The 499,203-nt window shown below is 45.1% G+C and overlaps 1 protein-coding gene across 1 annotated transcript; it reads right to left on the reverse strand.

The window, feature by feature from the left end:
• Window positions 1-24,552: 24,552 nt before the first annotated feature.
• Window positions 24,553-303,507, reverse strand: LOC146855436 (tyrosine 3-monooxygenase-like). The gene is made up of 12 exons (XM_085651138.1): window positions 303,503-303,507; window positions 303,147-303,364; window positions 263,075-263,163; window positions 204,781-204,848; window positions 200,388-200,438; window positions 138,857-139,002; window positions 131,598-131,733; window positions 67,307-67,376; window positions 58,070-58,126; window positions 56,103-56,198; window positions 51,476-51,609; window positions 24,553-24,730 (listed from the first exon to the last, which is right to left on the reverse strand). The coding sequence occupies exons 1-12, from the start codon at window positions 303,505-303,507 to the stop codon at window positions 24,553-24,555; spliced, it is 1,248 nt and encodes a 415-aa protein (XP_085507264.1).
• Between the last annotated feature and the right edge of the window lie 195,696 nt (window positions 303,508-499,203).

Genomic DNA, 499,203 nt, shown 5'->3' on the forward strand with positions numbered 1-499,203 from the left:
AATCCTGCTGTTTTGGAGATGTTCTTCTCTAGTGAGTCCAATTTATTTTTCAGTTTGCCTGTTACTGTGACAGTAATTCTTCCATCCTCAATTTTGTCCACTGCTTCCAATTTCCTGATGTCTTCCTTTTCCAATTTCAAAAGCTCCTCATTAAATATTGAGCATTCACGTACAGTTGGCATTAAGCAGATGACACTTTTGTTTTCTGCAATATTCTTGTATATTTTCTCTGCAACTATTTCTTCCTTTGGAAATAAATTATGTAGCAGCCGACTCTGTAATGCTTTTTTCCCAACTTCTGTGAGTATTCCAATCCTGATATCTTTCAGAATACTTCCATATTCTTTATCGTTTGCTTGCCTCATATTAGTTGTAAGTTCCTTGTACTCAAAGAAGGACCAAATATTTGTATTTCCAATGCTTCCCAATGACTTCTTCGTGTCTTCATGTGTCACAGTATTAAACACTGGTTGTCCTTTAACTGGAGTAAGTTGCAAAAGATCCCCAAAAACTATGACGTGTTTTCCACCAAATAACACGTCATAGTCTGTCTTCAAAATTTGCTGCATTCTTAAATGCACAAAGGCAAGCATTAAGTTCGATACCATGCTCACCTCATCAATAATGAGAACTTGCATCTTCTTCAATACTCTTGAAACTTCCAAGGATGCTTCTCCAGTTAGCTTGTTGAATTGTATTTTGTTCTCATGCTCCACTGGTAACATTAGCAAACGATGTAAGGTGATTCCTTTTATGTTATATGCTGCTAACCCAGTTGGAGCAGTAACCACACAAGACAAAGTAGAATCCGTTTTTTGCTTTAGGTAGCTTCTGATGACTTTAATTAGGAAACTTTTTCCAGTGCCAGCTTGTCCGCTTACATACATCCTGATTGGATGAAATGATGTGCATGAGCACTCTTTTTTGATATGTAGAAATCCGTGATCAATTTTGTTTTTGATCTCTTCATAAATTTGTTGCTGCTCTTGATTCAGTTGTCTTTCCAAATTTTCTAAGTCTATAAATTCTTCTTGACCTTGATTCATAGCCGTTTCCACTTCATTCATGGCTATTGATGCTTCATTTTCAACAATTGGTTGTCCTAGGGGATCTTGACTGTATGTTCCTGAACTTTGGCTGTCCTGAGAACTGTCTCTAGCTATTCCTGCTGCAATTGTAGTTTCCTGTTCAATTTCTTCATTTAACATTTGCAGATAAGTTGAGAATGTACTGCATTGTATGCTGTCTTTACAAGCATTAAAAGAATCTTCATAGCTCTGGAATTCTCCCAGTAGTTCATCCTCTGTACGCCATGGTTTAAACAACTGTAAAAGAGCCAAGTAGTAAAATTCTTTCTTGTCGGTAGTGTCGCAACTCAGCTTCCGGTGATTTATCAAACTTCCTTTGGTTTGCTTCACCAAACATCCTTCTTCACCAACAACTTTATATTTTCCACTGTTGATGTCTTCTGCAGCTTTCCGTGAATAAATGTAGTTCTGTAACACTTCATAGAGACACATGTTCTCCAGATGATGACTTCTCTTGGGATAATATGTGTCCAACATGTTTGTTTTCAATATATCTGTACTTTCTGGGTCATTCTCAGCCAAATATTCAATTTCTCCAACAGATTTCAGTACCCGATTTCTCATTGCTGCAAGGCCTAAACTTGCCCAAATTATTCTTCTTGACTTCGAGTAGAGACTTGCAGAAGATAACCTATCTGAACATTCGTAGGATCCAATTTCTCGATGCGATAACATCTTCAAACTGAAACTGTACAGCTTCTTACTGACAGTCTTCTCATGAGAAATCTCTTCCCACATTTCCTTCAATTCTGTTTTTTCTGATTTCGTAATGTAAGACGTTACATATCGAGCAACAGCAATGGAATTGTCAGCAACATACTGTATATCCATGTTAGCGTTCCACATGGATAAAATGACTGGGTTGTAGTCATTTATATTTTTTGATTCTTCTTTTCTTTTAAGGTTGTAGGTATTCTTAGGTGATTTTCTTGTGATAGTATGTCTCACAGCTGACATAAAACTGTTGACTCTTCCATTTGAAAGAACAGGTCTAGGAAATCCAAATCGACATTTAGTGTAGTATTTTTCTTTGCTCTTGTATTTCCGTCGACAGTATTTTCCACACCGATGACTTTGGAAACGTAGAACTTGCTCCTTTAACTTGTTCTCTTCTGTGCTTTTTGGTATAGCACATGTTGCATATTCTTCAATGTAAGATAACACTGCTTCATCAGTATCTGTTCCAAACTTTGGGGCATCCTTGATCCACAGCAGCATATGAATATGAGGAGCACCTCTTGCCTGGTACTCTTTTCTCCAAAAGAAATCCACTACTTCTCCAAGGGGTGGATTTTTTTTATTGCAGATGAAGGACATCATAGCCTCAAATCTATGATTGAAATATCTGCAAACATTAACCGGATCCAATGAGCACAGTTCTCCTGCTGTCTTGTATTCGATGTTTTTAATGTTTGAATTGGCCTCTCGTAGAAAATCCAGTAAATCATCCCAAGCGTACTCGGCACAGCTTAGGGTAAGGAACCATGTTGGTGTTCCTAAATTGCGTAACATGCATTTTAGTTCACCATGGCGTCGGTACCAATATTCATTTGTCCCACGCTGACAAGCCATCAGATTGATCAGTTGTGTTTCCAAATGATCATCTCGGTGCTGCACTTTCTCCATAAAATCCTTAGCAGACACATTTTGTAAATGTACTCCACTTTTTAAAATGTGATTTACTGCATAAGACAGTGCAGACAAGTCGCTTTCAAATAAAAGATGGAACAAATAAGGAATACTTTGTCGAAATCTGGGATCTTCAGCATATAGTCTTGTAGTTCGATACTCTGAAGCTGGAATCTGTTCTGGACGTTCATCGTATCGTCCTCCTTTTCCTTTAGGAAACAGCTGGGGAAAACATCGAGCTTCCAAGCTCTCCTCCCATACACTCACGGGATTTCCTTTTGCTTTCTTCATCTGAAAGAGATCAATATTGTCTCCCATAACTTCTTTCGAATGGAGAGGATGTATGCTAAAATGTTCATAAATTTCTTCTTCCTTTGACTTGTCCACTTTTTCAATTTGTCCAGTTGGTGTTTCTGTGTCTCCTTGTAAATCTTCTTCTTCTTCTTCTTCTTCTATATAAATTGATTCATACCATTTGTTATTTTTTTTCAAATACAAATTTGCTCTTTGTACTTTCCGCACATCTACCAGCTCCTGCCAAATCTTCTTATTCTTTGTAGGTACACCATTAACCAGAATAATTAATGGCTCAGTTTCCAAAGTATCCGCATCAATAGTTTCCATATTTTTTTTCAAATCCAAGGGCAAATACACCACTCTACCTTTTAAACCTCTCAGTAAATCTGAAGGAGGTAATTTACCAGTTTTGGGCTCCATACGTACTATGGTCTGGAACGGATGAACACATTGAATGAGTATAGACTCATATGTATTTAATTCAGAAAGTTCAGCAGGAATAGCATCCAATTCTAAATTATTATGTACAGCTCTGGTCGGCATTCTATTTTCCTCTAACTTATTATAACAGTATTTACAAATACGCTGATCTTCACCCAATTCAAAACAATTTTCTAGAAATATATATGTGGCAAAATCCTTCCACTTATAATTATCTTCATTTTCACTCTTTCTGTAGAGATCAACATTCCTAGTTTGTTTTCTATAATGAGTTCTGCGGCAACAAATACAAGTAAAATTTGGTCTTTCATTAGAGACTATTGCAAATTTTGTTATGTGATCATTAAATGTGTTACTTACAGAGGGTTCTACATTCTCTTCCACTTCTTCCTCATTTACTGTGTCCTTCTCTGCACTGTTTTGTTCAGGACCAAAGTAACAAAACTGAATTTCATCAACAACCTTCTCTACATCTGATACCGTTCCTCGGAACAGAGCCCTATTCAATTCATTTAACTTTATTGCTGGACTTTTGGCAAAATACAACCGTCTCACAAACTTTCTCATTTCAGTATGATGAACAGCCAGCATCCTAAAATGATGGAAAACACTATTGCACACTTTTCTAGATAGACAAGCAAGAGAATGACCCTGCAAACCAGTATTCTCTCTCACTCTGCATGGATCCAGACTTTGAAGCACCTTAATCTTTTGTTTTACACTTTTTTTTACTATATTCTCTTAGAAACTCTCGAAATCTGTCAATAGATTCCTGACGCACAGTGCAAATACTACTACAATTCCAAGTGTACACTGGGGCTTTAGGACGTCTCCCCATTGCCTCATCTGCCATCACTTGTACCTCATCTCTTGGAACCATTATCTCCTTCTCCATTATGCAACCATTTTTTACTTCGTATGAACGACCTCTGGTGTCAACTGCATGCAGCAAACTATTACTTTGAAAATAGCTCTCTTCATTAAAAAAAGGTTCACTACTTGAACTATGCATCCACTTTCCTAAAAACACTTTACAAAAGTTTGTTCTGTTCACTACTCTTTTGCTTTTGCTTTGTGATTTCAGTACATTAACCATTTTATCTAATGTACGCATCCTATTCAAAATTAATATGAATAGTTTCCTTTTTAATTCTAATGCTTTTGCTGCAATGGCTTCAATTTCTTTTTTTCTCTTGTAATATTTAGCCTTTTGCTTATATTTCTTTATATCCTTTATCAAATTGGACATAACTCTTCTCTGAAACATTTTTCTACGTATATATTTAAATGCTGTTTTTCTGTTTATGTTAAACTTTTCAATTGCAGAAGGTATATTTGCATTAACTAAATTCTCAATTTTTTGCTGTTCTCTATGTTTTGTTACATTTTTCCGAGAACAGACATTTTGTACATTTTTCTTTGTTTTAAATATTTTGTTTAGGAATTGTTTTTTTTCCTTACCAGAAGATTTTTTCTTTTTCCCAACATCAGCATCTTCTACTAACTTTGGTCCTCCAGTTGTCTTCAAATATAGTTTTTTTTTTAGCGTTTTTTGAACTCGAGATTTTGTAGGCATCTTAAATTTTGTTCACTGTTCTTCAGCAATACCTGAAAAAAACTAAAAAAAAAATCTGTTATTGTATTTAAATATATTACTACATTTCTTTTCACAATAGTCACAAAACGAAATTTCTTTGCCAATTTGAATGCACACAAACTGCTCTTTTTTTTGGGCAAGTGAAAATCTCTTTTACAAACTGTCACATTATGAAACCACTTTTCAGATTTTTTAAAAAGCCCATGTCCACAGTGCTACACTCCACCAAGGGCAACCAGCCTTAGTGATGCTGAATGTATTTGCATTACAGACTTAAACCTGAAAACCCCACTGGCTTCTAAATACTGTGCATGACTATACACGGCAAGGACATGGGTGTGTGCTAAGCCTCTGCTTCTTCCCCCAATAATTTGCTCCCCCTTTCCATCTAATGCAACTGTGAAATCACCAGAGCAAGACGCAATAAATCTCTGCCTATAATTCTTCTATGCACACAGAGTCATGTTTTCACATTAGTGCCAAAACGAAATTTCTTTGCCAATTTGAAAGCACACTTACTGCTCTTTTTTTTTCGGGCCAAGTGAAAATCTCTTTTTACAATTTGAAATCACTTTTACAGATTGACACATTATGAAACCACTATTTTTGATTTATTTAATTGCACGTGTCCAAGCTGTTTTTTTTTCAGACCACCACCATGTGCATTCTCTGTGACTGCCTACACTCCACCAAGGGCAACCAGCCTTAGTGATGCTGAATGTATTTGCATTACAGACTTAAACCTGAAAACCCCACTGGCTTGTAAATACTGTGCATGACTATACACGGCAAGGACATGGGTGTGTGCTAAGCCTCTACTTCTTCCCCCAAAAATTCGCTCCCCCTTTCCATCTAATGCAACTGTGAAATCACCAGAGCAAGACGCAATAAATCTCTGCCTATAATTCTTCTATGCACACAGAGTCATGTTTTCACATTAGTGCCAAAACGAAATTTCTTTGCCATTTTGAAAGCACACTTACTGCTCTTTTTTTTTCGGGCCAAGTGAAAATCTCTTTTTACAATTTGAAATCACTTTTACAGACTGACACATTATGAAACCACTATTTTTGATTTATTTAATTGCACGTGTCCAAGCTGTTTTTTTTTCAGACCACCACCATGTGCATTCTCTGTGACTGCCTACACTCCACCAAGGGCAACCAGCCTTAGTGATGCTGAATGTATTTGCATTACAAACTTAAACCTGAAAACCCCACTGGCTTGTAAATACTGTGCATGACTATACACGGCAAGGACATGGGTGTGTGCTAAGCCTCTGCTTCTTCCCCCAAAAATTCGCTCCCCCTTTCCATCTAATGCAACTGTGAAATCACCAGAGCAAGACGCAATAAATCTCTGCCTATAATTCTTCTATGCACACAGAGTCATGTTTTCACATTAGTGCCAAAACGAAATTTCTTTGCCAATTTGAAAGCACACTTGCTGCTCTTTTTTTTTTCGGGCCAAGTGAAAATCTCTTTTTACAATTTGAAATCACTTTTACAGACTGACACATTATGAAACCACTATTTTTGATTTATTTAATTGCACGTGTCCAAGCTGTTTTTTTTTCAGACCAACACCATGTGCATTCTCTGTGACTGCCTACACTCCACCAAGGGCAACCAGCCTTAGTGATGCTGAATGTATTTGCATTACAGACTTAAACCTGAAAACCCCACTGGCTTGTAAATACTGTGCATGACTATACACGGCAAGGACATGGGTGTGTGCTAAGCCTCTGCTTCTTCCCCCAAAAATTCGCTCCCCCTTTCCATCTAATGCAACTGTGAAATCACCAGAGCAAGACGCAATAAATCTCTGCCTATAATTCTTCTATGCACACAGAGTCATGTTTTCACATTAGTGCCAAAACGAAATTTCTTTGCCAATTTGAAAGCACACTTACTGCTCTTTTTTTTTCGGGCCAAGTGAAAATCACTTTTTACAATTGGAAATCACTTTTACAGACTGACACATTATAAAACCACTTTTTTTGATTTTTTTAAATGCACATGTCCAAGCTGTTTTTTTTTCAGACCACCACCATGTGCATTCTCTGTGACTGCCTACACTCCACCAAGGGCAACCAGCCTTAGTGATGCTGAATGTATTTGCATTACAGACTTAAACCTGAAAACCCCACTGGCTTGTAAATACTGTGCATGACTATACACGGCAAGGACATGGGTGTGTGCTAAGCCTCTGCTTCTTCCCCCAAAAATTCGCTCCCCCTTTCCATCTAATGCAACTGTGAAATCACCAGAGCAAGACGCAATAAATCTCTGCCTATAATTCTTCTATGCACACAGAGTCATGTTTTCACATTAGTGCCAAAACGAAATTTCTTTGCCAATTTGAAAGCACACTTACTGCTCTTTTTTTTTCGGGCCAAGTGAAAATCTCTTTTTACAATTTGAAATCACTTTTACAGACTGACACATTATGAAACCACTATTTTTGATTTATTTAATTGCACGTGTCCAAGCTGTTTTTTTTTCAGACCACCACCATGTGCATTCTCTGTGACTGCCTACACTCCACCAAGGGCAACCAGCCTTAGTGATGCTGAATGCATTTGCATTACAGACTTAAACCTGAAAACCCCACTGGCTTGTAAATACTGTGCATGACTATACACGGCAAGGACATGGGTGTGTGCTAAGCCTCTGCTTCTTCCCCCAAAAATTCGCTCCCCCTTTCCATCTAATGCAACTGTGAAATCACCAGAGCAAGACGCAATAAATCTCTGCCTATAATTCTTCTATGCACACAGAGTCATGTTTTCACATTAGTGCCAAAACGAAATTTCTTTGCCAATTTGAAAGCACACTTACTGCTCTTTTTTTTTTTCGGGCCAAGTGAAAATCTCTTTTTACAATTTGAAATCACTTTTACAGACTGACACATTATGAAACCACTATTTTTGATTTATTTAATTGCACGTGTCCAAGCTGTTTTTTTTTCAGACCACCACCATGTGCATTCTCTGTGACTGCCTACACTCCACCAAGGGCAACCAGCCTTAGTGATGCTGAATGTATTTGCATTACAGACTTAAACCTGAAAACTCCACTGGCTTCTAAATACTGTGCATGACTATACACGGCAAGCACATGGGTGTGTGCTAAGACTCTGCTTCTTCCCCCAAAAATTCGCTCCCCCTTTCCATCTAATGCAACTGTGAAATCACCAGAGCAAGACGCAATAAATCTCTGCCTATAATTCTTCTATGCACACAGAGTCATGTTTTCACATTAGTGCCAAAACGAAATTTCTTTGCCAATTTGAAAGCACACTTACTGCTCTTTTTTTTTCGGGCCGAGTGAAAATCTCTTTTTACAATTTGAAATCACTTTTACAGACTGACACATTATGAAACCACTATTTTTGATTTATTTAATTGCACGTGTCCAAGCTGTTTTTTTTTCAGACCACCACCATGTGCATTCTCTGTGACTGCCTACACTCCACCAAGGGCAACCAGCCTTAGTGATGCTGAATGTATTTGCATTACAGACTTAAACCTGAAAACCCCACTGGCTTGTAAATACTGTGCATGACTATACACGACAAGGACATGGGTGTGTGCTAAGCCTCTGCTTCTTCCCCCAAAAATTCGCTCCCCCTTTTCCATCTAATGCAACTGTGAAATCACCAGAGCAAGACGCAATAAATCTCTGCCTATAATTCTTCTATGCACACAGAGTCATGTTTTCACATTAGTGCCAAAACGAAATTTCTTTGCCAATTTGAAAGCACACTTACTGCTCTTTTTTTTTTTCGGGCCAAGTGAAAATCTCTTTTTACAATTTGAAATCACTTTTACAGACTGACACATTATGAAACCACTATTTTTGATTTATTTAATTGCACGTGTCCAAGCTGTTTTTTTTTTAGACCACCACCATGTGCATTCTCTGTGACTGCCTACACTCCACCAAGGGCAACCAGCCTTAGTGATGCTGAATGTATTTGCATTACAGACTTAAACCTGAAAACTCCACTGGCTTCTAAATACTGTGCATGACTATACACGGCAAGCACATGGGTGTGTGCTAAGCCTCTGCTTCTTCCCCCAAAAATTCGCTCCCCCTTTCCATCTAATGCAACTGTGAAATCACCAGAGCAAGACGCAATAAATCTCTGCCTATAATTCTTCTATGCACACAGAGTCATGTTTTCACATTAGTGCCAAAACGAAATTTCTTTGCCAATTTGAAAGCACACTTACTGCTCTTTTTTTTTCGGGCCAAGTGAAAATCTCTTTTTACAATTTGAAATCACTTTTACAGACTGACACATTATGAAACCACTATTTTTGATTTATTTAATTGCACATGTCCAAGCTGTTTTTTTTTCAGACCACCACCATGTGCATTCTCTGTGACTGCCTACACTCCACCAAGGGCAACCAGCCTTAGTGATGCTGAATGTATTTGCATTACAGACTTAAACCTGAAAACCCCACTGGCTTGTAAATACTGTGCATGACTATACACGACAAGGACATGGGTGTGTGCTAAGCCTCTGCTTCTTCCCCCAAAAATTCGCTCCCCCTTTCCATCTAATGCAACTGTGAAATCACCAGAGCAAGACGCAATAAATCTCTGCCTATAATTCTTCTATGCACACAGAGTCATGTTTTCACATTAGTGCCAAAACGAAATTTCTTTGCCAATTTGAAAGCACACTTACTGCTCTTTTTTTTTTTCGGGCCAAGTGAAAATCTCTTTTTACAATTTGAAATCACTTTTACAGACTGACACATTATGAAACCACTATTTTTGATTTATTTAATTGCACGTGTCCAAGCTGTTTTTTTTTTCAGACCACCACCATGTGCATTCTCTGTGACTGCCTACACTCCACCAAGGGCAACCAGCCTTAGTGATGCTGAATGTATTTGCATTACAGACTTAAACCTGAAAACCCCACTGGCTTGTAAATACTGTGCATGACTATACACGACAAGGACATGGGTGTGTGCTAAGCCTCTGCTTCTTCCCCCAAAAATTCGCTCCCCCTTTCCATCTAATGCAACTGTGAAATCACCAGAGCAAGACGCAATAAATCTCTGCCTATAATTCTTCTATGCACACAGAGTCATGTTTTCACATTAGTGCCAAAACGAAATTTCTTTGCCAATTTGAAAGCACACTTACTGCTCTTTTTTTTTTTCGGGGCAAGTGTAAATCACTTTTACACACTGACACATTATGAAACCACCATGTGTAACTACAACAAAAACAATTCCCATTTCTATTATTCATTTCTTAAGTTACCACATACATCCCCTCTCAAACTGTAAACTCACCTTTAAAATTAGTTAGTTGTGAAAGAAATGTGACACTCAAACAGCAGATTATCAGAGCCAGGATCTCAGAGCTGTACACCTCTCTCCTCTCAGCAGAACCAGATAATGGCAAACTTTCCCTCTTTTTTTCCACACATATACATGTAAGTTTCAAATCTCAGTGCTTCCCCCTTTTTTTCACATGTATTCACACATTTCTATTGGTTGAAAACCAACCCTTTTCCAAAAGTACCCTGCCCCCAACTTGACTTCTGCCTAGTACCCTTCCCCCAACTTGACTTCTGCCTGCTACCATAGCAACAGCTCATGGAACACTGCTGTGTGCAGTTAGGTCAGAAGTTCGACACACAATGTTTCAATTCCACAGAGCAAGAGTGCTTGACTTTTCAAACCTTACAGCAAATCCATAGTACTGTTCTTTGGTTACACATTTTTTGTACCAATACAAAACATGCTTCTATTAATTTTCACATACAGCCTAGTTTTTATTCTAGAATGGTATGAAACAGCCAATCAGTTCTTTTTGTTTTAAAAAAATATGTATGCCTCCATTTCCAAACTGTCTTTCTTTTCTTATTGCCATTCTACTGAAAGACACCTCCTGAGTGCATCCAGTTCTCCTTTGAAGATGTTCACAGTGTGGATTGTAGGGCACAGCTATGTCTTCTGGAGTGAAAAGTTTGCAGAGAAAACAGATATGGTGAGAGACCTTGCTTTGCCAAATGTAGACATTAAATGGATTGGTCAGAGAGGGTTAAAGTGGCACCAATTGATGCCATTGGTGAAATCCTTCATTCAAATCCAACACCCTGACCTCATAATAGTGCACTGTGGTGGCAATGACCTAGGCACTTTGACTGGGGTAGGTCTGGAAATGCTTATGAAGGACACCTTTGCACAACTGTTTACACTTTTCCCTAAAACTGCCTTTGTGTTTTCCAACATATGCCAAATGCAAAAATGGAACTGGTCCAATCATTTCTGTCCACAGATTGACAAAGCAAGAAAGCACGTCAACAAATCTGTTTCTGCTTTCCTCCGTGACTATGGTATGGGTGCCATTTACCACAACAACTTGCGTTATGACATGCAAGACATTTATAGAGGAGATGGTGTGCACTTCAATGATGAAGGGAACAGAGTCTTCCTCTTGAACCTTAGACTCTGCATCGGTACTTACTTGTAGGTACCACTAAAAAAATGACTTCATAAACACAACAGCTCTTTTTAGAGCTCCCTAATTTCTAAACTCTTAAATCTGCTTTTCATTTATCTATTTTTTTTTTTTTTTTACCGTACGCTTACCGTAAGCTTACCGTACGCGTACCCCGTGATTTTTTTTTAAATCAATAAATGTTTTTTTTGTACTTTTCTGTCCTTCTTTGACCCCCTTACAAATGTTAGGGGGTCTGTAACTCTCCTCATTGCCCCCTTTCCTTGTTTTCACTCTTTTTTTTCAGAGTGAAATACACAAAATAGGAAAATAGGAAATCCGCAACATTCTATTTTGAATAACTTTGGCGCCGGTCGATGAATCCTCGCGAATTTGTCAAAATAGGTGGGGCGCTACGCTCCGCTCCTACCCTGAAAGTCTCGGGGGGATTCGTCAAGCGGGGGCTGAGATAAAAGGGGGGTCCCAAAACGCGTTTTTCCCATGCATTTTTCCATAGGACCTTTAGAACGAGCTACAGCCCGAACGGCTGAACAGAATTACTAGAAATTTGGCAGAGAGGTAGTCCCTAGGTCAAGGAAGTGCCTTTTGTAGGTTTGGTGTAAATCTGTTCAGTAGATTCTGAGAAAATAGCCTTTAAATCAATATATATATCTGAGCCCGCTTACGGTACGCTTACCGTACGCTTACCGTAAGCGTACGGTGGCGTGCGCGAGCGCGATTCTGATTGGCTCTTAGATCTTAGTAAACATTCGAATCGGCCGAAACCAGGAAGCGGCGTCCGCCATTTTGTCTCTCGCACTGAGTGTTGTTTATCAAACATGATGGCAAAAAACATGTTACGGGGCTGTTTTGACAACTCCCTCCCACATAGTCATGTTGAGGGAGTCCCCAAACATCCCCCAAGATCAAAAACGGTTTTATTTTTTTTTCGGTAAATTCGCCGAGTACGCTTACCGTACGCTTACCGTAAGCGTACGGTAAAAAAAAAAAAAAAAAAAAAAACACTATCCACACTTACCCCACCCCCTGTGCTTTTGGTGACCGTAGGCCACCAAATGTACAGGGCTTATTACAAGGGTTAAAAAAACACTATCCACACTTACCCCACCCCCTGTGCTTTTGGTGGCCGAAGGCCACCAAATGTACAGGGGTTATTATAAGGGAAAAAAACACTATCCACACTTACCCCACCCCCTGTGCTTTTGGTGGCCATAGGCCACCAAATGTACAGTGCTTATTATAAGGGAAAAAACCACTATCCACACTTACCCCACCCCCTGTGCTTTTGGTGTCCGTAGGCCACCAAATGTACAGGGCTTATTAATAGGTAAAAAAAACTAAATTTTGGCAACATGAAATTATAAAATCGAAATAAAAAAAACACTATGCACATTGACCCCACCCCCTGTGCTTTTGGTGGCCGAAGGCCACCAAATGTACAGGGCTTATTAAAGTTGATAAAAACCGTGCACGGAACGAACTGCGTTAAGTGGGCGCGCACGCCTCGAATGGCGTAAAGTAACTTAGCATTTAAAAAACCGTACTAATTCACTGAAAAAACCATAGGTTTCACACACTTTATAGTTAGGAATTAGCATTTAAAAAACCTTGCAAATTCACTGAAAAAACCATAGGTTTCACACATGTTATAGTTAGTGGAAATTTTACTGATAAAAAACCAATGAAATTCCCCCGTTATAGTTAGTGCAGGCAACTATAACTCACGCGACCGCAATCTTCTGCTGATGACATATGTGTCTTTATGAAAAAAAAATATTTGTAATATATGTATAGCTAAAAATGTATGGAAGAAGACATGGGCAAATAAGTGTCTAAATACAGTATTAGCATCAGCAGAGGATTGCGGTCGCGTGAGTTATAGTTGCCTGCACTAACTATAACGGGGGAATTTCATTGGTTTTTTATCAGTAAAATTTCCACTAACTATAACATGTGTGAAACCTATGGTTTTTTCAGTGAATATATATATGTATATATATATATATATATATATTACCTACTGGCGGTCGCCAGTAGGTAGTTATAGTTAGGACCCTGTTTCCATAGGAAATCCGCAACATTCTATTTGGAATAACTTTGGCGCCGGTCGACGAATCCTCGGGAAATTTTCAAAATAGGTGGGGCGCTACGCTCCGCTCCTACCCTGAAAGTCTCGGGGGGATTCGTCAAGCAGGGGCCGAGAAAAAAGGGGGGTCCCAAAACACGTTTTTCCCATGCATTTTTCCATAGGACCTTTAGACACAGCTACAGCCCGAACGGCTGAACAGAATTACTTGAAATTTGGCAGAGAGGTAGCCATAAGGTCAAGGAAGTGCCTGGTGTAAATCTGTTCAGTATTTCCTGAGAAAATAGCATTTAAAAGCATATATATATGTGGGCGGAGCCTAACCACACATCTCATCCTGAGATCTGATTGGCTGTCAGCACTTCATCCAAGAAGTGTTGGCAGCCATCTTGGGACCAATATACATGATAGCACCTCATTAAAAAGCATTGCAGTTAATAGAAGGTTTTAAGACTTTAGTTACATTATAAATCATTTGTTGATGGTACCATACTCATTTTAGGAATTGTGGTATGTTCTAAGGTGATTTCACCATGTGAAAAAGCCTTCTGCTGGGATATCATGATTGAGAGAAAAATATTTTCTCATGCTTTTACCACAGAGGTTTGGAAGGTGATCTATAGGCTAAACTGAGAGCTTATTTTCTGTAAATTCACATTATCTTTCTCAGTCATGTGAGAATGAAGTCTGACATTCTCAGTAAAACATGTACATCCAACAAGGGCAGAGACTGTCAGTTGATTCCTTTGTGTTCTACTGCAGCTTCCCAGAGTGTTCCAAAGAACTACTAGAGCGCTAACAGTCCTACTTATGATAAACGTATGGCACACCTGAAGCCATCTTGCTTGGATTAAAGTGGTAACTCTTAAAACATTTAATTTAAAAAGGAACAAAATGAGGGGGTTCATTTTTCCATAAAAAGTATGATTAGTGCTGCAGAAAGAAAAATTAGGGCACATTTTGAGTGACTTCTCACCTCCTCTTCTATTTCATTAAAAAATTCTGACATGCAGACTGAAACATGCACTTTCAATACCAGCAGCAGTTTTCCCTGGTGAGCAGTAGCTTTACTACAGCGATCTAATGAGCAAAAAGAGTGCTAACATTCTGAATTTATGGCAAATGTGTGACACATCTGAATGCCTTCTTGATGGAATCAAAGTAAAAAACTGAAAGTATTTCCTACTGAGGAGACTGCAGTAAATGAGGAAATTAGGAAACTTCATAACAAATAAGTCTCCCAAGATGGCCACCAGAGACAAAAGAGCCCAAATGTAGCCCAAATATCACCCAGATGTAGCCCAAGTATAGCCCAATGACAGAATGTCCCAGAATGTTCTTAAAAACAACTAGAGCGCTTACTGTCTTCATTATGACAAAAGTATGGCACACCTGAAGCCATCTTGATTGGAATAAACTGGTAACACTTAAAACATTTAATTTAAAAAGGAACACAATGAGGAGGTTCATTTTGCCATAGAAATTATGATTAATGCTGAAGAAAGAAAATGAGGGCACATTTTGAGTGACTTCTCAAATCCTCTTCTATTTCATTAAAAAATTCTGACATGCAGACTGAAACATGCACTTTTAATACCAGGAGCAGACTTCCATGGTGCAGTAGTTTTACTACAGTGATCTAATGAGCAACTAGAGTGCTAACATTCAGAATTTATGGCAAATGTGTGACATATCTGAATACCTTCATGATGGAATCAAAGTAAAAAACTGAAAGCATTTCCTACTGAGGAGACTGCAGTACATGAGGAAATTAGGAAACTTCATAACAAATAAATCTCCCAAGATGGCCACCGGAGACAAAAGAGCCCAAATGTAGCCCAAAATCACCCAGATGTAGCCCAAATATAGCCCAATGACAGAAGTGTGCAAAACACTTATTATTTTGTGTTTTTGCAGTGTTATATAGTGCAGACTTGTCAGGTATTGGAGTGCTTTACATGAGCATTGGTTACATCACACAAGAACAAATTCATTTTGGTTGTAGACATGGGGAGACTAAGTGATTTGACCAGAATCAAAGAATGTCGAGCTGAAGCAGAAACTTCAACCTGGTTCCCCAGTTGCAAAGTCTGCAGTTCTGGAAGTAACACCACATCCTCTCCCCTAAGTGCAACATTTAATCAAGTGGTCAACTGGATAAAAAAACATAAAGATAACAAATAATTTAAAAGTGCTTTGTCGCTATTTGAAAACTCAGAAAATATGTCTTTATTTTAGTCTTTTAGAGCACTAACCATAATTTTGATGCCAATAAGACCCTCTCATATATGTAATTTCTAAAGGAAATGCTCTAGGTATTACAGTTTTGATTACATCAAGATGATGTCAGGCGTTCCACACTTTTGTAATAAATATAGAATGTTAGCAATCCAGTTGTTCATTAGGATACTGTTGAGAGGCAGAGGCCAGGGGCACGGACTCTGAAAATTGAAGGCAGGTAGGAGGGTGCAAAGGCAACAATTTAACCACACTGAGCAGGCAGGAAGGGCCGTGGAAGCACAACAGACTATGGAGGGCAGTGGAAAGGGGGGCAGGGGCAACAAACCAACAATACAGGACTTGCAAGAGAGGCTGTTGGAGGGAAGATCTATTACGGGTCAAGGAAGCTAGGGGCGGTCCCCAGATCCCCGGGAGCCACCACAGAACTGAGCAGGAGAGTGAGTCAGGGACAAAAGGGGCACCTTAATTTGAGCCGGGGTGCCTAGGAACGCTTGCTCCAAAAATGAAGAAAACAGACATATGAGACATGGAATTGGAGGCAGAATACAATGGCAGTTTAATGAGAAGATGCAACTTCAAAGAAACCGCAGAATAGAGACATAAAGTACAAAATACAGAATCCAGATAATCATACAGCTGTCATAATATTCTCTGTATCTCAATTAATGTACTGACAGAGAGAGAGAGAAAACACATCTATAAATGCATCATGAGAAACAAGTTACACCAAGGAAAATGTTACCTAGGAACACTCACGTTTACTCTTAGAGCAAGCATTTCTGCAATTACAATACAAAATCTTTTAAATGCAAAAGTAAAGAGAACAATGGTTAAACATAACATGACATTTCATATAGGTAAAATAGAATAAGATACTTCAAGCAAAGCAGAGCAAGACATTTTAAGCAAAGGAAGACAAGAGCTCCCAGCTCTTGGGGAAAACCTGCACTGCCTGTTAACCTACATACAGACGGCGAGGTAGTCCGTCGATATCTGTGGGTGCTCCCTTTTTATATCATTTTGTGGGCTCCTTTGCACGCTACATCTACCTACGTATGCTACCCAAAAGCTTTGTCTGCAGATTTTACCAGACATTTCGTCATTTACCCACTTAATGCTGACAATGGACTGGGTGAAAAGGTCAGTCTCTCAGGCCAATCGCTTATCGTAAGTTCCATAGAGCAAGCAGAAAATAATGGGTATTGTACGGGAATTCAATATATTCATGTATAAAATCTCCTCAGTTCTCCTAACTTGACGCTCTGCGGTTGCCACTTCCTTAAAAGCGGGAAACCTGCCCAGGAAGCAAGTACCAGTCCAGGATGCAGCCTACTGTATGCCGACAGCTTCAGGGGGATGTTGAACTTTGATACCGAGCACGGAGCACTCGGGTAGGGTGGGGGCTACTAGTTTGGATCAGAAGGCCTCGCAGACCTGCCTTCAGACTGCTATACACTAAAATTGCAGAGCTATGGTCAATTTAACAAAGAGGCCTACATATTGAACAGAAGAGCCTACACAGGGGTTTTATGCTGGCTGAGTGGTAAGGATGTCTCAGGATAATTATATAGCAACACAGGACCCGCTGGTCAATTTAATACGGCCTACAAATGCAGCTGGCAGGGCAAGGACAAGGGTCTCATACTTCAGGTGTGGACAGAACGGGCCAGGGGCCCCCTGTGATACAAAATCTACCCTCCTTCAAGGCTGTGGCAATGTAATAGACCATTGTGGGCAGAAGGAAGAGGCAATGGTAGTACAACCATACATGCCAACAGACCCGATTCAGCCAGGAAACGTCCAATGTTTTTAAGCTCAAATGGGCTTTATTTGATCTGTCTCCTGTCTACAATATCCTCTTTTTCAATGTAACTCAAAGGGGAAAATCAATACCCCAGTTTTTTTTCAAAATCTCCCTCTTACCAAGTTCAAAATGTTCGCAAGTATGGTACATTGGATCATGGAAGGAAATGGGATAGGGACATGGACTTGGATAACAGAGGACAGGAGGGACATGGAGAGGTGCATCAAACTGACCCTGCAGGGCAGGCATCAGGGTTTGCAGCAGCACAATACACCACACAGGGCATGCAGGACGGGAGTGCAGCACAACAATCCATAGAAAGCAAGAGGGAGGGGACAGGACCATGCACATGGACAACAGAGAACAGAGGGGCAAGAGGCAATGGTAGCTAGCTGACCATAATGGACAGACAGGAGAGAAAGCTGCAGCATAACAGACCATAAAGGGCAGGAGGGACGGATCAGGGGCATTACAATGGAACAGACAAGCCAGGAGGGAGGGAGTAGGGCTGGGGGCAAGGGAGCAGGGCAGGAGCAGCAAGATAGCCATGGAGGTCAGGCAGGATGGGCACTAGAAGCAAGACACACCATGAAGAGCAACAGTGATACTGTGATGGCATACACACAGACCATGGAGGGAAGGTGGGAGGGGGTCAGGGGCAGCTAACTGACCACACAGGGAAGGTGGGAGGGGCCATGGCAGCACAGAAGACCATGCATGGCAAGTGGGAGGGTTAGTGGCAGCACAATGGCTATGATGGGCAAGAAGGAGGGTGGAGGGGCATGCACAAAGGACGATGGAGGATAGAAGGGAGGGTCAGGACCTGTGCACAGACAAGAAAGTTCAGGGGAAGGGACCTCACAACAGACCACACGGGGCAGGCAGGAGGAGCAGTTGCAGCACAACAGACCAGGGAGGGCAGAAGGGTGTGGCAGTACAATGGACCATGTAGGACAGGAGGAAGAGGATAGGGGCATGGCATGTGGACAGGCAGGGTGGAGGTGACAGGGACAGGTTACAGTCATCTGACAATGCTAGGCAGGTGGGAGGGGAGTGGCAGCTCAACAGAACACTCAGAGTAGATAGGAGTGGCAGGTCCATGGGACATGGTGGGCGAAAAGGATGGAGCAGGGGCATGCACAAAGACATCGGAGGGCAGGGGGAAGGAGAATAGGGGCAGCAAGCTAAGCACAGAGTTTAAGCAGGAGGTTAATGATGGGGCATAGAATTGGGCAATGGAGGGCAGGAGGAGTGGACTGGTACATCATACTAAATTGAGGGCAGTGGCAGCACATCAGACCATGCATGGCAGGAGGGAGGAGGCTAGTCCATGGATTCACACAACAGAGGATAGGGAGGAAGGGGATGGGGCAGCAAGCTAACTGTTCAGAGAAGGCGGGTATTAGGAACTTTATTGTTTTTAAAACATTGTGTCTGTGCGAACTACTTAAAATATGAACAAGTATGCAGCATAATCTCACTTTTATTCAGGAAGAAGAGGACGTTTGTGACTGTGACTCCGGGCTCACTTGGCAGAAACACCCCCTGACCCTCCACCCCCTATCGCAAAATGTAATGCCCGTGAAAAGGGTAGGTGAACACAGTGTTATATAGAACATAGTCCTGAGAGCACGATTGAAAATGAAAACTAGATATAGTGTATGGTATAAACTATGCACCAAAAAGTGTGATATAAGATGAACCGGGCGTGAAATATAATATGCAATACATTGTGCGCAATGACAGATTCATTGGAGAGCGCGAGATAGCACAGGCACTAGCGCGTGCTATGCGATATGCGCCTTGGAGTGTAATATGCACAGGGCAGTGTTGTGTAACCTAACTAGTCTCTAAAGTTGTAATATAAAATATGTGCTGGGGAGTGTAACGTTGCATATGCACTGTGACAAAGATATGGATCCCAGATTGTAATATGTATGGCATAGCACTGTGCGTTATAACATAGGCATCGAGAAAGGCACGTTAGATGGGGCAATATAACCCGTGCGAAGACAAGTGTGGCATGACATATTCACGGGGTGGTGTTACAGTGCACATGGGCTAGAGAGTGTCATAGCATATGCACTAGCTAGTGGAATACAACACAGAGGTGTGTGGCACTCGGCAGGCAATGGTGGGTGTAACACAGCATTGGGCTCTGTCAGGAGCACGCTGTGACTCTCAAGTGATGTTCGTCCCCTTTCCAGAGAGTAAAATAAAAAGTATTACACATCCGGCAGTGGATGTGTGTTTTATTAACCGTGAGGGGGGTTTCTTGCATAGTTTTGGTCGAATTTTTGTCGAATCCCCTTTGAATGGCTTGGTGTGCATGTGTATTAAATGTGCCCGTCAATAGCTACCCATGTTTGTATAAATAAACGACAAGGGTGTCTACCAGGATTAGGCACGGTAGGGCATCAGACATGTCAGAGCTTCACTAGTGGTGTAAATACATTCCACGTGGATTCATTGCATGCATAGTCGCCTTTTAATGAATATCACGCAAATCGTCATGGTGATAGGTACGTACGGTTTGTCCAGCATGTCCTAGGTGTGTCTATAAATATATATTTTTTAAAAATAATAAAAAACAGTGGCCGGACCTGGGGATTGGGGTCAAAAAAATATAATTAGGAGACTGGCCCTGGGGGATGGGGTAATCAGGGCCAATAAATTAGAATAAGAAGGGGAACCAAACAGCCCCCCTTCTTAAAAAACTAAAATAAATAAAAGACTGGCATCGTGCCGGAGGCCATGCCCCCTCCGTGCAGCACTCTGCAAACGCGCCCCCAACAGGCATCTCCAGTATGCACCAGGGAGCTGCGCTGCAGCCAGGTGTTCTGAGGCCAAGCCCCTTTTTACACCTCTCTGCAACGCAGCTCTGTGGCGCTTACTGGAGGTACCTAGTGGTCTAGTTTGACCCTAGGGACCCTTAGGATTCAGGGGGACTTAATCTCTCAACTTAGAACAGCCACAGGGCGCGTTTACACAGTGGTGAAGGGAGGGGACGGGGCCTGAGGTGACGTGTGCAAACACGCACTATGGCACGTTTTAAATTGGGGATATAATTTCCCTTCAATACTGAGGGCCCCTGGGGGCTAACTAGCCCACCAAGTGCTTCCAGTAAGCGCCACTGAGCTGCATTGCAGAGAGGTGGTCCAGGCCGTGCCACTTTTTACACCTCTCTGCAACGCAGCTCTGTGGCACTTACTGGAGGTACCTAGTGGGCTAGTTGGACCCTAGGGACCCACAGGATTCAAATGAACTTAATCTCCCAACTAAAAATGGACACAGGGCGTGTTTATACAGTGGTGAAGGGAGGGGACGGGGCCTGAGTTAACGTGTGCAAAAACGCCCTGTGGCCTGTTTTAAGAGGTAGTTTTAATCCCCATGCCCTATTATACACTAGGGGCTTACAGAGGAGGTCATGCTAATCACAGGGGGACCCCAACGCATAATGTTCCCTAGTGTATGTAGGTGTTTTCACTGTATTCTAAGTGTCTTTTAACATAGCACTGGCTCTAGGACTGGTTAGTCAGACTCAGTTACCACCAGTATCCGTCTGAAAAAGTTGAGGGTACAGGATGATTTTGCAACAAGGCTTCTTTCTGCTCTTCTTTTTGTTCTTTCTGCACGTTATCCTTCTTCCTGCACTTATCTTCGTATTTGAGGACTTCTGTTGCTTCTTTCTGCACTTCTTTTGTTTCTTTCTGTGCATTTTTTCTTCTTTCTTCACATGTCCTATCTCTGTAGGCATAGTTAGAAATTAGCATTTAAAAAACCTTTGAAATTCACAGAAAAAACCATAGGTTTCAGGCACGTTATAGTTAGGAATTAGCATTTAAAAAACCTCAGAAATTCACTGAAAAAACCATAGGTTTCAGGGGTGTTATAGTTAGTTGGACTTTTCACTTGTACAAAACCATTGAAATTCCCCCGTTATAGTTAGTTCAGCTAACTATAACTCGCGCGCCCGCAATGCACTGCTGATGACGTCACATATTACATCACTCATGACATGGTCAGTGACATCACTCATGACATCACTGATGACATCTCAAATGACATCACTGATGACATCACTGATGACATCATCCTTGTGATAGAGTGGCAGACCTCCTCTCACCCTAATATAACCTTTGATACACACATTCAAAAATAGAGACTAAAATTTTCAAAACAATGGACATACCAATACCAGTTACAACAACCTCTTCAGTAATTCTAAGATCCACATACACATCCACTCATTCACCAACAGTCCTATACAGTCACTCATACATGTACTCACTCATCCATATGTACTCATTCACCTATACATCCTGTTACACAATGCCACTCATCCATAGAGTTACTCACACACATAGTCACTCATGCTAATAAAGAATCAAACATACATTTACTTGCATATACAGTTATACACACACCACCATACATACTTCTACGGAAACTTACACATACTTAGTCTTTTAAACAATCACTTATAGAAACACATACTTATTCATACAGGAACTCTTTCAATCTCTCACTCTCACATATACTCACATATATACACCAATAGTCACATATACTAGTTTAAAACATATGTAGTTACTCATAAAGACACTATTGAGACAGTCATTCACTCACTAACACACCCATACACACACTCATCCACCCATACAGTCCTGCACACATGCTGTGTTCAACACATACAAACAGTGAGTCACTCATTCATGCACCTATGCACTACGTAATAGCCCCCACCGAACCATGCAGACACTCAGACTGATACTCAAAAAAACAACTAATAACCTATATAGACACCCATGTAGCTACTCACCAACCCATGCAGCCACTTATACACAAAGTGAGAGACTGATACAGATATTTACATATTTAAACATTACTCACTAAGCCATGTATTCACTATGATACACTTAATCAGTCAGTTACACAATCAATTTTTCAAAAACAAATCATCCATTTAGACACTTATATACCCATTTATTCTTCCATCGACCTTGAGATATACATATATAAAACATATTTAATTTTCAGAAAAACACACATTCACTGGATGATGTCATCAGTGATGTCATCAGTGATGTCATTTGAGATGTCATCAGTGATGTCATGAGTGATGTCACTGACCATGTCATGAGTGATGTAATATGTGACGTCATCAGCAGTGCATTGCGGGCGCGCGAGTTATAGTTAGCTGAACTAACTATAACGGGGGAATTTCAATGGTTTTGTACAAGTGAAAAGTCCAACTAACTATAACACCCCTGAAACCTATGGTTTTTTCAGTGAATTTCTGAGGTTTTTTAAATGCTAATTCCTAACTATAACGTGCCTGAAACCTATGGTTTTTTCTGTGAATATATATATATATATATATACATATATATATAGTCAGAACATATAAAATGCACCATCTTCTCCAATATGAGAACATAAAGTAGGTGCTGGGGGGATGCATGAGGATTTCCTCCTTCCCTTCACACATCAGTGATGATGGCCACAAGAGATTTTAGGATAAAAACTCAGACCACCACGAATCAACTAATTAGCTGCACATTTTATTTTGGAACCTTGTCTAAACATTTGTTATTTTTTACCTAAGACTATTACATGGCATGACAGGTCTTATGAGTATGCGCCTATTCCAAGAAAACTATCACAATTAATTACAGATACCGAGTAAGTTACTGAACAGCAGCATTCTTTAGTAGATCTCTTGTGATTGTGTTTTCAGCTTACCTCTACTCAACTTCGAATTCACCTCTCAAATACAATGTTCTACACAATTTTGTAAAACCGTACTGGTTAGTTTAACACAAATATTGAGGGACAAATTAAACATATTTTGTCAGGCAAGAAAACAATACAATCAACATATTATTCTTCATAAAGTACAAACTAAATACGTTTACAGTGAAATACTGTAATTGAAACTGATTCATTGAGTAAATTGTGTGATAGCATGTAAATCTACCAGGTCGACCTCCCAAGCAGACCGACCCACCCCTGCCACAAGATCACAGGCTACAGGACATGGAGAGAGTATACAGGCCAAGCACTCAATGATGATATACAGAAATGCAAGCACAGGCAGGCCTCATAGAGGAACAGAGGGACATATTTACAAGCCCCTATCGCCACAGGATCATCACCTTTATGATAATCCCCTCACCTTATTTACAAGCAGGCAACGCTGCCTTGTAAATAAGGCCCCCTTTCCTGCTACACTTTGAGTTGAAAAGGGGTGCAATGGGTGTTGGGTTGGCCGTACTGCTGCAACACCAATTGATTTTGACGCTGTCCCCTCTTTACAAGGGTGGCGTAAATAGGAGGCAGCACCAAAACTAAGACCAGGGAAAACCTGGTCTTAACATAGTGAAAATACGTTTTTCCTGTTTCTGCAATGTGCAGCACATATAGAAACAGCAAATCGCCATGAATGATTGTTCATGTGCAGGAAGGTGTCCCTTGCTGCACATAAACAATCATTTAAAAATGACGATGTGCAACTTCTATGTGTGCTGTACAATGCTGCACACATAGAAGTTACAATTCGCCATTCTGGAATGTTTATGTACATGAAAGGACAACTTCCTGGACATAAACAGTCAATTCCCCCAACGCAGATACCCTTGCACTATTGTGCAAGGGTGCCTCTGTTGGTGCTAGGCAACTAGATTTAGCATCAGTGCTAGAAGAAACGCACAGCTGCGACGCATTCTTGCATCCCCGCGTTTTCAGAATGGCTGAGCGTGGTGTTAGCAATGTTTGCTTAACGACACGCTTCTCCATTCCCTTGTAAATATGAGTTTCTACAATGACATTGTTACTGACATTGAGCTACTGATTCAACATAACGTTGGCTTGAGTCACGTGTTTCCATTACATTCAGGATAGCTCCCTAAGGCATCGCAGAGACTTATTAAGTGTTCTTTCATTTGGTGAAGAGCCTCTTTGACCGTCCGAGGTGAATCAAGGACCTGGATACTCGAGGTGTAGGGATCGTAAGCAACCGAAAAAGGCCTTTTTATCCTCACTGCGTACTCCCTGCGGAAGAGTGAAAAAAAGCAGAGCGTGAGGTGCGGACACTGGTTTTATCAAAACCCAAACGAAGACAAGCTGACCACTCCTGTGCCCCTTCCCCAAGTACGTTTAGGGGACAATTTTCAACCTGCCAGTCATTTCATTTAAACAGTTGTGGAAATCCATAAAAGGTGTGACCACAGACATTCCATTAATGCGTACCAATGTTTCCAGCAGTTAAATGCTACTCCAGTTGTAGTGTAGTTCCTATATCCCTGATAGGCTCTGCGCATTGGAATAATATACACTATAGTTTTGACATAGGACTGAGGTCAATATGTCTCTATCAAGTACATTAAACGTAATTTCTTGTGTGTGCCAGCTAACTCAGAGGTCACAAGAAACTTCTCGAATATACAAGAAGGGATTAGTTTCTGACAACCGCATAAACATGACAACTTTGTTTCCCTTAGAGTCGGAACAATCTCAGAATCATGGAAACAATAGATATCAGTTTCCCTCGGTCAATCGTGCATGCTTCGTTTCTACAGAGTTGCACAGAAATAGAGAGATGGCATTTCAATAAAAAGGGTTTATTGAACAGTCTTATTTCTCATGCAAGAGATATGAACTGCTACAATCGTAAGACAGGATGCGAAGTACAATACGTACAGAGTTAGCTGTAAGATAAAATAATACTGCAATAGCATGGTTTATAGCTATGGCATATATTAAAAAAATACATACATAAATAACACAGCCTAAAATGTGGCTACTCATCTGATGCTTCTAAATAGTTCTACCCTAGTGTACCAAACCTAAGTGTAGTGTAGTGTAGTACGAGGTAAGAAGTAGGTGCTGTTTTCTAAAGTATAGCTTAGCTATAGTTTTAGTTTTGCCAAGAGTTGCCAAAAGTTTCTCCAAGTTCTAGTCGGCTCCATACCTTGGAATGTGTGGGGTTGGAATCTCTTTCCGGGACTCGATATCTAGCACCCCTCAAAGGGAGGCAGAAACACTGGAGCTGGATTCTCTGTGAGGAGGATGACAGCGTCTGGTCAGTGCATCACGCGGGAACTCGATCTCCTTCCGAACTTGCTGTGGCGAACCGCAAGTAGGCAGTCGAACTGGACCGTAACGGAACCGTGGTTTGCCAAGGCAATTTCAGGTATATTTATACCTTGAAAATGTTTAGGAATGCCTGTATTGACGTAAAAGTTGGGCATCGGAACGTCATGAATAAACCCTTAAGGAATAGATGTTCATGCATACTAAATGAGTTCTTGGAGAAATCAATATCCAAGCAAGGGAAATTCCTAAAGGCTTAAGAGTCTGGTTTTCCAAGAACTTGTTGTGACGTGGGTTGACGGATGTAGGAGACCATGCCTGTATTTGGATAGCATGGATAATGCCTAAATAAGGGCTGGATTTTCTATGCCTCAATAAGGGCAATATGAATTGTACCTATATAAGGGCATAAATCAGAAAACCTATAAACAGAATCTAAATCTACACACAACTCAAATCAGTATGTGGAAATATGTTACTACTGCTTAGACATCGAAATAAACCAAGACCACAAGTGAAGCTCTTTAGCCTATAACATATTAAGATCCTATGTACTCTGGTTTCAAACAGGGTCTACCCCTAAAAGTTCTAAAGATAGCCGGAGTATCACCATGATGTGCGGCTTCCTCAGCTTACACCATCGTATGGGCAAAAGGAAGTAGAATTACTGTGATAATGGTACATCTTCCTTAAACTTTGCTTCAGCTCCCACATGAAAGTCTGATCAGTTGCTCTGCAGTGATTCATTGAGTTACATTCTTGTTCCTCTTGCGGTAGGTGTCTTATTCTGTTGCCAGCAGCACATTTTTTAACCTGATGCTGTAGAAATTAATGCTTGGCGTTTGTGAACAAACCAATGTAAAAATGCATTCTAGTCAACCTGCCAAATCCCACTCATATCCTATGCCTGGTTTCCTGCTCCTGGCACCACCCCAAAGAACCTCCATACTTGGCTTAATACCCACCTCAAACACACAAATATGGCATCCTGTATCCAACAATTATCTACAACTTGTGTACACCTAGCATATCTGACATTCTACCACCACTCCCACCATAAAAGCTCATACCTGAGGATTTGTGACCCCTTATCTAGAATTATACTCCACCTCCCTTTCAAGCAACTCCCAAACCTGGCTTTGTGCCCCTCATACACAAACACACAAACCCGCCTCCTATGCTGCCAGCATAGCTAAAGTAGACTATTCCTCTAAACGTGCATGTTGGACTTGGCCCTTTTTTCAGGGTCATCCCAGAACTGTTTGCCTTCCTCCTGTATTGTTTCTGACCGACTTTTGTTGGTTTTATGACTCTGGGCACTTCCCCACTGCTGATCAGTGCTAAAGTGCACATTCTCTCTGTGTAAATTGTAATTATGGATTGGCCATTCCATGATAGGCATATTTGACTTACTTGTCAGACCCTAGTATAGTGCACTGTGTGTGCGCAGGGCCTGTAAATCAAATGCTGCGAGTGGGCTGCAGCACTGATTGTGCCACCCACAGAAGCAGCCTGCCATTGCAGAGCCTGTGTGCAGGGTGCATTGTATGTAAAAGGTAGGACATGCCCTGATGTGTGTGGCATTTCCTGATAGTGAAATACTGCCATTTTCGTTTTTCACTATTGCAAGGCTACCTGTTCCTATAGGACAGAATGGGGAGTTTGTTGATAACATCTTATAAACATAACTGGCCCTGGGAACAAGGTAGAAACATAAAGTTTAGTATGCCTGAACTCAGATTGTTAAAATTCATCTTTTAGTGAGGGTGATTTTTACATTCTGTTTTTGAAAATACCACTTTTAGAATGTAAATATTTTCGCGCCTGACCATCCAGTTTGCCTCTGCTAGCGTTGTGTATTGCATGTCTGGCTTTTGGATGACAGGGGCTGGAGAGGGGCAGCGGCTCCAGAAGTCTGATGAGTCAGGGCTGAGATTAATAGGCCTGGTCTGCATTTAGAGTGGTGAGAGGAGTAACACCAGCACCTAAATAAGGCTGTGCCTGCCTCCCACAAAGATGGCTCTGCCCCCCCTGTGGAGGTAGTTGTGCACTTTCAAAGTGCCCCACAGAACTGATTTTGGCTGGGTACAGACACTCACTGCCTTCAGGGAACAAAGGATTTTTGGGTATAAATAGAGGGGCCCAGACCCCAGACTTTTAGATCACTTCTGGGAATCAAGAGGAACCTTTGCCAAGGAGAAGAGCCGGATGAGCTGAGGAGGAATACTGCCCCTGTGCTGTTTGCTGTCTGGGGCTGGCCTGATGTGGCTGCTTGCTGTCAAGGAAAGGAGAAAATAACTTTGCTTTGTCATCTTGAGGAAGATCTCCAAGGGCTTAAAACTGAGCTTGCCTCCTGTTCTGAAGTCTCAGGGACACAAAGACTTCACCACCAGCTCCCCTGAATTTCCTTGCTGGGAATTCCAACCTGCAAAGAGGTGCCTGCTGCTTGTTAGGACCTCTGGAGACTGTTTGTCGCTGGGTGCTGGAAAATCGACGGAACACCGAAGAAGCGTGTCGCATCCACACCAGTTTTCTGATGCATCGTCGAAGAATACCGTCGGAGCGCCTGCCGCGGCTCGAGAAATCGCCACATGACGCATCGGGTGCAACGATCTCCGAAGTCCGAGATCACCGCACTGGTCTCGACGCAAGCCTGCTGTGCGGCTGCATGAAACCAGGAATCGTACTGGATCAACGCATCGTATCGAGGTGCCAAGACTGTTGCATCGTTGGGAGCCACAGTAAGAAACAGACGCATCAACTCCACACGCAGTAAGGAATCGACGCATCACCTCCCCTGCGCTGCAGTAAGAAACTGACGCATCACCTCCCATGAGTTTAAGGAACCAACGCATCACCTTACCTGCGGCCATTTTGTTTGTTTTGTGTGACGCATCTAAGGTCCTTTTGAGAAAAGTGTTGCATTTACAACTTGCATTGAACTGAACTATTTCTACCATTTGAAAGTCTTATTTTTAATACTGTATTGCAGATTTTTGTTGTTTGGTCTTGTTTTGGTTTAGATAAAGTTTACTTATTTTTCTAAACTGGTGTGGTGTCCATTTGTAGTGTTTTCACTGTGTTACTGTAAGTGTTCACAAATGCTTTACATGCTGCCTCTGAGATGGCCTGTTTGCTTGTGCCAAGCTACCAATGGTGTGAGCAGGGGTTATTTTAGGAGTGTATCCCCCTTACCCTGACTAGAAGCAAGGGTCCCTATTTGGACAAAGGTGCAAACCATTGCCAACTAGAGACCCCCATTTCTAACAGTGCACCTCCCCAGTCCGGTATAAGGCCAATAGCAGACATCCTGCTGCCCCATCCCTTCAAAATAGCATATTCCTAGTGACATCACATCCATCTTCACTCATCTTTCCAGTCTTTGCTTATGGAAAACAGCAAATGAGACCCACTTCCTCTGCTGCAGAAGACTTTGTGATTCCTATCACTTACCTTCTAGATATCTCTAACAGAGAACAAACATTTTGTCAAGTGGCATATCCATTTCACTCAGCTTTGAAAAGTCTTCACTGAGTAGTCATAAGCCTTAAGGCACATTTACTACTATTTCATGCAATGCAGCGCAGCTGCCAAAGTTGTTGTGCTACGTTGTGTGAAAGGGAGAGAGCAGGATTTCTGTCATCCTGAGAGCTGCCACCCAATGAGGGTGTGTTGCACCATGCACACACCATTCCACCATTGTTCAATGTTGTGTGTATGAGTCTGGCATAGATTTTGTACTGAAAGGGTAAACGTCCAGTACAAAACATTATTCTTGGACTAACTTTATAAAAATGTTGCCACTTTGTATGTGTTCTGTACAATGCAATAACAATTGATGGCAGTGGTGAGGTCTTTAGATTCCAGTTCCAATGCTGAGATCAGAGCAATAAGTTCAGTATGAGCATTCCACTACCTGAAAAAACTAATGATAGAGACGAGGTTGGAGAGAGACAACGACTTCACCATTCTGTCCTTATCTCACTTGTGGTTTCTGTGTTTAGAAAGAGGTTGGAGGGCTTTCAGGAACAAGGATAGGGAGATTATTGTGGGTTTTGTAAAGGACTTGTTGCAGAAACTGTCAAGTGTGAAGTCTATTATAGAATCCCAGGGAGGGAGTGCTGCGGTGTCAGGCTCTCTTAGTCCCATAGCACAGGTTATCCCTAGACACGTTCCATGGTATCCTTGAATTTATATTGCATCATTTTTCCAGGATACCCCATGCCCCCCCCTTTGATCCCACCTGGAATCACCGACCTTTGGGTGGGTTAAGTCTTGAAGCTAGCCCTACAAAATATAAAGACTAGGGAAGAAGAAGAGAAGGCCAGGGAGTTTGAGAGGTAGAAGTTGGGATTAGTTGCTAGGAACTAGAGGAAAGAGGCAGGAGAAAGAGAAGGAATGGGCCAGAGAGGAAAATAATTGGAAAAGAGAGTTTTAGAAATTTGATCTCTAGTTGGCAGAGGTATGCACCCTGTCCGGGTAGGTACCACAATCCTAGTCAGGGTAAGGCAGATACACAGTATAGAGTAACCTGTGCTCCCGACCCTCTGGTAGCTTGGCACAGAGCAGTTAAGGCTTAACTTAAGAGGCAAAGTATAAAGTATTTGTGCAACACTTAAACTACAGTTATATAGTGAAAACACATCAAAAAGACTCCACATAGAATAGAGAATTTTTATCTGAGTAAAACAAGACCAAAACTACAAATTTCCAATAAGTAGAACTCAAGATATGCATTTTTAAATCATATACTGCAATGTACTGCTTAAAGTCAACAGCTTAGGGGCTACTTGAGGTTGCACTAGACCAGTGTGAATCCAAACTTTTAAGCCTAAGGCGATGGAGGACAGGCCGGCTACAGGACTCATGCAGGGCCCACTGAAAAAGTACCTTGGATGGAGCAAGTGTCCACGTCGAGGACTCGATGCGTTGGTTCCAATTCACATAGTCGGATCCCTTGACGTCGTCGAGCCACTTACGATGCAGGTGCTGCATCATTTTCAAGTCTTGCAGTGATGTCTTTGGATCAGCAATGCGTTGTCATCGAGTCTCGCTGTCGGGTTACCGCGTTGTTGTCGGATCGACAATGCATCGGCGTCGAAGTTCAAATTAGTGTAAAGTCATCCCTGCATCAATTCTTTCAGAAAAACAGCTGCAGCGCTAACTTTCAACGCCCTGCCTGGATTAGCACCTCTTGGCAGGGCAGGACCCAGAGTTGGCAGAGTCCAGCAGCTGAAGCAGAGTTGAAGGAAGTCTGTGATGGCCCTGACAGGGGGCAATCCAGAAAGCCCTTAGAGAAACATGGTTTCAAAGGTGTAGAATGCAAGCCCAGTCCTTCTCACTTCCAATGCAAGAAGCTGCAGGTTAACACAGCAAATCAGGTAGCATTGTGGCAGTCCCTCCTGCATCACAGCAATCATCAGTTAGAAGGCCAACACAGCAAAGCAGTTAGCAGATTGTCAGTCCCTTCTACAGCACAGCAGCTTTTCTTCCTAGCAGAATGTTCTCGGTTCCAGCAAAGTTCGAATTTGGTGGCGTCAGGGGTCCATTACTTGTACCCAGTTGTGTCTTTGAATCTGGAGAGACATCAAAGAGGCCTTTGAAGATGACAAGTTCCCCGCTTTCTCGCCCTGACTCCAGACTCACTACAGAGGGGTATGCAGCTCTTCGTGTTTGGACAGGCACAGCCCTATTCAGGTGCAAGTGTCAGCTCCTCCGTCCCAACATACCTCAGGAAGGCCCATCAACCTGATAATAGGACATCAGCATGCAAATGTCACACCCCAGTTCCCTTTGCGTGACTGTCTAGAGGGAATGCACAAAGCTCAGCTATCACCCAACCCAGATGTGTTTATGGAGACAGACAGAGGCACAGAATGGTCAAAGTAAGAAAATGCTAACTTTCTAAAAGTGGCATTTTCAGACTTGCAATTTAAAATCCGACTTCACCATTTTAAATTGTGAGTCTAGAAACATCAAACTCCAAATCCCTATCTTTTTCCAATTGGAAATTACACTTAAAAGATGTTTTAAGGCAATCCTAATGTTAACCTATGGGAGAGGTAGGCCTTGCAATAGTGAGAAATGAATTTGAATACACTGCACCATGTCCATAGGGCTGCCTAGGGCCTGCCTTAGGGGTAACATATTCAATAAAAGGGCAGGTATGGGCCTGTCAAGTAGGTTAACGGGTTAGGTCGAAATGGCAGTGTAAAACTGCACAAACAGGCTCGGCAGTGGCAGGCCTGAGACATGTTTAACCGGCTTCTGAAGTTGGTGGCACAATCAGTGCTGCAGGCCTACCAGTAGCATTTCATTTGCAAGCCCCGGGCACATATAGTGCACTTTACTAGGTACTTATAAGTAAATTAAATATGCCAATTTTGGATCAGCCAATGTTATCATATTTTGAGTACAGAGCCTATGCACTTTAACACTGGTTAGCTGTGGTAAAGTGCCCAGTATCCTAAAGCCAGCAAAAATGAAGTCTTCAAAACAGGAGCTGATAGCGCACAAAGTAAGGGGAAATCAAGCCAAGGATGCCAGGTCTAACAGAGAGGTACAAGAAATGGAAAGGGGAAGGCAGGAAAAAGAAACGGAGAGGGAACGAGAGATAGTTTTATAATGTGTGAAACTCAAAATTGTTGCAGAAAAAGCTAATTGTGGGAATGGTAAGTTTCTCTACAACTCTGCATATGTATGTGGAAGGCACAGATATTTTGGAATTGTTTGTGAGGTTTGATATTGCTTGTAAGTGGCAGTCTTTTCTAAAGCAACTACTCTAATAAGCCAGAGCAGATGGTCTAGGCTGAAGCCAGCTTAATGCCCACAGCGGGTCACGGAAAGCAAGAGTTCCATTTGAGACCTCGATTCATGATGTGTTGTTTGTAGGCCTATGCATGAACGCTCTGCTCGCGGAGTTAGCAGAGTTTTTCCCACTCCGTGCTCCTCATAGCACGAAGAGTTTTTTCTTCTTACTCCAGACCACATCCTGGCGACATTTCTCACCATGGGGGTCACGAATGGTCACTACCATTTGCGTTGAGAAACCTTTTGTTCGCAATGAGAAGCAGCCTCTAAAGTAGAACATCTACTCGAGCACAAGAAAGAAGCAACGTCCTCTTGCGCTGCACGTGGTGCCATTCACACTGTTTCTATAGCGCGAGACAAACACCCGGCGCTAAAAATCAGTGCGACGTAAAGCACTCACTCCTTATGGAACTCTGCTTAGCACAACATAGTTTTTTGGTTATGAGGAACTCCGCCTATGTCTAGTTGCTTGATTGCAATGAGTGGGTGAGAGGGATGAAAGTGTGAAATTTTCATGTCTTTAACCAACTCATGCTGACAGAGTAATTCAGAGAGTGTCGATCTGCCACACTTAGTCAGTATCTGTCCAATTTGACTGAAAAGCATCCAGAGAACTTGCAGTGTTTCTTTAGCTAATGAGATTAGGAAGGGGAAAGAGAAGCACAACCTTTAACCAAAATGGGAGAAGAACTCAAAAGAGACTGGTATCAAATCAGAAGAGAAGGCCCAAGTAATTCCCATGGGACCTGGTCTCTATACAGACAGGAAAGGATCGGATTCATAGTCATGAGCAAAAAGACAAGAGACAGAAACGCCTGGCTCCTTGTTGGGATGCAGACACACACGTTTGTGCTCCAGCGAGGAGCCTGGCCATTGTTTGGATTTGTTCTTAGCCTATGGAAAACTTCAAACAGTACCCAGTGTCTTGCTGGGTTACAAAAACACACATCTGGGGGTCATCTGGCACCTAGGCAAAACTACCAGCCCCAGATATTACTGACCACTACACACCTGCAAGAATTCTGGTGGCGTGGCCTGTGAGAATTCCGCCACTTTTTCTTACCTAGAATGCCCTGCACAGGTGCATCATTGGTTAAAAACAAAACCTCACATTTCTGCAATGGAAAGTTCTGGAATTTGTGTAGAATAGCAAAACTCCTACCAACTCGTATTCCCACACTTCTACCAAAATAAACAGTTCATCACATGCCTGGATGAGCCCTTAGTAATTGCCATGAACAAGGCAAATACTCGACAGTAAAAAGCCAATGTAGAGTCAATGTGGTCTTCACATAGTCACACTTTTGGCCTATCATTGACCCATACAATAGACCCATCCAGACGTGTGGTTCCATTTTTATCATGAATAGACTAGGAACATTGGATGATCAGATATTTGCAATTTCTAGGCGTTCTTGAGTTTTCTGTCACAGAAAATGAAAGAAACTATGATTATTTTGTCCATACTTTGATTTTTGCAGGGGATTCTAGATAATAAACATATTGGGAATCATGCAAGCCACATCACAATGGATTCACTTGTATCTTTAGTCTTCAGATAAGGTCTGGGCATAGTAGCTTCTCCTGGGTGCTGTCTGATCCTGGGCTAAAATACTACAGACATACCCCATGGAATGTCCTCCCTCAACAAAACCATTACCTAGTCTAGTGTATAGATCTCTGCTCACACCCATGGAAAACCTACCAATATATGATAATCTCATAATATGAAGACCTACGGGAACACAGATTTAGGGTCAACCTTGGAAGGATACGTTGCTGTGTGAGGAAGGTGAAGAAAACTACCATGATTTGGGAAGATTTTTTGAAAATCTGAAAAAAGTTATTGTGCGGCGCTTTGCCCCAGACAGCCAATCTGGTCAATTTGGCCCTAGGCTTGGGAGAAATGTTAATTATGTTGGATTGTAATTTCAGGGACAGTTTTCAAAGCAAGATATACCATTTGAGTAATTTTTTAATACAAATTGCATTTCAGGCAGTTTTATTTATATGAGCAGACCATTTGGGTAATTTTGGACCACAAAACTACAAATGCAAATGTGAATGGCAGTGTTTGAACACAAGCAACTGAAATTAAATCTGAAATTACATTTTTGAGTTGAATGTATACCAAAACAGATCACTTGGGTAATTGTTTGAGTGCAAGATTCATTTTGCGTAATTACTTGTAATTTCACATAATTTACAGTAATTTTGTGTAAATATACTATAGCAGAAATATGTGTTTCACACATCCCTATCTGGAAAGCAGCAACTGAAATCTTAAGATATGTACATGTTAAAAATATTTTGTTGTGGTATGTTTCCATTCAACCCAGGTGTGATATCTGAGCTCAAGAGAAAGATACCCTAGAGTGGCCTTTCACTTGCAGCTGCTTTCCAAATTGCCAAAATACACATCATTCAGTTTTTTGCTACCATGTTTTGGGGAAAAGTGCTAAAAGATGACAAATGCCAATTTTGAATTTTGTAGCCAGCTACTCCAGGTTTGAAAGCTCTGCACCCCAGTGGTAGAAACTTTAGCATGTGTATGTGTTAGAAACATGTGCTTGTTGTATGTGTCCATACATCTCAGGGATGATAGTAGCGACTAAATGACAGGCATCATAAACCTGAATTTTGCTTGCATCTTATTTCCAAATTGGCAAAATGCAAATCACCCAGTTTATTGCCTGTTGGCACCATGAGCCCATAGAAAGGTCATAGATGTTTTTTACTTCCATGCGCAGTGAAGGGGTAAATCTTGGAAGAGGGGACCAGAGAGGACCCTGTGGCACTCATCCTAGTAGTTATAAACATTTGCGGGAGAGACTAAGATTCCCTGAAGCACATTTACCCAAACACCATGGGGTTTTACTGGAAGCTGGTAACAACAGACCAGTGGTTTCCCACCCCCAGGGGAGCAGGTACTTACAAGGTCTAAGGTTGAAAGGAAGTGTCTTAATCCTTAGGAGATTTGCCCTTGCATACACTTGGTTGCCAGTGAAGATGATATGAGGCACCTTACTTACCAGGAATGAGGTAGAAGTCAATGGCATTATGGCTGGGGTTGATGTATGAGTGCAGGAGAAAGAGAGTGATAGATGTCTTTTAGGCGATTATATAATTGAATCCCAGTTCTAGAAACCACATTAGCTGTGATGACCAGAACACAGGCTGCACTTCCGTCTCAGGAGGAGATTGTGATCACCCGATATTTGGAATGACCAGTGAAGGGTATTAAATGGATCAGGACAGAATCTGATGAGGCACAGGCTGCAGCAGAGAGGAAGATGAGCACCCAAACCAGACTGCAAAGTGGGCTGGAGTCTGGGTCACTGTTAGGGATGCAAGATTTTTTAGCTGTTGGAGGCCATACTGGGGAACAGTTCCACCACACTAAAAGGCCCTACTCTTGTGTGATCTCACAAGGAAGCCCATGAAAAGGTTAGCAAGGGAGAGGCAGAGAAGCATTTTGTATGCTGAGAGAGCAGAGACTCTGTGAAAACTGAAAAAGGGGCTAGCAAGAGGCTAGTGGACTTGTTATCATTAAAGATATCCAGGACAGGTTGGATCTTTTGTTTTACTGGCTCAGCATGTGCCACAACAGAAAGTGGTTTTGTAGGACGTTTTCAACTTGCCGGATGAGGGGTAAGTCAAGAGGTAAGACCACAGCCCCTCTGCGGTACGTCAGTGGAGTGCAACCTCCAAGGTAGTTACATGGGCACTCCTGGGGATCACTTCACAGTCATTTTAATAGTTGGATTTTCCAAGACTGAGATTTCTGATAGAGGAACACGTTTCAATCACATGAGTGAAATGTAGGACCTACCACTTCTCCACAGCATACCAGCCATAGTTCAATGGGTTGATAGAGCACATTAACAAGGCCCTTAAGAGCATCATGGACATGTTACCAAAGTGCCTGAGGAGGAAATGGGATGTTTTCCTGCACTGTTTCTTATGCGCCTACAGGTATGTTCCACAGAAAAAAGTGAGGTTCAGTTCCTCTAAAGCTCCTTTTGGGCACTCAGTCCCTCTAAAGTTCCTTTTGGGTATCCAGTTCCTTGCCCACTCACCTTCATTAGAGAATATTGAACAGGAACTCCTAAGTCACCCACTAATAATGTGGTGGGCTATGCCATTGGACTCAGGAAGCTATTGGCACAGTACATGACTCAGGTGAAAAAAGAAATTCCGGCTAGCCAAGAGCTGTTCAAGGAGTGCTATGACCTGAAAGTAACGCTGATTGTGCACTAGTATGGCCAGGAGGAGGTGTTGAAGCCAATTCATCCCTGAGCTTTAGAGGATATGTGGTGTAGATATATAAAGTAGTGTAGATGTGAAGTACCTGGTATGCAATGTGCCACACGGGAACCCAGGAGTATGTTCCATCTGAACTTGCCAAAGCTATTCATCTGGAAATGACAGAGGAGATTGAGGACAACAGTGTGCCACCCCATGAGATGTTATACAGGGATGAGAAGGCTGGCTCTGGGTGGAAGAGGTGAAAGATCCCCTTGCCTACCTTCTAAGCCTCATAAGGAGTGTAGAGAGGTTCTGGGATGATTTTCCATATTTTATCACTGACCCCAGGGTTGATACCCATCTGCACGCATGACATAGAGAGAGAGCTTGCCATTGAAGAGCAAGATATGTAGGATGTCTGACTGAGTACAAGAGTACATCCAGGCAGACGTCACCACAACGCTGGATTTGATAATGATTGAGCACTCCCATTATCTATTGTCCAGCCCAGTGGTTTTGGTTCCTCTACAAGGATCAAGAGAGCAATGCTTTTGCGTGGATTATCAGGTTCTCATGGAGGTGACCAAGATGAATGCACATCTGATCCCCCAAGCTGACTAACACGTGGCCGAAAAAGGTGCTGAACGCTTTGCGAATACGTTTGACCTGACCAGATTGCATTGTTACCTTGTGCCAAAAGGGAGACTGCGTTCTAAATGCAGGAGGGCTTGTACCCGTTTAAGGTAATTTCTTTTGAGCTCAAGAATGTGTCTGCTACTTTCCAGTGCCTGGTGAACAACATTGCTTCTAGGCTTGAGAAGTTCTGTGTGTATTTGACAATATTGCACTCTTTAGCAATTGATGAGAGGACTAACTGAGGCACCTAGAAGAGGTGTTGGTCAGGATACGAGGGTGAAACTGACTATCAAACTAACCAAATGCCAGATGGGGCAGTTCTTAGTAATTTCCCATAGCCATCAGAAGGTGACAAGAAGATTTGCCCATTTGATGACAAAGCCCAGTGTGGTTTGGAGCTGAAGATTTCCATGAGCAACCCAAGTGCATACCTTGCTAGGACTCACTTTGTACTACTGGAACTTTGTAGCAAACTATGGGACTATAAGTGTATCCTTAATACACCTGACTTACAAGAAACAGTCCAAGGAGGTGTTTTGGATTACGAAATGTCAGCAGCCTTCGAGAACCGGAAGGCATTACAATGCACTAGTCTTTTGTTGAAGGCATATGATTACAGTCAGCCCTATGTTGTGCAGAATGACACCTCTGACAAGAGATTTGGAACAGTTCTTGCTCAACTACATGACAAGGGTAAAGAGTGTCCAGCTGCATTCCTTAGTCAAAAACTGCCTCTTAGAGAAAATAATTACTCTGCCTTAGAGAAGTAGTGTTTCTCAAAACTGTGGGCCTTGAGGAGGTACCAGTTCTATTGATTTGGCACCAACGGGGTGGTCTAGACAGATCACATGCCTCTCAAGTGGTTAATGATTAAGAGAGGGTCTATTTGCAGGGAACGTCCATTTCCAAGCAAGGACAGCACTTCGCTGTGGAAAATAAAGTCAAACTGTAGTACAGGAAGGAAGGTGGACTTTCCCACCAATGCTGCCAAACTGATGATAGAAGAAATCCAATGGTGGAGTAAGGTATTCAGTTATGGGATGGTATCTGTTGTGAATGGAATGTTCTCTGCATGGTAGTACAGTGGTGCATCCCTCCTCTGAGGGAACCCTGCAGTAAGTTATCTGGTATACCGATATATTTGGCCCAGTATACACAGCAATCCAGCATTCACAGTGAAGCCTAGGCCTTGTGACTGACTGTGAGATCGTGGCCCTCGCCCTGACATTTGGAGGTGTGCACCTACCACATTCTACAGTTGACATGGCAATACCAGCCATGTACTAGGACATATACATTAGGCAGTGGTGGCAGCATACCATTTTTCTGATAAATAATATTTCTTCCCTGTAAGAAGAGAGTGTGGTGCCTACAGGCCCCACTAGAGTACAGTTCAGCTTGAATGTAATGCCCAGACCCTACTCTGCATGCCATGTGCGAGTTGTACATATTGTGACTGCTAGCAGGACCCCATCGTTATTATGGGTGTATATTTGCAAAGATCAGTGGGATCCATGTTGGATGCCCTGGTAAAACTTAGCACATTTCCATTTATCTTATTCAAGAACAGACACTGAAGTGTGAAGGCTAGGGGTAGGGTTTTTAGTGAGGGCAGGAAGACTGGCGATCTGCCTGATGTGCGCGCTGTTTGCAATGAACTTAGGGATGTACGGTGCTGCCAGGTTGGGGGGAATACCCAATAACCCCCGGGAGTTGTATGGACCACACAGAGTCCACACTGGAAAATGAGCACAGTCCCGGGCACATGTAGTGAGGATATCACAATGTTGATAGAGTCAAGATAGCTGTGGTCGACACCAGTTCAGAGATTTTATTTAACCCCTTCGACGCTCATGACGGAACGGTTCCGTCATGAGCGTCGGTTGAGCTGTGCTCATGACGGAACCGTTCCGTCATGACCACGCCCGCGCAAGCAGCGCTCAGCACAGCGGGGGAATCCGCCCCGCATGGAAGGGGTTAATGACGCTACGGCTGTATGGTATACAAATGGCCAGCCGACACATGTTTCGTCACAGGCATTGGTTCTGTGACTCTTCAGGGCTGTATGGCGTGTATAAGGATGAAGTAAGGCGGTCCCTGAAAACCGGTGATAATTCCAACCCGGTCTAAGGGTGCGTGTTGGAGGCACTATGCCGCAGGTAAGGTGAAAAGTGCTCTCTAAAAGGTCACCGGTATGTGGTGGGTGCCGGGAGGCGGCTGCGGGTGAAATAAGTGAATCAGGCCGTGGTGTAGTGCGGTGAAGCCAGGGCAGGCTGCCGTGCGGCGCGTGGGAGCGGGTTCGCCCAGGGAATTAAAGTGTGGCTGTCCAGTGTCTGCCGGAGTCGCAGGCTCGGGAGCCTTGTCGTGGCGTATGGTGTGGGATCCTGACAAGAGCAGGATCGGGGTGACCCACGAGGAGCAAGCAGGACTGCAGGCGGGTGCGCCTGTCGGAAGGTACTGGTGCTCGGAAGACACTGGAGCCGTCTGGAAGTGTGAAAGAATTGAAATAGGGGTCCTTTGGAAATGCAGCAACAGCCTTTTCTTAGCAAGGCTCTCCTCCCTTCTTGGGATCTTCATTTAGCTGACGTTGAGTGTGGGTAGGTAAAACATGAGCTCCTACGGTTGTGAATGTTCCAGGCAGGGTCTGCCCCTTTAACTCTCCTTGTAAGGAATTCCCCTTTTTTCATTGTCACCCCCTTCTTTTTTGCTACAATGTAGTTCTGATATGTGGACTCTGCCCACTAGGACACTGTTGGCCAGCATCCAATGTTGTGCTTTGACCCCTAAAAACATGTAGAATTGGCTACATTGGCATATTTAACTTCCCTAGTAAATGAGACTCAATGTACTCAGTGCTTGTAAGTTATACGTCACTAATGGGCAACAGAACCTATTGTGTCACCACTTAAGTGACAAAACAGAGCATATCTCCAGGCCTGCCCCTGTAGCCTGTGTTTGCAGTTTTAAAAACTACAAATTTAACCTGGCAAAATAGGCCAGCCTTAAACCTTCCTTTGTAATACCTATAATTCACCCTTAAGGTAGGATCTAAATGCCCATGACTGCATGGTATTTACGAAATAGGATGTGTACTTACACTTTACATGTCCTGGCAGGTAAAAATCTCCAAAGTTTGTTATCATTGAGTCTGGGCTGGCTTTTCATCCGAAAATCAGAGGGTTACATTATTACACCATATAATGTATAACTTCAATTTAGGAATGGCTTGAACAATGATTTAAGGATTCAAATAAATAGGAATTAAAAATCCATTCTGATAGTCAATCGATCAATCAATCAAAACATTTGTAGAGCGCACTACTCACCCGTGAGCGTCTCAAGGTGCTGGGGGTGTGGGGGTGCTGCTACTGCTCGAATAGCCATGTCTTTAGAAGCCTCCTGAAGGTTAGTAGTTCCTGGGTCTGCCGTAGGAGGATTGGGAGGGTGTGCCAGGTCTTGGCAGCAAGGTGGGAGAATGATCTGCCGCCGGTGGTCGCTCTTCGGATGTGGGGGACGGTGGCTAGGGCGAAGTCGACGGAGCGGGGCTGTCGGTTTGGGGTGTAGAAGGTGAGTCGTCTGTTGAGGTATGCCGGTCCGGTGTTGTGGAGCGCCTTGTGTGCGTGGGTGAGGAGCTTGAAGGTGATCCTCTTGTTGACGAGAGGCCAGTGCAGGTCTCTCAGGTGTGGTGTGATGTGGATGTGGCGAGGGATTTCGAGGATCAGGCGTGCAGAGGTGTTCTGTATGCGTTGTAGTCGTTTCAAGAGTTTGGCCAAGGCTCCTTCGTAGAGGGCGTTTCTGTAGTCCAGCCTGCTGCTGACGAGGGCCTGGGTGACCGTTCTTCTTGTTTCGGTGGGAATCCACCTGTAGATCTTGCGGAGCATGCAGAGGGTGTTGAAGCAGGAGGACGAGAGAGCGTTGACTTGCTTGGTCATGGAGAGTGTTGAGTTGAGGATAAACCCCAGGTTGCGTGCATGGTCGGTGGGTGTTGGTGCTGCTCCCAGAGCGGAAGGCCACCAGGAGTCGTCCCAGGCTGAGGGGCTGGAGCCGAGGATGAGGACCTCTGTCTTGTCCGAGTTCAGCTTCAGAAGGCTGTTCTTCATCCACTTGGCGACGGCTTTCATTCCTTCGTGGAGGGTGGTTTTGGCGGTGAGGGGGTCCTTGGTGAGGGAGAGGATCAGCTGGGTGTCATCGGCGTAGGATATGATGTTGAGGTCGTGTAGTCGGGCGACGTGGGCGAGCGGTGCCATGCAAACGTTAAACAATGTCGGGCTGAGGGATGATCCTTGGGGTATGTCAAAGATGATCTCGGAGGCTTCGGAACGGAAAGGGGGAGGCGGACACTCTGGGTTCTGCCAGAGAGGAAGGAGGTGGTCCATTCCAGAGCCTTGTCTTTGATCCCTGCGTTGTGGAGGCATGTACGTAGGGTGCGTGGCAGACAGTGTCGAAGGCGGCTGATAGGTCCAGGAGGATGAGGGCCGCAGTTTCGCCATTGTCCAGCAGGGCCCTGATGTCATCAGTGGCGGCGATGAGGGCAGTCTCAGTACTGTGGTTGCTGTGGAACCCGGACTGGGACGAGTTCAGGATGTTGTTCTTCTCAAGGCAGCGGGTCAGCTATCTGTTGACGGTCTTCTCGATGACCTTCGGCGGGAACGGGAGCAGGGAGATGGGTAGGAAGTTCTTGAGGTCCCTTGGATCCGCCTTGGGATTCTTGAGTAAGGCGTTGATCTCGGCGTGCTTTCAGCTCTCCAGGAAGTTTGCGATCTCGAAGGAGATGTTGATGGCCTTGCGGAGATGGGGTGCATTGGTGGTGCTGGCTTTATTGAAGATGTGGTGTGGGCATGGGTCTGACGGAGAGCCGGAGTGGATGGTGTTCATGATTTTGATGGTATCGTCGTCGTTTATGTAGGTCCAGGCGAGCAGGAGATCGATGTGGGTGATGGCCGCGGGGTCTGAGGTGTCAATGGATGTCGGGGTGGGCAGGTTGTTGAAGCTGTTGTGGATGTCTGCGATCTTGCGATGGAAGAAGGTGGCAAGGGAGTCGCACAAGTCTTGCGATGGTGGGATGTCATTGGTGTTGGAGCTGGGGTTGGAGAGTTCCTTCATGATGTTGAAGAGCTTTGTTGTCCAGTCGGTCCTTGAAGGAGGCCCTTTTTTGGTGGATCTGATGAGGTGATGGTGTCTGCGGATGGCGTTCTTGTGGGCTGCGTAGCTGTCTGGTGTCTGTTCACGCTGCCATTTCTTCTCTAGTGTACGGCAGGTTTGCTTGGAGGCCTGGAGGTCTGCGGTGAACCAGCTGGCTTTCTTGTTAGTGTGTCTGTTGGAGGGTTTCTTGATCGGAGCGAGTGTTGGTGCAGTTGTTGATCCAACGCCTGAGGTTGCGGGTGGCGGTGTCGGCATTGGTGGGGTCGGCGGGTGGGCTTCGGGCGAGGGTGGTGTTTAGCTGGTCTTCGGTGATTTTGCTCCAGCTGCGGCGGGAGATCTGTTGAGTGTGGTGGTGCGTGGTGGGTTTCCGGTAGGTGAAGTGGATGCAGCGATGGTCGGTCCATTGGAGCTCGGTGGTGTGGCTGAAGGTGACGTGGGGGCTTGCGGAGAAGATGGGGTCAAGCGTGTGGCCGGCAGAGTTGGTGGGCGTTGTAATGAGCTGTCTGAGTCCGAGGTTGGCGAGGTTGTCAATCAGGGTGGTGGAGTTAGTGTCGTTTGTTGTTCTTGAGGTGGAAGTTCAGGTCTTCGAGGAGGCTGTAGTCTGTGGAGGCGAGGACGTGCATGCTGACGAAGTCGGCGATGGAGTCGCTGAACTGAGGCCGGGGTCCGGGGGGTCTGTAGGTGAGAGTTCCTCTGAGGGTGGTGTTGGGATTGGTGTGGATCTGGAAGTGCAGGTGTTTGGCGGTGCTGAGGGTGTCGTCGGTGTTGGTCGAGACCCTGAGGGTGTTCTTGTGGATGAAGGCGATTCCACCTCCTATTCCATTGGTGCGGTCCCTGCGGGAGATCTTGTAGCCGTCCAGGATGGCTATGGTGATGTCGGGTGCCGAGGAGGTGTTCATCCATGTCTCTGTCAGGAAGGCGACGTCCGGGGAGGATGTGTCGAGCAGGTCGCAGAGTTCGACGGCGTGTTTGCCTGCGGAGCGGGTGTTCAGGAGAATGCATCTGAGGTGATTGCGTCCTGTCACGGTGGGCGGTGTGGCAGCTCGGAGGCTGGTGAAGCTGCAGCTCCGGCAGGAGAAGGGTCCTTTGGTGTGCTTCGGGGCGGGCAGAAAGCAGGTGAGCGGTCGTCCGGCATTGAGTGCGTGGAGGGTGCTGGGCGTGGTCCAGGCACGGACGGGCGCAGATGGGCTTGCCTTAGGCGCGTCCGCTGCACGGCCACCATATAAGGGGAGGTGAGAGGGAGGAGTAGCTGGGAGGTGGGAGCGGGGCAGCGAATGGCGAGCAGGAGAGCGGGTCGCAGGGGACGCAGCAGTGGGAAAATGGGAGGGTAGAGCGAGCGGGGGATACAGAAGGCAAAAAAGGGGTACAAAACAATACAACAGTGCAGAAAAGAATAAAAGGCAAAATACATTTATTCACAATAGAGGAGCAGAGGCGCAGGTACGGCAAGGCCAACAGAGAGAAAAGGGGCAGATCGAGTGCAGGGAGCTTACGGCCTACCATTGGCCACCAGGGTTGAGGCGCAGGTGGTAGCCTGTGGGTGGAGGCGGGCCTCGAACTTCAAGCAGGCAGCAGCAGCTGGCTCAGGGGCAACGACACACAGGTGGTGCTGTGCGGCGTGGGGAGCGACCTGCCTGAGAACAGGGTCAAGGGTCGCTCTCCTCACCGCTGCGCGGCCGCCACATAAGGGGAGGTGGGAGGGAGGAGTAGCTAGGAGGCGGGAGCGGGCGGCGAATGGGCAAGCAGGGGGGCATGGCCGCAGAGGACGCATCGGTGGGAAAACGGGAGGGTAGAGCGGCCGGGGGATACAGAAGGCAAAAAAGGGGTACAAAACAATACAACAGTGCAAAAAAGAATAAAAGGCAAAATACAATTATTCACAATACAGGAGCAGAGGCGCAGTTACGGCAAGGCCAACAGAGAGAAAAGGGGCAGATCGAGTGCAGGGAGCTTACGGCCTACCACTGGCCACCAGGTGGTAGCCTGCGGGTGGAGGCGGGCCCCGAACTTCAAGCAGGCAGCAGCAGCTGGCTCAGGGGCGACGACACACAGGTGGTGCTGTGCAGGGTGGGGAGCAACCTGCCTGAGAACAGTAAAGTCAGATATTTAATTCCTATTTTGAAAATGCCACTTTTAAGGATTTCACATTTTTCAGCTAAATCCTCTAGTAGCCCATTCAGAGAAAAAGTATCCAACTTTCACCTGGCAGCTTACTGGGAGGTGTGAATTGCTCTCAGGCAAGGGAACAAATGGCCTTGCCTCGGAGGAGGTGTGACCTCCTCTAGACAGAATGGCCTGAGGTTTGTGGTCAAAAACTTTCCAAGCTTTTAAAGGGCAGCCCCTGTCACAGTCAGATGTAACTCACACCCAGGCCTAGTAGCCAGAGTGGCACCAATGCTGTGGATGTGGGGGGCTGTCCCATATCTGGTTTTGGAGGGGGGGGGTCCTTATTTCCATAGACACACCTCAGGGATGTGCCCAGAACTATGAGCAAGAGAAGAAAGATTCTGTCATGCTGGATTGTTGGCAGAGCAGGAACTGTGGGATTGTTTAGGGCCAAACCACAGGAAATTATGTCAGAGGTGGTATGGTTGCACCTGAGAACTTTTTTCCTATTGGTTAGGAGGTCACCCCCACCCACAAGTTAGTTTCTGGCATAAACGTGGCACTCCTTGGTGCCTTCTTCTGAATATTGCTGGACCAGAGAAAGACATAAGAAGAACTGCACCTGCTAAACTCTTTCGACTTCAGAAAGAGGACTCCATCTACTGTAAACTGTGGAGAGAAACCCCAAGGGTTGGACCCGCTTCCACTTGATCACAGGCAGAAGGGTGGACTTGCAGGGCTATTTGGCTAGCCTCCAGTTAAGCTATATGATCACAAAATATAAAAATGAAAAAAAAAACAATTAATGTGTCCTCATGTAATTCAACTGGTGTTATGTAAAGCACTCTGATACCCGATTCAGGTCAAGTTTGCGCTATATACATCGCTGTAAAAAAAAAAAAAAGAAAAGAAGAGGTCCACTTTCCTGAAGAGTACAGTTGGCCAGTTCCAACTGGACTTACTCTGGACCTTACTCAGGCTTTTCCTGTAGTGAGTTAAGACCCCCAAGTGGTCTACCTAAGGTCCTGGGGCCCTTGGATAAGTGTCTGAATACACCTCTTCTGCCAATCCCTAAAGAAGAAAGTGAAAAACATTTTCAAGGATTTTTGCTAAGAGATCCAGAGGCTACAATCAGATCACAACTGAGCCACAGCCACAGCTGTATGTCAAACTGCCGGTCAGACTCAACTCACAGGTTTTCCCCACTAAAAGGATCTAGACTTCCAAGAATTGTTTCTATGTCGGAAGGCAGAAATCTTCACCTGGTGAAGGCACCAAAAGCATCCAGTCTGTTAGGGACCTTCCTTGTGCATGAATTTAGAATTTCTCCCGCTCTGAGGTTTCCCATCAAAGCCAGGAGCTCCACCTTGACTTTGTCTGATGGCTTTCCGGCTGTGTGGAATCCATCTCAGCTACGGCATTCTGCCTTGCCCTGCTGAGGATTTTTAACTTTAATTTCAGAGTCCTAGCCAGGAGGTAAAAATTTTCACTGGGCCAAACCTGGTCCTTGAATCTGACCCACCCCACAACATGGTTGGCCTTAACTTTTGACTTTGATCCAGTCTAAAGTGGCCAGAGACCCACGGTTAGCGCTTGCCCCTTTTTTGTCACTAGAAGCATCTAAAACGTAGAGAAATCATATCTCTGGTTCTCTATATCAGATTTTTTTCATTTTGGTGTCTATTTGAAGGCTACCCTTTTTCTCTATTTACATATATTGGAAATCTTTTTTTATTGTGTGGTGTTTTCTACTTTGTAACTGCTTTGGTGCTGATAATGTTTAGTACATGTCTCTAACTTAAGCCTGTCTGCTCTGCGCTACACCTACCAAGAGTTGAGCTCAGGTTTAAATTATTGAGACCTAACTGAACCTAATCAGGAATGGTGCCATTATTACTTGAAGGAGGCTACCACCCACTTCAACTAATAATCCCCTTTCTCACACTCCCAATTGTGCTGCTTTGGATGCCTGATTGCAACCAGGTGCAGAGTCTTCATTCTTCAATGTGCTTATATTTTGGGGGCTCCAGTTTCAGGATCTGCTGCAAGAGCAATCACTTTCAAAGAAACCAGGGAATAATTTGACTCCTGGGCCTCAATATTTTTTATCCTTCCCACTAGAAAGCCAAATAAAAGTATTGGTTTACCACATAGTAGCTTTAATTTTACATTTCGATTTTTACACTTCCTCATTATATGTGCCCACAGTGATAGACAAGTCTTAATCACTGCAAGAGCTCCCTTAATATTAAGATTGAATTCACTCATGTCTCCACTACCTGACGCAAGTGAGGAACAACCCTGAGATAAACAATACCACCCACAAATGAATGAAGGCTCAGTATCCTTCGAAAGATACACCGCAGACACCGTAGATTGGCTGCCCATATAGACTGTTACACTATAAGTGCATACCAAACTTGGAGAATGTGTCACAGTTAGGTTCGTTTCCTGAAGCTACTTTTTGTGATTTTGGTAGAATGTACGGAAGTTTCCTTCTTTCTTCTTTTTGTGTGGTGTTTGTGTAATAAAAGAATTTCAATGTTGCAATAAGGGAAAACATTGGACTGGACAGCAATTACAGTGTCTGTTGCAAAACAATTTTTGTTTTGTGTCTCTACCTTGACACTAACCCTGGGCGTAGTTCGCGAAGTAGCACTACGCGAAGCTACGCAAAGTGCACTTCGCACTACGCGAGCTACGCGTAGCACTTCGCGAACTGCGTAGTACCCTGTTCGCACTGTGCAAGATGCCGTTTTCAATGATTGCACAGTGCGGACAAGCATCCGGCACTGTGCAATCATTGAAAACGGCATCTTGCACAGTGCAAGCTGTAGTTTTCTGCCGCTCGAGTAGATTTTTACTCGAGCGGCAGCTTTCTCAACGCGGACTGGTAGTTTCTTATCGCGAGCGCCACGAGCATACGTGACCACTCGCAATGAGAAACCTGACCTCCTCACGTTGAGAATCTCGCCGGGGTGTTTATTTTCAACGCTCGCGATCGGCAACTTGATGTTGCTGATCGCAAACAAGGAAAAAGTCTCGCCGGGATGTCATTTTGCTTGCTCGCGGTCGCTAACTTGATGGTGAGGACCGCGAGCAAGCAAAAAATGACCGCTGCACTACGCAATGCTACGCTACGCATGTTAGCACTGTGATACGTGCAATTCGCGTACTGCGAAGTAGCGCAAACTTCGCAAACTACGCGAGCGTAGCGTAGTGCTTTGCCCAGGCTTACTTGACACACTGCCTTCCTGGGAAGACTTTGACTGCTCACCCTCTCTACCCTGAGACTCTAGTGCAGAAAGAATGTACTTGGTGCCCAGTCTGCAGTGCCATAATAAGTCAGGTCCTGGGACATAAGTGGCAAAAGGCCACAACCCCCACAGTTGATGACCAAAGACCACTAAATCCTGCTAGTGGCCCCTGAAACAGTTCTGGCAGTGATAGTGGCATATAATAAACATACAATTCCTATGTTGAAGTAACATATATTGCACATTCTGCCCTAAAATTGTCTCTTTGACGCGTAGCTTTCTAGTCAAAATGCATTAATCATTTAAGCTGTGAAAAGTTATGCAGGACCTCCATTTCCTCTTCTAAAATAGTGAGAGGTAGAGAAGAGAAATGTACTAAAGTTGGTGGAAATATGTTGTTTAAGAGAGGTACGTTGGTACCATAGAAAACTGGTGGGAAAGCCCTAAAGCCTTTGAAAGCTCTTGAACCAGGAACCACTGAATATCAAGCAGGACTAAGAGATATTAATGAGTTGGGGATTTGTTCAGCACTCTTGCCTACATTTTGAAGAAGCTGTAATTTTGCATTGTACTGTTGATGAGACCAAGAAATGGTACGCTGGCATAGTCATGGCATGACTATTCAAGTGCGAGCATATCCAATATTAGTTCAGAAAAGAGGAAGGAGCTGTCTTTAATATATAGAGTATAAACAGTCCTGTTTTAAATACACTACTTCTCTGTGACCACATGATAACAACGTGTGTTCAAGGTAAAAACCTTTTATACAAATAAGATTTCTACAATCAGTGTTATGAACCCATACCTCTGCGCCACCAGTGGGGGGAGAACCACATATTGGCTGAATAAAACATCAGAATGAATATGTATTAAGGCTGGCGTAATCTCTGTAAAAATTTGTAACTATAGGCAGGCAAAGGGGCCTTACTTATAACTTGGATATACATGAGCATGCATCCATGTAATTAGGTCACACTAAAGAAACATAGGTTTTACGGGTCCCTCCTTCTCTCAAAAAGATACAGAACAAACCTTGCTAAATGAAATTAACTTTGACAGTTGTAAACCCCAGTTTTCACTGAATGGCAAGTCACTTGCATTCACCCCGTACATCAACCTCACCCTCAAGGAGCACATTGCCTAAAAACAAAGTCATTCTGGTACAAGCTCTCTCTTCTAAAGAAGTCAAACTGTTTCTTCCAAATAGCGACTTCAGAACTGCTGCTCAAGCCCTCGTACTCTTGCATCTGGATGGAGATAATGCCCTACTCCATGGCCTCCCAGACTCCACACTAGCACCCCTTAGGGGCATCTGACATGCCGCAGAAAATCTCATTCAGGGTGTGAAGAAATATGATCACATCACCCGATCCTACTGGAACTCTATTGGCTCCACTTTCCGACCTGCCCCATCTTCTAATCCAGCTGCATCTTTTACAAAGCCATGATGATCAGCACCCCCGCTTATCTTGCAGACAAGCTCACCACCCTGGTGGTTCTCAGCACACCTGCAGCCAGGACACCACATCAGACCGTAGACTAAAAAGTGTAAAAAAAGAAAGAATAAGGCAGCAGGCCTCTTTCAACAAGGCACCGAGGATCTGGAACAACATCCCCTATCCATCAGTCCTGCCCCAACGCTGATCCAATTGAGGAAAAAGATGAATACACACCTCTTTAGAGAACAATACATCATAATGCATTAAGCGCCAACAACCCAGCTTCCTCTAAGTGGTGTAATGCAAAATGATGGGGCCCCTTGCAGAACGTGATAAGGGCTCCCAGAGTTTCCAATATCTCATAAATATTAATAGGCTTTGGGCAGATTTGGGGCTCCCTGAAGGCTTAGGTGATCCATGAACGGTTGGGTGTCCCAGTGCACAACAGGGCTAAAGGGGCCCCTGTGTTACACCCCTGCCTCCTATTACTTGTTGACTTTATACTTTCCTTTGACCATGTATCTCAAAGGACAAGCATATTACCCTGCTACAGCAAAGAAGGCAAGCCATGGAAATTAATAATGGATTCAAGAAAAGGAGCATAATTGAAAGCAAGTGGAATAGAGTTAGGAACAGTTTGAAAACTAAGAATGGTAATAAAAAGTGGAGTAAGTAGTTCAAGCTATAGCGAACGGTGACCAGGATCAGGATATCCCTATTATTCATTAATGCTGAAATGAGTATTTGATGTGCCCACAATATGAAAACCCCTTTGGTTATAGGATCCCACCCTCCTTAGACATGGTCAGGTTGAAGGTGGAAGTTCATCCATCAGGGTCAATGCCTGTAAACTATTTCTCAAGTGGCAATATCACTTTGTCAGAGTCCACGATCTCTTAAGCTAAACACTAAAGATTTTGACACTACATGAAGTGAACTAGCTTTTTAAAGGTATTTGTGTGAGAAGTATACATTTTACTCCCGGATTGCAGATGTAACCCTATTGATTAAGCTAGGGTGCATCATCCATGTTTTTATTTCTGATAGTTCATGAAACATATATGCAGGAAAATGAATTGCTTCATCCACAGACGGAGAAGGGCAGATTTACTAAGTTTCCAAGCAACGCAGTACAGCAACAAAATTGTGTGAAAGGGGGAGAGCGAAACAGCACCATTTCTACTAGGATATGATACTGTTTCGCCCTCCACCTGTGATGAGGTACCTATGGTTGCCTTGCGCCAATGCACATACCTTTACCCCATATTGTAAGGGAGTTTGCATGATGTCTTGCATAGATTATGTATGCTTCCAGTAGAAAATACTATGCTTAGACCTAGTTTATGTTTTTCCACTTTATATGTGTGTTGTACATTGCTGCACACATGCAAAGTTGCAAATGTTTTGAGAAAAGAAAACTTTCCTCAAACTTTACACCTGCCTCAAGGAGGCATTCATTTTTGGCATAGCTTCCTATCTGCCTTTATAAGTAAACAGGGCTTTGTGTCAAAATCCATTGAGGGTTGAAGTGGAATGCCCAAATACAACCAATAGCACACCCTGTTGTCACAAAGGAGCACAAAGCACTACTTTGCATTACTTTAGGGCTACTTTCCAATACAAATCAGCATTTTTTGCTGGAAAGTACATCCCAAAATGACGGCAAGAAATATTAGTAAATATGCCTTGTAGGTTTTTTATGCCACTGGAAAGGTTTGATTAATTCGTTAGACTTGACAGGTGCTTTAGACGGGATTCAAAATTGCTCATGAATTGCATCGATTTTGTAAGATCTATGCTGAGATTAAGGATCTCATCAGTTCCTGAGAGCCTCAGCTGTTGGGGATGAGAACCAAACAAATTATGTGTGTATGGACTGTGATAGTCCGGGAATGAGCCTGAAACCTATGCTATGATAAATTAGATGTTGAAATATGATTGCTAGAACTGTCAATTAATGCATGTTATAAATGAACAATGATGAGTGCATATTTAATGTCGTGTATTTTTTATAGAAAGTCTAAAAAATACAAAAAAACTGAAATTCATATAATTTGCACACTCACCGGAGTTTAACTTTGGCTTCTTCAAAACTTTCTGACACAAAATAAATCGGCTGGAACATTTGATCTTGATATGGCTGAATGGCAGTCTCTTCCGGGTCAAATGGTTTCAGTTGAGGCTTGTTTGATAATGCATGCTGTGAAATAATAATAAGGAACTGTATGTGTACAACAACCTTAGCAAAACATTAAAACGAGGATTGTTTTTTTTGTCAATATTTTATTGTAATGTATAAATTAAACTGTATTAAGAATTTATTATGGGCCAGACGTACTAGGAGATTTTGCAAAATTGCAAGGTTTTTGACCACAAATTCCCTTTTTCTGATGTACTAACCTAATTTTGGGACATAGAAAAGGTCTTCCAAATTGCAAAATGGTGTTACTGATTCATACTGTGTTGTAGTTTAGGAGGGGTTTGTGAGGGGTTTGTATGGGGTGTGCCTTCGAAATTGCAAGTCGTTATGGAATGTATGAATGGTTTGCAAAAAGTGACCATTTACTGACTCCCACGTTGGGGTGGTACACGATTCGCTGAGGGGAAGGTCCGTCTGGAACCTTTCGCCTTTGTGAATCAGGGTAGAAGCCTTGGGAGGAGCAGACAGTGGTTCCGAGGACCACTACCTGCCCTCATCGAAGTTTGCAAAAGCGGAAATATTGTATTGCTGTAAACAGCACTGGTCCCTTTAAGCAACTTGAGCTCCTATAACAATAACAAGATGTTCTTCTGTAATGGAGTCACAGCGATTTTGGTCTGCTGTCCCTTGCAAGTCACCAATCCATGTGATTAAAGATAATCGCAGGGGGTATCAAATTGTGACCTGCCTTATGATTATTAATTAGGCAGGCCATGTTTGGACTCCATTGGTTACTTGGCGCTATTTCAATAAGTATTATTATTAAATACCTATATTCAAACATCAATGTATATCATCAAAATTATTCCATTTAATTAACAGTCTCCTTAGCATCAGTACTTTAAAAAAAATATTCATGATTTACTCCTGTTTCCACTATTTTCACAAACGATTTAAAAAGATAAGAACGATGGGTAAAATAATAAGAACAGTTCTACATATTTTCAAACTTGAATGAATTACTTTCAAAGAACAAAAACTACAACAAATGTATATTCACTTCTCTCTTCCTATCCATCAAGAGCAAAGCCCATCCCCCTTACGACAAAGAAATTCAACAATAACTTTGGCCCTTCAAAGTAATTGTCTATTTATTACGAAACTTTCAACTCTATGATCCAGGATGTCTAGAGAATATCTGTCCCTTCGGGCGATTGCCTAGAATGCAGCTATTCAAAGGCCATTTAAGTGTGTGATTCTCTTGTTCATCTACGCCTAAAAAGGAAGGCCTGACATAAATGCTTTTGATATGTTTCTTCCCTTTTTCTTGTTTTTTGCCCACCTATAAACGACTTATCATTACCCCGTCCTTATCCCATAGCCTCCTACCTCAACTGGCTGACTTAAACTCTCTCAGCTCTAACTTGAAAGGTACCATGATTACCATTTCCTTACAGTTGTATAATGTATATCACACTGACACTGGTTGGGGTCAACTAGCACTATAAAAACAAACTTTAGATAAATTAGTACATATGCAACTTACCTTCTATTAAACTAATAGAACAAAATCAGCATAGCATTGGTAGGCCTGGACTCTGAGACAGCTTCAGCTGTCTCTCCAGGCTACTGTTTTTATTTTGTTCAAATCAGTAATATTATACTTACTTAGAGAAACTTTTGTTCAGAGGGCTTTATTCAGTGGTCTGTTAAATTGTCAATCAAGTTTTGCTTCTGCCCACTACAGCATACAGCATGGGCAAAGAGGCAGCCTACTTTATCAATTGCATCCTTTCATTTTGAGTGCTAGCACAAAGCCAGTGCACATTATTTAGTTCTGGCTATTACAGTTTCCCTATCTTCAGTGAAAAAGCTGGTTGTAAGAGTGCTACTTATTTATTTATTTGTACATTAATTATAAATACCAGCTATGTATTTTGCCTGCACTTTGGTTGAAAAATTAGAAGGTGATTTATTTTCTGTCTCCTTTATTTATGAAGGAGCTAGTTATAAAGTATTTAGGTAAACGTTTAACTGTCTGCAATGTAAATGCTTGGTTATGTGGCGGTTTATTCTTGACTCCTTCACAAATATCACTAAACATGAAATGCATAGCTCAACTGAAAGGCTTGTTTTATAAAACATCACTAGTAAATGAACCACATAGGTGAATTTTTTTAATTTAAATTTAAATTTTTTAATGCAAATGTGTGAACGCCATATTCCGGTTTTATTTATTTTGTCTTAATGTTGGCATATGAATGCAAAAATAAATACATGAATAAATAAATAAATACCCATCATATAGCTTTCTAAGTCCAGACCTTTTGGCATTGCCAATTCTTGTTTTCCTCTTGATAACAGACCAGCTCCTCATGTGCTCTAAGACATTCACATGACCAAATCAAATCCTCAGAAATGAACGTCTTTTTTCATGGTTGAGAACAAAAAGATGATGAAACTTTTCAACCACTCACCCCAGTCAAGAGATCTGGGTTGAATCCATTGTTCTTTTGCTCACTTCGCCAGTCCAGTTTGGACCCAGCCATATGCAAATCAGTCTTGATCCTGTTCCTCATGGGAACATTCCAGCCTGAGCTGCCAAGCTAGGTCCTCCCTGGACTGGAAACAAGAATCCTGGAACCAGTTCTGGGGTATCACCCCTCCTCATCCATGCTAGCTTGAATCCAGTTGCCCAGCGTTTACCCTTGGCCACTTAGGGGGAACATAGCAAACACAATAACATAATGAATGGAGTGCTGAAACTTTTTTGCAACTCACCCCCAGTCAAGAGATCTGGGTTGAATCCATCGTTCGTTTGCTCACTTTGCCACCCCAGTTTGGACAAACAGGCAATATGCAAATCAGTCTTGATCCTGCTCCTAATGGGAACAGTCCAGCCCGAACTGCCAAGCCGGGTCCTCCCTGGACCTGAAAGCCTGTAGTGGCAGGGAGATGCTATGGAACATATGCATGGAATACTGTCTTCTTCCTTCAGCGACTCTTCCTAGGCCACGCAAGCATACATTTATACGCAGCATTTAACTGTGATCTAATACTAATTGAGAGGCACAGCGGGATCACGGCATGCATTGGTGTATTTTAATATCCTTAGTCACTCTCTACAGAGCATATGTCTCTGATAGTCTCCTTAATAACAAATCTTGACATGCAAGTTTCTAAGTAAAGCATGAAACAGAGGCATTGAGGCTTTAAAAAACAGCCCAAGATCTTGTGTTACAGCGCGTGCCCCTGCAGACACCATTTTAACACCGTGGTCCTATTGGAGTCTCATGATGAAGGTACAGTGTCTAATCTGAGCTGGTGATTGCACTCAATTTTGAGCAGGGGGCCGCTGGCGGTCATTTTTGACAGCCAGCTGGTATTTTCCTGCATCAGATAAGTACTGAGCACAAGAGAGTGAAAAAAACACACATCGGAAGATGGAGTAAGGAAAAGACGTAAAAACCATCACAAAGGGAGAAAGCAGAGACCAGCAAGAGTGAGATGAAGGGGTTGGGGGCTGTCTGAAGAGGATTTAAGACTAGGCAGCCTGGGTATTCAGCGTGTAAAAGCAAGTCAATGTGCTTCTTCATCCTTTTCACAAACTGCATAAGCGCGGTCTAGAAAAACCAAGAGTATTCCAGTATAGGACAACTGCAGGGGAAGTTCTACCCTCCTGCTCTCCAACCAGAGCTCTCAGGTACAGAACCTGCCTACAGAGTATACTGGGAAGAAAGGACTCTACCGGCTTAATTTCTGGCAAAGAATCTATAGCTTCCAAATGTGTAAAGAGAAGTACATCAGCAGAGATCGTATGGCCGGATCTGTTATTCCAGTATAGATCGCTCAATGTATGGTTTGATTCCTATTACAGCTTCCGTTGGCTCTCACCTAGGGTATGGAAATTCCATTTACCTTAGCTTCAGATGATTCCGAAAACGACAGTCGGATGCCTTTTTTGGTACTTCCAAATATGTCTCAGCTCCTGCTGTACTCAGTCAACTGACCCAGCCGCCTATTAGGGTAAGAATATATTTTTAAAGCCATACGTGTGGTACATCAGTCTATTTTTGGGACCACCCAAGAAGTTCTGGAGTATAAGTTAGTACAGCACCCTTGTCACGGTTTGAGGCCAGCTAACTGAGTACTGCTTCTGCTGCCCGTTTCTACAGGGTAAGGTGAGGAGGAGACATTTTTCAGTCCTTGCAAGAAAATAGTAAAATACTATTCCGACTAACTTGTGAACTAACCTTCACCTGTTTCTTGTATGGAAGGAACGGGAAATCAAACTGTTCCTTCAGGATAACCCAATATTTCTCTCTTATTCTGCGTGACAGTTTAGGGTTCAGCAGCTATCAGTACCAAGAAACCCTTCAAATGAACACACACTTTAAAATAATATTAATAAACACACAAAACGGACACATTAGGAATATTATGACTGTCCAATCAGTGTATTCTCAAACATCAAAGGTCTATTAAATTATTACTACGCAATGACAAAGATTAAGAAAGAAAATAATGAATGCTTTCAGATTTTGAGGTCTTACCATAAGTTCTCCGTATGACGAAAGCAGCCCTGCACCATAAGCCTTTATGGCGCCATTTTGTTTGCAGAGGCCAAACTCGACTGTGAACCAGTAGAGCTGTCAAAAACAATGCGTGCGTTTAAAATATACACCGTTAATGCAGCTGGCTCTTGTTGGGCAAGTTTCCATATGTAATATGAAGGGCATGCTATACTGAGACAGGTTCGTTTTAAATGCAAACTGGATCATATACTCTCACATCCATACCAGAGAAGAAACAACCCTAAGCACATGACAACTGTGCAGGACTGAGGGTCAACACTTTGATACAAAATAGAGTGCAAACGTTTTTTAAACACTTTTTTCCATACATTTCCCTAGAGGTCTGCATGGTCAATGCCCACCGGGAAATACCTAGTGATGCCAGCCTACCCAGTCAACTCCTAATGTGGGTAATGCAATCATCGGGCCAAATGAAATCTCCCAATTTTCTGCAGCTCCTCGTGGAGTTTAAATGCCCCGGATTGTGTCTTCTAACCTTCACATACCTTTTTAGGTCTTCTCTACATCCAGCTGTAAGTTCTCATGTCACCAAGACACACACACACCCACCCACACATGCATGCCTACATTCATGCATACAGTACATCATGCTTGCATTTGGGCAGCTCCTTCAGCCAGTGGCCGTTGCCATGTTTTGTAAGTTGCCATTGGCTGGCTGGGCTGTCCTGAAAGCAATAGCATTTACTGAAAGATTACATTTGACTTAATTAGTCCCCTGTGGTAACAGAACCATTGTTCTGGGCCCCGCTTTGTCTCTTTGCCTCACCCCTAAATCCCAATCCGACCTTCCTCTTACCCCAGGGATGTTGCCCCCCTAGCCCCCAAACCCAGCTGTCACCTGTGATCTGCACCAGCATTGTCATAGACAAACCATTCAAGAATCCCAGCCTTGCATCCACATGCACATCCAGCAGCCATCTTATAAATCAGTTAAAAAATACAAGAATCTTGAGGATACAAATATATCTTCATGGTACATAAATGTGGAGTCAAGGGTAGTGAATGAATACTTAATTAGCTTTATCTTACCTTGACGATATTTTGGTCAGCAATGTTATTACCATATTTTGGTAGCACGCTATTTTAAACTGGATCTTACTCATCAATAAGTTGATAAAATCATTAGTTGGAAAAAGGTTTGTAAACCGGGGCTTCAAGGTCTCTGTGAGGCAGAATTCTGAATATTATCCCTTGCTTTCAGTCTCTGATATAATTACTAGTTCCATGTGGGCACTGTGCTGAAGAGCATGCCTTAAGTGCAAGGAAGCTATTATGGATTTTGGGTAGGAGGCTGGGGCACATACCATTCTTTAGCAATATGTTGATGATTGAGAACTCTAAAGGACATATCAGGGCCAGTTTGGCATCTCCTCACTCTGGTGGTACTGGTTCTTATATGGCACGATGCCCCATTGAACAATCGATCGAGAGCAACATACGCGTTAGACTTACATTTAATTTCTAATGAGAATCATGTTGGTTTATGAAATGTACATGAAATGCCGTGCAGGCCATATATATTGTAATTGAATCATGCGACTGTTCTTCTAAATTAATTCACGAATTCACTAACATGAATGAATAACTGAAGGAATGAATCAATCAATCGCATTTTTTGTTGCGGGTGTAGTTGGTGAATAACCTTACTACACTTGCTCTTTAGGAAGAGAAATGGGAATGGATAGTGTTGAGTATTTTTCAGGGATATTTTTTTTATGTAAACTGATTGGGGCATACTTCCATAACCGATCAGACTTTTCTCTATTATGCAGATTAAAGGTATACAAGACTACAGTAAATTATGTTCTTCGTTATGCTCATTAGGTGGTAGATTATCAGTCAGCATATGCAAGAAAATGATGGTTCTTATTTCAATCATATTTATATTTTTGGAATGTCCGCTTGTCTATTGATCAGCCACTTACCGTTGCTAGCTTTTCAATGTCATTGTCAGAAACTCCAAGTGAGGCAAGCCCAATTTCCTGTAAAAAACAAAAAACAAAGGTTTTATTGCAAAATTACTTTAGTATGCATTTGTATATTTATTGATGTGTCTTTGTATGTACGCTCACACACAAAGGTAAAACTACATTAATATTTATGTACACACTCCCTAAATAAATCATGCAAATCAAAAAGCGATAGTGGAATATCGTTCGATTATCGTCAGCCAGTAATATCATGTCCTAAATATAATTTACAAAACATGCCCCTTTGTAATTAATAGAAAATCCACACCAATAGGACAGTACATCTTTTGTAAATGATGTTTTGGAGATTGTTATTCTGACTACAACCGTAAATCCTTCCCTATAGGAATTTACCCGACTTGATTCCCAAGTTGCTGATGATGAATTTGGATGGACAAACAAACAATGCCGAAGCCACCATGTTTGCATGTTTGGCCTCTTTATGCCTTTTGTTTATTGTAAGACTGCAATGGTAGACGCTGCAATTACTGTGCGTAATGCAATAGCTAACCTCTTAATTACTTACTGGTAATCTTCATTACCCTGAGTCCCAGTCCTTACTTACGTCAGATCAGATGACTGTACGCTCACAGACAGACAGCCCTATATTATTCAACCAGGAAGCACATTGTTTCCCCTCTCCAGCACAGTGGATGGGTTTTCTACGCATTTTATAGTGAAGCTCCACCTTTACCGATAACCTGGCCAGAAGCCATTTGTATTTTTTATCTTGATCTGTTGGTGGTAACCAATGCTTTCCAAGTATGTGTTTTATCCTTCCTATCTAAAAGTGTCTTAACTGTATACTGTTTTCAGATTCAAGGCTATCTGTAGGGTACATATGTTGATTACCAAGTAAGCCCTGCTGGGATAAGGGGCATGCCCCAGTGGTACACTCCAGGTAGAGATCTGAGATCAGCCCATCGCAAGTTGGTCGCTTTGCCCAGAGTCCACAAGATGACGGGGGCGGCGGGGCGAGCTTTCTCAGTCGCTGCTGCTGGACTCTGGAACTTTCTCCCCCAGTCTTTGACTCCAATCAAGGGGCATTTGCCTTTTAGAAAGGCATTAAATGCCTGGCTTTATACTGCTTAGACTTTCTTTTTGGCTTTCTAGCTGTTTGATTTTCAGCTGGATTGTGCAGGCTGTTGTGACTACAGTGCCTTGAGACCTATGGGCATTTGTTGTGCTTTACACAACTCAAATCAAATCTTGTTGCCTGCTCTGCATTAGATTAAAGGGTATAGATACTGCGCCTAGTCTGTGGCCCATCCCGTTTAGTTTCTATGGCTGGAGTTGTGAAACTGATGTTATGGCGAGCTCGTTGTGGTGGACTGCTTTGCTCCAAGGGGATTTTTCCCTGCCTCCCATTAGTCCATGTTCTACTGGAATGTATGCAGGCAACATGGCATGCACATTGAGGCTGAGTTTCATACTGAATTCATTGCCTGACTCCTTCTGGCCCTGCTGTAGTGGGTTCTTTCTAGGCGGCTCATAAATTACTGCTCTTGTTTGGAAACTCCTCCCATAAGTGTATGTTTTGCCATCTGCCAAGGTGATGTGTTTGTCTTGCACCATTAATTTGAGTTTGGGTTGAGACCCTGTCAAGGAGGTCAGGTTCTCTTTCTGTGGTTACCCCTCTGGTTCTCTAATTGATACCTTCTTCATTGTCTTTGATCCCTATCTTAACAGGGAATGTGTGGGAGTTTGGTACGGTAGAGTTACCCACAGAAATCGCGGTTACACTGGTCAGGCAGGAGGATATTATAGATACCTTATGCATAGCTATCTGTTCTAATTTCGGTATAAGGAGAAATTGTGCATGCGTCTCTCTTGACTGTGGGTGGTGGTATTTAAGTGTGGAGCAAAGTGGCCGCTAGAGGACTCCATACCTATTGAAGAAGTCAAAGCCAGGCCAGGTTAAGGTCAAAAACACTTGTTCCATGTCCAGCTGTTAACAGGCAATATTTTTTGAGTGCCCTTTTTGCCTGATGGTACCCATCTCAGTTTTGTGAAGTCCAATCTTTTTCTTTGCACCCACCGGTCAGCTTGAAGGTTTTCCGTCCCCAGAGTCCTACGGATCCTAATATGAATTGGATATATGGGCCCCTAATCTTCTTTGGTGGTACTGTACTTACATTAGGGTTAGAGATTTGGGGCATTTTTACCAACAAGTCTAGCACTGCTGGTGTTTTCCACTTCCTTCTGCTGCAGGTTTGCTGGCTATGGTGCCCTTCAATCCAAAACTTTCACAGTTTGGCAGGAAAGTTCACTTGGTCCAGGGGTCTGGGCTCGCCACTCTTACTTTTAGGTTTGGGTATCAGTGGATGTTGGGTTCGTGGTCGCATGCTGCTCTAGTGCAGCTACACGCTTTCTGGGATCGGATCCCTACAAGGAGAGTTGTGTGCCTGCCATTGCATCCATTTTGGAGATTGGCTACTTTCTGATTCGTTGCTTATCCTAGCATTTGCAGTTTTTGTCATGGTTCTACTTATGTGTTCTTGTCCCTGTGGGTTGGGATATGTGCCTATTGCCTACAAGCAAAGGGTAAACATGCATTTTTCATGTTCATATTTTCTTAAGTCGAAAATAAAAATACGAAAGAAAATCATTTTTCACCTTGGGCTGCTGGTCTGTCCGTCCTGGGGCCATATTACAATAAGGGCTGCGGGAGGGCAAGGGGTGTGTGTGCACACTTTGCGCTGCAGGGGGCACTTTGGTATTACTGAGGGGGTGCAGACTTTTGTGCATCCCCTTCAATAACACTGATAGCGATGCCGCACTTAAAGTACCAGCGCTACCATCAGGGGGTTTTCCCTCATTTTCACTGGGGTGTGCACTATGCAAATGAGGGAATTCCTTTGCCTCTGCGCCTGTGTCATATTACAGACGCTGGCGTAGAGGCAAAGAAGCTCTCAGGGGCACACTCAAAGGGCACCACCTTCTAGGTGGTGTACTGGGGGTACGTCCCCTGAAAGCAGCCTTCTGGAGGGGAGAAAGGGGGTCCTATGGACCTCCCAGACATCCCCTTGCAAGCAGGTGCAGTCATTGGCTGCACCTGCCTGTAAGAGGATCTTTAAGCCCCTTTAAAAGTGCAGGGTGGTTGCCACCTGCACTGTGAAAACATGGAGCGGCTGCTCCATGTTTTCACATGAATGCACCTTCCCCAGAGCAGTGCAAGTTTGTGGCTGGCCTGGGGGCAGCGCATTCACCATAATGGGGCACTTTGTCATTGTTTCCACCCAGCACACCTTTTAAAAGGTGCCCCAGGGGCAAGCAATGACCATGTGAAAACGGTCCCTGGTATCTCTGCTGTGGTAAGGTTGCAAAGAACCTCTGGGTCTAGTTGGGATATTTCTCCCTACCTGGGCCACCTCTTTGTGTGAATAATGACCTTCTCTTTAGCTGGATCGCTATCTGACCTAGCTTTTCTGTTTGCACCTTGCCGATCTTGGGGTACTATTGTGAGAGCGATCAGTGCTTGAGTTCCTTCACATGGGTTAGTTTTGGCAAGCTTTGAGTGAAACAATACATTTATATACCTGGTTTTGGTGGAAGTCTTGTTTTTTTCAGAAAAAAACATGGTCTTATCTTAGCTGTCCACATCCTAGATCACACCAGTCAGTGTTCCTGTCCCCTGAGTCTAGCCCTTTCAGCCTCCTATCCTTAAATTGGTCAATCTCTTGACCGCCTCGAATGTGTTGATATTCATGTGCAGTGTTCTTGGGCTCTTTGATTCTGAGATCCATTCTGTTCCCCCTTAAAATGTAGCCTGTGCCCATGCAACTTTGACCTTGCATATGTGCTGCGTGGGTGTCTTTTGTCTTCTCGGGGATTTGACTTCACATCTCTCTGAAGCAGTTTCACTATACAGCCATCAAATAGGCACAGTAGTTGCGGATACAGTGTTACCATTACATTCAGTATTCCCACCCATGCACTGGCCTAGTCCCAGATTTGCAGCTGGGATGGAGAATACTTATGGGGTTTGGCTTTTTTGTGGCAATTTCCACGTTAATTACTATTTTCGGCCAAAAATGAATCCTGAAATTTCACCTGAAAAATGCCCAGTCAAAATATTTTGTAGCCAGAGTGTTTCCATGGGACTGGCAACAGAAATATGGTCAGTAACTATGTCTACAGGCTGAATCAGAATTATCTACCAACATGTGATCAGCCCCATAGCGCATGCATCAGAGCCTAGCATTAGTCGCCACACACAATCCAGGCATCAATGGGCCCTGAAATGCCTCTCATTGGCCCCACAGAGCACATGCATCAATGTACCAAGTAATGCCCAAAATAATGAATCTATCAGCGGGCCTGGAAAAGGATGTAGGTGGACCAAAAAGAGCATACAACAATTGCCTACAAATAGATACCACTAGATCATGTAACAGTGACTACAGACAACACGTGTATTAAAAGGGTCCAGTGAAGGGTATCCATGCTGCGAGAGAGTGCATTTATCAATTTTACTGGAACAACCTGTTCATTCTCAAGGATGATAGGAAGACCTCATAATCAAGAATCTCTCACTCTTTTTTAGACCTCTCCTGGCATAAGAATAGGAAGGGTTTTGGAATGATGGGTGGTAGAACGTAAGGCATGAGCCATTGCTATTGTGTGTTGATTCCTGGGGAGGAAGGAAGTAGAATGAGAGATATTTGCGCATGTGGTCTTACCTGCCATCCTTGAGAGTGAATAGCTTCTGCTTCTTGGGTGGGTTTGAGGGAGAGAGAGCAACCCCGAACAATGCCCTGTGTACAGACAACAAGGCACATGTTCTAGATGTTTACAAGCAGCCGGAGTACTTGCTCTATGGAGACCACCCAGTTGGGCTTACCTTCCTGCCTTACTGAGAAGCCTATCCCTCTGGAATGGGTAGCCATTACGCCAGGCATTTACAAATTATCCAAAAAAACAAGGTCAAGGGCCATTTTGTTAATCTCACTCTTCTACTAGTTAAGCAAACCATCACCATGAATTGGCGCAATCCCCCCACATTTGAAGCTTACTGCGGGGCTACTTTAAAATGGGTGGCAGGTGAGAGCAAAGCCTTGCACAATGAATAATCCGAGGCCTACACAGGTGTCCATGGTGGGTGACTGGGATACATTGCTGGAGAATCTAATGGTGCCCACCCAAAGATGGCTCTCTCCCCTAATAATTTGCTCTTTTTTGAATTGCTTTAATGTTTAACTTGCTCCTATCCCTATCTCATTACAGCTCTGAGCCTCCTTCTCTCCTATTCTGTCCCAATCTCTCTCCGGACGGCTAACCCGGTCTATACCTGGGCCCAACCTAAGCTGCAATTCCTTAAGCTAAACCTGACCTTCCATGACTAAGGCTTCTTTTTTGTTCCCTCTGTATTTTTTGCCACATGCCTTCTAGTTTGATTTTCATCAACCTATTTATAGCAGTGGTACATGCTTGCAGAACCTGTACACTGATGGCACGTCTAGTCTATTGAATGTTGGATTTATGCCCTAACATCATCCGTAAAAATATGAAAATCCATTATACCACTGGAATGTTTTTATAGTGATGTTGTTGGCTTGTTAGGACAGGCCTCTCTTTGTTGCCAGTAATCTTATTTTACCCCATTATTGTGTCTCCCTACACTGTTGCTTCCCATTGTTATGTCTGAATATATACAAAATGTAAATAAAATTGTTGAAAAAATATGGAGCCCGATTAGAACTGACAGAAACACAGCTACAGAAATATACTGGTACCAGACATCCAGGAAATATGTTCTATAGAGGACATTGAGAAACACCCCAGTGGAATGCAGTGCTTTAGGGCAGTGAAGGTATATGGTCTTCAGAGGGAGTTTAGGGGAAGATTAGTATGAGGGTAAGGGAAAGGAGCATGAGTTTTGGCCATGGGACCTCAAGACCTCAAGTGACCGGGTAAGAGGGTGGGAGAAGAGAGAAGAAAAGGCCAAAGAGAGGTCACAGTGGGTGAGTGGCACTTGGCTTGTGTTAAAGGAACACACACACACACACCTGTGAAAAGAAAAATACATGAAATGTTATACTATGAAACTACTCTTTTAGGTGAATTTTCAAAATAAGTCACCACACATAAAAGACATGGGCATTTTGACCTGAGGTGTGTCTCAGCCATTGTGGAGATGCTGGGAGACAGCATTTGATGAATGGGGAGAGTCAAAAGGTAGGATGGTGGGAGGATAGGGGGCAAAGCACAGGTCATGACGGGTGGGTTAAGGAGGGCCTTTGGAAAGGAAACATACAAACATCTGTGGACAAAGAACACAGGCCTCACCTTCTTATGGAACTACAATTTTCTAAATAACTCACATCACACTAAGGGGCCAGAGCCTACTGACCCGATAAGCTTTGAGTGGGACACACTATCAGTAGTTCTGGCGACTGACAATAGATGGGATCCAGGTATGTGTCTCTCTTTCCTGAGATGCTGAAAGATTGTTCTAACAATGTGGGAGAGAGGCCAAATCAGGTTGGTCCTGTTTGAAGCTGTTTTGCTGCCCAATACAAGGCTTGAGCAGACTCTTGTGGCTAAGGTATCTGGCTTCGGTGCAACCTGCCAAACTACAGCTTCCAGGTTTGCCCCGCTGGAGGTGTTTGAGCTAAAAAAAACAGATGAAGACCAAACACACAAATCTTGGCACAAAAAGTATCTGTCCAATTACAGTACTTTGGCAGGATGACATTTGAATTTACCTGCTCAAAGCTTTTCACGACAAAGCCAAAGCCTTCAGTGAAACCTCATCCAATGGCAATCCGACCTTGAGAGAATTTCACTAAATACAGCCGTGAACCTTGTCCCACTAGTAGAATTTGACATCCATATCAAAGACTAAGTCAGAAGGTAGAAACTATGACCAGGATGATCTGCTTACTACAGCCAAGATCAGCTGCATCAATGTAAGGCTGATATTGCACCTAAGTCTGGTTCAATCGCGAAGTCTGACTTTGGATTGGTGCTATACTTTTTCTATGTGTTTTTTGCTCTTAAACATAAGAAATTCATATCTCCAATTCACCTTATTAGATTTTAATCAAGTTTGTTTAATTTTTCTCATTAAATGTTTTTTGTTGTTTAGAAACTAGTTGTGGGATTTTTATTGTGATCTGTTTTGACTCTCTAATTGTTTTGGTACTGTTAAATACTTTACACACTTTTCCTAACTTAAGCGTGTCTGCTCTGTGCCATAGCTATCAAGACTAAGCCCGGGTTTAAACTGCTGAAACTGTGGGCCCAATTCACAAAGGGCTTCGGCGCTCATGGCGGAGGCCCCGCAGTAGTGGCGGAACCTCTGCAATGAGAAACTGCAATGCGGAGGCCCCCACCACAACTCCGGGCCTCCACAGGTGGAGGCCCTCTGTGAATCCAGCCCTGCATCTTTATTTTGACAGGAGTTTTTACTTTTTACGTATGAAGGACTAACTAATAACGTTTTCTTACAATCTCAATTTAAAAAACAAAACAGCATTGAACACATGCCCAGAGGTTGATGGAAACACGGAATGTTGTGGTTACATGTCAAAGAAAAGGGAGGCAACATGGGTTTAAGCAAATAAAGGCAAGTTTTTAATTACAAAGGCAATGTGAATATAAAACATGAATTAAGATGGTGAGTGAGGCAGATGAGGACCGTGCTCTCGAGGTGAAGGGGAAAAAAGATGGAGTATTGCCCTCCATAAAAGGGAGTTCAATTTGTAGGTCCTTACCCTCATGTTTATGAGGTCTAGCGTTAGCCAAAAACGTTTGATTTTATAAAAATTATGATATACTTAATCATGTGGGATTTTAGACTGTAACCTTCTTCCATTGATTTATTGTTGTTTCATCCACACTTTTAGGTCTGGTGTTAGACAAGACCTCTTTATTTTAATAACATTACATATGTGATGTACTTGCCTATAAGGGCTTATAGACAGTCTTCTTCTTCCATTGGTATGTGTTGTTCCATTCATTTTTATCTTCTGCCCACTGCAGCAAATAACATGGGTCAATGGAAAGGCCACTTCAGCCATTCAGTCAGTGTGAGTGACAGCATTCTGCCCTTTTTCAAGGAGAATATTGTCACACAATGTAGCTCAGATCAGTGCCAGAAACTACCCTTGCAACAAAAGTGAACTAAAATTTTTAGCACAATTGCTTATTTTCATGTTTTTTAACACCTTGTAAAACACACACGCCTTGCATTTTATTGAAACATTAAACGTGTTGTCAAATGAATTTGTATTCATATTTTGCATCAAAGATAGGGTAGGTGGAGGAAGAACCTCAGCACAAAATGTCTGCGAATCATTCAGTTATACTTTTCCCATACAGAAAGGCCTGCTCGTATGTGCTGTTTGATTTGGTCCCACTAGATATCCCTTGACACTTGTGATACTGTTGTGCACCCGAAGCTACTATCTGTATTTGGTTACGTACCATACAGAGAAAGTTTGTCTATATTCCACTATATATCTGAGCTTTTTGAGACCACAGAAATGTTGTATAGACCTTTTGAATTACATTGGCAGCTCCCCAAACAATAAAGTTTACAGTGACAAAATCCATGACAAAGCCAGAGCCAAAGTCTGGTGTTGGATGGCAGACATACTTATTGGCTTTGTCAGTGCTTGTTACTAACGTATTTGGTCTAAATTTAAAAGGCACCATTGATAAAAAATATGCATTAGTCAATTACACAAATTCACATACAGATTCTGACTTTTTCGTCTACCAGTTTTCCATCTTTAGGTAGTCAGGTCTAACATTTCTCCAGTACATCAAGGACAATACAGGTCATGTGAACATTGCAGAAGTTGGTCAGATGGTATTATTAAATATGCATAATCAGGTAGCCACTCTTTGCCATACAGAATGGAAATGTATATGACTCCTCGCCTCTACATGTGCCATCGTTAACTGGCATTTCAAGAAAATGGACCAGATGTCTTATATGCATTACTTTTCCAATGCTACTGCTGAATCTCTTCAATTCATGCGCAAAAAGAAAGTATAATTGTTTCCGCAAACCCAATTTTTGAACGCTCTTTCTCCCTCGATTTGAAAAACAAAAAACAAAAACAAAAAAGCAACTTTACTAAAGTAGAGTCCACTTCGAGGCGTCTTTATAATTGAAGTTAAGAAAAAAATCATCACATCCCACTCGTGTTTCGACATATGGTGGGTACGTTTGAAAATTACCTGTGAGAAGTGTGCAAATTCCTTGTCCACCAACATTGGAATATGTCCCAAAAGTTCATGACAACAGTCACTGAAAGATATATACAGGTGCAGATTATTTCAGGTGATGACTGTAGATGCCAAAGATAATCACATTCTGATGTTGACATGATTACTTTAGTTGACATATCGTTATCCATGAATCAGTTTAAATGCCGTGGTAATTTTTAAACACATATTGGAGGACAAATATGTAATTACAGAGAAATACAAACAGAAAAATACCTTTACGAAGTATCCGGGGAGGAAAATGATTAGGAAGAAACAATCTCACCACTGTAGAGGAGAGAGTAAATGAGTTTGGGTTGCTCCTCAGAAAAATAAAAACTGCAGTGAAAAACATATAGGGGCTTATTTGCAAGCCCCATGCGTCGCCTGTATGTCACTTTTTGTGGAGCACCGGCGGCGCATTTTGCTGCTCCGTATTTACAAGTACGCTTAAAGCCACCCTGCGTAGCTTTTCGTGTCCTTGTAAATACAGCCCCTTTAAGTGCAGTACTTTGCATGAAAGGTGCGTTGCATGGGTGTTCTCCTGCAACACTCAAGGAACCTGTCACATTCCCAGATTTATGAGGAATCATAAACCTGGGAATGCGTCAGAATGCTACGCCTCCACGGGAGGCGTAGGGAGGCACAACAAGGAGAAATGTTTTCATTTCTCCCTGTTTTTTCCTCTTTCTATGCATGCTGTATTCTGCAGCTCGTATAGAAAGAGGAAATCACCTCTCATGAGGTACCATGTACCATGGTGGAAGGGTGTCTGCGTCGGCGCATGACAGCCAATTTTGCACCAGCACAGGGGGGAGCAGAGAGATCCGTCATATCATTGTACATATGACGCATCCCTGTGCATTGTAAGTGACTCAGTGAGGCAGTGCAAAATTGTTTGCGGCACCACACTGAGTCACTTTGTTGTAAATAAGCCCCTTCGTTTGAATGTTAAATCAATTGCCAGAAGGCAAATGGGCTTCATATTCATTGCAAAGGAATTCATGTTGCAGTTTTGATTTAGGATTCCTTCTAATGTTAATTCATCCACTCATCATTTAGGTTTCACTGCATTTTTTCCTGTGTGATGTTATTTCGCTTTAAATGTATTCTTGTCAATGACACCAATCAGTGGGGAGGTATTTGAGTTACACACTGTTCCTCTCTTTGGGTAGAAATCTTCCTCCATATTCTTACTCTAGGGATTTTAAGGATATTTTCAAAGACTGAAATTCTCAAGAAATACTGACTATAATTTTAAAAGGGAGCACAAGTGTGACTATAACATGTAGACATGGCTGTAAGCAAAGGAACTAAATGCACTGTGATGGGTGGGATACAAAGTCCGTAATTATGTAGCTTCCGTGAGAGGTGCAGTGATGTGGCAGTATGCAGACCAGGTGGCCCTTGCATACCTGTGATCTAATTCCGTTTGGAACTGATGGACTGATAAAGCTGGGTGGATCTGTGTCAAGATGGAGCTTTAGATCAGGGATCCACGCGAGTAGAATGTCTGTCTTCTCTGTTACTCCTTGCTCTTTATTGCCTCCAACCTGGTGATATCATTGCTGAGTATAGGACACAGACATCTGGAGACCTTCTTCATGTCTGCCAGATGTGGATTCATTTTTAAATTTACTGCTTTAAAGGTGACAATGCACATCTTAAATGTGAGGCAAGCGTGGAGGGAGCCAATGCAGTTACTTAAGCTTGGGTGTGATGTAGTTGTACTTTCTCAACCCCATAGTGAGTCACTACGGCATGGAGGATAATTTTCGAAGGTGTTTACCTGAGATGTTTCTCTGCAGGTTGTTTTTCCAATTTCCAAGTAGAAAAAGCTGAGTAGTGTAACAGATTTCAGAAGTCAGGAGTTAGACCTTGACCCTGTGAAGCAGAGAGAGCTGCTGCCCAGCTGTTTGGGTCCTCTTAGCTATGTTTACTTTCAAGCTGAGGATGCAATCAATGTGGAATCTAGAAAACATTCTACTGTTTGACAGTTGAACATTAAACACAGCAAGGATCACAGCATGCGTCTTCGCTGTACTTGAGTTTGTATGCCGCTTCTGGCGGTACACTGCATTTGAGTGGGAGCTGCCTGAAGCAGAACTACAATAATGAATGCACGAATGGTAGAGAAGCAAACCTTCAGTTGGCTGGCAATAGCACCACATGGGAATTGTAAGTGGTGCACTGTGTTATCCTTGTATTGACGGAATTTCTTGCCTTGTGTATTCCTAACAATTATATTAATATCGGGCCTTTACCTCTAATAATTGGGAGAATAAGACCTGAGAGCTGAAGATAAGCATGAATGTCAACTTGATGGTATATGTACATATACTAAAGGTTACATAAAGCAACCTCCAAACTTGTAATTAAAATGGCATAAGGCATTAATAAATGTATGAGATGAGCATGGTTGTATGTCAGAATATCATACACAGAAATAATAAATCACCGCATAATATAGCATACCAGCATTTAGATCCATTATATTAGGTGGAAATCCATAGATCTAATAATGTGGAATAAAAGTTGCTCATAAATGTTGAAGTGGAAGCTAGCACCTAAGCCTGTTTAACAAAAGATCACGTAATAACTTGGGGTGAGAGGCTGTCAGGGATCATGTTGTGAGATTTGCACGCAGGGATTTATATGTAACTTAGCCAAAGTACGTTGCAGGCCTTTCTGGTGTCCCTGTAAAATGTATTTTTCTTGAACAAGGTAAGATCTAAGTGAGTGAATGCCTTAGAAAAAATGAATGAATGAATAAAAAATGTATTGTTCAGTTAGTAAAAACTTACAGTAAAAAACATCTTAATACACATTTTAAAAAAAATCATAAAATAAAGTCTATTTATGCAGTTTCCTTACTTTTCATACATAACCAATCCCAAGCCCTTATTTAAAAAACACATGATTAAAAGCACAGATCCTCAATTCATAAATATTGAAAAATCTCTTCATTGATTACTATTTATCAATTTCCTCTCTGCTATTTCTATAAACTTCACAAATCTGCCAGTAAATTGCAAACCTTCCCCCAGTAGGCTGGCAATAACTGCTTGTCGGCATGATCGTATCCCTTGACTATTAAAATCCTGTAAAACTGATGAAGTCCCAATTGAGGGGCACTGAGTCTTTTTCTAATGCCCTACTGGCTACACAGACTAAAGATGTGCCTCTGTAAACAACAGAAAGCTCTGACCAAAAGCCACTTGAGTAACAGAGTATCTGTTATTGTCTTTTTTCCAGCCATGCACTTCATCAAGTGTGACAGCTTATTTTAGTGACACTAAATCAATAAAAGTCGGATTGCCTTTAAAGCTGTTATTTGGTGTTTATTCTATTTGGGCAACTGCAGTTCTATCAAACTATACCGTTGCATCAACCCACGATATTCTTTTTTTTTCAAGCAACTACTAGAAGTACCAAATTATATTCTAAGATGTAGTGTGATTTTTATATAACTTAGCTGTTTGAGGTTTGCAAAGTAAATGACTATCAATTGCAATGCAACGATATATCAATTTGAGAAGAAGATGAGGACATCAATGTATTTATTAATAGTTCTGATCTATGGGCATTAAATGGCAATAATCTGCACCAAACTAAGGGGGTCATTCTGATGGCGGTCGGACCACATCCTATGGCTCACTGGATGCGGTCCAACCGCCATCTGCTGCTGCGGACCGGCTGATGCATTACAATGCGTGTTGTCTGAGGCATCAGGGACCTTTAACTCCAAAAAAGTGTTCAACTCATGCGTTTACTGAAGACCCGTGTCCAGTCTAGCAGTAAGAATGTGGAGCATAATGTCCAGAGCCATTTTGTGGTAGAAAAACGTGCAACCCCAGGATGGCGTTTTGTTATCTACTAAACACATTTTCCGATTCAATAACATGCTAGCATATCGCAAAACGGATTTAGAAACCCATAATAAATAAGCATTTGGAAGGAGCATGCTTAGGGCACTCCTTTTACATAATGATTCATTAAGATATATATCAATATTTTGTGACTGAAATCCGTTCGCAATGCACTTTTTACTGACACCTCAAAGATGTAGTTAACCCATTCAGAAATGTGAAGGGGTGCTCTTGGCATCCCTTCTCCTTTGTGAATGTTAAAAATAAAAGTTTGTTGGAGAATAGGCAGTGTCTCATGGGGTCACTGTCATTTCTCAAAACAAGAAAAAAAGTTGACTTTATTTAATATGCGATCACAGACATGATGGTCACAATCTCTGTAATGGCATTCAGATTTCAGTCCTAATGAGTCGCAATTTACGAAATACCTCATCAATATATGGATGAGGTAAGTCACTTTGTGACCCACTATGATATGGAAGTATATAAATTCACCTTTTAGTACAAAGGTCGGTTCTCGAAACTCTTTTCCATTAGCAAACAAGCAGTCAGTGCACAATTTCAAACACTTTTTGAGATTGTAAATTTTGTGCATCAGGTCCGTAGTGTCATGTGGTAGAAATCCCAAGGTTTAGTCCTATTCTAGTCTATTGAACGAATTAAGGGGCCGATTACGATGGCGGAAGGACCGCCACCGCAAGCCATGCTGTGGAGGTCCTTCCGCCATCAGACTGCGATTTTCCGACCGCCACATTATGATGGCGGTGGGATTCACTGTCGGATTGTGGAGGACGCAAAGAGCGTCCACCACAGAGCCGCCACAGGCAATCTTTCCAATTGCCTGGCAGAGCGGTCTGCATCCATAAAATGGTGGTGGTGCCTAGCAGGCACAGTCCGCCAAATTACAATGCTGTCTGCAGCCAGCCTTTCCCTGGCAGCTAAACAGCCATTGAAAGGCTGGTGGAGATTGGTTTTGGAGGCCTGTTGCGGGCCCCCCTTGTGTTGGGGGGAGGTGTGGGTGCACTGGGGGGTACCCATGGTACCCCCCTACATTTCACTGCACCAAGTGGCAGGCACGATGTGGTGCCTGCCATGTAGTGCAGTGAAATGCACAACATGCTATTTTAGCATCGCTGTGGGGGCTGCTGTCAGCAGCACCCGCCGCAATGTTAAAGTGCAGAATCCGACTGCCATGGTGGTGGTCGCATCATAATTTGGTGTGCGTAACCACCGCATGTATTGCGGACGGTCCCGGTCACCACCACGATGATGGACGGACTCCAGTCCGTCCGCAATCATAATCGGCCCCTCATTTTTGCATATTGTAATGTGTTCACTTGTTTACACTGACCAATTAGCAGGTATTATTTTGGAGTAATTAAAAATGGCTGCACCCACTTAAAACCAAGTTCATTGCCATTTAAGGTGTATAGTAGAATAAGCAAATCTTACAGAAATTATGGGAAGATGCAGCAACTCCTAACCACCTATGTTATGTGCTTTAAAATAAAATGCTCATCTGTATCAAAACAGATTAACCCAAGTGAGTGTCCTCTTGAAACAACACTTTCTGCCAAAGTCAAGAAAGACCAACTATATAAACAAAGAAGGTCATCCATGAAAACATGTCTCTAATTTAAAATTAACTTGATGGTTTTATTGAGCTGTATGCTTTACTCTTCCCAGTTTATAAATGAAACAATGATTTCATCCTAGAATATTGCTATTTTTATTACAGCAAGGGTCGGTTCCTCCATCTTGGCACCTTCACTGATTGCAGCAGGGCATTCTCTGCCTTAAAAATCCTCATGCCTCTACTCCCACATCAACAGTGCTGCATCTCTACTGTAGCACATGTTTACCACGTAACCATAAACAGACACAACAACTTTATTCCATGTAATATCATTTGAACAAAGGTCGACCGGATGCCAAACGTGTTTAGATGAATTAAAACCAGAATAATTAAACCAGAAGTGATTTAGGCATAATCATAATATTAAAGAAATGTAGCTAATCATCAGTTATAGACCTGCAATCTATATACTTTGCAAGCAGAATGGGATGGAGAATAAAATATGGCGCATGGATAGCAGAGGGAATTGTTAGAGCAAAAAGAGGGTTCATGGGCAGATTTGGTTATTACAATAAGAGGTTGAAGATAAACAATAAAGCTTTCATTAACTAAAGTGGCACCATATTGAGCAACATAAAACCAGAACACAGGGTAAAAGTACAGTAATCCCTCTGTTTGACTTTTTGCTTTAGATTACTGGTGTTTCGATCTTTACAGTCCAGACCAGCCTGGGACATAACAGTGGGATAATAATTTATAGGTCTGACATTAGTAAAGACATTTTAATTTTAAATATTTATATATTTATTAATATACTTATTTACAGTTCTTTCAACCAGCTGTCTGCATTCATTGATCTGTTGGGGTGTCACTCACATTTTGCTTCTGCCGACTACAGCATATAGAATGGGGTACGGGGTCAGCTCACTTTCGCCACTGGATAACTTCACTTTGAGGGACTGCATTTTGCTCATTCACATGGAGCACATCCACACACAAAGTAGTTCTCTTCAGTGCCAGTGTTTTTATTTTTACTTTGTTACATTGGTATTGCCTTTGTGTTTAGAGTTTGATGAGATAGAGGTTGCTCTCTACCAGCTCTCTTTGTTAATCAGAGGGCACATTCCAGCTTTATCAGTTCCTGTGTCCTGCTGATTGTCTTGTAAATTACTTTTGTAGTGGCCTTTTAATCTGATTGCTGCTATTTCACAACATACCTAATTGCGTCCATTTGAAACTGTGTTTCATGAAGTTGTCCTTTCTAACTGCTCTCCTGTATGTCATGTTGGTATGTGTCTTAATTGAGAACTATAGTTATATTTTAAAAACTATTTAGGGTCCTATTACGATGTCGACATTGTCTAGGTCAAGGGACCCACGACACCCGGTCAGTGGTCCCAACCGACTAATTAGGATGCGACCGAACACTGTTCCGTCGCACTCCTATACTTTACAATGGGAGCATGCATTCGGACTGTGAGGTGCAGTTCATTCCTGCACCCCATTACAGGCACCTCAAGGTGCCTGCCGCAAGGTGCTGGGAACAACAGAGGGCCACCATAGGTTCCCCCTCGGCCTCCAACCAGAGGCCGTGCACCAAAGGGTGAGCTGTTGGGGGACCCCAAAGTCGAGTTCCGACAGCCTTTCTGTGCCGGAAAGGCCGGCACAGAAATGCTGTCTCCACCCGACATCGTAATCTCTTTGGATTACTGAAAGCATTCCGATAGGCAGATGGGCTCTCCAAGCCCATCGGAAGCTAGTCGAATGGCCGGTCGAATTCCTTTCCGACCGACTCCATCATAATGGGTCAGTCGTAAAGGAATCCGACCGGCTGATAACGACTGTATCGTAATTGGCCCCTTTGTCTGTATGTCATGCTTCTATGATTTTGGAAAAACTTGCGCACTGGGTTCAGTGCTAGATTAACGTTAAAAAAAGTGCGTACACTATAGACAACCAGCCACATATTGTACAGTATGACAAACAACTTATTGAAAAATATATTATTAATTTTATTTGTCTTTTTTAGTGTTTCAATATATAGTTGACAGAATAAATAGAGGATCTATTCAATTTATACATAGTTTACGTCTGGATACATTCAAACATATATTGCATGAATCACTTTCATTGTCACATGAGGTGTACAAATGAACATGTTATGTTTACCACATTTGATATTGTTGAAGAGCTACTCACTCTATGATTGTGATCATATAACAACAACTTTAACTGTGATTGAAACAATACCAATCTACACATGTAGCAATCTATGTATATGATACAATGATAGTGATGTAAAAAATACCACCATGCTTCTATGACCTTTTAGCTTGCTTTCAGTGCTCTTGTATGTCATTATATTTGTAAACCAATTTATTCTGTATGTCCTGCTTGTATGATTTTCTAGATTGCTTTCTAGATTACGTGGCTTTGGCCAAGAGGGCCAGAGGGCGGACGTACATGTTGAACAATGTAGGGCTCAGGGTAGAGCCTTGGGGGGCACCACTGCTGAGGGGGTAGTTGCTGGACAAGTAGGGAGGGGCGTGGATCTGAAAGGAGCGTTCAGATAGAAAAGACGCAAACCAGGCAAAGGCCTTGCCTCTGACCCCGATCTCCCCAAGTCGTTGAAGCAGAATCTTATAGGAGACCATGTCGAAGGCCACACGCAGATCGAGTAAAATCAGTGCCAAAGTGTTGCCCTCATCCAATGTTGCCCTCAGCTGCTCTGTGACCGCCAGAAGAGCAGATTCTGTACTATTTCTAGGTCGGAACCCATTTTGTGATTTGTCCAAAATCTCATTTGCTTCCAATTATTTGGTCAGGGTGGTGGTTAACATGGGACTCCATAATCTTGGCCAAATATGGGAGCAGAGAAATCCCCCATGATTTGAGGATTTCTGACAACTGGAGTCATAAGACAGCCCTGGAATTTCCTAAAGGTGTCCTGTTCAACTGGATCATCAGGGTGGAATCATACCTCCCACACCAGCGACTGGTGTGGAGGTATGATTCCAAGGTGTTTGACACCAAACGCGATATGTTTCTATGCAGCCGTTTTAAAGTTAGCATTTACCGCAAGGTTATGATGCACCTTTACCTATATGTCTGGCTGTATCACAGACAACCCCGGAGAATGGTCTCCGAAGGCTCCAGAGGGGCCCTACTCATGCAGGGGGACCCTCTCACATAAAACCCAGCACCCTGCCTTCAGGATTGATAAGGCCTGCTATGGGGGTGACTGATAGGTTTTAAGTATAGTGATGTAGATAGATATAGTGAACCTATATCCAAGTGAGTGGTGCAAGCACCAGAATACACAGGCTGCAGTAGCAGGCCTGTTGTGTCATTTTGAATGGCCTCTTAGGGGTGGCATAATACATGCTTCAGCCCTTGGGAGGCCTCTGGGGTACCTTTTCCCTGGGTACATGTACACCATATACTAGGGACTGATAAGGGTACCCCAGTATCCAATCTGGATTGTACAGAAAGTACATACACAGCAATTTAAGGGAGAAAGCAGATAGACTGGGTCCTGATTAGCAGGACCTCAGTCAGACTAGTCCAAAACATTGGGACATCAGCAAAAAGTGGGGGTAACCATAAGAAGCAGATCCTACTTTCCTACAATAGCCAGCTCTCATATTTTCCCAAAGGTGAAGAAGAGACTGTTACTTGGTAAATAGGGTTAGAGAAATCATGGTAACTGCAGTGGACTTATGGTGGGAAAAAGCGCCACACAGCCCCCAGCCGCTGCCCACATATCCAGGAGATAATGGGGATATCCCTGAGGCGGTTGACGTCTGCAAAGAATTCGCCTGCGGATGCCGCCTTGTTAGGATCTGGCTCCAGTGGGACGAGACCAGGTTGCGCACTGCCTTGCTCACAGTGCACACTGGATTCCTTCATTGCGTCACATCCATCCTCTGCCCTGGCTGCCTTGAGCAATGACCTGAGATCTGCTAATGAGATGAGTGAAGTACAGCTGACAACCCTGCATCAATTTTGAAGTTGAGGAACTCTTTCCTTCAGTCACATGATAATGTGCCTCAGCCGCAGATTGCAGATCTTCCAATATCTAGTATGATGAGCTTGATTCATTCGGTTCTCTCTTCGTTGCTGAAATTAAATAATGAGCAGTTGATAGTTTGGGAACATTCATTGTCGATGCTATCATCAATTTTAAAAGCACTTATGAACTGGGGTTCATGTAATAGTAATAGTCATGGTAATCCCAAGACAGTAGATTTTTTGCCTTCTAAGAATAAATTTTCTTGCAACCTTAGATTAGCCATGGGGGGGGGGGGGGGTGGGTTAAGTCCTTGTTATCCTCCTTAAAAACCTGTGCAGTGAATACTAATCCTGTGACAATAGCGATCTTGGATTCTAGTCATCAGGAAAAGTCTGACTGTAAAGAATTACTGTCCTATGTAGAACAACTATTTATGAATGCTAAAGTTTGGGGTCTGCTGCTAAGCCAAGAGATCTATAATCATTTAGCTTTAGTAGTGAGGGTGGGTTTGGGTGGATCTGTCAGATAACATGACAGGACTTTTTATTATATACGGGCCAATAGCTATGCTAATGACATTATTGACCTGTATTTGCTTGCTAGTAGTGGCGCAACTGATGCACATAAGAGCACAATAGTTTAAATAAATATTACAAACTTTTCTCGTGTCTCTTTTTCATTTATCGCAGACAAGTACGAGTGTGAGAGTGAAAGTGGGTGACCGACTACCGCGATCCTCAGATGGTCGAGAGTTTTGTGTTCTAGGGTGCCAAATCACTTATCTCGCTCTAAAGGTTAGGAGGACAAGTGAGGTACTATGAGCTAGCCAAATTCAGGTCCATAGAGGCTGATGGAATATGGTGACTCAGTACCTACATGCTGATGTTATATGGTCCCAATCCTAGTTCTGTTCCTGAGCAGAATCCCTGCAACATGGCGCGCAATGTTTGGTCTAGTACTTTCCAACGGGTCTCCTGAGTAATAATCAGGCATGACCACAATACCCTTACACTTTTTTCCAGAAACATCCATGGTGCTGGGGCTTTATCCTCTACAGTATTTAGGAAGCACCTGACTCTGCTGGTTTTTCAATCTTGAATATTTAATATTAAATGGTTTTGAACCCAGAGTGTGTACCACTTTGAATCCATCTGTGTATTTCTTGTGGCACTGCTCTTATTTTGATAAAAAAGTTAATTTTCTATTTTCAGGAAACCTGATTAATAACTAATTTTGACGAGTACTTCGTTTTTTACTCCTCAGCCATTCCTTCAATTAGAGGTAATCCAAGTGGTGGATTAGCATTATTGTTAAGAGTGTGTTTTTTTATGGAAAGATTCTCAACTGCTCGTCACTATCTGTTATTTTATTGTTGTCTATTGTTCCTATACCAGATCAGATATTTCATTGCATTCATTTCTATTTTGTTTATTTAGAGCCTGATATTAATTTTACTTTGTCATTAACTATTCTTCAAAAGACTCTTTTAAGTTTATTGGCCTTGCATTGAAAATCAATTGTAATTGTGACCTGTGATTTTAGTGCAAGAATAACAGCCTCTGAGTATAGGCGAATGGGATTTTCAGACTTAGATGCCTACTGGGGTCTTTCATCTTCTTGTTTTCCAAGCAGGCTGTGTTGTTTGCGCTCTTCTACTTTATTATATTGGATGCCAGAGTTGAATCTGGCTGTGCTAAATGGACGGTTTGATAAATCCCTTATTGCCAATTTCACCTGGCAGAGAGGTCTTCAACGTTCATTGATTGATTATATTTTCATACAATATTTGTTTGTTATTAATGTTATTATCAATCAGGAAATACATCACTCATGGAGTGATCATTTACAGCTTTATGTTATACTGGATTTTCGTCCAACTGCAAGGTGGGAGGCTAAGGTGTCTATTTATGACATAAGATATAGCTCAGATAGGGTTTATGTCTGGAAGTATGTACCAAAAGATACTCTTATGAATTGGTTCAAGGATGTATTAGAGGTGCTTCCTATGACACTGAATGTTATTTTTTAAAGTTATTTTGCACTCACTTTGAGACACCTTTGCAACAAGACTAAAAGTCCAGAGAGTGGTTCCAAAGCAGTTAAAAAATTCCCACATACTTAGGGCACAATTACGATGGCGGGCGAACAAACCGTAATGGTATGTGGGGCCGCCCACCAGGGGTGCGGCGGTCCCGCTGTGCCTATTATGATGCACCCGCCACACTGACAGGTGCATCCCACATATTTTACATTGCGGCGGGCAGTGCTGCAAGCAGCAACCGCCGCAATGTAAAAACTGCATGTTGTGCATTTGCATGCACAACGTGACAGGCACCGCGCGGTGCCTGCCACCTTGTGCATGCAAATGTCGGGGGTACCATGGGTAGCCCCCAAGTGCACCCCCCAACACCCCGGGGGCCCGCAACGGGCCCCCAACACAGAAGACCGCATGCCTTTCCATTGAGGCATCTCAATATGGATGGCGGTGTCTTGCAGACACCGCCACCATATTATACATGTTTTCCGCCCGGTCGACGAGTTGACTGGCGCAAAAGCGGCGAACGGTCTTTCCGTCCGTCCACCACGGACCCCCCAGCCATTCTAATAAGGCGGAGGGTTTTTTAGGTATGGATGGCGAGCGGATTGCCCCCGCCAGGCCTGCGGTGGCTACCGCCGGCCCGGCGGGGGCGATCCGTCTGCCATACTAATGGGGCCCTGTGAGTCTCTAAATGCACAAGTAGGTGTTGTGCGTTTCCCATAGGGACATTGTCATTTTACCTATGCTGGCCTAACTATATACGTTGTAGGCCACTTTCGCTTTGCACAAGTTGCCAACGCACAAGCTTGTTTTTGTGTCACATTGTATTTTCACATATAGTTAGCGCACGTTTTTGTCCTTTTCCTGGGATTTAGCCTGCACAGCCTAAACAAGCTTAAAAAACACTGCCTTTTATAATTTTCTGTGATGTCGGACTCTAGCACCTAGACATAATAGAGACATCCAGCTTCTGTTTTTGAAAACATCAGTTTTGTCACATAACTCAGGACATGTTTTTCTAAAACACACAGAGAGCGGAGACTGGCAGACAGCGCAAAGGTCCTGAGACAAGAGAGCAGTGTCAGCTGGGATGTAGAACAACTATCTACGAATGCTGCATGTATGGGGTCTGCTGCTAACTCAAGAGATCTATAATCTATGATCATTTAGCTTTAGTAGCGAGGGTGGGTTTGGGCAGATCTGTCAGATAACATGACAGGACGTTTTATTGTATACAGGCTAATAGCTATGCTAATGACATTATTGACCTGTATTTGCTTGCTAGTAGTGGCGCAACTGATGCACATAAGAGCACAATAGTTTAAATAAATATTACAAACTTTTCTTGTGTCTCTTTTCTATTTATCGCAGACAAGTACGAGTGTGAGAGTGAAGGGGGTGATCTACTACCGCGATCCTCAGATGGTCAGGATTTTTGTGTTCTAGGGTGCCAAATCACGTGTCTCTCTCTAAAGGTTAGGAGGACAAGTGAGGAACTATGAGCTAGCCAAATTCAGGTACATAGAGGCTGATGGGGTATGGTTACTCAGTACCTACATGCTGATGTTCTATGGTCCCAAGCCGAGTTCTGTTCCTGAGCAGAATCCCTGCAACATGGCGCCCAACGTTTGGGCTAGTACTTTTCAACAGGGCTCCTGAGTAATAATCAGGCATGACCACAATACCCTTACACTTTTTTCCAGAGACATCCATGGCGCTGGGGCTTTACCCTCCACAGTATTTAGGAAGCACCTGACTGTTGGTTTTTCAATCTTGAATATTAAATGGTTCGAACCCAGAGTGTGTACCACTTTGAATACATCTCTGTATTTCTTGTGGCACAGCCTGTGGCCATTCCAGTTAACTGCCGACCTGCTGTTTATGCACATTTAACCCAACATGGGCTTCCTAATGCAAGTGGTCCTCTTATCTTTGTTGTTGAAGAGGATGCAGCATACCTCTTTGACGTTTTTTGTTCTAGAGTCACATTTTCATCTATGGATGGTCAATCTAATACATTCCATACATACATTACACTTACAGCACCTAACGCATATAGACCTTATGCACTTCTTGAGATTCCTCTCACCTAATGGGAACACCAAAATTGGTTCCTTTCCCACATAGCTACACCTGTACGTATGGGCCCCTTAGTAATGAAGGAGTGACCTGGCAAGCATTACCTGGATATACACCTTATCCTGATTTGCAAAATCAAAATTTGATTCATACTCAAGCATTATACCATGTCCTAGTGACCTTATATAGACTCTTAAGTTCGCTTGTTTCACAGACCTTGTTAGCAGGGCCAGCTCGGGTTGGCCTGCTAAGGCAATCCCTGTTGCCGGCAGTGCCTGCCATTAGTCTTGTAATTATTAATTCAGTTATGGGCAAAAGACCTACTAATCGTGAGGAAATTCCATTTTGATCAACCGAAAAATTGATCAACTTGAAGCTGTGTTTCCCCTCACGGGTTCACAGGACAAGCACATTTTGACTATGTGCTTACCCAATGAGATGGTTCCCAGTAATGGAGACTGCAACACATGGGGGATGATTTTTGCTACTGTCTGTCATCACACTTACTTGATGTCAGTCTTATCAGACGTACTCAAACAGATACAGAATGAACACAGGGCAGGTGCTTCCCTAGATTTGGGGATGAAACTGATGGGGAGTTTTCCCTTAGTCTCTGCAATTATTCTGTCTAATGTTACAGGTGAAGCAGCTGACGCAATGTTTCTATAGCCCCAGATATGATGAGCATACCTTGTTTTTCTTCCAAAGATTTCAACATAAATAAGTACATTGTCTATTCCACATCCACTGAGATAGCTTCCTGCACACCGCAACACAACTTTTATCATGTGAAAAACGCCCATCATTGGATAAAGATCATCAAATTCTACTGCATTGCTCATAAAAATGACAGCTACAATACAGAAAACACCTTCATTGCAGAAAATTGGCAGGGTAGTCTTCAAGCAGAACACATACATTTTTGACATTTTTTAGAGCTGTGTATTCTTTTGCATGGCATGTGACTGGGGATGTTATTTCCGGTAAAAACCAAACCTTCTTCAGTGGGATGGTATTCTGGGAGATAAGAGGATGAATTCCACCCCAAAGAGGAACGCGGACCACAGCATCAGGTAGAAGAAGATTCATGTCCTCAGTCACTTTTAAACTTTTTGGAAGACTGTGTTGATGGCTTGTAGTGATTTTGATGCTTCAAATTGGGGTACCATCCTGCACTCCTGTAGTGCGATGTGTAAACAGGATATACCAGTGTAATCAATGTATTCCAAGTTTGCTGCTGTGTACTTAAGGTCCAGCCTAAATAGACCTGTGATACTATGATGTGAGGACAAGGTATGGAAATCTCCGTACCTGACACTCAGCGCACTGTTGTGGTGTCACTAAGGCTTCTACCAAATGTAAAATAGATACAGAAATACTCTTCATGTGATGAACAGCATAATCGTTTAATTCATTGTGTTCATTTGTGTGATTTACATGACTTTCTTCAATTTCTTTATAACAGAAAAAGCCTAAATTTGATTATAAACTGAAAATAAATACAATTCATCTACAAATCCTATGCTCAATCTCAATGGTTTAAATTTCTTCACATATATTAGCAAGACCCAACGCAATTCGGGTACAACCCTTCGTCAGGGGAATAACATTACAAAATCATGAGTTTTTATGCATGTGGTTCCAAATCCTTTCTTGAAGCCACCGGCTGGAACAGTAACCAAAATCAAAATAAGTAAAATGCTACATCTAATCTGTGCTTGCTGCCACTATCACCCGTGTATAGTGAGTTTATAACCAAAGTTAAATCAACGTAAAAAAGAGAAGAGAAGAACAGAAGCATGCGCCCTAAAGTCAGGGTAAGAGAAAGGGTGAAGGAACGTGCTGGCAACGAGGACTTCAAACCTCCTCATAATCAAGACAGAGACAAAATTCTAAGTCTTTGGACGTCAACTGAAAGTCACAGAAAAGCGATTGGCCCATGATGTGAGAATCCGTTGTTATAAAGTCTGTGCGCTTTGTGACAGTTGTAATCTATGGAATGTTCATTCACTAAAAATGAATGAACGCTGAGACCTATGTGTTCCTTAACACGTGAAAAAACCATTTTTTATCATGCCTATAACTTAAGTCCTACCTCACACTGTCTTGATGGTGTAACACGATGAAACTGTGTACCCCACAGGACGTGTTGCTTCCTATGTGAAGGAGAGATGATAACAGCTCATCAAGGGGAGGAAAGCATGTCATGCAAAAAACTACAAGTGCAGCTGATTAATCAGGTGCACCCCATGTCGCAGGTGCTATGACATATCTGTAAACGTGATCTGTACCAAAAGAAGTTGTTGAACGCTAAACGCTACTACAAAGCATCTAAGTTTGCAACATATTATATAAATTCCGTCTACCCGTTGTAAGTGCGACTTGGGCTTAAGGAAGTGTTTTGGGTCGGACTCGACTGACGTGAAAGATCTAAAATGAGAGAAATCCGTGGTCATGGATGACCTGTGCAGCTTATCATTTTATATTCTCAAACCAATTATCTATGAAAATTATGGTAAGTTTAGAACATTAGTCACAATAATGCTGTAATAAATAGAGAGATAACTTTTGTCAATGTCTAATGATAGATTTGTGTTCTATTGGCCATAAATAGAAAGTTTTTCTGCTAGAATTTAGGAAGTAATATGTTCAATAAAGTTAGCAGATTCTGTTTTTTTTATTTATTCTTTTAAGTCAAATGTACCTTAAATAAGAGAATTCAAAATCGGTTATGTGACTGTCAGTAAAAACGCTCGTATTAAAAATCCATGGTAGCAAGTGATTATTAAAACAGAATTAGATAAAATTGTAGGGAACCCTACAAATAAGGCGTCTAAGTTAAATACGCATTTTGTATTTTGCAGAGCGAGAAAGTTCCCATAGTCCGGTGTCATCATCACCACGTAGAACAATATCAGACTATATAAGAAGTAAGCCATAATATATGCATGTCACTCAGTAATCTTTCACAATATATTATATATATAAAAAAATAATTGAATAACCAACTGGGGAAGGATCTATTCTATTCTATTCTACTCTGTCTACACTTTGGTACATATTGTTCTCCCTATGTACTAAGTTACTACACTTTGGGTTCTACACCTACTACTTTTGGGTCTACATGAAGGCAAGTATATCACAAATGCAATTAAAGTGTTGATAAGAAATAGTTATGTGACAATATAGAAAATGTGTTCAGTGTATTTTTAATTGTTCTAGGTTTACCTGTGGCATTTCCCGACGAAGTCGCCACTTGCACCGAAACGCGCGTCAAAGATTACATTTCTGCCACCTTGATTTTAAATTGGATTGTATTTTTAATGTTTCATGTATATGGAGATAATCATAACACTGTCTATATAATGTCATCAATTTGATGTGTTTTTATTAAACGATTGTTTGAATATGAATGTTATATCTGTTTTCTATCATTAAAAACAAATTTATTATATACAGTATACACTGAACTCTTTTCTTGTAAATTGTCTCATTGTGATTCAGACAAATTGTATATTGCCTAGGAATTTTATTTTCAATTGCGTGTTTGCCCTGCCCTAGGAATTACATTTAGTAATACAGGGGCTCCTTGATACTTACAATCTATTTCATTGCAATACATTTGGTAGAAGCCTTAGGGACACCAAAACAGTGCGCTGAGTGTCGGGTACGGAGATTTCCATACCTTGTCCTCACATTATAGTGATTTTGCACATGTTGGCAAGGCAGTTGGGTTATACGTTTGCAGCTTTGTTTGTTTATGCCTACAGCTGACACAGGTTGTTTTCCAACAGCTACTTCATTGGTACAGACTTGAAAAAGCACAATGGAAGTATCATGTGTGCTGGATGCTCCAGACAAAGAAGAGCTGTCTTCAAAATCAAAATTATCAAGTGCAGCAATTGCAAATCCTCTCCTGGTAAAGTGACTTGGAAGTGGTGTGCTGTTGGATTCACAAGATTTTACAGGATGAGCTGCTAAGAAGATCATGCACCGTACTATGGGGTTGATTACGATGGCGGTCGGAAAAGCATTCCGACCGCCGTCGTAGTGGAAAATTACCGTCCACAGGTACCGCGGAAAAACCGGTGGTCAGATTAGGATGCACTGCCTGAAAAATCCTACCGCAGCGGTCGGATTCCACAAAACTCTGCTGGGAATGTCCGAAAAAGCTGCGGAAAAAACAAAAACCGTTGGATCCATAGTGGTCAGGAACGCGCGGAGGTGCCCGGGATTCGAGTTTGGAGCTCTGCCGTCTCTGGGTGGCTGGTTTCTCCACTGCGTTCTGATCGGCTATTTGAGGCATCGTGATCTGTCCAGAGGTCCTAACGTCATTCTACACGGTGGTCTCTCTCTATTGGCTCCCTCTGCCACCGTTGCAGAAGGAAATTTCTTCTGGATCCCGAAACACCGCAGCGGACGGGAAATGAGCTATCTTTGCCCATAGTAATATGGCGCACGCAAGGACTGACGCAGGAGCGAGGAAAAGGACATTTTCCAGCACCGCGGAGGTGCCTATTACCGCCATCGTAATCGGCCCTGTTGCAGGGATTCTGCTTATACACAGAACTATGCGTAGAACCCCAGGACCTCAGTGAATTGTGGTGTACCAGAAACTCACCTCAGAAGCCAGAACCCAGTATCCGGCTAGCATAAGTGTCCCATTCGTTATCCGAGATTTAGCTCGGCGGTCCCAATGAAAAGACAACCCAGAACAAGCAACTCAGTGTACTCTCAGGAATGGTGGGAATCGGAAATACCTGTTCGTATATTATCCTCACATCAGTCCACAACAAGAATAAACAAAGACACGGTGAAAATAAAAAGAGTTTATTTTATAGACCACGTGTCCTAAGATGCAGTACTTTGGCTAATATAAGCAGACAAATGATTATAATTAAAACCATCAGCATCATTACAATACCATAGAATATAAAGGGAGTGATCATGTTATAAATGACAGTGGATTCCACCACCTTCCCTTTACTAAGAAGCTAATATTATTATTATGCTAATAAAAGGTCTCTTAGGCTTGAACAGGGGACCCCATACCTCACAGATCAGCTTAGTGAAATCACATCACAGGAGCATCAGAAGTCTTCTCGCAGGAAGGCTCGTCTTCGGTCTGAATATTAAACATGCTGTCTGTAATATTAAAAGCACCAACTTTCAGGTATTCGCAGCTGTCTGTATGTTATGGCTAAATAGTGAGTCGATCAACCTAGAGTGGAAAACATGCATTGTCCAACGACCCAGACTGTTCCTGTTACACCATGTACAGACCAAGGTCGCTGCGCAGAGCTCGGGATGGTAACAACAGATTGCTCTCGTGTGAGGCAAAGCGCGAGCCAGCAGTTTGTTTAAACAATAACATGTAGATGCAGTGTTGTGCGCAAAAGCAGCAAGATGGCTTTCTAACATCTAACGTGGTTATGCTAACTTAACAATGTATGTACGTATTAAGGGACTCCTTACTACAGCCCCTATGTCATTATAACTTGTTGATGCACCAATCCTATTCATTGAAGGGATTAGCTCTCTACCTTTGCCCTTGTCGTAGATTGCGTGGGCAGTCATCATGTAAAGCGGAGTTTTCTTTTTGCGTGATGTAATTCATAAAACATGATATGGAAAAGACAGTACATTTGCACACCATTAGCCTGTCGGTTCATGGGATTGTCTTCCACTTCTTCTCTTATATCTTCAAATCCATCATCAATGTTGTTGGCTTCTCTTCCAATTTCAAGAACTTTAATTTGTAACAGTTTTGCTTTGCTGATATTAAACAATGATGTAAAAAATGCGAAGACAACCTCAGTTATTCTTGATGACTCCCGTGATTTGCAGAGCTCTGGGGCATCACAAAATTTGTCATTAAGTCCAAAATCTAAATCTTTCAGGACATTCCTTAAAATGGTTCCTGCCGATTTCACTGCATCCTGTGACCTTATTTTGACAGCAAGAACTTCAGGAGTCAAATCAGCTGAGAACGCCATAAGTGGCTCATTCTTTTTCTTAGACTGACAAAAATGAATTCTTTCATTGTACATTCTCACCAGAAAAATCTTAATTTCTTTGTTGTGGGTCAATACAGTTTCATCAATCTTGGCCATTATTTCTCTGATCTTACTGAGTGTAAACCTGTAGCCTGTACTCAAGAGTGGTTTTAAAACTTCATTTGCTTTTTCAAAGAGTGCAACCTTAACTGAAGGCTGGTGGTTAAGTTGCTGCTAGGAGCGCATTGTAAATTCATATTTTTTAATGTATGCATGCATGCAGTTAAGGTGGGCATACAAATCTGCTGCAAATACATTCTCCTCACTGTTCATATCACCTGCTCAGCGGAAAACTTCTCCTTGGAAGAAACTCGCTGCAGATAAAAACATGATTGCCCTTTGAGACTCCCATACTCTGTACTTTGTTCTTTCATTATTCTCTTTGGCCCTTGTTCTGGCTAAACCACAGATAACACCTTGAAGATCCTCTGCTTTCTGATCAGTTGTTGGAGGTGGACGAGGGGTTGCCATCGATCTTCTAAGTAGATGGGCATTAGGTTTGGTTGTTGCTGCTTTTTCGGAAGACTCAGATTCTTGTTGTGATTCACTGGTTTCTGCTATTTTTGACATATTATTTCCAGGGTTTTTTTCCATCGTAAATGACTTGTACCACTTGTTGTTACAATCATAACATTTTTGACCTTCTTCACCCATCAGTTTCACTCTTTTGTGAACTTCGTCTTGCCGTATTTCTGCAGCATCTCAAACTCTTTTCTGTCCAGCCGCAGTTGATGTTAGCTTTTCGTTCGGATTAGTTTGGCATATGGCACATTTTTTTTTTTTGAAGGAGTCCTCAGATTTTGTATTTAGCAACACTCTGCCAGGAGGTAAAGATGCTCTGCCTCCACTTGCTTCGCTCATGTTTATGAATTTGAATCAACTGAAAACTTGAAACAAAAATAATATTAACATAAATTACCAATATGATGGCTAAAACATATCATTATAGAGCCACCATTTTGGAAAATGGCACAAGGATTGCTCTGAGGAGTTATATTCTGTCTCTATAAGACTACTTGACCCCAAAAACCTATGTTTCGACATCAAAATGAAGTACATAGGTCTCGTGGTTTCTGAAATATTACATCATCACTGTAACACATCCGCCATTTAAAAAAACTGGCACCCCAAAAAATTTGGCCCGGATTAGCAATGTCTACCCTAGCTAAATTACTTCTCTAATGATAAAAAAGCACAAATCAAAAATTAAAATCTCTGTACGACAAAGTATTTATGGAGGTATATTAAGGGGCAAGGACTTGAAAGGCAATCAGACTGAATTCAGGTCTCCCAATAGAAAAATTCTGTATTTCACAGATATCTGCAAAAAACATCCTTTGTCTGTGACATATAGGTTTTATCCCGTTGAATTTTGTGCAATTAAAAGCACACAAACTTAAAAGCGCTTACAGCATTGAATGATCTTATTAAGAAAGTTCAGTGGTTATATAACAATCTGACTGACATGATAAATTGTGGAAGTCATCTGTCTAAGGCGGTCATCTGTCTACCAATTCCAGCACTTAGGACATTTATAGACTTGCACCCTTCTCTGGGTATAAGGTAAATTGTCCCATATGTGAGGCCTTGGTCATAAATTCTAATACACCCAGTGCAGTAGTACAAAACACACACTGTCAGTGGATGCACTCTAACCTGAAATATTTTGGTATTTACATTATCACTGTCCTTGTCAATATGATTAATGATAATATAAAGCCCCTCCTTGATAAAATGACATTAGTCCTCAAAATATGGTCTCCTCCGCAAACTGTCCAGAGGGTGCAGGATGCAAATCATTAAGATGAACGTAGCATCTAGATTTAATTATGTGTTTGTATGCTTTCTCTTCATATGTCAATACGACTACTGTATACACTGGACAGCACTATTAAAACTTTTGTTCAGAATGGGCAGTGACCACGGCTCATAGGGACAAAATAATGCGTTTTCACACAAAAAAGGGTACTGAAGCTGCAAACGTATTGGCTGTTGCATTTGTAGATGTAATGGCCTTCTCCATGAGGATGTAACTTTATTGGCCTGGCCCTATAGGCAGTGTATGTTCTATCAAAGACACAAACTGTCTGAAATAATCTAGATTACTAAACTAAACAAGCATTGGCAACACCAATATTTCTTGGCAATCCAAGAGCTATTGGTGTTGTGAATGTTCAGATTATGTAACCACTTGTATGGAACATGCCTTTACAGCTGACTCTGCCCGGTATTACTGACACTTGTAAACTGGGCTTGGCTGATTGCATAGCAGGGAAGTGCTTCACACAGCGATAACTGTAATAAAAGGTAGGGATATGAGTGAGGAAAAGCTGAACACAATCGAGGGAAGGGGGAGGGAGGGTAGAGAAGAAACAGACAGGGGCAGTGGGGCGAAAGAGAAAAGTAGCAACACGGATAAGGTAGATGGAAAAACTGGCATTACAAGTACGACTGCAACTCCCAGCCTGCTTGTAGCGCCGCCTTGAATGTGCAGCCCAGGGCAATAAACTTCTGTGAATCTCTGAAAAGGCAGCAGCTTGCAGAGGGCTGCTCGAGCGACACTCAGACAACGGGAGAGGAAAGCTGTTTACAGCAAATCACTCCTAATAATCCGCTGTAATCTTTTGCCGTGATAAAAGAAAAACTAGACGAAAAGAAGCAATTACACCCAAACATCATCCAAAACGCCACGAGAGGAATGTAATAGGAAGCATGTCTGGACAAATAAAAAAACATTGTACATAATGCAGCCTAATCACGCTGTATACTTGGAAACCCGCTCTGAGCAAATGCTGCATTGTTGAAGGAGTTTTGGAAAGTTTCACCATTGGAACTAAAATTGGAAGTGGGTGCTAGCAAAAACAAACATAAATTGAGAAAAGTAAAACATTAATATTCAGGGACCTATGTGTTCTACGTAAAATGTAGCTTGCCATGTCATTTTGGGCAGCAAGTGCTATTCGTAATTTAGCCACTTATTAAAAAGCGCTTTGGTTTATGTGCACATGCATGCATTTTAATGGTATGTGTGTATGAGTACAAACATGCATAGTTTATGATCATGGACGATGTGTACACATGTATACAGGTATGTTCTAAACGGGCGGGGAAAAGCAGAGGGAGGGTACAGAAGAAACAGACTGGAGCAGAGCGGTTAAAGAGAAAAACAGCACAACAAATAAGGGAGACGGCCTGAAAACAATAGAGCTGCTATGGAGTGCTTGAAAACAAAGAAATAAATTGCTCCAAAAACTGGGAGCAGTGGAAGGAGACGTACTTGGTCCATGTGCTAAGAGAGGGCCAAACACAAGAAGAGGGCATGATGCTCACATGCAATGACAAATGGCATCAAAGAAAATTAAAGCAATGCTGAAGTTTACCAATGGTAGGAGATGGGCAGGATGAAAGCCTACAGTAAGAACACAACACGTCTCTTCGAGACATCACATGCGCTGTCTAGCCGAGACCTAAAAATAAAATCATATTTGCAGATATTTTCTTGCTTACAGTCAGGCACATTGCCTTGAAAGTGGTCTTTCATCAATAAATATGTTTTAAACAACCTAAATTTAAAATTGCACCGATGGCTGGAATTAAGAGTTCTCAACAGCAGAAAGACAGGGTTGAAAACAATACTAAGGGCCTCATGTAGGTAGCCAAATACCGGTCGGTAACGGCTGATTTTCGGTAATTATACCGTTACCGACCGGTATTTTGGCCATTGGTATGTAGGGGGACATATTTTGCTTTCGGAATTTACCGAATCGGTAAAATTACCGATTCGGTAATAATACCGAATCGGTAATGTTACCGAATCGGTATCTTTTCCGAATCGGTAATTTTACCGATTCGGTAAATTCCGAAAGCAAAATCGAGATGTAGGGGGAGTGTGTGTGTGTGTTTATGAGTCGGTATTTACCACCAACTTATAGTTGGTGGTAAATAATGAATGTATGTGTAAATGCATTTTTACGCGCGTAGCAGTGTGCAATGTGGCATACATACATGCCCTTAGGGCATGTATGTGTGCCACATGTGCACACATGGCCGAATCAGGGGTGCAACAGGGTGTCAATGTGACACCCTGCCACCCTTGTATGTGTTCCCCCCATTACCGAATCGGTATTTACCGATTCGGTAATGAGGCATACCTTCCCAAAAATACCGACTCATTACCTACATACCAGTTACCACTTCTAAAATGGCCGAATCAGGGGTGCAACAGGGTGTCAATGTGACACCCTGCCACCCTTGTATGTGTTCCCCCCATTACCGAATCGGTATTTACCGATTCGGTAATGAGGCATACCTTCCCAAAAATACCGACTCATTACCTACAAACCAGTTACCACTTCTAAAATACCGATTCGGTATCGTTCGGTATTTTAGAAGTGGTAACTGGTATGCTACCTACATGAGGCCCTAAATGTGTTATTTTTAAGTTCTGATGAGAAAAAATAAAAAAGAATTTACAGAGAATGTGGTGAACTTGAAAGCTATCCCCGTGCTGAAGAAAATGCGGAAAGAGTGAGAGCAGGGAGGATCGATCAGCAGGACATCTGGAGGGCATGACACAAAATATCCAACTTTTGAGATTATTGTGAAAGTTGGAGTTATATGGTTATTGGTCAAGATGCAAGTGCTTCCAGTTCTAGGGCTTTGCAGCAAGGTGTGATAAAAAGTGTCATCCAAGATGAGTACAGTGAATGGAAGGAACACATTTTAGAGTGGTGAAGGTGGACATCAGTAGACGAGAAGGCTTGTAGTCGATGAATCTGAAATGCAGGAGAAGAGGAACCCTGCCCTGCTGCGTTTCCTGCCGGCAAACACAAAGACTTTTGAAACAGCTTCTTTTGGCCACTGGGAACAAATGAAGATATGGTAAAAAGTATAGAAAACATTGTGGTGTGATAGGCTGAGAATAAATCTAGCTGGTGTTTTCTGAATGACCTGAGTTGAGTACTCTGACACATGGGCAACATGAAGGAATCCAGCCTGGAGGAGATAATTGCCCGAACCACTGTGTTAAAAAATAAAGAGGGATTAGGTAATACATTTTCCTGAGGGTCAAAGGAAGTCAGAAGCAGGTGCTTTGGCTATCCAGGGCTTTGAAGGAAAGCTTGTCATCAAACAGTAGGATGCAGACTACTCTTGATGTAAAATGGAGATTGCCTGTGGAGGCAGGTCATCAGTTGTCTGAAAATCTGGATGAAATACAACAGTGAATCTGAAATTCATTCTATTTGCTATTTAGTTTAACAGTATTTTGGCTAACCCAGTGACTGTTTGCTATGAGAAAGTACCGCAACTGAGTTTGTGGGGAGGCTGTATCAGCATTATCAGCATTCAGCCTCACAAGAAGATGTCTGTCATATGAATGGCTGGAGAAGCAAAAAGAACAAATGAGCAAAGCACCCTGGAGCACATAAGCATTAAAAGAGTTGGGATTGTGTGAGGTAGACTGCTGTCGCGCAGGGAGGAGTCTTAAAGGCAAATTGTCTGGGACAGGTACAGATTGCGCATGATCAGAGAGAAATCAAGCCGGCCAAAAGGGGGCACCTCCTCTCATTCGTATCTGAGGCAACAGAAGAAGCAAGGTGGGGTGAAAGTCAATATTGAAAACAGTGGGAAGATCGAATAGAATGAGTTCAAATCAGCTTTCATTGTCAAAAGTCTTCCAGTGCACATGTACCAAGGATACAAGCACAAATTGAAGGCTGAAATTAGGAGAAAAGAATGTCTATGCTTGGTCAAGCAGCAGGTTAAATTCAATTTTTAGCAGACTTGTATCAGTTTTCATTACAGATTCATTGACCCCTTTGTGCTGGCCTTGTTAGAGACAAATAGATTTGGAGAATAACAGGCTTAGAAAGAATACGAGTGTCAAGGACTTCACATGTAACAAGTCTGTTAGGTTTCCCCCTTGATTGTGGGAGGAAAGATAGGCTCCTCTCATTAGCCACTGTGTCACCTTCCACTAATTATTACAAATGAAAGGCATCAAATATCTACTTAAGGAAGTCCCAAATAAGAGAGAAAATCACAAGGGTAAAAACATCCCTGGTAGCTCTTGGTTGAAGATGGAGATAAATGTACCAGCTGATAAGCTAGGCAATTACTCTCCCTAACATCAAGGAATATAAATCTCCATGTTATCTACAAGAATAACTCCATCACAACCTCTCCCAAATGACACTTTCTGCTGCTCATGAAAAACACACTGGAATCTAGGGGTGGGCAAAGAATTCCTCTCCGACGGCAGAGTTCGCAGAGTTTTGCCCACTCCACGCAGAGCGCAGAATTTTTTCTCTTGAGCTGCTCACCAAAGTTAAGTTGACGAGTGCTCGCAAGAAAAAATCACACGCCAAGGCCTGCTGAAATCATCAGCAACTTCCCAAGTGCACAGATGCCATGGCAGATGCTAAGCACAGTGTCCAACTACATGCCACCTGATTGGGCAATAGGAGCACAATCTTCCTTTCTCTGCAGACATCCTATGGTGAGCTCTTTGCATAGCTATGACAGAGAGTATCTTGTGGTGTTAGACTTGAGGAGGTAATGTGGTCAAGAGTGGCAATTATCCCAAAATCATGCAAGGGGTTTGCATTATGGATCTCAAAGTCTAGTACAGGTGGAAAGCGTTGAGAGCAATGTAAAACAGAAGTGTGAATATGGCTGGTCTTCAAAAGAGTAATAGTGGGACCAGGCTGCTGACTGGTTAGCTGCATCAAACCAGTCAGCTTCCCCCATCCATACATACAAATCTCCTAGCAGGAGTAAATGGGAGGCCTGGAAGATAAAGCAAAGAAAGCATCAAGAAAGACAATTCTAAAGTCTAGAAAGATTCTTTGTAGGCTATACAATAAACAACAATTGCAAGAGGTTTTAAGTGACATTGCAAAGTTGGATAGCAGAGTTTTGGCTGAATTGAGGACAGGGGTCCAAAGAAGTGATAGCGTAGTAAACCTGGTAAATAATAGTCATGGTGCCACCCATTTTTGCAAGGAGGTTGTTATGGAATGTAATATTTTACTTCTGATAGAGAAAGCCATGTTCACATCATGGAGCAAAAACACTGCTGTACCATGGAGGCAAAAAGAAAGTCTAGCAACAGTCATGCACTCCTATTCAGTACTAGAGAATAGAACAGATATTTAATGAAGCACACTTTAATGGGGATATGTAGAGAACACAGGAAAGAGTAATGACAGCACTGCACAAACAGGGGGTAGGGTGAGTGCTTGTTGTCATCATAGACAGTAAGTGTCAAGTGTGAAGCTGATCCCTAGAATCCCATGGTTTAGAGCTGAAAGGCCAGGGACCTCTGCCTTGTACCTCACTCGATACATGGATGGGAAGCACGGGCTAGTCTTAGGAAAAGGTTGGCACATTAAAGCCAGACCTACTGGCTTCGACAATGTTCCTACTACCAACACTCTACAGTAACAAAAAACGCAGCATAGAGGGCATTGCAAAACTCAGTGATAAATAAATAAATACTAACTCCCCCATACAAAAAAGCCCATGGACGACCAAAGAAAAGGCAGCCACAAATAATGAAATAATGGAATGTGAGATGAGGTAATGGAGATTTTGGCATGTAGAAGCATTCCCACTTGTCATATCATAAAACTATCTTCACCTGAATGGCATTTAAATACATATGTGTCATTATTCAGATTGAGACCCTATCATTTATGCCGCTCTATAAAGTTTGGTAGATTCAGTGCTAACTACAGAGGACTGTGCTAGACCTACAGGTATGATGTTTAAACTTTGCCAACAGCTTTTGAGCCTTTCATCCATTCAAAATCAATACTGTTGCATCAGATAATGATAGCATTTTTTATCTCAGAATCATTGCATAATTTGCTGACTCTAATTGGGCAGGTCCCTGAAATACAAGGAAAGAAAAGACATACAAATAAAATTAAAAAGCAAGCTACACTAACTTATCACAGAGATGACTTACTAACAAATCAGAGGAAGCTGCACCACCATCAGCCTTTTCAAGATAGAGACATTAGAGAGAGCAAGAAAAAGGGATGAACACTGCCCTGGAGACCAGGCTTGCCAACTGGGTAAAGCAGAAATATATAACAAATGGGTAATAAAAAACAGAACAGGAGTTCAGCTACACCAGCTTAGATATATGTCCCATGGTTACTGAGAAATAAATCTCAGATGAAATATCTAAAAAATAAAACAAGAAACTAAAAAATATTTAAAATAAGTAAAAACAATAATGGTTTTGGCTCAATAAAAAAAATATTGTTGAAAATAACAAATATGCAGTAAGGCGAGGTACCCAATATACAAGGAAAGAAAAGTTGTAGAATGAAAATGAAAAGCATCAAGTACTGATTAAACAGTTGATGCTGTTGTGCCCTGTAAAAATGGCTATTTTGTCATGAGTAATCCTTGGGGCCTTCTGAATTAGATGCAGCAAGAAGGGAAAAGGGAACATAATGTGAGAACTAGAGACAAACAATAAAAAATTTAACAACATATCAAGCTCCAAGGTGGATGATGCTATGTTGAGCCCTTGAGACTTCTGGGAACTGGTGGAGAACCCCAGAACAACAAAGAGTAGTAAACCAGAGGCTTTATGTTACAATAGCCAGCACCGACAAACACAACAAGCATTTGCAATGCAATAGGTCTCGCATTATTAAAGTTTGAGCTATTGGCATTGCTAAATAATGCAACACCAATAGCTCAAACTTTAATAATGCGCCACCTATTGCATTGCAAATGCTTGTTTATTTGAGCTATTGGCATTGTAAATTACAATGATTTTTATTTATGTTTTGGTTTTTAAAACATAAATAAAAGGCATTGTTATTTACAATGTAAATAGCTTAAACTCTCGCAAACGCGAGACCTATTGCATTGCAAATGCTTGTTTATTTTTATTAACTGCTTTTTCAGCTTTCACCTTTTTTTTATGACTTATTTACCCACTAACTTGTTTACCATTTTTTTATACTGCAGAACCAGCAGACACATAACCTTCTGAGCCATCTCTGTTACCTACAGATTTTAATGGATCAAGCTCTTTTATACAATGCATAGAAAACGTAGTGCTGACATAGATCTGAAGGAATCAAGAATGGTATTTACTTTCTTGCTATGCAGCAGCAATCTTTTTGATACTTGGGTTGTGCAGTGTGGCGGTACATTTATTCAGAGTGGGTTTGAGTGAATCATTGCTGGAAATAAAGCTGGCTGGCAAAGAGAAGGATGGCGATAATGTGAGACAAAGAGGTGGCAGAGAGAGTGACACAAACCGGCGCATGCGCAGTGGCTGCAAGCAGCTCAGACCTTGTGAGGATTTGCAGGCATTCTCTCCCCAAACAGGGAATAATGGTGCACTTACCAGCATAATATTCACATAAAGGAGGTAAGATAACAGAGGGTCAGAATGAAGAAATAAAATACCTGTCTGTTGTGCTCACAATCGCTCTTCTCGGGTGTCCACCCTTCTAGAGTAAAGCTTTACTAACATATAGGATAAATGTCTCCAAAAAGTAATGAAATAACCATAGCAATAAGTGCCCCCTGGTACCAAGGAAAAACTGCGCCCCAAACTAAGCATAAATTATACCTCAAATATAAACCTCACCTTGCCAGTTCCGGAAAATACACACATTTCTTTCTAAAAAGTACATTTTTCACTATCTATAAATTAGCTTATTTCCTATAGAAGGAACAACTGCACTTTTTTTTTTACATTTTTTTTTTATTAGAGCGAGAGGTTAAAAAAAAAATACATTACAAAATAAATTTAACAATCATATCATAGATAATATGGCATTAAAGTGAAATAGTATAAAGAAAAAGGGGCACTAATCGAAAGTGCAAAGTGCCATGTGCAAAACAGCAAAAATCCAAATACTCCAAACCAGTGCAAGTGCAAGGCTAGAATATTTGCAGTAGTGTTGCAATAAAGAGAATTCATTAGCATACAAACACTAATAAAAAACATACATCAAAACAATTTACCACTTCAATATTTAAAATGTAATATCTATAAAGTGCTAATGCATTCTTGACAAGACGATGAGAAGGGAAATTCACTTTCACAAACATATCATAGATAGTATAGCGTTAAAATGCAATAGAAAAAAAAGGAAAAAAAGGCCACTAATCGAAAGTGCAATGTCCCATGTGCAAAACAGCATTACTCAATACTCAGAACCACTAAAGTGCAAGTGCAAGGCATAGCTGAATGCAGTAATGTTACGATAAAGGGAATTCATTAACATAAAAACATAGATAGAAAACCTACTTCGAAACAATTCACCACTTCCAGTATTTAAAATGTAATATCTATAACGTGCTAATGCATTCAAATCAGAAACAATCAAAAAGGAGGTTCATTTCCACACAGAGACCACGTAGGGAGAAGACTTCTGGGTATATCACTTCCAATATTTCATTTTCTATTAAGTCTTCTCCAGTGTTTCAAAAAACTTCCAGTTTCGCTCAAACTTTTTTACAGCTCCTACCCTCCTAGCGTAGGCCTCCTCAAATTTTTTTACTCTTTTCATTTTATTAATCCATTTCAGATGGGAGGAGGCTTCTGTAGATCTTCAATTTTGCAAGATTAATGAACGTGCTACCGCACTAGCAATAAAAATAAAAACTCTTTCTGGTTTAGACAATTGTAACCCTCCCTTACAGAAGCCAAATAGCGCAGCCTCAGCTTCAATCGGGATTCTATTTCCGATTGCCCGCTCCATGTCTGAGAAAACAGCTTCCCAAAAAAACCTTAGACCGGGAAATACAAAAAAAATATGGTGCCAACCACCTTCCCCAGGTTTAGAGCACCGAAAGCACTTATCTTCTACCTCTGGAAACCTTTTGCTTAGAGTTGAAGGTGTTAAATAAGCCAGCCACCTTGATAAAAATGCCATCCTCTTATAATTGGCAGCACGCAATGCTCTACCTCCTAAGTGGCTGATCCACTCCCACTCCCTTTCGGATAATCTGCAGTCAGTCTCCCGATTTATTTTTTCCAAATGATTCTGGATGACCGAAGGATATTTTGTTTTATGTAGCAACTTATACCAGTTGCCTATTCCTCGTAGTTTGGCCCCATAAAGGGCAACTGCCAAATGATTGGGGGGTTCAATTATACCACCCGTACTTCTGAACCAGGAGACTAACCGCAGATATTCAAAAAATGCCGGTTTACGATGGGTCCCTGTCCTGGCCAATATTTCCTGCCAGGAAATCAGCCTGTTCTGTACTATGAAATGTCTCAGTTCGGTTAATCCAGAATTCTCCCAAACATTGATGTGGCTGGCTTGTATCTGTAAACCTAAGCTGGCACATTCTCTTATTTTCAGATATTGAAAACCCATCAGATTAATTTCCTTGGAGATAGCTTGAAGTCTAAAAAGGGAATCCTTTAAAGTTTTATATCGAGTTTTCCTAGGAAGTTTAGCAGTTTTTAAAAACACTGGAGTGGACAAACCAATTTCTAACAGCATTCTATCGATAAAAAAAGTATCTCTACAAGAGCTAGATGCTAACAGCCCAGATACAAGATCAAGAAGGGCAGCTTCATAATATGATCTTATATGTGGGAGCGCAAGCCCACCCAAATCTATTGATAATTGTAAAGTATTCAATTTTACTCTGGGGGCTTTCTTCTCCCAAATAAATTGTCTAAAAAGCGTATCCATTTCCCTGAAAAATACCTGATTAATTTTAATTGGAACATTAGAAAATAAAAAGATCAATAGGGGTAATATAGACATTTTGATTAATGATACTCGCCCTACTATTGATAATGGGAGCAATGACCATTGCCTCCAATAATTTACTTATTTTTGTCTTCATCCTTAAATAATTTAACTCAAATAATTGAGAAAACTGTGAGGAGACATAAATCCCAAGGTAACTTATAGGGTCAGTTCTTAATGCCTGTAATTTTAAGGAGCAGGGAAATGCATCGATATCAGCATTCATGGCCAGGACTTCTGTTTTATTTGCGTTAATTTTATATCCGCCTATTCTCTCGAACTGAGAAAATTCTCCCAAGACCTCCTCAAAATTAATCCTATTTGGGGCCACGTATAGAATAATGTTGTCGGCAAATAGTTTAAGTTTAGGCATATCAGAAATAGGGGGACGAATAGCAGCATTGTTTGAATTTTTAAAACCAAGGGTTCAATAAAAAAGGTAAAAAGTAGAGGAGAGCGGACAGCCTTGTCTCGTTCCGCGTCTAATTTTTATTGTTCCTGCGCAGCTGGCATTTATTACGAGCTTTGCTGTAGCGTCCTGATAAATATTATTTAGCATCCTTACGACAATGAACGGAAAACTGAATTGAACCAAAGTAATAAATAAAGTTTTCCAATTTACAAGGTCGAATGCTTTTTCTGCATCGACCATTACAATGCTTGCAGGAATACGATTTCTATTGATATAGTCTAAAGCCTGTATTAAAAATTGGGTACTGGCTGCCATTGATCTACCCGCAATAAACCCAGTTTGGTCCTTATGAATTACTTCCTGAGCAGCTAGTAACAGACGCTCGGCCCAGACCTTCATTAATAATTTATAATCAGAATTTAAAAGGCTTATGGGCCGATACGAATTCATATCTTCGGGATTCTTATCTTTTTTAACAAATGAAACGATGATCGCCTCTTTAAACTCGCCCGGGACCTGGCCGCCTTCTCTAATAAAATTAAACAAATTTCTCAGAGGAACAAGTAATTCCTCTGAAAAAACTTTAAAAAACTCGATTGGGAAGCCATCTTGCCCACAAGCTTTAGCGCCCGCAGTTGATTTGATAGCTGCTAAAATTTCCCCCACCTCAACTTCTCTTTCTAAGTTATGAACCCGCTCTACAGATAGTTGAGGGAGATTCAAAGTTGAAAAATACTCTTTGATCGAGTTTTCCTGTATTTTATATTCAGTGGAATATAACCGGGCATAATGATCAAAGAAGAGTTGGGAAATTCTGCAGCCATCAACTACTTCTGATCCAGTAGAGGGATCCAATATTTTTATTATTGAGGCAGATTCCTGTTTCTTCCTCATCGAATTTGCCAGGAGTTTGCCAATTAATTGGCTCTCCTCGTAGACCCTCTGTTGAAATAATTGAGAGTTACATACCTCTTCAATGATGAAAAAATCTCTCAAAGCCATTTTTGCCTGGTCATATTTATTAGGTAAAAACTGAAGTTGGAGGGCAAACTCCTGGTCCAGTTCTATCTGTAATTGAGCTATCTTATTCCTTCGAGCCTCATGCTGAGCAGTTGTAAAAGCTATTATTAAACCTGAGCTGTCGATTTAAACCCTCCCCAAACAGAAAAGGGGCTAGCGGTATTTTCATTGATCCGGAAGTATTCCCCAATCCAGCCCCTAAAATCCTTTACCCATTCCTCATTCTGCAATAGGAGACGGTCCAGCTGCCACCTGGGCCATTCCCTATTCTCTCCCTTGATTCTAATCTCCAGATTGATAGAAGCAGGATCTGAAAAGGGGTTACATCCTATACCTACTTCTAAAATCTGGAGGGACCTGGAGCTAAGGAAGAAATCAATTCTGGATGCGGTTTTAAAGCGATGCGAATAAAAAGTAAAAAATTCCTTCTCCGCATTCCTTTCCCTCCAACCATGCACCAATTGGAATCCCTTAATAATAATTTCCATAGCTTTTTTAGTTCTCGGCTTTAATTGTCTCCTCTGTTTATTTGTCGTATCTTTTCTTAGATCCAATATAAAATTAAAATCTCCTCCAAGTATCATCTGCCCCGAGGCGCCGGATAATAAGGTGTATATTTGAATTAACGGAGCCTCATCATCAATTATCGGGCCATAGTAGTTAATTAAATTAAGCCTTGTCCCATATAGCTTTACTGCTACCCATATCCATCTCCCCTGCAAGTCCCTATGAACTTCTACAACCTCCCAGGGAAGCTTATTAGAAAGATAAATTGCAACACCCCTCGTTGCTGAGCCTGAAGATGCAAAAAATACTTTTGAGAAAATTCTGGGTATATATAGCTTGGGGGAATTAGACTTAAGATGAGTTTCTTGGAGGAAAAGGATTTGAGGGTTTAACGAGGTAAGCCATCTGATTAAAGCACCATACTTCTTTTGTGTGGCTCAATGGTTAGAGCGGCAGACCCTGATGCAGAGTTCTGGCCCGGGACCAGAGTTCAATCCCCCCCCTTAGTGGGTCTTGGATTCAATTTCCTCGGACCTGATAATTCTCGCCTCGGTGCCTATTCTAATCATGGGTCCCACGCTGCAACTCTGGGCAATAGCTTGCTTAATCTCCACAACGGCCCCAGAAGCGCTGGGATGCCTGGCTTCACCATGGGGGTGCCCAGGAGTGGACATTTCACAGGGAAAGGCCAGGAAGGGTTCCACAGCGGTATGAGTAAAAAGCGCCAGGATACCCCCGTTGGGGGTGGCAGTGCGCTATACAAGTACATACACATTTACATTTACATTTATTCAGTATACCATTTACATTGGCTGATAGAATCTTACATCTATTCAATTCACTATCCATTAATCCATCTATCCGTGATCCATTTTCTGCCTTGCCTTTTAACGTAAGATCTAATAGTAACCTTATTCAGTCAGGCAGTCAGAAAACTTTATTTCGGCTTTTAGCCATAAAAGTACATAAAAAGACATAATAAAATATCAACAATTATTAAAATTAATACAACATTAATCTGATAAAACACGTTCATCATTGCATAAGATAAGAACAGTTGATAAAATAAGAATAATAACACCAAAGTTGCCTTAGTGAGGTAACAATTTTCTTCTAATTAGCCACATTGAGAAAAGAAATTTGGCAATCACCGTAGCATATAAAGGAGAAGTGTCATACTTTAGCAACCTATGAAGTTCCATACAGTGTCTAGCCCCTATATTCTTAGCTAGTTGGATTATCCATATTCTACGAGGTGTTATGTATGCCGGACACAAAAAAATAATGTGTGCCTCAGTTTCTTCAGAAGTACCACAACCAGGGCAGGATTGCCAAACTGAGCCAGGCCACTTATTTGTTCTCGAAAAGAGCGGGAGGGAGCCATGCCTAAATTGTAGATATAGTTTTTTGGCCATGACTGGATGGATCAAATCTATTACAGACTCAAATTTGTAACTAATTTTGGCCTCAAGAAAAGCAGAGGTCAAATTTGCTGTAGTAGCAGATTGAATAAGGTGGGTCAAATTTCTTTCCTCCAGAATTTTTGCCAAGGATCTCTTTGAAAGAGAAAGGCATGCATGCTCAGGAGAGAGCCAGAGGTCTTCTCTCCCTATCTCCCTTAGTAATTTCTTTATGTAAGCTAGCCAAGGGATGGCACCTGCCATTGGGATCGTCAAAATAGACTTCAATTCCTCCTGGAAGTTTATCAATTCAGGAGTACTCCATAGGCGGCGCCAATACATTACTGGTCTAGAGGCAACCATATCCGTAATCTGTTGGATGCCTAAGTCCATCCTAAGTGGCTGCATAGGAGTACTCATTGGGAGTGCAAATATGTTTCTAAAAAAATTGTTTTCTGACTTAAGTAAAATCTGGGAGGGGGTATGACCCCATAATTCTGCTCCATAAGCTGCAACACCCCTGGCCTGGGTTTTATAGATCTCTACAAGTGGGCTGATCAATTTTAGGTGGCTATTTTTGAGCATCTTAAAGATGCCCCCGGTTAGTTGGACAAGTTTCAAATTTACTTTAGAGATCTGGGGGCCCCAGGTCATTTTATTATTGAGGGTCAAGCCCAGATAATCAAATGTAGTGACCCGTTCTAACGGCTGGCCGTCCAGTTTAGGGGTAGGGTGGTTGGTGGTATCTGCATGGAACACCATATATTTAGTTTTACTTACATTAATAACTAAATTCCTTTTCCTGCAAAAGGATGCAAAACCGTCCAGGACTCTTCCCATCCCCATGGGAGTACTGGAGAGGAGCAAGGTGTCGTCTGCAAACATTAGTGCAGGAATTTTCCTACCTGCCAGCTTAGGGGCATCTATGTCTCTTAGGGCCAGAATATCCTCAACGAGCCCATTTAAAAATAGGGCAAAAAGGGTTGGGGCTAGGACACACCCCTGCCTTACTCCCTTTTCAACCCCAAATGGGTGCGTGAGTTCACCCTTTAATCCGAACCTGACCCTGGCAAAGGTGTCTTTGTGGAGTCGCTCTAGTAGGTCGCAAAGATAAAGGGGTACTCCCATCTCCTTTAATAGCTCCCAAAGCTGACTTCGGTCCACCATATCGAAGGCAGACTTTAAATCAACGAACGTGAGATAAAGACTGCCCCCTTCTAGAATAATGGTTTTCCAGTGGATCATTTGCAGCCTAAACAATTGGTCCACGGTTGACATCTTGGCTCTAAAGCCCACCTGTAGAGGAGTCAAAATGTTAGAATCCACCATCCAGGTCTGGAGTCTCCCTAAGAGGATGCGAGCGAAGATCTTCTGAGCTACATCGATTAGGCTAATAGGCCTATAATTAGCCGGATCGAGTGGGGAGCCCTTGTTGTGAATTGGTATTATCTCGGCTCCGGCCCATGTAGATGGTAATGGCATTCCACCTAGGATTGCGTCAAAAAGGCCATAAAGATATGGGACCCAGATATCAGGTTCGCTTTTGAAAAGGTCTCCTGGGATCTTGTATAAGCCGGGGGCTTTATTAGGCAATACTTTGCTAAGAGCCACTCTAACCTCACTGAGGGTGCACATCTCAGCCGGCCCCGGAATGGTAAGTAGGCGGGCATAGGAGCAAGGGGGGTGTTTATTTGCTACTCGTGCGTTAGAGGCATATAGATCTTTAAAGTGACTGCACCAGATTTCTTCCCCAAGATTGGGTTGGAGTGCTTGGTTAGGGGCTGATGATCCTGTCTTAACTAGATTCCAGAAGGATCTAAGGTCCCTATTCTTCAGTGCAAATGAGATCTCCTCCCATCTAGTAGTTTCCCAATCTTTCTTCGCTTCATGGGAGATTTTCTTAAAGGAGGCCCTAGCTTCCTTAATTTCTAACGTATTGCCATTCTTGAGAGTTGTCAGGAGCAATAACTTTGCTTCCCTACACGATTTATTGAACCAAGAAGACTTCCCCCTCGTGGGTGCTAACTTAGTCCTAATAGCTGGACTAAAGTGGGTCCCAAGGATGGCGCAAAGTTCAGTATGGGTAGTTCCGAATAGTTCAGTGTTTGCGTAGCCCTCAGATATGATAGATTCTCCCATTGTTTTCTCTAGGAGAGGATAAATCTCGGAGTACATTGCACTGAGATCACTTTCAGATTGAACAATCTTCTCCCATCTAATTCTCCGTGCCCCACCAGTAGTAGTCAGCGGTACTACGGTAGGTAAGTCATTTGTGGTAATAAGAGAGGTAATAAAACCCTCCATAGTTACGACTATGGGATTGTGGTCACTTTCATGGCGTTTAATAACTTCAAAGTTCAAGATCCTTGGCCACAGTCCCATTCTAATCATAATGTAATCAATAATGGAGGATTGCCCATTTCTTTCGAAGGGCTATCAAGGGGAAACCTGCCATTGCATGCTCTCACCGAAAAGGTGAGTGTAATTTGTGTGAGTTGTAGGACCAATGGCGTCCAGGCCTTTGTGGGGTAAGTATTGGGTGATGGTATATCCCATACTTGATCCTCCTCCTGTGATACAGGCATGGTTAGCCCGTTCAATGGTTCATGGTGGCAATTGAAGTCTCCACCGATTATAAGATGCTCAGGATTAGTAATCGTACTCAAAAAGGCCTCTAGGCTGACCAGAGTGGGAGACAATTGGCCATAGCTCACTGGGCGGGAGTATATATTTATCAGGTTCAGCACCTGCCTATCCTGAGAGGACATGGCTAAGCACATGATATCCGGGGTGTCAGTACATATTTTTTTAAAGTCATATCCCAAATGAGTTCGGACCCAGATAAGCATCCCTCCCGACGGTCTGCCCTTTTTTGACCTTACCGCGGGTTCCCAAAAGGTAGCGAACCCTACACGGTGGCAAGGCCTCAATGCCCAAGTCTCCTGTAATAGGCAGATATCATAGCCATCAATGAATTCCCCCCAATCGGGGAGTTCAAGCAGGCGTGTTAGACCTGCCACATTCCAGGATAGAATATTTAACCCCACAACCTGATTGGTAGTGGGGTTACCAGAATGAGTCATACAGGAGGTTGGGGTGATACCCAAAGGGATAGCTAAACTGTCCCTAATTGTAACTCTTGGTCCCAAATCTATGGGAGGGAGAGGGTGAAGCGTGTTAATAAGATGGGTGGGGGAACAGGACACAGCTGGCTTAGGAGAAATTAAATCCATTGACCTCACCGTAGCTCGATTTTTTTGCCCTTTTACAGATTGTCCATCCTTGTACACGGTCGAGGTCAGAATGGGAGAGATGCCCTGGCCATCAACCTTTCCCATATTAGGCCTAAATTCCCCTAATCTTTGATAATCCAAGGTTAACGAAGGGGGTCTTAGGGATTTTCCCCCCAAGCTTAGGTCATGGCCACCATCCCAGAGTTTCCCATTGTCATAACCCTGAGGTACCAAGGGATATGGGGGAATAACCAAACTCGGGGTTAGCTCCATTGATAATATCACAGCAGGCCCTTGAGCAAGATTAGGCTTCAGTCAATCTATACAGTCCAAGGGACTGAACCTGTTGTGGCAGGGTATGTTAAACTGTAACGGGTATGTATCAGCCTCTTGGTTTCTGATTTGGCCAAAGCCCAGTCTCTCTCTACCTAGTTGCACATTGGCTATATCCCTCCTATAGGTAAGTGATCCTAGGGGATAAAAGTGTGAAAGGGGAAAGGTATGTATTCCATTAGCAATGTCAGCCCATCCCCCCTCAAACACATATTTTGGCACCCTTGGATCTTTAAAGGTTACAACTATACAGTCTCCCCTTATGTTCTTCGGGCCCCGACCCACCCAGGAAACTCTTCGAACCATCAGAATTTCCCCATTCAAAATGGATGACAAAGGTCTATGTGTATTCATCCAGTGTATTGCCTTAAACTTCAGTGATAGATAAGATTCGGCTCTATCCTTCGGGAGTTCGGGTACACCTGTTAGGACAACAACATATGGACTACAATCAGGCGGGAGATCCAGTCTCGGGAGGATCTTAATATTAGGGAGGGTGTCAGGTCTAAGATTAATCAGAGGAGGGGGAGGAAGCTGAGTTAGGGGATATGCAAGGCTGCCAGCTATGGTGGGAGCAATAGTCTGGTGTGAGGGAGCGGGAGGGAAAGGTCTACCGTTCTCGCTAGGAGCTAATTCCCCTATATTCTCAACTAGGTTACACTGAGAAATATTCGATGTAATCCTTTTACTAGGCGTGTTAAAGGGCAATGTAGTTGAATTGTGGCTAGATGATTTCGCGGCTGGATGTACTGCAAGTGCAATGTCAGGTTGGATCCTTTCAACTAATGATGCTAATTTCGTTTCTAAAGCAGAAAGGCGCCTGACTAGAGGAGACAACCTTCCGTCAATTACATCAGCCATTTTATCCCAAAAGTCACTGGGGAGCGACGCCCCCAAAACTTCCTCACTTGTTGTTGTAGGGATAGTAAGTATATCGGGGTCCTGGCTCGGGATGTTTTGTGGATCTGTACTTCGGATAGGGGTATTGTGAGCAGGATTGGGAGCTAATATTTTTTGGTTTTTTTTAGAGGGATATGTCATTATAGCACCCTCTCGTTTCTTGCCCTTTGTGGCTGGGGGATTTATCCCAGTGTTTTTCCTTCTAACAGAACGGTCAACCATGGACCTTGTTTTAGGACAATTAACAGTGGGTGCAGGGGCATAATTATCACCCTGAGTAGACCCAGAAAGAAACGAATCAGCTAAGGTGGAGCCAACGAGGGGCGGTGAGTCCCTTATCAGTGCCTCATCTAGATGACCACTTGTTGGGGGGGGCTCAGAGTTATCGGGAGAGGGAGCAAGCGCGGTAGCTCCCAGTGAGGATCTTTTCCCTAGTAATGGATCAAGGGATAATCTACGTTCTGTGGCAGCAATCTCGTAGGCCAGAACGTTGCTCGCACGAGTTATGAAGTTGTCCAATGTCCCCATAACGTTGCACCCCTTAGTGCCCGCCCGTAGAAATCCGGTGGCCATTATATTTGCCTTACAAAGATTATCAACCAGGGGGGGAGGCCAGCCCAGCCTCGTACAGTCTCGAACGGCCTCAAACGGCCCGGTCTTCGCCCCGGTAAGCGTCCCGTGCGCGTCCCACTAGCGCGTGTGGGAAGGTATGTATATAGCAATGTTGATGTCAATGAGGAGGAGGGGCCGAGAAGAGCTACCAGGTGCACCCAGAGATCTCCGCCGACAGCACCCTGGTCCTCGCAGTCCCGGCAATCAGGCTCCCACAGCGTCCAGCGCTACGGCAACAGCAACCTTCCCACAAGTCTGGGGATTCAGGCAAAACAGAACTCCTGCTCCGGTAAGTGGAGAGTCGACGCCCACGAGCGGCTCCCGCGAAGCGGGGGCCGCGAGGCGTGTTGTAGTGGAGGGAGGCGGGGCCGAGAAGAGCTACCAGGTGCGCCCAGTGATCTCCGCCGACAGCACCCTGGTCCTCGCAGTCCCGGCAATCAGGCTCCCACAGCGTCCAGCGCTACGGCAACAGCAACCTTCCCACAAGTCTGGGGATTCAGGCAAAACAGAACTCCTGCTCCGGTAAGTGGAGAGTCGACGCCCGTAACCTTATTCAAAAAACCTCTTGCTCTATTTTTCATCCCTTTGCCATATGTGATCCCTTGACCCTCCCAACCCTTCCAACCCCTAGAAAATAAAAAACCCTCCCTATAATGTGGAATATCCCCTACCCACCATGCTAACCACATTGCTACCCACCCTACAACACCCTCGGGTGTCTTGACCTTACACCCTACGTGACCCGCGGTCGCACCCCACCCCCTACTGATGTAAATTAACTAAGAACCTTGAAAATTAAGATCAAACTAGGTCAGAACTTTTACATGAAAAACTCCTGTTAATCTTTATCTCCCTTTGAAATTTCTTTTAATAATGCCTGGGCTTCATCCGGGTCCGAAAACAAGAAAAACTTGTCCTTGACCAGAACTTTAAGTTTGGATTGTTGTGCAATTGATGCTTGGGCACCATAGGTTTTAAAGAGTTGCAAAAGTTTAACAAATTCTTTTCTTTTGCGCGCGGCAGAGGCACTCATGTCGGAATAGATACGACATTTGGAGGTTGCATTTACTGGAAACTGCCTCTGCTGAATTGCTCTTGTAATTATTCTTTCTTTGGTTCGGAAGTCCATAAAATTTACCAGAATTGTTCGTGGCATTGAGGAGTTTGGGAAGGGTTGTGCTGGTATTCGATGTGCCCTTGCAATTGTGAGGTCTCCTTCGAACTCAGGAAGAACAGTCTGTTTAATAAAGGAGTCCACCCATTGCAGTGGTTGGGACTTTTCAGTTCCCTCGGGAACTCCGACTATCCGTAGATTGGATCTCCGTGAGTGATTTTCAAGATCCTCAATCTTGCTTTCTAGTTGTCTCTCCTTAATCGTGGCAGCTTTCATGTCTTTAGAAACAGTAAACATCTGATCCTCCAGAAGCGAGACTCTGGCTTCTGCCTCCTGGAGTCTAATAGGGAATCCCTGCATCGCCTCTTCAATTTTCCCTAAACGTTGGTACAGAGTAGCAGTTTCAATTTTCTGGGCCCTCTTCATCTCACGAATTTCATCCAGAATAAGATTGAGAAGGTGCTTAATGTCTAATTGCCTTACGTCACTTGTCTCCCCTTTCTCCAAGCTTATGATGGATTTAAGCTGAGACACAATAGGCTCGGGAGACGTAATTGCAGTTGTAATCTCCTCTTGTACTGATACTTCAAGTGGACTTTCAGACCCTATAAAATCATGTGACGATGAGGCTAATGAGATTAATGAACCTGCATCCAATGTCTCAACAGCTACCGGGATTAATATCTCATGGCCCCCGCTCATATTCTGATTTAGATTTAGATCTTTGCCTTGTGGTTGGGTGGACTCCAGATTTTTACCCCCTTCAGTTGAGTACCCCCAAGGAGATATTTCCTGTCCTGGGGGTATACTATTGAGTGGTCCAATAGTCTGGCTTCTACCCGCTATATTGCCTTCAGCTGTTATAATCCTTATAGGTGGGCTAGAGCTGGAGTCTGGAGGTGGCAGAGTTGCTTTTCTAAAGAACAGCGGAAACTGTTTGGAAGAGTTAATTTTATCATTGGGACCATCCACGTCCACTCTAACATACTCGCAAGCCTGCCCTAGTTCATCTTCCACATGGAGCTCCTTGGCTTTTAGGGACGTGGACAAGGCCAGCTCCTCTTCAGACCTCTCAAAGGTGCTGTCTAAGACCGGAGTGGACGCAAGCTCATCTCCTTTTCGGGCCAGGCTAGCAGTTTGTTTTGCTTCCTTAACCTGAGCTAGACGAGTTTTAATTTTTTGACGGGCTGCGTTGTCGATTTTAGCCATCCCGCTGATATTTTTTAGGGGTTTACCCATCCTCCTCTTTTTGCCTTCTTGTCTTTACTGGCCTCTGCTTTAATTGATACAAGCAAAAACTCTTTACTCTTCTACCAACGATAGCAACCAGCAATCAGAGGGCAGAGTCTTTCCCCCCCAAAACTTGGCATTGATATAGCAGAGAGGGGCTGATTTTTGATGAAGTAGCAATAATCCTTTTTTTTTCCCCTTCAAAACCGTAGAGATTCTAGCAGAGAAAGCAGCAGGTCCTGGGCACCTATTTTTTTTTCCTTGCAGAAACGTCTCTATTTTGCCAGGGACTCTGATTGCTCACTTGCTGCCGAGGCTAGTCTATTACCAGCTAGAACCAGGACCTAGAGAGGCACGGAGAGAGACGGAGAGGCAGTAAAAAAAAAAAAAAACAGTGGAGCCTCTGGATAGAAATACAGCATGCCAAAACGTTGTTTAAAAAAAAAAAAATTGTCCAAGATCAATATTGCATTGCTGTTGTTGTTACTGCAGAAATACGCTTGCATGCATAATGTGGGCGTCCACCACTGCCAGAAAACGTATTACCTGCCTCTCCTTACCTCCAGCTGGATCTAATCCACACCTGGCAGCCTCCATTCGGGCAGAGTTCATGTGAAAAAAAGAGTCTAAAAAAAAGCTCAGTTGTTGTCAGTTGTTGTCAGCAGCTACGTTATTAGATCAAAAGAAACGAAGAAAGAACATCTCTCTGCCCCCGAATTGCCTGCTTCAATCCACTTTTGACCCGTTCTCTCCAGACAGTAAAAAGAAGCAAGAGCGCCGGCGTTCTGCACCCGACCTCAGTCCGATTCAATCCGCCATTGCGGGAGGGGGGGGCGGGGCTTCGATCACCTACGGCTGCGCGGCGTGGTGCTCCGCGGCCGTCATTCCAGCTCGTCGATGCTTTCGATGTGTACACACCGAACAACGGCACTTTTGTGAAAAACTATACACAAGTCTGATCCAGTGCATGGAAACAAATGCAGCTCATTGTTGGCAAATATTTCCTCCACTATTCCCTATCCTACGCTTTATCTTGATATACTAACTTGTTAGTTTATATATTGTTAACGTGTGTTTTGAAAGGTAGCTAAGTAAAAAATGTAATAAATAAAAACAGAATGTGCAATCCGGGTTAGTGGACGCTTGCCAGATATTGTTCTGACACTTTTTGGCGCTTAGGAAACATGAAGCAAGCCAAGGTCAATGGCCCTATTTCGAGGCTCTTATTAATGAGTTTCTCGGAGGGCCGTTAACAGATGTTAGGGCAGAATGCAGTGTATGCAGGATCACTGCATGGGTCATTGTGGACATCGCAGTGCTAACACACTGGTACAGCAGGTGCCCCAACCTGCTGAGAGTATAGCTAGGCCAGAGACTACTAATTCCTAGTGCAATTCCCATACACTACAGCTCATGCAGTGCACCTTATAAGTAAAATTATGTCAAAATCAAACAACAAGAGCTTTAATTAAGTATTCTCTCACCGCTCCCCATAAAGAAGACAATTCCTAAAAACAATGAGAATGCATATAAATAGATAAAATTAGGACCCAGGAGTAAAGTCAGATAATATAAAAAAGTTACCAGTGGTACATAAAACAGGCAACGAAATGCCAAGATCAGACAGTAATTTTGGATGGATGTGTAGATATGTACCTTTCTAGTTGAGAGCAAGAAAACACCAGAACAATGATGTATTATCGATCTACTGATCTGTACAGAGCATTGCTACAGTGCACCATCCACAAAGAGTCTCTTGGTGCCATGTAAGGTTATGGACAGTGAAAAGGAGAAACCATCAATACTATGTACATCCAGCCAGCACTCGATGTCCCGCACGCAGTCATTTCAGAAACCAGTGGTGCGCCCGAACCACAGAGGAGCAGACGTGGGAATCGAAACCAGTGGTGCGTTGGCACCACAGAGGTGCGGGGCGAGGGAGCCTGTTGTCTGTGCCGCGCTGATGTGCGTGCTAGACACTGGTGGGAATGGGCGGAGCAAAGGCGGGACATGCGCCCACCTTTGCCTGCCTTATTTTTGTAAAAAAAGCACGCTTAACCCAATGGCAGCCGGCGAAAGCCTGATCACACGCACAAGCGTGTGAGCAGCTTTCAGAACCCCGTACAAGAGGTCTAGTGCTGTGCACTGCAATGCAAGGCGCGAGACCTAAAAACAGTGGTTGAGGCAGGCCCATCTGTCCGATTAAGAAAACCCGCTGGCAGATTAAAATCCAAGTGCTTTATCTCGGAAAAGGGACAGCTAAAAAAATAATTAAACAACTATTTTGAATAGTTATGAACAAATCCAATTCAATGGTGAAGCTGGATTTTTAATAAATGTTAAGGAAAATACACTTTTAGAAAACTTCTGTTAACTGCTTGAAGTTCCATTCATATAAGCTCTCTAGCTTCTCCCAGCCAGTGATTAGCCTTGAACAGGCGTGACAAAGTTGTGAAAAGCAACCCAAGAGCACATAATAGGCTAACCTGAGCAGAGAGGACTCCTCTGAACTCCACAGAATATGCAGGGTGGGGGCATGTGGGCCTCCTTTATACAGCACAGTGTCAAATCCTGCTCGACAGGTTTGTTTTGCCAAATGCAGCTCTTGGGGATCCTTTGACAGGGAGGGACGAGGGTGCCAAGACGATTTTATGGCTCCCTATTATGGTAGCTGCAGGACCTTGTTTTTGTTCAACCCGGCTACTCTCTCTGGATTTATTGGAGGTATGGTGAGTTCCCCAAACTGGATTTTAGTGTTTAATGTGGGAGGACACTAAACTTACCATTTTACACTCCCCACACTCCTCCTCAGCCCTTGACTTGACCCTTCTGGTGGCCTCTGCCAGCTACCCTGTTGGTCTTTAAGTACCTCCCCTTGGGGTCCAGTGGGGACTTTAGAAATGTACTCCGGTGGGTGATTTGGACTTAAAGGACTAATTCAGAAAGTAACATTTTTGACCAGGAGAAAACTGATTGGTGTATCCGCGCGCAGCTTGAAATTGTTGCTAGATCCCAGTCTACCACAACAATAGACTATCACCGAGGCTTTGTGCTTTTTGATGCTAGTTTACCATAAATCTTTGAAAATTCATCTTTCAGAACCCCCTTATTGGATCTATGTATTTTTGTTTATTAAATTGTACTTTATTTTTCTAATTAGGTTAGGGATCTTTATTGTTTAGCATTTTGACTTAGTTTCTGTATTGGTACTGCATGAATACTTTACTCTTTACCAAAAGTTAAGCCTGTCTGCGCTGTGCCATTACTACCAGGAGGTTGAGCGCAACTAATTTAATGTAATGATTGAGGGCTTGCTCGGAAAAAGAGTTGAGGGTACTCCTTGAGGTGGGTAGTCTCCCACTCCAAATATTAATTCTATTTCCTAGTCAGTAAAACTGAAAGATTCTGTCATACGCATCATACACACAGAACAATCAAATGCCTTAGGTAGTAGTAATGCAACCTTCTTCTCATAAACTAATAAAGGGCAGGAAAGGCAGAGGCCGGAACAGGGCATACAAAAACCGGTACAGCAGTTGCAGCAGCAAGCCAAGCTTCCACACAAAAACTAACACAATTGTGATGGCTGCAGAGCTAAAATCTATGAGCTCACACTGAAATCACTGCAGGACGAGAACCTCTGTGTGATATTGTAAACTGAAAGATTACAAGAAAAAATGACAAATTGAAATAAATAAAAAGCGTGACAACAGTCATACAAGAGAAGATAAAATACAGATCAGGTGTTTTCCATCTAGAAAAGAAGCCGCAATGGTGTTTTCCAGGAAACTTGAATGTGGGAAAAGGTAATGGAATATGGGAGATGGGGTGATCGGTTTGGTGCAGTGGGGCCACAAGAAACTGGACGTATTTTTATAAAACTGTCACACTTGCACGTGTTTTATGTGGTACTGAATTTTGGTTCCTAATGCCTATACTGTCCAGTGAAATGGTGTACTTCATTAGAAGTGCTTACTTTAAGAAACAGGTCACATCTTTATCGGACGTGTAGGTGACAAAAACCTGCCATGGGCGTTATGCACACATTTCAAAGCAGTGTGCGGACATGGAGAAGACGGACATCCCCATCCCGGGTAGCCGTCTAGGCCAGGACTTGCATCACAACTCAGGAGGATGAGAAGGAAGCAGATACGGGCTGCACTCCAACGCCTGCCTGTATGTTTCCAAGTTTACTTTCACGAAAGCAGTTTATGTACCCACTTGTGTACCTTTGGTCAGTGTTTAGAATCTCTTCATTTCATGAAAGAGTATTTTTTGGTATCAGAATTCAGAGAAAAAACTTATGTACAAACGAGGGTCGGTGCACCATGTTTACTGCAACATGCTGGGTTGTAACAAGCAGTCTAATTGTGAGCAGACTGCAAACATGATTATCCTTCTGACTTCCAGCCTCAGGCCCAACTCTTCAAATCCTACAGCGAAACAATGACGATACTTGGCGGACATATGTTTTATATATACATTGCAGGTGAGAAGAAATGGAGAGCGAGGTTTTTTTTGTTTTTTATTACAAAGGAAATGAGAGGCGCCAATGAATCGGTCACAGAAGCAAATGCTACAAGTCCAAAAATAAAAACAAATGGAAATAAAATTAATTTCCTGAAGGTCACGTCAGAACAAGGTTAGAGAGCACATCCTTGGACATGGATGGAACTAAGAATCCTTCAAAAAGCGAAGGAGTCTGGGAGTGGCTCATCGCACGCCGAGCCCAGTTAGAAAGGGGTCAAGCCGAGGATCAGTAAGGGAGGGCCCCAGTAAACAGAGTCAAGCGGCCGTGAAAGTGATCGCGATCAAACATCAAAGCGGCCGTGCGGCCGCAAAAGTGAAAGTAATAGCGGCACGCGCGACCGCGCACATGCACTGTAGATCTTGGCTGGCCTGGTAGCACTTTTTGGAGCCCTCTCAAAAAGTCTCGCCAGACCAGCGTATGCGCTGGGTCAGGCGAGACCTAAAAACAGAGAAGGAGGTACTGAATATCTACAAAGTAAACCCTTTGGAACTGAGAGATGACAAAATAACAAAATGCAGTAATGGGGAGCTAGGCGACTAACTAATCGATAAGCAGTATAGCTATACACCAAGACAATTCTTTGCCAGGCACTTAGCAATAGTGTGAAGTTTTTAAATACTCACACTGCCATCATTGAGCCAGAGGAGAAGGCTCATCCTGTTAGTGAGTTAATACACATCAGCTAGTGTCTAGTCTTTCCTTTCTGTCCTCTACTGCCCAGTTTCCAAAGAATAAATCTCCTACCCTGCATAACAAAGGATTTGAAAATACAAATCAGACTGCTTCTTCTTTCTCACTGCATTTTGTCTTGCCCTGAGTACTAACATGTGTCGTCTTTTCTCCCAAGATGAGATCTTTATTTGTAAATGGTTTGAATAAATATCTTCAAGACTTGACAGAAGTCTTGCAACAGAGAGGCTCGTATAACAAATGCATTAGAACATGAAGCTAAAAAAATGAAGCTAGGGAGAAATTGACTGATGCATGAGAACCCAAGAACTTGACTCTTTTCTTGAAAATTGCTAATAAATCGCTTTTGTGCCTCACCGAGGTCAGGGCATTGGGTTAAGCCTATTTTCTGCTGTACATAGTTCTCAAACTGAATGCTGTCCCAAGGTTAATTTTAACGAACTTTTGATTTTCAATCTCAGAGAAATAATAGAAAGAATACATTCTTGGCCATGGTAGCATTTCCATGGATCTTTTCAAACTTAACATCAAACTGTGGTGCCCCTTATTAACAATGGATTTAAAAGTAGTCATGCAGCAACAGTCCCTGAGTCTTCGAGCCAGTCCATCATGGTATCTGTTTTTAAGAAGGGTTACAGAGGAGACCCAAAGTGCTTTTTTGGGTTGGCATGGTTCCTGGGCAGGACCAATTGTAATGTGGAATATTGAGGGTTCGTGGATTCTTGGACGATGATTGGGGGAATGGGGTCATTTGGAGTTGGACAGTGTGATGTGCTGGTGGTGTTACTGCTTTACTGCCTGTTGATTAAAAGATCTACTTACCTTCAGTTGTGAGCATGCCTCTTTTCATTGGCGACATGGAGGGAATAGAGCACAATTCATTGCTCGAAAACAATTTCCCACATCGGCCAGGGATTGGCGGTGTGAGCAACCTGGCAGTCACTGCCTTCAGTGTGTCTCTGCATCCTGGACATCTGTGCCTTTGGCTCTGTGACTCCGGTGGTGGCTGTTGAGGAGGCATGAGGTTCTTGGGTGCTCTGTGACTACTGAGGTGGCTGTTGAGGAGACTGCAAAGTTTTTGGAAGACGCCCACCTTGACTGCTAGACCACAAGCATCAGAGTGGAGGTAGGCCTGCAGTCACTCCCACCTCCGGTGATGCGATAAATGGCTCCATATTTGATGTGGGCAATACTGTCTCTGCAAAGGCCCTCACCTAGGTGAATATTTTCAATTGGGTTCATACCCATTGTTCAAAACATGGAATGGTATTAGACAAACAGCACTGCAAAAACTACTGGCCATTTTTGATTGGTTTTGTGTTATAATTTTAAGGCTGACATTTTAATTCGACCAATCACAAACTCTTACAGCCATTTTCCATTGGTTTCACTTCAATTAATTAAAGTGGCTATTTTGTATTGGTTCATTACAAATTACTTTTACTTTGGGAAAAGTTATCACAGTTCATCTAGTGTTTTTAACCCCATTGCTGGTTGGCCTCCCCACCCCGTGCTAAGCCTTTTTTTTGGCTATTTGGGCTGGTTTCCGCTTAGGCTCCTGTAACTTTTTGTCCACATAAGGTATCCATGCAAAATTTGCGTCCTTTTCTTCCAACATCCTGAGGATTCTAAAGGTTCCCAGGGTTTGCAGATTGCCCCATATGTGACCGAGAATTTAGCCAAAATACAGAAAAATATTTTTTTGGGGGGTAAGAATGGAAAAAAAGTGCTGGAGAAGAAAGTGTCTGTTTTTTCCTGCAAATGTTATCAACAAAGAGTTAGCAGTGCTAAAATCACCATCTTTCCAGCTTTCAAGAACAGACAGACGTTTGCGAGTAAACCAAAATATTCTACAAAGTTTTGGAAATTTTACTGGGACATAGCCTGTTTTTTTCTATTTTGTGTGCTTTCAACCTCCTTCTAGTTAGTGGTAGAAATGGGTATGAAACCAATAATGGATCCCAGAAAGCTATACATTTCTGAAAATTAGACTAAATTCTAAATTCAGCATGGGGTCATTGTATAGAAACTAACAGTTGAAATAAAGAAATATTGAAATTTAGTTGAAAAATCAGCCATTTGTTACAATGTTTTAACCCGTGTAACTTCTTCTAAGTATGGCAGATTTTTCAAAGCAATATACCGTTACGTCTGCTGGAACCTTCTAGGGTTTTGAGGATATATTAGACTTGTAGGTTCACCAAGAACCTGAGATACACAGAAACGATAACTGAGCTGTGCCGTGCAATGCTCTTTCATTGTGTACCGGGTATACAGCAATTTATTTTGTAAAATATAAAGAGTGAAAAATACGTATCAAGGAAACCTATCTATTTACAAAATGGAAACAAAATATGGAATTTAGAAGCAGTGGACTTTTGCACATCTCAAACTTTGTGGGTACCCATACTATCATGTGAATTAGAGGGCATTTTTCAAATTGACTTCTTTTTTACACATTGTCTTACATTTAGAATGCAGAAATGCATATAGAGGCAATTGGTAATAATACTTGCTCTAGTATTCTGTGTTCCCGTAGGTCTTCTGATAAAAATGGTACCTCACTTATGTGGGTAGGCCGTGACAGGAAATGGCCCAAAACTCAACGTGGACATTACATTTTTCCAGTGAAAACGGACGATTTTTTCACAAAGTGCCTAGCTGTGAATTTTGGACTGTAGCTCAGCCAGCACCTAGGGAAACCTACCAAACCTATACATTGTTAAAACCTAGACACCAAGGGAAATCCAGAATGAGGTGACTTGTGTAGCTTTCACCAGGTTCTGTTACCCAGAACCCCTTGTAAACCTCAAACTTTGTCAACAACAAAAAAAAATTCCTAACATTTCTGGAATGGAAAGATCTGGAATATGCAGCGAGCTTCAAACTTCCACCCACCCCGCATTACCCAAAGTCTCTCAATAAAAATGGTACCTCACTTGTGTGGGTAAGTCTAGTGCCAGTGACAGGAAACGGCCCACAATGCAGCGTGGAAACATTACGTTTTTCCAGTGTAAAGTGACTCTTTTTTTTTTTTTGCAAGATGGTTAGCTGTGGATTTGGGACCCTAGCTTAGCTGGCACATAGGGAAACCTAGAAAACCTGCACATTTTTTTAAAACTAGACATCTAGGAAAATCCAGGATGGGGTGACTTGTTTCGCTCTCACCAGGTTCTGTTACCCCAAATCCCTTGCAAACCTCAAATTTTGTCAAAAAAGCATAATTTCCTCACATTTCTGTGATGGAAAGTTCTAGTATCTGTGGGGAGCCACAAACTTCCACCCACCCAGCATTCCCCCAAGTCTTCCAAAAACATGGTACCTCACTTGTGTGCGTAGGCATAGTGCCCGGGACAGGAGTCAGCCCAAAACACAGCGTGGATACATCACATTGTTCCAATGAAACCTGCCTCTTTTTTTGCAATGTGCCTAGCTATCGATTTGGAACCCTAGCTCAGTCAGCGCCTAGAGAAACCTATGAAGCCTGTACATTTTTTTAAACTAGATACCCAGGGGAATCCAGGGTTGGGTGACTTGTGTGGCTTTCACCAGGTTCTGTTACCCAGAAACTTTGTAAAATACAACAACATTTTTCTCATATTTCTGTGATGGAAAATTCTGGAATCTGCAGAGAGCCACAAACCTCCACCCACCCGGAATTCCGCCAAGTCTCTCAATAAAAATTATACCTTACTTGTATGGTTAGACCTAGTGCCCGCGACAGGAAAAGGCATAAAATGTACTAGGGAGACTTCAAACTTATCGTTCACAAAAAAGAGTTGGTTTTGAGAAGGAGTCACCTGCGTTTTTGGTCCTGGGCTCGGCAGGCATCTAGGAAAACCTGCCAGGCCCGGATATTTCTGAAAACTAGAAACCCAGGGGAATCCAGGGAGGTGTGGCTTGCATGGGTCTCCCAAAGATTTCCTACCCAGAATCCCCTGCAAACCTCAAATTTAGCTAAAATAAAAAAATGACATTTTCCTCACATTACTATGTGGGAAAGCTGTGAGATCATCAGGTTTATACAAATTTCCTACCACCCAGCATTTACAGAGGTGTCCCGATAGGAATGCTACCTCACTTGTGTGGGTGGGCCAAATACCCACAACAGGGAAGGGTACAAAACACATTGTGGAGACATCAGAATTATCTATCATAAAATGACCTGGTTTTGCAAGGGGGCACCTGCGTTTTTGATCCCAGGATCGGCAACCATCGCGGGAATCCTACCAAAACCAGACATTTCTGAAAACTAGACACTCTGGAGAGTCCAGGTAGGTGTGGCTTGCGTGGATCCTCAAGTGTTTTCCTACCCAGAATCCCCTGCAAACCTTTGGGGGCAGAAAGACTGAACATGGCTATTAAATATGGGGGGAGCAAAAGCCCTTGCCCAACGGGCCGCTCCCCCTCCCTGGTGTCTAGTGGGTGGATCCCTGCCTGGGGATTGCCCTACTTCGAAATCCACTAAGGAAGGGTACCACTCCCATCTGCCTCCATGCTCGGGGGACTGAGATAGCCCCCAAGCACGTAAGCAGTGAAAGTGAAATGAGCTGCTCGGCTCATATCACTTTCAGTGTGATGACGTCAGCACATACACTGAAAATAAAATGCCTCGGGAGGTTGAGGAGCCTTTACTCCAGCCCCCCAGTGGCTGAAAATAAAGGAAAGTAAATCCCTCTGTTGTTTACAGTAGAGGGATTTGGTGCTCGCGTGCAGAGGATGGATTAGTTCCGTCCTCGGCACACGAGCACTGTGGTGCATGACGGAACCCTTCCGCCATGCACATAGAAGTCTTAAAGTACTATTCCACTATTGAAAGCTTTACAGCACCTCCTGCATTATTATCTACACTTGGTACACCCCCTTTATGTTGGATTCAGTGAAGGCAAATTTGGATGACATTGACAGTAAATAATTCACAAAGAAAAAGAAAAAAGCATTACTCATACGCAATTTGTACCCAGAAGGTAAATCAAAACATTACTTTTACAAGAAGTAATTATATAGTTGCCGCAGGAAGAGGCATCTCGGGAAATGGTAGCAGTAGATGTAATTGACGAGTATGCTTCCATTATCAAGACTCTGGACAACAGATTTTCTTCTTCAAGGAATGTTGTATTGGAAAGACATAAATTCTTACAAAGAGCCCAACAACAAGGCAGATATATAGATGATTTCATGTCAGCACTACGTCAACCAGCGATTACTTGCAATTACAGAGAGTTCAAAGATGAAATCATTCATGACCAGCTGATAGAAAAAGCTCATAACAAGAAGATTCATGAAAAAGTGTTATCTACAGATGATCTTATTACAAACAGGAAAAAGAGAGAGAGAAAGAGCACTCGCTCATCTTACCTTGACTATATATACACCAAACAACAAAAGTGAGTACCTTAATTACCTAACCAATAATCCTTACAGCAATGCAGGGGGGAACTTTCAGGGTATTTAAAGGAACCCTCACTCACCATCCTAGTTAGTAACATGCCTCCAAGGTGTGCTTCGACCCCTGATTGCAGCAGAACTGCTTGTTTTTAGAGTGAAAGTGAAATAAAGGTGCAAGTGACTTAAAATTGATTCAAAAGGTATTTAAATCTCGGTGACCTTGAGCAAGGTTTTAAGTCAGGGTTTGGATACTTTTGTGAAGTCAATGGTCTCACATATCCCTTATAATCGTCAACATGTTTCAGCCATTCATGCTAAGTGCCCAAGTGGGTCAATATGGCTTTTATAAGGACTACAGAATCATAAGCATGAGCACTAAGAGGTGCGTAAGTGAGCCTGTATTCAAACGTACTGTTTTTCAGAATCACATTTTGCGATTATTATCTGTAAGACAATATTAATGAGAGAGGCATTGTAACCCCAAGCTGGGCGCATTATGTCATGCACTAGGTGCCATTCATGCTGTAACCTCCAACATTGCTTAATATTTATCCACTGCATTCCAATCATGCAGTGGGTACGATATAGGAAACTTCCAACAGTGTTTGTGATGGCCATGTGACATGTTTATACATTGAACAAAATAAGGAAGAACCTGAAAAAAAGCCTACTTACTGCGTAGCATTACTCCACAACATGGACGGCTTTGAGGGGGGTGGACCCTGTAGTCACACTCTAAAAATGCATATACACGTAGTGTTGGTTATTTTACGATCTGGTCCCATAGTCATAAAATGATTACCAAGTGATCCCTTGTCCCCCCTCCCTTACTTCATCAAGATGTGTCTCACCCTCCAATACACCTACTTCTCCTCCTCGTAAGGTCTGTATCCTAATCTGTACATGGTTACTGAGGCTTTAGGTATCATAAATCCTTGACCGCTTCCGGGGACATGCAGGCTGCATCTGTGATAGGTTAATTACTTATCCTGCTTGTATGTGCCCTGATAGTGATTGGGCCATCTTTGTTGCATGTATCCTAGTTGTGCTACATTAGAGGCCCCTCAAGGGATGGGTGAGGAGTGATTGGGCATCGGGAGATGTGCCGTATTTGTGGTATGTCTCCCAGCTGTGCTCTATTAGAATAGAAACCCCCACTAAGGGTGGACAAGAGAGTCAGACCTGCGTCATAGTGAAAGTGTGTCTCTGGTGCGGCCCTGGTGTTGATCCGGCCCATCAGGCCGTGCCCCCAATGGAGGGGTCACTCTCTAGTGTATATGGTGCACTGGTATTAAGAACTTTAGTTTCATATGGCCACCATCTTAGAACGGCTTCAATGCACACGGTTCAGCAACCTTATAAGCATGGATTTTAAAGAATGCGTTTATGTGTAAATAAGTGGAGATTTTTATTTGGGCAGCTCTTATTGATTAACCAAGCAAACATCATAGCAATTATTTCCACGTTCTGTGCGTAACAATTTTTTTTGCAATTTATCTAAGTAAACATTTTTGGGGACTACGAATGATTCTAGCCCCACCTCCGTGAAATAGGAGTAAAGAGACAGTACCCAGTTCCCATGTATTTTATATATGGGCGTCGCCCCGTTGGTGGGGGAGCCCCATTCTGGTATCTATAGTTCACCCATGATCATGTATTTTGTAGAACAAAACAAACGATATCCAAAGTGGAGGTGGCTTACCACTTGGGTCACAGGCTGTACTAGTGGACATGGGGTTGCTCTCATATGGTGCATATATGTTCATGATTTTGGCACTTATTTATATACCCTCAGGAGGAAATTTCTACCCATGATCTTTTTAGCATTAAGAGAGTAGGAAATCAGAGGAAAGAGGTCCTCAGAGATATTGTCGCTATAGTACCGTGTGACAGGGGATATTGTCATTTAATCCTGTCTTGTTGGTGGACATGATATTTACCCATCTTTGTCCTTTTTGCAGTAGTGCACCCTCTGTGTTTGAGATCTGGTCAATTTGTTTGATCACCACCCATCTCATATCATTGGTGGTATGTCCAGCTCTGGGACAGTGATCTGTCATCCTTGTGGTGTTTTTCTTGCATCGTATGTTACTGCAGTGCTTGCAGATCTGTGTCTTCACTTTTCTCGTGGTCATACCCACAGAATGGAGATTGCAAGTTATGAGGAACACCATGTTGGAGGAGTTTCAATTGGTATGTTTTCTTGGTGTCCATACCTTGTCTGGTTCCAGATTCAGAGACTTTGCTGTGATTGTGAGGTGGCATACACATCAATTCAGGCAGGCATAATGGCCTGTCTCTTCCACTTCCGGTAAGCCCCAACTACTCAGGATGTTGGTACTTGTTTGGGTATTATTCTTCTGTGGGCACATGGGTAGAAGGCTGTTTTTAAGGCTCCTTGGCCTTTTGAATATAAAGAACGGTTTCTCTCAGTTCAGGTTACCTGTGCGTAGGATGCTCCAATGCTTGTTAATTATTGTTTTTACCTCATCCAAGACTGTGTTATAAGTAGTAACACATGTTAGAGAAGTGGCTGTATCTGTGTGGATGATTGTCTCCAGCAAGGCTTCCCTGCTTTGGTTGCTTGCATGTTTGCATGCGTTCCTGATGATTTTTTCTTGGTAATCATGATCTCTGAGTTTATTCTTCAAGGCTGACGCCTGTATCTTGAAGTCTGATTTTTGTGTGCAGTTCCTTCTTAGCCTCAAGAACTGGCCATATGGTGGGTTCCTTTTTTAGTGTCCTTGGATAGAAGCTTTCAAACTTGAGCAGAGTCTTCCTGTCTGTTGGTTTCTTGTAGGTCCTAGTGCTCAGTTTCCCATCTTCAGCAAATATTGTCGTGTGCAGGAAGGTAACTGATTGAACATCCGCCGCATGGGTAATTTTCAGGTTTGGGTCCCGCTCATTGATCCATGTTATGATGGGTGCGACTAATGCTCCATCTCCTTTCCAAATTACAAGGATGTCATCAATGTGGCATCTCCACAGGATTGTATTGTTCCTGTAAAGGTTGTAATTCCTCAGTATATGTTTAGTTTCAAAGCTAAATACATATAGCCCGGCCACTCTTGAGGCAAAGGTGCTGTCTATGGACGTCCCAGAGATCTGTTAAAACAGGGTTCCTTCAAACTAAAAGTAATAATAAAGTAAAGTAAGATGATCCTAGACTAAAGATGGCTATCACCATAGCTAGAGCAGTAGAGAATTCTGACACATGCTTCAAGAAATTTTCGGCCCATAGTGATACAAGTACTTCTAAAGTTGTGAATGTCCTACAATCTAAAGATAGGTATAAAGGTGTGGAAGTCACAATCACGTGCCCTCGGCAAAAATTGTCCGACATTATCAGCTACATGTTATAAGTGCAATCACGAAGGGCATTTTACAAAAGTTTGCTGGAACGCACGCAAATCTGTGGTTTCTCTAGTAGATGAAACCACACTTGATGATGATGATAGTGATATGATTCTGACAATCACCGTAAGTAATAATATACAAGTGCTGCTGACGATGAGATTGATGAAGCAAATAAAGATGTAGTGGGTGAATTTAATCTACTCACCACACTCACATACGTCCAGTCTTGAAAGAGCCGGAGATTGAGAAACCACTTCAAATTATAAAGTTTAATGATGAATAAAATCTTACATCAAATGAATTCATAGAAAATGTCAGAATTCATCTAGGATCGAGTACCAACAAAGAAAAAGAAGAAAGGAAAAATAACACATAAGGGATTCACATTTGTCATTCAATGTTGTCAAAAGACAAACAATTTGTCATTTGAAGAGGTTTCTCAACCTCTGGCTCTTTCAAGACTGGATGTATGTAAGTGTGGCGAGTGGATTGGTTTGTGACAAATTGCAGTTGAATGGTGATCTCCAAGGGAAATCTTTTTAGGGAGACTGGTAGTCTAAGACGGAACCCTGTCTCTTGGAGAAGTGGGGCCTCTCTCTTTGCATTTAAGTGGGTGAATTGAAACCTGTACACAGTAAACTGCTGTTATGCAATGTGATAATCAATGGTGTGAACGTATGTCTAATGGGAGATTCAGGGTCACCTTTCACATTATTCGACCTTGATATTTTCTAGAAGTTCAAACCACAGGAACTTTAACCATCCAAGGTTAAAATGTGTGCTTATGGTGGGAAACGAAATTAAGTTGAAGGTCAATTTGATGGCATGTTAGCATTTGAAGGGAAATCTGCACATGGTGTGGTGTTTGTGGCAAAGGAGTGTTTGAACTTAATGAGATGGCATGGACAGGGAGAGCCGGACATGATTCTTGACCCTAATCACCCAGATTGTGGGATCTTTTGTGAAATTGATGCCAATGTGAATGAGTGTGTCTTCTGCAAAACGCATAGATTGATAGGTTTCTCAAAGTATAATGTAAATTATGGAGCAGTTAGGGAACCTGAAAGGCTTCAAACACAAAATCATATTGAAAACTGGTTATATCCCTGTAGCGCACAAAGTGCAGAGAGTATCCATCTTTGAGAGAAGAATTAGATAATCTGTGTGATTTGGTTGCAATCCAGCCCATAGACTGCTCAGAATGGCTTGCACCAGCGGTTTTAGCACAAAAGAGTGACAATGCATTGTGTTTATGTATCGATTTATGCGATCTCAACCAAAATATTTGGGTGGATAGGGAACCCCTTCCCAACATCAGGGAAATGCTGAGTACATTGGAGGGAGCTACATATTTACCATCCTAGACACGTCACCAGTATACCATCAAGTAGTCTTATGTGAGGAGTCGAGGCACCTGACCTCGTTTGCAACTCTGGAGGGAGTCTTCTGTTTCAAGTAAATTCCCTTCGGACTTGCATCTGCTTCATCTGTATTCCAAAGGGTTATGAAGGAGATATTTAATGATTGTGAGGGTGTCCAATATTTCCAGGATGACATATTGATTTTTGGCCAAAATTTTCCACAGCATAATGTGTGTTTGGACAGGGTTATGCGTATTTTGCAAGCAAAGGGAGTAACTTTGAGTGGAGACAAGTACAAATTCAAACAGTCTGGCATGGACTACTTAGGACATCACATATCTAAAGATGGCCCAAAGTAAATTTGGTTAAGGCTATTGCGTAAGCTCCTCTTCTGAGTGAAAAAGATCAACTGAGATCCTTTCTGGGGTTAGCTGAGTATTACTAAAAAATGTTCCCGTTTTGCAAACAAGACTGGTCTCCTCAGGAACTTGTTAAAGAAAGGTGTCTCATTTTTGTGGAGTGAGGAGTGCCAAGCTGCTTTTGACAAAGTACATTCCAATATTATATCTGCAGGTCCTTTTATGTTGTTTGATCCAGGAGACAGTAGCATCATGTTTGATCCAAGAGACAGTAGCATCATTGTTACTGATGACCGTAACTTTGGGTTGGGTGCTGTCCTTATGCAGAGGAGACGTAATGGAAGGGAGCATGTAGTTGCTTTGACTTCCAGAGCACTTAGATGTGCTGTGCATACCTACTCACACATTGAAAAGGAAGCCATGGCACTTTGGTGGGAAGCTCAGTATTTTCGGACACATGTGTTGGGAGTTTATTTTCTTTTAAGAACAGATCACAAACCATTGATTGAATTGTTTAGCACTAAAGGGTGACAAGGCTACTTCCAGGATTGCCAAGTGAAAACATCACTTACAAGAGTTTAATTATAACAATGAGTATGTTCCAGGCAAGAAGAAAGTTATTGCTGGATTCTTATTCGGAATGCCCCTAGAGGTTTCAAATGTAGAAGTGGTGGATGATAATGAAATTGTATGTTTGGCAAATTCAATCAACAGTTTGTTGAGTGGGGCATTGGAAGATAGTTAATGGAGAGATGAGCTTCACCGGGATCATATTCTTAGTAAAGTCATACAGTGGGTCATGCATGGGTAGTCTAACTCTAACACATAGGATGAGCATTTCACCCCATATGGGCATGTGGTTACTGAATTGACATGTGACGATGGACTACTATGGAGGCTGGGACAGCTGGTAACACCTGCAAGTATGAGATTAGAAATCCTGGAATTATCACATGAGGGTCACATTGGAATAATAGCAATGAAGCACAGAGTGCAAGAGGATTTTTGGTGGCCTGGGGTAGACAAAGCTGTAGAATGTTTTGTGAGACACTGTGATCCTTGTGTTGTAAGTGACAAATCCCAAGTGACCCAACCCACCCCGATTAACCCTGTGGATTGCATTTTGATACCATGGGCAAAATTGGCATTACACATAGCTGGCCCCATTGGGTGAAAATTCCAAGTTCGCTATTGTTCTCATGAACTATATGTCAAAATGGCTGGAAATTGAGTTTGTGAATAGTTTTACCTCCACTTCGGTTATTTAGTTCTTACACAAAGTATTTTTAAGGGAGGGTTACCTTGCTACGATTGTAACGGACAATGGTATGCAACTGATGTCAGAAGAAATTAAGTAATTCTTAGATTCCCATGAAAGTAAACAAATTAAGACTTCCCTATACCATCCCTGAAGCAATGGTCTGGTCAAACACTTCAACCACACATTGAACCACCAGTTGCAGCTTGCAACTGTAAACAACTTAAATTGAGAGTCAGTAATAGATGACATGCTGTGGGCATACAGGACAACCCCCAATTGCTCTATTCGGGTCTCTCCTTTTGTCTTGTTGTGGGGTAGAGTTCCTTGTTCTAAACTCAAGCGCAAGTGCATGGGTCATAATCATATTGATGATGCGTGTCTGGCGGGTGTGGTAGACATGATAAAAAAAGTACGAAAGAAGTATGGGACTGCTGGCATGAAACCAGACTTTCGTGATTCGAGAGTGGGAAGCTGTGCCAGAATCAAGAAGCTAGGACATGTTTTCAAGGGTGATTGCAGGTTTTATGCCCCCAGGCAAGTGGTTAAGGTATCTCCAAGTGCGAGCCACACCAGTGTGCCACAAGGTGTGGAACAGGAACAGGATCTCTGCTATGTCTGGTAGTAAGGTTAATCTTGTGTAAACTCACCTTGAGGACACATCTCAGCATGAGTGTTTAAGGGAACCGTGTGTAACCAGAGCATGGAATGAAAGGCACAAACTGGTTTTGCACATAAACTATATTGTTGTGTGTCTATCAGCCAAACCTGTAATGTGAAGCTTCCATATCCTTTTTGTCATTAGGTTTTTAGTTGAATGCTAAGTTATGTTGTATCTAATGTCAAATCCATTTCTATTCTGTAGCTAAGTATATAGTTTTACCATGCTTTTTCTTTCTGTTAATTTCTTGTATATACTGTTTTAATATTCTTTGAAGGGGGAGGATGTGTTGGGTTGGCGTGGCTCCTGGGCAGGACTGAGTCATAATGTGGAAGGTTCGTGGATTCTGGTGTAACGGTTTGGGGAATGGAGTAATTTGGAGATGGGCTGTGTGATGTGCTGGTGGCATTATTGCTTTAATCCCTGTAGATTCAAAGGTCTACCTATCTTCAGTCATATGGCGTGCCTCTTTTCAGTTTTTCACTGCTATCTCTGGTATATTTTTCTTTCAAGTTAATTGGCTGAATTTTCATAACATGGGTTCAAAGCTGGGCCTCAGAAAAAGGCATACAGATAAGATCTTTATATATGGACATCTAATCATTTTAAGTCTCAAAAGGCTCTCTGTGTTTAGAATTTTATAGACCTAACCAAGGCCTTAGACCGAGTAGCTCAGAGAACAGTTCGGAATATTTTGATGCCACTGGAATAGAATTGGTCTTGGTTTCCTACAAGTATGCATGGGAATCGTATTATGGTCTAGAAAGAGAATGCATAGAAGCCTTTCATTATTCTGGAGGTAAATGCCAAGGACGTGGTCCTGACTCCTTTCTCTTTGCATTCTATATAAAACTTTTGGAGGCAGCACAGAGGAATTTGTGACACTACAAAACCAGGAAGGAATTGTATTACTGTACCATTATATGAGGATGATGTATTTCTTTTAAGGACTACAAATGGTATTGAGGAGAAAATCAGGAGTCAATTATATGTCATGGGTCTGCATGGTTGACCTAGGACACACGTCTAATCTATCCAAATCTAATTTTTTTGTTTAAATCTGTTTTATTGATTTTTACGAAAGGTAACAATTGCATGTAAGACCATTTACTACAGTAAATGTCCGGGCTAAGATACATGCATAACCATTTGTCATCGGTACATTGCAAAATCTGTTTTATATCAAGTACACAGCCTGTGACGCACAGGTTGTGTGCATTCAACATCTACTAGTTTAAGAAGGCAGTGACAACATCTGCACTTTAATCATTATCACACATTGTGTAGAGTTACAGCAAATACAATAGAGTATGAATGAGGTGTTTCGCAATAGTCCTTCCAGTGCATTCACCTTGGGGTTTGTACAGATGAGATAACAAATAACGAAAACAAGAACAGTGACCAGCCCATGTAATCCTACCCCCTTGTCCCCGCACATGCGTACATTACATTTCCTTGTGATTCCAGCACCCATCATCTCCCTTCTGTGGTGCACACGCCTGCGCAGACACTGATCCATATGTGTTCAAAGAGTACCGCGGCACATCGCACAAGGGTATGTGTGGTTCACGTTATTTGATCTCCCTCTGCGCGGTCTATTAGTTCCCCAGATCCTCCCTCCTCAACTCACTGTAGCGCGTCCAGGAAGGCGTACCAATAAGCTGCTATGGGCTCTTTACGCAGCCCCAATGTTTCTTCGCGCTTCATGGCGATGCTTTCGGTTTTGGCCCATGCTATTAATGAATGGCGCCAAGCACGTGCATGGGGCGGATCCTCAGCTTTCCACCGTTTAGTTAGAAGCTGCTTAGCGTTAGCGACCACTATCCCCAAATCCAGGAACCTGGAGGCCACCTTGATGGGAGGGGTCCTCTTAAAGTAATGCAGTAGATATACTGTCCATTCAAAAGGCAGTTTGCGGCCAGTGCAAGTGTGTAACAGCCTACTTACTGTGCGCCAGTATACATGTATTCGGGGGCAGTTCCATAGCATGTGCACCAGCTTAGCCCCTGGTTAAGCACATCTCGGACACGTCACATCTGTGCGGTGAAAGTAGCAATTGCCCATGGCGTGTGTGAGGTAGGCCCTGTGGACAATGTACAACTGTATTTGCCTAAACCTCATGTTTCTAGGTATGCGTACCGGGCTCTTTAGTATCCGTGTCCATTCTTTCTCTTCTAGCTGTCGTCCCAGGTCTAGTTCCCATTTACGACCGAGTGAGTCGAGGCTCATTGCCACATGGGTTCTGAGGGATGTTGCGAACCAGCGTATGAGATGCCTTCCATGTCCCATGACATGCAGATACTGTATGGTGCGGTGGGGGCTCGGTTTAGTGGCCATGTCTCCCCATCTAGCTGTTAATGTGGTAATCAGCGAGCGATGTGTGAGGAATTTTCCCGGAGGGAACCCCTCATCGTGTACTAGAGACGTGTACAGTATGAGCGCTCCATCTCGGTATTGGTCCCCTAGTGACTGGAGGCCTCCCTCTAGCCACTCTGCAATTGACTGCGACATGAGCACTGTGGGCCCGCTAGGGGACCCCTCCAGCAGTATTGCCGGTGCGTAGGAAGTGACGCTTCTGGTGATGTATAGACATCTGCGATAGCATTTGTATGCCACCGCTAGTAGCAATAGTGTTGGTGTTGTTGCCCGAGTAGTGGAGTGAAAAAGTCAGACTATTTGTCGAATGAGGTGGATGCATGGTAGCCATGTCTACACGATTCCTATCTGCGAGCCAGCGGGCTATCCACTGCAGCTAATCCATCCAAATCTCATGTTGCAACCATGGCGCCTACAAATATAAATTATAAAACCACCTATGTCAATGGGACTCTGCTAAAATATGTGAAGGACTTTCCATTTTTAGGTGTATCTTTTCACTCACAATTAAACTTGGAGTTTTGACTTTCATCAAGACGACAACATTTTGCACAAGCTCAAGTGGCAGACTTTAACTTTACCGCCTCGCCTGGCCAAAAGTCCTTGGTACAAATTTGGATAGTTTAAAAAGACAAATGCATACCGTTTGTCGCCTTTGGATAAAGCAAATGTAATTATCATGCACAGAGAGAAGAAAACATTTAATAGCTGTTTATTGGGTTTACATCAACAAGCTTCCTCTTTTTCAATCTATAGAAATCTGAATTGGAATTTTTAGAGCTTCATATTAAATTTGCTGTTATGAGCGCCCATAAGGAAAACCCTCATGTTATCTTTGAATAGGGAAATTATGAATGACTGTCTTGTTGTAGGGAGCAGGAACAGGGGTCCTTGGATAAACTATTTAAGGGACACCTGTATGAAAATAGGTCATTCTGAATTGTTTAAAGACCTAGAGGAGATAGGAAATGGCTGTCAAAACTCTTTCTAACATGGTGGCGCATGCTGAATTAAGGAAAGAACTGCAAGTTCTTACTTTCCCTGAGTAGCTCGAATGGATTCATACCTGAACTGGATTAATAAAAGGATGAGAGTAATCTATTATCAATACTTACATTTGGCGTTATCCACAACAAACTAAACCTTCTGAAAAGTTGGGCCCAGCAGATCTAAGTGATTGAAGTACTTGTGTCAAGGAGTCTCAGGCAACTAGATACATTGTCCCTATTTTAAAGAAAAGCCAATTGAAGCCTGATTTGTTGTATTTTTTATTATCATGGTCACATTTGAAGTGTAGCTGTTGAGAGGTTTTTGACTTTGGCCTTAAAAATAAGTCATGAGATGTCAGATGAAGACTCTAGTATTGTGCTATAATGGTCACTGATGAAATAATGAGTCTAGGCTGCCTGTGTTGAAGGATTTATTTTGTCAATTTTATTGCATATTTTAAAACTTGTAGATGTTTTCATAGATGATGTTTTGGTTTGTTTTTAGGAACTAAAATAAACTATATATGATTATGATTAAAGCAACAGCAACTGTCTGATAACAGGAGAATCCTGAGGCCTGGTGACAGAAAAACAACAAATTAGAAATATCTCCTGGGAAGATTTCAAGATCAGGATCTAAGATCAGAAGGCCCCTAACCTGCTTATACTTCCTGAAAAAGCGGTGTCAATAAGACTCTGATGCACAGATGCAAGGTGAGTTCATTTTGCTTTAGTCAATTTGAAATTTGGTGAAAGGTTTGCAAAGAAATTGCAGAATTACTGTCGAGATCGATGTAATCCATCCCCAGGTCAGTTGGTAAACGAGACAAGTTGCATGGATGTATTTCTAGGAATCAAACCACGAATGAATGTCAGAATATTACCAGACTGCAATTGATTTCCTCCTCCTTTCGGATTCTGAAATCGTCTGAAGTTGTATCTTTCACAATGAGCAACAATGTTGCTCGCATTTTTAGTTACTCCTTGCTCGGATAGTACCTTCAGAATGACTGACACATCTTCTTCTAACGGGAAGAGGCACATCTTTGAAAATAATAAGTTTCTGGTCTGAGTTGTGCAGCTCACAGAGGCAGAGGGGTGCGGAATGGAAATATTTGATCAGAATTTCCAGTATGACGTTTTTACTTACGGTTCTGGTGAATGCATAGGAGAAGAGGGATGCCTTATGTATTGTGTAGTTTGAAAAACACGGAAAGCCAGACTGGCAAGGAAATCACGTGCAGACAACAGTCCTGCTGCTGGTCTCAACTGGAACCCTGAGCACTCTGCAAAGTTAAAATACGCGTCAGATGCTGAAGGGCCAGCTTAAAGTTATGGATTGGAGAAAAACTATGCAAGTTTCCACCATGTAAAGTCAATTTATAAATAATGTTTCATTTATAACCATAGCAGGATTCACTAACCGCTTATTTTGTCTTGTATTGTCCCTTAATAAATGACAGTACACAATAAAATCCTCCACCTGTCATCGATGGTAATCATAACTTTCAACACGTACTGTTTATTTGTCAATTAAGATCATGCAGGTGTTTATTTACTGTGTTAGTCTCCCTCATTTGCATTAAGAAAAGTTGGAAAACACACTATTTGCAGGTCTACTCACACTTTAGCACCTTGCTCTACACATTGTCTGTCAGTTTACTGACTAGACAATCAAAACATTTTGACTGTTTTCACTGTTGTTTTTACTGTTGCTGCCTGCTCTGTACTGTTTATTTGTGTGCCTGTTTTCCTCCTCCTTGCATTCCCCCTAATTGTTGTGCCTGTTTTTGCCTTCTGTTCCACGCCGGTCCTGCTTATCCGCAGCTGCATCTCCTGGGGCCCCGCCCTCCCGCTCCCATTCGCCCGCTCCCCCCTCCCATCTGCTCCTCCCTCCCACCTCCCCTTCAAATGGCGGCTGCTGTGCAGTGAAGGGAGCGGCCCTTGCCCCTGCTTCCAGGCAGGTCGCTCCCCACGCCGCGCAGCTCCACCTGACTGCGCCCGTGCCTCGAGCCCAGCTACTGCTGCAAGTTCGAGGCCCACCTCCACCCGCAGGCTACCACCTGCGCCTCGTCCCTGGTGGCCAGTGGTAGGCCTTAGGTTTGCTTTTTGACTGTTTTCACTGTTGCTGCCTGCTCTGTACTGTTTATTTTTGTGCCTGTTTTCCTCCTCCTTGCATTCCCCCTGATTGTTGTGCCCGTTTTTGCCTTCTGTTCCTCGCCGGTCCCGCTTTCCCACTGCTGCATACCATGCAGCCCTGCCCCCCCACTCCCATTCGCCTGCTCTCCCCCTCCCAGCTGCTCCTCCCTCCCACCAAAGGCGCACCTAAAGCAAGCCCGTCTGCGCCCGTCTGTGCCTGGACCGCGCCCAGCGCCACAAGCCCTGGCCCCCACGAACACCACGTTGCCCGACTCCGCTACGATGCTAGCACCCTCCACGCACTCAACACCGGTCGAACACACTCCTGCTTCCAGGTCGCCCCGAAGCGCACCCAAGGACCCTTCTCCTGCCAGAACTGCAGCTTCACCAGCAACAGATCCGCCAATCCACCCACCAGGACAGGACGCAACCACCTCAGATGCAGACTCCTGAACACCCGCTCCGCACGCAAACACGCCATCGAACTCTGGGACCTGCTCGACACACCCTCCCTGGACATCGCCTTCCTGACTGAGACCTGGATGAACGACTCCTCGGCACCCGACATCACCATAGTCATCCCGGACGGCTACAAGATCACCCGCAGAGACCACACCAACGGACTAGGAGGTGGAATCGCCATCATCCACAAGTCCACCCTTAAGATCTCAACCAACTCCGACGACACCCTCAACACCGCCGAACACCTGCACTTCCAGAACCACACTGATCCCAACACCACCCTCAGAGGAACTCTGATCTACAGGCCCCCTGGACCCCAACCACAGTTCAGCGACTCCATCGCCAACTTCATCAGTACGCACGCTCTTGCATCCACGGACTACATCCTCCTCAGGGACTTGAACTTCCACCTCTAGAAAAACAACAACGCCAACTCCACCACCCTGCTCGACAACCTCAGACTCAAACAGCTCGTCACGACTTCCACCCACTCCGCCGGACACATGATTGATCCCATCTTCTCCGCAAGCCCCCACGTCTAATTCAGCCACATCACCGAACTCCACTGGACCGATCATCGCTGCGTCCACTTCACCTTCGAGAAGCCCACCACGCACCACCGCACCCAACAGACCCCCCGCCACTGCTGAAGCAAAATCACCGAAGACCAGCTACACACCGCCCTCACCCGTAGCCCACCCACAGACCCCACCGACCCCGACACCGCTGCCAGCAACCTCAGACGCTGGATCGAAGACTGTGCCAACACCCTCGCCCCGATCAAGAATCCCTCCAACAGCCGCACCGACAAAACTGCCGGCTGGTTCACCGTAGACCTCCAAGCAACACTGCCGAAAGCTGGAGAAGAAATGGTGCCACGAACAAACACCAGAGAACCAAGAAACCCACAAGAATGCCATACGCCAACATCATCACCTCATCAGATCCGCCAAAAAGACCTCCTTCAAGGACCGCCTCGACAACAACGCACAAAACAGCAAAGAGCTTTTCAACATTGTGAAGGAACTCTCCAACCCCAAAACCAGCACCAACGCTATCCCTCCTTCGCGAGACCGGTGCGACTCCCTGGCCTCCTTCTTCCACCGCAAAATCGCAGACATCCACGACAGCTTCGACAATCAGGCCGCCACAACAGCCCGCGACACCTCAGACCCCACGGCAACCCCCTCCTCACCTCGACCAACATCAACGATGATGACACCATCAAAATCATGAGCACCATGCACTCCGGCTCCCGTCAGACCCGTGACCCCACCACATCTCCAACAAAGCCAGCACCACAATCGTACCCCACCTAACCAAAGGCATCAACATCTCCTTCGAGACCGTGATCTTCCCGGAGGTCTGGAAGCATGCCGAGATCCACGCCCTGCTCAAGAAGCCCAAAGCAGACCCCAAGGACCTCAAGAACTTCCGGCCCATCTCCCTGCTCCCGTTCCCGGCGAAGGTCATCGAGAAAACTGTCAACAAACAGCTGACCCGCTACCTCGAGTAGAACAACATACTGGACCCGTCCCAGTCCGGGTTCCGCAGCAAATACAGCACCGAAACTACCCTCATCGCCGCCACCGATGACATCAGGGCCCTGCTGGGCAACGGCAAGACCATGGCCCTCATCCTCCTGGATCTGTCAGCCGCCTTCGACACCGTCTGCCACCGCACCCTACGCACCCGCCTCCATGACGCAGGAATTCGAGGCAAAGCACTGAACTGGACCACCTCCTTCCTCTCCGGCAGAACACAGAGTGTCCGCCTCCCTCCCTTATGAGTCACAGCCACCAAGATCATCTGCGGCGTACCCCAAGGATCCTCCCTCAGCCTGACACTGTTCAACATATACATGGCCCCACTCGCCCACGTCGCCAGACTGCACGACCTCAACATCATCTCCTATGCTGACGACACAAAGCTGATCCTCTCACTCACCAAAGAGCCCACTACCGCCAAAACCAACCTCCACGAAGGTATGAAAGCTGTCAACAAATGGATGAAGAACAGCCGTCTGAAGCTGAACTTGGACAAGATGGAGATCCTCATCCTCGGCCCCACGCCTTTGGCCTGCGACGACTCCTGGTGGCCAACCGCCCTGGGAGCAGCTCCTACATCCACCGACCACGCACGCAAACTGAGATTCTTTCTTGACTCTACACTCTCCATGACCAAGCAAGTCAATGCCATCTCATCCTCCTGTTTCAACACCCTCTGCATGCTCCGAAAGATCTACAAGTGGATTCCCACATACACTAGAAGAACGGTCACCCAAGCCCTCGTCAGCAGTAGACTTGACTACGGAAACGCCCTTTACGCGGGAGCCCTGGCCAAACTGCTGAAACGAATGCAACGCATACAGAACGCCTCTGCCCGCCTGATCCTCGACATCCCTCGCCACAGCCACATCACACCCCACCTTAGAGACCTGCACTGGCTTCCTGTCAACAAAAGGATCACCTTCAAGCTCCTCACCCACGCACACAAAGGCCCCACAACACCGGTCCAGCATACCACAACAAACGGCTCACCTTCTACACGCCAAACCGCCGGCTCCGCTCTGCCGACCTCACCCTCGCCACCGTCCCCCGCATCAGGAAAACGACCACCTGCGGCAGATCATTCTCCTACCTCGCCGGCAAGTCCTGGAACACCCTCCCCATCCTCCTACGTCAGAATGAAGAACTACTGACCTTCAGGAGGCTACTCAAGACCTGGCTGTTCGAGCAGTAGCAGCCCCCCCAGCGCCTTGAGACCCTCACGGGTGAGTAGCGCGCTTTACAAATGTCTTGATTGATTGACTAGATGTAGAAGGGAGGCAGTGAGGAACTGTGTTTGAAATTATATTTAACCTTCTTGTAAATAAAATTAAATTTGGTTTAGAGTTCAAGAGGAACTGAAAACTCTCCACTCTCTGGAGGAAATGACAAATGCGAAGTAGAATCCATCACTGAATTTTTTATGCCATACCATACCTATGATGGGAAATTCAGTGAAATCTATACCGTTATTAACAAGTATTTAAAAATATTGGACACTTTCTAGGTACTACCGACCCCTAAATTACACCCATCATGTTTTTGAATTGATCATAAAACAGAGGGATGACTTGTAGATAAGCTAAGCATTTCTGATAATCCCAATTCCAAACTGAAGTGCAAGAAGATAAAATGATCTGACCAACATCAAACACAATCAACATCAGAACTCAGTTCTACTTCTGTTACTTTATATTCACTGTATAACCCTTTTAGCTACCATACTTTCTATTCCTTAGTCTACCTACTCTACTACTAAATTACCGGCCTCTACTCTCCGGCCAAAAGAGCGCCTTTGGGGAAGCTGTCCAATAAACATTGATGATGGGCTTGCCCAAACCCTCACAGCATGGCTTCCTATGTGATGATGCAAGGATCTGTCAGTCCTCCATTTCTACTTTTATTGTCCCTCATGGCTCAGGTACATATTCAACATTGAGCTGCTGTTGCATAAGTGGAAGCAACACAATTTAGGTTTCATTGAGCCCACTAGCAAACATTCCTCTCCATTCACCTCCCCTTCTAGACTATGGGCCAAATGTATGAACCTATTTTGCATTCGAAAACAGGTCGATTTGCAGAATCTGACTATTTGCGAATGCAAAAAAGTATTTTCCTATGTTTCAAATCGTATTTTGCAATTCGGTAACCTGTTACTGAATTGCAAATTGGGTTTGTGATTTGATATTTTGAAGGGGCGTGTTTAGGGCATCCCTTCCTAATGCCAAATCACAGCGGTATGTATTAATGTTTTGTGACAATGAATGTGGTTGCAAAACATTTCCATTTTACCACCAACTTCATGTTCGTGGTAACCCATTCGCAAATGAGAAGGGATCCCTTAGGGATCCCTTCCCCTTTGGAAATGGTTGCGGAAACGTTTTTTAAGAGCAGGCAGTGGTCTCTGCTCTAAAAAATGAAAAGAAATGTTTTTTTTTTTTTCTTTTAAACGCAACCCATTTTCCTTTAAGTAAAACGGGTAGCAATTAAAAAATTTAAAAAAATTATTGGTTTATTAAAAAGCAATCACAAACATTAAGAATATCGATTAACTAATTGCGATTCACAGAAAATCCCAATTAGGTATTTGCTATTCCTAATTTTGATAAATGTGGCCCTATATAACCAGTCCCAGTCCAAAAATGTATTTAACTTTATTGTTACTTGTGTGAGGCTGTTTCTATGCGTTACATGGTTAACAAGCCTGAACCAGCTGACCCTATTGTGCTGCATACTCACATAGGAGGTAGGCGTACCTGCAGCACTAGCCAGTGCTGGAAGACTAATTCAACTTTGACTGGCTTCAGTGATGGCTAACACTATTGAGCATGAGTTCATAAGCACGTTCAGAAAAAAAACCTCTTCGTTGTGCAACTGAATCATTTTCACCCATCACTTCCTCTGCTTCGAAGGTGGTAATACTGTTGAACGCAGCCCTCTTAGGACCGCCATCCAGGCTCAGACTGAAAAAGATACTGCTACCGCTCAGCAAGAACATTTTCGGTGTGTGCATATAGTACGGTTTGATTGCACGCCGATCCAGAGACAACAACTCTTACAATAAGAGAACTTCACAAACAGGTTGTATGAAGTGTTTTGAAAGAACGTCTTGTTTTGCCATGAGACTAAAAGGAAGCCGCAGTAGAAGCCACAGTACTGAGGAAACTAAGGGGAAGATTTATGTTGCACTTGCGCCACTTTTGCGCCGCTGTTGCGTCACTTTTGTGACGCAGCAGCAGCGCAAATCCTGCGCCATGGTGCGGGGTATTTACAACGTGACGCATCTGGGAGATGCGTCACGTTGTAAAGCTCTGCGCCACATGTAGGCGTTCCAGGGCAGGTGGGGGCGTTCCGGCGCAGGAACGCCTCCTAAAAGTGGCTGAGTGAAATCTACAAGATTTCACTCAGTCACTTTTAGGCCCATGCTGCGTCAAAACCCTGCGCCTGCTTGAAGCAGGCGTAAGGATTGACGCAGCATTGTACAGATAGGACCCCCAGAGCATTGCTGGAGCTGCGTCGCGCTTGCGACGCAACTCCAGCAATGCGCCACTTTTACGGCACAGATGCGTCACGCATCTGTGCCATTTTTGCCCCATGGTGCGCCGCATTATAAATGCGGCGCATCCATGGTGGCGCAGCTGTGGCGCACAATAACTGCCGCATCCCTGCTGATATGCAGGGATGCGCCAGTTATCATAAATCTGCCCCTAAGTATTCTCAGTGGTGAAGTACTGACTTCTCAGCTTCACTTCATTTGAGGCCCTCACTCCTTTCATTACCTTGAAAATGATCACTCACATTTACAAAGGTTCGCAAAAATATTTGGACTCACCCTTGTCTGACTGCCCAATTCACATGGGCCAAGCTGAAGGTCACATGTGCCACGCTGAAGGTCAGGAAGGGGAATCATCACAATGAGGGTGAATATTGACAGTGTATTAGGCCATGTCCAAAGCAAGTGATTTGCACATTTGTGACAGTTCCCTGCTAAACCTTTTTACACAGGGTGGGTTGATTCAATTGGAAGTTATGATTGTGCACACATTTTGGCGCCTGTGAAGACTCAGAAGTTGAACATAAACTGCCAAAATTACCAGAATACCTAAAATAGTAAATTATCTTATGCTTGAAAAATATGCTTTGTTATATAGACTCTATAGAAAAGTCTTTCTAATGGGTTCTATTGCATTTTGAAACAAAATACCGAACCCATCCCAAATAGTCAGTGCAATCTGACCAGTAGCATCATGTGATCTCTTGCCTTTTAGAAAGCGCGATACAACCTCCAGTTGAGGGATGCTGTCCTCCCTGTATCCACAGCACTTCTCCAGTTGATAAAAGGCGTCGAGGTACTGTCGGCAAGCATGGGTTGGATACAGACTGCTCAGTTTTCTGTAAACCTCTCGCCTGAAATAACAAATGGTACATTAGATTAGGGTCTAACTAACCAATGAAATTAGCTGCACCCTACCCAGAAAGTCAAATAATTAACAACTTGTTTGTAGCGATGAACGTCCTCAGAATGCAAGTAAAGTGGTACTTCCTATCCATTTCTGATCTTTTTTACAGACTCTGTGCATTTTTCCCCCAATAATCTTGGCACGTGCAGTTCATCGAGATTGAGTCACACCTTTTTTATTAACTAACAGGGCATGCCTCTGCTGAACGGGGGTAAACCAGATGTGTGCCACAATCTAAAGGAAAGAGGGACAGTGGTCACTCTGCCAGGCTTTGAAGACAGTGAGGGTTAGTTGGCTGATAGCACAGATGGCCACAGGTTCATGTAGCTGTAGCGCTTGGAGAGGTTCCACCATCCCCATGTGGAAATTCCACTCAGTCCCCTACAAGAGGGGCATTTTGTTTGCCCTGAAATGAATGTGATGTGACTGTGATCATTTGCCCTTGAATGAATGTGTTGTGACTGTCTGAGCGTGCCTCACAGATTTTGTGCGCTATGTGAGTGGTGACCCCTAAGAAGAAATAGTGATTGTAGTATTAGAGGGTGGTCATAATTTTAGGTTGCCTTGATTCTGGTGGACAAGATAATCTCTTTGTAGCAACCACTGGGGGAAACTGTTGCCTCTCTGGGAATACTGTGAGAATACACCTCCCCATGTATGCCTAATCTAGAGAAATGCCTCGAACAATTGCCTTGAACGAGTATAATTGCCAGTTGAATGCCCCCCTCTAGATAATACAAAATGTTTTAATCTAACCCTGATGCTAATCCTATTATTTTGATTAATTTATAATTATCAATAAAATTATATAAAAACTAACCTTAACCACATTCTCAATCTAAACATAACAATTCATTTAAATGAAAATGCATTAAGCTAACCCTTTCCTCCTACATAAAATAAATGTTCTCAAAATTAAATTAAAAGGTATTAAAGCTACCAAATTTTATGTAGAGGTATCGTCAATAGTGGTAATTATAATGTGATACCTCTGATGTTGTGGAGACAAGGTTGAAGGGGGTGCACATGCGGTAGCTCCCACGTCAGCCCAACAGCAACATGCAGAGCTCCATTGATCCCCAACTAAATAGTAGGTAAATTCGAGGAAAAGCAAACCTGACAGAATTGATTCTACCAACCATTTTCCATCACGCTGGTTTCCTTGAAATTTTCACTTTAAATGGCATTCACCAGGTGCAAAAACCAACCCGAAGAAAACCCTTCCAAGCCACATTTTTTACTTGTTCATCCTGTTTTTAGCCACTAGTTTCCACCCCTTTTCTGTTTACCTTCTTTTTCTAAAAACAATTCGTTTACACCCTTCCACCGCCTCCTGTTTGTTTACCCTTTTGCCTCTTATTATTAGATCTTGAGTTTTGTGTTTGTGCCCCACTTCTCAGTGCCCCTCTGCGGTCTCTGTCCATCCCGCACCTTCATCTTTGCGAGATGCCCAATCTTAGAAAAGTACACTTTTTAATTACTTGAATTCCGATCTTACAAGAGAGCTTCACGCCCATAAACATACAAGAAGGTTAAGAGGGGTGTTGGATGCGATTCGTCTGGAATCTGTGCTTATAAAATATCATCAATGTTTTGGATTTTAACCAAAACAAAAACACGAACACGTACAAAAGTCATCGAATCGGCAAGAGAAATAGAATTGATGCAGTAGGGGTGCCTTCCGGTGGCACTTGGGTAGATTGCAGCCGTTCAATGCTTTCTGAGTTATGTTTTTTTTAAATTCAATTTCCCACAAATGTATCACTTTGGATTTTAACTGTGTTGCAATAGACAGTTTTAAACCTGCGATGGCTCATGTCTCACCAAAAAGAAGGAAACAAGCATTGGAAATGTCAATAGTTCTGGCTTTAAACAGGTAATTTTGTATGGCAATGTGAAGCATTACAAGTAAATAGTACAGGAACGAATATGCATTTGAGAGGAAGCAAAGAACAACAGAATAACATTGGTTAAGGTTAATGGTCAGTTGACAGTTGCAATTTCATCCATGTAGGTAAAGAATTGCCCTCTTCCCATCTGTGATGCTGCCACAGAAAAACAACATAAATTATCTGGTTGTCTAAAAATCTTTAATAGCATAATGACGTTGTGCGTGTGTGCCTCTGAAAATGCAAGCTTAGGAAGCTACATAAATAAACAAAATAATCACAGCTGTTTGGAGGGCAAGCTCTTTTTTGTGGAAGCACACAGCTTCTGCCCAATCAAGACATGTACTATTGGCTCCCAACATGTGGGCGGGTCCAAATGTCCTCTCTATCAATCCTCACATAACTGTCTAGTGACAGCTGTGCCGTCAAGCCAGACCGTAAAAAAGAGCATAACGAGTGGGATTCTTGGGTTCGGCCCTATATTGATCGTCCTCTTTTCAGCAGCTCTGCATTTGATTAGTGAGTAGTTGTATAACTGGTCGCGGGCTGCTGGACTTTGTTTTGGGAAGAATGAAGACATTCACATTAAATAATTTTTGGGAGGTGATGGTAAAACATGCTGTTTGATCTTGCCCTTTTTGCAGACTTATCCTCAAATGTTTTGCCTTCCTCCTGAATTTTTTCTGATCTTTTGTTTTTGGCTTTAGGATTCAGGGCCCTTTAGCACTGCTATTCAGTGCTAAAGTGCATGTGCTCTCTCCTTTAAACTTGGTATGATTGACTTGCCCCTGTTTAGCATATTTAATGTACATGTAAGTCCCTTGTACAGTGGTATTCCATAAACCCACGACTTGTAAATTAAATGTTACTAGTAGGCCTGTAGTGCTGCTTGCTCCACCCACAGAAGTAACCTTTTGGTCCTATCTCAGGCCTCTGCCCCTGCAGGACCTGTGTGTGCAGTTTACTGCCACAGTGACTTGGCATTTAAAGGTATTTTCCAAGCCTTAAACACCCCTTTTATAACATATAGGTCAACCCTAAGGTAGGCCCTAGGTAGCAATATGGGCAGGGTGCGTGTAGGTAAAAGGACATGTGCCTTTATTGTGTGGCATGTCCTGTTAGTGACAAACACTCTATTTAATTTTTCACTACAGTGAAAGCTGCTCCTCTCATAGGTTTGCATTGGGAAATCCCTGATATGTTTTTCAGTGGTAATTTCTGATCTGAAAGGAGTAACATTGCCATGTTTGGTATGTTCGGAATAGTGGTTATAAATCCTGGTTACTGTTGTACGTGGATTTTTTTTATTACTATTATAAAAATGCCACTTTTTGAAATTGGGCCATTTTATGTGCTTATGACTCTTTGTGCTTTGCAGCCTGACTCCAATCCACATCTAAGGCAGAGTGACAGCTAGGCTTTGCGCATACTTTCCAGACAGACATCACACAGGAAGGGTTGAGTATAACAGGGTTGCATCTGCATTCATTTGTATACTGAATGGTCTTCCTGGGCTGGGAGAGAGGAAGGTGGGGTGCACTTACATTTGTATAGGCTGGGCACTGAAGTCTGGAGCCAGGTGCGGGACTTATTGGGGGTGTTGTGCACTTCTAAAATTCTTTTGAAGTTAACTTTACATCAAAGACATTTTGAGTATAAGTACAGGTGCTTTGACCACATGATTTTAGACACTGCGTGGACTTGTAACCAGACCCTGCTGGCTCTACAGACTGCACATTGCCAGAAGGAACTGTTATGCTGCCAGGAAGAACTGCCATTGGACTGACTTGCTTGTTGTGCTGACCCATGGCCTGCTGGGCCAGAAAAAGTACTGCCACTTAGCTACAAGGGGCCTGATGTGCTGGCCTGCTGCTAGTTCCCTGCTCTTGTGACCCCCTTGTTCTTTTGGGACCAGTGACTGACCAGAGGTGGCCATGGAACTCTGAGTCCTGCCAGAGCATGAGAAGAGTGCTTCACTGGGGACTGAATTTGAGCCCTACAGAGAAACGTGTGGTGAGCGCTTCAGTGGTCTCCTTTCCCCGTATGTCAGCCATCAGCACGGGTTGGGTGCTGTTGCACCAGAAAAGTCGTGCAGCCTTTCTTCTTTGCCTCTTGGCTGCAGGTAGCCTCTGTTGTGACTGGGTGAGATTTCCGTGCCCAGCTGGTCGCATGTACTACTTGCCAAGGGAGTCTGAACTGCAGCGTCAGGTGCCTTGCTGTGCGTTTCCACTTAGGGGCTGTATTTGGCACTGTTCATCTCGCACGCCTAGCCACATGAGCTCACTGCAACCAGATGGCAAATCCCTCACATCATACACCTCTGAGCGTGCGTACCTTCAGTCACTAAGTATTTTGGTTTACCTTTGATGAAATAGGTCGGGTTGCCTTGAACAAAGATTGTCTTTCTCAACTGGATATGGGCCGCATATTAAACTTGTCTTTTTATTTACCATCTTTGTATTTACAGTGTGTGACTATAAGGCTTCCCCTCTCTCCTCTTCCATGGAGTAGGATTCTCACACAGATAGGGTGAGAATGAGAATTGTTAAGTGTGTACATGACAAAATCCACTGCTCACATGATGCACATTCAAAGATGATTTTGTTGTGGGGCTTGCACAAGCATGCATTGGTTGCAGTGTGCAGTGTACACACTGGAAAGACACAATGTGGTCACCCAAATATGGTGATTTCACCCATATTTGTATTTGATAATTAAGTGTATATATGTCCTGGCGATTACACATGTATTGTCTTGTTTTAACAACAACGCATGTAAACTATGCTTTGTCCTTTTGATGTCAACATTTTAAATGGCTTTTCTATGTTTTTCCACAGGATCCATGTTAAAAAAAAAAAAAAACCTGACTGAACTGACCAGAAATTCGAGATCTGGTATTGTATGCATGCGCACACAGTGTGTGCATACAGATAGGGAAATATAATAGGGTCACTTAGGGTCTATTTGTTGTCCTGAAGAAAGCCTTGGACTCAATTTAGGGCCAGCTAAGGGCTTAAACATGTTGACCTAATTTGAACAGAGGCGCCACAGTTGATCCTCATCTGTTACGTTTCTGTTTTAACTATCCCTCTCCCACCTTTTAATAAGTTCAGAATAGTCTTTTTGGTAGGGGGTAGGGATTTTTATAGGGTATTACCCATCCCTCAGTTCCCTTCAAAAAAAGATTCCCCTCAGCCTCTGATGAGGGGCCTGCCCACCATTAGAGTATGCTTTGGCAAGCATGGGATGACCGATAATGACACATGACATCCAGGGGGTGTGTGAGGCCATCCTGTTACTTTTTAATAAATGCCCTTGAGATAAAGTGATATTTGGTCAAAAGGATGGGTTCCATCCTCATTTGAGGAAGCCCTCCCGAATTGGGTGGGTGATCCTGAAATGTAGGCTTATGCATTGTAAAGTGAGCATTTGTTTTATTGTGTATTCACAAAGTATTTTGGGGCATTTTCATACTGGTCCTGAGGGGGTCGTGACTGCCCAGATGCTGGGTTTTGCACCACACCAGTTGGGAGAAGACCACAACGAAGTCCGCAGCAGTATAGTACCATAATTCCCATAGAGGAACTGCCTACATCTTGGGAGACTATGGGGATACCAGCAAACCATCTTTTCTCCCCAGGACTCACCTAGATTACCATAACCCCGCTAATAGGGGCTCAGTGACCTACTGTGGCTAATGGGTTTATGCTAATATTTTCTGATTACGGTGCTCATGATGACCGTTGAGGATTTCTGTGTCCTCATTCATTGTCTGATGCATTTTATGCCCTAGTGTTCACTGTTCTAGGTCGTTTATGCCTTGTCTCATCAGGATAATGAGAAATGTATAATGTGACTGCATAATATGCACAGTTATGGTGTTTTTGGGACATGTGCAACCTAGAAATCTTTCTTTGATGCACTCTTTGTGAATAAATTGCCTAGTTGGCAAAGTAATCACTGCTTTATGTTTTTATGGTCTATGATGTATGTATAATACAGCCTATATTTTCATATAATGTTGCGTGGAGTCTTTTTGGTGGTCCATTAATGCATCACTGCTGTGACTGTGTTGCACAAATGCTTTACACATTGCTTCTGGATAGCCTGACTGCTTGTGCCAAGCTCCCACAGGGATGAGCAGAGGTTATCTTGAGTGTGCAACTCTCTTACCCTGACTAGAGTGGTGGTTTTGGCCTGTCTTAGGTACTTACCCTAGCCCACCAGAAACCCAATTTCTAACACATACATAGAATAAGGTCATCAAAGAAACACAGTGGCAACACAGTGACAGATCAGTACAAAGCCACTGTGGCCAATTGCACAAGAAATACAGTTATGCTCACAGAAATGTAACAGCCATCGAATCTGAGTGTATTGTGATGGACCCTCTCCAAAACAGCCAAAAGTCAATGTGATCATGCTGTGTCCATTTTACATCAGAGGATTTCACTCATGATGCAATGAGATTCTTTGGTCAACCTGGGAAATGAAAACATGGCAGCCTTGGTGGTGCTGGAGTGGAGCAAATCTTCACTGAAGAATGGCAGTGGCACAGACACAGCATGTGGTGGTGTCCTGCACACATGCTGCCCCCTGCACTCCCTGTGATGTCCTGGGTGCATTCTATGGGACTGCAGAGATGCAGGACTAAAATGGCATGGAGCTGTGTCCTCCATAAAGGTGCTGCGCTCATTGCACCCTCATCACTGTTGCTCCTTCCTCCTCCAAAAGCCCTTGATTAGAAGCGCTCATGTGTTACTTAATCCTCCATCTTTGTAGACCGAGATGCAGAACAGACATTCTGATAATACACCTTTGCTGTAGACCCCCTGTGCCACCTAAGATGCCTCCGGCCCATTCCTGTACGCTTAACACAGCAGTATAACTCTACTGCTATCTGTGAACTGAGTGAAGTGATAGCAAGGTGCTGCTGACACAGCTGTTTTGAGGGCAGAGGACAGCCTCTGTGGTGAGTAGTATTCAGCCACCCTACCCACACTCAGATACATCTAAATGTTGGTAACTCTAGATTCAGATTGTGTACAAATAGGATGCCAGGTGCAATGCTGTGAAGGTGAAATCATTCCCCTCTGACCACTGCATATCATTTTAAAACCCCAGTGCTTCTACTCTCCTTGGACCCTTAGACTCAACATTGTGGTGACATCCAGGGGAGTGAGAGATCCCGGACATGCCAGAAGTCAACTGCTGTTTCCAGGAAGGGCTCATTGGTTGGAACACACAAGTCTATTAAGTTAGCTGAAGTTGGTAGAGGAGTTAATGAATTTGACTTTAAAATCGTTCCACACCCTCTTCTGACTGCATGCCCTCATTTCAACAACAATATCTTAGCAAAAAATGATTGAGCCACAGTGCCAACTTTTTAATAAACACAAATGCAGTGGGATATCCCAGATCCTACTGGCAGATAATTCATGTCAGCATCACATTCCATGCTTGAATCTTTTCGAAAGCAGCTGAAGTGTCTCCTCTGATTATGTTAGGAAACACAAGGGTATATATAGAAAATGGCATCCTTGTCTCAGGTCGAAATTGGTATTGGGCAGCCATTGTTTGTGTTCTACAGATATCTGTGTAGCCATATGGATGTAATAATAAAACACATTTGTATTACGCATGTGAAACGCCTTGCACAAAAGCCAAGGCAGTGTGATAGTATTCTCATGAAGTGTTCCGTGTCAGCAAGTTCAGTGTTTCTGTGAAACCAGTCCAAGTGTCACGAATGCAAAATGTGTGTCAAACGTTAATGTGGCAAAGAGGAGAAAACTTTAGGAAAGAGGATCACGTACATGTAAGAATGACACTAATTACTACCAGGCCTAACTCAGGCACATGATAAGTGAAAAGAATCATGAAATTCTGACGAACAACATTTTGAAGTGCTTCACATTCATTCAAATACACAGGTCAGAGTGTTACACAAAAACAAATTGGGAAAAGTGGACTGTAGACAAGTGACGTCAATGCATGCTAAGTCACAGAAGCGTGCCAATTTTGGCACCAAGGGCACCATTCCTTTTTTTTTGGTTTAAGTGTTGGCAGCCAATCAATTTTAGTAGGATCCGCGAGTCCACTGCAAGGACTAGCTTCCCCAGACATTTATATTTTTTAAACTTTATTTTTTCTGAAACTACTGATCGTATTTACACCAAATCACGTTTTCTGGGCCATCATCTAGCTTTTCTGTCAAATTTGGTGCAATTCTGTTCAGAAGTTAGGGCTGTAGTCGTGTTTGAAAAATGAAAAATCCAGATGGACATAACATGGGGAAAATGTGTTTTGGGACCCCCATTTACCTCAGCACTTGCTTGATGGATCACCCCAATACCTTTAACACAGCAGCTACACCACGAAGGAGACGTTTTGAGAAACTTTCGCAGAGATTCGTCAAGTGGGGCCAAAGTTATTGGTAAAGCAAAAAATGCTTTTCCTATGCAAACTTGATCCCCCTTCCCTTTTATAAAGGTTCGGGAGGGGGCCACTGCAGCACCCCTCTCCATTATAATGTAATGCAGCTCAGGGGATGGGGTCTCCAGGGCCTAACAAGACTCAGGGTGGGAGGCCATGAGGGCCCCATCCCCTTTAAAAAAGAGGTATGGCCTCAGTGGATGGAGTCTCTGGGGCCCAATAAGACTCGATTAGGCTCAGGGAGGGGGCTGTATTTATTAAATACCTTGCCCCTAGGGATGGGGTACTTGAGGACTAGTAAGGCTTGGGGAGGGGGGGCCACATGCCCACACCCATTTTTTAAAATAAATTTGGCCACGAGGATAGAGTCCCTGGGGCCAAACAAAGCTTGGGGAGGAGGAATGATGCCCCTTCCCCTTTTTAATTGGCTTTTATCCCTGGGGAAATGGGGTCCCTGGGTCTGATAAGATTTGGGGAGGGGGATATGCAGCCCCCTCCTCGTTTAAACACATAAAGCCCAGAGGATGAAGTCCCCAGGGCCTATGAAAGTTCAAGGAGGGGAGCACACAGCCCCCCTACCCTTTTTTATTCTATTTGGCCCTCTTCTCCTTCTAAATTGTATTTACCCCTGGGGGTTCGGAGTCCCCTTGCTTTTAAGGCTTGCCCTTTTTATTGACACTTGCCCAGTGGAAATGGGGACCCCGGGCCAGACAAGGGCGGGAGTGGGCAGTGGGTCCCCCTACCATTAATATATATGTTTTGGTTCCAGGGGGTGGGGTCCCCGAGGCCCAGAGGCCAACCCTATGCTGTGCTTGTAAAAGGCTGGCCACGGTGTGGGGTTGGCAGCCTGCTGGGGGTTTGGCCACAGGGACTGGCATCAGGTCAAGCACTGTGGCCTACCCCTGCTGCAAAAGACTAAAGGCTACAGGGAGTTGGAAACACGGCTTGGCTGCAAGACAGGCCCTGCGGCTAACCCCATGCAACACACAACCAAAGGTTGTGCATGGCGTGGGATTGGATGCCTGTGGAGGGGTTGGATGCCTCTGGGTGGATTTGCCTCTGTTGCCAACCCCCTGCTTTTGCATGGTCATGCACTACTAATTATCCCACATATCACATCACTCTTGGCTTCTTCTATGACATCACTGATAAAATCACTGCAACATTTGCGATGAAATTGTTGATGAGCAAACTGTGCATTGCTGGGTTGCGAGTTCTAGTTATCTTAGTGCACGAGTTATAGTTATTTGAGAGAAGTATAATTATAACTGGTGAATTTCTACTCCTGTTTTTGTTTAAAATGTTACATTGCTACTGAACATTCTACCTAACTATAATGTTACTTTAATGTTTGTATTTCTCACGGAATATACATATATATAGTCTACTGGCCGTCGCCAGGAGGTAGGCTCAAAGTTTCCATAGAAAAAGCGTTTTTTGTTTTGTCAATAACTTTGGCGCCGCTTGACGAAATTCACAACATTTTTTAAAAAACTCTCCTTTTTGGTTCAACTGCTGTGTTGAAAGTATTGGGGTGATCTGTCAAGTGGATATTGTAGGAAAGTGCCCTTTTATGTCTCGCCTGAGCCAGCGCATGCAATGCTCTGGCGAGACATTTAGTAAGTGGCATTTCTCAGTGCTACCAAAGTGGCCACCAGCTTGTGGTCACGCGCACAAGCGCGCACGCCACGCTCCACCTCTCCATGACTGCTGCGCGTGCATCCCTTGTTTTCTTTCACTTTCGCGCAAAGCGCGGGTGCCGCGATTATAGCAAAAGTAAAGAAATAGATGTTTTTTTCTATTTCTTTTCTTTTGCTATAATCGCGGCACCGGTGCTTTACTTTTAACGTTAAAAGTAAACCGCGGGTGCCGCGATTACAGCAAAAGTAAAGAAATAGAAAAAAAATCTATTTCTTTACTTTTGCTATAATCGCGGCATCCGCGCTTTACTTTTAATGTTAAAAGTAAAGCGCCGGTGCCGCAATTATAGCAAAAGTAAAGAAATAGATGTTTTTTTCAATTGCTTTACTTATGCTATAATCGCGGCACCCGTTAAAAGGAAAGTGCCGGTGCCGCGATTATAGCAAAAGTGAAGAAATAGAAAAAAACATCTATTTCTTTACTTTTGCTATAATCACGGCACCCACGCTTTACTTTTAATGTTAAAAGTAAAGCGCGGGTGCCGCGATTATAGCAAAAGTAAAGAAATAGATGTTTTTTTCAATTTCTTTACTTTTGCTATAATCGCGGCACCCGTTAAAAGTAAAGCGCTGGTGCCACGATTATAGCAAAAGTAAAGAAATAGAAAAAATATCTATTTCTTTACTTTTGTTATAATCGCGGCACTCGCGCTTCACTTTTAATGTTAAAAGGAAAGCGCGGGTGCCACGATTATAGCAAAAGTAAAGAAACACTCTGATATACTCCCCATTCTTGGCCCATACGCAGCAGTCCTGTTTGTGTATATGCTTTGGACTTCCTCCTGCTGCTGTGTGCTCATAGTCTAGGCGCTATAATAAAGTTGTATGAATAATGCTAGTGAGTTGGGAACTTTCACATTTATTTACATATTGACTCTGTGATGGGCAACAGAATATGGTGGTCTGGCCTCATGAACAGCAACTTGGCTAAAGCTCAGTCGACCTCAATGTTTTGGAAACTATGTGAACATGAACTGTGTGAGCTGATACCACCGCGATAAATTGTGTTCTATAAATCTCTCGAGGCATAGTTCCTCTGCTTTGCCTAACCTGACATCTGATACAGGTCTCAAATGTGATGTTTGCTTCTAGCCTAACGCACAGACATCATGGCTGAAACACAAGGCGCACCGTGCTACAAATAAACCATTGTCCACAACATCTTCTTGAGTATAACCCATTCTGTTGTTTATTGAAATGTAACCAGGTAACTGCAACTAAATAGACCACAGACTCCTGATTGACTTGAACGGTAGAGAGGTTAACCCTGATGTAAGTTAGGCTTGTACCTTACATTGGAGTGAAACCATTGACTTATAAGGTCCCAAAAGCGAGACCTATTGGCTATGCCAATGCTTGTTTTGCATGGCTACCACCCACTTTTTGCCTGAGTTTTGATGCACTTTGATTTGATGTTCCCTGGGTCCCTGCCAATCAGGTTCCCAGGGCCTGTGTTCTTTCCCAAAACTGTACCTTTGTACCCACAATTGGCACATCTCTGGTGACAGGTAAGCCCTTAGTAAAAGGTGCCATGAGTACCAAGGGCATTGAGAACAGGGAAGGCATCTAAGGGCTGCTGCACCTATTGTACCACCCTTAGGGGTTCTGCACCTTAGCAGCCACACACTGCCATTGCAGGCTGCATATTTTGGTGCAGACAGAGAAAAGTGAAAAGTCAACATGGCACACACCCCTGTGTGCCATGCCTGCAACCCACTGCCTGTGGCTTAGGTAAGTCACACCTCTAGCAGGGTGCACTAGGTGAGGCTACAGTTGCATGAGCACTTTACCCATACAGTGTCTAAGTCCATTCTTAGACATTGGAAGTGCAGTAAAGCCAATAAGAGTATATGGTCTGGGAGTTGGTCTTTACGAATTCCACAGCTTCATAATGACTTTACTGAAACCTGGGAAGTTTGGTAGCAACTTTCTCAGCACATTAAACACACACTGATGCCAGTGTGGGTTTTAATGTAAAATGCATTCAGAATGCATCATAGAGATGCCCCCTGAAAAATGACTAGCCCTATTGTGGTTTCTGAATGGCTACCCACCATTTGCCACCACCAGACAGGTTTCTGTATCCCTGGTTAGATAGCCTCCGCCCTCTGGGTCCAGAAACAAAGCCCACCCTGGACAGAGTTGTCATGCCTTGTCCTCCAGGATGGGCTGGGTCTACCAAGGGGAAGCTTCAAAGGCCTGCCACCTTTGTGAGCAGACCCTGCCTTTTGCTGCCCCCAGCAACTGACTTCCACCAGTTCTGTCCCCTACTTTGGGAGGGAGAATCAACTTCCTCTGTATCAAAGCAATGCCGGCTGCCACAGGAGTCGGGGAGCTGGCAGAGACCACAGGGCCTTGAGGCTCCCCCGTTGTCCTCAACACTAGAAATTGGGTGCCCTGGATGGGACCAGGGCACCCACACTGGAGGCCGGGCCCTGGAGCATGAGGTACCCGGGGCAGGAATCAGCCTGAGAGGGGGAAGCCACATGGCCCCTCTCCCAATATTGATTTTTTTTAAATTAGAAGAGAGGCAGGGCCCTGAGGCCCCCAGGGCTGAAATCAACCAAGGAGGCTCCACTCCCTTTTACTTAAAAAATAATTTACATTAAAAATGCCGGGCCCAGGGAAGCGGGGCCACGTGGCACCCAATTCCAGAATAACCTTTTTTTTAAAAAGAACTGCAGGTTGCCAGAGGCCCCACCCCCTTTCTTCACCACTTTGCAAACGTGCCTCTTGGCGCACTGTTCGTTGGGGGATGAAGTTCCTTTGACTACTGAGGATCCTTAGGGGGCCAACAAGACCTCCTGTTACCTTCAGTAAGTCCAGTGGGACTGCTGAAAGGTCTTCGAGGGCTATTCCCGCTTTCGCCACCAATTAGCAATTGCACGTCCTGGAGCACTACTTGTTATGGGATGACGTTCCCTTTCCTTCTGAGGGTCCTTGGGGGCCAGAAATTATTATTATTATTAATGCTATTTGTAGAGCGCTTGGCTACCTCCAACGGAGGTGTCCCGGCGCTAGCAGCATGAGCAGTAGTGTAATCAGGGCGCTAGAAAGTGCTAGGTCCGGTCGAACAGCCACATTTTCAGGGCTTGCCTGAAGACGCGTTCTGATTTGGAATTCCGTAGATGTTCGGGCATAGAGTTCCATAACACGGTTGTTCTTACCGAGAAAGCCCGGCCACCAATCCTAGCTTTCTTAAAATGTGGAATTACCAGTAGCTCCTGATGATTTGACCGAAGTGCCCTGGTTTGGTGGTAGTTCCGGAGTCTTTGCTTAAGGTATATTGGACCAGAGCCTCTAGTTGCTCTGTAGGCCAGGGTTAGTGCCTTAAACTCTATACGCATTTTGACCGGGAGCCAATGTAGGCTCCGGAGATGCGGGGAAATGTGATGGCGATATGGCACATTCCTAATGAGCCTTGCTGCCGCATTTTGTATGATCTGCAACTTCCTGATAAGGTACTCTGGCAGACCAAGATATAGACTGTTTGCATAATCCAGCTGAGAAATGACTAATGCATGGACTACCGACTTTCTACAGTCCATCGGCATTAGATTCAAAGATCTTCTCAGGGCTTTTAGCTTCCAAAAACACGTGGAGGAAACCTGGCCAATCTGAGATTTACCCTCCTGCTACCTCCTGTAATTCCCACAGAGCGGGATTGCTGAGAGGTGGTGAAGGCCACACACCCTTTCTACACCACTCTGCAAATGCGCCTCCTGGTACACTGCTGTTTGGGGGCTGAAGTCCCCTTGGATGCGGGGGGTGCTTGGGGGCCAGCAACCCCTTCTGTTACCTCCAGTAAGTCCCAGACAGCGGGATTGCTGGGAGATTGTCAGAGGCCGCACCCCCTTTCTCCATCACTCTGCAGATGTGACTACTAGTTAAAAAAACACATAGAAAAAAGCAAAGGTTACAGGGACGTTATAGTTAGGAATTAACATTTTTAAAAAACAGAAATTCACTGAAAAAAGCAGCGGTTACGGGGACGTTATAGTTAGGAATTAGCATTTAAAAAAATCTTAGACATTCACAGTAAAAAGCAAAGGTAACAGGGAAATTATAGTTAGGCATAGGTTTCACTTGTACAAAACCTGTGAAATTCAGCAGTTATATTTAGCTGAGTTAACAATAACTCGCACCTCTGCAAATCTACTGCTTATGGCCTCACATCACTGATGACGTCACTAATTACATCTCAAATTGTATCAAGGATGACATAATGCACAGAATCACTGACACACCCACTCACACACCATAGTAGAGGGGGGGATGCATAAGAGAGGCACAACGAGGAGAAATATCTTTATTTCTCCTCGTTTTTCATTCTGCAGCACACATAGAGAAAGGAAAAAGCCTCTTGTGATAGTTTTTATGAAGGAAGGTTTCCCTTCCTGCACAAAAACAATCATCCCCTCAATGTAGGCACCCTTGCACCATGGTGCAAAGGTGCCAGTGGTGGTGCACAGCAGCCCATTGTGCTTCAGCAGAGGGGAAAAGGACAGGAATGCGCCACACTTTTAACTGTAGGGCAGCGCTGCAGGAAGGCCTGCGGCGCTGCCCTACAGTTAAAACATTATTAATGAGGCCCTGTGAATTTACAGTGGAAACACGCGATGGCACTACCGCACTTCAGGAAAAACCTTAAGTCGTAATGCAAGTAAGTGCTTGGCTGCGCATACACAGCGAGATGGTTACTTCTGGTACATGAAGCAAAAGGCTTCCTGTTGTCAGTTGGAAAGAAGCAACACACACATCACACTGCACAAGTGTCAGGATTCTGTATGTGCTGTGGCTAGGAAAGCTACTAATCACCGAGACCACAGAATGACACAGGTTTGCAGAAAAGATGTGGCTTGGAAGATGGTTTGCTAAGCAATACATTGATGAGTCTTAGATATTCTCAATATGGTCAAAAGGAGATGGCAATATGAAAGTAGCTGGAAAGGCATATTAATGCGATGTAGTGGTTAAGGTATGCAATCTTGCAAGGAAGATGTTGGTTATGATAATATTTTCTTTCATTAATCCACAATGCCTAAACAGGTCACGTGACTGTCATCAATTTGAAAAATAAATAAGAAAGATAAATGGTAGCGCTAGGCACGTCTGGTAATAGTGAAAAGACTGTCAGTGAAAACCACTATGGTAATTTAGAGAGCAGTTGCACTGTGGGATTTTGATTCCTAAACACACTTTAGAGGCTATTAAAGGGCCACTGGGGTTAGTCAATTGTCGCCAGACCTTAACCTAGACAGGCTATCTATTTCTCGAGACAAAATCCAGATTAGAGCCCAACACATTTTGCAGGCATCAGATTAAAGGGCGGCCCAGCAGTTTAGGCATGTCCACACAAATATAACTCTCTGACTGACAGCTTCACAGAGGTGATAGGGTGAACTGCAATCCCAGATTAGAAGTGCAACAAATGTACAAAGTATGCCCCACTTGTGTGCTGTATTTCATTAAACAAGCAAAGCATCTGCGGCAAACTGGCCTTGGGGAGGAGGGCCGCATGTGCCCCCTTCCTGATTTCTTAATAATATATATGCTTCTGGGACCTGGCCTACCCGGGGGCAAAACTTCAAACAAGTGCAGAAGACTGTGCTTGTTTTTTTTTTTGTTTTTTGGCATAAATTTGCAAATAATCACAATTTTGTGAAGAAATTTTAAAAAATGCTTTTTTGACCTGCCGGGACCCCAGCACTAAGGCTAAGGGGTTCAGGTATTTCTACACTGCCCCCTTTTCTTTATTTTTGCACTTTTTTTGTGACTCAGCTGAGGCCGAGTCCCAAAATGACTGTCAACATTTCCTGATTGAAGTGTTGGCATCCAATCAGATCTCTGCACGAGATCGGGACTGTTCACAAATTAGTTGTGACTCTAGAGATACAAATTTGGATTTTCTTTAATATCTCCAAAACTGTTCAATGGCTTTACACCAAACGTCAAAACTGTGTATTCTGGACCAAGGGCAACCTTTCTGCCAAATTTGGTATAATTCCGTCCAGCGTTTCAGGCTGTAGTCGTGTTCAAAATCACTATGGGAAACACTTATTTTGACTCCCCCTTTTTCTCGGCCCCCACTTGATGGATCACCCCGAAACTTTCCATGCATAAAAAACCCCACCAGCATACTTTTTTGGGGAAAACCTTCTGAAGATTCTTCAAACACGGCCAAAGATATAGCTGAGTCCAAAAACGCTGTTCCTATGTAAACTAGGTGCTGCCCATAACTAACTGCTGGCGATATATATATATATATATATATATATATATATATATATATATATATATATATTACCTACTGGCGGTCGCCAGTAGGTAGTTATAGTTAGGACCCTGTTTCCATAGGAAAACCGCAACATTCTATTTGGAATAACTTTGGCGCCGGTCGACGAATCCTCGCGAAATTTACAAAATAGGTGGGGCGCACGGTGCGCGCACGGAACGAACTGCGTTAGGTGGGCGCGCACGCCACGAATGGCGTAAAGTAACTTAGCATTTTAAAAAACTTACAAATTCACTGAAAAAACCATAGGTTTCACACACGTTATAGTTAGGAATTAGCATTTAAAAAACCTTGCAAATTCAGTGAAAAAACCACAATCCTCTGCTGATGACATATGTGTCTTTATGAAAAAAAAATAATTGTAATATATGTATAGCTAAAATGGAAGAAGACATGGGCAAATAAGTGTCTAAATACAGTATTAGCATCAGCAGAGGATTGCGGTCGCGTGAGTTATAGTTGCCTGCACTAACTATAACGGGGGAATTTCATTGGTTTTTTATCAGTAAAATGTCCAGCTAACTATAACATGTGTGAAACCTATGGTTTTTTCACTGAATTTGCAAGGTTTTTTAAATGCTAATTCCTAACTATAACGTGTGTGAAACCTATGGTTTTTTCAGTGAATATATATATATATATATATATATATATGAATGCTCGTTTGCCACGCCCCAGGAATGAGCTGCACTCGAACGCTGAACAAGGTGGCAAGCCTTTAATCAAGAGTACAGGCAGAATGATGCTGGTAGTTCAAATCTGACAGCTACAACGCGATGAGCCTGACGCGTTTCGAAGTATTATCCTTCTTCCTCAGAGGCAATCGTGATTGTAAATGCGTGCTCGGGTCTGCATCTCTTAATGCCCAATTATACGCCCCCAGATGGGCGGGTCAAATTTCCCAAGGCATCATGGATGTCGTAGTCCCAATAATCAAACCGCTGATGGTGCACTAATTTCTGTCCTTTTCAAGCCCGCCAATGGGCCACCACCAACAGCGTCTGCCTCAATCCCAGATCAACGCTCCACATAACCGGCTCGGTATATATCCTGCCGCGTGGCCCCCTCTCTTCGCGGGGTGGTGCAACTCGACGGCGGGCCGCCGCCAAAAATGAATGCTCGTTTGCCACGCCCCAGGAATGAGCTGCACTCGAACGCTGAACAAGGTGGCAAGCCTTTAATCAAGAGTACAGGCAGAATGATGCTGGTAGTTCAAATCTGACAGCTACAACGCGATGAGCCTGACGCGTTTCGAAGTATTATCCTTCTTCCTCAGAGGCAATCGTGATTGTAAATGCGTGCTCGGCTCTGCATCTCTTAATGCCCAATTATACGCCCCCAGATGGGCGGGTCAAATTTCCCAAGGCATCATGGATGTCGTAGTCCCAATAATCAAACCGCTGATGGTGCACTAATTTCTGTCCTTTTCAAGCCCGCCAATGGGCCACCACCAACAGCGTCTGCCTCAATCCCAGATCAACGCTCCACATAACCGGCTCGGTATTCATCCTGCCGCGTGGCCCCCTCTCTTCGCGGGGTGGTGCAACTCGACGGCGGGCCGCCGCCAAAAATGAATGCTCGTTTGCCACGCCCCAGGAATGAGCTGCACTCGAACGCTGAACAAAGTGGCAAGCTTTTAATCAAGAGTACAGGCAGAATGATGCTGGTAGTTCAAATCTGACAGCTACAACGCGATGAGCCTGACGCGTTTCAGGCCAGGCATCCCAAGATGTGATGGATGTAAGGATGTACACTGTTGTCTGAGTGCACCCTCGTCCTTTGGGCAAACTGGAGCATGATGTATTTGCGGCTGCCTACGCCGTAGAGGAGTGCACCATCGCAATTACAGCGGGCATGGAGCCGTATCGCCCGGCACACCCATGATGCAACAGCACCGAGAAGTATCCATTCACGCCTTGGACCCATTTGAGGGCATGCAGAAGGTATCCCCGGCTTACGATAACTATTTGGGACTACATTACCCAGAATGCGATATGCTAAAGACTCATTTGAGCAGCCTATGAGAGGGCTCAAGACTCTTTCACAACAGCCTATCTGAAGGTGTTTTATTTAATAAATGTGTGAAAGCAGACGACGTGGTGAATTCTGTGTCCTAGCCTTTGAGAAAGGAAGTGATTTCCAAAACGCGTCAGGCCAGGCATCCCAAGATGTGATGGATGTAAGGATGTACACTGTTGTCTGAGTGCACCCTCGTCCTTTGGGCAAACTGGAGCATGATGTATTTGCGGCTGCCTACGCCGTAGAGGAGTGCACCATCGCAATTACAGCGGGCATGGAGCCGTATCGCCCGGCACACCCATGATGCAACAGCACCGAGAAGTATCCATTCACGCCTTGGGACCCATTTGAGGGCATGCAGAAGGTGTCCCCGGCTTACGATAACTATTTGGGACTACATTACCCAGAATGCGATATGCTAAAGACTCATTTGAGCAGCCTATGAGAGGGCTCAAGACTCTTTCACAACAGCCTATCTGAAGGTGTTTTATTTAATAAATGTGTGAAAGCAGACGACGTGGTGAATTCTGTGTCCTAGCCTTTGAGAAAGGAAGTGATATCCGAAACGCGTCAGGCCAGGCATCCCAAGATGTGATGGATGTAAGGATGTACACTGTTGTCTGAGTGCACCCTCGTCCTTTGGGCAAACTGGAGCATGATGTATTTGCGGCTGCCTACGCCGTAGAGGAGTGCACCATCGCAATTACAGCGGGCATGGAGCCGTATCGCCCGGCACACCCATGATGCAACAGCACCGAGAAGTATCCATTCACGCCTTGGGACCCATTTGAGGGCATGCAGAAGGTATCCCCGGCTTACGATAACTATTTGGGACTACATTACCCAGAATGCGATATGCTAAAGACTCATTTGAGCAGCCTATGAGAGGGCTCAAGACTCTTTCACAACAGCCTATCTGAAGGTGTTTTATTTAATAAATGTGTGAAAGCAGACGACGTGGTGAATTCTGTGTCCTAGCCTTTGAGAAAGGAAGTGATTTCCGAAACGCGTCAGGCCAGGCATCCCAAGATGTGATGGATGTAAGGATGTACACTGTTGTCTGAGTGCACCCTCGTCCTTTGGGCAAACTGGAGCATGATGTATTTGCAGCTGCCTACGCCGTAGAGGAGTGCACCATCGCAATTACAGCGGGCATGGAGCCGTATCGCCCGGCACACCCATGATGCAACAGCACCAAGAAGTATCCATTCACGCCTTGGGACCCATTTGAGGGCATGCAGAAGGTATCCCCGGCTTACGATAACTATTTGGGACTACATTACCCAGAATGCGATATGCTAAAGACTCATTTGAGCAGCCTATGAGAGGGCTCAAGACTCTTTCACAACAGCCTATCTGAAGGTGTTTTATTTAATAAATGTGTGAAAGCAGACGACGTGGTGAATTCTGTGTCCTAGCCTTTGAGAAAGGAAGTGATTTCCGAAACGCGTCAGGCCAGGCATCCCAAGATGTGATGGATGTAAGGATGTACACTGTTGTCTGAGTGCACCCTCGTCCTTTGGGCAAACTGGAGCATGATGTATTTGCGGCTGCCTACGCCGTAGAGGAGTGCACCATCGCAATTACAGCGGGCATGGAGCCGTATCGCCCGGCACACCCATGATGCAACAGCACCGAGAAGTATCCATTCACGCCTTGGGACCCATTTGAGGGCATGCAGAAGGTATCCCCGGCTTACGATAACTATTTGGGACTACATTACCCAGAATGCGATATGCTAAAGACTCATTTGAGCAGCCTATGAGAGGGCTCAAGACTCTTTCACAACAGCCTATCTGAAGGTGTTTTATTTAATAAATGTGTGAAAGCAGACGACGTGGTGAATTCTGTGTCCTAGCCTTTGAGAAAGGAAGTGATTTCCGAAACGTGTCAGGCCAGGCATCCCAAGATGTGATGGATGTAAGGATGTACACTGTTGTCTGAGTGCACCCTCGTCCTTTGGGCAAACTGGAGCATGATGTATTTGCGGCTGCCTACGCCGTAGAGGAGTGCACCATCGCAATTACAGCGGGCATGGAGCCGTATCGCCCGGCACACCCATGATGCAACAGCACCGAGAAGTATCCATTCACGCCTTGGGACCCATTTGAGGGCATGCAGAAGGTATCCCCGGCTTACGATAACTATTTGGGACTACATTACCCAGAATGCGATATGCTAAAGACTCATTTGAGCAGCCTATGAGAGGGCTCAAGACTCTTTCACAACAGCCTATCTGAAGGTGTTTTATTTAATAAATGTGTGAAAGCAGACGACGTGGTGAATTCTGTGTCCTAGCCTTTGAGAAAGAAAGTGATTTCCGAAACGCGTCAGGCCAGGCATCCCAAGATGTGATGGATGTAAGGATGTACACTGTTGTCTGAGTGCACCCTCGTCCTTTGGGCAAACCGGAGCATGATGTATTTGCGGCTGCCTACGCCGTAGAGGAGTGCACCATCGCAATTACAGCGGGCATGGAGCCGTATCGCCCGGCACACCCATGATGCAACAGCACAGAGAAGTATCCATTCACGCCTTGGGACCCATTTGAGGGCCTGCAGAAGGTATCCCCGGCTTACGATAACTATTTGGGACTACATTACCCAGAATGCGATATGCTAAAGACTCATTTGAGCAGCCTATGAGAGGACTCAAGACTCTTTCACAACAGCCTATCTGAAGGTGTTTTATTTAATAAATGTGTGAAAGCAGACGACGTGGTGAATTCTGTGTCCTAGCCTTTGAGAAAGGAAGTGATTTCCGAAACGCGTCAGGCCAGGCATCCCAAGATGTGATGGATGTAAGGATGTACACTGTTGTCTGAGTGCACCCTCGTCCTTTGGGCAAACTGGAGCATGATGTATTTGCGGCTGCCTACGCCGTAGAGGAGTGCACCATCGCAATTACAGCGGGCATGGAGCCGTATCGCCCGGCACACCCATGATGCAACAGCACCGAGAAGTATCCATTCACGCCTTGGGACCCATTTGAGGGCATGCAGAAGGTATCCCCGGCTTACGATAACTATTTGGGACTACATTACCCAGAATGCGATATGCTAAAGACTCATTTGAGCAGCCTATGAGAGGGCTCAAGACTCTTTCACAACAGCCTATCTGAAGGTGTTTTATTTAATAAATGTGTGAAAGCAGACGACGTGGTGAATTCTGTGTCCTAGCCTTTGAGAAAGGAAGTGATTTCCGAAACGCGTCAGGCCAGGCATCCCAAGATGTGATGGATGTAAGGATGTACACTGTTGTCTGAGTGCACCCTCGTCCTTTGGGCAAACTGGAGCATGATGTATTTGCGGCTGCCTACGCCGTAGAGGAGTGCACCATCGCAATTACAGCGGGCATGGAGCCGTATCGCCCGGCACACCCATGATGCAACAGCACCGAGAAGTATCCATTCACGCCTTGGGACCCATTTGAGGGCATGCAGAAGGTATCCCCAGCTTACGATAACTATTTGGGACTACATTACCCAGAATGCGATATGCTAAAGACTCATTTGAGCAGCCTATGAGAGGGCTCAAGACTCTTTCACAACAGCCTATCTGAAGGTGTTTTATTTAATAAATGTGTGAAAGCAGACGACGTGGGGAATTCTGTGTCCTAGCCTTTGAGAAAGGAAGTGATTTCCGAAACGCGTCAGGCCAGGCATCCCAAGATGTGATGGATGTAAGGATGTACACTGTTGTCTGAGTGCACCCTCGTCCTTTGGGAAAACTGGAGCATGATGTATTTGCGGCTGCCTACGCCGTAGAGGAGTGCACCATCGCAATTACAGCAGGCATGGAGCCGTATCGCCCGGCACACCCATGATGCAACAGCACCGAGAAGTATCCATTCACGCCTTGGGACCCATTTGAGGGCATGCAGAAGGTATCCCCGGCTTACGATAACTATTTGGGACTACATTACCCAGAATGCGATATGCTAAAGACTCATTTGAGCAGCCTATGAGAGGGCTCAAGACTCTTTCACAACAGCCTATCTGAAGGTGTTTTATTTAATAAATGTGTGAAAGCAGACGACGTGGTGAATTCTGTGTCCTAGCCTTTGAGAAAGGAAGTGATTTCCGAAACGCGTCAGGCCAGGCATCCCAAGATGTGATGGATGTAAGGATGTACACTGTTGTCTGAGTGCACCCTCGTCCTCTGGGCAAACTGGAGCATGATGTATTTGCGGCTGCCTACGCCGTAGAGGAGTGCACCATCGCAATTACAGCGGGCATGGAGCCGTATCGCCCGGCACACCCATGATGCAACAGCACCGAGAAGTATCCATTCACGCCTTGAGACCCATTTGAGGGCATGCAGAAGGTATCCCCGGCTTACGATAACTATTTGGGACTACATTACCCAGAATGCGATATGCTAAAGACTCATTTGAGCAGCCTATGAGAGGGCTCAAGACTCTTTCACAACAGCCTATCTGAAGGTGTTTTATTTAATAAATGTGTGAAAGCAGACGACGTGGTGAATTCTGTGTCCTAGCCTTTGAGAAAGGAAGTGATTTCTGAAACGCGTCAGGCCAGGCATCCCAAGATGTGATGGATGTAAGGATGTACACTGTTGTCTGAGTGCACCCTCGTCCTTTGGGCAAACTGGAGCATGATGTATTTGCGGCTGACTATGCCGTAGAGTAGTGCACCATCGCAATTACAGCGGGCATGGAGCCGTATCGCCCGGCACACCCATGATGCAACAGCACCGAGAAGTATCCATTCACGCCTTGGGACCCATTTGAGGGCATGCAGAAGGTATCCCCGGCTTACGATAACTATTTGGGACTACATTACCCAGAATGCGATATGCTAAAGACTCATTTGAGCAGCCTATGAGAGGGCTCAAGACTCTTTCACAACAGCCTATCTGAAGGTGTTTTATTTAATAAATGTGTGAAAGCAGACGACGTGGTGAATTCTGTGTCCTAGCCTTTGAGAAAGGAAGTGATTTCCGAAACGCGTCAGGCCAGGCATCCCAAGATGTGATGGATGTAAGGATGTACACTGTTGTCTGAGTGCACCCTCGTCCTTTGGGCAAACTGGAGCATGATGTATTTGCGGCTGCCTACGCCGTAGAGGAGTGCACCATCGCAATTACAGCGGCCATGGAGCCGTATCGCCCGGCACACCCATGATTCAACAGCACCGAGAAGTATCCATTCACGCCTGGGGACCCATTTGAGGGCATGCAGAAGGTATCCCCGGCTTACGATAACTATTTGGGACTACATTACCCAGAATGCGATATGCTAAAGACTCATTTGAGCAGCCTATGAGAGGGCTCAAGACTCTTTCACAACAGCCTATCTGAAGGTGTTTTATTTAATAAATGTGTGAAAGCAGACGACGTGGTGAATTCTGTGTCCTAGCCTTTGAGAAAGGAAGTGATTTCCGAAACGCGTCAGGCCAGGCATCCCAAGATGTGATGGATGTAAGGATGTACACTGTTGTCTGAGTGCACCCTCGTCCTTTGGGCAAACTGGAGCATGATGTATTGAGGAAATATGAATTTTTATGATCAATTGTGTCCCCTATCTTAGACCCCAACGGCTCCATGTACGTGCTACAAGTACATGTATGTTCCCTCCACTTCCAGCTATGAAGACGCAAATACATGTGCGTCCAACGTTAACATGTCCTCTTTCAGATCTGCCATGAATGGGTCAGATATTCCGTTCCTAAGTATGCCTTGCCACCGTCTTTATATGGTGTACTTTTCACGTTTTTCAGCTCTGGCAAGTTAGGCCCTGAATTCTGCCATCGAGCCTTTTCCTGCTTTCTGCCTCTGAAAGCTCCAGCCTGAGCCTACATCTGTATCCATGACCTTTGTCTTACTTCCTGCGCGGCTAACGGTGCCTGGCCCGGCCTGTTGCCTGCCAAGACTGTATTCAGCCTTCAAGTTATCTGCTCCGCTCCTCGAGAAATGCATTCCTGTCTAGTAGTTTAGGTAAACATCCTTCCAGCTGCAGAGCAAAGGGCCCGGCCTCACTGTCTCCGTGCAAGTAATTCATAGCTTTCGTTACCATGGTAGGCCCATGCCCCCTCGCATCTCATGTAGACACCTAGACGCTTGTACACGCACTAGCAGTCAGTATAGAATAGACTCTGTCCGAGAGACCTTCCCTTCCAGATAATATAGTTCCTTAAACACAAGATATTAGATACGATTTGGGATTAGGTTGTTCTGACATCCCAGACTTCTGTCTCCTCATGTAGGGCTAAATGTCAAGTCCCCTTCACCCTCTAGTTACACGTCAATCACACGTCATGCGGCTGCGCGCGCATCTCTGCCATGTATTTCTGCTGACATTGCAGGATTCTCTTATGGATCCACCCACCTGTGACATCCTCTTAATGACGTTTCTAGTATACGCCTTTATGCACGCCTACTGTAACGCCTTTTTTATTACGTATGTGTATTCTTATCTTTCCTATCAGCTGTTACGCCTCCTGCATCTGTCTTTACTGTAATGCATTTACTATATATATGATAACCTGTCAATAATGTATTGCCGATCCCTTCCTGAACCTTCATGGTGACGGAACCCGATTGCCTGGTTCGAACCAATTCCTTTGTAAGGAATAAATTCCCTTTTATAACCTCAAATACCACGGATTCTGCCTCTTATTGTTACTGAGTTATTCTTATTGACTTTTACCGCATAAATTAAGTCTAGGTAATTTAAATTTACCACATAATTGGCGCCCGAACAGGGACACCTTCCCCACCTCACGCGCCGGAGGTGCGTTGCAGGCCCAGCCTCCTGCCACAGCCGGACGGACAACTACGCGTACCCGCAGGATTTCCTGTATCTCCCTCCGGCCAACGGGGGTGACTGAGGCTGCGATCAACACCCAGACGAGGCGGTGAGGAGTGCGGAGGATCCCGACCAGAGCCTAGCTGAGAGAGCAAGATCCGAGGTATACAGAGGCCCACCAGGTTCCGAAGTTCCGAAGTATCTATGTCACGAGTCGAGTCCAGTCCAGTCCGATCCAGTCCAGTCCAGTTTCCGAGGCCTTCCGTTCCGTGCTTCCCGGTGAGTACCGTTGCTGGGGACACATTTAGACGTGCACATTAGTTTGTGCCGGTCAAGACGGGTTTGGGTACACAGATCCGGTCTGCACTGTCTCAGCAGTGTATCTGTACTGTTTAGCAGTACATCCAGTATATCTAGTACTATGTCAGTAACTAGTTTTATTCTAATTATCGTTGTTCGTTTTAAATGTTAAATGTTTTTATATGTTTTAAATGTCGTGGTATGAGTGATTGTTCAATTTTCATTACTGTGTTTATTGTATTAATTGTGTTCAAGTCCGAGTAAGACCCAAGTAGCAAGGTGCAAGATGCCGTTATTCTCTAAATTAACACAGATAAAAACTAGAAAAGGGATACTCGAAGAAGCTGTTCCCATTCCACCTAGGGACACTCCAGGGTACTTTATGTATCATAAACATGGCCTAGATGCCGTATTATATCTTGATTTATGGGTGGACTACACCAAGGATTTAGCAGAGAGTCAGAGATGGCCCGCTGCTGGGACATGGGATGCAGATTGCATCATGAGAGTAGAAGAAGTATTATGGAAAAAGAAAGCCAGACAGTCACAGAAAGATGCCATTGAATTATGGCGTAAAGAATCGCATAGACGCGCAGATAAAGCACTCAGAAAAGAAGAGAAAAGTAGGGAGGATTCAGAAAAAGCCCGAGAAAACATATTAATTGACAAAGGTATCCGAGTAAAAACAGAACAAGTAGACAGACAACGAAACACTCTTATGAATGGTATGTATCCTCTTCTGGCCGAGGGTTTGCCTAAGGCCACCCTGGAGGTACCAAATATCTGCCACCTCCATTACTCCCGATTAAAGTACATCCCAAGACCGCAAAGGACATTTTCCTTTCTTCCTATTTAGATGATGCCGCCCCCGAATATGCTAATGGTGCGCAGCCACGCGCACCACCTGTTGACGACGCTCAACCCCAAGATCATCTGCCCCCACCTCCGCAGCAACAAACTCCTCCTCACGTTCTAGACGTTCCACCTGTTTCTACAGTCCTTCCTGCATCTACAATCTCTACCCTACATCCAACAAATCCTTTTGGACTTGGCACCTCAGAAGGTGCGACAGGAGGTGCGACAGGAGGTTTTTCCACGCCAGCACCTAGGTTGACTTATAGGGATTTAGCACACCAACGTACACCCCAAACAGCTAATCACAATATATTTAATGAGCCTCTTACAGATTGTAGATATGATCCAGTGCCCGGTAAACACGACAGAATGTTGCTATCATCAGTACGTTTACGACGAGTTTCGACCTATCTAATGACGCTACCAGGAATGATTGGTCATCTAGACAAAATATATCACTTTATCCAAACAGGGCAAGGTCCTGAAAGTATTGGCGAGGCCATGGAATACCAGAAAGTGGACATGCAAAAATTATTGTTACGCTTCTTCATAAACTGCTTGATCAGAAACAGAGATAGGCCTGAGGTAGATCCGGAGGAAATGCAAGTACTTACCAGATGGGGTCAGAATATAGCCGACGGAAAACATGATAAACAGAAGAGTATAGAAGTTATGTACCGAAAGATCAGAAAAGAAGTAGAACGAATACATGAAAGAAGATAGAGGCAGATAAAACTGAATCAGAGGGAGAGGAGGAGGAACAGACAGAAATGACAACAGGACAATTAGAATTACCGGCTAGAGAAATGATAGCTTATGTAGGTAAGGGAAGATCTTTTAATAATACAATGCGTCCGATACGTCCAGAATGTAACAGAATTTTTCAAGCAGCTATCTCAAATCCAAGGACCCCTGAACACTTATTCCAGGCTACTGATAAAATACTCCGAGAACGAAGGGGGTACCATGTGCTCGATTCTATGGATGAACAAGAATTAGCCAGGTCAGCAGTACAATGGGCTGACAGTTCTGAAAAATACAGTGATGATGCGCTAGCACACACGTTTCTGAATCTCACACCAGACGAACAGCGTTTAGCTGGTATATACATGATACAACACCTCCTTATATTGTATAAAAACGAACACTCCGATCCTGGTCCCCTACCTGATATACTGATAGAATTACTCACGAATAAATGGAGAGGTATGGGTACCTATCTAATTAAAGAAATTCGAGAACATCGGCATCGATACAGTGCCTTCCTATGTCCAGAGCATGATTCAGCTCCCTCCATGGAAAGAAAAATGTATTACATAGACAGACAGAATCCCTTACGCGAAGTGCACCCAGTTAAAAATGTGGATGATTCTTTTTCGCGCGTGTTCGTGTACACGCCCATAACTAAAATAGAACTATTGGAAATGAAAAAATTAGTGCCCAGCCATGACAAAGATCCAGCAGGTTTTCACCGTGAACTAAAGGACATGTTACTCATGGGTGATTATACCTATCCTGACATTATGAAAATATTAAAAGTATTATTGCCTGCTGGTATTTACGAGAAACTCAAAGAAAAGGAATGGGAGGTGGGAGACCAAAAGATTGATTGGACCGCATTAGAAAACGAAGAAAAAGCCCGAACAGCAAGCCGAGGGCATGGGGACAAAATTAAAGCATTACCAGGATTATTAGTACAAGTATTGCCACGTTTATTAACTACGAAAAAGGAAGACTGGGGTGCAATCTCAGCCTGTAAACAGAAACCCGATGAAGACACTAGTGATTTCTATTCCCGATTTGAAAAATGTTTTGGTATTAATAGCGGCCTAAAAGCAAATAGCGAGTCATATCCACATCTTTTTGTAACAAAACTAGTCGAGAATTCCCTGCCCCAAGTTAAGAACAGAGTATTGAAAGTCGAGAGCACTTGGCAAGCTAACACCCCTTCACAGATGTTACAAATGTTACAGTATCACCAGAATAGAATTAGAGAAGAACAAGAACACGAACAAAGACGTATGAAAGACACAAAAATGAAAATGCTTGTTGCTCAGTCAGTTCCAGCTGACAGTCATAAAAAGGGTGCAACACAGTCCAGTAATTCAGCGGTTCCCGTTAAAGGGACATGCAACTATTGTAAACAACCAGGTCAGTATATAAACGAGTGTGCAGTTCTGAAACACAATATCTCTACGGGTAAAACCAAGGAGAGACCACGTCCACCTAGACAGGATCAGATCCAACAACAAGTACCTCAGAATGTACAGCCTATGCAAGCTGCACAACAGACCGTAGCGGTACCACAGTCACAGCCTATTGCCGCAACACAAAACACGACACAACAGATGTACCAGTATGCACAAAATGAGTATCCCGATTATCAGCGATACACATGAAATAGCCTAGAGAAGGAAGTTGGCTTACCCCTTATTGAGGTTCCTGTAGATCAGGAAGGTCCTTATGTACATAGTCAAGTATTAGGGAAGGACAGAAAGTTTTTAATTGATACAGGGGCAAGCAGAACAACTATAAGTCACAACGAGGTTCCAGGGGCACCCCTCTCAGGCTCACAGAATATTTCCCTTGGTTTTTCAGGAAAGCCTACTATTAACGAAGTATCGCAACCGCTTCCACTTGCAGTTGGTCCATTGACACGGACTACAGATTTATTGCTTACTAAATCATGTCCAGAAAACTTGTTAGGTATAAAGACATTGAAAGCTCTAGGAGCTATAATATGTTGTTCTCCGGACGGAGTACGACTATTTTTGCGTGACTTTAAAGGGCACAAGGCCCCACTGATGTAGGTTGTATGCACATTACACCATATCGAGTCACACTCAAAGCAGGAGTGATATTACCACGAATTCGACAATATAAGTTACCTCCAGATGATGTAGTGGCTTTACTGCAAATCATTGACGAGCTCATTGCACAAGGAGTGGTTGTGGAAACCGACTCCAATGTATGTAATTCTCCGATCATTCCGATTCTTAAACGAACTGATCCAAAAGCACCCCCAGTATATCGATTAGTTATTGATCTGCGCGAATTGAATAAATGCATTGTACCACAATATCCCGTGGTCCCAGATATCTCTTCATTACTAACAGCCATTGATTCCGAAGCAACGTTCTTTACTGTAATTTACCTCAAGAACGCCTTCTTTAGCGTCCCAATCAATCCGGAAAGCCAATATTTGTTCGGATTTAGTTTAAATGGACGGAGCTTTAAATTCGCACGCGCACCTCAAGGATTTACAGAAAGTCCTAGCATCTATAGCCAAGCACTGAAAAGACAACTTGACAGTATCCACATGCCAGTTAACACTGCCCTGCTTCAGTATGTCGATGATCTGTTGATCACCGCCCGAAGCGAACCCGAATGTGAAAAAGCATCACTGACGGTTTTACATTTTCTGGCCGACAAGGGGCACAAGGTGTCCCCTTCGAAGCTGCAATTCTGTGTTCAGCAAGTTGTGTACCTTGGGCACTTGCTGTCCAAGGGGGGAAGACAGCTCACACCTGATCGCATCCAGTTAATTGTGAACATGCCACCACCCAAGACACAAAAGGAGGTGCGGGCCTTCATAGGTCTCACTTCGTACTGTAGGCAATGGATCCCCCAGTATGCGTTTTTAGTAAAGCCACTCATTCAGTTGACAACCAAGGAGGCAGCGACTTCGACTGTCCTCCCGTGGACTCAGGCACATACACAAGCTTTTGAAGACTTAAAGAAAGCCTTATGTCAAGCACCTGTTTTAGCGACACCATGTTACAGTAAGCCTTTTACACTTTTTGTTACAGAACGTGAAGGTACTGCCTTGTCAGTACTCACTCAGGAACAAGCAGGATCACACAAACCATGTGCTTACTTTTCTAGCACATTAGATCCCGTAGCTCAGGCTCTTCCTGCGTGCCTGAAATCAGTCGCAGCGACAGCTTTAGCGATCAGACAAAGCGATTCCATAGTATTAGGACATCAATTGACAGTACAAGTACCACACGCAGTAGAGGTTCTCTTGAACCGGACACAAACACAACACTTGACTATAGCACGACTGACGGGTTATGAACTAACATTGTTCCAGCCACACATAGAAATCAGACGTTGTAGTACATTAAATCCTGCCACACTTTTGCCATTAAGTGAAACAGACCCATTGGCACATGATTGTATTGAAGTCATTACTATTACGACGAAACCCAGACAAGACTTGACAGACATTCCATTATCAGATCCAGACCTGACATTTTATGTAGATGGTTCATGTATGAGAACAAGTACAGGAGAGTTAGTGGCCGCTTATGCAGTCACAACAGACACTGAAGTCATTGAAACAAATTGTATTAACACTTTGTCAGCTCAAGCAGCAGAGCTCATCGCTCTGACACAAGCCTGTATTCAAGCCAAAAAAAAAAGTTAACATATATACAGATTCACGTTATGCATTCGGAGTTGTCCATGACTTCGGAGTCCTTTGGCGAGAGAGAGGTTATTTAACTTCTCATGGTGCCAACATTCAACATGGTCCCCTCATTCAAGCTCTGTTAGATGCAATACATCTACCTACTGCGATATCTATCATGAAGTGTAAGGCCCATACAAAAGTCACCGATATTATTTCCCAGGGTAAAGATCTAGCAGACCGAACAGCTAAACAGACAGCTCAGAATCGGAATCACGCAACGGACGTGACAAAGACAATAGTTCCGACATCGACACACTGCATGACAGTTAAGGATCCCGCCCTTGATGTAATTGACATACAGACACTTGCTACACCAGAGGAAATAAAGAAATTGACTGAATTAGGAGGGATCCAAACAGATCAGGGTTGGATGACGAAGGGAAAATCTATATGGTTTCTCCCCGACTCCATGGTTCAAGTTATCATTAACACAATACATAGTCCAGCGCACCTGGGAGAAAAAGCTATGCTAGATAGTATTCAACACATTTGGTTCAACAAACACTTACGAGCAGCAGCCAAACAGAAAGTGCGTACTTGCATGATTTGTTGTCAGTTCAACCCCGGTAAAAGCATTCCTGTAGAGCAAGGTGGATTTCAACCTCCCGATCACCCTTTTGAAGTCCTCCAGATGGATTATATCCAGATGGAACGTTGTCGAGGATTCAAATATGTCCTCGTAGTTGTATGTGCTCTTTCCCGTTGGACAAAGGCATATCCCGTCTCAGATTACACTGCCCCGACTACTGCCAAACAGTTAGTTCGTGAATTCTTCCCACGGTATGGTTTGCCCCGTATCGTGTACTCAGATAACGGCCAGCCGTTCTCATCCGAGCTAATGAAACACATTTCACTCTTGTTAGGCTATCAATGGAAATTTCACTGTGTCCGGCATCCCGAGGCAGCAGGTCTCATGGAACGTCATAATCAAACTCTGAAAATTCGACTTTCTAAAATCTGTAGAGAGAAAGGCGTCGACTGGATAGTAGCCTTACCAGTTGCACTATTTTACATGAGAATGGTAGCACATTCTCGCACAGGGCTATCCCCGTACGAGGTGGTCTTCGGTAGGCCACCAAATATGTGGGGGACGCCTATACCTCGTAAAATCACTGATGTTGATTGTAATATGCTGACAGATTACCTTGCTTCCTTGATGTCTGCACTACAATCTTGCCGTTCACAGGTAGCTGCAGCCTTTCCCGACAACACTGAGGTGAAGCCCCATGAAGTGGTTCCCGGAGATTTTGTCTTCATAAGAAATTTCGACAGGAGGAGCCCGCTGGAGCCTCGCTGGCAAACGCCGAAGTTGGTACTTCTGACCACGAGGACAGCAGTGAAGATTGAGGGTCGCAAGGGTTGGCTACACTCGAGCCATATCAAGAAATTTCATGGACCACTTTCTGATCTGAACTCTCAGCCCTGCCTTCCCCCACAGACTGACTCAAAACTCCCCCTGGTTGAGAAAACCGAATCACAAGAATACAAACTGAAACTAAGGTCTAGCAAGTCAGACAATTTGATTGTTTAAGTCCTCTCCAAGGTGAATCGGTTAAATTAGTCTCTGACATGTATCCTCTGGACCGAATTAGAGAGAGAAATAGACAGAAACAGCTCAAGAAACATGCATACTGTAAATCACTTCGTAGTCACTGTGTAGTGACATTATTGATTATGTTTTTTCTAAGTCTTTTGACTATTGCTGCAAGTATACTGTTGCACATATACTACCCTATTTCCAAGCGTGCTTTCAATGTTACTGCCGAACATTCTTTTAGCGAATTACCTTCACATGAGTTGCCCTATAGACTTGCGCTGCGCAACAACACATTCATTAGTATGTTACATCACTCCCATCAGGCCAGCAATGCTACAAATTGTTGGATATGTGGCCGACTCCCTCCCTATCAGAAATACAAAGGAGTTCTGCCTCTCTTTCCGTATCCATTCACACATAATGGTTCCTGTGGAGCATGGTTTAGTTTGATTAATTCTTTAGATTCAAACACTGTAGTTTTCCAGAGCAACTGGGTATGGGGAAACCTGAACTTAGTTTTGCTTAAAGCCTGTTACCCTAACAAGGAGGGACTTCCCAAAAGGACAGGAACTAATCTAGAAAATGAAGTATATGGATTAGGTAACTTTACACTTAACCTCATGATTCTGAATGTTGAATCCGAAGCTGCACCAGTCTTGCCCGCTATGTCAGTATTTCCAGTTAAAGGTGAATTATGTGTAAGAAAGAATGGTTCAGTACACATGGGTCATAGTAAATGTACCACTGTGATCGAATTCAGTGATCAAGGCAAGTCTACATTTAGAGCTTCCCGTCATTCCTACTTCATTTGTGGTCAACCGCATATATACGCTTACCTCTAGATTGGGATGGTACCTGTTACATTGCATTCCTTCTGCCACCTGTTTTCCTAGCACCTCCTGATTATCATAGGAATACCGATTTAGTACACAATAGACCCCAGAGAGATCTCCCGATTGTCGACTACACTGAAACGGCATGGGAGCAATACACAGATTTCAATAAAGGTTTCTTTCCCTACATAGGTGTTGTCACTAATAGTAAACTGATACGTAGATTAACCAGAACCCTTGAAGCAGTAGTGAATGAAACTACTTCCGCCCTAGGCAACTTAACAGAGGAGCAGTCTGCGATGCGGATTGTTGTTCTTCAAAATCGTCTTGTCCTTGACGTCATCCTAGCCGATAGGGGCGGAGCCTGTAGGGTCATCGGATCGAGTTGCTGTGTTTTCATTCCAGAAAACGCGCCATCAGTATATAAAGCCATAACTCGTCTTCATAAGATTGTAAGCCAGATACACCAGAATCCAGGCACCTGGACTTGGTCCGGTTGGCTCTGGAGCGTGTTGTCAGCCTGGGGATGGAGGATCTTATCCTTCCTAGGTATTGGCCTTCTCATAATATTCAGTTGTTGCCTGTGTCTACAATGTGGGCCAGCGATTTGTGGTCTGTGTGCCACATCGTGTATTCCACATTCAAGTTTTCATTCAAGATCTCGTAAGAAGAAAGAAGAGCAAATGATGTTATATGAACAGATTGATGGATTCATGAAGATCGATATTTCATGAAGGGTCCGTAGGGGACAAGGAGGGAATGAGGAAATATGAATTTTTATGATCAATTGTGTCCCCTATCTTAGACCCCAACGGCTCCATGTACGTGCTACAAGTACATGTATGTTCCCTCCACTTCCAGCTATGAAGACGCAAATACATGTGCGTCCAACGTTAACATGTCCTCTTTCAGATCTGCCATGAATGGGTCAGATATTCCGTTCCTAAGTATGCCTTGCCACCGTCTTTATATGGTGTACTTTTCACGTTTTTCAGCTCTGGCAAGTTAGGCCCTGAATTCTGCCATCGAGCCTTTTCCTGCTTTCTGCCTCTGAAAGCTCCAGCCTGAGCCTACATCTGTATCCATGACCTTTGTCTTACTTCCTGCGCGGCTAACGGTGCCTGGCCCGGCCTGTTGCCTGCCAAGACTGTATTCAGCCTTCAAGTTATCTGCTCCGCTCCTCGAGAAATGCATTCCTGTCTAGTAGTTTAGGTAAACATCCTTCCAGCTGCAGAGCAAAGGGCCCGGCCTCACTGTCTCCGTGCAAGTAATTCATAGCTTTCGTTACCATGGTAGGCCCATGCCCCCTCGCATCTCATGTAGACACCTAGACGCTTGTACACGCAATAGCAGTCAGTATAGAATAGACTCTGTCCGAGAGACCTTCCCTTCCAGATAATATAGTTCCTTAAACACAAGATATTAGATACGATTTGGGATTAGGTTGTTCTGACATCCCAGACTTCTGTCTCCTCATGTAGGGCTAAATGTCAAGTCCCCTTCACCCTCTAGTTACACGTCAATCACACGTCATGCGGCTGCGCGCGCATCTCTGCCATGTATTTCTGCTGACATTGCAGGATTCTCTTATGGATCCACCCACCTGTGACATCCTCTTAATGACGTTTCTAGTATACGCCTTTATGCACGCCTACTGTAACGCCTTTTTTTTTACGTATGTGTATTCTTATCTTTCCTATCAGCTGTTACGCCTCCTGCATCTGTCTTTACTGTAATGCATTTACTATATATATGATAACCTGTCAATAATGTATTGCCGATCCCTTCCTGAACCTTCATGGTGACGGAACCCGATTGCCTGGTTCGAACCAATTCCTTTGTAAGGAATAAATTCCCTTTTATAACCTCAAATATCACGGATTCTGCCTCTTATTTTTACTGAGTTATTCTTATTGAATTTTACCGCATAAATTAAGTCTAGGCCGTAGAGGAGTGCACCATCGCAATTACAGCGGGCATGGAGCCGTATCGCCCGGCACACCCATGATGCAACAGCACCGAGAAGTATCCATTCACGCCTTGGGACCCATTTGAGGGCATGCAGAAGGTATCCCCGGCTTACGATAACTTTTTGGGACTACATTACCCAGAATGCGATATGCTAAAGACTCATTTGAGCAGCCTATGAGAGGGCTCAAGACTCTTTCACAACAGCCTATCTGAAGGTGTTTTATTTAATAAATGTGTGAAAGCAGACGACGTGGTGAATTCTGTGTCCTAGCCTTTGAGAAAGGAAGTGATTTCCGAAACGCGTCAGGCCAGGCATCCCAAGATGTGATGGATGTAAGGATGTACACTGTTGTCTGAGTGCACCCTCGTCCTTTGGGCAAACTGGAGCATGATGTATTTGCGGCTGCCTACGCCGTAGAGGAGTGCACCATCGCAATTACAGCGGGCATGGAGCCGTATCGCCCGGCACACCCATGATGCAACAGCACCGAGAAGTATCCATTCACGCCTTGGGACCCATTTGAGGGCATGCAGAAGGTATCCCCGGCTTACGATAACTATTTGGGACTACATTACCCAGAATGCGATATGCTAAAGACTCATTTGAGCAGCCTATGAGAGGGCTCAAGACTCTTTCACAACAGCCTATCTGAAGGTGTTTTATTTAATAAATGTGTGAAAGCAGACGACGTGGTGAATTCTGTGTCCTAGCCTTTGAGAAAGGAAGTGATTTCCGAAACGCGTCAGGCCAGGCATCCCAAGATGTGATGGATGTAAGGATGTACACTGTTGTCTGAGTGCACCCTCGTCCTTTGGGCAAACTGGAGCATGATGTATTTGCGGCTGCCTACGCCGTAGAGGAGTGCACCATCGCAATTACAGCGGGCATGGAGCCGTATCGCCCGGCACACCCATGAGGCAACAGCACCGAGAAGTATCCATTCACGCCTTGGGACCCATTTGAGGGCATGCAGAAGGTATCCCCGGCTTACGATAACTATTTGGGACTACATTACCCAGAATGCGATATGCTAAAGACTCATTTGAGCAGCCTATGAGAGGGCTCAAGACTCTTTCACAACAGCCTATCTGAAGGTGTTTTATTTAATAAATGTGTGAAAGCAGACGACGTGGTGAATTCTGTGTCCTAGCCTTTGAGAAAGGAAGTGATTTCCGAAACGCGTCAGGCCAGGCATCCCAAGATGTGATGGATGTAAGGATGTACACTGTTGTCTGAGTGCACCCTCGTCCTTTGGGCAAACTGGAGCATGATGTATTTGCGGCTGCCTACGCCGTAGAGGAGTGCACCATCGCAATTACAGCGGGCATGGAGCCGTATCGCCCGGCACACCCATGATGCAACAGCACCGAGAAGTATCCATTCACGCCTTGGGACCCATTTGAGGGCATGCAGAAGGTATCCCCGGCTTACGATAACTATTTGGGACTACATTACCCAGAATGCGATATGCTAAAGACTCATTTGAGCAGCCTATGAGAGGGCTCAAGACTCTTTCACAACAGCCTATCTGAAGGTGTTTTATTTAATAAATGTGTGAAAGCAGACGACGTGGTGAATTCTGTGTCCTAGCCTTTGAGAAAGGAAGTGATTTCCGAAACGCGTCAGGCCAGGCATCCCAAGATGTGATGGATGTAAGGATGTACACTGTTGTCTGAGTGCACCCTCGTCCTTTGGGCAAACTGGAGCATGATGTATTTGCGGCTGCCTACGCCGTAGAGGAGTGCACCATCGCAATTACAGCGGGCATGGAGCCGTATCGCCCGGCACACCCATGATGCAACAGCACCGAGAAGTATCCATTCACGCCTTGGGACCCATTTGAGGGCATGCAGAAGGTATCCCCGGCTTACGATAACTATTTGGGACTACATTACCCAGAATGCGATATGCTAAAGACTCATTTGAGCAGCCTATGAGAGGGCTCAAGACTCTTTCACAACAGCCTATCTGAAGGTGTTTTATTTAATAAATGTGTGAAAGCAGACGACGTGGTGAATTCTGTGTCCTAGCCTTTGAGAAAGGAAGTGATTTCCGAAACGCGTCAGGCCAGGCATCCCAAGATGTGATGGATGTAAGGATGTACACTGTTGTCTGAGTGCACCCTCGTCCTTTGGGCAAACTGGAGCATGATGTATTTGCAGCTGCCTACGCCGTAGAGGAGTGCACCATCGCAATTACAGCGGGCATGAAGCCGTATCGCCCGGCACACCCATGATGCAACAGCACCGAGAAGTATCCATTCACGCCTTGGGACCCATTTGAGGGCATGCAGAAGGTATCCCCGGCTTACGATAACTATTTGGGACTACATTACCCAGAATGCGATATGCTAAAGACTCATTTGAGCAGCCTTTGAGAGGGCTCAAGACTCTTTCACAACAGCCTATCTGAAGGTGTTTTATTTAATAAATGTGTGAAAGCAGACGACGTGGTGAATTCTGTGTCCGAGCCTTTGAGAAAGGAAGTGATTTCCGAAACGCGTCAGGCCAGGCATCCCAAGATGTGATGGATGTAAGGATGTACACTGTTGTCTGAGTGCACCCTCGTCCTTTGGGCAAACTGGAGCATGATGTATTTGCGGCTGCCTACGCCGTAGAGGCGTGCACCATCGCAATTACAGCGGGCATGGAGCCGTATCGCCCGGCACACCCATGATGCAACAGCACCGAGAAGTATCCATTCACGCCTTGGGACCCATTTGAGGGCATGCAGAAGGTATCCCCGGCTTACGATAACTATTTGGGACTACATTACCCAGAATGCGATATGCTAAAGACTCATTTGAGCAGCCTATGAGAGGGCTCAAGACTCTTTCACAACAGCCTATCTGAAGGTGTTTTATTTAATAAATGTGTGAAAGCAGACGACGTGGTGAATTCTGTGTCCTAGCCTTTGAGAAAGGAAGTGATTTCCGAAACGCGTCAGGCCAGGCATCCCAAGATGTGATGGATGTAAGGATGTACACTGTTGTCTGAGTGCACCCTCGTCCTTTGGGCAAACTGGAGCATGATGTATTTGCGGCTGCCTACGCCGTAGAGGAGTGCACCATCGCAATTACAGCGGGCATGGAGCCGTATCGCCCGGCACACCCATGATGCAACAGCACTGAGAAGTATCCATTCACGCCTTGGGACCCATTTGAGGGCATGCAGAAGGTATCCCCGGCTTACGATAACTATTTGGGACTACATTACCCAGAATGCGATATGCTAAAGACTCATTTGAGCAGCCTATGAGAGGGCTCAAGACTCTTTCACAACAGCCTATCTGAAGGTGTTTTATTTAATAAATGTGTGAAAGCAGACGACGTGGTGAATTCTGTGTCCTAGCCTTTGAGAAAGGAAGTGATTTCCGAAACGCGTCAGGCCAGGCATCCCAAGATGTGATGGATGTAAGGATGTACACTGTTGTCTGAGTGCACCCTCGTCCTTTGGGCAAACTGGAGCATGATGTATTTGCGGCTGCCTACGCCGTAGAGGAGTGCACCATCGCAATTACAGCGGGCATGGAGCCGTATCGCCCGGCACACCCTTGATGCAACAGCACCGAGAAGTATCCATTCACGCCTTGGGACCCATTTGAGGGCATGCAGAAGGTATCCCCGGCTTACGATAACTATTTGGGACTACATTACCCAGAATGCGATATGCTAAAGACTCATTTGAGCAGCCTATGAGAGGGCTCAAGACTCTTTCACAACAGCCTATCTGAAGGTGTTTTATTTAATAAATGTGTGAAAGCAGACGACGTGGTGAATTCTGTGTCCTAGCCTTTGAGAAAGGAAGTGATTTCCGAAACGCGTCAGGCCAGGCATCCCAAGATGTGATGGATGTAAGGATGTACACTGTTGTCTGAGTGCACCCTCGTCCTTTGGGCAAACTGGAGCATGATGTATTTGCGGCTGCCTACGCCGTAGAGGAGTGCACCATCGCAATTAAAGCGGGCATGGAGCCGTATCGCCCGGCACACCCATGATGCAACAGCACCGAGAAGTATCCATTCACGCCTTGGGACCCATTTGAGGGCATGCAGAAGGTATCCCCGGCTTACGATAACTATTTGGGACTACATTACCCAGAATGCGATATGCTAAAGACTCATTTGAGCAGCCTATGAGAGGGCTCAAGACTCTTTCACAACAGCCTATCTGAAGGTGTTTTATTTAATAAATGTGTGAAAGCAGACGACGTGGTGAATTCTGTGTCCTAGCCTTTGAGAAAGGAAGTGATTTCCGAAACGCGTCAGGCCAGGCATACCAAGATGTGATGAATGTAAGGATGTACACTGTTGTCTGAGTGCACCCTCGTCCTTTGGGCAAACTGGAGAATGATGTATTTGCGGCTGCCTACGCCGTAGAGGAGTGCACCATCGCAATTACAGCGGGCATGGAGCTGTATCGCCCGGCACACCCATGATGCAACAGCACCGAGAAGTATCCATTCACGCCTTGGGACCCATTTGAGGGCATGCAGAAGGTATCCCCGGCTTACGATAACTATTTGGGACTACATTACCCAGAATGCGATATGCTAAAGACTCATTTGAGCAGCCTATGAGAGGGCTCAAGACTCTTTCACAACAGCCTATCTGAAGGTGTTTTATTTAATAAATGTGTGAAAGCAGACGACTTGGTGAATTCTGTGTCCTAGCCTTTGAGAAAGGAAGTGATTTCCGAAACGCGTCAGGCCAGGCATCCCAAGATGTGATGGATGTAAGGATGTACACTGTTGTCTGAGTGCACCCTCGTCCTTTGGGCAAACTGGAGCATGATGTATTTGCGGCTGCCTACGCCGTAGAGGAGTGCACCATCGCAATTAAAGCGGGCATGGAGCCGTATCGCCCGGCACACCCATGATGCAACAGCACCGAGAAGTATCCATTCACGCCTTGGGACCCATTTGAGGGCATGCAGAAGGTATCCCCGGCTTACGATAACTATTTGGGACTACATTACCCAGAATGCGATATGCTAAAGACTCATTTGAGCAGCCTATGAGAGGGCTCAAGACTCTTTCACAACAGCCTATCTGAAGGTGTTTTATTTAATAAATGTGTGAAAGCAGACGACGTGGTGAATTCTGTGTCCTAGCCTTTGAGAAAGGAAGTGATTTCCGAAACGCGTCAGGCCAGGCATCCCAAGATGTGATGGATGTAAGGATGTACACTGTTGTCTGAGTGCACCCTCGTCCTTTGGGCAAACTGGAGCATGATGTATTTGCGGCTGCCTACGCCGTAGAGGAGTGCACCATCGCAATTACAGCGGGCATGGAGCCGTATCGCCCGGCACACCCATGATGCAACAGCACCGAGAAGTATCCATTCACGCCATGGGACCCATTTGAGGGCATGCAGAAGGTATCCCCGGCTTACGATAACTATTTGGGACTACATTACCCAGAATGCGATATGCTAAAGACTCATTTGAGCAGCCTATGAGAGGGCTCAAGACTCTTTCACAACAGCCTATCTGAAGGTGTTTTATTTAATAAATGTGTGAAAGCAGACGACGTGGTGAATTCTGTGTCCTAGCCTTTGAGAAAGGAAGTGATTTCCGAAACGCGTCAGGCCAGGCATCCCAAGATGTGATGGATGTAAGGATGTACACTGTTGTCTGAGTGCACCCTCGTCCTTTGAACAAACTGGAGCATGATGTATTTGCGGCTGCCTACGCCGTAGAGGAGTGCACCATCGCAATTACAGCGGGCATGGAGCCGTATCGCCCGGCACACCCATGATGCAACAGCACCGAGAAGTATCCATTCACGCCTTGGGACCCATTTGAGGGCATGCAGAAGGTATCCCCGGCTTACGATAACTATTTGGGACTACATTACCCAGAATGCGATATGCTAAAGACTCTTTTGAGCAGCCTATGAGAGGGCTCAAGACTCTTTCACAACAGCCTATCTGAAGGTGTTTTATTTAATAAATGTGTGAAAGCAGACGACGTGGTGAATTCTGTGTCCTAGCCTTTGAGAAAGGAAGTGATTTCCGAAACGCGTCAGGCCAGGCATCCCAAGATGTGATGGATGTAAGGATGTACACTGTTGTCTGAGTGCACCCTCGTCCTTTGGGCAAACTGGAGCATGATGTATTTGCGGCTGCCTACGCTGTAGAGGAGTGCACCATCGCAATTACAGCGGGCATGGAGCCGTATCGCCCGGCACACCCATGATGCAACAGCACCGAGAAGTATCCATTCACGCCTTGGGACCCATTTGAGGGCATGCAGAAGGTATCCCCGGCTTACGATAACTATTTGGGACTACATTACCCAGAATGCGATATGCTAAAGACTCATTTGAGCAGCCTATGAGAGGGCTCAAGACTCTTTCACAACAGCCTATCTGAAGGTGTTTTATTTAATAAATGTGTGAAAGCAGACGACGTGGTGAATTCTGTGTCCTAGCCTTTGAGAAAGGAAGTGATTTCCGAAACGCGTCAGGCCAGGCATCCCAAGATGTGATGGATGTAAGGATGTACACTGTTGTCTGAGTGCACCCTCGTCCTTTGGGCAAACTGGAGCATGATATATATATATATATATATATAGAGGAGGACGGAGATGGAAACGTTAGACTCTCATGACAATACCATTATCAACTTAACGGGCACTGTATTGACTGAAGCTGAAAAACAACTGTTAATGCTGGGTCTGTCCTTTTGTCCTGAGTCCAATTTTTCATACAAACAGTCTCGCATTGACATCTACAAATTTATTCGAAAAATTAAACTAAAGAAATTTTTCCAATTGAACAAATCTACAAAAGGGGCCACTACCCCTGACACCATGTTGGATGCATTACAAGTCCGGGACTTAGATATGCTTCAAATGATGCAATCCTTGGCCAAGGAAAACTCGGACCATCCAGTATCTGACAATGACTCTGAACGTCTTGAAGGAATCAACACGGGAATGGCGGCTGCCAGTCCGTTTTGTCCTCCTTCTTGTTTCTACCCAGGTATGCCTAAAGACTCTGTAGATGTTTTTAGTGACATGGTAATTGATAATTTGAAAAAATTAAATATGTCTACTTACTCCAAATGTGGTAAAATTAATTTGAAATTGAGGAACTATTGGGCATTGATCAAAAAGATTCGTGACAATGGTCAGATTGTGGTTGTGGGTGCTGATAAAGGAGGGAACATAGTTCTATGGTCTAAAAACAATTATCTTCAGGAGGCTCAACGCCACCTATCTGATACCAACTGCTATTGTAAAGTAGGCCGAGACTATCTTACACAAATCAAAAAATCTGTTTCCTCCCTCTTGGCACAATGGAAAAGAATGGGACTCCTTTCCAAAAATGAGTACTTGTTTCTCAAAAATGATTTCCCAACTACAGCCACCCTGTACTTTATCCCTAAAGTGCACAAAGGGGTTCACCCTATACCTGGCAGACCTATCATCTCTGCCAGGAACAGTCTTTTGGAAGCTATGTCCAAGTATGTCGATTATTTCCTTCAACCACACATGATTGCTCTGCCGTCCTTTATTAAGGACACAGGCGACTTTTTGAAGAAAATACAAGCAGTTTATTGGCAACCCAATTTCATACTCATCACGCTTGACATAGCTTCCTTATATACCAGCATACTACACTCACAAGGGTTGACAGCTGTTAAACATTTTTTGGACTCTCGCTCTATTAACTTTAAAGACCACAATGCAATGCTCCTCCAAATGATTGACCTCTGCCTTAACAATAATGTGTTTCTCTTCAATAAAGTTTTGTACAAACAACTGAGGGGAGTGGCTATGGGGGCATGTTTTTCTCCAACCTATGCCTGCCTTTTGGTGGGTTGGTGGGAGGAACATGTCCTCAGGGTCACACATAAGACCATGTGGGATTCACATATCCGGTATTATGGCAGGTACATTGACGATATTTTTATCGTTTGGGAAGGATCCAAAGAGGAGGCTTTCTCTTTTGTAAATTCTATTAACACCAACACCATGAATTTACAATTCACGGCGAGCATCCGTAATGAGAGGGTGGAATTTCTGGATGTGGAGGTCTTTATTTCAGACAACCACATAGAAACCAAATTACACAGAAAAATTACTGCTGGGAATTTCATCTTACATGCCAGCAGTGCCCATCCACCCCATCTCATACACAGTATACCCTATGGGGAATTTGTAGCCGCCAATCTGACTTAGAACAATGTCAGAAGGAAGCTTCTGACCGGTTCCTTGCCCGAGGTTACAAACAACTTAACCTCAAAAAAGCCCTTGACACAGCTAATCTTTGTTCTCGGGAGCTCTGCCTTCCCACTGAACAACCCCAGACCACATCTATCGGTTGTGAAGGAACAAATGAGGCTATGCAACCCATAAGACTAATTACCACTTTCTGTAAACAACATAAGACCTTTCGCAGTATCATTTACAAACACTGGCCTATTGTTCTGACTGACATGACTCTCAAATTTTTGCTGCCCGATCTACCCAATATTACTTTCAGGAGAGCGCCCTCAATGAGGGATGCTTTGGTTAAATCCAACCCTGAAGTTACGGAAAAGACCACTTGGCTATCACGTTCTGGCTTTTTTAAATGTACATCATGCCGTGCTTGTAAATTCGGAATCAATGTTTCCGAATACAACACAGCATTCAGCAACATTCCAGTACAAATAAAACATCACTATACTTGTCGTACGGAATTTGCAGTTTATGTGCTTGAATGCACCTGTCACCTTAAATATGTGGGCAGTACCAAATTACCGGTTTTCAATCGCATCCTGCAACACCTTCGTGGGATTGTCAACTCAGATTCCACATACCCTGTTGCCCGACATTTTAAAGCCATTCACTCTAAACAAAATCTGTGACTTAAAATACTTTGTCATTGGGGCAGTGCCACCCTCAATTCGTGGGGGTAATAGAGAGAGACAACTTCGTCAGTTAGAATCCTCCTTCATTCTATTACTTGACACTAAAATGCCAAATGGGATGAATACGAGTGAAGACCTGCACAACTTTTTGTAAATTCTGTATTTGACCATTTGGTCGTTTCTTGTTTACTTGCAGTCTGTCAATCAGTCACTTCTACACCTAGTTGTTTCATTCTTCACTGGCGGTCATAACATCAGTTTTATTTTCTAAGGACAATACTCTTTTGTCTTCTGTTTCACCTCGTTCTCTCTTCCTTTTCCTTGTCATATTATTTTATTTGTTTGATCCTTTTTCTTCTTTTCATTTTTCCCTTTTACTTGATTCAAAGAAATTATACTGTCTTTTTCATTTAAATTATATCAATTTATTATTCAGAGAACATGAGCGTGAATTCATGTTAAAACCAATGAATTAACCACAGATCTTTTATTTTAGTACATCCAATCATGGTTATGATCAATTATTAGCATTATAGTAATTTTGGGGCACTTGCCAGATATTCGTTCTATTGCTAATGTATGCTTATCAATATGATCTGTACTATTTATTGTCATTTTCTGGGTTATTAATTGCTTCGAAATGGATTTATAATATTCTCATGATGATGCATTTTCATTACTCCAGTATTTTGTTTATGTTTATTGGGTATAAGAGATTTGATTGGGTGATACTATCTTTTTAAAGGAAGGTCCGGTATCAGCGCGTCAGGTGATCAAGATCGCGGAGGCGATCGAAACGCGTCTGAGGCGGACACTTGTCTGACTACATTAAATTAAAGTCAGGAAACAGAAACGTTAAACCGCTAGGTGTATTTTCTTTGGGCGGCAGCATCGAGCATGGATTGAGGTCCGTACCTGCTTTCTAAACTCCCCAGGGTGTATTTGGGAGTTCAGGATATATATATATATATATATATATATATATATATATATATATATATATATATATATATATATGATGTATTTCCCGGTGGCAGTCACCATTGAGTAGTTACTTACTCTGCATTCCATAGGAAAACATTTTCGGGGTTTTCTTATTTCCTTATAACTTTGGCATTGTGTGACCACCTCAGCTTCTTCCAGGAAAGTTTTGGGGTGATCTGTTATGCAGTGGCCAAGAAAAAGGGAGCAGGGTTCAAAAATGCATTTCCCCCTTTTATTTACCATAGGTAAATTGAAATGCATAAGGCAAATAAATGCTGAATGGAATTAAATATATTTTTTTAGCAAAAAGCTAGATCATGGTGCAGAAAGCGTGATGTTTGTAATTTGGTGTAAATATGTGTTCCAGTTTTTGTCTCAAACTCTTCATATATGTTATGCCAGGAGTACCCCCTTGAAACTAAAAACATATATTTTTTAAAGTGTGCCTCAAATTTTTGGTAGATCCTCAAATATCTGCCAAAAACATACATATTTTTAAAATTTTGCAGAGACTTTGCAGGGAATCCACAAATCTGTGGCCAAAAACATATTTGTTTTCATTTTACTGCAAATTTATGGTGGACCCACAAACCTGCAGTAACAAATGTTTAAATAAGAAACACATGGTGTAGGCTTGGGCCCAGGAAGACAGTGTAAAGGGTTTTATAGGGTAGGGGGGCATGCAACCCCCCTCCCCAAATCTTCAGCCACTGCTTACCCCATACAGTTGAGACGAATTAAATGATAAAGGGAGGAGGCATGCAGTCCCTCTCTCGAAACCTCTTCAGGCCCCGGGGACGCCATACCCAAGAGGGCAATGGCCTCCTCATGGCCCAGGGATGCCATTCCTCATCCCAGGGTTGATTTCTCTAATAAGGGAAGGGGATTCGAGAATCCCGATCACCTCCCCAAGATGGGCTCTGTACACCCCATCTCCCAGGGGCCTGAGAATGTGCAGTAACCCACAGAGCACACCACTGGGACACTGTGGTGCCCTGCCCAGAAGAGTGCAGGCATACCCTGCCCACACTCTCACAGACAGGAAACAGAACTTTGCTACTGTCCTATGGAAGCAGTTAAAAAATGTTTTTCTCACCCAAGCATGAGCAAAGGAAAGGTGCTGACTCCCACAAGTACCCTGTGGGCATTCTTCCAGGCAGGAAAAAGAACTTTGCTCCTGCCCGGTGGAAGGTGTTAAAAATGCTGCTCCCGGGAGAGCGAAACAAAGGTGCTGACGCCCGCAAGAATGGTTCTGACTGGAGTGCCAGATTGGGACATGGGCCCCAGGGACTACGCCTGAGGCCCCTGACAAAAATTTAGCTGTGTGCCCCAGGTAAACTCTGAGGCACCCAATTAATATAAAAATGCCAGCTCTTATCGGCACCCACAATGGTTGGGGGCTGGGGAGCCAGCTGGGGTGACAGGAGTACTGGGGCTCCCTCAATCACACTCAATCACACTCAATCACCCTTAACCGAAATTAAAGATGTGAGTGTTCCGGGTGGGCACTAACAAAAAAATACACTAAAATGTGAATAATAAATCATCATCAAAAGCTCCTCATTTATCATTCACTGCTTAGGCAAATCAGCCCCATAATGCCCTAGGCCTTTTTTTAAATAAATATTTTCTTGCTGTTGGTGACGCTAGAAGAGGAAAGGGCACCACCAAACATTTATGTTGTGGGGGGGCTACAGGAAGTGCAGCTGTCACCAGACAACATTAAAAACATTTAGTAAGTCTCCTGAGTCATTAATTCCATGATCCCCGGAGCTTATAACATATATTTTTAGAGCACTCCTAGGTGAAGCTCTATGCTCTTTAGGTCAACTATCAGGCTCTTTTGTGATTGTTTTTATGGTTGCAAATTGTAGACCTAAAAGTGAAGTAGATGTTTTAAAAATAAAATTTTATTAAACATTTTTAGAAAAACTACTTTTATTAAACATTGGATTGTGTAACTTAGTGAAATATATATTTGATAAAAATTATTGGTGATTTTTTGACAAAGATGATTAACCCTCTTTATATATGTTGACATGCTCACAAATTGATTAAGTCAATAGGCCCACTTTTTAATTTTTGTGTTGTGGCTCCTGTCACTCAAATTCAAATTCAAAATGACTTTTATTCGGTTGATATACATCAGCCATATAAGCGCAGACATAATAACGAACAACATATAAAAGCGAAGCTATCCTTGATATAAATACATAGGAATTCATAGGCATATAATAGTCTTAATACATAAAGTGCAAATGCATTAATACAGTACAAATGAGTATCCTTATTTACTGGCAAACAGAAACAGTAAGTGCAAATTGCCTATTAAAAGTAGGTTTTATGGGGGATGTAACTAGGCAGGGACAAAAGTGCAAATGCAATAATACAGTACATAAGAAATCCAAATAGACTCAGTATCAAAAATAAGTGGACATAGATTTCCTAATACCAATGGATTTCAGGATAAAAGTAGCTAAATGAAAACACAATCCTGGATCTTCTAATTTAAAACGCAACTTCATGCCATCTTTAACCGACCTGATATTATAAAATAAGAAAAAATGTTTCAGATAAAACTTTCTAAAATGTAAGTAAAAATTACAAATTAATAAAAAAATGGCAGCAGCTTTGGTGAGATGTACCATCACATGGGCAACGTTGGGCAGTTCTCGGTTTCATGACTGGAAAATTGACAAGGTGATGTAATGTACCCATTCTTAAATGTGTCAGCACATATCGGTGTGATGCTCTGGTCACAACTGACAGATAAGATTGGAAACCCTCTTCAACTTCCAGTTGTTGGTAGAGCATAAAGGTAGTTTGTTTATTGAGTACACTGAAACGGGCCTTCAATTGCTGTGTACGGAAGGTTGATTTTATCTCATTTTTAGAAACAGAGGCTATACACCCGGGGTCCAGCCGTATATCGTAATTAAAAAGAGTTTTGTACCAGTGCGAGATGTATTTAAGCCATGGTATTTTTAAACAATTTTCCATTTTAACGCAATCCCGTATAATAGATTGGCTGAACCTAGTCTCTTCCTTTGACCAAATTGATTTCCATAGGAGAAGAGGTCGTAATGAAACAATGTCTGATATATAGGCAATACCCACTTCCCGGTGAATAAGTTCCGTAGAGGCGGAAGGGGGGGCACACAGCAAGCGTTTTAAAAAGGCATTTTCTGCTTGTAAAAGAGAAATCGCTTGAGTGTGTCCCCAAACGCCAGCACCATAAAGGGCGGCAGAAACACATCTTGCTTTATAAATTGCCATCATATCTTTTATACGGCGGCGGCCCAATTTAGCAGTAAATATAAAAATGCCGTTAATATTTCTCTCCATCTTAGAACGGGCATTCTCCTGTTCCTGTGCCCATGACCCATTTCCAGCAAAAGTGATACCCAAATAACAAAATGATTTTACAGTTAATACTTTAAAATCCTCTATGTAAAAACGTCTAGCTGTTATTGGGTTCTTGCTGCAAACCATGACAAAAGTGTTTGATTTATTAATTAAAAGCTTTCTTTTAGTAATAAATATAATAAAATTGTCGATAAGACGCTGGAGCCCAATAGGGGTCCGGGATAATAGAACCGCATCGTCAGCATATAAAAGAATTGGGATAGGGTTTCCTTCAATCCTTGGTGCATCAGCTTCAAATGTTTTCAGGGCGTCATCAACATTATTAATAAATAAAGAAAACAATAATGAAGCCAGCACACACCCCTGGCGGATACCTCTCTTGACTTTAAAGGGGAGGTATACTCGCCTGTAAATCCATACCGCACCTTACTAGTTAAAACTTCATATAATCTTGCTAGAAAGTAGAATATATCTTTTGGGGCACCCATTTCTAGCAAGAGGGGCCATAAAATCGAATGATCGACTAAATCAAAGGCGCTACTCAGATCGGCAAAGCATAGGTACAGTTGCCCTCCTTTGCCAGTGTATACTTCCCGATCAAAAGATCTAGGTTTACACACTGCTCTAATGTTCCCAATCCTTTCCTAAACCCGTATTGGGCTTGTGAGAGAATCGTCTTTTCTGTAGCCCAATCTTCTAATCTTGAAAGCAAGACCCTGCTCAAAATATTTATAGAAGAGTCCAACAATGAGATTGGGCGATAGTTACGGGCGTCAGTCTTTACTCCCTTCTTATAGATTGGGATTATTATTGACTGTCCCCATGATGTTGGGAATACTGTTTCAGAAGCAACATTAAAAACTCTAGTTAAAAGGGGTGACCATAAATCCATGTTGTTCTTATAAAGATCAATCGGAACCCCATCTGGACCGGGCGCTTTACCACCCTTACTACTAGATATACCATCTAAAACCTCCCCATTACTAATCATCAGAGATATAGTTGGCCATTGAGCGGGCATATCATGTAGTATAGCAGGCAGGGTATTGCTATTAATAGAATTAAAAATATTTGAAAAATGTTCGACCCAGGAGTTACTAGTAATGTGGGAGTTAAAATCTGGTACATGATCATCTTTCAAGAGAGAGCTATTAACAGTATCCCAGAATAGCGTACTATTTTTTGTATCAGTTGCATAACTTAATTTTTCCCATGCATCATCTCGAAGTTCAGCTTTTCTTATCTCCAGGGCAGAATTATACTCTATTCGTAGAGTCCTAATTTTTACCAGATCTCGTGGATTACACCCCAGGGCTTGTTTAAGGTGATGTAGGGCAGCTGTACAGTTCTTATCGAACCAGCCTACCTTGGGGTTTCTTTTCCCATGGGCAGGTTTCGTCAAAAGATTCTCAATTACTTTGTTGATCTTAATAAAATTTTGAAGCAAAGATTGAGGATCAGTCTCCTCCCCTAGACAGAGTTGTAGTTCAAACTGACATTGTTTAATGACATCACTCTGGATTTTTGTTGGATTCAAACCTGTCCATTTTATTCGCACACCATTAGTTCTAATAGGGGCAATACATGGAATGGTAGATACATCAATGGGGTTTTTAAAATCCCAAGTAAATAGGTTAAGGGAGATACTATTATGATCACTTATAGGTTGCTCTGTTTCCCATGGTGAGGAAAACAGGTGTGCACTGTTACTAGAAATTAAAATATGATCAATATTAGACCTTACATTCCTCCCTGTGAATGTAGGACGTTTCACATTATATTTGTCCATAGTACAATCCAGCAATTCCAGATCCAATTTAGCAGTAACATTATTTAAAGCAACACCATAATCACAGTGGGGGAAATGCATATAATCATCGCTTTCGTTTTTCCCCTTCCGATGCCCACATACTTTAGTCAAAGATAAGGGGCACGCCTGGATATTAAAATCACCAACCCATAGAATAGTATGCGGGTTCCTAATGGTACTGATCAACTTGTAAACTTCTCGCTCCAGGGCAAAAACAACTGACCCTCGGGTTGAGTTGAACAGATTGTTATAAAAGTTGATCAGAATTACATCTTTTCCCGCCATGGACTCCAACCACATAATCTGGGCATAAGCACCAACAGTAATACAAGACTTAATATTACATTTATTAAAGTTGATAGCAATCATAATCAAAAGTCCCCCCCTGGCTCTACCTGAAGTTGATGGCAAGGCCGGTAGCGAATGAGTAGTATAACCCTCTACATATACTGGCTCCGTGCACCATGTCTCTTGGAGACATACAATATCATGTTGGGCTGAGATAAAAATCTAACCATGCCGGGGTACCAATCTTACTCTTAAAACCTGATATATTCCAGGAGGTTACTAAATGACCAATACCTGGTACAGGCTCGGTGGCCTCAATAACTTCCGGTTGAAGTACGTTACCATCTACTTTATCATTGGGGAATGATGAGATTAGAGGGAGACAAACATAGTTGTCAGTGGTGGGAGATAACAGAGTTATACTAGGAATATACCCACCACCCGACTTTATCCCAAAAGATTCCGTCTTACCCAAATTAGTAATGTCTTCGACCTCTATTCCCCATACAGGTCCGGCACATACATATTGGACGTGTTGTACCTGGTTCATCTGTGGATGTCCCTTACGTCAATCATTAGTGTTGATGTCACTCAGGGCCTGAAATCTATTAGCCAATGAAATGGCAGGGTGGAATAGGGAGCAAGAGCTCGGAGGGGCTAAGAGGGATCTATTTCTGGGACGGCTGTCAGTTTCCTGTATTGGCATTTAGTGTCTATAAAAATACCCTAAGGGAAAAAGAGTGATATTATATTCCATACAGGAAGGAGGGGGTGCATTATTGAGAGTTTTACTAACCCAACTTGGGGATCGAAAGTTAATAATAATGCAATCACCTTCAAAGCATTTTTGTAATGGGCCTACCCAGCTCACTCTGCGTGTGGTCAGGATCTGGTTTACTCCGGCTATTGGATATCCACAATTTTTAGTCAACCAGAACACCACTTTGTTCAAGAGAGAGCCGTGATCTTCTGTCTGTCCTACTAGGAGTTTGGGTACATTAGTAAGGACAGCGACATAGGCACTACACTCAGGCGGTAGGTTTACAGACACATAGGATCTTCCATCCCTAGGGGTCGCAGTTCTTAACTCTCCCAATTTTACGGGGCCCGGTATGTTGGAGTTACATAATTTTACTTCTTCATTATCTCTCGTGGTTGAGGCTGAACTGTGATTATCGGTTATTCTACTCATTAACGGGGCTTTAGAGACTTTTGAGTTTACCCTATTTGCCTCATTTATGATGGGGGGCCTATCCTTTGGATTAATACTGAGTTCTCTAACAGGACAGTTGTTAATAAGTGCTGGATTAACCTCTAACATTTGCGTCCTACTACTCTCGCTAGTGAGTCTTTCATTAACTTTTGTAATGGAACCGCTTATCTTATTAACTTCTCTAATGAGGGAATCCAATTTGTCATAGAGTGGCATGAGTAATTCTATAACTTTATGGTTTATAACTGCTAGGGTTAAATCATGTTTTAAAGGGACTGTTTTAGCCAACTTTTCACCTCGTAGGCCTTGTTTTCCTATAGAATTATCCTTTTTATCTTTTTTTGGCCTAAGGTTAGGTTTAGGATTTCCCTGTCCCAAGGTGCTCTTTCTGCCACATCCCCTAGTATTTTTCATGGGCAATGGGCACGCTGGAGTAAACAATGTGGGAGACATGGATATCCGAGTACAATCTTCGATGATGTCTCCCTCATTGGCAATGGCCGTATGTGTCACCTCGGATATCTGCAGATCGATCATTAAATCAACTGAGCGAGACTCGCTCGGTGGATTAGCAGATGCCAATACCTCATCCCCCTGTGCGACACCCAGTTGACTATGACCCATAGATAGCCGCCTCTCCGTGCGGTCTATCTCCTCAGATAGGACATTCACTGACTTAACCAAATATAAATCTAGCGAGGTACATAGTCTATCGATAGATGGTTTACTAGTCTTCCTTTTTGCCATGATAAATATAGAGTTTTATTATTCTTTTTCTTTTAGTTTATCAAATCCTGAATGTCGGTCACAGACGGGCAAGGACGGGCCCGCCCTTGGCCCGGGTTTCGCCCAGGCGCCGCCCGCGCGTGTCCCGCATTGCGTGAGGCGGGGTCTCTTTTATCCGAGCTTCCTCTGCGCTGTTGCTGGTGTCACAGAGCTGCGCCAGCAGGGGATCACGGGATTTGTAGTCCCCTTCTCTGCGGCGTCGCTAGGGCAGTAAGTGAAAAGCAATGGCCGTTCCACTCACGGCGTGGAGAGCAGTTGGCAAGCCGTTTCCCTCACGACAGAGTAGAGGTGAGTAAAGTCTGTGAGCACGTCCCGCGTTGCGTGGGGCGGGGTTGCTTTTATCCGAGCTTCCTCTGTGCTGTTGCTGGTGTCACAGAGCCGCACCAGCAGGGGATCATGGGATTTGTAGTCCCCATCTCTGCGGCGTTGCTAGGGCAGCAAGTGAAAAGTGATGGCCGTTCCCCTCACGGCGTGGAGAGCAGTTGGCAAGCCATTTCCCTCACGGCAGAGTAGAGGTGAGTAAAGTCTGTGAGCGGAGGATCTGATTTTATCTGCTTCGTTGTGTTAGATGCTGAAATGAGTGGAAGTGCAAGAACAAAAGCCTCTCCGTGTAGTCAATCGTCTGCCGAGTAAGTAACCCAATGTGCCCTTGGGCAGGGCTTTAAGTGGGCCGGGTCTCACCGGTGCAGAGCACTGGCAGTTTTTTGAAGGAGGCCTCGAAACGGGCCGCTAGCGGGCTCTGTTTTGTGCCCTGGCACAGACGGTCTGTTTTTTCCGTTCTGCAGTGACCTGCCACTCATTTATTCATTCATTTATTCCTTTTTTTGTTTATTTCTTGTTGTCCCGGGACATTCGCATCTCTGACCATGCCTAAGCTGTGCACTGCAGGGCCTATGTTATATTTACCTCTGGTAACAATACTGGCAGAATTGCACTGGTTTTGTACGATTGAAACTTGAGTATAACTATAACGTCCCTGTAACCTTTGTGTTTTTTCAGTGAATTTTAGGCCTGGGCGGTAAATTCCGTTCCGTTCCCGGAATTTGCGGAATTTGGGTAATTTCGCGTTCCGCGGAGAACGCGAAATTGCCCAAAATTCTGCATTCCGTAACTTCGCAAAAATTTTTGCTTTTTCGCGTTCTCAAGATGCGTGTTCGCGAGATATTTCTCCCCGAGCACGCAAACAGCGATTGTGAACAGGAAAAAGCATCGCGAACAAGCAATTCCACGTGTTCGCGGAATTCCTGCGTGTTCGCGGAGATTTTTTACCGTTTCGCGGAGATTTGCGTAATGCGATTACGCAAATTCCGCCCACCCCTAGTAAATTTCCAAGTTTTTTTAAAATTCCATTTCTAACTACAACATCCCTGTAACCTTTGTTTTTTTCAGTTAATTTCTAAGGTTTTTTAAATGCTAATTCCTAACTATATCGTCCCTGTAAGCTTTGGTTTATCAGTGAATTTCTATGTTTTTTTAAGTAGTACTCACATTTGCAGAGTGGTGGAGAAAGGGTGCGGAGCCTCTGAACACCTCTCAGGAATCCAGCTGTGTAGTACTTGCGGGAGGTACCAAGAGGTCTTCTTGGCCCCCAAGGTCCCTCAGCATCTAAGTGGACTTCATTCTCCAACTAGTAGTGCACCTGGAGGTGCCTTTGCAGAGTGGTGGAGAAAGGGTACGTGGCCTCTGAAGCCCTCTTAGCAATCACACTGTGTGGAACTTACTGGAGGTAAGAGGAGGGGTTGTTTTCCTCAAAGGACCTCCAACCTCCAGGTAGACTTCATCTCCCACCTAATACTGCACCAGGAAGTGTGTTTGCAGAGTGGTGGAGAAAGGGGGTGGGGCAAAAAGACCTCCATATATACTCCATATTAAGAAGCAAATTGATTTCTTCCAGTTGAATCTGTTTATGTTTTCTGATGAGTCATATATATGGGATAAAGTACAGAGTGCTGTACATTATAAGGATATTGTAAATAACTAGGTATTACCATGACCAATAGAGGACCAATGCCGAAGTCCGAGTACCCGGTGAAGAATTTTAAGTTGGACCAGGCGGAGTCACATCAGGATGGCTACTTCTCGGGGTGAGGACAACGCCTCTGTCCAGTCCTCATTGGCTAATTCTCCCACATCAGCTTCCCAGCCCGCCCTTAGCTTTACCATCGGATCAGTACGATTATTGATCAACTTCTTGTATGTGATAGAGATGGCCTTGAAAGTTCACAGGATCCAGCAAGAGCCTGTCTTCCAGAGGAGAGGAGTCAGGAAGGGGAGTATCTTTAGGGAGGGCGGAGTCAATGGCGTGGCCGATCTGGAGATACCGAAAACCCTCAGATGGTGCTAGCTGATACTTAGATTGGAGTTCAAGGAACGAAGCCTTCCTGCTCTTAATCCACATATCGCCCACCGTGGAGATCCCTATCGTATCCCATTTATCAAACCCTGCATAGGCACTAAGTCGGCCCAGAATGTCCGGTTCCCATAGAAGGGTAGCCTTTGTAAGGCGCCCCTGCCACCCCATCCGTCTTTGTGCCCCATCCCACACCTCCACAGTACGCTCCGTGGGACCGGTCAGGCGCAATTTCCTGTGGTTTGTATAGAGCGCTCTGTTGTAGCCTCCCTTCCCCATCAACCAGTGATCGGTGCGAAAGCTGGGATCATTGTGCCGTCCAAACACCCAACAGTTGATAGCCGTGAGCTGTGCAGCCTGATAATAGAGAAGCATAGCCGGCAGTCCAATACCCCCATCATACCATCCCATAGTAAGCTTGGCCATGGCTATTCGGGGCGGTTTACTGTCCCACAATAAATCCCTCACTGCTGCCTCAATCTGCAAAAAATAAGTGTTAGGCACCGGAATGGGAGTGTTTTGTAGGACGTATAGAATGTGTGATATAGCGAGTATTTTGAACAATGATGCACGTCCTAACAGAATAAGGGGGAGCATCTTCCAATGTGAGACGTCTGAGCGAAACATCTGTAACGGCCCCATCAGGTTTCGTTAAAAAAATAGTGTGGCATTAGTGGTTATGAAAATTCTTAAGTAACGAAAGCCCAGGGACGCCACGGGAATATCATTTCCCCGAGGACTTTTCAGTGGCTCTCCCCAAAGGGAGTACATCTGGGATTTAGACCAGTTTATCTGATACCCAGAGTGTGCCCCGAAAATATGAAAAATATGGAGTATACGGCTAAGTGAGCGCGCCGGTGAGGACAGATACAGCAGAATGTCATCTGCATACAGCGATATGCGGTCTTCATGATCAGTCGTCCATCTAATACCCCTAATTCCTGGGTCCCCCCGATCCAAGCCGCCAGAGGCTCAAGAACCATGGCAAAGAGGAGTGGCGACAATGGGCATCTCTGTCTTGTGCCCCGACACAGGGGGAAAGGAGCGGAGCGATGGTTGTTTACTAAAACATGGGCCATAGGTTGTGTGTATAACAGTTTGACCCACCCAATATACTTGGGTCCAAACCTGATGCGGGCAAGAACTGCAAACAAATACTCCCATGCTATTGTATCAAATGCCATTTTGGCGTCAAGAGCAAGTAGTATTGCCTCTTCCTCTATTGTGTCTACATGGCCCAGCGCCCCATGCACTCAACGCAGATTAAGCGCTGTGTTCCGTCCAGGCATGAATCCCGATTGATCTGGGTGGACCAAGTCAGTGAGATAGGGGAGCAGACAAGTCGCCAACAGTTTGGCCAAAATTTTAGCCTCTACTGTAATCAAAGAAATAGGTCTATACGAGGCGCACTCATCAACCAGCTTACCCGGTTTATGTATGACCACAATAGTGGCAGCTCGGATATCCTCTGGGAGGAGGGAATTTTCATAGCTTTCGTTATATAAATTGATCAAGTGGGGTGCTAATTTGAAAGCCATAGGTTTGAATAGTTCAATAGGGAGCCCATTCGGGCCCATCGCTTTACCCGCACTGATCTCCTGAATTGCCTTGTGGATTTCCTCAACCGAGAGGTCAGCATCCAATGCCTCCCTTCCCTGTTTAGAGAGAAACGTCATTCTAATAGTGGCAAGGAGTTCTGCCGCCATTGAAGCTCGTGAGTCCTGTGGAACACCATATACTTTTTTATAATGATTTGCAAAGGGCTCTGCGATGCCCTGTGGGTCCGTAATCAGGTCATTATCAGGCCCTTTTACTGCACGTACCCATCTCGTCGATTGTTCTTTGCATTCCAGCCACGCCAGCAACTTGCCGGTTCGTTCTCCCTGTTCGTATATCCGATGTCGGGTGGCCACAGCACGCCTATTGGAGTCCTCTAGGAGTAACTGTCTGTAATCTTGTCTTTTAACATTAAGCAGGGGTTGAGTGTCGGGGCCTGGATCCCGGGAAACGGCGACCTCAAAGCACAGGAACTTGGTCTCCAGCTCCAGCACCCTCCGACGGCGCTCAGCCCTGTGGCCCGCCATCACAGAAAGTGCCCTCCCTTTGATCACTGCACCGTATGCCCCCCAGAGGGTAATTGCTGACTGTACCAAACCTATATTCTCCACAAAGTAATAGTCAGTGTCTTTTCGCAAGGTGTCTCTAATATGTGGAATCTTTAGTACCCAGGATTGAATCATTATCGGACCAGGTTGTGGCGGGCGCTGCGCACCATGAACCGTCGACACAGGGGAATGATCTGATACCCCCGTGCCAAACACGCAGAATCAGAAAATTTGTGTATGTGTTGTGCATGTGTAAACAAGTAGTCGATTCGTGATTGACTGCTGTGCACACCAGACTAGAATGTAAAGTGTGTGTCATGGGGGTGCGCCCATCTCCAGATATCCACCATCCCTAATGCGTCGATAAACTCTCGTAGCTGGGAGCCGTGTACTGAGTCACATCTAGGCGGGGATCTATCCAGTAGACCATCCATAGTCAGGTTAAAGTCACCACCCATAAACAACGTCCCAACCGGTAAGTTTAGTAAAAGTGTCCCTACATCCGTCAATGTCAATCACGGCAGACCCGGTGGGGCATACACGGAAATAACATTTAGGACTTTGCCCCCCCCACATACCTATACAAGCTGCGTATCTACCCTGCGGATCCGTCCAGATATTTTGTATGACGTAGGGACAGCCCTTACGAAGGAGGACCCCCACGCTCCTGGATCCAGTGGTGAAACCTAAGTGTGCTACCATTCGATACCCTTTCCTGTCGAGGGCCATGCAAGAGTTACCGATCAAATGGGTTTCTTGTAGCAACACTAAGTCAAGCCCGTGGTGGTGGACATACTGCAACACAATACCCCTCTTAATTTTATCTCCCAACCCGTTGACGTTCCAGGTGGCAAGTTTAAGTCCCTGACCTTTCGCCATTTATCACAGGTGTCGAACTTGAAGTATTCAACCTCACCCACTGCGATCTGAACATAGAAACCCGCTAAGATGTGCATATACAATCTACCACTTTGGCATGCTGCAAAATACCCCACAATATAACCCCCCCAACCAAATAACCTCAAAACAGTCCATGACCCCAAAAACTCACCCCCCTCCCTGCCTCCCTGGTGAACGGGACTGATACCGCCCGCCTCCCCCAACATGCAGAGTGCCTGTCGCCCACCCATAAACAATTCCAGGGAACGTGAGCTACCCCACTCCCCATCCTACAATCGTTATGCAAACAGTCCTTCGCCCCCCAGCCGAGCCCCACCCCCCTAACAACCTGCAATACTGTGGCCTCTTACAGGCTGCAATAGGCATCATGCAGTGCCCATGCTCTCTATAGTAGTACAGCAACGAACCCCTGAAAGAAAAGCAATCACCTTCAGAACGGTTAAACCACTCGAACGATCATAGCAATCAAAGATACAAATAGGCTACTCAAACGCTAGGACAATCCCAGGACCCAGGACCACAAACATTACATATTTATCAGAAATCCACCCCTGCCTCCCCCAGATCCCAGATATCTGTGATCTCTCGTCCTGGCGGCCATGGCTCCAAGACCACGCGCCAAAGCGTTCCTGAGGACCTCAGGAAGCCTGGGTCGCCCCCATACAGTCTTACCAATCACCGGATCAACGCCCTCCCGTATGTCCCTGGGAGTCCGAGTCAGAAGGCGGAGGAGATTGCCTCCGCTGGTGCCAGTCTGCGTGATCATCTGCCATCGAGAATGCCTTTTTCCCTTTCTTTTTGACCGTATGCCAGCCATCAAGCCAGTCCCAGGCATCCTCCAGACGAGTGAAAAACCACGATTTTCCATTGGCTTCCACTCGCAGCTTGGCGGGGAACATCATTGCATATTTGACCTCCTGGTCTTGTAGGGCCCACTTCACCTCCAGGAAACTTCGGTGCTGTTTCTGCACCCGTAGCGTGAAGTCTGGGAAAAACATAAGCTGGCTGTTCTCAAGGGTAAGTGGCGGGCTGCCCTTGCTGTTTGAAGAATAACATTGTGGTCTCGAAAGTTAAATACCCGTGCCAGAAGTGGCTTAGGGGGCGCTCCTGGCCTCAGACGGCCCCCAGGCACTCCGTGTGCTCTTTCAATCGTGAAACATTTGGAGAGTCCTCTGGGTTGCAGATGCTTGAGGACCAGTTCCTCCACGAAAAGGTCTGCCGCCTGCCCCTCTGCGCGTTCCGGAACGCCAATAATGCGGATGTTATTCCGTCGCATTCGACCTTAGTAATCGTCCAGCTTGCGGGCCACCACCTCGTGAGAAGAGCGCAGATCAGCAACTTGTTTCTTGAGTAGGGCAGTGTCAGTGACCAGTTCCTTGGTAGTGTTCTCCACCGTTCCCACCCTCTCTGCAATTTTTTTCATGTCTTCTCTGATCAGCACCACATCAGTGGCTACCGTGTCTATTCGCACCTCGAGGGAGGTCCTTATCGCCGTATTTGCCTAGCGGAGATCTTTGTTCGATGGTTCCGCAGCGGTCCCCGTGGTCGTCTCCTCCATACGGTCTTCGGCCTGCTGTTTCTGCCAGGCAAATTTCTCTAACTTGGTCTGGGTCGTCGTCCGATTATCACGACCACACACCATTGTCCTTGGCACGTGAACACCACTCAAGATCAAGGCGTCACTGCTACTCCCTGCCGCCTGCAGTGAAAACCTTCACCCGGCCTTTCGGTTTTCGCAGGAAGCACCCTACACAGAGGGGTGTCTGATTAGGTCAGTCACATAGTGCGTGCAGCAGGAAAGATAATGTGCGCCAAATTCCTAGCTGTGGACAGTCAGTTAGGATCAGGAACAGTCCCCTTAAGTCAAAGAGATTGCTTCTTCGCAACTGTGTGTCTCGCCCCACCCGTCTAGCAAGCAAGTCGTGAGAGGAAACGGAAGTCTTAGAGACCCAGGGGACAAAGATCTCCCCTCCAGCCGTGTCAGGCGCACCGAAGAACCAGCACCTCCACTACGTCTGCAGCTCCCGGGGAACAAATATCATACCTTGCAAGGGTCAGTGCTGCTCTTGACCATCCGGGGACCCACAGTAGCACTCTCCAGGTCCCAGTGCCTAGTGGTGACCGGCTCTCTTTTAGCGTCCAGTACGGGTCTCAGCAGCTTGACCCCAGTCCGGCCGTTGTGTCCATGGGAGAGTGTAGGGTCCGGGACCACGAAACCGCCTCACACAACAAACATCAGACCATCAGCAGCAGGTCCACAGGAGAATGCCATTCAATCCAAGGGCCACTTCTAACTCGCCCTCTCTGGCCGCCCCTCAGCCGCTCTGATCTGCACTGTTGGGGGCCACCGAATTTCCAATTAGGCTGTTGTCGAGGCCCCAGTGCCCCCGCGACGATCAGCAGCAACACGCCGCCACTCCAGGTCTCCACAGCAGTTTCCCTGGCATTGCCTTGATCACATGAGGCGCCGAGCAGTCCAGGGGCCCCCAGCGCACTCTCTTCTGCCTGGAGGCCGCCTGCAGCGTCTTCCTCTGAGCCGCGCACAGGCCTCAGGGCCGTCTCGGGCCTGCACGCACTCGTCTGTTATGGTCCGCTCCAATGCTTACCACGGGGGCTGCCGCAACATTCATTCAGCCTCCGTAACTTACGGGGCTCCCTGGGAGGGTCCCTGCAACTGCTGTAAGGGACCCGGCAACGGGTACGCCAATGATAAGTCTCTCTGGGGGACCGCCACGGCCCGTCTACTTAGGCCACAGCAGTGGTCTTGCGTGGCGCGCGGCCGGCGCAGCGCCTCACTCCGGCAGGCGGAGATACCCGCGAGGTCCCGGTCCCTGGAGCACTCGTGGGGCACCCTCACCAATCTTCACAAAAATCACCAGGGCAATCACCGGGCACCACAGCCGCACACCGACGGCCTCAGGGCAGGAATCGGGCCAGCGGGAGCAAAGTTATTCAGGATTGTTTGGGAGTTGCGCTCCGGAGTAAAACTACCGAGCGGCCTTTCCTTTCGGAGCCAAGTAATGCCCCCCCAGTGCCTTACTCTTTGATAGAATTTAGAATCAGTTCAATGTAAATCAGGCTAAAAATGCTGTAGCTAAGAATAACAAGGAACATGCAGAGATATTTATCTGTCCTATAAGGACTAATATCATGGAATTAAGTAAACATACTGCCATAAACATATAATTTAAGGAAAACAGATCGTAAAAATGAAAAGACAGTTCTCATTTTCACTATTCAAAAGGCAGCTGTAAGTATGCTCCATGACCTGCCTTTCAACTTGACTCATGGCAGTAGTTATTATGGTTTCACAGCTGAATTGTAATATCTTTGAAGCTTGAGAAGCTACATGATTTCATTATTACAGGTGACTATAGATGTCACAACTTGTCTGTAACAAGGACATTGACACAGACTTTTATTACAGGAATTTTAGACTCCCAAGTATTATATCATTATGTACCACAAGCTTACATTTGAAGAAAGTTTGCCTATTAGGAATTTAAATATTTTATTGAAAAAATAAAACTATATAATGATTGGTGATGTAGATATTACTTTGATTAATTTTCACAAAAATGTGCAACTCGAAACTCACCAAGTTGCAATTTCTTCAGCTGTGTAGTCCACCTTGGGTAATGGGTCTCCACTAGAAAAACAAGTTAATGCTAATTTATTATATATTTCAAAAATACAAACACCAGTGTCAGAAGTTCAAACATATATTCATATATGTTGAATATAATCAGGTTACATAAAATCAGGGTCACTGGAATTGTGCAGCTGTGGCGTTTTTCACATCATTTTGGATTTGGCACATTTTCCACATAGTCCACCATCTACTGCATAATGTGTTTCTAGCTCAAACCGTTCAAAAGTTACTAAAACGCAACAACATGTGTGGCCGCTTAGTTGAAGGGTTCTTGCAAAGGTTGACTTGTTACCTTTTTGTTGCTTATTGCTAACTTGGAGAGTTAAACTGCTACTAATGTGATGCAACGTATGCCGAGGAGGTGTTAATAAGTGTGAAACTGGCATCATAATGAACTAATACTATCACAAAATGTGCTGCAGTACGCTGCATAATTTATTTTTTCATGCTGCCAATTTACCATGCAGAGGATATTCCTGTCCCACAAATAAGCAACCTTAAATGGTTTGAGCCTATCAAGCCTCATCAGTGACATGCAACTGGAGTCTTCATGGCACAGTGAGCATGAGAGCCACATCTGGGCGTATACGCAATTAACTTCAGGTCCATCACTTCTTTCAAAGCAAACAGGTGTGGATCTAGTGCTTAAATAACCTCAGCCACTGTTACTTACTTTGTCTGCAATGTAACCTTTCTTTTTCCCCTATAAGTGATGCTAGACTGTCATGTCAGTCTGGATCCTTTCCCAGAAGGACCAGTCCATTTCAAACAGCTAGGACACTGCAATAAAACCTGGCAAATGAAATTACTTTTGCCATACAGTAAACCCTATTTCTTATATTAATAAGTTACCCCTTAAGTGTAACTTGTGGGCCCACAAAGCTCCAAAAAAGTGTAATACTATATATTTGGAAAGTGTGCCCTCACAGTGACTGAAGGTGTAAAAGCTAGCTCCACTGTGAACGTTCAGGTACATTTCAAAAAGACAGGCCTAGATGTGATTAAAGTATTTATCTTCATCTTGGAAAATGTGAGAAAAGTCATTCAAAATTATGTTCCACTTAATTTTCATAATCTGATCTAATAGTGTAATCAGGTTTTGATAAGATTAGTTGAAAAGTAACTTCATGAAAAGGTACTTAAGGCTGCCTGAGTGAGAACTGACTTAAAGCCAATTCTGCATTTCATCAAACATGTGGAGTTGTAAAACACATCCTTGTCAAGGACAGATAACCAGCCCATGAAGAAGAGATTGTTGTTAACTGCTGGCCATGTAGCAGAAATTAGCCATCTGAGGGGGGGCAGGAGAGCAGGCAGAACAAAAGACAGCCTAGCACTTCTTCTTTTCAGTTGGAGATGCCAAAAAAGCCTTCCTCTATTCATTCCCAGGCCCCTCCTAGATATTCAGGCTCCAGTCACAGCTGAAAGAAAGAGGTTGGACCCTGTTAAGTAGGAGGGGAGCTTATCTAAGTAGAAGAGTGGCTATGGAAAATGGAGGGAGACCTGTCTGGTGGCAGAAGTGTTCTGCATTTTTAGAACAGGGGCTTGTGGGCCATTTTACAATAAGGTAAAGATGAAGAGGTGCAAAAAGAGATGACCATAAGAAAAAAATTAGTCAGGACCGGATATGAAAATTTCTCCTATCACAGTATAGAGCATAGAATGCTACTGACACCTCACCACCACCTCCACAGAGCATTCCTAGACATGGGAAGACCCACCTAAAGAAGAAAGCCCTTGTGGAAGAAAGAAGAATCCTGACCTCTACACAAAGAAGAGGACTCACCCAAGGACTCATGGACCCCTGACTCCTGCTGGCATCCAGGGGCCTGAACTGCTCTCCAAGTGCACGTGGTTGGTCTCCTGTTTGCCTGCTTCAAGGGCACAAAAAACAGAAGGACTTCTGACTTTCAAGAGGACCTGGATGTCCACAGAGGCCTGGTCCCTGCATAATACCTGGCAATAGAGAGAGACAAGTGCCTAGAAGCCTTCCCTGAGAAACTAGGGACTGAAGAACTAAGCAGCAGAAGCTTTCCTAGCAGTTGAACAGGAGGAGAAAAGGGGAAATTCTCAACCTTTCAACCTCTAGAGTACCAGAACAAGGTTCTGAGGCTTGCCCAGGGAGGTCACACCCAAGGTGGGCAAGAAACCCAGGTTTGCTGCACTCAAATGATTTGCTGTGCTGAAAATGGGTTTAATAAGACTCTGCAGTAAAGACATCTGGGCTTGTGGAGCCCTGCTCAGAAAAAGCTCCCAGCCATACATGTTGAAGGATTGTGAAAACCAAAAAGGGTAAAAACATTGAACTGTGGCAAGTTGGACAACTTGTTTGACCCCTGAAGCAACCCTGCCTGGCGTCTCTGAAATCATCATTGTCCTGCTCAGAACTGTGTCCACCAAAACCAATGTTGCGAAAAGGAGCTCAACGATGACATATCTGACTTTGAGGATCCTCGCCAGCCTCATTCTTTGACCCTGGCCCTCAGAAGAATTTTGGTTTTCATTTCATAGACTAATTCCAAAGGTAAAATCTTGGCAGCCTACTTAGTCTATTCAACCTCCACTCCTTTTCAGTTATCATGAAATCGTGCCTAGTCCCAGTGAGATGCAAATTCTTGTTTTTCAATGGGGCTTTACCTTTTCTACTTGATTTTGCATTACATGTGTATAACATCTTAGCCCTAGTTCTCCTAATTGAAATGTAATGATCTTGGTGTATTTTTGCTCATTCATTTTCTCTCAGCATTTTTAAATTGGGTTTGGTATTTTATTGTGCTGTTTTCATGGCTCTGGCATTGATGGCACTGCTTGAACATGTTGTTCTCTGGTTTATGCCTGCTGCTTGTGTGTACCCACCAGGACCAAGGCTTGAACAAAGATTCTCTCAATACCGTGTTTTTGTCTGAGCAGATTGTTTATTAAGTTGGTAGTTGTCCACCTCCACACTATTCACTTAATGTGCCTTTTCCCTTGAAAAATACACCTTCCTTCCAAACCTCTATATTTCTAACAAGCATTGGCAATGCTGTATATCTGGCTTTAAAGGGATGTTGTCTGATAATGTGAAGCATTGCAACTAGATAGCATGGGAATGTATGTGTATTTGTGTTGTAGCAAGGAACTGTAGAGTAATACTGGGGGAAGGTTGATAGGTCAGGCGATAGATGCACTGTCAAGTCAGTCCTAAAAATCCATGCAGGTTAATGACTGCCATCCTGCCATTTGTGCTACTGATAGGAAAAAGCACCATAAAATATCTAGCTATCTAAGACACTTTAATACCTTTCGATGTCATGTGTGTGCCTCTGAAATTTCGAGCTCAGGCAGCTGTATACAGACACAAAGTGACTTAATCTGTGTGAAAGGAAAGCACTTTTTTTGTGGAAGCACACAATTTATGCCTCATTTACTCCTAACTCCCAAAATGTGGGCGGAGCTCTGTGATTCTCACATAATTGAATGGCGACAGCTGCAGTCTCAAGCCAGACTATGAAAATGTTCAAATACTTTACTTTGTATACAATTGACACATTGAAGGCAATGCATGAATCCCATGTAATAAGAACTGAAAAAACAGAACATAATAAATGTCAAAAATGAAACTATTATGCAAAACCAATTTTTTTGCATTTTTAAAAACAAAAACTGGAATTTTCACACACTCAAATGTCTGATAAGCACTGACAGGCTCAAATTTGCCTTGTCATGTGGGAAAGTGGGCATAGCATTAGCTCAAACATGATCTCATTCCTCATAGCATTATGGATGTTAGGCAGGAGTTGCCAGTAATAGCAGTAGCCACTCTTATTCTGCGCTCTGGTAAGCCTTGCACTGTTATCACTGACCCATGTTTCATGGGTCATGGAGGCAGAGTGGGCAAAGGAAAGCTGACAGGCTCTAAGAGCACTGTTTACTTTGGTATTTCTCACACCCAGCCCTCCGCCTTGCCCCTCAGCATTGAATAAGGGTCTGGTGTGGGGTTAAGGGTGGAACAAGGTGTCAACACGGTCATGTCATTGGTGAAACGGAGAACTGTCTGATGTTTCCTGAACTACCTCTGGCATTTTAATGAATCTTTGTTGATGTGTAGTTCTAAATATTCTCAAAACTAAAATCTAAAACTTTGAATAGACATATATTATTCCACACGTGTTCCTGACATTGGTCCGCGATTCGAGCCACATAATATTTGTTTGTCTTACCACAATGATTAATAGGATATGAAAACTGTATTGTTCAGTGCTCGTTCACTGGACACATTCGTGACAAAAATCACGTACAAAAGCAGGAAACTAAAGTACCATAATAAACTGTAGTTTGTATGTATTGAGTTACTTACTGTCTGTATTCATAAGCCAGCTTTGTGATAAAAGCCCGCCGCTTCCTGTACTCCAAATCAGTAAATCCCTAAGCACAGGAAACAATAGGAAAAGTTCCATTATTCAACCAATTGTTTTTTTATGCATGTATTTATTTATTTATGTATTTATCAGCAACAACAGTATTTTGTCAAGAAATGCTGTACAAAAGAACCGTATCAAACGCTACCTTCGTCGATACTGATTTTGGTGGGTGCATACAGATAATGGTAGGCATGAGACCGATGGAAAGTGATGATGAAACAGTACAAAAACATTGCAAACATGTATTAGGCATACATATTTAGTCATTACTGGAGTGTTCATAGTTGTCTGTTCCCCCTGAATGGACTTCTCTGCTATGCAGAAATGTGCGCTGTACCAATTGGATCACGTAGGAAAAGTCACCAGATCTTCCCAGAAGTAGGCCTGAAAAACTGTACCAGGCACAGTTTTCCAGGCATATTTCCGGGAGTGATGGTGAATATGAAAATATAGGAAAAGTAAGTTGAGGTGGAGATGTCTCCCCAAACTGCTACTTTTTTGTGAATCAGGCTCTTGTGTTCCGGAGTAGAACTATGCAAAGGCTACGTTGCAACTCAGTATGGTGGTGAGGGTGGCTGAGATGGAGTTTTCTGGTTTTCTGGGAAGTGGACATATGGTAAAATGCCATCTTCACAGGTGTCAGCTTAATGTATGTTGCCCAAGTGGGATACCCTGGAATTGGTTATGAGATCAAACTGAATCAGCTATGGTTCAACAGTAACCAGGAATAGCAAGGAGGAAAGGAGACAGCTTTGTCTCATTTGACAACAACAATGTTAAGGTCGGGAAGCCAACTCATTCACGTAGATAGACACCACCGAAGATTGATATGCTTACAAAATTCATTGTGAACATGTTTTAAAAAAGAAAAGTCCAACAACAAATAATAAAAAAGTGTTTTCCAGATCAAGTTCAAGAGCCGCAAAGGCCATGTAACAAATAGAAAACGAGTTTAAACATGGCATACTAGTTGTGTGTTCTTAGACAACATGCCACCATTATGAAATTCAGCTTTTTTATGGTGGGTAACTGACATATTAACTGTAACCAGCTTATTTGGTTATTTTCATGTATATATTTCTCAGTCCTGAGTAATCAGGTAATTGAGTATGTAATTTGCAGTATCCGTGTGGGTACACAGTTTAACATTGTACCCACTTTAAACTGTTGATAGGTTCTTATGAGATTCTGGAATTGAATAATTCTTAGATTGACAGTTTTATAGTCAGATTGTTCCATAACAACTCGTGCTGTATGGTCTTGTACCACAATAATAAGTGTTGTGTAAATCTGTAGCTAAACTTCGTATAAAATAGCTTGCATTAGCAAATGTATGACTGGGGTTAAACATTTTTAAATTCATGAAACAACAAGAGTGAGGAGGGAGATTTAAGACCAGGCATGCTGCAGTATTTATGAAAGCTGAAGACTGAAGAGATAACTAGGGAGGTCAAGACATAGAGAATTATCATAATCTAGATGGGACGGAATTATGGACAAGAAAGCTGAGGATGGAAGTAAAAGGATGATTTTGTAAAGCAGTCAATAGTAGAAGTTCTCGACAGTAGTGACAGATGTAGGTGTTTATTTAATCTTGGGAGGCCACCAGGCAGATGAGCAAATGGGTGGTGGAGGACTAAAGCCAACACTGGTTGTATCTCCTTTTTTTGTTCCACGCACTTTTCTTGCATCCACGCAGCGACTGCGGAAACGCAGGAGCAGAATTTCTCATGTGCCTGTACAATGTTGTTGCAAATACTGACTATAATTGGGTTATCATCCACATAGGATATGATGTTAAAACTGAAAGACTGAATCATTAGAATGTGAAGAGTAATGTAGATGTTAAAGAATGTTCAGCTCAAGCATAAGTCCTGGGGCACCGCATAGGATATTTTAAGAGCTTCAGAGCAGAATAGTGGAGGAGTTACCATTTGAGTTTGGTCCAACAGAGAGGATCATAACCAATAAAAAGCTTAAATGTTAATGGCCATAGACAAAGGCATGGTAACAGGACCTTATGAGAACCAGTATCAAATGCAGCAGAGAGATCCAGGAGGTCGTGTAAATTGTCACTGATAGAGGATGTTGGGGAAACTTCTAAAGCCTAACTGATCAGTGTTAAGCAGTGAGCGATGCGGAGTAAAATAACATATCTGATTTTTCTTCCTTTTAATGAACTTTTGAAAAAAAGAGAAGGGATATTGGTCTGTAGTTAGTCAAGGTGGTCAAATCAATAGGTGCTCTTTTAGTAAAGGAATAACTTGTGCATGCTCCCATTTGCTGTGAACGGTGTTGGAGATAAGTGAGGAGTCCAGACCTGAAGAATACCAGGTGCTAATGTATAGAAGGTGAGAGACAGGATCCGTGGCAAGAAAGGGTCTAAAGGGGAACCTGATACGATGGTTTTCAGGGAATAACAGACAGTATTTATGAAGCATGGATCAGAGCATGAAAGGATAGTAGGGAAGTTAAACTGAACTAAAAAATAGGAATTAGATGGAGAGTTCGAGCCTGTAACAATAGGTTCCAAAAGGGCTTATGAATCTTGTTGTCTTGAAAGAAAGCAGCACGAGAGGAGCATAGTTTGTGAAAGGAAACAGGGGAGCTGGTAGTGGCAGGGGAGACACAAAGTTCTATAAACAAATTCGCATGAGGCGTTTAGTAATTTCATTTGCAAACAAAGCAGAAGTGACTGTTTTAATTTGCAGTTTATAACTGCATAACACAGTAGCCCAATCGTGTTTGTCTAATGGGCACAGAGATGTGTGCCAAATACACTCCAAGATTTTACAATGTGTTTTTTTGGCTAGAAGCAGGTCACCTGAGATCCCTGAAGCAGAAGGAGCCTTGCTCTAAGAGCGTGAAGTCTTCATGGGAACAATGTCATCTAGTTGAGTAAAATGTCAGTGCCTTGGGCTTAGAGTAAGCTAGAGTGTCGCTGAAGTTTTTACTTTAGAATAAATAGAAAATCACAGCATAATGTCATTGGTATGGGGCATTCAGTGAAGATAGGGGTGAAGGAATGTCATACCACAAGGGTAGTGTCAGAGATGCATTATTGAAGCCCTAAAGTGAGGAGGGCTTGATTGAGAACAGACAGGTTGGGCACATCCAGATGAGTCAAGTGACCTATATTTTTCTGCATATAAGGATCACAGGAAACTGATAAATGTTAATTGCCTTTCAGCTGCACAGCCATATCAATTAGAAATTGAACCCAATAATTACACGAGCATGTACAATTGTGAAGTAGAAGGCAGAAGTATCAATATAGGCTAAGGGTTTTTTACCAGTTAAGAAACATAAACTCTTGTTATGTTTCAGTTTGAAATAATAACAACTTGACTTCAAGATGATTGTGTTGGATATATGCTAAAGGTATATTTATCTACTGTTAGGGCCAAAGAGAGAAAAGGGAGTGTTGGTGTGCCCTCCTATGAAATAAAAAATAAACCTGGGACCCTCTCTCTGGTTCCCGAAGCTGGAGAAGGAAGGGTGTGTGCCATTGTTAGCCCCCAATGGTGGAGGGCTCGGGGAGAAGCTAACTAACGGTTCTCGTGCCAGCAGTCACAGGAACCGGTCCGGTAAGGAGCTGGCTGGGCAGCATGGGAATGGGATCCCCACACTGTCCCAACAAAATGAAGTTGTCAGCGTACCCGGGTGGGACCGGGCACCCCCAAACAAAAAGAAAAGAAAAATAACACTATAGAAAAGAGTGCAGCAGGGAGCCACTGTTAAAATATTCACCGCTTTTCCCACCGGAGTGCCCTGTAATGCCCTTCGGGGCTTATTGAATTTTTTTTTGCTGCTTGGGGTGGCCCCAGGATGACAGGGGCACCATGAACATTAAAAGTAAAGTGTGGTGGGGCTGCAGGAGTGCTGCAGTCCGCCCTTAAGGAGTTTTTAAAAGGGACCCTGTGTCTGCAAGGTCAAAGAAAGTGTTAGTGCCCTGGATTGTCATTATTTTTTAAAGCACTTCCAAGGCTGGACCAGTGTCCTATTGAGATGATTTTAAGGGTGCATTTTACGTGGTCTGAAGGTGTATAAAAAGACACAGACACATGTAATGTTAATTTCCAATTTTTCATTGATTGTATAAACTGACAGTGAACTTTGACCAATACTGAGGTGTGTTCTTGACAATTATTACATTTACACATTGTATTGGATTACAGTGATATGATGAAGGTTTTAAAATGAGGATTATTTGACTTTTAATGTGGTGAGCCTTTGACAAAGCCAATAAGCTTGCCTTATTTGGTGTTGTGATGACCCTTGACAAAGCCAATATACCTGTTTTATTTAGAATAATACCACAGTGTATTGTGGTGTTTTCTCTGATATAGCTGGGGGAGGGGGCAATGTAATTTTGGTAGTCAAAAGTGATTTCAGAGTGTCACAACAAGGCAGGGTGGAGTGTGTTTAAAAAGTTGGACATGTACTTTTAATTTTTACATGTTCTACTAGTGGATTCGTTTTTCACTACTGCATGGCCCACCTCTCCCATAGGATAACATTTGGTTACCTTTTGTGCATTTAATAAATGTTAGACCTGGCATCCTTGGGATGGTTTTCCTACTCTTTTACCTACTTCCGTCCGCCCGACACCCTAGTGGTGCTGGGACCAGTGGTGCGGCAGTCCCACACCGGCGACTAGGATGCCACCGCCACCATGGCGGTGGCATCCTCCATTCCCAGCATTGTGGCGGGCGGTGCTGTGAGCCTCGCCCGCCACAATGCTGGGAATGCACTGTGTGCATTGTCATGCACAAGGTGACAGGCACCGCGAGGTGCCTGCCACCATGTCCATGACAATGCAGGGGGGTACCATAGGTACCCCCCTGTGCACCCCCCCAATACCCCGGGGGCCCGCAACGGGCCCCCGGAAGAGAATACCGCATGCCTTCATTGCCGCCACAGAAAGGCATGCTAATATGGATGGCGGTGTCTATCAGATATCACCACCATATTAAACCCTTTTCCGCCTGGTCGACTTGTCGACCGGGCAGAAAAGCGGCGGACGGTCTTCCTGTCCGCCGCGGTACTCCCCGCCATACTAATATGGCGGGGGTAAATGGGTGGCGGGCGGGGAAGGATGTAGGGCTGATCGCCTCCGCCATGTGGGTGGAGGTGATCCGCCCTACATCCTAATGGGCCACTTAGTATTTAACTTCCTCACTTGGAATGTTCATGGTATGGGGACGCCGGCCAAGCAACACAGTATTCGCTGATAGCTGGCAGGGCGCATGGTGCATGTAGCCATTTTACAGGAGACAAACTTGACAGGAGGGGAGTTGCCTGCGGGCCAGATGGAGGGGGCCAACTCTTTTTACACCACCTACTCTGTGTACCCCAGGGGGTCCTCATGTGGGTGGCACTTGGAGTGCCATTCTAACTGTAGTGGCAGAGGGCCGATCCTGAAGGTAGATATGTCTTTGTCAGCGGAAAGCTAGATGCATCCCCGTTGCCCCAAATAGGACTCTACTCGCCGGACGTAAAGGAAACAGCATACTTACGCTCCCTCGAGGAGCTGAGGGAACGTACACTCACTGAGCCCGCTGTGGTGGGTAGGGACTTTAATAGCATGGTGGATATGGGGCTGGATCACTCGCACCCACCATTGCAGGGTGCATCGTGCACAGAGTAGCGGACAGCTGCACAACTGTAGGAAAAATTGTCTCCTGCTGGATACCTAGTGCCAGGTTCACCCCTAGACGAGGGACTATTCTTTCTTTTCCTCTATGCATGTATTGCACATGAGGATCGACTTGTTTCTCACTTTCTGAAACTTAGCTGAAGCAACGCACAACACAGAATACTTAATGAAGGCTTACTCAGACCATTGCCCCCTGATACAGACATTAAGGTGGGGCTTGCTGCGGATCTGCATCCCCTCCTGGTGACTAGCATCAGCACTAGACGATGCAGCATTCCACAGTCTGGCGCAGGAAGAGATCACACTCTACTCTGAACATAACTCGGGCATGGCTACAATGCCATTGTTTGATTGGGATGTCTTCAAGGCGTGTAATTGGGGATCTCTATTAAAGCCTCCAGTGGGGTTGCGCTCCACCCTGCGATTCCAGGTGTGCCATGTAGAGGTCAAGCTTAGATTCCTGGAGATACACAAGGTCTCAGAGGTGAAGGCCTGAACCGCACTTGTGCAACAGAAATGAGAGCATGTGGAGGCGGGGCCAGATTGGCCCTGCACAAACATAGTGTGTACCTGGCAGAAGCTTACTCAGAGGGAGACAGAGTGAGGTGCCTTCTTGCAAATCTTTTGCGTGTGCAAGCCGACCAAGCAACAATAACAGTCACCCGGCATTCCGAATGGACACCACGTCTATCGACAAGCGACATTGTGGTGGTGTTCTCGGATTACTACGCAATTCTCTATGACCCCACATAAGTAATGGACTACACTCTTTCTTGACAGGGACGCAGTTGACTGCCCTCACTCTAGACAGCAGGCAGCAGATGGAGGGCCCTATTATGGAAGAAATATAGCTCTTGCAATCAAACAAACGGTGACTGGCAATACGGCCTGCAATGACAGGCTACCCCTGAAATTCTATAAGGAGTGCCGGACGCACCTTATAAAGCTCCTGGCAGCAACGTATGCAGAAGCACAAGAAGAGGGACAATAACCCGACTCCTGAGAAGCTTCACAATGATCCTGAAACGAGGTGGCGATCCACTTGACAGAGGTGCCTACAGAACTCTATCCTTGTTGAATTTGGATTGTAAAATCCTACGGAAAATCATAAGGAACCACATTCAGCCACACTTAGTTTACTGGTCGATAAAGACCAAAGTGGGTTCGTCCCTGGGAGGGGCACCTCTGCAAACATACAGTGCTTATTCCACCTTATAGATTGCCTGCCAGATTAGCCACAAAAGCCGGTGACATTCTTGGTTGACTTGGAGAAGATCTTTGACAGCCTTTCATGGACCTACCTCTTCGCAGTGCTCCACCAGATGGGGTTTAGGTCAGAACTGCTGGATTGGATTCATGTGTTATACGCGGACCCCACAGCATGAGTTTGGGTGGGATGTGAATACTCAGCCCAGTGGCAAATACACTGGTGCACACGTCAGGGCTGCCCGCTGCCACTGCTGCTGTTCACACTTGCCATGGTACAACTGGCGAGCAGACTGCGAGTGCGGGCAGAGGACCATGGGCTGCAAGTAGAAGCAAGAAATATTAATTAGTGGTGGGCAGAACTCACAGAACATGACTCCCTGGATTTCCACGCAGTTACAATAACATCAGCGAGATTCTGTGGAATTCCGCCAACGGGCAGAAATAGGCATGTTGAGCTGCTCACGCTGTGATTTAGCACCAGGACTGTTACTCTGTGCTTAAAAATTAGAAAACTGCACCACGCAGCACAACAGAGGGTGCAGCTACTTAATTTGATTTTGCTGTTGCTCAAGTAGGATATCTACTTGAGCGGCAGCCTTCTGACCGTGGGTGACTGTCCACATTGGAAACATCTTGATGGATGTCCTGCTAGCAACCAAAAATGGTGATAGGTGATGACAAATTTCACTTGCCAACTTATCAGTTTGGCTCACACGTGAAAATATATTCCACCCTGCGGCGATGGAATTGGCTGGAATGTAACGCAGAACTGCCAAAAGTCCACCAATTTCACCTGCAGAATTGAATATTTTGCCCACCCCTAATTTTTATATATCTGTATGATGAAGAAGGACTGAAACCCCCAAATGGAACTGTTAGACTTGCATTTTTTGCACATTTGTCTAGCGTTTTCTTACTGTATTTTCTGCTTGCACTGTCAGTCTCCGATTCCCCGGTCCAACGCCGGCATTTTGTCGTTTGATTGGAGGGAAGCGGACACACCCTCTTTCCGGCCCGGCTTGACCTCCAGATGGTTTGACTTCCGGGAAGAGGATGGAGCTCAGATCTTTTACGCGCCCGGCCAGCTACTTAATCTCATGCTGGGCCGGACGCGCAGCGGAGCGTGAGGTGAGAGGAGCCCTCACTTTACATTTCTTGGCACAACTTTTAAAACCCTGACAATTCTTATTGTTTTTATCCGCATTTGGGGTATTAGCCTCAGAACCTTCTTTTTAATTAATTTAGGCTTCAGCCACAGCGCGCACTTGTTACCTGCACTGAACTTGCATTTTTGCACATTTGTCTAGCGTTTTCTTACTGTATTTTCTGCTTGCACTGTCAGTCTCCGATTCCCCGGTCCAACGCCGGCATTTTGTCGTTTGATCGCAGGGAAGCGGACACACCCCCTTTCCGGCCCGGCTTGACCTCCGGATGGTTTGACTTCCGGGGAGGAGGGTGGAGCTCAGATCTTTTATGCGCCCGGCCAGCTACTTAATCTCATGCTGGGCCATCCGCGGCAAGGCCGGGACAAGGGCTACCCAAACTCCCACAAAAATTGTGTCCACATCAGAGGCTCTTAAGCTTCTCAATAGCAGGGGGCACTGTAAATATTTAATAGCACCAGATAAAATAATGGGGGCCTGCTCATGCCACTATTGCAGGACTAACCTTCCCATTGAGTCTCTTACACCGGATAATACATCAAGCCTAACCAGTACTACCTGTAATGCTCAACTCAAAGGAGGCCCAATCAATGCCAAATCTATGAGCAAGCATGGTCACGATGTCAGGGACCTAATTACAGATCAACAGCTGGACTTGTTATTTGTCACGGAAACATGGCTGAAAGATTGGTGTAGCCCAGACGTCGCTCTCCCACCCGGTTATACCATCTATAAGAAAGATAGAAGGGTTGGCGAGGAGGGGGTCTGGCCATCATCCTAAGGGACACGTTTACTTGTACTTATTTTGATCTGGATACAATCAAAGGAGCAGAAAGTCTTGGCTTTTGTCTCTCCTTTAATGCCGCTATGTCTTTCTCAGGAGCCCTGATTTACCGTCCACCGGGTCAGATCACCACCTTTACAGATTCATTTGGGGATACCTTGAGTCATCTTTTGCTCAAATATGCCAATTTCACTTTGTTAGGTGATTTTAATCTCAACTTAGAAGGCAGAACTGACCCAGGAACAGATAACTTTTTTCAAACTCCTCTCGCGGCACCAACTGGTGGAGGGTCCAACACACCAGGCAGGCCATACCTTGGATGGGGTCTGTTCTAATTAGGCCTGGTTATCGGTCGACACCCCCTGTCCGCAGCTATGGTCAGACCATTTTTTTGTCCCCCTTATACTTTAAATCCCTCAGAAGATGCACCTTGACAAGACATCCCCGAACCCCGACAAGGGCACAAATTGGCACAATTAGCTGGTAATCCCAAGTTAGCAACCTTTGCCCGGGTCAAAACCCCTGCTCTGACAGGGAACACAGAGCTCGATTCACGCCTTTTTTACTCTTGGATAACCAATATATGCAACAAACTTTCTCCTCCAGAGAAGCCGGGCAAGCATAAGAAACTAAAAACTCAGAAGGCCCCCTGGTTCACGCCCACATTGGCACAAGCACACTTGCTATGTAAACAACACGAGCGGCAATGGAGAAAATTGTATAACGCTGAACAAAAAATAGCGTTCAAAAAGAGTAGAAAGCTCTATCATCATCAGATTTAATTGGCTAAAAAAGAATATTTCACTAATAAAACACAGGAAGCTAATCAAGACCTGAAAGTTATCTTTTCGGTAGTGAAGTCATTTACAAACGTCAAAGCGCAGAAGAAAGAGCTTCCCGCCTCACAAAAACTGTGGGATAATATCTCATTATTTTTCGAGGAAAAAATTTTAAAAATTCAAAAAGATTTTCCAGTTTCTCCTGCTCATGATCAGGATTCCATCCGGGATCAAGTTCCAATGGACGTCGCCTGCTCTATTCGAATCTTTGAACCAGTTTCACTAGAGCAGACACGTGAGGCCATAGGAATATGCAAATCAGGCTCACCGTTGGATGCCTGCCCCCCGATGATTCTTCATAAAATCATAGATACGGTCAATCCTATTATAAATCATATAGTCAATTCCTCCTTAAGAACAGGCACAGTACCAGACGAGTGAAAGCTTGCACTGGTAAAACCGTTAAAAAAGAAACAAAGCATCTACTCTTCGGTGCTTTCAAACCTCCGCCCTATTTCTCTTCTTTCCCTATTAGGTAAAATAACTGAGAAATTTGTCCATAAGGAACTAACCAAATTCATTGAAGATCACAATATCCTCCACCCTCAACAATCTGGATTTTGCCCAAAGCACTCCACAGAATTGGCTCTCCTGGAGATAACTGACACTCTTAAAAATGATTGCTGACAAAGGCAGAAAAGTGGTTTTGATTCTTTTAGACTTGTCGGCTGCGTTCGATACCATTTCACACAACAACTGAAGCGTCTCAAATGCAGCGGCATCTTGGGCATTGTGTTGGAATGGATTAAATCATTTCTCACTAACCGCAGACAAGCGGTTACTCTGGGTATGTTTCTTTCAGCAGAGGGCAACATAACAACAGGTGTCCCTCAGGGCTCTTCATTAAGCCCATTGCTGTTTAACATTTATATGACCCCGCTCATCTCTCTGATTGGATCATTTGGGATAGAAGTTACATCATATGCAGACGATACCCAAATGATCCTTTCAGTAGATAATAGTACCACAAATGCGGAATCCAATTTTAAAAGTTGCCTATCTGCTGTCCTCCAGTGGATGAGGAGCAACCACCTCAGATGCAACACGGACAAAACGGAAATCCTCCCGATAGGGAAAGATGTTCTGTTCCAACCATGTAAATGGTGGCCCGAGGGAACCACTCCTCCGCCAGACGTGGTAAAGGTGGCCAAGAATTTGGGAGTACAATTTGATGCAACACTCTCTTTCCTTCCACATGCCACAGCTGTAGCAGGAACATGCTTCAGCCTTATCAAATCGATAAAAAAAAACAATTTTCTCCCACTTGCCGCAAGGAAATCAGTGGCAGTGGCTTTGATTTTCTCGCGCTTAGATAAGTTTAACAGCCTTCTCGTGGGAGCTAATAAAGCAATTCTAAAGAAGTTACATGTGGTTCAACACGTGGTGGCATGGCTAGTGCTCAAACTCCCACAAAGATCCTCAGAATCTGCAGCATTAAAAAGTCTTCACTGGCTTCCCGTGCACAAGAGAATCCTTTTTAAAATTCTCCTGATCACCTTTAGAGCCAGGCTCAACTTGGGACCTAAGTATCTTGCAGCACGTTTTGCTCCATACAGCACAACCAGGTCTTTCAGGTCATCATCAGCGAACCTGCTCAAACCCCCCACTTTCAGATATAAATTGAAAGGAGGAAAGACAGTGGCCTTCCTCAGGATCAAGGCCTGGAATTTACTTCCACCTCATCTAAGGCTACTTAAATCAGAAATTCAATTTAGGAAGGCCCTGAAGACTTGGATATTCATTGCCCCAGATGAATTATGCCTCTCTCTTATTTAGTATGTGCACGGCCCAATCTCACCTCCAAACCAATTCAGCCCCTGGATACTCCTCGCGGGGTGACAGACATTCTTTACAAATACCAAATTACATTACATATTCAGTTCAGTGTCCAGAGTGCGTATGAACATGACCCTGCATGGTCCAGAGAGCCGCACACACCTTTTAGTATCTGGGGGTCCAGGTGTACAGAGTCCAGCTGTATAGGGACCCCGAGGAAATCTGCATGGGCAATCTGGCAAAGTGGTTTCCTCACTTCGAGGAATGTCAGTTTTTTGGCGTATACTGCCACTTTTGGCCATCAGTGGCGTCGCAATGGGGAAAATGGTTTCCCTATCGCAATTACTATATGTGTGTGTCAATGAGCCATTACTATTGCCCTGCAAGGTGTTCACAGATCTGAATGGCTGGCTCTCTGAGCTGATGTGGGCCACAGGTCACCACCATGTGGCCTTGGAGAAGCTATGTTTGCCGATGGCAGTGTGTAGCCTGGACGTACCAGACTATGAACTGTATTATCTAGCATGCCAACTACAATGGCTTATGATATGGATAGCCCCAGATCCGTCATTCAAGGCGACCACCCTGTGACCAAGTAGGATGAGGGAGAACATACTCAGGGACTTTCTGAGTTGAGTTTGCAATGTGGGATATACATTAATACTGATAAGAGTGGCTCGGCACAGCTGGGCTTGCTACACACGGTGTTGGAGCACGGGGGCAGTTTATGCATCGGATTTGCTCCTGTGGTGTATACTGGCCTGCGCCAGGATTGTGCAAATGGTGCATCAAACGCAGTGTCGACACGCCTCTGTAGAGGACCAGCTGTTCTCAAAGAGGATTACCCTCACTCATAACTTCTAGAGATATATGCTATCCTAGCTGAGCAGTTTTTGATGCACACTAGTAAGGAACCAGATGCAGACCCCGTATTACAGGTACTGTTGACATAGAATCCCGGTTCCTACAGGATCACTAACAAATAAAGGGGGCTGACTCTGATGACTGGAGGAGCCCTAGATGGCATGAGAGAGCACTGGAACCAGGACGTGCAGATTGAACTAACAGAGGTGGACTGGATCAAACTCCTGAGCCAAATCTTTGGGTCTTGTGAACATGCAACTGAAGGTGCTGAAGTTGAACTATATACACCACATGTATCTCACCCTGTTGTGCCTCCACTGGATGTTCAGCATGGTACTGCATGGATGCCCCAGGTGCGGGGTAGACAATGCCAATTTTTGCCACATGACATGGAAGTGAGATGTGCTACGGACCTTTTAGGCAGTGGTATGTGCATACATACGCAAGTCATGGGCAAGCAACACATACACACACCCAAAACATGCCTGCTGTGGCTGATGCCCTGGACCAAGGCAGACAGGGTGGGCAGCCTGACACTGGCACTGGTAAAAAGAGCACTAGTGAGACTTTGGAGGGCAGACACAGTGACCCCGCTTGTGGCATTCTATGGTGATGTTTGCAACTTGGTGATAGCTTAGGACGACAGGTTACGGTGTCTTGGAAGGCAGGCAGGGCGCCCTAGCCACATCACACAGTGGGACATCATTGTGCTAGCACTGGAACCTGACCTGGATTGGAAACCACGCTGAGAGATTGACGGTTCAGGACAAATCCCGGGGAGGGGGTGCAGCCAGGTGCCTGATGTGCATGTCCAAGCCCCTGCGGGTGGGCTGTGGGCTTGGCAGACCTAACTCAGTATCTTGGCGGGGATCCGTCCCACACATAAGTGGGGGACACTGTCTCCACATCCTGCAACAGCCTGCCCTGCTGAGGGCTGCAGGATGGGCTTGGGGGGGGGAGGGCTGCAAGGTGTACCCCAGCCTCGGACTCACTGACGCACCCAATGTCTGGACTTCTTAAAATGGACCTTTGAGATTGCAACCCAACCAACCATCATGTGCTCAATATAACATGCCTGCATACTAATGTTTTGTGGTGAATCACTATATGTTTCATTGATCGAATTCCATGTCTTTCATTGTATGGCACAAAAATGTAATAAAGATTGTGAGAAAGAAATGTGTGGCTTTGTCCCGGTCCAACATGACCAGATACCCACAGTTGGTTCTTTGTGTTTTTTGGCACTATTTTCACAGAAATCTTTAAAATTGCGTATCTCTGTTTCCATTAAATGATGTTTTATCGTTTTGGTCTTGATTTATTACATTTTACTTTTTTAATTGGTGTGGTATTTTTCTTGAGTGTGTTTTTACTTTATTTCTGTTTGAAGTGCTGCATAAATAAATACTTTAGAAACTGCCTCTATGTTAAGTCTTACTGCTCTGTGCCAAGCTATCAGAGGATTGAGCACAGGTTAATTAGTGGTTTGCTCATGTCTCACCCTGATGAGAAGTGTGGTTGCTGCTTGAGCATGGTTTCATCCTCCTCAACCAGTAACTCAATGTCATATATTGGTGATATGCGGTGAGCATTAGGACTTGTGTTTGGGCAGTACTATGCAGTAACTTTGTGTTACATTGAAAAGCCAGATAAATAAACTGAGATCAATTAAAGGTTTAAATTCTCCTTCAATGGCAATTTTGGTTTTTCCAAATTCACCCTCACTCTACCTGACTGTTTGTGCATGGGAATTCACCTGCACAAATGGGACAGCTACACAGTGGAGAGGGAGTTTGGGCTGCAGACGGCCCAGTTGAAAATAGAGGAGGAAATCATGGCATCGGAGGTAAAAAAAACTGGCCAAGGAGGAACAAATTGCTTTGGAGTGTTTGACACACAAGAGGAGCATTAAGAAACTGGACAACAAGCCCAGGCAGGGTCCAGCACTGATAATGGCAGCATATCCAAATTGCCCTCGGGAAACAAGAGGATCCATATTCCTAAAGGCCTGGGGCCTGACTTTGTTGTGGGGGATAACACTGACAAGTGGTTGGAAGCTCATGAGGTGGAGCTGGCCTTACAGATGCATAGGACCCCTGAAGAGGATTATGGGGGCTAGCAGAGGCTAGCTCCCCAACCCAGAGAGTAGCATATCTCTAACAAGGGGAGATACGTCCTACTGGCCCTAGAGAAAGGGGACAAGATAAGGGACCCCTGCATGAAGGAAACTCCTATAAGGAAAAATGGCCTCACGCCTGAGAAGTACAAGCAGAAGACATTTGGGGACAGCCAGAAGCTGCCCTAGCAGCCCTAGGTTGATTGTGTGGATTCCTTTTCCAAGGCATTGCATGGTTGGGTGAAGGCAGTAAAGGATTACCAGGGGCTGTACAATCTGATTGCAATAGAGCACATGTTTAGTCTTTGTTTTGCTGATTTGTGCCAACATCTTATTTATAGTAAGCTTGCTAAGGAGCTTACAGGGAGCTTGCTAAGGAGGTGGACCACTGGTCCAGCACCAGGGTCCACTAGAAGGTATCTGGGGAGGAACACCACAGGGGTGGGCAGGGTACCCACCAGAAGAAGAAGCGAGGGACAATCATAAAAACAAGGAGTTCTCTAAAGGTCTCCAAGCTAGTTCTAAGGTTCAGGACTTTCAATATCCGCCTGAACAGAAAAATAAGTGGTTACCTGATTATAAGTCCTCGGGGAAGGCACCTCCTAAGTAGTATGAGGGGCAACAGGTTGGCGCCTGAGGAGGAGATTGCTCCAGATAGTAGGGGATCCATTTAGAGGTTACCCTAGTGTCTTTGGGCGACAGAGAGATGGTGCAGAGAGTTCACATGCCTAGTTACCCTAGGGAATACAGGCAGTGGGTCACCGTCAATAGGCAGAGGGTGGAGACTCTGAGAGCCACTGGATCCAGCAGATGTCATCTGGTGATATCAGAGCAGGTGGTCCCTAATGCATCCACCAGGTTATTGTAGCTGACAACCAGTTGACCTGGAGCACACCACTGGTAGGAGGTGGAGCTCAGGTCACACCTGGAGATGTTAGGGGTGCCTGAGAGGGTGTACCTGAACCACAGGGTCCATGGCCACCCGAGAGGGTAGTCAGGAGGACCTGAAGGCTGGAAAAATGGGCCAGGTGCCTGCCAAAAAGAGGAAGGGCAATTGGCCCAGGAAATCCACTCCTGAAACTCCCAGGGTCCGAGAGGATGCTCAGCCTGAAGGCGACTCCCTTGATCCTACAGGGGAGGACATTGTCACTCTGGGGAACCTTTCATTACTGACCAACTGGAAAAAGGAAGGTGGTCCCACATGGAAGAAAGCTCCCAAGAAAGCCCCCAGCATGTAGTCAGCTATGTGCTGGCACTCTGAACCAGGATGAAACATTTCTGGAAGAAATCCAAAAAGCATTTAGGTGCCAGCCAGCAGGTCATGAAATGGTGGTATGACCAGAAGGCTACTCTGGTCGGGTTTCAATCTGGCCAAAAGGTTTGGTTGATGGACCCTGTGGAGCCCTCCGATACAGCTAGTCTGGGCCCTATGTGGGGAAAGAACGCCTTTCCCCTACCATGACTCTGGAGCAACAGAGGGACTGCTGCCAGTTTCTGAGGCAATTTGCTACTCTCCTCTCCCTTTGCCCAGGACTCAGTACATAATGCACCCATGATATTGAAACTTGGGTCAGTCTGCCTGTGAAGAGCAACATCTACAGGCTATCTCACAAGGTGAGAGCCAGTATAAATGAGAAAGTCTCTGGATGCGGGAGTTATTAATTGAGCCCTCAAACAGTCCTAGGTCCAGCCCAGTGGTGTTGGCCCCTAAATCCGCCCCTCAGGTACCACCCCAGGACTTAGGTTTTGTGTGGGTTACTGGGGGCTCAATGCCGACACCAAGACTGATGCGCACCCCATTACCTGCGCTGATGAGCTCATAGATAGATTAGTAGCTGCAATGTTCCTTAGCAAATTCGCCTTGACATCTGGGTATTGGCGAATTGCCTTGACCTAGGGGGCCATGGAGAGGTCTGAGTTCCCTACCCCAGAAGGACACTTTCAGTTCTGGGTAATGCCCTTCGGGTGTAAAAAAGGACCCTGCCGTCTTCCAGAGGTTGGTTATCCAGGTCCTGGCTGGATTGGGGAACTCAGTGCTGCATACCTAGAGGACATTGTGGTCTTCAGTTCTTGCTACGATGACCCCCTATGCCACCTCAGCACAGATTTTCAGGCTCTGCCGAGGGCAGACCTGAATATCAAGGCCAGTAAATTCCTGATAGGGCAGGGTTCAGTGGTCTACTTGGGACAGTGGGATAAGGCAAGGTGCAGCCTCTATAGGCCAAGATCAGATCCATTCTGGCTTAGGTAGCCACCCCCAAGATCCAGACAGATTTGAGAGCCTTCCTAGGTCGATCCGGATACTACAAGAGATTTGTCAAGGGATATGGCACCATTGTTGCTCTTTTGACAGAGCTGACTTCTAAGAGGGAGCCCAGACAGGTGATGTGGACAGAGGCATGCCAGAACGCTTTTGACACCCTGATGTAGGCCTTAACAGCACCTGTGCTCAAGGCCCCTGATTTCTCCAGATAATTAATTGTGCAGAAAGATGCCTCAGAGCATTACATAGGGGCTGTGCTCATGCAGCTAAACGAAAAGGGCCTGGGTCAACCTGTAGCATTTATCAGTATGATGTTACTTCCCAGGGAACAGAGGTGGAGTGTAATAGAAAGGGAAGCCTTTGCAGTGGACTGGGAACTGAAGATGTTGAGAGCAAACCTGTTAGGTGCTCACTTGTGGGTTCAGACAGACCACAGACCCCTCAGATGACTAATGCAGAGGAGGGGTGAGAATCCCATACAGTTAAAGTGGTCTATCTCCCTAGAGGGAATAGACTTTACAGTGGAACACCATCCTAGAAGAGACCACGCCAATGCTGATGGTCTCTCTAGGTTTTCCTCCCTAGTGATCAGTTGCGGGGAATACATGTTAGACCCGACATCCTTGTTGATGTTTTCCCTGAACCTTTTGCCATCAACCCTCCTATTTTTTTTAATTCATCTTAAATCCATGTTTTATTACTGCAAGGCCTGCATCTCCCATAGGATAACTTTGGAGTTACATAATTACACTTAATATATGATCACTTCCACATTTAAGCAAGTAACCAGTTTATATCTGGTATCTTTAGAAATGTAATGTACAAATCCTCTCTCATGGTGAAGTTTAATTTTAAATTCCAATTTTGAAATTTTCACTTTTAGAAAGTTGGTATTTTCCTGCCTTAGGCATCTAATGCATACAGCCTGACTTTATGTTACATGACTAGGTGTAGCTGATAGTTGGGTTTTGCATATTCCTCCTAGACAGCTACACATAATAGACAGCTTAGGTGTGCCTGGATGGGCCATCATTGGCAGGATGGGAAGACGGAGCTAGGCATAGCCCTAACTATGCTTGAATTATGTCCTACCTCCACACAATAAAGGGCTGCATACCCCTTGTATTTACTCTGAAGCCAGGGCAGGGAAGGCAGGATGCCTGGGGACTTCAAATGGAAACCTCTAGAAGCTTCTCCCACTTCAAAGGAAGGGCCAGGGTTGAAAACAATATTGGACTCCAGACACCAATTCTTACACTTCTGGACTTATGGATGCTTTGCCTGGAAGAAGGACTGTTGTGCTTCTAAAAAGACTGCCACTCTGTGGGACTGCTGACCTGCTGCCCCCTTGTGTGGGTGGGAAGGACTTGATTTGCATCTGTTGAAGCCACGGCCCCAGAGTGACTCCAAGGGCTAACTGACTGGCATCCTAACTAGAGCCTCAGGGATAGACGGCTCCAACAAGCTGCAACTCAGCACCTAGACTCTGTAATCTGTGAGTCCTACACTGCCAAGTGGTGCCATCCCAGTCCTGGCCTTTGGAAGTGGGCCTGAAGGTGCTTCAGCAGCCTATCTGTGGATACAACAAAACCGTCACATCACCTCTACTGTGTGCCACAATCCCGAACAGAACAGATGCATCCCATCTCCTACAAGGGTTCTTCCAGTGCAAGGACTCTGCATCAACCTCACAGCCCGCATCAGAACAGCGGCTGTGTAAAGCTTTCCCTGACGCAGGCCCTTGCATCGCAATCTCTTGTAAACAGCAGCTTCAACAATGACGCAGATTCTCACATTACATCCTCACCACTCTCCAGAACCAATAAATTACCCAGACTGCCTAACACATCCTTGACGCTGAACTTTGCATCGCATCTCGTCAGTTGAATCCTCAATGACAATGCAGGACCTCATATTGCAGTTTTGCAGCTCCTCATAACTGACGCATTGCCTGCGCTGTGCAATACATCCTTGACACAGGACCTCACGATGCTCTGCAACAAGAACTTAAGGTACTTTTGATCAGTGTTCCTAACTGGGTCCCTGTAGGGTCTCATGCTCCATCGCAGTCGGACTAAACTTATGACTTTGTCCCGGTCCGGCTAGACCAGATATCCACAGCTAGCGCATTGTGCTTTTTGGTGCTATTTTAACTGAAATCTTTAAAATTGCAAATCCCTGGTTCTACTAATTGGATTTTCGTCAGTTTGGTCTTGATTTATTAATTAAAATATACTCATTTGTTTTTAATTGGTGTGGGATTATTTTGTGTGTGCTTTCGCTTTATTACTGTTGGAAGTACTGCATAAATACTTTACACACTGCCTCTAAGTTAGGCCTGTCTGCTCTGTGCCAAGCTACCAGAGAGTTAAGCACAGGTTAATTTGTGCTTTGCTTGTGCCTCACCCTCACGAGGACTTTGGTTGCTGCTTAAGTATGGTTTTACCCCCCTCAACCTGTAACCCAAATTCTCATTATAATAGCTTTCAGGTGGGAACAGGTAAGAACATTGAGTTTGATCTCTAAAGAATTGTAACTCTTTAGTGGTATTTTAAGTCACTATTCTGAAAATGCCACTTTTAGAAAGTTGGCATTTTCTTGTCCTGACCATTTGGTGCCTGCAGCCTGTATCTTGGGTCACATGACTAGGTGTAACTGGCAGTTGGTCTCTGTGCATTACTCCTAGACAGCGAGACAAATGGGAAATAGGTATGTCAGGATGGGCCATCACTGTCAAGGTGAAGGGGAGGAGCTGTCACTTATCACTCTTGCACATCACAATGTCTTTGCCTTAGCACACTCACAAAGGGTTTCAAACTAGTCTTTTGTACCCCTAGACATGGTGAAGCCAAGGCAGCGAGGAAGGGAATTATATACACCTCTGTAAGGGGATGACTCTAGAAGCTTCTCTCACTTCAAATTAGACATCAGATATAAATAGTTGACCCTCAGACCCAACTCTTTAGATCACTTATGTACCTGTAGACTATGCTAAGAAGAAGGACTGCCCAGATGGGAAGTCTGCCCTGCTCTCCAATCTCTGCTTTGCTGATCAAGGACTGCTTTGATGCCCAAGGCCTACTGTTACTGCTGCAGGACTCTTCTGCTGCTGGGTGCTGCCCTTCTGAACCCAGCTTCCTAGTGTGGACTCAGGATTCCAAGAAATCTCCAAGGGTCAGTTGGCTGGCCTCATGTTCAAGGCCACAGGGATACAACATGCTTCTTCAATGTCGACACAACTCCTCTCCTCTTCATGCAGTGCAACACAGCTCATCACTGGCACTGTCCCACCACAATGCATCTCATCCTTGGTGTCAACCCACCTCAGCGGAAGGCCCCACAAGCCCAGGTGGCTTCTTCAACGATGGCTCAGCTTAACCCCGACATCGGCCCAGCGCAACTCATCTTGTCCTCAGCACAAGTCCTCGCAAGCTCCAGCCAAAGGCCTCCTGAACAACGAAGCAAGTTCTCACATCGCAAGCTCCCGTTGACGGTTCCACTGACACCGCTGCTGCGCGATGCATCTTCATGTCTGAACTTGTGACTAGGACCCAGCCCACTGCAACCAGATAACCATGGATGGTGCTTTTGCTTCTTAGCTCTTGATTTCTTCAAAACCTTTAAAACTGCATATCTTCCATTCCATTAATTGGAGTTTTGTTGCTTCGGTGTCAAATTATTTATTAAAATGTACTCTATTGTTCTGTTTTCCCTTTATTACTGTTTAAGTACTGTTGCAAAGTCATTCTGTGCCCTGGGCACCTTTATTGTTTGCTGACTGGTAATGGTGGTAACTGACTCTAACTGTCCATGGGCTCTGCCAAGCCAGGCCCAGGGTCAGTGTTATGGTGAAAACACAGAGAAAACACACACATCCATTAGGGTGAACTATATATTAGGGTATACTTATAATTAGCATGACCTACCCCAGAAGTCCCTAGTACATAATAGGGCAGGGGAATTAAAACTACCTTTAAGTCCCTATAATATATTAGGGCATGGTAGTTCAGTGCATTTGAGCACTGCTAAGAGGCTAAAGTCATTTCAAAAGTAGCCCTGTGTTGCAGCACTGCTTTTAAATGAAAATTGTGCCCAAACCAACTTTGGTTGTAGGGGCACTTACAAAGTGATAAGCTACAATATTTTGGCATATTAGGTACCCCTAGGGTCTCCCCTATATTTCCCAGGGATGGGGGGGTCAGGTACTTATAAAGAGGTTTTATATGCCCTGGGGATAGAAAACCTTGCACATTTCACCTCTCCCATTCTAGTAAAATGTTTCCTAAAATTGACTTTTGTGTTAGGAGCACTGTGGAGAGAGGATCTACACAATTTTTGCAGATTCAGGACCCCTAAAGTCTACCCTAGGTGTCCCAGGGGTGTGGGTCATGTAGCTATACGCAGGGACCTTATAAATTATGTTTAAAAGTCCCTGGTGTTGGAGAAATGGTAGATTTTATTTTCCCAATTGTAGATTCCCAGCCACATAGGTTAACATAGCAATAGTTAATTAACGAATAACTATCACCAGGAATTCCAGAAAATATCATTCAAGGACTTCGAAGAATGGGATTGATAAATCCAACAATATGCTATTGTTGAAATTCTCCTAAAATATACAGAAAATACGTTATACGTCTTTTATGCCTGTAAGCCAAATTCAGCCTTTCTGTGATCTCTCCTGATTGGTCAGAGTTAAGAGGATTAGCCAGGCTGCTTTGATGAAGAGATACGTGGCTCACCCAAGGAGAGGCTGGTTCCATGATGGAATATCGTTAACATAAATATCGTCAGAAATAAATATCGTCACTAAAATATCGCTTACATTAATATCGTCATCCTATACTTAAACAAGATTTCACACAAATATCGATTTTTTTTTATCGACAACCCTAATATCGTTCACACTAATATCTACAACATAAATATCGACTACTACATTATCGACTTTATTTTAAATATCATTACCTTAGACATTTATATCGACTACACTAACATCGATGACCTATCTGCTTATAGAAATATACAAAAAATATCGTCTTTTTATTACCAACTCGATATGCACGATTCTTTTATTTTACTCACTTGTTTTTACTATTTTACTTTACAAAACTATTCACACATATAATTATTTAGTTTTCCTAATACTTATTAATATACAAATATATAATATATGTTAAATAAAATTACATTTACTGATACTATCATACACTCCGATGGCCTAAATGTGAAACACATTTCATTATTTTCTACATCTAAACTATTTACATATAAAACAAAAAAGCACATATAAAACTTTTTACAATGTACTTTAACAAACAAATAGTGATGCAACAAACTCTTACGAAAATAACTGTTTTCTAATTCGAAATTACGTTCTCGACCAATGATTTTGAAATTTCACTAATTGAACCAATCAAAAGCTACCATTAATTAACTCACTAATATAAAAACAATTATACACTTAACGTAATTTACCATTTTTGGCACAAACTTGGAGAAAAACGGTTACCTTGCTGAGAGAAGAGAATACAAACCTACGACTACAACTACAAAACGTCATACTACACTTCAAGTAAGTAAAATCCCATTGCTTTTTTCATTCGAACTTAGCAAAAAGTAGATAAACTCCCTAATTTAAAAACTGTTCTTCTTTAGAGTGAAAACAAAACATGTTGAACGTATCAACAACGACCAAAAAATTAGATGTAAAAACATTTATAAACTACCTTATCCATGTCTACTTAGATAGCTGATAAAAATTATTTAAACTTGCTAAGTAAATGTACTATTTACTTCATATGTTAACAACTACTATCATCCAAATACTATAAGTAACACAATGATTATTTTTTCCACAGACTCTACAAAATTATTTACCTATCTACAACTACACTACCAACATCTTCTACTACATCAAGTAAGTATAGTCACTGTATGTATAACAATTCTGAAAGTAAAATCAAACACCTATAACACTAAATCATCTCTTTCAATTATTCTTTAACACTACTACAGAACTTAAAAAGAAGAAAATTCAGAAAGAGAAATAAGAATAAAAGAATTACCAGTGAAGCCACATAGTAAGTATATGTTCACGCTTTTTCCTGCTCTTATACACATCTCTGTAAATAGTCTTCAATGTTCTTAAAAATACATATATATATTTTCCACAGATCTACCTTAGACATGGCAACTGGAGCTACTTTCATTACTTCGCAAAAAGGGAAACTAATGCTGAACTACATGGGTTACACCTACACCCAAGAAAGAGTAAAAGCGAATAAGACCCATTGGAAATGTAGCAAATATTACTCAAGTGCATGCTATGGTAGAGCAACAACTGTTGATAACAATGTGGTAAATGTACGTGAGCATAACCACCCACCAAATGTAACAGAAGTGGAAGTTAGAGAAGCACTGGAAACATTGAAAGATGCTAGTAAAGGATCACAAGAAACAAGCACTAGTATTTTGAAAAATGTTTTAAGCAAAGTGCCAGAACATGTGACAGGACAGCTACCTTCTATTCCCAACTTAAAAAGATTAATTTCAAAAACTAAACGTGCTTCAGATCCAACTCCACCAACGCCAGAAAGTTTTAAGGATATAAAAATATATCCTGAATATACCATTACACATAATGAGGATAAATTCCTAATGTATGACAACCAGAGTCATGACAAACGATTTTTACTTTTTGCTACTAATAGTAATTTGCAAAAACTTAAATCATGTAAAACATGGATGATGGATGGGACTTTTAAAGTTTGTCCCAAACCTTTCTATCAACTTTACACCATCCATGGGGAATACCAAGATACAAATATCCCTCTAATTTATACTCTGCTGCCAAACAAAACAAATACTACCTACGTTGAACTTTTAACAAAGATCAAAGAATTAACAGATAATTACTATCCTCAAAGAATTATAATTGACTTTGAAATAGCCATGATTCAAGCTATCCTTAAGATATATCCCCATACCTCAATACAGGGTTGTTATTATCACTACAACCAAAGTATATGGAGGCACTTACAAAAATCTACCTTAAGCATTGAATATTCTACAAACAGTCACTTTGCTTATCAAATAAAAAAGTTGATTGCATTGGCATATGTACCAACAACAGAAGTAGCTAACTACTACAATTTATTAATTGACAGCCCTTTCTACCGCACCAATGAGAAAATACTAACTCCCTTCTTGGACTATTTTGAAGATACCTGGGTTGGAAGATTACATCGTTCAGGCCACCGTAGACAACCTAAATTTCAAATTCCATGGTGGAATGTGTATGCTAGTACAATAGCACAGAAAGCTAAAACTAACAACGCAGTTGAAGGATGGCATAATGCCTTCCAAGCCACTTTAGGAAGAAGTCAACCAACACTTCACAAACTAATCCAAAGCATTAAAAAAGAACAAAGCTACCAAGAACTCAGAATAGAGCAATCCCTTTCTAAAATTGGCCCTAAACTAAGTAAACAAACATTAAATATGTACGAATATCTCCAGCAAAAAACTAGACTGTACCCAAGTATAGAAGGTCTAGCATACTTAGACCTAATAGCTAAATCCATCCTTTAAATATAAATTTACCATGTTTAGTAATAATTTACTTTTTATTCTTAAAAAACAAATGAATATTGTAAAATATACATTAATATGTTCAATAGAATTATGTATTCATTGTTTATTGTATATTAAAAAATGTTTTTCATTGTTAAATATTTTTCTCAGATGTTAAAAAATGTAAATTTATGTTATGTACATATCGTGATAAAATCAATGTCATAAAAAATATGTAATATATTAAATTTTTATAAAAAATATTAAAATTTAATATACTAATGTATGCATAATTGAAACTGTATTTATGTACAAAACTGCAATATAATTTGTTATCAAAAATTATGTTAAATGTTTTATAAAATGTTCAAAATCTTTGCAGTAACAAATTAAACTATGAATAAAAAAAAGATCTAAAATTTTTTATTTTTTAATTTAGAAACTTGTCATATGTATGTAAAAATGTTATAAAAATGTTTTTAATTTATATTGTTGAAATGAATATTACAACATGACATATATTATTCTTATTAAAAATAGTAAATAGATAATGCTGGATAATAAACCATAATAATTAACTATTCTAACTCCAATCCTACGTAAGTCAGGGTAAATGGTGGATAGTAAACCATTATAATTAACTATTCTAACTCCAAACAAAACATAAGTCAAGGAAAGTGCTGGATTGTAAACCATAATAATTTACTAATCTAACTCCAATCCAACATAAGTCAGGGAAAGTGCTGGATTGTAAACCATACTAAATTACTATTCTAACTCCAAACATAACATAACTCAGGGAAAGTGCTGGATAGTATACCATAATAAATTACTATTCAAACTCCAATCCAACATAAGTCAGAGAAAGTGCTGGATAGTAAACCATAATAAATTACTATTCTAACTCCAAACATAACATAAGTCAGGGAGAGTGCTGGATAGTAAACCATAATAAATTACTATTCTAATTCCAATCCAACATAAGTCAGGGAAAGTGCTGGATAGTAAACCATAAAAAATTACTATTCTAACTCCAAACATAACATAAGTCAGGGCGAGTGCTGGATAGTAAACCATAATAAATTACTATTCTAACTCCAAACATAACATAAGTCAGGGAGAGTGCTGGATAGTAAACCATAATAAATTACTATTCTAACTCCAAACATAACATAACTCAGGGAAAGTGCTGGATAGTAAACCATAATAAATTACTATTCAAACTCCAATCCAACATAAGTCAGGGAAAGTGCTGGATAGTAAACCATAATACATTCCTATTCTAACTCCAAACATAACATAAGTCAGGGAGACTGCTGGATAGTAAACCATAATAAATTACTATTCTAACTCCAATCCAACATAAGTCAGGGAAAATGCTGGATAGTAAACCATAATAAATTACTATTCTAACTCCAAACATAACATAACTCAGGGAAAGTGCTGGATAGTAAACCATAACAAATTACTATTCTAACTCCAATCCAACATAAGTCAGGAAATGTGCAGGTTAGTAAACTATTACCCTATAATACCAAAATAACGCGTCTTCAATATTAATTTAATATTTTTTATTAATATTAAAAAAAAAAATTCATGTAAAATTTAAAATTTCGAAGTAAAATTTTGATTTCATGATAAATTTCTAATTTATTAATATTTTATACACTTTTAAAACACGACATTTTTAAATTACTACCCACCCTAATCCCCTATAATACCAAAAACCCGCTCCTAAAATTTTTTGGGGGAAGTTTAAAATTTAATTACAAATTTAATTTAGTGAACAATTCGAAATTTCTAATTAAAATTTCGATTTCTTAATTATTTTCTAATATTTTTATATTTTAGAAATTTTGTAAAAACCAAATTTTAAATTACTACCCACCCTTATCCACTATAATACCAATAACCCGGTCCTAACATTTTTGGGGGGAATTTTAAAATTTAATTACAAATTTAATTTTGTGAACAAATCGAAATTTCTAATTGAAATTTCGATTTCTTAATTATTTTCTAATATTTTTATATTTTAGAAATGTTTTAAAAACCAAATTTTAAATTACTACCCACCCTTATCCCCTATAATACCAATAACCCGCTACTAAAATTTTAACAATTCTTTGGTAGAAAATATTTTTTAACACATATTATTAATAGTAGGAGTTTTGTAAGTTTTTTAAAAACATAATACATATTTTTTTATAAATTTTATAACAACTTATATTTTTCTGTCGATATTATATAAAACGACATTTTGATCAACGATATTCTGTTCATCGATATTTTTTCTTGACGATATTTTTGTCATTCTCAAGAAACGATATTTTTTACAAAGATATTTTATATTACGATATTTTTCACAGTCGATATTCTTACCACGATATTAATGCTAGTCGATATTTTCCCGTCGATATTCTATCTTTATACCGGAGAGGCTATCTCTGAGAGAGATCTCTGCTGCACTGGAATGCCAGAGCAGGGTTGAGGGGGTCGTAAATCATGGAGCTTCAAAGGGAAATAGGACAGGCAGAGAATACCAGGTCCATCTACCCCCAGCCCTGTGACCCAGCGAGATTGTAAGGTTAAGGCAGGAATAGCAGACAGTAGGGGGAGGAGAGCTGTGAAAATGAGCCATACTAGAAGTTGGTTTAACTAGTTTTTGCTCCTCTGCTGCAAGTTGAGCCATACTGAATTTTGGAAGAATAGTACTTTCTGGGAGAAGAGCATCCCTCACTTTGGAGGAAGTGGTCATGCTCTGGGGTGTTGCCCTGTACCTCATTAGTGCTCTCCTACTTGACCCCAGAGAACACCAAATACATATGTGAGATGTGCAAAGCACCAGAGATCTGCTACTTGAAACTAAGAGAAGAAGAAGGCTTACCAAGCTGGACACTTGATTTTCACCATCAGGTCCTGCATTCTGACTGACTGCACTGGTTGCATTATCTGGGACTATAGCCATTTGGATGTACCTTGCTTCAAGAGGAATAAAGAGTGGACTCCCTGCAAGCTACAGTTTAACAGATCTGACATGGACCAACATCACCAAGAATCCTCAGGCTGGAGTGCGTCCAGTGGATTTGTAATGGCTTTGTCCAAGTGGATTGTAGGAACTAAAGTCCATAACTTTCAAGGACCCTCTTGAAGATTCCAGACCATTGGACTGTGTTTTGGACACTTTGGAACACCCAGAGGAACTTCCAGAAGAAGTTACAGAAGTTTGGAGAACTTTGGTGTAACCATTTGGAAAAAAGCTCCAGAGTGGGACCGACTCGATCATGAGAGCCAAGCCGGCGACCTTCAACTGCAAACCGGCCTGCCCTGCTGGTTTGACCCGCTGAAAAGCTCTGGAGGTCCGACTTCCAGAGTTTGACTGGGTGCTCTCTGGAAGGCAAGTTGGCGAACCCTGACCAAACCCGGACTGGTGAAGAGCATCGATGGACCGCGGAAGAAAAAGCTCCAGAAAAGTTTTTAAGTCCAAATGTAAATTCTTGACTGAGGCCTACCGCAAGGGGTATCCGAGCAGGGCTCCATCATGGTCAGCCTGAAACTTTGACTTTGTCATGTGAAGCGCAACCATTTTTCCCAATGTGGTGCTATAGGTTTCTAAATGCTATTGGGTGCTAAATATATTTAAAAACAAATCTCCAATTCCCTTCCTTGGATTTTTATAGTTTTGATGTCATTTTTAAAATAAAATAATTTTTATGTTTATAAATTGGTGGTGGACTTTTACTATGTGTTGTGCCTTAATTATTTACTGAATTGATGTTTGTAAATGCTTTACATACCTGTCTCTTAGGTTAAGCCTTTCTGCTCGCTGGCAAGCTACCAAGCTACCAAGGATTGAGAATAGGAATAATTTATAGGGCCTGTTCTGAGAGCTAGACTGTGTTGATGGCCTTATTGCCAGTGGTAGATGCATATTTACAACTACTAATAACCAACTTTGCAACAAGTACTGCATAGATACTTCACACATTACCGCTAAGTTAAGCCTGACTGCTGCTGTGCCAAGCTACCAGATGATTAAACACGGGATAATTTGAGGTTCGCTTGTGTTTCACCCTCACGAGAATTGGGTTTGCAGCTTGAGTAGGTGTTAGATCTGGTACCATTGCGTGAGTCTCCCTTCCATTTTTCACTAATTGCCTCCTCTGTTTTTGATATGTTTTGCTGGTTTAGATGCTTTAGGCACTGTGCCACTGCTATTCAGTGCCACAGTGCAAATGCTCCCTATTGTGAATTCATGTATTGATTAGTGACTCCCTGATTGTATTATTTGATTTACCTGTCAGACCTTAGTATAGTGTACCATGTGTGCCCAGTGTCTCAGGCCTGCCATTACAGAGCCTGTGTGCAGTCTGTGACTGCCATTTCGACTTGGCAAGTGCACCCACTTGCCAGTCCCTAAACCTTCCCTTTTCTACATATCATACACCCGCAAGGTAGGCCCTGGGGCAGGGTGCATTGTATGTAAAAGGTAGGTCATGCCCAGATGTGTGTGGCATGACCTGATAGTGAATTACAGCCTATTTCGTTTTTCACTATTGCAAGGCTACCTGTCCCCATAGGTTGTTTGTGTTTGAAAATACCACCTTTAGAAAGTAAGTATTCTCTTGCCTAACCATCCAGCCTGTCTCTGCTAGCTTGTGTATTGTATGTCTGGTTTTGTGAGTGACAGGGACTGGGGGGCTATCTGCATGTAGAGTGGTGGGAGGAGTAGAACCTGGGTCTGAATAGGGCTGTGTCTGCCTTCCACAATGCTGGCTCCACATCCTGGGGTGTGTCTGATGACCCTGGCCCACACTGACAAAGGAAGAAGGTGTGCACTGACAGTATGCACCCAGAACTGGTTTGGACTAGGTACAGAACCCTCCGCCTTCAGAGAACAAAGAGAATGGTAGTATAAATATGGGGGCCCAGACCCCCAGATTTTAGATCACTTCTGGGAGAAGAAGACAAACCTTTGCCAAGGAGAAGAACCAAGGAAGCTGCTGGAGTTGGAGTGCCCCTCTGCCAGTGTGCTGTTTTGCTGGGTTGGCCTGCAGTGGTTTCTTTATTGCCAAAGAAAGGAGAAGGAACTTTTTTATGGAACTTTCATCATCTTGAAGAATATTTCTCCAAGGGCTTGAACTTGTGCTTGCCTCCTGCTGTAGTCTCAGGGCTACAAGACTTCCCCACCAGCTCCCCTCTGAATTTCCTTGCTGGGAATTCTGTCTGAAGGAGCCTGCGTGTCGCTGGGAGCTGGATGCGAGACTCAATGAGAAGAAGCGTATAACTGTCGCAGCTGTGCCGTTGCATCGCCGGAGAAGCATGTCGCCGCCGCAGAGGTCGCCACCGCATCACCAGAGAACCGTGTCTTTGCCGGAATTGCTTGCCGTCGCATCACCAGAGAAGCGTGTCACCACAAGGGTCGCCGCTGCATCACTGGAGAAGCGTGTCGCAGGGCCTGTCGCTGCTCAGAAGTTGTCGAGTCACAGCACGGCCGTCGGGCGTGCATGCATCATTTTCACGTCGTCGCATCGCATCAAGGGCGCCATCTTATTGCACCAGATTGTCGCATCGCATTGAGGCACCATCTTACCACATTGTAACCGGACCGCAGTACAAGAATCAACGCATCACTTCCTCTCCAGTAAGGAACAAGACGCAGCCCCTACTCTGCGCAAGCATTGAGGATCGACGCATCGCCTCCCCCGAAGCAAGGAACCGACGCATCACCCTCCCTGATAGGATTATTTGATTTACCTGTCAGACCTTAGTATAGTGCACCATGTGTGCCCAGGGCCTGTAAATCAAATACTGCTGGTGGGCTTGCAGCACTGGTTGTGCCCCCCACAGAAGCAGCTTGTAACGTGTGTCTCAGGCCTGCCATTGCAGAGCCTGTGTGCAGTCTGATGCTGCCATGTCGACTTGGCAAGTGCACCCACTTGCCAGTCCCTAAACCATCCCTTTTCTACATATCAGACACCCCTAAGGTAGGCCATAGGGCTGTGTGCATTGTATGTAAAAGGTAGGTCATGCCCTGATGTGTGTGGCATGACCTGATAGTGAATAACAGCCTATTTCGTTTTTCACTATTGCAAGGCTACCTGTCCCCATAGGCCAGAATGGGCAGTTAGATTATAACATCTTATAATCCTAACTGACCCAGGGAACATGGTAGGAATTCGAGTTTAGTATTCCTGAACTCAGAATGATAAAATACATATTTTAGTGAAGTTGGTTTTAACATTCAGGGCTCAATTCTGATGCGGGTTGGAAAGCTTCCCGACCCAATCGGTTTGGAAATGGTTTCCGACCCACTCGGATCAGGAGAGTCCGACCGACGGAGTACGATGCATCCAGATTCTTCCCAATACAATTTGGTTGGACTTCCATTGACTTCAATGGGAACATATTTTCCTAACCGCATCATAATTGGGCCCTCGCTCTGGAAGACACGTTCCCGATCTGATTTGGAAGGAGCAAATGCTGTTAGGAGGTCTTCCTAACTGCATCAGAATGAGGCCCTAGGTGGGAATGCTTTCCTAACCGCATCACAATCAGACCCTCTGTGTTTGAAAATACCACTTTTAGAAAGTAGGTATTTTCTTACCTAACCATCCAGCCTGCCTCTGCTAGCTTGTGTATTGTATGTCTGGTTTTGTGAGTGACAGGGGCTGGGGGGGCTCCAGGAGACAGGGTGAGTCAGCACAGGACTGAATAGAACTATCTGCATGTAGAGTGGTGGGAGGAGTAGCACCTGGGCCTGAATAGGGCTTTGCCTGCCTTCCAAAATGCTGGCTCCACCTCCTGGGGTGCGTCTGATGACCCTGGCCCACACTGACAAAGGAAGAAAGTGTGCACTGGCAGAATGCACCCAGAACTGGTTTGGACTAGGTACAGGACCCTCTGCCTTCAGAGAACAAAGTATAAATATGGGGGCCCAGACCCCCAGATTTTAGATCACTTCTGGGAGAAGAAGACAAACCTTTGCCAAGGAGAAGAACCAAGGAAGCTGCTGGAGTTGGAGTGCCCCTCTGCCTGTGTGCTGTTTTGCTGGGTTGGCCTGCAGTGGTTTCTTTATTGCCAAGGAAAGGAGAAGGAACTTTTTTATGGAACTTTCATCATCTTGAAGAATATTTCTCCAAGGGCTTGAACTTGTGCTTGCCTCCTGCTGTAGTCTCAGGGCTACAAGACTTCCCCACCAGCTCCCCTCTGAATTTCCTTGCTGGGAATTCTGTCTGCAGAAGCCTGCATGTCACTGGGAGCTGGAAGCGAGACTCAACGAGAAGAAGTGTGTCGCTGTCGCAGCTATGCCATCGCATCGCCAGAGAAGCTTGTCGCCGCCGCAGAGGTCACCACCGCATCACCAGAGAAGCGTGTCTTCGCCGCAGTTGCTTGCTGTCGCATCACCGGAGAAGCGTGTCGCAACAGCAAGGGTCGCCATCACATCACCGGAGAAGCGTTTCACAGGGCCTGTCGCGGCTCAGAAGTTATCGAGTCGCCGCACGGCTGTCGGGCGTGCATGCATCATCTTCATGTCGTCGCATCGCATCAAGGGCGCAATCTTATCGCATCGCACTGGATTGTCACAACGCATCGAGGTGCCATCTTACCGCATCGTAACCAGAACGCAGTATGAGAATGAACGCATCACCTTCTCTCCGGTAAGGAACAAAACGCATCCCCTACTCTGCGCAAGCATTGAGGAGCGACGCATCGCCTCCCCAGAAGCAAGCAACCGACTCATCACCCTCCCTGAAAACCTTTTGTTTGTTTTGAGTTACGCATCCAGGTACTTTTGCGAGAAACGTGTCGCATTTATCATCAACTTGAACTAAGTTACTTCTATCATCTTTAAGTCTATTTTGAGTACAGTATTGTGGATTTTTGTTGTTTGTGGTCTTGTGTTAAGTCTATATAAAGAAATGCTTATTTTTATACAACCTGTGTGGTCTCCATTTGTAGTGTCTTCACTGTGTTATTGTATGTGTTCAAAAATGCTTAACACACTGCCTCTGAGATAAGCCTGTCTGTTCGTGCCAAGCTACCAAGGGGGTGAGCAGGGGTTATCCAGGAGTGTAATTCCCTTTCCCTGACTAGAAGCAAGGGTCCCTATTTGGACAAATGTGTATTCCATTGCCAACTAGAGACCCCCAGTTCTAACAGTAGGGTTTCACCATCCTCAACCAGGACCACAATTTCTCACAGAAATTTATCATGAATTTATGGAGCAAACGTCTCAGATGTGATATGAAGTTGCTTTGGATAGGAAGAATAAGTTGAAATGGTATCTTGTTTTTTTTCTTAACAGATTATGTAGCTATTAAAATTGTACTATGGCCTGAGATGCCATTAGAACCAAACTTAGCGAAGAAAAGTTTTAACAAGACTTTCCAAATGACAAAATGATCATTTCTGTAGTGTAAGTCAAGGAGTTGGCAGAATAAGGTGCCGATTACGATCCTGTAAAAAAATTCCCCGTACGACTCGTATCCGGTCTTTTTACCGTACGAATCGTACAAGTGCCGTACAAACTGCCAAGTACGATTCGCATGGGAAAAACTCCATACGATTCGCATTGGGAATAATTCCCCACACGTCCTCGGGTCGGAAAATGTGTCCGACACCTCCCCGGACGATTTACCGTACAAACGTGAAAAGTGAAGTCCGACCGCGCAAGTACGATCCATCCCATGCGTCCGATGTCACAACCGTATGGTAAAAACACCGTCCGCACCGAACTCCCATTGCAACCATGGAGACATGTGCCCACATACGCGCCGACCCACCCCCCCCAGCCCCGGTGAGTACGCGCCGTACCCCCCCAGCCCCCGTGAGTACGCACCGAACCCCCCATGTATGTACACCCCTGTACGTGTCGAACCCCCGTGTATGTACACCCCTGTACGTTCGAGTCATACCCCCGTGTATGTACACCCCTGTACGTGTCGACCCCCCGTGTATGTACACCCCTGTACGTTCGAGTCGTACCCCCACCCGTGTATGTACGGTGCGTACCCCCAGCGCTACGACACGTACAGGGGTGTACATACATGGGGGGATACGACTTGAACGTACAGGGGTGTACATACACGGGGGGTTTGACACGTACAGGGGTGTACATACACGGGGGTTCGACACATACAGGGGTGTACATACACGGGGGGTACGACTCGAACGTACAGGGGTGTACATACACGGGGGGTTCGACATATACAGGGGTGTACATACACGGGGGGTTCGACACGTACAGGGGTGTACATACACGGGAGGTTCAGTGCGTACTCACGGGGGCTGGGGGGGTACGGCGCATACTCACGGGGGCTGGTGGGGTACGGCGCGTACTCATGGGGGCTAGGGGGGGTACGGCGCATACTCACAGGGGCTGGGGGGGTACGGCGCGTACTCACGGGGACTGGGGGGGTACGGCGCGTACTCACGGGGGCTGGGGGGGGTACGGCGCATATTCACGGGGGCTGGGGGGGGTACGGCGCGTACTCACGGGGGCTGGGGGGGTACGGCGCGTACTCACGGGGGCTGGGGGGGTACGGCGTGTAATCACGGGGGCTGGGAGGGTACGGCGCATACTCACAGGGGCTGGGGGGGGTACGGCGCGTACTCACGGGGGCTGGGGGGGGTACAGCGCGTACTCACAGGGGGGTACGGCGCGTACTCACGGGGGCTGGGGGGGTACGGCGCATACTCACGGAGGCTGGGGGGGGGTACGGCGCATACCGGGCCCCCTATTCTGGTCGTTTTGCGGCGTACTTCGCTTTTCCGGCACTTTTTGGGTGCCGTAAAAATATTGCCGTCCGGACTGCTGTCGGTTTGAATCGTACTTCCTGGGTCGTGAAACGCTGCCTGACAGCGTCCCGACATCACCTCGGGGCATTCCCGGATCACATTCGTATGTATATTTTCGTCGGACGGTGTTTTTTACGATTCGTACGGAAATGGTGTTCCATGTTTGTAAAGTTTTACAACCGGGTACGAGTCGGACGGAGAAAACGCTCCGACCGACGGTTCGTACCCAGTTTTTCCAGGATCGTAATCGGCACCAAAGTGTTAAGGAGCCCTTTGCATTTTGCTAAACGGTTTCCAAATTTACATTACTATTCTTTTTTCTCTTGTCTGCATGCATTTGTTTTGTAGATTAAACATCAGAAAGACATTTTAATATATCACAAAGCTAATTATTGGCATTTTTCCTCTAATATCATATTGGTGTACTGTAAGTAGTTTTTGGGGAGAATTCAATTCAAGTGTCTACTCATTTTTCTCTCAAAAATGCATTTGTCAAGAGCATTTTTAAGTCTATTTCTTGTTTTAAGAAATTAAGGATTTAGGAACTGAGATCATTTTTGGTGGACGTTTATCTGTCAGGGAGATTGGGTAAATAACTTTGTCGTCCTGAAGGATGTGCTGCCCACCAAATTTAGAAATGACTGCCAAGCTGTTGGCCATTTCTAAAGCATTGGCAACAACAGTCGTCACAGCAGCTCCTGTCAGTGCTGTTTAGAGTTTGGTGCACGTCTTCGTTAACATAATGAAACCGTAGGTAAACAGTCAGAATATCGAGAAGGAGATGTCGACTTGCACTAATATCGAGTGCAAAATATCGTGATACAGAAACATCGACTGCCAGAATATCGTGGTCAAGAATATCGAGTTAAAGGTAAGTAGTAACGTTTTCCAAAATATCAAAGTCATTAATATCGTTTGCAAAAATATAAGTGTTAAAAATATTGTTTTATTAGTTAGTGTTATGTATTTTAGTGTGTATTTTAAATGTATGTGCTATATTTTTTGTCTAAGTATTGCATTTTTTTATGTATGTGTTAAATTTCATGATGTTATTAATTTTATTTTAATTAAATTTTGCGTTTTAGTTCGATAGCGGGTTGTGGGTTTATTGGGGAATAGGGTGGGAAGCAATTTAATTATAACAAATTGAATATTAATTTTTGTTTATTAGCATTTATATAATTTGTATTTTATAGTGTTAATTATGGTAATTAATTTATTATTAATTACTTAATAATTGGCTCTTAATTTTTAATGATTAATTAATTGGTAAATATGTAAATTGTGTAATTTTTGTAGGAGCAGGTTGTGGTTTTATAGGAGAATAGGGTGGGAAGTAATTTAATTATATAATAAATTGAACATTATTTTTTGTTTATCAGTATTTAATTTTTATTTTATAGTGTTAATTATGGTTACTAATTTATTTTTAATTAATTAATAATTGGCTGTTAATTTTTATTGATTAATTAATTGGTAAATATGTTTATTGTGTCATTTTTTTAGGAGTGGGTTGTGGGTTGATAGGGGAGTAGGGTGGGAAGTAATTTAATTTTAATACATTTATTAATATTTTTTTATATAATATCTATACATTTTTATTGCATAGTGTTAATTGTGTGAATTAATTTATTTATAATTATTTATATTTTGATTGTTAGTTATTTTGTATTAATTAATTGTTAATTAATTATGTTTATTGTGTCCTGTTTTACGAAATTGGTGTTGGCATCTATAGGGGAATATGGTGGGAGGTAGTTTATTTTTAATTAATTAATTCTTAGTTAATTGATGGTAATTTTGTCAATTATGTAATAATTTTGATTTGTGAGTTGTGGTGTTTATAGTGGTAAATGGTGGGAAGTAATTTGTTTAAATAATTGATTAATTATTTTGTATTCATTGATATGAATTTATTAATGTAAAATTAGTAATGGGAATTGTGTAAATATTTGTAGGTGTGTGCTATGCTGTTTATTGGGGTAGGTGGTGGTAAGTAATTTGGTTTGCATTAATTAATCATTACTTGATCATTATTATTTATTTATTAAATGATAAATATTTTTGGTATTTTTTTATTTTTTTTATTTGTTTGGGGATTTATGTTGTATAGCTGTAATGTTTGGTTAATAAAATATTGTTGACCTTTTTAAATATGTTTTATTATTATTAATAATTTTTTTAAATGATAATTAATTGTATTAAATATGAAGGTAAACCTTTAAACTTCATTTAGAAGTCTGTTGTGAAGTGTGTGGTATTTTTTTAGATTAAAATTAATTTCTATTACAAAATATTTATCATTTTGTAAATGTTTTGTTCAATTTGAAAATGTAATCTTTTTATGTAAAATGTATATTTTTCTACATTTTAATATGTTTCTATGTTTTGTAAAAATGTATATTAAATATGTTTTGTTTTTCGGTGTTTTATTATATGTTGTATAGGAGTTGGTTTTTTGTTTGTTTTTAAACTAGAATTTTTTTACATGTGAATAGTCATTTTTACCCCTGTTGCCCTCGTTGGAGTGGGAATAGTAATTTTTACCTATACGCTATCCAACTCTTTCCCTACTGTTAAACTCACTGGAGTGGGAATAGTAATGTTTACCCCTATGCTATCCAACACTTTCATTGCTGTAGCACTTGCTGGAGTGGGAATAGTAATTTTTACCCCTACGCTATCAAACACTTTCCCTACTGTGGCACTCACTGATGTGGGAATAGTAAATTATTACCATATGCTATCCAACACTTTCCCTACTGTTGCACGCGCTGGAGTGGGAATAGTAATTTTTTCCCCACCGCTATCCAACATTTTCCCTACTGTTACACTCATTGGAGTGGAAATATTAAATTATTACCCTCCGCTATCCAACATTTTCCCTACTGTTGTAGTTATTGGAGTGGGATTAGTAAATGATTCCCCTGTGCTATCCAACACTTTCCCTACTGTTGCACTCGCTGGAGAGGGAATAGTAATTTTATTTCCTCCACTATCCAACACTTTCCCTACTGTTGCAGACAATGCAGTGCAAAATTTAGGTTTAAAAATTATTACATATTTTAATATTTTAATTTATAATATATATCTATTTTCATGTTACAGGTGTATGTATATATATATATATATATTCACTGAAAAAACCATAGGTTTCAGGGGTGTTATAGTTAGCTGGACTTTTCACTTGTACAAAACCATTGAAATTCCCCCGTTATAGTTAGTTCAGCTAACTATAACTCGCGCGCCCGCAATGCACTGCTGATGACGTCACAGATTACATCACTCATGACATGGTCAGTGACATCACTCATGACATCACTGATGACATCTCAAATGACATCACTGATGACATCACTGATGACATCATCCAGTGAATGTGTGTTTTTCTGAAAATTAAATATGTTTTATATATGTATATCTCAAGGTCGATGGAAGAATAAATGGGTATATAAGTGTCTAAATGGATGATTTGTTTTTGAAAAATTGATTGTGTAACTGACTGATTAAGTGTATCATAGTGAATACATGGCTTAGTGAGTAATGTTTAAATATGTAAATATCTGTATCAGTCTCTCACTTTGTGTATAAGTGGCTGCATGGGTTGGTGAGTAGCTACATGGGTGTCTATATAGGTTATTAGTTGGTTTTTTGAGTATCAGTCTGAGTGTCTGCATGGTTCGGTGGGGGGTATTACGTAGTGCATAGGTGCATGAATGAGTGACTCACTGTTTGTATGTGTTGAACACAGCATGTGTGCAGGACTGTATGGGTGGATGAGTGTGTGTATGGGTGTGTTAGTGAGTGAATGACTGTCTCAATAGTGTCTTTATGAGTAACTACATATGTTTTAAACTAGTATATGTGACTATTGGTGTATATATGTGAGTATATGTGAGAGTGAGAGATTGAAAGAGTTCCTGTATGAATAAGTATGTGTTTCTATAAGTGATTGTTTAAAAGACTAAGTATGTGTAAGTTTCCGTAGAAGTAAGTATGGTGGTGTGTGTATAACTGTATATGCAAGTAAATGTATGTTTGATTCTTTATTAGCATGAGTGACTATGTGTGTGAGTAACTCTATGGATGAGTGGCATTGTGTAACAGGATGTATAGGTGTATGAGTACATATGATGAGTGAGTACATGTATGAGTGACTGTATAGGACTGTTGGTGAATGAGTGGATGTGTATGTGGATCTTAGAATTACTGAAGAGGTTGTTGTAACTGGTATTGGTATGTCCATTGTTTTGAAAATTTTAGTCTCTATTTTTGAATGTGTGTATCAAAGGTTATATTAGGGTGAGAGGAGGTCTGCCACTCTATCACAAGGATGATGTCATCAGTGATGTCATCAGTGATGTCATTTGAGATGTCATCAGTGATGTCATGAGTGATGTCACTGACCATGTCATGAGTGATGTAATATGTGACGTCATCAGCAGTGCATTGCGGGCGCGCGAGTTATAGTTAGCTGAACTAACTATAACGGGGGAATTTCAATGGTTTTGTACAAGTGAAAAGTCCAGCTAACTATAACACCCCTGAAACCTATGGTTTTTTCAGTGAATTTCGGAGGTTTTTTAAATGCTAATTCCTAACTATAACGTGCCTGAAACCTATGGTTTTTTCTGTGAATTTCAAAGGTTTTTTAAATGCTAATTTCTAACTATGCCTACAGAGATAGGACATGTGAAGAAAGAAGAAAAAATGCACAGAAAGAAACAAAAGAAGTGCAGAAAGAAGCAACAGAAGTCCTCAAATACGAAGATAAGTGCAGGAAGAAGGATAACGTGCAGAAAGAACAAAAAGAAGAGCAGAAAGAAGCCTTGTTGCAAAATCATCCTGTACCCTCAACTTTTTCAGACGGATACTGGTGGTAACTGAGTCTGACTAACCAGTCCTAGAGCCAGTGCTATGTTAAAAGACACTTAGAATACAGTGAAAACACCTACATACACTAGGGAACATTATGCGTTGGGGTCCCCCTGTGATTAGCATGACCTCCTCTGTAAGCCCCTAGTGTATAATAGGGCATGGGGATTAAAACTACCTCTTAAAACAGGCCACAGAGCGTTTTGCACACGTTAACTCAGGCCCCGTCCCCTCCCTTCACCACTGTGTAAACACGCCCTGTGTCCATTTTTAGTTGGGAGATTAAGTTCATTTGAATCCTGAGGGTCCCTAGGGTCCAACTAGCCCACTAGGTACCTCCAGTAAGTGCCACAGAGCTGCGTTGCAGAGAGGTGTAAAAAGTGGCACGGCCTGGACCACCTCTCTGCAATGCAGCTCAGTGGCGCTTACTGGAAGCACTTGGTGGGCTAGTTAGCCCCCAGGGGCCCTCAGTATTGAAGGGAAATTATATCCCCAATTTAAAACATGCCATAGTGCGTGTTTGCACACGTCACCTCAGGCCCCGTCCCCTCCCTTCACCACTGTGTAAACGCGCCCTGTGGCTGTTCTAAGTTGAGAGATTAAGTCCCCCTGAATCCTAAGGGTCCCTAGGGTCAAACTAGACCACTAGGTACCTCCAGTAAGCGCCACAGAGCTGCGTTGCAGAGAGGTGTAAAAAGGGGCTTGGCCTCAGAACACCTGGCTGCAGCGCAGCTCCCTGGCGCATACTGGAGATGCCTGTTGGGGGCGCGTTTGCAGAGTGCTGCACGGAGGGGGCATGGCCTCCGGCACGATGCCAGTCTTTTATTTATTTTAGTTTTTTAAGAAGGGGGGCTGTTTGGTTCCCCTTCTTATTCTAATTTATTGGCCCTGATGACCCCATCCCCCAGGGCCAGTCTCCTAATTATATTTTTTTGACCCCAATCCTCAGGGCCGGCCACTGTTTTTTATTATTTTTAAGAAATATATATTTATAGACACACCTAGGACATGCTGGACAAACCGTATGTACCTATCACCATGACGATTTGCGTGATATTCATTAAAAGGCGACTATGCATGCAATGAATCCACGTGGAATGTATTTACACCACTAGTGAAGCTCTGACATGTCTGATGCCCTACCGTGCCTAATCCTGGTAGACACCCTTGTCGTTTATTTATACAAACATGGGTAGCTATTGACGGGCACATTTAATACACATGCACACCAAGCCATTCAAAGGGGATTTCTCAAAAATTCGACCAAAACTATGCAAGAAACCCCCCTCACGGTTAATAAAACACACATCCACTGCCGGATGTGTAATACTTTTTATTTTACTCTCTGGAAAGGGGACGAACATCACTTGAGAGTCACAGCGTGCTCCTGACAGAGCCCAATGCTGTGTTACACCCACCATTGCCTGCCGAGTGCCACACACCTCTGTGTTGTATTCCACTAGCTAGTGCATATGCTATGACACTCTCTAGCCCATGTGCACTGTAACACCACCCCGTGAATATGTCATGCCACACTTGTCTTCGCACGGGTTATATTGCCCCATCTAACGTGCCTTTCTCGATGCCTATGTTATAACGCACAGTGCTATGCCATACATATTACAATCTGGGATCCATATATTTGTCACAGTGCATATGCAACGTTACACTCCCCAGCACATATTTTATATTACAACTTTAGAGACTAGTTAGGTTACACAACACTGCCCTGTGCATATTACACTCCAAGGCGCATATCGCATAGCACGCGCTAGTGCCTGTGCTATCTCGCGCTCTCCAATGAATCTGTCATTGCCCACAATGTATTGCATATTATATTTCACGCCCGGTTCATCTTATATCACACTTTTTGGTGCATAGTTTATACCATACACTATATCTAGTTTTCATTTTCAATCGTGCTCTCAGGACTATGTTCTATATAACACTGTGTTCACCTACCCTTTTCACGGGCATTACATTTTGCGATAGGGGGTGGAGGGTCAGGGGGTGTTTCTGCCAAGTGAGCCCGGAGTCACAGTCACAAACGTCCTCTTCTTCCTGAATAAAAGTGAGATTATGCTGCATACTTGTTCATATTTTAAGTAGTTCGCACAGACACAATGTTTTAAAAACAATAAAGTTCCTAATACCCGCCTTCTCTGAACAGTTAGCTTGCTGCCCCATCCCCTTCCTCCCTATCCTCTGTTGTGTGAATCCATGGACTAGCCTCCTCCCTCCTGCCATGCATGGTCTGATGTGCTGCCACTGCCCTCAATTTAGTATGATGTACCAGTCCACTCCTCCTGCCCTCCATTGCCCAATTCTATGCCCCATCATTGACCTCCTGCTTAAACTCTGTGCTTAGCTTGCTGCCCCTATTCTCCTTCCCCCTGCCCTCCGATGTCTTTGTGCATGCCCCTGCTCCATCCTTTTTGCCCACCATGTCCCATGGACCTGCCACTCCTATCTACTCTGAGTGTTCTGTTGAGCTGCCACTCCCCTCCCACCTGCCTAGCATTGTCAGATGACTGTAACCTGTCCCTGCCACCTCCACCCTGCCTGTCCACATGCCATGCCCCTATCCTCTTCCTCCTGTCCTACATGGTCCATTGTACTGCCACACCCTTCTGCCCTCCCTGGTCTGTTGTGCTGCAACTGCTCCTCCTGCCTGCCCCGTGTGGTCTGTTGTGAGGTCCCTTCCCCTGAACTTTCTTGTCTGTGCACAGGTCCTGACCCTCCCTTCTATCCTCCATTGTCCTTTGTGCATGCCCCTCCACCCTCCTTCTTGCCCATCATAGCCATTGTGCTGCCACTAACCCTCCCACTTGCCATGCATGGTCTTCTGTGCTGCCATGGCCCCTCCCACCTTCCCTGTGTGGTCAGTTAGCTGCCCCTGACCCCCTCCCACCTTCCCTCCATGGTCTGTGTGTATGCCATCACAGTCTCACTGTTGCTCTTCATGGTGTGTCTTGCTTCTAGTGCCCATCCTGCCTGACCTCCATGGCTATCTTGCTGCTCCTGCCCTGCCCCCTTGCCCCCAGCCCTACTCCCTCCCTCCTGGCTTGTCTGTTCCATTGTAATGCCCCTGATCCGTCCCTCCTGCCCTTTATGGTCTGTTATGCTGCAGCTTTCTCTCCTGTCTGTCCATTATGGCCAGCTAGCTACCATTGCCTCTTGCCCCTCTGTTCTCTGTTGTCCATGTGCATGGTCCTGTCCCCTCCCTCTTGCTTTCTGTGGATTGTTGTGCTGCACTCCCGTCCTGCATGCCCTGTGTGGTGTATTGTGCTGCTGCAAACCCTGATGCCTGCCCTGCAGGGTCAGTTTGGTGCACCTCTCCATGTCCCTCCTGTCCTCTGTTATCCAAGTCCATGTCCCTATCCCATTTCCTTCCATGATCCAATGTACCATACTTGCGAACATTTTGAACTTGGTAAGAGGGAGATTTTGAAAAAAAACTGGGGTATTGATTTTCCCCTTTGAGTTACATTGAAAAAGAGGATATTGTAGACAGGAGACAGATCAAATAAAGCCCATTTGAGCTTAAAAACATTGGACGTTTCCTGGCTGAATCGGGTCTGTTGGCATGTATGGTTGTACTACCATTGCCTCTTCCTTCTGCCCACAATGGTCTATTACATTGCCACAGCCTTGAAGGAGGGTAGATTTTGTATCACAGGGGGCCCCTGGCCCGTTCTGTCCACACCTGAAGTATGAGACCCTTGTCCTTGCCCTGCCAGCTGCATTTGTAGGCCGTATTAAATTGACCAGCGGGTCCTGTGTTGCTATATATTTATCCTGAGACATCCTTACCACTCAGCCAGCATAAAACCCCTGTGTAGGCCCTTCTGTTCAATATGTAGGCCTCTTTGTTAAATTGACCATAGCTCTGCAATTTTAGTGTATAGCAGTCTGAAGGCAGGTCTGCGAGGCCTTCTGATCCAAACTAGTAGCCCCCACCCTACCCGAGTGCTCCGTGCTCGGTATCAAAGTTCAACATCCCCCTGAAGCTGTCGACATACAGTAGGCTGCATCCTGGACTGGTACTTGCTTCCTGGGCAGGTTTCCCGCTTTTAAGGAAGTGGCAACCGCAGAGCGTCAAGTTAGGAGAACTGAGGAGATTTTATACATAAATATATTGAATTCCCGTACAATACCCATTATTTTCTGCTTGCTCTATGGAACTTACGATAAGCGATTGGCCTGAGAGACTGACCTTTTCACCCAGTCCATTGTCAGCATTAAGGTGCCAATTCCGATCCGGTAAAAACCGGGTACGAACCGTCGGACGGAGCCTTTTCTCCGTCCGACTCGTACCCGGTGCGAAATCCATCCGAAAATGCAAGTACGATTCATACGGAAACACCATTTCCGTACGATTCGAACAAAACACCGACCGAACAGAAACTAAACACAATTCCGATCCTGAAAGGAGCCGACGTGACGTCGGTACGCATCCAGCCTACGTTTCACGAACCAGGAAGTACGATTCGAACCGACGTCATCCCGCACGGAAAATATTTACCGGCTGCCAAAAACTGCCGGGAAATCAGGACGACACACGCAAGGAGCAGCTGGACGCGACGAACAGACATGGACCCGAACCTACGTGCCATCCCTGCCCTCCTAGCAGTCCACCTGGCGTACAGGAACCGACGCAGACGCCGCAGAAGGTCAGCACAACAACCAGGGGCAAAGGGGGGGGCAGGGGCAGGACACACAACACCAACACATGGTACCAAATCACACATGGCCTGGACATACCTGACCATCAGGGCCTGGTCACTTCCAGGGGGTGGGGGCAAGGCCAGCAACGCAAGCGTCCGCCACAACGGAAGTGGATGGTCACGCGAACCGGTACGTACCCTACCCAGGCCGCAAGAGCGTGGGTACGGAACGTACCACGCGTCCCCCTACGTCACTCCAACAATAGCGGTACGGCCCGTACCCACGTCAGAAAGGCCTTGGTACAGCTCGTACCAGCATTGCTGGGGTCATGTAGGGGTACGCGTGGTACGACCCGTAGCCACGCCCCCAAGGCCTGTGTACGGTGCGGACCCCACGGCCCGCAACAATGGTGGGACGCACCGTACCCACACACCAAAGGCATGGGTACGGCCCGTACCCAGGCACGCAGAGCGTGGGCAGGGGTATGTACGGACCGTACCCCCACCCGTGGAAGTACGGCCCGTACCCCCACCCGTGCATGTACGCCCCGAACCCCCACTCGTGTATGTACGCCCCGAACCCCCACCCGTGTATGTACGCCCCGAACCGCCACCCGTGTATGTACGCACCCAAGCGCCACCCGTGTATGTACGCCCCGAACCCCCACCCCACCCTGGTATGTACGCCCCGAACCCCCACCCGTGTATGTACGCACCCAAGCGCCACCCGTGCATGTACGCCCCGAACCCCCACCCCACCCTGGTATGTACGCCCCGAACCCCCAGCCGTGTATGTACGCACCAAACCCCCACCCGTGTATGTACGCACCAAACCACCACACCAGCCGTGTATGTACGCACCAAACCCCCACCCCAGCCGTGTATGTACGCACCGAACCACCACCCGTGTATGTACGCACCGAACCACCACCCGTGTATGTACGCCCCCGAACCCCCACCCCAGCAGAGTATGTACGCCCCGAACCCCCACCCGTGTATGTACGGACCGAACCCCCACCCGTGTATGTACGGACCGAACCCCCACCCCAGCAGAGTATGTACGCCCCGAACCCCCACCCGTGTATGTACGGACCGAACCCCCACCCCAGCCGTGTATGTACGCACCAAACCACCACCCGTGTATGTACGCCCCCGAACCCCCCCCCAGCCGTGTATGTACGCACCGAACCACCAGCCGTGTATGTACGCACCAAACCCCCACCCCAGCCGTGTATGTACGCACCGAACCACCAGCCGTGTATGTACGCACCAAACCCCCACCCCAGCCGTGTATGTACGCACCGAACCACCACCCGTGTATGTACGCACCGAACCACCACCCGTGTATGTACGCCCCCGAACCCCCCCCAGCCGTGTATGTACGCACCAAACCCCCACCCGTGTATGTACGCACCTAACACCCACCCCAGCCGTGTATGTACGCACCGAACCACCACCCGTGTATGTACGGACCGAACCCCCACCCCAGCAGAGTATGTACGCCCCGAACCCCCACCCGTGTATGTACGGACCGAACCCCCACCCCAGCCGTGTATGTACGCACCAAACCACCACCCGTGTATGTACGCACCAAACCACCACCCCAGCCGTGTATGTACGCACCAAACCACCACCCGTGTATGTACGCACCAAACGCCCACCCGTGTATGTACGCACCAAACCACCACACCAGCCGTGTATGTACGCACCAAACCCCCACCCCAGCCGTGTATGTACGCACCGAACCACCACCCGTGTATGTACGCACCGAACCCCCCCCCAGCCGTGTATGTACGCACCGAACCACCAGCCGTGTATGTACGCACCAAACCCCCACCCGTGTATGTACGCACCTAACACCCACCCCAGCCGTGTATGTACGCACCGAACCACCACCCGTGTATGTACGGACCGAACCCCCACCCCAGCAGAGTATGTACGCCCCGAACCCCCACCCGTGTATGTACGGACCGAACCCCCACCCGTGTATGTACGCACCAAACCACCACACCAGCCGTGTATGTACGCACCAAACCCCCACCCCAGCCGTGTATGTACGCACCGAACCACCACCCGTGTATGTACGCACCGAACCCCCACCCCAGCAGAGTATGTACGCCCCGAACCCCCACCCGTGTATGTACGGACCGAACCCCCACCCGTGTATGTACGCACCAAACCCCCACCCGTGCATGTACGCACCGAACCTGCTATAAGAATGGGGTGTGCAAAACACCCCCAGCAGTGCCCAGACACAGGAGGGGTGGGTGCAGGGTCCTCCCAGCAGTGCCCAGACACAGGAGGGGTGTGTGCCTATCACTCCCAGCAGTGCCCAGACACAGGAGGGGTGTGTACCTATCACTCCCAGCAGTGCCCAGACATCGGACAATATACCCCATCAACAAGTTCAGTGACCTACAAGGGTGATACCCCAGATGCAGGCGGAGCCATCGCTGAGCCAGCATGGCTATATTGAAAGGCAACCCTCACACATCCAGGAAATGTAGACACAGCACAGCACAGCATTTGGGAGACACCCTGCAGGAAAAATGGCCTGGGCCACAGAGGACGGAACACACCTTGGGACAATGTCACCATACAGTGAGAGCAAACATGACCAAATACCATTTGCAGAGACCTTTGTGATGGCACGCAGATGGCAGGGTACACCCCATGAGCAGCACACTCCAACATTTCACAGACCCCTAACACATTATCACCACCCCAACGCAGGGAGCACCAGCACCAACAGCAAGTCCAGGAAAGCATCAGTGTGCAAAACAAAAAGAAAAGGCTTTATTCAGCAGGAAAATATATCAGAGAAAATGTCCACTATGTACAAGGGCCATGGGCCAGCCCAGCAGCAATGTCCGGGGGGGGGGTACACATCGGGACGTGTGTCCCCTAGCTTGCCTGCACAGTTCACAAGTCCATTTCATCCACAGAAGAGGGGGCATCAGGGGGGAGGGTGGAAACAGGCACCGCAGGGACAGGAGGGGAAAGGGTAGGTGTTGTGGGTGCAGGGAGGGATGAATCTGCCACAGGGGGGGTGCCAGCGCCAAAGGTGGAGGACAGAATGGCGCTGCACACGTCGGCAAGTTCCCCCAGCGACTCCCCCGTACCCAATCCAACCACAGGCCCCAAGGAGGGGGGGGGGGCAAAGGGATGGGTCGCAGCGCCACTGGGGGAGGGTGTGGACAGGGTGGGGGACTCAACTCCCCTGGCCGGGTCCCGCCTCCACCGCTTGCGGGGTGGTGTCATCCTGGGGCTGGGGGGCACACTCGCAGTGGATGATGCTGTCACTGACTGTTGGCCAGGAGAGCTAAGGGGAGTGGATTTGGAGGGAGTGGGTTGTGTGGAATGCGGACTCCCACTGTGGCTGCGTGTTCTACGTTTCCCCCCCGACCCAGTGGGTGTGCCTTCCTCACCCTGTGTGTGCGTGACAGGAGGTGTGCGCTTCGACTTCCCTGGTGGTGTGGTGCCTGTGTCTGTTGGGGTGCGTGCACGCTGACGTCTGGATGTGCGTGGGACAGGCACGGGAGTGGGAATTGTGGATGGGGCAGGGGTAGGGGGTGTTACGCAGCGCTGCAGGAGATCCAGTGCTGCAGTCAGTGTGGAGTCTATGGACCTCAGCAACTGCCGTTGGTCAGACTGCGCAGCCGACATGCCCTCCATGTATGCCTCCATCTGGGTCAGCACCTGGGTGTGGGCATGGAGGACATTTAGCATCGCAGTCTGACCAACCTGCAACTGCCTCAGGATGTCCACAGACTCCGCACTCACCGCAGCAGTGGTGACAGGGGCAGGGGGTGCGGTGCCTGGCAGGAAGGAGACATGTGGGGACCGAGCACGGAGGGAAGGGCCACGAGCATGTGGGAGGCCGGTGATGGAACCTGAGGTGGCGGGGGGATGTGGAGGGCTGCCATCAGCTGGGGGGGCAGACTCCGCCACCTCTGGGAGCTCAGCCTCGGACCCGTCTGCGTCATAGTCTGTGTTGGCAGTCAACAGGTCCTCCGCCTCACTCCCTTCGGCCTCCGTGCCACTCCATGTGCCAGACAGGACAGCACTGCTGGTACTGGTGCTCAATCTCTCCTCCCGGTCCGTGCTAGTGTCTCCTTCCGTGTCCCCCGGCGATGCTGTGGGCAAGGTGAAGAGACAGGAGAAAATCAGACACCTGTACACTTATGTCACATGAGTCAAATATACATAGGTCACATTGCATAGCCTGAAAAGCAACAGGAGTAACACCTACAAAACAATGTACACATGTAGGCCATGGAACACACAGTTTTTCTACCCACCATGCCACTGAGACACAATGGAGATCATGACACAACAGCAAATCACTGCACCTGAAATTTTAGAGAGGAGTCAGCCTCTGGGGACAAATGTGCACAGCACCTGCACCACACTGCGTCGTCAAAAAGGGATGAGCATGAATCATATCCATTTACTCTTGCCGCATGCTGCAAAGGCAATACATGAAACCAGGCCACACATGACAGGGTCACTGCACCTTGAGCGTATGTCCAGTCAAACATCACACACAGGCTAAACCCAGCAAGGAGGATGAAGCTTCTGACATGTAGGCCTTGTACGCACAAACCACCCACACCTGAGACAATCTCATTGAGACGGAGAAAGTATGTACACCTCTTACTCTGGGATGGAAACACATGGCCTCCACTAATTCATGACTGTAAACACACAGCCCCTGGTGGCCATGTCCACACATCATTGACAGGCAAACATCATCAGATTGTCTCAACAACACACACAGGTAATGCCCACTGTGAGTATGCACAAGCAAAATGGGTCCCCCTGTACAGTGGACACATGTAGCAACCTGTAGGTCCTAACAGTTGAGCCCAGGGTACAATGCCACCCTACGCAACCCATGGCAAAGACACAGTGAATGGCCATATTGTTGGATGACGCACATGATACCTAGGAAGAGGTGCCCCAGGGCACAGTAGTGCCCACACTCCTCCATGGTCCAGGATGGACATGACTGCAAATTAAGCAACCGTCCCTGCACTTAGCAGGCCTCCCACTCAGGCACATCATGTCAGAGGGCACACAATTGGACATGCATGCTGGAAGGCTGTACATTTTGGAGACACACCCCTATGTCGTGATTCACAATCAGTGCCAAGTGACATGGACACCACAATGACTGAAATTGGCCATGGCACACGCAAGGTCCCCATACCTGTGGCACATCACCCCCACACATGATGCTGATAGCATAGGGCACCTGCATGAACTGCCTGCATAAATAACCTTGTGCAAGAGTGGCGACAGACCAGGGAACACATTGCAAGGAGGGGAAGGGAGGGAGTGAGAACAGCACTGTGCTACTTTGTGGAGAAGTTGACGCACTGCACAATCAAACCCTGGCAGTGTATCCATGCAACTGCACACTTACATTGGCTGGGGACACACAACTGACACACATGTACCTACCCCCTTCCTGCTGCTGCCTCTCCTGTAGGCGCCTGTCCATATCGGGGAAGACCACCGCCAGCACACGCTTCTGGATGTGGGTCAGACGACGGCGGCCACGGTTCTTACGGCTCTCAGGTGAGTCCCCCAGCAGGAGCCGTGCAATCCTCCTCGTCCAGCACCGGATGTCCTGCCAGCGTTTCCTCACCTGAGACAGGCTCCGCCTCCGACCCTCTGTACCCCTCACGGCACTGACGGCTTCCCTCCAGATCTCCCCCTTGGCAATGGCGCCTACCTGTGAGGATGCAAAAGAGAGAATACATTAATCCACATGAGCAAAGACACAGAGACACACATATAGAACAATCCTCATTATGAACAGGCCATGGTATGCATGCAACTAATTGCACCTTTGTCATAGGGACATTATCCACTGTGGAAGGCCAAATGCACTACGTGCCAGTGGAAGCACACGGGTGGCATGAGGGGTACCACACACTCACTGACCAGGGATCACACTGTGCCTCACAGGCTACACCAGGATTATGTACAGCACCTCACAGCAGTCACCTGCCCCAGCACACTGATGCTACCTCAGCAGAGTACACAGACACACACAGGTACAGGACAATCACATGGCATTGCCAACTGCGGGTACACACCTCACTCTGCCCATGTGCCAGTAGACGGGGGTGTCACAGGTGTGGGGCTGGCTCAGCACGGCATGCACACAGCACTGCTCCCTGCTCACATCCGATGGCCAGGCCATATCCATCCCTCATGCTGCTTGTGTGCAACACTCCCCATATGCACTCACCCACATGACAGGGGACTAACACACACACCAATGTGCAGGGGACGAACACGGCCTTTGGACACTCACAGCACAGGTACACTGAACAAACACACATCCATGGGTACTGACACCTGTCACACTGGGGGGAACACAGGATCACATCAGGACTGTGGAAACAACATCCCCAGGAGGAGTATGCAGGCAGAATGTGGCATGCACCTTGCATTCATTGTCACAGTAGGCACTATGCAAGTGAGGAGTGCACACAGGAAACACAGCATGCTCTGCATGGGTGACATGAGGCCTTCCACACCCTGGGACCCACTCCAAACAACAGTGCATGTCTGTCACACATGGACACAATGCCAGAAGTCACTGTCACACAAAAGGGGCACAGTCTAAGCTAGTGGAGTCTGCACTCACCTGAACCCCTGGTCGACCATACAGGCTCTGGAACTGTGGGAGGATCACATCTATCAGGGCAAGGTTCTCCTCCTGGGTGAATGGCTGTGACCTCTCCACAGTCCTGGACATGGTGCCAGAGGAATCACTATCAGCAGCAGTGGTCATGGATGAATGGATGTGCAGGCAAGTGCTCTCTCATGGGACCTGGCTGCCTTATATATGCCTGGCTGGCCTGTTCATGTATAGGAGTACAGATTGATTGGTCAGTCACATTAGCATCCTACGTTTCATCCAATCCCTTCAAACCTACCCCAGTGTGTGGCTTTGCATGGTTTCAGTTTTGATAATGATGTCAAGTCAACATCCACATTGCAACAATGTAGATTCTTTCAAACTGACTTCTGCTGTGCACCTGGTGCTCAAATTCAAAAATTTAACTCAGTCTCCATGGCAACCATCAGGCATTTAGGCCCTTATACTTGTCCCTCATGTGTCCCCTATGTGTTTTCATACATTTACACACAGGTACGGTGCGTTCCACGCCCTAGGGCACCCCACAAGCAGTGATACCGACCGTACATGCGCTTGTACGGTCCGGATCACAATATGGGCGCTGGCGTATGCGTACGCCACAGTAGTACGGACTGTACACGCGCTTGTACGGTCCGGATCACAATATGGGCGCTGGCGTATGCGTACGCCACAGTAGTACGGACTGTACACGCGCTTGTACGGTCCGGATCACAATATGGGCGCTGGCGTATGCGTACGCCACAGTAGTACGGACCGTACAAGCGCGTGTACAGTCCGTACTACTGTGGCGTACGCATACGCCAGCGCCCATATTGTGATCCGGACCGTACAAGCGCGTGTACAGTCCGTACTACTGTGGCGTACGCATACGCCAGCGCCCATATTGTGATCCGGACCGTACAAGCGCGTGTACAGTCCGTACTACTGTGGCGTACGCATACGCCAGCGCCCATATTGTGATCCGGACCGTACAAGCGCGTGTACAGTCCGTACTACTGTGGCGTACGCATACGCCAGCGCACATATTGTGATCCGGACCGTACAAGCGCGTGTACAGTCCGTACTACTGTGGCGTACGCATACGCCAGCGCCCATATTGTGATCCGGACCGTACAAGCGCGTGTACAGTCCGTACTACTGTGGCGTACGCATACGCCAGCGCCCATATTGTGATCCGGACCGTACAAGCGCGTGTACAGTCCGTACTACTGTGGCGTACGCATACGCCAGCGCCCATATTGTGATCCGGACCGTACAAGCGCGTGTACAGTCCGTACTACTGTGGCGTACGCATACGCCAGCGCCCATATTGTGATCCGGACCGTACAAGCGCGTGTACAGTCCGTACTACTGTGGCGTACGCATACGCCAGCGCCCATATTGTGATCCGGACCGTACAAGCGCGTGTACAGTCCGTACTACTGTGGCGTACGCATACGCCAGCGCCCATATTGTGATCCGGACCGTACAAGCGCGTGTACAGTCCGTACTACTGTGGCGTACGCATACGCCAGCGCCCATATTGTGATCCGGACCGTACAAGCGCGTGTACAGTCCGTACTACTGTGGCGTACGCATACGCCAGCGCCCATATTGTGATCCGGACCGCACAAGCGCGTGTACAGTCCGTACTACTGTGGCGTACGCATACGCCAGCGGCAATATTGGCCCAGGGACCCTATACACGCGCTCCGAGCGTATGTACGGTGCGTATAACAACTGTCAGTGGTGACAGGCGGCACACAGACAGGAATGGAGCGGACAGGTATTGCCAAGGGTGGACACCAATGCATTGTCTGTGCAATACCACCTGTGTGTGACACAGGTGTGTCAGGATGTGATGTGGCACTTTACCCCTGAGGTGTGGGCAAAGCACATGTACGATGAGCTGTGTACACATGTCGTGTGTGATGGTGCGCATTGTACCACACATCCCCTGCACTCCTTTGACATGTGTGCATGTCGTACACACTAGTGGAGCCATGAGTCACTTGCATGTCCCAGTCACGGACACCCGCACCTGTCCCCTGATGCCAGGTACACGGAATATTACATATGACACGTGTATGGCTGCGTTGCATGCTGCAACCATGTCATGTGTGTGGCATGTCTTTCCATGATTTTGCTGTAGGTGTGTGATTCAATGTGTCAGCAGTTGCTGCTGCCAACATGTGTCTGTGTGTCGATGGGCATGGCACACTGTTCCGCACACCAGCCCACATATGTGATTTGCCATGAGGTGTGTATGTATCCAACTACACGGAGTATCAACACAAGTACATATCCACATGCTCCCTATGTATGTTCTGTCTCGACATGTACTCCTCAAAGGCAATGTGTGTGGCCTGTCCTATTCCTATGACATGTGACCAGTGCATATCGCATCCAACTACCTGTCTGTACCATACGCATACTACCTCTGCACATGTGTGGATGTCTGTGAATCCTGTGATGCGTGTGCATGTTCACTTACACTGGCCCACAGTGGTTCGGTGCGTACATACACGGCTGGGGGGGGGTTCGGGGGCGTACATACACGGGTGGGTGTTTGGTGCGTACATACACGGCTGGTGGTTCGGTGCGTACATACACGGCTGGGGGGGGGTTCGGGGGCGTACATACACGGGTGGGTGTTTGGTGCGTACATACACGGCTGGTGGTTCGGTGCGTACATACACGGCTGGGGTGGGGGTTTGGTGCGTACATACACGGCTGGTGGTTCGGTGCGTACATACACGGCTGGGGGGGGTTCGGGGGCGTACATACACGGCTGGTGGTTCGGTGCGTACATACACGGCTGGGGGGGGGTTCGGGGGCGTACATACACGGGTGGGTGTTTGGTGCGTACATACACGGCTGGTGGTTCGGTGCGTACATACACGGCTGGGGTGGGGGTTTGGTGCATACATACACGGCTGGTGGTTCGGTGCGTACATACACGGCTGGGGGGGGGTTCGGGGGCGTACATACACGGCTGGTGGTTCGGTGCGTACATACACGGCTGGGGGGGGGTTCGGGGGCGTACATACACGGGTGGGTGTTTGGTGCGTACATACACGGCTGGTGGTTCGGTGCGTACATACACGGCTGGGGGGGGTTCGGGGGCGTACATACACGGGTGGGTGTTTGGTGCGTACATACACGGCTGGTGGTTCGGTCCGTACATACACGGCTGGGGGGGGTTCGGGGGCGTACATACACGGCTGGTGGTTCGGTGCGTACATACAGGGCTGGGGGGGGGGGTTTGGTGCGTACATACACGGCTGGTGGTTCGGTGCGTACATACACGGCTGGGGGGGGTTCGGGGGCGTACATACACGGCTGGTGGTTCGGTGCGTACATACACGGCTGGGGGGGGTTCGGGGGCGTACATACACGGGTGGGTGTTTGGTGCGTACATACACGGGTGGGGGTTCGGGGCGTACATACGCGGGCGGGGGGTGGTGGGGTGTTCGGCGCGTATGCGGGCACATGTCTCCATGGTTGCTATGGGAGTTCGGTTCGGACGGTGTTTTTTGCGTACGGTTGTGAAATGGGGAGGACGGGAGGGATCGTACTTGCGCAGTCGGACTTTATTTTTCCGCACGGTGGGTTTCTCGCCCGGGGACGTGTCGGTGACTTTTCCCGACCCGAGGACGTGTGGGGAAATCTTCCCAATGCGATTCGTATGGACTTTTTTCCGTTCGAATCGTACTTGGCAGTTTGTACGCTACTTTGACGATTCGGACGGAAAAAAATCCGGATACGAGTCGGACGGGGAATTTTTTTACCGGATCGGAATTGGCACCTAAGTGGGTAAATGACGAAATGTCTGGTAAAATCTGCAGACGAAGCTTTTGGGTAGCATACGTAGGTAGATGTAGCGTGCAAAGGAGCCCACAAAATGATATAAAAAGGGAGCACCCACAGATATCGACGGACTACCTCGCCGTCGGTATGTAGGTTAACAGGCAGTGCAGGTTTTCCCCAAGAGCTGGGAGCTCTTGTCTTCCTTTGCTTAAAATGTCTTGCTCTGCTTTGCTTGAAGTATCTTATTCTATTTTACCTATATGAAATGTCATGTTATGTTTAACCATTGTTCTCTTTACTTTTGCATTTAAAAGATTTTGTATTGTAATTGCAGGAATGCTTGCTCTAAGAGTAAACGTGAGTGTTCCTAGGTAACATTTTCCTTGGTGTAACTTGTTTCTCATGATGCATTTATAGATGTGTTTTCTCTCTCTCTCTGTCAGTACATTAATTGAGATACAGAGAATATTATGACAGCTGTATGATTATCTGGATTCTGTATTTTGTACTTTATGTCTCTATTCTGCGGTTTCTTTGAAGTTGCATCTTCTCATTAAACTGCCATTGTATTCTGCCTCCAATTCCATGTCTCATATGTCTGTTTTCTTCATTTTTGGAGCAAGCGTTCCTAGGCACCCCGGCTCAAATTAAGGTGCCCCTTTTGTCCCTGACTCACTCTCCTGCTCAGTTCTGTGGTGGCTCCCGGGGATCTGGGGACCGCCCCTAGCTTCCTTGACCCGTAATAGATCTTCCCTCCAACAGCCTCTCTTGCAAGTCCTGTATTGTTGGTTTGTTGCCCCTGCCCCCCTTTCCACTGCCCTCCATAGTCTGTTGTGCTTCCACGGCCCTTCCTGCCTGCTCAGTGTGGTTAAATTGTTGCCTTTGCACCCTCCTACCTGCCTTCAATTTTCAGAGTCCGTGCCCCTGGCCTCTGCCTCTCAACAGTATCCTAATGAACAACTAGATTGCTAACATTCTATATTGATTACAAAAGTGTGGAACGCCTGACATCATCTTGATGTAATCAAAACTGTAATACCTAGAGCATTTCCTTTAGAAATTACATATATGAGAGGGTCTTATTGGCATCAAAATTATGGTTAGTGCTCTAAAAGACTAAAATAAGGACATATTTTCTGAGTTTTCAAATAGCGACAAAGCACTTTTAAATTATTTGTTATCTTTATGTTTTTTTATCCAGTTGACCACTTGATTAAATGTTGCACTTAGGGGAGAGGATGTGGTGTTACTTCCAGAACTGCAGACTTTGCAACTGGGGAACCAGGTTGAAGTTTCTGCTTCAGCTCGACATTCTGTGATTCTGGTCAAATCACTTAGTCTCCCCATGTCTACAACCAAAATGAATTTGTTCTTGTGTGATGTAACCAATGCTCATGTAAAGCACTCCAATACCTGACAAGTCTGCACTATATAACACTGCAAAAACACAAAATAATAAGTGTTTTGCACACTTCTGTCATTGGGCTATATTTGGGCTACATCTGGTTGATTTTGGGCTACATTTGGGCTCTTTTGTCTCCGGTGGCCATCTTGGGAGATTTATTTGTTATGAAGTTTCCTAATTTCCTCATGTACTGCAGTCTCCTCAGTAGGAAATGCTTTCAGTTTTTTACTTTGATTCCATCATGAAGGTATTCAGATATGTCACACATTTGCCATAAATTCTGAATGTTAGCACTCTAGTTGCTCATTAGATCACTGTAGTAAAACTACTCCACCATGGAAGTCTGCTCCTGGTATTAAAGTGCATGTTTCAGTCTGCATGTCAGAATTTTTTAATGAAATAGAAGAGGATTTGAGAAGTCACTCAAAATGTGCCCTCATTTTCTTTCTTCAGCATTAATCATAATTTCTATGGCAAAATGAACCTCCTCATTGTGTTCCTTTTTAAATTAAATGTTTTAAGTGTTACCAGTTTATTCCAATCAAGATGGCTTCAGGTGTGCCATACTTTTGTCATAATGAAGACAGTAAGCGCTCTAGTTGTTTTTAAGAACATTCTGGGACATTCTGTCATTGGGCTATACTTGGGCTACATCTGGGTGATATTTGGGCTACATTTGGGCTCTTTTGTCTCTGGTGGCCATCTTGGGAGACTTATTTGTTATGAAGTTTCCTAATTTCCTCATTTACTGCAGTCTCCTCAGTAGGAAATACTTTCAGTTTTTTACTTTGATTCCATCAAGAAGGCATTCAGATGTGTCACACATTTGCCATAAATTCAGAATGTTAGCACTCTTTTTGCTCATTAGATCACTGTAGTAAAGCAACTGCTCACCAGGGAAAACTGCTGCTGGTATTGAAAGTGCATGTTTCAGTCTGCATGTCAGAATTTTTTAATGAAATAGAAGAGGATTTGAGAAGTCACTCAAAATGTGCCCTAATTTTTCTTTCTGCAGCACTAATCATACTTTTTATGGAAAAATGAACCCCCTCATTTTGTTCCTTTTTAAATTAAATGTTTTAAGAGTTACCACTTTAATCCAAGCAAGATGGCTTCAGGTGTGCCATACGTTTATCATAAGTAGGACTGTTAGCGCTCTAGTAGTTCTTTGGAACACTCTGGGAAGCTGCAGTAGAACACAAAGGAATCAACTGACAGTCTCTGCCCTTGTTGGATGTACATGTTTTACTGAGAATGTCAGACTTCATTCTCACATGACTGAGAAAGATAATGTGAATTTACAGAAAATAAGCTCTCAGTTTAGCCTATAGATCACCTTCCAAACCTCTGTGGTAAAAGCATGAGAAAATATTTTTCTCTCAATCATGATATCCCAGCAGAAGGCTTTTTCACATGGTGAAATCACCTTAGAACATACCACAATTCCTAAAATGAGTATGGTACCATCAACAAATGATTTATAATGTAACTAAAGTCTTAAAACCTTCTATTAACTGCAATGCTTTTTAATGAGGTGCTATCATGTATATTGGTCCCAAGATGGCTGCCAACACTTCTTGGATGAAGTGCTGACAGCCAATCAGATCTCAGGATGAGATGTGTGGTTAGGCTCCGCCCACATATATATATGCTTTTAAATGCTATTTTCTCAGGAACTACTGAACAGATTTACACCAGACCTGCAAAAGGCACTTCCTTGACCTTATGGCTACCTCTCTGCCAAATTTCAAGTAATTCTGTTCAGCCGTTCGGGCTGTAGCTGTGTCTAAAGGTCCTATGGAAAAATGCATGGGAAAAACGCGTTTTGGGACCCCCCTTTTATCTCGGCCCCTGCTTGACGAATACCCCCGAGACTTTCAGGGTAGGAGCGGAGCGTAGCGCCCCACCTATTTTGAAAATTTCGCGAGGATTCGTCGACCGGCGCCAAAGTTATTCCAAATAGAATGTTGCGGATTTCCTATGGAAACAGGGTCCTAACTATAACTACCTACTGGCGACCGCCAGTAGGTAATATATATATATATATATATATATATATTTATTGATAATTTGTAATAAATATTTCATACATTCTATAATTAATTACAATTATTATTTACTAATTATTTTTAAGTAAATATATATCTTTTACATTTTGAATATGTATGTTTAATATTTACATCATATTTGTTACTTAGAATTGTTAACATATATAAATAAATCAAAACAATGTTTAAGTTAATTATATAAATTTATTCATTTTACATTATTTTTTATACATATACAAAAAAAGATATTTTCTACTTTGATATTTTTAACAAAAATATTTTTTTATGATATTTTTGCACTTACCAGTATGAAGATAGGAGGTCGATATTTTTGACAATGATATTTTTGTCATGATATTTTTGTTGCTCGACATTTCTGTTGTCAATATTCTGTCAGTTATCCGAAACCATACACGTAAAGAAATCCAGAAGCAAGATTTTCTTTTTCAAAAAGAAAAAGAAAATGCTCTTCTTGTGGGAGAATTCTAAAGTTTTTACTGCCCCTTACTACCAGGGATTTCTTGGCGGTGATGGGCAGTGAAAAGTGACTTCTAATTCCAACCATCTAAATTAGGTGGGTGGAATTAGATGTCTGCCTCTGATGGCCTTTATTTTGTAGGGCTTGCAGAGACGGAGTAGTCTTTCTGCTTAGAGTCTAATAAACTTAGCCAGTTAGTGTTATTACTTTGCAATCACAACACATTTGCTAACTTATACTTACAGGGTGATTGTTGTCCAAATCAGGCTCAAAATTCGAAATCAAATGGTTGCATTGGTCCAGGTCCCATATTTTCTTTGGAAACCAGGGAACTGTTGAAAGAAAACAAAATGATTAGTGGTAAGGGAATTGAACCCAAGTCCCAGTTGGTGAAACCGAGTGCCAAAGATGGTCTGCCGGAGAACAATCACAAAATAATCATGGACAATGTGGAAACTGATATTAGAGTGCTGGCAAGGAGCATAAGAGCCCCATATTGTGGTTCCTTCTCTTTTAAAATATTTTTAGAAACTACTTTACCTTCTACAATTGTAATATTTGAAGCACTTTGTAAGTCCATTTGCTGTACAATACTTCTAAAACTCTTAATATGTAGTTATAAAAGACTCTTTATGATCTCCAATGAAACTGGATGAGCACATACAGATAAAAGAAATACAACCACAGGACTATCCTTTTTGCAAACGTACCAGATTTATTCCATCTTCCTGTCAATTATAACAAAGAATTTTTCTGATGAACCTCCTCAGAATTATTAGTTCAGTTTACAATATAGGGGCCGATTCCGATTCCGGGCGCACAACGTACCGACCGACACGGACCCGGAAAGGAGACCGACCAAAACGGACCGGCGACACACGACCCGTGCAGTACGATGCAATGCATGTGAATTACAACCGACACATACGGAATACAAGCTGTAGGGAAAACAGTGATTCGCCCGGAAAACAGACGCGATTTGCACTGACTGACATGCATCAGGAATGAACCCGACCGACACGTACCCGCGATGTCCAAGCCTTGCAGTACGATGCAATGCGTATAAAACCAGACCAATTCGCATGGAGCCCAAGGCACATGACCGACGCACAGAAAACAGGGACCTGAAGCAATAGAGATCTCCGTGACCGACACGTATGAAACACAGAAGAAAGTCAACGTGAAAGAGCCGGAGAAGCCCGCACGAGCCAACATCAGCGTCTGTCTCGTTCAGAAGAACGTCTCCTTCATGCCTAGAAAACCCAAAGGAAAAAATACAAAAAAAGGACCAAACAAGCAATGACATAGTTAATAAATATCACAAAAAAAACTTGGAACAAAGACACACCCACAACTGCACCTATATAAAGGACACCAATCACTACCATGGTCCTTTGCAAATTGAATACAACAGCCAGCAGAAAACACCATCACACAGCAACCACAGACACACTCACATCTCACCCATCACACAACTCTCACACCATTAGCACCTCACCAAAAGCACCCATACATACAGCTAGCAAAACCGACACTCACCCACCCTCACTTGCACCCTCACACACACATCACTCACCACCACCACCCATCACCATGCCCCCAAAGAAGAATCCAAAGTTCACAGATAGTGAGTTAGAAGTGCTGGTAGACGAGATCATAAGAGTAGAGCCACATTTGTTTGGTACATTGGTCCAAAGGACCCCCATGTCACAGAAAACAAAGATGTGGGCGAGGATTGTGGAAAAGGTGAACGTACAAGCACCAATGTTGTGCACAAAGGACAATATCCAGAACAGGTGGTATGACGTGCGCAGGAGGGTCAAGATACTCATCGAGAAAGATCACGCCTTGAGTCAGCGCACTGGTGGTGGCCCTCTTGCCAAACCAGTACACTTCAGGTCCTGGGAGGAGAAGGTGCGGGACATCCTACCACCAGAGAGTGTCCATGGTCTAGCAGACATACCAGAGCCTGGTGAGTACTCAACCAACATACTCAATATTGTGTGGCAAGGGGACAGTGAAACCATGCACCGTTAGCAAAGCTACAGTAACCAATAGATAATCATCCCAAGATGTGTATGCTAGTCAGACAAACACAATACCTGCTATCTCATAGTGACTTGTAACTGTGTCATGACATGTACAAACCTACCAACAAATAGAGCAAGGCAGTGGCACAAAGCCAAATAAACACTGTCAGACAGTTTGTTACCACAAACACACTACCTCACAGTGCAGCTGACTGACAGGAAGGAATAGTGGGTATGCAGGTGAAGTGAATGTATCCAAAAGCATGACGGGGTCTGTAGTCACAGATAATGCTCCCCCTCCAAATTGGCCCATCAAGACCTCTCTGAACCATGCCCACATCACAGGTAGTGGAAAATGACTGACAAGATGGCTGACACTGGGTCCTGCTGTGGGGAGCACAAGGCCCTAGTAGGGGTTGTGCGCAAATCATAAGCAGGACACCACTGCCTCACATTCTGAAAGACAACTTGCATGCCCTCCAATGGAAGCATGTTTCATGGTGGGATGTCTGGCCGGGTGGAAAGGAGGACTGACAGCTCTGACCATACTTACCATCATGTGGAGACACACACACCCCTCAACACAAACTCCACAAAACTCACCGGGTAGAATGCATTGACTTACACTGTGGTGAAATATCACCCAAAGATACACCGCACTGGGTGCTGCTGTGTGAAGCACAGGGGCTCTCTTTGGACTTGTAGCCAAACAAACACCAGGACTTCACAATCAGCCATCTTGCCATTGCTGTCACACTCCCTCACAGGGAAGCAGAGTCAAAAAGAAGGAAGTATGGGCATATTGGGAAGGGGGGGTTTAGCCAAGAGCATCATGGGAGTTGTAGTCACAGACATTCCCCACCAAACCACATGGCCCAGCAAGCTCACACTGAACCATGCTCACCTCACAGGGAGTGGATATGGACTGACAAGATGTCTGACACTGGGCTCTGTTGTGGGGAGCACAAGGCCATGCTGGGAAATGGGCACCAACAAACACCAGAACTGCACTGACTGACATCCTGAAAGTTAACCTGCACCCAATGCAATGGTGGCACGCTTCATGGTGGGATAACTGGCCTGGGGGAGAAGGAGGTCCTGACTTGAAAACAAATAACACCGATGCTGGCCATACACACACCTTCTATGCTAAAACACATTGCACACGTGGTACCAGTCACTCACAAAGATGATGCCAGGGCAAGATGTCTGACACGTGGGTCTGATAAATGATGTGGCGGAAAATCACACATATGCTCTGGCCAAACCAAACACGGAGGCACACACAGCCATTGCAACCATATGTTCAAACTCACTGTCTGGGGATGCAGTGTCCAGGGGTGCCCCTTGGCCTGGCTGTGGAGGTGTGTCTTGCAGATGACAAGTGTGGAGAGCCATATATAGTACATTGCACAAAACACACAGGAACTCACATATACATCATTGACAGGGGACATCTGACAGTGAATGGAATGGACACACCAATATAGCCGACACCATAGCATGGTCTCATTCACACTCGTTGCTGTTGTGAGCTGCATTCCACTCCTACATCGTGCTGCAACATATGCATCCTTCACACAACACACCACTCACTGACATAGACACTGTAGACACAAGGTCTAACCTGGACTGCATTGGAGGAGACATGCTACTCACAGCAGCCAAACTGCAACACACACACCACCGGCTCTCACTGTCATGAGCATTGAAAAGCCAGAGTGCTACCTTGCCCAAGCCATGTCACCATGGAGAACATTGACAAGTCAAATCACATATGCATATACAAAACTCAGCACCAGACTCATTAACGATCGTGACATCATCACTTGTATGAAATGAGATGGGAAGTAGGAACACTGTAAAAAAACACTTTCTCCCAAGAGATCACAGGCATACCGGACTGTGACCATGTTGTACCAATACACCAATATGACACACAAAGACTAGCAAAAGCTGCTACCACACATGCCCCAATCTTACAACATCTGCTCAGTGGAATTGCACGTATGTCCTTGGTAAAGTTCAAATGTGTACAGGGATGACACACCTGTGTCAGCAACGTGATGGCCCTTGAGTAGTAATGGCCATGTACAGACAAATCTATACATGAGCTGGGCATGCAGACACTTCGACATGCACATTGAAATGTTTCAATTTGGCTGGGCAATGTGCCACAACAATATCAATCTCTGTCCGTGACAACCTTGGACAAAGCAGTGTACAGGCACGCATCCTGACGTACAGTAGAAAATGTCATGTATGTGAACCATTGATGCCGTAGAAACATAACTTACATTGTGTGTCTCTTCCAAACACAGGTGGTGCTGGGGACACAGCAGCAAATGAAGAGGAGTCCCTGTCCCAGACTCTGGTGGACCCTCAGCTCTCTGGTGTGGATCCGTCTCTGTCCACTTTGGATGACGACGAACAACCTAGCACCTCCGGTGTGAGTCATCATGCAGCACCAGCAGTACCAACATCTGCAACCCCTGTACCCACACCTCCAGCATCTGGCAACAGACAGGGCACCCCCGCCAACACAGACAGACCAAGGCCACAGAACACCGACAGCACAGGGAAACAGGACCCCCAGGAAGCTACGGACATCACCACCAGCAACAACACCAAAGGAGGCCCAGTGTCACCTGTGCGTGCCGCCGCAGGTCCTGCCCATGTGGATAGGGGTGCTGGGAGGGGTGGTAGGGAGAGGGCGCGCCTTGCAAAGGGGTCTGGACTGTATGATGACCCCCAACTGGCATGCATCATAGATGCGTACCAGGATAGCACCGGAGGATTCGGCCAGGTTGTGGGGATCCTCAAGGACATTCATGCCCGCATGGAGGCAAAATGGGATGCACTTACTGCGGTGCATTGGGACATACTCCAATGCCTACGACAGATAAGCACCAACATGTCTACACCTCCCTGTGTGGCCACAACATCTGTTGCTGCACCATCTGCCAGTGCCACAGGGAGGGAGGACGACTCTGGCAGAGAGTCCTCTGCACCGCAGATGCCTGCACCTGAGGATCCCCCCCAAAGAAGAAGAGGGGTCGTCCGAAGAAGGACAAGTGAGGCGCAGATGTCCCTGCACATCCCCCAGGGCCTCTAGACCTGTTCTGGACAATGTTCTTTGTGCGCAACCCGTTCACCTTGTCGTATCTAACACAACTCGCCTACATGACATGGAGGGTTAATGTTGGTCCAATGTAGCAGATGACTGTGGACTTTGCTCTGGACATTTCAGCTACCAACACTTCCAACTCTACTGTGAACTTTGGATTCAAAACCCAATGTACAGCACCCTCCATCCTGTGCACTATCCTCACACATGTTTGTAAATAAACTCACCAGTACACTATACTTGCCTCTGTTGTGATGCCAACTTGTCATGTGTCATGGAGATGTTGATCTGCTAAACAACACAGTGCATGCCAAATACTACAACAATGTCAGTCAGATGTGGGAAGACAGGCAACGCACCTAACAAAGCATAGCACAGGTTCATTACACATCTACAACATGTTTATTCCACAATAGTTGCAAGGTAATTGTACGTTACAGTGAACACACAGTCACAAAGTGTCGGGGAATTGAAGTCCAGAGGTGTGTGGCACATCACTTGATGGGAATTGACAACTTCCACACTGGTGTTGGATTCTGGGTGTTGAGGGTCAGTTTTGAAAAAACAACAGGCAAAGTACCCTGGGAAGGACAGACACAAGACACAGTCAGAAGCACAGCAGAACAGGAGAGAAATGCAATACACATGCACAAAACATGTCAAAATAAACCTACACAGAAACAAGTTAGCAGTTCGACACTATTGTGGAGTATAGACTACCTGAAAGGACACATCACTGCACGCATCTAGTCAAGTGGCACACAGACACACTCAAACAGCAACAGAACAGCCCCAACACATTTAAGGCTAACTCAATACATTGACATAACAACCCTGTAAACTCACATTTAGGTGAAGAAGTTGTTGATGAGCTGCGTGCGGACGTCACCCTCATCATCATCATCACTGGCATCGTGGCCCAGGCCTGGATCCTCCACAGGTGGCGGAGGTAGGTCATCGTCTTCCTGGATGAGAGGCAACTTCTTCCTCACTGCCATGTTGTGTAGCATGCAGCATACAAGGATAGTTTTGCACACCTTTGCAGGGTCATATGAGAGGGCCCCTCCGGTCTTGTCCAGGCAGTGGAAGTGGCTTTTCAGGAGACCAAATGTCCGCTCAATCACCCTCCTACTCCGACCATGTGCCTCATTGTCGCACATCTCGGCTGGTGTCACAGGGTTCCTGAGGGGTGTCAGCAACCACGGCATGTTGGGGTATCCGGAGTCACCTACATACAAACAAGTGAACAATTAGCTGAGTTTTGAAAGAGGGTGGAGTACAACATTGCCAAATACACACAATGGTAAACAGTCAGTACACACCGACAAGCCAGGCACGCAGTTCTGGCATCTGTGGCATTAGCGTTGCAATGCGACTACTCCTCATGGTGTAGGCATCATGCGCAGAACCGGGGAAACATGCACACACATGTGTGATACACATGTCTGCAAGACATACCACCAGTGCATTGATGGAGTGGAAATGTTTCCTGTTCCGGTATGCCTGCTCATGTGCTTGTGGTGGTACCAGGGCCACATGTGTACCATCAATAGATCCAATGACGTTCGGCATCCTCCCCAGTGTATAAAAAGCATCCTTTATTTCAGTGAGTTGACCTGGGCTAGGAAACTTGATGCACAGATTAAGAAAATGCAACATCCCCTCCAAGACATCGCGTAGCACACAACTGAACATAGTTTGCGACATACCACCAGCAGTAGCCACAGTGTACTGGAAGTTACCAGTAGCAAAGAAGTGCAGGGCTGCCATAACCTTCACCTCTGGGGTCAGTGCTGTAGGGTATGTCTGGCCAGGTAGCAGATGTGGCGCCAACTGCTCCGCCAACTCCTCAATCAGTGACCTGGTGAAGCTGTACTGTCGGATGCAGTCGCGTTCCTGCATGGTTTCAAGGTCTGGGAACGGTCTATGGACAGCTGGTGCCCTGTAGTATAGAGATGAACAAAGGAAGATTGTCGATTCATCAACCCATGTGGCTATGACCAAGCAAAATATCACATGATACATCATGACAATACACAATGTACTGAGGTGTGTGCTGTTGAGTATGGACACATATGTCACTTACATGCCCATCACCTCACATCTCAAGTCCACATGTCTACATAAGTTACATGTAGTGCAATGGCCAATCATTGGGCTGTGTCACAGTACCTATGTACTGCTGTCACATTACAAACACACACCGCAGTGACAAGTGAGGCCTGATTTCTCCCAGGCATCACAGATCTTTGACATGCAGAAACCCAGGGTCCCTGTATTGCCACATTGGCACTGGCATGACATGGCGTATCATGTACAAGCCACAAGACAACCGTGAGTCCACAGGCAGTGGCCACTGTTGTCTCTGTAGGCCCTACATGTACGTCTCGTAGACACACACACAACATCAATGTTGATGCACAAACCACATGGATGTGGAGACTGTCTCCCATTGGGCACATTTGATCAGCCACATCTGATACACAACATGCACACAGACTATGGGTGTACATCAGAATTGGGGCTATAGGTCTCACTGTGATGTACATACCATCACCCCCAGGACTCAGGGTGTATGTGACATGTCCTAAACACATCCAACCTGAAACTGTGTCCATGACTCATGCCCATAACTGTACAGTTGCACATCACAGTGGTAATATGCACAACACACAAAGGATTCTGTCCCCATGAACACGTGCACAGCCTGGGAGTGGCTGCACAAAAGTGTCACACAACAAACCAAATGTTGCCCCCCCCAAACACACAGGGAATGCAGCTTTACATGCCATGGGACACAGTGTAGCACATGCTGTAGGTGTGCACCTGAGTCCCTGGCAAGTAATTGTGTGTGGAAGCCGTCAAAAAGTCACACCAATGTCAACCGACGTGGGTGACTTCTACAAAGACGCATTGCACAGTTCAGGACCGAGCCGTGCGTACGCTTAGCCATTGACTTCAATGAGAACCGATGCGGGTGACTATCATGCGTACGCATTGCACAGTTCAGGACCGAGCCGTGCGTACGCTTAGCCATTGACTGCAATGAGGACCGATGCGGGTGACTATCATGCATACGCGTCATGCAGGCATGGACCGAGCCGTGCGTATGCTTAGCCATTGACTGCAATGAGGACCGATGCGGGTGACTATCATGCATACACGTCGTGCAGGCATGGACCGAGCCGTGCGTACGCTTAGCCATTGACTGCAATGAGGACCGATGCGGGTGACTATCATGCATACGCGTCGTGCAGGCATGGACCGAGCCGTGCGTACGCCTTGGGCATTGAATCTTATGGAGACGGGTGCCTGCACTACATGCTACTGGACCACATCTCTGATACCCCTGCTGCTGTCTCTGCATCCTCTGGCTACTGCTATGGCACATACTCTGGACAGGGCCCCATCCGTCACTGAGGAGGAGAACCAGGCCCTGCTGGACGGGCTCCTTCCACTTTACAGCAAGCTGTATGGGAAACCAGGGGAGCAGGTGAGTGCGCAGTCCACTGCCTTCCTAATTGTGCATGTTGTCTGACTAGCACTACTAGCAGTGTGTACACCAGTAGCAAGCGTACTCGCTGAGTACTTTCATCCCCCAAAGTGTGTAGGTACATGTAATGAACAGGTGTTCTGCAGCTAAAGTGCATTTGTGCATGCTTAAACTTCACAGGCATTGTTAACATGTCAGACATGCAGGGCATTTGTCCATTTCCATGGGTGCACTACCTGTGTAACTCATTTTCCTTTGTGATGACGACATGTATATCCAACTGTGTGCAGCACAAATATGGGGCATATGTGTTAATGGACTTTTAACTTTGTCATCCTCACAGGTTGATGCCCACCAGAAGCAGGAGATATGGCTGACCATCGTCCGGGCAGTTAGTTCGGTGGGGGTCTACAAGCACCGGATCCGCAACTGACAGAAGAGGTGGCTGGACCCGGAGGATCGCAAGGGTCCAGCTGAAACTGTCGCCTCCTCGCAGAAGGGGCGGACTCCGGACCCTGACCCCCCACATGCTCAGGATTCTGGCGGTGGTATTCCCGGACCTGGATGGGCAGCTGAAGGCCAGACAGCAGCAAGGAGGGGGTAAGTCCATGCCTAATCTGTGTACTATGTCTGACATGCTATTTGCAGTCTTTTAGCCTGGTCACACTTCCACATTACGTCGGTCTTGTAGTCCAGGACTCATGTCCCTCAATTGTGTGATGAACCCTCCTCATCTGATCCACAGGTGTGGACCCTACAGTCTGTGGGTTGTGTCACTAGAGCACTGTGTCCCTGCAGTCAGCTATGCTTCAGGTTCCGGACAGCATCTGGTACCATGACTCTGTTGTGGGTTTTCATGGGTGGGTCAATTGTTTACACAATGCCTGAGATCTGACATGTGATCTGTGTGTGCCCTTGACATGTGTTCCAATTGCTGGTCTGACTCGCCACATGTGCCTGTGGTATTTCAAACACACCCATGCAGCAGGGGACTCCAATTTGTGGCCCTCAGGAGTATGCATATCAAGAGTGTCACACTTCTTTAGCCACCTGACTACAGTCCAGGGCTATACACTGTTTCACGTAGACCTGGGCAGTCATGCCTACTCAAGGGCATTTAGAAACACTCTGTAATCCCACTCCGGTGTATCAACTTACAGGTTGTGCTTAGTGACATGTGCCTTCAGGTGTCTGCCTCTGTGTCATTGTGATGTGGCTTCCTTTTCCGGACAACTGGGGTGTTCATGAGTTTGAGCACTTTGAGCATTGTTCAGCTGATGATGCCAGGGCTTGCCCAGTGATGTTCTGTACTCACTGTGGTGTGTGCGGTCAGTGCAGGTGACTGATGTTGTTCATTCTTTTCTAATTCTATCCAGATACATCCACGGCCACAGGGGGCGACATCTCCATGGACCAGGAGGAGCCACAGAGCCTGACTGGGACAGAAGGCGAGGAGTCGGAGGGACCCAGTGGCACGGAGGGCGAGTGGAGCCACACCGAGGAGTCCCCAGCACCATCCACCCCATCTGAGGGCCTCAGCAGCTCAGAGGATGTCTCCCTTGTGGAGGCGGGTGTCAGCAAACACCAAACCCCAGCTAGTGAGGCTGTCCCCGCCACCACCACCACCATCACCACCCTCCCATCGGCTCCCATCCCAGAGGTCCTTGGAGGCTCCCGTGTTTGGGAGCATGTCTCCTTTGTGCCAGGCACCGCACCCCCTGCCCCTGTGTCCCCTGCTGCCCTGAGTGTGGAGGCTGTGGACTTTCTTCGACAGATCCATGTAGGCATGAAATCAATGCTGAGTGTCCTCCATGCACACACCAGTCTGTTGACACAACTGGTGTCGTTCATGGAGGGCATTTCATCGGGCATGTCTGCCCGACAGAGGACCAATCAGTCCGTGGCCTCCTTCCTGACGGCAGCAGTGTCCCTCCTCCAACAGTCCTGCACTCCTCCTACCCCTGCCCCACCCACGATTCCTAGCACCCTACCTGTCCCAAGCACACACGCACCAGCACAGACACGGGCAGCACACAAAATCCAAAACCAAGGGCTAGATGTGCACACAAGCAACTTCAGCTCAGGGGACTGATACCACACTCACAGGGGAAGGTTTGCAAACACACACACAGTCATTCCCAACCACTCGACAGTCCTCCGATACCTCTCCCTCCGAGCCCCCTTACCTTGCCTCACCTGCAACCCCATCTACCCAGAAGCTCTTCCTCTGTGACCTTGACCTCTTCTCCACCGACCCAGCAGATTCAGATTGCAAGGGGAAGAGGATGTCCCCACACACAGGGGGGAGTGCCCCTCACACCCAGACACCCTCCCCCAGGCACAGTCAGACTGAGGCCCCCACCCACAAGTCCCCCCGGAGCTGAAAGAGCAAGACCCCACCCCCGCAGCTCCACATTCAAGTCTACGTCCTCCATCCCCCAGGCCACCACTCCACAGGTTCCACCGCCACACCCTGCCCCAGGTTCCCCCACCCACAGATACACCATCCCCAAAATGCTCAGGCCCTCTCCCCCTACCACTTGCTCTTCCACCCCCACCACCCACGGTCAGACAGTTAGTGCCACTGATGTGGGGACCTTGTCCTCCCCTCTGTCCTGCCGACCTCACCTGAACCCCATTCCGCTCCCATTGAGTTAGGCACTGCAGTGGAGTCCACGACCACCCCGTCTGACTTGCAGTGGGGAACCAGTCCACTCCATCTGACCTGCCCACTGCAGTTGTGCCAGCACACACCCCATCTGACTTGTGCCCCACAGTTGTGACTGCACCCACTACTTCAGTCAGCTCCACTGCAGTTGCCACTGACTCTCCTGCATCCACCACCCCTTCACTGCCTCCTTCTGCTGAGCCCTGATCCTGTCCCTGTGGTGCCTGGCCTGCCCCCATGTATGCCCCTCCGAGGGGATGTCCCCTATCCTTACCAGTGCAGGCAAGCAACGTTTGACAATTGTCACTCAAATCACATTGTTGACATTTGGGTATGGACTGGCCATTGGCCTTTGTTTTGAAAGGACTTTGCATTCAAAAATTGCTGAATAAAGCATTTTTCTTTATCCTTGTGAATTTGATTTAGCTGTACATTATGTTGATGATGTTTAGCATGACCTTGCAGTTGTAATGCTGGATTTCCAATGTTGAATACTGAGGTGTTGATGTGAGGTACTCCATGTGGTCCATGAGATATGTATCCTATTCTGGGCGGTATCCATGTCATCCTTTGCAGCTAACTGGGTGTGTCATGAATAATAATTTGTGAACATCTATGTAAACATTTAATTTGCATGGTCACATATGATGTGCTTCCCGTTGTCCAATTTGTCTCTTTCCCTGACTGTGTGCGGATACCCACTGGACATGTAGGTGTGGGCATGATTGGTGGAGGAGCAACTGGGTCCTCTGTGCAACTTGCTGGACATATGTATTAAGTATGTGCAGATGACTTAAGGGACACTCCCGTACCCAGGCTGTTGTGACCAGAGCCTTCATTGTGTGGTAACTGATGGATGACTGACCAAGTGCTCTGCTGACATGACTGAGACCTGCTTGGACTATGTTTGGCACAGCTGAGCTTCCACAGGAGTTGAGTCCCCTCAAGTAAGTGTGTTGTTCCGTGACATTGCCTGGGCCCATGGTGTGTGTTGTGTGAGCATGTGTGTGTGTGTCCACATCCCTTTTCATACACAGGTAGTGTTGCCTTGATATGTTCCTGTTGGTGATGCTTGCTGAGTTGTACTGTGTTCATCTCACATCTTTGCCATGGGCTACCAGATGTGTGGGTGCATAACACACTACTCTTAATTGGTGTTTCATCATTGGGATTTGTCAGTTCTGAGTGGTGATGATGTGGTCAGACGCAGATGGGACAAAGTCAGGGGTCCCCAAGGCACTTCTTTGTTCACAATATCATGTAGTTGTCCCTAGGTGGTAGCTTTCAGTGATTGAGACATGTGTATGTGTGTGTGACTGCTCCCACTCGTCCGGTTCAGGGCTGCAATGTTGGCAGGTATCAGCATGTGTGCCTTGTGGTTCTCCTTGGCTTCTGCATTTTCCTGGGACTGTGGCAGGGATTCCGACAGTTACGGGAGCTTTGACGTCATGGCCATGTACCGCATTCTGTGCAGTATGTCTGTCATTCACCAGGGTTGTAGACTGTCCTTGTGTGATGAGTCTGTGCACCTTAGTTCCTCCCAACATTACTGTGTTTGTCATGGGTGCATGTGCAATGTCACCTGTCCATGTGAGCTTCACAGATGCACATTGTTGCTGTTCAGGGTAGGTGGTGTTGAGGGTGGACTGATGTAAAAGTTTGCATGGATGGTCCCCTAGATCTTTTTTGCCCATGGATGATGGGCCATGCTGAAGGATTTGTGTTTGTGTAGGTGTGATGTACGTTTGTGGCACAGGACACATGTCTGGGTTTCACAGTTTGTACGACATCTACTTTTGTCATCACAGTGGACGTATCATGCATGCTTGTGTCACCCCAATGTCTGGTCCCTGGGGGTAGTGCTGTTGTGTGTCAGTCTCTTGCTGTGTTAGTTGCTGTTCATTCCAGCTTGTGTCACATGTGTCTGTTGTGCTCCCTCTCATCTCACAATGCCTGATTGCCCACTAAGGGGGGCCCAATGATGGGTTACTTTTGTATGGCACTGTGTCCACATCTGTCTCACTGTGGTTCAGCCCCCCTCATGTGTTGTGTAGTTGCCTGGGGATACTGAGACACACACACACACATGTTGTGTCAGATGTGCAGTGTGAGGTTGCCTGTTTGTGTTTGTGCATCTGCACCAGTGCATTGGTATTGCTGTTGTGGGCCATTGTCTGGATGTTGTTTTTGTGATTTTCCTTGCTGTCCCTGTGAGTCATATCACATCATTCTGCACATTCATCCTGGTTGTTAGGTTACATTGCTGCCATGGAATGGGAGTTTGTGACCTGACACCTACAGTCTACACGGGATGTTTTGGTTTGTGTCTCTATTTTTGAGATGTGTGTATGCTTTGTGATGGTCACTTCTGCTTTTGTGTCATTGTACACTGTATGCAATGTCAGCCCCCATGGGTGGTGCTTGTCTGCACATGGCCGAGAGTATGTTAGTGTTTCACAGCACTGTTAGCCTCACCACATCTCCGTGGGTATGGGACACAACCACTACTTTGCCCCAAAAGTGTTTCATGTGTTGGAACCAGGAATCATACATGCTGTTTGGCATTTGCAGCTTTGACCATGATGACACTTACCTTTTGGTCACTGTGATGAGGGGGGTTTAGACCCCATCACCACAATGCTCAACATTTGCTGCAGTTTGGAACCCCACAATTAACTTTTGTTCTACACTGTGAGGGTGTCATGTACCCGTCACAAAATGCCAAGCTTCCGCAGGAGCCGATGACTATTCCTCAATTCCCCTACTCAATTACCCAAGTCACGCAACATGAATAATATATACGTAACCCAAGGCAACCTGAGAGGGGGAAAGGGGAGTTGGACAGAGAAGAGATACGCCACGTCTTCTTTCACCAGACAGGTCTGCTCCTATTCTGTATGTTCTTCCTGAAAGACAGATCTACATTAATATCTTTACAGTGTATTCTTTCTTTCCCTTCTTTTCTAGTCTTACACTAACCCCAAAATGATTACCTGTCTTGGCTAAGTGGCTGTCTATTCTCTTGTAGGTAGCTAATCCATGGTTCTGTAGATTAAGAATACTAAATTAATTCAGATGCTAAATAATGTAGTGTGTCAGAACTCTCACTATATTTTCTACTGGAATACCCACTGTGTTTACCTTGCTACCCTATGGTTGAAACGAATCTTTTCCTCTTTATTTTTCAGGTGAAAGTCTCTTCCTTAGATGAAGCTTACAGAAGCACTTGAGTGGAGAAAGAGGACTTCACTTGGTTGGTAAGTATCCACATACATATATATATATACACATAATCACACCTACATGAAGATTCTTGTGGAGATTGTCTTCACTATTTATTCTCTTGTTGTATTCTTGAGTAAGGGTTCACTCCCTAACAACACTGAAAAAACTATATCAGGGAAAACACAGTTCTTGCCATAGACTCCAGTAGCAGTGGAGCGCTGACAGGAAAGTCGTTTGAAAACTGAGTGCTACTCCTTCTCTTTACAAATAGCCGCTCCTTGTGGAAAAACTATAGCCAGATAACTGACTCTGCAGCGACTCCCAAATGAAATGCCTGAGGTCCCAATAAGGCGAAGTAAATAGTCTTACCTTCCGCAGCCACGGAAGTGGTAACTCTGGTATGCCTCAATATTCACGAAACTCTAATTCTCTGACTAGGAAAAACACTGCTAGAAGACACGCAACCGTTTTCCTCAGAATTGCAGTTGAAGTGCGCAGTTTGCCGCGATTACAATCGCGAGCACAGCTGCGCTGGGGAGGAGGGAGAAACACTAGACCAGCAACCTCTAATGTTATCACCGCCGGCCATCTTGAAGTTACGCGGAACATAGATTGGTCGTTTCACAAAAGAATGAGAAGGCCCACGGTGGAGTAAGTTTCTGCTTGATCCAAATCGACGGATTTTATGAATTTTGCCACACACAGAAAGTGTCTGTCGATGAAGTGATGCCCTAGGCTGGCCAGCCCTGACAGTACCCCCCACCAAAACTCCTCCCTCACCCTCCTTAGGCTTCTTTGGATATTTCCTGTGAAACTCACTGATCAATCGTTGAGCCTGCAAATTGTTCTTAGGTTCCCAACTTCTCTCCTCTGGACCGAAACCCTTGCAATCCACCAAGTAGAACAATTTCCCTTTCCGAACTCTAGAGTCTAAGATTCGCTTAACTTCAAACTCCTCTTCTGAATGGACTTGAATAGGCATAGGAGGACCTTTCTTTCTCAAGTTCGGATGACTCTTCCTAAGTAAGGAGACATGAAACACTGAGTGGAACCTGAGTTTCGGAGGAAGTCTAATCTTGACGCTAACTGGGTTTATCATCCTTTCCACCAGAAAAGGACCAATGAACCTAGGTTGAAACTTTCGATTGCCCTTCAAACCCAGATTCCGTGTAGTAATCCAAACCTCCTCCCAGATTCAAAAATAGAACTGGAACGTCTCTTCTTGTCAGCAAGTTTCTTGTAAGAGACCTTTGCCTTGATCAAATTATCTGTAGCTCGTTGGTAAGACTTTTGTAGGTTCTGAACTACTTCCTCTACTGCTGGAACATAACTCTCTTGTCTTCCTACAAAAATGTTTGGATGTCTACCTGAGTTTAAATAAAAAGGAGTGTAACCCGTAAATGAATGCTCTGCATTATTATAAGCAAACTCGGCTGCCCAAATTATATCTGGCCACTCCCCTTCATGATCCATCAGGAACAAACGCAAATATTGCTCCAGCTCCTGATTAACTCTTTCCGTTTGACCGTCAGTCTCGGGATGGAAACTGGAAGACAAACGAGAGTCAATATCCAATCTTTTTAAAAATGATCTCCAGAAATGAGAGATAAATTGGAGCCCCGATCAGAAATCACCACCTTAGGAATTCCATGTGTTTTAACTACATGTTGAGTGAACAGGGATGCTAGATAAGAAGCATTGGGAAGAGATTTTAAAGGAATGAAATGACTCATTTTAGTGAAATGGTCCACCACCACCCAGATGACTGAAAAACCCTGGCTAGATGGTAATTCTACAATTAAATCCATGGAAACAGTGTGCCACGGATAAGGAGCCGGGGGCACAGGTAGAAGTAACCCTTGTGGAGCCATTCTAACTTATTTTCCCTTTAAACACAGTTCACAAGAGGCAACATATTGTCCCACCTGAGTCTCCATGGACGGCCACCAAAATTCACGTTGAACCAATTCCAGAGTCTTCTTAACTCCCTTGTGTCCAGCCAGCAAATCATCATGAAAATGTTGGACTATCGTCTTTTGTAGTTCTTCATTGGGAATAAACAGTTTTCCCTTAAAATAAGGTCGACCATCTCTTATTTCTCGATCAGCATCTTCTTTGACCCAATCTGCAAGATTAAAGGAAACGAGAACTTGATTTAACTTTTCTTCAAATTCCGGAAACAAAACCACCCCAATTATCTTCTCTTTTGGAATTATCAGTTCTTTTTCCAATATTGGAACATCTTCTCCGGTATCTAAACGTGATAAAGCATCAGCCTTCCCATTGGCGGTACCAGGTTTGTAAGTTAACACAAAAATATAGTCTGCAAAAAATAATGACCAACGCAACTGCCTGGGAGTCAGAGTTCGAGCAGATTTTAAAAACTGAAGATTTCGATGGTCAGTAAACACCGTAACTTCATGTCGAGCACCCAATAAATAATGCCTCCACTCCTGAAAAGCATCCTTGACTGCCAATAGCTCACTATCGGCAATAGAGTAATTCAACTCAGCAGGGGTTAGCTTTCTCGACCGGTAAGCAACAGGATGAAGTTGACCGGTGGTCCTGTCCCTCTGAGATAAAATTCCACCTATTGCCAAATTGGAAGCATCAGCTTCAACAAAGAAAGGCTCCTCAGGGTTGGGATGCAAAAGCACTGGCGCTGTCGTAAAGACTTTCTTTAATCTACTGAAGGCTTCTTCTGTTTCAACTGTCCATTCGAACCTAACCCATTTCTTGAGCAAACGGGTTAGCGGAGAAACCTTCTCAGAAAAATTGTCAATGAAACGTCTGTAAAAGTTGGCAAAACCAATGAAACTCTGAACTTGTTTCACATTACGAGGAGATGGCCATTCATAAATAGTCTTCACCTTGGCTTCATCCATGGAAACTCAGTCAGGGGAGAGTACGAAACCCAAAAGTTCCACTTGACTTGCATTGAGCACACATTTCTCCAATTTCACGAAAAGTTGGTGTTCCAAAATAGTCTTCAAGATGATTCGCACATGTTGAATGTGCTCTCTCATGTTTTCAGAAAAAATGAGAATGTCATCTATGTAGACAACAGCAAAACGATCTAAATACTCTCTCAGAACATCATTTACAAAATGCTGGAAGGCCGCCGGAGCGTTGCATAAACCGAAGGGCATGACCTGATATTCAAAGAGCCCCAATCTAGTCCAAAAAGCGGTTTTCCACTCATCACCTTCCGCCATTCGTACTAGATGGTAAGCCCCCCTCAAGTCCAACTTGGTATACACACGTGCTCCCTTGACCTGATCCAGAAATTCAGAAATTAATGGTAGCGGATATCTATTCTTCCTTCTTACTGAATTTAAGGCTCGATAATCGATGCACATTCTCAGATTTCCGTCCTTCTTGGGAATAAAAAAAAGCGTAGAAGAAACTGGTGACTGAGAAGGGCGAATAAATCCATTAGCAAGATACAATTCTAAATACTCCTTGAGATGTTGATTCTCTTTTTCTGAGAGAGCATAAATGCGACTGCATGGCAAAGATGCTCCCGGTTCCAACTCTATCCTGCAGTCGTATTCTCGATGCGGCGGCAATTTGTTGGCTTCTCTTTCATCAAACACTGCTGCCAAATCCAAGTATTCTTCTGGAATCTCTTGTGTCTCCATAACACAAATCCTTTTAGCTTGACTAGCCAAATACCGAGGAGATGAAGCTGCAGAAGATTCCGAACTCCAATTATGACAATGACCTTTACAATAGTCAGAATCCATTTCTATAGTTCTCTTGGCCCAATCTATCCTGGGATTATGTTCCGTAAGCCACGGAAGCCCCAGAATGAGCTGGAATTGGGGTGCATCAATGAGACTAAATCTCAAAATGCCTGCATGATTTTCAGGCCCAGTTAATCTAATCACCTCCGTATCAAGCACAATGGGGCCTGATGACAAATTGGTACCAGCTACTGCACGAACTGCTTCCAGTCTTTCCTTTTTAACAAAGGCAATGCCCAACTTCTTTGCAAAGCCGATGTCACAAAAATTGCCCGTTGCTCCCGAGTCAATCATTACTGAGATATCCTTCAACCTGGTACCTCCAAATTCAATGGAGCTAGCAACAATTAAATGGGGTGTCGAAGATTGTAACGTATTTGCTACCAACTGCGGATCAGGAGTCGACTTTTCTTCAGCTCCCACCAGGGCAACTCCTCTTACTGGTGGAGCCTGTCTTTTACTAATGCATTGTTCTTAGGCTTCTTGGTGCATTCTTTTACAAAATGCCCGGAATCTCCACAGTACATACATAACTTGCCCGAACGTCTTCTCTCTCTTTCCTCCTTCGATAAAGGTCCACGCACAGAGCTGATCTGCATGGGGTCTTCTTCTGAAGGAACTTCCTTACTCTTAGAGCCTCCTAGCTTAATGCGGTCGAAATGAGGAGGAAAATATTTGACATCCTTCCGACGCTCACTCTTCCTTTCGCATTGCCGTTGGTCAATTTGCAACACTAAATCAATGAGCTCAGATACATCAGTAGGACGCTTAGGAAGTTGCGCCAGACCAAATGGCACTTCAATCTGTCAAGTACCCGTCACAAAATGCCAAGCTTCCGCAGGAGCCGATGACTATTCCTCAATTACCCTACTCAATTACCCAAGTCACGCAACATGAATAATATATACGTAACCCAAGGCAACCTGAGAGGGGGAAAGGGGAGTTGGACAGAGAAGAGATATGCCACGTCTTCTTTCACCAGACAGGTCTGTTCCTATTCTGTATGTTCTTCCTGCAAGACAGATCTACATTAATATCTTTACATTGTATTCTTTCTTTCCCTTCTTTTCTAGTCTTACACTAACCCCAAAATGATTACCTGTCTTGGCTAAGTGGCTGTCTATTCTCTTGTAGGTAGCTTCCTATTTGGACTCTGTTATTCCATGGTTCTGTAGATTAAGAATACTAAATTAATTCAGATGCTAAATTATGTAGTGTGTCAGAACTCTCACTATATTTTCTACTGGAATACCCACTGTGTTTACCTTGCTACCCTATGGTTGAAACAAATCTTTTCCTCTTTATTTTTCAGGTGAAAGTCTCTTCCTTAGATGAGGCTTATAGAAGCACTCGAGTGGAGAAAGAGGACTTCACTTGGTTGGTAAGTATCCTTATACATATATATATTCACTGAAAAAACCATAGGTTTCAGGGGTGTTATAGTTAGCTGGACTTTTCACTTGTACAAAACCATTGAAATTCCCCCGTTATAGTTAGTTCAGCTAACTATAACTCGCGCGCCCGCAATGCACTGCTGATGACGTCACAGATTACATCACTCATGACATGGTCAGTGACATCACTCATGACATCACTGATGACATCTCAAATGACATCACTGATGACATCACTGATGACATCATCCAGTGAATGTGTGTTTTTCTGAAAATTAAATATGTTTTATATATGTATATCTCAAGGTCGATGGAAGAATAAATGGGTATATAAGTGTCTAAATGGATGATTTGTTTTTGAAAAATTGATTGTGTAACTGACTGATTAAGTGTATCATAGTGAATACATGGCTTAGTGAGTAATGTTTAAATATGTAAATATCTGTATCAGTCTCTCACTTTGTGTATAAGTGGCTGCATGGGTTGGTGAGTAGCTACATGGGTGTCTATATAGGTTATTAGTTGGTTTTTTGAGTATCAGTCTGAGTGTCTGCATGGTTCGGTGGGGGGTATTACGTAGTGCATAGGTGCATGAATGAGTGACTCACTGTTTGTATGTGTTGAACACAGCATGTGTGCAGGACTGTATGGGTGGATGAGTGTGTGTATGGGTGTGTTAGTGAGTGAATGACTGTCTCAATAGTGTCTTTATGAGTAACTACATATGTTTTAAACTAGTATATGTGACTATTGGTGTATATATGTGAGTATATGTGAGAGTGAGAGATTGAAAGAGTTCCTGTATGAATAAGTATGTGTTTCTATAAGTGATTGTTTAAAAGACTAAGTATGTGTAAGTTTCCGTAGAAGTAAGTATGGTGGTGTGTGTATAACTGTATATGCAAGTAAATGTATGTTTGATTCTTTATTAGCATGAGTGACTATGTGTGTGAGTAACTCTATGGATGAGTGGCATTGTGTAACAGGATGTATAGGTGTATGAGTACATATGATGAGTGAGTACATGTATGAGTGACTGTATAGGACTGTTGGTGAATGAGTGGATGTGTATGTGGATCTTAGAATTACTGAAGAGGTTGTTGTAACTGGTATTGGTATGTCCATTGTTTTGAAAATTTTAGTCTCTATTTTTGAATGTGTGTATCAAAGGTTATATTAGGGTGAGAGGAGGTCTGCCACTCTATCACAAGGATGATGTTCAGTGATGTCATCAGTGATGTCATTTGAGATGTCATCAGTGATGTCATGAGTGATGTCACTGACCATGTCATGAGTGATGTAATATGTGACGTCATCAGCAGTGCATTGCGGGCGCGCGAGTTATAGTTAGCTGAACTAACTATAACGGGGGAATTTCAATGGTTTTGTACAAGTGAAAAGTCCAGCTAACTATAACACCCCTGAAACCTATGGTTTTTTCAGTGAATTTCGGAGGTTTTTTAAATGCTAATTCCTAACTATAACGTGCCTGAAACCTATGGTTTTTTCTGTGAATTTCAAAGGTTTTTTAAATGCTAATTTCTAACTATGCCTACAGAGATAGGACATGTGAAGAAAGAAGAAAAAATGCACAGAAAGAAACAAAAGAAGTGCAGAAAGAAGCAACAGAAGTCCTCAAATACGAAGATAAGTGCAGGAAGAAGGATAACGTGCAGAAAGAACAAAAAGAAGAGCAGAAAGAAGCCTTGTTGCAAAATCATCCTGTACCCTCAACTTTTTCAGACGGATACTGGTGGTAACTGAGTCTGACTAACTAGTCCTAGAGCCAGTGCTATGTTAAAAGACACTTAGAATACAGTGAAAACACCTACATACACTAGGGAACATTATGCGTTGGGGTCCCCCTGTGATTAGCATGACCTCCTCTGTAAGCCCCTAGTGTATAATAGGGCATGGGGATTAAAACTACCTCTTAAAACAGGCCACAGAGCTTTTTTGCACACGTTAACTCAGGCCCCGTCCCCTCCCTTCACCACTGTGTAAACACGCCCTGTGTCCATTTTTAGTTGGGAGATTAAGTTCATTTGAATCCTGAGGGTCCCTAGGGTCCAACTAGCCCACTAGGTACCTCCAGTAAGTGCCACAGAGCTGCGTTGCAGAGAGGTGTAAAAAGTGGCACGGCCTGGACCACCTCTCTGCAATGCAGCTCAGTGGCGCTTACTGGAAGCACTTGGTGGGCTAGTTAGCCCCCAGGGGCCCTCAGTATTGAAGGGAAATTATATCCCCAATTTAAAACATGCCATAGTGCGTGTTTGCACACGTCACCTCAGGCCCCGTCCCCTCCCTTCACCACTGTGTAAACGCGCCCTGTGGCTGTTCTAAGTTGAGAGATTAAGTCCCCCTGAATCCTAAGGGTCCCTAGGGTCAAACTAGACCACTAGGTACCTCCAGTAAGCGCCACAGAGCTGCGTTGCAGAGAGGTGTAAAAAGGGGCTTGGCCTCAGAACACCTGGCTGCAGCGCAGCTCCCTGGCGCATACTGGAGATGCCTGTTGGGGGCGCGTTTGCAGAGTGCTGCACGGAGGGGGCATGGCCTCCGGCACGATGCCAGTCTTTTATTTATTTTAGTTTTTTAAGAAGGGGGGCTGTTTGGTTCCCCTTCTTATTCTAATTTATTGGCCCTGATGACCCCATCCCCCAGGGCCAGTCTCCTAATTATATTTTTTTGACCCCAATCCTCAGGGCCGGCCACTGTTTTTTATTATTTTTAAAAAATATATATTTATAGACACACCTAGGACATGCTGGACAAACCGTACGTACCTATCACCATGACGATTTGCGTGATATTCATTAAAAGGCGACTATGCATGCAATGAATCCACGTGGAATGTATTTACACCACTAGTGAAGCTCTGACATGTCTGATGCCCTACCGTGCCTAATCCTGGTAGACACCCATGTCGTTTATTTATACAAACATGGGTAGCTATTGACGGGCACATTTAATACACATGCACACCAAGCCATTCAAAGGGGATTCGACAAAAATTCGACCAAAACTATGCAAGAAACCCCCCTCACGGTTAATAAAACACACATCCACTGCCGGATGTGTAATACTTTTTATTTTACTCTCTGGAAAGGGGACGAACATCACTTGAGAGTCACAGCATGCTCCTGACAGAGCCCAATGCTGTGTTACACCCACCATTGCCTGCCGAGTGCCACACACCTCTGTGTTGTATTCCACTAGCTAGTGCATATGCTATGACACTCTCTAGCCCATGTGCACTGTAACACCACCCCGTGAATATGTCATGCCACACTTGTCTTCGCACGGGTTATATTGCCCCATCTAACGTGCCTTTCTCGATGCCTATGTTATAACGCACAGTGCTATGCCATACATATTACAATCTGGGATCCATATATTTGTCACAGTGCATATGCAACGTTACACTCCCCAGCACATATTTTATATTACAACTTTAGAGACTAGTTAGGTTACACAACACTGCCCTGTGCATATTACACTCCAAGGCGCATATCGCATAGCACGCGCTAGTGCCTGTGCTATCTCGCGCTCTCCAATGAATCTGTCATTGCCCACAATGTATTGCATATTATATTTCACGCCCGGTTCATCTTATATCACACTTTTTGGTGCATAGTTTATACCATACACTATATCTAGTTTTCATTTTCAATCGTGCTCTCAGGACTATGTTCTATATAACACTGTGTTCACCTACCCTTTTCACGGGCATTACATTTTGCGATAGGGGGTGGAGGGTCAGGGGGTGTTTCTGCCAAGTGAGCCCGGAGTCACAGTCACAAACGTCCTCTTCTTCCTGAATAAAAGTGAGATTATGCTGCATACTTGTTCATATTTTAAGTAGTTCGCACAGACACAATGTTTTAAAAACAATAAAGTTCCTAATACCCGCCTTCTCTGAACAGTTAGCTTGCTGCCCCATCCCCTTCCTCCCTATCCTCTGTTGTGTGAATCCATGGACTAGCCTCCTCCCTCCTGCCATGCATGGTCTGATGTGCTGCCACTGCCCTCAATTTAGTATGATGTACCAGTCCACTCCTCCTGCCCTCCATTGCCCAATTCTATGCCCCATCATTGACCTCCTGCTTAAACTCTGTGCTTAGCTTGCTGCCCCTATTCTCCTTCCCCCTGCCCTCCGATGTCTTTGTGCATGCCCCTGCTCCATCCTTTTTGCCCACCATGTCCCATGGACCTGCCACTCCTATCTACTCTGAGTGTTCTGTTGAGCTGCCACTCCCCTCCCACCTGCCTAGCATTGTCAGATGACTGTAACCTGTCCCTGCCACCTCCACCCTGCCTGTCCACATGCCATGCCCCTATCCTCTTCCTCCTGTCCTACATGGTCCATTGTACTGCCACACCCTTCTGCCCTCCCTGGTCTGTTGTGCTGCAACTGCTCCTCCTGCCTGCCCCGTGTGGTCTGTTGTGAGGTCCCTTCCCCTGAACTTTCTTGTCTGTGCACAGGTCCTGACCCTCCCTTCTATCCTCCATTGTCCTTTGTGCATGCCCCTCCACCCTCCTTCTTGCCCATCATAGCCATTGTGCTGCCACTAACCCTCCCACTTGCCATGCATGGTCTTCTGTGCTGCCATGGCCCGCCCACCTTCCCTGTGTGGTCAGTTAGCTGCCCCTGACCCCCTCCCACCTTCCCTCCATGGTCTGTGTGTATGCCATCACAGTCTCACTGTTGCTCTTCATGGTGTGTCTTGCTTCTAGTGCCCATCCTGCCTGACCTCCATGGCTATCTTGCTGCTCCTGCCCTGCCCCCTTGCCCCCAGCCCTACTCCCTCCCTCCTGGCTTGTCTGTTCCATTGTAATGCCCCTGATCCGTCCCTCCTGCCCTTTATGGTCTGTTATGCTGCAGCTTTCTCTCCTGTCTGTCCATTATGGCCAGCTAGCTACCATTGCCTCTTGCCCCTCTGTTCTCTGTTGTCCATGTGCATGGTCCTGTCCCCTCCCTCTTGCTTTCTATGGATTGTTGTGCTGCACTCCCGTCCTGCATGCCCTGTGTGGTGTATTGTGCTGCTGCAAACCCTGATGCCTGCCCTGCAGGGTCAGTTTGGTGCACCTCTCCATGTCCCTCCTGTCCTCTGTTATCCAAGTCCATGTCCCTATCCCATTTCCTTCCATGATCCAATGTACCATACTTGCGAACATTTTGAACTTGGTAAGAGGGAGATTTTGAAAAAAAACTGGGGTATTGATTTTCCCCTTTGAGTTACATTGAAAAAGAGGATATTGTAGACAGGAGACAGATCAAATAAAGCCCATTTGAGCTTAAAAACATTGGACGTTTCCTGGCTGAATCGGGTCTGTTGGCATGTATGGTTGTACTACCATTGCCTCTTCCTTCTGCCCACAATGGTCTATTACATCGCCACAGCCTTGAAGGAGGGTAGATTTTGTATCACAGGGGGCCCCTGGCCCGTTCTGTCCACACCTGAAGTATGAGACCCTTGTCCTTGCCCTGCCAGCTGCATTTGTAGGCCGTATTAAATTGACCAGCGGGTCCTGTGTTGCTATATAATTATCCTGAGACATCCTTACCACTCAGCCAGCATAAAACCCCTGTGTAGGCCCTTCTGTTCAATATGTAGGCCTCTTTGTTAAATTGACCATAGCTCTGCAATTTTAGTGTATAGCAGTCTGAAGGCAGGTCTGCGAGGCCTTCTGATCCAAACTAGTAGCCCCCACCCTACCCGAGTGCTCCGTGCTCGGTATCAAAGTTCAACATCCCCCTGAAGCTGTCGACATACAGTAGGCTGCATCCTGGACTGGTACTTGCTTCCTGGGCAGGTTTCCCGCTTTTAAGGAAGTGGCAACCGCAGAGCGTCAAGTTAGGAGAACTGAGGAGATTTTATACATAAATATATTGAATTCCCGTACAATACCCATTATTTTCTGCTTGCTCTATGGAACTTACGATAAGCGATTGGCCTGAGAGACTGACCTTTTCACCCAGTCCATTGTCAGCATTAAGTGGGTAAATGACGAAATGTCTGGTAAAATCTGCAGACGAAGCTTTTGGGTAGCATACGTAGGTAGATGTAGCGTGCAAAGGAGCCCACAAAATGATATAAAAAGGGAGCACCCACAGATATCGACGGACTACCTCGCCGTCGGTATGTAGGTTAACAGGCAGTGCAGGTTTTCCCCAAGAGCTGGGAGCTCTTGTCTTCCTTTGCTTAAAATGTCTTGCTCTGCTTTGCTTGAAGTATCTTATTCTATTTTACCTATATGAAATGTCATGTTATGTTTAACCATTGTTCTCTTTACTTTTGCATTTAAAAGATTTTGTATTGTAATTGCAGGAATGCTTGCTCTAAGAGTAAACGTGAGTGTTCCTAGGTAACATTTTCCTTGGTGTAACTTGTTTCTCATGATGCATTTATAGATGTGTTTTCTCTCTCTCTCTGTCAGTACATTAATTGAGATACAGAGAATATTATGACAGCTGTATGATTATCTGGATTCTGTATTTTGTACTTTATGTCTCTATTCTGCGGTTTCTTTGAAGTTGCATCTTCTCATTAAACTGCCATTGTATTCTGCCTCCAATTCCATGTCTCATATGTCTGTTTTCTTCATTTTTGGAGCAAGCGTTCCTAGGCACCCCGGCTCAAATTAAGGTGCCCCTTTTGTCCCTGACTCACTCTCCTGCTCAGTTCTGTGGTGGCTCCCGGGGATCTGGGGACTGCCCCTAGCTTCCTTGACCCGTAATAGATCTTCCCTCCAACAGCCTCTCTTGCAAGTCCTGTATTGTTGGTTTGTTGCCCCTGCCCCCCTTTCCACTGCCCTCCATAGTCTGTTGTGCTTCCACGGCCCTTCCTGCCTGCTCAGTGTGGTTAAATTGTTGCCTTTGCACCCTCCTACCTGCCTTCAATTTTCAGAGTCCGTGCCCCTGGCCTCTGCCTCTCAACAGTATCCTAATGAACAACTAGATTGCTAACATTCTATATTGATTACAAAAGTGTGGAACGCCTGACATCATCTTGATGTAATCAAAACTGTAATACCTAGAGCATTTCCTTTAGAAATTACATATATGAGAGGGTCTTATTGGCATCAAAATTATGGTTAGTGCTCTAAAAGACTAAAATAAGGACATATTTTCTAAGTTTTCAAATAGCGACAAAGCACTTTTAAATTATTTGTTATCTTTATGTTTTTTTATCCAGTTGACCACTTGATTAAATGTTGCACTTAGGGGAGAGGATGTGGTGTTACTTCCAGAACTGCAGACTTTGCAACTGGGGAACCAGGTTGAAGTTTCTGCTTCAGCTCGACATTCTGTGATTCTGGTCAAATCACTTAGTCTCTCCATGTCTACAACCAAAATGAATTTGTTCTTGTGTGATGTAACCAATGCTCATGTAAAGCACTCCAATACCTGACAAGTCTGCACTATATAACACTGCAAAAACACAAAATAATAAGTGTTTTGCACACTTCTGTCATTGGGCTATATTTGGGCTACATCTGGTTGATTTTGGGCTACATTTGGGCTCTTTTGTCTCCGGTGGCCATCTTGGGAGATTTATTTGTTATGAAGTTTCCTAATTTCCTCATGTACTGCAGTCTCCTCAGTAGGAAATGCTTTCAGTTTTTTACTTTGATTCCATCATGAAGGTATTCAGATATGTCACACATTTGCCATAAATTCTGAATGTTAGCACTCTAGTTGCTCATTAGATCACTGTAGTAAAACTACTCCACCATGGAAGTCTGCTCCTGGTATTAAAAGTGCATGTTTCAGTCTGCATGTCAGAATTTTTTAATGAAATAGAAGAGGATTTGAGAAGTCACTCAAAATGTGCCCTCATTTTCTTTCTTCAGCATTAATCATAATTTCTATGGCAAAATGAACCTCCTCATTGTGTTCCTTTTTAAATTAAATGTTTTAAGTGTTACCAGTTTATTCCAATCAAGATGGCTTCAGGTGTGCCATACTTTTGTCATAATGAAGACAGTAAGCGCTCTAGTTGTTTTTAAGAACATTCTGGGACATTCTGTCATTGGGCTATACTTGGGCTACATCTGGGTGATATTTGGGCTACATTTGGGCTCTTTTGTCTCTGGTGGCCATCTTGGGAGACTTATTTGTTATGAAGTTTCCTAATTTCCTCATTTACTGCAGTCTCCTCAGTAGGAAATACTTTCAGTTTTTTACTTTGATTCCATCAAGAAGGCATTCAGATGTGTCACACATTTGCCATAAATTCAGAATGTTAGCACTCTTTTTGCTCATTAGATCACTGTAGTAAAGCAACTGCTCACCAGGGAAAACTGCTGCTGGTATTGAAAGTGCATGTTTCAGTCTGCATGTCAGAATTTGTTAATGAAATAGAAGAGGATTTGAGAAGTCACTCAAAATGTGCCCTAATTTTTCTTTCTGCAGCACTAATCATACTTTTTATGGAAAAATGAACCCCCTCATTTTGTTCCTTTTTAAATTAAATGTTTTAAGAGTTACCACTTTAATCCAAGCAAGATGGCTTCAGGTGTGCCATACGTTTATCATAAGTAGGACTGTTAGCGCTCTAGTAGTTCTTTGGAACACTCTGGGAAGCTGCAGTAGAACACAAAGGAATCAACTGACAGTCTCTGCCCTTGTTGGATGTACATGTTTTACTGAGAATGTCAGACTTCATTCTCACATGACTGAGAAAGATAATGTGAATTTACAGAAAATAAGCTCTCAGTTTAGCCTATAGATCACCTTCCAAACCTCTGTGGTAAAAGCATGAGAAAATATTTTTCTCTCAATCATGATATCCCAGCAGAAGGCTTTTTCACATGGTGAAATCACCTTAGAACATACCACAATTCCTAAAATGAGTATGGTACCATCAACAAATGATTTATAACGTAACTAAAGTCTTAAAACCTTCTATTAACTGCAATGCTTTTTAATGAGGTGCTATCATGTATATTGGTCCCAAGATGGCTGCCAACACTTCTTGGATGAAGTGCTGACAGCCAATCAGATCTCAGGATGAGATGTGTGGTTAGGCTCCGCCCACATATATATATGCTTTTAAATGCTATTTTCTCAGGAACTACTGAACAGATTTACACCAGACCTGCAAAAGGCACTTCCTTGACCTTATGGCTACCTCTCTGCCAAATTTCAAGTAATTCTGTTCAGCCGTTCGGGCTGTAGCTGTGTCTAAAGGTCCTATGGAAAAATGCATGGGAAAAACGCGTTTTGGGACCCCCCTTTTATCTCGGCCCCTGCTTGACGAATACCCCCGAGACTTTCAGGGTAGGAGCGGAGCGTAGCGCCCCACCTATTTTGAAAATTTCGCGAGGATTCGTCGACCGGCGCCAAAGTTATTCCAAATAGAATGTTGCGGATTTCCTATGGAAACAGGGTCCTAACTATAACTACCTACTGGCGACCGCCAGTAGGTAATATACACATAATCACACCTAAATGAAGATTCTTGTGGAGATTGTCTTCACTATTTATTCTCTTGTTGTATTCTTGAGTAAGGGTTCACTCCCTAACATCACTGAAAAAACTATATCAGGGAAAACACAGTTCTTGCCATAGACTCCAGTAGCAGTGGAGCGCTGACAGTAAAGTCGTTTAAAAACAGAGTGCTACTCCTTCTCTGTACAAATAGCCGCACCTTGGGGAAAAACTATAGCCAGATAACTGACTCTGCAGCGGCTCCCAAATGAAATGCCTGAGGTCCCAATAAGGCGAAGTAAATCGTCTTACCTTCCGCAGCCACGGAAGCGGTAACTCTGGTATGCCTCAATACTCACGAAACTCTAATTCTCTGACTAGGAAAAATGCCGCTAGAAGACACGCGACCGTTTTCCTTGCAGTTGAAGTGCGCAGTTTGCCGCGATTACAATCGCGAGCACAGCTGCGCTGGGGAGGAGGGAGAAACACTAGACAGGCAACATCTAATGTTATCACCGGCGGCCATCTTGAAGGTACGCGGAACATAGATCGGTCGTTTCACAAAAGAATGAGAAGGCCCATGGTGGAGTAAGTTTCTGCTTGATCCAAATCGATGGATTTTATGAATTTTGCCACACACAGAAAGTGTCTGTTGATGAAGTGATGCCCTAGGCTGGCCAGCCCTGACAGAGGGGGTGTTAGTTTTACATTGACACAGTGCTATAGTGATGCCTGCCTTGTGTAGGTCACACTCAGTTTTTGGTCGCACATGTGATGCTAGTTACATTGTATGTTCGAAGTCATAGTCACTGTTGTGGGCATTTGTCACAGACTACACACTGCTGTCGTGATGTTAGGGCGGATGTATTTTGCTGACACACCTAATGTTGGTGTATGATGGATGTGTGGCGCATCACCCATCCTATGGGTGGGGGTGGCAGGGGTGATGGGCAACATACGCCCTTTGAGTGGGGGTGGCAGTAGTGCTGGGCAACATAAGCCCTATGAGTGGAGGTGGCAGCAGTGATGGGCAACAGGTCCCCTATGGGTGGGGGTGGCAGTAGTGATGGGCAACAGGTCCCCTATGGGTGGGGGTGGCAGTAGTGATGGACAACAGGTCCCCTATGGGTGGGGGTGGCAGTAGTGATGGGCAACAGGTCCCCTATGGGTGGGGTGGCAGGAGTGATGGGCAACATAAGCCCTATGGGTGGGGGTGGCAGTAGTGCTGGGCAACATAAGCCCTATGAGTGGGGGGGGTAGGAGTGGTGGGCAACAGGTCCCCTATGGGTGGGGGTGGCAGTAGTGCTGGGCAACATAAGCCCTATGAGTAGGGGTGGCAGTGGTGATGGGCAACAGGTCCCCTATGGGTGGGGGTGGCAGGAGTGATGGGCAACAGGTCCCCTATGGGTGGGGGTGGCAGTAGTGATGGGCAACAGGTCCCCTATGGGTGGGGCGGGGCAGGAGTGATGGGCAACATAAGCCCTATGGGTGGGGATGGCAGTAGTGCCGGGCAACATAAGCCCTATGAGTGGGGGTGGCAGGAGTGATGGGCAACAGGTCCCCTATGGGTGGGGGTGGCAGTAGTGCTGGGCAACATAAGCCCTATGAGTGGGGGTGGCAGTGGTGATGGGCAACATGTCCCCTATGGGTGGGGGTGGCAGGAGTGCTTGGCAACATAAGCCCTATGGGTGGGGATTGCAGTAGTGATGGGCAACATGTCCCCTATGTGTGGGGGTGGCAGGAGTGCTGGGCAACATAAGCCCTTTGGTTGGGGGTGGCAGTAGTGATGGACAACAGGTCCCCTATGGGTGGGAGTGGCAGGAGTGATGGGCAACATAAGCCCTATGAGTGGGGGTGGCAGTGGTGATGGGCAACAGGTCCCCTATGGGTGGGGGTGGCAGGAGTGCTAGGCAACATAAGCCCTATGGGTGGGGGTGGCAGTGGTGATGGGCAACAGGTCCGCTATGGGTGGGAGTGGCAGTAGTGATGGGCAACAGGTCCCCTAGGGGTGGGGGTGGCAGGAGTGATGGGCAACATAAGCCCTGTGGGTGGGGGTGGCAGTGGTGATGGCAACAGGTCCCCTATGTGTGGGGGTGACAGGAGTGCTGGGCAACATACGCCATATGGTTGGGGGTGGCAGTAGTGATGGGCAACAGGTTCCCTATGGGTGGGGGTGGCAGGAGTGATGAGCAACATAAGCCCTATGATTGGGGCTGGCAGTGGTGATGGGCAACAGGTCCCCTATGGGTGGGGGTGGCAGGAGTGTTTGGCAACATAAGCCCTCTGGGTGGGGGTGGCAGTGGTGATGGCAACAGGTCCCCTATGGGTGGGGGTGGCAGTTGTGATGGGCAACAGGTCCCCTATGGGTGGGGGTGGCAGGAGTGATGGGCAACATAAGCCCTATGGTTGGGGGTGGCAGTGGTGATGGGCAACAGGTCTCCTATGGGTGGGGTGGCAGGAGTGATGGGCAACATAAGCCCTTTGGTTGGGGGTGGCAGTAGTGATGGGCAACAGGTCCCCTATGGGTGGGAGTGGCAGGAGTGCTTGGCAACATAAGCCCTCTGGGTAGGGGTGGCAGTGGTGATGGGCAACAGGTCCCCTATGGGTGGGGGTGGCAGTAGTGATGGGCAACAGGTCCCCTATGGGTGGGGGTGGCAGGAGTGATGGGCAACATAAGCCCTATGGTTGGGGGTGGCAGTGGTGATGGGCAACAGGTCTCCTATGGGTGGGGTGGCAGGAGTGATGGGCAACATAAGCCCTATGGGTGGGGGTGGCAGTAGTGATGGGCAAAAAGGTCCCCTATGGGTGGGGGTGGCAGTAGTGCTGGGCAACACAAGCCCTATGAGTGGAGGTGGCAGTGGTGATGGGCAGCAGGTCCCCTATGTGTGGGGGTGGCAGTGGTGATGGGCAACATACCCCCTATGAGTGGGGTGGCAGTGGTAATGGGCAACAGGTCCGCTATGGGTGGGAGTGGCAGTAGTGATGGGCAACAGGTCCCCTATGGGTGGGGGTGGCAGGAGTGATGAGCAACATAAGCCCTATGAGTGGGGGTGGCAGTGGTGATAGGCAACAGGTCCCCTATGGGTGGGGGTGGCAGGAGTGCTTGGCAACATAAGCCCTCTGGGTGGGGGTGGCAGTGGTGATGGGCAACAGGTCCCCTATGGTGGGGGTGGCAGGTGTGATGGGCAACATAAGCCCTATGGTTGCGGGTGGCAGTGGTGATGGGCTACAGGTCTCCTATGGGTGGGGTGGCAGGAATGATGGGCAACATAAGCCCTATGGGTGGGGGTGGCAGTAGTGATGGGCAAAAAGGTCCCCTATGGGTGGAGGTGGCAGTAGTGCTGGGCAACACAAGCCCTATGAGTGGAGGTGGCAGTGGTGATGGGCAACAGGTCCCCTATGTGTGGGGATGGCAGTGGTGATGGGCAACATACCCCCTATGAGTGGTGGTGGTAGTGGTGCTGGCCATGCAACCCCTATGGGGGCCTGTTGCTAGTGGCCAGGATATGGATCCTCTGGGTGTGTGTGACATTTGGCGGGTACGTGTCGTTTGCTTGTGTGGTAGGTGTCTGACTTACCGTCTGCGCCGTCCGCGGCTGTTTCTGATCCGGTCATAGATGTACGGTACTGGTATGACCTGCGCGATGGGAATCATGATGTGTTCGTATCGTACACGCTGCTTGTTGCTCCGTCTCGCACCCATTGCTAGCTGGTCCATCTCGTAGCCGTGGATTGTGTTCTGGCGCGAATCGTACCTGATATGCTTCTTTTCTGGATGCTGTGACGTGCTGTACGTAGCGACCCGTCTGGCGCGTATGATTTGCGCATCGTACTTGTCTGGCCGGAAACTACTCTTGATACTGCTTCTGGGCGACTCGGTTCGGTGTTCGGAGGTACGGCTCGGACGGAGAATGAAGCTTGAATCACAGCCTACGTGTCGGTCGGATTTGCGTCAGTTGTGCGCATCGTACTTCATCGCCCGGACGGACCGGCTCCGGGTATGAGTCAGTCGCAAGGTAAGGCTACGGACAGCTCTCGGAGAGCTGTCCCACCCGGATCGGAATCGACCCCATAGAGTTTGATTGAAAAACACAGCAACAACCCACATACACTAAGACCAGCACTAAGGACTTTAAAAACAAGCAGAGTAAAAGACAACAGGTCAGGCTTTAATGTTGTAAGTCGTGCAAACCCAAGCCCAAATGAAAACCTTCCAGCAGAAAATCAAGCATATTGAGTGGCAAGATAAAGGAATAAAGCCCGACGCATATCACATGACCTTCAATTGAATAGTCTTCATTAGGATTAGACAGTCAATGCAGCCTCTAATAATCAAGCTAATGCCTGTGGACCTAACCTTTCTAACCTTTCAATTGCCAAACCGCAAAGAGACACAGTTGAGAGATCAGAGGGCACTGGAATGAGGACAGAAACTGAGATAGTATTCATGGATTGCCCACAGCAATGTCCATCAAAAAGGGGAACCATACCATACTTGTCCAGTCAAATGCGGTGCTAGCAGAAGTACATTAAACCTTTCCTATTGAATCTTGAGTAGTCCCTTTGCAGCAGAACAAAAGATTGAAAAGCCAAGAGAAGATCGTTGGGCCATCTGACCAGTTAAGCATTTATGTCCCAGGCCATACTGCCCTACCACCTTGAAGAGAATCCAGGCACTACTTGATGTTCCAAAACGCTCTATGCATGAAATTGAGAACCTCCTGCAGATCTGTTGGAATGTCTGTTGCAATTCTGTTTTGTAATACATAAGTTCTGTGAAGATGGGAATTCCCTGCTAAGGTGATCCACCCTCAGGTTAAGTTACCCTTTAAGTTATCCTTTGATATATATCACTGTCAGTGAAGAAAGATGTGTTTCTGACCATTGAAAAGGTTTTGCTGCCAACAGGGCCAGTGCCCATGATTTTTTGTCCCTCTTTCGATACATGCCTTAGGAACAGTGTTTTCTGTCTGGACCATTACATCCCCGGAGCAAAGAAGCAGAGAAAAGGCTTCTAGATCCTTCCAAATGGATTCTAGTCCCCTCCAACTGGAGGAAAGGCATAGTCCATCTTGGACCACTGACACTGAACGGTGTCCAGCACCCAGAGTGGCTCTCATTCCCAATGTGCTCGCATCTGTTTTGCATATCAGAGGTGCCCTATGAACATGGGACAATCTCTTTTGCAGACTGGATGAGTAGAGCTACTAGCATATCTGTAAATGGAGAATGACAGGTAGTTGCAGCAAAATCTCATATTGTTCTGATCTGGAGTTCCAATGTTTCAGAAGATGATGGATTAGAGGCTAAAAATGGTGGCATGCACATGATAAAAAAAACTCTGTATTTGCCACGTGTCCCTGTATTTTCAGCCATGACTTATCTGGACCTGCTCTGCTGTGAAGATGGCAACAAAGTTATGTCTGTCATGTTCGTATTCTACGAACTGCATGAAACATTTTCGCCAGTTCTGTCCTGAAAAGGGCTCGAATGAGTTCTAATGTCTGCAATGGAATCAGAAGGACCTTATTCTGATTAATTATTATTCCATAATTAGTAGAATTTTGCAAGCTCTCCTTGTTGCCACTCGAGTTTGACACATCAACAGAGGATGGATCAATCCTACATGCAATCTCTCTTGATCTATACATCCCACCAAACGAGCCTTTACCTTGGAGCAGTCTTTAATACCACTGGAGTACTGAGGAAAAGAAAAAAGTGATGGGTGGAATGGGTGAATTAACCTCCGGGTTTTGGGAAATACTCAGGCCGGGATTACTGTGCTTCACACAGCATGCCACCTGAGCAATATTTGGGGACGTCTGTATAAATTCTGATATTCCATGGAGACATATACACACAAACCAACACATCTACCTAAAACAAATGATTGCTAATTGTAACAACAAATAAATAAAAGCAATGATTTTTTTCTGAATAATTAGAATTGAAAATGTTTCAATTCTGAAAATATGAAACTGTGAATTAAACATTTCTCCAGTCTTTGGAAGAGATGTTGCCCTTCAAAGTGACTCAATCACTCCCTTTTCCCCGTTCACATCACATTCATCTGCAGTCTCTTGCTCTATTAGATACTTAGGTCTTTTTTCTCTATACATCTTTTTGAAATTCTCCATTTGCATAACTCTTCCTTCATCTCTTCCCTCTTCAGGACTCTTTCTAATCTCTCCTTTTGCACATACTGCCTTTCATCTCCTCCACTCCACCATACCTACCCCATGCATAAAACCCAACCACTCACATGTAAGCACTTCAGTTTCATTTCATTTAATTTCATTTGGCACTGTGTACCCCCATTGCACCCTTACTCACAACTTCAACTGCGTCCATCACTCTCTGTGCCCTGCAGAGAAGTCAAGGCTTGGATGCCCATGTAGTCTGTACACCTTTATGACCCACTGACAGACACTGTGTGAAATTCACATTGCCCTCCCTATCAACTTCAAGAACGTTTGATCGTGCACCCTCGTAAACACCCATTCAGACCTGAACTCACTCGAACACCTGGAGGCTATTCTGTTCAAAGTGTGCACTACTCAAGATTTGTGTGTTGCATGAAAAACTCATATTAACACTGTCTTGAAAAATGCAAATACTCATAGGGAATGGAAGATGAAGTAAAACATGTCAAATGAAAACAGGGATCGCTGACATGGAATGCCTGAAGGGCTTTTAGAGTTACTGCTGAAAAATTTAAATTGTTTTGCCAATAAAGTTAAGCACCTGAATACGGAGCTTGAGAGGGACCTGTTTCCAAGTGGATTTTAGGTCTGTGACCCAGTAGGACCCGAATCACTGAATCAGCCATTTACACATTAATGTTGGTCCTTATTCGAGATTTCCCATTCTGCAGGGTCACCCCAAATTGCTTTGGCCATTTTGCTGAAACCTATTGTTGTTGGCTATAAAACTCTCTACCCTTAATCCCCTGCTAACCAGTGGTAAAGTGCTTGTGCTCCTCCTTTCTAAACATGGTAAGATTGGTATACAGCTAATTGGCACGTTATTTTACTTAAATGCCCCTAGTATATGGTTCTATCTGTACACAGGGCCAATAAATTAACTGCTGCTATTGGGCTGTAGCACTCATTGTGTCACTCATTGCAGTAGGCCTTTTAATGCAGCTTGGGTGTACAGTTTTAAACAGCCATTTCATCCTGGCACAATAAACCTTTTACCAGCACTAAACCTTCCTTCTTGATACTTATAAGTCACCCCTAAAGCAAGACCTAAAAGCCCATAAAATAAGATGCATGGTACTTAAACATAGGAAATGTGTATTACATGCTCAATGTCCTGGCAGTGAAAAACCTCCATCGTCGTTTTTCATTTTGGCAAGGCTGGCTCACCAATTGGTCAACACTGGTTCACATTATTACATTTAATAAGTGCAAAATTAGTTTGGGATTAGCTAAAAATATGATTCAAGGACTCATTTTAATCATAATTTAAAATCCAACTTAATGATCAAGTCGGATTTTATATAGGCCTGAGCAGTAAATTCCGTTCTGCTCGCGAAATTTGCGGAATTTGGGTAATTTTGCGTTCCGCGGAGAACGCGGAATTGCCCAAAATTCTGCGTCCCGCGGCTTCACTGAATTTTTTGCTTGTTCACATTCTCAAAATGCGTGTTCGCGGGATATTTCCCCCTGAGCACGCAAACAGCGATTACGAACAGGAAAAAAGCATCACGAACATGCAATTCCGCGTGTTCGCGGAATTTCTGCGTGTTCGCAGGGATTTTTTACCATTTCGCAGAGCTTTGCATAGCCAACTACGCAAATTCCGCCCACCCCTAATTTTACATTACTGTTTTTAAAATCAACTGAAGAAAGGCTAATTCTGGGGAGGGAAAAGTCAGGGGAAGAAAGGTTGGGGATTAAAATGATTCCGGGGAGTCTTCCTCTTTGGACGATAAAGTCCTCACACACCCAAATGGGTGTCATGCTTCAACACTGCAATGCACCACGGGACCCACTAGAGGGCTTTTTATCAGACATCTTCACTTTTTGCTGTTTTGATGAGTGTAGGAATGTGAATGTAGGGTAGTATGTGAGATAGTGAGTTAAAACTCTTAAGAAGGGTGCTATACACCTTATTCTGCTTACCTTCTTGGTAGGGATAAAGACCACAATGTGATGCGGGTACTATCTATCAGGGAATTTATGACCCGTGATAGTCCCACCATGTTTGATACTGGAGTTTCTTTGTATTTAGGTCAACACGTTTCATATCTTTTTGATCCAGCGGGATCTGTGGCATTTCTCCAGGATCAGATCTTAAAACCTATTACCCTTCACTCCAGGGGGATATGCTTCGTAAGTATAAAGAAAATTAGTTTGAATACACTATACCTATGTGTATATTGAGTCTGAATCTTTAAATCCAACTTTTAGTTGTAATGTTCCTGCCTAAAACCAAAAGACTTTCATGTTAGTGCTCAGCTGTCAGCTGACTGCAAATGGCTCTCCAGTGGTAATCTGTGAATTGCTCTCAGGCAGTGGACAAAAAGCTCTGAGTGTGGGCAGGGGTGCTCCTTTTTTGTCAGGATGGCCTGGGGCTATGCCCAGCCTATTGTTGAGCTTCATTGAATGCCTACCATGTCACTGCCAGGTGAAGCTCACACCTTGGCCTGCCTCCCTTTTGGCTCTCTAGTCAGGCTGGTTCCAAACCCAGTGAGGGGGAAGGACTGACCAGAACTGGTATAGGGGGTGGACAAAGTATTGCCTTTACCCACAGGCTGGCACAGGACATAAAGTGGACCCCTGATACATCTCCTCAGATCACTTTTGGCCCTGTGGAAAAACAGAAGAGGACTGTAATTGCTGTCTGTGACCTGAGAGGAGCCTTGAAGACTGGACCTGCTCTCCCTCTTATACTCAGGTAAAGAAGTAGGCCCTAAGGGACATAAGGCTGACCTCCTCTTTGGACTAGAAGAACACAAACTTCATGAGCCCTTTTCCTATATTCCCAGCTGACTAGTTCCAACAAGACCTGCCCCGAACACTGCTGCAGGCCTTTTGCTGGAGTGAGTCTTGGTATTGACCCCCAAGTGCTGTCCCCAAAGTCCTGGAAACTTGGCAGGAGTCAAAGTGCGCTCCTCTTGAACTTTCCTGAAAACTGGGACTTAGAACTTTTTGCCAACTTTTTGCTCTGAGAACCTAAGAGGGAATGAGGTCAAACTGCCAGGACAATCCGATGAAGGTGCATCACATCTGTGACAAAGATTCAGTTTGTTCCTGCTATGCGCTTCTACGCAGCAGCATATCTAATTCAGCTGGACATCAAGAATAAGGTATGTGGCCTCTTGGATCCCTCTTCAGCTACAGACTGCAACCTTGCCCTACTCGAACAATCTGAGCTCTAAAAAAGTGATTATGGCAGAAGGTAAAAATCGTCAGTGGTAGAAGGCATGGAAAGTATCTGCCCAGAGAGGGATCTTCTCCGTGCATGAAATTCAAATTTCTCCCGCTCTGAGCTTTCCTGCCAAAAGTCAGTGGCTTCACTGAAACCTCATCCAGTTGCTACCCAACAATGTGGATCTCTCAGTGGCCACAGTCTGCTTCCTTGCCCCGCTGAGGATTTTGGACTTCCATTCCAGAGACTAAATCAGAAGGGAAAACTTTTTACCAGGATGAACCTGGTCCCTGTATCTGATCAGCGCTCCATCGTGGTCAGCTTCAAACTTACCCATGTCAGGGTCAAGCACAACCAGATGACCGTAGTTGCCATTTAATGCTTTTTAACACTATTGTAAACTTACATTTTACAAATCTATACATTTGGTTCTTCTTATTGGACTTTTGTTGTTTTGGCATTTTTGGGGGATTTTATTTATTAAAATGTACTCTATTTTTCAATATTGCTCAAGGTTTTTTCTTGCTCTGTGTTTGACTTTATTACTGTTTGAGTATTGCTTAAATACTTTACACGTTTGCTGCTAAGTTAAGCCTGCCTACGTTGTGCCTTATCTAACAAGAGGTTGAGCTGATGTTAATTTACTTACTTTATTGGTTCATCCTGACAAGGATTGTGGTTGTAATTTGAGGTAGGTCCTCATTCCCTTAACTAATACACAAATTTCCCACAGTCCTTCTCCAGCAGTAGAGGGTCAGATCAAACTGCCAGGCCAGGTCTTTTCTCAATAGAAATACGATCAATTCCAGTCCAATTTGAGCACAGTTAGGCCAGGTACAGCTTGGTTCCTGTGGCAGGGTGAACATGTGCCCCACATCTGGGCCTCTCATATTCACTTTGGCCTAAATTATGATGCGCATCCTTCCAGCATTGTGTCGGAAAGGAAACCAACCGACAAGCAGTCAGTGGTTCCATCCGACGAATTTGGATATGACCACCCATGAGGTGATCGTAAAGATCCATTTACCTAATGCGGCCTATAACCTTGGGCTACTACTCTTTGCACCAAAAGGTCTGAAAATGCCTAAGTCTATGTTAAAAAGATAAACAAAAACATAGTACCACTGGCAGCTTCATGTCTGAATGATTTTAGCCCATAAGAGGGGGAAAACAATAATTTCTCTTACTTGCTTCTGATTCATGCATTCTGTGTTGGAGAAGTGTGGCCCTGTCTCCACCTGCTCCTGCATGAAGAGAGGGCTTGAAAAAAACTCCATCTTCATATCCCATCACAAATTCTCCCCATCTTCTAAATAACTTTTTTGTCTTGAAAACATGTCTCACATAGGGCGAATTAAAAGAACAGGAAAGGCACCAGGTAGGTTTCCTTAAATGTGTCCTTCATGGTAAATGGTTGAGATCAACATTGGAAAAGCACTATCAAAAACAACCTGGGACTTTTCACTTTGAGATCATAGGGCCAAATTTAATATTTGTTCATGGGAAAATCAAAGGACGGTTAACTGAATGAGAGGAAGAAAAGGATAGATGATTGTGCAACACAAGTATATTGTTAGAAACACACATTACTGACAGCCATGGGAAGCTACGTTTTAATATTCCTCTTACACAACACTGAATTAGGTATGTTATGAGAATTTGCCTAGCAAGGTTGCAACAAAACCTTTAAATTATTTCATATTCTATAATAAATTTGTGTTGCTATCTCTTATTAGTTAAACGGTAATGCCAGGTTAGAGTTATTCAATTAAACCTTACCCACTGTATATTAATATATAGAGCCAGTTATTTAACTAGTACCTTTTTCATCTCTTCTTATTTGAACGTCGTCTGTTACTTTCTTTAACGAGTTCAGAAGAATACTGACGTCAGAACGATGGAGTTCACATCTCAAAAATACCTCTAAACCGTTGGCTTGGTTTTTTGATCTCTTTGAAGGTCTTGATTCAATGTTTAGGATCCGAACGCCATATGCCTGCAAGACACAACCCACATGTTCACAACTACGAACGTTGCCACTGTTACATGTAACAGTCAATTAACTATAACATTCATTATGGGGGTATATTCTTCAACAAAGCAGCACACAATGGGCCCAGTTCACAAAGACAAACTTAGACGCTTGGTGTAAACTTAGACCAATCGTCTCAGTTTACGACATTTGGAATTCACAAAGGGCTTTGATCATTACTAATCGTATAACATTTTGTGGTGTATTTATATTAAAACGGTTCATTTGGTTATTAAAGGAGTTAAACCTGATCCCTCACTTGCAATATTAGTTCCGACAGTGTCTGTTATTGGCATTATTAGATTTGAGTCCTAATAGTATTTCAACCTCCGGGTTAGGGAGAGGCAGCATTTTGTGTGTAGGCGGTTTATTACATTAACTCGATCAGTCTTTTATTGTAGTGCCCAAACTCGACAACTTTATGGACATCTTTAGGAATATACAAAGGACAAAAGAAGAGTTCAAAGTTTTAAATTCCAGTCCTGCAGTCCTGCAGTCCGACCGAGCGAGTACGATGCGCAAGGGCGCCCCCTACAGTGAGTACGCATCGGTGCCATCGGCACCATACATGCCTGTGTTGGGGGGACCCTTGGGTCTCCCCCTGTGTCCGAGTCGTAGGGCTGCGGGAGACAGGGGGGCCGACGCGGACCCCCAAAGGCAACCACCCAGACGTTTTGCGAGCCAGACACTCCGGCTCGCACAGGCTGTCCGACGCATGCATCGTACTGGCTCGGTCGTAAATCGCATCGATTGCACGCCACGGTTAGCTTCTGACCGAGACGTACGGAGCGGTTCGGACCGGATACGACTCGGTCGGTGAATTTCATGTAGCTCGCATCGTACTTGCTCGCTCGTACAGCTGTTCGAGTCGGGCGGAAAACAGGCGTACGGCTCGTAGTTTTTCCTGCCGGATCGCGTTCGGTGCCCTTCCGACCCAGATCGGAATCGGCCCCATAATAGAACAACCTCAACACATCCCAGGGAATGCAGCTACGTTTCCGTTTTTCTTTTATTTATTCGCTGTAATCAGTTCATACAAACCTTCAACAATTCCTCACACAAAAGATAAAACCAATAAACTCTGAATAACAGCAAGATTGCTTCATAGAAAAATTATTCACCTTTACAATCATCCTTAGAAAATTAAAACAAACTTTGCTCCATTGCAACGTGCAAGTATCTGTTCGACATACTTACCTTTTAAAATTCCGTCCCTTGCATTTTTCAAACCCACTACTGCCCAAGGAGCTGCGTGTTATATTGCTTCAGGGAATTAGCACTCCCCATGCCACAAGCAGTGTACATTTTACATCTGTTAATTCAGCCAAATAAAACCTAAATTACATGTGCCTGAGATCCTCTTGAAAGCCAGCACAGATACACCTCCTGGTCTATTAGGGGATATTGTGCCATGCCTTATCGGGTTTATCAGGGGTAATGTGATCTAAAAAGCATATAAATTCCTTTTGCCATTGGATAAAATGCACGCCTGTTGATATTAGGACTTTTTTTTAAGTTGAGATGGAAAGAATAAGGAGACCAAAGAAGTCGTTCATTTTAAAAGGAGAATATATGTATCTCTTGAGCATTCGTAATGTTGTCAGTTCAGTTCTCTCTCTCTATTATATTTCTAATGAAAATTTGATAAGGATCCCCCGCCCATCACCAATGGTACGGCTAAACCGCCAAGGGACGTTGTGCAGGTAGAGTTGCGCCACATATGATGGAGCAGCTGATACTGGCTGCATGTGTCATCCATAGAAGTGGCTAGAAAAACAAACTGACAGAGGGATTTCAATCGGACAGCCGCTCCCAAAGCCTACAACACTAAGGGCCAGATGCACGACCCTAAATTGCACACGCAAACGGGTTAGCGACCCATTTACGGATGCAAAAACGAATAGGGCCCTGTACAATTCCTATTTAGTGAGTTGCAATTTATTAAATAGAAATTGCGACTCGCTATTAGGAAGGGGCGTTTCAAGGGCGCCCCTTCCTAATAGCGACTTTCTACCCCATATATGAATGTTTTGCCCTCTTCAATAGGGTGGTAATGCACTCGCAAATGGGAAGGGGTCCTCAGGGGACCCCTTCCCCTTTGCAAATGCAGGGGAACATATTTTTAGGGGCAGGCAGTGGTCCCAGGGACCACTACATGCCCTTAAAGAATGAAGCAAAAACGTTTCATTTTCTTTTTTTAAATGCATCCCGTTTTTCTTTAAGGAAAACGGGATGAATTTAAAAAACAGAAAAGGCTTTATTTAAAAGCAGTCCCAGACATGGGGGTCTGCCGAGCCCAGCAGGCCACCATCCCTGGGAGGGCCAGCCATTCCCAATGCGGTCATAAATTGCGAGTGCCTTATGAATATTTATGAGGCATGCAATTTGCAACCCCATTGGGAATTGGAAACAGTGTCTCAGACACTGTTGTACATGGCATATTGCGACTCGCAAATAGCGACTCGCAATTGAGCGCAATTTGCGAGTTGCAAATTGTCATGGTCGTATCTGGCCCCAAATCCCAGAAAATACAGTAGTTTCAAGCATCAGTAACTTTGTTAAAAAAAACAGCAAACAAATCAACAAAAAAATATAGAAGCTGTTGGCCATTTTGGTGTTTCGGCAAAAGATCCTGAAAATAATCTCATGCACTGATGACAAATGAGACAGAAATGTCGACATGTTTTCTACAAAATGTCAATCAATAATCCCATAAAAATCAATAAAAAGAAAAATGCAAAAAATAAATCATGGAATCTCACATTAGAGGAACACAATGCACTAAAAGAATTAAGAGAAGTCCAGAGCATAATAATAAAGGCCTCAGATAAAGGTGGAAACATCGTTATCCAAACTTGTGAGAATTACATAGCAGAAGCCAACAGAATAATCAAGATCATTATGAAAAACTAAAAATAAATCCAATAACAACTTGGACGGAGGAATATCATCAAAAATTATTGCCATGGAAAGAAAGAAATCTAATTAATCTGGAGGAATATTTGTATTTAAAAACTAATCATCCAATAACTGCAACTATTTATTTTCTTCCGAAAGTACACAAATCTATCCAAAATCCACCAGGAAAACCGATAGTTAGCTCCATTGGTTCCCTGCTAGAATCAACATCTCGGTTCATTGATATCTTTTTGATGAACTATGTTACAGCACTTCCATAGTATCTGAGGGATACGATGGACTTTTTGAAGAAAATTGAAAAGATTATCTGGAAAGACAACTACATCATGGCCTCGATTGATGTTTCATCATTGTATACCTCCATCCTCAACACCGATGGAATAGCAGCAGTTAAACAATTTTTGGAAACAAGATCGATTAGCCATCTTGAACATACAGACATGTTAATACAAAGGCTTACATACTGTCTGACACACAATGTTTTCCTATTCAAAGGTGACCTCTTTCTTCAAAAGCAAGGGACCGCAATGGGGACATCTTTTGCTCCAACGTATGCCAACTTATTGATGGCTGTATGGGAGCTTTAGGTTTTGAAAGAAGAGAAATCAGGGAATGTCAAATTTTTTTCAAGATACATCGACGACCTTTTCATTATTTGGGAAGGCAACAATGATAACCTTCAGAACTTTTTACATTCTCTTAACCCCTTCGATGCTCATGACGGAACGGTTCCGTCATGAGCATCGGTTGGGCTGTGCTCATGACGGAACCGTTCCGTCATGAGGACAGCCCCCGGGGGAAGCGCTGGCGCTCCCCCCCTTGTGCCTCGATCTTGCCCCCCTTTACGGGGGTGGCAGCGGAAGAGCTTCCGCTGCCACCCCCGACCCCCCCCGAGCCCCTCCACGCTTTCTGATGACGTCAGCGCGCACAGCGCGCGCCGGCGTCATCAAGAAGCGTTGGACGCGCTGGAATCCATTTCTTCCAGCGCGTCCAAGGGGAGCAGAGGTAGGTGTTTGTCGTCTGGTGGGGGCCGCGGCGGTGAAATCTGTAGTATTGAGGCATCGGGGGAGAGGAAAGAGTATTTCCTCTCCCCCGATGTCTCAATACAGGGCATTCCTGCTCCACGATCGCGCACAGCGTCGCGATCGTGGAGTAGGGATGCCCCACTAGACACCAGGGATTTTGTATTTTGAGTTTGGGAAGCGACCCCTTGGGCAAGGGTCGCTTCCTTGGGGGTGAAAATTTGGCAAAGTCTTTTCTGCCCCCCCTGGGGGCAGATCGGCCCGCTTTCTGCGCGTTTCTGCCCCCAGGGGGGGCAGAAAAGCCCACTAGACACCAGGGATGTCGTTTTTACTATGTAGGAAGCGACCCCTTGGGCAAGGGTCGCTTCCTTGGGGGCAAAATTTGTGGAAGTCTTTTCTGCCCCCCCTGGGGGCAGATCGGTCCGCTTTCTGCGCGTTTCTGCCCCCAGGGGGGGGCAGAAAATCCCACTAGACACCAGGGATGTCGTTTTTACTATGTAGGAAGCGACCCCTTGGGCAAGGGTCGCTTCCTTGGGGGCAAAATTTGTGGAAGTCTTTTCTGCCCCCCCTGGGGGCAGATCGGTCCGCTTTCTGCGCGTTTCTGCCCCCAGGGGGGGCAGAAAAGCCCACTAGACACCAGGGATGTCGTTTATGCTATGTAGGAAGCGACCCCTTAGGCAAGGGTCGCTTCCTTGGGGGGTCAAATAATTTGAAGACTTTTCTGCCCCCCCTGGGGGCAGATCGGTCGTCTTTCTGCCCGTTTCTGCCCCCAGGGGGGGCAGAAAAGCCCACTAGACACCAGGGATGTCTTTTTCTTTATGTAGGAAGCGACCCCTTGGGCAAGGGTCGCTTCCTTTGCGGCCTAATTATGTAGAATACTTTTCTGCCCCCCCTGGGGGCAGATTGGTCGTCTTTCTGTCCGTTTCTGCTCCTTGGGGGGGGTAGAAAAGCCCACTAGACACCAGGGATAGAAATATTATTGTAGGAAGCGACCCCTTGGGCAAGGGTCGCTTCCTTGGGCCCCTAAATGTTTTGAAGACTTTTCTTGCCCCTCTGTGGGCAGATCGGTTTTATTTTTTTGCCGTTTCTGCTCCCATTGGAGGCAGAAAAGCCCACTAGACACCAGGGAATTAGTTCAATTAGAAATAGAAGTGACCCCTCGCTTCCAGGGTGCAATTTGTTATATGTATTTGGCTCACCTGCCCCGGGACTGAATAGCCTTTTTTTTCCTGCTGTTTTCTGCCTGACCTGGCACACAAACCGATTGACCATTTGGGTAGTGACATGGCATGTTATAATGTTTATTGTTATATTTTTTGTGATTTCCAATTGTAATGTTTTTTTTGTTTACTTTTTTGTTCTAGGTGAAGGCTTTTCTTCTGTTCACGGTGACGTTTTGGTTCTGGTGGTTTTGCTGTTTGTGTAGTTTGGTAAGAGACTGTTTTTTTGTACAATGCAAATGTGTTTGATTTCTCTGCCTGTTTTTTTTTGCAAATGGTGTAATAATAGCAGTATGTTTGGTTTTTGAGTTTCAAAAACTTTTTGCATTGGTGCACGATGTGTATTTTGTTGTCTTGTGAGTAATTTGTTTTTTTTTTCTTCTTTCTAGTTTGATATCGTTGGTCTTTGCTGTGTCACTGCAGAGTTTGTTTCTGGTGAGTGTAGCTGTCTCTTTTGATTTTGGATTGTATAGTTTTTGAGTACATTGATCTTATTGATATAAGGTACACATTTCTTTACTTACTTGGTTTGCACATTGTTGGTTGTTGTTGACTTGTTTGTGCAGTCTTCCATCTTAGTAGGTATAATGGCTAGCCGCAGGATGACTGCTCAGCAGGTTGTTGGTTTGCTGTTTGAGTCTTCCTCTGATATTGGGTCAGAGACTGACTCTGCTTCTGAGGGAGAGGGGGCAGGGGACGATTCTGGCAGTGAGTTTTCTCTCCGTATGGGGTCATCGGATGATGAAGATACTCTTAGTGCGGATGAAGTGCCTGTGTTAGAGGAGGAGACTGATGTGCCGATAGTGCGGCAAGAGGCATCTGGGCTGCAGCCTGCGGCTGCAAGGCTTCCCGTTGGTGTAGTGCGGCAAGAGACATCTGGGCTGCAGGCTGGGACTGCAAGGCTTCCCGTTGGTGTAGTGCGGCAAGAGGCATCTGGGCTGCAGGCTGGGGCTGCAAGCCTTTCCGTTGGTGTAGTGCGGCAAGAGACATCTGGGCTGCAGGCTGGGGCTGCAAGTCTTCCCGTTGAAAGTGATGACCTCTGGGTTGCCCCTGGCATGGTGCAGCCGGAATTTCCTGAGTTTACTGGTGTACCAGGGTCTAGAGTGAATACCGAGAACTTTTTGCCTGTAAATTTTTTTCAGTTGTTTATGGACGATGTGTTTTTGGCAGAGATTGTTGAGCAGACTAATTTGTATGCCGAACAGTTTTTGAGGGACAACAGTGCCAGTCTTAAGCCACACTCTAGAGCTACCCGGTGGACTCCCACAAATGTTGAAGAGATGAAGAAGTTCTTGGGTTTAACTTTTTTGATGGGCTTGCTAAGGAAGCCATCATTGGCTTCATATTGGTCTAGCAGTCCCTTGATGGCAACGTCTATTTTTCCGGCAGTCATGAGTCGTGACAGGTATTTGCTTCTGCTTCGGATGATGCACTTTGTAGATAATGGTTTAGCGTTGCCACGAGATCACCCTGATTGTGACCGTCTTTTTAAGATTAGGCCTGTCCTTGATCACTTTGTTGATCGATTTTCTGAGATTTATGCCCCTGGTAGAGAAATTGCAGTGGATGAGTCTTTGGTGTTGTTCAAGGGCCGCTTGGTTTTTAGGCAATACATTCCTAGTAAGAGGGCACGCTATGGAATAAAGCTGTATATGCTGTGTGACAGTAGGACTGGATATGTCTCTAATTTCAGGGTGTACACCGGTAAGGAATCTAGGTTTAACCTCCCTGGTTGTCCGTCCACTTTTGGAGTGACTGAGAAAATTGTTTGGGAACTTGGAAGAGGATTTTTTAACAAAGGCCACCATTTATATGTAGATAACTTCTACACTGGTGTGCGGTTGTTCAGGGAATTGGCCAAAGTGGACACTTTTGCTTGTGGCACAGTCCGCTGTAACCGTAAAGGTTTTCCGAAAGAACTTGTTTGTCAAAAGCTTGTGCGGGGACAGTGCAGTGCGTTGCGTTGCCAGGAGCTTCTTGCTGTGAAGTTTACAGACAGGAGAGATGTCTACATGCTGACTTCCATCCATGATGAAAGCACTGCACCTGTGACTGTTTGGGGTCAGGTCGCTGAAGCGCGCAAACCTGTATGTGTTTTAGACTATAATAGGTACATGGGTGGTGTTGACAGAGTAGATCAGAGGTTGGAACCTTACACTGCTCTTCGTAAGGCTTACATTTGGTACAAGAAGTTGGCTATCCATCTTTTCCACTTGGCAATGTTTAATGCTTTTGTTGTGTTCCAGGATTCTTGCCCTGAGTCAAAGATGACTTTTGCTAAGTTTCAGGAGTCTGTAATAGGCAGCCTTGTTGTAGTGGAACAGGCAAGTGTTCCTAGAGTTGGACTGGTGGAGGATGTTGCTAGATTGAAAGAACGCCACTTTCCAGATCACATTCCTCCCACACCCGCAAAAGATTTTCCCAGTAGGAGATGTAGAGTCTGTTGGCGAAGAGGTTCGCGGAAGGAGAGTCGTATGTACTGCCCCGACTGTCCTTCTCATCCTGCACTGTGTCTCTCTGCTTGTTTTAGAGCGTACCACACGCGAAAGAATTTTTGGGAGGATTCTTGAGTGGTAAAGTGAACTGCCTGGTCTGTATTCTTTGGATAATTTGATTCTGTTTCAATGTTGGTGTTAGTGCAATGTATTTAGTTGCTGATTTTCTGTTAGAAGATTTGTATCTATTTGCAATTTGTTTGTGTTTTTATTTTTTTCTAAAAAAATCCAAAATGTGATGGCGGTGTGTGTAGGCTTGCGCTTGGCTGTTGGTGTGTGTGGACTGGCACTTGGTTGGTGGTGTGCGTGGAATGGTGCTTGGCTGACGGTGTGCGTGGACTGGCGGTGTGCATGGACTGGCGGTGTGCGTGGACTGGTGCGTGGCTGGTGGTGTGCGTGGAATGGTGCTTGGCTGGCGGTGTGCGTGGACTGGTGCGTGGCTGGTGGTGTGCGTGGAATGGTGCTTGGCTGGCGGTGTGCGTGGAATGGTGCTTGGCTGGTGGTGTGCGTGGAATGGTGCTTGGCTGGCGCTGTGCGTGGACTGGTACTTGGCTGGCAGTGTGTGTGGACTGGTGGTGTGTGCGGACTGGTGTTTGGCTGGTGGTGTCCGTGGACTGGAGCTTGGCTGGTGGTGTCCGTGGACTGGAGCTTGTCTGGTGGTGTGTGTGGACTGGAGCTTGGCTGGCGGTGTGCGTGGAATGGTGCTTGTCTGGTGGTGTCCGTGGACTGGAGCTTGGCTGGCGGTGTAGGTGGATTGGCGATTGGCTGCCGGTGTGCCTGGACTGGCGATTGGATGGCGGTGTGCCTGGACTGGCGCTTGGCTAGCGGTGTGCGTGGACTGGCGTTTGGCTAGCGGTGTGTGTCGACTGGTGCTTGGCTGGCTGTGTGTGAGTAGTGACTTTCTGCTGGTCACTACACACACTGCTAGCTGAGTGCCACTCCACGCAATCCTTCAGCCTGTGTAGTTGCTGTGTCTGGATTGTGGGCGTGTGAAAGTGATGGGCCCTTGAATGGCGCTGTGTGCTGGTGTGAGTTTTGTTATGTGATGGGCCCGCGGCTGGCGGTGTGAATGGTTTTGTATGTCTCACACGTATGAAAGGTGTATGAATGGCCTGTAAAGAGGTTGGTGCCTTGTCGTGGCTTTACAGCTCACGAGCTGTGAGTCAATGGTTCAGTTTCTTGCCCTTTCAATTATTACCAGTGCATTTCATGTTTTGTGAAATCACTTGGTAATACAATTTTATCTACTGATCCATCACTCACCCTCGTGCCAAATCCAACCAGTATGTGTGTGTGCTTGCGGGTTAGATGACTGTGCAGTAATATTTGTCTTTCTGAAGCAGGGTGTACCTTGTCCCTTTTTGGTGATTTTTGTACTGTGTTGCTTTTGTACCTGGTGGTGCGAATGGTCTTGTTTGTATCACGTATGAAAGGTGTGTGAATGGCCTGTAAAGCGGTTGGTGCCTTGACGTGGCTTTACAGCTCACGAGCTGCAAGTCATTGGTTTGGTTTTTTGTGAATTTAATTATTGACAGTGCATTTCATTTTTGTGAAATCTCTTGTTAATAAAATTTAATACACTGAACCATGACTTGCCCTCGTGCCAAATCCAACCAGTATGTGTGTGTGTTTGAGGAATAGATGGTTGTGCAGGAATCTTTGTTTTTTGTTTCTCTGCCAAGGTACACTTTCCATGTAAGAATAACCCACCAACTGTAGATATTGTCGAAAACCTTTGGGAGTTCATGGTGATGTCTCTCTAGTGATTTGAAAAATATTTTTTATCCCCATTGTCCTGTAAACCTCAAATTGTCTGCCACATTTTCTTTGCAGTATTATTCCTAAATTCTCACGCTGTAGTAACAATAGGTAATCTGGTTTTGCAAGGGGGTTACTTTGGTTTTTTGCCCAGGGCTCGGCGGCCATCTAGGGAAACCTTTCCAACCCACGCATTTCTGAAAACTAGACACCCGGCGGCTTCCAGGGAGGTATGGCTTGCGTGGATCCCCCAACGTTTCCTTACCTAGAATCCCCTGCAAACCTCAATTTTTGCCCAAAAAATCACTTTTTTCACACATTTTGGGGTGGGAAAGTAGTGGCATCACCGGGCTCACACAAATTTACCACCACCCAGCGTTCCCCCAGGTCTCCCGGTAAAAATGGTGCCTCACTTGTGTGGGAGGCCCAAGTACCCGCGGCAGGCAAGGGCCCCAAACGTAGTGAGGCGACCTCAAGATGGCCTATCGCCAAACCACCTGGTTTTGCAAGGGGGGTCACTTTGGTTTTTGGCCCGGTGCGCGGCGGCCATCTAGGGAAACCTACCAAACCCAGGCATTTTTGAAAACTAGACACCCGGCGGCTTCCAGGGAGGTATGGCTTGCGTGGATCCCCCAACGTTTCCTTACCCAGAATCCCCTGCAAACCTCAAATTTTGCCCAAAAAATCACTTTTTTCACACATTTTGGGGTGGGAAAGTAGTGGCATCACCGGGCTCACACAAATTTACCACCACCCAGCGTTCCCCCAGGTCTCCCGGTAAAAATGGTGCCTCACTTGTGTGGGAGGCCCAAGTACCCGCGGCAGGCAAGGGCCCCAAACGTAGTGAGGCGACATCAAGATGGCCTATCGCCAAACCACCTGGTTTTGCAAGGGGGGTCACTTTGGTTTTTGGCCCGGTGCACGGCGGCCATCTAGGGAAACCTACCAAACCCAGGCATTTTTGAAAACTAGACACCCGGCGGCTTCCAGGGAGGTATGGCTTGCGTGGATCCCCCAACGTTTCCTTACCCAGAATCCCCTGCAAACCTCAATTTTTGCTCAAAAAATCACTTTTTTCACACATTTTGGGGTGGGAAAGTAGTGGCATCACCGGGCTCACACAAATTTACCACCACCCAGCGTTCCCCCAGGTCTCCCGGTAAAAATGGTGCCTCACTTGTGTGGGAGGCCCAAGTACCCGCGGCAGGCAAGGGCCCCAAACGTAGTGAGGCGACCTCAAGATGGCCTATCGCCAAACCACCTGGTTTTGCAAGGGGGGTCACTTTGGTTTTTGGCCCGGTGCACGGCGGCCATCTAGGGAAACCTACCAAACCCAGGCATTTTTGAAAACTAGACACCCGGCGGCTTCCAGGGAGGTATGGCTTGCGTGGATCCCCCAACGTTTCCTTACCCAGAATCCCCTGCAAACCTCAATTTTTGCTCAAAAAATCACTTTTTTCACACATTTTGGGGTGGGAAAGTAGTGGCATCACCGGGCTCACACAAATTTACCACCACCCAGCGTTCCCCCAGGTCTCCCGGTAAAAATGGTGCCTCACTTGTGTGGGAGGCCCAAGTACCCGCGGCAGGCAAGGGCCCCAAACGTAGTGAGGCGACCTCAAGATGGCCTATCGCCAAACCACCTGGTTTTGCAAGGGGGGTCACTTTGGTTTTTGGCCCGGTGCGCGGCGGCCATCTAGGGAAACCTACCAAACCCAGGCATTTTTGAAAACTAGACACCCGGCGGCTTCCAGGGAGGTATGGCTTGCATGGATCCCCCAACGTTTCCTTACCCAGAATCCCCTGCAAACCTCAATTTTTGCCCAAAAAATCACTTTTTTCACACATTTTGGGGTGGGAAAGTAGTGGCATCACCGGGCTCACACAAATTTACCACCACCCAGCATTCCCCCAGGTCTCCCGGTAAAAATGGTGCCTCACTTGTGTGGGAGGCCCAAGTACCCGCGGCAGGCAAGGGCCCCAAACGTAGTGAGGCGACCTCAAGATGGCCTATCGCCAAACCACCTGGTTTTGCAAGGGGGGTCACTTTGGTTTTTGGCCCGGTGCGCGGCGGCCATCTAGGGAAACCTACCAAACCCAGGCATTTTTGAAAACTAGACACCCGGCGGCTTCCAGGGAGGTATGGCTTGCGTGGATCCCCCAACGTTTCCTTACCCAGAATCCCCTGCAAACCTCAATTTTTGCTCAAAAAAGCACTTTTTTCACACATTTTGGGGTGGGAAAGTAGTGGCATCACCGGGCTCACACAAATTTACCACCACCCAGCGTTCCCCCAGGTCTCCCGGTAAAAATGGTGCCTCACTTGTGTGGGAGGCCCAAGTACCCGCGGCAGGCAAGGGCCCCAAACGTAGTCAGGCGACCTCAAGATGGCCTATCGCCAAACCACCTGGTTTTGCAAGGGGGGTCACTTTGGTTTTTGGCCCGGTGCACGGCGGCCATCTAGGGAAACCTACCAAACCCAGGCATTTTTGAAAACTAGACACCCGGCGGCTTCCAGGGAGGTATGGCTTGCGTGGATCCCCCAACGTTTCCTTACCCAGATTCCCCTGCAAACCTCAATTTTTGCCCAAAAAATCACTTTTTTCACACATTTTGGGGTGGGAAAGTAGTGGCATCACCGGGCTCACACAAATTTACCACCACCCAGCGTTCCCCCAGGTCTCCCGGTAAAAATGGTGCCTCACTTGTGTGGGAGGCCCAAGTACCCGCGGCAGGCAAGGGCCCCAAACGTAGTGAGGCGACCTCAAGATGGCCTATCGCCAAACCACCTGGTTTTGCAAGGGGGGTCACTTTGGTTTTTGGCCCGGTGCGCGGCGGCCATCTAGGGAAACCTACCAAACCCAGGCATTTTTGAAAACTAGACACCCGGCGGCTTCCAGGGAGGTATGGCTTGCGTGGATCCCCCAACGTTTCCTTACCCAGAATCCCCTGCAAACCTCAATTTTTGCCCAAAAAATCACTTTTTTCACACATTTTGGGGTGGGAAAGTAGTGGCATCACCGGGCTCACACAAATTTACCACCACCCAGCGTTCCCCCAGGTCTCCCGGTAAAAATGGTGCCTCACTTGTGTGGGAGGCCCAAGTACCCGCGGCAGGCAAGGGCCCCAAACGTAGTGAGGCGACCTCAAGATGGCCTATCGCCAAACCACCTGGTTTTGCAAGGGGGGTCACTTTGGTTTTTGGCCCGGTGCGCGGCGGCCATCTAGGGAAACCTACCAAACCCAGGCATTTTTGAAAACTAGACACCCGGCGGCTTCCAGGGAGGTATGGCTTGCGTGGATCCCCCAACGTTTCCTTACCCAGAATCCCCTGCAAACCTCAATTTTTGCTCATAAAAGCACTTTTTTCACACATTTTGGGGTGGGAAAGTAGTGGCATCACCGGGCTCACACAAATTTACCACCACCCAGCGTTCCCCCAGGTCTCCCGGTAAAAATGGTGCCTCACTTGTGTGGGAGGCCCAAGTACCCGCGGCAGGCAAGGGCCCCAAACGTAGTGAGGCGACCTCAAGATGGCCTATCGCCAAACCACCTGGTTTTGCAAGGGGGGTCACTTTGGTTTTTGGCCCGGTGCACGGCGGCCATCTAGGGAAACCTACCAAACCCAGGCATTTTTGAAAACTAGACACCCGGCGGCTTCCAGGGAGGTATGGCTTGCGTGGATCCCCCAACGTTTCCTTACCCAGAATCCCCTGCAAACCTCAATTTTTGCCCAAAAAATCACTTTTTTCACACATTTTGGGGTGGGAAAGTAGTGGCATCACCGGGCTCACACAAATTTACCACCACCCAGCGTTCCCCCAGGTCTCCCGGTAAAAATGGTGCCTCACTTGTGTGGGAGGCCCAAGTACCCGCGGCAGGCAAGGGCCCCAAACGTAGTGAGGCGACCTCAAGATGGCCTATCGCCAAACCACCTGGTTTTGCAAGGGGGGTCACTTTGGTTTTTGGCCCGGTGCACGGCGGCCATCTAGGGAAACCTACCAAACCCAGGCATTTTTGAAAACTAGACACCCGGCGGCTTCCAGGGAGGTATGGCTTGCGTGGATCCCCCAACGTTTCCTTACCCAGAATCCCCTGCAAACCTCAATTTTTGCCCAAAAAATCACTTTTTTCACACATTTTGGGGTGGGAAAGTAGTGGCATCACCGGGCTCACACAAATTTACCACCACCCAGCGTTCCCCCAGGTCTCCCGGTAAAAATGGTGCCTCACTTGTGTGGGAGGCCCAAGTACCCGCGGCAGGCAAGGACAACAAACGTAGTGAGGCGACCTCAAGATGGCCTATCGCCAAACCACCTGGTTTTGCAAGGGGGGTCACTTTGGTTTTTGGCCCGGTGCACGGCGGCCATCTAGGGAAACCTACCAAACCCAGGCATTTTTGAAAACTAGACACCCGGCGGCTTCCAGGGAGGTATGGCTTGCGTGGATCCCCCAACGTTTCCTTACCCAGAATCCCCTGCAAACCTCAAATTTTGCCCAAAAAATCACTTTTTTCACACATTTTGGGGTGGGAAAGTAGTGGCATCACCGGGCTCACACAAATTTACCACCACCCAGCGTTCCCCCTGGTCTCCCGGTAAAAATGGTGCCTCACTTGTGTGGGAGGCCCAAGTACCCGCGGCAGGCAAGGACAACAAACGTAGTGAGGCGACATTTGGGATAGGCAATGTTGATGTTGCCTCACTACGTTTGTTGTCCTTGCCTGCCGCGGGTACTTGGGCCTCCCACACAAGTGAGGCACCATTTTTACCGGGAGACCTGGGGGAACGCTGGGTGGTGGTAAATTTGTGTGAGCCCGGTGATGCCACTACTTTCCCACCCCAAAATGTGTGAAAAAAGAGATTTTTTGAGCAAAAATTGAGGTTTGCAGGAGATTCTGGGTAAGGAAACGTTGGGGGATCCACGCAAGCCATACCTCCCTGGAAGCCGCCGGGTGTCTAGTTTTCAAAAATGCCTGGGTTTGGTAGGTTTCCCTAGATGGCCGCCGTGCACCGGGCCAAAAACCAAAGTGACCCCCCTTGCAAAACCAGGTGGTTTGGCGATAGGCCATCTTGAGGTCGCCTCACTACGTTTGGGGCCCTTGCCTGCCGCGGGTACTTGGGCCTCCCACACAAGTGAGGCACCATTTTTACCGGGAGACCTGGGGGAACGCTGGGTGGTGGTAAATTTGTGTGAGCCCGGTGATGCCACTACTTTCCCACCCCAAAATGTGTGAAAAAAGTGATTTTTTGAGCAAAAATTGAGGTTTGCAGGGGATTCTGGGTAAGGAAACGTTGGGGGATCCACGCAAGCCATACCTCCCTGGAAGCCGCCGGGTGTCTAGTTTTCAAAAATGCCTGGGTTTGGTAGGTTTCCCTAGATGGCCGCCGTGCACCGGGCCAAAAACCAAAGTGACCCCCCTTGCAAAACCAGGTGGTTTGGCGATAGGCCATCTTGAGGTCGCCTCACTACGTTTGGGGCCCTTGCCTGCCGCGGGTACTTGGGCCTCCCACACAAGTGAGGCACCATTTTTACCGGGAGACCTGGGGGAACGCTGGGTGGTGGTAAATTTGTGTGAGCCCGGTGATGCCACTACTTTCCCACCCCAAAATGTGTGAAAAAAGTGATTTTTGGGGCAAAATTTGAGGTTTGCAGGGGATTCTGGGTAAGGAAACGTTGGGGGATCCACGCAAGCCATACCTCCCTGGAAGCCGCCGGGTGTCTAGTTTTCAAAAATGCCTGGGTTTGGTAGGTTTCCCTAGATGGCCGCCGCGCACCGGGCCAAAAACCAAAGTGACCCCCCTTGCAAAACTAGGTGGTTTGGCGATAGGCCATCTTGAGGTCGCCTCACTACGTTTGGGGCCCTTGCCTGCCGCGGGTACTTGGGCCTCCCACACAAGTGAGGCACCATTTTTACTGGGAGACCTGGGGGAATGCTGGGTGGTGGTAAATTTGTGTGAGCCCGGTGATGCCACTACTTTCCCACCCCAAAATGTGTGAAAAAAGTGATTTTTTAAGCAAAAATTGAGGTTTGCAGGGGATTCTGGGTAAGGAAACGTTGGGGGATCCACGCAAGCCATACCTCCCTGGAAGCCGCCGGGTGTCTAGTTTTCAAAAATGCCTGGGTTTGGTAGGTTTCCCTTGATGGCCGCCGCGCACCGGGCCAAAAACCAAAGTGACCCCCCTTGCAAAACCAGGTGGTTTGGCGATAGGCCATCTTGAGGTCGCCTCACTACGTTTGGGGCCCTTGCCTGCCGCGGGTACTTGGGCCTCCCACACAAGTGAGGCACCATTTTTACCGGGAGACCTGGGGGAACGCTGGGTGGTGGTAAATTTGTGTGAGCCCGGTGATGCCACTACTTTCCCACCCCAAAATGTGTGAAAAAAGTGATTTTTTTAAGCAAAAATTGAGGTTTGCAGGGGATTCTGGGTAAGGAAACGTTGGGGGATCCACGCAAGCCATACCTCCCTGGAAGCCGCCGGGTGTCTAGTTTTCAAAAATGCCTGGGTTTGGTAGGTTTCCCTAGATGGCCGCCGTGCACCGGGCCAAAAACCAAAGTGACCCCCCTTGCAAAACCAGGTGGTTTGGCGATAGGCCATCTTGAGGTCGCCTCACTACGTTTGGGGCCCTTGCCTGCCGCGGGTACTTGGGCCTCCCACACAAGTGAGGCACCATTTTTACCGGGAGACCTGGGGGAACGCTGGGTGGTGGTAAATTTGTGTGAGCCCGGTGATGCCACTACTTTCCCACCCCAAAATGTATGAAAAAAGTGATTTTTTGGGCAAAAATTGAGGTTTGCAGGGGATTCTGGGTAAGGAAACGTTGGGGGATCCACGCAAGCCATACCTCCCTGGAAGCCGCCGGATGTCTAGTTTTCAAAAATGCCTGGGTTTGGTAGGTTTCCCTAGATGGCCGCCGTGCACCGGGCCAAAAACCAAAGTGACCCCCCTTGCAAAACCAGGTGGTTTGGCGATAGGCCATCTTGAGGTCGCCTCACTACGTTTGGGGCCCTTGCCTGCCGCGGGTACTTGGGCCTCCCACACAAGTGAGGCACCATTTTTACCGGGAGACCTGGGGGAACGCTGGGTGGTGGTAAATTTGTGTGAGCCCGGTGATGCCACTACTTTCCCACCCCAAAATGTGTGAAAAAAGAGATTTTTTGAGCAAAAATTGAGGTTTGCAGGAGATTCTGGGTAAGGAAACGTTGGGGGATCCACGCAAGCCATACCTCCCTGGAAGCCGCCGGGTGTCTAGTTTTCAAAAATGCCTGGATTTGGTAGGTTTCCCTAGATGGCCGCCGTGCACCGGGCCAAAAACCAAAGTGACCCCCCTTGCAAAACCAGGTGGTTTGGCGATAGGCCATCTTGATGTCGCCTCACTACGTTTGGGGCCCTTGCCTGCCGCGGGTACTTGGGCCTCCCACACAAGTGAGGCACCATTTTTACCGGGAGACCTGGGGGAACGCTGGGTGGTGGTAAATTTGTGTGAGCCCGGTGATGCCACTACTTTCCCACCCCAAAATGTGTGAAAAAAGTGATTTCTTTAGCAAAAATTGAGGTTTGCAGGGGATTCTGGGTAAGGAAACGTTGGGGGATCCACGCAAGCCATACCTCCCTGGAAGCCGCCGGGTGTCTAGTTTTCAAAAATGCCTGGGTTTGGTAGGTTTCCCTAGATGGCCGCCGCGCACCGGGCCAAAAACCAAAGTGACCCCCCTTGCAAAACCAGGTGGTTTGGCGATAGGCCATCTTGAGGTCGCCTCACTACGTTTGGGGCCCTTGCCTGCCGCGGGTACTTGGGCCTCCCACACAAGTGAGGCACCATTTTTACCGGGAGACCTGGGGGAACGCTGGGTGGTGGTAAATTTGTGTGAGCCCGGTGATGCCACTACTTTCCCACCCCAAAATGTGTGAAAAAAGTGATTTTTTGAGCAAAAATTGAGGTTTGCAGGGGATTCTGGGTAAGGAAACGTTGGGGGATCCACGCAAGCCATACCTCCCTGGAAGCCGCCGGGTGTCTAGTTTTCAAAAATGCCTGGGTTTGGTAGGTTTCCCTAGATGGCCGCCGCGCACCGGGCCAAAAACCAAAGTGACCCCCCTTGCAAAACCAGGTGGTTTGGCGATAGGCCATCTTGAGGTCGCCTCCCTACGTTTGGGGCCCTTGCCTGCCGCGGGTACTTGGGCCTCCCACACAAGTGAGGCACCATTTTTACTGGGAGACCTGGGGGAACGCTGGGTGGTGGTAAATTTGTGTGAGCCCGGTGATGCCACTACTTTCCCACCCCAAAATGTGTGAAAAAAGTGATTTTTTGAGCAAAAATTGAGGTTTGCAGGGGATTCTGGGTAAGGAAACGTTGGGGGATCCACGCAAGCCATACCTCCCTGGAAACCGCCGGGTGTCTAGTTTTCAAAAATGCCTGGGTTTGGTAGGTTTCCCTAGATGGCCGCCGTGCACCGGGCCAAAAACCAAAGTGACCCCCCTTGCAAAACCAGGTGGTTTGGCGATAGGCCATCTTGATGTCGCCTCACTACGTTTGGGGCCCTTGCCTGCCGCGGGTACTTGGGCCTCCCACACAAGTGAGGCACCATTTTTACCGGGAGACCTGGGGGAACGCTGGGTGGTGGTAAATTTGTGTGAGCCCGGTGATGCCACTACTTTCCCACCCCAAAATGTGTGAAAAAAGTGATTTTTTGAGCAAAAATTGAGGTTTGCAGGGGATTCTGGGTAAGGAAACGTTGGGGGATCCACGCAAGCCATACCTCCCTGGAAGCCGCCGGGTGTCTAGTTTTCAAAAATGCCTGGGTTTGGTAGGTTTCCCTAGATGGCCGCCGCGCACCGGGCCAAAAACCAAAGTGACCCCCCTTGCAAAACCAGGTGGTTTGGCGATAGGCCATCTTGAGGTCGCCTCCCTACGTTTGGGGCCCTTGCCTGCCGCGGGTACTTGGGCCTCCCACACAAGTGAGGCACCATTTTTACTGGGAGACCTGGGGGAACGCTGGGTGGTGGTAAATTTGTGTGAGCCCGGTGATGCCACTACTTTCCCACCCCAAAATGTGTGAAAAAAGTGATTTTTTGAGCAAAAATTGAGGTTTGCAGGGGATTCTGGGTAAGGAAACGTTGGGGGATCCACGCAAGCCATACCTCCCTGGAAACCGCCGGGTGTCTAGTTTTCAAAAATGCCTGGGTTTGGTAGGTTTCCCTAGATGGCCGCCGTGCACCGGGCCAAAAACCAAAGTGACCCCCCTTGCAAAACCAGGTGGTTTGGCGATAGGCCATCTTGATGTCGCCTCACTACGTTTGGGGCCCTTGCCTGCCGCGGGTACTTGGGCCTCCCACACAAGTGAGGCACCATTTTTACCGGGAGACCTGGGGGAACGCTGGGTGGTGGTAAATTTGTGTGAGCCCGGTGATGCCACTACTTTCCCACCCCAAAATGTGTGAAAAAAGTGATTTTTTGAGCAAAAATTGAGGTTTGCAGGGGATTCTGGGTAAGGAAACGTTGGGGGATCCACGCAAGCCATACCTCCCTGGAAGCCGCCGGGTGTCTAGTTTTCAAAAATGCCTGGGTTTGGTAGGTTTCCCTAGATGGCCGCCGCGCACCGGGCCAAAAACCAAAGTGACCCCCCTTGCAAAACCAGGTGGTTTGGCGATAGGCCATCTTGAGGTCGCCTCACTACGTTTGGGGCCCTTGCCTGCCGCGGGTACTTGGGCCTTGTTAGAGTCGGGGATCTCCGGTTGGCGCAAGGTTGCCCTTGTGTCAAGCGGGAACCCTCTCCTCCACGTCAGGGCGCAGGATAACCCCTTGCGAATGACCCTTGCTCACCCTCTAGGTGCGTGGCGTGAGCAGCCAAGGCGATTCCTCAGGCGTTGTTGGTTAAGCACTTACAATCACACACACAGTAAATACATCAATCCCCCCAGAAACGGACACCAGACTTGGATATATATAAAAATACGATTCTTTATGTAAAAATAAGGTATATATATCTCAACAGACTTATCACAAGACCAATAACGTTTTCGCTAGGCCACCAAGTTATACAGCAGGCAAATGTTCTTGGTTCGTAGTTTCAAATGGATACTTCGTAGGTTCTTTACTTGTAGTTCCAGTACTCACAGAGATCGACTCCTGCGAACGGGGAAATAAGGCGTTGCGGGCCCCGAGCCCGATACTGGAACTTCTTTCGTGATGTGGAGAGTCGGCACAGGTCGGTGCGACTCTCAGCTTGGGAAGTGTTCTTGGGTCCTCAATCAGCAGGTGTGGGCACGTAGGCAGGCGCGGCCAGCGACCCTTTAGCACGGCGGTGCAGGAGGGTCTCCACAGCGGGGGCGGCGCGGCCTGAGATGTCCGGGGATAGCGAAGCGGGGTCGCAGGGCACGGTCGGTGCAGCTGGATGACCCGGCGTAGATCACAGTCGTCGGACGGCTTCCGGCGGGAGGGGTGATAGCGCGTTCAGCGCACTCCAATGGCAGGCGGTGACAGGGATGCAGGCGGCCTGGCCCGGGAACAGAGAGCGGCTCGGGACGGAGCGGGGCTCTCACGGGTTTGAGGCAGGCGAGCTTCTGAGTGTCACGGCCCTAGGAGGGGCGATGAGGGGCGCAGTCTCTTTTCCAGCGGGATGCACACACGGCTCGAATTGGAGGACGAGCAAGAAGCACAGAGAACCCACTGTTCCTGGGGTTCAGTTCAGGGGGCAAGCTCAGATCAAGCCCTTGGAGAATGTTCAAGCACAAAGTAGCAAAGTCTTTTCAGTAAGTCTCTTCCTCTCCTTTCTCAGCAAGGCAAGCAGCAGGCCAGCTCCTCCGGCGTCTTCTTCTCCTTCTAGTCGGGCAGAGGTTCTTTGTGGTAAACAGGATTCTGATTTCTTAGGAGCCAGGCTCCTACTTTTATACACCAATTCTTTTGTTCTTTAGCGCCAGGGGGCCTAGGCCTGGCTCAGTCCAGTTCTGGAGCACTCTGTTATGGTGACTCTGCTCTTTCCTTTCAGCAGCAGGGCAGAGACATCAGCCGCCCCACAGGGGGTGGCGCCGGCTTTGTGGTGGCAGAGCACAGGTCTATTCAAGAGTCAAGGTGTACTCCTCCCACCCATCCAGGTGTAATCTCTCTACCCACCACCTGGCAGCCAACCTGTCTCTGGGGATCCCCCCACCCTGCTCCTTACTGTTGCCAGGCAGAACACATACACACAGCAGAGGCGGACTGAGATGGTCAGGTCAGTAAATACTAACTTTCTAAAAGTAGTATTTACAAACCCAGGATATTAAAATAAACTTGACTACAAGAAGTATCTTATCATCCTGAGTTCAGGCATACCAAACTTGACACTCTACCATGCTCTCTGAGTCCCCTGGGGTCACAGCGTTGGCGTGATCCCGGCAGCCCATCCTGGCCTATGGAGAGCAGGTAGCCTTCAATAGTGAAGAACGGAAATGGCTGTAATTCACTACTAAGACATGCCACACACATCAGGGCATGTCCTACCTTATGCCTACAATGCACCCTGCCCTTGGGCCTACCATAGGGGTGACTAACATGAGGCAAAGGGAAGGTTTGGAGGCTGGCAAGTGTGTGCACTTGCCCAGCCAGCATGACAGTACCAGACTGCACGCAGGTTCTGCAGTGGCAGACCCTAGACACATTTTACTAGGCCGCTTCTGTGGGTGGCACAATCAGTGCTGCAGGCCCACCAGCAGCATTCGCATTTACAAGCCCTGGCACTCCTGGTGCACTTTACTAGGGGCTGATAGTAAACCGAATAAGCCAAACATGGACACCAATCAATGTATACATTTTACCATAGGGAGAGCATATGCACCTTAGCACTGGTCAGCAGTGGTTAGGTGCCCAGAGTCATAAAACAGCCAACAACAGGTCAGAAAAGATACAGGAGGAAGGCAAAAAGTTTAGGGATGACCCTGCAAAAAGGGCCAAGTCCAACACAACCCCCTTCCAGCCAAAACGCAGGGTAGACCAATCACCACCGTGATGGTCTTCCCTGCTTGGGGCGAGAGAACAAGGACCTGGCCCGCAACTGCAGGGGCAGACTCCATTTCTACGCCAATCTGAACCTATCGGACTCCCTCTGTCCATACTCTCAGGGCCCACCAAGCCAATCCATGGGGAACCCTTCTCCTCACCTGTGGACACCACCTGTGCAGCACCTAACCTTAACTGGCCCACAGGTGTGTCCCAACAGACAGACAGCAAAATGCTACAGTGGCCACTGAAAGTAGTCAGGGATGAGACCCAGGCCGTAGGCCTCTCAGGGCTCTCAATCCTCTGTGGCGCCAGGGAGCGGGGGGCAGTAGCCCCAGGTGCTTGGCACCCTTTGTCCATTCTCCCCCTTGTCAGGTCAGGTATGACATCCTGGCACGGACCCACCAGCCCCAGGACTGTACCCGGCGGCTGGACCCAAGACTGGGGTGGCCTCTCCCACACCCGGTCCTTCTCCTTGGGGCTCTGTACCCTCCCACCTGGAGTGGTAGCCCCTTCCAGAATTGCCAGGGCACCTGGGGCAGGTGTCCTGCGCAATTCACCCACCAGTTCAGGTGTTCTATCCTGCAACTGGGCGTCCAGGTCAGGGGACACACCCTGAACCTGGCCCTCCAACCTAGGGTCTAAACCCTTCAGTTGAGCCGGGGTCAGAGGCGAGGACTCCCTCCCTCTGCACCCCCTTCCAGAGTACTGCCCACTCCCAACTGGCGTGGTACCCCCAGAAGCAACATGGGTCAGGACACTGATTACAGTAGTCCCACCCTCCAGGTCAGACAACACCTGAACCTGGCTTCCCAACCCTGGGACCAACCCATGCGGTTGAACGCTCGCCTGGCGCACCAGGACTTCCCGGGGAGCACGCATGCCCCCCCTGAGGGTGACACATAACTCCTGTGTCATGCGACAGTCTGCCTGGCGCTGATCTCCCGACCCCTGTCCATCTGACAGTGCCTGAAGGTCCCCCAGGACAGAAGTGGTGTCACCATGGTCACTCACGGGGGACGCAGCCCTTCTGGCTGGCCCCTGACCCACTGGTTCTTCCACTGGGGACTCTTTCCCCCTCTCACCCCTCAATCTGGACCTCTGCACCCTCCCAACTGGAGCGGTACTGCCAGACACCAGAACTGATGGAGGCCTGCTTACAGACACTCCCAGCTCACCAGACACTAGGGGATCCCCCTCAACGGGCGGCCCATCAGGACAGCCTAGGCTCCCCGCCTGGTGTTCCCTTAAAGAACCATCCAGGCTCTGAGACTGGGTTTTGGGCACCTGGGGGCACGCAGCCCCACACTCACTCCTTCTCCACTGAGACAGGACGTGAGCCCCTACACCCCTCCCACTATCAGGGGACCTAGCTGGGCTACTCTGCCCCACTTCCATCATTCTGGGTTGGATGATACCTGAGCCACTCCCCACGGGGTCACTCCCCACTGCCTCTCCAGACCCTCTGGAATCCACCAAAAGGTCTTCCTCCAATGTGGGCTCTCTGCGGTCAGAGAACTCACCCTCACACAGGTGTTGGCATAGCTCTGGAAAACAGTGACTTACAATATGCTCTCCCACAATTGGATCACACAGCCCCCTAGCAGGGTTAACCAAACTATCCTTCACCTTACCATCCAGTGCCTCACACACGTACTCCACACCACTCTCCTGAGACTGGCAAGACAGTATCTGACTGTCTCTGTCCCACAACCCACACTCTTCTGGGCAGTCTTCACACTCACCCACCAGGACTTCAATGTTGGGGGAACCCCTCTCCCTGTACCTCTCAGCTAGAGTCAGTAGAGTGTCCCTCCCTCCACTAGGACTATGAACCCCTGCGCCAGTTACCCTATTCCCTTCAGGGATACTGCGCACTACTGGAGCTACCTCATGCCCTTGAACCTCCTGGTGTATGTTAACCCCCTCCTTCAAGTCAGGCGCCACATCTCTGGGTGTGCGTACTACTCTCTCAGCACTGTAAAACTCAATATTGCTGCCACCAGAGGGAGAGCGGTCTAAACTCTTGATCTTGCGATCCAACTCCCTCATTTTTAGATCATGATCCATTTGGCGTTGTTGTGCCTCCAAGGCCAACTTCTGCTTCTCCATTTCCATTTGTCTTGCCAACTTTGCCATCTCCATTGCATGCGCCCTGTCTGCTGCCCTGTCTGCCAGCTCCTCTGGCGACCGGACTCTGCTGGGCTCCTCAAGGTTGTCGGGTGGAACGATGTCCCCCGCATTCCGTAGGTCTCGTGACTCCTTCCAGGCTCTCAACGCCTTGGTGTACTGGGTCTTCCTCTTGCATCCAGCATGGGGGACTCTGAATTGTACACTGTAGCCTTTCAATTGCTCCATCGTGTAGCCTTCCAGTCTCTCCCAATCCACCTCATCGATTCCAGAAATCACAGAGAGTGCTCTCCCAGCGGAGTGTGAGCCAGGCATGGTTGCAGTAATGGCAGATGTCTCAACAAAGTTCAGAAAATGAAAACCTGTGGCTGCGTTACTTGGTCTGCTCTCACTATCTGGTGATTAATAATTCACTGTATGCAAATTACAAGTGCAAATCCGAAATCCCACCGCTGCCACCAATGTTAGAGTCGGGGATCTCCGGTTGGCGCAAGGTTGCCCTTGTGTCAAGAGGGAACCCTCTCCTCCACGTCAGGGCGCAGGATAACCCCTTGCGAATGACCCTTGCTCACCCTCTAGGTGCGTGGCGTGAGCAGCCAAGGCGATTCCTCAGGCGTTGTTGGTTAAGCACTTACAATCACACACACAGTAAATACATCAATCCCCCCAGAAACGGACACCAGACTTGGATATATATAAAAATACGATTCTTTATGTAAAAATAAGGTATATATATCTCAACAGACTTATCACAAGACCAATAACGTTTTCGCTAGGCCACCAAGTTATACAGCAGGCAAATGTTCTTGGTTCGTAGTTTCAAATGGATACTTCGTAGGTTCTTTACTTGTAGTTCCAGTACTCACAGAGATCGACTCCTGCGAACGGGGAAATAAGGCGTTGCGGGCCCCGAGCCCGATACTGGAACTTCTTTCGTGATGTGGAGAGTCGGCACAGGTCGGTGCGACTCTCAGCTTGGGAAGTGTTCTTGGGTCCTCAATCAGCAGGTGTGGGCACGTAGGCAGGCGCGGCCAGCGACCCTTTAGCACGGCGGTGCAGGAGGGTCTCCACAGCGGGGGCGGCGAGGCCTGAGATGTCCGGGGATAGCGAAGCGGGGTCGCAGGGCACGGTCGGTGCAGCTGGATGACCCGGCGTAGATCACAGTCGTCGGACGGCTTCCGGCGGGAGGGGTGATAGCGCGTTCAGCGCACTCCAATGGCAGGCGGTGACAGGGATGCAGGCGGCCTGGCCCGGGAACAGAGAGCGGCTCGGGACGGAGCGGGGCTCTCACGGGTTTGAGGCAGGCGAGCTTCTGAGTGTCACGGCCCTAGGAGGGGCGATGAGGGGCGCAGTCTCTTTTCCAGCGGGATGCACACACGGCTCGAATTGGAGGACGAGCAAGAAGCACAGAGAACCCACTGTTCCTGGGGTTCAGTTCAGGGGGCAAGCTCAGATCAAGCCCTTGGAGAATGTTCAAGCACAAAGTAGCAAAGTCTTTTCAGTAAGTCTCTTCCTCTCCTTTCTCAGCAAGGCAAGCAGCAGGCCAGCTCCTCCGGCGTCTTCTTCTCCTTCTAGTCGGGCAGAGGTTCTTTGTGGTAAACAGGATTCTGATTTCTTAGGAGCCAGGCTCCTACTTTTATACACCAATTCTTTTGTTCTTTAGCGCCAGGGGGCCTAGGCCTGGCTCAGTCCAGTTCTGGAGCACTCTGTTATGGTGACTCTGCTCTTTCCTTTCAGCAGCAGGGCAGAGACATCAGCCGCCCCACAGGGGGTGGCGCCGGCTTTGTGGTGGCAGAGCACAGGTCTATTCAAGAGTCAAGGTGTACTCCTCCCACCCATCCAGGTGTAATCTCTCTACCCACCACCTGGCAGCCAACCTGTCTCTGGGGATCCCCCCACCCTGCTCCTTACTGTTGCCAGGCAGAACACATACACACAGCAGAGGCGGACTGAGATGGTCAGGTCAGTAAATACTTACTTTCTAAAAGTAGTATTTACAAACCCAGGATATTAAAATAAACTTGACTACAAGAAGTATCTTATCATCCTGAGTTCAGGCATACCAAACTTGACACTCTACCATGCTCTCTGAGTCCCCTGGGGTCACAGCGTTGGCGTGATCCCGGCAGCCCATCCTGGCCTATGGAGAGCAGTTAGCCTTCAATAGTGAAGAACGGAAATGGCTGTAATTCACTACTAAGACATGCCACACACATCAGGGCATGTCCTACCTTATGCCTACAATGCACCCTGCCCTTGGGCCTACCATAGGGGTGACTAACATGAGGCAAAGGGAAGGTTTGGAGGCTGGCAAGTGTGTGCACTTGCCCAGCCAGCATGACAGTACCAGACTGCACGCAGGTTCTGCAGTGGCAGACCCTAGACACATTTTACTAGGCCGCTTCTGTGGGTGGCACAATCAGTGCTGCAGGCCCACCAGCAGCATTCGCATTTACAAGCCCTGGCACTCCTGGTGCACTTTACTAGGGGCTGATAGTAAACCGAATAAGCCAAACATGGACACCAATCAATGTATACATTTTACCATAGGGAGAGCATATGCACCTTAGCACTGGTCAGCAGTGGTTAGGTGCCCAGAGTCATAAAACAGCCAACAACAGGTCAGAAAAGATACAGGAGGAAGGCAAAAAGTTTAGGGATGACCCTGCAAAAAGGGCCAAGTCCAACAGGCCTCCCACACAAGTGAGGCACCATTTTTACCGGGAGACCTGGGGGAACGCTGGGTGGTGGTAAATTTGTGTGAGCCCGGTGATGCCACTACTTTCCCACCCCAAAATGAGTGAAAAAAGTGATTTTTTGAGCAAAAATTGAGGTTTGCAGGGGATTCTGGGTAAGGAAACGTTGGGGGATCCACGCAAGCCATACCTCCCTGGAAGCCGCCGGGTGTCTAGTTTTCAAAAATGCCTGGGTTTGGTAGGTTTCCCTAGATGGCCGCCGCGCACCGGGCCAAAAACCAAAGTGACCCCCCTTGCAAAACCAGGTGGTTTGGCGATAGGCCATCTTGAGGTCGCCTCCCTACGTTTGGGGCCCTTGCCTGCCGCGGGTACTTGGGCCTCCCACACAAGTGAGGCACCATTTTTACCGGGAGACCTGGGGGAACGCTGGGTGGTGGTAAATTTGTGTGAGCCCGGTGATGCCACTACTTTCCCACCCCAAAATGTGTGAAAAAAGTGATTTTTTGAGCAAAAATTGAGGTTTGCAGGGGATTCTGGGTAAGGAAACGTTGGGGGATCCACGCAAGCCATACCTCCCTGGAAACCGCCGGGTGTCTAGTTTTCAGAAATGTATAGGTTTGCTAGGTTTCCCTAGGTGCCGGCAGGGCTAGGGTACAAAATCTACAGCTAGTCACTTTGCCAAAAAAAGGGTCATTTATCACTCCAAAACCACTTTGCGTTTTGCGCCATTTCCTGTCGCGGGCACTAGGCTGACCCGCACAAGTGAGGTACCATTTTTCTCGTAGGACTTTGGGGAACGCGGGGTGGGTGGAAATTTGTGGATCCACGCAGATTCCAGAACTTTCCATCACAGAAATGTGGGGAAAATGTGTTTTTTTTGTAAATTTTTTACGTTTGCAAGGGATTCTGGGTAACAGACCATGGTGGGAGGCAGTCAAGTCACCCCATCCTGGATTCCCCTGGGTGTCTAGTTTTCAGAAATGTATAGGTTTGCTAGGTTTCCCTAGGTGCCGGCAGGGCTAGGGTACAAAATCTACAGCTAGTCACTTTGCCAAAAAAAGGGTCATTTTTCACTCCAAAACCACGTTGCGTTTTGCGCCGTTTCCTGTCGCGGGCACTAGGCCGACCCGCACAAGTGAGGTACCATTTTTCTCGTAGGACTTTGGGGAACGCGGGGTGGGTGGAAATTTGTGGATCCACGCAGATTCCAGACCTTTCCATCACAGAAATGTGGGGAAAATGTGTTTTTTTTGTCAATTTTTTACGTTTGCAAGGGATTCTGGGTAACAGACCATGGTGGGAGGCAGTCAAGTCACCCCATCTTGGATTCCCCGGGGTGTCTAGTTTTCAGAAATGTATAGGTTTGCTAGGTTTCCCTATGTGCCGGCAGGGCTAGGGTACAAAATCTACAGCTAGTCACTTTGCCAAAAAAAGGGTCATTTTTCACTCCAAAACCACGTTGCGTTTTGCGCCGTTTCCTGTCGCGGGCACTAGGCCGACCCGCACAAGTGAGGTACCATTTTTCTCGTAGGACTTTGGGGAACGCGGGGTGGGTGGAAATTTGTGGATCCACGCAGATTCCAGAACTTTCCATCACAGAAATGTGGGGAAAATGTGTTTTTTTTGTCAATTTTTTACGTTTGCAAGGGATTCTGGGTAACAGACCATGGTGGGAGGCAGTCAAGTCACCCCATCCTGGATTCCCCTGGGTGTCTAGTTTTCAAAAATGTATAGGTTTGCTAGGTTTCCCTAGGTGCCGGCAGGGCTAGGGTACAAAATCTACAGCTAGTCACTTTGCCAAAAAAAGGGTCATTTTTCACTCCAAAACCACGTTGCGTTTTGCGCCGTTTCCTGTCGCGGGCACTAGGCCGACCCGCACAAGTGAGGTACCATTTTTATCGTAGGACTTTGGGGAACGCGGGGTGGGTGGAAATTTGTGGATCCACGCAGATTCCAGAACTTTCCATCACAGAAATGTGGGGAAAATGTGTTTTTTTTGTCAATTTTTTACGTTTGCAAGGGATTCTGGGTAACAGACCATGGTGGGAGGCAGTCAAGTCACCCCATCCTGGATTCCCCTGGGTGTCTAGTTTTCAAAAATGTATAGGTTTGCTAGGTTTCCCTAGGTGCCGGCAGGGCTAGGGTACAAAATCTACAGCTAGTCACTTTGCCAAAAAAAGGGTCATTTTTCACTCCAAAACCACGTTGCGTTTTGCGCCGTTTCCTGTCGCGGGCACTAGGCCGACCCGCACAAGTGAGGTACCATTTTTATCGTAGGACTTTGGGGAACGCGGGGTGGGTGGAAATTTGTGGATCCACGCAGATTCCAGAACTTTCCATCACAGAAATGTGGGGAAAATGTGTTTTTTTTGTCAATTTTTTACGTTTGCAAGGGATTCTGGGTAACAGACCATGGTGGGAGGCAGTCAAGTCACCCCATCCTGGATTCCCCTGGGTGTCTAGTTTTCAAAAATGTATAGGTTTGCTAGGTTTCCCTAGGTGCCGGCAGGGCTAGGGTACAAAATCTACAGCTAGTCACTTTGCCAAAAAAAGGGTCATTTTTCACTCCAAAACCACGTTGCGTTTTGCGCTGTTTCCTGTCGCGGGCACTAGGCCGACCCGCACAAGTGAGGTACCATTTTTCTCGTAGGACTTTGGGGAACGCGGGGTGGGTGGAAATTTGTGGATCCACGCAGATTCCAGAACTTTCCATCACAGAAATGTGGGGAAAATGTGTTTTTTTTGTCAATTTTTTACGTTTGCAAGGGATTCTGGGTAACAGACCATGGTGGGAGGCAGTCAAGTCACCCCATCCTGGATTCCCCTGGGTGTCTAGTTTTCAGAAATGTATAGGTTTGCTAGGTTTCCCTAGCTGCTGGCAGGGCTAGGGTACAAAATCTACAGCTAGTCACTTTGCCAAAAAAAGGGTCATTTTTCACTCCAAAACCACGTTGCGTTTTGCGCCGTTTCCTGTCGCGGGCACTAGGCCGACCCGCACAAGTGAGGTACCATTTTTCTCGTAGGACTTTGGGGAACGCGGGGTGGGTGGAAATTTGTGGATCCACGCAGATTCCAGAACTTTCCATCACAGAAATGTGGGGAAAATGTGTTTTTTTTGTCAATTTTTTACGTTTGCGAGGGATTCTGGGTAACAGACCATGGTGGGAGGCAGTCAAGTCACCCCATCCTGGATTCCCCTGGGTGTCTAGTTTTCAAAAATGTATAGGTTTGCTAGGTTTCCCTAGGTGCCGGCAGGGCTAGGGTACAAAATCTACAGCTAGTCACTTTGCCAAAAAAAGGGTCATTTTTCACTCCAAAACCACGTTGCGTTTTGCGCCATTTCCTGTCGCGGGCACTAGGCCAACCCGCACAAGTGAGGTACCATTTTTCTCGTAGGACTTTGGGGAACGCGGGGTGGGTGGAAATTTGTGGATCCACGCAGATTCCAGAACTTTCCATCACAGAAATGTGGGGAAAATGTGTTTTTTTTGTCAATTTTTTACGTTTGCAAGGGATTCTGGGTAACAGACCATGGTGGGAGGCAGTCAAGTCACCCCATCCTGGATTCCCCTGGGTGTCTAGTTTTCAGAAATGTATAGGTTTGCTAGGTTTCCCTAGCTGCTGGCAGGGCTAGGGTACAAAATCTACAGCTAGTCACTTTGCCAAAAAAAGGGTCATTTTTCACTCCAAAACCACGTTGCGTTTTGCGCCGTTTCCTGTCGCGGGCACTAGGCCGACCCGCACAAGTGAGGTACCATTTTTCTCGTAGGACTTTGGGGAACGCGGGGTGGGTGGAAATTTGTGGATCCACGCAGATTCCAGAACTTTCCATCACAGAAATGTGGGGAAAATGTGTTTTTTTTGTAAATTTTTTACGTTTGCAAGGGATTCTGGGTAACAGACCATGGTGGGAGGCAGTCAAGTCACCCCATCCTGGATTCCCCTGGGTGTCTAGTTTTCAGAAATGTATAGGTTTGCTAGGTTTCCCTAGGTGCCGGCAGGGCTAGGGTACAAAATCTACAGCTAGTCACTTTGCCAAAAAAAGGGTCATTTTTCACTCCAAAACCACGTTGCGTTTTGCGCCGTTTCCTGTCGCGGGCACTAGGCCGACCCGCACAAGTGAGGTACCATTTTTCTCGTAGGACTTTGGGAAACGCGGGGTGGGTGGAAATTTGTGGATCCACGCAGATTCCAGAACTTTCCATCACAGAAATGTGGGGAAAATGTGTTTTTTTTGTCAATTTTTTACGTTTGCAAGGGATTCTGGGTAACAGACCATGGTGGGAGGCAGTCAAGTCATCCCATCCTGGATTCCCCTGGGTGTCTAGTTTTCAGAAATGTATAGGTTTGCTAGGTTTCCCTAGGTGCCGGCAGGGCTAGGGTACAAAATCTACAGCTAGTCACTTTGCCAAAAAAAGGGTCATTTTTCACTGCAAAACCACGTTGCGTTTTGCGCCGTTTCCTGCCGCGGGCACTAGGCCGACCCGCACAAGTGAGGTACCATTTTTCTCGTAGGACTTTGGGGAACGCGGGGTGGGTGGAAATTTGTGGATCCACACAGATTCCAGAACTTTCCATCACAGAAATGTGGGGAAAATGTGTTTTTTTTGTCAATTTTTTACGTTTGCAAGGGATTCTGGGTAACAGACCATGGTGGGAGGCAGTCAAGTCACCCCATCCTGGATTCCCCTGGGTGTCTAGTTTTCAAAAATGTATAGGTTTGCTAGGTTTCCCTAGGTGCCGGCAGGGCTAGGGTTCAAAAACTACAGCTAGTCACTTTGCCAAAAAAAGGGTCATTTTTCACTGCAAAACCACGTTGCGTTTTGCGCCGTTTCCTGCCGCGGGCACTAGGCCGACCCGCACAAGTGAGGTACCATTTTTCTCGTAGGACTTTGGGGAACGCGGGGTGGGTGGAAATTTGTGGATCCACGCAGATTCCAGAACTTTCCATCACAGAAATGTGGGGAAAATGTGTTTTTTTTGTCAATTTTTTACGTTTGCAAGGGATTCTGGGTAACAGACCATGGTGGGAGGCAGTCAAGTCACCCCATCCTGGATTCCCCTGGGTGTCTAGTTTTCAAAAATGTATAGGTTTGCTAGGTTTCCCTAGGTGCCGGCAGGGCTAGGGTTCAAAAACTACAGCTAGACTCTTTGCAAAAAAAGTGTAAATTTTCAGTGTGAAAATGTGGTGTGTTCACCTTAGGTTTTGAGCCACTTCCTGTCGTGGGCACTATGCCTACCCACACAAGTGAGGCACCATTTTTCTCGGGAGACTTAGGGTAGTTCAAATTTGTAAAGCAACTGTTATTACCTATTGATTTTTGATGCATTTCTCCCTTCCAAATGAAAGACATTGTGTAAAAAAAAAGTCATTTTGAAAAATGACCAATAATTGTCATGCAAATATGAGTATTCCCAATTTCGAAAATGTGCAAATATGCACTGTTTCTGAACTCTGTAATTTGTTCCCATTTCAGAAATACATAGGTGACTTTCATACCGATTTTTCCAAGTACACATTTTCCCACAATAATTGCTATATACCCGGACCAAAAAAAAAAAACATTACAAAATGCTGCTCATTTTTCTACTCTGGGTTCGTTGGGCTCTTGATGAACCTACAAGTCCTATATGTCCCCACAACCAGGAAGGTCTACCGGATGTAACGGTACATTGCTTTCAAAGAGATGTCATAATTCGAAGAAGTTACAGGTAAAAACGTTGACTCAAGAGGCTGCTTTTTTCAACAAATTTTTAATTTTTCCTATATTTGCCTGTAAATTTCTATAAAGAAACCTTGATGGATCTACGCAAATGACCCCTTGCTGAATTCAGAATTTTGTCTACTTTTCAAAAATGTATAGCTTTCCAGGATCCATTATTGTTTTGTTACCCTTTTCTACCGTTAACTGGAAGGAGGTTGAAAGCACAAAAAATAGCAAAAATAGGGTATGTCCCAGAAAAATGCCAAAACTGTGTAAAAAATGTTGGTTTTCTAACAAAAGTCTGTCATTCCCTAAAAGCTGGAGAAATTGTGATTTCAGCCCCACAAACCCTTTTTTGATACCATTTGCAGAGAAAAACCCAGAAGCTTTCATTTGCAGCCCGTTTTTCACATTTTTCACAAAAAAAAAAAAAAATTGCTGTATTTTGACTAATTTCTGGGAACCCTCTAGGAGAATCCACAAACCCTGGGTACCTTTAGAATCCCCAAGATGTTGGAAGAAAAGGACGCAAATTTGGCGTGGATACCTAATGTGGTCAAAAAGTTACAGGGGCCTAAGCGCGCACTACCTCAAATAGCCCAAAAAGGGCTTAGCACAGGAGGGGAAAAGGCCTAGCAGCGAAGGGGTTAATATTAATAAGTACAATCTGACCTTCACTTTCACTGTAAGTGCAATAAATATCATCTTTCTGGATGTAGAAGTTTTCATTCAAGGCAAACAAATCTGCACCAGAATGCACAGAAAGCCAACTGCTAGCAATAGCATTCTACATGCGAATAGTGGGCATCCACAAAATCTTAAATGGAGCATCCCCTATGGGGAAATGCTGCGGGCAAAAAGGAATTGTTCTGAACTCTCTGATCTGGATTTACAAATAAAAGAAATGAGTGAAGGTTTTCTGCAACAAGGATATCCTTTGGAGGTAATAACCACTGCAAAAATTAGAGTCACTACCAAAATAAGATCTGATCTCTTACAAACCAACCAAGAGAGCAAAAGAAAAAGTAGCAAAATGATTGAAACAACAACCAGATTAATCATTGATTTTAATAATCAGAGCAATGATCTTCAGAGGATCATACGAAAGCATTGGGGAATCTTGATGTTAGATGAGACTGTTCACAAAGTATTGTCTCCCTTACCAAAAATAACATGTAGAAAAACAGCTTCTTTGGGTGACATACTAACACAAAGTCACTTTGAGCTTAAATCAGAGACAATTCCAACTTGGCTCAACACTCCAGGATTCTGGAAATGCTCAAAGTGTAAAGCTTGTGACCATGGTAAAAACATGACTACATACCAACTGCAAAATGGCCATACTGAAAAAATTATGGATCACATAACTTGTGAATCAAAATTTGTTGTTTATATATTGGAATGCCAGTGTAAAAAGTTATACGTAGGAAGTACCATCAATAAACTCAAACTACGCATCTTACAACATCTACGTGCTATAAAAAACAAAGATTTCACATACCCAATGGGAAAACATTTTTATGAATTCCACTCCAGTGATTGTAAACAACTGAAATACTCAGGAATTAAGATCGTAAAACAAAAAGAGAGAGGAAGTAACAGAATCCTTGATCTACGAAGAACTGAGTCAAGAACAATCCTAGCCATCGGTACAGAGAATCTGTTAGGACATAATCTTGATGCTGAATTGCACGTACATTTATGATAAAGGAGGAAAAATATTGATTGTTAGAACTCTCAATGAAATTACATCATCAAACACGGGAACCTTGAACCAACATGAATCCAGAACAACAACGTAATTGCTATCCTAGACTTGCTCTCTGAGATATACACATATATATCTTCCTTTTTGGGAACTTATGGGAGAAAGATAAAAAGAAATGATGGTTTTCCCAGTATGGACTATAATTACACATGTTTCCTTCCTCTTTGCTTAGGGTATTGATTATGTACTTTACAATCAATTACGACAGCTGCACATATATACACTTGGAGTATTGAATCAAATTATTCCATGCAATAGCTGTTTTTCCCGAAAGTGGTAAGAGTGCAGATAATTGGCACAATTGAAAATAATTAATGGTCATCATCCTTATATATATACACATATAGGAGAAATCATATAAAGTACTACACTATATATACATAGACGTGCACTCTTGTCTAAGCCTTAACATCAGAAGAAAGATAATAATGTTGTTGAAGAGATATTGTATAACTCTCATTCTCCACACTGTGACATACAATCATGGGTTTAACTCATTTTCTTGAAAAGAAAGAAAGAAAAAAACATACATCACACCCATAAGCCATATTAGTACGTTACTATGGTTGTTACTGTGTCCCACTTCGAAAATATGGATCAATATGAAAAACAAAAAAAATTTAATTTTGAAATTTATTGATGCACTTTATGTCTAGTCTGTCTTCACAGTTTTTTTGAATAGTATTTGCACTGGCACTTTAAAAATGACATTCTGGGCTCCAGGACTCTATGGACTCTATGGTCCAGTAGAAGGCTGGGAGCCAAAACGCGTAGACCGTCCTTACCGTCTATGATACCTTGTGACATCTTGTGAGAAATAAAGCATTCTTTTTGAATTGCCAATCGTGGTGCTGTGATCCTTTGCCGAGGATTTTCGGGAGACTGAGGAAGTGGTGGAAGGAATTCTGACATATAGATATATATATATATATATATATATATTCACTGAAAAAACCATAGGTTTCAGGGGTGTTATAGTTAGCTGGACTTTTCACTTGTACAAAACCATTGAAATTCCCCCGTTATAGTTAGTTCAGCTAACTATAACTCGCGCGCCCGCAATGCACTGCTGATGACGTCACAGATTACATCACTCATGACATGGTCAGTGACATCACTCATGACATCACTGATGACATCTCAAATGACATCACTGATGACATCACTGATGACATCATCCAGTGAATGTGTGTTTTTCTGAAAATTAAATATGTTTTATATATGTATATCTCAAGGTCGATGGAAGAATAAATGGGTATATAAGTGTCTAAATGGATGATTTGTTTTTGAAAAATTGATTGTGTAACTGACTGATTAAGTGTATCATAGTGAATACATGGCTTAGTGAGTAATGTTTAAATATGTAAATATCTGTATCAGTCTCTCACTTTGTGTATAAGTGGCTGCATGGGTTGGTGAGTAGCTACATGGGTGTCTATATAGGTTATTAGTTGGTTTTTTGAGTATCAGTCTGAGTGTCTGCATGGTTCGGTGGGGGGTATTACGTAGTGCATAGGTGCATGAATGAGTGACTCACTGTTTGTATGTGTTGAACACAGCATGTGTGCAGGACTGTATGGGTGGATGAGTGTGTGTATGGGTGTGTTAGTGAGTGAATGACTGTCTCAATAGTGTCTTTATGAGTAACTACATATGTTTTAAACTAGTATATGTGACTATTGGTGTATATATGTGAGTATATGTGAGAGTGAGAGATTGAAAGAGTTCCTGTATGAATAAGTATGTGTTTCTATAAGTGATTGTTTAAAAGACTAAGTATGTGTAAGTTTCCGTAGAAGTAAGTATGGTGGTGTGTGTATAACTGTATATGCAAGTAAATGTATGTTTGATTCTTTATTAGCATGAGTGACTATGTGTGTGAGTAACTCTATGGATGAGTGGCATTGTGTAACAGGATGTATAGGTGTATGAGTACATATGATGAGTGAGTACATGTATGAGTGACTGTATAGGACTGTTGGTGAATGAGTGGATGTGTATGTGGATCTTAGAATTACTGAAGAGGTTGTTGTAACTGGTATTGGTATGTCCATTGTTTTGAAAATTTTAGTCTCTATTTTTGAATGTGTGTATCAAAGGTTATATTAGGGTGAGAGGAGGTCTGCCACTCTATCACAAGGATGATGTCATCAGTGATGTCATCAGTGATGTCATTTGAGATGTCATCAGTGATGTCATGAGTGATGTCACTGACCATGTCATGAGTGATGTAATATGTGACGTCATCAGCAGTGCATTGCGGGCGCGCGAGTTATAGTTAGCTGAACTAACTATAACGGGGGAATTTCAATGGTTTTGTACAAGTGAAAAGTCCAGCTAACTATAACACCCCTGAAACCTATGGTTTTTTCAGTGAATTTCGGAGGTTTTTTAAATGCTAATTCCTAACTATAACGTGCCTGAAACCTATGGTTTTTTCTGTGAATTTCAAAGGTTTTTTAAATGCTAATTTCTAACTATGCCTACAGAGATAGGACATGTGAAGAAAGAAGAAAAAATGCACAGAAAGAAACAAAAGAAGTGCAGAAAGAAGCAACAGAAGTCCTCAAATACGAAGATAAGTGCAGGAAGAAGGATAACGTGCAGAAAGAACAAAAAGAAGAGCAGAAAGAAGCCTTGTTGCAAAATCATCCTGTACCCTCAACTTTTTCAGACGGATACTGGTGGTAACTGAGTCTGACTAACCAGTCCTAGAGCCAGTGCTATGTTAAAAGAATACAGTGAAAACACCTACATACACTAGGGAACATTATGCGTTGGGGTCCCCCTGTGATTAGCATGACCTCCTCTGTAAGCCCCTAGTGTATAATAGGGCATGGGGATTAAAACTACCTCTTAAAACAGGCCACAGAGCGTTTTGCACACGTTAACTCAGGCCCCGTCCCCTCCCTTCACCACTGTGTAAACACGCCCTGTGTCCATTTTTAGTTGGGAGATTAAGTTCATTTGAATCCTGAGGGTCCCTAGGGTCCAACTAGCCCACTAGGTACCTCCAGTAAGTGCCACAGAGCTGCGTTGCAGAGAGGTGTAAAAAGTGGCACGGCCTGGACCACCTCTCTGCAATGCAGCTCAGTGGCGCTTACTGGAAGCACTTGGTGGGCTAGTTAGCCCCCAGGGGCCCTCAGTATTGAAGGGAAATTATATCCCCAATTTAAAACATGCCATAGTGCGTGTTTGCACACGTCACCTCAGGCCCCGTCCCCTCCCTTCACCACTGTGTAAACGCGCCCTGTGGCTGTTCTAAGTTGAGAGATTAAGTCCCCCTGAATCCTAAGGGTCCCTAGGGTCAAACTAGACCACTAGGTACCTCCAGTAAGCGCCACAGAGCTGCGTTGCAGAGAGGTGTAAAAAGGGGCTTGGCCTCAGAACACCTGGCTGCAGCGCAGCTCCCTGGCGCATACTGGAGATGCCTGTTGGGGGCGCGTTTGCAGAGTGCTGCACGGAGGGGGCATGGCCTCCGGCACGATGCCAGTCTTTTATTTATTTTAGTTTTTTAAGAAGGGGGGCTGTTTGGTTCCCCTTCTTATTCTAATTTATTGGCCCTGATGACCCCATCCCCCAGGGCCAGTCTCCTAATTATATTTTTTTGACCCCAATCCTCAGGGCCGGCCACTGTTTTTTATTATTTTTAAGAAATATATATTTATAGACACACCTAGGACATGCTGGACAAACCGTATGTACCTATCACCATGACGATTTGCGTGATATTCATTAAAAGGCGACTATGCATGCAATGAATCCACGTGGAATGTATTTACACCACTAGTGAAGCTCTGACATGTCTGATGCCCTACCGTGCCTAATCCTGGTAGACACCCTTGTCGTTTATTTATACAAACATGGGTAGCTATTGACGGGCACATTTAATACACATGCACACCAAGCCATTCAAAGGGGATTCGACAAAAATTCGACCAAAACTATGCAAGAAACCCCCCTCACGGTTAATAAAACACACATCCACTGCCGGATGTGTAATACTTTTTATTTTACTCTCTGGAAAGGGGACGAACATCACTTGAGAGTCACAGCGTGCTCCTGACAGAGCCCAATGCTGTGTTACACCCACCATTGCCTGCCGAGTGCCACACACCTCTGTGTTGTATTCCACTAGCTAGTGCATATGCTATGACACTCTCTAGCCCATGTGCACTGTAACACCACCCCGTGAATATGTCATGCCACACTTGTCTTCGCACGGGTTATATTGCCCCATCTAACGTGCCTTTCTCGATGCCTATGTTATAACGCACAGTGCTATGCCATACATATTACAATCTGGGATCCATATATTTGTCACAGTGCATATGCAACGTTACACTCCCCAGCACATATTTTATATTACAACTTTAGAGACTAGTTAGGTTACACAACACTGCCCTGTGCATATTACACTCCAAGGCGCATATCGCATAGCACGCGCTAGTGCCTGTGCTATCTCGCGCTCTCCAATGAATCTGTCATTGCCCACAATGTATTGCATATTATATTTCACGCCCGGTTCATCTTATATCACACTTTTTGGTGCATAGTTTATACCATACACTATATCTAGTTTTCATTTTCAATCGTGCTCTCAGGACTATGTTCTATATAACACTGTGTTCACCTACCCTTTTCACGGGCATTACATTTTGCGATAGGGGGTGGAGGGTCAGGGGGTGTTTCTGCCAAGTGAGCCCGGAGTCACAGTCACAAACGTCCTCTTCTTCCTGAATAAAAGTGAGATTATGCTGCATACTTGTTCATATTTTAAGTAGTTCGCACAGACACAATGTTTTAAAAACAATAAAGTTCCTAATACCCGCCTTCTCTGAACAGTTAGCTTGCTGCCCCATCCCCTTCCTCCCTATCCTCTGTTGTGTGAATCCATGGACTAGCCTCCTCCCTCCTGCCATGCATGGTCTGATGTGCTGCCACTGCCCTCAATTTAGTATGATGTACCAGTCCACTCCTCCTGCCCTCCATTGCCCAATTCTATGCCCCATCATTGACCTCCTGCTTAAACTCTGTGCTTAGCTTGCTGCCCCTATTCTCCTTCCCCCTGCCCTCCGATGTCTTTGTGCATGCCCCTGCTCCATCCTTTTTGCCCACCATGTCCCATGGACCTGCCACTCCTATCTACTCTGAGTGTTCTGTTGAGCTGCCACTCCCCTCCCACCTGCCTAGCATTGTCAGATGACTGTAACCTGTCCCTGCCACCTCCACCCTGCCTGTCCACATGCCATGCCCCTATCCTCTTCCTCCTGTCCTACATGGTCCATTGTACTGCCACACCCTTCTGCCCTCCCTGGTCTGTTGTGCTGCAACTGCTCCTCCTGCCTGCCCCGTGTGGTCTGTTGTGAGGTCCCTTCCCCTGAACTTTCTTGTCTGTGCACAGGTCCTGACCCTCCCTTCTATCCTCCATTGTCCTTTGTGCATGCCCCTCCACCCTCCTTCTTGCCCATCATAGCCATTGTGCTGCCACTAACCCTCCCACTTGCCATGCATGGTCTTCTGTGCTGCCATGGCCCCTCCCACCTTCCCTGTGTGGTCAGTTAGCTGCCCCTGACCCCCTCCCACCTTCCCTCCATGGTCTGTGTGTATGCCATCACAGTCTCACTGTTGCTCTTCATGGTGTGTCTTGCTTCTAGTGCCCATCCTGCCTGACCTCCATGGCTATCTTGCTGCTCCTGCCCTGCCCCCTTGCCCCCAGCCCTACTCCCTCCCTCCTGGCTTGTCTGTTCCATTGTAATGCCCCTGATCCGTCCCTCCTGCCCTTTATGGTCTGTTATGCTGCAGCTTTCTCTCCTGTCTGTCCATTATGGCCAGCTAGCTACCATTGCCTCTTGCCCCTCTGTTCTCTGTTGTCCATGTGCATGGTCCTGTCCCCTCCCTCTTGCTTTCTGTGGATTGTTGTGCTGCACTCCCGTCCTGCATGCCCTGTGTGGTGTATTGTGCTGCTGCAAACCCTGATGCCTGCCCTGCAGGGTCAGTTTGGTGCACCTCTCCATGTCCCTCCTGTCCTCTGTTATCCAAGTCCATGTCCCTATCCCATTTCCTTCCATGATCCAATGTACCATACTTGCGAACATTTTGAACTTGGTAAGAGGGAGATTTTGAAAAAAAACTGGGGTATTGATTTTCCCCTTTGAGTTACATTGAAAAAGAGGATATTGTAGACAGGAGACAGATCAAATAAAGCCCATTTGAGCTTAAAAACATTGGACGTTTCCTGGCTGAATCGGGTCTGTTGGCATGTATGGTTGTACTACCATTGCCTCTTCCTTCTGCCCACAATGGTCTATTACATTGCCACAGCCTTGAAGGAGGGTAGATTTTGTATCACAGGGGGCCCCTGGCCCGTTCTGTCCACACCTGAAGTATGAGACCCTAGTCCATTCCCTGCCAGCTGCATTTGTAGGCCGTATTAAATTGACCAGCGGGTCCTGTGTTGCTATATATTTATCCTGAGACATCCTTACCACTCAGCCAGCATAAAACCCCTGTGTAGGCCCTTCTGTTCAATATGTAGGCCTCTTTGTTAAATTGACCATAGCTCTGCAATTTTAGTGTATAGCAGTCTGAAGGCAGGTCTGCGAGGCCTTCTGATCCAAACTAGTAGCCCCCACCCTACCCGAGTGCTCCGTGCTCGGTATCAAAGTTCAACATCCCCCTGAAGCTGTCGACATACAGTAGGCTGCATCCTGGACTGGTACTTGCTTCCTGGGCAGGTTTCCCGCTTTTAAGGAAGTGGCAACCGCAGAGCGTCAAGTTAGGAGAACTGAGGAGATTTTATACATAAATATATTGAATTCCCGTACAATACCCATTATTTTCTGCTTGCTCTATGGAACTTACGATAAGCGATTGGCCTGAGAGACTGACCTTTTCACCCAGTCCATTGTCAGCATTAAGTGGGTAAATGACGAAATGTCTGGTAAAATCTGCAGACGAAGCTTTTGGGTAGCATACGTAGGTAGATGTAGCGTGCAAAGGAGCCCACAAAATGATATAAAAAGGGAGCACCCACAGATATCGACGGACTACCTCGCCGTCGGTATGTAGGTTAACAGGCAGTGCAGGTTTTCCCCAAGAGCTGGGAGCTCTTGTCTTCCTTTGCTTAAAATGTCTTGCTCTGCTTTGCTTGAAGTATCTTATTCTATTTTACCTATATGAAATGTCATGTTATGTTTAACCATTGTTCTCTTTACTTTTGCATTTAAAAGATTTTGTATTGTAATTGCAGGAATGCTTGCTCTAAGAGTAAACGTGAGTGTTCCTAGGTAACATTTTCCTTGGTGTAACTTGTTTCTCATGATGCATTTATAGATGTGTTTTCTCTCTCTCTCTGTCAGTACATTAATTGAGATACAGAGAATATTATGACAGCTGTATGATTATCTGGATTCTGTATTTTGTACTTTATGTCTCTATTCTGCGGTTTCTTTGAAGTTGCATCTTCTCATTAAACTGCCATTGTATTCTGCCTCCAATTCCATGTCTCATATGTCTGTTTTCTTCATTTTTGGAGCAAGCGTTCCTAGGCACCCCGGCTCAAATTAAGGTGCCCCTTTTGTCCCTGACTCACTCTCCTGCTCAGTTCTGTGGTGGCTCCCGGGGATCTGGGGACCGCCCCTAGCTTCCTTGACCCGTAATAGATCTTCCCTCCAACAGCCTCTCTTGCAAGTCCTGTATTGTTGGTTTGTTGCCCCTGCCCCCCTTTCCACTGCCCTCCATAGTCTGTTGTGCTTCCACGGCCCTTCCTGCCTGCTCAGTGTGGTTAAATTGTTGCCTTTGCACCCTCCTACCTGCCTTCAATTTTCAGAGTCCGTGCCCCTGGCCTCTGCCTCTCAACAGTATCCTAATGAACAACTAGATTGCTAACATTCTATATTGATTACAAAAGTGTGGAACGCCTGACATCATCTTGATGTAATCAAAACTGTAATACCTAGAGCATTTCCTTTAGAAATTACATATATGAGAGGGTCTTATTGGCATCAAAATTATGGTTAGTGCTCTAAAAGACTAAAATAAGGACATATTTTCTGAGTTTTCAAATAGCGACAAAGCACTTTTAAATTATTTGTTATCTTTATGTTTTTTTATCCAGTTGACCACTTGATTAAATGTTGCACTTAGGGGAGAGGATGTGGTGTTACTTCCAGAACTGCAGACTTTGCAACTGGGGAACCAGGTTGAAGTTTCTGCTTCAGCTCGACATTCTGTGATTCTGGTCAAATCACTTAGTCTCCCCATGTCTACAACCAAAATGAATTTGTTCTTGTGTGATGTAACCAATGCTCATGTAAAGCACTCCAATACCTGACAAGTCTGCACTATATAACACTGCAAAAACACAAAATAATAAGTGTTTTGCACACTTCTGTCATTGGGCTATATTTGGGCTACATCTGGTTGATTTTGGGCTACATTTGGGCTCTTTTGTCTCCGGTGGCCATCTTGGGAGATTTATTTGTTATGAAGTTTCCTAATTTCCTCATGTACTGCAGTCTCCTCAGTAGGAAATGCTTTCAGTTTTTTACTTTGATTCCATCATGAAGGTATTCAGATATGTCACACATTTGCCATAAATTCTGAATGTTAGCACTCTAGTTGCTCATTAGATCACTGTAGTAAAACTACTCCACCATGGAAGTCTGCTCCTGGTATTAAAGTGCATGTTTCAGTCTGCATGTCAGAATTTTTTAATGAAATAGAAGAGGATTTGAGAAGTCACTCAAAATGTGCCCTCATTTTCTTTCTTCAGCATTAATCATAATTTCTATGGCAAAATGAACCTCCTCATTGTGTTCCTTTTTAAATTAAATGTTTTAAGTGTTACCAGTTTATTCCAATCAAGATGGCTTCAGGTGTGCCATACTTTTGTCATAATGAAGACAGTAAGCGCTCTAGTTGTTTTTAAGAACATTCTGGGACATTCTGTCATTGGGCTATACTTGGGCTACATCTGGGTGATATTTGGGCTACATTTGGGCTCTTTTGTCTCTGGTGGCCATCTTGGGAGACTTATTTGTTATGAAGTTTCCTAATTTCCTCATTTACTGCAGTCTCCTCAGTAGGAAATACTTTCAGTTTTTTACTTTGATTCCATCAAGAAGGCATTCAGATGTGTCACACATTTGCCATAAATTCAGAATGTTAGCACTCTTTTTGCTCATTAGATCACTGTAGTAAAGCAACTGCTCACCAGGGAAAACTGCTGCTGGTATTGAAAGTGCATGTTTCAGTCTGCATGTCAGAATTTTTTAATGAAATAGAAGAGGATTTGAGAAGTCACTCAAAATGTGCCCTAATTTTTCTTTCTGCAGCACTAATCATACTTTTTATGGAAAAATGAACCCCCTCATTTTGTTCCTTTTTAAATTAAATGTTTTAAGAGTTACCACTTTAATCCAAGCAAGATGGCTTCAGGTGTGCCATACGTTTATCATAAGTAGGACTGTTAGCGCTCTAGTAGTTCTTTGGAACACTCTGGGAAGCTGCAGTAGAACACAAAGGAATCAACTGACAGTCTCTGCCCTTGTTGGATGTACATGTTTTACTGAGAATGTCAGACTTCATTCTCACATGACTGAGAAAGATAATGTGAATTTACAGAAAATAAGCTCTCAGTTTAGCCTATAGATCACCTTCCAAACCTCTGTGGTAAAAGCATGAGAAAATATTTTTCTCTCAATCATGATATCCCAGCAGAAGGCTTTTTCACATGGTGAAATCACCTTAGAACATACCACAATTCCTAAAATGAGTATGGTACCATCAACAAATGATTTATAATGTAACTAAAGTCTTAAAACCTTCTATTAACTGCAATGCTTTTTAATGAGGTGCTATCATGTATATTGGTCCCAAGATGGCTGCCAACACTTCTTGGATGAAGTGCTGACAGCCAATCAGATCTCAGGATGAGATGTGTGGTTAGGCTCCGCCCACATATATATATGCTTTTAAATGCTATTTTCTCAGGAACTACTGAACAGATTTACACCAGACCTGCAAAAGGCACTTCCTTGACCTTATGGCTACCTCTCTGCCAAATTTCAAGTAATTCTGTTCAGCCGTTCGGGCTGTAGCTGTGTCTAAAGGTCCTATGGAAAAATGCATGGGAAAAACGCGTTTTGGGACCCCCCTTTTATCTCGGCCCCTGCTTGACGAATACCCCCGAGACTTTCAGGGTAGGAGCGGAGCGTAGCGCCCCACCTATTTTGAAAATTTCGCGAGGATTCGTCGACCGGCGCCAAAGTTATTCCAAATAGAATGTTGCGGATTTCCTATGGAAACAGGGTCCTAACTATAACTACCTACTGGCGACCGCCAGTAGGTAATATTCAGGCGAAACGCGTCTAGCATTTTCAGCTGATATTAAATTCATTCTTTGCACAGACACGGCGTCGACTGCTTTTCTTGGAGAAGTTTTGCTGAATATATATATATGTAGCATATCATATCAGTAGATAGTTATAGTTAGGACCGTGTTTCCATAGGAAATCTGAAAATTCTATTTTGAATAACTTTGGCGCCGGTTGACGAATCCTCGCGAAATTTTCAAAACTAATGGGGCGCTCTGCTTAGCTCCGTTTTCCCCATGCATTTTTCCATAGGACTTTTAGTCGAAGGTACAGCCCGAACGGCTGAACAGAATTACTTGAAATTTGGCAGAGAGGTAGTCCTCAGGTCAGGGAAGTGCCTTTTGCAGGTCTGGTGTCAATCTGTTCAGTATTTCCTGAGAAAATAGCATTTAAAAGCATATAAATATCTATACGCGCGCAGGGGCGCGCACGGTACCGTGCGCGAGCGAAATTCTGATTGGTTGATAGATGTCAGTAAACATTCGAATCGGTCGAAATCAGGAAGTGTCGGCCGCCATTTTGTCTGTCGCACTGAAAAGGAAAGGTGGAAAAAAGGTGGAAAATGTGAAAAGGGGGCAGGGAAGAGAGTTCCTGACCCCCTAGCGGTTGTCAGGGGGTCACAGAAGGACCCCCAAGGGTGAATTTTTAAAAAAATATTTTTGAAAAAAATTGCGGGGTGCGCCCAAAGCGCGCGCATGGCGTGTGCAGCACACGGTGCGCGCACGGTGAAAAACCTTGAAAAAAATAAAAATAAATAATAAATACATAACTTAGCATTTAAAAAAACGTACAAATTCACTTTAAAAACCATAGGTTTCACACACGTTATAGTTAGGAATTAGCATTTAAAAAACCTTGCAAATTCACTTAAAAAACCATAGGTTTCACACAGGTTATAGTTAGGTGGACATTTCACTCGTAAAAAAACAATGAAATTCCCCCGTTATAGTTAGTTCAGATAACTATAACTCGCGCGACCGCCACTCTATCACAAGGATGATCTCATCAGTGATGTCATGAGTGATGCCATTGACCATGTCATGAGTGATGTAATGTGTGATGTCATGAGCAGTGGATTGCGGGCGTGCGAGTTATAGTTATCTGAACTAACTATAACGGGGGAATTTCATTGTTTTTTTATGAGTGAAATGTCCACCTAATTATAACCTGTGTGAAACCTATGGTTTTTTAAGTGACTATATATATATATATAGAAATTGACGAAGGCTGAGTGCCGAAACGCGTCTTTGCCCAGGGTTCAAATAATAAATTCCTTTTTGAACTCTCCCCCGTGAGTGCTGTCGTCCGTGATGGGTACGATTACCTAATGGAATTGGGAGCTTGATATATATATATATATATATATATATATGTATATATATATATATATATATATATATATGTATATGTATGTATATATATATTTTATTTTGCAGAGCCAGTGATCAAGGGCAGCACGCCCGAAACGCGTATGGCGCCTTGCTGATGGTGTGAGCATCATTGTATTGCAGTCCGCAATAAAGAAGGTTTGAACTCCTAAGTGTGTGGCGTCTTCACAAAGGCAACTTTGGTATGTGAAAATTTGAATGCGGCGTGCCTCGTCGCGAAGATGCCCCGCTGCAAATGCGGCTCCGTAGCGCCTACATTGTTGGGCTTTTGAAGGACTTGGGAGACCGAATTTTGTGGAGAATTATTGGCAGTGCAACTAACTGCTTCGCCGGAGGCAAACCCACCATGGATGTTACAATATGCAAATGAATCCTGACAGCACCCACTGTGGATACATTACCAGAACTTCCAAGACCAGAAGGCATTGGGGCACACAGCTCATCTGGGCGGGCCCACAGGATACTTACATGTTCTGAAAAGGCTGCTGGGACTTTATTTTGCAGAGCCAGTGATCAAGGGCAGCACGCCCGAAACGCGTATGGCGCCTTGCTGATGGTGTGAGCATCATTGTATTGCAGTCCGCAATAAAGAAGGTTTGAACTCCTAAGTGTGTGGCGTCTTCACAAAGGCAACTTTGGTATGTGAAAATTTGAATGCGGCGTGCCTCGTCGCGAAGATGCCCCGCTGCAAATGCGGCTCCGTAGCGCCTACATTGTTGGGCTTTTGAAGGACTTGGGAGACCGAATTTTGTGGAGAATTATTGGCAGTGCAACTAACTGCTTCGCCGGAGGCAAACCCACCATGGATGTTACAATATGCAAATGAATCCTGACAGCACCCACTGTGGATACATTACCAGAACTTCCAAGACCAGAAGGCATTGGGGCACACAGCTCATCTGGGCGGGCCCACAGGATACTTACATGTTCTGAAAAGGCTGCTGGGACTTTATTTTGCAGAGCCAGTGATCAAGGGCAGCACGCCCGAAACGCGTATGGCGCCTTGCTGATGGTGTGAGCATCATTGTATTGCAGTCCGCAATAAAGAAGGTTTGAACTCCTAAGTGTGTGGCGTCTTCACAAAGGCAACTTTGGTATGTGAATATATATATATATATATATATATATATATATATATATATATATATATATATATATATATATATATCCGGAAACACTCCTTCTCGTTTCGCCTTCTCCTCCATGCGAAAGTAAGAGCACGGACCACAGGAATTTCGTTCCTTTGCTATTTTATCACTGCTCCTCATGGACAGCAGTAGCCATGACGCGTTTCGACCCTCACAGGGGACTTGATCACATGACGCGCATTTAGCTAGACCAGTTATTTAAATACCATTTTTTTCAAACTTTTTGCCGCGTGATTTACTTAAAGTGACCAGTGCATTATAACAACAGGGTTAATCATAGACATAGAAATGGTAACGCTCCAGTGGTTTTCAATTGTATGGCATACATTGTGAGCAGTTGCAAGTTTGTGACAATTTCAGTTGCGACGTGTGCATAAATTTATAATTGAATAAATACATAAATAACACTGTTTGTTAAATATATAAATAATAAATAAATAAATAATTAATTAATAGCAGACATTCACGTACTGAATAGTTTTTTGTGAATTTGTGGTACCAATACCTAGAATCGCACTTAAAAACATCTGTTTCATTGCCATTAAAACCACAGATCAAGGCAACATTACCATGTACCATTTTTCATTGGGTTTTGCCTGGTATTACATTTTGAAACCTTTGTGTACAACTTGGAGAAGCTAATCAGTACTCACAAGTTGGAAATTCTATTCGTTAGACTCAATCTAGGTACAAAAACCTTATTGCAATATTGTCAGACTTTCTGTAGAGTATAATAAAATGTAATAACCCTCCCTGTTTATGATAAAGTGCTCCTATGTGCAAATAATGTGTCAAAAAGTGTCTTGTGCTAATTAATTAAAACCCTATGTGCAAAAATATATATATTCACTGAAAAAACCATAGGTTTCAGGCCTGATATAGTTAGGAATTAACCTTTGAAATTCACTGAAAAAACCATAGGTTTCAGGCCTGATACAGTTAGGAATTAGAATTTAAAAAACCTTAGAAATTCACTGAAAAAACAATAGGTTTTAGCTGGACATTTCACTCGAACAAAACCATTGAAATTCCTGCGATATAGTTAGTTGTACTAACTACATCTCGCGCGCCCACAATCCACTGCTGATGATGTCACATATTACATCATTCATGACATGGTCAGTGACATCAATGATGACATCTCAAATGACATCACTGATGACATCACTGATGACATCATCCAGTGAATGTGGTTTGGTTCGTTATTTAAATATGTATTATATATATATATATATATATATAGCAATTTGCATTGAAGAATGAGTGGATATATAAATATAAATATCTGGATGGAGGATTTAGTAGCAGTGTGATTGACTGTTTACTTGACTAATTTATAGTGTCTCACTAAATATATTGGATAGTGACTAAACTGTGTGAATATCTGTATCACTTTGTAAGTTGTTGTGTAAACTGCTGCACCAGTTGGTTACTAGCTACGTGAAAGTCTATAATATTGATTGATTAGTTAACTGAGTATTTGTATGGGAGAGTGAATGTGTGTGTGGTTTGGTGGGGGGTGTGTGACTGCGCAAAGATGTGTGAATAGTTGATTCAGTAGGTATATGAAGTTAAAACTACATGTTATGGGCGTGGTCTGGCCACGCAAGAAGATGGCCGCTTAGAACCGGAGCTCCGGCTGTGGGGAGACCCGGACCGGCAGCTGCAGCTCTTCGGTGGTGCAGAGATGATTTATAAACTGCTTCTGTGACAGCGGAGAGAGAGCAGATGAGACAGTGTTTTTTTTTTTTTTTCAAATGAAGGCACCTGCTGCTTGTCACAGCCCTCGTAAATGATTTCTCCAATGCTGACAGGAAATTCACCTCATGGACTACGGAGCTGAGGGACCGGAAGGTGAGGCAGTGGCTTCTCTTTCCTTACGAAGAGCTCTCTGAACTTAAATTAAACTATTTGAACTTAAATTAAAGCTACTAAAATTCACGCGCTGTGTGTGGGGCTGCCTTGTGAAGCCCGGGAACTGTGCTAATGAGGTGATTTACTCAGTTCAAGGGTTCACGTCAGCTGAGGAAAATCTGGAGAGCTTCTGCTTAAATTGCAACATTGTATGCCAGTGACTTGTATTTGACCCTTTTGTGCAGTGAAGGGTTTCAATTGAAGACAGGAATTCTCTGGCAGCTTTTACCATAATTTATTAACAGTGGAGACTTTCAGAGTAAAAGATAGTTTCTTCCATTCTATATAATGGTGGAAGTCTACAGTTTAAAAATAAATAGACTGTGTATTGATGATTTAACACCTCATAAAACACAGAGGCTATGTTGATGAGGTAATTTATGTGAAACCACTTATAACAACTTTTGACTTTCTGCTCTACAACACTGGCCCTTCAGTCATTTGCAACAGCAATATTGCAAAGGAAGGTTATTGATCACTGACTTCCTCAGACAGAAATTCACTCTTTGGAAACACTTGCCTGCTACCCTGAACACCTGGTATGTCCCATCTCTGAAATTAAAGGTGATGCTTTTACACTTGTTGGAAACAGCTGAGCTTGCACCTCTTCTAAATATACTACATAGCATTGCCATTTTCGCTACCAACTGCAACACTTCGGTTCTTAACAGAAGGCAGCTGTCTGGACTTGTGCCTCTTGGAATACAGGTACAGTGTTGCACTACAAATTTTATAATTATTCTGCCCAAGCCCAGCTTCATTTGAAAGATTGGCAGAACGTGGTCCTGTCTGATGTATTTATGGACAGGCAACCTGTTATGGTGTTCTGGCAGTTAATGGAAGCAAACTACAATTGGAGTGCCTTTGAAATGCATGGAACACAATAGAACTGTTTAATAAAGCGCGTCTTTTTCCTGTCGGTCTGCGTGTTTCATGATTCGGACCATGAGGTGAGCTGGAACCTCATTATTTCCCGGTTCTGAGGCATTTCCTGCATGCCGCTCGGCAGTAGCAGCTCTGGCTCCTGCGCAATTACCCACCATTTTCTCCGCTGGCTGTGTCTCCTCACGGCGGCCGGCTGAAGAGCCTCGCATTTGCTTTTATGGAGTCTGCTGCCCTGAAGTTGGACATTTACAATGGAGGTCGCTAACAGGACTTGCTAACCCTGGAGATGTCTTACAGGACCACAACTGTGTTTCCTCTCACACATTTGTTATTTCATTCTACTTCTGCATGACCATGCTTGCTTTCGCTTCGACTCAGCATTGCTTCGCCTTGTGGTGACCTCAGCCTGTCTTTCATGTTTGCCTGTCTTCCTTGGTCTCAGGTTTCCTGTATTTTCATCATTAACCTATTGCTTTCGTTCAACTGACTCTTAGACTCTTCATGGGCAAACTCCGGAATTTAAAGCTGGCTACTTCTTCTCAATTACCTGTGGACTCAGATTCGGATTCTCCTCCTCAGGACATGGAAGACTCCATGGCACCAAAATCAGATTTAATTCGAGGAGCCATCCCAAAAGCGCGCAACAAAGGAAAACTGGCGTCCTCTCTAGCTTCCTCTAAGCGCCTGAAGAAGGATCCACCATCCCCAGGGAGTAACTCCTCATCCTCTTCCATGGATCTCATTTTGGAAGAACTTCGTGCATTCAAACCCTTTATGGAAGCTACCACAAAGAACATGCAGGCTATGCAGGAAAAATGGTCGTCTCTGGAGTCCCGTGTTCAAACTTTGGAAACGTCCACAGACTCTTTGCAATCCTCTTGTTCCCATATTCTGTCAATGGAGGCGGAGATACTTCTACTTAAACGTCAGACGGAGGATTTGGAAAATAGGAATCGTAGGAACAATCTACGCCTTTATGGTCTTCCAGAACTTACAGAGGGGTCAAACCCCACCGTCTTCTTCCAATCCTTTCTTGCCAAGATCTTAGATGCTCCGGCCTTAACTTCCATTAACATCCAAAGGGCTCATCGCCTTGGACCGAAGGTCGCTAGTAAGCCTAGAGGTGTCATTATGTTATTCCTGCAATTCACTGACCTCCTGCAGGTCCTTTCAGCTGCCAAGCTCAAGAAGCAAATTATGTGGGAAGGTCATCGCCTCTATCTTTCACAAGATGTCTCCAAGGCCACTGCAGATCGAAGGAAGAAGTTCTTGGACATGCGACCTCAACTACGGGCCCTGAATGCTAGATATGGACTACTACATCCTTGTCTCTTCAAGGTCACATATAAAGATAGAACAACCACATATGAAGACCCTGCAGCCTTGCAGGCGTTTCTCCAACGGCAAGGCCCAGATGTTATGGATGTATCCAGACCTGGTTGACAAGATCTGCTACTTCTTCTTGGAACTCATTGTGTTATGATTCTGTTGTCTCTCCATTATCGCTGATGTTGTGATTCCCCTACTGTCTCTTCTTCCGATAGTCGTTTCACTCTCATGTGTCCCCTATGTAGTTCAATTGTTTCCTGTTCCCCTGTGACACGTCTTTCCCTTCAATTGTATATCTCTCTTGTTTCTACAGACATCTCCTTCCTCCCTCCTACCCTGATATGCCATGCTACTTTCTATATGCTGCATTTTTGGATCCATGGTAGTTGAGGTTTGATATCTGCTCTGGATGTTGTCGTCGTCGTTGTCTCCCGGCGCCATCACCCCATCCTCGTTCTTGAGTTTTTCGTTCTGTAAGTATGTTTTTCAGTCGTTCGTTTCGAACGTGTACTGTCTTCTTGTTGTTTTTTGTTTCTGTCCTTTTTCCTACACTTGATCTCTTACCTTTTGCTCTTTCCTCTTTCTTTTCACTTTCTTTCACCTCCCATCTCCCCTTCTTGCTCCTTCCTTTCCTTGGATTCAGTATTATATTCATAGTGGTTCCTCCCTTTATTTTCCTTTCCTTTTATTCTTCTTTGCTTTCTCTCCTTCTGCCCTCTCTCCTTCATCAATTCGTTACAATTCTCTCAGTTTTCTCAAGTTATTTTTATTTTATTTTTTTCTGCAGTAATAAGCATGTTGCTGTTAGCTGTTTTTCTTTGCTGTTCCATTCCGAGTTACATCGTGGAACGTTAAGGGTTTAAACAATCCCATTAAAAGGCAAAGGGTTTTATCACATTTAGCGAGACTTAAGTCTGATGTTGCCCTCCTTCAGGAGACTCATCTCTCTGAAAACGAGGCTCTAAAACTCAAGCGTTGTTGGGTGGGTCATGTTTTTTGCTCCCCCACAGTTTCCAAGAAAAATGGTGTTGTGATTTTATTACATAAAAAGTTAAATGTTTCCTCAATTTCTCACGAATGTGATGTTGATGGTCGATGGGTTATTGTTACACTGCTTATAGATAATATTCCTATCACTCTTTTTAATGTGTATGCCCCAACTGGGATTGACAGATTATTTTGGCCCTCTATTTCAACTAAGCTGTCCTCCCTTTCTGGAGATTACATACTTCTAGGGGGAGATTGTAACCAAGTTGTTGATCCCTTCCTCGATCGTCATTCCAATGTTAAATTTGTCCCCTCTAGGATGCACTCTCAATTTGTTAACACCTTTCAAAATAATGCCTTGGTGGATATCTGGAGATTGTGTAATCCTGATCTTAGAGAATACAGTTTTTACTCCCCTCCACATCAATCACAATCCCGCATTGATCATATCTTCCTTAGTAAATCCCTATCCCAGCACGCTATACGCTCTGACATTGGTTCCATCCTAATCTCGGACCATGCTCCGGTTCATGTGGACCTTGACCTACTTCCTTTTTCCCCTCACTCTGGCAGATGGCGTTTCAACAATGCTTTGCTTTTGGAACCTACTTTTTGTTCCGAATTTACTGCCTTTGCCACTGAATTTTTCCTTTTCAATCATACCCCTGATTCCTCTTTTGTTACTGTTTGGGATTCTTTTAAAGCAGCCTCTAGGGGTTTTATTATTAATTTTGTAGCCCGACGAAAGAAACTTCGAGAAGCCAAATCCGAACGCATTTTAGCTAATATTAAGACTTTAGAGCTTGATTATCATGCTTCTAAATCTGAGATTTCTCTTAAAAAGCTTATTGATGCGAAAATTTCCTTCAATAAGTTTACAACTGATGCTGCCTCTAACCTTTTGCTAAAATTTAATTCCAGGTATTATGGAGGTAAGAACAAAATGGGAAAACTTTTGGCCAATTACTTAAAGATAAGAAAGGAGCGTACAAAGATTGAGTCCATTAATACTTCCACTGGGAACTCTTGCTTTAAAGATAAAGACATTCTCTCTGAGTTTGTGAAATTTTATGACAATCTTTATACCCCCGAACACATCCCGGAGACTACGGATCTTCTTTCATATTTTCATTCGCTTCCCTCCCCCCCGGCTTCTCAAGTTGATTTTTTTTGCCCTAGAACAAGACATTTCGCTTTCTGAAATCTCTCATGCTGTTTCTAAATTGCGGCACGGTAAGTCTCCAGGCCCTGATGGTTTCACTATTGAATTTTACAGCCACTTCGCCTCTCTACTTCTCCCTAAACTATTATTATTATTCCGATCCTTCCTTGCAGCGGGTTCTTCCAGCGGCTCCTTCCAACAGGCTTTAATCTGTTTAATTCCCAAAGAAGATAAGGACCACTCATTATGCAAAAATTACAGACCAATTTCACTGGTCAATACGGATTATAAAATTTTGGCCAAAATTTTGGCATTGCGCATGGATCCCCTTTTACCCGATCTCATTGGCCCTGAACAATCAGGCTTTGTCAAGGGCCGTCTCTCATCTGACAATGCCCGTGTTTTTCTTAATATACTTAGCAAGGCTTCCTCTTTGTCACTTCCCTTCGCGGCTATTTCTTTAGACGCGGAGAAAGCCTTTGACAGGATTGGATGGGATTTTATGTTTCAGGCCTTGCGCTGGATCGGCTTTTCTTCCAAATTCATCTCTATTATTTCTTTACTCTATTCTAATCCCCAGGCTTCCATTTTTGTCAACGGGATGACCTCGGATTATTTCTCGTTACACAGGGGAGTGCGACAAGGCTGTCCTCTATCCCCCCTACTTTTTGTTTTAGCCTTGGAACCCTTTCTTACTAAAATTCGTCTAGACAACAGTATTTCTGGTTTTAAATTTGGTTCGCGTCAAGTTAAACTCTCGGTCTATGCTGATGATATTCTTTTTTACTGCTCTGATCCTGTTTCCTCTATTCCCTCTTTTCTCCAGCAGGTGTCTTCCTTCTCCGCGGTCTCTGGTTATCGCCTAAATGCTGATAAGTGCGAGATTCTACCTTTAAACCCTATTTGTCAAAAGCATCTTTTTTCCCAAACGAGTTTCTCCTGGCAACCATCTAGGATCAAATATCTGGGTGTTTGGTTCGCTCCTCTCTTGTCTGATACACTCAAATTTAATTTTGATTATGTCTTCAAGAAAATGGACACGGCTATTCAACGCTGGAACCCGCTCTTTCTGTCTTGGTGGGGTCGGCTCAATTCTATAAAAATGATGTTATCCCCTCTTCTTCTTTATACCATTTCCATGCTGCCAGTACACATTCCAGTTTCCTTCTTTAAACGGATTGATTCCTTGTTGCTGAAATTCTTATGGAATGGCAAGCGGTCTCGGATAGCTTTGGCTTCATTGCGCAAGGATAAGGCTCAGTCTGGTGTGCGCTTTCCGAATTTCAGAGAATATCATCGAGCTTTCTCTTTGAAACAATCGACCCGTTGGTTCTCTTCTGATCTTCCGCACTATCCGCCCGTCTGGTTAAGTATGGAATCTTCCTTTCTATCCCCCTTTACCTTTCGCGAGTTTTTATCCTTCACGTCTTCTTTAGTTCGCTTTCGTACGCCTGTTATTTCTCATTGCCGCACTCTCCTTCTCCCTTACATAATATCATCTTATCCCTCCCTCCTTTCCATTCACGATCAACCGATATGGCACAACTCTCTTTTCAAAATTCGTAATCGCACCATCTTTTGGAAGACATGGCATTCTCGAGGATTGTGTTGGATCTCTCAATTAATTTCCCAAGATACCCCTCTCTCATTCCAGGAACTTCAATCCTCTTTCTCACTGCCCTCTTCTGCTCGTTCACAATACAATGCCCTTCTCCCAGTCCTGATCTTATATCTTCGCTCTTTGGCGCCATCTACTGATATTCCTTTGGACCGCAAAGCTACTTCTTTATTATTGGAGACGTCTCCCTCAGCCTCTGCTATTTATAACTCTTTCCGGTACTCCACTGACAGACTAAAATCTAAAATCGAGAATGCATGGGAATTGGATCTTTCTCAGGGTTGGCCAATACCTTTTTGGGACAAAATATGGGCTAAGCTTCATAAAGCCTCTAGAGCTGCTAATACTACCCAAACCTTATATTTCATTTATAACAGAACTTTATGTACTCCACAAGCTTTATCCCGTTTTTCACCTGACACATCCCCTATTTGTTGGTCCTGTTCCTGTCCCGTCGCAGATCTCAAACACATGTTGTTTGAATGCCCTCCTATCTCCAAGTTCTGGCACCTAGTATGGACGCAAATACAAAAGATATTTCAACTTCAAATTCCCTTTTCCCCTTCACAAGTTTTTCTAGGTTCCCTATCACCGTCACTCCCACAATCTCCTTCCCATTATCTACTACTTGACCTTCTAGTTGCTGTGGCTTTCCATACCATTACTTCTAATTGGAAACAGGCTGCAAATGTCTCCTACCAATCTTGGTGGAATGCAGTTTGCTTCCATCATCGCCTAGATACTAATTACGTATCTCCCATTTCCCTGGCAATTAAACGCGACCTGATTTGGCTTCCTTTGGTATCCTATCTCTCCTCCTTTGCTCCGGTGCACGCCTCTCCAGATCCTAACACAGTTGAGGTGCGTAAGCCACCATGATTTTCTTCTTTCTTTAATGCCTTTTTTGTTATGATATCACGTTCTACTATACTATATGGTATTTTTCATTCCTATACGTAGGCTCTGTTCATGTAAGCTTCATGCTTGTTATAATTGCTTTTAATGAGAGTTTCTATTGAATTGCTTATTTTTTGTATATGTTTATCATGATGATTATACCCCGTTCCCCTCCCTTCTCCTTCCCTTCTTTATTTCTTCAATAAACTCAAACTTAAAAAAAAAAAAAAAAAAAAAAAAAACTACATGTTATAACAGTTGTTTGGGTGAGTGAATATCTTTATGGGTGTGGTGATGAGCCAATACATGTCTCAATGGTACATGTCCAACAAACTAGGAAAATAAAAGCCAGTGTATGTGTCAGTTGTTGTATATAAATAAGCATATATATGACTCAGTGATTGTATGAGTGAGTGTATGGATAACTGTATACTTGTAATAGTGTTTTTATAACACATTAAGTATGATTTATTATCTATATGAATAGATGAAGTGGTGTTTTTATAAGTGTATAGGTAAGTAAAAGTAAGTATGATCCATTGTTTGCATAAGTGAGTAGGATGACTTCATAATTGATTAGGATGTGTGCTGGTGTGTAATGTCGATATAGATGTATAAGTGATAGTGTTCTATTGATCATTGACAGCATGTATGAGTGAATCTATAGGTAAGTGATTAGATGTGTATAGATCTAGGAATCACTGAGTGGGTGTTTAGAAATTGTATTGGTGTGTCAATGGTTTTAAATCTGGCACTCTGTATTTTACAGTGAGTGATGAAAGGTTATACTAGTGTATGATGAGGTGTATCTGATTGTCACGTGGATGATGCCATCAGTGATGTCATCAGGGTGTCATTTGAGATGTCATCAGTGATGTCACTGACCATGTCATAAATGATGTAATATGTGACATCATCAGCAGTGGATTGCGGGCGTGCGAGATGTAGTTAGTACAACTAACTATATCGGAGGAATTTCAATGGTTTTGTTCGAGTGAAATGTCCAGCTAACTATAACACCCCTAACACCTATTGTTTTTTCAGGGAATTTCTAAGGTTTTTTAAATGCTAATTCCTAACTATATCAGGCCTGAAACCTATGGTTTTTTCAGTGAATTTCAAAGGTTTTGTAAATGACAATTTTTAATGTATTCATTGTTATACTGATTTTTTTGATACTGATTTACTACATTTTTTAAACTATTTATTTTTAGATATTTTTTTTCATTACATTATAATTACATTATAAATTACAATACAAAATATACTTTCTCAGAATGAATTACTTTAGTTTAAATACTTGGCAAATAGGCAACAGACTTTTAAGTACAGTAGTTACAGTTGTTGCAATGGGCAACACAATTTCAAACACAAAGCAACATTGAACTCAATGTGAATTTCTAGTTAAATGCAATTAGTTACTTTATGGATTACTTTTCTAACCACAGGACTGGATCCTAGATTCAGTCCTTGGACATATCCTGTAAAGAGTTGAGTAAAAGCGTTTTGGTTACAGTAGTAATTTTTAAGGAATATTATTGTATTTTAAAAGTTGACACTTAGAAAATTTTTCACATAGAATCACCAATGTTATCCTATGACAGAAAATTCACTTAGCAGGTAAGTAGTGTTATCGTTACTTTTTCTTACTCAGTGGTGGATCCTGGACCCAGCACTGGCCAACCTGCTGTAAACAGTTGAAAGAATGTGTTTAAGTCATACAGACGATTTTTTAGGAATATTTTTAGTTTGTGAAAATAGACACTTAGAAACTTTTCTGCTGAAAACCACACAATGGATTCATATGGAAGGAAATACAAGTAACTGGTAAGTATGCTTAGAATTACTTTTCAGGGTCAGTGCTTTTCTAAAAGATGCAGCACTGGGTTCTCTCCTCATTACAGGTGAGTAAATTGGAATTCGTAGTTCGGCTGATTTTAGAGGAATATTTGTACGTTTCAAAAATGGACACTAAAAATTTTCTGCTGAAAACCACACAATGGATTCCTATGGAAGGAAATACAAGTTACTGGTATGTACGCTTAGAATTACTTTTCAGGGTCAGTGCTGGGCTAAAAGATGCAGCACTGGGTTCTCTCCTGATTACAGGTAAGTAAATCAGAATTCGTAGTTCGGCTGATTTTAGAGAAATATTTGTTTGTTTCAAAAATGGACACTGAAAATGTTCTGCTGAAAACCACACAATCGATTCCTATGGGAGGAAATATAAGTTACTGGTAAGTACGCTTAGAATTACTTTTCAGGGTCAGTGCTGGTCTAAAAGATGCAGCCCCGGGTTCTCTCCTGATAACAGGTGAGTAAATCGGAATTCGTAGTTCGGCTGATTTTAGAGGAATATTTGTACGTTTCAAAAATGGACACTGAAAATTTTGTGCTGAAAACCACACAATGGATTCCTATGGAAGGAAATACAAGTTACTGGTAAGTATGCTTAGAATTACTTTTCAGGGTCAGTGCTGGGCTAAAAGATGCAGCACTGGTTTCTCTCCTGATTACAGGTGAGTAAATCGGAATTCGTAGTTCGGCTGATTTTAGAGGAATATTTGTACGTGTCAAAAATGGACACTGAAATTGTTCTGCTGAAAACCACACAATCGATTCCTATGGAAGGAAATTTAAGTTACTGGTAAGTACGCTTAGAATTACTTTTAAGGGGCAGTGCTGGTCTAAAAGATGCAGCTCCGGGTTCTCTCCTGATAACAGGTGAGTAAATCGGAATTCGTAGTTCGGCTGATTTTAGAGGAATATTTGTACGTTTCAAAAATGGACACTGAAAATTTTGTGCTCAAAACCACACAATGGATTCCTATGGAAGGAAATACAAATTATTGGTAAGTATGCTTAGAATTTCTTTTCAGGGTCAGTGCTGGGCTAAAAGATGCAGCACTGGGTTCTCTCCTGATTACAGGTGAGTAAATCGGAATTCGTAGTTCGGCTGATTTTAGAGGAATATTTGTACGTGTCAAAAATGGACACTGAAAATTTTCTGCTGAAAACCAGCTGAAAACCACACAATGGATTCCTATGGATGGAAATACAAGTTACTGGTAAGTACGCTTAGAATTACTTTTAATGGCCTCAACGAAATAGCTGAGATATATAGACCGATTACAACTTGATTATGCCTTTATCATCGTCCTAACAGTAATGGACATAATAGCGCTTTAACAATTGCGCGGCTTCGCATTATTCGTTTCAACAAGTTTACCGTTATTTTCAATAAATTTTAAGTCGGCATCATTCCGGCAGAAAACTACATTTCCCACTTCCCTGTTAGAAATTACTACAACTCCCATGAGTCTAGGGCAACACTTCGACCCGGTTATATCCATCGCATTCACTTCCTGAATAGACGAGGAGTCCCTGATGCGGATGCACGGGCTCGCGGTACGCCGTCAATTGTGAGAAATCAGGTAAGCGAAGGATTAACAACCCCCTCCTACTCGTCTTTTAATCACAAACGTCGTCAGTATTTACTGAATACTCGTAATGACGCCGCCCTTTATTTTGATTTCAGTCCCTGTTGGAAGCAAAAGATAAGGGACACGACCAAATACAGCCAAAACCACGTGAGAACGTTTGTTACACCAACTCCTTTGATGAATCAGACTACAAATTGCAGGGTGAGCGATAACTGTAGCAGCTGTTGTTGTGTCCGCGTTTGTATGTCATGTTTTAAAGTGAATAATAATATGAGTGGGTACATTTTTACATTTTGGTTGTTTACAGCTCCGGCTCTAGCTGGTTGAATCGTTTGCAGACCAAAGCAGGTCAAGGTTCCATGCTGACACTTGTTCACAAGGTGGGTGTGCCAGGCCGTTGGTGGGGGCTGGCTTAAGTTCTTAAACTGTTTATCGGGTTTTGTATTCATCTTTATATTTATTTTTATTTGTATTGCAGAAATTAATTGGTCCTGAGGAGAACCTCATAAAGATAGAGGTTCGAAACACGTCGACCAGTCGGTCCTCCACACACTCTATATAAAAGCTCTGCCCTAAATGCTTCTGTGGGTCTTTAAGTGTACATTAAGGAAGAAAATGTCTTAATACGCACAAAATGCGGACAACAATGTGTGTCTAAAAGGGAGAGGTGGCAAAAGGACCGTGTAGTTTAGTGTATGTCAGTTTCCGGTATGAATGGATTGGCCAAGAATGTTTGATGATTGAATGTATAAATCCGTTAGGGTGCTGTTTAGTATATTGTTATTGGTTTTGAATATATTTGTATGTGCAATGTACAGTTTTTTGTCAATTAATTTTGCCATTCACACAAAAAATAAGAATGTGAAATAAACAAAAGTGTTTTGAATAACAGGCAATTTGTAAAGCCATCCTTCCGTGTTTCATTTCATGATAGGTTTTGAAAATAGTTTGTTGTTTAACTGATTTCAGTTGGGACAAGGTGTTCTGTTTCTTGGGCTAAAAGATGCAGCCCTGGGTTCTCTCCTGATAACAGGTGAGTGAATCGGAATTCGTAGTTCGGCTGATTTTAGAGGAATATTTGTACGTGTCAAAAATGGGCACTGAAAATGTTCTGCTGAAAACCACACAATGGATTCCTATGGAAGGAAATACAAGTTACTGGTAAGTACGCTCAGAATTACTTTTCAGGGTAAGTGCTGGTCTAAAAGAAGCAGCCCTGGGTTCTCTCCTGATAACAAGTGAGTAAATCGGAGTTCATAGTTCGGCTGATTTTAGAGGAATATTTGTACAATGGTAAAGGAAGGGGGCGGGGCCTGAGGTGACGTGTGCAAACACGCCCTGTGGCGCGTTTTAAGTTGGGGAATTAATTCCTCTTCAATCCTGCGGTTCCCTGGGGGCCAACTAGCCCACCAGGTACCTCCAGTATGCGTCAGGGAGCTGCGTTGCAGAGAGGTGTTCAGAGGCCACGCCCCTTTTTACGACACTCTGCAGAGCAGCTCCGTGGCGCTTCCTGGAGGTACCTGGTGGGCTATTTGGCCCCTAGGGGACCTCTGGATTGAAGAGGAATTAATTCCCCAACTGAAAACGCGCCAGAGGGCGTGTTTGCACACATATCACCTCAGGCCCCGCCCCCTACCTTCACCACTGTGCAAACGTGCCCTGTGGCGTGTTTTAAGTTTGGAGATTAAGTCCCCTTGAATCCTGAGGTCCACTGGCGGCCAACCTGCCCACCAGATACCTCCAGTATGCGCCAGGGAGCTGCGTTGCAGAGAGGTGTTTAGAGGCCACGCCCCTTTTTACAACACTCTGCAACGCAGCTCTGTGGCGCTTACTGGAGGTACCTGGTGGGCTAGTTGGCCCCTAGGGGACCTCTGGATTGAAGAGGAATGAATTCCCCAACTTAAAACGCGCCACAGGGCGTGTTTGCACAGTATCACCTCAGGCCTCGCCCCCTATCTTCACCACTGTGCAAATGCGCCCTGTGGCGCGTTTTAAGTTGGGGGATTAAGTCCCCTTGAATCCTGAGGTCCCCTAGCGGCCAACTAGGCCACCAGGTACCTCCAGTAAGCGCCACAGAGCTGCATTGCAAAGAGGTGTAAAAAGGGGCATGGCCTCATTACACCTCTCTGCAACGCAGCCCCCTGGCACATACTGGAGGTTCCTGGTGGGCTAGTTGGCCCCCAGGGACCTCCAGTATTCAAGTATTCAAGGGGAATTAGTTCCCCCTCTGCAAACGTTCCTTCTTGTTTTTTAGAAGGGGGCTGTGTAGCCCTCCTTCTTTTTCTATTTTTTTGGCCCTGGGGACCCCATCCCACAGGGCCTGACGCCAATTTTTATTTTTGAAAAAAAGAAATCGGGAAGGGGGCCGCGTGGCCCCCTTCCCGAGGCCATAATTTGCCCCAGGGACCCCATCCCCCAGGGCATGGGCCTTTTTTTTTAAATTTGTTATGGAGGGTGGCTGCATAGCTCCCCTCCTCTGGCCACTTTAAGGCCCCGGGGACCCCATCCCCCGGGGCTGACCGTTGTTTTTTAAATTTTTTAAATTTGCATAGCCCCCCTCTGGCCACTTCTGGCCACTTCTGGCCCCGGGGACCCCATCCCCCGGGGCCTGGCCTCTCGTTGGAGACCATGGGGGGGTCCCCAATTCCCCCACGGTCCCAGTCGGCTCCCCGCCTCCTGCGGGAGCCGGCATTGCTTTTCCACATGGGGAGCAGCTAACATGCTGCTCCCCATGTGGAAAAGCAATCTGCTTTGCTTCATTGAAGCCAGAGCAGGTTTCCCTGCTCTTGCTTCAATGAAGCAAAGCAGTTTGCAATGGCAGGGTGGGAGCCGCGAGGCTCCCGCCCTGCCATTACAAACAGCAGTGTCCCGGGAGTGGGCACCCCAGGACACTGCAGGAGCCGGCCCTGGGAGGTTGCGGTCCCCAGGGCCAATACAAGGCTCCAGGAGGGTGGCCGCATGGCCCCCCTCCAACATGTATAAATTGCCCCGGGGGTGGCGGTCCCCGGGGCTGGGGGGCCTGAGAGCCCCCCCGTATCACATAGTTTTAATCCCCGGGGGTGGCGGTCCCCGGGGCTGGGGAGGCTGCGAGCCCCCCACCTATGATAGCGAAGCCCTGGGGGGTGGCGGTCCCCGGGGCTGCGGAGGGCCGTTAGCCCCCCGCATATACAATCTCGGAGCCCCGGGGGGTGGCGGTCCCCGGGGCAGTGTGGGGGGGATTGGGACCCCCCACACTTTTTTTTTAATTAAGCCCCCGGGATTTGGCCCCCGGGGGCAAATTAGAATATTCAGCGCGGTAGTCCGCGCTGAAATTATTTATTTTTTTTCGGCCGAAATTCGCGCTGGGTGCGCGAATCTCGCCGATTTAAAAAATAAATACATCTTTTTTAGGCCCTGGGGGTCCTTGTGGGACCCCCTGATCAGGCCTAGGGGGTCAGGGTGTTTCTACCCTGACCCCTTGTCGCGTTTTGCGCCTTTTTTTCGGTTTTCTTGTGCCTCGGTTCTACCGAGGCACAAGATGGCTGCCAACACTTCCTGATTCAGAGTGTTGGCAGCCAATTAGCATTCAGCTCGTGCTCGGGAGGGTTCGGGGAGGGTGCGCGGATCCTCCGAGGCCATAGATATATATGTATTTCTAACTCTAATTTTCTCAGGAACTACTGAACGGATTTACACCATTTAAGCAAAAGGCATGAGTCTGAACTGAGGACTACCTCTTTGCCAAATTTGGTGTAATTCCGTTCAGCAGTTCGGGCTGTAGCTGCGTCAACAGGTCCTACGGGAAAATGCATGGGGAAAACGCGTTTTGGGACCCCCCTTTTTTCTCGGCCCCCGCTTGACGAATCACCGTGAAATTTTCAGGATAGGAGCGGACCGAAGCTGGCCAAAAGTTTGGAAAATTGCGCGAAGATTCGTCAATCGGCGCCAAAGTTATTCCAAATAGAATGTTGCGGATAGGTAATATAAATCAAAACCAAAAAGTTGCCTGTGATGGAAGGAGCCCACAGTACAGGTAAGTATCAGCCACAATCTTTATTCGAAGCAGCAGCAGGGAAAAATGAAAAGCGGCAACAAGTTCATCCTGCCTGACGCATTTCGTGCATTGCGCTCTTTCTCAAAGGCAACGGACTTCAGAAGCAGCAGCATGACATTTTCAGGCAACACTTGTCAAATAATGAGAGTCCCGCCCCAGTTGACGTGGCCACACCATGGCCCGATGGTACTTGTGGTGCCCGTATTAATTCAGTGAGCTGCCATGCCATTACGTCCAAAAATAAAACCATAGTGGGTTTGTGCAGCCAGGCACCCTTCCTCGTTGCTGAATATCGTCTTCAATCAACCGGCACTGTTCTCCATAACGGAAGCGTCGTTTAGCGTCTCCAATGGTGGGCTGCTCGCAGCCCCAGGGCTCCCCTCCGTGGCTCTGGCAGGCCGCTTAACATCAAAACCAAAGAGTATATATATTTTTTTTTATAAAACCCCTTTTTTGTGTCGTCACTTTTTATTGAATAACAAGATGGTAACATAACGTGAAGGTGATGCTGAACATTGTACAATCATTAAGAAAAGGACAAAGTCTGGCAGTAAATACATAGCTATTCTGTGGCGGGGAAGGTTGGGGGAGAGGGGGAGGGGATCAAATTATGAAGGAATAGGGTAGATAGAGAGAAGAAGAGGGTGGGGTATAAAACTCTTTTTATTGAACAACTGCTCAATAGACAGTACTGTGACAAAGAAAACAGTGCACAATGGTGTAAATCATAATGCCTAAAATACAATATCTGCAGAAGTAAAGTAATAACATAGTATGACTAGTATCGATAGTCAGTGGCCAATTCCCCCAAACATAACTGGATCACAGGAAAGGTACACATTTAACATCTACAACTCCATAGCCAGTCGCATGCCCCGGTAACCCTACCATCCTTCCATACCTTTTCTCATTTGCGAGGGCAACTCTTGCTGAGATACACTGTGTGTTCCACCCTACAACACCAATCAAGGTCTGCTTCCCAGTCTCCTAGACGGGGTGGGGGGACAGCTATCAACATTCACACAATATTGTGCTTAGCCACTGCCGATGCTAAAGTCAGCCATATTTTGTGATAACACGGCTATGCCACCTCACAGGTGAAGTTAAGGAGGTGCCATTTGTCCTCTTAGAGGTCGTCCAGTCCTGTAACCTGGGCCAATATTTGTGTGATCTCTTCCCAATAACCTTGAATTATCAGGCAGCCCCACACCACATGAAAAAGTTCCCTCCTACAGGCATTCCCTTACGCAAAGAGAGGTGGCAGCTCGCCTCATTCGGTGGACCAATGTTCTGGAATTGTATGTCCTATGTAAGGTCTTTAGTTGGACTAAATGAAAACAAGTTCTTATTGTCACCTCCCTGGCACCCTGAATGGCCTCAAACCAGTCATAATCATCAAGGGTGCCTTGGTACATCTCCCAGGCTGCCCTCAATGTCACCAAAGGATCCAGGGAATTAAACACCAATTTCCTATAAATGGTTGAGATTACTTTTTCTGTCAGGGAATCTGTTAGTAGGCGGTCCTCCAGTGGGGCTGCCTCAGACAAATGTTCCCTTTCCCGGATATGACCAAGAAAAGTGTATCCTACCTGCAAGTGCCAGAACCATTTCAAGTACCCCAATTCATACTCTTGTTGTAGAACACCAAAGGACACAAACTCGACCCTTCCACAGATTGCCCACCTATTCCAGGCTAATCAACCCCCATTTTGTGAAGCTTTTCAGTCCTCCCACTTCACATTAAAGATTAATGTCCCAAAAGGGATTCATTTCAGTCAGCTTACCCTCCCAGCCCAAATACTTGGTGGTCTATCGCCACATGCTCACCACAGTTGTGCATGGGTAGGTAGGGTCCGCTTGAGCTTTCTTCAATACAGAATAGCGGTGTAGCCCCTTATGCCCATGGCCATTGTATCTACTCCACAAGCAGGTTCCTCACGGTTCGCAATTACCCAATCATTGACTGCCACTAGCTGAATGGCCCAATAAATTTTAAGAATGTCAGGCACCACTAGACCTCCCTTATACATGCCCTTTTGCAAGTTATTTAAGGCAATGTGTGAAGTGCCACCATCCCATAAGAGGTGACGTATTTCGATGTCTATCTTTTGAAAGAAAACATGGGAAGGATCTTAAAGGACAGTTTGTGAAGGATGTGCAGGAGTCACGGGAGAGTCATCATTTTAAATAGGGCGTCCTGAAACATTAGTGAGAGTGGGAGTGTCCGCCAATGTGGAGTGTCCCTGCGAAAGTGGTTTAACTGTGGGAGATGATTCCTGTCAAGGAAGGCCTGGGACTACCTTGTGACATAAAAGCCCAGATATTTTTTTTTTTTTTTTTTTTGAAACCGTTTATTACAAGACTCAAAGATATACAAATATGGGCCTACAACCTTCCGGCCGGCCGCTAGCAATAAAGGAGCATACGATATACATTTATAAAACACATGGTGCTGCAGCAGAGCATGCATAGGAGTTAACATCGTTACGAGCCACACCATCCAGACCCCACTATACGGTTCCATTTTAAACTTAAAGAACAACAAATACAAACAAACCCACAAGGCAATCCTCAATCAGAAATAGCAAACACGTGCTCCCCTAAAGGGGAAATCCTAGCCATCCATAGAAGTCTCAAGAGGGGGGAGAGATCAGAACTAGGGCTGGGGAAACCCAACGCCCAGGTGCCGGGGGGATGAGTTGGCTAAGGGGACGGGGCCGGCGACGGATCAGGCAATAACGGCGGAGCACAGATTCCCCCACGGTAGGCGTTCCAGGGGCCCCACACCTTCACCCATGTCCCAGGCTTACCTCTCGCCACATACACCACCTTCTCCCGAAACATGCACCAATCCATATGTTCCTTCCAGGCTGAGACAGTCGGGGGCCTCTGGGATCCCCACAATTGGGCAATATCACGCTTGGCAACCATATACCCCAGAGTCACCCACCACGTCTGCGGCACCGAATAGTCGGTAGGCTCCCACACATTCAACAGGCATCTCCTCGCTTCGGGCAACAGCGCCACATGCGTAACCACTCGCAGCACCTCATGCACACCACGCCAGAACCCCTCCACCTCCGGGCACTCCAACAGGATATGCAGAAAAGTCCCCAACGCACCACACCCACGCTTACACGAACCGTCCTCAGCATAGCCCATACGCAGGAGCTTTGGCCCCGTCATGTAGACCCTGTGGAGTATCTTGAGCTGGACGAAACGAAGGCGAGCCGGTATGGCCACCTCTTTTGGGGAGGCCACCGCGGAGGTCCAGTCCTCGTCGTCCAGCTCCAGCCCGTCGGCTACCCAAGCCCCACGAAGGGCAGTCAACAAGTCTGAGCGGTCATTGATCAGTTTTTTGTAGATCAGTGAGATCGTGCTGTCCGGGATGTGTCCATCCAGCACTCTATCCTCCAGGGGGGAACACTCCGGGATGGAGGCAACGTCCGGAAAGACGGAGCCCAGCGCATGACGGACCTGCAAGTACCGAAAGTACTCGCTGCCCTGCAACTGAAATTCCGTCTGCAGCATCTCGAACGTTTTAAATCCTCCCCTCGTCCAGAGATCCCCCACTTTGCTAATGCCTATGATGTCCCACTTCTCAAAGCCCTTCGAGGTCCACAAGGAGCCCAACCGCTCAGACGCGTATAGTGGTGACGCCCGGGTCAAACGGTCCTTCCACCCCATAGCTGCATTGGCCGCATGCCACACTCGCACCATGACACGCGTGGGGCCCGTTAGGCGAGCGTCGGGCGCGCTAGAATAGAGCGCTCGATTATGATCACCACCTGGAAGGAGCATCTTATCCATTTCAAATGCCGGGTTTAAGGCGGGCCCATATAGGCCCTGATTAATCGCAGCTAGCTGGGAGGCCCAATAGTACCGTTTGATATCCGGAAGGGCAATCCCCCCGTCATACCATGGGAGCGTCAGCTTCGCCAGGGCAATACGTGGCCTCCCGTCCCAGAACAGGCGGCGCTGCAAACTCTCCACTTCGCGGAAGTAGCGCGCTGGGACGAGGTCCATAGTGTTCTGCAACGCGTACAGGAAACGCGGCAGCGACATCATTTTAAACAATGCCGCCCGGCCGAGCGGCGAAAGCGGCAAACGCCGCCAGCGCGCGACATCCTCTTTCAGACGCTGGAGGGGGGGAAGCAAGTTCCGATCATACCGAGTCTCCGGGTCCAGAGTAATGAAGACACCCAGGTACCTAAATCCCTGCGGGGCGACCTGGATCGGACAGCCCCGCGGGAGGATAGGAGCCTCCCCGGAGAGAACATACACACACGATTTAGCCCAGTTGATGACAAGACCGGAGTTACGACCGAATGAATGCAAAACATCAACCAGTACTATGAGTGATTTACGTGGGGAAGCTAGGTACAAAAGGATGTCATCAGCGTATAGGGATACGCGGTCCTCATACTCGGGGGTCCAGCGGAGACCACGGATGGAAGGCTCCCACCGCAGCCACTCCGCCAGGGGCTCCATGGCAAGTGCAAAGAGGAGCGGCAATAAGGGGCAGCCCTGCCGCGTGCCCCGGCCCAGCTCGAACGGAGCCGATACTCTTCCGTTCACCACCACCTGCGCCAATGGGCCCGAATACAGCAATTTGACCCAACTGATGAACCCTGGGCCAAATCCAAATTTCGCAAGCATCGCCCAGATGTATGGCCACTCAAGCGTGTCAAACACCATGGTGGCGTCTAAGGACGCCAAAATGGCCGGCTCACGTATAAACGGGACCCGTGCAAGCGCCGCAGATTAAGGGCTGTGTTGCGATGAGGAATAAAGCCGGACTGGTCCTGATGAACCAAATCGGCCACCACGCCGACCAGCCGATTGGCCAGTACCTTGGCGAGAATCTTGGGCTCCGCATTCAGTAGTGAAATGGGCCGATAGGATGTAACCCGGTCCCGAGGTCTCCCCTCCTTGTGGATGACCACGATTGTAGCCAGACGCTGGTCCAGCGGGAGGGAGCCCACCGAGTGTGCCGCCAGGAACATAGCCCGGAGGTGGGGTGCCAGCGTATCCGGTCGCAACTTGTACAACTCGATAGGGAGACCATTCGGACCCATGGCCTTGCCGGAAGCGACCGAGCGTATGGCGAGGGCGATTTCGTCGGAGGTGGGAGCGGCGTCCAGCAACACCCTGTCATCCCCGGAAAGGGACGGCAGCGCGATATCCCTGAGGAGGGCACGGGAATCCTCTTCCGAGCAGGGAGACACCGGGGAATACACCTCACGGAAATAATCCACGAAACAGGAGACGATTTCTTCTGGCTCCGTTACACACACACCATCCGTTTTCTCAATCAGCGGGACCACACTATTCGCTCTCTCTTTTTTGTCCAACCACGCTATCAGTTTACCAGCCTTATCACCCACATCATACAGTCGCCCCTGTTGCTCTCTACTGAGGCCCCTGGCCGCCTCCGTGACGAGGGCCCTATAGGCCGCTTGCTTGAGTTGGAGGACATGTAATGCGGCATCCGTCACCCCACATTCTAAATTACCCTCCAACTCGGCTATTTCAGCCTCCATCCGGGTCACCTCCTCCCGCTCGCGCCTCCGGGCGTGGGAAATAAGGGATAGGGCTTCCCCTCGGAGTACTGCCTTGAAGGCCTCCCACAGCGGTACAGCCGAAGGCACGGACCCCACATTCTCATCAAAATATCGCTGAAGGGATTTAATCAATTCAGCGCGAATGGTGGGGTCGCGCAGGTACCAAGGATTGATTGGGACAACCCTACCCTCACCCCTCGGAAAGACGTCAAAGTGCAGTAGGAGCGGGGAGTGGTCCGAAATACCCCGTGGCAAATGACGCACCTCTCCCACCCTCCCAACATAGGCCGCCGGGACAAGGACATAGTCTAGTCGTGAGAGACTACCATGGGCTCCCGAGTGGAAAGTGTACTGCAGCTGCGTGGGGTGTTTTAAACGCCAGCAGTCCACTAACCCAAATGTATCCAAGAGGCCGGGTAGCCACGCCTGTGCCCGGGGGAGGTCCCTAGGGGGGTGACGATCCACAGTCCCAGATACCACCGCATTGAAATCCCCCCCACAACTAAAAGCCCCCCCGGAAGGCCAAGGAGAAGGCGCCCCAGGTCTGCAAAGGTGGTCGACTGCAGCCCCGGTGGGATGTATACTGACACAAAGACAACCACTTTGCCCTCCAGTCTTCCCACCAAGACCGTGTAACGTCCCCTGTCATCGTGGAGCACCTCATCAATCTCCAACGGGAGCGAGTTCCTCACCATGATGCCCACACCCCTTGAGCCAGACGTGAAGCCCGAGTGAGCCACTAGGCGATAGCCACGCCGATTCATGGCGCAGAAGGAGTTGCCAATGAGGTGTGTCTCCTGCAGAAAGACTACATCGGGCGAGATTCGCTTCAAAAACTGCAGGACCACACCTCGTTTGATCCTGTCCCCCAGTCCATTCACATTCCAAGACAACAAAGTTAATTTCCTACCCTCCATCATACACAGAAGCCATCATTCGTCCCCCGGAGAGCACTTTAGAACTAACACAAAAGTACGTTTGCCTTGTGATAAAAACGAACAACACCCCATCCCTACCCACCCACCCCAACAGAACTCCCCCCTCCCTGCACCCCTGCATGAGCCCGAACAGCCCCCCCAACGTGCAGTGTGCCTGTCGCCCCATATATAGTTAAACTAACTAAACCCCCTAGAGGAGGAGGGAGAACCCCCAACAGACCCAACACAACCTCCATAGGAGGGGAACTTACAAAGACTGACGCAGAATCGAAAGTGGCATCATTTTCGTCCAGAGTGAGGCCCAATGTTAAACCCTCAGTCCTGATCCAGCGTGCCGTCTCCCCCCGCCGCCCCCCCCCCACCCCCCCGATCACGATCCCCGGACAGAGTATCGAGCCAGTCCCCGGCCGCTTCGGGACGATCAAAGAAGTGCGTGCGACCATCCACCTCCACTCGCAGCTTAGCTGGGAAGAGCATGGCGTATTTGAGGTTTAGGTCCCGAAGACGGCGTTTGACGCCTAGGAAGCTCAGTCTCTGCTTCTGGACCGCTGGGGTGAAATCAGGGTAAAAATGTACCTCCATATTGTCAAACTTGACCGGTCCATGCAGTCTGGATGTTTGCAGGATAGCGTCTCTGTCCCGAAAATTGAAAATCCGGGCAATGAGAGGTCTCGGAGGGGCTCCGACCTTCGGCCTTCCCCCGGGAACCCTGTGGGCCCTCTCCACAGCGAAGAATTTACTCAGCCCCCGTGGCTGGAGATGGGTAGCAATCAGGTCCTCCACAAAGAGATCCGCCGCCGCCTCCTCGCGTCCCTCAGGCACCCCGATGATGCGGATGTTGTTCCTCCGTGCCCGACTCTCAGAGTCCTCCAGGCGGCGATCCATAAGCGCACTCGCCTGACTAAGCCGGCGCACCGCTGTTTGTAAGGCCGCCACATCTGTCGTTAGGCCCGATGCGGTGTGGGCCAAGGAATCCACTCGGTCGTTGGTTTTGGAAAGATCGGCCCTCACCAGGCCAACATCCACGAGGACCGAGTCGATCTTCTGCGCCAGTGTATCAAACCGCTGGCCCACCGAGGCCTTCATCTCGGCAATGGCGCCCATGATATCTCGCAGAGTCAGATCTGCGGGCAGGTCTGGGGCATCAGGAGGGCTCTCAGGGGACTTGCGCGGTCCATCGGGAGATCCCTTCTGGAGGGTATAGCGGTCCATACTATTAGCCTGATGGACGGCGCCACGCCGGGTCGATTTGGTCTTTGCCCGGTCTCCATCTTGTTTCGTGGCCATGGCCTCCAATCTCTCAGTCGCACCAGCCACGTCGTGTAAGGCAGGAAAGCAGGGCCACGAGCTCCGGGGGGGGCCACCTCAGAGCAGCGGGGTGGATCACAGCCTGCAGGCAGGCAGGGCCTCCCAGCAAGGCCACACCAACACCAAGGGCTCCGCAACCCAACCTCGCAGAGACGGCAAGGGGGTGCGAAAGCGAAAGTGCGGGGTACGCGAGTCGCCAGGCCCTGCCTGCCGCTGTTGTTCACTTTGTCACTGGATCACCCCACAGCGCAAATCCGGGGTCCGGCGAGGGGAAGGCCGCAAACCTCAATCGGTGCTCACTCCGGTGTCCGAGGTCCGATTCGGAAGCGGGAAACGGGTGCCACCTCAGCTCAGGTTCACCAACATAGTCCCCTCATCCAGGGCAGGATAATTTCAGGATAATCGTAGGAGGTTGCGGAGGTCCTCGGGAGCCTCGCACCTACACGGCCATCTTGGTTGCGCGCTAGGCTCCTCCTCTAAAAAAAGCCTAGATATTTAAAGCCATGTAATTCCACTGGGACCATGCATCTCGAGGGCAACAGTGGTGTCCCTCCTGCCAGTGGGAATATTAAGGACTTTTCCCAATTAATTTGATATCCAGAGTGATTCCCGAATATTTGAAAGACTTGTAGGATTCTGTCAATCGAGAATGGTGACTTTGTGACTTACAACAAAAAATGTTCGCGTAGGGGGTGATTCTCTAGTCCCATTCCTGATTAACTGGAATACACCATATAAGGGGGTCCTGGTGAACACAGGCAGCCAAGGACTCAAGTGCAAATGTAAAGAGCATAGGGGACAACAGACATCCCTGTCTCGTGCTTTTCGGGAGGGTAAAGACTTGCGACACTGTGTTATTGATGCGTACGCACACTAGAGGGCTCACATACAGGAACCTGACCCAGCTAATAAACTTGGGCCTAAAGCTCAGCGCTTCCTGTGTGATGAATAAATAATTCCATTGCACATTGTCAAATGCCATTTTAGATTCTAAGGACGGCAACAGTGCTGGTTTGGCAAAGGAGGCCCCAGTTACATGCAGTACTCCGTATAGATGTCGTAGATTTAGGCGCCCTCCTTATTTGACATAAAGCCGCATTGGTCTGGATAGACCACTTTTATTATTACCATCTGCAATCTGAATGCCAAGGCCTTTGCCTGGATCTTATTCTCAAAGCTGAGAAGGGAGATGGGACTATTAGACCCCCATTCAGTTGCTGGTTTGCCCTTCTTAGGACTGACATCCAAGAAAGCAGTTATTTGGTGCTCCGGGGACCCAATTCTTTTTGTGCAGCCTGAAAAACATTCAAGAGGTGCTCCCTGATTTTATTAGTCATGCTTTTATCTGATTCTACTGGGAGGCCATTCGGCCCATTGGTTTCGCTGACTGCAAGGTTTGTATTGCTGTATTTATTTCTTCTACTATTAAGAGTGATTTGGTCCTTATCTGTGAGCTTTGGAAGGGCCAGTTCTTTCAGAAATTCAGTACAGTCTTCACCTGACATAGTGGTCATAGCGAAATAGAAGGCTTCATAATAAATAGTCATTGTCTCAGGAAGGCCTCACCCATCGTCTGTAATGTCCTTTTAGTATCATGGATCACCAGGCCAGTTCTGTTCCCAGTTTCACCTCTCTAGCCATGTGAGAGGCTTATTGGCTTTGTTCCCGACATCATGCAGATGCCGCTGGGTAGCTAATGCATGGGCTCGCGCACTGTCTTCCATCAGCGCCCTTAGCTCGTGTTTCAGACGCAAATGATGGTGTAGTAGGAGAGAGCACTTAAGTTCTTTAGTCCCCCAATAAAGGCCTGTGCCCGGGCTCGAATCACTGCCTTAAATGCCTACCACAGAATGCAGGCTGAATCAACGACCCCCCTATTTGCCTTAAAATAGAGGTCCGCTCAGTCTCTTATACAAGATTCAAATGTTTTGTCTTTCAAATACCATGGATCAACCCAAGGGGCAGCACAAAGTTCATAACCGGGCCATCAAGCTGCGCCTCCACCGCAGAATGATCAGAGATTCCCCATGCTTTGTGGGTAGCAGCCCTAAAATCATCTACATAGAAAGTCTGGATGAGAAGATAGTCCAGGCATGCTAGACTACCATGCGCTGTACACTGTTGCCTGTAGTGTCTTGCCCCTGGCTGATTTTCACACCAGATATCACCCAGAGCAGACTTTCAAAGGAAGCCCCTCTCATCTACCAGTCACTGCCACATATCTGCCCATGGGGGGGGGGGGGGGAGGGGGGGCGGTCCAAGTCTGAGTGGGGGTAAAGGGTATGGATTTTCTTCATAGGATACCAACCCCCCTAAAGCCAGCGGAGTAACCATCGTGCACCAGCAGAGTATATCCAAACCTATCTAGGGCCGTACAGTGATTTCCTTTAAGGTGAGTCTCCTGTAAAAGAATCATGTCTGGGGCGTGTCTACGTATGCATTGGTGCACTACTGTGCTCTTAATCCTACTACAGAGTCCATTTATATTCCATGTCCAAATTTTAAGTGTTTCGCGCTGTTGTGTTCACATTGGGCTTTAGGAAGGTTACCAATGTGATCTCATGAGCCCCAAAATTGGAGCCCTGCGCACCTCCCCTCTGTTTTCTGCTGGGAGATAAACATCTACTGGATAATACTGTAGTCGAGCACACTCAATACAAAAGAATGCATATACAGTGCAACAATTTGACCCCCAACTAAGCAGCCCCCTACCACGCTACCTTGTTATGTAGGCTCTGTACTGCCCACCACTCCAACCTGCAGAGTGCCTGTCACCCTAACTGTGTCATGCAAGAAACAAACAAGGGGTTGGCTGGCTCTACAGGGCGTGACCAATGTATCTAACCTAGGGCATTATAACTGTAGCCCCTCAGCAACAGTACAGTGAATCCATATTCTGAGGCACAGCCTAATACTTTCGACAGAGATAATCGAACCCGACCCCAAACCACTGTAATATCTAATACCCACTAGGCACAGTGGGCGAATCCACCTGTAACCGTGAAAAAAAACACTTATAGCCTCTCACACTGTCCACATGTAGGTAAGTGGGTAGCAAGAAATCTGTGCACGTCATGCAAGAGTCCTCCGGTGCAGGTTCCTTGACTCGTCTCCCCGGAAGATGAGCAGCTGCTTTGTCTGATGATCCCCCACTGAACACCTCAAGTCCCCTAATCATTCCTCTGACCAGCAGTATGCCAGCCCTCCAGCCACTACCAGGTATCCTCAGATGACCCAAATTGCCATGTTTTATACTACACAATCCCCCTCAGTATAGCAGGCTAGGGCATCATGCACTTGAGGTCTCATGCTCTGAGTTCCTCCTTCACCTACTCAGAGCTGCACCTCTGTGGTTGGACTTGCAAGGTAAAGTCCATGAAAAAGTGAATAATGGCATTTTCATAGTGAAGATCTCCATGTGAACATGCCACCTGGAGAATCGTGTCTTTATCCCTGTAGTTGAAGATCCAGGCGATGATTATCCATTGGGGGGCACGCGGCTTGGGTCGAGGAATTGGCATCCTGTGGGCTCTCTCAATGGAGAAGAATTTAGACAGGCGTTTGGGACAGAGAGTGTTAACAGGATGAGCCTCTTCTAATATATCCACACAAGGGCCTGCGGCCCCCTCCGTACCCCACCTCCCTGGTGTTGTTCCTCCTTGCTCTCCATTCTTGATCCTCAAGCTTCGCTGCCATTGCAGTGTTTTTTTTCATAAGAGACTACACCTGGAACTCCAATCTCTTCATGGTGGATCGGAGCAAAGTAATGTGTCATCACTTTTTCACTAATTTCTTGAGGTCAGCTCGCAAGAGATTGACATAAACTGTCACAGCATCACGCTTCGGCTCCAGTGTGCCCTCTAAGTCTAGAATCACCACCATAATTGCCCCTTGGACTTCACCATTCCACGCTCTCTGGAAGGAGGATAGGGCCACCAGCCAGGTTAAGAACCAAGACTCCTTTACACTAATCAGTCAGCCCCAGAAGTGGCACTACTGGGCAGATACAGTGGGTCTCCAATCTGGCAACGGACTCCTAAGCTAAAACCCTCAAATGGACCGGGGGAAAAAGCAATGGAAGGCAGACCATTTCATAGTCAATCTGTAGGTCGGCATGTCTCTTGCGACTTCACATCTGGTTTCAAGGCCAGATCATTCACAGACATTCACTGATGGTCTCCCCACTTTTGTGCTTGTAGTATGGTCAAAGGGGCCCTGGTGCCTACAGCCCAGTCAGTGTCCAACAGCCCTCCAAAAGCCCTGGCTATCCAGTGCGTTGTTTCATCCTTTGCCAGCAACTTCGAGCAGTGGCCTCCAGTACCAGACTATAGGCCTTGCTGGCCACAAAAGTACAGGTAGTGGACGACAAGTGAGCGATGCACGGGAGGAGCCTGTGTGAAGAAAGCCCAGCACTCCACCGTGTAGCTGCACTCCTTCTCCTCTAGCCCAGGCTCTCAGGCTGGATCCGCACAGTGCAAACCCACTGCTGCCACTCACCCAGCCGGTGTTCCCAACAGGCCTCGGCTCAATTACAGGCTGTGAGTCTCACCCTTCTCGACATGAAATGGAGCCTTTCCACAGTGCATGCAATGCTCTCAGGAACCACCAGAAGCTCGTTTCGGAGGCCCAGGCCGAGGTTACGCGCAATCACAGCCACATCTGACCTCTGGGCTCAGTCTGCACCCAGACCTCAACCGTGCAGTACCCAGTCTGCACTGCACACTCAGCATGGGTGCACCCTGGCCAACTCAAGGGACACCAAACAGCAGTACAAGGGCCACCGGTGCCCCAATACACACAGCGGGCCTCAGATTGCCCCAGTATTGCGGAGAATTTTATGGATGGTGGGGTTTTTGTCTCCAGTTTCCGCGAAGCTTAGGTAGTGTGCGGCCATCTTGTCTAGTGCAGGCCAAGCCCCTTGATCTCTATATATATTTAATATTTAAAAAACTATTTTTCGAATAAACCTTATATGCTGCATGGAGGTATACATAGTACACCTTCACAAAACAAATGTCTTCGTTTATTTGCTTTTGTGATCTGTTCCTATCTGTTGGTTGGATTCTTTTGACCAAAATCTAATTCACTCCCCCAGCCTTTTTACAGAAGAAAGACCATGCATTCAAACAGCCACAAATATAAAACGGAACAAATCAGTATTATTACGAATCCTGTGCAAATAAACCCTCCTTTTGTGTTTTTTCTCCGGTTGGATCCCTCTCATTTCCAAAATGTTACATTTTAATGATCAAGTTATTTAGGTGCATTTTTATTAGGGCTCATTTTCAATTGAAATTATTTTCATGGTGTGCCTTCTTAATTTCTTTAGCTTTCTTCTGGGGTTGATAAATGTTCCTTTAAATGGATTAGAAGAAGGTTGATATGGTGCTGTGGTCTGCGTATTGAATACAATGGTATAAATGGAGCGATAGTTGATGCTGAGATGTCCTACTTCATCCTTGAATCAGAAAAGAGGGAAAATCTCTGCAAATAGAGAATGTTTGTGAGATTGAGCGCGTGACGGTTTTTGGAGGGTATACCCTGGGCATCAATGGGCACAGGTACAAGAGTATTCCACAGGGCACAATATAACCTAAAGTGGATACAATGAGGTATATGCGATGGTGCCCTGTATACAAAGAAAACAGGACGTTTAAACATTATACGAAATAAGTTGATGATGTGAAAGTGTTTTAGATGCCTTATAAATGTATGTGGTTATCCACAAGTAGATAGATGAGCCGTGCATGAATGATATTCCATCTTTTACATGCTTCATAAACACAAAGTTAGACATAAACTGCTTGGCATGGATACATTTCAATAGTTAGTTCAGAAAACACTTCATTCTACTGAGCATGGCGCCGTCACTGCGCTTATGTTTGTAGCTACCAATAGCGTTAAAAACATTAAACGTTATCAATCTTATGTGCTGCCGAGTCTGTAGTGGAAGCCAGCACTTCTATAATAATGGAGGAATGCGGAACGTCTACTGCCAAATGAATGTTCTGCCTCTTTCTTATCAGCAAATGTGCTCTGTTAATCTTCCGGGGATATTCCAAGGTGCTTAAACATAGGACTAGGCAAAATTCTCCAGGGAAAGCAAAACAGACGAACTGCGCCCTTTAGGCTTCTTGTCTGTGGAGCAAAATCTGTGCTGGCAGATTTCAAGATTGGAAAGACTGACCGCTGACTTTCTTGTTCCACAATTAGCTATAAGAGAAACTTAATAGCACATTATTCCCCCACTTCCCCTGGGGCTTTTTTTATATGCAGCTGTAAAAAACAATTTTAGAAGCTGCAGGGGAAATGATAAGCTCCAATGGACACAAATGTTAATCAACTGGAAGAGCATTTCACCTACAAATCTTTCTCTTTCTTTTTTCAAAGGTGATGGGGGGAGTCAATATGAGTTAAAATGCAAATGTTTGCCAGGATTCGCACCTGCTTTCTGAGAAAATGAAAGAAGCATTGGCAAAGCCAATAGGTCTCGCTTTTGGGACCTGATAAGTGTTTAGCCAGAGCTATCGGCTTTGCTAATGTGTTTAAGCTATGTTGTAGAGTAGTGTGGCTTGTGTGCAGCATGTTGCTAAGTTATAATATAAAAATGTGTTATAAGCATTTGTTAAGGTGGCTATAATAAAGGTGAGAATATGCATAATTGAACAACCTCATTAAAAAATGATTTAATATAAAAAATGTTTAGTGTATGATTGTAAAGTGCACACTCGTCCGCAGCATGAGGAGAGCCAACACTTCGCTCTCAGAGGTGGGATAGGGAAGGGACACACACACTACATCAAGCTACCAAAGACAGCACAGGGCGCCATATGCTTCAATTGAACAGATCATAATATGCCCATAATAGAGACGCCGTTGAGATCATAAATTATAGTAATATTTACACAACGAAAAGCAGTTCACAAACTCGACTCAGATCGTCATATTGCATATTCTGCACAGAGGAAACGCTTTGCACACCATGCGGTTCTCACAATGCAGTGCACGCAAGGTAGATGGCTCTCACTAAACTGTATATAGCACTGCAGCACACCCCAGCCATGTGTTTTACTCTGCACAAGACATACACTGATGTCAGTAATCTAGCTGAACTTAATGAAATTCATGCTGTACACAAGATGCATACAGCACACTCTGTGCATAGCACTCGCAGCATGCATAAACTAGAGAGGAAACCAAACTCTCACCGACCCCCGCAAAAAACACAAGGAACGATGATGCAGTCATGCCAAATTAACTAACAATCCGAGAGCTATTGGCGTTGTTAATGTCTATGTTTTTTTAGCCATGTGTTATGCAGTGTAGTGGATGTATGTGTAGTTACTTGTTTTGGAATTGTGTGGCGTGGATTGAGTGGTGTTGAGTGGAGATATGTCTAGTGGAATTATGTGGATAGTAATTATGTTGTATCGAGTGTACTGTGATTATTTGGAGTGGGATTGTGTGTCAGGCAGTATAATTATGTGGAGTGGATATTGTGTATCGAGGAGTGTCATGTAGTGGAGTAGAATTATGTGGTGTGGTGTTGAATATTGCGGCATGATGTGGAATTTTGTGCTATGGATTGGATGTATGTGGTGTGTAGGAGAATTGCGTTGTGAAGTGGAATTATGTGGTCACTTGTGGTCAATACAAGAATAACTGTATAAAAGACAGATGCAGTATGGGCAAAAGGTAGCATTTCACAGATGCCAGTGTGTATTACATGCATCTGGGTAACTGGAAAAACAAGCATTTGCAATGCAATAGGTCTCGCAATTACGAGAGTTTGAGCTATTGACATTGTAACTGACAATGTCTTTTATTTATGTGTTGTTTTTAAAACAGCTAAATAAAAGGCATTGTCATTTACAGGTCTAACTTGGGAGCAAAATAACCTGACTTGTTCCTGAACAGAAATTCCGCGGATCAAAAATGGCTCCTAATGATGTATTGTCTGACTGTAGGCAAACGCTGTTGCCCAGTATTCCGTTTTTTTCTGTTTTCTTTTCACTCAGTATATCATCATAAGATTAGATTGGGGAAATGTTTAGGACAAAGGAGTAAAAAAAGACCACAGACGTCAAGCAAAAATGATGAGCATTTCTGAACAGTTAAATCCCTTAGGAGTAAATCAGTAAAGCAAAAAGGTAAATTGCAATGTGAAAAGTGGGAAATCACAATGGAGATAGACTGAAGTAGGAAAACATGAGAAAAACACCGAACAAACAAACTGACAAGAAACATGAGAGTTAAAAAAAAAAAAAACACTAAAAGCAGATGCCCTCCGTCCCGGGCAAATCTAGACGAACAAGAACCGCTACTGGAGAGAACCAGTATGTTATAAATGCAGGCTAAACACACGTTGAGTGAAAAACACAATATAAAAAACACAAAATATGTACTTTCAAGAGAAAATCAAGGGAAGAATAATGAGCAGAAGAAACCAGAACACACTGCTGGTGAGAAATTAAGAAGTAAAAAATAGAAAAATGATAACGGTTTCAGTTGAGACCTTAAGGGGGAACCCCCTTCCCCCACCCCTCCAAAAAAAACACCAAAGACACTTTAAACGAGAAAATCCGAATTAAGGTGAAATAATTTTAAAAAATCACACATTAGGGGAAAGATAGTGGTAAAATAATGACGAGAATACCAAGAATGGGATCAAGCATAATCCTGTAGAAAATATATTTTTTTAAAAGAAAGAATAGAAATTTCAAATTAATCCTAATTCCATGAGAGAATTGAAGGGACACACTAAATCTGTATTAAACAATATCTGGCACTTTGAATAAGGAAAACATCATAAATCAAAATGTCAGGGGTGTAAAAAACAAAAACGTGCATTTTGCCAAAAGCAAATTAGGAGTCCAAGGCAAGACGGACACGAATTTAAAGAGACACGCTTGAAAATAAAACTGGAGAGAAACAAATGTGAGATGCCTTGTTGCGCTAGAATTAGGATTGTCAAATTATATGTGTTCTTTAATCTCGAGACAAGTCTCAAAGGAAAAAGATGCACTTTGCCAACTGTGTCCTCAAAAACTGTAAGCCCATTTTCCCCAGATCACCTCATTGGCAGTTTAAACACATCACCTGGCTCTGATGTGCCTCCATCCGTCTTGTCAAGCTATGGTTTAAACTTTGAAGCACTCCGGAGAACTGGTTATAAACCCCAAAGATGGCTGCACACACCAGAGGCCACTACTGGTCTAACTGCGCCCCGTGTAGTCAGCATGAAAAATGCATATACAACATGTAAAGCAATACTTGAGAACACACAATGTCCACGAAGGCGATGCCGTGAGCAAACGCGAGGTAGAGGATAGTGCTGCTGGGCACACATGGGCAGTAGCGGCTCCTAGAGGGAGTGCCGCCGGGTGGTGACGCGGGGCGGGGGAGGGCCAGGGTGGGGGCTATCAAACCTGCTTATGATAGTGTAAATAGGCCAAGCACAAGCCCACCTAGCAGGAGGGCATGATTCAACTTTAATTAAAAAACCCTCGTCTCGGGGGCGTGGCTAGCAGCCGATGCGATTGGCGGCTCCTTAGTGAGGCTCCTCAGCCCTCACCGCAAAATCCGACATATATCCTGTCAGACTCAAATGTTCAACCCGGAATCTAAGGTGGGAATGAGCCTGCACCCCTGAGGCTTCATTGGCAGAAAAATGGTTACCAGAGGAGCTCAGCACACAACCAAACATCCGGACGTGCGGCAGACGGAGAACGCACAATGGCGGCGGTGCGGTGCTTGGCTGTGTGAGCCCCGGAGCCTCGGCACGGACTGCGGTGTCTGTGGGACCCAGGGCGCTGAGGTGGTGAGATTGCCTACCCCCATTCCAAGGGGAGGACGGAGGTGGCAGAGAGCGGGTTCGACCCGGCTGAGCCTGCATCAGCTAAAGAAGAGGCGGTGAGTGCGGGGCGGGAGTGCGGCGAGCATAGACCCGGCTGGCCAGATTGAAATTGAGGCCCGACCAGAAGCGAGTTAGAGGCCACTCCCTGGGAAACCCGACAGTCCGCCGAGGACCAGCTTCCACCAGGCAGGCAGCGGTGACTACCAGGGTAGGCCACAGGCAGTGAACCAGATCTCTAGCGGTAATGGCGAGTGGAAAAGGACCCAAAGCCTCAGCCCAAACCAGACTAGCCAAATATGCCTGGAACAAGGCGGGAGGGGTACGGGACACAGCACAACCGGAATCAACAGATGTACAACGCGGCCCCTCCTTGCAGGTGGACCCCACACTCCACGACATCATGGAGGCCATCTCGGGGGTTCACACATCAATGGACTCAGTGACTGTGGAGGTGTTCTTGCTCCGCGCGGACTTTTGCAAAATGGATGACAAAGTTAAAAATTTGGGGGATGCGACGGCTGCATTGCAGGTAGACACATCTCAGCTCCAACAGCAAGTCAGTGCACTGCAAACTCAACAGGCCTTGATGGCTAAACAGCTGGATGACTATGAAGGGAGGGCACGAAGAAATACAATTTAAATTTTGGAGGTTCCAGAACGGGCTGAAGGGTTCCAAATGGACTATACCTTGAGGAGTTGATCACCAAACATCTTCAACCTAAGAGATTGTCTGGTAACTTTTCCTTTGAAAGAGCACATAGGGTGCCGAGGGGTCGTCCTAAGCCGGGTGCTCCTCCGCGCCCAACCATTGCGTCGGTCTTCAATTTCAGAGACAGAGACACAATCCTGCAAACGGCCAGAACAAATCCCCCACTGAAGATCGACAACAGCGTGGTCACCTTTTTCCCAGACTATACTGCGAAGGTCCAGGCTCAACAACGTAGTTTTCTGGCGGTAAAAAAAGAGCTGAGGCAGAGTGAAGTGAAATATGTGATGTTATTTCCAGCAAAACTGCGGGTGGAATCGGAGGGGAAGACGTGGTTCTTCTCCACACCAGAGGAAGCCTGAGATTGGATGGAAGGGTGGAGAAGAGTCGAGGACCCGCGAAGGGGTCGCAACGGAGGACCCGTACACCCAGCTGTGCACAAAGACAAGACAGGGAAGACAACAAGTCCCCGGCCGAGAAGGTACGCACTGAACCTTGACGTGAGAAGTACTGGTACTAATTGTAGACTAATGGTGGACAGAGACATTGATACTGAGCGGCACATAGACTGTGACAGTGCAGAGGTAGAAAGCAGGCACAGAACATTACATAGCACAGCACAATCACTATGGTGACGCGAGGGTGATAGGGTGGCCAGCCAACACCCAAGAGCACATTTGGGGGCTAGGAGGCACTCTGCCTAGTTTGGGTGTGGGTAGTTTTAAATGCACTGGCAGGGGGGCAGGGAGGGGGGAGGAAGGGCAGTTCAGAGGAGGGGGGCTGGGATGGTTGTGTTGTTTGAGTTTGCGTGCCGAAGGAAAATTGAGAGCATATTTCAAGATTGACCGAGCCAGTCGTATAACAGTACAGAAGGGTGTCAGTGAAACAGTACATCATGTGCGCATCAGGGTAGACACAGAAGAACGGTGGGAGATTTATTTCCGATCGATTGCAGTTCTCCATCTGGGGCCAATGGTATATGTAAGTTTGCATCCAGGGAAGACAGATGGCAGTGGCTAAGAGGGACGTATCTCTATTAGTGATGACGTGGAATGTGAATGGCATGGGGACAAAATTAAGAGGGAGATAGTGCAGCAGTACCTTAAAAGGCAAGCCCCAGACCTAGTGCTACTCCAGGAGATGGATATGGTGGGCAATAAATGCAAAGCCCTTACAAGATGGGGATACAAACTGTTGGTCCATGCAGAATTCTCCTTGGGCTCTCGGGGAACAGGTATCCTGGTCAAAAAGAATGTGGCACTCACTGTGTGACGGACATGGGCGGACCAGGGGGGCAGGTTTGCAGTAGCGGAGGTGCAGCGGGAGGGCAGGTTTTTAAATGTGGTCTCAGTGTACCTCCCTCCGGCATTGGGCAGGAAAGCACTTGCGGATCTGAGGAAGATAGTAGCAGATCTTCCATTGGGTACACTAATATTGGGGGGACTTCAACATGACGATGGATGAAAGCAGGGATAGACATCCACCCAGACAATTGACACGACCGCACACACATATGGAAATGTTCGCTGGGGCCTTTCGCCTAATTGACATTTGGCGTGCACTCCAGCCCGATGGGGTCAAATATACCTACTATTCCAATGCCCACAGAAGCTCCTCACGAATTGATTATTTCCTTACGCAATCAGGTTCTCTCGGCCAGTTTCAAAACCACAGGGCACTCCCAAGGGCATTACAGACCACTCCCCAGTGACAATGGAATTTACAGTTTTTGAGCGCCAACCTCGCACCACCCTGACCCTTATCCCCTGGTTGCTGAAGATCCCAGACATTAAAGAAGATCTAATTGAATGGACTCAGTATTTTTTTAAGAAAATGTAGACTCTGTAAACTCAGCGCAAACAGTGTGGGAGGCATTCAAGGCAGTGATCAAAGGGCAGGCCCTGGCTCTCAAGGTGGGGTACACTACACAACGGCAACACCATATTGTCCAGGTTGAAAGCGACCTCCAGAGACTGGAAGATGAACACAATAGGGCCCCCTCCAAAGACACTAGACACAGACTTTAGCTCAAGCAGGAGGAATATAAGATCCTGACCAGAGGAAAGATACAGGCTAAACTCCTTCATACTGCACATAGACTGTACGAACTAGGGGACAGAGCCGGGAAATTGCTGGCATGGCTGGAGAGGAAGGAGCAGGGGGAGAGATGGGTGCCCCAGCTGACTCTCGGGGATGGGTCGCACGTCACACACCCACAGGATATAGCCAATGCCTTCGCTAACCACCTAGCACAAGTTTACACCTCTTCCACTTCATACACCTCTGAGGACTCCCGCCAACTCCTTGAGGACAGTGACATACCGGTATTGTCGGACAAAGACAGAGAGGCATTGGAGGGGGATTTGACAGATGAGGAGATTCAACAGGCAATGAGCGAGATACAATCAGGCAAAGAGATGGGCCCCAACGGTATCCCTATAGAATTTCTGAAAGTGGCAGCCACACAGGTGACGCCTCATTTGCGGGCAATGTTTGAAGAAAGCTATGAGAGGGGTCTCTTACCGGCAGACCAACGGCTAGCATCCATTGTAGCACTTTGGAAACCGGGTAAGCCTGCGGATGCTTGTGGCTCATACCGCCCAATTTCTCTAATTAATGTGGAGGCAAAGATCTTAGCTAAAGTCTTAGCCCTACGTCTAATAGCGGTCATCTCATCACTGGTTCACCCGGATCTGTTGTGCTTCATGCCCAGGAGGAACACAGCATTGAACATCAGGCGCCTCCATAACATAATTGCCAGTCGGGAGTTTATCGAAGAAGATGCTGTGATCCTCTCCCTGGACGTTTCGGTGGCGTTCGATCCCATCGAATGGCCCTACTTATTTGAAGTCTTGAGGCGTATGGGTTTTGGTCCTAAATTCATGGGATGGGTGAGATTCCTGTATACAGATATCCGGGGACAGGTACGGGTCAATAAACATACATCCAGGCCCTTCCCCCTCGGTAGGGGCACCAGGCAGGGTTGCCCTCTCTCCCCCCTGCTATTCGCTCTGATGCTGGAACCACTCGCGGCATGTATTAGGCGAGATGCTATGGTGCGGGGCTTGAAGTGGGCAGAGGGGCCTGATGACAGAATATCACTTTATGCAGATTATATTTTGCTCTACCTGGCATCCCCCTATAAATTCCTTCATGGGGTTTTGAATATATTCATGAACTTCGGGAAATACTCGGGTTATGCCATCAACTGGAGCAAATCAGTGCTGTTCAACTTAAGGGTAAGGCTCCCCAATTGCCGTCGGGCTGCACGGTGGAGATCACCACGGTAGGCTTCCGATATTTGTGGTTCTTTTGTGACCCCGGACCCCCAACTTTTCTATGACCGTAATCTCGCGGCCCCCCTAACACGGCTTTGGGCAGACGTTAAACACTGACGCTCTCTGCCTCTATCCCTGGTGGGGCATGCAACCCTCTTTAAGATGCTGGTTCTTGTACATCGTTCAGAACTGCCCCCACAGGGTCCCAGACGCCTATTTTGCCGGGGTAGAGAGCGAATTTCGTACGTTGCTATGGGATGGCGGATCCCCTCGAATAGCCATGAACAAGCTGACCAAAGGATGGTACGATGGGGGTATTGCCCTCCTTGACCTCCGTTTTTACTATTGGGCAACACAGCTAGTGATGGTGAACCACTGGATTTACAGATCTCCGGCAGATCCAGCATACATGCTAGATAGGTATCAGATGGAAAGATTGGGATATCTGGAGGCATTATACTCTAAGGCCCTAAAAGGTTGATATGTTGGCCCCACAGCTCACACGGTAATGATATGGCACCTGGCGAACTCTCGTCTGGGATGGGCAGTGACCCTCACCAAGGCCATGCCCTTGTTGTGTACCCAAAGACTGGGACTTCTTGGCAATCACCCCGGGTTCGATAAGTGGGACATAATTGGAATCTCAACAATAGGAGACTTAGTAAAAAAGGGGGAGCTTCTCAAATTCGAAGACCTAAAGAGAATGTATGCTATGGCCAGAGGGGATGTTTTCAGATACCTGCAGGTCAGACACGCCCTCACGACAGCTATCCCTGACATGGCAGGTATCCCCAACTCGTCCCCTCTGGAGGACAGGTTGCTTGACGGTCTTCTGCTTACAAAGGCCATATCACTCACATACAAAAAACTCTGTAATAATCTACCAGACACTTTTCAGAAATTTATAGAGAGATGGCAGGTGGACTTAGGACCAATGGATGATGATGACTGGCAGGTGGCATTGATGTCCCATCAGGAGGTAGCCATAACACAGCGGCATAGACTTATCCAACTAAAAATATTACAGAGAACCTACCTCACGGGAACAACCCTAGCAAAGATAGGCTCCAGACCTGATGCGATATGCCTTTTAGGGTGTCAGCAAGACGCATCCTTTCTTCACATGATATGGGACTGCCAGCTGGTGAGACTCCTATGGGAGGGGGCCACGGAAAGTATCCTAGAAGCCTTGGGTAAGAGCATACCCTTATGCCTCAGCTGGGTCTCCTAAATATATGGGAGCCGACTGACCTTACGGACGCTGAACAACAATTCATGACACTGGGTTACACATTGGTCAAGAGGGAGATAGCGAGGAAATGGGGGGTGGCAGACAGACCCTCGCTCCGGATGTGGACCAGGGAATATGACAAATGTATGATTGCGGAGAAGGAGGTTTTCATAGTAAGTGGGTGCCCCAAAAAATGGGACAGAAAGTGGGGCAAATGGAATGCATATCAAAGAGAATTGTGTATGTCCCCAAGAGTGGAACTAGAATTGCAACGTTCACGAAGAAGATGGCAAGATATCCCCTGACCACGCTGCAGGTTTTACATGGTGGTCCATTCTGTATGATGAAATATGTCAATTGTCTCTTGATTAAGCACGTGATTTTTTTTTGTTTAACCTCAATAAAAAGATTTTTTTTTTTTTTAAACACTTGTCTCTTACCGTGAGTCTGCCGCAAGCCGTCACCTCGCCGACCAGGTAGAAATCAACTGCGTAGTCACCTCGCCGACCAGGTAGAAATCAACTGCGTAGTCACCTCGCCGACCAGGTAGAAATAAACTGCGTAGTCACTTCGCCGACCAGGTAGAAATCAACTGCATAGTTGATTTCTACCTGGTCGGCAAGGTGACGGCTTGCGGCGGACTCACGGTAAGAGACACCAAATATAGGAAAATATATATAGGAAATATAGGGCACGATCCTCATGTTGGTGACATCTATTTATCTGCCATGCCGTATCCGCCTTGGCGGGTTGGCATTATTGCCTCACTTTATTGAGTCTATCCGCGGGGGAGACTCATTACAATATACAATCCCTCTGGACGCTTTTTTCCTTCGGGGTTTGTGCCCAAACCCTTGTCTGTTCAGTTCAATTTAACCCCTTCGCTGCTGCGGACATTCCGCTGCAGCGCTGGGGGGGGCAGCGCGGTGGGCCTGTGCTCATGACGGAGCCGCGCCATCATAAGCCACAGTTGAGCTGTGCTCATGACAGAACGGTTCCGTCATGACTCCGCCCATTTGTGTTGTCCCCCCGCACAGGCGGGGAAACAGCGCCGCGTAGGCGGAGCGGCCGCCAACAGGCGTGTCATGACGGAACCGTTCCGTCATGAGCACACGGCAACCATGGCTCATGACGGAACGGTTCCGTCATGAGCGGGGAAGGGGTTAAATGTATATTTATGCTCCACACTGTTATATGTTATTCACGACCTTAGGCATGTGCGCACTTTATGAAGATCAACTGGGACTGCTATCCGCATGGGTGAGGGACTGCGACTTAGCCGTTTCTTTTGCACATTGGCAGATGTGAAGTTCGGAATTAGAATGAGTATTTACTAATGGCACTGAGTGATAATCACGTGTTTAAGAAACTTTTTGGGTTTCCTCTCGACTCATTAGAACATTTTATCTGGTCCACATTTCAAGCTTATGGGCTTCGTGACCATGTTTCCTCTCGGTTTACTTGATTAGACCATTCTGCCTGTTTCTGCAATAGGATCCTTGTCAGCATAAGGGCCATGCAATGTTGAATTAGTTTGTTATATTGTGAATTGACATTAGATTGATGAACAGATCTTTTTAGCTTTTCGTAGTTTGAGCCGTGTGACATTGTTAGTGTTACCATTTCCTGTCCCATCGCAATATCTTTTCATTAAAATCTGACTATAATGCAGTTGCATTAAAAGTTGTGGTGATACTCCGACTGCCACGGACTTAGTTTATTCTTGATTTCTATTTTATTAATTTAGGCATATTTGACGGGCTATCAAAGCCGAGGCCTTTGATGGGCCATGAAAGCAGTAATGTCCCTTTGAAGTTTGCCCTTTCTGGGTGTGAAGGAGCAATCTTTTGGGAACAATTTATTTTCCTTCCATATGAAGCATATTGAAGTTACCTGGACAATCCGGTGATATACTATTCCAAAGATATGCTCTCCTACTGCTCATACTTGTCCATATATGCGGTACTAAATGTTTGTTATTGCACCTTGCACTACTATGACCTTCAAGTGAATTTGGCATTATTATTGCACTATGTGTATGTATATTAGAAACATGATTTGGAACACTCATTAAGGTTTTAATCTCTCAATGTAACCCTCCACTACAGTGGGTTTTTTATACTCTTTAGGCTCATTCCTCATGACCTTTGGTCAGTGTGGTATGGCTCAATGTATTATATCTGTCCAATGGGTTCTGAGCTGCTATTAGCGTTTTTAATGCAGAGTGGGTGCTCATTAGGCCTGGATGGTATATTACGTTCCGCTCGCGGAATTTGCGGAATTTGGATTATTTCGCATCTGCGGAGAACGCGGAATTGCCAAACATTCTGCGATCCGCGGCTTCGCAGAATTTTTTGCTTGTACGCGCTTTCAAAATACGTGTTTGCGAGATATTCCCCCCAAGCGCGCAATCAGGACAAAAGCATTGCGAAAGGGCGGAACAAGCAATTCCGCTTGTTCGCTGAATTTCTGCGTGCTCGCAGAGATTTTTTACCATTTCCCAAAACCTTGGGTAGCGCGACTACACAAATTCTGCCCACCCCTACTGCTCATTACACTACCTTGGTAAAGATTTGTGTTTTGTCAATATATGGGTTTCATTGTCAAAATTGTCTGTGCCAGTTATATGTTTATCAAGTTAGTTGTCTGAGAATTTTTTTTCCCTTATGTCATAATATGTCCATTGAGAGTTTTGCTTTTGTACAAGTTGAATGTCTATTTGGTATTATGTGTATATATTTATGTAAATATATCTGTATTGTTTACAGCCCTGATAAAGTTCAAGTTTTAACTGAACAAAACACGTTGGCTGGATGTTGTCTATGGACTATTGTAATTGAAAAAAGAAAAAGGAATACATGCCCTTACGTCTACTCTCTTCTGTTGTGGTGCACCATTCCAAAGTAAACTCAAATCAGACCTATCATGGTCTTGTCTTGTTGAATCTCTCAACAAGATTGCTTGTTTGTGGGTAATATGGGGTAGCGGACTTATAAGTCACTCCACATTCTGCCCACGTTTGTTAAGTATCCAGATATGAAGTTTGTAGCTCTGTCTGACAGCACCTCCTTTGGAAAACCCACTCTGATCAAGATACCAATGAAGGTCCTTGTCACTGAAGGAGCAGTGGTAGCCCTTAGGGGAATTGCTGCAGGGTACCTTGTAGCATGACCTAAAACTACCATACAAATCTGTTCCCTGATGCAGTTGGAGGGTCAAGGGGACAGACAATGTCAATCCTTACCTTTTCAAAGGGAATTCCAAACACTGGAAGTGGAAGTAAGGCTGCCTTTGGGTGGTCACCTGTCTTGCCAGTGGCACAGAAGTTATAAAACTCCTTCACCTTCTAGAACATAATTGGCCAGTAGATGTGGGTGACTTATCTACTACAAGTTTTTACCTGGCTAAGATGCCCAGCTAGGGGGATGTCATGAGCTAACGTGAGGAGAAACTCTCTATACTGCTGAGGCACTACCACTCGCCTAGTGGTACCAGGTTTGGGGTGTCTGTCCTCAGTGTAAAGGAGTCCCTCCTCCAAATAGGTTCAGTGAAAGCCACTGATATCTCCCTATTCCTGATCAGCAACTTGTTGTCTCAGGCTTTCAAGAGTGGTACAGATCCTCTGTCCCTGGCACAGATCTTCCCTAGAGGGCCCATTTGAGCCCAGGAGCTCTACCTTGTAAGGCCCAAGTTCCCTGGGCTCAGTTCCCTCTGGGGCTGAAAGGTATTCTCCCTGAGGAGAGGGGACCTGAGATTGTGTCTGATAAGAAGCTGGATTGCCAGTCTTCTTGCCTCTTCTCTTGGCAGGTTGAGCCATTATTCCAGGCTCCAACTCTTCTTTTTCTCCCTGGGTTTTGCACTGTGCTCTTGTGTTTTACACAGGAATAGTAGAGAATATCACTACCCTCTTTTGGCCAGTAACCCCTCTCCACTCTAAGGACACAATTGCCATGGGATGTTACTTAGGCTGATTATCAGCATTGAGGAATATGAATTTCTGACCAGTCAGGTAGTTCCCCGGTGTGAGAAGTTGGCCTGGTATATGCTGATCGCTACTTAAAGTGGCCACCTTGCACCAGTACAATTCGACTCTTATGGTAGATAGGTTTAACACAACCTTTTAAAGAAAGCTATCCTAGTGGTAGCTGTGGAGAGCAGCCTTTAGGCTAAGTCTTTAGAGGAATGTAAAGCAGCTTGTTTTACCTTATAATCTCTTGAATTACTAAATGAAAGGACACCACCCATAAAATATATATGTATTTATTACTAGACACACTCTACTAATCTCTTTATGAGATTAGAAGTCAAGGACATATGCACAAATCAATATTTCACAACACGTTAAGCACAAATATGGCTGGGGCCCTAGGGGCGTACCGGACCATATACTAAAAAAGAGACTTAAGAAGAATGACTTGAGAAGGGACGAGGCCTAGGGCATACCGAAGCGCGGGGGGCCTCACTAATCCATCACTAATCCACCTAATCCATCCACGGGAGACGCATGCAGTGTGAGAACACAGCCGTGGATCCCAATAGACTTCAATGGAGCAAGTTGCGGTTAGAATTTTAAAGTTTTAGGATACTTCGGGAGAGTCTACAAGCAAGTCACTTACAGGGTAAGTAGTTCTAGAGCCAACACACACAGGAGCACCGTAGTGCAGGAGTTACCTCACCCAGGGAAGCCGGGTGCATAGGTGTCTTTTGGTGTGTCGGGTCGCTGGATTCAGAAGAAAGAAGACCTAAAAGCAGAGGAGACAGTGTTCAAAGTCACTTGGCAGTGACCTGGGGCAAGGAAGCTGGATGCCCACAGTCGTCTGGTGATTTCAGGTGATCACAGGTGTCTTGACTCTTTAGCCACGAGGTCCAGGAGGCATCGACGACAACCAGGAGCTGGATTCGGCGTCCCCCACAAATTCTGCAGTTTACTGCGGTGTCAGTGACCAGATTGGAACCAACAAGCCTTGGTAACAGGAAGTCTCGTGGAAAGTGTAAAAAGTCAGTGGTGCAGACCAGCAAGGTCTGAGGGACTCACCCAGTGAGGGTAAGTCAGGGCAGGCCTGGAGCAACCAGGGGAGCCCTTTGAAACTGTAGAAAGGTCTTCAGGGGACCCACAAGCCAGCCAGCAAGGGATCGCGAAGACGCCTTGGGAGGATTCACTCACCAGGAGCCCACGGTCACTCGGGACGAGGTAGGCCTTTGATCTTTGGAGGAATTCCTGCTGGAGGCTTGGACCACACGTGGTCCAATGTGTAAGTTCATAGAACATTGTGAAGGGATTGCACTCGACAATAGTGCACGGTACCCGGGTATTGCTGTTCCTTGTCACTCGTGGGGTCCACTTGCCTCAGCGTCGCTGGGGACTCACGATGGCCTTGGAGGGACTTCGGACTCCAGCGGGAGCAAGAAAGTTTGCGACCGTTGATTCAAATTTTTGGTGCCTTCCAAGCAGGGGAGTCACTCCTTGACTCCAAGGGAGATTCTTCAGTCTTCCAGATGTAGCGGAACGTCGAAGGTCCTGGATTCTTCTTCAGAGCGTCGTCCAGGGATATCTAGTTTGCAATGGCAAGGGTTCCCTAACTTATACTACAAGGAAGGGAGGGACTAGCTCTATGACCCCTACTATGGGAGGGTCAGGGGAGTGGGTGGCTACACCCACTTCCCTTTGTCCAGTTTCATGCCAGAGCAGGGGCAGGTAGCCCCTGAACCGGTTTAAGCTGGCATATGCACAGAGGAGCCTACTGCTCCCCAGTGCAGGACTTCAAAGCACTCTAGGAGTGCACCCACCCAGCCCCAATACACTAAATCCTGTCTGGGAGGTGGTTACACCTGCTTGTGACAGGATGCCTATTGTTGGGCCTCCTCCACTGTGAGTTTCGGTCAGCAGCAGGAAGGCAGCCCAGTGTCTGTGCTGGTGGCATCCATTTTGTCATGCCGGGGCTCTTTTAGGATTCTACCGTGTTTCCACCGTAGGCACATGTCTATCCCTCTAGAAGGGTGGGATCATACTCCCACACCAGTTACTGGTGTGGGGGTAAGATTCTAAAGCATTTGACACCAAACACAACATGTTTTGATGCAGCCATTCCAAAGTTGGCATTTACCGCGAGGTTATAATGCACTTAAGAGTATATGGTTTAACCGCATCCACAAACAGCCACAGAGAATAGACTCTGAGACCTGCAGAGGGGCCCTGCTCAGGCAGAGGCACCCCCTCACATGGAAACCAAGCACCCTGCCCTCAGGATTGATAGGGCCTGCCTTAGGGGTGACTGATAGGATTATATGTGTGTGCAGGTAGAGATATAGTGTACCTATATCTCAGTGAGGAGTGCTAACACTACCTCACCCAGGCTGCAGTAGCAGGCCTGAGGTGTCAGATTTAGTCTGCCTCCCAGGGGTGGCATAATAATTGCTTCAGCCGTTGGTAGGCCTGTGAAGTACCTATGCCCTTGGTACCCAAGGTACCATATACTAGGGGCTCATAAGGTACCACAGTATCCAATCACTAGTGCATCTAATATGCACTCCAAGTTGTTTAGAGAGAACAGAGAGACCTGGGCCCTGATTAGCAGGGACCCAGCCAGACTATAGCCAGAAACCAGTGTTAACATCAGAAAAAAAGTGGGGGCAACATAAGTGCAGATCCCACTCTCCTACACCCGGGGATATCAGTTTTTCAGTCGCCATGGTGACACTTGCACCTGTATGCCTCAGTGCTACAACTTTCACCCCATGAATATGTGACTGTTTCCTGTATTTCTCCACGTTAATGAACCAGACAGCCATGGCAGCTAAATCTACCCCACCCTCTGAGACTTGAGTTTCCTCAGTGGACATGGTCAGAGCTCACCTGGGCTCCCACCTGGAGACTTACCACAACTTTTACTGCAGACGTATTAGAGGAATTCTTTTTATTTGTACTGCTAGGGTGTCCAGTTCGGTGCACATTGGTTTTACAATCAAAGAGCCAAGCCTTTTGGGGATCCCAGTTCTTACCTTGGTACCCACCCTTAGACTATTATTATTGTTTCCACCCTCTTGAACAGGTTTTTGGGGACCTTTAGAAGACGTTGTTTTTGTCTTTTGCATGATCACTTTCTTTCTTTTTCTTGGGGGAGGGGGGCTTATCAACCCATTTCATTTGGTCACCCCCACCAGTGGTAGTTTTGGTCACTCTTGTCTTGACCCAATGGTCTGCCTTCTTCCCCTACTCTTGAGGAGAAAGTTGAACAGCTCCCAGAGAAGAGAACTCCAATACTTCTTGTTGAGTTGCCTCATTTTACAAGCCCTCTCAAAGGTTGGAAACCATTTGGTGACATCATCACTAGGGCTCTCGGTAATATGGTGTTTATTTTTTTAACATTTCCTTTCTGTATTTATCCGTATTGTTTTTTGGCCATTTTCTCTTTATTTATCCATATTTATTTTATGTTTTGCATAAACATTACGTTGTTAAACTGTATATTTCCATACTAATACTTTTATGTCTGTCGTTTTTTAGCTATTTAAGCTGCCAAATATTACATAATAATACATCCACTGGTGTCGTGAGGGTTTAGAGGTGTCAGCGGGCGTTGCTAAGTTAGCATTAGTTTGTGCTTTGCATCACCACCATCTTGCCGCTTATGCACACGACACTACATGCCTTGTTTCCCGTAAACACCTCTGCTTGTGCTGCTTCACATGGGAACTGTCTGCCTTTTACTATTTCGGTTGTGCTCTGTGTTCTAGTCTGTACATCGTGTTCAAGGACAGAAAACATCTTCGCTGGTTAATCGGCTTTGGTCCGTCCCACACACTACTGACTTTTTTGGGTGTTTTTAATATGACACGAGATGCAACTTAACAACACTTAGAGAAAACCTTTCCAGAGGAAGAGCTGTGCTTGTCCGGAGAAGTAAATCCTAACATCTAAGACTTGAGGTAGGGGGTTCCGCTGTCCAAGCCCAGAGGTCTTCCACTGATATAATAAACATAGCTTGTAGCAGGGGGAGGGTGGTAAAGCGCTATAAGGCTTCATCCACTATCATTATAATATGCTGTCCCCGTTCATATTATATGGAATTGTAACTATGCTGATTATATTGTTTTTATGCATTTCTTTACTAGTGTTAGCACGTGTACTGCATTACAGAGCATGTTAGTTGAAATAAACATTTTAAACTATACAGTGTCTCTGGTTACTCACATTGTGAACAGGTATGAGCATCTAAGCGAAAGAGTGCCTTGTTCCCACGATTTCTGAGAGGCCCTGAGTCACATGTTCTAGGATATCCAATCATTGGTAGCTCCGCTGTAGTACGGAGAACGAATGGGATACTATAGCTAGCCAGATAGGGGTTCTGGGCACTGAGGCGTGTTTTTGGTACACCACAATACACCGAAGTCCTGGTTTCCTGTGCATAGTTCTGTGTATGTGCAGAATCCCTGCAACATGGCGCACCAAACGTTTGGTCTGGTATGTATTTACGAGGCACTTTAGTAGTTCTCAGTACTTATTCACAATACTCTCGCCTCTGTTTCCGGAAAACATTGGTGACGGTTTACCTGCCTATATTGTCGCTTTATAGGTGATTCAAGCTTGAAATTAGCAAAAAGGTATAATTCGTATTTTAGATTATGACCCATCCTTGTCTTTCCGCCTTTTTCCTTAGTATTTCTTGTTCAAGTTTCTATATGGACGTTGACATCACGGCGCACAGCCGCCTGGCGGACCGGCCATGTCTGCAAGCTTATGGAGTGCCGGATGCTGGTCTCAATCTGATCTTTGTGGTCCAAGCAGACCCAGTCTACACTTATGAAGTGTTTTACTCCTGGGTGACATTTCCAGCAGTAGAAGGGGTGGATACTTTGTGGCATAAATACAGCCATACCGCACTTCCTGCTGTTTATCAGCCATATAGAACTCTCGAAGTTCCGTTAACGGCATGGCAACATCGCATTTGGTTTGATGGCGCCCTACCCGTACCCCTGACACCTGTCATGTTAGACCCGTTGTCGATTGATAGGGCCACTTGGCCCTTGTTGGCGGGTTACACGTCGCATCCACAGCATTTAACGTGTAATGTAGCAGCCCTCCGTCTCATGAACACTACTCTAATCCATGTGTATAGAGCATTGATTCAGTATGTGAACCGCAACATCCAAGCGGGAGCGCCTGGAGTTGCACAGCAACCAGCTGGTGCAGGCGGTGTTACTATTAGCCCCGTAATGGTTAATTCGGTTATGGGCAAGCCTCCTCCAAATAAGTAAGATTTACCCTATTGGCTTGCTGAGAAATTTGACCAGCTGGAAGCAGTGTTTCCACATACCACTCCTGTGGAGAAACACCAAATTTTGATAATTAGTTTGCAGAAAGACTTAGTACCTGAAGTCACTGATTGTGAAAGTTGGGGTAAAATATTTGCGGCAGTTTATGCAAAGTGTTTTGGCACGCCGTCCATGACAGTACTGCCCTCTGTAATAAAGCGTGTTCAAAATGAACATGGACCAGAGGCGGGAGTCGAATTGGGGATGCGGTTGGTTGGAGCGTATGACGTGGTTGCTGATCTAATCCTTGCTAATGTTAAGGGTGATGCAGTCAACTTTCAGGTGTCTAATGCTTTGGCGCTTGTCCCAGATGTAGACAAGCCCCGCAAATTGCCTAAAATTATAGCCAAGGCATATAAAACAGTTGGGCATAATAGTTTAGGTGTTAAGCCTTTTGCTAAAGTGCCTGCACAAACGCAGGCTCAACAGACATCTCACAATGATCAAGGGGGCCGTCCACAATTCCCCAAAAATATTTGGAAGGATATTAAACAGGGGAAAACACAATAAAAGCAAGGGGGACAAGCATCGTCCCCTACAGCTTCGGTCCCAGAACGAACTTATGAACTGCATGACTGCGTGAGAATTGAATCTCCTGATCAATTTCAGGTTCCTGATATGCGTTCTCCTCGTTCTTCACATGAAGCATCAGGCTCATATGCCGGTGGAGGTGATCACCCGGAGCGCGGAAGAGGTCGAGGTGCCCCGCAGGGAAGTGAGCAGCCACGGAGCAGTGCAGGAAAGGGTAAACAAGAGGACTTCCCTCTTCAGCGCCCTCCGTTCCAGAAAAAGAAAGTGGCCTCTTTAACTGCGAGGTATGCCACGGACGGTGAGGACCCAGCTCCGGAATCTAACATGGGTAGTAACGCTGCTAGAGAGCGCAGTGGAGGTTACAGTAGTGCGACAAGCATTGCGTCCATTTCTGGACGCGACAGCAACTGATACTTTCTTCACAGTTGAAACTGCTGACACCCACATGGCACCCCCTGACAGACTATATGAAATTACTATTCTCATCGAAGGTGACATTAAACGCATTATCAAAGGGTTTTTTTGGGAAAATCTGACCTCTTCATATGACATCCTGTTAGCAGAGGCAGAGGCAGACTGGCCCGCCTTTGGTTCTAGCAGCTCCGAGAGGGGAGGAGTTAATCTTCCCTAATTTTTCACACAGTGTCCCGAAGGCACATGCGCATCATTTTGCAGAACAGTGGGCATCGGCACTTGCACTGGCTTTATACCGTACTCAGGTGGGATGGGATACAACATCTCCCCACCACGAGATTCCATTGTGGTCCATGCCACAGGCACAAACCCAATATCTCATCCGTAGGCAAGCAAAGGTTCCTGTAGCGGCAATACTAGACCAATTGGAGTATCAACGGGTAATTGAGATATGTGTGTCACCTATGAATAACCCTCTTTTTACAGTGACCAAGCCAGACGGGTCAAACCACATAATTTTGGATTACCGACATTTGAACTCTCATTGTCGGATGAATGCAGTACAGAATACCCACAGTTCAGCCCTAGTGGACAGTCTAGTTCGGAAAAAATATGAGACTACGCTAGATATATCCAATGGCTTTTTTAGCCAAAATCTGTCCCCCTTGTCAAGTCAGTGGACAGCTTTTACACACGGCGGCAAACAAAAACCATTTAAAAGGTTAGCGATGGGCTATAAAAACAGCCCGGGTGTCTTTGTCGCACGTGGGGTCTCATTGTTAGACATGATCGACCCTGATGCATATTCGTATGCAGATGACATTTATCTCACAGACGAGTTATATCCCCATCTTTGTCTTCTGGACCACATCATTGTAGAGTTTGCGGACTACGGTTACAAATTTAATTTTGCTAAATCACACATTGCAGAATTTGCAGTGTTGTTTTTGGGCTACGAGCTCAATAATGAGGGACGCGGATTGACACCGCACTTCCTAGAGAAGTGCGCACGTTTGCGTCCTCCCACAACCCTGAAAAAATTACAATCTTTGCTGTTTTTTTAAAACTTTGGTCACACTTACATACCAGAGTATGCAGTCCAGATGGCGATTCTGAAAGAACGTGCCCCTGTTCAAGGAAAACGCATGTTGGTGGTGACACCATATCCTGCTCTAGAGGTAGTGACAAAGGCGAGTGTTCCTAATTCCAAAGCTTTAAATCCACGGTGGGTACAATGGGCAACATTGTTGATATCCCTGGATGTCACATTTATCTATGATTCCTCGTTACAGACTCAGGAGTCACTGCCATATGAATTCGTTCATCCAGCTCCTCTGTCCATGCGCCTGCTAGAGGAATACCATTATATCATTTACACTGATGGTTCGGCGCAACCGGTGATTGGATCTAAACATTCTTATTCTGCAGCCTGTGCGATTGTGGCTGGTTCCATAGTGAACGGCGAGTTTAAGTCCAGTGTGGGCCACACACAGGCGCTCGGCGACTGTACCGCCCAATTGGCTGAGCTGCGTGCTTTGGTGCTCGCACTGGAATTTACAGATCCTAATGTGCCTACTTTGATTGTAAGCGATTCCTTTTACTGTGTACATTCTTTTAATGACAATCTATTTTTTGGGTCACAAAATAAATATCGTGATTCCAAAGGCAAGACAATTAAGCATAAAATGCTATGGGTTCGGGCGGCAGAGCTGAAAGAACGCCTGCCGCTCACACAAGTAATTCATACTCTTGCCCACCAACGTGTAGGAGTACACGCCGTTGGTAACAGCTTGGCTGATGAAGCAGTTAAGTCAGCAGTGGACACGTGCTTAGTAGCAGAAGTTACAAGATTCATGAGTAAGATTGATGATGACATCTTGGCAGCTATAGCTGCTACAGAGAAGGGAGGTAATTATCCAAAAAGATCCCCTTCCAAATACTCTTATCATTTAAACCCTGATAACATTCCCTATGTGACAATTAATAACGTTGGTGAGAGATTGGTTCCCAGCGCGAACCTCAGGCTTACACTTATTATCGCGGCACATGAGGGCATGGCCTCGTCGCATGCTGGTGTGTCTGCTACAGTCAGTATCTTGCAACAACGTTACTGGTGGCGTGGCTTATATAAACAGACACGTACTTATGTGCTCTCTTGTGACATTTGTCAGCAAATTAAGCCGTCTACTGTAACTTGTCCATCACAAACACCATTATGCATATTGAATAGACCATTTGCTTGTGTTTATTTGGATCACTGCGGTCCATTTTCTTCTGATACTGCATATAAATTCATCTTAGTTGCAGTTGATTCGTGCACACGCTTTCTATGGGTTTGGCCACAATGCAGCGCTGACGCTCAAACTGTAGCCAGGGATTTGCATGTCTTTGTGGGAATTTTTGCAGTGGGCACCTTAAATTCGGACCAGAGTCCGGCGTTCACCTCTAAGTTGTACAAAGAATCCATGCGGTCTTTGGGGGTGCAAGTCAAATTTTCATCTCCATACAGGCCTGAGGGCAATTCCGTTGTGGAGCAAATGAACCGTGACTTAAATCAATCCTTAGCAGCTAGAGTCATAGGCACTGGCAGGAACTGGCTCATACATTTGTATACCGTTCAACGTGCACTTAATAATCTCCCAAGAAGACATCTGGGTGGGCAGACCCCTTACGATTTGCTCTTTAACGACGAAAATGTTTGTGCCAGACCTTGATGGTCTAGACATGGTGGCTGCAGCCGTCCTTTTGACATAGACGAACATTGTGCTGTATTACAGAAACTACAAGACACAAGAGACAGTCTCGCAAAAGAACATTTACCTGCCGCTACTGCTGGTGCACTGCAGATTCCAGTGATCAGCTGGCTGCCTAAAGTTGGAGAACTGGTCCGAGAGATGGTGGAGAACAAAAAAGAATTTGGTCCATCATATCAAGCTCCGGTTCCAGTGCTGGGTGTGCAGAGAACTCCAGGTCGCAAGGACAACAGATACGTCTCAATTGACAATGTCAAGCTACAACATCTGGCAGATTCTTTATAGTTTACCACCAGCTTCATCGTTTGCCTCTAGTCCAGGAAATCCTGACACTACCATAGAGATGGACTCTGTTGCTAATCCTTTGCTGGTCCCACACTCCATAGCTGTCACAGAAGAGCCGCATTATACTTACCCTTTAAGTGAATCTTTGCCTGGGTTAAATGCTACAGCCAGGAACGAGTCGTGTTTTTCCTTTGACTCTCATTCAACATCGAATTTGGCCTCATCAAAATTTGCAGTTTTTGTGTCTTGGTTTAAACGCACTTATTTGGTTCCCCCATGGATATATATATTTGGCTGGTGTTCACCTTTTTTTTTTTATTCATGTCCATTGGGTTTGTGACAGTATTTTTCTTTTGATTAATGGACACTAATTTAAAGAACGCTCTGCTGTAGAACTGGTGGATGGAACTTTGGCCCCGCATTCTTCATCGCACATCATGAAGAGGGACCTGACTTTCGTAAACTTTACAGCCTGGCCAGTTATGGATGGAATAGTTTGGGATACAGTCCCATTTCAAATTCATGGTCCGACAGAGATTGTTAATGTTCCAAATGTACTTTGTGTCTCAATGGGTGATGTGGTTAAATATAACATACGTTCAGATGACTGGGATGTAAGGGCAATACAATCTCTGTTTTCAGATTTAGGATATTATGCAGCATTTGATGCTGAAAACTTGTATTTGAATAGCGCAAATTATGCTGACTTGTTTTGCTATCAACATTATGGCCACCATTATTTGCACAAAGCATCTACTTTTAGATCCATTGTTAATTACACTCAATGGGAACATTGCCCCGCACCACCAATAGGGAGTTCCAAGACCCTGTTGGATACATTTACATATTTTACAAGTTTTGATAAGTTGAAATTTATAGGACCCAAGTGAGAGCAGCGTCCATCTACGGGGCAGAATTGTGGGGTCACTCCAGAATCTGCAGCCTGACCAGGATCGAAAACTCCTTTATGAGGAGTCTGTTGGGTTTACCCCCCAGCACCCCGTTGATCCCCGTCAGGCTGGACTTTGGCCTAGTACCACTGGAACAAGTGGTAATGTTGCGCCCATTGGTATATTGGAAGCGGCTCTGGTCTAATGCAGAGTTAGCCTCTTACCGGGAGGAATTTCTGGGGGTCTGGCCTCAGTTAAGGAACAAGAACATCCCCTGGCTAAGTTTTGTCAAAGACTCATGTATTAAGATTGGCCTACCAGAATTATGGACCTCCCCGGAGGCTTCGTGCCTGGCCCTACCTAAAGCAAAACTGATCGCACAGGTCAAAAATTACAATCTCACGTGTCTACATGAACATTCTGAGTTGGGGAGGCTGACGATCGAGTTCCTCCAAATTAAAGACACCTACAGGAAGGAGGAATATCTAGACCTGGTCAGCCCACCTGCAGCCAGGAAGCTTTACTGTCAATTCAGATTGGGCTGTTTGCCACTCAGATCGTTTACCTCTAGGTGGGACTCAACTCATAATACATCTTGTCCAGCTTGCGGACACAGTATGGAGGACGAAAAACACGTTCTCTTTTTTTGTCCTACCTACTTTTCTCAAAGAAAACGCTGGGTTAAACCCATTTGTAATAACCTGGGCTTCAGAGAGTGTGAGTATGCACTGAGAGTCCTCAAACATGACACTCACCCCCCTATAGTTTTTGCAGTCTCCCGGTTTCTAAACGCAATGTGGCTAAAGCGTAGGCATTTTTTGTAGTTCTACACTAGGTTTCTTCTGATGACTGAACTTTTGTAATTTTTCTTTTTTTTTTTTTTTTCCTTTTATAATTGTAATTGTGATTTTATGTCTTCATTTTAACTGTTATTTGTGATATTATATGTTGCTTTTATGGCCTTTGCTGCCGAAATAAAGACTATTAATGGTAATGATATATATATTTGGCTGGTGTTCACCTTTTTTTTTTTATTCATGTCCATTGGGTTTGTGACAGTATTTTTCTTTTGATTAATGGACACTAATTTAAAGAACGCTCTGCTGTAGAACTGGTGGATGGAACTTTGGCCCCGCATTCTTCATCGCACATCATGAAGAGGGACCTGACTTTCGTAAACTTTACAGCCTGGCCAGTTATGGATGGAATAGTTTGGGATACAGTCCCATTTCAAATTCATGGTCCGACAGAGATTGTTAATGTTCCAAATGTACTTTGTGTCTCAATGGGTGATGTGGTTAAATATAACATACGTTCAGATGACTGGGATGTGAGGGCAATACAATCTCTGTTTTCAGATTTAGGATATTATGCAGCATTTGATGCTGAAAACTTGTATTTGAATAGCGCAAATTATGCTGACTTGTTTTGCTATCAACATTATGGCCACCATTATTTGCACAAAGCATCTACTTTTAGATCCATTGTTAATTACACTCAATGGGAACATTGCCCCGCACCACCAATAGGGAGTTCCAAGACCCTGTTGGATACATTTACATATTTTACAAGTTTTGATAAGTCGAACCTTAGTTCTTACTATTTTAACTTGATTTCTAAATCAAATACGAAAGTTATGCTTACCCACACTAAATTACTATACTCTGATTCCTTCATACCTAAATTGGTGGTGGGTGGCTATGATCAATGGAAAGATACAGTTGATTTGAAATCCGTTTGGGGTTCCAAAACCTGACAGGTGCAGGGCACAGAAGCTTTGTATTGTGCATGTCTTATACCAACGCAGATACTGTTTTTAAACAATACTATCTATCAGACTACGTGTCTGGGTTTAGCTACAGCTAAACAACTGAAGACTCCTGCTTTTCCTTCCCTTGCTGAATATCCGGCCTGGAATGATACTACCAATTATACGCTTGAGGAATTGCAGTCTTTGTTTACAAATGCAACATTTAATATCTCAAGCCTTAACTCTATGGGGTGGTTGGTTTTGCAGAACAGTGAAGATGCATGCCAAATGCGTTTCCATAACAGGAGTCCAGGTTACACAAAGGATAGACCTGACCCACGATTTACATCAAATACTGTTACAACGTATTCTGTTGGTAAACTATGTCAAACTTGGTTACAGCACTCTACCCTAGCTTCTGTTAAACAGCATTTGTCAATGTTATCGAATGATATGGATTTATCAGATTTCATAAAAGGCCCAATTGGCTCAAGGCCTAAACGATGGATATACGCAGTTTATAATGAAATTTGGAAAATGTCTCAAATGAAGCCGCTTCACGTTTAAGGGCTATAGACCAAGCTAATCTTGAAAAATTTCTTGCTGTAGTGGATAGCAGTATTAATACCCTTTCTTCCAGGATATACACATTGGACAATATTGTGTCTTCTGTTGTTGATATTGTACGGGATGATGTATCTGTGTTATATCATGGTCAGAACCACTTGCGCTCTATTATGCAGTTAGCATGGACCTTGCAGACACTTAAAATGAGTCGCGTTCCATGGGACTATATAAACACATCCTCTTTGTTTTTGCCATTTAATATGACTGAGAGACAACAGTTTATGTCCATGAAAGATGTCAATTATACCCTTTTACAAATAGAAAAATTAGACCCTTTACCATTCAGTAGCAGAAACAAACTCTGCTGTTTGGCTCGTTCATGGGGTTATAACACTGCCGTTCTCCTTATTTAAATTTACATCATGCATGAAACATTTTTCCCTAGGCCGCTATGAACCATTAGGAAACTTGTTCCTGCATGAAGTTTGGTCAATCCCCTTCACGTTTAGATGTTTGTATGATGACACAGAGGTGTATCTGACTGGTGAGTCTTGTGATTCTCCCATTGGACACTCCCTTGTGTGCAAAAATATACAATTGCACGGCGCTTGCAATTTAGAGGCGCCTAATTTAGCATGCATTTTAAAAGGAAAACCCATCCCCTTGATTAAGCCAGCATTCAAACTGTTGTCTAACGGCAGTTAATTACTTCTGAATAATGAAAAATGCTGCAGCATGCTAATAGGCATACCGTGCATTGTGCCTGTGTCACAATGTGTAGTTTGCTGCAAAAATTTGCTGTTTCCGCCACCTCGTGGGAGTCCCGATATCTCAATTTGGCATTCCATTCCAACCTTGAAGGCAGAGTTCGACAAGCTGAGCCGAATAAGAGCTTTATTGTCCCAGAAAGCAGTTTCTCTCACTTCTGCATGTGAGACCTATGTCCTGCAGGTGGCTAATACAAGAACAGAAGTTCAAGCACTTTTAAACACTGACATCCCACAACATTTTGCTGAGCTAATGCATTCTATTTTCAATGCTTCGTATACAACAGGCTTGGCTAATTTTTTTAAACCTTTGGGCTCTGGCCTTGTAACATCTTTTCAATCTATTTTTGTAAGCCTGGGCAAAGCACTACGCTACGCTCGCGTAGTTTGCGAAGTTCGCGCTACTTCGCACTACGCGAACTGCACGTAGCACAGTGCGAACACGCGTAGCGTAGTGTTGCGAAGTGCTGCGGTCATTTTTTGCTTGCTCGCGGTCCTCAACGTCAAGTTGGCGACCGCGAGCAAGAAAAAAGACATCCCGGCGAGACTTTTTCCTTGTTCGCGATCAGCAACTTCAAGTTGGCGATCGCGAGCATGGAAAATAAACCTCCCGGCGAGATTCCCAACACGAGGAGGTCAGGTTTCTCATTGCGAGTGGTCGCGTATGCTCGCGACCGCTCGCGATGAGAAACTACCAGTTCGCGTTGAGAAAGCTGAAGCTAGAGTAAAAATCTACTCGAGCAGCAGAAAACTACAGCTCGCACTGTGCAAGATGCCATTTTCAATGATTGCACAGTGCCAGTTGCTTGTCCGCACTGTGCAATCATTGAAAACGACATCTGGCACAGTGCGAACAAGGTACTACGCAGTTCGCGAAGTGCTACGCGTAGCTCGCGTAGTGCGAACTTCACTTTACGTAGCTTCGCGAAGTGCTACTTCGCGAACCGTGTGATCCCGGCTTTCATTCATTCTATTTTTTCCAGCGTCTTCGGTGGGTTCCTACTAATACTCGCCTTAGCTGCCGGGGTCTTCGTGTTGATTTGCCTGCTCAGGATTGGCTACCCCTCTTGTGGTCGTTCACAACTCGGTCCAGCTACAGCTGCTTCGTAACTGCATGCTTCAGTGCTATGGCACTTTGCCACTGGCCACTCTAAGTGTGACTTATAATCTGTCTTTCCGATTTCCATGGTACACTTGCGTGCAACCTCTTTTCTCATGCTTGGAATGTCCTTTCCAATGGGCTTTGGATATGTGCCTCACAAACACAGGGTCGCCTGACCCGGACTTTGCCTTACTGATGAGCCCTCTAGTGTCGCATGAGCAGGAGTGTTCCGATATGGGTTTTATGGCCTGTGCAGCTGCGCTCAGAGTGCTAGCTCAGTGGGATATCGGTGCAGCAGCACATGATTTCCTGCAACTGAGTTACATCGAGTACCACGCAAGTTGCCCACCAATGGTGCTGGATACTCCCATCATTAATGAGCATGTTTGCTCCTTTGAATTGCTTAACTGGATGGCGTCTACATTTTCAGACAATGACAATAATTTCCTGTTGGAAGCTGTCGCCACTTTTTGTGATTACACACTGATGGATTAGTGACACCAGGCCACCCAGACATTTTTTATTTTTTTTTATTATTATTTTTTCTCTCTCTCCTTCTTTTCCTTTTCAGTATTTTTTATTTTACTTCTGGACTACCACAGGAAAATTGGTATAATTGAGAGACATCAAACGTCTCAGCCTATTGACATTCTGCACTTCCTAGTCGCACAAGCTCTTGTTGCTCAGACTTTTTGAACTCTGTGTTCCACTTCGATAACAGTGCGTAGGACTGCCCAAGGGGAGGGTGTCGTGAGGGTTTAGAGGTGCCAGCGGATGTTAATAAGTTAGCATTAGTTTGTGCTTTGCATCACTGCCATCTTGCCGCTTATGCACACGACACTACATGCCTTGGTTCCCGTAAACACCTCTGCTTGTGCTGCTTCACATGGGAGCTGGCTGCCTTTTACTATTTCGGTTGTGCTCTGTGTTCTAGTCTGTACATCGTGTTTAAGGACAGAAAACAACTTCGCTGGTTAATCGGTTTTGGTCCGTCCCACACACATATAGACATAACATGGAACACTGCTGCACTACTAACTTTTTCGGGTGTTTTTAATATGACACGAGGTGCAAGTTAACAACACTTGGAGAAAACTTTTCCAGGGGAAGAGCTGTGCTTGTCCGGAGATGTAAATCCTGTCATCTAAGACTTGTGGTAGGGGGTTCTGCTGTCCAAGCCCAGAGGTCTTCCACTGATATAATAAACATAGCTTGGAGCAGGGGGAGGGTGGTAAAGCGCTATAAGGCTTCATCCACTATCATTATAATATGCTGTCCCCGTTCATATTATATGGAATTGTAACTATGCTGATTATATTGTTTTTATGCATTTCTTTGCTAGTGTTAGCACGTGTACTGCATTACAGAGCATGTTAGTTGAAATAAACATTTTAAACTATACAGTGTCTCTGGTTACTCACATTGTGAACAGGTATGAGCATCGAAGTGAAAGAGTGCCTTGGTCCCACGAATTCTGAGAGGCCCTGAGTCACATGTTCTAGGATATCCAGTCATTGGTAGCTCCGCTGTAGTACGGAGAACGAATGAGATACTATAGCTAGCCGGATAGGGGTTCTGGGCACTGAGGCTTGTTTTTGGTACACCTCAATACACCGAAGTCCTGGTTTCCTGTGCATAGTTCTGTGTATGTGCAGAATCCCTGCAACATGACGCACCTAACGTTTGGTCTGGTATGTATTTACGAGGCACTTTAGTAGTTCTCAGTAGTTGTTCACAATACCCTCGCCTCTGTTTCCGGAAAACATTGGTGACGGTTTACCTGCCTATATTGTCGCTTTTATAGGTGATTCAAGCTTGAAATTAGCAAAATGGTATAGTTCGTATTTTAGATTAGACTAGGGGTTCTGGGCACTGAGGCATGTTTTTGGTACACCACAATACACCGAAGTCATGGTTTCCTGTGCATAGTTCTGTGTATGTGCTGAATCCCTGCAACACTGGTAAATATTAGCATGATACCATCAGATGAATGTTGACGCATGCCGTTATTTAATGAAATTTCATCCTGTTTTTTAATTTCCCATGCTATCCATCTGCTCAGCTGTTGGGCTATAATTCATGAAAAACAGCACATAGGTTCACTTAAGAAGCACCGTTTACTGTATTTATCCACCTTTAAAAATAAATGCATACAGAAAACACATTGTTTTCTGTCTGTATTTATCAGTAAAAATCTGTAAAAACGGAAAAGAGGGAGTGTTAATTATCACCCAGTGAGTATTTTGGGAAAATCCCTTTAGGGATCTTAGGGTCGAAATGTCATCCTTCTGCCTATTTATGATTTTGCTGCCACCAGAGATGGGTCTTAGGCCCATGTCAGCCTTTTCCTTTTCCATAGCCAGGAGTTTAGCTTCTAATGCTACCCTCTTGGCTAGTTTTTTAAGATATCTATCTTCACTATCTATCTCGTCTGGGTCCTATCAGTAGTACTCCAAGTGGTATTCCTTTCTGTAGGATTGCTGCTGGAATCATCATCAACTTCATCCACCTTAGCATCCTCTGTCTCCTCCCCAAAAGGAGTTCCTTTACTTGCCAGAGCCCTATCATTTTCTTCCAGCAACTGCTGCAGATTAGCCTTTGTGAGTCTGGGCCCCATGACAATTTTCTGTACTTTGCAAAGCTCCTTAAGTTGGGACAACCTAAGGTGCTGATAGGGTACCAGGTTGAGTTTGTGGGAAGGCCTTGTCTCAGACATGATATTAAAGTAGTTGGTTACTTTTTTGGAACTTGCAAAAAATGGTACGTACTTTCTAAAAGCCTAACTGACTTTAATACTTTTTAAATTCGAAACAGTTTTACTGTGGGACTTTACTCAAGGCCCTAACAGCCAGTTAAACACAATTTAGAAAAAAACCAAAATCGACATTGTTAGTCATTTTTAGTTCATGACAATTTTGTATTCGTTAGGGGGATCACTCATTAACCAAGTAGTCAAGTCTTGTATTCCACCGCTGCACCACCAATGTGGGAGGCTGGCTCTTTATATGCTAAAAATGAGATATATTGTGCAAAGAGTCCAGGGCTTCCCTTATAAGTGAGCAGGGGCTTGCTCTTGTAGGGGGTAGTCTGGTCAAGCAGTCTTATTGCTCATCAAAGTGGCGAGCAAGACATCTACAAATGCACACAATAGACAATAAATGAGACACACGACTCAATAAGGAGATCCATGCCACTTTATAACAAGCATTGGCATAGCCAATAGGTCTCGCTTTTGGGACCTTATGAGTATTTAGTTATGCAGCACAATATCCTTGGTGCATCAACATCAACTGTTGCATGGCTAAACACTTATAAGGTCCCTAAGGTGAGACCTATTGGCTATGCCAATGCTTGTTAAATGTATTTGGTGCACTCTACCGCTCTCTTGTGGCCTCTAGCGGTGACGCTATAAAGCGGTGCCAGCCCTGATCATCAACTGTGGCATTGGTTATTGAAGGGTGACGTAGTTGAGTTGGCTGATTCCAGTGCTTACATGCAAATTCTCTGATAAGAGGTTGAAGAGTACTAGCATGAGACTGCTGTGACCTGCATACCGCATGCTGAGCCTTCTCCTGTACGGGGTACTAAGTGGTCAACTTGCCATGTGATTGGTTGCGTTTCGTATTGTTTAAGGATGCATTTCATTGGACAGTTGCAAGAAAGTAAAAGTGGTTACAGATAAAACCAACCCAAATGTGCGCCAATCAGTGACGTTATGCCCATATCAGTACGGGGTGTGTTGTTTCAATGATAGTAAAATAGGAACATGTGTGAGGGAAGCTTGCACCGTTGCTTGGCATTGAGAACCAGTTCTGCCACTTTCCACTATCGTTGCATTGAGCTGTACGGACATTTAGGCCCAAACATGGCGGCACACGACGACATCAGGCGCTAATCTCCAGGATGGCATCATTTCATTTGCACAAGAGCTCCCCTGGGGCCTGCTCACTAACTGCAGCCGCTGTAGAGTGATTCCATTAGCAAGATGCAGCCTCCCTCCCTCCTCCCGGCACCATTAGCTGCTAACATTACTTCGGCCGATTGATCGGTGGGAATTCATTGCCAGGAAGATGGAGCGTCATTCCTGGCCTGGACCCATAGCGGCGGCCTCCACTTCAGGGTCCAGCCTGCTGGGAGTAGGAGGCCCAGCTCAAGGCCTAAGTACCTATGTTTGTATGTATATATATACGTGTGAAGGTATGTAACTTATAGAGCACCACCCAGCTGCAGGCAGGGCTTTAAGTGAGATGAAAGAACTGGGCGGGGGAAGTTTCTCTCAAAGGTGCGTGGCCAGTGTGATTAAGGGCGTGGCTTTAAAAGATGTAAACTGAACATCTGTGCTTTGCATAGTGTGCCGCCCAACTTGTATTTTGCTGTTTCTGTCATTGCATCCAAATATATGATACAACAAGTAACATCATACCTCGAACAAGTCAAGACTATTGGCTTTGTCAATGTTTGGTAGTTGCGTAAGATAAATAAGCAGCAACTATGGCTTGTATGCAATACTGAAAACGCTTTAAATAAGCGGCCGCGAGACGCGATATGTGGTGGGGGAGGGGGAGAAGCGGGAGTTGTGTGCGCACGCAGCCACACGAAATTCATCGCGATCGCTGTGAAAGCGAAAGTGATCGCGATGATGCGCTAAAGGCGTTCCGGAGTGCTGCTGGCTGGCCTAGCGCATGGCGGCTGTGCGCGTGCACGCTCCGACCTAAGGCATCTGCGTCTGAGCACTATTTTATAATATAAAAAACGGTGCCAGGGGCGTTCGACCCGAGGCACCTGCGTCTGAGCACTATATTATAATGTAAACAACGGTTCCAGGAGCTTCCGACCCGAGGCACCTGCGTCTGAGCGCTAATTATCATGTAAACAACAGTGCCAGGAGCGTCCGACCCGAGGGACCTACGTCTTCAGCACTATATTAGGCATCTGCATCTGGGCGCTATATTATAATGTAAACAACAGTGCCAGGAGCGTCCGACCTGAGTCACCTGCGTCTGGGCACTATATTATAATGTAAACAACAGTGCCAGGAGCGTCCGACCTGAGGTACCTGCGTCTCACTGCTATATTATAATGTAAACAAGGGTGCTAGGAGCTTCCGACCTGCGGCACCTGTGTTTCAGCGCTATGCAAACAACGGTGCCAGGAGTGTCCGACCTGAGGCATCTGCGTCTGAGCACTATATTATAATGTAAACAACGATGTCAGGAGCGTCCGACCTGAGGCACCTGCGTCTCAGCGCTATATTATGCTGTAAACAACGGTGCCAGGAGCGTCCGACCTGAGGCACCTAAGCCTGAGCGTTATATTATAATGTAAACAACAGTGCCAGGAGCGTCCGGCCTGAGGCACCTGCGTCTGAGCGCTATATTTAAAGTTAACAACAGTGTCAGGAGCTTCCGACCGGAGGCATCTGTCTAAGTGCTATATTATAATGTGATATTATAATGTGAACGACAGCACCCGGAGCGTCCGACCTGAGGCACCTGCGTCTGAGCCTATATTACACTGTAAACAACAGTGTCAGGAGCATCCGGCATGAGGCACCTGCGTCTGAGCGCTATAATATAATGTAAGCAATGGTGCCAGGACCGTCCGGCCTGAGGCGCCTGCGTCTGAGTGCTATAATACAATATAAACAACGGTGTCAGGAGCGTCCGCCCTGAGGCACCTGAGTCTGAGCGCTATATTAAAATGTCAACAACGGTGCCAGGAGCGTCTGTCCTGAGGCACCTGTGCCTGAGCGCTGTATTATAATGTAAACAATAGTCCCAGGAACGTCCGACTAGAGGCATCTGCGTCTGAGCGCTATATTATGATTTAAATAGTGCCAGGAGCCTCTGACCTGAGGAACCTGAGTCTGGGTGCTATATTATATAATGTAATCAGTGCCAGGAGTGTCCGACCTGAGGCACCTGCGTCTCAGTGCTATATTATAATGTAAACAAAAGTGTCAAGAGCGTCCGACCGGAGGCATCTGCGTCTGAGCGCTATATTAGAATGTAAACGACAGTGCCAGGAGCGTCCAACCTGAGGCACCTGCGTCTGAGTGCTAATTATCATGTAAACAACAGTGCCAGGAGCATCCGACCTGAGGCACCTGCGTCTGAGCACTAATTATCATGTAAACAACAGTGCCAGGAGCGTCCGACCTGAGGCACCTGCGTCTGAGCGCTAATTATCATGTAAACAACAGTGCCAGGAGCGTCTGACACGAGGTACCTGCGTCTGAGCGCTAATTATCATGTAAACAACAGTGCCAGGAGCGTCCGACCCAAGGCACCTGCGTCTTCAGCGCTATATTAAAATGTAAACAACAGTGCCAGGCGCTTCCGACCTAAGGCATCTGCATCTGGGCGCTATATTATAATGTAAACAACAGTGCCAGGAGCGTCCGACCTGAGTCACCTGCGTCTGGGCGCTATATTATAATGTAAACAACAGTGCCAGGAGCCTCCGACCTGAGGTACCTGCGTCTCAGCGCTATATTATAATGTAAACAACGGTGCTAGGCGCTTCCAACCTGCGGCACCTGCGTCTCAGCGCTATGTAAACAACGGTGCCAGGAGCGTCCGACTTGAGGCATCTGCGTCTGAGCGCTATATTATAATGTAAACAACGATGTCAGGAGCGTCTGACTTGAGGCACCTGCGTCTCAGCGCTATATTATGCTGTAAACAATGGTGCCAGGAGCGTCCGACCTGAGGCACCTAAGCCTGAGCGTTATATTATAATGTAAACAACAGTGCCAGGAACATCCAGCCTGAGGCACCTGCGTCTGAGCGCTATATTAAAAGTTAACAACAGTGTCAGGAGCTTCCGACCGGAGGCATCTGTCTAAGCGCTATATTATAATGTGATATTATAATGTGAACGACAGCGCCCGGAGGGTCCGACCTGAGGCACCTGCGTCTGAGCCTATATTACACTGTAAACAACAGTGTCAGGAGCATCCGGACTGAGGCACCTGCGTCTGAGCGCTATAATATAATGTAAGCAATGATGCCAGGACCGTCAGGCCTGAGGCACCTGCGTCTGAGTGCTATATTAAAATGTCAACAACGGTGCCAGGAGAGTCCGCCCTGATACACCTGCGTCTGAGCGCTATATTAAAATGTCAACAACAGTGCCAGGAGCGTCCGTCCTGAGGCACCTGCGTCTGAGCGCTGTATTATAATGTAAACAACAGTCCCAGGAGAGTCCGACTGGAGGCCTCTGTCTAAGCGCTATATCAAAATGTGATATTATAATGTGAACGACAGCACCCGGAGCGTCCGACCTGAGGCACCTGTGTCTGAGCGCTATAATATAATGTAAGCAATGGTGCCAGGACCGTCCGGCCTGAGGCACCTGCGTCTGAGTGCTATAATATAATGTAAACAACGGTGCCAGGAGCATCCGCCCTAAGGCACCTGCGTCTGAGCGCTATATTAAAATGTCAACAACGGTGCCAGGAGCGCCCGTCCTGAGGCACCTGCGTCTGAGCGCTGAATTATAATGTAAACAACAGTCCCAGGAGCGTCCGACCTAAGGCATCTGCGTCTGAGTGCTATATTATAATATAAACAACAGTGTCATGAGCGTCCGGCCTTTGGCATCTGCGTCTGAGCGCTATATTATAATGTAAACTACTGTTTCTGCCATTGCATCCAGATATATGATACAACAAGTAACATCACACCTCGAACAAGTCAAGACTATTGGCTTTGTCAATGTTTGGTAGTTGCATAAGATAAATAAGCAGCAACTATGGCTTGTATGCAATACTGAAAACGCTTTAAACAAGCAGCCGCGAGACGCGATATGTGGTGGGGGAGGGGGAGAAGCGGGAGTTGTGTGCGCGCACGGCCACACGAAAGTCATCGCGATCGCTGTGAAAGCGAAATTGTTCGCGATGACGCGCTAAAGGCGTTCCGGAGTGCTGCTGGCTGGCCTAGCGCATGGCGGCTGCACACGTGCACGCTCACGTGCACGCAAGCGCTAGGCCAGCCAGCAGCACTTAAAAAACTCACATACAAAATATCTCTCCGAGCCAGCGCATGCGCTGGGCTCAGCGAGACCTAAAAATAACACGTATCTTTATATATGTTTAGGCACCAGAAGCAAATTATTCAGGTGTTGGACTTGGCCCTTCTGGCAGGTTCCCCCCTGAACTTTTTGCTTTTATTGGTGACCTGGTGTAGTGATTTTTGGTTTCTGCGCACTTTACCGCTGTGTCCCAGGGTAAAGTGCGTGCGTGTAGTGAGGTTGGCCTGCCCTCCCATAGGAATGCATGGGGGAATGTATGTGTCCTGGTAGTTCCTGATGCGTGGGGTGTGCAGGCCCGAGTTTGGTATGTGCGGACTCGTGTGATTGAATGCTGCGCGATGATGTGTGCCGCGTGCATGTACCTAGTGTGAAAGTGCCACTTCTAGAAGTGGGCACTTCGGTGTGCAGTATGAAATGTGTGCCTTGTCTGGCGATTGGCTGGTTGAGGTCATGTGACGGGCTAGGGATTCCCCAGAGTCAGGAGGAGTCACCCAGTGGTGAATAGGGAGCTTAGCATACTGATGGCTGGGGAGGAGTACACCTGGGTCCTGAATAGGGCAGGGCTTTCCCCACACAATGCTGGCTCCGGCCCCTGTGGTGCGTCTGATGACCCTGGCCTGTCCAGTGAATAGGGAGAGGGGCTGAGCAAAACAAAGTGCTCAGGAACCTGTTGTAACTGGTTCGCCCTTTCCCTGCACCTTCAAACAAAGGGTTTTTACTGTATAAAAATGGGGCTGTGTCCCCACAGAAACTGTTCTCTTGCTGATCCAACTTGAGGGGGGCCTGCTGCTGCTGGGCGCCAGGAGAGAGCGCCACTGGGGACTGCCTCCCTGCTGGAGGGCCCTGTGAGCTGTACCCTGGGCCCAGTCTTTGCCCCCCCCCTGCTTTTGCAGACTTTATGATTGCGGGACTTTTACCGGCAGCGCCTGGGAGCGCTTTTATGATTGCTAGCGCTAGGAGCGCTTTTCCTTTGGACCCCAGCGCTGAGAGAGCGCGTCGGTGTAGCCTCTGCTGCACCGAACTGCTGCCTGAACGAGGGAATCCCCGGCGTAGGGATCCCCCCTCGTAGTGCCGATTTGAGGCGGGTGCCCACCCCGCATTGTGGCACTCATTGGCGGGTGCCCACCCCGCTTATTGCCGTGTTTTATTGAGGGAGCCCACCCCTCATTGCCTAAAGAGAATCACCGCCGCGGCCGAGCTCCCAGGAAGTCAGGCGCCGGAGTGAGGACAGGGGCGGAGTCTGAACAGGAAGCGGACGGGAGCCTACCCCGCGCTCCTGTGCAGCGAGAACGAAGTGCCCGGGAGAAGTGAAGATCCAGGCGGGAGCCCACCCCGCGCTGGACCGTGAGGCGGAGTGCGGCCGGAGCTGGTGCGGAGGGGGCGCGAGGCACATTGTCGGTGCCTGCCCCTCCGCGTTGCAGAGAAGCTCCGGAGTCCATCACCGCCGAGAGAGAAGAGGCGACGCGGGAGTCCCCCGAGCAACAGCCCGGTGAGTGCGGAAGGGCTTGGGGGGGACTCCGTGTGCGTGCTGGGTGAGCGCGTGAGTACGCTCCGACGACGAAGAGCCCGGTGAGTGGGGACAGCCGGTGTTGTGAGAGAGCCCCCGAGTGGGACTCTAAATGTTGGGGGCATTGTTTCTTGGGCCCCGATGCTCCAACGTTGGCCCCCATTGTATATTTCAGAGCCGGTTGAGGCTCCAGCGAGGGGGCGCATTCCTGGTGTTCCCGAGCCCCGAGAGGCTCCAGCGAGGCCCGCATTGTTCTTTTTCTTAGAGCCCTGACAGGCTCCAACGACAGGGGGCACATTGATCTTGAGCCACGAAGGCTCTAGGGGGCATTTTGCGAGGAGAGCCCAGGAGAGGCGCCACGAGAGCGGCTGATTTGCTTAGAAGGGCACAGTGGTGCCCACGCTCATGCCTCCAGCTGCCCAGCACTTAGTGGGCTGCTGCAACGTTTAGGTTGGGATCTTACGCTTGTGGCTTGCGCAGCTGGCGCAGCCTTACTGGGACAGGGCGTCCTAGCCTGGACAAGGTCAGTTGGCCTAGGGACTGCCACAGGTGGTGGCTTATGTGAGATCTCGCGCAATTGTCCTTCCCTACACCTCTGAATGTGTGTTTATGCGTCATGTGCCTTGCTTTACACCTCTGAATGTCTTTTTATGCATCATGTGTTTTCCTTGTTTACACCGCTGAATGTATTTTTGCATCATGTGTAATGTGCGTTTAGCCCTACAGGTATTGTGATACTTAGGTGGTTGTTTGTTTTCTCCTAGTACAGGTGGTGCTAGTGAGGTCCGAGTTCCCTGCGTGACATTTTCCTAAGGTGGTTAGGGTTGCGTAGGTGGTACTTACCTGATACCAGTAAGTACTGGTTGTGTGCTATATATGTTATTTTGTGCTACAGTAATTTTATTCCTATGTTCTAAGTGCTATTTCTAAAAAGTGCTAATTCCTGACAGTGGTCCATGTGGCCCTGTCCCCTGTACATATAATCCCTTGTAAATTCTGCCCGTGCCTGTTGGCACATTGTAAAGTGTGTGTTTTTATCTAATGTGTTTTGTATAATACAAAGGCTATTTTTATAGAATACCTTGTGTTGAGTTTCCTTTGTGGTGGGCCTTGGGTGTTGTTGCTGGGTGCGCGTGCAAACGCTTTACACCTTGCCTCAGAGATAAGCCTGACTGCTCGTGCCAAGCTACCAAGGGGGGGAGCAGGGGTTATCTTTGGCGTGTAACTTCCTTGCTCTGACTAGAGTGGTGGTTTCTGCCTGACTTTGGCGCAAGCCTTAGCCAACCAGAAATCGCCATTTCTAACATCAGGCCAGTACATTTTTAAATAGGAATTCTTTTCAGTTCAAAAGGTCGACAGTACAATTTTTAGAAGATGCAATGTTATTATATGAGAGGTAAAGTTAATGTGGCATTCAGGTACAGTACTGTGACTTATGGGACCAATCTCCAGAAGTTAAGGTGAGTTGTCGGCAAGGTCCAAGGCAGCACCAGCAGAACACAACCAGCAGCACTAGTGCAGCTGGGTGCAGGGGGTGCAAAACAGCATTGGGTGCCCAGTGTTGCTCTATGCGGATCGGTCTTTGCCTAAAGAGGCTGCAGACTGGGACTGGGAGTTCAGTCAGGCTGAACCAACAGGAGGGCTCAGGTCTCACAATGCTCGGGGACGTAGAGACACCTTTGGTCCTCTTCTAAACGGCCCAGGAGCAACGGGTGCAGAGGTGTTTTTAGGCATTCGGTTTGTCTTACCGGCAGCAGTGACTGTAGAGGGGGCCTGCATGCAGAGGCTGCAGGCGACGTTGGAGAGTTCACTGGGGGCGAAACCACTGTGGATTCAGTCTCTAGAGGTCTGGGGGACCATAATGACACCATTGGCCCACTTCAACTTGGGCTTAGAGTGAAGGGTGCAGTGGTGTTTTCAGGCGTTGGGTTTCTGCTGTCATTAAGTCCTCACAGGAGTCTTTGGATGCCTGCAGGTTTACAGCGAAGCAGGTCTTCTATTTCTCTGAAGGTCTTGGTTCCTGGGTGAAGTACTAGTGGGTCACCTCAGATGTTGGGATTGCAACCGCCGCAGGAGAAGTCAACTTTTAGCATAATTGTTGAAGTCAGCAGGCCAGCAGGGTTGGCACGAGGTCAGCTGCTGGTTATTCAGTTCTTGCAGGATGCAACTCTTCATATCCTTCGTCTTTCAGGTCCGTAGGATCTGATTTCCTGGTGTCAGGGGCTCCTCTAAATACTGAACTTAGGGTTGTTAGGGAACTGTAGGGTAGTAGCCAATAGGCTACATACCCGTGGGGTCACTATGCCCCTCATATGAACACTTCCTGTGGGAAGTGGGCATAACCCTATCCCAGAGTTCCTAAGATGGTCACTTCTGAAAATCCATACCCATATCAGGTTAGGGATGGTATGAGCCTAAGCCTGAGGCGTGGGCGCACCTACGTGACTAGCTATATTTCCACATGTCCAGGTGCCAAAGAGCTCTGGACAAAGGGGGAGGGGTCAGTCTCCATTCTTTTCAGGGGAACCAGATTTGCATTTCAAAGGCCAGGGCTTCTTTGAAGCTTGCCAGCCTAGGAATGCTAATCAGTAGGTTATCTTAAGGGAGGGGGTGTGAACACTCTCTTCAAGGGCAGGCTTTGTTTCTGGCATCCTAGGAGGAGAGGCCCTCACCATAGGAGATCAGAAATATGTCTCATATGGCAGGCTCACAGAGACCAGTCCGCGAATCTATCAGAGGCTGGTAGGTATCAGGGGGCACCTCTGAGGTCCCCTCTGTGTGCCTGTATTTACAAATCCACCACTGGAATATAGGTGGGTTTGAAAATACGAGAAGTTTGATACCAGACATCCCTATTTTCAGTGAAGCGATCATGTAGCTGAGGAGCTTGTTTTCACCAGTGTCCAGCACATGCTCTAAAATGGCTTCCCTGTTCACTTGCACTGGCAGTAATGGAACTGACCAGCACATCGGCATATCTGTTCATGCAAGTATGCCCTCACATGTAATACCAAGCACACTGCCTTGGGGCTCTAAGGCCTGTTGTGGGGGTGACTTACAATACTACATGCAAAGTAAAGGGACCTGGAACACAGGGATGTGTGTCTGGTCATGTTTTAATGTTTGTCTGTATTAAAACACACAGCCTGTGATAGCAGCCCTGCATGAGTTTGTTGAGGGGTCCCTTAGGTTGGCACAATCCGTGCTGCAGCACTTGGGGGCCCTCTTTAGTACCTCAGGCACAAGGTACCATGGGTACCATTTACTAGGGACTTATAGAGGGTGCTAAAGATATTGCCAATAGGGGGACCATTTGTACAGTTTTAGGAAAGAGATCTGGCACTGGGGATCTTGTAAGCAGGAACACAGTCCACTTCCTGTCAAAATCACATCATGTACCAGAGGAAAAGTTGTAGTGAACATGCCAAAAATGAGTACTTTCTTTCATACTCCATCTCCCAGTGCCGTTTTTTTTTTATTAAAGGGGAGGAGGGCTGGGTTGGGGCCACCCAGCCCTCCTGGATCTCAACATAAAAATAAGGGGACAGGGGCATGTAGCCCACCTCCCCAAGCCTTGTTTGACCCCGGGGACCCCATCATCCAGGGCCATTTTTTTTCTTAAGTAAAGGGGGGCATATGACCCCCTTCCCCGAGCTTCTAAAGGCCTGTGGTAGCCCACTTCAGGGGACAACAAAATTCAAAATGGGAAGGGGGCCATGTCACCCCCCTCCCTGAGCAGAGGATAGATAGATAGATAGATAGATAGATAGATAGATAGATAGATAGATAGATAGATAGATAGATAGATAGATAGATAGATAGATAGATAGATAGATAGATAGATAGATAGATAGATAGATAGATAGATAGATAGATAGATAGATAGATAGATAGATAGATAGATAGATAGATAGAAAGACGGACGGACGGACGGACAGACAGACAGACAGACAGACAGACAGACAGACAGACAGACAGACAGACAGACAGACAGATAGATAGATAGATAGATAGATAGATAGATAGATAGATAGATAGATAGATAGATAGATAGATAGATAGATAGATAGATAGATAGATAGAGAGATAGATACAACAATTTAATATGCTATACCTGCACAGAAAGCTATTCACTATATCACCAAAAGCCTCACTCTTCATTCCTAAATTCTGCTTACCACTATTTATTTCTATTAACCTTGCCACTTGCAAAGTCATCTTTTCAAAATGTTGAAGCAATAACAAATGGATTCTTGCTTCAGCCCTTCCTATGGCAATCCAACAAGTCAAAGCTAATGGCATTCTTAGGATTGGAGTGCACCACCGTGGCATTGATAAACAATTGTGTAAACTAGGGGTTTGAAAATTTTAATCTATGTTTATGTAATTGGAAAAACTGAGACAACTTTGCAAAGATGGGCAAAGGTTTCTGACTTTGCTCGAGGTGAAGTAATTTATGTCACTCCTAACTAATCCCTGCAGTTGAAATCAACGGATATTCATCAGAAGGGAGTTATTTAGGTCGAGGCTGGACAGTGCAAGCAGTCGAGAATAGCTTTGAAGACCCACCCACATTCCTCGAATATTTGCAACTGGCTTGTGACATTGTCCTTCCTAAACGCAGGCTTCCGAGTCGTTATTAGGCTTGTTAGTCTATTCTTGGTACCGCCTTGTCTACATTTGTTACCTCCCATAACGACTGGACCTTTTACTGGTGTTGTTAAATGGTCTGGTTTATAAGTAGGTGAGCACTATTTTATTTAATGCTCTTCCCCTATTCCACCTATTACCTTTCAGCAATACGCCCACTTTATTTAAATTGTTATCAAAGGTGGTCCACTTTAACTATAGGGCTGAGCTTTTTTATTTATTTATTTTAGCAGCGCGATCCGCATTTAGCAGCCGTGCCTAATTATTTGTTTATATATTTTGTCCCTGTTAGAACTGGGGGTCTCTAGTTGGCAGAGGTAGGTACCTTGACCAAATAGGGACCCTTGCTTCTAAGTCAGGGAAAGGGGATTACACTACTGGATAACCCCTGCTCACCCCCTTGGTGGCTTGGCACGAGCAGACAGGCTTATCTCAGAGGCAGTGTGTTAAGCATTTGTGAACATATACAGTAATACAGTGAAAACACTACAGATGGACACCACACAGGTTTTATAAAAATATGTATTCTTTATATAGACTTAACACAAGACCACAAAAGACAAAAATCCACAATACTGTACTCAAAATTGACTTAAAGATGGTAGAATTAGCTTTGTTCAAGTTGTTGGTAAATGTGACAGAGTTCTCACAAAAGTACCTGGATGCGGAACGCAAAATAAACAAAATGCTTGCAGCGTTGGAGATGCGTCAGTTCCTTGCTTCCGGGGAGACGATGCGTCTCGCCTCAATGCTTGCGCAGAGTAGGGGATGCGTCTTGATCCTTACCGGAGAGGACGTGATGCGTAGGTTCTCGTGCTGCCGCCCGGTTGCGATGCAGCAAGATGGCGCCTCGATGTGACAATCCGGTGCGATGCGATAAGATGGTGCCCTTGATGCGACGACGATGAGACGATGCGACACGCCCTGGCAGCCTTGTGGCAACTCTGTACTTTGGAGTCGTGACAGGCCCTGCGACACGCTTCTCGGATGATGCGACGGCGACCCTCACGGTTACGATGCGCTTCTCCGGTGATGTGACAGCGACGAAGGCACGCTTCTGGGAGATGCGGCGGCGGCATGCTTCTCTGGCGATGAGATGACTACAGCTGCGGCGGTGACACGCTTCTTCTCGGTGCGTCGCGCTTCCAGCTCCCAGCGACACGCAGGCTTCTGCAGATAGAATTCCCTGCAAGGAAATTCAGAGGGGAGCTGGTGGTGAAGTCTGTTGTCCCTGAGACTTCAGCAGGCGGCAAGCACAAGTTCAAGCCCTTGGAGAAATATTCTGCAAGACGATGGAAGTTCTGTAAAAGTTCCTTCTCCTCTCCTTGGCAATGAAGACACTACTGCAGGCCGACCCAGCAACACAGCACACTGTCAGGGGGGCTGTCCAACTCCTACAGCTTCCTTTGGTTCTTCTCCTTGGCAGAGGTTTCTTCTTGTTGTTCCAAAAGTGATCTAAAGTCTTGGGGTCTGGGTCCCTATATTTATACTACTTTTCTCTTTGTTTTCTGAAGGCAGAGAGGCCTATGCCTAATCCAAACCAGTTCTGGTCAGTCCTGGAGCACTTTGTTTACATGACTCCCTCTTTCCTTTCAAAGTGCAGGGCAGAGACATCAGACACACCACAGGAGGTGAAGCCGGCATTGTGGAGGGAAGGCACAGCCCTATTCAGGTCCCAGGTGCAACTCCTCCCACCCATCTACATGCAGATCTTCCTAGTCAGCCCTGTGCTGACTCACCCTCTCCCCTGGAATCCTCAGCCCCTGTCACTCACAGAACCACACACACAATACACAACCTAGCAGAGGCAGCCTTGGACAGTTAAGCATGAAAATACCTACATTCTAAAAGTGGTATTTTATTTTCAAACACAGAATGTTAAAACCAACTTTACTAAAAGATGTATTTTATCATTCTGAGTTCAGGCATACTAAATTCGAATTTCTACCATGTTCCCTGAGTCAGTTAGGATTATAAGATGTAATAATGAAACTGCCCATTCTAGCCTATGGGGAACAGGTAGCCTTGCAATAGTGAAAAACGAAAATGGCTGTAATTCACTATCAGGACATGCCACACACACCAGGGCATGTCCTACCTTACACTTACAATGCACCCTGTCCTTGGGCCTACCATAGGGGTGTCTGAGATGAAGATAAGGGAAGGTTTAGGGACTGGCAAGTGGGTGCACTTGGTCAGTCAGCATGGCATTACCAGACTGCACATAGGCTCTGCAATGGCAGACCTGAGACACAGCACAACCAGTGCTGCAAGCCCACCAGCAGCATTTGATTTACAAGCCCTGGGCACACCTGGTGCACTGTACTAGGGTCTGACAAGTAAATCAAATAACCCAATCATGGAGTCACCAATCAATACATCAATTTAACATAGGGAGCACTTGCATTGTGGCACTGAATGGCAGTTGCACAGTGTCCAAAGCATCTAAACCAGCAAAACATATCAAAAACAGAGGAGGCAATCAGAAAAAATGGAAGACTCACGCCAATGGTACCAGGTCTAACAGTCCCCTAGTGTCCATGCGGCACTTTCATATTCATAGAGGCTGTGCCCCTTTCTTTACACAAACCGCATCTAAAGAACGGTACGCAGCCGACATTTAAGTGAAAGTGCGACATGGGCACTTTTACGACCCCCCCCAAAAAAATCTGTCAACTTAACAAAAAGATGGGGGCTTTTTTCAAAGCCTCCATGCCGCGGTTTCACTTTAATGTCAGACACGCCCCTTTCTTTAGAAGCAGCTTGTTTAAAGAAAGGGGTGGGGCCTTCATGAACGTGAAAGAGCTGCATGGGCGCTAGTAAAAAAATACAAATATTTGCAATGCAATAGGTCTCTCATTTGCCAGAGTTTAAGCTATTGCGTTGCCAATAGCTTACACTCTTGTTATTGCAAGACCTATTGCATTGCAAATGCTTGTTTTCTTGATGTCATCTAAGGCTGTCGTCTCTGAAAGACAATGGCTGCTACCCAATGAGGTGTGCAGTATCTTTTCCTCTGCGCTGACATTCTTACTCTCTGTCTTTCAGCAAAAGGTTATTGAAATTATGTGGTTCATCCAGGAATATGGTAAGAGGGTGGCTGGAGATTGGCGCCACTGCAGCCTTGTGTAGTACTGGAAATGTCATAACTCCAACACATGGCCTCTTTTTAGCAGTGTTTTTAAATGTTGGATTTTGCACACTTAGTAAGGGTATTGAAGTTTAAAACTCATATGCAATGTTGTGAGTTATTAGGTGTTACAACTTCACACAGCCATTGAAACAATGTATATCTGCATGCTGAGTAAAGATAATGGGTTCTAGTCAAAAGCTTCATTTTATAGTATGATTAGTAGTATTACAATAGTACTGCAAAATGCTGTTCACAAACCTACATGCAGAGGTCTCTGCCTTCATCTCTCCTATCTTTAATAGTGGAGATCTCCACTCTGACTGCAGAGATCTCTGTATACTTATCATACCTAACACAAAGAGATGATGGACAGAGCGCTGAAACTTTTGAGACACTCTCCACCAGTCACAGATCTGGGTTGAATCCATCATTGTTCTTTAGCTCACTTTGCCACCCCAGTTCAGACCCAACCATATGCAAATCAGTCTTGACCCTGTTCCTTAGGGGAATGGTCCAGCCCGAACTGCCAAGCCAGGTCTTCCCTGGATGGTAAACAAACATGCCTTATCAGCCAGGATATCTTGACTCTAGTGGCATGGAGAGCACGAGATCCAAGTCTGAGCATACCTGTCCCACTTGGGTGACAAATGCAAAAAGAACAATTGATGGACAGAATTTTGAACAATGTCACACCTTCACCCCAGTACAGAGATCGGGGCCTAAATCCATTGTTGTTTGCTCCCCATGCCATTCCAGTTTAGACTCAGTGTTAGAACCGGTGGTGTCTAGTTGGCAGAAGTAGGCACCTTTGACCAAATAGGGACCCTGGCTTCTATTCAGGGTAAGGGTGTGCACTCCTAAAATAACCCCTGCTCACCCCCTTGGTAGCTTGACACGAGCAGAAAGGCTTATCTCAGAGGAAGTGTGTAAAGCATTTGTGAACACATACAATAGTACAGTGAAAACACTACAAATGGACACCACACCAGTTTAGAAAAATAAGTAATATTTACTAGACTTACCACAAGACCAAACTACAAAAATCCACAATATTGTAATCAAAAATAGTCTCTAAAATAGTAGAAAATACCTTAGTTCAATGAAGATGATAAATGCGACACTTTACTCTCAAATTACCTTGGATGCGTCACGCATTACAAACAAAAAGGTCGCAGGGAGTGTGATGCGTCTGTTCCTTGCTTCTGGGGAGGTGATGCGTCGGTTCCTTACTACTGCGGCAGGGGAGGTGATGCGTTGGTTCTTTACTAAAGAGGAGGTGATGCGTCGGTTTCTTACTGTGGTCCGATGCGATGCGACAAGATGGCGCCTCGATGCAATGCGGCGATCCGGTGCGATGCGAGAAAATGGCGTCTTGATGCGATGCGACAACGTTTGATGAGATGCGTGCACGCTCAACGGCCGTGCGGCAAACTCTGTAACTTCTGAGCCGCGACAGGCCCTGTGACATGCTTCTCCGGTGATGCGCTGGTGACCTCTGCGGTGGCAACACACTTCTCCAGTGATGCGACACGCTTCGTCAATGATGCGATGGGGAACACCTGCAGCAGAGGCACGCTTCCTCAGTGATGTGACGGCAACTGCTGGGGTGGCGACACGCTTCTCCTCGTTGTGTCGCGCTTCCAGCTCCTAGCGACTTGCAGTCTTCTCAGAGGGCCCAAACAACAGTAGGTACCTCTCTGCAGGCATAATTCCACAGCAAGGGAATTCAGGGGAGCTGGTTGTGAAGTCTTGTATCCATGAGACTTCAGGCAGGAGGCAAGCTCAGTTCAAGCCCTTGGAGATTCTTCTTCAAGATTGCAAAAGTACACACAAAGTTCCTTTTCTCCTTTCCTTGGCAAATAAAGTAACCACGGCAGGCCAACCCCAAGAGCACAGCACAGGGGCAGTCTCCTCTTTCAGCTTCCTTGGTCCTTCTCCTTGGCAAAGGGTTGTCTTGATTCCCAGAAGTGATCTAAAGTTCTGGGGTCTGGTTCCCCCCTTTTATACACCAAAATCCTTAGTCTCTTAAGGCAGAGAGTGTCTGTACCTACTCCAAACCAGTTCTGTGCAGTCCTGGAGCACTTTGTTTGCAGGACTCCTTCTTTCCTTTGAAAGTGTGGGCCAGGGTCATCAGACGAACCACAGGAGGTGGAGCCAGCATTGTGGAAGGCAAGCACAGCCCTATTCAGGCCCAGGTGCTTCTCCTCCCACCACTCCTCATGCAGATAGGTCTATTCAGCCTTGTGCTGACTCACCCTGTCTCCTGGAGCCACCCCAGCCCCTGTCACTCACAAACCAGACATGGAATACACAACCTAGCAGACGCAGACTTGGATGGTTAGGCAAAAAAATACCTACTTTCTAAAAGTGGTATTTTCAAATACAGAATGTTAAAACCAACTTCACTAAAATATGTATTTTATCATTCTGAGTTCAGGCATACTAAACTCGAATTTCCACCTAGTTCCCTGAGTCAGTTAGGGTTATAAGATGTTATAATCAAACTGCCCATTCTGGCCTATGGGAACTGGTAGCCTTGCAATAGGGAAAAACGAAAATGGCTGTAATTCACTATCAGGACATGTCACACACCTCAGGGCATGTCCTACCTTGTACTTAAAATGCACCCTGCCCTTGGGCCAACCTTAGGGGTGTCTGATATGAAGCAAAGGGAAGGTTTAGGGACTGGTAAGTGGGTGCACTTACTAAGTCGACATGGCAGTCAAGGACTGCACACAGGCTCTGCAATTGCAGGCCTGAGACACACTTTACAAGCTGATTCAGTGGGTGGCACAACCAGTGCTGCAATCCCACCAGCAGTATTTGATTTACATGCCCTGGGCACACATGGTGCACTCTACTAGGGTCTCACAAGTAAATCAAATAAACCAATCATGGCGTCACTAATCCAATACAATACTTTACAATAGGGAGCACTTGCACTGTGGCACTGAATAGCAGTGGCACAGTGCCCAAAGCATCTAGACCATCAAAACATATAGCAAAAACACAGGAGGCAAGAGCAATAAATGGAAGAGAGACCCACGCCAACAGTGCCAGGTCTAACACCCAGCCACATGCAAATCAGTCCTGGTCCTGTTCCCCATGGGAACAGTCCATCCCGAACTGCCAAGCCAGGTCCTCCCTGGCCTGGAAACAAGCCTCCTAGGACCGGTTTGCCACTGGATTTAAGCTAGCCTGGCTGATGAGGAAAAACCTTAATCTCCTTGTGTTTGCTTTGTTTGTTCTAAGTTGGCAGGGTATGCCCAGACATGGGTCCCTTGCTCACTTTGCCACTGGATTCAAGCTACCCTGGGTGTTGAGGGAAAGAAAATCTTCTCCTTGTGTTTGCTGAGAGCTACCTAAGAGGCAATCTGCCTCTCACCAAGCCCCATACCCCCTCCCAAACAAAACAAAAAACAAAGGGTCATTGAGGCTGTCACCGATGTCCTAGGGAGTTTTCACACTTCATAATGGAAATTGACTGCTTATTGCCTCTGAAAGCGAGCTGGAAATCCACTGTTGACAGTATTTTTTAGCTTGTTTTCCCTATCACTGTGTGATTTCGACTCTCCACCAGGTGATCGCGTGAAGGGAGACGAAATTGTGTGACACACGGTGGTACCTTGTGAGTTGGCAGGTCTGACATATGCCTCAGTTTCAATTGGAATTATATGTGGGGAGGGGAGTGACTGGTAAATTAGGAATACCTAATACTAAATAGGAGGGTTAAGAACGAGGCTAGGGAGTGGTTAAAGGAGGGATATGAACTCACCCACAAAAGAATAAGCCCATTGCTATTTACAAACTGTGGTTCTAAAGTTCCTACAGTCAAAAAAGACCCAAAAACAGGAGTAAATGTACTCCACCCGTGACCTGGAAGTAAGCCATAGATTCTGCAACAGCCCTGCATAGAAAACAATGGAGGAGGGGTCTTAAAATGACACTCCGAGGAAATAATTTTGAAGTAAATTACTATATTTTGATTTTTCAAAAATATAAGTAAATGCAATAAATGTTAAATAAGTATATAAATAGAAAATATTTGTGCATTTTAAAATATTCAAATAACTTTTTTTTAATTTGAAAACAAATCTGACTTTAAAACATAAATAAGTAATATAATTAATTCTATACAAATCTTTTAATTATTTTTTTAATGTGATAAATGAATACAAGCATTTTGTTTTAGGTGTTAAATGTTCCAAAAATGAAATTTTAATTAATATATTTAAATTAATTAAACTTTAAAATAAGTTAATAGTGTTGTAGCTATTTTAACGTTGTTCTACATTTAGAATAAATATAACAAAATTAATTTACATTAATATTTAACCTAAAAATATTCCTTTTTTAGTAAACGTTTTTACTTTTCCCTGTAGTTTACCATAGGTAGTGCTCCACCACTGCCTACATGTGAAACGTTACAAGTTGTAACTTTATTCTCATAAATTAGTTTCCACTTTCTGGTTTCAGGGGACGGAGACGTGTAAGTCTGCAATCTGGAGGAAATGCACACTCATAGATGAATGTATAACCAAATGTAGTACATTTACTGCCAAGTTTAAAAGTAAATTTACACATATAGACTTACTCGTAAGTTTACCTTTGTGAATATCTCCTAGAGTCAGAAACTCTGATTGAAATGCATGGTTCCTGTAATATTTAACACGGATGTGCCTAACCTGCCTCGAATATGCGCACTGCCTGACCTCAGAACTTCTACAGAGAAAAGGTGGTCTCGAAAGGAAAGTAGACAAAAAGTGGGGAATGAGAGTGACAAAAGTCTAAGGAGGAATTAGATAAAGAGCAATCAGAGCAGGGAGATGGGATTGGGAACAGCTAAAGAGGAAATGAGACAATGATGGAGGCGCGGAGACTGGAGTCGAGAACGTACATGATGTCGTGATTTGAGGGATCGTGAACTATAACCCTAAAATAATTCATCATTTTAAGTCCAATTACAGCATGCTTGCCCAGTACATACCTCGAAGACTTTGAAGGCTCTGGAGAGGCCACCCTTCTTGCCCAGCCTTGGGGTGATGTGCAGACTCAGGTGTGTGCTTCCCTCTCCTTGTCCATCACACGCAGGTGCCCCCCAGCTCTGGAGCTCCTCCATGGCAGGGGAGCTTGTAGACGCCTTTTCTCTACGCGCATCCTCGATGAGGCTTTGCCTCCGGGTCCCAGGGTGCAGTTCATCCGGGGGTCCTCGTGTTTCCTGCTTCCCATGCGCATCATCCTTGACAGTCTGACTCTGGACCCCCGAGGACTGAGGGGCACCTGCCTCTGCCTTCATCTCCAAGGTGTGTGAGGACAAGATGGCGGACTGCTTAGTGATAGGATATTAGGTGGAGTACCTTCCCCTTCCTGGGCTGGTGTAACATTAAATGGTGCGACTTAGAGAGGTTGAGAAAGAGCAGGTCCTGGTTCCAATCGGGGTGGCAATGGCTCCAGGTACACTGAACCAAAGTCACGCCCCTCGGTGTTTTTTCTTAGAGGCGCAGAAGGGGATCAACAAAGTCTTCTGAGTGGGAAGGTGGTGGGTGGGTGGTGGTTTGGGGGGGGGGGCAATCGGACACTTCCAATAGGCTTTTCCTGGTGGAGGCTTCAGTGTGGATGGGAAGGAGATGGTTACGGGACTCTTGTCATGACAGCGGGGCGGGCGATTCACAAAACTATTCTAGTGGAGAAAAGAATGGTGACCTCTTCGGAGGTCACTGAATTCTTCTAATGAGGTCGGCCGGGTAGCAACAGCAACTTCTTGCCGGACAATGCGCCATCAAACTCTGGACGGGGCTCATCAATGTTTTCTAAATGGGTGGTGAATAACCAGACTAGATTGAGAGGGTAATAGAAGCATCCCTCTGGGGGCACCGGCTCAACTCTCCGAACGGCCAGGGAAAAGGCAAGCTCTTTTGAGAGGGACGAGATACTTCCGAAAAAGACAGCAAGCGGGCTCCTTCTCGGCGTGCAGGGGGGTATCCCCAACTACCTGACGGGGACGGCGCCACTGCGCTCTTCTGAGGGCCAGGGGGGCATCAGTGAGCTTTACTGAGGTGGAGTCAGTGATATGTGCTGGTAGTGGATGCAGACTTGTATCACTGAGTTCTTCTGAGAGATGGGAGACGGAGCTATTCTCGGAGGCAGCGGGGCAGCACCGATCAAGTCAGGTGGAAATCGCCGGACTCTGCTCAGTCGGTGATGATGTAATGCTAGAAAACCCACAAGGACCCCTGGAGCCGAAGGAAAGGCCGGGGCGAGGACCGGACGAGAGATGCAGACACGAGGGGATTTAAGGAGCCGCCCACCCACGGAAAACATGGAAATCCTTGACGTGCATGCACGCAGGGCACGAGCCCCGTGCATATTCATGTCCACGGACGTCAGTCCTTCCTTGGGGAGTGCATTGATTTTGGAAGCGTGCATCATTCGTTTGTCATATATGAAACTGCCTGAATATAATTAAGGGTAGGAGCACCTGCAGTCCCTTCCCACGCATCCTCACCCACTTCTGCCCGCCTTGAATTCTCTTCCGGTGCTGGTCGCGCTTATTCCTACCCCCGTGCGCCTGTCTGTCTGTCTGTCTGCGCCCACGCCGAATAGATAGCGCGGAGTTGGATTCAGTGGGAATTGGCTATTCCAGTGACTGGACAAGGAGTTTTTGTATGTCGAGTTAGATTTAATAAAAACAACCATCATCTCACTTATATAGCCTGTTGAAGTAGAACATAGCATTGAAAAACAGTAACAGTTGTTTGAAGAGCAAACACAAATTTTAAACGTCTGCGATTTCTGAGGCATACGTTTTTTAACACGACGCAATCGAACAATGCTGAAACACATGCAAACACCATACAGTGGTCTTTAAACATGTTCTAGGCAGCGAACCGGATATGGAGATACTGTTGAAAATGTTAACTATAGTAGTAAAATAAAAATATTATTTTCTGTTTATAGCAAATGTGCATTTGTTCGAGTGCAAACAAGTAATATTATAGTCGTAATGGGTACCATGTAAGGTTAGCGAGGCGATTTGCAATGTCTCGCCGGCATTAATTTGAGGTCGAGGCATCATTTATAATTGAATAAGGATACAACAAATTGCATTCAAGGGTATTAAAAAGGTCCCGACTCACCCGCTTCAAAAAACAAAATGAAATACTCTTCAGATATTGGCCATATTTGGCATTGTATTATTTTCTTTATTCGGATTTGCCATTCTAGAGAGTCCTTGCTCTTTGTGTCTCTGTTTTATAAGTTGCATATTTTCGTTTATGTGTTTCCCAAGTTCCCTGCGCTATCTATCCTGCTTTACATGATTAAGTGAATTTTGTTTAACGAAACGTGCAAACCCGGATGTCCAAGGGTCAGGAGAAGATGGCGGAGGAGCTATGGAGGTGGGCGCACTTTCAGACTGCATGCACATTTTGGGGATATAGCGAGATGTTCTATTTCTTGGGGTTCGGGGTGCAACGTGCCTGTCTCTCCGCGGACCTTCTTTTCTATCTGGGAATCGTGGCTCGGTTGGCAGCTTGGCGGAAGCCACAGTGGGTTGTGGTTCTACATTGTGGGTACAGGTAAGAAGGGGCGCAGTAATGAAGTGTTGGGAACACCCCACGAGGCTCATACTGACCCAAAACACTGCGACCTGCGCTTGAGAGAAAAAGGGTTCTTACTTGGTTTTCACCGACATCCTTCCACCTGTATCTCTTTAACAAGACGAATATGAAATCAGTACATCCAATATTTCACTATCTTCACGTTCGTCACACGTTATTCGGGGAGCGGGCTGTGGGAAAGGGAAATACATTTTCGCATAACATGAAAACATATTTTCAGTTTAGTGGAATTGTAATGTAAGAGAAATCTGACGCAACCCTGTACTATTATATATTTTAGATCAACAAATGCATAACGTTACAGCGAAATGTCCTACCATTTGCCTCGGCCCTTCGTGGTGTGTGGTAAAACAGGTGTGGGGGAAACAACGGTCAGAAAATATACCATTTCTAAACGAAATAATAGTGGCGCACGTATTTAATTACATCTATATCTGATGTGTTTATGAACACATACGTATAAAGTGAGTCACGATAAGAAAACTCGGATTCTCGACTAACTTGTAGATAATTATGCCGCGGTATGTTAATATTCGGTTCTGGTTAGTTGCGACAGTTGATGATCATGCGTACTAAGCTCATGCTCATCGTGTTCAAATAAACATATAAAGACTAGTTTAGCCGATCTATGTTTTGTTCTTGATAACATTTATTTTCAGAGCTAAAATGCTACTTTCAGGAACTAGAGATCAAACAACGAAAGGTGCAGGCCTGCTGAGTCCGGCCGGTGTAGCGGGGCCTCTACCCACGTAAGAACGAATGAACAAAGCGTGACACGCAGGTCCTGGGCGTATGCGTAAGAGGCAGGGCACGCGCAGAGCGTGACTACGACTAAGTAAGTGTTTGCACATTACGAGTGTATCTATAGTATTTATATGCTCCCTGCATAAGGGCGTGTGTACGTGTTTCGGGGGGTATGTGGGTATGTCTGGTGTGTGTGCGCGTGTCTTAACAAAGACCCAAGATTAAAACATTAAAAGGTAGGGTTTTCGTTTTTCCGTTATTTGACAGTGGAGCTAATTTCCAGATGAGATGGAAAGAGAAGCTTTTCTGGTTTTGGACAAACATGTCACTGCTGCCAAAATGAAAGCATTCCTTGGGCAGACTCGGTGAACTCAGGCGTGGTGAAGTGGCACACGAGTATCTGAGGCTCGACGCTGCAGCCCGGACTCCCAGATGTGATCATCGATAGAAATCTCCGTATAAACTACGCACAGCTCGTGGCCAGCACGTGCAATTCCACATCCGGAAATTGGACTCCTGCATACTCCTACAAATTAAAATCGTATTAACAGCACCCATTTTATATATAACGATACACAACAGTACGGCCAATGAACGCAGCATTCGATAATTAGCATTCACCGTGTTTACAGACTTCGAAGTGACTAGTAGAAAAGAGGCAAAACAGTTCCTCATTCTTACTCACCGCAGACGAAGATTCCACGGGAGTCAGTGGTGTGGATTTTGTACCGACAGTGCCGTGGGCTTTTTCTTTTGCTACACGAAGATTTTCCTAATTCGGTCCCCTGGTCTCTGCTGAAGCTGCTGCCCGGTCCATGTTGGGAGCTCCAGCCCCAGAGTCCCCTGCTGTATTCAGTCATTAAACAGGATCATCCGAGACTTTCCTGGAAAAACAACCCCACATGTAGAAGTCCCCGACATTCCAAGTGCGACGGCGCCGAGCACGAGACTTTCATTCCCAGTGACAAAAGAGGCAGCGACGCAGGGCACACCGCACTGTACGCCGGGCAGAAGTCTGTACAACGGCGGCTGCCGGCGAGAGGCTGGTGGCGCCTCAACATAGGTGCAATTACCGGGGGGCTGGGGGAGAGGGCTGGGCCAACCCTGTATGGACTGAGTGCCTCTGCTGCCACATATGGTTTTAATTTTTGGCAGTGAAAGAAGCCGATATATTTATGACCCTAATGCAAGGTGTGCACCTACCTATTAGACGAAGTGCTGTAAATGCGCAGGTATACAGGTGCTCAGTATCGCTCTTCCATGTTTTCGATAGGAGAGTGCCTGCACTTCTTCACAGCGCTAAAATACTTTCGATAGGAGAGTGCCCGCACTTTACAGCCACAAACGGGTACTCTGGGTTAGTTACTGTTGGACCTGGCCCTTTTTGCAGGGTTATCCCAGAACTTTTTGGCTTCCTCCTGCATTTTTGTGACCTGTTTTCGTTGATTTTATGACTCTGGGCACATTACCACTGCTGATCAGTGCTAAAGTGCATGTGCTCTCTTCTGTAAACGTGGTAAGATTGGCCTACACCAGTTTGGCATATTTAATTTACCCGTAAGTCCCTTGTACAGTGCAGTGAATGTTGCAGGCCTCGGTAGTAAGATCACCCACAAACCTTGGCTAGAGATTGTGCAGAAGTATGGCATCCTATGCCTACAAGAAACCTGGCTTATAGAGGAAGTGCACATGTTGGGCTTGTGGAAATATGGATTTTTCTGGTCAGTTATGTCCCCTATCTTGGACCCCAACGGTTCTATGTGCATGTCACAAGTACATGTATGTTCCCTCCAGTTCCAGTTATGAAGACGCAAATACATGTGCGTCCACCGTCAACATGTCCTCTGTCAGATCCGCCATGAATAGGCCGGATATTCCATTCCTAAATATGAAAGGCCACCGGCTTTATATGGTTCACTTATGCCATTTTACAGTCCAGGCAAGTAGGCCCTGATTCTGTCATCAAAACTCCTCTTGCTTTCTGCCTCTGAAAGCTCCAGTCTGAGCCTGCATCTGTGACCATGAACTTTGTCTCATTCTCTGCGCGGCTCACGAAGCCTGACATCAGCCTATTCTCTGCCAAGAATTGTATTTCACCTTCGAATTATCTGCTTCCCCCTCAGCCGATGCATTCCTGCCTAGTAGTTTAAGTAAACATTCTTCCAGTTACCAAGCAAAAGGCCCGGCTTCTCTGTCCTCATGCAAGTAATTCATAGCCCTGTTACCATGGAATATTCCTACCCCCTCGCATTCAGTGTAGACACTTAGACGCTTGTACACGCACGCACAGTCAGTATAGAATAGATTCTGTCCGAGAGTCCTTCTTTTGTGGATAACATAGTTCTTTAAACATAGGATGTTAGATATGATTTGGGATTAGGTTGACTTGACCCCCCAGACTTTTCGTCTCCACATGTAGAGCTAATGTCAAGTCCCCTTCACCCCCTAGTTACACGTCAATTACACGTCATACTGCTGCGCGCGCATCTAGGCCAAGTATTATCTTATAGATCCACCTATGTATGACATCATAACCAATTATGTTCCTTTTCACTCCTTATTACACCCATTTTCGGTTACGCAGTTAAAACGTCAATTTCCTTATCAATTGTTACGCCTACTGTATTCGCTTCATTGTAATGTATGTACTATAAAAGTTACTTCTTGTCAATAAAGTATGTACTTCACTTCCTGAACCCCCGTGGTGATGGAACTTGGAGCATCCGATTATAATCGATCACTGGAATAAAGTCCATTCCGAAACTCTAATATCACGGATTCTGCCTCTCATTTTACTGAGCTATTTTATAATGTTTCTGTATCAAATTCAGTCCTGGAAAAGGAATTTTTATTTACCACATGATGGCGCCCGAACAGGGACACTTTCTCATCTCACGCGCCGGCGGTGAGTAGCAGGCCCGGTCTCCTGCCACAGCTGGACGGACAATAACGCGTACCAGCAGGATTTCCTGTATCTCCCTCCGGTCAAGCGGGGGCGACTGAGACTGCGATCAACACCCAGACGAGGCGGTGAGAAGTGCGAAGTATCCCGACCAGAGCCTAGCTGAGAGAGCAAGATCCGAGGTATACAGAGACCCACCAGTTCGAAGTCAAGCCCAGTTTCCGACGAGTCGAGTCGAGTCCAGTCCGGTTCAAGTTCAAGTTACCGAGGCCTTCTGTTTCCGAAGCTACCCGGTGAGTACCATTACTGGGGAGGCATTTTCTGACGTGCACATAGGTTGTGCCGGTCAAGACGGGTTTGGGTACACAAATCCGGTCTGCACTGTTTTAGCAGTGTATCTGTACTGTTTAGCAGTATATCAAGTATTCCGAAGTATCTAGTTAGTGTCAAGAATTAAGCGTGGTGATTAGTTATGCAGACGATCATCATTGTTGTTTCAGTTAAAGGTTTAATGTTTTAATGTTTAATGTGTTAAACGTCCTGCATATTGTGGTATGAATGGTTGTTTATTATTGTGCTTTTGTATTAAGTGTGTTCAAGATTAAGTATCAGATCAGATTGTCAATATGCCGCTCTTTTCGAAATTAAGACAGATCACTACTAGAAAAGGGGTACTCGAAGAAGCCGTCCCTATTCCTCCTAGGGATACTCCAGGGCACTTCATGTATCACAAACATGGTTTAGACGCTATATTATTTCTTGATTTATGGGTAGACTACACCAAGGGATTACCAGAAAGTCAGAAATGGCCCGCAGCGGGGACCTGGGATGCAGAGTGCATCATGAAAGTCGAGGAAGAGTTATGGAAAAGGAAAGTCAGACAGTCACAGAAGGACGCCGTTGAGTTATGGCGTAAAGAATCTCATAGACGTACGGAAAAAGCACGTAGACAGGAAGAGAAGAGTAAAGAAAGTTCAAACAAAGTTCAAGAAAATCTATTAATTGAGGAAGGTATCCGAGTGAAATCAGAACAAGTAGACAGACAAAGAAATGCCCTTATGAATGGCATGTATCCCCTTCTGACCGAAGGATTACCTAAGGCTACTCCAGAGATACCGAAAGACTTGCCACCCCCATTATTCCCAATCAAGGTACATCCTAAGGGGCATCCTAGAACCGCAGAAGATGTTTTTCTTTCCTCATATTTAGATGACGCAGCTCCCGAGTATGCTAATTCCGCCCCACATAGACCGCATACCAGGGAGGTCCAACGCCAAGACCCTGCACCCGTATCCCTACAGCAACAAAACGAGTCACAAGTTCAGGCAAGCACATCTGTTTCTGCATCTGTTCCTACAGGTACTTCTATAGCTGTGTCCACACCTATAGTTGCTGTGTCACGTTCGACGAATCCTTTCACACCCGACGCCCCAGATGGGGCCACGGGAGGTGCTACCAATATTTTTTCTACGCCACCTAGAATAAATAAACTTACTTTTCAAGAGTCAGCGCATTCACGTACACCCAAATTCGTAAGTGCCCGTGCGCTTAAAGAACTTCTTGTAGATTGTAGATATGACCCGGTGCCCGGTATAGAGGACGAAATGATCCTGGCATCCTTGCGTATCAGACGAGCCGCAGTGTATTTAGCGAAGTTACCAGGAATGACTGCGCATCTAGATAATATATACCATTTTGTCCAAACAGGGCGAGATCCAGAATGTATTTACAGAGCTATGGAATACCAGAAAGTAGAGATACAGGGGGAACTGTTACGTTTCCTCATAAACTGTGTGATCAGAAATCAAGACCGACCGGGGGTAGATCCGGATGCAATGCAAATTCTTACAAGGTGGAGCCAGAATATATCAGAAGGGAGACACGATAAGCAAAATTGTATAATAGCCATGTGCCGAAAGATCCGTAAAGAAATAGAACGCCTACACGAAGAGAGATTAGAGGCAGACGAGTTCGAACAAAGCGAGGAAGAAGGGTCAGGACTGCCCGCAGGACAGTCGGACACCATAGCCTATGTAGGTAGAGGAAGATCTTGTAATAGGAATCAGACTAGATGTCATACTGACTCAATACGTCCGATATGTCCAGATAATGACAGGAATTTCCAAATACCTATAATTAATATAAGGTCTAACGAGCATTCGTTCCAAACCGCCGACAAACTACTCCGAGAACGAAGGGGTTATCATTTTCTCGATTCTATGGACGAACAAGATTTAGCAAGGGCAGCTGTCCATTGGGTGGACAGTCCCGGAAAATATAGTGATGATACAGTAGTACGCACATTTTTGAATCTCACCCCAGATGAACAGAGGTTAGCTGGGATTTATATGATTCAACAACTCATTATACTATATCGGAGTCAGCATTCGGACCCTGGTCCCTTACCTGACATATTGACTGAATTGCTTATGAATAAATGGAGAGGTCCAGGTACTAAATTAATTAAAGAAATTCTAGAATCAAGAAAGCAGTATATTCTTTTTGTATGCTCAGAGCATGTCTCATTGCCTGTCAAGGAAAGAACCACGTATCACATGGATAGACAGAATCCCTTACGAGAAGTGCACCCAATAAAAGGCGAGGACAACGAGTTTAGGCGCGTATTTGTATATACGCCCATATCAAAAATAGAATTGTTGCAAATGAAGAAAGTGGTACCCAGTCATGACAAAGATCCAGCGGGTTTTCACCGAGAGATTAAAGACATGTTACTCATGGGAGAGTATACCTACCCCGACATTATGACAATATTAAAGGTGTTGATGCCTGCTGGCATTTATGAGAAACTCAAGGAAAAAGAGTGGGAGGTAGGAGACCAAAAGATAGAATGGTCCGCATTAGAAGCAGAAGAAAAGGCCCGAGGTCCAGGTTCGGGGCTTGGGGATAAAACTAAAGCACTACCAGGTCTACTAGTACAGGTACTGCCACGTTTGTTAACTACGAAAAAGGAAGATTGGGGTACAATTTCAGCCTGTAAACAGAAGCAAGATGAAGACACTAGTGATTACTATGCCCGATTCGAGAAATGTTTTGGTATAAATAGTGGCATAAAAGCAAGTAGCGAATCATACCCGCATCTGTTTGTAACAAAATTAGTAGAAAATGCCCTGCCCCCAGTAAAGAATAGAGTATTAAAATTCGAGAGTACCTGGCAAGGTAACACTCCATCACAAATGTTACAAATGTTACAGTACCATCACAATAGAATTAGAGAGGAACAAGAACATGAACACAGACGCATGAAAGACACGAAAATGAAAATGCTAGTTTCCCAGACAGTTCCAGCTGAAGGACATAAAAAGGGTATGACACATTCCGATTCAGCAGGACCTGTAAAAGGGACATGCAATTATTGTAAAAAGCCAGGTCATTACGTACACGATTGTCCAGTTTTAAAACATAATATCGCCATAGGTAAAACACAAGAAAGATCACGGCCACTAAGACAAGATCAGAATGAACAAGGAGCTATGCAGCATGCCCAGGCCATGCCAGCCGCACAGCAGCCAATACAGTTTGTGCCAGCTGCACCACCGTTGCCTGTTGCTGCCACACAGACAACAACACGACAAATGTATCAGACTGCACAGTATGAATATCCTGAGTATCAGCGTTACGCATGAACTAGCCTAGAGAGGGAAGTTGACTTACCCCTTATCGAGATTCCTGTAGATCAAGAAGGACCTTATGTACATAGTGAATTATTAGGTCAAGATAGAAAATTTTTACTCGATACAGGGGCAAGTCGAACAACTATAAAACGTAGTGAAGTTCCAGGGGCACCCCTCTCAGGCTCTCAGAATATTTCCCTTGGTTTTTCAGGAAAACCTATTGTTAATGAAGTATCACAGCCTCTTCCACTCACGATAGGACCTCTGACCCGAACTACAGATTTATTGCTTACTAAATCATGCCCAGAAAATCTGTTAGGAATTAAAACCCTGAAAGCTCTAGGAGCCATAATATGTTGTTCTCCGGAAGGAGTAAGGTTGTTTTTACGTGATTTTAAAGGTCACTATGTGTCTAGAGACATGGATCCCCGACTGCAGACTTTACCTACACATCTATGGGCACAAGGCCCTACTGATGTTGGTTGCATGAATATTACACCATATCGAGTCACACTAAAGGCAGGAGTGGTGCTACCACGAATGCGACAATACAAGTTACCACCAGATGCTGTAGTGGCTTTACTACAAATCATTGACGAGCTTATTGCCCAAGGAGTAGTTGTAGAAACAGACTCCAATGTATGTAATTCACCGATAATTCCGATTCTTAAACGAACAGATCCCACAGCCCCGCCAGTATATCGATTGGTTATTGACCTGCGCGAGTTAAACAAATGCATTGTGCCACAATTTCCTGTGGTCCCAGATATCTCGTCATTATTGACAGCTATTGATTCCGAAGCAACATTCTTTACTGTAATTGATCTCAAGAATGCCTTTTTCAGCGTCCCAATAGATCCGGAAAGTCAATATTTGTTCGGATTTAGTTTAAATGGGCGTAGCTTTAAATTCTCACGCGCACCTCAAGGATTTACAGAAAGCCCCAGCATCTATAGCCAAGCACTGAAACGAGAACTTGACAGTATCCACATGCCAGTTAACACTGCTCTGCTTCAATACGTCGATGATCTGCTGATCACCGCGAGAAGCGAACCGGAATGTGAAACAGCATCACTGACAGTTTTACAATTTCTAGCCGAAAAGGGGCACAAGGTGTCCCCTTCTAAGCTGCAATTCTGTGTCCAGCGAGTTGTTTATCTTGGACACTCGCTGTCCAAGGAGGGAAGGCAGCTTACACCCGACCGCATTCAGTTAATAGCTAACATGTCAATACCCAAGACACAAAAGGAGGTACGAGCTTTCATAGGCCTCACTTCATATTGTAGGCAGTGGATCCCTCAGTACGCATTTCTAGCAAAACCACTCATTCAGTTAACCACACAGGAGGCAGCCACACCGACTGTTCTCCCTTGGACTCAGGAACACACACAAGCTTTTGAAAGCCTAAAGAAAGCTTTATGTCAAGCACCCGTTTTAGCAACGCCATGTTACAGAAAACAGTTTACACTCTTTATTACAGAACGCGAAGGTACTGCCTTGTCAGTACTCACACAGGAACAAGCAGGAGCACACAAACCATGTGCTTATTTTTCTAGTACATTAGATCCCGTAGCTCAGGCTTTGCCTGCGTGCCTGAAATCAGTAGCAGCGACAGCTTTAGCAATCAGACAAAGCGATGCCATAGTGTTAGGACATCCATTGACAGTTCAAGTACCACATGCAGTAGAGGTTCTTGTAAATAGAACGCAAACACAGCACTTGACTATAGCGCGACTTACAGGGTACGAACTTACATTGTTTCAGCCACATATAGAAATCAGACGCTGTAACACATTGAATCCTGCCACACTTTTACCTGTAATCGGAACAGACCCACTAGCTCATGACTGTATTGAAGTTATTACAATAACGACAAAACCCAGACAAGACTTAACCGATGTCCCATTGTCAGATCCAGACCTGACATTGTATGTAGATGGTTCATGTATGAGAACAAGTACAGGAGAGTTAGTGGCTGCTTACGCAGTCACCACAGATACTGAAGTCATTGAAACTAATCGTATAAATACTTTGTCAGCTCAAGCCGCAGAGCTTATCGCTCTGACACAAGCCTGTATTCAAGCCACGAATAAAAAAGTCAACATATACACTGACTCACGTTATGCATTCGGAGTTGTACATGACTTCGGCGTGCTGTGGCGAGAGAGAGGTTATTTAACTTCCCACGGTGCCCACATTCAGCACGGACCCCTCATTCATGCCTTATTAGATGCAATACATCTACCCACTGCAATATCAATTATGAAATATAAGGCTCATACGAAGGTTACTGATATCATTTCCCAAGGCAATGATCTAGCCGACAGAACAGCTAAACAGACTGCTCAAACTCAAACCCCCGACATGACAAAGACAATAGTCCCGACACCGACACATTGTATGACAGTTAAAGATCCTACTCTTGACGTAATTGACATACAGACACATGCTACACCAGACGAAATAAAGAAATGGACTGAATTAGGAGGGATCCAAACGGACCAAGGATGGATGATGAAGGAAAAGTCTGTATGGTTCCTTCCTGATTCAATGGTCCAAGTTATAATTAACACTATACATAGTCCAGCACATCTAGGAGAAAAAGCTATGCTAGACAGCATTCAACACATTTGGTTCAATAAACATTTACGAGCAGCAGCCAAACAAAAGGTCCGTACCTGTATGATCTGTTGTCAGTTCAACCCAGGAAAAAGCGTTCCCGTAGAACAGGGTGGATTTCATACTCCTAATCATCCTTTTGAAGTACTCCAGATGGACTATATCCAGATGGAACGATGTCGAGGATTCAAATATGTTCTCGTAGTTGTTTGCGCTCTGTCCCGTTGGACGGAGGCATACCCGGTTTCAGATTACACTGCCCCGACTACTGCCAAACAGTTGGTTCGAGAATTCTTCCCACGATACGGTTTACCACGTGTTGTTCACTCAGATAACGGCCAGCCGTTCTCATCCGAATTAATGAAACACGTTTCACTTCTGTTAGGATATCAGTGGAAATTCCACTGTGTCCGACACCCCGAGGCAGCAGGTCTCGTAGAAAGACATAACCAGATACTGAAAATCAGAATGTCCAAAATATGCAGAGAGAAAGGTGTCGACTGGGTAGTAGCGTTACCAGTTGCACTCTTTTACATGAGAATGGTAGCACACTCTCGAACAGGGCTATCCCCGTATGAGGTGATCTTCGGCAGACCACCGAATATGTGGGGGACGCCTATACCACGCAAAATAACTGATATTGACTGTAATATGCTGACAGATTACTTGGCTTCCTTGATGTCTGCACTACAATCTTGTCGTTCACAGGTAGCTGCAGCCTTTCCCGACAACACTGAGGTGAAACCCCATGACGTTGTTCCGGGTGATCTTGTCTTTGTGAGGAATTTCGACCGAAAGACTCAGCTGGAGCCCAGGTGGAAATCACCCAAGTTGGTCCTGCTGACCACAAGAACAGCCGTGAAGATCGAGGGCCGCAAGGGCTGGATTCATTCAAGCCATATCAAGAAATTTCATGGACTATCCTCGGATATAGACATTGTGCCCTGCACTCCCTCACAGACTGATTCAAAACTTCCTTTGGTTGAAAAAACTGAAACCGAACTCTATAAAGTAAAATTGAGGCCTAGAACGTCAGACAATTTGATTGTTTAAGTCCTCTCCAAGGTGAAGCGGTTGAATTTGTCTCTGACATGTATCATCTAGACCTGAATCATGGACAGTCGCGGAAAATGTTGAAACGACAGGCGTATTGTAAATCACTGCGTAGCCACTGCATAGTGACATTATTAATTATGTTTTTATTGAGTCTTTTAATAATTATTACAAGTATGTTGTTGCACATATATTACCCTATTTCTAGACATGTTTATAATGTTGCTGCTGAACATTCTTTTAGTGACTTACCTCCGCATGAATTGTCTTATAGACTTGCGCTGCGCAATAACACTTTCATTAGTATGCTACATCATTCCCATCAGACTAGTAATGCCACTAATTGTTGGGTGTGTGGCCGACTCCCTCCCTATCAGAATTATGAAGGAGTCCTGCCTTTCTTTCCACATCCATTTACACATAATGGCTCCTGTGGAGCATGGTTCAGTTTAATCAATTCCATAGACTCAGACACAGCAGTTTACCAAGATCATTGGGTATGGGGAAACCTGAACCTAGTTTTACTCAAGGTCTGCTACCCTGACAAGGAGGGTCGCCCCCAAAGAACAGGAACTGATCTAGAAAATGAAGTATATGGATTAGGTAATTTTACACCTAATCTCATGATTCTAAATGTCGTATCCGAAGTTGAACTAGTCTTACCCACCATGTCAGTATTCCCAGCGAAGGGCGAACTGTGTGTAAGAAAGGTTGGTTCCATACATATGGGCCATAGTAAATGCACTACTATAGTAGAATTCAGTGATCAAGGCAAATCTTCATTTAAAGCTTCTCGCCACTCCTACTTTATATGTGGTCAGACTGCATATATGCGTCTACCTCTAGATTGGGATGGTACCTGCTACATTGCATTCCTTTTGCCACCTGTTTTCCTAGCTCCTCCTGATTATTACAGAAATATTCATTTAGTACACAACAGAGAGCGGAGAGATCTCCCCATTGTCGATTACACTGAGACGGCATGGGACAAGTATGTAGATTTTAATAAAGGTATCTTTCCCTATATAGGTACTGTTACTAATAGTAAGCTGATACGTAGATTAACTAGAACCCTTGAAGCAGTAGTGAATGAAACTATTTCCGCCTTAGGCAATTTAACGGAAGAGCAGTCTGCTATGCGGATTGTTGTGCTTCAAAATCGTCTTGTCCTTGACGTCATCCTGGCTGATAGGGGTGGAGCTTGTAGGGTCATCGGATCAAGCTGCTGTGTATTCATACCAGAAAATTCGCCATCTGTATATAAAGCCATCACTCGCCTTCATAAGATTGTAAACCAGATACACCAGAACCCAGGCACTTGGACTTGGTCCAGTTGGTTTTGGAATGTGGTATCAGCCTGGGGATGGAGAGTTTTATCCTTCCTAGGTATTGGCCTTCTCATACTATTCAGTTGCTGTCTATGTCTAAAATGTGGACCAGCGATCTGTGGTCTGTGTGCCACATCGTGTATTCCACCACCAAGATTTCATTCGTCACGGAAGAAGAAAGAAGAACAAATGATGCTATATGAACAGATCAATGGATTGATGAAGATTGATATCTCTTGAAGGGCAAGTAGGGGACAAGGAGGGAATGTGGAAATATGGATTTTTCTGGTCAGTTATGTCCCCTATCTTGGACCCCAACGGTTCTATGTGCATGTCACAAGTACATGTATGTTCCCTCCAGTTCCAGTTATGAAGACGCAAATACATGTGCGTCCACCGTCAACATGTCCTCTGTCAGATCCGCCATGAATAGGCCGGATATTCCATTCCTAAATATGAAAGGCCACCGGCTTTATATGGTTCACTTATGCCATTTTACAGTCCAGGCAAGTAGGCCCTGATTCTGTCATCAAAACTCCTCTTGCTTTCTGCCTCTGAAAGCTCCAGTCTGAGCCTGCATCTGTGACCATGAACTTTGTCTCATTCTCTGCGCGGCTCACGAAGCCTGACATCAGCCTATTCTCTGCCAAGAACTGTATTTCACCTTCGAATTATCTGCTTCCCCCTCAGCCGATGCATTCCTGCCTAGTAGTTTAAGTAAACATTCTTCCAGTTACCAAGCAAAAGGCCCGGCTTCTCTGTCCTCATGCAAGTAATTCATAGCCCTGTTACCATGGAATATTCCTACCCCCTCGCATTCAGTGTAGACACTTAGACGCTTGTACACGCACGCACAGTCAGTATAGAATAGATTCTGTCCGAGAGTCCTTCTTTTGTGGATAACATAGTTCTTTAAACATAGGATGTTAGATATGATTTGGGATTAGGTTGACTTGACCCCCCAGACTTTTCGTCTCCACATGTAGAGCTAATGTCAAGTCCCCTTCACCCCCTAGTTACACGTCAATTACACGTCATACTGCTGCGCGCGCATCTAGGCCAAGTATTATCTTATAGATCCACCTATGTATGACATCATAACCAATTATGTTCCTTTTCACTCCTTATTACACCCATTTTCGGTTACGCAGTTAAAACGTCAATTTCCTTATCAATTGTTACGCCTACTGTATTCGCTTCATTGTAATGTATGTACTATAAAAGTTACTTCTTGTCAATAAAGTATGTACTTCACTTCCTGAACCCCCGTGGTGATGGAACTTGGAGCATCCGATTATAATCGATCACTGGAATAAAGTCCATTCCGAAACTCTAATATCACGGATTCTGCCTCTCATTTTACTGAGCTATTTTATAATGTTTCTGTATCAAATTCAGTCCTGGAAAAGGAATTTTTATTTACCACAGGCTACCGAACCTTCCATTCTCCAGCTGTGCAATCAGCCCAGGGTCGCAATAAGGGGGGCTTGTGCACATATATATCTAACGTAGCGGACGTAAAAGCTTGCGATTTCCAATCCAATCAGTACTTCCAAATCATACTACTTAAATGGGGCACTTCGCATAAGGTGATTCTCGTGAATTTTTATAATAATTTGCCAATTAGTGAGGTGGAATCAAATTTGAATATTATGATCCATCATATTCACAAACTGAGAGATCAAGGTTCGGGGGATCACATAGTGTTGTGGGTGGGTGACTTCAATTGTTCCGTCTGTCCGTCTTCTGAGCTAGGTTTGTGCGGCCTGTCAGATCTCGGGGAGGACGGTCCTCTGCACTTCTCCCACACCAATATGGGGTCTCTTCTTAACAATGTCATATTTACCTTTGACCTCACCTTCATTAACCAGGCATGCTCCCCCCCGGTTCCCTTTGCCCCAACGTACAATGGAAGAGGTTGTAAATCCACAATCGATTTCGCCTTGATATCACCCACCTATTCTGACTTTATAACCTTCTGGGAAACGGGGGATGACCCCATGAGCGATCATTACCCCATTACCTTTGGGGTAAATCTCATGGAGGGCAAAGTAAAGGAATCTAGTAGGGTTCTATATCCATTTGAGGTTACCCTATCTAAGACTAATGGGTATGTAATTAAATGGGAGAAAATGAACCCAACATCCTTCTTTCAAAACTTCCTATCCTCTTGCTCCACGGACATACTTGCCTGCTTAGAGGAAGATACTGACCCAAAGAGTATCATGGTTGCTTTTTCTAACATTCAGCACCACATAAAAAATGCACTGACTAGGAACTGCAAAGACAAGGGGAGGCATACTCGTGGGTGGTTTGACTCTAGATGTACATCTACACTGAAAATCTTAAAGAAAGTTTTGTCTGCCGACCCAAAAGATAGAGTTCAAATTCGTCAAGCGAGACACGATTATAAGCTGGCAATTAAACAGCGGAGGGCGAAACTGAAGCAGGAGGCCTGGGAAGCTTTGGGGGAAGCCGCCAGGAATAAGGACAGTAATGCCTTCTGGAAAGTCATAAGATCTGTTTATAACTCAAAAGACAGAGATAATTCTGTAGAAGTGGCTATAACGGCTGAGCTCTGGGTAGAACATTATGGTAATCTTTATTCCAACAACACACAGGGTAATGTCCCGAACCCATGCAAGGTGAATTCACCCCCAGATAGCATAATTCAGGATAACCACCCAACTGTCTCCCCAGCACCTCCTTCCCCCATTGAACTGGTATTCACCACACTAGAAGTGGAAGATGCCCTTAGAGAAAGTCCTTTAGGTAAAGCCCCCGGCCCTGACCACACCCCAGTGGATCTCTATAAATCAGAACCGGACTTTTGGGTTCCATTGTTAACCAATGTATTAAATATGGGAAACAAATGCGGTTTTATTTCCACCTGGTCGGACGCAATCGTAGTCCCCATATTTAAAAAAGGGAATAGGGACGACCCGGCTTGTTACCGTCCAATATCGCTACTGGACGGACTCATGAAAGTTGCTGGCAGGATTGTCCTTAAGAGGATACAACACTGGGAAGAAGAGAAGAAGGTTATCACGGAGTTCCAATATGGGTTCCGAAAGGGACTAGGGACATTGGAGCAATCCCTAAATTTGTCCCTATTAGTCTCTAAATATACGCAGGCCAAAAAAGGGGACCTATTTGTTACCTTTGTCGACCTCAGCTCCGCATTCGATTGCGTGGACCATGCGATGCTCTGGTCGACACTGGAAGACATCGGGGTGGACTCAGCGATCCTCACATTTATCAAAGAACTATATAGAGAAGCGGGGGCCAGAGTAAGATTTGGGACCCAGGGGCAATGCTCACAAAAATTCGCCATAAACAGAGGGGTGAGGCAAGGCTGCATACTTGCGCCCTTGCTTTTCACTTTTTACATAAACTCTATCGCTGAAAGCTTAATAACTCTGTCAAGCGATTATCCTATCCGGCTGTTAATGGTAGGCCTGTACCCATTCTTCTATATGCCGATGACGCAGCAATTATGTCTAGGACAAAAGTAGGTTTGCAGAGAGCTGTAAATGAATTTTCATCCTACATGGGTAAAAGAAATTTAAAGGTGAACATTTCCAAAACTTTCTCCATGCCCTGCTCCCAAAAGAACAACAGACCATCATGCTCAATATATTTAGATCAGCAAAAGATTGCCATTACAGACACTTTTTGCTACTTGGGCATTGTGTTTGACAGGAGGGGAAGGTGGAAACACGCAGTGTCAGCTAGGAAACTCGCCTTTAGCCGTGCCATAGGCGCTTTAAGAACCTTTGCAGCCAAAATTGGGGGTAAACCCATTCATGAAATGTTACAGATTTACCGGGCAAAGTGTATAGCTACGGCCACATATGGCGCAGGTCTCTGGGGTTTCGAGAATGTGTCCTCATTACAAACTTGCGAGAATATTTTCATCTGTTACTTACTAGGTGTGTCCAAAACCACGTCGACTTTTATGACTCATATTGAGACCGGCGTCAAATACCTTAGCGACATCATAAAAATATCACCTTGTTTGCTTTGGCATAAGATTTGGACCACAGAGGAGTGCAAATTGAATAGAAACCTCATGAAAGACTGCATGGCTTTGGACGGTGTAGCAAAAGTCAAGTGGCTGCGATATGTACAAACGATGTTCTCTAACATTGGACACTCCGAATTTTACCACGAACCAGAGACCCTTCAAACCTTGACTAGACCGGCCCTCAAAAAACTATTATCTATACACTTAGAGAGTGCTAGATGGGACACTGAGAAACTTAAAGGCACAACCCTGAGTTATCAGCAAATCACCCCTACTGAAGGCCTACAATCTTACCTTGGGCTTGAAAAAGCACCCTATGCTCGCATGCTTTTAACTAGGCTGCGCCTAGGGTTTTTCTTCCGCTTGGTCACTTTGCCGAAACAGAATGACTGGGCCTCACTGAAATTAATATGTCCATGCGACGACCATTCAACACAAAGTAACATTCACATCATGTTCTTTTGTAATCTGTATACCAGCCCGAGGAAATTATTTCTTCTACCCTTACTTAAACGCTGGGGAATAAGAACATGTAAACCTGCATATTTAAAACTTTTGCTTTTAGAAGATGTGGATGTCATCTTTGCTGTTTCTCGCTTTTTAATGTCAGTGATGAAATTTAGAAACTCAATGAGTTAACTAATACTCGTTAATATTGACTGATTAGTGTAAAACGAGGCCCCTCATCCAAATGACTGCTGTAGATTTTAACTTTTGGAGAAATGTTTTATCTATCTTTGTAATTTTGTTCATATGAAAACTGTTTTTAAATTATTCGCATAAATTGTATTTGTATGCTTTTATGATTTATTGATAAATCGAATAAAGCTTAAAGAAAGAAAGAAAGATTGTACAGTGGTATCCTATATAACCAGATATGAAATTTGGGTGTGCTGGCAAAGATGCTCACAGTCTTTTCAGGTTTAGTATCACTCCCAGAGCACAGGTGCATCCCAGAGCTCGTCAGCCCACTAACTCAGCAAGGAGCCAATCACAAAAGGAGGAGGGAGCACACTGCCTGACATACCAACACACATTTAGCCCAGATGCATTGTGTTAGGCCTGCCATCCTTGGAGTGGTTTCCCCCTAACTTTGTTTTGCTTTCAGACCTCCTGTTTTTGCTGACTTTGTTGTTGCTGGTCTTAAGACTCTGCACATGTTACCATTGCAAATCAGTGCTTAAGTGCCTGTGCTCGCTCCCTAAAACATGTTGGATCAACTCGTATCCAATTGGCACTTGTAAGCCCCTTGTAAAGTGCAACTGCATGGGCCCAGGGCCTGTAAATTAAATGCTACTACTGGGTCTGCGGCTCTGAATTTGCCCCCATTTTAAGTAGCACTGTAAACATGTCTCAGAGCTGCCACTCCAGCCTGTGTGTGTGCAGTTTTGTGCCACGTCGACCTGCACAGTAAACCATTTACCAAGCCCAAACCTTCCTTTTTAATACACATAAGGCACCCCTAAGGTAGGACCTGGACAGGGTGAACAACTCTTAACTTTATTTTTCACTACTGCAAGGCCTACCTCCCCGGAATGATAACATTGGAGTTAACTTATTACATTTATAGGTAACCAGTTCATGTTTGGTGTCTCTGAAATTGGAATTCAAAACCCTAGTTTATGGTGAAGTCAGATTCTAAATTACAATCTTGAAAATGCCACTTTTAGAAAGTTGGCATTTTCTTTCCTTAGCCACTTGGTGCCTGCAGCCTATCGCTAGGTCACACGACTGGGTGTGGGTGACACTTGGGCTTTGTGTATTCCTCCTAGATAGCCACATACAATGGGAATCTTAGGTGTGACTAGATGGACCATCACTGGCAGGATAGGAGGGAAGAGCTGGGCCCAGGTCCACTTACACCTGAATAAGCTGTGTCCTGTCTCTACCCAAAGGGCAGCATACCCTCTGTAATTAGTCTGGAGCCGCTCGTCACACAAGGCTGCTGGACACTGCGAAGCTGCTGATTTCCTTTGCCTGGGATTGCTGGGACTGCTGTACTCTATGGACTACGTACTTGGGGAGGCTGCCGCTTAACATCGCTACCCCGGGACTGCGAGGACCAGGGTGCTCGTTGTTCTTCTGATCGAGCACACCTGTGAACTCTTCCCGGCCCCTCCCCCATCCAGATCTTTACCGCTCGCGGCCCCCGCTTCGCGGGAGCCGCTCGTCACACAAGGCTGCTGGACACTGCGAAGCTGCTGATTTCCTTTGCCTGGGATTGCTGGGACTGCTGTACTCTATGGACTACGTACTTGGGGAGGCTGCCGCTTAACATCGCTACCCCGGGACTGCGAGGACCAGCGTGCTCGTTGTTCTTCTGATCGAGCACACCTGTGAACTCTTCCCGGCCCCTCCCCCATCCAGTTCTTTACCGCTCGCGGCCCCCGCTTTGCGGGAGCCGCTCGTCACACAAGGCTGCTGGACACTGCGAAGCTGCTGATTTCCTTTGCCTGGGATTGCTGGGACTGCTGTACTCTATGGACTACGTACTTGGGGAGGCTGCCGCTTAACATCGCTACCCCGGGACTGCGAGGACCAGGGTGCTCGTTGTTCTTCTGATCGAGCACACCTGTGAACTCTTCCCGGCCCCTCCCCCTTTCTAAATATTTGCACAGCATAAGAGCCCCACCCCTACGCGCCAGCGGAACGCGCCCGGAGCGAAGACCGGGCAAAGAGCGGGCCGTTTGAGGCCGTTCGAGGACAGGAGAGGCAGGGTCAGGGCCTACCCTCTTTCGCCCCTACTGTGACTGTATCAATGGCGACTGCGAGAGAAACTCGGAGTAAAACAACCCAGGCTGCTGCAAAGCCCACTGGTACATTGGACTTATATTTTGCAAAGGCTGGATCCCTATTGATTGACGACATAACCACTCTAGAGAAGCGTATTTCCCTAGAAATAGACTGGATTAGAAGATCGTCTCTAGGCCCTCTCAAACATGCTACCTCCCCACCACAACTGACAGAATCTGTTGACCATGTTAAGGGGGGACCGCCTGGATTGCCGGTTTCCTTGATATCATTGAATCCAAGCACTACGATTTCATCTATCACAGACTGCGATATTTCTACTCCAATTGATTTTATTACACTATCCCTCCCGCCCCCAAGGCTCTCTACTGCCCTCACAACTTGCAATCTGGATATAGCCCCTGAGACAACTATGAACACTAATGATATTCCTAGTGCAGATCCTACTCAAGGGAATTGTGAGGGAGCAATACCTAAGAGGAAGGGAAGGGCCCAAACTCTAGGAGGGCGCAGGCCAAAGAATCTGATGCCTGCCTCCAGGGGGAAAACAAACTCTCCATTAGTGGGACGAAAGGGAGCGGCTGCACCCCTAACCAAAGGACCAGTAAGTCCAAAAATTGCTGCACGGGTGGAGGGCCCCTCACTTGCAGACATAAAATCTCTCTTGAGCGAGTTACTCACCCCTCTAATAGATCGCCTTGCTAAATTGGAATCATCTATAAATAATCTTCATCATGGTATGGCTCAGTTAGGGGTTAATTCTAAACCAACTAAAACATCTATAAAGACCACAGTCATACCACTCTCTAGGGACAGTCCTGGTCTACAACAGCTCCCCCATTTACACCTGCCCAGATCGATTCCTTCTCCAAAACCTGGACCTACGATCCCTCCACAGAATACCATCCCCACTCCCCGTGACACACCGTTTCTTTCTCCACCACGGGCGCAGGAACATAATAGCAGATATAGACCAGTTAACTTACCGCCTGAGTCAGCCCCATATACATCTACCAGCGAACCAGTGGTGGCTCTGAAAAACAAAGTCATCCACTGGCTCTCTAAAAATAGGCCTTTACCAGAGGGCATTAACAGTGAGGTTCTCATGGTTAGGAGACTCCCGTGGCTGGGTAATACCAAAAAAACTACCCCGGGAGACTGTGTATTGATTAATTTTAGGGATCCCCGAACAGTTTCTCACATATGTAGTTGGCCACATCCTACTACGGGTTCTCTTATTCAATCGCTCCCACTCTCCTTCTTCTACCCTCCCACAACAACTACACAAGTTGAGGACGGGTGGGATCTAGTACCCTGGAGAAATAGGTCAAGGGCTCCACAGGCGGACAGGGAACGCTGGCTGACAGGGTGCCCTAGAAATGACCAAGTACCCACCCACAACCGTTTCTCCACTTTAGACATGGTGGATTGACCGTTTTTGTCTGTGGGTGGTGGCGCTTTGAACACAACTAAGAATAGACAACCAGTACCCCCTAAGGATGAGGAACATTTTCCGTACACTAAAGTTACTGAAGAGGGTAGCTCAGAGGTGGCCTTCCCACCTTGGAGCACCCCACCCGCGAGGGCTACGCAGGGAATCGATTACGACCCAACCTCTCCCCGGGGGTCGGAGTCGGAAGTGGTTTCACCCCCCAGTTCACCTTGCACGGCACCAATTTCCTCACCACTCAAAATTCTATCCTGGAATATTGCGGGCCTTTCTAACAAACTTGATAACCCGTCCTGGTGTTCTTTTATCGAGCAGAAAGACATCTGTCTCTTACAAGAGACGTGGGCTAGAGAAAATATTGTTCACAAGGGCTTTGCAACCTTTTCTAAGCATGCAACGTGGGGGGGCAGGGGGCGCCCGTCAGGTGGCCTCACAATATGGGTGGCCACTGACTTAGGTTGCAGGGCGGATATATTACCCACTAATTCAGCAGACATCCTTGCTGTGTTGCTGGAGTGGCCAAACGCCGCTAGTCTGTTGTTGATTAACATCTACTCACGCCCAACTAATATTTCCCAGGAGTCATCTACCATCGCGGAGCTCGCTCTGGTTTTAAATGACATACCAGAGGGTACTGCCTATCTCGTAGGAGGGGATTTCAATTGCCATTATGAGCCCCTCCCTGGCTTCATGGAGGGTCTGGCCACGGAGGAGGATCTCCTCTGGAATATTCCTCCCACTCAGGCTCCGGCTCCTAAGACATGGTACCCCCTGGCCCTGCAAATTAACTCCCTCTCGTTGAAATACGGCCTTCGCGCCTGCAATGGCAGGTCTAAGTCTGACAGTATGGCAAGATGTACTTTTAATAGAATGGGCAGTGAGTCTAGACTGGACTATGTTTTGGTTCCTGTGTTTTTATGGTCCTTTGTAACAGACTTTTGGGTTACATTCAGGAGTGATAGCGACCATAACGCCCTTGAACTAAATTATAGTCACCCCGGTTCCCCAGTTAGGGGAATTTATAGGGGCGAATCTGAAGAATGCCGGGTACTTGAGTCCAATAGACGCAGAATAAAGTGGGAGCATATATCTTCCCATCCGGATAAGATACATAACTTATATGCTCAAGCACTGCCTCTATTTGAGAAACTCCAGGTGCTAGCAGAGAAAGGTACTAGTGAGGTTATCTATTCTGATTTGGGACAGCTGCATGCCGACTTCCTAATAATAGTTTCTGAATGCCTAACAAAACCAATAACCAGGACCAACAGAAAATCTTTCGGTCCATCATGGTACAACGGCGCTTGCCGAAAGGCGAAAGCCGACCTCCTAGGTGCAATCAAGGAAGGCAGGTGTGCCGTGGACATCAGGGCCAGACGAAGTGTCTACAAGTCCATGACCTCAAACGCCAAAAGAGAATGGGAATATGATAAATGGATTAATCTCACTAATTTCCTGGCCCGTGCAGACTCGCGCAAATTTTGGCGCTGCGTCAACACGGGTTCCGAGGAATTGACACCTGCTTCAGAACCAAATATCTCAGCTAAGGTATGGCAGGACCATTTTCACTCTCTTTATAAACTGCCTGAGGATGTAGGGGAAAATTCTAACTATCCCCACTGCTCCCTTGAGACTGGTGAACCATTCACTTTTAAGGAGATGCGAGCCGTTCTGACTGGCCTTGCCACAGGAAAGGCACCTGGTTTAGATGGACTTCCGGGTGACTTGTTCAAGCAGGAGCCAGACGTTTGGACCCCCTATCTTGCGACCCTCTATAATGCCATCTTAGCAGGTATGGCTATTCAGGGTACTTGGCTGGGGGCGGAGATTGTACCAATTTTTAAAAAGGGTTCCCCTCTGCTCCCAGCCAATTACAGACCCATTAGCCTAATAGATGTACCGCAGAAGATTTTTGGCAGGCTCATTTTAAATTGCCTCCAGGACTGGATCGAAGAAATGGCGATTATGAGCCCTTACTAAGCGGGTTTCCAGCGTGGTATCTCCACCACCGACCAAATCTTCCGTTTAAACCTTTTATATTAGAAGACGGTGCTGATTGAGGGCGGCAGTCTTTATACAGTCTTCGTGGACCTTCGTGCCGCCTTCGATCTAGTACCCAGAGATAAGTTATGGTCGGTGTTAACAAAGATGGGGGTCCCCGGGGATATTCTCTCAATTTTGAGAAGGTTGCACCAGGGGAATTATGCAAGAGTAAGATGTGGAAGGGATGGTACACTGTCTGATGCTTTCCCGGTCGATAGGGGGGTTAGGCAGGGTTGTGTCCTCGCCCGACTCTCTTTTGTCTATTCGTTAACGGGGTCGTAGATCACCTTTGCACCATGAACGATATTGATGCCCCTAAGTTGGACGGCAGCAGGGTTCCCGCAATTATGTTTGCGGATGATACCCTGCTGCTCTCCAAATCCCCCATGGGACTCCAACGGGTCTTGGATGGCTTTGTAGGTTTCTGCGAGGAGCGTGGGTTGGAGATCAATGCTGCTAAAACTAAATTTATGATCTTCAACCCACCCTCGACCACACGATCGTCGCCCAGTATAGGATCCTCTAGGCTGGAGAGGGTTTTTACCTTTGAATATCTGGGTATAGTTATTAACGAACGCATGACCTGGGAGTCACACAAACTAAGAGCAAATATGAAATTGACCCAGTCTGTGGGTGGCATTGCCAGGATGACAAAGGGCCTTACATATAGACCCCTAGGCCCACGTATACAAATATATAAGGTCCAGGCCCGGGGGGCCATTATTTATGGTGCAGAAATTTGGGGACATACGCCTGTGCAGAAGCTTCAGGTAACCGAGAACACTTTTCTCAGGCAGCTGACAGCTTTACCGGCCAGTACACCTCTTCTGCCACTCAGATTAGATCTGGGCTTAAGACCGCTTTCAGAGGAGTTGGGCTTAAAACCCCTAACCCTATGGTGTAAAATATGGTCGTCCCCAGAACTTTCCAAATACAGAGAGGAGCTGCAAGAGATTTTGCGCCTTCGTAACAACATACAAATACCATGGTTAAGTTACAGAAAGCTTACCTGCGAGACACTGGGTAGACCTGACTTGTGGTATGATCCAGAGGTTACATGCACCAGGGATTCCCGCAAACTTATCACGAAGGTATTTCGTGAGCACCACTTACAAGGTGCTATAAGGACAGCGAGGGAGGGCTCCCATATTGACCATTTCTTGGTTTTTAAAGATTTTTACCACTTAGAGTCAACTTATAATGATATGGGTCCCACACTCACAAGAAAGCTTTACATGCAATGGCGCTATAACACTCTTCCTCTGAGGGCATACACTGCCCTGTGGTCACACTCAGCACACACGGCCCTTTGCCCCCTTTGCAAGCAGACACAAGAGACAGACCTGCATGTTTTATTCTTTTGTCCGGTGTACAGCAGAGCAAGGAAGTATTGGCTCTGCCCATTACTTAGAAACATGGGTTTCAAACAACACCTCCCAGCTTTTAGAATACTTAAATCTGACATCTCGCCCCCAATTGCCTTTGCGGTTGCCAAGTTTTTAACGTCTATGTGGTTTACACGCTCACGTCTTCTTAAAATAATATCAAGTAATGACGTTGGACTGAGTTAATATTTTTATCACAACTGTGTAATGTTTTAATACTGTTATGTTTTTATTGTACTATGATGCTTTCTTTTATGGTCTTAACGACCGAAATAAAGATATTTGATGATGATGACTAGTAGAAAAGAGGCAAAACAGTTCCTCATTTTTACTCACCGCAGACGAAGATTCCACGGGAGTCAGTGGTGTGGATTTTGTATCGACAGTGCCGTGGGCTTTTTCTTTTGCTACACGAAGATTTTCCTAATTCGGTCCCCTGGTCTCTGCTGAAGCTGCTGCCCGGCCCATGTTGGGAGCTCCAGCCCAAGAGTCCCTTGCTGTATTCAGTCATTAAACAGGCTCATCCGAGACTTTCCTGGAAAAATAACCCCACATGTAGAAGTCCCCGACATTCCAAGTGTGACGGCGCCGGGCACGAGACTTTCATTCCCAGTGACAAAAGCGGCAGCGACGCAGGGCACACCGCACTGTACGCCGGGCAGAAGTCTGTACAACGGCGGCTGCCGGCGAGAGGCTGGTGGCGCCTCAACATAGGTGAAATTATCGGGGGGCTGGGAGAGGGCTGGGCCAACCCTGTATGGACTGAGTGCCTCTGCTGCCACAGATGTTATTAATTTTTGGCAGTGAAAGAAGCCGATATATTTATGACCCTAACGCAAGGTGTGCACCTACCTATTAGACGAAGTGCTGTAAATGCGCAGGTATACAGGTGCTCAGTATCGCTCTTCCATGTTTTCGATAGGAGAGTGCCTGCACTTCTTCACAGCGCTAAAATACTTTCGATAGGAGAGTGCCCGCACTTTACAGCCACAAACGGGTACTCTGGGTTAGTTACTGTTGGACCTGGCCCTTTTTGCAGGGTTATCCCAGAACTTTTTGGCTTCCTCCTGCATTTTTGTGACCTGTTTTCGTTGATTTTATGACTCTGGGCACTTTACCACTGCTGATCAGTGCTAAAGTGCATGTGCTCTCTTCTGTAAACGTGGTAAGATTGGCCTACACCAGTTTGGCATATTTCATTTACCCGTAAGTCCCTTGTACAGTGGTATCCTATATAACCATATATGAAATTTGGGTGTGCTGGCAAAGATGCTCACAGTCTTTTCAGGTTTAGTATCACTCCCAGAGCACAGGTGCATCCCAGAGCTTGTCAGCCCACTAACTCAGCAAGGAGCCAATCACAAAAGGAGGAGGGAGCACACTGCCTGACATACCAGCACACATTTAGCCCAGATGCATTGTGTTAGGCCTGCCATCCTTGGAGTGGTTTCCCCCTAACTTTGTTTTGCTTTCAGACCTCCTGTTTTTGCTGACTTTGTTGTTGCTGGTCTTAAGACTCTGCACATGTTACCATTGCAAATCAGTGCTTAAGTGCCTGTGCTCGCTCCCTAAAACATGTTGGATCAACTCGTATCCAATTGGCACTTGTAAGCCCCTTGTAAAGTGCAACTGCCTGTGCCCAGGGCCTGTAAATTAAATGCTACTACTGGGTCTGCGGCTCTGAATTTGCCCCCATTTTAAGTAGCACTGTAAACATGTCTCAGAGCTGCCACTCCAGCCTGTGTGTGTGCAGTTTTGTGCCACGTCGACCTGCACAGTAAACCATTTATCAAGCCCAAACCTTCCTTTTTAATACACATAAGGCACCCCTAAGGTAGGACCTGGACAGGGTGAACAACTCTTAACTTTATTTTTCACTACTGCAAGGCCTACCTCCACGGAATGATAACATTGGAGTTAACTTATTACATTTATAGGTAACCAGTTCATGTTTGGTGTCTCTGAAATTGGAATTCAAAACCCTAGTTTATGGTGAAGTCAGATTCTAAATTACAATCTTGAAAATGCCACTTTTTTCAGAAAGTTGGCATTTTCTTTCCTTAGCCACTTGGTGCCTGCAGCCTATCTCTAGGTCACACGACTGGGTGTGGGTGACACTTGGGCTTTGTGTATTCCTCCTAGATAGCCACATACAATGGGGATCTTAGGTGTGACTAGATGGACCATCATAGGAGGATAGGAGGGAAGAGCTGGGCCCAGGTCCACTTACACCTGAATAAGCTGTGTCCTGTCTCTACACAAAGGGCAGCATACGCTCTGTAATTAGTCTGGAGCGAGTGCCAGGAAGGCAGGGTACCTGTACATTCCATAGGCATGCCTCTAGAAGATTCTACCCACTTCAACGGAACAACTGGGTATAAATACTGGAGCTCAGACACCAAATCTTCAGTACACTTCTGCGGCTCTGAAGGAACATCTGCCTGCTGTATTGCCCTGTTGCCCTCTTACCTGGGTGAGAAGGACTGGATCTACATCTCTTGAACCCAGAACCCAGAGTGACTCCAAGGGCTAATTGGCTGGTCTCCTAATCAGAAGCCTCAGAGACATAGCAGACTTCCAACAACCAGGAACCCAGCACCTGGGCTCTGCCAACTGTGAGTCCTGCACTTTCAAGTGGCGTCACCCCCACTCCTTGACCCCCTAAGAAGTGGGCCTGAAGGTGCCTCTGCCAAGCTCAACTGTGGTTCCAATTGCAATCTTCGCCATGAGATGCAACGGCCCTCATAGCATCGTTGCACAGCTGCTAGCCTTATCAGGATCTACATTGAGCAATGCAAAGCCCCGCAAAGCCTAATTGCCAAGTGGCCAGCTCCATAGGAACCAATGACAAGCAACACAAAGCCCCGCCAAGCTTGCCACACAGCCCTTTGGAGCCAATGTAAAGTGTCGTCAAGCCCTGCTAAGCCTCACAGCGCAGCTTCCTCAGAACTGATGAAAGATGATGCAGAGCCACGCAACGCAACGCTACACAGACCGTGCAACCAGATTAAAGGTACTTTTTTCCAGCGGGCCTAAACTGGTCCCTGCAGCCCGGCTTATGCTCCATTGCTGTCAAACTAACTTGTGACTTTGTCCTGGTCTGGCGTAACCAGATATCCACAGTTGGTGCTTTGCACTTGCTATTTTCACTAAAATCCTTAAAATTACATATCTCCAGTTCTACTGATTGAATTTTTGTCATTTTGGTCTTGTTTTATTTATTAAAGTTGACTCTAAATTCGTAACTTGGTGTGGAATCTTTTTTTATGTGGTGTTGTTACTGTATTACTGCTTTAAGTGTTGCACAAATACTTTGCACATTGACTCTAAGTGAAGCCTGACTGCTCTGTGCCAATCTATTATAGGGTTGAACACAGGTTACTTAATGGTTAGTTTTTGCCTCACCCTGACAAGGATTGTGGTTGCTGCTTGACCAGAGCTCACACCCCAGTCAACCAACAAACCTATTTCTCACACATTGTAGTAAATTCAGAATATGATAATGCTTATTTCAGTTGAAAGTCTTTAGTATTCACACTAGCTGGTGAAGTCAGTGCTGTGTATCTCTAGGCACATGTTTCATCATGGCTGTCCTTCTTCAGTAGAGAGTACCAAGTGAAATTTGGGGGTGCTGGCAATGCCGCTAAAGACTAAAGATTGTCACTGAAGGAAGTGTGATTATGCACTGTGTTAGATTTGGGGGTCTCTAGTTGGCAGAGGTAGGTACCTTTAACCAAATAGGGACCCTTGCGTCTAGTCAGGGTAAGGGGCTACACTCCTAAAATAACCCCTGTCCACCCCCTTGGTAGCAGGGGATGAGCAGGCAGGCTTATCTCAGAAGCAGTGTGTAAAGCATTTGTGAACTCATACAGTAATCCAGTGACAACACTACAGATGGACACCACACAAGTTGTATTATAAAAATAAGTATTACCGTAACCAGTCTGGGGCAAACTGTTGGAGGGACCTTGCATCTGCCTGTGCCTGTTTGTGGCCGTTTTGTCTCCCTCCCGCCGCCGCAGACTACTATACCGCGGCCGCTGTGCGGAGGGGGACTTCATCCCCAGGCTCCTGAGCGCCGGAAGCCAGCGTAGCATCACACGCGCCTGGAGGCGCTTTAAATTCCATCACGGCCCCGGTGGAGCGGGTGCCGTAACCAGTCTGGGGCAAACTGTTGGAGGGACCTTGCATCTGCCTGTGCCGGTTTGTGGCCGTTTTGTCTCCCTCCCGCCGCCGCAGACTACTATACCGCGGCCGCTGTGCGGAGGGGGACTTCATCCCCCAGGCTCCTGAGCGCCGGAAGCCGGCGTAGCATCACACGCGCCTGGAGGCGCTTTAAATTCCATCACGGCCCCGGTGGAGCGGGTGCCGTAACCAGTCTGGGGCAAACTGTTGGAGGGACCTTGCATCTGCCTGTGCCTGTTTGTGGCCGTTATGTCTCCCTCCCGCCGCCGCAGACTACTATACCGCGGCCGCTGTGCGGAGGGGGACTTCATCCCCCAGGCTCCTGAGCGCCGGAAGCCGGCGTAGCATCACACGCGCCTGGAGGCGCTTTAAATTCCATCACGGCCCCGGTGGAGCGGGTGCCGTAACCAGTCTGGGGCAAACTGTTGGAGGGACTTTGCATCTGCCTGTGCCTGTTTGAGGCCGTTTTGTGTCCCTCCCACCGCCGCAGACTACTATACCGCGGCCGCTCTGCGGAGGGGGACTTCATCCTCCAGGCTCCTGAGCGCCGGAAGCCGGCGTAGCATCACACGCGCCTGGAGGCACTTTAAAATCCATCACGGCCCGTGTCGCGGGACAGGGCGCGGGCAGCGCCGGGCTAAGCCCGGGCAAAGGGCGGGCCGTCTGCGGCCGTCCTAGGCAAAACGAGGCTGAGCTGGGCCACCCCCCTAGGCAGACCGTTTAAGGTTAGTGACAAGATTTGATTACCGCTGGGAGCATATTTCAACTTATGGTAGGAAGGACGCCATCTGTTGTATAAGTATATCCGGCCAAACACTTAATATGGGGAAAAGAACACCAGCTGTGCCCAAGCAAAATGGTAAGCAGAAAATGCCTGTAACAACTCCCACTACCCCATTGCCTAACTTGACAGCCATAGACAAAATGCTCTAGAAGACTATTGGTGTTGTCGCTACGGCCATCCAGAATACCGAAAGGCGTCTCTCGCTTCCACCGAGCCTGCCCCTATTCATGCATCAAGAAAACTCACTGGATTCCCTGCTTGCTACATCTTATGCGGGGCTCCCAGGCGCAGACCCTAATGAGAACTGTATAATCGTAGACACGGTACCCCCTGGACATTTTTCTACGGACAGCAGGCTCTCGTCAACCCCTACTATGCTAAGGTCAAGCATGAATAGGAGCCTTGATTCTTCTTTACCCTTAGTTAATGACCAGGCACACTTAGAGGGCACAGGACTATGCCCCGATTTTGATGTGTTAACTACAGACAGGGACAAAAGCGTTAGTATATCGATGCAAACCAGGGGGCAGAAAGCTAAGCGGCAAAAAGCTAAGCGAAAACAGAAACACATGGAGCCAGCGCCGAATAAATATAGAGATAAGGGTGGGCGCAATCAACTACGGAGGACCCCTGCCCCTGTAGAGCAAAATGAGGGTAAGGGGGAAGGTCAATGTAGTGAGATGGATTCCCAAATTATAGAAGCCAGTGCAGCGCTGGGGAACGAGGGCTTCTGGGGAAGGATGGAGACCCTGATAACCACCCTTTTAGGGCAAATTAACCAACAAGTCCTCAACATAGATAAGAGGCTGAGAGCATTAGATGATCATGTGATAAAATTGGGCACAGGGCATAATTGAACAATTATGCCAAATCCGGGGATAATCACTGCAGACAAACTCAAAAACATCGTGGTTAGCACGAACACAAATGCCCATATTAATGCCCCTTTGCCAACACCAAAACCGAGCACAAGTAAAAACTCATCAAATGCGGAACTTCCAGCCAAACGGGTACCCAATCCTAAAACAACTAAGGCAGATAGCCCAGAAGGTATGGATCAAACCACTGCTAAAAGCAAAAGGGCACCACCTAGACAAGCCAATAATGATGCCCGAAATCCCCGAAATCCCCCATCAGTTAAGTCGGATCAAACTGCAGCAACCAATATGAGACAGATCCCGGCTCATATCAGTTTACCCCCAGAGTGTGGGGCCTATGTGTTGGTCCTAGTTAATGTGTCGAAATTGAGGAAGGATCAAGAGGAAAACCCCACAACTCTTAAAAATAGAACCCTCCATTGGTTATCTGGAAACTGTAATTTTCCAATGGAAGGAGCAGGGGAGATTATTCACACCCAAAGAGTGGGGTGGGTGGGCCCGTTGAGAAAAAAGTTTGAGGGGGACTGCATAATTATAAATTTTAGGTCCCCGCAATGGGCGCAAACCACACTTGCAAAAGCTCCACTGCCCTCACCTTGGGAATTTAACACTACTCTGCTCCCTTTGGGATACTTCTACAGGCACTTAATAGATTCTAATTTTAATCCAGAGACTAACCCCTCAGCATATCAATTAGACCTAAATTACAATATCAAGAATAACCGCCAATTGTGCCACCAGGATCAAAATTCCAATTTTAGGAATGGCCCCCCATTAGGTCACCAGACCGCACCCCCAGTATACCCAATGTCACATCCATTCTTTCCCATTTTGCCCCAGCACATCCCAAGGGAGAGGCTTCATGCAGGGATCAATCAAAATTGCAACATGCCCCAGAATGAGTTGAGGTACATGTACAACATCCCAACTTATAACCGGTTTGAACACGCTTTTTCAAACCTAGAAGACCAGGATTGACTGGGGAACAGAGAAAGTAATATTGAATGTGAAGAGGTACCTAATGTTACTGGGGAACATTCACACCTAACACAAACTAACACAACCCAGACAATGGTAGCGCACGACGTCACTACCCTACCCTCAGTTATACATGAGGATATAACCACAATACTAACTCAACCTAAGGAGAGTGTTAGGGACAAGCTCCTTGGTTCCTTTAGCCATTTTGACTTGACAATCCTTAGCTAGAACGTTGCTGGTTTAGAACCAAGATTGTCAGACCCTCAATGGGTCCAGCTATTGAATGGCAAAGACATTATTATGTTTCAAGAGACATGTGCTGTAGGGAATCTCTATATAGAGGGCTACCATTGCTTTAGTGTGACTGCATCTAAGCCTGTTTTCGGTCGTGCAGTGGGAGGACTATTTATTGGTATCAGGACATTGGCGGGTGGCACCATCAAATATTTATCAGGAGGGAACCCGAATATTCAGGTCCTTGAGTTCAAGCGAAAGACTAGGATTTATTTAATTAATTTTTATAATAATGATTTTTACTCTGTACCCAATAAGAACTACACAGCACTCTCTAAGACTTTACGAAATTTGGAAGCAAATATAGAATTAGAGGAGGAGATAGGGATTTTAATCGGGGGGATTTCAACACGAAAATTACAAAGAAGTGCTGGCCTGAGGATAATAACTACTTAGATCAAGCTGAACGAAGGGGCATTGAATTAGCCAACATGCTAAGTGAGCACATTCTTAGCAATGCTATGGAAACAGGTCAAACCTCTAGCATGGACTGTGTCCCCACGTTCAGAGGGAGGGACTGCCGTTCAACTATTGATTTTATTTTTATGTCCCCTTACTTAGTAGACCGTGTAATAGAATCCAAAGTGATAGAGACATCATTTGGAGATCATAATCCCCTCACAATTACCCTGCATTTAGGCTCCAGTCCGGTATATGCCAATCTAAATGGAGCAAGAGATATCACACCTTCTGGTGATGGCCTGCGATTAAAATGGAGGGGAATTGATAGCGGGGCCATACTAGAAAGCTTGAAAAATGAACATCCCGAATTAATTAATTCCTGTTTATCTCTAGATGGGAATAGTTACAGAATAATTATGGACTTTGGCAAACTGTGTTTAGCAATAACAATTTCTTTGTCAGTCCCACTGCCAAAGAAAGGGAAAGAACCAAGGTGGTTTGATTCCGCCTGTTCAACAGCAAACAGGGAATTGCGTAGGGCACTAACCACCAAGCCAAGGAGCACAGCAGAGGTACAGACAGCTAGGAAATACTACAAACTAAAAATAGCTGAAAGGAAGGCTGCATTACTGACGGAACAGTGGGAATCGCTGGTTGGAAGTGCTAACTTGAAGAGCAGCGGCCCCTTCTGGTCAGCCGTCAGGAAAATGCGAGACATGGGCAAACATCTATCCCCAATTAGCTGTAATATAACCAGCAGCACCTGGGAGGCCCATTTCTCCAAAATATATGCTGCCCCTCCCGAGGAAGTAACTATCTCGGCCCCTGGACCGCTGCACGGCTTACAGATTGACCTCTATGAGGTAGAAGTAGCCATCAGAGAGAGCCTTGGTAACAAGGCCCCAGGTCCTGATGGACTCCCCATAGATGTTATTAAGCACAGTCCGGATCTATGGGCACCAATTCTTCTTAATGTTTTTAATAGCCTGCCAACAGTGCCCATTCCCAAAACTTGGGCTACCAGTATTATAGTCCCAATTTTTAAAAAGGGCGACAGGTCAGATCCAGTTAACTACCGTCCAATCTCGCTCTTGGATAATACCTTAAAAATTCTCGGGCGAGTTATCTATAACAGGGTGGTAGAGTGGACTGAAGACACAGATCTATTGGACCCGTGCCAGATGGGATTCAGGAGCAAGGTGGGCACGGTGGAGCAATGTTTGAACCTAAAGTTGATAATTGATAAGTATAACGTTGCTCGATCGTCCCCTATTTACCTTGCATTCATGGATCTTTCATCCGCTTTTGATTTAGTTAATAGATTCAAATTGTGGGCCATGCTTCTTAATTATGGACTGGATGAGGCCCTTGTAAACTTCCTGGCTTATCTTCACACTGACCTTAAGGCACAAGTCAGGATTGGGATGGGTGGAGAAGTATCCGGAGCCATAAAAATAGGCAGGGGGGTCAGACAGGGGTGCGTTTTAGCACCCCTGCTGTTTATTATTGACATCAACGGCCTAGCTAAAGCACTGAAACAAGTGACTAGAGACGTCCCAATTATCCAGGGGCACCCATTGCCAGTTTTATTATACGCAGACGATGCAGTCCTTATGGGCCGCACTCCAAATGCCCTCCGTTTGCTTGTTGAAACCTTTGTTCAACACATGGAGGCCCTAGATCTGCGTGTAAATTTAAAAAAATCTTTTATTATGCCATGTGGGCCTGGGAAACGAAAGCTCAATACTATACATATAGGGTCAGATAAATTAGAATCTGTAACCTCATTTCCATATCTAGGGTTGGTTTTCGCTGCGAACGGCTCATGGAGTGGGCATTCTGCCCACGCCATGGGCAAGTTCTCGAAAGCCACCAATTTTATATTGAGTCTTTCACGCCCAAAGAAAATAGGCGCCACCAGAGCTATTTTAATTTTTTTTAGATTACAGTGCATCCCCGTAGCCACATATGGGGCTGAGGTCTGGGGATTGGGGAAAAGTCCCGGAATTCAGCGTGAAGAAAGTCGTTTTTGTAGGAAAATACTGGGCGCCCCAATCTCATCCTCTGAATTTATTTGTCATAAAGAACTAAACCTCCCCTATGTTTGCGACTTTATCAGAACTAGACCAGCTCTATTCTGGATTAGGATCTGGAGGAACAATTCAGCAACTTTAACACAAGACATTATAAAAGACTGCCTCAAATGTGACCACGGCTTATCAATCCCTTGGCTTGCGGGAGTTTTAAAAACATTGGACAGAGGCGATCTTTTCTCCGACCCATCCAGAATTGAGCTAAAAGACAAGGTTGAGGTCAAACAAGCACTATATGCACTTTTTAATTCAGAAAGAATGGGAAGGGAAATATTTAAACCCACTGTTGTTACATACTTAGGGAATGATCTGTGTAGGCAACCACTTCCACCCTACCTTACCCTCCCCATGTCCAACTGGGAAAGATCTTTGCTATTTCGTCTTAGGGCAGGCTCTGTGAAATTTCTATTGGGCTTTCCCCTGGGTTATCACCACACAACACAATATAACCCATGTCCGTGCGATGGCATTAGTACACAGAATGATCTGCACTTCCTATTCTTCTGCAAATTTTACTTAAAATATATTAATTGGTTCCTAACCCCTTATTTTAGAAAACAAAGACCCCTCTCTCTGGGGGAGTCTTGTTTAATGCTATTTTCCCTGGATACAGATGAATTAATTTTTCGCACTAGCACTTTTTTGAGACTGATAATACGCGCACGTAAAATGATGGAAAACCCCTGAAAATTGATTGATGAGAGCTGTATTGGTTTTTAATAATTATGAAATTGTATTTTGATTTATTGCGAAAATGAATTGTTCTTATTGTTGTACTTTTATGGATTTTATGAAATTCGAATAAAGGTCTTTTGAACTTGAACTTGAAGTATTTTTAAATAGACTTATCACAAGACCAAACAAAAAAAAATCCACAGGACTGCACTCAAAAATAGTAGAAAATAGCTCAGCTCTCTCAAGTTGTAAATGCTACACTTTACTCTCAAAGTACCTTGGATGCGTTTCGCAATGCAAACAAACAGGTCGCAGGGAAGGTGATGCGTTGGTTCCTTACACTCAGGGGAGTGGATGCATTGGTTTCTTACTGCTGCGCAGGGGAGTTGATGCTCGCTTCCTTACTGTGTGGGGAGGTGATGCGTCGGTTTCTTACTGCTCCTCGGTATGATGCGACAAGATGGCGCCTCGATGCGATACTCTTCTCCGGTGCGATGCGACAAAATGGCGTCTTGCTCACGGTGTGACAACGTTGATGCGATGCGTGCACGCCGAATGGCCGTGCGGCGACTCGATGACCTTTGGAGCCGCAACAGGTCCTGCGACACGCTTCTCCGGTGATGCGACGGCAACCTCTGCGGCGGCGGCACGCTTCTCCGGTGATGTGGCGCGCTTCGGCGATGTGATGGAGACAGCGGCTGCGGCGGCACGCTTCCTTGGCGATGCGACGGCAACTGCTGCGGCGGCGACACGCTTCTCGTCATTTAGTCACGCTTCCAGCTCCCAGCGACACACAGTCTCTCAGAAGGCCCAGCACAACAGCAGGTACTTCAATTACCAGCAAGGGAATTCAGCGGGGAGCTGGTTGGTGCAGTCTTGTATCCCTGAGACTTCAGGAAGGAGGCAAGATCAAGTTCAAGCCCATGGAGATTCTTCTTCAAGTTGATGAAAAGCACACTCAGTCCTCTTCTCCTTTCTTTGGCAATGAAGCAACCACTGCAGGCCAACCCCCAAACACACAGCACAGGGGTAGTCTCCTCCTTCAGCTTCCTGATTCTTCTCCTCAGCAAAGGGTCGTCTTGATTCTAGGGGTGGGTGGAATTTGCATAGTCGCGCTACGCAAAGCTCCGCAAAACGATAAAAAATCTCCGCGATCATGCAGAAATTCCCCGAACATACGAAATTGCTTGTTTGTGATGATTTTTTCCTGTTCGCGAACGCTGTTTGCGTGCTTGGGGGGAAATATCTCACGAACACGCATTTTGAGAACGCGAACAAGCAAAAAAATCCGTGAAGCTGCGGAACGCAGAACTTTGGGCAATTTTGTGTTCTCCGCGGAACTTGAATTTACCCAAATTCCGCAAATTCCGTGAGTGGAACAGAATTTACCGCCCAGGCCTACTTGATTCCCAGAAGTGATCTAAAGCTCTGGGGTCTGGGTCCCCTTTTTTATGCACCAAAATCCTTTGTCTCTGAAGGCAGAGAGTGTCTGTACCTAGTCCAAACCAGTTATGTTTATTCCTGGAGCATTTTGTTTACAATACTCTTTCTCTTCTTTGTCAAGGTGGGCCAGGGTCCTCAGACACACCACAGGAGGTCAGACGTGAGTCCATGCCACTGGATTCAAGCTATCCTGGCTGAAGAGGCGTGAAACCCCGAAACTGGTCCTAGGATGTTTGTTTCCAGTCCAGGGAGGACCTGGCTTGGCAGTTCGGGCTGGACTGTTCCCATGAGGCACAGGGTCAAGACTGATTTGCATATGGCTGGGTTCAAACTGGAAAGGCATGATGAGCAAAAAAACGATGGATTTAGGCCCAGACCTCTGTACTGGGGTGAATGTATGACATTGTTCTGCATTCTGTCAATCAACTGTTGTTTTTACATTTGTCACCCCGAGTGGGACGGGTATGCTCAGACGTGAGTCCCGTGCTCTCCATGCCACTGGAATCAAGTTATCCTGGCTGAAGAGGGGTGAAACCCCGAAACCGGTCCTAGGATGCTTGTTTCCAGTCCAGGGAGAACCTGGCTGGGCAGTTCAGGCTGGACTGTTCCCATGAGGCACAGGGTCAAGACTGATTTGCATTTGGCTTGGTTCAAACTGGAATGGCATGGTGAGCAAAAAAACAATGGATTTAGGCCCAGATCTCTGTACTGGGGTGAATGTATGACATTGTTCTGCATTCTGTCCTTCAACTGTTGTTTTTGCATTGTGGAAGGCAGGCACAGCCCTATTCAGGCCCAGGTGTTACTCCTCCCACCACTCTACATGCGGATGGGTCTATTCAGCCCTGTGCTGATTCACCCTGTCTCCTGGAATCCCCCCAGCCCCTGTAACTCACAAACCAGACATGGAATACACAGCCTCGCAGAGTCAGGCTTGGATGGTTAGGCAAGAAAATACCTACTTTCGTAAAGTGGTATTTTCAAACACAGAATGTTAAAACCAACTTTACTAAAATATGTATTTTATCATTCTGTGTTCCGGCATACTAAACTCGAATTTCTACCATGTTCCCTGGGTCAGTTAGGATTATAAGGTGTTATAATCAAACTGCCCATTCTGGCCAATGGTGACTGGTAGCCTTGCAATAGTGAAAAACAAAAATGGCTGTAATTCACTATTAGGACATGCCACACACACCAGGGCATGTCCTACCTTTTACCTACAACGCACCCTGCCCTTGGGCCTACCTTAGGGGTGTCTGATATGCAGAAAAGGGAAGGTTTGGGGACTAGCAAGTTTGTGCACTTGCCAAGTCAACAGGCAATACCAGACTGCACACAGGCTCTGCAATGGCAGGCTTGAGACACACTTTATAAGCTGCTCCGGTGGGTGGCACAATCAGTGCTGCAAGCCCACCAGCAGCATTTGGTTTACAAGCCCTGGGCACACGCAGTGCACTGTACTAGGGTCTGACAAGTAAATCAAATAAGCTAATCATGGAGTCACTAATCCATACATCAATTTAACATAGGGAGCACTTGCACTGTGGCACTGAATAGCAGTGGCACAGTGCCCAAAGCATCAAAAACTAGCAAAAACATCAGAGGCAACAGCAAAAAATGGAAGGGAGACCCACGCCAATGGTGCCAGGTCTAACACACTGCATTTACCATGATGCATAGGGGTGAACTGAGTGCTGGGATGTGAGGCATTGTGCTCCCACCCTCTTTTAGTTTGAAAAGGCTCCCTTGAGTTAATGATCTGACAAGCTCTGGTTGATGCACCTGTACCCAGTGAGTGGTACGGAGACCTGAGAAGACATTTGGCAGCATTTACAGCACCCCCAAAATGTTGTGTTGCTCTCTATTGAAAAAGGACAACTATCTTGAAACACATGTCTAGAGATACACAAAACTGGGTGCACAACAAGGGAAAAAAATTAAAGACTGTCACTGAACAAAATGTTACCATGCACAACATTTACCATGATGCACTGAGGCAAACTGAGTGCTGGGGTGTGAGGCAGTGTGCTCCAATCGTCTTTTTGTTTGAAAAGGCTAACTTGAGCAAATAGCTGACAAGCTCTGACTGATAGACCTGTACCCATAATTGTCACAGATACCTGAGAAGACCTTGGTCCGTATTTCCAGCACCCCCAAAACAATGTGTCTCTCTCTACTGAAGAAGGATAACTTTCCTGAAAAACATGTCTAGAGCCACACAGCACTGGCTCCACCAACAAGGGTGAAAAACTAAAAACTGTTACTGAAGTAGTGTTATCATGCACTTCATTTACCGTGATGCTTTTGGGTGAACTGAGTGCTGGGATGTGGGGCACTGTGCTCCCACACTGTTTTCCTATTTAGATAAGCCATATCATGTAACTATATTGAGTATCTCAGGACTCTGCACCTGAGCCACAGCAATGAACCTGGTAGCTAGCTGCCTAGCACGAAACAAATAAGTGAAGGCCGTTTATGAAATAAACAATAACCAAACCTCAGGCTCAGAGGGGAGACACTCAATAGTATCTCAACTCATAAAACCTAATATGTATATCTTGCTGGAACATAACAATCTGGGGGCAGGTCCAGGACAAGAGTAGAAATCTTACCCCAATATGCCCAAGATTAGGCATCTATCAGGAACAGAAGGATTTACCTTATTTAGGAGATATGAGGTAACAGGCAGCAGCAAGTATGAGCTACGAAGACACTTTTTGGTCCGTAGACACACCCTGACCCATTGTGCATCTGTTAGTGGGAGGCCCAAGTCTGCCTCCTATTTAGCTTAAGAGGTTTTCAAAGCTGAAAGTCTAGTGTTCAAAAGGATCATATACATGGTCAAAGCTAAGTGTCTCAAATGCAAGAAAGCCGTATCATAATGGACAAAACTGTATACTTTAGGAATTGTTGGGAGGTCTGGCAATATATTTTGAAAGCATTGCATAGAAAAAGTAAAACATGGTTAAGGAGGATACAGGACCATTAGTATGCAGCTGGTTCAGTGTTACAAAGATCCAACAATACAGAGATCACCTACCATTTTCACTCCCAGGGCCTTGTACAATCTTACATATTTGGTTTCACATGTCACCTCCAGTCCATGAATTTTGGGGATAAGAAAAGCAGATATGAAGATATCCTACATGGGTAAAGGAGCCAGCACCATGAGTAAAGGTTGAATTTGATTCCTACCCTTTACTCAGCAGCACGACCTCTAGAGAAGTGGCTAACAACTGCCTTCCATTACCAACACAAAACAAGTTGGCATCAGGGTGGTGCCAGAACCTAACATATCAAGCCTGTCAGGTAATCAGGAATTCAGGTAATAGCAATCAAGATCATTCACACCTAACCCCCGTCATAGCTCAAATCTGCTGTAGAATTGCTTGTGTATACACACAGAAGAGACATTCTGACATATATAATGCATTATGAAGAGTTCTACCATTTTGAGAAGGGAGATGCAGACAATTATGGAGACTGGAAGCCTTATCCATGAGCTAACTATTAACACAAGGAAAAATAATGCTGCTAGATAGCTGTACTCAAATATAGAAGGAACCGATATGGAGACTGCCACCCTTAGGTATTTTATCACTCTCAGTGGACCACCCAAAGTCCAAATCACCCGCAGGTGGCTCACAGGAGTCAGTGAAATGAGCAGGGCTGGACTGGCCGTGGAGGGCACCGGGCGTTTCCCCGGTGGGACGCCAGGTTGGGGGCCCCTGGGGGTCGTTTTGTACAGGGGGCCTGCAATTTCGGCCCCCTGGAATAAAATCGGCTGAAACCGGGGGGGCGGCCGAGGTGTTTGCCAGGGACGGTTTCGGTTCCCAGTCCGGTTCTGGGAATGAGCTCTGATTTACTCCAATTAATCCACAGCTCTGCATAATTCCCACACTCGCAGTTGTCATCTAAGATTGGAGATACGTTTACCAGTGAGAAAGCTCTAATGCCCTTGTGGGCATGCTGTTCATGTGCAAGACAAGCAAGGGCTTCAATCGCTAAGACAAAAGAAATAGTGGGAAGGAGCAACCTGTCTATTTCCTCTAGCAGGATCCCTCACGTTCAAGATGATACCTGTTGCAAAGTCATCCTGTGCCCTGGGCACCCCCCAACTTTTTGCTGACTGAAACTGGTGGTAACTGACTCTGACTGACCCTGGGCTCTGCCTAAACAGGGCCAGTGCTATGCTGAAAGAGACACATTAGAATACAGTTAAAACACCTACATACACTAGGGTACACAATGGTATGGTTGGGTAACCCTGTGATTGGCATGACATACCCTATAGGCCAACTAGTATATACTAGGGCAGGGGGATTGAAACTACCTAGAAGTCCGTAGTACCCTAGGGCATGGCAGTTTAGAGGCCAGCAGTTCTTTTTGCACTTACATGTGTGTACTGCTGAAGCCTGAGGTCAGTTTAAAGGCAGCCCTGGGTGCCAGGACTGCTTTTAAAAAGTAAATTGTGCCCAAACTCGACTTTGGTGTTTGGGTCGCTTAAAAATGGATAACCTACAATGTTTGGGCATATTAGGCACCCCCAGGGTCTCCCCTAGGTGTCCCAGGGTTGGGGGGTCAGATATTTATAAGGTACACCCTTATAAAATGAGTTTTATATGCCCTGGGTTAAGTGAAATTTCACATTTCACTCCCCACATTGTGGTACAGTGTTGCTCAAATTCGACTTTGATGCTAGAAGTACTGTGGAGGGAGGATCTGCAATATTTCTACAGATTCAGAACCCCTAAAGTCTCCCCTAGTTGCACATGGGGTGGGGTTCCTGTAGATATAAGACAAATACTTATAAAATATGTTTTTATAAGTCCTGGTGCTGGAAAAATGTCCCAAGTCATTTTTCCCATTGCAAATCCCCTGTTACATAGGTTAACATGGTAGGAAGGTATTGATTAATAACTCTTGATAGGAGAGGGCTAGCAATGCAATTCAAAGACTTCCCAGAATGGTATTAATAAATCCAACAATATCATATTGTTGAATTTCTCCTAAAGTGTACATACAAGAAGTTATACGACTTTCTTGTTTGTAGGTCCAAATTTAGCCTTCCAGTGGTCTGCCCTGATTGGTCACAGTTAAGTGGATTAGCCAGGCTGCCTTGTAGAGGTGATAAAGAGCCCCTGGGGTTAACCAGCTCTGCTGGCAGGGCAGTGTGCTGTTCCATAAGAATGCCAGGCCAGGGAGAGGAGTTGTAAACTATGTTCTTCAAAGAAGAGAGCAGAGAACAGTGTCATTTACAACTCTGAACTTCCCACTTTAGGAAGATTGTAGTATTAAGGAAGGTATGAGCAGATGCAGGGGGAGAGGCCAAGTAGATTAGCCATCCTAGGGGTGTGTTTAGCCAACTCTTACCTCCTTGCTGGAAAATAAGCCTTTATGGATTTGGAAGATTTGATGCACTCTGGGACAAAATAATGCCACACTCTACAGGATGTGGTCATATCTTGGAGGAGTTACCCTGCTCCCATTGGTCAGAGGTGACCTCCTGCTTGACCCAGAGAACTTGGAATAAGTATCTGAGAGGGGCAGAGTCTCTCAGATCGGCTGCTTGAAACTTACTGAAGCAAGAAGTGCCATGTTGAGAAGTTTTGCTGTGCAGATATTTCTAAGGCCTGACCTCTGAAGACTGCACCATCTGAAACTACAGCCCTGTGGATTATCCTGCTGAAATAGAACTAAAGAGTGGACTCCCTGAAAGCTACAGGTTAAAAGAGCTCATCTGGAACATCACCAAATAAATCTACACCTTGGAGAACTACCAGTGGATTTGTAAGGGTTTTGTACCAGTGGATTGTGGGAACTGAAGTCCTAAACTTTCAAGGACCATCTTGGAGCTTCCAGACCCTTGCAGTAAGTTTGAGACACTTTGGGACCCCTTGAGGAATTTCAGGAAGAAGTTCAAGAAGTTTGGAGAACTTTGGAAAAAAGATCCATAGAGGGACTGACTCAACCTGGCCAGCCATGCCACCTGCCTTCTACCACGAGCCGGCTAAGCCATCCAGGTTCATCCCGCTAAAAGCTCCATCGGTCCAACTTCCAGAGTTTGACCGGGACTAGAAGAAAACTGAAGCCGGCGTACCCTCACTGGATCCTACATGAGGAGCATCGAGAGACCCAGTGAGAGAAAAAAAGGCTCCAGAAAAGTTTTTAGTCTGCTCGTAGAAAAGGTGACCGGGAGCAACCGCGAATGCCAAGCCGCCTGCCTTCCATCGCATGTCGGCCTGGATTCCTGGGTGGCCCCGCTGAAGCGTTAAAGGAAAAGTTTCTAAGTCCACTCCAGGGAAGTTGACCGGGAGATCGTTGAAAGGCAATCCGGTGAACCCTCACAGAATTCGGACTGGCTTGGAGCTTCGCGGGACCTCTGGAAGAAAAGCTCCAGAAAAGTTTCTAAGTGTGAAGGTAGAAAATGAGACCAGGACCTGCCATGAGCTGTATCCGCCAAAGGGCTCCATCGCGGTCAGTCTGAAACTTTGACTTTGACCTGGTCTATCGCAAACAGGTATCACAATATGGTGCTATAATCTTCTAAGTGCTATATTTTGCTAAATCTTTAAAAATACATATCTCCGGTTCCCTACATTAGATTGTTTTGGTGTCATTTTAAAGATAAACATATTTCCTATTTTCATAAATTGGTATTGGATTTTTATTATGTGTTGTGTCTTAATTATTGTCTGAATTGGTGTTTTTAAATGCTTTACATACCTGTCTTTGAAGCTAGGCCTGCCTGCTCACAGCCAAACTACCAATGGTTGAGCATAGGAATAATATTCTAAGACCTATGCTGAGTCCTACCATGTGTTAGTGGCCTTATTGCCAGTGGCAGATTTACATTTGCCCCTACCAATAACCCACTTTCCAACAATACCATACACATATTATCTAGTTATGTGGGCATAAACCATTGAAAGAATATAATGCCCCACAAGACTTGTATGCAGAACCTTAAAAAACAGGCCACACAATAGAGTATAAGACCTTTTCTGTGTTGAGTCGTAACTGCTGCAGGTAACTTCAGATCAACTTCTTGTAAAAGCAAGAAGAACTGTTTCAAGTTCTTTTTGCATAGATCTCATTTAATAAACTCGGCCTATCAGGAGGGACCAGGTAGGAGTCTTTGAGCTAGAACTTTAGCTAATATCTTGTTGTCAAGCTGATAGTTTGAGGCAGTGAATCCACTACACCTTTCTGGAAAATGTGAATAAAAGTGGAATTCAAATCACTCAATTTTCTTCAAGTCCCAAATTCTTCTTGAAGAAAGAAAGGGAGTGCGCCGCATAGAACTCAAAGAGTTGCAGCATAAACAGGGCTAGAATCTGAAGAACAACCCGTTTTTCAGAAACCTCTCAGACTTCACCTGAAGTCAACACTTTCTCCTGGAAGAGCTGAGGATCTACTTAAAGAACCTAAAAGCCTGCTTGCCTGGTGAGAATGGGAACACCTGGTACGGCTGTGCTCACGCTATACCAATAACATTAGGCTGTGTGAGCACCGCGCAACGAAGAAACATCGCTTCATGCATCCACGCTACAACATCTCTTCCTTTTTCACCAAACAGAGAACAATAAAGTCTATCAAAACGTGCACTGAAACCACAAACATTGAAATGAAAAATTATAATAATAAAAAACTGTTTTAACATTATACATAATCTTTCATCCAGTAAGGCAATATTCCTTTGCAATCGTTTGCTCTTTACGTGTTATGAGACTCACTGCTTCTGTCATGTCTAGGTGAATCCTGATGGAAAAAGCTTTTGTAATTAGAAGCAGGAATGCCCTGTTCTTTGTTGTTAAAATGCAGAGAAGATTTAGTAGCACTTTGTCTTGTCTTATCCAAAGTTCTCAGCCTTGAATCAAAACAAACAATTGAATGAATAGGTGCTTCAAATGACTTAGGGCCTGATTTAGATAGGTTCAGCAATATATGCAAAAATAGGGAAGAAATTGTGATTAAAATTCACACAATCCAAAACATGACATAACCTGGACACCCGTATTAACAGTTGCTGCCTTGGCTGGGGGGACCACAAGACCCGGCCTGCCACGCGGCTTCCTGCTGCCACCGCCGCTGTCACTGTTGCGCTCCAGGAGGCGCTTGAAAAGTGGTGAAGGGGTCCGGCAGAGTGGGACGCCCGTACTGACAGTTGCTGCCTTGGCTGGGGGGACCACAAGACATGGCCTGCCATGCAGCTTCCTGCCCCCACCGCCGCCATCAATGTTGCGTGCCAGGAGGCGATTGAAAAGTGGTGAAGGGCACGCGTAGCACGGGACGTGTGAGGGCATGCCCGGGCCATGCCCGTCATTGCCAGGAAGAGGCAGGGCAGGGTCACCCCCTTGGTTTTGAGCTAGCACACCGGGAATGAATGGACTTAAATCGTGAGTGATGGACATTGTCCCTCCACCTCCTTCTTTCGTATTCTTTTTTGAGCTAGTATTTGGTGCATCTCTTTTCTTAGCACGTGCTTACCATAAGATTCGATAACTGTTTTTAAAGTAAATTGTATTGAACTCTAACATTTATCCTACACTATTGTTAACAGGATGGGGGAAAGCAAGACCAAAACTAGTGAGGGGGCAGGAAGACAGCTGGGTCTCATTTGAAAGCTACTAAAGCTAGCAAAATTAAAGTAGTCCTTAGATCTATAGATAACAATTGCGTCTGAGATTGCATTGATGATCTACTTATAGAGTGCCAAGGTATCCTAGTGCCCGATTCTAACACACCCACTCCAGGAAATCTGTCTACCCCAGTCGAGATCGCCCCCAGACCCCACAATTGTCAAACAAGTTCCTTCCATTTTTACCAAACACACTACAAGGAGTTTAAAGGAAAAGTCTCCTAAGCATAGCACCTTTAAGCAATCTAAAGCCCCTAACGATGATGTCAATGAAGGGAATCTTAACCTCCGCAGCAGAGGTAGAGTCAAACCCAATATTAAGGGATAATGTTGACTCTGTTAGCACTGCTGACTCTAGTAATACTAACATCCCCCTGGTCAATAGATTCCTACCACTACAAGATCTACCATATAACTTTCTGGGAAAGGTATCAGAAGTAGAGATGGTATCCCCTTCGTTAAACTTAGTCAACACCCGGGAGGAACAAGATTCAACCAAGGGAAGGTTAGAGGGTGGTCTAGTAAAGTCCACTCTATCTAAGCTGGATGCGATAACAACCATTAATGAGCTTAACCCAAATCACTCATTCTTGTGGTTACAAATTAAGTTAAACTCCTTTTAGATATATATTCATCAAATATACGTACCCCATGTCAGTTAGAGGGTACTACGATAAACACTACCATACTTCGGGGAAATACAGGTGTCTCCAAGCCCACAAACAAACATAGTCCCTCTAATGTCCACCTCCACTGGCTTCCCTGCTAAACCCCCCATTTTGGAGACATAAGCATTAGTGGGTAGAAATGAATTATATGTAGTTGGAAATGAACGCAACCTATGTAACAGGCGGGATCTGGCTCATGGTCTCACTAAGAGCATCTAAATATTAAATGTGCCCAAAATCCAGCCGCATTCCAAATACCAAGATAAAAACTCCTTAAAAAACAAATCGATTCACTGGATCCGGAAGGTTAGGGGGTGTAGATCAGTCATTAGAGATGACATTTTATGGGCAAAAAGGATAACCCACCGTTTCTCAGATTCCATCGAATTGCACTTAAGGGATGAAAACTTGGTACACAATCTAAAAGCTCTTGAGGCAAGGACTTGTTCGCCCTCTTCCACCAGAATCCTGTTGAAATACAATCCCACGGATACACTGCAGCTCCAAGCCACTAATAGGCATGGCACTTTGTTGGATCCAGACTCAACTTTATTCAATATTGACTGACTGGCATCCTCAGCACCATCAAGCTATTCGACATCCCATCTTCTAGACTCAACTTCTCATTTAGCCCCCAATGACAAGTCTCAGGAAGACCTATCGCTAGTCAATCCACATAGGTCTCCTAGATCTAAGGCTTTTGTCTTTGCGCAGCCTATGAACAGCAATCTCTGGGCAAGCCATAGCAAGCATGTTGCAGTTATAAGCTCACTGACAAGATGTTCAATAGATGAACATCTCCCTGCTAGCCTTGACCCAGGAGGTTTAACCACCAAACTACGTATACTATCTTGGAACGTGGCTGGTTTAAGACCCAAAGTAGCACTCCCTCACTGGTCACAATATATTGAACTCTTCGACATCTGCATATTACAGGAAACCTGGGCCACAGCACCTGTTTTAATTCCTGGATACATCACTTTGTGTTGACCAGGACGGCCGGTTGGAGGGCTTCTGATATGGATCAGAATTGATTTACAATGTTCCATGAAAGAAATTAAGACCAATAGTCTCGATATTCTTGCGGTACACCTCAAAGGCAGGAATGGCAAGTCTGTGGCCTTATTCAACATTTGTGCTCATGGCACCAAAGCGGGTTGCAGCTCCCAAACACTTCAAGCGCTGGAGGATTGTCTCGAGAAAAGAGAGTCTCCTTCTCCCCTAATAATAGCTGGAGATTTTAATGTTACCTTCAAAGCACTTGACTCTGAAGACCTAACCAGCACTGACCGGATAGCTGTGGTCTGTTACCCCACTTGACCTACCGCCAATCAAAAAATAGGTGCGACCAGTTCTGCAGCTCCAAGCAATAACTCTCGACTATGGGTTAAAGGCAGCAAATGGATGCACCAAGTCCGATAGGTTAGGGGCAAATAAGTTCAATAGAACTGTGAACATGAGTCGCATTGACTACTCATTGATTGATGTAAGACTATGGCCTGGTGTGTTGGACATGTTAGTTGGGGCGACCACCGATAGCGACCACAATCCGTTTGAGCTTGCCATGTCATCACTTTGGACAAGACATTGTAGTCCACCCGGCAGCATACTATCAACTAAGATGATCTGCACAACAAACGATAATAGGAGAATGAAATGGGCACGTGTAGCAATAGATACTTCCAAATGTGATGCAATAAAGCAATTATTACAGAAAATTTCCATAATTTGTGTGAGCAACGGGCAGTGGCGGCTCCTCGAGGGAGTGCTTCGGGCGGTGAGGCGAGGGAGGGCAGGGTGGGGGGTAGTAAACTCCAGAATACGGCCGAACGGAGTTGAGTAAATAAATAAATAAATAAAACAAATTACATTGCGCGCTGCATTGCCAATTGTTAAAGGTAACAGACAGACATGCATCTCTCTTCGAGCAGATATCCTCCTTATTCATATTACCGAGTTGGATTCAACACAAAAGGCTGATTACCCACCCACAATCTTTTTGGTTTAGTATTTATTGCAAGAAACTACGAGCAATCCTAGCTGCTGTGGTTAGAACAAATAATGTCTCAGAAATGAGAGAGGTCAGGAAGACCTACAAGTCAGCCCAGGCAAAAGCGAGAAGAGAGTGGGCTGAAAATCATTGGGTACAAATCCGTGAGGCTTGCCAGAGAAAAGACTCTCAACAATTCTGGTTGTTGGTTATGAGGGGAGAGGCCGACAGATCAAGGCCGCCTACTAGTAACATTTCTGTAGCCGCCTGAGATGACCATTTCTTTGCTGTTTATACTGGGCCAGCAGAGCCGGCCATTGAAGGCCCTTCTTATGAAAACGCTGGCACTCGGTCAGGCGAGCTGTTTTCTATAACTGAAATCAACCAAAGCATAACATCCACAGCTAGGAACACAGCCTCCGGTCCAGATGGTGTACCTGAAGACGTCTTCCTTAGTGACATCACCAACTGGTCTGAATACATCTGGGTTCTTGTCAATGGAATTGCCGCTGGGGCACCAATACCACCGTCGTGGAAGGGAGCAGAAGTAATCCCGGTTTCCAAAAGGTGATCGTGCACTGCCTTCTAATTACAGGCCAATTAGTTTAATTGATGGTGTTCAGAAGACCTTCGCCCGTGCCCTTCTGTCTAAGATCACACATTGGATGGAGGAAAATAACATCTTATCCCCATTCCAAGCTGGGTTTAGGAGGAAAGTCAGCACCATCGACCAAGTATTTAGATTTGCCTTAGTGGCCTGGAAGACAGTGAATATCAAGCAAGGTAGTCTGTACATTGCATTTATCGATTTTCAACCTTATCCCAAGATCCAAACTCTGGCAGGTACGGCAGGAACTGGGGTTATAATCAGAGCTTCTTAGGCAGATTGTTCAATTGCATGAGGATACTTACGCTAGGGTTTGTTGGGGGAATCAAGGGCAACTAACTGAACCAATTAAAGTAATTAGGGGGGTTCGTCAAGGATGTGTCTTGGCTCCCACCCTGTTCTCCCTTTTTATAAACGGGGTGGTGAAGCATCTGGAGGAAGTTCCAGCTGATGCCCCCACACTAGGGGGTGGAAAAGTAACAACCTTATTATTTGCGGATGACACATTAGTAGTCTCTAAGACCCCTAGTGATCTTCAACTCCTTCTTGACCGCTTTGTGGCCTTCTGTAATCAGAGTGGACGGAGGTTAATGCCTCGAAAACTAAGCTCCTGACAATGAACCGCCACAAATCGTTTAAAGGTAAACTGATGTCGGGAGGGGCTCCTTTGGAGAAAGTGTCCACTTTTGATTATCTGGGGGTGACTCTCTCAGAGTCAATGGCATGGAAGCACCACATTATCAAAAGGAATCTACAGCAGAAGAAAATCTCTGGGACACTCGTTAAAGAGCATAGGGTCCCTTAATCCAGGTGAATAGCAGCCCCACTCCAGATATATGATCAGATGGTAGTAACATCCACCTTGTATGGGGCTGAAATCTGGGGTTTTGACAATCTTGAGGGCCTTTACACACAGAAAATAAGTTTCTAAGATCCCTATGCTCTCTTCCCCAGAGTACTCCGCTTATTCCTCTGAGATTGGATATGGGTAGATCCACTATAGAGGAAAGAGCAAGGCTTTGTCCCCTTTTCTTTTGGTTATGACTTAAACAAACACCTGAGCTTAGTCATTATGCCCTAGCCTTTGAAGATCTTTACAAACTTGATCGCTTTAAAATAATAGGTTGGTTTACCAAAGTCAAGGCACTGCTTTCTGCTATAGGCCTGGGTACCTTGTGGGAAGTCTCTGACCCTAGCCTCTTACCCAGCAAGAGATGTTGTAAAATCCCATTATTGGAACTGGGTGGTATAGATAACTGTTTCCCAACCCTCTGCTGGCTGTCTATCCTTAGAGTTTATGGAGTTTAAGTGGCTAGGTGTATATGAACAATACATGGAGGTAATCTCGGCCCTTCAAGATAGAAAGCTCTACATACAATTTAGATTTGATTGCCTCCCTGTGAATTCTTTCACAGTGGCTTGGCAACGAACTTCAGAGGCTGTACAGCATTGTCCTGGTTGCCCTGGGACACTCAAGATAGTTAAACACATCCTCTTCGCGTGTCTGTTCCACATTATTCCAAGATTTAAATGGCTAGCACCTGTATGTAGGCTGATGGGAACTCGTGCCATCAAGAAGCATTTCATATTTTAAAAACTGATTCCAGGCCATTAATAGTTTGCGCAGTTGCACATTTTCTGGAAAAAATGTGGATCAACAGGCGTTATGCATTAAAGAAGAGTTAAAGCATGCTCCCTAGATCTATTTGTCACCGTTTTTAACATTATTTTGACATTTTATTTTCTGTTATTGTTTTAATCTTAACTGATTTTAGTTGTCTAGCCAATTAGAGCAAACTGTTGATCAATTTAAAGCCAGTGTTATGAATGAATTATGCTGATACTTGCTGTATTGTATTTTTGCCCTTTTTTGCACTTGCACTTTCTCCGAAATCCTGTGTGGATTTTAATCTAACATTACTAGAATGTTTATTCTTGGTTTTAATTTTTTCAAATCATTGTTTTAAATATTCACATCATGATGTTGGTCTTAACATGATGCCCAAATTTTGATCATGATTGTACTATGGCTACATTGGTATCAATTGAACCTTTGTAATGTTTGCACTTGTACTTTTATGGTTGTAACAACCGAATAAAGTATTTCAATGACATAACCTGTTCTTTGTTGTTAGGCTGAGGAGCTTCTTCAATATCTTTATTTAAATAAACCTAGTTTGCAGCTAAAAACCAGTACACTAATAACATGATCCAGATATTCTAATTGGTTTAAACAAAAGCGAGATTTCTCTTGTCTGATTCAAAATTAATTGAATTTGTTTCTCAAAAACACCTTCAATCTATCAATGCATTCCTGATGGTTTTGCTAACTACCAATATGCCATCCTGAAAAATAAGTACACCCTCCATGTTGCCTAGGATTTTCTCCATCACTCTGGAAAATCAAGGCGGCAGAAGACAAATCAAAAGGCATTCTCTTGAATGGAAAAAGACCATCTGGTGTAACAAATGCTCTTAAATGACATGAAGAAGAAGGAAGTAAAACCTGATGGTAAACTGATCTTAAGTCTAATTTGTTGAAAATCTTGCACCATCCAGTCTGATCAATATATCTTCTAGTCTCAAAGAGGATCAGCATCAATCTAAATACTATGCAAATGGACAACTCTTTGCTTTTCCTTTAGGTATAACAATAGGGGAAAGCTAAGTAGAACTATCAACAAACTATCAAAACATCTTGTTTCTGCATGTCATTCAAATTCTTAGATAATCCATTTCTTACACTAAGTGGCACACCTCCTAACTTGTGCTTAAATGCTATTGTCCCTTTCATCAATTCAATTAAAAAAATTCTTTATTCAGACAATGAAGTCTGTTAAAGTGCATTAGTGCCAAGTATAATTAAAATAATTGCTATTGTCAAAGTTTCTCACAAGTGTCAATAATTTAACAAAAAATAACCCATAGTTCATCCACAAAGGTGTTCTGGGTCTCTTAAAGCAGGTAAACTTCAATTTAGGACTACTGTAGTATTATATTTCTTCAACATCAGGTCAACATCAGGCTACAATTTAAATACGGTCATTAATGTACTTTGTAAGCTTCTACGGCTGTATAGTGCCTAAATCAACAAAGCAAAACAATGCAGAGAAAGGTTTAAAACAATGTCATTTTGTTTTATCTTTAAATCCTTGCTAGCTTTTTTTAATAACAGTTCATTATATGTATTTGTTAGCTGGAGGATCATATGTTTTGCAGTTAATAAAACCTTTAGGGCCACATGTATCATTATTACAAATAGCGATTAGCTAATTGAGATTCTCTGCGAAACACCATGATTTTCATTAAGCATTTCCTAATGGGTCGTAAATCGATTGACCTCATTAATATTAATGAGGCAGGTTACAATTTGCGACCCATTAGGAATCACTAAAATCACAGGGATGATGACCTGCTGGGGTCAGTAACCCAGCATGTCTTTGATTACTTTTAAATAAAGCAATCTTCTTCTTTTTTAATTCAGCCCGTTTTCCTTAACCCTTTCAGTGCTCATGACGGAGCTGTTCCGTCATGAGCCACGGTGGGTGTGTGCTCATGACGGAACCGCTCCGTCGTGGCACCCACCCATGGGGGAAGCGCTGGCGCTCCCCCCATGTGCAGCCCAAAGGGGGATGGCCACCCCTGACCCCCCCTCGGTGATCCTGTGACATCAGTGCACACAACGCACGCCAACGTCATCAGGAAGTGCTGGATGCCTGGAAACCATTTGTTTCCAGGTGTCGAGGGAGGCAGGGTAAGTTTTCTCTGCTCCGGTGGGGCAGTGGGGCTAGGTCTGTTAGTATTGAGGCATCGGGGGAGGAAAGAGTGTTTCCTCTCCCCTGATGTCTCAATGCACGGCATTCCTGCTGCACCATCGTGCACAGCGTCGCGATCGTGCAGCCGGAATGCCCCCACTAGACACCAGGGATGTCTTTTATCATGAAAAGAAGCGACCCTTTGGGCAAGGGTCGGTTCCTTAGGGGGATAATTAATTTGAAGACTTTTCTGCCCCTCCTGGGGTCAGATCGCCCGATTTTTGGGGCATTTCTGGCCCCGGGGAGGGGCAGAAAAACCCACTAGACCCAGGGATTGTGTTTTAATTAAATTGGAAGCGACCGCTTGGGTAAGGGTCGCGTCCATGGGCCTTATTTAAAAAAAAAAAGTATATTCTGCCCCTCTGGGGGCAGATTGGTTTGTTTATTTGGCCTTTCTGCCTGGCAGAAAACCCCACTAGACACCAGGGAATTTTTTTTAAAATTAAATTGGAAGTGACCCCTTGGGCAAGGGTCGCTTCCTTAGGGGGATAATTATTTTGAAGACTTTTCTGCCCCCCCTGGGGACAGATCACCTGCATCTTTGGGCGTTTCTGGCCCCGGGGAGGCAGAAAAGCCCACTAGAGCCAGGGATGTTTTAAAAATTAAAATGGAAGCGACCCCGTGGGCAAGGGTCATTTCCAGGGGCCAGATTAAAAAAAAAAGTATACTCTAACCCCCTGGGGGCAGATCGGTCTGTTTATTTGGCCTTTCTTCCCCCGGGGAGGCAGAAAACCCCACTAGACACCAGGGAGTGTTCTAAATTTTAAATGGAAGCGACCCCTTGGGCAAGGGTCGCTTCCTTATGGGCCTTATTAATTTTTTAGACTTTTCTGCCCCCCCCCCCCCCCCGGGGACAGATCACCTGCATTTTTTTTGCGTTTCTGTCCCTAGGGGATGAGGGGGAAGAAAAGCCCACTAGAGCCAGGGATTTAAAAAATAAATAAATTGGAAGCGACTCCTTGGGAAAGGGTTGCTTACAGGGGACATATTTTATTTATGTGTATTCTGCCCCCCAGGGGATCAGATCGGCCCGTTTATTTGGCCTTTCTGTGGCAGAAAACCCCACTAGGCACCTGGGAGTTATTTAAAATTAAAATGGAAGTGACCTCTTGGGCAAGGATCACTTCCAGTGTGTGCATTCTGCCCCCCCCCCCCCCGCCGGGGTCGATCAGCCCTTTTTTTGGCCTTTCTGTCCCCAGGGGGTGAAGAAAACCCCACTAGATACACGGACTTCTTTAAAAATTAAAATGGAAGTGACCCCTTGGGCAAGGGTCGCTTTCAGGGGCAGATCTTTTTTATGTGTGTACTCTGCCCCCCCGGGGGCCGATCGGCCTTTTTTTGGCCTTTTTGCCCCAAGGGGGTGGGGGCAGATAATCCACTAGGCACCTGGGATTTTGTTTTGTCTGTAATGGAAGCAACATGGCTGCTTCCAAGAGGGTAAAATTTGGTTGATGGTTTTCTGCCCCTCCTGGGGACAGATCTGCCCCTTTTTTGCCTTTCTGCCCTAGGCGGGAGGGGAGGCAGAAAGTCCTACTAGGCACCAGGGATTTATTTCTTTAGCAAGGGGGGCACATTTCTGTCTGCTATTTTCTGCCCCACTTGGGGGACAGATCGGCCTGGCAGACAACCTCACCCGATCCCTTTGGAAAGATCACCCCCAATTTTTTCTCAGCCCTATTTGAAGGCCCATCGGGCAGATTGACCATTTGGGAAGTTACATATCATGTTATAATGTTGTTTTATTTCTTGTGATTTGCAATTGTAATGCTTTATTTTTCCCTTTTTGTTTTAGTTCAAGGCTTTTGCTACTTAGACTGTTCCAAGTTGCGGTTTTGTTAATGGTGGTTCTGCTGTTTGTGTAGTTGCATGTGTTTGGTAAGAGACCTTTTTTTGTACAATGTAAATGTTTTTCATTTCTCTGCATGAATGTGTTTTTTCAAATGGTGTACTAATAGCAGTATGTTTGGCTTCTGTTTTTTGAGTGTCAAAAACTTTTTGCATTTGTGCTCGATGTGTATTTTGTTGTCTTGTGAGTAATTGTTTTTTTTTCTTTTTTCTAGTGGAATATCGTTGGTTTTTGCTGTCTCTCTGCAGAGTAGGTGCTGGTGATTGTAGCTGTCTCTTGCAAGTGAATCGTATAGTTTTTGAGTATATAGATCTTTGTGATAAGGCACACATTTTATTTACTTACTTATTTTGCACAGTGTTGGTTGTTGTTGACTTGTTTGTGCAGTCTCCTTTCTTAGTAAGGATAATGGCTAGCCGCAGGATTACTGCTCAGCAGGTTGTTGGTATGCTTTTTGAGTCTTCCTCTGACCATGGTTCAGAGACTGACTCTGCATCTGAGGTAGAGGAGGAAGAGGAAGATTCAGGCAGTGAGTTTTCTCTCCACATGGAATCATCAGATTATGAAGCTACTCTCAGTGCGGATGAAGCTACTCTTAGTGCGGATGAAGTGCCTGTTTTAGAGGAGGACATTGATGTGCCGATGTTGCAGCATCTGGCCAGCAGTCAGGGGCTGCAAGGCTTCCAGTTGGTTGTGATGACCTCTGGGTTGACCCAGGCATGGTGCTGCCGGCATTGCCAGACTTTACTGGTGTTCCAGGGTGTAGAGTGAATGCTGAATTTTTTTGAAAATACATTTTTTTCAGTTGTTTATGGACGATGTGCTTTTGGCAGATATTGTTGAGCAGACTAATTTGTATGCCAAACAGTTTTTGAGGGACAACAGTGCCAGCCTTAGGTCCCACTCTAGAGCTACCCGGTGGACTCCAACATATCTGGAAGATATGAAGAAGTTCTTGGGTTTAACTTTTTTGATGGGTTTGCTAAGGAAGCCATCAATGTCTTCATATTGGTCTACTAGTCCCTTGATGGCAACGGCTATATTTCCGGCAGTCATGAGTCGTGATAGGTATTCGCTTCTGCTTCGGATGCTGCATTTTGTCGATAATGGTTTAGCGTTGCCACGAGATCACCCTGTTTGTGATGGTCTTTTTAAGATTAGGCCTGTCATTGATCACTTTGTTTATCGATTTTCTGAGATCTATGCTCCAGGGAAAGAAATAGCAGTGAATGAGTCTTATGGTGTTGTTCAAGGGCCTCTTGGTTTTTAGGCAATAAATTCCTAGTAAGAGGGCACGCTATGGGATTAAGCTGTATATGCTGTGTAACAGTAGGACTGGATATGTCTCTAATTTCAGGGTGTACACCAGTAAGGAATCCAGGATTAACCCCGCTGGTTGTCCGTCCACTTTTGGAGTGACTGAGAAAATTGTGTGGGTACTTGGTAGAGGACCTTTTAACAAAGTTCAACATTTATATGTAGATAACTTCTACACTGGTGTGCGGTTGTTCAGGTAATTGGCCAAAGTGGACACTGTTGCTTGTGGCACAATCCGCTCTAACTGTAAAGGTTTCCCAAAATAACTTGTTTGTCAAAAGTTTGTGCGGGGACAGTGCAGTGCGTTGCGTTGCGAGGAACTTCTGGCTGTGAAGTTTTCAGACAGGAGAGATGTCTACATGCTGACTACCATCCATGATGAAAGCACTTCACCTGTGACTGTTTGGGGTCAGGTTGCTGAAGCGCACAAACCTGTGTGCATTTTAGACTATAATAGGCACATGGGTGGTTTTGATAGAGTAGATCAGAGGTTGGAACCTTACGCTGCTCTTCGTAAGGCTTACATTTGGTATAAGAAGTTGGCTATCCATCTTTTCCACATGGCTACCTTTAATGCTTTTGTTGTATTCAAGGATTCTTGTCCTGAGTCAAAGATGACTTTTGCTAAGTTTCAGGAGTCTGTAATAGGCAGCCTCGTTCTAGTGGAACAGGCAAGTGTTCCTAGAGTTGGAGCGTGGAGGATGTGGCTAGATTGAAAGAACCTGACTTTGGGAATCTCTTTAAAGATCCACCGATTTTTTATTATAGACGATCTAATAATCTTAAAGAATTACTAAAGAAACGAGACTCTCAAGATATTCAGGCACCTAAGGGCATGACAAAATGTTACAACTGCTCTCACTGCAACAATGTTATCATTGGTACATCTATAGCTCACCCTTGGTCGGGCAAACAAATTAGGTTACACTTCACAGCTAATTGCAACACGCAAAATGTCATTTACATAATACGATGCCCTTGTGGCCTTTATTATGTTGGGAAGATCGAAAGGTCTTTATGGATTCGAATTACAGAACACAAAAGCAGGATTCGAACTAAAACACTGAGTTACCCTCTAGCAAGTCATTGGAGTGATGCACATCACACAATTGCACAATTAAGATTCAGTATGATAGAAGTTGTACAACGACCGAAACTTGTCCATGTATATCACTCAGAGGGAAACATTCTGGATCAGGCATTTGGACACCACGAGTCCCAAGGGTCTAAATGATAAAATTGAGCTATCATGCTTCTTATAGCATCTGTTTTGACAGATAACGTTTTGTTCTAATGTAGCCAGAGGGCAAAGCATTGTCGGCAATTTGTAGGTCATAAATAACTCCTTGTAGCTTCTTTCAGTCCAGGCATGTTCAAAAAATTAGGGATTCACATGTTAGAGATGCATTATTAGTCAACAACACCAAGGTTTTCATTCAGAGCACACAGTTTCCTTAAATATGATTTTTTCCCAACAACAGGTTCCTTCATGTTGAACAAGTTACATTTCTAGGAATTTATTATTCATTATATTTTTGCAACAAAAATTGTACTCAGCTTGTGATTAATTGGAGGCACACAATGTCTAGACACCGCTATTGTCTTCATTGCTTTAGATTTATTGCTGTAACTTTTTTAATATAATGATTTTAGAGGCAGTACACACAAAGATTATAGTATCACAAATAATTGTAGTAGAAGAGACAAAGTTTCATGATGTGCAATACCAGCAGCAATATATTTGTGTGCTAGGAACGGTGATTTTATCTTTATAGAATATCTTCAGTAACACGCCCTACAGTACACTGAGGTTCAACAGGCAGCATGAAATACAGATTCTACATTACAATAACATCGCTTTAGCAATTAAATTTTGATGTACTAGGTTTATGCATATGCACCATGTTATTTTGCTATTAGCAAGTCTGAGGCTGATGAATTATTGTATATCTTTGATCTGAGTGATACAGTTTGTAAATGCATCTTGTTTAATATTTCTGTTGTTAAAGTTTAAGCATAAATGTAAATTGAGATTATTCTGTATATTAACTTGAGATTAGCTATTTCTGCTCACGGAGACAGCGCTACAAGAATATTGAATAATACATTTTAATCATCAAGGTGTGGCTTAAGTAGTGCATCGTTATCACCTTTCACTCTGTTTTCTTTCTCTTCTTTCCACTTTCACTTACTCGATTTCAATACTAATGTTACCAACAATACCAGTGGATACCTTTGTGTACCCAGGATGCTACTCAGGAAATCAGACCTTTCAAACATGGCCGCCTTCCACGTTAGCATTAGCTGTAGTCCTTTGTTTGTGTTTACGGCATTATCGCAGCACGTACACGCTAGCCTCAGCTGGATTCAATTTTAAGCAGCATTTCCCACGGGGTGAGCACTATTTGCTATTTGGATCATCGAGCGGAGTTTCACTTATATGATATCAGTAAGTCGCACATTGAATATTAGGCATTCATTAGTATTGACAGGATTTACATTGAGCACTCACAAATCTACTGCATGTTTTCTTTTAGATACAACAGCACAAATACAAGTGGCGTTTTTCGACCAGCTAATGGTGATAAATATTGAATTGTCCATTAGATCACGGACACTACACCCATCAAGTTATAGCGAACATCGCTAGTGATAATTCGGCAAGTTGGATACTCTTGGATAAATCAGCAAGTTGGATACTCTTGGATACTCTCGGCGTTTAAAACGCCCAGTGAGTCTATCATAACTCTTTCACTTTGATACATTATTTTAATTGCGTGCTTTCCATTGACATTGCCAGGTGGATATTTTTAACTCATCCTGGTACTCATTCCACAGGTTTCTTTGACCTGCCAAGACAGACATATATTTGCTTTTGGAACTCATTGCAGTATGAGGATTTTGATTGAGGTAGCGTAGGTTTGTTTATTACACCCAGTATGAAAGGTGGTTAGATCACTTTGCATATGTAGTGATTCAGACTTTTGAGCTTCCTACGACAGCTGGCATTCCCACTTTTCTCTCCCGCATTTCCTTCGCTCTCACTAATGTCACTCTTTGGCTACAACATCAACACATCTTATTCAGTTGTCTTACTCTGTAGTATTTTAATACTCCTGGGGTATAGAGGCCTATCATTTCAACTTCAGCCTAACTTTCATTCAGTTAAACATTAGACGTTTTGCACATATAATGTAATAAATGAGATTTATTTTGTTTGCAGAATTCCCCTGAAGAAGGGTGATGCATTCACCCGAAATGCATTGGGAATGAACATTTGAGTTTCGCCGTACTGCATTAATACATTGTTTGGACTTCTTGGAACTATTTTCGAATTTTGGACACTCAAGAGATGTGCTATTAAACAACACATCAGCAAGAAGAATTTTGGATTCTGATTTATTGTCTAAATATTCAGATTGTTTGTAAATATTGTTAACCATGTATTACATTTGATTTTAATTGTCTCACAGAGTGTTTAAAATAATCAAGAAATGATGTAGTAGATAATGCCCACACAGTTTTGAGTGGTTCAGGTAGTGCAGGTCCTGTCTAGAACATATTGCTCTAGTTATAATTTCACTTTTGAATTGGTGGCATTGCACACCAAGTTAGAATACTTGTCACACTATCAGATTAGTTGGTAATACTTGTTAAGTTAGAGTGCACGCCAGCTGTTTTTGACCTTTTATAGATTGAAAGATCGCCACTTTCCTGATCACATTTCTCCCACACCCTCACAATACTTTCCCAGTAGGAAATGTAGAGTCTGTTAGCGAAGAGGTACGTGGAAGGAGACTCGTATGTACTGCCTTGAGTGTCCTTCTAACCCTGGGCTGTGTGTGCCTGCTTGTTTTAGAATGTACCACATGCAAAATAATTTTTGGGAGTATCCATGAGTGGTGAAGTGAACTGCGTAGTCTCTATTGTTTTATTTTTTTGTTCTGTTTCATGTTTGGCATTTGTGCAATGTATTTAGTTTCAGATTTTGTGTTAGTAGATTTGTATCTATTTGCAATTTGTTTGTGTTTTCTTTTTTGTATAAAAAAATCCTAAATGTGATGGCAGTGTGTGTAGGCTGGCACTTGGCTGGAGGTGTCCGTGGACTGGCGCTTGGCTGGCAGTGTGTGTGGGCTGGCGCTTGGCTGGTGGTGTGCGTGGACTGGCGCTCGGCTGGCGGTGAGCGTTCTCCTTAGTGTCCCGAGTAAAATGATACCTCACTTGCGTGGGTGACTAATGCAGAATTGGCTGAAAACGCATTTTTTAAAAAATGTAGCGCTTAGAATTCTCTGTGCTATACCCTTAATCCCTATGTTTTGGGCTCTTCCCAGTCACAGGCCCTTGCCCCACCCACACAAGTGAGGTTTCATTTTACTCGGGAGACTGAGGGGAACGCTGTGGGGAAGGACATTTGTGCCGGCACGGTGATTCCACTCAAAAATATGTGGAACATTTGTTTTTTTCAGCTAAATTTGAGGTTTGCAGGGGATTCTGGGTAGGAAAACATTGGGGTGTCCATGCAAGCCATACCTCGCTAGACTCCCCCGGGTGTCTAGTTTTCAGAAATGTGTGGGTTTGGTAGTTTCCCAAGATGGCGGCCGAGCCTGGAGCCAAAACCCTAGGTGCCTCCGCCCAAAACCAGTTAGTTTTGTTATAGGTAATTTTGTAGTCTCCACAGTACGATTTGGGCCATTTCCTGTTGCAGCCACTATGCCTACCCACACAAGTGAGGTACCATTTTTATCAGGAGACCTGGGGGAACGCTGGGTGGTAGGAAATTTGTGGATCCACGCAGATTCCAGAACTTTCCCACACAGAAATGTGAGGAAAAAAGTTTTTTTTTCCAGCTAAATTTGAGGTTTGCAGGGGATTCTGGGTAGGAAAACGTTGGGGGACCCACCGCAAGCCATAGCTGGCTGGAATGCCCCGGGTGTCTAGTTTTCAGAAATGTGTGGGTTTGGTAGGTTTCCCTAGATGGCTGCCGAGCCCGGGACCAAACACTCATTGGACCCTCCTTGCAAAACCAGGTTGTTTTGTGATAGGTAATTTTGATGTTGCATCAATAGGTTTTGGGCCCTTGCCTGTCGCGGGTACTTGACCCACCCACACAAGTGAGGTACGTTTTTTCTCGGACGACTTTGGTGAATGCGGGGTGCATTGAATTTTGTGGATCCACGCAGATTCCAGAACTTTCCACCACAAAAATGTGAGGGAAATGTGTTTGTTTTGGACAAATGTTTAGGTTTGCAAGGGATTCCGGGTACCAGATCCTGGTGAGAGCCAGTCATGTCACCCCCATCCTGAATTCCCCTGGGTGTCTAGTTTTCAAAAATGTATAGGTTTGCTAGGTGTCCCTAGGTGCCGGCAGAGCTAGGGTTAAAAAATTACAGCTATGCACTTTGCAAAAAAAGGGTCATTTTTCACTGTGAAAATGTGTTGTGTCCACGTTGCGTTTTGAGACGTTTCCTGTCACAGGCACTAGGCCTACCCACAAAAGTGAGGTACCATTTTTCTTGGAAGACTTTGGGGAACGCGGGGTGGGTGGAATTTTGTGAAACAACGCAGATTCCAGATCTTTCCACCACAGAAATGTGAGGAAAATGTGTTTGTTTTGTCAATTTTTTATTTAGGTTTGCAAGGGATTCTGGGTAACAGAACCTGGTGAGAGTCAGTCAAGTCACTCCATCCTGGATTCCCCTGGGTGTCTAGTTTTCAAAAATGTATAGGTTTGCTAGGTTTCCCTAGGTGCCGGCAGAGCTAGGGTTAAGAAACTACAGCTAGGCACTTTACAAAAAAAGGGTAATTTTTCACTTTGAAAATGTGGTGTGTCCACGTTGCTTTTTGTGCCGTTTCCTGTCGCGGGCACTAGGCCTACCCACATAAGTGAGGTACCATTTTTCTCCGAAGACTTTGGGGAACACGGGGTGGGTGGAATTTTGTGGATCCACGCAGATTCCAGATCTTTCCACCACAGAAATGTGAGGAAAATGTGTTTGTTTTGTCAATTTTTTATTTAGGTTTGCAAGGGATTCTGGGTAACAGAACCTGGTGAGAGCCAGTCAAGTCACCCCATTCTGGATTCCCCTGGGTGTCTAGTTTTAAAAAATTTATAGGTTTGCTAGGTTTCCCTAGGTGCCGGCAGAGCTAGGGTTAAAAAACTACAGCTAGGCACTTTGCAAAAAAAGGGTAATTTTTAACTGTGAAAATGTGGTGTGTCCATGTTGCGTTTTGCGCTGTGTCCTGTCGCGGGCGCTAGGCCTACTCCCACAAGTGAGGTACCATTTTTCTCGGAAGACTTTGGGAAACGCGGGGTGGGTGGAATTTTGTGGATCCACGCAGATTCCAGATCTCTCCACCACAGAAATGTGAGGAAAATGTGTTTTTTTTGTCAATTTTTTAGGTTTGCAAGGGATTCTGGGTAACATAACCTGGTGAGAGACAGTCAAGTCACCCCATCCTGGATTCCCCTGGGTGTCTAGCTTTCAAAAATGTATAAGTTTGCTAGGTTTCCCTAGGTGCCGGCAGAGCTACGGTTCAAAAACTATAGCTAGGCACTTTGCAAAAAAAGGGTAATTTTTCACTGTGAAAATGTGGTGTGTCCATGTTGCGATTTGAGCCGTTTCCTGTCACGGTTACAAAGCCTACCCACACAAGTGAGGTAGCATTGTTCTTGGAAGACTTTGGGGAACGCGGGGTGGGTGGATTTTTGTGGATCCACGCAGATTCCAGAACTTTCCACCACAGAAATGTGAGGAAAATGTGTTTGTTTTGTCAATTTTTTATTTAGGTTTGCAAAGGATTCTGGGTAACATAACCTGGTGAGAGACAGTCAAGTCACCCCATCCTGGATTCCCCTGGGTGTCTAGCTTTCAAAAATGTATAAGTTTGCTAGGTTTCCCTAGGTGCCGGCAGAGCTACGGTTCAAAAACTACAGCTAGGCACTTTGCAAAAAAAGGGTAATTTTTCACTGTGAAAATGTGGTGTGTCCATGTTGCGATTTGAGCCGTTTCCTGTCACGGTTACAAAGCCTACCCACACAAGTGAGGTAGCATTGTTCTTGGAAGACTTTGGGGAACGCGGGGTGGGTGGATTTTTGTGGATCCACGCAGATTCCAGAACTTTCCACCACAGAAATGTGCGGAAAATGCGTATTGTTTGTCAATTCTTTAGGTTTGTAAGGGATTCTGGGTAACAGAACCTGATGAGAGCCAGTCAAGTCACCCCATCCTGGACTCCCCTTGGTGTCTAGTTTTCAAAAATGTATAGGTTTGCTAGGTTTCCCTAGGTGACGGCAGAGCTACGGTTAAAAAACTACCGCTAGGCACTTTGCAAAAAAAGGGTAATTTTTCATTGTGAAAATGTGGTGTGTCCACGTTGCGTTTTAAGCCATTTCCTGTCGTGGGCAATAGGCCTACCCACAGAAGTGAGGTACCATTTTTATTGGGAGATTTAGGGTAACAGAATTGTAGAGCAACTGTTATTACCTATTGACTTTTGATGCATTTCTGCCTTCCAAATGAAAGACAATGTGTAAAAAAGAAGTCATTTTGAAAAATGACCTATAATTCTCATACTAGTATGGGTACTCCCAATTTTGGAAATGCGCAAATATCTACTGTTTCTAAACTCTATATTTTGTTCCCATTTCAGAAATACATAGGTGTCTTTCATACCGATTTTTCCATGTATACATTTTCCCAGAATAATGCTATATACCCAGTACATAATAAAAAACCATAGCAAGTCGCTGCTCAGTTATTGGCTCTGGGTTCATCGGGTTCTTGGTGAAACTACAAGTCCTATATATCCCCACAACCAGAAAGGTCCAGCAGATGTAACGGTATATTGCTTTCAAACAGCTGTCATAATTAGAAGAAGTTACAGGTGAAAACGCAGACACAAATGGCTGTTTCTTTCAACTAATTTAAAATTTTTCCTATATTTAACTGTTAGTTTCCATAAAGAAACCTTGAAGGATCCACAGAAATGACCCCTTGCTGAATTTAGACTTTTGTCTACTTTTCAAAAATGTATAGCTTTCCAGGATCCATTATTGCTTTCATACCAATTTTTACCATTATCGGGAAGGAGGTTAAAGCACAAAAAATAGCAAAAATAGGTTATGTCCCAGAAAAATGCCAAAACTGTGTAAAAAATGTTGGTTTTCTGACAAAAGTCTGCTTATTCCATGAAAGCTGAAAAGATGGTGATTTCAGCACCACAAACCCTTTGTTCATACCATTTGCAGGGAAAAAAACAGACGCTTTGAACTGTAGCCCTATTTCCGATTTTTCCCCAAAAACAAAAATTTTGCTGTATTTCGGCTAATTTCTGTGTCCCCTCCAGGGAAATCCACAAACCCTGGGTACCTTAAGAATCCCCATGATGTTGGAAGAAAATGACACAAATTTGGCGTGGATACCTTATGTGGTCAAAAAATGGCAGGGGCCTAAGCGCGAACTACTCGAAATAGCCAAAAAAAGGCTTAGCACAGGGTGGGGGGGAAGGTCTAGCAGCGAAGGGGTTGAAGGAAAATGGGATGCGTTCTTTTCATTTTTTAAGGGCAGACAGTGGTCTGTCAATGGGTTGCCAACTACTTGAAGTTGGTGGTAAAATGCTAATGTTTTGGGGTTGGAAAACATTCCTACATATAGCAAAGATTCGGTATTAGGAACGGATGCCCTAAACACGCCCCTTCCTAATACCGAATTGATATGTAGTGGTACGTATTAGCAGTTACAAATTGCGATTCAGTAACATGTTACTAAATCACAAATTGGAACTCATACATGCCCAAAAGCATTTGACTGGTCGCAAACGGCCTCTAGCTATTCAAAGAGAATGATGTATGACTACCTGCTCCCTTGGTCCATTCCGAAGAATCACCTCTAACCAGTTAGTGATGTTTTTAGGCACAAAAAAGTACCATGTTTGCCATGGTTACCTTGTCTCTCATTTATAGGATTGACTACTTCATGTCATACTTCAAAAGCTGCACTGGAACTGCGTATACAAGGTAAGGAAGAACACTGTTCTGGAAACAGGGTGGTTTTGAGTACCCTAACCAAGGTAGATGATGCACCTACTCCTTTTTCAAAATAAAAGATTGCAACACTCTACTAACAACACATCCATTGGCTCGACAACCAAAGAACTACAAAAGTGCGGTTAGCGACTTACACTGCCCCTCAATCACCAGCCAATCCCCCCCCCCCCTGAAAAATAGGAAATACAGTAACTAGTCAGTGTAAGAATGTGTTGAAGCCATTGTGTCAAATGGCAAGCTACACTCCACAGATTACTAACAATAGGCAGAGATTCAGAAGATCCAAACCACCACTGACAATATACTCTGCTGAGAAAACCTGAACATGCAGCAACTTCACACAGGTATGCATGGCAAGCGATAATGGCCAACTACCCTACGTAGCTCTTTGGTAGGCAAAATTCTTTACTCATTTTATACCACATTTACTTAATAGGTGATGGTAGGTCCATGGGCATTCCCCACTTGTAGTCCATGCTATGTGGGCAAACCCAGAACAGCAGTCAAGCTCTGAACAAAGGGGATCATTATGATGTCGGTGGGACTGACACCAATGGCACGTCGGTGTCAGTCCCACCGACATCCGAAGCATCGGTCAGACTGCTGCATAACAATGCAGCTGGTCTGACCACATGGGTGAGGGATCGACCGCTGCGGTTCCAACGGGCTCAATGAGCTCAATGGCCCAGCAGTCAGAATGTAATCCCTACAATGAGGGCGGTGGCAGATCAGAAACCGCCATAGGGATTACAATGGCTCTTTCCGATGGCCCTTTAATGGAATGGCCTTTCAATGGCAGTCTGACCACCATTGAAAAGCTGTTGGAAACGTACTTTGGTGGCCCATAGCAGGGCCTCTGTCCTTCCAAGGCCTCCACTAAAAGGCCAGGGGGCACCACAGGTGCCCCCACAAACATCCATGCCCCATGTGGCACGCATATCGAGTTGCCTGCTACAGAGTGCAGGAATGTTTTCAGGAATGTTTAAAATCATTCCTTTTGGCATTGGGGCTTGTGCTGCAGCCCTTTTCCAGCCTACTCCGCAACCCTATCACCCTATTTACACATTCACCCTTTTAAGATGGCCGCCATATCTTTGGGCTCTCTCTCATGCCGTGAAGCAGTCTGGTAATGCGTATGTGCGTTCAAGCACACTTCCGGGTGTTTTCCACGAATAGCAGTGCAAGTTACGTTACGTTAACTGACTTGAGATGCCGCCGAATCAGTGCGCACTCTACATATGAGTCAGAATCCACTACCTCTCTCTCTTTTCGCTCAGGCAGTACATATGGAGTCCATCTCCCTGCCACGTGGTATTTATCTAGGTATCTGCCACATGTTATGTTTTTTCTTTAACAGTTAATCCCTGGGGTGGCTTCACCTAATATTACTCCCCCTGTTTATTAGTTACATTGTGATCAGGAGCCTGTCTACCTTCTTCAGATACTTCGCCCCCCTGCTATATAGCCAGCGATCATTCGCTCCTGCTGTAACTATGCCCTGGTTCATGTAACCCTTCATTTGGACCTTCCATAACTTGGTAAGGATAAATCCCCATTACCAGTGAGGACCAGGCTGTTCCCTCACTCTGTTTTTCTCCCTTCAGCTGCGCCATTCTCCTATGCCAGAACAAGCACTCCCGGGCAGTAGCATTTAAATATTGGGCTCCAATCCTGTTAAATCGTACTGTAGGCTTCTCTCCGTAAGTGAGCCCTCATTCATCACTCTACCAAGAGTTATACCTGCTTCCCTTCACTCCCGCACCAATTGCAATTGCATGTCACATTGATGCCTCACGTTTTCCTGATTAGTTCACTCCAGCTACAATTGGATGTATACACATCCATGCATGGTATGAGAGGCCATCGCACTTTTTAAAAACATTCAGCCATTAGCACTATTTAATTTTTTCTTTCCTCTCTCTTTTTTTCCACCTTTTTCCTTCCCAACTCCCCCCTTTTTTTCTTCCATTCAGGCATTTCTTGTCTCAAGCATATAATATTTAGTCCTGATGATGATCTCTGGATTTTCAAATGGGATCGAAACATCAACGACCTGTAGTACCATGACTATCACAATGTTTTGTTAATTACATGTCTGAGTTGTGTTTCCCAGTTTACATGGTGTATTGTGTGTGTCCCACTTTAATTGTTTGTGGTTTCCTTTACTCGTTCTTATATTAATTACATTTTATTATTTTTTCATTCAATTCATGCTGTCATAGAAACTATTTGGCTTCTATGTTTATTTTTACGTAATAATCTGTTGGAAGGAACTGCCTGTTCCTCTATCAATAACACAAGCCTCAATGCAAAAAGGCATGTTTTCGACCACGTTCACGGTGATCTGATCCTACATTGGCGGTCGGGACTGCCGACTACCTGTCCCTTTACCTCAACGATGCCGGTCAGACGCTCATCCGACCGTCATCCTAATCAGGGCCACAGTGATAAGAGACCAAGTAATTGCTAATTGCTGAATGTGCATCATACAAAAACATATTGCATTACATTGCAAATGTATAAAATCTTATATACTTCTAACCATTTAATAACACTGTATCAATCATTAATATGCATAATGCCTTTCTCCTAATTTAGTTGAGTCTTTATTAGGTGACATAGAAGGAAGGCCTTTGTATATCAAATGGGACGGTAACTGGAAATTTTCCTTTTGGCACACTTACAAATCAGCCTGTTCCTAATCGCTGGGGCAAAGGAGGCACTCTGAGTTATTTTCAAGTGGGATGATACCCAGAGACACTAATTTACAAGTACGTTTTATGTTAATAACAACCTTCACTTAGTGCAATGTCTAACTAAAATAAGGTAGCCAATCTGCATTAATGATTTATTTAGTTCTAGATCTTTGGAAAAACGAATTATACCATAGATAGACTATTTACAGGTTTGAACATTTCAGTAGGGAAATCAGTAGATATTTGAGTAGAAAGATATCAAGGGCAAAGTAGTGTTACTTTAAAGGCAAAACATGTAATACATCACTTTCTCCACAATATTCTCCAATGAGAGATTTTTACTTCAAGCCTGGTTTGTTGGCAGGATCCTTTTAGGGGTGGGCAGAATTTCTCATTTCACCCATGAATTTGGTGGAATGTTGGTCACTCAGCACTACTCTTTAACACAGAGTACTGACCAAATTCCGCCAATAGTCTCATGG

Source organism: Triturus cristatus, chromosome 4_1 (genome assembly GCF_964204655.1).
Source record: "Triturus cristatus chromosome 4_1, aTriCri1.1, whole genome shotgun sequence".
NCBI lineage: Eukaryota > Metazoa > Chordata > Amphibia > Caudata > Salamandridae > Triturus > Triturus cristatus.

Bases quoted from the DNA above. Each gene is read 5' to 3' on its own strand.
- LOC146855436 (XM_085651138.1), bottom strand. The intron at 139,003-200,387 runs GTGAGTTTCGAG...TTGTTATTTCAG, and splicing joins GCTGAAGAAATTGCAACTTG to GCGAGAGGTTTACAGAAAAC. The intron at 131,734-138,856 runs GCAAGAGATCAC...TTAACTTTGCAG, and splicing joins TGTATCGCGCTTTCTAAAAG to AGTGCTCAGGGTTCCAGTTG.